This window comes from Cetorhinus maximus, chromosome 19 (assembly GCF_964194155.1).
Source record: "Cetorhinus maximus chromosome 19, sCetMax3.hap1.1, whole genome shotgun sequence".
NCBI classification, from domain to species: Eukaryota; Metazoa; Chordata; class Chondrichthyes; order Lamniformes; family Cetorhinidae; genus Cetorhinus; species Cetorhinus maximus.
This window is the reverse complement of record NC_135897.1, coordinates 26997717-27470714: the sequence shown is the minus strand read 5'-3', so window position 1 is coordinate 27470714 and position 472998 is coordinate 26997717. Positions and strand designations below refer to the sequence as shown.

Sequence of the window (472998 nt, the reverse complement as noted above, 5' to 3'; positions counted from 1 at the left end):
ATTAGTCTCCAACTATTGTTTTAGTAATAGTTTCCTTCAATTCCTCCTCACTAGACTCTTGGTTCCCTTGTATTTCTGGGAAGTTATGTGTCTTCCTCCGTGAAGACAGAACCAAAGTAGTTGTTTAATTGCTCTGCCATTTCCTTGTTCTCTATTATAAATTCTCCCTACATTTGTCTTCACTAATCTTTTTCTTTTTGCACACTTATAGAACCTTTTACAGTCCGCTTTCATCTTCCTTACAAGTTTACTCTCGTACTCTATTTTTCTCCTCTTAATCAAATCTCTTGGTCTTCCTTTGCTGAATTCTAAACTGTTCCCAATCCTCAGACTTGCTACTTTTTCTAGCAAATTTATATGATTCCTCTTTGGATCTAATACTATCCTTAATTCGTTTTGTTAGCCATGGTTGGGCTTATTGTGTTTTAAAGTCAGTTTCTCTACAGAGCATGTCAGTTCTTTCTAGTTCTACTGGCCACGTTAACTATTTCATGCCATGATGTTTGTCAAGTAATTGCACATGTCTGGGACCCACCCATTCTTTAGTGAATTTCACCAAGTATTTCCCAACCTTTGATCCTGCCCATCTTTGAATGCATTTCCAGCATATTTCTCCATGTCACTTCACACGTAGCAAATCTGCATGCACACATGGTGTCCCAATATCATGTCATACATTCTTGACTCGTAAAAATCTTGAAGTCTTTGCTTATCTCTCCATGTACGGTCCCGATGCCTTGGGTGGTGGCCAGACTATCAAATTCAGTTCTTTAAAAAAATTCATAGACAAGGACGCAAACATCTCCAAGGGGAAGCTGTCAATTTACTAGTCTCATGTATATTTTCCTTTCACTAAAATAAACATCAATATATTTATATAATTCAATTTATATATTCCATTGAATTACATCCAAGATAGGTTATTCCAATTCACATTTGGTGCTGTGTTTTTCCTGTCTCTATCTTCTAAATGGGGTATCCCATTAATTAGAGTTCTATCTCATTCATGAGCTCTGGAGAAACTTTACAGTCAAAATATTCTCATACCTTTAAAATAGAAATTGAACATTTTTATTTGATTTCAGGCACTAACATTTTTGCTTGCTTGTTCTTTGACATTTGATTTTCTAATTAACTTACTAAATTACACTGGACATTTACATCTCAAAATTATCCCAAATTCAAATAATGTTGTTGAGTTAACAGATTTCATTTAATATTTAATTTATTTGTTCACTAAAAGAAACTTTATTTTTTATATCCGTAGAAACCAGCCATTAGAAACTGTGTATTTTTGTTGTTTTTAAACCTCTTGTTCTTAACAATGGATTCCAGCTCAATGTGACTTATTTTAAAAGGAAAAACAAAACAAAAATACATAGTGGCTCTTGAGTTAATCAATATGTTCAATCATACTTTGTCATGAACTTTATATGTTGGACGTTATTAATTTGTAAGTTACGTTGAAAAATACAAAGGCTGTGTGGAGATTTAGGGGGAAAGTGTTGTCACCAGAAAGGGTTAACTTTGCTCCTGGACCTCGGGGCGAAGTAAAACATTTAGATGCATGCAATTGCATCACCTTGTGTGATTTTTAAAAAAATTCCCTCAAGCAAAGAGATCTACATGTTTTTAAGCTCTGCTTTCTTGAATTCTTTTGTATTTTTTCTCTTCCATGCTAATCCCTATAAATTTTTCATTAGGAATTAAAAACAACACATAAGAAAATCCTCAGTAGCGTTAACTCTAAAAGAAAACATTTTGCACCTCAGATTCAACTTTACTTGTTCCCAAAGCCATTTATAGCCTTGTGTAAGAGTTATTTCAAAACTTACTTTTTCTGGTACAACCATTAACCAGAGTTATTTTCTAATTTACATGATTGAATATTTAAAATTTAAAACTGCTGCGTATTATATATGTGTATCTTTTTCTGGAATTAAGTCCTACATACACCTTGACATTGTAACGAAAGCTTTCCTCGTGGCCAGCAGCAAAATTTCTAGTTTGTGGCTTGCAGGTTAATTAACTTTACACTTCTCAATTTAACTTTAAAATTGCACACATTCCAAATTAAGTTTTTAAAATAGTTCCACTTGAATTTCTGCCAGCCATCTCAAGGTTTCTGAATAAAACTTATCTCTTATAAGGCAATATTTACAAAACTCTTTAAAAGGGCAGCACTCATATTTGGACATCCAATCCCTCTACACCTCCATCCCCCACCGGGATGATCTGAGGGCTCTCCGCTTCTTCCTTGAACAGTGGCCCGAACAATCCCCATCCACCACTACTTCCCTCCGTCCGGCTGAACTTGTTCTCTCACTGAACAATTTCTCCTTAAACTCCTCTCACTTCTTCCAAATAAAAGGTGTGGCTATGGGTACCCACATGGGCCCCAGTTATGCCTGTCTCTTTATGGGGTATGTGGAACATTCCTTGTTCCAGTCCTACTCCAGCCCCCTCCCACAATTCTTTCTCCGGTACATCGATGACTGCTTCGGTGCTGCTTCATGCTCTTGTCTGGACCTGGAAAAATTTATTAATTCTGCTTCCAATTTCCACCCCTCCATCATTTTCACATGGTCCATATCTGACACTTCCCTTCCCTTCCTTGACCTCTCTGTTTCAATTTCTGGTGATAGACTGTCCACCAATATTCATTACAAGCCTACCGACTCCCACAGCTACCTTGACTACAGCTCCTCACACCCCGCTTCCTGTAAGGACTCCATCCCATTCTCTCAGTTCCTTCGCCTCCGTCGCATCTGTTCTGATGATGCCACTTTCAAAAACAGTTCTTCTGACATGTCTTCCTTCTTCCTTAAACGAGGTTTTCCACCCACGGTGGTTGACAGGGCCCCCAACCGTGTCCGGCCCATCTCCCGCGCATCCGCCCTCACACCTTCCTCTCCCTCCCAGAACCATGATAGGGTCCCCCTTGTCCTCACTTATCACCCCGCCAGCCTCTGCATTCAAAGGATCATCCTCCGCCATTTCTGCCAACTCCAGCATGATGCCACCACCAAACACATCTTCCCTTCACCCCCCGGCAGCATTCCGCAGGGATCGTTCCCTCTGGGACACCCTGGTCGACTCCTCCATCACCCCCAACACTTCAACTTCCTCCCACGGCACCTTCCCATGCAATCGCAGAAGGTGCAACACCTGCCCCTTTACTTCCCCTCTCCTCACCATCCAAGGGCCCAAACACTCTTTTCAAGTGAAGCAGCATTTCACTTGCACTTCCCTCAATTTAGTCTACTGCATTCGCTGCTCCCAATGCGGTTTCCTCTACATTGGAGAGACCAAACGCAGACTGGGTGACCGCTTTGCAGAACATCTTCGGTCCGTCCACAAGCATGACCCAGACCTCCCTGTTGCTTGCCATTTCAACACACCACCCTGCTCTCATGCCCACATGTCCGTCCTTGGCCTGCTGCAATGTTCCAGTGAAGCTCAATGCAAACTGGAGGAACAGCACCTCATCTTCCGACTAGGCACTTACAGCCTTCCAGACTGAATATTGAATTCAACAATTTTAGATCATGAACTCTCTCCTCCATCCCCACCCCTTTCCCATCCCCCCTTTTTTCCAATAATTTATATAGATTTTTCTTTTCCCACCTATTTCCATTATTTTTAAATGTATTTCCATCCATTGTTTTATCTCTACCTTTTAGCCTATTTCGATCCCTCCCCTTCACCCCACCCTACCCCCACTAGGGCTATATGTACCTTGCTCGTTCTGCTTTCTACCCTTAATGTCACCAATTAGCACGTTTCTTAGCTAATATCACCACCATCAACACCTCTGTCCTTTTGTCTATGACATCTTTTGGCTATCTCCACCTATCACTGGCCCTCTATCCAGCTCTACTTGTCCCACCACCGCCCCCCCCTTAAACCAGCTTATATTTCACCTCTCTTCTATTTTTCCTTAGTTCTGTTGAAGAGTCATATGGAGTCCAAACGTTAATCGTGTTCCTCTCCGCAGATGTTGTCAGTCCTGCTGAGTTTTTCCAGGTATTTTTATTTTTGTTTTACTCATATTGAACTATAGTGTAACTCAGTTTGTGAGTTTAAACAGACTAAGCAATCAAATTCATACTGTTTCCACAAAGACATACACGTTCATCGATAATGAGATAAAATTAGTAACAAGCTTATGCTTTCAACATTAAACCGGACAACAAAAGGTTAAAGACCTTAATTTTTGCATACATACACAAATGCGGGCAGGCTTTCTTACAGCAGTTCTAACATTTACCTATCTTAGCATTTCTCTCTCAATCTTTTTTTTAACTCTTTGAGTAACCCCGCCTAAGGTGTTCTCACCCGCTATTCACTTAAAGGGGATCATCCCTGTATTGTTACTAACTCCCTGACACAAGGCCTGTACTTCAGTGTGGGAGAGAGGAATAGACTCTTCTTCCTCATTTACTACTCTTCCTTGTACATCTCGTGATACTACTGAGACGGGAGCTGATGTATTCTCAGAGGGGAAGAAGGGATGTATGGCTGGGGGAGCTGGAAGGTCGACGCATATCGGTGTAGAGAGGGAAGCCCCCTCTCCCACTATTTCTATTGGTGGGGGTGGACCTGGCCACGCTCAGTCTGACACACACGTCTCTTGCAGGCGCGTTCCTGAGTTTGAAGGCAGAGCCAGCATGGATTCTGCCCTAGTAACCGCAGGAATGAATGCATTTTGGAGCTGACAGTGAGTGGTCTACCCATATCTTTTGCTCGTTAATATATTCGAAGTATTTCTTATTGTATCTCAGATTTCAACACATTGCTCTCTTTGCATTCGGTAAGCTTTTCATAATGATGTTGTACGAGCATCATCCCTCTCCCGATCCTGGATCTGGATCTGGTGCTAAAAGACATTGGACTGGAGAGATAGACCAATCATAAGAAATCTGCATGTGACAAACAGCAATAGTGAGAGTAGCCGAGGGCGAGTCGGAATCATGTGTAATTGGAAGAGGAATTTGACAAGGTTTTTGTTTATCACCAGCCCTCTTCAATGTTTATGCTGAAACAGTGATCAAAAAGAAGAGTTTGAAGACACAGAATCTGGCATTAGAGTGGGGGCAAATGATAGCATCAGTTAGATTTCCAGATGAAAAAGCACTTGCAGCAAACACAGAGAAAGGATTGCCAGAGCTCATAGACTAGTAACAATGAAAGTGAACATTGGTAAAACCGAAGTGATGCTTATCTCAAAATGACCAACGAATATTCATAGGAAGAAAAGTAGAACAGGTACAAGAATTGGAAGTATAATATCTGCAGATGGAAGATGCAACAAAAAAATAAGAACACAGATAGCAATGGGAAAGGCCATATTTTGTTGCAAGCCAGAAAGCTGAATAAACAAGTGACTTGTAAAATGACTTGATTTGGAGTGTTGTTTCGGTGGATGAGAAACTTGGACCTTATGGAAAGGAGAGATCAACTTGCTAAATACCTTTGAAATGTAGGGTTGTGGGAGAATGGAAAGGATCTGCTGGACAGAAAAAGTAACATAATGAGGTGGAGAGATTGAGCAAAGAAATTTGTTGAACGTAATTAGGAAAAAGCAGAAACACTGGGTAGGGCACATATTTTCAGATGAAATGGACTTGTAAGAGACATTGTGGAGAGGAGATTTCAAGGAAAACGAGGAAGGAAGAAATATCAAGGTTGGATGGCTTGAAAATTGAAAGCAGTTATTGGCAAATGAGAAGACTGACACAGAATAGAGAATAGAGAGATATGGAAAGACTACCATGAGCCAAGGACCTGCCTTTGGGCACATATGGTGATGACATCCTGCTCTGTTGTCTGACCTTTACCCAAAAATCCAATGGCAATATAGAAAACCAGCAAAAATTGACGAACAGCTCAAAGCCAATGCACAACAGAAAGAAAGAAAAAGCCTTAAATAATGACATGATCAAAGTCACTACTTCACGATGAATAAACAAGTTAAATTATGTTTCATTATGTTGGATTTTAGCGTTGTTATTAGCACTTGTCTTTCTGGGAAAACTGAAACAAAATCAGAAAAGAAATCATTATAGTGGGTGTGCAATGAGTCTTGTACTGTCATGATTTGTGGTAGCTATAATTTATCTTCCCTTAGCTATATTACAGGGGGAAAATAGCAAAATACACAAATGCATTTTTGCAGAGGTGCATTTAGAAACTGTGACTTGTTCATTGTATTTTATAGAGCATTGAAGTGCATTATAATTCAACATTAGGAACCAAAGCAAATGTTACAATGTTTGGGGTTATATAAATTCCCCTACACAGTTAATTTTAAAGATGGACTATTCATCATTAAGGCAACTATTGAGTAAATTTGAAGTGTAGAAATTTCAAAAGTTTACTCACCTGCCCGGGAGCAATTTTGATCAACTATAATACGTTTGAGCTATCTATTTTTCACAAACACAATGATTCAATGCTGCTGCAGAAATGATGATATACAAGTATTTTGGAGCAATATTTGATGTATGGTAAATCAGTCGGATTTGGAGGCACTGCACAGGTATTCTAAATGGGTTAAAATGCTGATGCTCAAAATGTGAGAAGTTAGCAATTTTGTGCAATGATCCAAATTTTCCAAATGCCTCCACTTCTTCAGAAATCATTCTGCGAATTCGAAGTCAGCTGATATGTTACTAGGCCAACTTTCCATTTATTTTGCCTATTGCTACCTCACACAAGATGAAATTGATGGCAACGAATTTCTGACCATGCTGGAATTACTTTATTTCTACAATGAGAATTTTGTCAAAGTTTGTTTGCATAATTACTGTTTTCCAAAATGAATAGATATATGGGCCCAGAAATTGGTTGATGTTGCCCTCGGTTTACATGCATAAAAATGAGCGCCAAAGCATCCAACATGACGGGGTCTATATGCAAAGGCATAAAAAGAGATGTTGAGGGTAGATGCCTGAACAAGCATTAGACCATTGCATAAGCCAACAAGTGAAGAGGGCACTCAATAGAGTGCATAGCTCCACTATGGCGTGTTAATGTTGTAATAATTACGCAGCCCTCCCTTGATGCTTTTCCTTTATTGGTTGATGCTGTCTAACTACAAAGCTGAAAAAAGAAATCTTTATATTAAGTGCTTCCATCTCGCTGAGGAGGCTTTAGGCCAATCCACCCTACAACCTGCTCAGAGATGGAGAAGTGTGTGTTCAAGAGAATTTTCATGACCAGTCCATTTCCAGCCCAACAAGGAAGGAGGTGTTGCTGGATCTAGTTCTGGGGAATAAGGTCAGTAAAGTGAATCTAGTGTCAGTAGGAGAACATTTAGGGAATCATAGTATCATAGGTTTAATTTAGATATGGAAAAGGATGAGCAATCTAGAGTAAAAATACTTTGTTGAAGGAAGACCAATTTCAAGTGGTTGTGAATGAAACCGTCCGAGGTAAATAGGAATGAAAGATTGAAAGCCAAAAGTGTAATGGGAAAATAGGTTGCCTTTAAAAAAAGATGGTTTAGATGTAATCAAGGTACATTCTCGTGAGTGGAAAGGTAGGCAAATAAAGGCAGAACTTCTGGGTGATGAAAGAGATCTAGAGTAAGAAGGGTCCCTGTGTGGCAGGTATTAGGCTGATAACACAAATGAGAACTAGACTGAATATAGAAAGTTCAGAGTGCAGGTGAAAAAGGAGGTGAGAGGCAAAGAGAGAGTATGAGAAGAGAACAGCAGCTAACATAGAAGGGAATCTCAAAATTGTCTTTATGCATAGCAATAGTAAAAGAGTAGTAAGAGATGGGGTGTGGCTTATTAGAGACCCAAAAGGGCTCTACGGATGGAGGCAGAGGACTTGGCTGAGTACTAAATGAGTACTTTGCATATGTCGTTATCAAAGAAGCAGATGCCACTGTAGTCACATTAAATGCTGAGGCAGTTGAGACACTGGATGGGTAAAGAATTGATAAAGAGGAGGTATTAGAAAGGCTGGTTATACATAAAAATCGATAAGTCAGTAGGATCAGATTGGATACATCTAAGGATGCTGAGGAAAGTAAAGGTATAAATTGCAGAGGTACTGGCCATAATCTTCCAGTTCTCCATAGATACAGACATGGCTTCTGAGGACTAGGGAATTGCAAATGTTACACCCTTGTTTAATAAACGGTATGAGAATAAAGTAGCATCAATAGGCTAGCCAGTTCAACCTCGGCGTTGGGAAAGCTTTTAGAAATGATAATCCAGGCCAAAATTAACAGTCACTTGGACAAATGTAGATTAATTATCGGAATCCAGCACTGATTTATTAAAGACCAAATTGTCTTTAATGAACTTGATTGAATTTTTTGTCGAATTAACATAGGGATGATATAAACCACATCAAAAATATTAACCATATAGATTTCCCAAAGGCTTTTGATGAAGTGCCACATTATAGATTTGCCACCAAAGTTGAAGCCTATGGAATAAAAAATTCAGTGGCAGCATGGATATAAAGTTGACTGACTCCAACCAGCGGAGAGTTTTCCCCTGATTCCCATTGACTCCAGTTTTGCTAGGGCTCCTTGATGCCACGCTCAGTCAAATGCTGCCCTGATGACAAGGGCAGTTACTCTCACCTCACCTCACCTCCTGGAGTTCAGCTCTTTTGTCCATGTGTGAACTAAGGCTGTAATGAGGTCAGGAGCTGAGTGGCCCTGGCGGAACCCAAACAGCATCAGCGAGCAGGTTATTGCTAAGCGAGTGCTGCTTGATAGCACTGTTGATGATCCCTTCCATCACTTTTCTGACGATTGAGAGTAGATTGATGGGGCGGTAATTGGCCAGTTTGGATTTGTCCTCCTTTTTGTGTACAGGACATACCTAGGTAATTTTCCACATGGCTGGGTAAATGCCAGTGTTGTAGCTGTACTGGAACAGCATGATTTGGGGCACGACAAGTTCTGGAGACCAAGTTTTCAGTACTGTTGCCACAATATTGTCAGGGTCCACAGTCTTTGCAGTATCCAGTGCCTTCAACCGTTTCTTGATATCACATGGAGTGAATTGAATTGGCTGAAGACCGGCATTGTTGGGGACCTCCAGAACAGGTTGAGATAGATCATCCACTCGGCACTTCTGGCTGAAGATTGTTGCAAATGCTTCAGCCTTATCTTTTGCACCGATGTGCTGGGTTCACCCCATCATTGAGAATGGGGATATTTTTGGAGCCGCATCCTGCAGTGAGTTGTTTAATTTCCCACCACCATTCATGACTGGATGTGGCAGGACTGCAGAGCTGAGATCTGATCTATTGGTGGTGGAATTGCGTAGTTCTGTTTATCACTTGTTGCTTATGCTGTTTGGCACACAAGTAGTCCTGTGTTGTAGCTTCACCAGGTTGACACCTCATTGTTAAGTATGCCTGGTGCTGGTCCTGACATGCCCTCCTGCACTCTTCATTGAACCAGGGTTGATCCCCTGGCTTGGTAGTAATGCTAGAGTGGGGGATATGCTGGACCATGAGGTTACAGATTGTGTTCGAGTAAAATTCTGCTGCTGCTGATGATTCACAGTGCCTCATGGATGTCCAATCTTGAGTTGCTAGATCTTTTTGAAATCTTTCAGCACAGTGGTAGTGCCACACAACACGATGGAGGGTATCCTCAATGTGAAGACGGGACTTTGTCTCCCCAAGAACTGTGCAGTGGTCGCTCCTACCAATCATGCCATGGACAGATGCACCTGCCGCAGACCCAGTCTAGCAGCTATGCCATTTAGGACTCAGCCAACTTCAGGCATAAGGTTTTTCATAATTGGCTTCTTAACAATATTAACAACAACTTATTTACTTACCTGACAGGTCCAAGGGCATTTCCTGCTCACCTTCAATGGTACCTGGGGGAAAGCTAGAGGAAGGTGGGATCACATCCCGGCATCAATTTCTGGGACTTTTGCACTCTGCTCATTCCCAAGCTAACCTCCAAAGGGTGGGAAAACCCAAGTGCTCCCAACATCCATTGGAATCTGTGCGAAAATGCTGCAAATTTCACCCCCAACACTCAAAACCAGAGGCGAAACCTCTTTCTCATCCATACAGTGTAAAAGCAAGGAAATCACATTAAACATTTATAAATCACTGGCTAGTTCTCAGCTGCAATATTGTGTCAAATTCTGGGAACCACACTTTAGGAAAGATGTCAAAGCCTTAGAAAAAGTGGAAAGAAGATATTTACGAGAATAGCACCAGAAATGTGAACTTCAGTTACATAGAGAGACTTGGAAAGCTGGGATTGTTCTTCTTGAAGCAGAGAACATTAGTCAGAGCTTTAATAGAGTTGTTCAAAATCATGAAGGGTTTTGATGGAGTAAATAAGGAGAAACTGTTTCCAGTGGCAAAAGAGTCGATAACCAGAAGACACAGATTCAAGATTAATAACAAAGGAACTAGAGGTGACATAAATCTTTTTATGCAACAAATTGTTATAATCTGAAATGCACTGCCTAAAGGAGTGGTGAAAGCAGATTCAATAATAATTTTAAAAAGTTACTATTGGATATTGGATAAATATTGAAAGAAAATAAACTGTCGATTTATGAGGAAAGGGCAGTGGAATGAGACTAATTGAATATCTCTTTCAAAGAGCCAGCAAATGCATATGGTTTGAATGGTCTCCTTATGTGTTGTATGATTGTATGATGGCACATGTATACACACACATGGACATTAAGAATCAAAATTGGGATTTAATATGTGATATATAATTTGCAAGAAGGATTGCTTCAGACTATCATATGTGGCTCAGGTCTGAAAAAATTTGATTGATTAACTAAACCAGATCAGTCAGTAGGATAACCACATTGTAATTTAATTCTTATTTGCCAGAAATATCAAAGATTGCTTTGGACATAGCTATATTACTAACTGCTTTTTCAATTACCATCACAAAATTAAGTATTGGTGATGACAGTAAAGGTAATTTAATTCTTAACTTGAATCAACAGGATCCAAATTATCAGCAGTATAACAGTAACTTTAATTATAAACCTTACAACATATCGGCATTAGCTGGATTTTATTTAGTCACAGTATGAAAGATATATTGGATATCCATATTGCATGAAGTTAATGAATATAAGTTCAGTCTATATTCTGCCTACCACTAGTAAACCTCCAGCATAAGGGCATAAACTCTCCCAACTGCTTGAATAGCAGGTTAGCTGGAGTCTCTTCTTCATTGTATCTGTGGCAAGCATTTGTGATTTAAATAATTTTCCTTCTTCAATTAATCCTGCATAAAGTGTAAATTTTTCAGCTGACAATTAATTGTTCAGATTTTACATTCTCTATTTTACTTCATTTAAATTTCCTAGTTTTACATATAAGTGCGGTGCACAATGCCCTTTGCCATAATGCTTTTATCCAAGTCTTAAGGCTGTTGTCCCAGAGACATCTGCCTTTAGTTTGTTGACACCATACTATATTTAGTGAAATGCCATTCATCTGAATACTGAAACCATGTAAGGAATTAAACCCTTGAACCAGACTGCCTATATCAAAATGTGCTCATGCCTGTATCACTTTGACAAATGATTAGCTCACTGGGGTGTTCCCTCCAAAGTCACATATTGTCACTGCCTCTGAGTTCAGCCAATGACTCCTCTCAAAGTGATGATTCCTTCAAAAGCACCTGCCAAGCCCACGACCTCTACCACCTAGAAGGACAAGAGCAGCAGATGAATGGGAACACCATCGTCTGCTGGTTCCCCTCCAAGCCCCACACCATCCTGACTTGGAACTATATTGCTGTTCCTTCACTGTCGCTGCATCAAAATCCTAGAACTCCCTTCCTAACAGCACTGTGAGCGTACCTACACCACATGGTCTGAGGCAGTTCAAGTAGTTGGCTCACCACCAGCTTCTCAAGGGCAAGTAGGGATGGGCAATAAATGCTAGCCTAGTCAGCGATGCCCATGTCCAGTGAAATAATTTTTTAAAAGAAATTCTATACAAGACTTTTTAAATTGTCGCCTGGTCAAACTGTCCTATGAGCTTTGGAACAATTGACAGGAAAACGAGGGAGGAATGGTTACGTGTTAGGAAATGGGCCCACTGTAACACAAGAATTAGAAATGTAATGAATAAATTAAGATTTAATTTATCTGTTTGAACTACCAGATTTTCCCTGGATGTGCACTGAGTCATTTAGTGTTTGCCCTTCCACTTCCCCTAAGATGTGTAAATTACAGGCATTGAACAAATAACACTTTTACATGGTATAGTCAATGGAATACAGGCTTAATTTATAAACTGTTCACATTTCAATAGAGTAATAAAGGTATTGAGAATGTTTGTGTTAACCAAGGTTAAAGTCATGTAAAAATCTCATCTAGCTGTTAATGCATAAAACATTTGCTAATATTGTGACAGCTCTGGCTACGTTTCACCTCTGTTACAAAGGAACATGCCAACTTTCTATTTGCTAGCACATAGGGTAAACGTCTATTCTTCCAATAGGCACAATAGCCCCATTTTTTGTTTGCTGTGAATGAGGAGTAGGGATATAGATTCACAGCTAACATAAAAGGAAATTCAAAGGTCTTCAATAGGCATATCAACAGTAGAAGGATTACCAAAGGAACTTAATTAGACTTGATTAGAGCTTAAAATGGAAATCTCTTGGTGGAGACACGAGGCATGGCTGTGATATTAAATAAGTATTTGCCAAAGACATGATAAATAATGATAAATGCTCTGAAGGGTCATACAGACTCAATGTTAACTCTGTTTCTCTCCCCACAGATGCTGTTAGACCTGCTGAGTTTTTCCAACATTTTCTGTTTTTATATTATATATTATCGTAAATAATGAGGTTGTTGGGTTACTGGATGAGACAAAAATAGACGAAGAGGAGGAAATAAAAAGGCTAAGGTAGATTGGAAAACTAGATTAAAAGATGTGGTACATAAGCATGATAGATAATTCATTTTATAGAATTAATTCATAATTTACAACGAATATACATTCCTGAAGGAATAAAAACCCAACAAGAAAAATGGTCCTGCTGTGGTGAACAAGAGAAAAGTTAATAATAGTATTGGAATAAGGGACGAGGTTTATAAACTTAGGAAAAGAGTAGTAAACTGAAGTATTTTAAAATTCAGCAAAGGATGATCAAAATATTGATAAGAGAAAAGAGGATATGAGACTAAACTAGCTCCAGACAAAAAAGCAAATAAAAGCCAACAGTTCCCCTGGACTACACCCTAGGGTTTTGAAAGAGAATTTACTAGAACCTAGAGTGGTGCCATGGATTGGGAGGTAACAACCATAACCACAGTGTTCAAGAAAGGAAGGAGAGGGTAAACCTCAGTTGTAGGGAAAATGCTAGATCTATTATTAGGGATGTGATAAAAGGGCACTTAGGAAATTATATCGTTGGGCAGTCAACTCAAATTTATGAAAATAAAATTGTGTTTGACAAACCTGCTAGAGTTTTTTGAAGTTCTCCCCAGGATGGATAAGGGCGAACCAATAGATGTAGTGCTTTTGGCGTTTCAAAAAGCACTGGATAAGTTACTGCACAAGAGATTCCAAACAAAATTAGTGCTCACGGGATTGGGAGTGATACTTTAACATGGATGGAGGATTTATTAACCAACAGAAAAAGTAGAAAGTTGGAATCAACAGTCATTTTCAGATTGGCAGGTTATAACTAGTGGGGCACCACAAGGATATTGTTTACAATCAATATCAATGACTTAGAAGAGAAAACCGAGTGTAACATATCCAAGCTTGCTGACAATACAAAGTTAGGTTGGAAAATAAGCTGTGCTGATGTCTCAAAGAGATGACATGTAATGTGGAGGAATGTTAACTTTCCACTTTGGGAGAGAAAAATAGAAAAGCAGATTTTATTTTTAAGTGGTGGCAGAATGGGAAATACTGGTATTTAGTGGGACTTGGGTGTCTTTGTACACTGATCAAAAACAGATACAGTAAATAATTAGAAAAACAAATGGTATGTAAATCTTTATTACGAAAAGTGTAAGAATAAAGAAGTCTTATTGCAATCATACAGGCCCTTGTTGAGTGTACACCTGGAGTACTGTGTACAGTTTTAGTTTCCTTACCTAAGGAAGGTTATTACTAGCAGTAGAGACACTGCAATGAAGATTGATTCCTGAGGTGAAGGGATTGTCCTTTGAGAAGAAAGTGGGTAGACTAGGAGAATTCTTAAGGAGCTTCAGAGGGTAGATACTGGGAGGGTGTTTCACTGCATGGCAAGTCTAACGCTCATAGCCACAGAATAAGGGGTCAGCCATTTAGAATTGAGGTGAGGAGAAATTACTTCACTCAAAGGGTTGTGAAACTTTGCAATTCTTGATTGCAGAAAGCTGTGGTTGCTCGATTGTTGTCTAGATACAAGCCAGAGATGAGTAACTTTTTAGATACTAAGGGAATCAAGAAATATGGGGATGTTGTAGGAAAATGTAGCTGAAGTGGAAGATTAGCTATGATCTTATTGAATGGCAGAGCAGCCTCAAAGGGCTGAATGACATACTCCTGCTCCTTTTTATTTTCTGGTGTTCTTCACTTTAAGTGACAGCCATTCTAGTTAACAAGTCAGCAGGTCTGGATGGGATGCATCCTACGTTGCTGAGGGAGGTAAGGGCAGAAATTGTGGAGGTGCTGAGCACAATCCCAATGCTTCCTAAATACAGGGGTGGTACCAGAGGTCTGGAGGGTTGCGAATATTTACACTCTTGTTCAACAAAAGGGAGAAGTCTAAACCTGCCAATTGCAGGCCAATTAGTTTAACATCAGTAGTGGGAAGCTTTTAGAAACAATGACCTGGGACAAAATTAACAGCCATTTGTTCAAGTATGGACAAATAAAGGAGAGCCAGCACCAATTTGTTAAGGATAAATCTTGTTTGACTAACTTGATTTTTAACAAGGTAACAGAGAGGATGAATGAGGGCAGTACAATTAATTGACGTTGTGCAAATGGACTTTTAAAAGGCATTTGATGAAGTACCACATGATAGGCTTGTTAGCAAAACTGAAACCCATGGGGTAAAAACAGCAGTAGCAGCATGGATACAAAATTGACTAAAGGATAAAAAATAGTTATGGTATGGCGAATATTTTTTGGTCTGGAGGGTGGTATACAATGCTATTTTCCAGGGTTCAGTATGAGGACCACTGTGGCTTTGATTATCATTAGTGACCTGGACTTGCGTTTGAAACTTGGAAGTGCAGTAAACAGTGAGGAAAATTGTAATGGAGTTGAAGAGGACATAGGCTAATGGAATGGGCATACCCATTGCAGATGTAATTCAACTCAGAGAAGTGTAAGGTGGTACATTTTGCTAAGAAGAATGGGGGAGACAATGCATGCTAAATAGTACAATATTAAAGCGGGTATAAGAACAAAGTGCCCTTGGGTACCTTGAAAGTGGCTAGGCAGGTTTATGAAGCATTTAACAATGCATATGGGATCCTGAGCTTTATAAATGGAGGCATAGAATACAAAAGCCAGGAAGCTGTGCAAAATCTATGTAAAACATTGAGCCAGTGGGGTGGGAGCGGAGGGGAGTTTGGGGGTGGATGTGTTGTCGAGTGGTTGGGGGAGATTAGGGAGGTGGTTCAGAGATGGGGGTGTGGTGGGGGGGGTTAGTTGGGGGTGGTTCAGAGATGGGGGTGTGGTGGGGGGGGGTTAGTTGGGGGTGGAAGGTTGTCATGTGGTCAGGAGGTTGTAGTTGGGGGGTGTAGTCAGGTGGTAGGGATGTAAATAGGTGGTCAGGCATGGGTAGGGTGTGGGGCATTTGTCATGTGATTGGGGGTGTCGTGGGTAGAGGGTGGTTGGGGGGTGCTGGGTGGGTAGCCTTGGGGTGGGGGCAGTAGCTGGGTGGTCAGGGGGGGTCGGGGGGTCCAGTGCGGGGGGTAGATTTTGGGGTAGATAATGGTATAGTTACCGAAGAATTAGAACTGGTTTTAATCCTCCTAACTTTTCCTGGGTAACTATCCTGCTAAGTGAGTCGACACCATCCAATATCTTCAACTTTAAATCAGAGTTTTGGAGGGTTCCAGACACAGAGTAATTGCCCAACGGAAATTGAAACTTCCCGGGCAATTCCTGTGGAGTCAGTGTGTAGGGACTTCCGTGAGATACCCCAGCGCATCTTCCAGGGTACAACTGTCTGGAGATGGGACTATTAGTTTGACCCAACTGGAGTACTGTGTCTAATTCTGGGAATCATACTTTAGGAAGGACGTAAAAGCTTTGTAGAACGTACAGAAGAGATGTACTAGAATGATTCCAGGAATTAGGGATTACAGTTATGTGGAGAAATTAAAGAAGCAGTGGTTGTTCTCCTTGGAGCACAGAAGGCTAAGATATCTAATAGATGTGTTTAAAATCATAAAGGATTAGAGTAAATAAAGAGAAACTGTTTCCAGTGATCGGAGGCTTGATGACTAGAGGACACAGATTTAAGGTGATTGGCTGAAGGACCAGAGGCGACATAAGGAAAAACTTTTTTCACACCATGAGTGGTTAGGATTTTTAATGCACAGCCCGAGAGAGTGGTGGAAACAGATTTAATAATAGCTTTCAGAAGGGAATCAGATAAATACCTGAAGGAGAAAAACAATTGCAAGGATCTGAGGAAAGAGTTGGGGAGTGAGGCTAAGTGAGTTGCTGTTTGAAGGAACCAGCACAGATGTGATGGACTAAAGTGACTCCTTCTGTGCTGTACTATTCCAGGAATTTAATTAGTTAGGAGCAGATGACGTCTTTAAATAACTAACAAATTGGATTCATCATACACCCTGGGCTAATAGGATTACAAAGAAATTACAACATAGAAACTGACAGTTCAGTCCAACTAATCTCTGTTTTTTCCTCTGTACAAGCAGCAGTCCTAATCCCTAAACAGCATGTCACCAGGGCTCCAAGGGTCAAGACCATTGTGATGGCAGCGTGGCATATATCACCAGGTCACACCTTGCCCTGACCTCCTCTGACACTTTCTCCTTTGAGCATCTCACCTTGTTCTACCCCTCTCCCCTCTTTCAAAATCATCATTTTGTACTGTCCTCCCAAATACCATAAAAATGTTCTCAATGAGATATCTTCACTACTTTTTTCCTCAGCCTCTGCACCAAACGACTTCTTATCCTTGGTGATTTCAACCCCCATTTCAACTCTGTGTGAATGAAAGCAAAATTGGCAAGGTGGATGAGCTGGCTGGCCATGGCACCGAGGTACAGGGAGCCATTCAAGCAGGAGGAGCAAAAGGAATGTAGTCATAGTAGGAGACAGGTATAGTGAGGGGGATCAGCACTGTTCTCTGCAGCAAAGAGCGAGAGTCCAGAGTCTCTGTTGCCTGCCTGATGCCAGAGTTCGGGACATTTGCTGAGGGCTGGAGAGGAACTTGGATTGGGAGGGGGAGGATCTAGTTGTCGTGGTCTGTGTAGGTACTAACAACATAGGTAGGACAAGCAAAGAGGTTCTACATAATCAGTATGAGGAGCAAAATTAAGAAGCAGAACCTCAAAGGTAATAATCTCTGGATTATTACCTGAGCCATGTGCAAGTTGGCATAGGGCAAATAAGATTAGAGAGATGAATGCATGGCTTAAAGACTGATATGGGAGAAATGCGTTCCAGTTCATGGGGCATTGGCACCAGTACCAGGGAAAGCAGGGGCTGTATGGTTGGGACGGTCTACACTTGAACTGTGCTGGGACTGGTATTCTTGGCAAGCCGCATAACTAGGGAAGTAGAGAAGTTTTTAAACTAAATAATGGGGGCAAGGGATCAAATTTGGGAAGATGTGGTAAACCAAAGAGTAGAGACAAGGCAGGAGAGGAAGGTATTAATGTGGGAAATGATAAACAGACCAGGATAGGAAGGGACAGAGGGTACAAACTTAAAATAATAAAAGGACAAAACTTAAGGCGCTACATCTGAATGCACATTTCATTTGAAACAAAACAGATGAAAAGTGCAAATTAAGATGAACAAGTACGATCTAATAGCCATTACAGAGACATGACTGTAGGATGACATGGATTGGGACCTAAATATTGAAGGGTATGTGACATTTAGGAAGGGCAGAAACCTAGGAAAAGGTGAAGAGGTGGCTCTATTAATTAAAGATGGTATTAACACAATAAAGAGGGATGACCTAAGTTCAGAAAACCAGGATATAGAAGTGCTTTGGGTAGAGATGAGGAATGATAAAGGCAAGAAGTAATTTGTGGGAGTGGTGTACAGGCCACCTAATAGTAACCACATGGTAGAATTGGATATCAAAGAAGAAATAATGGGAGCTTGTCAGAAGGGTGCGGCAATTATAATGGGGAATTTTAAATTACATATAGACTGGAAAAATCAGATGGGCAAAGGTAGCCTAGATGAGGAATTCATAGAATGTTTTTGGGATAGTTTGCTAGAACAGCATGTTCTAGCACCAGCCAGAGATCAGGCCAAACTAGACCAGGTATTGACCAAGGAGATAGGATTAATTAATGACCTCATAGTGTAGGTGCCCTTATGTAGCAGTGATCATAATAAGATTGAATTTTACATTCAGTTTGAGGGAGAGAAGAGTGGGGCCAAGACTAATATTTTAAACTTAAATAAGAGCAACTATGAGGGCATAAAAGCAGAGCTAGTGAAAGTGAACTGGCAATTTAGGTTAAGGGATAGCTCACTAGAGATGCATTGGTAGACATTTAAGGGGATATTTCAGAATGCACAGAACAGATGCATTCCAACGAGAAATAAAAATTCCAAGGGGAGGACCCACCATCTGTGGTTAAATAAAAAAGTTAAAGATAGTATCAAACTTAAAGAAAAAGCATATAATTGTGCACATATGGGTGGCAGGTCAGAAGATTGGACAGAATATAAAAACAGCAAAGAATGACTCAAAGATTAAAAAAGAGGGAAAAAAATTAGAGTACGAGAGAAAGCTAGCTAGAAATATAAAGACAGATAGTAAGAGACAGGTATTTGAAAAAGAAAAGAGTTAACAAAGTGAGTGTTGGTCCTAGTGAAAGTGAGTCTGGGAAATTAATAATGGAAAATAAGGAGATGGCAGATGAATTGAACAGGTATTTTGCATCGGCTTCACTATAGAGGATACAATTAACACCCCAGAAATGGCTGTAAATCAGGAATTGGAGGGAGGGGGGAAACACAAGAAAATTACAATCACCAGGAAGGTAGTAAATTGTTGGAACTGCGGGTTGACAAGTCCCCAGATCCTGATAGTTTTCATTCTAGGGTCTTAAAAGAAATGACTAGTGAGACAGTTGATGCATTGGTTCTAATTTTCCAAAATTCACTAGATTTGGGGAAGGTTCCATTAGATTGGAAAATAGCTAATGTGACTCCTTTATTCAAAAAGGGAGGGAGACAGAAAACAGGAAACTATAGGCCAATTAGCTTAACATCTGTCATAGGGAAAATGTTAGAAGCTATTATTAATGATGTTATAACAAGGCACTTAGACAAATTCAAGGAAATCAGCCAGAGTCAACATGGGTTTGTGAAAGGGAAGTCCGGTGTAACCAATTTATTGGAGTCATTTGAAGAAACAACGTGTGCCTTGGATAAAGGGGAACAGTGGATGTACTGTACTTAGATTTTCAGAAGACATTTGCTAAGGTGCCGTACCAAAGGTTATTGTGGAAAATAAAAGCTCATGCTGTAGGAGGTAACATATTGGCGTGGATAGAAGATTGGCTAGCTAACAGGAAACAGAGTAGGCATAAATGGGTCATTTTCTGGTTAGCGTGATGCAATGAGGGATGTGTGACAGGGATCACTGCCGGGGCCTCAACTCCATACAATTTATATAAATGGTTTGGATGAAGGGATCGAAGGTTTGGTTGCTAAATTTGCTGATGACACAAAAATAGGAAAGTAAGTTGTGAAGAGGACATAAGGAGGCTACAAAAGGATATAGATAGGTGAGTGGGCAAAGTTCTGGCAAATGGAGTATAACTTGGGAAAATGTGAAATTGTCTATATTAGCAGGAAGAATAAAAAAGCATACTATCGAAATGGTGAGAGATTGCAGAGCTCTGAGATGCAGAGAAATCTGGATGTCCTTGTGCATGAATTGCAAAAGGTTAGTATGCAGGTACAGCAGGTAATTAGGAAAGATAATAGAATGTTATTGTTTATAGGGGAATTGAATTCGAGGGTAGGGAGGTTATACTTCAGTTATACAGGGGATTGGTAAAACCACATCTGGAGTACTGTGTACAGTAGAGGTCTCCTTATTTAAGGAAGGGTGTAAATGCATTGGATGCAGTTCAGAGAAGGTTTACCAGACTAATACCTGGAATGGGTGGATTGTCTTATGAGGAAAGGCTGAACAGACTAGGTTTGTATCCGCTGGAGTTTAGAAGGCTAAGAAGCAACTTGATTGAAACATATAAGATCCTGAGGGGACTTAAAAGGGTGGAGGTGGAAAGGATGTTTCCTCTTGTGGGAGTATCTAGAACTGGGGTTCACTAAGGGGTCACCCTTTTAAGAAAGATGAGGCGAATATTTTTCTGAGGGTCGTGAGCCTTCAGAACTCTCTTCCTCAAAAAGTGGTTGAGGCAGAATCTTTGAATGTCTTTAAGGCAGAGGTAGATAGATTCTTGATAAGCTAGGGCTGAAAGGTTATTGTGGGTAGGCAGGGGTTGAGGTTAAAATCCGATCAGCCATGATCTTATTGAATAGTGGAGCAGACTCAAAGGGCTGATGTTCAACTCATCATGTTCTCTCTCTTCTGAGTTCATTGACCTCTTATCCTCCCTAAATCGCCCCCTCCTTGTAAACTCTCCTACCCATACTCATGTCAGCCTCCTGGACCTTGCCATCTCATATGGTCTTGCTAGTCCCATCATACCTGTTGGGAAGGTGTTGATTACAGAACAGTATGTCTTGAGGAAGCCTCGGCCGTCTTCTGTAGGTTAACTGTAAGTCTTAATTAACTACTAGAACTATTTACACATGTACGGTGAACGATACGAGTTAGGAGCTGCCTCTGTGCTTATGACCATACGTGTGTCCATTCAACACCATACTGACCCTGGGTCTGGGTCATGTGCCTTCTTACATCACTGTGTGGGTGATACTGTAAACAGCCCCACATTAACCCTATATGTGCCAGACTTATCACTTCCTTGTATCACTCACCACCCGTCATCCCCATTCCATGCCCCAACCCTACCTCCTTCTGTATCCATCCCTGGAAATAAACTGTGCCCCTAAGCACTTTCAATTTCACTTTCAAAATCCCAACTATCTAGCCTTTGGCCTCCCGTTTACTCATCAGCACCCTCACCTCTTAGTCCCAATAGCCATTACTGTCCCTCATCCTGGGCATTACTCCTTGTACAGCCCTCATCGTCGCTCCCTTAACTATAAGGGATGCAGTCTTGAAATGTTGTGGTGGATAACTGGTTTATCCATCCAGTGCCAGATCTGGCTGGACCATTGAAAACACTATCAGGTCCTGTTCTCGTTTGCTAAAACTGATCACTATTCCAGGATCACCCTGGAATGCAAAGATAACCCCTGGCTTCTTTACTGCAAATATCTCCCCTGTCCCATTCACCCTCATCTCCCACAACAAATGCTCATGGACTTCTTTGTCACTAAGATCGAGACAATCTTCTGACCAGCTGCCTTTGCCACGTACCTCCCTTCCACTAGCCTACCTGGCTAAACTTCCTTCAATGCTCCCCCTGCCCTGGTCCTGAAGGTTGTACCTTTCTCTCTCTTCTCTACTCTTATGCCCCTGTCTGAGTTCAGCTTTGTCCCCGAGACCCATGTCCTGTTCCCTCAGTTCTATTCCCACTAAGTTACTGATCACTCAACTTCCACACCTGGCCCCCATACTGGCGGCTATTGTTATTGGTTCTCTCTCTTCAGGTGTTGTCCCTCTCTCTTTTCATTCTACCATCATTACCACCTCCCTTCTCATAAATAACAACCCTTGACCGCACTCTACGCTCTCAAAGTCCTTTAGCTTATCGTCACCTCCCAAATCCATTCCCATTTTTCCAGAACTATTGTGGGGTTTTTTTATGGAGCCCAGAGGAGTGGGAAACATGGTGTGTGGGGTGACTTAATTGGGCGGGATGTGAAATTTCGATTTCCCATTGGCGGGTTGAGATGCAGAGATAGTCAGCGGCATTTTGCAAGTATGGCAAGTTCATACTCGTAACACATTGGAACGCCATCAATACTCATTAACGTGAAACAGTTTTCAATTAAGTTTTACCCTCGGGATAAATTTAGCGGCATATGAGAATCTCATGGCACCTGTCCCACGATCATTTGTTTGGGTGGGGGGACGTGGCGGTTCCAGGCAGGGTTTGAAAGATGGATGATGGGTCTAAAGGGCGGGGTCGGTGCTATCAATGTAGGGCTGCTGAGGGTCAAATTGAGGGTGCTGGGTAATGGAGGGAATAGTCACAATCAAAGGGGGTGTTGTATTTGGTACGCGGGCAGGTCCAGAGTCAGGGTCAGATATTCAAAAGTCTCATGGGGTGGATCACAGGAACAAAAAAAAGCATTGAGGAGGGTAATGGGAGGGTTCAGGGTCAGAGTGAGCATTTGGATGGTCATGGGTGTAGTAACAGGCGGGAAAGATGGAATGTCAGGGAATTGGTGATAGGATCCAGGGTAATGGGAGGACATTCAAGGGTAACAGAGGGAAGAGGAATTGTTATATTGGGTGAGTCAAGGGTGATGGGGACAAGTGTGAGGGTGACAGGATGAGGGTGGAAGCTACAGGAATGAATTTGGAAGGTTACACGCACCATCTTTTCTTGTTCACTTCAAGCGCACCTGGAGATGCCAAGATTGCAGATTGAAGTGAGAGGAGAATTGTTTTGGATGGGTAGAGTTAAGGTTGTGCACAATTGGCCCATTAAAGGGGCTCACTAATAATTAGGTAAATGGATACAAACCATGGATGATCATGCTCTCACATGTATGTTTGCCCTCTTCACACAGTGCCATTACTGCCATAACCATGGGTCTCATCCGATTTTCTTACAATCTCAGGAGCAGGAAGAAAGAATGCAAAGAAGGAGAGCTCTTACTGTCCAGCAACAGAGGCCTCAATGCCAACAGCAGGCAGGCTGGCCCGGATGCAAACATCCGGGGTAGGTATCAGCGAAGATGGGCAATGTTGCGTCAACGCATCCAGAGGTTATTACTGCATTTATAAATCATAAATGGTTTCACTGCTTTAACGTACAACTGGTGTGTGAGAACAGGAGAACAATAATGCAGTTCTGTGCTCGTTTTCCAGGGATCTGTCATATCTTGCACAACTCATGGCTCTCAGAGCTTTTTTAAGGTTAATGGATGGACCCTCGGTGTCAAGGGCTATCCCCTGTGCACATGGCTGATTATGCCAGTGAGACATCCTGCGGGTGAGGCAGAGGAGCGCTACAATCAAGCTCATGCGCCCACCAGAGCCATCATAGAGCACATAATTGGGTTTAGTAAAATGTGCTCCTGCTGCCTTGACCAATCTGGAGGTGCTCTGCATATGCACCCCAGAGTGTGTCACTAATAATAGTAGTCTGCTGGTGTCAACCTGGTGCTGCACCGCAGAAAGTTGTTGCAAGGGGAATAGCGCAGGGATCATCAGCCCTCTGATGTTAAGGATTTGTCAAAGGCCTTAATCTAAATGAGCTTCTCATGGATGCTAGGACAACCTGATCTAACAAGGTTCACACAATGACACGACTCCATGACCATTGCTCGGTCTCCTTACCTCCATCGCTTTCCTGGGGTGTAGACCTAGCCCTGCAATCCTCCCTTGCCAAACTAACTTATAAACCTGCATCCTCTAAAACTAGAATAGAACGCGGAGCCGAGCTTTGTCACACAGGCTCATTAGTAAGTGCTGGCACCAAGGACATCTTAGGGACACATGGGCATCCATGTAACAGTCTGCCTTGCCTAATTATTCTGATCCAGCACCATCTTTAACTTTGATTTAACTGTACCTATCTTATTTATGTACATAAGCCTATAAGAGTAAAGTGTGCCAATGTCCTCTAGAGTGCATAGATGAGGGAGGCCATTTGTACCTGCATTTTAAGCCGTATTCCACAGCTTGATCATCACAGAAGTAACAATTCACATGAATATTCAATAAAGAATGCACAAAAATGAAACTCATCTCATTCAAGAATAATGTCGATGTCCCTATCGCCTCTCTAGCCGTCACATTGTGAGAAACATGGGATGTGCCATGATCGTTTTGTATGATACTTATGATAGTCTCCAACACTTCTCAATAATTATGAATGATTACAGAAAACAAATTATATTGTCATTTTTTTTACAAGTTGGAGAGACATGGATAAATCACCCACGCCACATCAGTGCTCATACTTTTCTCAATTTTCTTCTACTTCCAGGTGCAACCCCAACATTAGCTGAGGTGGAAGCAGTTTGCTCATTTGTCCTGATGACTCTGCTGGGTGTCCTCTGAAGGCTTGGGGCCTTGAGAGCTTCAGCATACTGAACATACTGGAGGTCTCCTGCACTGGTGCAGAGGCATTCCCCTCGGCCTCACCTGCTGAACTGCTGGGGTCAATGGCGGAGGTGATGAGGAAATGTCAATAACTCTGGCGGTGTCCTGAGGTGAAGCATCAGATATGAGGAACGAACTGGGGCGTGGACAAACTGGATTGGTCTTCAAAACAGCTGGCACAGGCTTGATGGGCTGAATGGCCTCCTTGTGTGCTGTACATGATCCCATGAACAGAAGATGCAGACCACTACAGGAGTGCCCAGGATCGCTTGGCCAAGAGGATTAATTTAACAGGACAAGTTGCATAGGTCATGCTTGTTCCTTTGAATATAGAAAAGTAAGAGATTTTATTGAGGTGTTTTAGATGATCAAAGGATTTGATAGAGAAGATAGAGAGAAACTATTTGGGGGTGTGTATAAGAAATGGGACCATAACCTTTTTTTTCTTTCGTCTTTCGTGGGATGAGGGCAGTGCTGGCAAGGACAGCATTTGTTGCCCATCCCTAATTGCCCTTGAACTAAGTGGCTTGCTTGGCAGTTAAGTGTCAGCCACATTGCTGTGGGTTTTAGGCTAGAACAGACCAGGTAAGGACAGCAGATTTCCTCCCCTAAAGGGCATTAGTGAACCAGATTAGTTTTTACAACAATAGATTCATGGTCACCATTACTGAGACTAGCTTTAATTCCAGATTTATTAATTGAATTTAAATTCCACCAGCAGCCATGGTGGGATTTGAACCCATGTATCCAGAGCATTAGCCTGGGCCCCTCTGAATTACTGGTCCTGACATTACCACTACACCACCATCTCCCCTCTTGTAAAGTTAGAGATAAGCCTATTAGGAATCATGTCAGGAAGCACTTCTGCACACAAAAGTTTGTGGAAATCTGGAACTCTTTCCATCCAAAAGAAGCTGTTAAGGCGAGGTCGACTGAAAATTTTAAACTGATATTTTTGTTAGGCAAGGGTATTAATGGTGAAGATAAGAAATGGGAACAATAATAGGCTTTATGGCCTTCAAAACTGCTTCTCCATTTCATAAGACATGGCTGATCTTTTACCTCAAAATAACTGTCCCGCCCTATCCTGATCCAAATTGATTTTGTTTAGGGATGCCAACTGTGATTAAATGTATTCCTGGAGGTTTCAACACATAACTTGCACCCGCGCTCCAGCCATTATTCAGCCAACACATCCATCCTTGTGAAACACTATTTCTACGCCAATTGGAAAGCAAAAAGACTCATTACCCAATTGGATGATGCTTTAATGTCAACCAAACAGACTTTTTTTCCCCATTTGCAATAGTTTTATATCTGGTAAAGAGAAATGTTCAAAGAAAATGACAAAAAAAAATCTTTTTTAATGTATATCTGATTTTTCTCCAGGGTTGCACACAGCAGTGCCCTGGAGATTGATCGTCATTTCCTGGAGGCTCCAGGCCAATCCTGGAGAATTGGCAACCATAATTTAGTTACTGCCCAAAAAATCTATCAACTCAGTCTTGAATATACTTAATGACTAAGCATCCACAGTCCTCTGCGGTAGAGAATTACAAAGATTCCCAATCCTCTGAGTGAAGAGATTCCTCCACATTTCAGTCCTAAATGGTTTACTCCTTATTCAGAGACAATAAGTCAAAGCTCTAGGGCGGAATTTTCCAGCGGGCATGATAGGTGGCGTACGCAGACAATATGGTATGATTGGTTTCACAACGGTGGGAAGGCAGGTCGCGATCGTCTGCTCAGCCCGCCGATGGGCTGCGTTTCCCACCAACGGTCGTCGGGAAGGTCATTGTAATACATCGGAATATCATTAAAAGGCCATCCTGCCAGGCTCTTGGATCCCAGCCGGATCGTCCCTTCATGTCGGCAGGAAAGCACATCGACGTGTTTCACAACAGCACACAGGCGACGTCCACTTGGCGGCCTTCACTGGGGGAACTGGAGATGTGTGATCAGCATCGTTCTGCAGAGCTCACCAGGGTCGCCTGTTGCTTCGCAGGCTTCAGGGAGCCGAGGTGAAGTGTTGCCCTGCCACGGAGGCGACTATTGTGTAGGCGAGGGAAGTGGTCACGCAGTAGGGTCACCTGTATAAACTGACCGTTCCTTTGCAACTGAGACAGTTCAGGCGCAGCCACAATGGTATGATTGGGGTCGGGCTGCTAGATTGCTTGCCCATGCAAGCAACGAGGAGGCACCAAAGTGTCACCAAGTGCTCCAGACCTTACCACCTCCCAGCCGGCACAGACTGCGAGACCGCCACCACTTTAATGGACCGCAGAGCAGTTGGACTGCACACATACAATCGCCTCGCCAACGCCGGCCATCTAGCAGTCTCTGCTGGAGGCATTTTCAGCCCTTTGCTATCTCAGCTTCCCGGTTAGGAGCAGTCTCCTGCATGTCGCAGGTTGAGAGGGCAGCCATGCAACACACTCATCTGTGGCCATCTGAGGGTGGCCAGCACTCTCCGGGGAGCATTAAGCGGCTGTCACACAGGGCTAGGAAAGGTGTTAAGTACACCAATTCTAACCATGTCTCTCTCTCTTTCATGCCGCAGGAGGACCACATCAGGATCATGGAGCCTGGTGATCTAGCTGTATGCCTGATGGCCTGCAGAGAACAAAGAAGATGGAGGAGACAGTGACTGAGGCACCTGGCCAGGCAAACGCAGGAGCAGCAACCTCAGGAAGGAGGGGCTGCTGGGGCTCCCGCACATGCTGCCCAGGAGCGACAGTGAGCCTTGGCTGGTCAGCGCCTAGCGACACCCAGGGTTTATAGACGCCTCCTGTCATTCCTGCAGATGACCGAGAACCTGTGATGCCGACAACTGAGCATGCCTAGGGACCTGGTCGCTCATATCTGCCTCTTACTGCAGGACTTGGCACCAAGGTGACATGGAGGGTATCCACTGCCAGTGGCTGTGAAAGTGACCGTGGTGCTCAATTTTTATGCCAGTGGCTCCTTTCACGGGTCCACAGGTGACTTCTGTGGGATATCACAAGCCGCCACCCACAAATGCATCCATGAGGTCACGGATGCCATCTTCTCGAGGGCACACAACTTTGTGCGTTTCGCCCGGGACCGGGACAGCCAGGATGCAAGGGCTATTGGATTTTCCCGGATCTCGAGATTCCCACAGGTGCAGGGTGCGATTGACTGCGCTCATGTGGCGCTCAGGTCTCCATTGCTACACACGGTGGACTACATCAACCACAAGGGCTTCCACTCATTGAATGTGCAGCTGGTATGCAACTACCAGAAACGCATGCTGCAGGTGTGCGCACGGTTTCCAGGGAGCGTACATGACTCTTACATTCTCAGTTGGTCACAGGTCCCTGGAGTCTTCCAGGGTCCACAGAAGCTGCAGGGATGACTCCTCGGGAACAAGGGCTACCCGCAGAGGACGTGGCTGATGACACCTGTGCGGTGGCTTCAGACTGCAGCAGAGCGACGGTATAACGAGGCTCATGCAGCAGTTCGCAGCTTGGTGAAGCAGACCAGCGTGGTGTTGAAGATGAGGTTCCAGTGCCTGGACCAGTCTGGTGCAGCCCTGCAATACAGTCCACAGAGGGTGTCACACAGCATCATCAGCTGCTGCGCCCTTTACAACCTGGCACTCCAACGGGGAGATGAGCTAGCTGAGGAGGAGATGAAGGAGCTTCACATCTCCTCCAATGAGGAGCACGCTGACGGTGATGAGGGTGAAGAGGTCCTAGGAAGCAATGGCGAAGAGGCCCTTACTGTGGCCAGATGAGGCAGGTATACTCAGGAGGCCCTCTATTAGCCGCTAGATTTGTGGAGGATGATGATGACATGCAGTGAGGTGACCCCTTAGATCCTCTCATCGCATCTGTGAACATTTGACTCCAATCTGGCTTATGGCAACGCAAATACCCTCTGTGAGAATGCTCCTGTCATGGAGAGGCGGTGGAGGCCCTAATAGTCCCTTGATTGCAGGAGGAAGATGACGACATGCAGTGAGGATACTTCATAAACCTTCACATAGCCTCTGGGAATGTCTGACTCCTGTCTGGCTGAGGGCAGCTGGCTTGCACTCCATGATCAGGGTCATATAGAAACACAGCCATGAAACTATAGAAGTCCTTATGCTTTGTCTGCCTTCAGCACCTGAGCTTTTCAGGAGCTGGAGCACAGAATCAGTGGTCACAGATGCTAAAGAGATGGGGGACAACCTTAAAGGTACTGACAGCACACAGAGAGAATGAGACAACTCTGTGGCGCCTGCCCACTACATTCTGGCAGCAATGACAAGCACCGCTGAGATGCAGGCATCAGTAATGTGTCCAGGGGGTGTGAGGCTGGACCATCACTTTGGTCTGAAGGCTGCACAGAGCACAGGGAAGAGGCTCTGGACTGAGACACCTGCCTTTATCTTGTGCAGAAAGGTTTCACATTTGAGTGACAAGAACGCTGCCCATCAGAACAAGGAGCCATAGGTAGGGAGACATTCCCGGGAGTTTATTAACAATAGTGAACAGTATGTAGAAATGATTAATACCCGTGCCCAGGCTGTGCAACTAACTATCCATAACTTTCCTAACCCTGCCGCTATGTCTTGGCGCTCCCCAGACATCCACAGCGGAGGTGGAGGCAGCCTGCTGACTGTGACTTTGGCGGACGTCCTCTGGAAGGCCGAGACTTGAAGGGCCCTAACCTGCTTTTGGGGTCATGCTGTGTGGCAGTGACACCCTCTTTGGCCTGTGGAGCTGGAGCTGCTGAGGTTGCAGGAAGAGGGGAATTGGATGGGCCGGACATTTTCGGAGTCACCGGGATGGATGGCCCTGGGGTGTGCACCTGCTGATCCTCCTCCCTATGAGTGCCTGGGGGCCCCAGGCTGACTCCTTGAGGAGCAGGGGTAGCTGGATTGAGATCGAGCTGCCCCGCACCCCTCTCGCGTACACACGGTTGAAGGCTATAAGCAATGGAGTTGAGCCCGTGCAGCAGTGCAGGAGCGATGTCCTGGACCAAAGTCTTCATAGTGGCCGCCATCCTATCAGTGTTGACCTTGGTGCTTTGGCATGCCGGCGCTATCATCTCAGCCTGAAAGCGGACAGACTCCTCCATCATGCCTTGCAATCTGAGGAGTACAGCAGACATCCCTTCCTGATGTTCCCGAGCTTGCCTTTGCAGCTCCAGCAACTGTGACATGACTGAGTCCAGAGGCTCGTCATCTGACTCCGACTCAGCAACGTTCTGGCCTCCAGCAGTCCTCCAAGTGCCAGACACCTGGGAAGCTCCTGCCGCCGCCTGCTGTGGATCAGACAGTGCGATGTGCTCACCAGATTGTGACCCCAAGGCTACTGTAAAGCTAGGTCCCTCCGAGGTGTGTGTCTCTGCGCTAGTGGAGGGTGTGGGTGAGCGCTGTGATTGGACTTCAGGGAGGGTGCCTCCAGATTCTTCTCCAGAGGTTTCTTTGGCACTTGATTGGAGGCCCTGGGTCATGGATTCTGTCAGCTGTTTGGCAGATGTGCCTGCGAAAGCAAGGGGAAATAATTAGTGCATGGCAGTGACCTGTGAAAGAGGACACATCACTCATGACATGGCTGTCTGATGGATGTTGCACTGCTGGATCCTCAGCTGGTAGAGCAGCGCCAACCTCACCATCAGCACAGGACCGGTCCAGATTGTGGCCGGCCAGCTAGATGGCTCTATTTTCAAAGTCCGTGAGGACCTTGCTTTCGGACATTCCAGCACCGGCCTGCGACCTCTCTCTGTTATCCTGCATGGATAGAGATGGAGAAAGTGTAAGCAAGATGCCTGCCAGGCCAGATGATAAGTACGCCTGGCCTGTGTGGGTGGTGAATAGTCCCATGGGCGGGATGAGGATAATGACGGTGTGTGTGAGAAAGAGTGAATGGTGATGTCCCTTAAACTGGCAGTGAGTGAGGGCCCTGTGGATGTGTGCTGGGTTTGTGAGTGTGAGAGCTGAGAGTGATGAGAAGAGTGACTTACCCTGGTGGAACAGAGGAGATCATTCATCCTCTGGTGGCACTGGGTGGCTGTCCTCTTCCGAAGGGTGTTGGCGCTGACCACTGCTGCCACCACCTCCCAAGCTGGATTGGTCATGTTGTTGCCCATCGTGTGGCCAGAGCAGGGGTACAGGACATCCCGGCGGGCCTCCACGGCATCCAGCAGTCGCCCAAGGTACCCATTGTTGAAGCGGGGGGCTGCGGTCTTTTTTCCTTTGCTGTTCATGTTTTTCGTGCAGCAGTGGTGAGCTGGAAGCAATGAGAGCTGGACTTTAAACATGGTACCCAGCGTGATGCAGCGGCGGGGTGATGGCAGGCGGGTGAATTAGAGCCCACCCGCCATGGAAACGGCGTGATTCCCAGGAGTGCATAAATAAGAGGCGGGTTTGGGACAATATGGCGTGAAAACCTGCCATCACAGCCGGTGGATAAAACGTCGTTTTACCCGCCCATTACCACACTTAGTGCAAATCTGAGAAAATTCCGCCCCTAGACTCTTCAGCCAAGGGAAGCAGCCTCTCAGCATATACCCTGAGGAGCTAAAAACACAAATTAACGTTGGGATTAATATACGGCTCCAACTCTACCACCAACTGCATGCATTTTATTGTGATTTGATGACCTCTCTGAATGATATATATATAAATATTTAATTAAATTTGTTATTGAATAGAAAGAACAGAAATACTACCAGATTGATTTGTTTTATAACAAAGATATTGCACTTGGAAATGAAGATAAATATTCATACTGTGAAGCACACATTTAATTAGAAAAGCTGCTTGAACTGTTGTGTTTTGTATCAAGCAATGGAGCTAAATATTCCTGTTTGGACCATGACACACTGGCTAAACAATACTCTTACATGAATTGTTCCTGCAAATTTAAAACTTAATCCCTCTTTAGGGGATTTTCCAGGTTCTGACCACATTACAAAGAATTAAAGATACATTTGAAAGATTAATAGTAATTACAGTAACCAAGTAACTTTTGTTCTCATGAACTTGTGAAAAATGGGAATTAATTTAATAGAAATTCCAGCGAAGCATGGTAATACCTTCCCTGGCAAAACTCCCAACTGGCTACGTCTTTACAACACAATTGACAAGAGGCAGGTGCAATGAGATTTATTTTTAAGCAAATAGAAATTGTTTGAAGATACAACCCATTAAATAACCAATCAATTTCCTCAATCCTTAGAGGCTTTCATTACTTTTACAAACTTGCAGGATGAAAGGGGTAAAGATCCAAATAAATAGTTTTAAAAGTTACTTTATATAAAGAATATATATTTTAGCAATCCAATTTTTTTTAAAGAGAAATCTTACTACAGAATTGGGTAAGAAATTTATAATAAATGTTCTTGATATTCTTTGAGAAATATAATTATCCACACCAGTACTACCTAGTAGATGTTCATCTGCGTTTTAGTAAATTACTAGAAAATTGACTCAATTTTTAAATTAGTTAGTGTTCAATCGTACAAATTGAGTTATAATCAGCTAATGTTTCCCTCCTACAGAAATTGGCAAATATGACACAAACCTGCTAATTCTATGCCAGGGACTAGTTTGAATCCAGATAAGATCACAAATGGTGGAATTCAAGTCCACCTGTGTTGTGATGGCCACTTGATGTGACACTGCATGCAATAGAAACTAAACAGTTTGTGTGCCTCTATTTACATCAGGGGGAAAAAAATTGCACAAAATTATCCATTTTCATATAAATCCAACATGTCTCTCTCTGCTCCGGTGTAATTTAACTCAGGAATGATATATGGACATAAGAAAAGTAAAGGTTGAGAATAGGTCATTTAGCCTATCAAAGTACATTGTTCTAGTACAAAACAAAAACAGAATTACCTGGAAAAACTCAGCAGGTCTGGCAGCATCGGTGGAGAAGAAAAGAGTTGACGTTTCGAGTCCTCATGACCCTTCAACAGAACTGAGTATAGTTAGGAGAGGGGTGAAATATAAGCTGGTTTAAGGTGGGCGGGGGGAGGGGGGGTTGGTTGTAGGGACAAGCAAGCAGTGATAGGAGCAGATAATCAAAAGATGTCACAGACAAAAGGATCAAAGAGGTGTTGAAGGTGGTGATATTATCTAAGAAAATGTGCTAATTAAGAATGGATTGCAGGACATTCAAGGTGCAGCTCTAGTGGGGGTGGGGTGGAAAGACTGACAAGGTATTAGTTGTAGATTTTAAAATAATGGAAATAGGTGGGAAAAGAAAAATCTATATAAATTATTGAAACAAACCAAAGGGAGGGGGAAGAAACGGGGTGGCGATGGGGGGAGGGAGTTTAAGATCTAAAGTTGTTGAATTCAATATTCAGCCCGGAAGACTGTAAAGTGCCTAGTCGGAAGATGAGGTGCTGTTCCTCCAGTTTGCGTTGGGCTTCACTGGAACAATGCAGCAAGCCAAGGACAGACATGTGGGCAAGAGAGCAGGGTGGAGTGTTAAAATGACAAGCGACAAGGAGGTTTGGGTCTTTCTTGCGGACAGACCGCAGGTGTTCTGCAAAGCAGTCGCCCAGTTTGCGTTTGGTCTCTCCAATGTAGAGGAGACCGCATTGGGAGCAACAAATGCAGTAGACTAAGTTAGGGGAAATGCAAGTGAAATGCTGCTTCACTTGAAAGGAGTGTTTGGGCCCTTGGACGGTAAGGAGAGAGGAAGTGAAGGGGCAGGTGTTGCATCTTCTGGGGGGCATGGGGAGGTGCCATAGGTGGGGATTGAGGAGTAGGGGGTGATGGAGGAGTGGACCAGGGTGTCCCGGAGGGAACGATCCCTACGAAATGCCGCTGGGGGGATGAAGGGAAAATGTGTTTGGTGGTGGCATCATGCTGGAGTTGGCGGAAATGGCAGAGGATGATCCTTTGAATGCGGAGGCTGGTGGGGTGATAAGTGAGGACAAGGGGGACCCTATCATGTTTCTGGGAGGGAGGAGAAGGCGTGAGGGTGGATGTTCTAGTTAAATTGTTCTAGTATTTTGAATCTCCTACTAAAGCATGCCCCTATTTTTTTCCCTCAATAGCATATTATTTAAAGGGAAATACATGTTTGGATTTTAAGCAGTTAAAAAAACTATCTGTACAACATTGGAAAACCTTCTTTGTTTAATATTTATGTAAAGCTTTATGCAATTTGTGTGTGACACGAAGGACGCAGCTTGTGTGGGGAGCTGGAGACCTATTAGTAGCTTATGCCTGGAGAGTGTAATCAGATAATTCTTGTTTACATAGCTGGAAGCTTGACCAATCCGAAGAGTACAGAGATAGATCTGTCTAATGCTATGACAACAGCCTGCTGCTGTCAACTCAGGGTTGGCAGGCCAGTGTACAGGATGTTATTAATGGTTAACATTAGCTGTACTTTCAATATTATAAGTGAAAACAACAGCAATATTTCAAAGCATGTAACAAATTACTTTTATTACCATAAAGCTGGATTACTGCATTAAACAATAAGCTAGTAACAAAATTTCCCTGTCTCTGAGAATAATTGTTTATTAATATCTAATTTTCAACTGCAGGACCATATCTCATGGGAGATTTCAATTTAATGAATGCACACATACAGATACATACCTATCCTGTACGTGCTCTGCTGTCAGTTGTCCCTAAAATATAACATAAAAATCATCAAAATATTGAGGAAAGGACATTGGAAGCCTAATCTAATTTTTGGAGTGCCAAGAATTCTGACATGTACCATGTAAAAAAATGAAGTAAAATATACTTAATAAAAAGTTCCATACAATGTTGTGTTGTTACATCTAATATAGATGCATAGTTATTTAACATAAATAGGATAGCATGTTGGAGCCCAAAAATGCTGTAAAACAGAGAATGGGTGGATTCACGCCTGTAATCTATAGTGGAGACTTCCTGATCTCATTCCTGTTGCTATGGTGAAGCATATGTAGTGAATCTATTTTATGTCTTTGCAGGAAATTCAGAGACAGTCACACCTGAGCTGTTTTCATGCAACTCCGAAAAATCAGATTGAGAGAATGGATGGTAGAAAGTTTCTAGTTCAGTCGTGTTCCCTTCATGTAAATGGACAAAAATGTCAAGAAAATTACCCAAACTACCGCTACAATGCTATAATATTTGGACTTACTATATGGTTAGGAAAAGGAAGTGGTAACAGCACCTAGTGTAAATGCATGACATTTTGCTAGTGATAGTACGTTAGATATTTTTATGAGTATTGAAGACTTGTTAATATACATCTTAACGTATGAAAGAATATCTGTTAAAGTATTATTTAAATATAACACTGATACCTTGCTTAGGGGAAAGCTTCTGTAATGCTAAAACATGTTATATCACACAGTCATGGGATATGGAAGTGCAGCATAAGTTTCTTGCACCAGGAACCCCTTTAGTACTCCGTTATCAGGAACTACAGTGTGAGGGAAAGCACTTGAGAAAGAAGCTTTAGGCCTAATAGTTCTAATAGAATTCTTCCAATCACAGTATTTGTGCTGGAAAAATTCGATCACTTAGGATCGTTTACTCGAATGCCTTTTTTAGGACAATGATAGAGAATTTCAGTGCTGTTAATCTCATAGCTGGACAAACCATGAATATAACTTCAGAGGCACATATGCATGAAGTCTGCTGACAACTACAGATGAAGGAAAGGGAGTGGTCACCATAAGTGGCCCTCAGGCTGATATTGCAGAAATGGAGTTCAGTTTCTGTTCAATATGAAGATCTTCATTTATATGGACCTTGGATTCAATCCAATCTAGTCCAGTTTACATGTTGATGATGGCAGTGAATTCTTTCATGATTACTGTTTATGGCTGTTAAATAATCTTCAGTGATCTTAAACCTTATTTATACCATATGTTACAGCCATGTTAATGTACCTCATAAAAATTGTTAATTCAGTGTAAAAACAAAACTTTAGTGATGGTTTAATACTTCTTTGGTAAACAGATTTGAATCACAGGTTCTTGTCCCACTTAGATAAAAACAAAATACTGCTGATACTGGAAATTTGAAATAAAAACAGAAAATACTGGAAAAACTCAGCAGACCTGGCAGCATTGGTGGAGATGTCTCCATAGATGCTGCCAGACTGCTGAGTTTTTCTAGCATTTTCTGCTTTTATTCCTTGTCCCACTTATATTGGCAGAAATTGGATTTATCTTGAACTTTGTCCTACACTTGGTACTGTGAACCACTGCGCTGCATTTAGAGAAGTTAAGAAAAACCAGAATTGTTTGTGAGAAGGGTCCACACTATTGATAATCTAAACATGCAGAATATTGTCAGTACAAGATACCATCGGAATCCAATCCCGATCCAAATCTGCCCAGATCTGCCAAAAGTTCTGATATGTAGCATGTTAATATATATATTTAATAGTGGTAGATATGCATAGATGTTTAAAGTAAATGGGATAACATGGTGAAGCCTTAAGACACTGATGACACAGAACTGGATGGCAATGGAGGTGGGGGCCGTAAAGTTTTTTGAGATGGCATCAGGTTGGGCTCCAGCATAAACTGGGTCCCAATTTGATGAGCGGCAAGACAGCAAGCCGCGTAGGGACACCTTTTGCCTTTCCAGAATGAGCAATGAAGAGGCACTTGAGATTTTTAAGGAGGCAATGAAACTGAATTCTAAGGGCCCTTCTGCATTTTACAATGAGCGCACAGTGGGTGGGGTTGTGGCCTCGGCAGCTTTTAAAGGGCAGCAATGGGGCAGCAGCTCTTGTTATTGCTGTACTAGGAAGGCTTTTTACTTTCTTAGAAAGGAGCTGGGGAGACATTGCCTTGGGGTCAAGACCCCTTTTTTGAGATCATTCCCCATGCCAGGGGACTCACTGGTGAGGGGCCTGAGAGGGGTGGGGGTGCTGGATCCTAGCAGGCCTTAGCCTTCTCAGGATGTTTGCCGGTGGGATCATTCGGATCAAGGCTCGGGTGCTGATGGCCCTTTAAAGTGCTGGCTCAAGCTATTGAGTGGCCAGCCACCCTGTCTGCTGGCCGCTAATTGGCCTGTCAGCGCAAGATTGCAACACAAACCGGAGTTGGTCAGGGAGGGTCTTTGCCACCCTGCTTCTGTTTCTGCCTTCCCTTTCCTACTGTGTCCTGGAAAAGCCTAGCCAAAGGTCAAAGTGGATTTCCACCCTCTTGTTCTCACTCATGTTCCTGATCTCATTCCTGTTATAATGGCTCAATGCTGAGGTGAGGCCAAGAGTCTCCTAGACAGAGAGCAAAATTAGATTGACTCTTTGGTCACAGGTGCTTTCGTACACCTTGGAATCCAGTTTTACGGATTGATTGGTAAGAGAACCAGTTTGGCCTTTTCTTACCAGGGATGTTGTTGGAGAGAACACAGAAATCAAAGAAAGTGCAAGTTTAGAAAATACTGCAACAAGGCAGATACTCACCCTAGAGAATCTCTTTCGAATTTTTCTCCTATCCCCCTTCATGTCCCGCCCAAGCTCATCTTGTCAATGCGACCCATCTCTTTCTCTCTAGATCCTACTCCTACTAAATTATTGACCGGTCAACTTTCTTTCTAGCTATAGAACCTCCCCCCACCTCCTGCCCCCCAACTCCCTCCTCATCCTTCTTAACCTGTCTGCAGTCTTTGATCTGGTTCACCATGAAATTATGCTCCATTGCCTCTCCTGCCTCATTCAGTTGGGTGGTACTGCACTCGCCTGGCTTCATTCTTATCTAGATAGTCATATCCAGACAATGGCTTCTCTTCTGGACCCTGTTAACTCTGCTGTCCCCCAAGGATCTATCCTTGGTCCCCTTCTTTTCCTCATCTGCATGCTTCCACTTGGTGACATCATCTGAAAACACAGCATCTGTTTTCACATGTACACTGACTTGTACTGGTTGAGCAGAAACTTCTCTAGCTAAATATTGGGAGGACAGAAGCTAATAATTTTGGTCCCCACTCCAAACTCTGCTCCCTAGCTACGGACTCCATCCCTCCCCCTGAGTCTGAGATTAAGTTAGTCTTTTTGCAACATTGATGTCACATTTGAACCCGAGATGAGCTTAATTCCCACCTCGTATTTGTGCCATCCCTAAGACCTCCCATTTCCACCTTCGATTTCACTCTTGCATTAGGTTATCCGCTGCTGAAACCTTCATCCATGCCGTTGTTACTGTAGACTTGATTATTCCAGTACACTCCAATGTTTATCCTCTACAAATTTGAGATCATTCAAAACTTTGCTGCCTATGCCCTAACTTGCTCACCCATTTCCCCTGTGCTCACAGTGGCATCTAGTCAAGCACTGGCTCAATTTAAAAATTCTCATCCTTGTTTTCAAATCCATCAAAGACCTCACCACTTCCTATGTCTGTAATCTCCTACAGCTCTACAACCCTTCTAGACCTCTGTGCTCTGCCAATTATGATCTCTGGAACATTCCCTATTTTAATCCCTCCACCATTGGCTGTCATGCCTTCAGCTGTCTAGACCTTAAGCTCTAAAATTCCCTCCCTAAACTTCTCCACCTCTCCTTCCTTCTTAAGATGCTGAGAACCTATCTCTTTGACTAAGCTTTTGCTGTCTGGCCTAATATCTCCTTATATACTTTGGTGTCAAATTTATTCTATAACTCACCCATAAAGTAAAAAATGAAAAAAGTCTCAACAGCAGAGATGAAATTGTCACAATTATTGTATAACTTAATTATTCCAGCTTGATTTGAATTCTCTATGGATTCAGACAGAACGCAACAACAAAAGGAGTTGGGTTGCACCCTAATATGATCCAGAAACCTGCAAAATGTGGTTAAAGCTGACCCACATAAACTGAGCCTAAGAGGATTAATTTTGATTTTTTTTTTTGAATATGAAAACATCTCTTCCATGATTGAAGACAACTACATTAGTTGAAACATGAAACTCAAGAGGACCATGGCACTGTTCAGCATTAGACTCAATTATACAGGTCAGAAGATCTCAGACTTGACTTAGCTGATTCTGGCTAGGGCACCCCTGGAGTTACTGTAATTGCCTCACAGTGCTTCAAGCTAGGGGGAGGAAATGGGCCAAGGTTCCTATTCTCATCGCTACCCAAAACAAAATGTATGCATGAAGGCAGGATTTAGCTCAGCTATGATGCCTCCTGCAGTCAAATGCAGAAACGTGGAAGATGAAATGGGAAAATTGAGAAAAAGGGTACTAAATTAGAAAAAAACTTCTAACCTCTTTAAAGTCTTTATTTAACTTCAAAATTCCAAAGCAAATTCAGCGAATGTAAAGCCATGCTAACACAAGCAACCAGCATATTTCACACCACATGATTATTTTCAGTAATCAAAAAAGCACATCATAACAACAAACACAGCTTCCATTTATGACATTTCTATAATGGTTTTTATCATTAACAGTTATAATACTTTAAAAAAAAAACTTTGAGCAGTTTTTAAGTTGCTATACAGTAGCTCACACTTTTCATAGATGTCCCCGATGTGTTTGCATAGAGCTAGAATTACTGTGGGAAAAAAAATGGCAGTTTTTCATCTCAAATCTTCATTCATTTGGTACAGGTTGTGTCACATCTGAATAATGAGTGTTTTAACAATAAAAAACAGAAGACCTATTGCTATAAATAATCAACACGGGAAAAAGTGTTACTCAACTACGCTGGAGCTTTTCATATTTAATATATAAATCTGTCCAGTTTATCATCAAGAATAAATTGAATATTAATCTCAATCTCAAACTCTGAAGTCGCTTTCCTTTGCGCTTTTTTATAAAAAGAAAACCCTAACAAGGGAAGGTAGTTATAAATTTACAGATATTGTAATGCTGAGGTTTCTATATTGGCAAACCACACAGAATAGACAAAACAAATTTCACACTTTTTGGCTGACTTTTTTTTACATACTTACAGAGATAATCAAGTTCTTCTACACACATGTATACATTAATTATCTAAAATATTAAGGTTATAAATAAGGCACAGTTTCAAAAATATTTAGTGTTAACATGAAATAAATGGCAGTTGCAGAAATGTTGTACCATATTTGTACATTTTACAGAGTTTCATAGACTGTGTGACAGAAAAAAGAATACAGATGTAGGTTTTCAAATTAGTTTGAACCATATCTCTCAAACTGCAGTGTGTTGAAAGGGCAGACTTGGCTGGCAGTGGAACTATATTTTTGTAGACCCAACAAGCTGGCTGATTTTGTCAGCTTTGGTGTCTCTCATTGCCACTGCTGCTTTCTTCAGAAACATTCTTTACTCTTTTAATGTCCCACTTAGAATGAGACAGTTGAGAGGTACAGTCTGAACTGATTAATGATGTAAATCAGTGGGAGCAAACAAGAAACAGAGCTGGATGCAAAAGGGAGAAATTTCTATTCAGTGCAAAGTGGTACCTTATTTTTAAGAAAGAAATGGATATGAATCTCAAGTCATGTATTTCATATTTGGCCGTGACTTTCCTCCTATTTAAAAAAAATGTCCCAAATGGTTCAAACATTCTGGTTTGTGGAAGTATAAGGTACATTAAGGACTAACAAAATGATATTACGCTTTCTCTTGGAATTTTAATTGGACGTTAGAAGGAAAATGAGGATCAGTGAAGAGCTATGTCAAAGGAGTTCTAGGGTGCAATCTCATCCCAGCTATGGTTTCATTGAACACAAATGCAGGCCCACAGCACTACCAGTGTTAGTGCAATCAAAACTCCCAAATGTGTTTACTTTAGAAACTATAATCCAAGCCACAATCCAAGAAAGCTGCCAGTTCAAGGTGCTACATAATTGGTATTCAAAAGGAAAATAAGTTGTGCTTGGAATCGTAAATCTCCTTGTGCTGATTTGGTGAGATACTGTGATTGCTGCTTCTGACCTCTTTGAACTGGGGAGGGTTAAAATTACACCCATGACAGTGGGTTCAAGAAGGCACAATTTATTGCAGTGCAGAGTTCAAAGGACAAAGTCTTCAGGGGAAACAGTTTTGCTTAATGGGTATGAGACTGAGGACAGAAAAAAAAGAGGCCTCTTTAAATAAGTTGGTAATTATGCTTTAGCCAATTCTGTTCAAGATCCCAGTTCAAAGGTGAAATATTCGTTCCGCATCCATACAAGATATTAACCCATAACAATCAAAATTTCAGTGTGCTGGTGTGGGTTCGTACCCTGCATGAACTGGTGACCACTTCATCTCACTAGGGATGAGGAGAAAAAAAATGTTTTGTTCGTTTTAAATAAGCATACATAAAACCAGGCTGATTTTTATAGTTACCCATCCATGGAAAAATATCAGCACATCTCATCTGTGCTTTCATGTGACTAATTCTCAGTCACAGCGGTCAAAATTTGAAAAGATATCTTCTGAATAACACAATTATCACATTCATATTTTGAGGATTTTTCACAACTAAGTAAAGGTACTTCTGTTATATTACACCTTTTTAAATTTTAAGACTATTTGATTTGGGATCTAATTGAAAAGTTTTCATACTGCTTGCAATTCACTTCAAACAGACAAGTTTTTAATAAGTATCATTGGAACAAAGGTCGACCCCCGCCTGATAGCATGCAACTAAGACCACCATCACTCACTGTGCAGAAAAACCAGTGCATAACCATTTGTGTCTCTATATTCTGGATAACAGAACAAAACGAATCACCTTTTTTGTGCAAGATATTCAAATGTCTCTCTTAGTTTCTAGCTTCATGTATTATAATACTGGTTCTAGTCACCTTTTAACAAACAAGTTATTTCTAAGTTCCTTCAAATAATATTTTTAATATTTTATCTGCTAATATTTAGTCATGAAAATAATTTAATTATGAACATATCAGAAGTGCCTACATGGGAGGGAGATTTCCTTTGTTTGCTCGGGATAGCAATTGTAAATGTATTTATAATTTTGTCACACCAAGTACACAGAGGAAGCCATTTTTCATCGTTACCAAAATGCAGTAAATTGCGATTTTATAATAACAGCACTTTTTGCGCATTGCCTCTGATGTATATCCAGTAAATAGTGGCTCTATTTTTTTTCCTTTTAAAAATAATTTTAATGAGTTTTTTTATGAACAAAAGGCTGGAAAATGGAAGACTTTTCCACTTCTGGTGCTACTGGCCAAATGCACAGTAACTTCCTCTACATTGTCCCAACAATATACATTAACCTCCAAACTTGCAATAGTAACATGAATTCTTCCAGTTCCTGGACATCATCATTATGACCAAGTGTACCAGATTGTGAAGCGCTCGTGCTGTAGACACCAACCCATTACAAGCTGCCCAATACTATTTAAAAAGGACCTTTACAGTTGATTTTTAAATAAGCTTTCTGTCCTATTAGTCACAGTTCAATTTGAACCCATGCTTCAGTGGTGACTATACAGTATACTCCTTCTCTCTTGTAATTAATTTCTTATATCTCAATAAATCTGCTGTGATTATGTCAAAATTATTTATTCTACAGTGTAGATGTCACCATCCATCAACTGTATGGTTTGTACTGGTCATTAGTTTCTCCACTGCAAGCTGCTCTCATCCTAAATGAATTGCTAAGCTAAATAAAAACGCCCATGATGTTTACAGTACATATTCTAAAAGAAACAGACACCCTGATTTTGATTTTAAAGCTGTCATTACATTAGGGGATATACAAACCACTCAAAATTTGTTTTGGGAGCTTCTGATTCCAAATGATTCTTCGTGACCAGATTACTGCACTGTAATCTTTCCCAGAAATCGATTATTCTTTATGTCAAAGTCAGAGGGCCTGAAATTACCCAGCATAAATGCTTTATGCAGTTGTCCAAAACTCCTCCCTCTGTTAATTTAGCAGAGGTATTAACCTACTTATTTTACAAGCACTAAGATGGCAAAGTGAGGTAGTTCATTCCAAAGCATTAATCTTTTGCAGATTAGTATCCCACAGGATTGTTTTAGGGCCAGAAGGTCAAATTCTACCACTATCTTGGCGTCTTCGAATATAATTGAGAGTTTCAAAAGTTGGAATTCCTTGGCTTGCAAGGCAATATTGTTCAAGGAAGGCGGAATTTGGAATGTGGCGTGCTCATAGTTTATCCTACATGTGTGAAGTTTACATACAGTCAGTTCGTGCATATACATGGAAATAAACACAAAAACCTGTGATACAAAAAAAAGTATAGAGCTTTCAGCCCATCAAACCCATTCTTACCGCAGAATATACATGTTCTAAATTATCATGGGCTTTACCCCTTCCCAATTTAATATCTTGATGGAAAGCTTTATGTAAATACTCCATAATCTCCAAAGGCCAACAAGCATACATCCTAGATCCAGCATTCAACCTTGGCTTCAAATGTAGGGAACCACCATATCCTGTGCACCACTTGATATAAATCAGAACTTCCAATCTCAGAGAATATTTACACACAACTCCCAATTTCAAGGGAAGAGGGTGAGGTGCTCACTGGATGTCATTGAATCTGTAAGAATTAAAGTCAGTGATTTTATGTGTTCCAAAGCATTCGTTAAGAGATAATCCAAATCTCTGCTCTTGGGTACAGTGTTACTCAAGCACGTGTTTCTTAGTGAACCACTGCTCACTATATTCCTCTCCCCCTTCATGATTAGGTTATATTGACATAGGACCAAATTTGGTTTAATGGGGATCTGCTCTGCAACTGAAATTATCAGGGTGTCCTGTATAAAATTACCGTAAGAGGGAAATGAATTTTACCAAACTGCAACATATGAAAGAAAATGAGCATAGCATTTTTGACAAAAGCAACTTAGATTTTTTTAAGGGAATATCAAAACATCCCAATGCACAGAGCATAAGATATACACATACAGAAATTTACACTCCACCCCATATATTCATACCTGATCAGAATGACCAGAACTTGAAATAATTTCTGGAAGTTGACCTGAATTTTTGTGGTCTTTGACTAAAATGGAAGTATACTGTAACCTCCGTGCAACCATCTCTAATACTGCTCTAACCTATTCGGAATTGCAGTAATGCTATAGATATTGTGGTTTCCTATACACGATAAGTAATTCACTACGTGTTAATGTTGGCATCAAACTTTGCCAGCTAGTTAGGTTTTCACATCGTAGTCTGAATAGAAATTCCCGGTTAGATGAAGCAGTAAATTGGAGCACACAACTAGCAAAAACTGACTTGGATTAAACTACTCATACACCCCACCCCCCACCAAAATATTCCAGTCCTACCTGGGGAAGCGACATTAAGTAATAAACTATGTATACAGAACAAATGTTTACATTTAATCTGGAAAAGGGTCCTTCTACTTCTGCAGCTTAAGTTAAAATCTAACCCAATATATGGTGTGAATTTGCTGCAAAGGAACTTGTCAGGGGCAGAATTTTATGACCCACTGGCGGGTGCGCGGCCGACCCAATTGGGCATAAAATAATGCAGAATGATGTCAGGTGAGCGTCCCGACGTCATCACACACTCGTGCGATATTTCGGTCGGCGAGCGCGCGCGAGAGTCAGCAGCGCGCCTGCCGACAATTAAGAGGCCTATTAAGGCCATTAAAGTGTCAATTAGTGGTGATTTTTCGCTGCCCGTCTAATGTTATGGCTCGCGGGCAGGCGAATCGGCCAGACAGCCTTCAGATTTTTGAGGAAACCTTGTCCAAGGGTTGGATGAGGTTTCCGATATCAATTTTGAAAAAATAAAAATGTTTGGGGCAGAATTTTTGTTATCTACATGTTTAGGTGAGTGAGTCTGATTTGTGGACATTTTTTCTGCATTTTTACATACTTTTTTCTTGGTTTTAAATTCTTCTGCTCCCTGAGGCAGCTCTCTGCCTTCAGGGAGCTTTCATTGCGCGTTCCACTGTGCCCGAGCTGACGTCAGTGCTCGCTCTCTTCCTGCCCCCACCCCAGTAGCGGTGAGCCTTTCAGTGCGCCTTTCACTCTGGCAGCCCATTAATTGGCCAGCCAGCGTGAAATCGCGGTTGGGGGTCGAATGCGGGCGGCGGGCAGTTTCTCAGTTGCTCTCAGGCCCGCCCTCTGTGCCTTCCCAACAACCTGAAAATCCTGGCCAGGGAGATTTCACTGTGCTGAAATACTGAAATAACCTATGTGGCAAATCTCAATGATAGGCTTCATCAGAAACTAAACCTGCTGAAGCACAAAGTTTAGATACAGCAATCTCATCTTCTTCTGTTTATACAGGAAGTGAATGGTCTCACACAAGACATAAGGCAGCCTTTTAACTAAAATGTTTTTGGACAGTGTCATATCACAAAACGCCCTTTTCTTTGTACAACACGCGCAGATATGGCAACATAGATCATAGGGCAGACTTTGTGGGAAACGGAGGTGGCTATGTTGGGGAATACAAGAGTTGTTCTTTTGAAATTAGGTTTTAGTGCTTGTTCCATGGTGAGGCAAAGTGATGTAATGCCCCACTTCAGAATTGTGTAATCCTTCATTTCAATGGATAGATACCGAGGCAAAGAATAATTAATTCTGGTGGTCTGTGATGACATTGGCATCAAATCTACAATCAGGCCAGGAAAAAGCTAATTTCAGGGTAAAGGAAAGCTCAATTGTGATTCCTGACAGTAACTACTTTTATTTCTCACCATGTTCATAATACAATCTCTCTGGAGTTCACTTATGTAATGACAAGGGAATGTTATTTTTAAGATGTAGCAAAATAAATATTATGGGATCGAGTTTCAACTTGCTGCCCAGGTATAAAATTGGCATTGCGGTTTGGTGGTATATGATAAAAACTGCACGATATCGATTTCCAAAATTATAGGAAATCTAACCCCATGAGCTAAAATTGGCGTGATTGTTTTGGGCTGAGTGATCCTCTGTAGATGCAGAACTTTTTGCATATTCAGAACAGGCACAACATCTAAGAAGCAATGATATGAAAGCACTGCAGTCTCAGATAGAAAATAGTCTTGAGTGGTATTCATGTTCAGGCAGAGGGAGGATAAAATAGCCTGGAGAAAGAGGAGAGGTTTCTGTCAGGTTGTAATCAAGAGTAAGTATGAATAGTCATCAAAGCTGAATGATAAGGAATCTTTAGTATGGGAAGAAATAAGTTGGGGGGTGGGGAGGGGAGTGTAGAGAACTATTCAATCACAAATGTACATTAATGGGTTGATTCTAAAGGATCTGCTGTATACTTGCATTCGTATCAGGAATACAGCATAGATATTGATTGAGGCTATACAGGGTTATAGGGAGAACAAAAAGTACAAGTTAGACATAGTATCAAGCTAACTCAGTGACGTCATATTGATAGTTATGATTTTTTTTTAAACTAGACAACTTCCTAATTATAGGTCTCTCTTCATTTCACTATATTTTTGATAAATGACAGAAGAGAGAACATTTCGAGCTAGAATTAATTTCTATCCAATAGCATAATGCCATTGCCTTCAATCAGTTTTTATACTCTTGCCTGTATACTGTGAAAATACCATTTGGAAATCAAAATGTCTTTCCCTATTTGGTATTGTGTCGTAAAGTTGCTTCTTTCTTCATTGTCATTTATTGAAACAGATGCCCTACATTGGAGTGCGACATAGGCTGCAAATCAAATCTTCAGAGTGTGACACCAAAACGATTTTCTGTTAAAGTTGAGAAATTGAGAAAAACCACAGGGAGCTGTGAGTTCTTTGAACTGGATTTTGAGTGAAAGATTGGAACCCCCCACCCCCAATAGGAGCAATTGAAGTGCATCAAAAGTGCAGGCTCAATGGCTCAATATCAGGTGGAAATTTGAATAGAATAACAAATAGAAAAATGCCAAAGATCAGAAATAACAAACTCATGCATGAAACAGAAAATTGACTAGACAAATGAGCCTGCAAAACTGGTTATGATAGCTTGGCTGATATTATCAAAATTGTAGAGAACAGAATAAAAGTTAATTGTATTGATAGAAAGATTTCTATGCACTTCCCTATATTAAACTTTTAATATTAATAACCTGCACTCTTCTGGATTAACTGTTTAATATTAGTGACCTAGAATTTGCTTTATTTACAGATTTCCTTTAACATTCAAAAACAAAAGGCACCTTTATATGTTTCCATGCTGAATTAAGCTTCTACATTCTGTGGCTGGGAATTTTTTTTTACAATTTTGAGGACTTTGGTCTCTGAAGGGATAAGAATCTTGTTCAAACCTTTAGGGTGAGCGCAGAGTAGATTTCAAATGGCTTTTAAGACCGATTGCAGTAAGGTAATAATTACAGACTTTATTGAAAGTTGAAGTGGATTGTTAATGCCACAAAATGCTGAAACTATGTCATCATTTTTTTCTTTGTATTTTGCACCTCCAGCATGAAATTATGTATTTGACGCTGACCTGAGCCACTGTTGCTTCTGTAATATGCAGCTGGAAAATGAAAGCTACTTACATGGTTGGCAAAAGGGAACTCTTTAATAAATGTTATTTAGACTGCATCTAGTGTTGAAGTAAAGAATGGATCCCCACAGTAACAGCAATTGGAGTGCATCAGAGGTGCAGACTCAACAATCAGGCAAATATTTGAATGGAATAACAAGTGGAAGCAAGCAGTACAGGTGCCTAACAAGAGCCTAAGGTACAGGCTCAGTCAGAAAGGTCTCTTGGGGATGCTTGTGCATAGTGCAAGCCATTGATTGGCTCTTAGAGAAAAAAAATGCATTTTTTAATTTGTAGAAACTCCCATAAATTAGAAAATATAGTACATGTAAGGAAAATGGAAAATTAGCTATCTCCTTTATGCCAACCATATCACAGTTCAGGTTGGTCTAATTCTGTGCACTTCATTACATATTGCCAGAACGATGGAGCTAGCCCTTTGGGGATGTTTTACTATGTTAAAGAGCTTTATAAATGCAAAACGTGTTGGCGTTCCTGCAGACAACCAGCCCATCATTTTATCCAGCTGGGTCTTTAAATCAGGCTTCTCAGCTCATTCAGCTACACTGTCTTTGGATAGTGAGAGTAAATTTTTAAAAATCACAGCATGTGAGTACCAATAGGAGGAAAGGAACTTTACCAAGCCTTGATAAGGCACTGAGTAAAGGGCGGTTCATACTGGAAAGAAGATGACCCTGAATGTGAACAAAAAGAAAAATTGAGAGGAATTAGAAAAACAAGCAATAACTAAACATGGACAAATGCAGCAGTGGGCAGCTAGTAGGAATCCATATACATAACACTGCATTTTAAGACATATTGCACAAACAGACAGAATTTTGATTTTGAATAAATCATTGCACACAGTAAGCATGTACTTCTTTTGTTCTGATATAAAATCTAGCATAATCTCTTCAACAAAAAAAAGAAAAAAAGATATAAACAATTTATTTTCTCTACATGTCTGACCGGGTAGTGGTCAGTCCTTAAAGTTGGTGTCTACTGGTCACTCTGACTGTCCAGCAGCTGAGCTAGCTTTGAATTTATGTCGGAAGGTCAGAAATGACAAGTTTGTCCATCTTGTTGCTGAGTTCTGGGGTGGATAGTTCATCTGATTCGTAGTCTTCCTCAAATGAGCTGCAAGGAAGAAGCAAAAGAATGTACCAGAATCCAATCAAAACCTACCGCTGTTTAATAACTGTGATTGTTTTATCAGTCACCACAGAATTAAATAAGGGCCAATTTTAATCCTGCACACCAGGCAGAAACTGAGCATCAAAATGGATGCAGCAAATTAACTCCCCAATCCCACTTCTTCCCCATGGATTGTAATTTTGACCTGTCCTTTTCACTTAAAGGCTTGTGATTTTTTGGAACTCTCTTCTCCAGAGAGCTCCAGGTGCTCAATTGTTGAGTAAATTCAAGACAGAGATTAGTAGATTTTTGGGTACCATGGGAATGAAGGGATTTGGGGTTGATGCCTGAAGTTCAGGTAGAAAATCAGCCTTAATTGTTTTGGAAGGCATAGCAGACTTGGAGTGCTGAATGACCTATTCCTGCACATGAGGGCATGTGTTCTTATGATGCCTGCTGCAAGGCAGGGGAGTCCTTCTTCAACGATGTAGATCGGGCTCTTATCATGTGAACTTTAACCCGAGGTCTGTGTGGGGAAGCCAATGTGGCTTTGCTGGGGACCAACTTGGGGGCACGTGATTCAGGCCCAGAAGAGGCCCGGAAAGGCATTTAATATTTTTGAATTTCCTTGTGGGCCAGGAGAAGCGAGATGTGTCCTCCGAGCACATGGAAACTTTGGGCCTCTCTTGCCTTAGAAACTCTCCCAGGACACCCTCCCACCTTCCCTTCTAGCACTTACCTGACTATCATGAACTGTTCTTTCAGCCACCGGCAATGTTATCTTGCTGTGTAAAATCCTGCTTCTACTAACCTGCCAGCAAGCCCTTCCCACCAGGATTAGACAGGAGGCTGATGGGGTGCACGTGTAAGTGAGGCTCAGGAATTAAAATCTCCAGAGGGCTGGATGGTGTCATGTCTGCAGGACTCCCACCAGGAGTTAAAATCAGAACTAGAATCCTTTGCTTTTTTTTTGAAAAAGAAAAATTCTCTTCTTTCGAGCAGGTACTAACTTTATGCGGTATTGTTCCAAGGGCATAGGCCATTATTCAGTACATCATCCAAGCAACCATTCATTACATGTGTTAGCAGGGTATTTAACCTTGGGGACACTTCTTGTCTTCACCTGATGCAGGGAAATCCTAAACCGTATTCATATTTGCTTAAATCACCTTTGATCCACAAGTCTGGCATATATAAATCTTTGTATAGGCCTGCAGGGAATCTGAACTGCAGAGCCCTTGTCCATTTGTCTGTATGCTGGGCTGTAATGGATAGTTGTTGCTGACCTGGGAGTGCTTGATGCTGACACTGGGTGTCCAAAATGGGAAGGTTTTGCATTTCCTAGTCCTAATGTCCTTTACCTTGGTGAGCTCAAACAAAATTCAGCTTTGCAGTAAGACATACTTATCATTCTACCCTCCAGGAAGGAAGGCAACATTGATGGGACGAATGGTCTTTCTATTGCTATAAGATTCTATGATTCTATCATCTTGCTTTCCTCAATGAGCCGTGCCATGCTCTATATCGCTCCCCTCCTCCTATCATTCCCCTCCCCTCTCCTATCCTACCCATAGTTTCCACACTGGTAGTTCTACAAATTTTTCACATTTTCTCATCTGGTTGAAATTTATGAAATTACACTCGAGTTTATAAACAGGACTAATTACAGAGATAAAAACAGTGCTGATTATAGGAGACCTACAGATCTGCACTAAGATGCAGATTCTCTGGGCAGAACATAATGGCCACTAATGAAAGGAATTCAATGTGTTTTTTGCTGATTGAGTAACAAAACCCTCATTATTGAGGAAGGGATTCTGCTTTCGCAATGTCTCTATTTCAACAACAGGTGGCAGCACTCTGTGACATTAACACTTCGATTCACAGCAGTAACTTGCCTCTGCAACATCCTTATTATTATATTACATGGTAATTTTAGCACAGAAATATGTTAATCTCTTTATTACATCGCATCTGCAAACTGAAAGTCAATCTTTGGAATGGTGATTTCAATTTTTATACTTTAAACTGGCTTCCCTAGATTTGTCAATTATGAATTCTGCAAGTGACTACAGTACCTTAATTAACATTAGGTGGCGCTACTTTTAGTTAAAAACACTAATCTACATAGGGCTAAGTTTTGGTTAAAAAAAAGCCCTATAGTTTAATTCTGAATCACTCCTGACAGTACTATGAAGTGGATATAGGAGCAGAAGCAGGGGCAGGTCAATCACCATTAAAGTGCTAACTTAAGCACCATCATGTTTACAAATGGTCCATTAGTGCACAGGCCATGAGATTGGTTCTGATAACACCATTTTGAAAAAGCTTAATGTGACACTATGCTATCAGCCTGTTTTATCTGCTTGTGCACACAATAATTCACAACCCCTGAGCCCATGTTCTGAGTTGTTCCAAACAACTGCTGAGCTTCAATTTTTACTGAGGAGATCGTTGCCACAGCATTTGGGGCCATTTCTGGTGATTCCTCCCCAGCATTCCACCTAAACTACAGTAGCTGCAGTCCAACAGCATGGTTGGGCTAAATGTGAAGAAACTGAATAATCATTAGTGATTATTCCTCCACTTTGCTCTTACCACAATTGTTTTCAAAGGAGTTGTTGTCCTTCAAATTTTCTCCTCATCTGTCCTGCGCACAACCAGACTGCGCTATTTGGTCCAAGTGACCAGGCTCTATGTTTGGTCCCTGAGAGTAAGTGCCGGCAGGCTATTTGATCATGGCTAATCCTCTTCTGACAGAAGGTCCATGCAAACTGTCTTTCCACAACAATCACTGGATGTTAATACTTGTTGCTCTTTCCTCACCTAATGGCGTTGAAGCCAAGTCGGTGACCCTAATGCACAAACCAAGGATTAATCCTGAGACTTTCTTGACCTGTCAATCTCAGTTATACCTGAGGCAGTTCACTGAGACATCAAGGTGCCAAAAATACATATTTTTAACAGACTAGTTCGAGTACTATGCAGCGGATATAGTGCTATAGATTTTGCAGATACTGAGTAATATGTAGGTCACATTATCTGTTCTATTTTGGATAATCTTGTTTGAACTAATTTCCTGGCCAATAAAAACAATTATTTATATATAGCATCGAAGTAAACAAATTATTTTTTCTTCAGGTAATATACTGCGTGATCAAAGTGATGAATCCTCTGACTATCAGATATCGTACAAGGTCTTACTGATAGTTATGCTAAATCAGATGCGAGAATTTCTGTGCTCATTTGAACAAAAATGCCTTGATATTATAACATTTTTGGCTTAATGGACACACAATCTGGGCCCTGAAGGTTCTCAGAGACTCTGCCCCTCTCCTGTCGTAATTTAGGTAGAACATTCCTGGGGAAACTATGTAAACGGCTATCTCCGCACCATTTCCAACAGTATCCACTGTTCTTCCACTGGAGTTATGGAAGGAGACCAACAAAATCCATGCAGGACATCAGGGGCCTCGTACGGTTTTTTAAAATTGAGAATCCTTGCGAAGAACCAAGGGGGTTTGATCCCACCGTGGTCCTGTTGTTGTAGTCAGGAAATGTGTCCAATCCAAGACCCAAAAACAATGAACTGAGGCCACTGGTGAACTATTAACTATGCTGCATGGTAAAAATAAATGTCTAACGTCACTTTGCAGCTGCTTACCCTTCCTGTAACTGCTCATTGGCTGATTCCTCAGCAACCAAAATCTCATATTCTTCAGCTGCGTACTTGTCCCAGTCGGAAGGCTCTGGACCTTCACTGTCAATATCCTACAAGACACCAAAAACAATGGTCAGCAAGAATGTGGTGACTTCATTCTTCATTTTTTAATATATATTTAAAATGGATTCCTTATCCAAACCTACAAGGCCAAAAATTCACACAAGTCAAATAGCCCTTAAATTACTGAAGTTTTAATCCCACTTGAAATTTCAGATAACTATATCTTGGAATCTTTGAGTTAGAAAAAAGCATGTATGCTTTAACCAGCAAGATATAAGACATCATTAAATACGTAGGGGTATAAATTTGACCTGGGTGCTATTGTATTGGTTACTTGTCATATTGCCCAATATTCAATTCGAGCAATGTCAATGGGTCTGAATATCGGACATGGCGTTTAACGGTCGACCACTGATATTGCCCGTCTGCACCGCCACACACATTGAATTTATACTCATTAGAGTGAAAGATATAGGAGAATTTTCTCCCCGTTGGGCGGGCCGGTGTCGGGCGGGCCGGTCTGAAGCGGGTGCAGAGCCGATCGCCACCCACGATCGGTTCTGCGCCACCATTTTAAGGCAGCAATTAAGGCCCACCCAGCTCAGGGCTACTGTGTGGGCTGGGGAGGAGGGAGAGTCGGGGCCTGCGCACACAGAGCTGCCTCAGGGAGATTAATTTCATTATCAAAATTTGAAAAAAACAATAAATAAAATTATTCAAACATGTTCTCTTATGTGACATTGTCACATGAGCTGGGACATGTTTATGAATTTTCTTGAAACGTTTTATCGAATTAATAAACCCTTCATGAAACCTCATCCCGCCCGTGGATGAGGTTCCATGAAAAACGCGAAGGCCGCCTGGGCTCTTCACCTGCCCGCCAACCTTAAGGTTGGATGGGCAGCCCTGACAATTACTTCAATTAGATTATTAACAGCCTTAACAGGCCTTTGACAGTTCGGCGGGCACGAGCCGACTCCGGTGTGCGCCCGCTGAACTGAAGATTGGAATGACGTGTGGTGACGTCAGGACGCATGCCCGACGTCACTGTGTGTCGTTTTATGCATCGGTGAACGAGGCTCACCCCCGCACACCGAACAGAAAATTCTGGCCATAGTTTTGAATGTGTGATATTTACAGTCCTTTCTTTTCTCTGTTGTTGACAAGCATTTGAAAACTCCATTGGCTCTATTCGAAAAACCTTCCTCAGCAGAAAAGGATTTGATCCAGTTGAATTAAATAGTTAATCAAAATGCTGACCAATTCTAGACAAACAAAATCAATCCATGGTAAAAACAGAGTGTATTGCAGGATGTTCTGTATAATGTTGGTTTATGTTCCACTTGTATCCTCTATTTTTACCCTTTCAATTTCCCAGCTTGTTCCAGGTTCTAATATGTGGTTCTAAGGGTGCATACCCTCTTCTCGATGGATATATTAATATTATAAGATATTTGACTTTGCAGTTTATTTTGAGACTAACACACCCCATCACTGTTAGATTGGCACATTCAAGTCAGAGGCAGCCCTGACACATAGACCCATTAACCCTGCCTTGAACTGAAAGTAAATGTTTCAGCTCCTGTGCTGTTAAATGACACTACTTGTCTGCCCCATCTTTGATTACCTTTTGTACAGCAAATGGATCCCTCTGCTCGTGGTCCAGGTACTTCTCCAAGTTGAAGCAGGTGTCATAAAAAATATGAGCCATTCTGCATCGCTTTAGATCCCGCATGGTTATTTTACCTGGAATGAAGAACAGGAATAAAAATAAATGATGAAGACAAGAACTAAAATTGCAAGTGTCATTTCATAGGCAAATTATTTGCTGTCACTGTCCCAACTTGGTCTTGCCTATTTTAACCTGTTGTTCAGAAATTTGCCAACAAACCAGGTTGCTGAAAATATGGATTTGCCATTGTGTGTATTTGGGTGGAATAGTGGGAGGATTTAGGAGGCGAATGTCCTTTATCATGTGTAAACTCTGACAGAAAATGTCAGAAGGCTGTTGAACTAAAGCAACTATCACAGCCGAGCCTATTCTTGGCCTCATCCACTGTCCACATATGCATCTCCAACATTGCTGATCTTTGGATGGTGGTCAGGAGTAGGGACCATGTTGATTTTTCATGGTAAGCGCGATATCAGCCATCTCAATTTCTCTGCTTCCCTCACTGGCTCTAAGCTACCTTCTTGGAGCATTTCAATTCTCTCAGGTCAAACCCTAATGTTGCTATTAATCATGCTGACAATGGTGGTGCTGATGTCATTTGGTGACCCAACCTCCACACAGTGGAGGCTGAATGCCAGCTCTCTGGCACTTCCTACTTCCCCTGGACCATGACACTAGCAGTGAATATCAAGTCATTGTTTCCAAGACTGTCACTGACCTCGCCTCTTCTGGAAGTTTTCCATCCACAGCCTTCAACATCATTGCCCACAACTCCACAAAATCTGCTTATGCCTCCTCCACAAGATCCAAAAACAGGATTTCCTTGGTTGACTCATTGGGTAGAATTTTCGGCTTGGTGAGCAGGGACGGGGCCTGCTCACCGAGGCGTAAGATGATGCGGGGTGACGTCGGGCGTGCGTCCCGACGTCACCGTGAATCATTTAGATTTTCAGTTCGGCCTGTTAAGGCCATTAATTAATTAATTAATTCTATTGCGAAAGCTGCCCGTCCAACCTTAAGGTTGGCGGGCAGGCGAAGAGCCCAGGCGGCTTTCGCATTTTTCATAGAACCTCATCCACGGGCAGGATGAGGTTTCATAAAGGGTTTATTAAATTAAATACATTTTTTCGTTGAAGTTCATTGACATGCCCCAGCTCATGTGACACTGTCACATGAGGGGACATGTCTTAAATTTTTTTTTTCTTTATTAAAACTTTTAAAACTTAAAACTTATCTCCCTGAGGCCCAAAACACTCCTTCCAAGTGAAATGACGATTTACATGTTTTTTTCAGTTTAGCATACTATATTCGCTGCTCACAATGTGGTCTCCTCTACACCGGGGAGAACAAGTGCAAATTGGGTACCACTTTGCGAAATATCTCTGTTCAGTCTGCAAGCATGACCCTGAGCTTCTGGCCACCTGCCACTTTAATTCTCTGCCCCTCTCTTATTCTGATCTCTCTGCCCTCAGATTCTTCACTGTTCCAATGAAGCTCAACATAAGCTTGAGGAACAGCACCTCAGGTTTCAATTTACAGCCTCTGGACTCAACATTCAGTTCAAAAATTTCAGACCATAACCGCTGACCAACTGGGGAGAATTTTCTCCCGGTCGGGGAAGTTGGGCGGGAGCAGCCACGATCGGCTGCACGCCACCATTTTAGGTGGGTGGGCCAATTAAGGCCCACCCAGCGTGACATGCACCCGGAAGCAGGTGGCGAGGGGAGTAGGCTGAGTCAGGGCCTGCTCTCTTTTGCGCATGTGCGCAAAAGTGCACAGAAATCTCCCTGAGGCAAAGAGCTGCCTCAGGGAGATTAGTTTGAGTTTCAAATATTTTCATAAAGAAAAAAAAAGGTAGGACATGTCCCCTCCATGTGAAAGTGTCACATGAGCTGGGACATGTCTATGATTTTTAATGAAAGTCTTTATTTCACTTATAAATCATTCATGAAACCTCATCCCGCTTGTGGATGAGGTTTCATGAAAAATGCGAAGGCCGCCTGGACTCTTTGCCTGCCCGCCAACCTTAAGGTTGGACAGGCAGCTATGTTAAGTGGTTTAATTAGGTCTTAAATGGCCTTAATAGGCCTTTGACAATTCGGCAGGCGCGCAGCCGTCTCCGGTGCGCGCCCACCAAACTGAAGATTGGAATGACATGCAGTGACGTTGGGACGCACACCTGACACCACTGCACGTCATTTTGCGCGTTGGCGAGTGGGCCCCACCCCCGCTAGCTGAGCCAAAGATTCTGGCCGTAATTTTGGATGCAGTTGTTGCTGATGATTCTGTTATAAATGGAGTTCTAAAAAGTGGGATCAATGTTACATCTGCAGTCTGTGCTGAAGACAAGTTCTTCCTTATTTTCATACCATCTGTTGGTATGGTAGTACAATGGTTATGTTAATGGAATAGTAAACCCAGTGGTCGTAAGTTCAGATCCCGCCAAGGTAATTTGTGAAATTTTATTGAATAAATATATTAATCAAAAGACCATTGTTGGATTATTGTAAGACTTCAACTGATTCACAAATACCCTTGAGGGAAAGGAAATTGCGATCCAGTCTGACTCCAGTCCACACCATGTGGTTGATGCCTGTGTCAGTGTCGCCCACATCTCAAATACAAACAAAAAAAGTTGTTCACCTCTCCTCCATCTCTATGTGTGTGGCTCTGTGGCGCAACGGATAGCGTGTTGGACTTCTTGCTGCTGCTATATAAGAGATTCAAAGGTTGTGGGTTCGAGTCCCACCAGAGTCGGTTTTTGTGCCAAAGTTCAGCAGTTCCTCGTTAGTATAGTGGTTAGTATCCCTGCCTGTCACGCGGGAGACCGGGGTTCAATTCCCCGACGGGGAGTAGGCGTTGTCCTTTATAAGAGGAAACACACGAAATTGGAAATGTCTTCTGGAGGTGTCAGCTGTGGCTCAGTTCATAGCACCTTCGCCTTTGAATCAGAGGGTTGTGGGTTCATGTCCCACTCCCGGAAACCAAGAACTGTGATTGTACTCGAAAGAGTTGCAATCTGTGACTGTTGATAACTCGAAAGAGTTTCCTCCATCTCTCTCTTTAAGGTGTTGACTCATGAGATTTGTTCCCACAGGTGTTAGCCATCTTCATTTGCCTCATCAAAGCAGCCATTCCTCAGGTGCCTAAACAATAAGTACTAACCACGGGGGAGGTGGGGGAAACTAAGACAAATGGTTGCACCTGAATGAGATATTGAATCTTCACAGCATAAGCTTTCTGGTTATCAATGACCAGTTGTTAAAACATTGGTTTAAGAGCAGACTTACTATCCCAAATGTTGAGTGCTCTTGAAAACTCCCTGAAAGGGCAATATAGTCTTCTCAAAGATACAAAGCAAAACAGCACAATATTTATCTGCTATAAGGCATGGATATTCTTAGTTCTTCTCCAATGAACTAACATTTAGATTGTTTAGTAATAAAAATTGAACTCAAAAATTAATGTGAGTGGTGTTAGCTTCAAGTGCTTGATGTACTTTCAACAAATTCCAATCTCTGCTATTTTAGCAGAGGCAGTAACCTGTTTATTTTAAAATAGCAGAGGCAGAGAGAGCATAGTGTGATGCAAGGGTGATATATTTTAAAATAGCAGAGAGGTGTGTGATACAAGGGTGCCAAATTTTAAAATAGCAGAGAGCAAGGAGTATGATGCAGGATGCTAATTGTTCATTGCCATTTCCAGGTTAGTCGTTGCCTGTTCTCATAAGAGCTGATTCTGATTTCCAGCATCCCAAGTGGAGATGGACATCAATAGGGAGCACATCTTGAAAATTGCATATGCACATTTCATGGCTTTTGACCATTAATTTTCTGAAATGTGCTTTCTTGCTCCCTGCTGGAAGAACTGGATTGGGGAATCACTCTTGTAATATGTTACTACATTTATTTACCTTCACATTCTGGCTTCACTAAATCCAACAGCTGACAGAGGAGGTCATGGAATGGCAATGGCTCGATGCCCATTCCTTCCATGCGTTCACATTGTTCTTCATAGAAGTACTCTAGCTCATACATAGAGAGAACTCCATCCCCATCAATGTCCATGGCCCGAAACCAGTACTCCATGCTAAAAAAGGGAACCAAATGCTTATTACTTTACAATTACTATCCATGAAAAATAATAAAAAAGGACAAATTACTGACAATTAGCAAAAAATAACCTTTGTCCTGCTGTGAATCACAATCATATACTTGTCCTGAGCTTCAAACTTTGAGCAACGAATAGCATTGCTGGCAATTCAAGGTGGTTTAATCTTTAGTAAATCTTAATATTTTTTAGGTCGCCACCCCTCACACAATTACTGAAAGTGCTTTGTCTATTTTGTACATGTCTGTGGTCTTTTAGAAAATGAATGACTAGATGTAAGGCTAAGATGCCCATGACCCCTGGGTGACCGAGGATAACATATTATAAATCACCCCTAAGTCATTTCCTGGTTAACAAAGGGCACTTATAGTGCAATCCTCATTTATTGCTTGATAGAATCTTGCAAAGCAACCTGAGCCTTATTTTGAAAAAGCTGGAGATCACATGTGTTAAAGCGCTGGTAGATCAATTATTAAGAGAAAACACTGCACTTCTCCTGATATAATCTTGTGTATAAAACTTTCAAAATGAGATCCAGAACCATAAATGGCTTGTCCTTGCAGAACAAGAACTTTGAATTCCTCCAAAAAAGTTCCTGTTGCAGCCACTGATTCTTACCTCTTATAACAGATATTGTAGTTATTGTAGATATTGTAGAAACATTCACTCTATTGATGAAGAACAGGTTTGCTATACCTGCTACACAGATGAAATCTTCTCCCACATGGGCCGCTAATCAGGCACTAAAGGGGAGCCTTCAATGAAAATGTTTCATTTCACATTTTCCTTATTGTTAAACCTTCCCCTCTCTGTCGTCTCCTGGTTCTCCCTCTCTCTCCCAGTTCCCCCCCACTCCACTCAACTTGAAAAATTTAAATGAGCAGCTGACAGCACTTCATGGGCTGCTGGTGGCCAGAATCGTGGCCCCACCAGCTATAACCCTAATGGCTCTTCTCTGCATTGCCTTCATGGATTGAATTTTCTCTTCTGTGTTGGTGACAGTACTCAAACTGCTTTCTGACCGTGGCACTGTACAATTTGGCGCGATACCTTCGGGCTTATCCTCAACTGAACTAGTAGTAGAATATAGCATGCTGTTCACCTTATTTACTGCTGCATTGCAGTGATTTAACACCTTAACGAACAAATCTGCTAAACCACCCAGACCCCTCAAACCGGAGAAATAGGAACGGGCAATTCAAGCCTTGCCAGTAATGCCTACATTCTGAGAATGAATAAAATAAGAGAGAGTGGTGGTCTTCAATTTTTCTGCTGACATTAGGTTTCAAATTAATTCATATTTCACACAGGGTGGTGACTCACTGGTTTGCATGCAAGCTTTTCTTCACAGTTACCTGATTTTGGCACAGTATTGGGGAAATGCTGAAGAAGGGAGAGAAAACTGTCAAAAGAGCCAAGCAATGGGGCATTACAACAGTATCCAGATTCATATAGCTTACCTGCCCTCTCACCTGGTGAATGGTGAAGGCAGGTCTAGAAGAAGGAAGAGTGGATTCTACAGAAGTGCAGCTGTCCACTGCTGACAGGGGCATTCAGATTATGCTGCAGAACAGGGGGTAAGGTTCACGGGCTGTATGTATAAAGTGACAGAGGGGGTGGAATTGCCGTTCACAATCTCATTAGAAAAATTACCTGGTGGGATTCTTCTTATCTTCTTCAGAAAGCAGAAACCAGACAAAATCAGCATAGCTCATCCGACCTTCTTTCTGTACACAGTTACCCCTGAAAATGGAGGTGTTGCATTGACCAGATTAGAGCAGAAAATTCTTTCCAGATCCTTTTTCAAATGACAAATGGCAAATGGGTTTAACAAAAATACTAAACTCTCCAATGCGTGCAAAGCCAATTGAAGGTCATGTTTCATGACTAGCCAGCAGACCCGCATGCTCTGCCCACATTGTGGTTGGGGAAGGAGAGCCAGATCACTGCCTTGTGTGGACATACTGACTGCCAGGCAAATTGGGCGTCTTTCCCTGTGTTGCCAAAATTTCTCATTTCTATTCTGACGAAGCCCATCACTTTACTTGGGAGGCAGTGGTACGATTTGATTTCCTTTGTCAGTGATAACTTTTAAGTCAAGGTGGCAGGTAGCACAATATTGTAAAACTCCGCCTCTCTTTTTAAAGTTCTCATGTAAATCGGTGAAACTGCACTGTGTAAAGCAAGTGTATATATTCTAAATGTATTTGTGTGGAAACTCTTTGTCCATTATTTTAAATAAGTTAACGCCTCTGTTAAAATAAGCATTTGAGAAATAGGAGCATGAGTAGGCCATTCAGCCCATTAGTCATGCCATTCTATACAATCATGGCTGATCTTCTACCTCAATTCCACCTTCCCCCATTATTCCCATGTCCCGTAATTTCCTTAGTATCCAAAAACGTATCGGTCTCTGTCTTGAATATATTTAATGACAGCACAGCGTTCTGGAGTTGAGATTCACAACTCTTTGAGTGAAGAAATCTCATCTCATCTCAGTCCTAAATGACCAACCCCTTATTCTGAGCCTGTGACCCTCTAGTTCTGGACACTCCAGCCAGGGGAAACCTCCTCCCTGCATCTACTCTATCAAGCCCTTTACGAGTTTCATATCCTTCAATGAGATTATCTCTCATTCTTCTAAATTCCAGGGAATATAGTGCCAGTCTACCTCAAACTCTCCTCATAGGACAAACCCTCATCCCAGGAATCAGTCTAGTGAACCTTTGTTGCACTCCCTCCAACACTAGTATATCCTTCCTTAGGTAAATAAAAGAGTTAATGCCTCCCTTCAATTAGAGAGAGGAGTTTGCTACCAGCGTGTTAATCCTAACTGTCTGCTCATATATAAAATACCACTTCACCCCAGAAACATTTCCACTTCTAAATCAATTTTATGGAAAACATTTTCAGTTATATAAAAATTAAGATCTTTGACGTACCTTGTGACTGCTCCAGAGAATATTCTTTCAATAATTCTATTCGAGATAGCTGTGGAGAAAGAAATAAAGTAAAAGTGGAACATCTCATATTCCAAACATGACTCTGCAAGTGAGGATGGATATTAAATACTGAGGCTGTGCACACAGGCTGAGAGATTGAAAAACATCACATTACAACTGCTTCTGCCAACGTATGCTACCCAGTGGTTAGTTGGGTGTTGAAAGTTGGAGGGGATAGGCTACAGAACATTCACATCTGCATTATAAATCTTGAACAGATGTAAGAAAATTTATGTGGGGCTACTCAGTAGAACAGGTTAAAATTGGAATAAATGATTCCTGGTGGTGATTTTAACTGTCCACCCATCGGTTTCTGCTGCGGGGTGGGGTGGGGAATAAGATTAAAATTGCCTCATATGTTACACACATTTGCGTTGTAAGCACATCCATGGTATTGATAATGTGACCCGATGGGGGTAATATTATTAACAAAGGGCTGAATTTTACATCCTGTGGGGCAAGCACGCACTCGGCCCGATCGGGCCAGCAACCGGACGCCATCGCGCACTCGCGCAATATTTCACTCGGCAGGTGCGTGCAAAAATCGGAAATGCACCCGCCGACAATTAAGAGGGCAATTAACGTCGTCCATTATGAAATAAAATAAAAATAAATATCTGTGGACAGCACTTTTTATCAGCTATATTTTCAGGTGATTGATTGTGATGCACGGACATTTTTTTGCAGCTTTTTAAACCTTCATTTTAGCTTTTTCAGGTCTGCAACTCCCTGAGGCAGCTGTCTGCCTTCAGGGAGCTTTCTCACAGCGCTCGCCCGCACCTGTGGAAACATCATCGCCCACCTAGTTCCCGCCCCCACCCCGGCAGCGCTGGCTTTTCAGTGTACGTTTCACGTTGGGTGGCCGTTAATTGGCCAGCCAGCGTGAAATCACAGCCCGGGGCCGATTGTGGTCGGGGGCCTGTTCCTGACCACTCCCGGGCCTGCCAATTGCGCACAACCACCAAAGGTAAAATTCAAGCCAAAGTTTTTGTTTTACAGTAAGACACTCTTTACCCCCTTTACTGCATCACATCTAACTTTGAAGCATAATGATTAAACAGGGACTATGTGATAAATGGAGAACACTGACAGAAAGCCACTGTAAGATCTGTTTGGTCTCTTCAGGTTGATAACACAGAAGAAAGAACAGAAGGCAAGAGATATAGGTCAATGATCACAATATTTGGGCAAAGGTTTCACGGAGACCTCTGCTAAAAGCCAAAATAAACTGAGTCCAAAATGTTAGTCTTGATGCTGTATCATTAAGATTAAATGTGAGGATTTATGTGAGACAACCTATGCAATCAAGATCAATTAGTCAGAACTGTAACTACTGATTTCTTGATTAATTGCTACTTGTTGAAGTTAAAATGCAATAAAACTGGGAAAGAAAAATCATGTTTCTTTATGTAAAGAAACACAGACTAATGTGTCGATGTTCTATTTTAATTTTTCCTTTACTTGGATACTTTAGACTCAATCATTACGCTGTAAATTATTTGTCTTTGTATTCTATTTCGCAAATGTCCTCCAAGAAGAATTTTTTTTTGGACGCACTAAAGATTCAGAGTGATGGTAGGGGCAACTTGACCTTAGTACCATGGATTCTTCTATCTTATGTATTTAGGCACATGGTGAGTAACACATGAATTAGGCTTCTAACCATGTAATAAGCTCGTGTTCTGCCTGGGATGCACCTAATCCCATGACATAGCCAAGAATTACAACAATAAGAGAGGTTTTTTTTATTCATTCATGGAATGTGGGCATCACTGGCGAAGCCAGCATTTATTGCCCATCCCTAATTGCCCTTGAGAAGGTGGTGGTGTGCTGCCTTCTTGAACCGCTGCAGTCCATGTGGTGCAGGTACACCCACTGTGCTATTAGGGAGGAAGTTCCAGGACCCTGACACAGCGACATTGAAGGAACGGCGATATATTTCCAAGTCAGGACGGGGAGTGGCTTGGAGGGGAACTTCTGGGTGGTGGTGTTCCCACGTCTGCTGCTCTTGTCTTTCTAGATGGTAGTGGTCGTGGGTTTGGAAGATGCTGTCTAAGGAGGCCTGGTCAGTTCTTGCAGTGCATGTTGTAGGTGCCACTGTGCGTTAATAGTGGAGGGAGTGGATGTTTGTGGATGGGATGCCAATCAAGCAGGCTGCTTTGCCCTGGATGGTGTCAAGCTTCTTGAATGTTGTTGGAGCTTCACTCATCCAGGTAAGCAGGGAGTATTCCATCATACTCCTGACTTGTACCTTGTAAGATGGTGGTCAGGGTTTGGGGAGCCAGGAGGTGAGTTACTTGCTGCAGGATTCCTAGCCCCTGACCTGCTCTTTTAGTTACAGTATTTATATGGCTAGTCCAGTTCAGTTTCTGGTCAATGGTAACCCCCAGGATGTTGATAGTGGGGGATTCAGTGATGGTAGGGCCATTGAATATTAAGGGGCGATGGTTGGATTCTCTCTTGTTGAAGATGGTCATTGCCTGATACTTGTGTGGCGCGAAAGTTACTTGCCACTTGTCAGCCCAAGCCTGGATATTGTCCAGGTCTTGCTGCATTTGGACATGGACTGCTTCAGTATCTGAGGAGTCACGAATGGTGCTGAACATTGTGCAATCACCAGAAAACATCTCCACTTTTGACCTTATGATGGAAGGAAGGTCATTGATGAAGCAGCTGAAGATGGTTGGGCTGAGGACACTATCCTGAGGAACTCCTGCAGTGATGTCCTGGAGCTGAGATGACTGACCTCCAACAATTACAACCATCTTCCTTTGTGCTAAGTATGACTCCAACCAGCGGACAGTTTCCCCCCTGATTCCCATTGACTCCAATTTTGCTAGGGCTCCTTGATGCCACACTTGGCCAAATGCTGCCTTGATGTCAAGTGCAGTCACTCTCACCTCAACTCTGGAGTCAGCTCTTTGCCCATGTTTGAACCAAGGTTGTAATGAGATCAGGAACTGAGTGGACCTGGCAGACCCCAAATTGTGTGTCAGTGAGCAGGTTATTGCTAAGTCAGAAGCTTTTTCCCAGGGTGGAAGAGTCAATTACTAGGGGACATAGATTTAAGGTGAGAGGAGAAAACTATAGAGGAGATGTGCGGGGCACATCTCGGCGGAGTGTCTGGCATTCGCTGCCAGAGGAGGTGGTGGAAGCAGGTACGATAGTGGTGTTTAGGAGGCAGCTTGACAAATACATGAATAGGATGGGAATAGAGGGATACGGACCCCGGAAGTGCAAAATGTTTTAGTTGACGGGCAATATGATCAGCGCAGTCTTGGAGGGCCGAAGGGCCTGTTCCTGTGCTGTACTTTTCTTTGTTCTTTGTTCAATTGCCGCTTGATAGCACTGTTGAAGACCCCTTCCATCACTTCACTGATGATTGAAAGTAGGCTGAAGGGGTGGTAATTGGCCGGTTTGGATTTGAACTGCTTTTTGTGTACAGGACATACCTGGGCAATTTTCCACATAGCCGGGTAGATGCCAGTGTTGTAGCTGTACTGGAACAGCTTGGCTAGGGGCACAGCAAGTTCATGAGCACAAGTCTTCAGTACTATTGCCAGAATGTTGTCGGGGCCCAACGCCTTTATAGTAACCAGTGCCTTCAGCCACTTCTTGATATCACATGGAGTGAATCAAATTGGCTGAAGACTGGCATCTGTGATGCAGGGGACCACGAGAGGAGGCTGAGATGGAAAATCCACTCGACACTTTTGGCTGAAGATTGTTGCAAATGCTTGAGTCTTATCTTTTGCACTGATGTGCTGGGCTTCCCCATCATTGAGGATGGGGATATTTATGGAGCCTCCTCCTCCAGTGATTTGCTTAATTATCCATCATCATTCACGACTGGATGCGGCAGGGCTTCAGAACTTAAATCTGAGCAGAAGGTTGTGGAATCACTTGGCTCTGTCTATCGCATGCTCCTTATGCTGTTTGGCACGCAAGTAGTCCTGAGGTAATAATCTAAAGATGGAGGTTACCCGATAATCCAATTATTGTCTAAAAAGTGCTAGTTGGGGGGTAGGATCAAGCTCAGCTGTGATATCGCTCCTGGGTGAAGCCAAGCTGACATCCACAGTCTGACCTCAGACACAAAGAATGATCTCGGGTGAGGTTCTGTTGGGCTGTGTTTGTGTGAGCAGCCACACGCTGAGCACGACTCACTGTCCCCAGCTTTGGAGCAGAGAAAAGGCGAGTCAAATGATTAGAAATAAAATGGAGACTGCAGCAATTAAATTAATCAGTTAAAATCTTCCTCAGTGAGATTTAGAAGCAACAGGAAAATACAACATTATTACAGGGAAATTAAAATGTACAAAACTCGCGACACATTGATATATAATTTGCAGAGTTACTCACCATGGTCATTGTGTCTGGCCAAGTCCTTCTGGTCAATGAAGAGGTCATGGTCAGTGTCTAGTTCCCAGAACTTACAGTAAATAACATAGAAATGCTCATAGGAGAAGTAGTCTGTAATTTGGTTTATATCGTCCTCTTCCTCCAGGAGGACAAGAGTCTGAGGAAATCAAGGAGTGATGATTGGCAAGTGTTAGAAAGTAGCAGGAACATCTGTTGTGTCAAGCTGATTGTTCTCTTACTATTACATTGGGATCAGATTCTGCATAGCTAGGAAACTAAGTTCCATCAATTAAAAAATGGAATTGATGACAACTGGCAAGACAGACCTGTCTGCTTTTGCTGGACAACCATTTCACAATCTTATTGCTGTTGTAATTTTTGGGTCTCTAACTTTTGCTGATTGGTTGTTTTTCATTTCTCATACGTAGGAAAGTATGTTGTGAAGAGGACATGAGGAGGTTGCACATGGATATAGACAGGTTGAGTGAGTGGGCAAAGATCTGGCAAATGGAGTTTAATGTGGGAAAATGTGAAGTTGTTCACTTTGGTAGGAAGAACAAAAAAGCAGAGTATTACTTAAATGGAGAATGGCTGCATAATTCTGAGGTGCAGAGGGATCTAGGTGTTCTAGTACGAGTCACAAAAAGTTAGTATGCAGGTAAAGCAAGTAATTAAGAAGGCTAACGGAATGCTATCCTTTATTATGAGACGGATTGAACATAAAAGTAAGGATGTTATGCTTCAGTTATACAGGGCATTGGTGCAACCGCACCTTAAATACTGTGTGCAGTTTTGGTCTCCTTATTTAAGGAAGATGTAAATGCATTGGAGGTGGTTCAGAGGAGGTTTACTAGACTGATACCTGGAATGAGTGGGTTGTCTTATGAGGAAAGGTTGGATAGACTGGGCTTATTTCCACTGGAGTTTAGAAGAGTGAGGGGTGATTTGATTGAAGTACATGAGCTCCTGAAGTGCCTTGACAAGATGGACGTCAAAAGGATGTTTCCTCTTCTAGGCGAGTTCAGAACTAGGGGGCACTGTTTTTAAATTAGGGGTTGCCCTTTTAGGACAGAGATGAGGAGAGATTTTTTCTCTCAGAGGGTTGTGCAACTTTGGAATTCTCTGCCTCAGAAGGTGGTGGAAGTGAGGTCATTAAATATTTTTAAGGCAGAGGTGGATAGATTTTTGTTAGGCAAGGGAATCAAAGGTTATTGGGTTATTTGGTATTGTGGAGATCGAAACACAAGAAGATCAGCCATGATCTTATTGAATGGCGGAGCAGGCTCGAGGGGCCGAATGGTCTACTATTCCTATTTTAGACGTTCTTATGTAAACTCACTCATGTCTACCACCTACGCACAGTAGCAGCAGTGTGTACCATCTACAAGATGTACTGCAGGAACTGACCAAGCCTCCTTAGCAAGCACCTTCCAAACCTACGACCGCTACCATCTAGAAGGACAAGGGCAGCAGACACAGGGGAACAACACCACATGGAAGTTCCCCTCCAAGCCACTCACCATTCTGACTTGAAACTATATCATTGTTCCGTCACTGTCGCTGTGTCAAAATCCTGGAACTCTCCCCCTGCTAACAGCACTGTGGGTGTACCTGTGCCACATGGACTGCAGCAGTTCAAGAAGACAGCTCACCACCACCTTCTTGAGGGCAATTAGGGATGGGAAATAAATGCAGGCCTAGCCAGTGATGCCCACATCCCATGAATGAATAAAAAATGCTAAGTCTAGTAATTAACAGTGTTATTACCTTTTCACTACATGATAATTGTTGGTAACTGCCAATCAACCTCTTGCTCATGGAATGAATAATTAAAAGTATGAAGTCTCATTCTTTCAGATTGTGAATTTTTAGAGATTTTGAAAATGTCAAAATATATGATTTTATATTTTTTTCTTACTTTTCCTTTCTGTTTCTTTTAGTTTTCTCTTAATCCAATCTTTCTTTCAATCCCTCTATTCCTCTTTCTGATTCATAAGATCATAAGAGACAGGAGCGAGAGTAGGCCATTCAACCCCATGAGCCTGTTCTGCCATTCAATAAGATCATGGCTGATATGATTGTAGCCTTAACTCCGCTTTCCTGCCTGCTCCCCATTACCCTTGACTCACTTGTCAATCAAAAATTTGTCTAACTCAGCCTTGAATATATTCAATGACTCAGCCTCCGTTGCTCTCTGTGGAAGAGAATTCCAAAGACTAATGACCCTTTGAGAGAGGAAATTCTCCACATCTTATGCTTAAATGGGAGACCTGTTATTGTGAAACTCTTTCCCCTAGTTCTAGAATCCCCCACGAGGGGAAATAATCTCTCAGCATCTACTCTGTCAAGTCCCCTCAGAACCTTATATGTTTCAATAAGATCAACTCTTATTCTTCTAAACTCCAATGAGTACAGGCCCAACTTGCTCAACCTTTCCTCATAACTCAAATCCTGCATCCCAGCAATCAGCTTAGTGAACTTTTTCTGACCGCTTCAAAAGCAAGGATATCCTTCCTTAAGTAAGCAGACCAAAACTGTACACCGTACTCTAGGTGTGGCCTCACCAATGCCCTGTACATCTGCAGCAAAACTTTTCTACCTCAACACTCTGTCCCCCTTGCAACACTCCATTTGCATTCTTAATTACTTGCTGTACCTGCATATTAACTTTTTGTGATTCATGTACCAGGACACCCAGATCCCTCTATACCTCAGAATTTCACAATCTCTCTCCATTTAAATATTGGGCCGTAACTTCCAAGATCCAGGTCAGTGTAACTGGGGGGGGTACCTCAAAGATGTACTGGGGAACCTGCCCCAGATGTTCCCAGGTAAGGATTGCACGGCAATTGCCCGGGAAGTGTAAACTTCTGATGGGAAATTGCCCTGCACTGGGAACCATCCGAAAAAGCGATTTAAATCGCAAACCTCGGATGGCTCCAACTATGTTACATCAATAGTTACGCAGAAAAGGTTAGAAAGATTAAAAGCACTTCTAGCATCTGGGACTCCTACTCCCCCCACAGGACTCCCGCCCCCAGGATTCCCCCCAACCTCCCACTGGATTCCACCCAGCCCCAGAACCCACAGGGTCTCCCACCCCACTCGAGTCATGGGCCTGAATTTTTTGTTCGTCAGGCGTGTGCGATCGGCAGGCCCAGAAGCAGACGGGAAATGGGCCTCCGGCTGCAATCGGCCCCCGACTGCGATTTCACGCTGGCTGGTTAATTAACGGCTGTCCAGTGAGAAATGCACACTGAGAGAAGAGGGCGGGCACCATCCTAACCAAGGGCGCGGGTGAGCGCTTCTAGTGAGCTCCCTGAAGGAAGACAGCTGCCTCAGGGAGCTGCAGACCTCCACAGAATAAACAAAATGACAAAAATGCTGCAAAATATGTCCAAACAGAACAATCAAACACCTGAAAGCGTACTTCACAAAAAAAAATCCCCAGATACCTCTTTTCTTTTCTCCACAGAGATTTCATCCTGGTCTGGATCGAGGTTTACTCAAAAATGTGAATGCGGCATGGCCGATTGGCCCATCTGCCAACAGTAAATGTGGACGGGCCATGTAAAATTGTTGTTAATTGCATTATTAATGCGCTTAATTGCCTGTTTAATTGTTGGCAGGCGCCCTTCCAACTGCCATGTGTGCCCGGCAAGTGAGTGCGCGATGACGTTGAGACGCTGGCCCGAGGTCATCTCGTGCTATTTCATATGCGTTCGGATTGGGCACGCACCCGCCCGGGGGTCGTAAAATGTGGCCCCTCTCCCCACGAGACCCTCGACCCGCTCCCCACTCCCACATCATGGGACTCCTCCCAACCCCAAAACCCCCTGGGGACTCCCCCAAATCCCCGACTACCTTCTCCCATGCATGACCTGACCTGTCCCCCACCCACTGACTGTCCAACTCCTCCCAACCCTGAGTGCTCGACCCGCCCACCCCCACTGGCTGTCCAATCCCCCTCCCGACTGCCTGATCCCCCTCTGACTGTCTAACCCCACCCCCAACCTCCAACCCTGGCTGTCCAATTTCCCCTCCCTCCGACTGCCAGCACCCCCACCCCTGACTGTCCAATCCCCTCCATCTCAGCTGTCTGATCCCTCCGCCCCGATTGTCAGCGCCCCCCGACAACCCCTGACTGTCCAATCCCCTTCCACGACTTTTCCGATCCCATTTCTATATTTCCTTAGTTCTGATGAAGAGTCATACGGACTCGAAATGTTAACTGTGTTCCTCTCCACAGATGCTGTCAGACCTGCTGAGTTTTTCCAGGTATTTTTATTTTTGTTTCCCCTTCCTCAACTGTCTGATTACCTCCCCCTCTGCCAAAATCTAACCACTTATCTGACAAACCGACCTTTTCCCTGGCTTGAAAGTGGCCGGACCTTTTAAGCCAGCAGCTGGTTCCCTAAAAAAGGGGGCTTGGCCGCCTTCCATCTGATTTTGCAGCGCTTGACTGAAGCCCTCAGGAGCGTGCTGCCCTGCACGGTTCTCCCCTGGTCTGAGTCGGAAGGTTGGGCGAGACAGGTTTGAGAAGATTTCCAGTAAGAAAGTGGGAGCGGAGTGACGATCTGACTCTGATTGCCACTCCGCTGAAGTTCAGGCCCAATATTCTGCTTTTCTATTATTCCTGCCAAAGTGAACAACCTCACGTTTTCCTGCATTATACTCCATCTGCCAATTCTTTTGCCCACTCACTTAATGTTTAAATATCCGTTTGTAGATTTTGTGGGCTGCATTTTAAATGCCCCCACCGGGCATGTTTTTGGTGAGGGGGCACGTAAAATAGGGCAGGTACCCACCTTCCCAGCCACCCCCGAGCTCACCTCCATAAAACGGAGGGGTGGGTGGGCGGGTGCTGAAATCAGCAGACCGCCCGCCATATTTAAATAGGTAATCAAGGGTCAATTAGGCACGTTACCAAGCCAATTGACCCTGAAAATATGCTGCCCATGCCATAAAATATTTGGTGTGGGCAGTCGGGCAGGAGTGTGCAGCCACTCAGCCCTTGTTTAGTCCACCCACAGCGCATTTTGGCTGAGGGGCAGGCTGGCATGGAGCGGGCCAGCTCCACGCTGACTTTGATTGCTTGGGGATGTGGGTTGTTGGGGGGGAGGGGGGTTGGGCAGGGGCGAGCCATTCCCCCCCTCCTCCCAATAATTTGCATCCTCCTCAAAACTTGTTTTCCTATCTTTGTAGCGGCAGCAAATGTGGCTACAATAAAGTTGGTCCCTTTGTCCAAGTCATTGATATATATCATAAATAGTTGAGGCCTCAGCACTGATCCCTGTGGCACTCCACTAGTTACAGGTTGCCAACCTGAAAATGACCCACTTATCCTGAATCTGTTTCCTGTTCGTTAACCAATCCTCTATCCATGTTAATTATATATATCGCCCCCAACATCATAGCTCTTGTGCAGTAACTTTTTATGAGGCCTTATCAAATGCCTTTTGGAAATCCAAATACACTACATCTACGGGTATGCATTATTCATCCTGTTGTTGCATCTTGAAAGAGCTCTAATAAATTTGTCAAAGCGATTTCCACTTCAAACCATGTTGACTCTGCCTGATTGTATTATGATTTTCTAAATGTCATTCCTAAATTCACTCTCCTTTTCAATCTTTCCTTTGTTTATTTCTCAATCCTTAAACTTAATTGGTTAAGGAAATAAAAGGCCAGAATCTTACCACCTTAGTCTTTAAATGCAGGCCAGGAATATAGCTGGGACCTGATCCTGATGGCCCTGAGGTCCGCCCATCATCCTGGAGACAGCCAATTAACTGACCACCACTGGGAGCCCTGTCCAATTAGGGATGGCGGGTGGGCTTCACCTGCAGATGCCCTTGATGATTTGAAAACTTGGCATAAGTAAGTGTAGCCTCAACTGCCAGGCCATCAGTGTGGAGTGGGATCCTTTCCACAGGATGACCTGTGGCCTCCTCTCTAGTCCTCTCGCACTTGGGGCTTTGGAGGTTGTGGGGTTGGTGGGGTCGGTGGGGAGGTTGCTGATTAAAGGGGCCTCACTGGCTCCGGCCTGCCACCAGGAGGCCACCTCCAGGCATTCGCCTGGGTTGGGGCCCAGTCCGCTGGTACCAAGATTCCGACAACATCATCAATTTGCCATTAAGTGGGCGCTTAATTGCTGATAATTAGCTACCGACCTCTGCCAGGCAGGCAATCAGCGCCATGCAGACCCCACCTGTGGCAAGATTGCTCGGAGGTGGGAACTCATCAGGGAGCTGCCCTCATGCGAGATTTTCTGAAAATCTCTGTCTTCCTGCCTTCAAAGCCACCTCTACATGCCTGATAAGATTCTGTCTACAGTGTTCATCAAGATTCCAGGTGTCCTGTTGCCTCTGTCATCAGCTCACACTTCCAGCAGTGGGAAAAAATTTTAAAACAGAAAACTCTGGGAACAAGTTTGATTAATGGGACTTGCTATGAGATGCCCGGTTCCAGCAGAATCTTACCCAACATGTTTTCAATTGGAATTTGAAATGTTAGACTGCATCAAGATCTTTAAACTCAATGGGCCGAATCTTCTGGTCAGCGTGTGAGGTCGGGCCCAACACGCCCACACGTAAAATGACGCGCGATGATATCGGGCATGTGTCCTGATGTCATTGTGCACCATCGCGAGATTTTATTTGGTGGGCACACGCCGGAGTCGGCTGTGCGCGCGCCAAAATTTCAATGGCCTATTAAGGTCATTAAGAAAGTAATTAAACTAGTTAAGAACGCTGCCTGTCCAACCTTAAGGCTGGCAGGCAGCCGAAAAGCCCAAGCAGTCTTCGTGTTTTTCAGGAAACCTCATCCACGGGTAGGACGAGGTTTCCTGAAGCTTTTATAAAATCAATAAATTAATTTTCCCACCTTTACAAACATGCCCCAACTCATGTGATACTGTCACATGAGGGGGCATGTTTAAATAAATTTTCACATCATTTACTAAACTCTTTCATTATCTATTCAATTTCCCTGAGGCAGCTCTGTGTCTTAGGGAGATTTCTGTGCTCTTTCACGCGCATGCGCAAAAGAGTGCAGGCCCAACTCTCCCTCCCCCCCCAACCCAGACGGATAACGCTGAGCGCTACTGGCCACGCATTGCACTGGGCAGGCCTTAATTGGCCTGCCTGCGTAAAATGGCGGCACGCAGCCGATCGCGGACAGAGATCAGCTCCGCGCCTGCCCCTGCCCAGCTCGCCCGCCATAGGAAAAATCCAGGCCAATAATCCCACACTCATATGGACAATAAAGATATTTGTCCAATGCTGATTTCTGTAGCTAATGACTTTGTTAGCATGGAACAGTATAATATTTCTAATTGTGACCACTCAGAAGTAGCAAAAGGGAACTTAACATTGAGGAAAATTTTCTTCATGACCTATATATCTAGTTATGAATAGGATGGAAAGTCAAAAGGACAAATCTGGACATAGAGGATCAAAAGCTGTATGTTGTTGGAGCCATTGCACTGTCAAAATGTAACTAGGTAAATTGTAATATTAGAATTTAATAGTGGAATTACCATTGGGGTTTTGTCTTCATGAATTTATTTTATTTGACAAGGTTTAAGTCACTTTGCTGGCATGCTTGGATAAATGCGGTAGGGCCCATGATTGGGCAATTGTATCTAGCCAGTGGAAGGATTGGAGCTAATGTAGTAAATGGCCACTTTTTTAATTTAAAGAATTTGCTAAAGTTATTGGAAGTATCTTGTGGAAGAAAATGTATTGCTACATCTTCTTAACCATGTACTCCTTAAGTACATTTGTAGAATTCTATATGTCTAACTATTCATTCATAACCATGCCACTGATAGCATATTGCCCAGTCTGACAAAAATTGCGATAAATATTGACCTATTTCTGTAGCCTCTGGTGGAAGATTTACATACTTGCAGGAAGTTGCTCTTCCTCAGCTCTGTCAGAGTTATCTTGCCAGACCAGGATCTGTTGACTGTGTAGAATATTCTCTGTATGACCTATGGAAGTAAACAGTAGGCAAACCATAAATAACCCTCATTACAGAAGTGTATACAAATCAGACATTCCCTATTACCAGGAGATAAGGGAAAGGGAAAATTGGCAGCAGAGTTACATGCTGCAGTTTATAGACAGACATCCTATAAAATTGACAGCATGGTCTTGCCAGCCTCAAGCGTCATTCAATATGCCTGGCCTCCAAGGAGAAATTACCATTCTATTTTAAATCACCTCACTATGACTTGTTAACAAACAAAGGGATTAACATTATTCACAATCAAGGAAATGAATGACAAACTACCTACCTAATAAGGAGAGTCATAGGATAGAGATCACCTTGGAGCGCTCTCACTCTTTCCATGACATGTTAATTTGGAAACCCTTTGTACTTACTCATGCATACACAAGTGGTTACTGTTGTCAGCTCTTTTCTTTTTTGAAGATAGTCATGTGAATTTGATTTTTTTTGATTCTGGGATCTCAAAATCCTTCCCCACCTTCCATTATTGGGGTTGGTGTGTTGTGTCACTGAGGTGGATTTCATTACATTTTATGGGATATTGGGATGCATCCATGGCATTTGAGGGAAACTAATACAATGGGTAAAGAAGCAACTTTTAATTAGTCTTGTCATTATAAAGGCAACCAAGGGAGAGAGAGGAGAAATCAGGTCAAGGAATATTGGCGACCCAAGCTGTTGTGGTCAATTCCTTATGACTGGCATACTTGAAAGGGGGCAAGTAGAAACATGCCAATAGCAACTTCCATCTATAACCAACAGGTGGGAAACTATTTCACTATATACCATTTAAATATAAGGTTAAAAAAAGGCATAGGAGAAATCAAACCCCAACTATGAATTTTTTTAAAAATTCATTTGCGGGATGTGGCTGGGCCAGCATTTATTGCCCATCCCTAGGTGCCCTTGAGAAGGTGGTGGTGAGTTGCCTTCTTGAACCGCTGCAGTCCCTGGGGTGTAGGTACACCCACAGTGCTGTTAGGAAGGGAGTTCCAGGATTTTGACAACGATATGTTTCCAAGTCAGGGTGGTGAGTGACTTGGAGGGGAACTTCCAGGTGGTGGTGTTCCCATCTATCTGCTCCCCTTGTCCTTCTAGATGGTAGTGGTCCTGGGTTTGGAAGGTGCTGTCTAAGGAGCCTTGGTGAATTCCTGCAGTGCACCTTGTAGATGGTGCACACTGCTGCTACTGTGAAGGTAGAGGAAGTGAATGTTTGTGGATGGGGTGCCAATCAAGCGGACTGCTTTGACTTCGACGGTGTCAAGCTTCTTGAGTGTTTTTGGAGTTGCATTCATCCAGGCAAGTGGGTAGTATTCCATCACACTCCTGACTTGTGCCTTGCAGATGGTGGACAGACTTTGGGGAGTCAGGAGGTGAGTTACCCGTCGCACGATTCCTAGCCTCTGACCTGCTGTTGTAGCCATAGTATTTATATGGCTAGTCTAGTTCAGTTTCTGGTCAATGGTAACCCCCAGGATGTTAATAGCGGGGGATTCAGTGATGGTAATGCCATTGAACATCAAGGGTGAAGGTTGGTTCTCTCTTGTTGGAGATGGTCATTGCCTGACACTTCTGTGGCATGAATGTTACTTACCACTTGTTAGCCCAAGCCTGGACATAGACTGCTTCAGTATCTGAGGAGCCGCGAATGGTGCTAACATTGTGCAATCATCAGCGAACATCCCCACTTCTGACCTTATGATGGAAGGAAGGTCATTGATGAAGCAGCTGAAGATGGTTGAGCCGAGGACACTACCCTGAGGAACTCCTGCAGTGATGTCCTGGAGCTGAGATGACTGACCTCCAACAACCACAACCATCTTCTTTTGTGCTAAGTGTGACTCCAACCAGCGGACAGTTTCCCCCCTGATTCCCATTGACTCCAGTTTTGCTAGGGCTCCTTGATGCCACACTCGGTCAAATGCTGCCTTGATGTCAAGGGCAGTCACTCTCATCTCATCTCGGGAGTTCAGCTCTTTTCTCCATGTTTGAAGCAAGGCTGTAATGAGGTCAGGAGCCGTATGGACCTGGCAGAACCCAAACTGGGCATCAGTGAGTAGGTTATTGCTAAGCAAGTGCCGTTTGATAGCACTGTTGATGATCCCTTCCATCACTTTGCTGATGATTGAGAGTAGACTGATGGGACGGTAATTGGCCAGGTTGGATTTGTCCTGCTTTTTGTGTACAGGACATACAGAGCAATTTTCCACGTAGCCTGGTAGATGCCAGTGTTGTAGCCGTACTGGAACAGCTTGGCTAGGGGCGCAGCAAGTTCTGGAGCACAAGTCTTCAATACTATTGCCAGAATATTGTCAGGGCCCATAGCCTTTGCAGTAACCAGTGCCTTCAGTTGTTTTTTGATATCATGTGGAGTAAATCAAATTGGCTGAAGACTGACATCTGTGATGCTGGGCGCCTCCAGAGGAGGTCGAGATGGATCATCCACTCGGCACTTCTGACTGAAGATTATAGCAAATGCTTCAGCCTTATCTTTTGCACTGCTGTGCTGGGCTCCTCCATCATTGAGGATGGGAATATTTGTGGAGCCTCCTCCTCCAGTGGGTTGTTTGATTGTCCACCACTATTCACGACTGGATGTGGCAGGACTGCAGAGCCTAAATGGCCCAACCGTCTTCAGCTGCTTCATCAATGACCTTCCTTCCATCATGAGGTCAGAAGTGGGGTTGTTTGCTGTTCGCGACTCCTCAGATACTGAAGCAGTCCATGTCCAAATGCAGCAAGACCTGGACAATATCCACCTGGGCTGACACGTGGCAAGTAACATTTGCTCCACACAAGTGTCAGGCAATGACCATCTCCAACAAGAGAGAATCCAACCATCGTCCCTTGATGTTCAATGGCATTACCATCACTGAATCCCCCGCTATCAACATCCTGGGGGTTACCATTGACCAGAAACTGAACTGAACTAGCCATATAAATACAGTGGCTAAAACAGCAGGTCAGAGGCTAGGAATTGTGCGAAGAGTAACTCGCCTCCTGACTCCCCAAATCCTGTCCAATACAAGGCACAAGTCAGGAGTGTGATGGAATACTCCCCAATTGCCTGGATGAGTGCAGGCCCTACAACACTGAAGAAGCTGGACAACGTCCAGGACAAAGCAGTCCGCTTGATTGGCACGACATCCACAAACATTCACTCCCTCTATCACCGACGCACAGTACCAGCACAGGAGATGCACTGTAGGAGTTCACCAAGGCTCCTTAGACAGCACCTTCCAAACCCATGACCACTAACGCGTAGAAGGACAAGGGTAGCAGATGGATGGGAACACCACCACCTGGAAGTTCCCCTCCAAGTCACTCACCATCCTGACTTGGAAATATATCACTGTTCCTTCACTGTCGCTGGGTCAAAATCCTGGAACTCCCTTCCTAACAGCATTGTGGATGCACCTACACCATATGGACTGCAGTGGTTCAAGAAGGCAGCTCACCACCACCTTCTCAAGGGCAACCTGGGATGGGCAATAAATGCTGGCCCAGCCTGTGAAGCCCACATCCCATGAATGAATAAAAGAAAAAAGATCTGATCCATCGATTGTGGGATCGCTTGGCCCTGTCTATCACTTCCTGCTTATGCTGTTAGGCACGGAAGTAGTCTTGTGTTAGAGCTTCACCAGGTTGACTCCTCATTTTTAGGTATGCCTGTTGCTGCTCCTGGCATGCCCTCCCGCACTCTTCGTTGAACCAGGATTGATCCCCTGGCTTGATGGTAATGGTAGAATGGGGGATATGCTGGGCCATGAGGTTACAGATTGTGTTTGAGTACAATTCTGCTGCTGCTGATGGCCCACAGCGCCTCATGGATGCCCAGTCTTGAGCTGCTAGATTTGTTTGAAATCTAACCCATTTAGCACGGTAGTAGTGCCACACAACACGATGGAGGGTATCCTCAAATAAACTACAGGTTGACCCAGGCCCACACTGGACTGTGACTGAAGCTTGTGTTTGACTCTTCTGTCCAGTAATATCCTCATCACCTACAGGAGTCAAACTGAAATATGTCAGCAACCTTTCACCCCGCCCGCAAGCTTGCAAAGTTATTCACTTCAAATGTTACGCTGCAATGGCACTGTGTAGTAGCTAAGTTAAAGAGTAGGGGAAGTAAGGTTTGGCAATGCCAATTCATAAATAGTTACACTTGAGTTAATGCCACAGAATGCCATTAATGTGACCCGCATTCATCAGTTGTAGTCATCTGGCTGAAAGTTACAGACAGAGACTGAATGCAGAACGAACGCACAGCTCAACAAAGGAATATTATTTATGTTAGGCAGGGACTTGGATAAAGTTTAATTTCTAACCTTCAGAGGATCTTGGAAGGATAGACTACTTAGGAACAATGTTAGTTTAAACAATATGTCACAAACCTGCAGGATAAATCTTCGAATACCAATGTACACAAGGCAATACCAAATATTTCCCCGATTTAGAATGTGAGAGAAAAATGTCATGGAAAATAATCAGAACAGTGGTAGAGAAAAATTACATTGGTTATCGCACTCTACCAAATAATGTGACCCAGTTTCTGTGTAACAATAATCAACACTGTACTTTGCTCGACTGTAGTATTTATCTTTGACTGTAAATGCCTATTATGGATATGCATCTTCTATTTTCTCTCCTCTTGCTGGTGCACACACCCGATCAATCTCTATAAAACACTAGTGTCATGAAACTAACATTTTTTTCAGAATATTTTTCTGGTTTATTGTAAAGTAGGTTTATGGGGGTAAGTATAGCTGGATCTGTGTGTGATTTAATTACATTAGGAGTCAAGTAGGCTGCAAGTTTAAATCATCAAAAGGAAACTAGGTGTTTGACATGCTAATGAGTAAACATGGATGCTGGCTTAGCATACAAGGTGTAAAGGGAATTTGCATTTTTAAATAAATGAAGGGATATTTGGATTTCAAAGGGATCCCAGTCTGTTTACAACTAGCCAGGCAAGCAAAGCTAAGGAATTTGTTTATTTTTCCCAAAGGTTATTGACAATATATAGTGACAACATGAAAGATTCTATATTATGAGGGAGATACAGCTTCAAAGACATATGGAGCGATAGAACTAACATATTAAAAAGAGAGAAACATATATAAAGGAGGATTAAAGGCTATGTGTCAGGAGAAGGCCTGTAAGATCTAACGGGAGTGTGTGAAATAGCCTTAATGAAGCCTCCAGCATTTATGCATGAGTCTGCTGTTTACAAAACTGAAGCTGGAGAAAAGCCATTTGGAATTCCAGTGTCCAGGGTATTGTGTTAACTTGCTGAGTTTGCTTAAAATATAAAATCTATTTTTGGGCCTTTGCTGGAAGGGTTGAGAATCAGGGGAAACAAAGTTAAGGTGATTGGCAAATGGATCAAAGGTGACATGAAGAAAAACTACCTTACGCAGTGAGTGGTCATGATCTGGAATGCAATGCCTGAAAGGGTGGTGGAAGCCAGAATCACAGAATCTTAACGGCACAGAAGGAGGCCCACTGTGTCTGCACCAGGTCTTCAAATGAGCATTATGACCTAGTGCCATTGCCCTGCCTTTTCCCTGTACCCCTTCACCTTGTTTCTATTTAAATAATCATCTAATGCCCTCGATTGAACCTGCCTCCACCACACTTCCAGGCAGTGCATTCCAGACCTGAGCCACTCGTTGTGTGAAAAAGTTTTTTCTCACGTCACATTTGCTTCTTTTGCAAATCACTTTAAATCTGTGCCCTCTCGTTCTTGATCCTTTTATGAGTGGGAAAAGCTTTTCCCCATCTACTCATGATTTTGAAAACCTCTATCAAGTCTCCTCTCAGGCTTCTCCTCTCCAAGGAAAACAGTCCCAACTTCTCCAATCTATCCTCATAGCTGAAGTTTCTCATCCCTGGGACCATTGTTGTGAACCTCTTCTGCACTCTCTCCAATGTGTTCACATCCTTCCTATAAAATGGTGCTCAAAACTATACATAATATTCCAGCTGAGGTCTAACGAGGATTTTATATAAATTCAGCTTAACCTCCCTGCTCTTGTACTCTATGCCCCTATTAATAGAGCCTAGGGGACACTATATGCTTTATTAACTGTTCTCTCCACCTGCCCTGCCACCTTCAATGATCTATGCACATATACACCAAGTCTTCCTGCTCCTGCACTCCCTTCAAAATTTCACCCCATATCTTATATTGTCTGTCCATGTTCTTCCTACTAAAATGCATCACCTCACACTTCTTCGCATTCAACTTCATCTGCCACCTATCTGCCCACTCCACCAACTTGTCTATGTCCTCTTGAAGTTCCACACCGTCCTCCTTGCAGTTCACAACACTCTCAAGCTTCGTATCATCCGCAAACTTTGAAATTGTCCCCTGCACATCAAGATCTAGATCTACCAGCTCAATATTCCAGGATATAGGGTCTTCAGGTGAGACAGGGAAGGAGGTAAAAGAAGAGGGTGTATCGCAATATTGATCAAGGAATCAATTACAGCAGTAAGGAGGGATGACATCTTAGAAGGCTCCTCAAATGAAGCCATATGGGTAGAACTTAAAAACAAAAAAGGAGCAATCACATTGCTGGGAGTCTACTATAGGCCCCCAAACAGTCAGAGAGAAATAGAAGAGCAGATATGTAGGCAAATTTTGGAGAAGTGTAAAAATAATAAGAGTAGTCATTGGGGGATTTCAACTTCCCCAACATTAACTGGATTCGTCATAGTGTGATAGGTTTAGAGCAGAATTCTTAAAATGCATCCAGGAGAGCTTTTTAAGCCAGTACTTAGAAGGTCCTACAAGAGAGGGGGCAGTCCTAGACTTAATTAGAGGGAATGAAGCCGGGCAAGTGGTAGATGTATCAGTGGGGGAGCATTTTGCAGATAGTGATCATAACTCCATTAGATTCAAGGTTGTTATGGAAAAGGACAAGGATGGGCCAGAAATCAGAGTTCTAAACTGGGGGAAGGCCGATTTTAATAAGATCAGATATGATTTGGCCAGAGTGGACTGGGAGCAGCTACTTTTAGGTAAATCTGCATCAAAGCAGTGGGACTCATACAAGAAGGAAATAGGGAGAGTACAGGGCCAACATATTCTAGTAAAGATAAAGGGTGGGACCAACAAATCCAGGGAACCCTGGATGTCGAGGGATATACAGGATTGGATAAAGAGAAAAAGTGAGGCTTATGGCAGATACCGAGGGCTCAAAACAGTGGAAGCCCTAGAGGAGTATAGAATGTGTAGGGGGGAGCTTAAAAAGGAAATTAGAGCAAAAAGGGGGCATGAAAAAACATTGGCAGGTAAAATAAAGGACAATCTAAAGTTATTTTACAAGTACTTTAAGAGTGAGAGGATAACTAGGGAAAGAGTAGGGCCGATTAAGGACCATAGTGGTAATTTGTGTGTGGAGCTGGAAGACGTAGGTAGGGTTCTAAATGAATACTTTGTGTCAGTGTTCACAAGTGAGAGGGACAACGTGGGTATGGAAATCAGGCAGAAGGACTGTGATGTAATTAAAGAAATTAGCATAGAAAGGGAGGAGGTTCTAAGTGGTCTGGCAGGCTCAAAAGTAGATAAATCGCCAGGCCCGGATGAAATGTATCCCAGGCTGTTGAGTGAGGCAAGGGAGGAGATAGCAGGGGCGCTGGCAATAATTTTCAATACCTCTCTGGCCACAAGAGAGGTGCCAGAGGACTGGAGGACAGCCAATGTGGTACCGTTATTCAAGAAGGGAGGAAGGGATAAACCAGAGAACTACAGGCCAGTCAGTCTAACCTCAGTGGTGGGGAAACTATTGGAAGCAACTCTGAGGAACAGAATTAATCTACACTTGGAGAAGCAGGGATTAATCAAGGACAGTCAGCATGGTTTTGTTAAGTGGGCATCATGTCTGACCAATTTGATTGAATTTTTTGAAGAGGTGACCAGGTGTGTAAATGAGGGCAATGCATTTTACGTAGTCTACTTGGACTTCAGCAAGGTTTTTGATAAGGTCCCGCAAGGGAAACTGATAACAAAGGTAAGAGCCCACAGGATCCAAGGTAATTTGGCAAATTGGGTCCAGAATTGGGCTGAGTGGCAGGAAGCAGAGTGATGGTCCAGGGGTGTTTTTGTGACTGGATGCCTGTGTCGAGTGGCGTTCCACAGGGATTGGTGTTGGGTCCCTTGCCGTTTGTGATATATATAAATGATTTAGACTTGAATGTAGGAGGGTTGATCAGTAAGTTTGCGGATGACACGAAAATTGGTGGGGTGGTAAATAGTGAGGAGGATAGCTTTAGATTACAGGAGGATATAGACGGCTGGTCAGATGGGCTGATCAGTGGCAAATGGAATTTAATCTGGATAAGTGTAAGGTGATGCACTTGGGCAGGACAAACAAGGCACGGGAATACACGATGAATGGTAGGACCCTGGGAAGTACCAAGGATCAGAGGGGCCTTCGTGTGCATGTCCACTGGTCCCTTAAGATAGTGGGACAACTAGATAAGGTGGTTAAGAAGGCATTTGCGATACTTGCCTTTATTAACTGAGGCATAGAATATAAGAGCAGGAAGGTTATACTGGAACTGTATAAAATGCTGGTTAGGCTGCAGCTAGAGTATTGTGTGCAGTTCTGGAATCCGCATTATAGGAAGAATGTGATTGCACTAGAGAGAGTGCAGAGGAGATTTACCAGGATGTTGCCTGGGCTGGAGAGTTTTAGTTATGAGGAGAGATTGGATAGACTGGAGTTATTTTCCCTGGAGCAGAGGAGATTGAGAGGGGAAATGATTGAGGTGTATAAAATTATGAGGCGCATAGATAAGGTAGACAGGAAGGAACTTTTCCCCTTGGTGGAGGGATCAATAACCAGGGGGCATAGATTTAAAGTAAGGGGCAGGAGGTTTAGAGGGGATGTGAGGAAGAATTTTTTTCACCCAGAGAGTGGTGGGAATCTGGAACTCACTGCCTGAAAGGGTGATAGAGGCAGAAACCCTCATAACATTTAAGTAGTATTTGGATGTGCATTTGCAATGCCATGGCATACAAGGCTATGGGCCTAGTGCTGGAAAATGGGATTGGAATAGTTAGGTACTTGTTTGACCGGCGCAGACTCGATGGACCGAAGGGCCTTTCTCTGTGCTGTAGACCTCTATGACTCTATCTATCAGGAAAAACAAGGGTCCCAGTACCGACCCCTGCAGAACTCCATTACAAACCTTCCTCCAGCCCAAAAAACATCCATTGACCATTACTCTCTGCTTCCTATTTTTCAGCCAATTTTGTATTCACAGTGCTACTGTCCCTTTTATTCCATGAGCAATAATTTTTCCCACAAGTCTGTTGTGTGGCACTGTGTCAAATGCCTTTTCAAAGTTCATGTACACCACATCAACAGCATTACTGTTATCGACCTTTTCTGTTACCTCTTCAAAAAACTCCAGCAAGTTAGTTAAACACGATTCCCCCTTTAGAAATCCATGCTGGCTCTTCCTTATCAACCCATATTTTTTCATATGACTACTAATTCTATCCCAAATAATTGTTTCTAGAATCTTGCCCACCACTGAAGTTAAACTGACTGGTCTGTAATTGCTGGGCTTATCCTTGCAACCTTTTTTGAACAAGGGCGTAATGTTTGCAATCCTCCAGTCCTCTGGCACCTCCCCTGAGTCTAGGGAAGACTGAAAGATTATGGCCGGTGCCCCTGCAATTTTTACTCTCACTTCCTTCAATGTCCTTGGATGCATCTCATCTGATCCCGGTGCCTTGTTAACTTTAAGTACTGACAGTCTAATCAACACTTCCTTCTTATCAATTTTGAACCCTTCTAGTGACAGAGTTTCCTCGTCTGTCACCGTGGCCTGGGTAGCATCTAGTCGATACATTCAAGCCTTTCAAAAGGGAAATAGACAGTACAGGAAGGGGAAGAATTGCAGGGCTATGTGGGAAGGGTGGGGGTGTTGGACTAGCTAGAGTGCTTTTGCAGAGAGCCTGCAAAGGCTTGACGGGCCGACTGTCCTATGCTGTGACCATTCTATGATCTCTCATTCCCAAAGGCCTAATGTGGGCAGGCTGCTCTCACCAGTACTACCTTTGATTAGTTACTAGGAGGTGTGTGAGTGCAGCCGGATAAAGACTGTTCTACAGTGAAAACTGGGATCTCTGTGGAGTTGGGGATTGAATTTGTACCCACTTGGTGCCTTTAGATCCACAATGAAAGACTAAATTTAGCCTCAAGGTAACGTGTGAACCAAAAGAAAATACATTATAGCTTTTTAAATTAAAATGACCATCCCTTTGGAGAGCACACATTGGAAGGGTGAATTATATCAACCCATAAAGTCGATCTCTTTTTAGACATGAAAGGGTCAAAACTCTGGTCGTGTTCCAATCGTGTTATCCAGGGACTTGAGGCTGATCTTGTAAAATTTTCTGCAGATTTCACAGAAAGAAGTTTCTTTGTTCACTTTTAAAAGTAACAACATCATGATAAAAGCATTTTTACCAAGTTTGCAAACAAGGGCCATGATGTGATGCAAACTTACTTTAACCATTGTGTAAAACAGCACAATTGAATAACCAGGGCAGTACCATTTAATACATTGTGACCACACAGCATTAAAGGACTTGGAGTAGATTATTCCTCTAAAAGCTCCCCACTGAATCACTAATATTCCTTTCAAATCTTTATGAGCAATGGCATGAAAGGCTTCTTTCAGACTGTTTCCAAAGAATAGACTCACTATATTGTGAAGTGGCAATACAATTAAAAATTAATAATCAGACCATACTTCAGCATGCAGGAACTATTTCACAGCAATAAGTTCTGGTATGAGATTCTAAAAAACAACAGTTCTCAAACTTTTATGGGGAAACTCCCTGCAAATACTGACACACTCTTGGGAACCTAGCTTCTAAAGGTCAATGTCTAATATCCAAAGATACCAAAATATTATCATTGCAGAAAACTATTTTTATTGCCTACAGCAACTGAAATAAATTAAAAACGTAGAGAAAACAGTTGTCAGAGAGGCAGATGTCGACCTTGGGGACGTAGATTCCCTCAGGGACTTCCCTTGGGTTCAGGGGCCCCAGCTTGAAACCCATGTTTTTGAAGTGCAGCATATCCAACCTGATCTTACCGTGGTAATGTATCGTGAATGGAATTCTGGCGCATCCTTCAAAAACGTTAGACCTGGATGTGTATCCACGATATCCTGGGTAAGACATTTAAAACATGGAGTTAACCTTAATGCCTGGATATCGACCATCTGGCAAAATCAACATTGCCTTCACTCAGCATTGTGTAGGTAAAGACCCCAGGTCATGGAATCACAACATAGGGACAGAAGGAGCAGGAGTCTACCATTCAGTTACTTGAGCTCACTCTACCATGGCCGGCCTGCACCTTGAATCCATTTACCTGCCATTGATCCTTATCTCTTGATGCCTTTAATCAACAAAAATCCATTGACCTCAGTTTTGAAAGCTCCAATTAACTAAACACCAAAATGTGGGCACAAGGGTTCCAGATATTACCATTTGTGTGAAAAACTGCTTCCTGATTTCACTCCTGAATAACCTGGCTATAATTTTAAGGTTATGTCCCTTTGTTCTTGAACTTCCCCACCAGAAAGGATAATTTCTCTTTTTCCACCCTATTGAACCCTTCAAAAAAATCTTCAATCAGATCTGACGCCATGTTCAAATGAAAAAGCAGATTGCTGTGGAACAGAAAGCACTTCCTTAATTGAGAGAGAAGTGATAGAAAGAGGAGCATAAACAAGTGAACTTGTACAAAATTCACTGCAGCATTTCACAGCTAGGGAAGAGACTTTGAGATGTTCTTGTTGAGTTTTGTACGCGTGAATCTCAGAAATGAATATTTTATTGCTGTAAGATCGGGTGAATTAAGTTTCATTGATCAGATCCTACAGATGATTAGAACAGCAGATGAAATTACAAAATTGCTCCTGGTGACATGTACAGAGAAGCACAAACTTTCTGAATTCATGCTAAGGAGATTGGGAGTTCTTTGGCATTCACCCTTTGTTTGTTTCTACTTCACTTTACCATTCCTCGGTACACGCTGAACCGCATATATCTCTATGTTGTGTTTGCATGGAAGAGAAAACTAGTTTTCACTTGTCCTAACAGGGCTGAGCCAGGTGGAAGATTGCTTGGGAAGCCCATTGGTGTTCTCCTTGGATATAACAGGAGTGGTTTATTCCTGTTTTTTTGTGGGAGTAAAATTAAGTGGAGAAGATACATGGGGTAGAAACACAGGGGAATTGAGTTCCACCCTAAGGTGCACCAGTCCTCCAACTCCCCCATAGCTCCTGCTGGGATCATTTGCTGCCCCCACCACCCTGCACCTCCACCCCTGCAAAACCACCCCCGCCCCCCCCCACTAAACCCCAAACTGGAATTTCTAACATTCTTTGATTTTAGTTAACGAGTCTGCAAGGAGACATTGTGTAGAAATTGGACCTTGATGCACCTATTTTCTGGGTGGAAAAGGAACCAACTTTGATGCGCAAAATCCTGCGGCCTACATTGAGGGAAATACCATCAGGTCACTGCTGGTGAGTTAAGGGCCCGATATTAATTTTTTCAAATATAACAGCTGTTTGTCTGGGTGTGAGAAGTGAGGTAGCTCGTCTAAATTATTGAAATCTGGGACCCAATTTTGAGGATCCTGGCTGGGGTTCATCTTGAGTGCAGAGCAGGAAATATCAACTTGATTAGTTCCTTTACATCACTCTTAAAGCGCTTGTATTAGGTTATCAGATTGACACTCATGGGTGAATCCAAAATTTGCCTTCAGATCCAGATATGTTTCTGAATGCCCTACTATGACAAATGAAATCTTGGATTGTGTTATATTCTGACAGCTTTTTCAGCACAACTTTATTTTTATTTGTTCATAAGATGTCAGGGTCTCAAGCAAGGCCAACATTGTTTCCATCCTACTTGTCCTTGAGAAGGTGGTGGTGAACCACTTTCTTGAACTGCTGCAGTTCATCTATTGTAGGTATTCCCACCATTCTGCTAGGTAGGAAGTTCTGGGATTTTGACCTACTGCCAATGAAAGAACAGAGATATAGTTCAGAGCCAGGATGGTGTATGAGTTGGAGGGAGCTTAAAGCTGGTAGCATTCCCATGTGACTTGCTGCCTTCATCATTTTAGAGCTTGGAGGTTGCAGAGTTGTAAGGTGCTGTCGAAGGAGCCTTGGTGAATTGCTGCAGAGCACCTGTAGATGGTATACAATACTGTGACTGTGTGCTGGTGGTGAATGGAGTGAATGTTTAAGGTGGTGGTTAGGGTGCCAATCAAGTGGGCTGGTTTGTCATGGATGGTATCAAGCTTGTGAGCGCTATTGGAGCTGCACTCATCCAGGCAGGTGGAGAGTATTCCATCCCACTCCTGACTTGTGCTTGTAGATGGCGGAAAGACTTTGGGGACTCAGGAAGTGAGCTACTTGCTGCAAATTCCCTGCCTTGATGCCACCTGCTCTTGTAGCCACTGTATTTATATGGCTGGTCCAATTAGGACCAACATCCCTAAGATGTTGATGATAGGGAACTCAGCCATGGTCGTGATTGAATGTCAAGGAGATAATGGTTAGACATTCTCTTATTGGAGATGGTCATTGTCTAGTACAAATGTTACTTCCCCTATTCAGCCCAAACTTGAATGTTGTTCAGCTTTTGCTGCATGTAAGTAGGGGGCTACTTCATTATCTGTGGAGTTGTGAAGTGGAACTGAACACTGTGCAATCATCAGCAAACATCCCCATTTCTGACCTTGTGATGGATGAGAGGTCACCAATGAAGTAGTTGAAGATGTTTGGGCCTAGGGCACTATGCCAAAGAACTATGCCCAACCATCTTCAGCTGCCTCATCAATGAACTTCCTTCCATCATAAAGTCAGATGTGGGGATGTTCGCTGATGATTGTACAATGTTCAGCACTATTTGCGACTCCTCAGATATTGGAGCAGGCCATGTACAAATGCAGCAAGACCCGGACAATATCCAGGTTTCGGCTGACAAGTGGCAAGTAACATTCGTGCCACACAAGTGCCAGGCAATGACCATCCCCAACAAGAGAGAATCTAACTATCGCCTCTTGACATTCAATGACATTACCATCACTGAATCCCCCATCCTGGGGGTTACCATTGACCTGAAACTGAACTGCACTAGCCATATCAATACTGTGGCTACAAGAGCAGATCAGAGGCTAGGAATCCTGTGACGAGTAACTCACGTCCCAACTCCCCAAAGCCTGCTTACCATCTACAAGACACGAGTCAGGAGTGTGATGAAATACTCTCCACTTTTTTGGATGACTGCAGCTCCAACAACACTCAAGAAGCTTGACACCACCAAGGACAATGCAGCCCGCTTAATTGGCACCCTATCCACAAATGCTCAGTCCCTCCACCACTGACACACAGTGGCAGCAGTGTGTACCATCTACTAGATGAACTCACTAAGCCACCTTAGACAGCACTTCCCAAACCCATGACCACTACCATCTAGAAGGACAAGGGCAGCAGGCACATGGGGACGCCACCACCTGGAAGTTCCCCTCCCAGCCACACACCATCCTGACTTGGAACTGTATCGCGTTCCTTCACTGTTGCTAGGGAAAAATCCTGGAACTCTCTCCCTAGCAGCACTTTGAGTGTACCTACACCACATGGGCTGTAGCAGTTCAAGAAGACAGCTCACCTCTACCTTCTCAAGGGCAATTAAGGATGGGCAATAAGTGCTGGCCAAGCTCGCAACGCCCACATCCCATGAATGAATAAAAAGAAAACTCCCACAGCGATGTTGTGGGCCTGAAGTGACTGGCTTTCAACAACCACAGCCAGCTTTCTTTGTACTAGGTATGACTCCAGCCAGTGGAGAGTCACCCCCAGGAGGAAGCTGAGATGGATCATCCACTTCGCACTTTTAGATGAAAATGCAAATGCATCAGCCTTGCCTTTTGCACTGATGTGCTGGGCTCCACCATTAATGAATGGGGATGCTTATGGAGCCTCCACCTCATGTTAGTCGTTTGAATGTGCACCGTCATTCACGACTAGATGTGACAGGACTGCAGAGCTTTGATCTGGTCTGTTGCCTGTGGGATCACTTAGCTCTGTCTGTAGAATGCACATAGTCCGATGTTGTAGCATCACTAAGTTGGCACCTCTTTTATAGGTATACCTGGTGCTGCTTCTGATGTGCTCTTTTTCAACATCCTCATTGAAGATAGATAAAAGCAAAATACTGCAGATGCTGGAAATCTGAAACAAAGACAAAAATTGCTGGAAAAACTCAGCAAGTCTGACAGCATCTGTGAAGTTCTGAAGAAGAGTCATCTGGGCTCGAAACGTTAACTCTTTCTCTCCACAGATGCTGTCAGACCTGCTGAGTTTTTCCAGCAGTTTTTGTTTTTGTCTCATTGAACATAGGTTGGCCCCTTGGCTTAGTGGTACAGGCAGAATGAGGGATATGCAGGGCTTTGATGGTACAGATTGCAGTGAAATATAATTCTGCTGCTGTTGATAGCCCACAGCACCTCCTGTGCTGCTAGATATGGTCTGAACCTATCCCATTTAGTATAGTGATAGGGTCACACAACATGATAGAGGATGTCCTCAGTGTGATCATGACAATTTTGTAGTTTTAATGGTCACTATTACTGATGCTACTTTTTTTTAAACTCTGGATTTATTTAATTAACTAAATGTAATTCCTCCAGCTGCCGTTGTGGGATTTGAACGTGCACCTCTAGGTCAGTAGTCCAGCCCTCTGGATTACTAATTCAGTAACGTAACCACTTTACTACTGTACCCTTAAACAGACTACAAGGACTGTGATAAAATCCTGAAGCTAAAGATAGCAAGCTGGCATGAAAAAACAATGACCCTTTATTGTGACAAGAAATAACAGAACATGGACTCATATCATAATTCCCCTGTGACCTCTTGATCTCAGGTATGTTGTTGTTGAGAATTGTGCTAGTGATCCCAGGGGCTGCACAGCAATGGCTCAGAGGGAAATTCTGGAATGCACAGCTCTTGCTTGCCTCAGTACTGAGGTTTAGAGTATTGGTGGCACAGGCCTAGGATAAGCGCGTCCTTCAACTCGGAAATAAGACACGGCCAACAAGTCCCTGGAAAAAGGAAGGCAAGAGGAAAGAAATATCCTGAGGTTGCACTTGCCTAAACTGACCAGCAGGTGTCATCTGAAATCTAAAGTGAGCAAATTCAGGACAATTAACTGATGTGAATTTAACCCAACGTGAATTATTCAGATTCAGACAAAATTCAGTGCCAACATCCTAATTTTATACTTAACTATGTTGGGTCTCAATTTCCATTTTAATCACAGCAACTTTTCCTCTTTATTTAATGTTTCTGTCATTAACACATGATACAACAATATAGGGATTGGGGACTGGAATGTAATAAATATTTTGGTAATTGTGAATGTTTTATTCTAGTTCCAGCAAAAGCTGAACAGCCTCCTCTTTGCAATGTGCTGTAACATGATCAGTGGAAAATTCTACCAGTCCGCAGAGTTTTATTTAACACACTTCACAGCAACATTGTGGAAGATGATCTGTTGTCTGTCGCTGCAGCTAAAGCCCTATTGAAGGACTACTTATAAAAGACCATTTGCTTAACTACATTAGAGCACCCTAGAGCCAGTGATAATGGTCTGCTAGCATTAGCAGTCAATCACATGTCTGACTGTAACAGTTGCATATTTCTAGCTCCGACGCCATGCCAATTGATGGATATCTAGTCACATTTGTACAAGACATCAGAAACACCATTCTCAAGTTGACATGCTTAATAACTTACTCGTAAATGTTTTGCAACATATTTAACAGGTGGGGGGGATGGTGGTGTTGGGGGAGGGAAGCAGGCAAGTTTTAGCAAAGTAAAATTATGAAGGAGGAAAAAAATTGTCAGAGAAACCAAAACATAAAAAAAATCAGCCTGTGTCACTTAACATAAAAGAAACTTTCGAGTGGAATAGTGAGGGTCGGATAGCTCAATAAACTACAAGGAAAAACCTTGTGCAGCAATCTGTGCTTCAACAGGTGGAAGAATTTCATATCATTACAGTTTTCACATTTAGCAAAGATATGAGCGCTGGCAGGTGGGCAAAGAGCATTTCTCTGACTCTTCTGGCATCCTTCTGTATGCCCAGGTCTTCTTCCAGCCACGTGAGATGGTGGGTGTGAGTGGGGGTAGGAGTGGGGCCGCTGCTTTACCATTGGAAAACCTTTTGGTGCCATCACTGGTGTGGGGGGAAAGAATTCTAACTCTAAATTCCAATTCTAAAACTGACACTTCAGTTCAGTGCTACATTGTTGAAGGTGCTGCCATTCAGGTGGAATATTAAACTCTGCCTCTGTCTCTCTGGGCAGGTGAATGCAAACAAGGCAATATTAGAAGAAAAGCAGGGCAGGCCTCCTGGTATACTGGCCTGAACTTACTATCAATCAACAAAACTGATTACCTGATCACTGTGGTTTGTAGGTCCTTGCTGTGTGTAAATTGGCTGTCATGTTCAAAAGTAACTAATGAGATGTGAAGCGCTTTGGGATGTTCTGAGGTGATAAAAGTGCTACATCAATGCGAATACTTTCTTTATTACCAGCGCAACCAGCTGAGACAACCTGTTACGCATCAGACTACAACTCATACTGTAACAGTGTATGCATTCTTGAGAGATTGCCCCGCTGTGATTAGAAACTGTATTACAAAGGCCTCCGCTACTAATAGTCATAGTTTCTAAGGATTCTACAGTAAGACTGCAGTCTAGTAAAATTGGTGGACTTCACCACAATCTACAACAATAGCTGGACTGAAGGAGATTTTTTTGCATAGATTAATAACTAGAATCCACACCTGGTTGGCTGAGGGAGGAAGTGAGTTGGCTTTTTTCTCCAAAGTCACCAGCACTTGCGTGCCCTCACAAGCTCTCTCAAACTCATTATTTGAATCCTCCGGGGTGGATGTAGCTGCGTTAGTGCTTACAACAGTTTCCAATAATGTCAGGTGCTGTGATCTGCTGGTCTCCCTGTGCTTTTGGAACTGTTAGCTGGTTGTTGTTGTTCAGCTACAAACACAGAGGAGTGACACACGTTATAATGTGCAAGACATGCTTAGAAACAGCGATAATGTTGTTTTTGGGATTATGCCCACGTAAGAGTTAGTGGGTGAGTAGAGGGAAAGGGCAAAGCAAAAGCAGGATGGTGCTCATTTTGGAGACCTCAGGTTTCAGTCTACCCAACTCACTCTGTGTTGTCAACCCTCCATGATGTCCAACATGCCTCTTCAAAGGCAGCTAAGGACATAACATTTTGTAGCTTTTCTGCAGTTGGCCCTACTCCCTCTGGTTGTAAGCCAGCTTATCCTGTAGGTGGAGGAATTGTTGTTCAGATGTTTAAGTTTCAAGAACACATGCAGCAATATCCAGTTCATCTTGCAGTTTATTCAATGTGTTTGGTAAAAAAGCACGTTTGTTGAAGATGAGTTTTGTTAGCAGGGTGAGAAACTATATTAAAATCTATGTGACATGAAGTTGAGTTATAAATTGCAGCTTGAATGGGTGCAATGCTTCCAGTGGGATTGTGCATGGCAAACACGGAAAAAGCTATCTAGCTATCTGAAGGAGGCAACAATAAAAAATGAGGCTTTGTTACATGCATATAAGACAATAAGACATAGGAGCAGAAGCAGACCATTCAACCCATCGAGTCTGCTCTGCCATTCAATGAGATCATGGCTGATCTGATAATCCTCAACTCCACTTTCCTGCCTTTTCCCATAACCCTTGATTCCCTTACTGATTAAAAATCTGTCTATCTCAGTCTTGTATATACCTAATGACCCAGCCTCTACAGCCCTCTGCGGTAAAGAATTCCACAGATTCACGACCCTCAGAGAAGAAATTCCTCCTCATCTGCCTTAAATTGGCAACCCCATACTCTGGGATTATGCTGTCTGGTCCTAGCCTCTCCCACAAGGGGAAACAACCTCTCAGCATCTACCCTGTCAAGCTCCCTGAGAATCTTATATGTTTCAATAAGGTAGCCTCTCATTTTTCTAAACTCCAGTGAGTACAGGCCCAACCTACTCAACCTCTCCTCATAAGAAAACCCCTCCATTCTCAGGATCAACCCAGGGCAGCTTTTTCTGGTCGGCGAGTGGGGGCGGAGCCCACTCGTCGATGCGTAAAATAACGCGGGGTGACGTTGAGCGTATGTCCCGACATTTCCCCGTGTCATTTAGATTTTCAGTTTGGCGGGCACGCAGCCAACTCAGCTGCGCACCCGTCAACCTGTCATCGGCCTATTAAGGCCATTAAAAAAGTAATTGAAATGATTAATGGACCTGCCTGTCCAACCTTAAGGTTGGCGGGCAGGCAAAGAGCCCAGGCGGCCTTCTGAAAAAGCATGAAACCTCATCCATGGGCGGAATGAGGTTTCATGAGGGATTTAAAATTTTCGGAATATTTTTAAATAAAAGTAATGGACATGTCCCAGCTCATGTGACAGTGTAACATGAAGGGACATGTCAGGAAAATTTTTCCTAACCTTTAAAAATTTTTATAACTTCAATCGATCTCCCTGAGGCGGCACTTTGCCTCAGGGAGATCTGTGCGCTCTTTCACACGCATGCGCAAAAGAGCGCACTCCCAGCTCAGGGAATCCCTCCCCCCGGCCCGCACAGGTAGTGCTCAGCGCTTTCCAAGCAGACATCACGCTGGGCAGGCCTTAACTGGCCTGCCCACATAAAATGGCGGCGCACCCCCAACTGGGGGCGCCAATCGGGAACCCACCTGCCCGTGCCCGCACCTGCACAACCCCCCTGACGGGGGGAAAATGCTGCCCCTTGTGAACCTTCTCTGAACTGCCTCCAATGCCAGCATACCTGTCCTTAGATTAGGGGACCAAAACTGTTCACCTTATTCTAGGTGTGGTCTAAGTAGTGCCTTGCATAGTTTTAGCAAGACGTCCCAATTTTTATACTCCATTCCCTTTGAAATAAAGACCAACATTCCTTTTGCCTTCCCTATTACCTGCTAAATTACCTTTGTTGTTCGCATGACGACTCTCAAATCCCTCTGTGCTACGGCTTTCTGCAGTCTTTCTCCATTTAAATAATATTCAGCTCCTTTATTCTTCTTGCCAAAGTGCATAACCTCATATTTTCCCACATTATATTCCATCTGCCAAGTTTTTGCCCACTCACTTAACCTGTCTATATCCCTCTGTAGATTCTTTGTGTCATCCTCACCACTTGCCTTCCCACTTATTTTTGAGTCATCCGCAAAGTTGGCGATAGTACATTAACTTCCCTTATCTAAGTCATTAATATATATTGTAAATAATTGTGGCCCCCGCACTGATGCCTGTGGTGCTCCACTAGTTACAGGTTGCCATCCTGAAAATGCCCCCCTTATTCCAACTCTCTGTCTTCTATTAGTTAGCCAATCCTCTATCCATGCTAAGATACAACACTATGGGCTCTTGTCTTATTAAGTTGCCTTATGTCAGGTACCTTATCAAATGCCTTTTGGAAATCCAAATATGTTACATCTACTGGTTCCCCTTTACCTATCCTGCTTGTTACTTCCTCAAAGAATTCTAATAAATTTGTCCGGCATGATTTCCCCTTCATGAAGCCATGCTAACTCTGCTTGATTATATTATGCATTTCTAAATGCTCTGCAATTACATCCTTTATAATAGACTCTGACATTTTCCCAATGATGGATGTTAAGCTAACTGGCCTCTGGTTACCTGTCTTTTGTCTCCCTCTCTTTTTGAATAAGGGCAGTTTTCCAATTTTCTGGGACTTTTCCAAAATCTAAGGATTCTTGGGAGATTACTACCAGTGCATCCACTATCTGTGTAGTTCCTTCCTTAAATTTCCTAGGATGCAACCCCATCAAGTCCAGAGCACTTATCGGTCTTTAGCCCCATTAGTTTCTCTAGTACTTTTTCTTTAGTGATAATGTATTTATTTCCTCCCCCCTCCTTTTGCCCCTTGATTATTTAGTATTTTTGGAATGCTATTAGTGTCTTCTACCATGAAGACTGATACAAAGTATTTATTCAACTCCTCTGCCATTTCCTGGTTCCCCATTATTATTTACCCAGCCTCGTTCTCTAAGGGGCCTATGTTCACTTTGGCCTCTCCCTCCCTTTTTATATATTTAAAGAAGCTCTTACTATCTGTTTTTATATTACTTGCTAGTTTACCCTCAAAGTTTATTTTCTCCCTCTACTATTTTTTGGGTCACCTTTCAGTGGTTTTTAAAGCTTTCCCAATCCTCTGGCTTACCACTAATCTTTGCCACATTGTATGTTTTTCCTTTCAATTTGATTCTATCCTTAACTTACTTGGTTAACCATAGTTCGTTTATCCCCTTCCTAGAATCCTTCTTCCTTACTGGGATATATCTTTGTTGTGAGTCATGAACTATTTTCTTAAACGTCTGCCATTGTTCATCAACCATCTTTTCTGCTAAACTCCTTTCCCAGCCCACTCCAGCCAACTCTCCCCTCATTCCATTGTAATTACCCTGATTTAAATTTAGCACAGTTGTTTCCGACCCAAGTTTCTCACTCTCACACTGAATGCTAAATTCAACCATGTTATGGTCACTGTTTCCTAAGAGATCTTTTACTCTGAGATCATTTATTAAACCTGCCTCATTACACATTACCAGATCCAAAATAGCCCGATCCCTGGTTGGATCTTACTATTGTTCTAGGAAACTGTCCGGAAAACACTCTATGAATTCTTGCTCATGGCTACCACTGCCAATTTGATTTTCCCAATCTACACGAAGATTAAAGTCACCCATGATTAATGTACTGCCTTTGTTACATGCCCTTAGTACCTCCTGATTTACTCTCTGTCCTACAGTATAGCTACTGTCAGGGAGCCTATAGACTACTCCCACCAGTGTCTTCTTCCCTTTGTTACTTCTTACCTCCACTCATATGGATTCTACATCTTCCGATCCAAGATCATTTCTTGCTATCGTACTTATTCCATCTTGTACTAACAAAGCTACCCTGCCACCCTTTCCTTCCTGCCTGTCCTTTCAAAAAGTCACATACCCCTGAATATTTAGTTCCCAGCTTTGATCTCCTTGTAATCATGTCTCCGTAATGGCTATAAGATCATACCTATTAACCTCTATTTATGCTATTAATTCATCTATTTTGTTCCAAATACTATGTTCATTTAAGTAAAGAGCCATTAATTTTGCCTTTTTACCGTTTTTCCCCCCTTTGACTCTATTTGCTGCTTTTATTTATGTTTGTACATCCTGTCCCTTCCTGTCACACTCTGGGTATCATTACCTAAATAGCTGCCCTGCAAGGCTGCCATATTCTTTTGCTTTGTAAGCCTATGTATCCTCTCTCCAGAACCCTCCCCTCTCTATTTAATTTAAAGCCCTCTCTACAGCCCTAGTTATTTGGTTCGCCAGGACACTGGTCCAGCACGGTTCAAGTGAAGCCTGTCCCACCGGAACAGCTCCCTTCTACCCCAGTACTGGTGCTAGTGCCCCATGAACTGAAACCCATTCCTACCACACCAATCTCTGAGCCACGCATTTAAATCCTTGACTTTATTTACCCTATGCCAGTTTGCCTGCAGCTCAGGTAGTAATCCCAAGATTATTGCCTTGGAGGTTCTGCTTTTTAATTTAGCTCCTAACTGTTCAAATTCTTTCAGCAGAACCTTCTTTCTAGTCCTATCAATGTCGTTGGTACCAACGTGGACGACGTCAACTGGATCCCTCCCCTCCCACCCCAAGTTCCTCTCCACCCCTGAGGAGATGTCATTAACCTTGGCACCGGGCAGGCAACACAGCCTTTGGGACTCACGCTCATGGCTGCAAAGGAGAGTATCTATCCCTCTTATTATACTGTCCCCTACCACAACTACGTTCTTATTTCCTCTCCCCATTTGAATCGCTCCCTGTACCATGGCGCTGTGATCAGTTCGCACATCCTCCCCGCAGTTCCCGCTCTGTCCATACAGCTTGTAAAAACCTCATAACTGTTGGACAGTTGCAGGGGTTGAGGCTCCTCGAATGCTAACTCCTGGGTCCCCATACCTGCTTCACTTGCAATCACACCCTCCTGTCTGTGATCACAGACCAAATTTGAATGACCTAATCCTGGAGCGAAGCGTGCAGGTAACTTTCCCCCTCCCTGATCTGGCGCAATGTCTGCAGTTCAGACTCCAGCTGCTCAACTCAGACTTGAAGTTCCTCGAGCTGCAAACACTTACTACAGAAGTGTTGCTCTGGATCACCTTGGTGTCCAGCAGTCTCCACATGCTGAAGCAGCAACACATCACTATCGTATTTAATTTATTAATTAATTGCTCCAGTATCCCAGCTCTTTACACTTTAAGAATCACCTGCTCTTTACACTTTATTGTAATTATTTTTTTACACCAGTATCCATTCTATACTTAACAAGCTATTTTCAAGAAAAAGAGCAATAAAAGACTAGAGACCTAAACACAAACTAAAGACCTTACTTTTACTTTAAAGCCTAGAAACACTCACCAATCAGCTCCTCTCCGCGCTCTTTTCCCTCTCGCGCTCTTTAATGGACTCTTATCTCTCTCTCTCTGCGCTCTTTAATGGCCTCGCGCCTCTCTCTCTCTCTCTCTCTCTGCGCTCTTTAATGGTCTCTCACCTCCCTCTCCGCAGTCTTTACTGGTCTCTCGTTTCCCTCTTTCTCTCCGCACTCTGTAATCGCCTCTTTCCTCTTTCTCCATGTTCTTTAATGGCTTCTCACCTCTCTCTCTCTGCACTTTTTAATGGCCTCTCACCTCTCTCTCCGCATTCTTTAATGGTCTCTTTCCTCTCTCTCCATGCTCTTTAATGGCCTCTTGCCTCTCTCTCTGTGCTCTTTAATGGTCTCTCGTCTTTCTCCCCGTGTTCTTTAATGGTCTCTTGCCTCTCTGTATGTGCTCTTTAATGGTATCTCCTCTCTCTCTCCGCACTCTTTAATGGTCTCTTGTCTCTCTCTCTCTCCGTGCTCTTTGATGGCTTCTCCCCTCTCTCTCCGCATTCTTTAACGGCCTCTTGCCTCTCTCTCCACACTCTTTAATATTTTGAACACCTACTTAGCATGGGAAGTGATTGGGTAGCCTTACTTTGGCAGCTTTCCAAAGGTCTCCCATTTTCTTTCTCATTTTGGAGCCATAGGGGAGATTTTCTGATTTAGATAGAAAATCACAGAGTTGAGGTGTGCAATTATCCAAAATGCACTCCTGGGGGTTGCTTAAATGTAAATACTTCCCCACAGATTCTTGACTAACGAGGGAGTCAAAGGTTATTAGGGGTAGGCAGGAATGTGCAGTTGAGTCCACAACTCGATCAGCCATGATCTTACTGAATGACGGAGCAGGCTCGAAGGGTCGAATGGCCTACTGCTGCTCCTAATTCGTATGTTCATACGCCCTCGGTACAATGGATTCAATTTTAACCAGGGAGGGCATCTGAATTGCCAAATACAGCAGCCATCCTTTGGTTATATTCATGCAGCTGTACTTTAGCTACTGCATCCCTAAACCTTGCGCTTCATAATGCATCCTCTTGAATGCTGGCATTGTGGCCACACTGCTTTCAGTTCACAATGCTTTCTGCTGGCCCAACCAACCAACTGGGCACTTAAATTCCTGTTGCAGCCCTTTACAAGGCAGCAGCCGTACAGCAAAGGTCTTTCAACTGTCTAAATGCTCCTACAAGCATACAGATGGGAGTTCATGATTGGTTCAAGCCCAGAAATCCTGGTGGATTGGCTGCATGCAAAATGTCTACTCTCTTCCTATAGCGCTAAGCAAAAATAAGATTTATCCAATGGAGACAGAGGTCTTTTATTGAGTCCCTTAATTCCAGTTTATGCCTAAATTCACTCAATTGCTTTATTAGGACACTAGGTGGCACACCTGGCCCAGGTCAGGTGGAACATGGCTTAACTCCGCACTGAATAATCAAACGTTAGGAATAAGACTTATCATGAATAAACCTATTTAAATAATTTGATCTCTGATTAACTTAAAGGATATGTTATATTGGACGATCCTTGCAAATCAAAATGACTGAATTTCATTTCAAATGAGTTGGTAGAATTGCATGCGGCTTTTATTGTGACCATCCTTTGAAGTGTTTATATTATCTCATTTGTTGCGGGAGCATGTTGTTTAAACCTCTGGGTTAAGTTCAATTCAAACGTTCTTTTCTAATAATTCATGGAAGTACTTACTGCACCTTCTCCTTGACATCATATTCTCACAGGTATCTAAACTAACAGACATCAGGTTAGAATCTGGGGCACTACACTTTCAAAAAGGTCAGTATCTTCAAGAATAGCTACAAAGTATTTGTAATAAAAATAATGTAAGTGTTTTCTGTGTTTTTTTTCAATCTGCTGCTTCCTTCAGGCTCCTATGCTCTCATGTACCATTTATGGGTTAAAAGTCAGTACTAGCAGGAAGGAAGGTGGACGCATACCCAAGAATTTTCTGTACGCTGAGGTAGCTGGAGACAGAAAACCAGTAGGACGCCCAATGCTCTGGTTCAAGATGCTTGCAAGCGTGACTTGAAAGCCCTAAACATTGATTTTCACGCCTGGTAGACACTAGCTTCTGGCAGAGGAAAATGCCGACATCACCTGTGGGCTCGTGTGAGCCACCATCAGGATCGGCAGACAAAGCAGCTTGACAACAGCCACCAACACTGAGAACAACAACTCACAATGATCCCTGAAAAGCACTTCATATGTAGCACTTGTGGCAAAACCTGTCTCCCATGGATTGATCTCTTCAGCCATCAAGTGCACCATATGAAGGGACCCCATCCCCAACAGATTTGATTTGCTGCATGTTCATCATCTTACGTAGATGGAGGGATGCTAACACCTGCAGCACTAGCAAGCTTCCAGTGCCTCATGCTGGTGGTCATTTTAGATTTTTGAGGCTAGAAAATGCATAATGGCAGGCTACTCAACCACAGGTAGCATCACCTCAAAGCCTGACATTATCCTGCTCAGTCCATGCAGCTCTGATGTCTGCTGCTAGGAGGCTGTCCGGTTAATTTTTGCAATAATTTTCCACCCCCAATCTGTTTGACAATGCCTTGTAGAGAATCTCAGGTGTGAGCTCACCTCACACCTCTGTGGGTCAGCGTACTGACACCACAGTATGTTGCTTCTCACAACCTGTTATCTTCCCTTTTGTAGGTAAGGTTTTTAGAGGCTTAATCAAAACAAAATTTTTCTCCAAAAAGAACAGTCTTGTCTTCAACTGGATAAGATTTCTGTGGGAAATCAGTGCAAAGTAAAATTAAAGACATACCATTGGTTCCAATATGGAAGGCTAGTCTTTGTGCTAAGGGTCAACGTGGATAAGTTTGTCACCGAATGCAGGGTAGTGATTTTGCAAATCTGTGCACCATAGACATTGCACAAATGCTCAAGGTTGCACTTTTTTACGCTCAATTATAAGACAGTTGACTGTTAACAATTTTGTTTGTTGATAAAAAAAGATTTCTGAGTTATCTCAATAACTTCAAATTATGTTAATCATCTTATAAAAGTATCTTTCAATCACAACCATAAGTCAACTGTAGCCAAAGGCTATAATGTTACCACTTTCTTTGGCTAATGTGTATTTCAGCTGAACCTTGCTAAAGTTGGCCAATTAATCACTGTAGGCAGCACTTTGGGCATTTTTGGCTCCTGGCATTCTTTACATAGCCATAGCATGTAAACGAAGTTCTTCACAGATCATATTTAATTTGCATCCCAAACGCAACATGATTCCTCAAGAGGTTATAAAGAGAGTTGTTTGAATTAGCTCATGCAGTGGGATTAGAGTTATTAACTCGTTTTCCTGATGCACATGCCAAGCTTTTTTTTATTAAAGCTATATTGATTACGACACTTATCATTCCTGAATGTCAATTTTCCCATTTTGCAGTCCCAAATATCCTGGGGAAAATAGAAGCGGACAGCAATTTTATATATAGTTGAAAGGTGATTTGACTATGAAGTGCATAAACGGTTTATATTCGACAAGTAGCTCCAGCTCAGGATGCAAATCTAAACCAAATTCCTAAACTCAGGTACAAAAATTTGATAATAATAAGTGGAGGTGATAGATCGACTTTAATCTTCTGGTGGCAGCATTTTTTAACAGTGAAAATTGGATGTAGGTTGGCTATGCCCCTGAGCTTTCACACCTATAGGCTGTCACAAAGGGGTCAATTGAGGATATAGGAAAGTATACAATAAGAAGAAGCATTCAGTTTATCAAACTTAATTTCTCAACAGATTATTGAAAACTTGCCCCACCACCAACTCCTCTCGAGAAGAGCAAATAACAGCACACAGAAACCTAGTATAAAATCCTACAGAGTCCTGCATCTCAGAACTGAGAACAACCTTTATGAACGTTCCTCACAGTCCACATGTAAATTACAATATACAGGGAAATCTATCTGCAATATTGTCAATTTTTAACTCCAACATAAATCTTCAGGATGCAGCCAATTACAGTTTGTAAATGGTTTCACTAAGATAAAGGCAAAATAGTGCAGATGCTGGAAATCTGAAACAAAAACAAAAAGTGCTGGAAAAACTCAGCAGGTCTGACAGCATCTGTGGAGAGAAAGACCGAGTTAATGTTTCGACTCCATATGACTCTTCTTCAGAACTATCACTGGCCTTCTATACAGCTTCACCTGTCCCACCCCCCTTAAACAGTATATATTTCACCATTTTTACTTCCCTTTAGATCTGAAGAAGTCATATGGACTCAAAACGTTAATTGTCTTTCTCTCCACAGATGCTCTCAGACCTGCTGAGTTTTTCCAACACTTTTTGTTTATGTTGCAAATGGTTTCTTTTTTGTTTCAGACACTTAATAGGTCAGGCAGCATCTGTGGGAAGAGAAACAGTGTTAACTTTTCAGGTCAGAACTGACATCAACCTGAAACCTTAACCCTGTTTCTCTCTCCATGGATGTTGCCGGACCTGCTGAGTGCCACAAGTATTTTCTGTTTTTATTTCCTATTTCCAGCATCCACAGCATTTTTCCTTGCCATTGTTTCAGTCGATTTCTCATGTTCAAGACTTTAAGGAGAGGTTGACTTCAACATATAATGAACATAGGTACATAGGTGTAGGAATAGGCCATTTAACACTCTGAACTTGTTCCGCCAATCAATGACATCATGGCTGATCTATGAAATAACTCCATGGACCCACTTTGCCCCATGTCCCTTAATTCCTTTGGTTCGTGAATAAGATTTTGAGGGGGCTTGACAGGGTAGATGCTAAGAGGCTGTTTCCCCTGGCTGCAGAGTCTAAAACTAGGGGGCATAGTCTCAGGATAAGGGATCGTTTAGTACCGAGATGAGGAGAAATTTCTTCACTCAGAATTGTGAATCTTTGGACTTCTCTACCCTAGAGAGCTGAGGATCCTCAGTCAGTGAGTATATTTAAAGCTGAGATAGATGGAATTTTAGACTTTAAGGAAATCAAGGGATATGGTTATTGGGCAGGAGAGTGGAACTGAGGTCTAAGATCAGCCGTGACCTTATTGATCGGTGGAGCAGGTTTGAGGGGATCTATAGCCTATGTTCCTTTTCTTATGTTCTTAACAGAAATATATCAGTCTCAGATTTAAAATTAATAATTGCCTCTGCATCTATTTGCAGAAGAAAGTTCTAAGCTCCTTTGCACAAAGAAGTGTTTCCTAATTTCACTCCTGTCCCCTAGTACTAGATTCCCCAACCAGCAGAAATAGTTGCTCTTCATCACTTCAGCAAGAGTTTTCTGGCTCTGTTGGGATTGGGTGTCATGGCGGGCGGGGGGGACTAATATGGAGAAAAGGCCAAAAATCAGTTTTACACTGTTGTGAAACCAGTTTACAATTGTCTGCTCCACCCGTCAATGGCGGGCTGCGTTTCCCACTGCTGCACATCGGGCATGTCATTTTAATACATTTGCATCTAATTATAAGCGCTGCTCACCAGAATCATCCCCCCACATCAAACTTACCGCCCACTTTGGTGTGACTTCAGGACAGCGTGCTTCACAACTGCCTTTAAAAGGCGTCCACCCGTGCAGTGCCGGGGCAAGGGCTCCAGTGCGGGGTAAGTCAGGGGTGGGGGAAAGGCAGCACAGACTGAAGGAAATACTCAAGCACATGGTGAGGAGGGGTGGGGGGAGGAGGGGGTGGTGAAGGAAGCGTCTACACTGTTCAGCAGCAGCTCCATTGACCTGCTTAGAGTTGGGCCTCTGAAGCTTTTCTGCCCACTCAAGTAACGCAAAAGCATGGAAGTGCCACCAGATGCTCCAGAACATTTCACCCCTCGGGTGGAGACTGCAAATTAATGTGTGTTTCAGGGGGCAGCAGAGCAATTGGCCAACTGGGCAAGTTGTACAATCCCTTTGCAAAAGGTGGCCATGGAGCAGTCACTGGTGGAGGCTCTCACAGCCCCTTGCAATGTCTTTATTAGGGTTTGGATCAGTACCCAATGGTTCAAACTAACAGCACAGCCTTGCAGCGTGGGTTAGGAGAATGCCTGCGCCTGAGCTGAGAGCACAGCATGCAGTCCAGTGGCCAAGGCTGCCGCCAATCAGTCAAGTGGAGTGGAGCGGAGGTGGATGGGGTTTTGGATAGCCAATGAGCACACTACACACTGGCCATCCAAGTGGTGGCCAGCACTGTCCTGAATGTGTGAAGGGGCTTCAGACCCTAACCAAGCGAGGTTCTTAGTACATCGATGGTAACCCATGCGTCTCTCTCTTTGATCCTGCAGGAGGAGAACATCAAGATCACGGAGCCTGGTGATTTAGTGGTATGCCTCATGGTTTACAGAGACCAGAGAAGAAGAAAAGGAGAGCGGTGGAGGCGCCTGGCTTGGCAAAGGGAGGAGCACCTCCCTCAAGATGAAGGGGCGGCAGGGCCTGCTGTGCACATAACTGAAGATCCACACTGGAACCTCATTTTCAAAATGCCTAGGCTTTGCTTCACCAAAGTCCGGGTCGTGACACAAACCTCGTTCTCCCGTGTCTCTGCTGCACTCTGAGACAGCCACATAGGCATCATCAGCCACGTCCTCTGTGGGCAGACTTGTCCCTGAGTTAACATTGCATTCTGTGGTTATGTTCTGTGCCTATATAATGGGTGGTTAAAAGCTGGCATTCTGAGTGTATAATGTATTCTAAACCAGTTGCACAGAATTAAAAAAATCCTCATAGACATTAATGAATAGATAAGGATTTAGCTTCGTAAAATAGTATATTGCATTGAAATATTCAGTAGAGGAGAAAAGAGTGGGAGCAGACCTGCAGCAGTGGGATAAAGTCTTCCTGTTCTAGGTAGTTACAGCCTGGTTTGGCAAGAAGATAAACAAACTTAGATGCATCATCGTGGCAGCTCTGCAGCACTCTGTGAAAGATACAACCATTGCATTTATTACTTTGGGACAGTAAAAGAACCCACACCATTGTAAAGATAAACAAACGATACTGTCCTAGATTTTTTAAAGTTTAATCTTATACTTATGTCCTCATACTACACCATAAAAATAGTCTATTTCTATCTAATAGGTCCCAGAAGAAATCTTGCATGGCTCTGGGAATGAGCAGATGTGGGGGACTAATGTGATATCTCTTTTAAAGATCTGACACAGACACGATGGGCTGAATGCCCTCCTTCTGTGCCATGTGATTCTATGATCCCTTCATAATTTTAAACAGCTCTATCAAATCACCCCATAATCTCGATCCTCTGTTCTGACAAAAACAGCCCTTGTTTTTGGTTTTCCTTTGTGTTTGTATTTTCTCACAGGCTAGTGAATCTGCTCTGTACTTTCTCTGCTCTCTGAGGTTATGATAAATTATATCAATGCAAGATCTTTCTTATCATCGAATCTTGGCTCTCAATTAACCAAAAAACAAATTTAACGTTAAGGTGAGTTGAAAAATCGAACCTCATCTGCCTGCTCGGGTGTTTGTGAAAGATCCCATGATGGTATTTCAAAAAAGAGCAGGGGAGTTAACCCCGGTGTCCTAGCCAATATTTATTCCTCGATCATCATCATAAAAAATAGAATATCTGGTCATTATCACATTGCGGTCGGTGGGAATTTGCTGTGTGAATATTGGCTGTTGCATTTCCTACATTACAACAGTGACTACACTTCACTGTGCTTCAGTGAGAGGTCTGGTGGTTATAAAAAACAGTATATAAATGGAAGCCTTTATTTTTCTTTTACTTTTACACAGTTGACACTTAGTGAGGCTATCAGTTAAATTGGTAACGTTAATATGTAAGGCAAAGCTGCCTACATTGTTCCCTAACGGTATGCCTTAGAGACAATTTCAAAAATCTAACAATCCTCTACTGCACCAATGTAAATTTTTCCATTTCTCATTTCAGCCTTGTAGCTTTTTTGAATGAGGTTAACAAGAATTATGGCCACTTATTACAATGAAATGGATTTAAGGTACAGTTCCACTCAGTTGGAGCACCTACATCTGTCAGATAGTAAAGCCTATCATCCTATAGGTCCAAGGCAGATTCAAACAAGGTCCCAGAAGTAAAAGAGAAGTTTTATATCCACGGTACCCTGTCTGTCAAGTGAAATTTGCCTTTACACCTCAGTCTGTAAAGGTATATAAAGCAGTTTGACTTACACTAAGTAGCATGGTTTAGATTTTGCAACATTTTCAGTACCCCGCTGTGTGCTTCTGAGAGTAGGTTAAACTACTCAAATTGCTATTAGATCTATTTGACCTGTATGAAGGACATGGGAAGGTCATATTACAAGTGCAGTTGACACATCACTGCTTGGTGACAATAGGCTGTAACCAATTTCCCAGAACCTTTCATAGTTGCATGGGGCCAGCGGAAAACATTCATAACAAAACCAAAAATATGAAAAGGCCATTTTGCCCATTGCACCTTATCTGCCTTGTACCCTCCACGCCCCCAGGACATTGACTTTAACACTTAGAGAACACAGCCTGTGTCTCTGCCTCTACTAGCCAATCTGCAAGATTGTTGCAAACATACATAACTTTGAATAAAAATAATTACGTTCTAATGTCAGTGTGAAAAACATTTTGCATTAATTAAAATTTGTGCATTCCTTAACTAATCAAGTAATAACTTTGATAAACCGTAACTTTAAGGTAAAACTTGGAAACAGAAGGTAGAGATGTATACTGAGGGAGGAAGCTCTGAGAAATCCTTTGAAGGAGCTATGTTTGACATTGTATCAACTGGGGTTGGCGAGGAAGTTTTAAAGACTAAAAGATAAATCGAAAGAAAAATGAAAAAAAAAAATCACTGCATAAGGAAAATCTCCAGGTTAACTCAGTACAGATGGGGTTCCAATCCAGCCCAAATTGATAGCATGAAAGTCTTTCTCAGACAGCTGTAAGGGTCCTGTAAAGCCACATTTAGGGCCAAAGGCGGGGTTAACTAAAAAAAATGAATGTGAATAGTAAAAATCTTTTGTCCACCCCCCCACTCCCTTCACTTCATCTCTGGTGGCTGTGCCTTCAACTATCTAAAGCTTGACTTCTGGAACTCACTCCCTCAGCCTCTCTTCCTCTCCACTTCCCTTTCTTCCTTGAAGGCTCATCTCAACAACAGCAACCTTCAATTGCTATAGCACCTTTGACATGTTCCAAGTGCTTCACGGAAGTGTTAGCATACAAAATTTAAGACCAATCCGCAAAAGGAGATATTAGGACAGATGACCAAAAGCTTGGTCAAAGAGATAGGTTTTAAGGAGTATATTAAAGGAGGAGACAGAATTATAGAGACACAGAGGGTAAGGGAGGGAATTCCAGAGCTTAGTGCCTGGCTAACTGAAAGCATGGCTGCCAATGGTGGAGTGAATAAAATCAAGGCACAAGAGGAGCAGTGCAAGTTTTTATTCACCCCTCCTAATATCTCCTTCTTTGGTTTGGAATCCATTTTTGTCTGATTAAGCTTCTGTGGAGCACCTTGGGATGTTTCTCTCTATTAATGATGCTGCATAAATGCAAATTGTTGTTAGCCAACATGGCTGTGTTGAAATGATCTTTTCAACATAACTGAATCCTTATTGCAATAACTGAGCCTGCCTTAAAGCTTTGTGGAAAGGACTAGTTTGATGCCCCTCTAGGATAAATCTCTTTTAGGATTATTTGTCTTTTCTAAACAAAATGAAGGCAACTTCATTATATCTCAATGCAAAAGCATCACCATGTAAAAATGGTAACATATTTTATACAACAAAATAAAACTAAAACTAGTAAAAAATTTATTTGACTTGGTTAGCTGTGGTTCAGGGGTATTACTCTTGCCTCAGGGTCAGAAGGTCATGACCTCAAACCCATTCCAGAGAGGTACATGAGCACATAATCCAGATTTACACATCTGTGCAGATGAGTGAGCACTGCGCTGGCCAAAATGCCATATTTCATTAAGCCCCATCTGCTCTCTCTCAGGTGGGCTTAAATGATCCCCAGGCATTTTTCCAAGAACAGCGGGGTTCTCCTGGTATCCTGGCTTTATTTATCTCTCATTCAACATCCCAAAACAGATTATTTGGTCATCTATCTCATTGCTGTTTGTGGAACCTTGCTGTGCACAAATTGGAAGTCGCATTTCTACATTACAACACCTTAAAAAAAGTGCTTAATTAGCTGTAAAGGACTTGGGGATGTCCTGAGGTTGTGAAAGGCGCTATAGGTGGTGCTAGTCTTTTCATTGTGTTTGTAGGGGGAGGTGTATGTATCTTTGTACAATTGCTGCTGGTGATTGTAATAGTGAAATGCAGGACACAGTAAATACTCACTTTCTCCACATTGCTACACAAGAGTGCACAGATGCAAATCCTGTCCGCTCCCCACCAGCAGATATGAACATGGGGGCTTTCCAGTATAAAGGACAGCCACATGCCTGGAAAAACAAAATCAAGTTTCAAATATCAATTCCTCATCATGGAGGCCTGCAGGGAACAATTAATCTTTGAATAAAACACACAGCTATACTTAAAACAAAGTGGGGCTTCCATTGGGATCCAGCTGATATTGGGTGTGGTAGAATAATGCTTTATTTCCCCAACTGCCCAACATTTTGAAATCTTCACCACACATACTGTCCTCTCACTTCTCTAATTTGGATCCACATATGGCCCAAACAGTGGATTCTTTACAATGACAAGGTACTTTAAAAAAATACCATTTATTCACCAAGTTAACACAAGGGATTCTGGATTATATATAAGTCTGACATTGATGTGATGGTTTTTATGAAGTTGACTATTCCCAAATGAATATGTAGTGGCTGTAACAAAAGACATGGTACAGGTCTCAGCCCGGAGCTTCAATAAACCATTTCACTTTATTCATTGTTTATTATGATGTCTGGTAGAGAAGGAAGACAGGTTATAGTCAAAAACATAGGACTGCAGTTGAAGAAGATTTATGAAACATTTTGGCTTGTGGTAATACCCCATTATGCTGCATCACTGGGTCACCTCAGACCAATGTCCAAGGTTAAAAAGAAGCTCTTCTTCTAAATATTGCTTGCAATAGATTACTACTTGTTAAATGACAGATTCTGAGGGCAGAATTTTCAGTTCGACATGCGGGGGCAGGCCCCGAATGTCCGCATGTAAAATGACGTAGGGTGACGTCGGGTGAGCGTCCCAATGTCACCGCGCGCCATCGCGATATTTCGCTGGGCAGGTGCGCGATGAAGTCCAATTAATTAATTAACGGGCCAGTTAAAGCCCTTTAGTCTTCAACTGACGGCGATTTTTAGGCGACCGTGCAATCTTCGGGTCGGTGCACGGGAGTAACAGTCAGGCGGGTGAGAGACTTTTCTATGAACCTCATCCACAGGCGGGATAAGAGGGCTCAGTGGGGTTGTCAATCTGCTTTGTGGAGTATTTATTGGAGAAAGTATTTTCAACTTGCCTGTGTGATCTGCAGTAGTTCAGAACGCATTCCAGCAGCTTTTTGTTTACTTTTAACCTTCAGGTCAGCGCTCTGCAGTCAGGAACCTTTTGCAGGCCTGTAGCATTCTGGAAGCCTCCCCTTAGCCCGGGTATGGGATCTGACATGTCCACTGGAGGCAGCTCCTCTGAGGAGGAAGGGAGGGCTAGAAGGAGGAGGAGGCCAGGAGTGCACATTCAGCCTCCAGGGGAGCCACCTTTGGGAGAACAGGCATATGCACAAGGGGCGCAGGGCCAAGAGGTAGTCCTAGGTGGAAGGGGCTGCAGAAAACGCCACTATCCTGCTGCCAGGGTATACAGGCGGCGAAGTAGTTACCTCAATATGGCTGAGGTGCAGTGCCGAAGGATGCTCCGACTGTCAAGGGAGACAGTGAACTATATCTATCAGGTGATTGGCCCTGAGATCTCTCCTAACTGTATGGGCGGACACCCCATGCCAGTGGCTCTGAAGGTCACAGCTGCCCTTAACTTCTATGCCTCTGGCTCCTTCCAGGGGTCAGTGGTTGATCTTTGCAGTGTCTCCCAATCAGCTGTCCACACTCGTGTCAAGCAGGTTACAGACGTTCTGTTCAGACGGCATTGACCTTCATCCACTTCCATTGGGACCAGGCAAGCCAGGCCCAGCGAGCCAGAGGCTTCGCGGCCATTGCTGGCTTCCCCCGCGTCCAGGGTGCTGTAGACTATATATATGTGACCAACAAGGCGCCAGCAGGTGAGCCCGGTGCCTTCGCCAACAGGAAGGGCTTCCACTCCATGAACGTGCAGATAGTGTGTGATCACAGGATGCTGAATCTATAAGTTTGTGCCAGGTACCTAGACAGCTCCCATGACGCCTACATCCTCAGACACTCCCAGGTGCCGGGGCTCTTCAGTGCTCCGGCCCGTCTGGATGGTTAGCTGCTGGGTGACAAGGGCTATCCCCTCAGAAGGTGGCTCATGACGCCTCTCCGCCATCCAAGATCAGAAGCTGAGCAGCGGTACAATAGGAGTCACGCCTCCACAAGGGCTGTGGTGGAGAGAGCCATCAGTCTTCTCAAGATGTGCTTCCGATGCCTGGACCGCTCAGGGGCGCACTCCAGTATCCCACAGATCGTGTGTTGGTGATAGTGGTTGGATGCTGCGCTCTCCACAATCTTGCGCTGGAAAGGGGGGACGCAGTGGACGATGAAGATGTCGATGCAGTGGCTGCGGCTGCACACGATGAGTCCAGCAGTGAGTCTGAGGATGAGCATCCACAGGGGAATGCTGAGGGGGTAGACGCTGACCCGGGACTACACCAAGGAGGCAGGGACGCCCGGGAGGCTTTAATCCAACAAACCTTCAGCTAGCTCCACACAAATGGATCAGCAGGACCAGCCTTGCCTGGTGCTTCCATTCCCGACACCTAAGTGCAAAATCTGCCAGGTCATGAGCAGGAACTAAGGGCTTTGTACATAAATTTGAATGTCCAAACAAACAATCATGACAGTTTTCTTAAACATACACACACAGAACAAACGAGCCACCCTCAGCCATGGTCACACATCTGAATTTTAATTTTCAAATCAGATGTTCTCCCAATTATTAAACAATACTGTAATCAAGCAAAAAGAAATCCTAAGTACCTAATCTCAGGCCAACACAAAAACACCAGTGAGAAACCCGTGGTGTGCCTAATGTGCCTTACGTTTCCGTTTGCGGGTGCTACGTCTTGGTGCCGCCCCATCGCTCGGAGTGCTATCTGAGACAGCCTGCTGACTCTGCTGTCCTGTTGGCCTCGATGGCCTTGGTGGTCGTCCTCTGGCCCATGGAGCCTGTGCTGTCCCCGCCTGGGAGGGAGCTGCCAGTTCCACAGCTGCCATCTCCCCAGTCATCGCAGTCTCACCGGATGATATGGTCACTGGGAGAGGGGCGGAGGAGCTGGTGTCCTCATCCAGAGTGCCCTGAGAGGAGCCCACAGATACGACAGGCAGCTACTCCACTGACATGAGGTCGCCCCGGACCTCCCTGCTCGCCGTCGATGGATGGGCAACGAGCTGGGAAGCTTGATGCCCACACCATCTCCACACTGGCACTGACAAGCTGAGGTCAATGCCGATGTGAGGGCTTGCTGGTCAGAGCGCATTCCCAGGAAGCCCTGATGGGTCTCCTGGAGGAGCCTCTCCACAAGAGTCGTCACTCTCTCCATGGAGGACACATGGTGCTTGGACATGAGGCTCATTGCTTCGGCGAGCGTCTGCGTAGACTCCTCCACCACGGAGACCAAGTGAAGCATAGCCTCATGTATCTCCCCCCAAAATGCTCCCGCACAACTGGCTGCATTTCCTGCAGCTGCTGTGTCACGGACGACTCCAGAGGCACATCATCAGGCACCGACTGAGCATGTGCCTGATCCCCTGCAGTCCGACTGCTGGCGCCATCGGCACTCTCTGTCTCTGCCAGCTCCTCCAGCGATTGTGAAGTGCCCTCACCGCTGTGCCCTGGGACACTAGCCGATGTTCTAATTCCCACCGAGGTGCTAGTATCTGCGCTGGTGCCTGCCTCGCAGAAATGGTGTGACGCTGGTGAGACTTGAGGGCCCTCAGGTGTGAGAGGGGGCCTCTGCTGCTCCTCCTGCCGGCCATGCTCTGATGATGCTGAAAGGAACAACAAGGACAGTGGATCAGTTAGTGTGCACACACTGACACACTTCATCCCTGTCCCCCTGGTTCATTATGCGCTCAACCTTCCAGAACCTATTGACACGAGCATTGGTGGGGTGGTAAATAGTGAGGAGCATAGCTTTAGATTACAGGAGGATATAGATGGGCTGGTCAGATGGGCTGATGAGTGCCAAATGGAATATAATGTGGATAAATGTGAGGTGATGCACTTGGACAGGACAGACAAGGCATGGGAATACACGATGAATGATAGGACCCTGGGAAGTAACGAGGATCAGAGGGACCTTGGTGTGCACGTCGACTGGTCCCTTAAGGTAGCGGGACATAAGGTGTTTAAGAAGGCATATGCCATATTTGCCTTTATTAGCCGAGGCATAGAATATAGGAGCAGGGAGGTAATGTTTGAACTGTAGAAAACGCTGCTTAGGCCACAGCTACAGTGCTGCGTGCAGTTCTGAAATGCGCTTTATGGGAGGGATGTGATTGCAGTGGAGGGAGCGCAGAGGATGCTTACCAGGATGTTGCCTGGCCTGGAGAGTTTCAGTTATAAGAAGAGATTGCATAGACTGGGGTTATTTCCCCTGGAGCAGAGGAGATTGTTGGGGGACATGATTGAGGTGTATAGACTTATGAGGTGCATAGATAGGGAAGACAGAAAGGAACCTTTCCCCTTGGCGGAGGCATCAATAACCAGGGGGCATAGATTTAAGGTAAGGGGCAGGAGGTTTAGAGGGGATGTGATGAGCAACTTTTGAACACAGAGGATGGTGGGAATCTGGAACGCACTGCCTGAAAGGGTGGTAGACGCAGAAACCCTCATAACATGTAATAAGTATTTGGATGTGTACTTGCGATGCCATGGCATACAAGGCTATGGGCCTAGTGCTGGAAAATGGGATTAGAATAGTTAGGTACGTGTTTGACCTGCGCTTCCTTGATGGGCCGAAGGGCCTTTTTCTGTGCTGCACACCTCTGAATCTATCACTCTGTGACCGAGCAATGTTGCAACAATAACAAATTAAACTACCATCAGTGCTATGGATGGTGGGAGGATATTGCGGATCTCACTGTTGGCCTCAAATACCTGGCCGTTCCACCCCAGCCTCACCGACACCAGTTGACCTGGGTGTATGGCGCCTCTCCAGTTCAAGGACCTCCTGCTCGAATCTGCTTAAGATGAGGAGGTGAGCCTGGCCACCTCCATTCCTCGCATGCTCCAAGGCATTGTGAGCATTCTTCTCCTGAGAAAGAGAGAACACCATTCATTACAGCAAACTGCACATGAACTCTGCACACGCACGCCGCACCCCAACCACAGTGGGCCATATCAGGCCTCCAGTGCCTCCTCTCCCTGCTACTGCTGATCACTCTCACACAAAGATAGTACGCCTGCTCCCAATCCCCCCAACGGCCCCTTGGACATATGCTACATACATCACTTTAGGAACCACACGGTATTTGCTCCCATAGCAAGGATGCGCAACAAGGTGCAGCATAGAGGGCAACAGATGGCTCTTGGCCACGACACCTTGAGGCTCCCCTTCCACCATCTCATCACCCTGAATAGGACACGTGTTGGAGTTCTGAGTATGCGCCTAGCTGCATCTCCTGCAGGTTGCCCCCAGACTAGTCATGTGTGACTAAGAGCAACACATGGTGTGGGGGAGAACTCATCTTCTCATGAACCACTCAGGCTGATCTAAGCATGGGCACTATCTGTTTGCCCACCATGCGAAGGAAAAATGCCCAACATGATTCAATGCAGTCACGACAGTAAGACTTGGTGGTGGCGGAATGGGGGGGGGGGGGGGGTGCGCCTCAAAGGCTAAGGTTACCTGCTGGGTTAAGTGACCAATGCCAACATTGTACTCACCCTGCCAAAGCGCAACAAATCGTTAAAGCGCTTGCGGCACTGGATCCAGGTGCGCCACATCACGTTGCGGGAGCTCACCGCCTCCACCACCTCCTCCCAGGCACGCTTCGTCATGTGGGGGGGCCTCCTCCTCCCGTCCTGGGGGAGCAACACCTCCTGCCATGCTGCCTCATAGAGGAGGGCAGCAAGGCAGTCATCTGAAAAACGAGGGGTGCATTGGCCCCCCGCTGGCCTACCCTGCAGCCTGCCCTGCTCCTGGTGCAGACCCTGCAGCCTGCCCTGCTCCTGTGGCAGACCCTGCAGCCTGCCCTGCTCCTGGTGCAGACCCTGCAGCCTGCCCTGCTCCTGGTGCAGACCCTGCAGCCTGCCCTGCTCCTGTGACAGACCCTGCAGCCTGGCCTGCTCCTGTGGCAGACCCTGCAGCCTGCCCTGCTCCTGGTGCAGACCCTGCAGCCTGCCCTGCTCCTGTGACAGACCCTGCAGCCTGGCCTGCTCCTGTGGCAGACCCTGCAGCCTGCCCTGCTCCTCTGCCCATCCCTCCAGTGTGTCCTGCTCACCCGACCCCCTGTGGTGCACCCTCGAACTGGCCATTATCACCAGCCTACAGGAGGTTGCCAGGCCTTCCTTTAAACAGGCTGCTGGGTCGCCATTGGACCCGGCGATCTGTGCACACCCGCTGCAGCCCGCACACTCCCGCTATCCACGAGAGTCGGCAAATACGCTGGGCAGGCCTTAATTGGCCCGCCCGTGTAAAATACGGTGCGGACCCGAACACGGGCGGCAATCAGGTCCATGCCCGCCCACGCCTACACCTGCTCTCCCCTCTCCCCACAATGGAAAATTCTGCCTTTAAGGTTCATAGGATTCAATATTACTCTCTCCCTTGTTCTGACAAAGAGTCTCGACCCAAACCTACCTTTCCTCTTTTCAGATCACGACAGGCTGACTGTGTACTTGCTGGTTTCACCTTCGCTCACCAATACATAGTAGTTGCTATGTTACGGGTGGAAATTCAGACCCACCTGCACTTGACTCAGATCTCTGTGCTTACTCGTACTATGGTGGCACCATGCTATCAATATTGTTTTGCCTTTGGTGAAAATTAGTGAAACAGGAGTGAGGAGCAAAAACAGCAAATTACTTCCTTCACTATATGCAGTGACTGAAATATAATGGGGTTAACTCAGTTAATAGCACTTCCAACTGAATCAGAAGGCTGTGGTTCAATTCCCACTCTGGAAACTTTAGTGCCAAATCTAGGCATTTAATTCTGTCACCTTTTCTCTCATTGGTCAAAGAGATAAACCATTGGGCACAACATTTGTGAGATTGCAGATGTGACATTGACCTTGGATTGATGTTGCAGCAATTTACAGCACAGATGTAGTGCAATGTCAATGGCGAACATAAGTCCACTTGCCAAACCTGCCACTGCAGCAATATAAGATTTTTTGAAATGAGAGTTCTCATAATTCATTGATCTGTTCTATTAGAGGGGAGAAACTTTCAAGGGGCCAATCAGTATTGTAACCCTATCATCAACCCTTTCAGCACAGCTCCCTGCAGAGGGAACAGGATAAATTAATTTATCTCCCATTTATATGTACATATGGTTGAGGGGGGTGGCAAACTGAAGTCCAATGATGGAAGACTCTTCAATCTGATAAAACAATTTGGCGGAAAGTCGAAATTCCACCTCACAACTCGTACTTAAAATAGTTCCAGTTGGCAATATTTTGCTTTGGAGGCCAGTGACAGTATGCACTGCAGGATTCCTAATGATTTCTATGATCAGTAACCGAGCAATCACAATAGCATCACTGCCAGAATTCTAGGGGGAAAAGTGCATTTTTACAAAAAAAAACAAAGGCTTTTCTTGTCACATACTTAAGCATTATTTATGATTAAAACATGTTTTCCTCTACCTTTGTGATTTTGCCCATTTCGTATATATCGGCCTTTTCATCCTCAAATTCGGCAAAGGCTGCTTGAACCTTGGCAACAATTTCTTCGTGATTGTTGGTAGCACTTGGAAGTCCTTTAGGGAAGTAGAAGCGTGGAATGTTTATGGATACAGGAGTGCTGACAACAACTTTGTTTGAAGGGGGAGGAGGACTGGGAGTGGTGTTTGTCACAGTGGGGGGTGGAGTTCCAGGTTTTTTTTCTTTATTGCTTTGGACCTGTAAAAGACAACAGAGCATGAAACATAAATTATGCACTGGTTCTTTTCAAATGGCATGCATTTGTAATGAGACGCTATGGTGAAGTTGAATGTGTGAGTAAATAGGTTGGGTTTTAAAATTTTTATTAGGTGATAGGCAAGGACTTGACTTTTCAGCTGTTAAATTTCAAAGAGAGTTTAGAAGTGACAAGGGACTTTTACAACTTACAAAAGTTTCATAGGTAAACAAGGGAAGGTTATTAAATTTTATTTGACCTGAAAGTGGAGACAACAGGAAAACTTCAAAGATTTTTATATTTTGGAAAAATTGAGTTCAAAGAGGTGCTTAGAACAATGGGGTCTAAGATCAAAGGGGAGAAGGATATTTAAGGAAAAATGTTTAGTTGAGTTGAGTTGGCTATGTGGGGGAGATGTCCTCAGAGCAGCTCTGTGCTGAGAAAAGTTATGAATTTGAAGCAGCCATCCAGTTTCAAACCAGATAACCCTTGTTTTCAGAAAGCAGTCCATTTCTGAACTTCCTTCCATTCCACATAAGAGTGGGAGAGCGTGAGAAGTTGTGTGGTATACCTTTTACTAAAGTGACAGTAGTTTTGCCTTGGGTAATATTACTGGATTTTTATGGTTAAAAATCTATAAGGAAGCTGTGCCAAGTAGTTTACTTGTGTATTCTGACCAAGTGGGTTTTTTGGGGGAATGCTTTGTAAGACTGTTTAACTGTATAATCTTAATCTTGTGTGCATAAGTTTTTTTTTTCTTCTTGTCAATAAATCTTTTAATTTTAGAATGCTAGAAGTGTTACTGGATTCTATGCTTCTGGGATTAGTAGTTTTCCCCTTGTTTTCAAAAAAAAGTTATGATCAGTAAGAGAAGTTTTCCTCTGGGATCTGGCTTGCTCAGTGAGTAACATTGGCTGCAGTCTTAACAATGTGGTGTCAGATTTCACACAGATGAAGAGTCCCTCCATCTCGATGATGGCAGAGGCACAAATCCAGAAGTCCCATCCCCAAACCCAGTCCCCAACATTTTTGTGGGGGGACAGGTTCTAAATTGCACATCCGTGATTCATAGAGGCAACTGCACATGCTAAATTGCAGCTGCCTCAGGCAGATCTGATTTTGGCTGGTGGGCTGTCCAAAGCATGACTTATGCGCTTTAGACCTGGCAGGAGAAGGTCTAAAGCTGCTGGAGTTCTTTGAAGAGGTAGGGCACCCTTTTGGAAATGGGATACCTTTGGGAGAGGTAAGGTGCCCATTGGGAGCGCTAAGGTGCTCTTTGGGATTGTTTAAAGTAGACATGAATGTGCATGAAAATGCATAAACTCACTGGAACTGTTAAGCTCATTGGAACTGTCAAGCTGTGAATGGATTTAAATATTTGGAAAAACTGTCTGTAGTGTTGAAAAAAAAATGCTTGCTATTTCACTCTGTCTGTTGACATAAGCCAAAGGGCTGGCATTACAGGAGTGATGCTGCATAACATACTTCATAGCCTTTCATTATCACAGTGGGGTGCCTGTTAGTTCATTATTTGACTGACAGCTTCGTGTGCTTACAAAGTCTTTGAGGTAGGATTATGAATACAAATGCTTGTTTTTACAAGAGATTTAAAGGAGATTAAATGTAGTGAATTGGCTTTTATCATTGAAAGTGTTTTTCTTTAAAATAGTGAATTCATCAATGCACTTAAGAACTTTATTTAATCGCAGCATGCTCCTGAGGTCTGCCCATGGTGGATACTGGGTGAGCTGGCATTGTAGATGTAAGGGCAAAGAGGGACTGATGGTGGGGCTTGGATTGGCAAAGTTGGCATGAAGTTGGCATAGGGGCCAAAAAGGACCATGCAGTGGGTAGAGGGGCATAAGTTGGCATAGGGACCCATGAGGGTGGATAGAGGAAAATGTGGTGGCATGGAGGGTATGAGGGGCCATGGGGTGGGTGGGGAACATGAGATGGCATGGAGAATGTATGGGGGAGAGGGTTGTGAGAGATGAGGGCTGTTTTTTGTCTTATTCATTTTTTCATATCTTTGACAAAGTGCTGGGCCATCGGGGCCGGCCTTCCGCTTGGCCTGCCTCCACACCCAGTAGCCTCTGAACTCTTTCAGGGGCGCCCGCCATGATTCACATTTTCACTCACCTCCCCCCACCCCCCCTCCGCACCCCCTGCCACCGCCACCCCCCTCCTGGCTACTCCCCGACTGAAAATCCAAACTTCTGGGTTACTTTGTCCTGGGTCAGGTTTGCGGAGCCAGGAGTTGTCTGACTCTGCCCTCCTGACTCGGGAGTGAAAATTCGGGCCGTAGGGTTATAAATATAAAATAGTTACCAATAAATCCAGTAAGGGATTTAAGAGAAACTGCTTTACTCAGCAAATTGTTAGGGTGTGGAACTCACTACTATGTGGATTAGCTCAGGTTATTAGAATGGATGCATTTAAGGGGAAGCTAGATCAGTGCATGAGGGAGAAAGGAATAGAAGAATATATTGATAGAGTAAAATGAAATAAGGTGTGAGGAGGCTTGTGTGGAACATTAACACTAGCACACCTATTTACTTGTTTCTGTGCTTTAAGTATTACACAAGACCAATGTTAAGTAGTATTACGTAAGAGTTTAAAGTAACGATAAACTTTATGATTGGCAATCTATTTGTCTTTGTTTGCAAAAGCACAAAGCAATGAAACAAGTCATTACAAATCGTCCCATCACTGGTTAATATCACTGCAGTGAAAGTGAGCCATTGCTGTTCTCCCTCCCACTTAAAAAGTTTTGACATGCACTTTCCTAATGAAGATACTGCTTCTTTAATCACAGCTGTAGCATTTAGCATTAACCTGGTTGGAAATCTGAAACTCAAATTGCAGATGATTCAGTTAAAACATTCCATGATTTAAACATAAAGAGTGAAGTTCTCTGGTACCAGTATGGGATAACAATACAGCAATGGAGGTAGGCGGCTTTGCAAATTATAAATCCTCCTGTTTTGAAAGTGAATGCTTGTATGAGTTCGGTGTTAAGTGAGAGCTAAACCCACAAAAACCCCGGACAGTTCAGCCTGCGCTGCAAACCAGTGTGAGGACTGTGATCCCAGCATCAGGCTGCTGATTGTCCATCCAACCTGGATACTGAGAGATACCCAGAGTAACAATCTACACTGTTTTACTGCACAAAGAACAAAGCTACTGATTTTAGGTTTTCATGGAAGAATGGATGGAAGCATGGAAAACAATATATGGATCTAAAACCCGCTTCATAAAGAAATAGACTCTGTTTATTCACTCATTGGAAATCGATGAGCCTAATGTTAAAAGGGGGAAAAGTCATTCCCATATCCACAGTAAAGAATCCCAGGACTCCACATAATAAAATAATTCAACTTATACAGGCATCGTAAATCAGAGCCCCTGAATATAAGACAACAGAGTAAGCTTTACAGATTCCTTCAAACTTTAACCCTTTGAGAACTTTTAAAATACTGTCACACACCTTTTTTCTTTCATATAGCATCTGCAGAAGTGACTTTCTGTAAATTTCGAAAGACAGACATCATGAAGAATAACTAAGAAAATGCACAGAAACCATCGACAATCCTTGCAATGAAGAGCCAATGTCGCAGCCTGGTGAGATCTTGGGAGCAGAAAATGCTACTGCTGTCCTCAAAGGGTTAAAAATTTAAAACCAAGGCCCTGGACCAGGTACAAAATGAATCCTGGCTGTGAGATTTGAGTTTCCAGTTTCCACAAGCCTTGGAACTAAGCGCCTTCTATCTCCTAACACATTACTCACTGCTCCATTCATTGCCTAGGAAAGATTGAACAAAGAAGCTGAGACCCCCCTCCCTTTCCTCTCAGGACCCCAGTGTACTACAAAGATGCCTGCGCTGAAATAAACTTATCTGTACCTAGAAGTAGTTAACTGTAAACAGGAATTGGAATTAAACACGTTGCAACATTTAGCAGAAAAAAACCGTTAAAATAAAAGTGTCAGGCATTTTAGCATTCCTCTAATAACACTGCCCTTACCTTTTAAAACTCCAGCTTGGCATGCCTAACCACTACTGCTTTAATCTCGCCTTTGATGGTGTCCTGATCTGTGGATATAATCCTCCAATCTACATGTTATTCGGTCCACAGATAAAGGATAATGTGTTTGAAATGTGACATTTAAAATATTTAATTGTAAAATGTTGGCATGTGAGTAATGATTTCTCTTCTGGATTTTGCTCCAATTTTGTCTGTTGTAATGAGGGATGGTAGGGTAAGATTTTTAAAGCATTCAAAAGAGAATTTTAATGTGCCCCTGACAAGGTTTCCCAATTTGCTTAAAAAGAAACTGAAACTTGTCTTTTGAGGATTACTTTCAAGGAATTTCACAGTTGGACAAACATAGTGGAGAATTTTCCGCTCATCGGGCGGGCGTGCACCCGACCCAACCGAAGTTAAAATGACACACGATGATGTTGGGTGAGTGTACCGATGTCATCGCGCACTCGGGCAATATTTCAGTCGGCACACCCGCCGACAATTAAAAGGCCTATTAAGGCCATTAAAAGGATAACTGACTGGAATTTTTTGCTGCCCGTCCAACCCTGTGGTTGGTGGGCAGGACAAAAGGCCAAAGCGGCCTTTGAATTTTTTAGGAAACCTCATCCAACAGCAATTAAAAATAAAATAAAATTTTTAAAATCTAATTAATAATATGTCCCTGCTAAGGGGACATGTTTTATAACATTTTAGAAATATTTATTTTTAGGGCAGAATTTTCCCCCCATTGTGGGGGAAGTCGAAGAGCGGGCGCGATTCCGATTGGTGCCCCCCCACCCCCGCCATTTTATGTGGACGGGCCAATTAAGGCCCACCCAGCGTGACATCCACACGGAAGCGCTATGCGCTCCCTGTGCAGGCGGGGGAGAATCCCTAAACTGGAGAGTGCGTTCTTTCATGCACACTCACAAAAGAGCGCACTCATCTCCCTGAGGCTAAGTGCAACCTCAGGGAGATCGGCTGTACATTGAAAAATATTAAAAATAGAAAAAAAAATTCCCTGACATGTCCCCTCATGTGACACTGTCACATGAGTTGGGACATGTCCATAACCTTTAAATACACTTCAATTAAATTTTTTAAAACCTACATGAAACCCCATCCCACCCGTGGATGAGGTTTCATGCTTTTTCTAATGCCGGCCAGGTCTCCTGGCCTGCCCGCCAACCTTAAGGTTGGACAGGCAGGTCCATTAATTACTTTAATGACTCTGTCAATGGCCTCACTTGGCCACTGACAGGTCGGCAGACGCACAGCTGATTTTGCTGAGCACCCACCTACCTGAAACTTTAAATGGGGCGCGGTGACGTTGGGAGTTCCGCCTGACATCACCACGTATCATTTTACGTGTCGGTGAGAGGGCCCCGCCCCCCCACTCGCCGACGGGAAAATCCTGGCCTTAATGTTTTAAACTGTTCATCTCCCTGAGGCAGCTATGTGCCTCACGGAGATGCGTGAAACTTGCGCTCACCCTCCTACCCCCCAACACCCCAAACACAGGCAGTGCTGCCGCTCACGTTTCACGCTGGGCGAGCCTTAATTGGCTCACCAGCATGAAATTGCAGTCCGGCCTCGATTGCGGGCAGTGGTCAGCTTCCTGACCGCCCCTGCCTGCCTCTGCTGAGCCTGCCCAACGAGGGAAAAATCCGCCCCATAAAGTACATGTCTGGTATTGCTGAACTGTGCTGTAGTGGTAGTGAACTGTCCATTTTAGGCCCAAGTTCATTATAAATTGATTTTCCTTTTGATATATACTTTTTAAAAAATTAATTTTTAAAAATTCATTCATGGGATGTGGGCTTCACTGGCTGGGCCAACATTTATTGCCCCTCCCTAATTGCCCTTGAGAAGGTGGTGGTGAGCTGCCTTCTTGAACCGCTGCAGTCTGTGTGGTGTAGGTACACCCACAGTGCTGTTAGGAAGGGATTTACGGGATTTTGACCCAGCGACAGTGAAGGAACGGCAATATATTTCCAAGTCAGGATGGTGAGTGACTTGTGGGGGACTTCCAGGTGGTGGTGTTCCCATGTGCCTGCTGCCCTTGTCCTTCTAGATGGTAGTGGTCATGGGTTTGGAAGGTGCTGTTGAAGGAGCCTGCAGTGCATCTTGTAGATGGGATACACTGCTGCTACTGTGCGTTGTGGTGGAGTATATCTATTGAAGGGTAACACTAATGCAATATAAACATCCTTCAAATTGTGTGACTGCTCACACATAGGCCAAAAATTTACTGGCCTTTTGGAGCTGGAATAGGAGGCTGGAGCGCTGGAGCAATCATGACGGAAGATGTCGGGCGGGATTATGCCCGATGTCTTTCCGTTGACATGGCAGATTGTGAAAGGCAGGAACAGCAACAATTTGGCTGCCCACCAACCAGAAGTGGGTGCCCAATGAATCCAATTATTAGATATTAATAGCCATCTCACACGTCCGCTGGCATTTTAGTGCTGTTGACATGCTCCCCCTGCCCCCTCCAACCACATGGGGAGACTGCCAGGTACATCGTTGTGGCCTCCCAGCAGCTTCCAGTGATTGGGGGCCCTCCCTTCAATGGTGTTCAATGGCCTATGAGGGGCTCTTCGGTGGAAATGGCTGCCCCATGGCTCCAACACTGCTACTAGAGGGTTCACCCCTTGGATGTCTGGGGCCTGCCTGCCTGGCCCTGGCACACCCTTCCAGGGCAGCTCACATGGAAGCACCCTCTCCTTCCCCTTGCTGCTTCAGCGGCAGCCCTGCCCTGCCGCACCTCTGATTGGGCAGTCCTGGCAGAGGCCTCTTAATTAGCCACCGGCAGTAAAATACTGTATACTTCACAGTCCCGCCATTCACCCACACGGACTCAGGACCCAGTTTTTGGTCCCAGAGGCAGAACTCACAGCATACCAGTAATATTCCAGCCATTGTGCATGGACTGCACTTGTATGAAAGAAACCACAACTGAATCCTACTTCTCCCACTTTTAACCTATAAAGCTCTTACATCCATACTTCAGACAAGGCTTGAAACCAAGGCTCCTCTGCCCTCTCAGGTGATGGTAAAGGATCCCATTGCACTATCTCAAGGAAGAGTAGAGGAGTTCTGCTGGATGTCTGAACCAATCAACATCACTAAAACAAGGGTCTGAAGAAGGGTCATACAGACTCGAAACGTCAAATCCGTTTCTCTCTCCACAGATGTTGTCGGGCCTGCTGAGTTTTCCCAGCATTTTCTGTTTTTGTCACACTAGTGATAGTGTTTGTATCACTAAAACAGTGTTATTTTGTGGGATTATTGTGTGCTGTGTTGGCAGCTGCGTTTTCTATATTACAACAGCGACTACACTTTGAAATTACTTCATTTACTGTAAAACCGGATGGGGGCGTTCTGAGGTTGTGAAAGGTTATTTCTTTCTTTGCACTTGAGAGAGGATTGCCAAAATGTACCACTACGTTGTTCTAGATTTACTTATGATTGCTATTTAGGATTAAATCCCCCCCTTCCCTGTTCCCCACCCAATGTATCTGGATGTGGCTATTCAGCATGTGTGATGTATTGAAAATGTCTATAATTACAGTGATTGTGCAGCCTCCACATTTGCTGGTTCCTCCAGGATAGCTCAGACTCTTTAAAAATTGTGGCAATTGTTAATTTAATGAAATGCCAAAAATATAGTTTTGTTCCTAATAGCCTTCATTGAAAAGAAAATCACAAGTGAGAAATTCTTGCCCATAATCCACATGTTAGCAAGATGTCTGTCCATTGTCTGTTATTATTTATTAACTGATCGTAATGTTTCTGACGGTATTTTGGAATAAATGTACTTTTTCCTGAGGGTAAAACAGCTCATTATGAACAAACGTACTATAGGGTAAATTCTCTGGCCCCAGCACTAAAATTTGTGAGGTCAGCTTAATTAATTAAGCATAGCCAGCTCCTGGCTTGGACTGAGGCCATCAATAGGAGCTTAATGTTCATGTGGGTTGTTGGGGGAGGGTGGGGTGGTGGAGAGAAATATCATGTAGCTATAACCGTAACTGCTATTTAAAAAGTGCTTCTTAGTTTTGGCTAGGTCCAAAGTTGGATACTAACTGGTTTAGGGTGCAAATCACTTTTAATCTTTGACATTACTTCTGACACGCTCATGAGAGAAGTAGAGCAAAGAAGCTTTTTTTTTGTTTTGGGAGCCTCGGGCAGTCTCCCAAGCAGAATCCAGTCTGATTGGTGATGGACATAATGCTCTCTCTAACAGCCAAAGGGCACGGGAGCAGATGACGAAGAGGTTTAACAACATGATGTAGTCTGCCAAAGTAGGGCTGGCCAGCATTGCACTAGACTAGATCTAGTAGATGGGCATATTTTGCATGGCAGAGCTTCCTCTTGCCCTGTTAAATAAAGAGTGCTTTAGTATGCTCTCTCCAAGCTTCTCATGCATGCCTGTACTGCATCAGGGTAGACCTTATTGTTGCCATGTGGATTGGAACTGTTGACACAATGCTGTTTGGAAAGATAAGCCCATAAATCAACCTTGCATGCCACCTGCATAATGCATGTTCATTTACCTGCATATAAGCTAGATAAAGACCAACATTATGGCTCTAACTGGCAATGGAAAAGTCAAGATTAGAAGCAGCGAGTTGTAGGCAGCGGATAAATTAAATTATCTTAGCTCGACGATAAACACCAAAGTTATATCCAAGAATGGAATCCAGGTTAGATTAGTTAGAGCACAAAGCATAACCAGTGACTTAAGTAGTGTCCAGGAGTCCAAAAGCATCAAAATGAAGCTGAAAAATTGTTTAGTACAGTCACTAGTATGGAGTGCTGCATTCTATGGGCGGAACTTTCCGTGCCTGCTAGCGTCGGGAGTGTTCAGTGTTGTGAGCGGACAATATGGCGAGAAGGCCAAAAATCGGTTTCATGACGTTGCGATCGTCCGCTCAGCCTGTCAATGGCATTTCCCACCGTCGGACATTGGGAACCTCATTGTAATACATCTGCATATCATTATAAGGCCAACCTGCCGGGATCACCCCCCCCCCGCTGGATCATCTGCCCACGTTGACGTGTTTCACAACAGCACATGTAAGGCGTACACTTGGCGGGCTGCATTTGAGGGGAACTCGGAGGTGAGTGCACAGTAACGTTGCGCAGCGCTGACAAGGGATGCCTGTTGGACTTCAACATTGAGGCAACTTTGGGGAGGGGGCAAGGGCTGCCTTGCTGTTGAGGCAATTTGGGAGAGGGGAAACAAGGGCTGCCCTGCGGTTGAGGCGCATTGGGGGGTTGGGGGAAGGGCTGCCCTGCGGTTGAGGCGCATTGGGGGGTTGGGGGAAGGGCTGCCCTGCGGTTGAAGGTAGTGCACGAGCACGTGCGCAGTTGGAGGGAGGCAAGTAGCCATGCATTAGGGAAATCTTGTATAAAGTGACCATTCCTCTGCAGCTGAGACAGTTTAGGTGCAGCCACATTGACACATGTGGAGTCGGGCCTCTAGCTTATTTTCCCACTCAAGCAATGCAGAGGCATGAAAGTGCCACCAAGTGTTCCAGCGCTTTTCATCCCTTGGGCACAGACTGCAAACTAATGAGCATTTTAGTGGACTGCAGAACAATTGGATGACTGGGCACATTGTACAATCTCCTTACTAAAGCTGGCCATGGAGCAGTCACTGGTGGAGGCACTCACAGCCTCTTGCAAAGTCATCACCCGGTTAGGACCAGCCTCCCCCATGGTTCAAGCTAACAGTAGCCTTGCAGTGTGGGTTAGGAGAATGCCTGCGCCTGAGCTGAGAGCACAGCATGTAGTCTAGTGGGCAAAGCTGCCGCCAATCGGTCAAGTGGAGTGGGGCGGAGGATGGAGTTTAGGGCAGCCACACAGTGCACTATTCTCTGGCCATCCAAGTGGTAGTCAGCACTCCGGAATACTTTAAGAGGCCTTCAGACTTAACCAAGAGAGGTTCTTAGAACATCCAAGCTAACCCACGCACCTCTCTTTTTCATCCTGCAGGAGGAGTACATCAGGAGCATGGAGCCTGGTGAACTATCTGTATACCTTTTGGCGTACAGAGAGCAGAGACGAGGAAGAAGAGAGCAATGGAGGTGCCTGACTGCGCAGAGGGAGGAGCAGCATCCTCTGGATGAAAGGGCGGTAGGGGCTCCTGCACATGCCACCGAGGAGCCACAGCGAGTCGTCACTGGTCGGTGCCTGGTCGGTACCCAGGGTCTGTAGATGCTGCCTTTCATCCTGCAGGTGACCAAGAACCAGTGTCACCAAAGACTGCATATGTCTAGGGAACTGGTTGGTCACATCTGCCAGCTGCTGCAGGATTTGGCACCACTGGGACATGGAGGGCACCCACTGCCAGTGGATGTGAAAGTGACCCTGGTGCTCAATTTCTACACCAGTGGTTCCTTTCAGGGCTCCAAAGGTGGCCTCTGTGGAATATCACAAGCCTCCACCCACAAATGCGTCCATGAGGTCACGGATGCCATTTCATGAGGACCGGGACGGCCAGGATGCAAGAGGATTGGATTTTCCCAGGTCTCGGGTTTCCCACAGGTGCAGGGTGCTATCGATTGCACTCACATGGCGCTCAGATCTCCGTCGCAACACATGGTCAACTATGTCAACCGCAAGGGATTCTGAAAGAACTGAACGTGCAGCTGGTGTGCGACCACCACAAACACATCCTTCAGGTCTGCGCATGGTTTCCGGGGAGTGTCCATGACTCCTACATTCTCAATCAGTCACAGATCCCTGACGTCTTCCAGGGTCCACAGAGGCTGGAGGGTTAGCTCCTCAGGGACAAGGGCTACTCACAGAGGACACAGCTGATGACACCATGCAGCGGCCTCAGGTTGCAGCAGAGCGAAGATATAATGGGGCTCATGCTGCAACTCACAACTTGGTGGAGCTGACCATTGGGATGCTGAAAATGAGGTTCCGGTGCCTGGACCGGTCTAGTAGAGCCCTGCGATACAGTCCACAGAAGGTGTCACACATCCTCTTCGTCTGCTGTGCCCTTTACAACCTGGCGCAGCAACAGGGAGAGGAGTTGGCTGAGGAGGAGATGGAGGTCTCCTCCGATGAGGAGGATGTCTACGAGAATGAAGGTGAGGAGGTCTTCGAAGGCGACGATGACGGCATTGAGGCCCTCGGACTGGCCAGATGAGGCAGGCGCACTCGGGAGGCCCTCATAGCTGCTATATTTGTGGAGGATGATGACGACATGTGAGGAGACACCATAGATCCTCACAGTACATCTGTGAACATTTGACTCCTGTCTGGCTTACAGCAGTACACATACCCTCTGTGATAATGCTCCTGTCATGGAGGTACAGTGGAGAGTCTAATTGTCGCTCAATTTCTGCAAGATGATGATGACATGCAGTGAGGACACTCCATAGATCTTCACACAGCCTCTGTGAATGTCTGACTCCTGTCTGGCTGAGGGCAGCTCGCTTGCGCTCTGTGATCAGGGTCATATCATGGAGCCACAGCCATGAAACTTTAAAAGCACCTGATCCTTTGTCCACCTTCAGCAGCTGATCACTTCAGAAACACAGTGTCACCGGTCACAGATACTGAAGAGATGGGGGCCAACCCCACCTCAAAGGTGCTGAGAGCACACACAGAGAATGACGGGACTCTGTGACGCCTGCCTACAACATTATGGCAGCAATGACAAGCACCATCAAGGTGCAGGCATTAATAATGTGCCCAGGGAGTGTGAGGTTGGACCATCACTTTTGTCTGAAGGTTGCAGAAAGCACAGGGAAGAGGCCCTGGACTGAGACACCTGACTTTATCTTGTGCAGAAAGGTTTCACATCTGAGTGACACGAACACTGCTTGTCAGAACAAGGAGCCATAGGCAGGGAGACATTGTTGAGGATTTATTTACAATAGTGAACATTATGCACAAGTGATTAACACCCATCTCCAGGCTGTGCAAATACATCTTCTTAAATTCCCTAACACTGCTGCTATGTCTTGGTGCTACCCAGGCATCCACAGCGGAGGTGGAGGCAGCTTGCTGACTGCTACGCCCTGACATGTTGACCTTAGCGGGCATCCTCTGGAGGGCCAAGTGTCCTCAGCCCAACCATCTTCAGCTGCTTCATCAATGACCTTCCTTCCGTCATAAGGTCAGAAGTGGGGATGTTCGCTGATGATTGCACAATGTTCAGCGCCATTCACAACTCCTCAGATACTGAAGCAGTCCATGTAGAAACGCAGCAAGACTGGACAATATCCAGGCTTGGGCTGACAAGTGGCAAGTAACATCTGCACCATACAAGTGCCAGGCAATGACCATCTCCAACGAGAGAACCTAATGATTGCCCCTTGACATTCAATGGCATTACCATCACGGAATCTCCCACTATCAACATCCTGGGATTATCATTGACCAGAAACTGAACTGGCTATCCATATAAATACTGTGGCTACAAATACAGGTCAGAGGCTAGGAATCCTGCAGTAAGTAACTCACCTCCTGACTCCCCAAAGCCTGCCCACTATCTACAAGGCACAAGTCAGGAGTGTGATGGAATACTCCCCACTGGCCTGGATGAGTGCAGCTCCCACAACACTCAAGAAGCTCAACAATGTCCAGGACAAACCAGCTTGATTGGCACCCCTTCCACAAACATTCACCCTCTCCATCACCGATGAAGTGTGGGAGCAGTGTGTACCATCTATAAGATGCACTGCAGGAATTCACCAAGGTTCCTTCGGCAGCACCTTCTAAATCCACGGCTGCTAACATCTAGAAGGATAAGGGCAGCAGACACATGAGAACACCACCACCTGGATGTTCACCTCCAAGCCACCCACCATCCTGACTTGGAAATATATCGCCATTCCTTCACTATCGTTGAGTCAAAATCCTGGAGCTCCCTCCCTAACAGAACTGTGGGTGTACCTACACCACACGGGTTGCAGTGGTTCAAGAAAGGCAGATCCTCACCGGCCAGCTGGATGGCTCTGTTTTCAAAGTCTTGATTTCACACATTCCTCCACCGGTCTGTGACCTCTCCCTCTTGTTGTGTGCCAGCTTGTCCTGCGTGAATAGGGATGGAGAGAATGTAAGCAGGATGCTGCCAGACCAGATGATAAGTATGCCTGGCATGTGTGGGTGGTGAGTGGTCCCATAGATGGGATGAGGACAATGAAGGTGTGTGTGAGAGAATGAATGGTGATGTCCCTTGAACTGGCAGTGAGTGAGGGTCCTGTGGATGTGTATGGGTTAGTAAGTGTGTGAGTTGAGAGTGATGAGAAGAGAGACTTACCCTGGTGGAATGGACAAGATCATTCATCCTCTTGCAGCACTGGGTAGCTGTCATCTTTTGCAGGCCGTTGGAACTGCCACTGCTTCCCCAGCCGGATTGGTGATGTTGCTGCTCATCCCGCGGCCAGATTGGGGGTAGAGGACATCACGGTGGGCCTCCACTGCGTCCAAAAGCAGCCGAGGGACATGTCATTTAACGTGGGGGCTGCTTTTGCCTTTCGGGGCCATGTCTTCCGTGCAGCAGAGGTGGGCTGGAAGCACCGAGAGGTGGGCACTCAGCTGCGCTTCAAAATGGCGTCTGGCCATGAAGCGGCAAGGTGATGGGCAAATGAAAGCCCGCCCACCATTGAAATGGTGTTTTTCTCTGGAATGTATAATTCATGTGGCGGGATTGGGATGATACGGCATGAGAAGTCATCACTGCGACCATCAAACGTCGTTTTTCCCACCCGCTAACATACTTTGTGCAAATCTGCGATGATTCCGCCCTATGGACTCTGAAGAAAGAAGGGAGGAGCATAACAGCTTTTCAAATGTGAGTGTGGCAGAGGATGCTAAGAATCAGCTGGATGGACAGAAAGACAAATCAGTGGGTTAGATCAAGAGTAGAAGCTCAGGAATCAAAATGGTGGCTAAATATAGTTTGAGGGAGAAAGATAATCAAGGATGAACATTAGAAACGAAGATTAACAGCCTTATCCTGGCAACGATTGAAGGAGAAGTTGAGAGTAAGCACAGAAGAGGAAGAAGAAAAATTGGATGCTTGGATAACATTGAGATGTGGACTGAGGGAGGCTTGAAGAAAGCCAGAGAAGAAGCAAGACAATGTCAATGGCCTCACAAGGGCTGTGGCAAAAATGAACAAACAAAGCCAGGATGTAGGGTGGGCACTTGGGTCTCACTCTACGGGTGTTCCTCTAACTCCCAACGTCTGAATGCTTTTTCTCTGCATGCATAACTAGAAAGCGTATAACAGGAGGGAGGAAACTTGTACTGCAGAAGACCCTCCTAATTTTAGACCATTTGGATAGTTTATGAACAGGTTATCCTGGAGTCCAAGGACATAATGAGAGTAGACCAGCACGAAGCTTTGGGATATAAAATCTATTTCCTACTTTTCATCAAAGAAAGTAGCGAGATCCTTAAGGATTTGAGATATTTGTTTTCTAAGTTTTATGTTTGGTACAGGCTAAATACTGCAGTCTTCAAAGGGTTAAACATTTTCAGTGGCTTCACACACGGACACCGTTTTGTCTTGATGAAAGGGATTTTTTTGGATTAAGCCAGTATATGGAGTGCAGGATGGTGATTGTTGTAATATACTTTTAAGGAATAGCGGCATGCCATCACTCGAAGAAAGTCTGTCATGTGATCCACCCTCAGTTTCACTTTGGCTTTTGAGCAGAACATAGCACACACAGCTCTGCTGCTGATGGCTTCAAGATTTCTCTTGTACTGAGTTCAAATAAATGAATCCACAACAATTCTTTATGAATGATTGGTGCCTTTATATCATCATAAAAATACGACAGTGATTTTCCCTCCAATTTTCCATCCTTTCCTGCGAGGGACTGCTTATTCTTTGCTGAGCACCTCCTCAGAACAATATGGCTGAAATTGGAAAATCATTTTTTGACATTGGTTCGTAGAAATCTGGAATTCTTCCAACTCTCACACTAACATCAGGCTCAAAATGTTGTGGACACTGGAACAAATGGAGACTGCAGTCAACAGATATCTGTTACACAAGGGTATTGGGAGCTAAGGCAGGAAACAGAGGCCAGGCACAGGACAACCATGGTCTGATTGAATGGTGGAGGAACTGAAAGGCCCACTTCTGTTTCTATAGGCAGAATTTTTCGCTCGACTTGCAGACATGTGCCTGACACTCCCGAGCACAAAATAGTGCGTGATGACGTCGGGCGAGCATCCCGACATCATCGTGCACTCCGCGATATTCCGGTCAGCGGGCACACGCGAGAGTCGGCAGTGTGCCCGCCGACAATTAAGAGGCCTATTAAGGCCATTAATGTATTAATTAACCTGGATTTTTCACTGCCTGTCCAATGTTACAGTTAGCAGGCAGGTGAATCGGCCAGGTGGCCTTTGGAATTTTGAGGAAACCTCATCCAAGGGCGGGATGAGGTTTCCAATATGAATTTTAAAAAAAATGTTTGGGCAGAATTGTTATAATCTCTATGTTTAGGTGAGTGTCAGATGTGTGGACATTTTTTTTTGCAATTTAAGATCTTTATTTGATGGTTTCAAATTCTTCAGCTCCCTGAGGCAGCTCTCTGCCTTCAGGGAGCTTTCCTTCCGCGCTCCCCCGTGCCCGCGCTGAGTTCAACGCTCGCCCACTTCCTGCCCCCACCCCGGCAGCGCTGAGCCTTTCAGCGCATGTTTCGGGCTGGCTGTCCGTTAATTGGCCAGCCAGTGTGAAATCCCGGTTAGGGGCCGATCGCGGGTGATGGGCCGTTTCCCAGCTGCTCCCGGGCCTGCCCACAGCACCCGCCCGACAACCTCAAAATCCTGCCCTATATTACCAGCTGCAGAAATATTCCAATCTGTTGAGAATGTGAAGAATTGGGTGGGGATGGGAAGGGATCTGAGAGGGACAAGGAAGAAAGAAAAGCAGGAGAAAGGAAAGAAATATCAGAGGAATAAAATAGGCACAGTAGAAAACTAAAAAAAACCTAGACCAGAATTTTCCATTTTGTGTGCGGGCGCTCGCCCGACATGCCGGAGCTTGCCCGACATGCCGGAATGCTAAATGACGCGCGATGACATTGGGCGTGCATCCTGATGCCATCGTGGAGTCGCGCGATATTTCATTCGGCCAGCGCATGCCAAGAGACGGCTGCGCGCCAGCCGATAATTGATAGGCCTATTAAGGCCATTAACCAGGTGGTTAACTTGAATTTTACACTGCCTGTCCAACCTTACGGTTGGGGGCGGGGGGGCGGCAGGCGAAAATGCCAAGTGGCCTTTATGTATTTTAGGAAACCTCATCCACGAGCGGGGTGAGGTTTCCTAAAGCTTTTACAAATTGAATAAAAACTTTTTTTGAAAATTAAAAACACGTCCCATCTCAGGTGACACAGTCACGTGAGGTGACATGTTTCATTAAATTGTTATCGTGTTCATTTATTTTGTAAAAAAGCGCTTCAATCTCCCTGAGGCAGCAGCTCCACGCCTCAAGGAGATTGAAGCGCTCTTTCACGCGCATGCGCGCTGGACCCGACTCCCCCCCACCCCACACAGGTCGCGCTCAGCGTTATCGCTCGCTCGCGGGTGGCGGTTTGCTCCGCGACTGCCCCCGCCCACTCCCGCTGGGCCTGCCCGACGAATGGAAAATCCTGACCCTAAAGCACAGCAGAGACAAGAACCAGCCAGCAGCTGTCGAGACTAAAAGAAGGGAAGCACTGAATGGGTGACAATAAACAGTACATATTTTAAATAGCAAATTTCTATATGTACACAAATCGCAAACAAAAGAGAAAACATTGAAGATGTTGGGGGGGGTGGGGGGGAAATATTATTCCGGCTGCACTGTTTCAAACTGAGCACGCGAGTTTCTCCATTGATATCATTGAGGAGATCCGCATGGGGGCTGCAGAGGGAGTAGCCTGTGGGAGCCCCGGGGAATCCATGCAGCCTGGGTAGCATTGCTCTTAAGGCAGTGTTAGGATCATTCATTTTTCCGCCTTTATGCCTGCGCTTGATATGTTGAAAGTTTGTGCTCACAAGCAGTTAGATCAGAAAAAAAAATGAATACTACAAGCAAAACACAGGGGTCATTGTGTTCTGGAGAAAGAGTCTGATCAGGATGTGAAAATGCCATGCTCACAGACCCAGTGTGATTTTTGTTTAAAGTATGTATATTTACAGGAGCACACACTGAAACAGATACACCCGAGTTAAAAAAGCGCATCCAATCAGAAGTACGAGTATCAATGTATTTTATCCATGAAGAGCGATTCTGGCTGAATGCACTTAACGTAGTGATTTTGTGTGGATATTTGAACGCCTGACTTAATTTTTTTTAGGTCGAATGTCTTTAAATACCGGCTAACTGTACTCAGCCACTTGTACACCTGCTATTTTGTATTTGTAACCACTGTGTAACTTTGTAACATGATTTAACTAGATTATTGAAAATGCAATAAAATAATTTAACAAACTTGAGCTGAGAAAAGACTGCAGATTATGCACAGCAACTGTGAGTAAAATGGTCACAATGTAACCCTGCTGATATAGGGCAATGTATAGGACCATGACCCTGTTTTAATTTTAAGACACTAGAGCAACATTGGGTAAATATTTTTCACTAATTCTAAAGTTCCCAAGTTAGTGGCTTAAAATTTCTATGAATGTAAATTATTTTACACTTATAAGGATGTGATTGGTTGGTTCTCTTATTTTTCCTAGTTCTGAGCTCCTCTGTTTCTTACCTTTGAACAGCCATTTTCTTCTAGAACCATCCATGCTCCACAGTAATGTCTCTGATCGGTCAGAGAACTGGAGCAATTCCCCCATTGACACAGCAACACACAATAGTATCAGCCAGAGCTTGGCTTCTTTTTCTTGTTATTATGTTTGGACATAAACTGAAATGGAAAGAAGTGCTGGAAAGAAAGAAAATCATTCAGCTCCTCATGCCTATTCAATCCTTCTAGTCTGGGAACTATTGACTCCATGGCTTTTCTCTGGACTGAAGGGTCCATGACTTTTAAGAGGAGAAAACCAGCTTGCATTGCATAATGCAATAGGAAGACACCTTTACAATGGACTGTGAACAATATGCTCCATTACGAATTCCATTCAACCCACTTATTCTCCTGCAAAGTTTCACAGGGTTTGTTATTTTCCAAATCAAAGCAAATCTTCAGGGCAGTCATCCAGCATTAATCCAATTGCTTTTCTTGACATTATAGGGGCAATGGCCCCCAGACTGCACCCACTACTATGGGTCCCCTGGGGACAGCAGATGCAGTTAGTGGAGTGCACAAGAGGAACCTACTTGGTTTTCCCCCATCTTAAAATAATCCATAGTTTGAACAGCGCAGGAAGCATTATTATTCCCAACACCAGTCAGTTTCTGCAACTTTACGAACTATACTAAATATCGCTGGTGCTCTTCTTCTGAACTTCACTCTTTTGTTCTTTTCTAAGCTTCAACTATTCCACCCTGCATGCACTTCCTGCTCTCCACATCCTTACAGTCTCCTGTTCCAACGTATTTTTTTCAAGTCCCTTATAACTGTGAAACTTGATCTTCCTTTTCCAATTTCCATCCTTTTTAAAACCCAAGCTTGGCAAAACTTTGTTGCTGATTTTAGATTTACCTTGTTCTCTGACTTTTTTTTGACCTTGCCACTGTCCTGCACCAGGGTCCTTGGGTCCTTCAGCTTGCTTTTTAATTAAAGAAACCTGTGCTTATTCTTAGCACTCTCCATGCTGCTCTTAACCCAAGATTCAAATGGCTCTTTTTGATGTTGTCAATCATTGCGCTATTTACCCTAATATCCATATTGTACCCCATGGCACCAGCGGAGAAAAACCTTTCTAATCTGAATTGGTATTGCCCAATCCATTTCAAAGAGTTATGGAGCTATCTGATCTGCAGGATAAAGCTGAGTCTGATCCAAGTGTAACAGACCTTAGTGTGCTTTCAACTGCACAGAGTGCGATGGGGTGAGCACTGTAAGTAATTGTTTTTACAGGTAGCGGGAAATCTGAATTAGAATCTGAAGCTCTCTATCATCTCAATGTTCAGCTCTGGAATACGTCTCAGATCCTTACCTTTATAGAAGGATGAGGCTCTGCTGTAGGGCTTTTTGAAGCACGTGTTTTCCTCTCCTAGCAATCCGTTTTTGTACTAGTTACAATCTGCAGCTGAGATCACTGATACCAGGCCACAGCCAATACAACTCTAAAACTGTGTCCTGGGAGTTAAGTGATGCTGCCATGGCTGACCCAACCTTCTCAAGGTCAAAGATGGTGGAAAGACAAAAAGTGCACTTAATGGAGGTCCACCCTCAGTAATAACTCTAAGTCAAGATGACGTATGGGGAATTGACTGAGTGATGCTTGGGTCGATCAGTGTCAGAGTTGTGTTAATGAGCAGAGTTAAATCACAAGGATGTTTAGAAGTGTTTTTAGCTAATTATAGTATCTGTTGATGTAATTCTGCTCGTTCCCACTGTCAAGTTCAGGAACTCCTTCTATTGGTCTTGTTGTCCCCTCAGGTTGTTGGATTTGGGGAGAGGAGGAATCTAGATGAGGTCAGTGTAACGTTTTCACTTTGTTGATCTGTGCAAGGATTGCAATCATGGCCAGGATTTTCAGCTTGGCAAGTGGGGGCGGGGCCTGCTCGCCAATGCGTAAAATGACAGGGTGATGTCGGGCGTGCATCCCGACGTCACCGCACGTCATTTAGATTTTCAGTACGGTGACGAACTGTCAAAGGCCTATTAAGGCCATTTCAAAACTAATTAAACCAATAAACTGAGCTGCCTGTTCAACCCAGGTGGCCTTTGCATTTTTCATGGAACCTCATCCGCGGGTGGGATGAGGTTTCATGAAGTGTTTATAAATTGAATAAAATTTTTTCTCATGAGGGGACGTGTCTTAAAATTTTTTCTTTTCTGTATTTAGCTTTTTAAAACTTAAACTAATTAGAGGTGCCTCAGGGAGATTTCTGTGCCCTTTCGTGCGCATGTGTAAAGGAGTGCAGGCCCCGATACAGGGAACCACCACCACCCCCCCCCGCCCCACCCACAGGGAGTGATCAGCGCTTCCGGGTGCACGTTATGCTGGGTGGGCCTTAATTGGCCCGCCCACGTAAAATGGTGGTGCAGACGGGGGCACTGATCGGGTCCGTGCCCACCCCCGCACAACCCCCACCCCCCAACCCCCCCCCAAACGGGGGGAAAATTCTCCCCCATGTTTTGGTAAGTTATGATAATATTTCAATTTGAATTATAACATTGCCAAATGTGTTGCTAAGCACATTTGGAAAGTATGCCAAGAATTTTCCATATAAGGTAACAATCATTTATCATGGCTATGATTACACCCTGAACAGAACAGTTTGTCAAATTAATAAGAGGAATTTGGGCTTTAATGAATGAACAAAAATTAGAGAGTAGTAGAAACTTGTCACTTAAATGGAAGTAGACAAGAAGGTACAAATTACATTGCACAGTGGACCTGCTTGTATGAAAAAAGCTCTGCTAACTTAACAAAGGCATTAATAGGGACATAGGAGCAGGTGTAGGCCATTCAGCCCCTCGAGCTTGCTCCACCATTCAACTAGATCACAGCTGATCTTCAACTTCAAAGCCATTTTCCTACACTATCACCTTATCCCTTGATATTTTAATATGTAGAAATTTATCGATCTCTGTCTTGAACATACTCAATGACTGAGCCTGCATAGTCTGCTGGGGTAAAGAATTCCAAAGATTCTCCACCCTCTGAGTGAAAAAATTCCTCCTCATCTAAGTCCTAAATGGCCTACCTCTTATTTTGTGTTCCCTGGTTCTAGACCCTCCAGCCAGGGGAAACATCCTTTCTGCATCTACCCTGTCAAGCCCTGTAAGAATTTTGTATGTTTCAGTGAGATCACCATTCATTCTTCTAAACTCCAGTGAATATAGGCCTAGTCTCCTCAACCTCTCCTCATAGGATAATCCCACCATCCCATGAATCAGTCTGGTGAACCTTTGCTGCATTCCCTATACGCCAAGTACATCCAGGTAATGAGACCAAAACTGTGCACAATACTCCAGGTGCGGGCTCACAAAGGCTCTATACAACTGCAGCAAGACTTCCTTACTCCTGAGCTCAAATCAATAAAGGCCAACATACCATTTGCCTTCCTACTTGCTTGCTGCACCTACATGTTTACTTTCAGTGAGTTATGAATAAGGATACTTATCTCCCTTTGGACATCAGCACTTGATAATCTCTCACCATTTAAGAAATACTCTCTGGCCTGAATCTTCTGGTTGATATGCTGGAGCGGGCCCCGCTCACCGATGTGTAAAATGATGCGTGGTGATGTCGGGCGTGCGTCCCGATGTCACCTCACGTCATTCAGAACTTCAGTTCGGCGGGTGCACACCAGAGTTGGCTGTGCATGAACTGTCAAAGGCCTATTAAGGCCATTTAAATCTCAATTAAAATAATTAACAGGGCTACCTGTCCAACCTTAAGGTTGGCGGGCAGGTGAAGAGCCCAGGCGGACTTCGCATTTTTCATGGAACCTCATCTACGGGCAGGGTGAGGTTTCATGAAGGTTTTTAAACTTTAATAACATTCTTTAATAAAATTCATAGACATGTCCCAGCTCATGTGACACTGTCACATGAGGGGGCATGTCCGAATAATTCTTCAAAATCTTTTATTCACTTTTTCACAATGAAATTAAATTCCCTGAGGCAGCTCCGTGCATCAGGGAGATTTCTGCGCTCTTTTGTGCGCATGTGACTCAGCCTCCTCCCCCAGATCGCATGGGGAGCACTCAGCACTTCCGGGTGCGCGCCACTCTGGGTGAGCCATAATTGGCCCACCCATGTAAAATGGCGGCGCCCGTTCAGCCCCCCTGACGGGGAGAAAATTCTTCCCTCTATTTCTGTTTTTACTGCAGAAGAGGGTAATATTTCCACCTTATATTCCATCTGCCATGTTCTTGCCGACTCACTTAGCCTTCCTGAATCCCCTTGAAGCCTCTTTTCATCCTCCTCATAACTCATATTCCTGCTAAGTTTTGTGTCATCAGCAAACTTGAAAATATTACAAGTGGTCCCACATCCAAATTATTTATATAGAGTGTGAATGGCTGGAGCCCAAGTACTGACCCTGCGGTATCCCACTAGGTACAGTCTGCCAACCTGAGAATGACCCTTTTATTCCTATTCTCTGTTTTTGGCAAGACCAATCTTCAATCCATGCCAGTATATTACCCCCAATCCCATGTCCTCTAATTTTGTTTACTAACCTCTTGTGTGGGACCGTATCAAAAGCCTTTTGAAAATCCAAATACACCACATCCACTTGTTCTCCCTTATCTACTCTGCTAGTCACATCCTCAAAAACTCTAACAGGCTTGTCAAATATGATTTCAAATGCATTTAAATAAATAGGTTCATGTTTTTGTTAACATAAATGAAGGAATTCCATCCAACTGTGCAAACATGCTCATTTATTAATGTCTGTCAGCACAGTTTCAATCTCACATTTGGTGATGATCATAGCTAATTGACCCGATTTATTTATTTAAATATGGCTGGAGGGCTGCTGATTTCAGCACCCACCCACCCCGTGTCTTTTCGGGGTGAGCTTGGGGGTAGGCGGGAAGGTGGTGGGGTTGGCACCCGCCCTATTTTACGTGCCCCCCTGCCGAAAACACGCCCAGTGGGGGCATGTAAAATGCAGCCAAGGGAAGCTGATTAAATATAATTTGTAACAAGGGAAATAGGATCTTGACCTTTGTCTCTGAATTTCATGTCACTTGTGATGCAGACATGTAGTAAATGATGTGGTACATAGGCTAATTAAGCCATATAGAATAGAAGATTTGATATTTGGTCTGTATGGCATCAGCTGCATCCAGCTTACACATCAGCTGGAGGACCACAGTTGGCTTCAATGTTTCTGGGTTAGATAGGGAGGTGAAAAATAAGCTAAGGTTCTGTGTGTGTGTGTGTGTGTGTGTGTGATATGAAACACCCCTTGATCAAATACTACCTTGTTCCATATTTTACGATCGTAATGCCAATAACCCATTCATTATAAGACCATAAGACATAGTAGCAGAAATGAGGCCATTCGGCCCATCGAGTCTGCTCCGCCATTCAATCATGGCTGATGAGTTTCTCAACCCCATTCTCCCGCCTTCTCCCCTTAACCTTTGATCCCCTTACCAATCAAGAACCTATCTATCTCGGTCTTAAATACACTCAATGACCTGGCCTCCACAGTCTTCTGCGGCAATGAATTCCATAGATTCACCACTCTCTGGCTATTGAAGTTTCTCCTCATCTCTGTTCCAAAAGGTCTTCCCTTTACTCTGAGGCGGTGCCCTCGGGTCCTAGTCTCTCTTACTAATGGAAACATCTTCCCCACGTACACTCTATCCAGGCCTTTCAGTATTCTGTAAGTTTCAATCAGATCCCCCCTCATCCTTCTAAACTCCATCAAGTATAGACCCAGAGTCCTCAAACGTTCCTCATATGTTAAGCCTGGGATCGTTCTCGTAAATCTCCTCTGGACCCTCTCCAAGGCCAGCACATCCTTCCTGAGATACGGGGCCCAAAATTGCTCACAATATTCTAAATGTGGTCTGATCAGAGCCTTATAAAGCCTCAGCAGCACATCCCTGCTTTTATATTCTAGTCCTCTCGAAATAGATGCCAACATTGCATTTGCCTTCCTAACTACTGACTCAACCTGCAAGTTAACCTTAAGAGAATCCTGGACTAGGACTCCCAAGTCCCTTTGCACTCCAGGTTTCTGAATTCTCTCCCCATTTAGAAATTATCAATGAATTACTGCTGGTGGGTAGGAGACAATGAGTGTTACATGCTTGATTGACAATCTTGTATTTTTTTCTGACATTTATCTATATTTGTATGTTGGTTTCAATGTTAGAATTGGGAAACACAGACCTTACTGTTTATATGGAAATAAACCATGGACAAGGCCATTTGGCTCAGTCAGTCCATGTCAGTGATTATGCTTCGTGCAAGCAAACAGCTCTAAGTGTATGTATCCAACCAGCTCCCACATACCTTTATTCCCAGTTCCTTTATCCACCTGTTCAACTGAACCTTGAATGTTGATACAATTTCTGCCTCAACCACTAATCCTGTTAGTGAATTCCACCATCTCACAAATCTGTGTAAAGAAGTTTCTCATGCACTCTCCTCCAAATTTTCTACATTTAATCATTTAACTATGACCCCTCATTCTAGACTCTACAACTATTGGAAACCATTAGGTTCTATCTACCCTTTCAGAATTTTTAGCACCCCACTATATCACCTGATAATTTGTGCTGCTCTAACAAAGAAAGTCTTAAATTTCAAATATTCAAATTTTATTTCCTCTGTTTAGACACTTGTATGAAGAATGCCTACTTGGGTGAGCAATGTGGGGGGGTGCATTTTAACCCCAGAACTGGTGGGTTCGGGTTGAATGAGATGTAAAAATGTTAAAAATCTGATTCCCAACTCCAACCTGTGCACTTTCCATTTTAAGTGGTATGTGGCAACCAACCCTCATCCACGAGGCTGGTTGTCCATTTCAATATTAGAAGAAGGTTGCCTGCCTCATGTTTAAACGTCATTTTAAATTTAACCCTAGCCAGACAGAGATCCCATGTCTAGGGAAACCTGATTGCTGCAGAGGGGTAAGAACTGCTGGATCCAAGAGGTAAGTGCCTTTCCACTTACCTGCTAGATCCAGCTTATCTACTTCACCTAACCCCATGATCAGACCTCCCTCCTGCTCATTACCGGTTGCCCTGATCTGCTTTCTAGCCTCCGATTTTCCTCAATCTCTGATTTTCCCCCTGGTCTCCAATTATTTCCACCCCTCCTTTCCCAGTCATTAATTTTACCGGGTAAAGTTGCCAATGAGCATTTAAGTGGTGGTTTGTCACACTGATGAAACAAAAACATGTTAATGCTATGCCTGCTCCATGTAGATGCACTGAAGATTGTACCTTGGAATCTGGGCTGAGGTACTAAATAACTACTTTGCATCTGTCTTTACCAAGGAAGAAGCCAAAGTCATAGAGAAAGTGGAGGTAGTTGAGATATTGGATGGCTAAAAATTGAAGAAGAAGAGGTATTAGAAAGGCTGGCTGTACTTAAAATTGATAAATCACCGAGACTGGATGAAATACATCTAAGGATGCAAAGGAAAGCAAGAATGAAAATTGCAGAGGTACTGCCATAATCTTTCACTCTTCCTTAGATATGGGTGTGCTGCCAGAGGATTAGAGAATTGCACATGTTACACTCTTGATCAGAAAAGGGTATAGGGATAAACCCAGCAATTACAGTTTAACATTGATGGTGGGAAAGCTTTTAGAGACAATAATCTGGGACAAAATTTACAGTCACTTGGACAAGTGCGGATTAATTAGTGAAAGGCAGCATGGATTTGTTAAAGGCAAATCAAAACATGCTTTAACAGTCAAGTTTTGAATAGTTAACAGAGAGGGTTAATAAGGACAAAATGGTTGATAAGGTCTATATGGACTTCCGACAGGTGCTTGATTAAGTGCCACTTAATTGACTTGTCAGCAAAGTTGAAGCCCATGAAATGAATAAGATAGTGGCAGCATGGGTATAAAGTTGGGTGAGTGACAGGAAACAAAGACTCTTGGTGAATGTTTGTTTTTGGACTAGAGGAAGGTATATAGTGGGGTGTTTAGGGTTACCAGGATCACTGTTTTCTTGATATATTTTAATGATCTAGACCTTGGTGTAAAGGGCACAATTTCAAAATTTGCAGATGACACAAACCTGGAAGCTTTGTGAACTGTGAGGAGGATAATGATAGATTTTAAGAGTATGTAGATAGGCTGGTGGAATGGGCAAACATGCGGCAAATGAAATTCAATGCAGAGAAGTGTGAAGTGGTTGATTTCAGTAGGAAGAAAGAGGAGTGGCAAGATAAAATTAAGGACACAGTTCTAAAGTGGGTGCAGGAACAAATCATGTGCACAATCATTGAAGTTGGCAGGATGGGTTGGGAAAGTGGTCAAAAAGGCAGACAGGACCCTGGGCTTTTTAAATAGAGGCATAAGGCAGAAAAGTGAGGAAGTTATGATAAACCTTTATAAAACCCTGATTCGGCCTTAACTCGAGTGGTGTGTTCAACTATGGGCACCACACTTTAGGAAGGCTGTGAGAGGGTGCAGGAAAGATTTAATGTTTTAAGAGCTTCAGTTACATAGATAGATTAGACAAGCTGGGCTTGTTCTCCCTACAGCAGAAAAGGTTGAGAGGAGATTAGATAGAAGTGTTCAAAATCATGAGGGATCTAGAAGTGGTTAGAGAAAAACTGTTCCCATTTACAGAAGGGTCAAGAGCCAGAGGAGACTGATTTAATAGCAAATAGACCAAAATCGACATGAGGAAAATCTTCTGAAGTGGTTAAGATCTGGAATTCACTGCCTGAGAGTGTGCAGGAGGCAGATTGGGGCTTTCAAAAGGGAATTGGATGAACACCTGAAGAGAAAAAATTTGCAGGGCTATGGGGAAAGCATATTGGAGAGTGACTCACTAAGTTGCTCTTGAAGAGGGCCAGCATGGACACAATAGGCTGAATGGTCTCCTTCTGTGCTGTAATCATTCTATGATTCTAATCATTGTGAGCAATGTACGTAGCCAGAGATTTACGCTTATTTGAGATAAGTTACGCGAGGCTACAGAAATTGGTTTATTCTGCCGCTGTCATTTAATTAATAAGACACAGCTGTCTTCTTATATTTCAAATAGCATAATGGAAAAAACATACATGTGTATGTGGGTGCAAAAACTGTCTGCAGCAGAGTCAAGTAGTTAGGAGGATTCAATAAATACTTTCATCCTAATCTAATTTAGGGATTCTGTTTGGTGCCTCGAAGCTGTGTCTATGGACATATTCAGTTTTAGTTTTGGGCAGAATGCTGGGTCTGCTCTATGTTACTATAAAACTGTCACAGCAACGCAACTTGTTTGGACATTAGTCTTTACATTCACCCTTGAGGCACATAACATACTTTAATCTATTTGCTTTACCTAGAAGGACGAAGATCTTAACAGCCAATTCATGGTTAGACATGCCAGATGATGTTTATATGAACTGCAGACTGAATATTTGAGGAAACAAGGGACAAATTAGGAATTTCAAATGGTTGTAATGAGAGATAACTGTCCAATTATGCACTAAATTAATCACTGAATGTTTCACCATAGAACTGCAACTAGAGATATACATTTCCTAGTTAGGTTGAGAGGGACATTTTTTCATCTACTCATGCCTCAATGGGAAAGTGCATCTTTGGTGCAACATTGAATTGTGCAGAGCAGGAATGGTCTAAAGTCCCTGTTGTGTGTCGAATTAGCTAATCTCAGTCAGAATGGTCCTGGCAGAAAAGGATAACACTTAAAAAGACTAACAATCAATTGCGCCTCTGCTTCTTAAGATGGAGAAGAAAAAAAATCAGGCAGTGATTCTGTTACTGACCATTAAAATGTCCCACACAAAGAGAATCACAGTTGAAGTCCAGTGATGGTTGGTATGAGGGCAACAACATCAAGGAAAAATTCTGATCTTCCTTCAGTAGTGCCATGGAATCATTACTGCCTATCTTAACCCCCAAAATCAGCAAGATAAGATCATGGATTAAACAGCTCATCTGGGGGACAGAATCTCCGGCAGTACTTTCCCGGAAAATTGACCTCAATAAAGAGCTCAAATTCGTGAATGTGGCTTGAACCCATAACTTTCTGACCGAGAGGTGAGAATGCTATAAACTAAACCAAGCTGACATTGCTACCTCCACAAAATGGCGATGATTATCTATTAAAGTATATTGCAAATAGTCAAAAAAAAAAATAGTTATGTTCCTGGTGGCTTCATGGGTATGTTTGTGAGCTGAAACAGAATTGCATCTGTCTGTCTGAGTACCAAACCATTGCACTTGTCACTAGAAGCCCATGGAAGTGCAAAATAAAATTAGCTTTAATCACACCATTTAAACTTGTAGCGAGGATGGAGATGGATGATTTAGCAGTAAACATCTGCTGAATTTAAATTTTAAATAGAATAAAAATTCTGCTGTGTTGAAGATCAAAGTGTACAGCACTGTCATTCATTCTTCATTGCTCCCCTAGAAACCTTGAGCAATTTGCTCTTAATGAGCAGTGATTTTGTTTTACGTCGATTTAGGATTACATTTATATCAGCAGACCCCTGTTGACCTGACTGGGCCCTGGGTAGATAATAAAAAGGGATTAGAGATAAGAAATGAATTATGGGGAATGTGCACCAATCTGATTTGCCATACATTTATATGATACATAGGAGTTGCTGGATGAAGAAAAGACCAAGATCCATCTACTATTCTAGTAGTAATCCTTCCTTTGTACCGGACAGAAACTGGGTGGCAGTAAAATATTATCTACCTTTCCTTGAACTTAAACTTTGTATTCAGAAGTTCACATTGTATTCAGTGCCCTACCTGCCCCACCTTTGGCAAAGCCCAATCCAAATTCCCTCCATTAGACATTCCAAATAGAGTGGAGCACCCACAGGATTTAGTCTGTTCCAATTTCCATCTGGAGTGGAACTCCTACTGGATTCAGTCTGTTGTACGTTCCTTATGGAGCTTACAATGGATTTACTGTATTACACATTCTACATTGTATGAAGCCTATACTGGGTTAATTCAGTCAAATTGCAATGGGGTGAAGCCCAGAAATGATCTGTGGTGTTACACATTCTTTATAGAGTGGGGCGTGCACTGGATTCATTCTGTCACACATTCAATATGGAGTACAGAATATACTGCATTTATGTGTTACACATTGGATTAATGTGACATATTCCATATGGTTTGGCGTCCACACTGGAATTAGTTTGTTGCATACTGCACTCCTATCATGACACACATTATCCAATGTCATTCTATTATTAATTGTGTGTCCTACTGCCTCTTCTGGTAGGAGCAGCAATTTTCCACTGTATAGGCAATGCCTCCATGTTGGAAAACCAAATGTTTGAAGGCCCAAACCTAAAGCAAATTTGTGACATTTCAATTTATCAACTTGGCTGAATTCTGGTCACAAATCCAATGATCCTGCTCTTGTGGTCTCTATCTTGTGCATGTCAGCTGTTATAGTTGGAAGAGTAAAAAGCTATTTTTGCCCTACTCGTCACTAAGTTGTGTACTAAGCTGAAAGCTCTTATCTGAACATGTTTTTCCATTGTAAAGGAATACTAGTCAGGAGAAAGAAAATTGTTTTTACTAGCAATCTAAGTCCAACTGATGTGGCAGGAACTTACATTTCTGTTCACACTGATGACTTGACATTTAAGCTTGCAAATGTGAAGTTTTTGAATTAAATTTGTCATGGGGTATGGCAGCATAGTCGTTATGTAATAATCCAGAGGCCTAGACTAAAGATCCAGAGCCACGAGTTCAAATCCCACCATGGCAACAAGGGGAATTTAAATTTAAGTAAATCTGGTAACAGTAATGGTGACCATGTGATTCCCAGATTGTTGAAAAACCCATCTGTCCACAAATGCACCTTTAGGGAAGAAAAGCTGCCAGCCTAGCCTATGTGACTCCCGACCCACAGCAACATAGTTGACTATTAACTGCCCTCTGAAATGGCCTAGCATATCAAAACTGCCATAAGGGCAATTAGGGATTGGTACTAAATGTTGGCCCACATAATGCCCACATCCCATATGTTTGAATAAATAAAAAATGGCAAATTAACTCCACTGGCAGGAGGGTCAGTAACTAGAGCACACAAATTTACATAATTAGCAATTAAGAGCCAGAGGAAAGATGAGGTGAATTTCATTTGTGCAGCACATTGATATGATGTGGAACACACTGTTTGAAAGGATGGTGGAAGCTATTCAGTAATAACTTTCAAAAGGCAATTAGATATGTACTTGAAAAGATATAACATATATAGGGCAATGGGGAAAGAGCAGGGAAGTGGGACCTGATGCATAGCTCTTTCAATGAGCAGCACAGACATGATGAACCAAATGGCCTCCTTCTGTAAAATTTGAATCTATAATGTTGTTAGTGATATGGAAGAGAAAGCCCCAGCAAATATACAGACAAAAAAACAGACAAAAAGTAACAGTAAGGGGTAATATACAGACCACCAGAACTGACTGCTGTTGTGTGTCTCTGTTAGAGCAGAATCAGCTTGTAAAACGGTTAAGAACGTTATATGAAACTTCGAAAGCATAGGGGTAGCTGCTTCTGCACGTTTGCTTTAAGTTTTCAATATATGAAATTAGTTTCTTAATTTGCTTTAGATTGCCAGTAACATTGTTGTTTTGATTCCTCTGATCTAGTTTAAACATGTCAACCTTGGACTGAATGGTTTTACAAAGTGGGATATATGACAACATGAGCATTTCAATTCACCAAATCTCAATGTACAAGGCAGCATCCATACCAGTGTAAGGAGATACAGAGCCCAACCCTCCCTCCCTCCCTCCCTGCACTATCTAAGGATAAGTCTATATATGGTTAAAGTTAAAACTGACAAAAGAAGCTGTAAAATGCAGCAATCAAAATACTCTCTCGCCCTCTTTCTGTTCTCAGCCCCCTTTTGAAGGATGAATCGGTCTCAGCATTTTTAACCAGATCCTAGGAGTCTATTTATAAACCTGTTGGTACAAGTGCAAATAGCTGTCTTTAAAGGCGCTCATGCACTGATCGCAACTAGCAAAGAGGACACTGTCTAAACAGCAATAGAACTAAGATTCAAGGCATTGAGAACATTTCAAACCTGTGCTTGCTGGAACGATTTCAACCTCTTCTTGAATCGTGATGGCAAAACAAAATCACATCCACGGGCGAGGAAAGCAAACTCCCCTCGTAAGTCGGGGTCCCTCCGCAGAGAAGTTTCCTTGATCATCATCTTGAAAAGCCTTGTTCAGCAATGCTTCTGTGTGTTTGTGTGTGTGTCCTTTTGTAACGTGGTAAATATAGACTGAAAAGCACTCAGGGTCCCAGTTTACAGAGAGGAGTGAGATTATCCTTCTTGAAAGACCACACTGTTTCCTGTATTCTCACAGACTGACAATGTCCATGCATTGTACCTCACCACCGAGGTCAGAGTCCAGTATTGACATTCACTCTAGTCTTGACTCTCAACGTTTAACTGCTGTGTTGTACCCAGCAACATGCTCTGCAATGCGATCTGTTTGATCGAAAGGCTCCACGACAATTGATCTGTCCAGGACTGTCCAGTGCATTGTGGGAAAGGAAGAACCCTCTACCAGAAGAGCTAAAGTTAGCACTGGCTGAAGAAGATCCGAGAATAGTCTTACCTGCTATGACGCTGTTTACACTAATAGTCTCTTAACTTAAAATGTGAGGCACAGACTTCAAGAAATCACATGGCTTTTTCAGAATGCAAAAAAAAGACTAATCACTGCCCAAGAAGGCATGTGGAACAAATCATTACACAGAGCAGAAGCAGGAAAAGAAAATAATTTTCCAATAAGTAAATCAAAGAAAAAGTTATGGAAAAATTGTCAGGGTTGTTTTTCAGTCATAGATTTGACCAGGTGAATTTGATTTCATAGATGTCCTTTTACAGATAGTTGGTTCACTGTAGGAGACTAACATCCTAACGCACCCTGTCTTCCCCCTCCCTCTCTCTTTTGCTCTGCTTCATCCCCAGCCCAGTGTATAAATAACTTCCACACTTGCTGTTGGCACAGTATCCTGACATTTCAGTTCAACTGCAGTCCCAGATTACTCCACCAATCAACAGCAGCTGTTTGGAGAATATCAAACACATCAAGATTCCTAACACCAACGTGTTTGGCCCCAGCCATATCCCTCCATCCCCTTCTGCCTCTGCGAGCAGCTTTGTGATATGGAAGCCTGTACATTTGATCTTGGCTTTTAGAGATATTCACGTAAAGATGAGCTGTAATCTGTTTCCAACACACAGGGATAGACATTCAACTGAGTGCTGTGATGTTGTACTCAATGGAAATTAAAAAGCAGGCAGTTTTTGCAATCAGGGGCTGATCCGTAAGGCCAGCTTTACTCCACTGCGCCAAGTTGAAAGTGTTTTCCTGGATGTTATGCAGACTGCATTCAACAGGTACTTGTCCAACTCCTTTCAATCATGCTTTTCCAAAGATTATTTTAGCATTGGCTTTTCCGTGCTCCATTTTCAGTTTGAATTACAATGTTCCTGAATAATTTCAAGAAACTGATCTGCTTCCATAACTATTTCTTTACCACTTTGTGATGGGCCCAGTTTACTCGACAGCCACCACTCTGGGCTGAACTTGGCAATGGATTTAATTTCTGAATCAATGTGCTGTGATGTACGCACTCAGGCATCACAATATCACCAAGACTCTTACAAAGTAGGAATAACTGGCATGATTCGGGAGTCAGAGGCAGATAATCAGTTACCCAAAGAATCTCTAGCATGGGCTTTGGACTTGCTGACATCCAGTGGTGCTGGGAGACCCCACTCCACCCCCATTACTTCTTAAATATAACTGCATGTACACAATGAGTCAAAGTTATGCAGCCGTGATGCAAATTTACTAGAATGGTACCAGAGATGGGGGACTTCCGTTTTATGAAGAACCCAGAGAAGCTGGAATTGATTTTAGAGCAGAGAAGGTTAAAGGGAGAGTTAAAAATTATAAGGGTTTTGATAGCATAAATAAGGAGATGCTGGCAGCAAAATTCAACTTCTAGTACTTGGTTTTTTAGCGCTACGTGTATTGATTTGCCTCCAAAATGGTATCTGCAGCATGCGCACACTCTTCTGGTGCTAGCTTTGAAAAATGCCATTTTGGTGAAGGCATTAGCAAGTGCACGCAGGGAGTTAAAGAATTTCATGGGCAGTATCTCCTTATCCACTACATCAAAACCTTTCATAATTTCAACACCATTATTAAATCTTCTCTTAACTGTTCTATTCTAGACAGCCAGGTGGTGAAGGATAGAACTGGAGCCAATCTTTAAACACTTTTATAGTTATATTTACAGAGGTACACATCACAAAGATGCACCACCTCACCTAGCCACCACACTTTCAGACTGTTCCTATTTATAGGAGTAAAAATTAATTATTTTGATCCCAGCTGATGTTACTACTGGACAAGTCAGATCCCAGGGAGGAATCTGGTTTGATAGATCCTAACTTTATTTTTTATTTAGAAACATGGAGGGCAGCTACTGAACAGAGCCACAGGAGTCAGCTGAAAAACTTTTAACAAAAGAATAAAACATTTATTAAACAAGAAACGATGAACTATATTACAATACTCCTTCACCCACAACTATACCTTTACAGATGTATACAGATTTGTAGGGATAACACAAGTTACAAAAGCTAACTTATACTCTAATGTTCACATAGTCCATGTAAACCAATAGGCAACCTGTGGTCAGACACATCACACTCTGAAACAAAGTGACAGATGCCACCCCACACAGATGCTATGATCTCCCATCAATTCCCCCAGATGTTTGTCATGCCATGAGCCAACCAGTCTCACTGAACTCCGTTTTTCACATGGGGGTTTTCAATCTCCACTCTTCAAGAACTCGCTTTGGAATCTTCTCCCAAACAATGCTTTCTCTCAGGTGCCTTCCACAAGGGTCCACCTCCAGAGTTTCGAACCCTCCTTCCGATGTTTCTTCCTCTGGAGTGCCACGTACATTCAAACTTTGCCTTCCATGCATTCTCTCTCAGGTACTCAGCCGTGCCAACAGAACATCACTGCTTCACATGCCCATAGTAAGGAGTCACTAAACTTTGGCTGGCTCCTCGGATCTTCTGGCTTCTTGCAAGCCCACTTTGCCTTGAGTCTGCTTCCTGCAACTTTCTCTCCTTAATTCAGAGCCTTTCCCTCTGTTCCTTACTTTAACTTCACTGAACAGGATCTTGTTCCAGATTCCTGTCCTTGTCCTTTGACTTAACTTCAAGGTCTTCTTGGGGCCTTTCTCTTTTTCCTTTAGGACCTGCTCCCTGCAGTTCCCTCTACCAGTAGACTGCTGACAATTTGGTATCTCCCTTGAAATCTAGAACTCACTCAACATTCACTGTCACTTTAACTTTGGAGCAACTCACCTAAGATTCTTAGACTTATTTTCCTCAGCAATCTGCTAGTATGGCTTGCTAGAGAGAGATTGAAACTGCTTCCTTCAATTTAGAGCATAATCACCAACTGAACACAAACTATTTTCTGTTTCTCTGGGCAGAATTTTACCCTTGATGGGCAGGCAGGCCCGACCGACTTGGTGGCCGGTGGGCAGCTGATCGCTGCTGCCGAAATGGGCCCCGCTGCCATTTTAAGTGGGCAGGCCAATTAAGGCCCGTCCAGCGGGCCGCCCAACGGGAAGCACTATGCGCTTCCTGTGTAGGCGGGGGGGGGGGGTTTCCCCAACTGCCAGCGTGCACTCTTTCGTGCATGCGTGCGAAAGAGCGCACATCTTCCTGAGGCAAAGTGCTGCCTCAGGGAGATCGCTGAAAGGCACTGAAACATTAAAAATAGAAAATTTTAAAAATCATTAACATGTCCCCTTCATATGAAAATGTCACATGAGATGGAACATGTTAACAAAATACACAAAAACTTTATTACAATTGAGGTGTGTAAAAAAATCACTTACCCACCTGCCCGTTGGGCCCGTGCGCCAAGCCAAAGTTCACATGGACCCCTCAAAATCCTGGTTGATTGAAGAGTTAATGGCCTTAACAAGGCCTTTAATTAATGGCGGGCTCGTGTCCCGCTGCATAGCGCATCCGCTGACCGAAACATCGCAATGCCGCGCGCTGACGTCGGGACACTCGTGCGATGTCAGCGCGTGACATTTTAAGCGCTGACGTGCGGACTCTGCCACCTGCACATTAGCCAGAAAATTCTGCCCTCTGTGTCTGTGGGCCCCCTGTTGCTAGGCAACAGCCCAGTTTTTCTACTTCAAGAGTTATAAAATCTCATTACAACACAGGTATACAAACAACCCTGTAGACTTGCAGGTAGCATTCTTTAAGGTGAAACTAGACCAAGTTTCACCCTTTTAACCCACAATAAAACATAAACTTACTTAAATTTAAGCTTAAAACTATAGCTTGTTCCTAATGCCCACAAATACAAATACAACTTACTGAACTATATCTTGTTCCTAACCTGAATCCCCAGTTAATGCCCACTACCTGCATACGATTAAACACAATTAATATACAATTAACATTAAACTTCTCTGCTCCAAAATCAATTCCAGCTTTTCTAGTATCTCAATATAACTGAAGCCCCTATCCCAGGTACCATTCTAGTAAATTTGCATCACAGCTACACAGCTTTGACTGACAAATACAACTGTATGTTCACAATGAAGGAACATTGATTTAATATTAGTGCTGCCATTTTGGAGCTCAACACTCAGCTAACAACTTCCCTTAGCATTGCACAGCTGAACACTCAGCAGCAAGAAGCACTATTAAAAGAGACAATCAGCTACTTTCAGGTTGGTTGCTGATTGATTCCTACTGGCTCTTGGTGCGATTGAAGACATTTTGGATGTTTCTCAGAGTTGTTTAGTGTTGATAAAGTCTATAGGGAGTGATGTAGCACATGCTAGAGGACTTTGTCCGGTCTTCAAAGATTCTACAAAAAAAAAAAAATTCTCCCAGACATGTAGGCATTCCCCTTTGAATACAGCATGACTGGGGGCATGAACAGAAGTGACACAGAGCAGGTCAAGCTGCTGGAAGGAGGAGGAGGAGGAGAGGGGTTTTCAGCAGGATGCCACACCTGGATGCCCAAGGAGCAATTCTCTGAGCTGATCATCAGCAAGAAACAACATGTCAAGTGTGAGATTCACTAAAGCCTTCCTCAAAAAATCTGCCATCTGCTGCAGCCACAACTACAGCCTCAGAGCAAGGTGAAGACTGCATTATCAGTGGCCATGAAAGTAACATTGGCTATGAACTTTTGTGTGTCTAGATCCTTCTAAGCTAGAGCAGGTGATATTTGCAACCTCTTCATGTTTTCCATCCACTGTTGCCTAAGGGAGGTAAATGTATTGAGGAAAACTGAATACATTTCATTCTCTCTTGCCACAGAAAAGCAGGTGGAATGAGCATGCAGCTTTGTGGGGATTGGAGGCTGGTACATGTGCCATTGCCACTTTCCAGGTGTCAAATACAAACTCTGAAATGTACCACAACTGAAAGAGAGTTCACTCCTTCAACATGCAGCTGGTATATAAACACTCACAGTGTTTTAATGCAGGTCAGTGCCTGGAATCTTGGCAGCCATCATGATGTCTTCATGATGTGGCAGGTCTGCTGTGCCATCTGAGCCATCATGACAAACCAACCAGTGGGTGACTATGGGGTGACAAGCACTACCCTTTGGGGTTCATGATTCTGGTGCACAGGCAGCATACATGCAATGAAAGCCATAATGCCACATGAAAAATGATAGCGGAGACTATAGGGATGCTTAAACAATGCTTCCACTGACTTGGCTGCTCTGGAGGAGCCCTGCAGTACTTGACAGGGTGTGTCAAGATTTGTGATAGTCCTACACAAACTGAACAAGTACGTCATCATGAGGGCACAACCCTTGCCACCAGGTGTATGACAACCAGCAGATGAGGACAAGGAAGAGGAAGGGAGGGAGGGGGCCACCAACACAATTCCTTTCAGGCCGGGTTATCCATGATCGACTCATCTGAGTACAACTCCAGTAAATGCAACTCCAATTCGCCATTCAGCAACAATCCCAAACCTTACTTTGCCTCTGTCACTGGCCATCACAGTGTTTGCTTGGTTACAATGCAAAAGTAAAAGCCACCACAAAATAAACATTCCAAATCAAATTTATAAATCAAACCATTCCATACTGCACGCAAATGTCAATTAATCACCTTTGTGCATTCCCTTCCTATCTGTTCTCCAAGTGCTTTTGTCTGTGCTAGTGCTCCCATGCAGACTCTTTCATGCAGGACAAGGTGGAGCATAATTAGAGGCAATTGCAGCAAATGGTGGGGGAAAGGCACAGCGGCAACCAGTGCGTACTCCTTGAGGCTGAGGAAATGCAGCATACAGCATAGAAGGAGGTCATTATGTCCATCGGGCTTGTGCCTTGAAAGAGCTATCCAATTAAAAGAACTAAAGGGGAGATAAGGAAGATTATTTTTTACCAATGAGTTGTTATGATTGGTAATGCAGTGCCTGAAAGGTGGAAGGACCTTTAATAGCAACATTCTAAAGAAAATTGGATAGATAGGTGAGCAGGAAAATAAAAAGGGGCTGTGGTGATAGGGCAAGGGAGCAAGACCATTTGGATAGCTCGTTCGAGGCACAAACCTGATGGACTGAATGGTCTCCTTGTGCTGTCAGATTCTAGGTAAACTGTAGCCTTTATTGTGTCCATGTGTCCATGACATCTTCATCAATCTCTCTTTAGCCCTCACATATCGCTGATCTTGCTTCACCTGCTCCAATATCCTTAAACAGTATAAATTCCATTACATTTCTACTTCTCTTTTGCTCTAAAGAAGAGTCATACGGACTCGAAACAACTCTTTTTTCTCTCCACAGATGCTGCCAGACCTGCTGAGTTTTTCCAGCATTTTCTTATTTTGTTCTGGCCTTTATTACTTGCACTAGCTGCACTGAGTTGTGGTGACATTTCTCCACTTTGTTGAGGCTCACCTTTGTGGTGCCTAATACCAGGGCCATTAAACAAACCAAATTCAATATTTATTTGGTATGATTCCAGAATTTTTAGTCTATGCTTTGAGGATTATCGTCCACAATTCTGTTCATTTTCCTCAGAGAATGAAAATCAGGAACTTTACCAATTACTTTCAGTCAGTTAATTGTATATTAACTTATTAATTGTATGCAGGTGATGCACATTAACTGGACGTTTGTTTGAGCCTCCTATTAATAGACATACATTAAAACTATGGTTGTTGGGTTGGGAGGCGTATGCTTTAAATGTGTAACTCTGTGAATAAATATTAAAGTGTTTAAGGGGCTTCAGTTCACCACTGGCTTTATGTAACATTTTTTATGACTTTATGACACAGCCAGTGTCTTTCTGGTATCTGAATGGAATGACAAAGCCTCTGGTCTTATCCAACAGCTTTGATCTGTTTCTCACATCTCTCGTGTTGAGACTGCATGAGTGGAAATTCAAGTTATCAATAATTGATTTGAAGTCCCTCAACCTTTTGACAGTAAATCAGCCTTTTGCAGCACAGCAGAGAAACAATAATGGTGCAGATGTGCTGTTTGTACACTGTTACCATTACCCACATCAAGACTTAACATCCTACATGTGGCATCCAGCAGTCCTTTCTGGGAAAGATTCCAGGCTAGGCTCAGTATTTGTTGGGAGAGTGTTGGTTGTAGGATGGTGTCTCTCAATGAAGTCTTCAGTATGTTAACAGCAAGTCTTTATTAACCACTTGTAACTATATACATATATGCAGTAAACGGTACAGGCAAGGAGATATCTCCATGTCTAGGTCTTCACACATTTCTGCTCAACACCACACTGACCCTAGGTTGAGGTCATGTGCCTTCTTACATCACTATGTGGACGGTATTGTACTTAGCTCCACATTAACCCTGTATGTACCATACCCTTATACTACACCTCTCCCAAGTCTTTATCCATTGCATATGAAGTTACACTATTTACTTCATGTCTTACATTGTTATCAGTCTCATGCATTTACATTGTTGTGACCACATTATTGCTATTACTACATTATCACTATATTATCACTACCCCATCTTCCCCCTTCAAGCCCTTGAATTTATAGGTTCAGGCAATCTGGAGGCCTTATAGCCCTTCCATACCTCATTCACCATTCTGTGGGAGAAGTGGTAAGCTCTGTTGGTTCGAGTTCTTGCTGTTGAGAGGTTGGACTGGCCTAACATCAGTGGTAGGGAAAATGCTAGAGTCTATTATAAAAGACGTGATAACAGGACACTTAGAACATATCAATGGGATTAGACAAAGTCAACATGGATTTAAGAAAGGGAAATCATGTTTGACAAACCTACTGGAGTTTTTTTGAGGACATAGCTAGCAGAATAGATAAGGGAGAACCAGTGGATGTGGTGTATTTGGATTTTCAGAAAGCTTTCGATAAAGTCCCACATAAGAGGTTAGTGTGCAAAATTAAAGTACATGAGATTGGGGGTAATATATTGGCATGGATTGAGAATTGGTTAACAGACAGAAAATAGGCAGTAGGAATTAATGGGCCTTTTTTGGTGTGGTAGGCGGTGACTCGTGGGATACCTCAGGGATCAGTGCTTGGGCCCCAGCTGTTCACAATATATATCAATGACTTGGATGAGGGAACCAGATGTAATATTTCCAAGTTTGCTGACAACACAAAATTGCTGGGAATGTGAGTGGTGAGGAAGATGTTAAGAGGCTTCAAGGTGACTTAGACAAGTTGAGTGAGTGGGCAAATACATGGCAGATGCAGTATAACGAATAAGTATGAAGTTATCCATTTCAGTAGGAAAAACAGAATGGCAGAGTATTATTTAAATGGTGATAGATTGGGAAATGTTGATGTACAAAGGCACCTGAGTGTCCTTGTACATCAGTCACTGAAAACATGTGCAGCAAACAGTTAAGAAGGCAAATGGTACGCTGGCCTTCATTGCAAGCGGACTTGAATACAGGAGCAAGGATGTCTTATTGCAGCTAAAAAGGGCCTTGGTGAGACTACATCTGGGGTATTGTGTGCAGTTTGATCTCCTTACCTAAGAAAGGATATAATGAGGGAGTGCAGTGAAGGTTTACCAGACTGATTCCTGGGATGGCAGGATTGTTGTATGAGGAGAGATTGGGTTGACTAGGCCTGCTTTCACTGGAGTTTAGATGAATGAGGGGGTTCTCATTGAAATGTACAGAATTCTGACAGGGACGGACAGACTGGTTGCGGGGGTGATGCTCCCTCTGGCTGGGGGTGTCTAGAACAAGGGATCACAGTCTCAGGATACATGGTAGGCCATTTAGGACTGAGCTGAGGAGAAACTTCTTCACTCAGAGGGTGGTGAACCTGTGGAATTCTCTACCACAGAAGGCTATGGAGGCCAAGTCACTGAATATATTTAAGAAAGAAATAGATGGATTTCTAAAGTCATTAAGGAGTATGGGGAGAGAGCAGGAGTATGGCGTTGAGATAGAGGATCAGCCATGATCATATTGAATGGCGGAGCAGGCTCGAAAGGCCGAATGACCTACCCCTGCCCCTGTTTTCTATGTTTCTATTTGGGTATACTTTTATTCTTTTCTTCCATTGCTTCATGTTGAACCGCAGTTGGTCGGTTCGCTGGTTGCTTTGATCAGTGGTTGCTGCTATTCTGAATTGTTTCTTGCAGGGTGGACGAACATTGCATTTGTCTCCTTGGCACTTCTTTCTCTCCTTCCTTCATCGTGTGGGCTGTCGTGATGTATATGGATGCTCATGTTTCAATAATGGAATCTTCATTTACAGCTGTTTCACAATTTTAGCCAATTTTTCAATTGCTTTCTTCTTTCTCAGTTGTTTTGCGAGCTCACGAGTCTGTTCATTCAGCTCGGCAACTACCCTGGCAAGTTGAGTTTTCTTTGTCTCAGAGTTATCTGTGGACTCTTATACAAGTTTGACAGCTACACCTGGACATGACATTCTGTTAGGAGTGTTTCTTGCATGATCATTGACTGCTGTTTAGACTGTTCCAGTTCCTTCATTAAATCCTCAGTGTTTTTCTTAGGATTCTCCTTGGCTGCTTTGAAAGTCTAGATTTGCGCTTCCATACTACGCATCTCATCTATCATATTGTTCAGGTTGGATCAGTGTTCAACAATCCCATCAGTTTTGGTTATTAGTTCTGCATTCAAGCAGCTGTTCTGTGTCTTCAGCAATTCCTTCTCCTGTTCCAGGCATTTCTTACAATGTTTATTAGAGATGTCTGATGTTTGACGTTCATCATGTTTAAACTGAAGGTCTATCTTAGTATTGGTGTGTCCAAGTTCATCATTTAAAGATTTCGAGTCCTTTTTAAGTGTTCTGCTTCCTGTGAGTGACACTGCAGTTTCTCATCAGTTCTTATTTTTCCTTAACAAACTCATCATTTGTTTGTGAAAGTTGATTCTCAACACTGATCAGTTTTTCCTTGGCAGAGTATAATTCCTCTGTGCTATCCTTTAAGCTCGCATTCTGTAATTGCATTCTGTCAATTTTTTGGAAACACCTCACGTTCTTTAGTGAGAACTTCTACCTTCGCTTGCCATTCTATATTCTTGATTTTTGTCTTTTCATATATCTCTTTGGAAATGTAATGTTTTTCCAAAGTTCCCTCCAAATGTGCAACTGTTTCCTTCAGTGCTTCAGTCTCTTGCTTGGACCTCTTGGCTTCCTCCCAGAACACTGAATATTCCCTGAGTCCTCTGAAAACTGGTTCATCAGTTCTTTCAGAGTGGCATAAAATTCATTTTGTTTCACTTTGTAATGTTCCAGAGGAACAAACTCTGACCTGAGGGACCATTGTAGCTTGTGAAGGTCCTTCAATAGGTTTTCCTTTTTGTTGCAAATCTCAATTACTTCAACTTGAGTTTTCTTGTAATTTACCAGCGTCTCATTGAGTTACTTCTGCTATTCTGCCATGCTGTTGCTCAAGGTATTCCTTATTCCATCATGTTGCTGAAGGGTTATGTACTGTTTTTGAATTTGTTTCTGAAGGGCAATTAGCTGTTCTTTCAACTGTTTATTTTCTTGTTCAACTCTTGTCTTTTCACTCTGCGTCTGAGTTTATTGCTTTATCACAGCTGATAGTTCTGACACGGCTTTTTCTGAAGTTGTATTTAACACCTTTTTTAACTCCTTGTCTTTTTACAGGGGCATGTATTGGTTCTTCAAAGAATCTTTCAAGGCTGCAACATTTTTGAGTACGTTTTCTGCCTGCTGTTATGCCTGGATGTATTTTCTGGTTGAATTTTCCCAACTCCCACTTTGATTTGCCAACCGTGGAATTGAGGGTCGTTATTTCCTCCTGGGACCTTTGTGTCGTATCTTAAATTTGTTTGTTCAGATCTTGAACAGCTTGATTCATTGAAGACTTTAGTTTATCGTGCGTTTTCAAAGGTATATAATCAACTTGAATCTTGTGCTTCAAATCTTCTGGTTCAGCTTTGATATGAACATTTTCCAACTTGACTTCTGCTTTTTCTTGCTCTATCTGTCACAGGGCTTTTTCCTTGGGGTTTACTACCAACCACTGGTACAGTTGTGGATACGTGTCCGGGTCTTTGAAAAAGAATTCATTTGGGACTCCTGGCTCGGACTTCCCAAAAAGATATATTCCTGGGACTTCCAGAAAGTTCTGTGCCTTGCTGGTGCCCTCGTGTGTTTTGTTCAGGTGCTAACTTTCGTTCTTTCATTGCTTTGCTGGGGGTTTTCTATGCCTCTTTTTAAGCTCTGCAGTCTCTTCAGCTTGAAGATTAAAATATTGTTCAAAGGTTGTTCATCGTTCCTTGAAGCTGGTTGTGGATTCGTCATGCCTTGCATGAGGATAATATGGTTTGCAAGATAACTAAACCAGTATAAAAAGACAATAATCAGGGCTTCCTCTGATTTTTTTTACTGAGATTTGATGTGCTCTAGTAATGTGAAAAGTCAATTCTCAAGGATGCCACATTTCCTGTTGGATGTGGCCCTTGGGTTAGTCCAAATTGAGTTGGAAGTGTTGAATTATGATCTATATTGAAGATTTTTAAAATGTGGGTACAGCTTTAAGAGGTTACAGGCTTTCAAGATGGCGTTGCCATTCACTGCAATACAAAGGATTTCCCACACTTGCAGGTTCTAGTGGGGTCCGCAAAATGGCAATGGCATGCTTCTTGACAGAAATTTTTTAACTACGGTTGCCTGAGTTGGCTGTCAGCTGACTTCTTTTGTTCAGCGGTTTGCTTTTCTGAGTAATGAGGCATTCAAATTTAAACATAAGCTTGCTGTTTTCCAAGTTGGACAGTTGTGAGGTTCCTGAGAGGTTTCGTTTTTTTTTCTTTTATGAGTTCGAGAGGCATGTGTTGAGGCTCCAAGTCAGGAATTGGGTTTTAGTGACAGGTTCCCTTCAAACGGCGCTTCTGACACTGGGGTTAGTGAAAAGGTTCTTAGCACTAGCTGCAGCCTGGAACTTAAAAGATTTAGCTCACCCTTGCAGGCTCTATGGATCCTGCGTCCTGAAGCTGGACTTTCAAGGGAGATTTAATGGAGTCTTTGCTGCGGTAAAAATCTCTGCCTTCAACTTCTAGGCATTTTACTCTGGAGTGTTTTCTGACAAACGTTCCCAGCATCTTCAGCTTCTGTTGGAACTTCTCTCAGGTCAGAATTTCCATTGCAGCTTTTTCTTTTTCTTAGTCTTTCAACATTTTAGTGAGGTTGAGGGTTTTTGATCCCGAGCTGCTAGCATATTGGGAGAGTGTTGGTTACAGAAGGGCATCTCTTAAAAGAGCCTTTGTAGTCTTCATTAGTTTAACAGCAAGTCTTTATTCACTACTTGTAACTTTATTCATATAAATGGTAAAGGGTACAGGCAAGGAGCTATCTCCATGTCTGGGTCTTTACATTTCTCTGCTCAACATCACACTGACCCTAGGTCTGGGTCATGTGCTTTCCTACATCACTGTGTGGGAGGCACTGTAAACAGTTCCACATTAACCCTGTATGTGCCAGACCTTTATACCATAGTAGTCTCTGATTTTTTTTTTCAAATGACATTGTTACAGGAGGAAGCCAAAAGGGCTGAAAGCAAGTTTGGAAAAAAACTCAGTAGCTTGGAAATTTCTGTTGGCAATTGCAGCAAAAAAGCATTTCTCAACGGTATGGGTCTTATTTCTGGTGAGGCACAAGTGAGAAACCTGAACTGTAATGGTTGGACGGAGCCAGTCTCTGCACTGTCCTCTTATGGATAAGCCCCTGGTCAGTGAGGACAATTGCAGATGAATGCTTGATATTGTTTGACATTTCTTGTCTCCAAGCAAAGGATTTCCATATGAGCCTGATAAACATGTGTCAGTTATTATTGCCAATATTAATTTCTCTCTTCATTTAATTGTATTATTTTATAAATCAGAATAATTCAATTTGGTGGTGGTGTTATTCTGTTAGTCACATCCATATTTGATGCCACATTCATAATTAAACCACCTACCGTGTAGGAACTGCTAGATGAGAAAAGACCATGGTTATAGAATCATAGGATCATAGAAATTTATGCCACACAAAGAGGAGATTTGGCCCATTGTGTCTGTGCTGGCTGTAAAGGAGCTATTCAGCCTCATCCTCAATTCCATCTCTCGGCCTGTAGTCCTGTAGGTTACGACACTTTAAGTGCATATCCAAGTACCTTTTAAATGTGTTTAGGGATTTTTGCCTCTGCCACTCTTTCAGGCAGTGAGTTCCAGTCCCCCACCACTCCCTGGGTAAAAAAATTCTCCTCAACTCCCCTCTAATTGTTCTGCCAATTACTTTAAATCTACGCCCACTGGTTTTGACCTCTCTGCTAAGAAAAATAAATCCTTCCTATCCACTCTATCTAGGCACCTCATAATGTTTTTTTTACACACCCCAATTAAATCTCTGCTCATATTCCAAAGAAAATAACCCCAGTCTGTCCTGTCTTTCATCATAGCTAAAATATCAACAATCCATCGAATTTGTCTTCTATCATCCCTGTAGTCACATGATGCAACGATAATGGAATTGTTAACGAATCATATGTTCAACTATAGAGGTTTTTCTGATATTGTCTGGACCGAAGGTGGACATGGCACCATGATACATTAGTGAGTTGGGAAGAGGCTGAGGGAAATACTTTACAACATTTTATTTCATGTTTATTCATTTTCTTAATTTTTTTCACTTCATGCTTTTTACAAAAATATTATTCCCCTTGACGGTCTCATTCCTCACTCTTTGCACATTTTAAAAACTAAAATTATTTTCTTAAAATTGTGCCATTGGAGTAGGCTTATTGTTTGGATCAGCTCCAAGGAAAGTTCTGTCCTTAGCGCTCACAGCTGCCAACCAGGGGGAAGGGACAAAACAAAATACTTTCATCTTGTGTACTTGTGTTTATGCCCTGATTTTGTTACTAAGTGCAATTCAGATTTAGAGTTTCAGTTTGTCTTACTTCAAGTAAAACCCGAGCACCAGGTCGGATGGAGTCCAGAATGCTTGTGGAGTCAGTGTAACATGTCTGCAGCACAGGCTGCTATCATAAAGTCCACAGGCCAACATATGTACCTGGCATTTGTTTCTCAAATTAAGTGAAAAGACCAGAAGCCTGTGCAATCCTGATGGACATTTACCTTGGACATTATATTATTGACTGATATTTTGTTTCGTTCAGGGGCTTTTTAACATTAACATGAACATCCAATTACTTGTGGAGTTTGTTGCGCAATTCATGCATTTAAATGTAAAGGAATCAGTCCTCATGATGGCTGAGTTATTTCAGTTTACGCATTAAAGATGCCCTGGAAATGTTGCTGTCATAGTTATTCAATGCACTGGCATCTCCTACTATTAAACTTTGAGAGCATCCCTAACAGCTTCTGGTTATGCAACATAGTCTGGTAGTTTATAAGCATCCCTGCTTGCATTGCTGGGGGGATTCTACAGCACTAGAGAGAAGAAACACGCTACACTGGATGAGCTAAAAATCTGTCATAGACCAGACGGACTAGAGATTTGAAAAACACATTCTTGGCCTTTATGGGCTGTCTGTGCAGTCAGTTGTACATTTGTACAAAGTATCTGTGTGTGTCTCTGATCTATAGGTTCAATTCCCAATCAAACTACATACTTACCCACAAGCCATTTCAATGGTGCTATTGAAGAATATTCGTGATAGCTCTGGTAAATTACATTCCACTATCACCTCAAATCCTGCTAATCCAGGAATAGTGGTTTCTGGCTTGCATAGACTTTTTTTTCACCTTTTTGGCTGCCCTTCAGTCTGTCCACTTTACAGAGATATCAGTTTTCAGTCTAAAGCTTCTTTTTAGAAGATGTGCTGCCTGTTGCATGGTTTAATGAGTTCAATAGCTAACCTCTTAATAGGAAAGCTTCTTTAAAGGTAGAAACTGAGGGCACCTGCCAGCCTTAAAGCTCTTCCCATTTATCGATTATGGGTCAGTGCCTTTTTTTCTCTCTCTCCCCACCCCCTTGAATGTGCTCACAGCTTTTATAAGGGGAGGTGGTGGGGCAGGGGTTTGCGGGATGGGGGTGTTGCGTGGGGGAGAGTGTGGCAGGATCTTTAACATCATTTTCACAACATCGTGGTATTTTTTTCTTGGGGCTACAGACCTTGTATGCAGCCTACACATCCAGGTGGGGACCAATGTCACCAATTGGTGGACTGATGTCCTTTTCCACTGCTGACTTATGCCACATGCAAACCGCCAGTGTTGGGTGTCCCTGCCATACAACTCTCCTTCTTTTTCTTGGGTAGCCCCTCGGGATTGAGAATGTCTTTCTCCCACTCCTGTTTGATGAGTTGTGAGATAGCTGATTCATCCAATGCGCAATCTGCAGAGCCACATGCGAGGCAAGTGATGCTTGTAGGGTCGGACTGATGGGTTGTTTGGAGGTCTGTGCAGTCTCTCCAACTCCTCAACTTTGCCTCTGCGTGTTTCCGATGGAGTCTCTCGACGTGTTTGGTGCCTTCCCGAATGAACCTTCTCCATTTTGGTCAGTCACAAGCCAGGGACTCCCATGATTTGGCGGGATGTTTGGCCTCTTCAGTGATGCTTTGAGGACATCCCTAAAGTGGAGCCTCTGCTGCATCAGCGATGCTCAACACCCATGACCCTCGTACAAAGAAGCTTTTGAGGAAACTCCAATGTAAGGCCGGGGCTTGACATTCTAAGATCTTGGCCTAATTTCCATCCTTCTGGCTTGCCCTCCCAAGAGGTACTGTAGAAGTGTGTCATAGAGCTGCAGAATTTTGGCATCAGTGTTTTTAAAAGGGCACCATTGTCCAGGGAAAATGCCTCCAAGCACACAGTGTGATTAAACTATGTCAAAACACTTGACTTTGTCACTTGGCTGTGACACCATCATGAGAAAAATGGCACTTGGCTTCCTTTTTCCTTCTTGTTCTCTAAATAGAAGATTTTGCAGATACTCTTTCATGAAGGCAGTATCCCTTTAAGAGTTAACAATCAAATAAAGGGCAGATTTGGTCCCCATGAGGAGGAAGCTACAATTCAAAAATATAAAGTGAAAAGGTAGAAGACAATGTTATTTTGGCTCACTTTATGATGGCTAAATTAAGCTGTAGGTCAAGAGAAGAGCCTTCCCCTTTAAGGGTTTTAAAACCGCTGCTGCATCTATAAAAAGCTTCAAGTCATGCTTGGTCTACCTCACAAACTATCATTACTGACGTTAGTTTTAAATTGCAAGCTTCAGCTTCTCCAAGCGTAAAGTAATTTTACTGAAATAACACCGCAAAATGGAGGTTTTTAAACCAGCCGTGTTCGAAATCATTAGACGACAGCTGCTGTGTTTATACTTAGAACAAAGGTCGCACATTACAAACTGACAGACTCTATTTGCTCTGCCAGCCATGCTTAACCAAGGAAGTATTTAAGGAAGTCGAGTGCTGTCTTGTGGTGGGCAGTGCTGACCTCTGATGGGAGACACATAACTTCCTACCGCTTAGTGGCAAGGACATGCACTTTCAACACGGCAGGCTGTTCGCTGGCACTGAGCGGCAAATGTCCTTTACATCTGCTAATGAACTTAAGAGAAGAATGTCAATACTTCCAAAGCTTATGTGTCACACTTTTAAACATGTTTTCAGCCTCAATCAATCCAGCAGCCCTTATTGCTCATTTCGGCAGCTCTGTATGGAGCTTGTTCAATGGGGCATTTCTTTATAAGATCTTTAGGGTTCTTATTTAATTCAGATTGTTTTGAAAAATAAAAGAACTAACATTCACCTTGCACCTCTCATGACATCATAAAGTGCTTCACGGCCAATGAATTACTTTTGAATTTTTGTCACTAATGTAATGTAGGGAACACAGCAGCCAATTTGTACACAGCAAGTTCCCACAAACAGCAATGTGATAAATAACTAGGTCACCTGTTTTTTTAGAGGTTGGTTGAGGGATAAGTATTGGCCAGGACACCAGGAAAATCCTCCCTGCTCTTCTTCGAAATATTGCCATAGGATCTTTTATGTCCACCTGAGAGGGGAGAGTGGGCCTTGGTTTCATATCTCATCTGAAAACTGGCACCTCCAACACTGTAGCACTCCCTCAGTAACTGTAGTAGAACGTCAGACTAGATTATGGCCTCTCTGGAGTGGGACTTGAATCATTAGGGCTGAATTTTATGGGGGCGGAGTGTGGAGGTGGTGAGGTGGGTGGGTGTGTACTGCTCGCTCCCCCCCCAGCCCCATCATCCCCAACTCACAGCGATAATGTGCTGTGAATGGCCTAACCAAGCCGGACTTCTGACCCCCAGTGGAGAGGAAGTCCCGCCCTATGGATCTGCCATCCAATCAGGTTGGCCGGCAGCTCTAGCAGCCTCAGCAGTGCCAGAAGTCAGTAGTGGGCATTGCTGGGATTGCAAGCAGGCCCACAAAGATTGAGGATGGACAGCAGACCCAGAGAAGTTCTGGGCTTCTTGGGCTGGGAGGGATCGGGCACCCTAGGGATTGGGGGGTGATGGTCTAAGGGGCTGGGATTTGGAGGCCAGGCAGAGAGGTACAAAGAGCAGGTAACATCTTGAACATTATGTGGGAGGCTGCTCCTTATGCACACAGGGCACCCTCCCTCAAAGCTCCAAGGGACGTACCCCACTTCCTTCCTGCTATTTCACTCTCCATGACCATACACTGTACAGTGTATTATGGCAGTAGAGGTAGATTGAGGGGCCTAAGTGGGCAACAATTGGCCACTTAAGGGCCTCAAAAGACCTGAGGGCAAGCGGGCTGGTGGGTGCCTTACCCACCCCCCCATATTCTGGGGACCGGGTCGGGGGTGGGTGGAAGGGTGATGGCCTAGCCATCCGTCATATTTTACGTGCTCCCCCCCACCAAAAACACACTGTAAAATCCAGCCCATAATCTTCTGATTTAGTGGTGCGTGTGTTGCTATTGAGCCATGCTGATACCCAAGAAAGCATGCCCAATCTGGTGGATATCTTTACAAAATCTTTACTATTTTTATGCAATTCAGATGCTGGATTTGTAAGTGTCTCAAAACCATCAGAATGTCCTTTGGACAGCCATTATAGAATGGAATGGGGACATATCAACCCAGTAAGTCAGCATTAGCTCATCAAACAGTTTCACAAAACATTGACACAGCCCTAGCAAAACCACCAGCAGAGAAACAGACCTGGATTAAAGGCCTTAAATAAAATGCAGGTGAAAGGTTGCACTGAAAGTGCACAGGGACATGGGGGAGATCATAAGCTGCAGATATATTTGATCATTTTTATTAGAGAAGAAAATTCAGAAAGTGCACAATTTACAGCAACTTACACATGCATGAAGGAGTCCAGCAGGGTGTGAGATTTATTTTCCAGAGGTATCTGGGAAAACCCTGCCTCCCTCCCCTTCCTAAAAGGTGTGATTTTCGATGATTTATTTAATGTATTTTCCCAGCAGTTTGAAGCTAAGAATACTTCTGTCTGTTGTCCGACAGGCTGCAACACAACTTTACAGATAAAGTTCAAGTAATGGGTTAATGCTCTTCTGCTAAAATAACAAACAGAGCAACATGACATGAATATTTTAAGTCAAAAACAGAATTACCTGGAAAAACTCAGCAGGTCTGGCAGCATCGGCGGAGAAGAAATCAGTTAACGTTTCGAGCCTTCATGGCCCTTTGGCAGAACTGAAGCATAGTTAGAAGAAGGGAGAAATATAAATTGGTTTAAGGTTGTGGGGGGGGGGGGAGGCGGCGGAGGTGGTGGTGGGGGGAGAGAGAGACACATTGAGGGTGTGGTGATTGTGGAGATGAGCAGATAATCAAAAGATGTCACAGACAAAAGGGTCAAAGAGGTGTTTTGTCTGAGAAAAGTGCTAATTAAGAATGGAGGACAGGATATTCAAAGTACAGCTCTAGTGGGGGTGGGGTGGAAAGGCTAACAAGGTTTTAGTTTTAGATTTAAAAATAATGGAAATAGGTGGGGAAAGAAGAATCTATATAAATTATTGAAAAAAAAAGCGGGGGGGGGGGGGTGGGGGGGGGGGAAGAAACGGGGTGGGGATGGGGGGAGGGGGAGTTTAAGATCTAAAGTTGTTGAATTCAATATTCAGCCCGGAAGGCTGTAAAGTGCCTAGTCGGAAGATGAGGTGCTGTTCCTCCAGTTTGCGTTGGGCTTCACTGGAACAATGCAGCAAGCCAAGGACAGACATGTGGGCAAGAGAACAGGGTGGAGTGTTAAAATGGCAAGCGACAGGGAGGTTTGGGTCTTTCTTGCGGACAGACCGCAGGTGTTCCGCAAAACGGTCGCCCAGTTTGCGTTTGGTCTCTCCAATGTAGAGGAGACCGCATTGGGAGCATTCGTTGCTCCCAATGCGGTCTCCTCTACATTGGAGAGACCAAACGCAAACTGGGCGACCGTTTTGCGGAACACCTGCGGTCTGTCCGCAAGAAAGACCCAAACCTCCCTGTCGCTTGCCATTTTAACACTCCACCCTGTTCTCTTGCCCACATGTCTGTCCTTGGCTTGCTGCATTGTTCCAGTGAAGCCCAACGCAAACTGGAGGAACAGCACCTCATCTTCCGACTAGGCACTTTACAGCCTTCCGGGCTGAATATTGAATTCAACAACTTTAGATCTTAAACTCCCCCTCCCCCCATCCCCACCCCGTTTCTTCCCCCCCCCACCCCCCCCCCCCGCTTTTTTTTTCAATAATTTATATAGATTCTTCTTTCCCCACCTATTTCCATTATTTTTAAATCTAAAACTAAAACCTTGTTAGCCTTTCCACCCCACCCCCACTAGAGCTGTACTTTGAATATCCTGTCCTCCATTCTTAATTAGCACTTTTCTCAGACAAAACACCTCTTTGACCCTTTTGTCTGTGACATCTTTTGATTATCTGCTCATCTCCACAATCACCACACCCTCAATGTGTCTCTCTCTCCCCCCACCACCACCTCCGCGCCCCCCCCCCCCCCCCCTTAAACCAATTTATATTTCTCCCTTCTTCTAACTATGCTTCAGTTCTGCCGAAGGGCCATGAAGGCTCGAAACGTTAACTGATTTCTTCTCCGCCGATGCTGCCAGACCTGCTGAGTTTTTCCAGGTAATTCTGTTTTTGTTTTGGATTTCCAGCATCCGCAGTAGCTTTTAGCTTTTTGTTTTTATGAATATTTTAAGTGTTCGCCCGCTGGAGTAATTTCTAGCCTGTGTTGCCGAACCTGCTTAAAGAGGCTTAGTTCTACTGCTAGAAATACAAATCAATGCAGATTGCAATCATTAAATAAAGTAAAATGCATGCAATGTTTTTTTATTTGAATTTCATGCCCCAGCGATAGACTTCAGTCTGAAGGTGGCAATCTACAAGAGCTACTTGTACTTGTGTAGCGCCTTTAGCATTGACGATTCACTGGAGTATTGTCAGGCAAAATGTTGACACCGAGCCACATAGAAATATTACGATAAATGGCCAAAGCTTGGTCAAAGAGGTAAATTTTAAGGTGCGCCTTAAAGGAGAGGTGGAGAGGCAGAGAGATTTAGAGAGAAAATTCCAGAGCTTAGGGACCAGGCAGCTGAAGCCAGGTTGCAAATAATGGCACAATGAAAACTGGGGCTGCGAAAGAGGGAAGAATTGGAGGAGCACCAATATCTTGGAGGGTTGTGGGGCTGGAGGAGGTTACTGAGACAGGGAGGGGTAGACCCTGGAGGATTTTAAAACCTATATTCCTCATACTTGCCCGATGTTGACTGCTCTAATGAAGGTAATGGGGATTCTATCCCAATTGCTCACTGAGTGAAAAACTCGTCCATATGCAAACTGTCAGCAATTAACTCCGAGGTTTTCCTCCAGACTTCTCTCGCTCTGTCAGTATAACTTTGACAGAGACTCCGCTCATGTGTACAAACAGGAATTGCTAGATGATAAAAGACCAATGTGCCCCTGGTTCACCTTTTACCATCCTATTAGTTGCATGATGTAATGAAAATGGGAAGAATTTTCTCCCTGTTGGGGGGGTTGTGTGGGAGCGGGCACAGGCATGCGTGCAGCTGATCGCCACCCACGATCAGCTGGGCACCGCCATTTTACATGGGCTGGCCAATTAAGGCCCATCGAGTGTAATGTGCACCCGGAAGCACTAAGCGCATGTGCGCGAAAGAGCGCAAAAATCTCCCTGAAGCACAGAGCTGCCCCAGGGAGATTAGTTTAAATTTAAAAAATTTTAATAAAGGAGAAAAAAAATTTAGGACATGTCCCCGCGAGTAAAACTGTCACACAAGCTGGTACATGTCTATAAATTTAATTTAAAATTTTTTCAAACCTTTAGAAACCTTCATGAAACCTCATCCTGCCCGTGGATAAGGTTCCATGAAAAATGCGAAGGCCGCCTGGGCTCTTCGCCTGCCCACCAACCTTAAGGTTTGACGGGCAGCTCTGTTTATTGTTTTAATTAATAGTTAACTGGCCTTAATAGGCCTTTGACAGTTTGGTGGGTGCGCAGCCGACTTGGGTGCGCACCCGCTAAACTGAAAATCTGAATGACGTGCGGTGACGTTGAGACACACACCCTATGCCACCCCGCATCATTTTACTCCTTGGCGAGTGGGCCCCGCCCCCCCTTGCCGAGCCGAAGATTCTGCCCAATGAAACTATTGACTAACTAACCATAGCAAGCCATAGCCATCAGCTAGTCTACACTAGATCCATACATGAAGTAAGGAAAACCCCAATGGTGGAAGATTTGGGAACTATAGGTCCAAGGTCACCAAATTCCTCCCAAACATGTTACACTTATCACTTCTCGCATCTCAAATTACCCATATACTCTATCCCAAAATGTTACTTATTAGCATTCTAATAAATCAATACTAATTCCTTCCATCACAATCTTTAGGCCTGATTTTAACTCAGGGCAACAGAGTATATTACATGCGGGGTTTGGGGAGGTGGGTGTGTATTGATTGAGTTCAGTGTTTGTTGGAGAGTGAAGATAGACCTGCATTTATATCACGTGTTTCATGACCCCAGAGCATCTAAAGTGCTTTACAGATAATTAAGCACTTTTGAAATGTAGTCATTGTTGCATTGTAGGAAACATGGAGACCAATTTGCATACAGCAAATAGCAATGAATTACATGACCAAATAATCTATTTCAGTAATGTCGGGTGAGAGGTTGACCAGGACCCCAAGGAGACCTCTTCAGCTCTTCTTAAGACTGAGAGATGGCACCTCTGACAGTGCAGCACCCCCTCAGTACTTCTGTGGAATGTCAGCCTAGATTTTGTGCTCAAGTTTTTGAACCCATTTTGACTCAGAAGAGAGTATGCTACTATAGCTGAGTGGTGTTTTGAGAGAGGTGTGTGTCTGTGTGCGTGTGTATTGATTGAGTTTGTACCATTTGAGGTAATGAGTCAACACACAACCTTGTGCCATAGTCTGCTATTTGATTAGAATCAGTTTGCTTTTAGTGAGAACACTTGCTTCCCTCAATACTTTCCCTCTCAAGGTCTCCTGCAGCTGTCTTCTGCTGCCACACTTTTTCATTCATCTGGAAGAATCAAATGACATGGGATGGATGAGTCCAAGTGCTGTGTGAAGATTGTATAATGTGATAGTCTTGTATGGATGGGATCAGTCCTGCCCATTGTCGCTCATGGCTCCTCCCCTTCACAAGCCTCCCCAAATAGAATGCTTATGCGCCATCTACAGGCTTGGCTGAAAAGTGGCACCAACTCTTGCCAGTTATACATGAAGATCAATTTAATGTTGCTGGGGCCGCCAAGTTGACGTTTAGCCAAAACTATTTGATGCTGGCCATTCTGAAGCATTACATCACAGCATCAAATACTAGACAACATATGACTTTTGCAAGGAAAACATTCATTTTTCCATATATTATCTATTCAATATAATTTGCAGTTATAGATTCTTAAATGGTAGAGAAGGAGGTCATTCAGCCCATTGTGCCTGCTCTCTTGACAAAGCTATCTGATTAATGCCATTCTGCTGCTCTTCCCCATGGCCTAGCATTTTTTTTGTTGTTGTTCAGTGGTTTAATTCTTTGAAGAAACTGTGTGTGGACTGGTAGGAATTGACAGAAACAGGTACCTGGTGCCCTCTGGCAATGACAAAACACAAGGAAGCCATCCACACAAACTACAAAGATCATTTGTTTCCAAGACAGTGTCTCAACAATCTTCCTTCCCAAGGGAAATCCCACAATGGAACAAACTGAGAAGGAAATAGTCACAGCCCCATCACTTGAAATCTTCAAGACGTATTTTTAGATTATTTCCACTTAAAAGCTTTCATTATCAGGACTGCCATGCCAGTTGGTCATACCTGGCTTAGCTATATAAATGTTGGCAGAATATGGATATTGATGCCAACACAACTAAAGCAGCAGAAGCAGAGCTTTGCAAGGCACCACTCCTTGTCCCAGCCCTCACTGGTCAGAGGCACTTGTCATGAATCTGGCATAAATCTGGGATGGGATTAATACTCTCTAAATAGGAATATCGACTTAAGGTTATTCCAGATCTACTCAGTCTAATATTCAAACAAATATATTTAAAAGCCCCACTACCGTGAATCCCAATTTTAAATTCTACATTAATCTTAATAATCCACAGTAGCATCTAATAAGAAATCATCAACATGCATCATGAAGATGCCTGAAAGATTTCCCTCTGATACCAATAAAACATTTCAGGATCAGCTTTTCATTGTGCACAACCTATTTTCAACAAAATACCACCTCACTGAAAAATACCATCATACCCTGATAGTGTCATTCAAGCCATAGGCACATGTGCTTAACTTCCATAGTTTCCTTTCTGCCTCTGCTGCCTCTTTGGATGATTCCAGAAACGCCTCTCTCTGAAAGGTACCACCCTGCAGAAATGTAGCTTTTATGCAGTTTGAAGTGCACTCACATGAGTATGCAGCCAAGAACTAAAAAAGATTTTCAAGATTACTTTTCCTGCTTTGGGAGAATCCACTCTAACAGCTGTATCATGTAGTCAGTCTTCAAAACCCTTAGCAATTAGCCTCACGTTCGCCTGACAGAGCAAACAGGACCTTGCTTTAACTTCTCATCTGAAAGATGGCACCTCTGACAGTGCAGCAGTTCTTCAATACTGCACTGGACTGAGTATTTGGCAATGGCTTCATGCTTGACATGGATTAAGCAAACAGTTTCAACATTTTGATTTGCAAATTAACTCATATGCTAGCCTTGAAGTGCACCAGAGGGAAGTGAAATTTAAATGGAGAAGTTGCACAGCTGGTGTGAAATGTTAAAAACAAAAAACTACTGCGGATGCTGGAAATCCAAAACAAAAACAGAATTACCTGGAAAAACTCAGCAGGTCTGGCAGCATCGGCGGAGAAGAAAAGAGTTGACCCTTCAAGGACTCGAAACGTCAACTCTTTTCTTCTCCGCCGATGCTGCCAGACCTGCTGAGTTTTTCCAGGTAATTCTGTTTTTGTTTTGGTGTGAAATGTTGTTGTGTTGAGATGGCTGTTGCGTGTCTGTCATTAATGGTGCTCTTCTCAATTACACAGATTTCCCCTGACTTTCCTCCTTCTCAGCAGGGAACAATGGTCAGATACTCAATGCTGGGGCCTGTTCCTACCAACCTGTAAACATACCTGAATCTTACATAAAATATTTGTTGGGAAGGCGCAAGTAATGGTTGTGCCAGTATGCAGCTCCCATTTAACATCAATGATCTTCTGTGCAATGAGTTTGGATTTCCAATCGTTCCTTCATTGGGGAAGCACTGAGTGGAGACCAGACACCTCTCAACTCTGATGGACAGTCAGTTAGAGGTAGGATCATTCTGAAACTCTACACCGTTCCTCTGAGTGGGCGGTATTAAAGCTACAGTGATTAAGGACTGAGAATGAGATAACCTTGCCACCTTTGTGACTGCAGCTAGCTTCCTGAACTACATGAGATGTGAAAAAAAGCAAGTCCCCAGAAAACAGGTAAGGATTCACAGCCACAAAATGTAAATAAAATAAATCTAAGAGCAGCATTTTCCCCCCGTTGAGGGGGTTGTGAGGGAGCGGGCGCAAGCGGGTGGGTTCCCGATCAGTGCCCTCAGCCGAGGGTGTGCCTCCATTATATGTGGGCAGGCCAATTAAGGCCCACCCAGCGTGACATTCGCCTGGGAGCACTATGTGCTCCCTGTGCGGGTGGGGGGGAGGGGTATTCACTGAGCAAAGTGCTGCCTTAGGGAGATCATTTGAACTTTTAAAAATTTATTAAAGGCATGAAAAAATTTTCCAGACATGTCCCCTCATGTGACACTGTCACATGAGCTGGGACATGTCCATTACTTTTATTTTAAAATTTTCTGAACATTTTAAATTCCTCATGAAGCCTCATCCCACCCGTGGATGAAGTTTCATGCTTTTTCGGAAGGCCGCCTGGGCTCTTTGCCTGCCCACCAACCGTGAGGTTGGATGGGCAGCCCTGACAATGACATCAATTATGTGATTAATAGGCCTTTGACAGTTCAGCGGGCACGCAGCCAATTCGGCTATGCGCCCGCCGAACTGAAAATCTAAATGACGCAGGGTGACTTCAGGAAGCACGCCCGACGTCCCCCATGTCATTTTACACGTTGGCGTGTGGGTCCCGCCCCTGCACGCCAACTGGAAAATTCTGCCCTAAATTTCAAGCAATTTTTAAAATATCACTTCAATTGGAATTTTACTGGCCCCTCCCATGAACTGGCTGGGAGGGAGGGGGTGGGGGGGCACTGATAAATAGTGGGGAGCCACATCAGGATGGCCCTCCATTGTAGTCCTGCCGATGGGGCATTTTCCCAGTGGTAGAAACAATACATATTGTAAGGAACATATCTTTTTATTTCTGTTGGACTGTTGTAAAAAACATATCTTTTTCTTTCCTGTTGGACTGTGGATTAGAAATACAATGGCTGCAGGTTCAAAGACATGTCCACTGGAACAGGATGAGAGATATATACAATGTTGCAGCCCTGGAACAGTGTGCCATGAAAGACAGGATGGTGTTGGAAAGGAGTCCTGGACCAAGGGAGCTGCCTGACAACAGTATTTTAATTGGCTCCTGACCAGGTGACCAAAGTTTTGTGCAAAGAGCAGGGCAGCAGAAAGCTCCTGGCCTGCAAAGAGAAAACATCTATAATTTCTCTTCCTCATACCTCTATAACCTGCACTGTCTCTGAGGAAACCCATGTAAAAAGGAAAAGGAGAAAACCACTGTTAGAGACATTGAAAAGCAAGTTCTCAACAAGTAAATACTGAAAATGCTGGAAGACACCACCCACCGAATCCTGTACTCTGGAATTGGTGCTACTGAACTGTTTTATCCCACCCTTAAAATCCATGTTTTATGTGTCTTATGTGTCTTGTATGTGTTTGCATAAGGATTTAGGAAGGGGGTAGAATTTAAGTTATAGCGTTAGAAATTAGCATTTCATATTTCTTTCTTTGCCATGGGTTAATGACAGTTTGTTCACTAAACAGCTATTTTGCTTATTAAGTTTACAAACCTGGTGCTTGGATTCTGTTAACCTAAATTAAGCAGTTAGGTAGCATTGGGGCAATCTGATGGTTTGACCAAACTTTATCACATTTGTCTTGGCTTGGGGAACATTGGGGCTTGATATTACAGCACACTACCCCCAGAGAGTCATGACAAAGTTTGGGCGCTCGGGTCCGAGATATTTTGGGACAAAGGACAATGAAAATTTGGGTGTAGATTCAGTAAGCAATAAAAGCTAAAAGGAAACACCAGGTTTGTACTGTCAAAAACAAGATGGCACTGCAAACTGCTAAAGCTTTCCTGCAAGTGGAAGTGATGTCCCTGATGATTTTACAAGGGATCCCAAAAGCCAGTTTAATTGAATTGGCAAGTAAATTAAGAGTAGGATTGCCTGCCAAAGCTAGGAAGGCAGAGATAATCAAAGAGATGGCACAGCCTTTAAAATTAGAAGGAATACCCGAGAGACTGAGTTCTCTAAGGGGTGGTTCAATGGAATGGGCTCAAATTCAGTTGCAAATAAAATAATTGGAACTAGAGGCAGCAGTAAAGGAAAGAGAAATGGAAATGCAAAAACTTGATTGCCAAAGGGAGTTAGAAATGGCAAAGTTAGAAAAGGAGGAAAGAGAAAAAGAGAGAGAATTCTAGCTTAAAATGCTAGCAGTTAAAAGACACCAGTCGGTGATGCAGGACTTATTTCCAAGTCAGAACACAGTGGGGAGATGTTTAAATTTGTACAAGCTCTTACAAAATTTGAGGAAAGGGATGTTTAAGCATTCTTTATTTCATTTGAGAAGGTAGCTAAACAGATGATGTGGCCAAAAGGAAACTAGACATTGCCCATGCAGAGCAAATTAACAGGTAGAGCACAGGAAATTTATGCTTCACTGTCAGAGAAGGTTTCTAGGGGTTATAGAAACATAGAAACATAGAAACTAGGAGCAGGAGTAGGCCATTCGAGCCTGCTCCGCCATTCATTATGATCATGGCTGATCATCCAACTCAAAAGCCTGCACCTGCTTTCTCCCCATACCCTTTGATCCCTTTCACCCCAAGAGCTATGTCTAACTCCTTCTGAAAACATACCATGTTTTGGTCTCAACTACTTTCTGTGGTAACGAATTCCACAGGCTCACCACTCTCTGGGTGAAGGAATTTCTCCTCATCTCAGTCCTAAATAGTCTACCCCATATCCTCAGACTGTGACCCCTGGTTCTGGACTCCCCCACCATTGGGAACATCCTTCCTGCATCTACCCTGTCTAGACCTGTTAGAATTTTATAGGTTTCTATGACATCCTCCCTCATTCTTCTGAACTCCAGCGAATGTAGTCCTAATCGACTTATGATGTGGTGAAAAAGGCCATTTTGAGTGCATATGAGTTGGTCCCTGAAGCATACAGACAAAAGTTTTGAAATTTAAGGGAACAGCCTAGGCAAACTTACATTGAATTTGAAAGGATTAAGCAAAGTAGTTTTGACAGGTGGATACGAGCATTAGGAGTTGAAACTACCTATGAAGAATTTTAAAACTTCCTACCTTCAGTAATAAGAACCCATGTTGAAGGCCAAAGGGTTACAACTGCTAGACAGGCAGCAGTTATGGCTGACGATTATGAGTTGATCCGTAAAACTAAACCTTTTTTCCATCAACCCAAAAATTTGAGAAGGATAGAAAGTGGGAGAGGGAAAAGAAGGCAAGTAGCCAGGGTAAAGAATGGATAGCTGGGAATACCTTGAGATCTCCTGCCCAGATCAAGAAGGAAGGTACTAAGGGTAGAGGTGAAACTCAAAGGCCTAAATGTTTCCATTGTAATAAAGTGGGACACATTCGTTCAGAATGCTGGAAGTTGCGAGGGAAACCCATGGGACTTATGGGAGTTTGTAAGAGTGAGTCTGAAAAGGGAACTTAAAAAGAAAATGACATGGATCAAATTGTAGCTTTAACTACAAATAAGGGTTTGGAGGTAAACACTGCTATGAATGTAGGTGAAGTGAATAAGGTAGATGAGAGATATAAAGGGTTTTTGTCTAAAGGACAGATAACCCTATTTTCATCAAATGATGCAGCTAAACTCATAAACAATATTAAGGGACAAGGAGCTACTCAAACTCTTTTACTGGAGAAGGGCCTACTTTTCCCTCCAGGGAGTTCAATCAAAGCTAAAGTATTGGTAAACAGGATAAGTGGAGAGTATATTCCGGTTCCACTGTACCAAGTGCAATTGGAGTGTGATTTGTTGTCTGTATCGGTGGTTGGAGTGTGGGAGTGGTTAAGAAATTACCCGTGGATGGAGTTGATTTGCTCCTGGGGAATGATCTGGCAGAAGTGAAAGTTCCAGCTTCACCCATAATTACGGAAAGTCTGAGAGAGGCTAAAGAGACAGAAGTTACAAGAACAAGTTCCTGGTATTTTTCCATCATGTGTGGTGACCAGAGCAATGGCTAAACAAAGCCCATCACCAGAAGTCCAAGTAATACCACGAGCAGATGTTAGAGTAGCCAAAACTTTCTTTAAGGATGAGGATAATTCAAAGGAAGTGTTTGGTGTGTCTTCATTAATTGAGGCTCAGAAAGCAGATCCAGAGTTAACAAGCTAACACAGTCAGCTCACACTGAAACTGAGGCGGAAGGAGTTCCGGAGTGCTATTACATTAAAAACGGAGTTCTGATGAGGAAGTGGAGACACCTTCACAGACCTGCTGATGAGGAATAGATGGTTGTTCATCAGATCGTGGTACCACCCAAATATCGTAAGGAGACATTGTGAATAGCACATGAAATCCCTATGACAGGACATGTAGGAACACGGAAAACCCAAGCATCGATAAACAGGCATTTTACCTGACCAAGACTTCATGAGGACGTAGTGTAATTTCATAAAATGTGTCATATATGTCAGGTAATAGGTAAACCTCAACATGTAACCAAGCTAGTACCTTTAATACTCATATCAGCTTTTAAAGAATCATGCAGTTAAATATTAGTAGATTGTGTAGGACCATTACCCAAAACAAAAGCAGGACATCAGTATATCCTTACAATAATGGATATGAGAACCTGATTTCCAGAAGCCATTCCTTTAAGGACAATTACAGCTAAGGTGGTAGTGGAAAAGTTAACTCAGTTTTTCACTCGTTATGGCGTTCCATTTGAAATACAATCTGACCAAGGTTCTGACTTCATGTCTAAAATTTTCCAGAACATAATCAGCAATTTGGGTGTCAAACAACTAAAGTCTACCGCCTATCACCCACAGACTCAGGGAGCTTTAGAGAGATACCACCAGACTCTCAAAACAATGATTAAGACCTATTGCCATGAATACTCAAAGGATTGGGACAAAGGATTAGATTTCTTACTATTTGCTACCAGAGATTCTCTCAATGAATCTACTGGATTTAATCCATTTGAATTGATCTATGGTCATTAAATAAGAGGTCCATTAAAAGTGATTAAGGAAAAGTTCCTAAAGCAGAAAGATGAATCCTCCATGTTGGATTACGTGTCCACGTTTCTAGACACTGTGTTCTCATATTTAGAGGAAAGACCAAGGGAAGATCTAATAGGGTTACTTAGGAAGTTTGTGCCTAACTTCAGCACAATAGATGTACCTCTCACCAATTTGTTAAGAAAATTGGCAAAAGTAGTTTGGTCAGCAGAATGCCAAGCAGCCTTTGAAAAGCTAAAGACAATCTTAATAAATGAACCAGTATTGGCTGCCCCTGACTTTACCAAACCTTTTAAAATGGTAATTGATGCCAGCGACTTAGGGGTTGGTGCAGTCCTATTACAAGATGATAAATTAGGAATAATGAAGCTGGTGGGGTACTTTTCGAAGAAACAAAATCATTATCAGAGGAAGAACTGCACAATAGAAAAAGAATCTCTAGCATTGTTGTTGTCCCTCTTCATCACTTTGAAGTTTATGTCTGACACGATAACAAAGAAACACTAATCTACACTGAACGTCATCTGCTGGCAGTCAATGAAAAGTTTAAAACCAAAATGTGAGACTGTTTAGATGAAGTCTATTGTTTCAATCATTCAATGTAAGGATTATTCACATTGTCGGCAAAGATAATGTGATCGCAGATGCATTGTCCTGGGTGTAAAATACTAAAATAAGTTAAAGGGATAAGAAATGCTGAAGATTGTATAAAGAGTAGGAAGGATGAATGAAAGTAAGTCTTGTGTTTTGTTGTCCATGTGTCACATACCTTGTGACAAAATGCATTTTTGAAATGGCATTTCCTCTCTTTTAAGGGTGAAGGCATGTAAAAAACATATACTTTTATTTTCTGTTGAACTGTGGATTAGAATTTCAATGGCTGCAGGTTGAAAGACATGTTCACTGGAACAGGATGAGAGATATATGTAATGGCCAGGATTTTGCCCTCGTCGGGCAGGCTCGGTGGGAGTGGTCGGAAAGAAATATATATAATATTGCAGTCCTGGAACAGTGTGCCATGAAAGATAGGGTGGTGCCAGAAAGGAGTCCTGGACCAAGAGAGCTGCCTGACAACAGCATTTTAATTGGCTCCTGACCAGGTGACCAAAGTTTTGTGTGGCGAGCAGGGCAGCAGAAAGCTCCTAGCCTACAAGGAGAAAACATCTATAATCTCTCCTCCTCATATTTCTGTAACCTGCTCTGTCCCTGAGGAAACCCCCATAAAAAGGAAAAGGGGAAAACCATTGTTAGAGACATTGAAAAGCACGTTCTTAATCAGTAAACTAAATACTGAAAGTGCTGGAAGACCACTTTGTGTCATCAACAAGAACTGAAAGGAATTTGGAAGACATTGATCAAATCCTGTATTCCAGAATTGGTGCTATTGAACTGTTTTATCCCACCCTTAAAATCCATGTTTTTATGTGTCTTGTATGTTTATGTGCGTATTGAGGTTTAAGAAAAGGGTAGAGTTTAGGTTATAGTGTTAGAAATTGGCAGTTCATATTTCTTTTTTTTTTGCCACTGGTTAACCACAGTTTGTTCAATAACTGTTATTAACATATTAAGTTTACCAACTTGGTACTCCTATTCTGTTAACCTAAATTAAACAGTTAGGTAGAATTGGGGCAATCTGGTGGTTTGATCAAATTTTTTCACATTTGTTGCGACTTGAGCAGTGGGACTTGATATTATAGCGCACTACCACCAGTGAGTCGTGACAATATCAGCTACCCACTCCTAGAAGGCAGGCAACTTATTAGCATAATTAAAGACTCATTTAAGGGCCATACTAGAGGTGTCCAGCATTTTGGCGACAGAGGAGTGGCCCCCCTGCCTCTTGGGGAGGCCACCAGCTTAATGGAGGTGGCTTCCTCATGGCAGCCCCGGTGGCCATTGGAGGCAGAGAATCCATTGCCCAAAGAGGGGGCCACAGACAGGGAAGGAAGCCTCGACAATCTCCCTGGAGGTCTTCCCCTCTCACCCTGAGCATTGTAAATTTTTCATCTTTATTTGGCTTACTAGCTGGAAGCTAGGCATCTCCTCAATGCCTCGGTAGCAGCCACCTCTCCAGGTGGTGCAGATTGTTGTAAGGTTGTTTGATGTCTCACTAAGATGCCCTGACTAGGTGCTATCCTCATGCTGGCTTCTCTGGGGCTCTCTCTACACACAGTCTACCATCATGTGACTCTTTACATCATAATGTGGGGTGTACTGTTTCCCCAGTCCCGCATTAACCCTTACTAACCCAAACACCCTTATACTGCTCAGATGAGGTTTCAGAGCTGCTGTCTTTGTGATTGGGAGGTTTCCAGTCCTTACTTTTGGCAAGTGCAGTCTCAGGGCCCACTTTTCACTGTGATGCTGGGGTCCTCATGCCCGCTGTAAAATTCAGGCATTCGATACGCGCCCCTTTGATTAAAGCAATTCAATAGAGAGAGTGTAGAGTGATACCAACATAACTACAACTGGGGTGAATAGTGCCGTGTAATGTTAACATACCAGCAAAATAATGTTCCCATTTGAAGTGTCCTGATTTGCTATTTTAACCGACCATTAAACAAGTGGATTAAAGTAGTGGGCAGGGGAGTTTCATACAAACATGTAAACACATTTAAATATGAATATCACTTAGTGTTATTTCTGTACAGACTTTAGGGGGAGAATTTTTGGCTTGGTGAACGAGGGTGGGGCTTGCTCGCCGAGGTGTAAAATGACTTGGGGTGAGTCCCGACATCACCACGCGTCATTTAGATTTTCAGTTCGGCGGATGCGCCACCGACTCAGCTGCACGTCTGCTGAACTGTCAAAGGCCTATTAAGGCCATTAATTAACTAATTAAGGCTATTGAGAAAGCTGCCCGTTCAATCTTAAGGTTAGCGGGCAGACGAAGAGCCCAGGCGGCTTTTGCATTTTTCATGGAACCTCATCCACGGGCAGGATGAGATTTCATGAAGGGTTTATAAATTAAATACATTTTTTCTTTAAAGTTCATTAACATGTCCCAGCTCATGTGACATTGTCATATGAGGGGACATGTCTTAAATTTTTTTTCATTAAAATTTTTAAACCTTCAAACTTAACTCCCTGGGGAACAGAGGTGCCTCAGGGAGATTTCTGCGCTCTTTCGTGTGCATAATTGGGCCTTAATTAGCCCGCCCATGTAAAATGGTGGCCCACCCGCGCCTACCCCCACACAACCCCCTCCACCCTCGACTGGGGGAAAATTCTCTCCGAGGGTCCTTAAGAAAACAGCATTGGATAGTAAATAGAAAAGAACTAGATTTACATTATTGAAAACAATTTTAAAATCAGCTTAGATTTGGTCTTGGGCAGCGCAAGCAATCGTGAATCAGCACCGATTTTTGCTTCAATGGAAAAGGAAAATTAGGCGGGGGTGTAAAACAGGCTGATGGCTCACTATTAGCCAAGATCAACTTAACTCTCATTAACTCAGTTTCTGATTACAAGCTTCTCCTTATACATCTTCTAACAAGTTGCTTAATTGACAGTAAGGTACTATGTACTAGTGGGTTTAGCAGCCTTAAAAGTGGCTAAATCCGCAGACCCGGATGAGATTATCCCAGGCTGTTGAGGGAGGCAAAGGGAAGAGATATCAGGGGACCTGGCAGTAATTCTCAAATCCTCTCTGGCCACAGGTGGCACACTGGATCTAAAATTGGCCGTGAGGCAGGAAGCAGAGGGTGATGTTTCTGTGACTGGAAGTTTGTTTCCAGCAGGGCTCGGTGCTGGGGCCCTTGCTGTTTGTGGTGTACATAAATGATTTGGTCTTAAATGTAGGGAGTATGATCAAGAAGTTCATGGATGACACGGAAATTGGTAGGGTGGTAAATAGTGAGGAGGATAGCTGTAAACTGCAGGAGGATATCAATGGACTGGTCAGGTGGGCAGAGCAGCGGCAAATGGAATTCAACCCAGAAAAGTGTGAGGTAATGCACTTGGGGAGGGCTAACAAGGCAAGAGATTGCACTTTGAATGGTAGGACCCTGGATAGTACTGAAGATCAGAGGGACCTTGGTGTGCATATCCACAGATCCCTGAAGGTAGTAGGGCAGGTAGATAAGGTGGTTAAGAAGGCATATGGGATAATCGCATTTATTAACCCAAGGCATAGAATATAAGAGCAAGGAGGTTATGCTGGAACTGTATAAAACGCTGGTTAGGCCATAGCTGGAGTACTGTGTACAGTTTGGGTACCACATTATAGGGAGGATGTGATTGCACTAGAGAGGGTGCAAAGGAGATTTACTAGGGTGCTGCCTGGGCTGGAGGGTCTGAGCTATGAGGAAAAGTTGGATAGGCTGGGGTTGTTTTCCTTGGAGCCACGAAGGTTGAGAGGGGACCTTATAGAGGTGTATAAGATTATGAGGGGCATAGATAGGGTGGATAGAAAGGCACTTTTTCCATTAGTAGAGGGGTCAATAACCAGGGGGTGTAGATTTAAGAGGTAGAAGGCTAATGATGTGATGGAGGAAAGGAAATGAGTGACTGGGGGAGGGGGAAAGATTGGGGAGTGCATGAAAAATGGAAGCCAGACCTTGCTGTCCAAATCGAAAGTGAAACGATAGTTGTGTTGGGCGAGATCGGGTGCTGCGTGGGAGTGCGATCATTGGGTGGGCGGAGATGCAGGTCGGCTCGGATGGACAACTGAAAGCGAACCCCAGTGGGCAGCATTCAAAATACTCAGGACATTGAGATGGGTGTGAAACGTGAAGGATCCGCTCACAGGGGAGAGTGTTTGCATATACTGGTTAAAAATTCCAAATTCCCATGTAATAGAAATGAAATTTGACTCATTATGAAGTAGTGGTCCTCCCTGTAAACAGAACTGTGAAATATACTGCCTAAAACATTGGTGAAAATCAAGTAATATAATCAGAATTTAAGCTGTTCTGTCACTGTAAATCAATGGCTCTGAGCTTTGTCATTGGTGGCTAGAAAAAGTGCCACCTATTGGTGGAGCTTTCTGCTGCACAGCATTTAATTAAATATTTTGATGTGATTCTACACTATCACCACTGGATGGAGACAGAGATTAGGACTGTGGGCCGAATCGTCCCGGATTTGCACTAAGTACGGTAGCGGCGGGTAAAACGATGGCTGCGATGGCGGGTTTTAACGCTGTATCGTCCCAAACCCACCACATTATTTATGCATTCCTGGAAAACACACCGTTTCCATGGTGGACGGGCTCCGATTCGCCTGCCCACCGTCACCTCACCACTTCATCACGCCAGGCGCAACATTTAAAGTACAGCCGTGCTCAGTGCTCCCAGCCCAGGGCTGCAGCAAAGAAGACATGGCCCAAAAAGGCAAGAAGAATTCAGCCCTCGAGCATCCTTTGGACGCCGTGGAGGCCCGTTGTGCTGTTCAATTGAGTTCAACAATTTTAGATCTTGAACTCCCTCCTCCATCCCCACCCCCATTTCCGTTTCTTCCCCCTCCTTTTTGTTTTTTCCAATAATTTATATAGATTTTTCTTTTCCCACCTATTTCCATTATTTTTAAATGTATTCCACCCATCATTTATTTCACCCCACCCCCACTAGAGCTACATTGCTTGTCCTGCTCTCCACTCGAGGACTCGAAACGTCAACTTTGCTCTTCTCCGCCGATGCTGCCAGACCTGCTGAGTTTTTCCAGGTATTTCTGTTTTTGTTTTGGATTTCCAGCATCCACAGTTTTTTGTTTTTATTTTTGTTTTTATTACATTACCACTCTGGCTTGGTAGGCTATGGCAGTGGTGATCAGTGCCAATGCTGCACAGAAGAGGTTGGCCATCCAATGCAGATAGAGGATGAATGATCTCATCTGTGCAGCCAGAGTATGGCAACCATCTCATCACTCTAAATTCACACACTCAAGCCTATCACACATTCACTGGCATCTCACTCACCGCCAGCTCAAGGGACATCACCACCCATTCTCACACACACACCCGCACATCTCCACCTGGCCTCATCTCCTCTGGAGTCTGCCTCCTCAGCCCTCACCATCTTGAGGCCACTTGCACAGATCAACATGTGCCCCCACACACACCCTGGGTACCCTCCTTCCCCAGTACAGTCCTCGTCCTGCAGCCTCTTCCCTTGCTTGAGACCACTCTCCCCCTTCGCCATGCAAGCCCTTGCCCTGCAGCCGTTGAAAAGCCACCCCCAAATGGCTGATCTGGTAGGTAGAGACCTGCCCGTGTGCCCCCCTAAAAGTGATGTGGTGCTGTCTGTGAAGCCTGGCACTGATGACTGTGAATTCTGACTGAAGCAACGTAGGCAAACAAACCTTGAAGTCCCGAGTGAAGTGCAGCCTGCCAGGTGTATGTTGCTTATGTGCCATTGTGAAACACGTTGGCGTGTTTTCCTGCTGATGTGGGCGGACGATCCAGTGGGAGGTGGACAATTCTGGCGGGCTGGCCTTATAATGATTTGCTGATGTATTACAAGGGGGTTCCCGATGACTGATGGCGGGGAATGCAGCCCACCATGGGCAGGCTGAGCAGACAATCACAAACTGGTTTCACACTGCCATGAAACCGAATGTGCCATATTGTCCGCTCACGCCACCCAACACCCCCGACGCTGGTGGGCATGGAAAACCCTGGTCTGTGTCAATTAGATTGGCACCAGGCAACCTTCATTATCCTACATCTTAGCAAATTAAACACAAATATTAAGCTTATTAAATATATAACACATAATGGAGCTTAATATGCCACAGTTATGTGAATGCTTCATACTTTATTTGATGCTCTGAGTAAATTAGTCTATTTACTGGATTTCTTATTACATTTTCCATCTATTATCCCAGCTGGGTTTTTCATAGTAACCTTTATCAACTGATGCAGCAAAAAAAAAAATCAGGTATACATATCGATCTTGGGATTTCTTTGCTGTGCCAAACATGAGCAACACAGGAAATCTGCATGTAAAATGTCTTTTCTCCATGCTCTTTCCCTCTTCACTGTGTTGTGGATCATCAATGCGGAAAAGTCAAAGGGGAGAAGTCAGCCAGTTCCAAAGCCTTTTCCATTCTATGACCAGGCGCTGGTGGGTATGTGATTGAGGTTGAATCAAGTCTTCTAAATGAAGAAGCACTTATGCCCCTCACATCCAGTATGGCTGATATTGAGACGTCACTGTGTGGGTAATCACTGACACAGTCCACTTGCACCATTTTCTATTGCTATTATTCATCAAGCTTCTGATGGGTTTTGAAACCAATTTTAGGTGTGTTAAATTGCGTGAAGTGTGATGGGAGGAGGGGTCCAGAGGTAATAACTAAATTCAATGTGACATATTTTCAGGCAAAGATTCAAGAGTCAAGTCAGATTATTCTGCTCGGAAATGACTGGATGTTTTTTTTAGATGGATATTGTTGCTCTGGTGACATCTTTTCCAGTCACTTACAGTACCTGTTGTCTAAGTACAGCTGAGATACTAGAAAGAAGACTATCTTATGGAAGCATTCTTACTGCCCACCACAGAAGGTTTTGAGCTAGGATTCCCCAGACACTGACCTACAGAGGTGACCGTGCTACCAACTGAGCCATGGCTGACACTCTGACAGAAAGATAAAATGTTGGAAATACTCAGTTGGTCAGGCAGCATGTGGTGGAGAGAGAAACAGGAGTTGAGAAGGGATATAAAGTCAAATAGAAACCCATTGAGGTGTCAAGTTTATAGCACCTCCCAAAGAAGTTCACAGCAAAGAGCTAAAGCTGCTCCCATGGAGAAGCAGGAGAAACTGTTTGAATTAAAGACCAGTCAGATGCTCTTAAGGGTTCAGTTTCCGTACAGAAGAAAAGAACAGAACCGATGAGGTGAAGGTTTAGAGAGGGTTAGTCGAAGGAAGCCTCGCTGGTGATAATCAGATCCAGACTTGGGCGGAGTGGAGTGATTGGCAAAGGCCCTTGGAGGATTTGACTTGACGTGGCAAAAAATGGTGAAATTCTGCCAGAGAGCAAAGAAAATCCTGATAAAATAAAACTTTAAGACTGCCCTTGATGCTATTTGTGCCAGTGGCATTTATGGTATTGCTTTAAAGTGAAACTAACTGTTCTGTTTGAAGTAATTTGCCTGCTAACTAATGTTTGACCCATGTTGATTTTAGATTGTTATAGTAAAAGTTTAAAAAGTGGGATCTTATCCTTTGATTGTTTATGTCGGTGTTGTGGGGGATTCCTTTCTTTTGAGAAGTTATCGGTCTCTATGGGGAACATAGCACTATGTTACAACTATGATCACATTGAGTAGTACTTCATTGGCTGTAAACTGCTTTCGGACATCCTGAGGCCATGAAAGGTGCTATATAAATGCAAGTTCTTTCTTCCTTTCTAATGCACTATGCTTAAAACAAGCGTTGGAATAGCATGTTCAACTGGAGCTCCAATTTATCACGATACAAATGTATTTGTCTGCGAATCCCCGACTTAATGAGCTTGAGGTCCTAGGTTGTGCCATTGCTCAGAGGTGGTAATCAGAGTTCAAGCGCTTTCCACAATGTGGGAGAGGAAATTAGTGGCAAAGACATCCTGGGGAATTTTCAGCCACTCCAAGCAAATGGTGACAGATCCAATATAAATCAAGGAGCAGTGAATCTCCCTGGATTACCAACTGGGTCCAATGTGTGGCCTGGGCAGATCAGAACATAAAGTGGAAGAAAAAAAAATCCTGATAAAATAAAATAAAAGTCGATTCAAACTAGCAAGGTTGGAGTACAGTGTGTGGTGCACTTTACCGAAGTTTTCCAATATAGTTTAATCATAAGCACATCTTCGCTATGTCTCAACATGTTCCTCATACAGTAAACTGGATTTGTTTCTCATTATTCCAAATCTAATTAAAATCTGTTTTTTTTTTGTACCTTTGTACCTTGAGGCCTTCCAACATGTTGCATTTAATAGGGTTTCATGTTAATTGTTAAGGCTTTTATGCTGAAAGCTAGGTACTATTCATCATCAGCAACCAAACCACAAAACTACAAGAGGAAATTATTATATTCGGATCAGAAAGTTGAAAGCACTCTTCACAATAAGGTCACAGCCCACATGATCATTGTTAAAAAAACAGATTGGTGAATTAAGACCGCAAAATCATTGCAGATGTGTTTCAGGCTCTCACCACTGGAGTTGGTTGGATTTGTGCCAATCCACAGTGAAACCTGTCTTTTTGAAGGCATCCACAGGCCCTCTCTCGCTCACTCTTGGCAGCAGGAATCTGCTGGAACTCCAGCTTGAACAGGAGAATCCAGACTTTTTTCTCCAGGTGACAAATTGCGCGACATAGTCCGCAATGGAACAGATCCCTCACTTTTATCGAAATGCGTGAATTAGCTGAATCTTTGTTGTTCTCCTAAGTTCACATTAGCTGTTGCTGGCAGTATAGGGCCAACGGTTTCCTCCTTCACATATTGTCAGAGCTGCTCAATGTGACAACATGAGTAAAGTAATTGGATTAATATTATTATACTTAGTGTGATAGTTTCCCAATATGATTTTTTTGGATTGACCAGCCTGCTCCAATTAGCCACATAAATGCAAGCAAGTTTCGCATTTGTGTATTTTTGTACTCTTGAGGGCATATCAAAAGGATACAATTGGCTGTGGCCATGTTCTATAATAGGCCTTCGAGTTTGCTGAGTCAGTATCAGGACTAAAGTGCCCAGTATCTAAGTGAAAGTGCCCAAAGCACTAAGTCCAAAAATCCTAAGGCATTAGCATCTGCGTCACTGGAGAGATATGAGTGGCCTGTCAGTTAGCTAAAAGAACAATTCACAGTCGCAGCTAAATTGTTGCCAGCATTTCAGTTCGGGCTCAGTACCAGAGAACCATTGAAAGGTTACGGCACAGAAAGAGGCCATTCAGTCCATTGTGTCTGTGCCGGCCAAAAAATAAAAACTAAAAAACTAACCGCCCATTCTAATCCAACCTTCCAACGCCTGGTCCGTAGCCTTGCAGGTTACAGCACTTCAGGTGCAGGTCCAGGTACCTTTTGAATGAGTTGAGGGTTTCAGCCTTCACCACCAAACAAGGCAGCAAATTCCAGACACCCACCACCCTCTGGGTGAAGAAGTTTTTCCTCATGTCCCCTGCAATCCTTCTGTCAATCACCTTAAATCTGTGGCCCTGATAATTGACTTCTCCACTAGGGGAAACAGGTCTTTCCTGTCTACGCTATCCAGGTCCCTCATAATTTTGTACACCTCAATTAGGTCATCCCTTAGCCTACCCTGTTCTGAGGAAAGCAACCAGCCTATCCAATCTCTCCTCATAGCTGCAATTTTCAAGCCCTGGCAACATTCTTGTAAATCACCTCTGTACTCTCTCCAGAGCAATTATGTCCTTCCTGTAATGTGGCGACCAGAATGTATACAAAATTCCAGCTGTGGCCTAACCAATGTTTTATATAGTTCCAGCGTTACATCCCTGCTTTTATATTCTATACTTCATCCAATAAAGGAAAGCATTGCATCTGCTTCCTTTACCGCCTTCTCCACCTATCCTGTCATCTTCAGGGACCTGTGAACATGCACTTCAAGGTCTCTCACTTCCTCAATCCCTCTCAATATCCTCCTATTTATTGTGTATTCCCTAGTTTTGTTTGCCCTCCCCAAATGAATTACCTCTCATTTCTCTGGATTGAATTCCATTTGCCACCTTTCTGCCCATGCAACCAAGCCATTGATATCACCTGGCATCGACAGCTTTCCTCTTCACTAGCAACTACTTGCCCATTTTTTGTGCCATCTGCAAATTTCCCAATCATACCTTCCACATTTAAGCCCAAATCATTAATATATACAACAAATAGCAAAGGCCCTAACACTGAGCCTTGTGGAATACCACTGGAAACCGCTTTCTTATTTTTGCCTAGAGCACGTAATTGAATTTGTCCTTGGAGATTGTGTCATGCAGTGTGTAAAGATTTGCTGCTAGTATTCCAAACCAATTTTTGGGAATGATTTTAATAATGTTGTCTTGGGTGGCCTCTTTATTCCAATCATCTCAATCACAGACAAAGCCATTTCTAATTACTTCCTTGTATCCTTCACCATTCACATCCCCCTACCCTCTGTGTCTGCCTCTGGAAAGAACTCTCTTCCCAAGTTACTTACAACAACACATTCAAACTCCCAACTGTCCAGCCTTTGATCTTTTGTTCACCACAACGCTACAAACACCTCAGTCACACTCTCGCTTCCATCTTTGATGACCTTTCCCCCAGTAAACCCTTAATTCCAACCAGCCTGTACCCCTAGTACAGCCTCCATCTCCATTGCAAGTGGCACAGGCTTGAACATATATAGCGCACAACTGATTTAAGCCATTTATTGCCAGATCCGGCTGGATCACTACAGGCACAATTGGGCCCTGCTTCCCTCTGTCAAGACAACCCCGAAGACAGAATCTCCACTGTAACATATAATCTACGCTGACATCTCAATGAAGTACTGAAAGGGTGCTGTACTGTCAAAGATGCTTTCTTCCAGATACAATGTTAAATTCCAGCTCCCATTGCACTCTGTCTTGGAACAGGGAATTCTCGGTGTCCTGGATGTTCAACTCATTGCTGTTTGTGGAACCTTGCTGTGCACCAGTTAGCTGCGTGTTGGCCTCCAAATAAGTGACTACACTTCCAGGTACTGGCTGTGAAGCACTTTGAGGGATCCTGAGGCCATGAATGGCACTATATAAGTACAAAGACCATTCTTGGCTGTTTGTGCAACTCTGTTAATTCTCAACCCAGCTCTTTAAAAAAAGAGCTAATTAAACTAAGTGCAAAAGCGACCATCTCCCCACCATTTCAAGTTTAAAATAGAATTAATCGACAGACACAGATAGACCACTAATATCTTCATAATCTCTAAAGGTGAATTCATATGTGAAAAATATTACGTTAGTCTGCTGAACCCAGCAAAGATATGTCAGATAGTAATGGCAAATAAATATTTGGTGTCAAAATTTAACACTGACCTGAGCCTTTTACATGACCCTGGATCATATTACAATAAAGTCTAACTATAGCTGCAATAATAACTAAGTATACATGGGTCATTATGTTATGAAAGGCATATAACAATATGGCAGTGCAATATTACAGTGCCTACAGTTGGAAAACCTGGTCAGAGTCCTGAAGATGCAACAATGGTTTACTGTCTTAAAGGTGAAACAAAGTCAAGGAAGAGCTTCATGAACAGCTTCATGTTCCATTACAATCAACCCCATCTGAAGCCCATATCGCCTTGTGGAAAGACCGGCTCGCCAGTCTTGAACAACCCCCAGCGATTGAAATTCTACCGGATGAAGCCTTCCCCCAGGAGCTAATTGCAACTGGGCAACCTGGAAGTGCCTTAACAGACTTAGGACTGGTGTAGGTCGTTCAAAGGTGTCACTAAGCAAATGGGGATTTACAACCTGCCCGACAACTTGTGAATGTGGAACTGAGCCACAGACTATACAACATCTCCTGCAATGCCTATCGCTAGAGGAACCCTGCACTGTTGCAGATCTTGCCGAATTCAACAACAAGGCGCAAAAATGTGTCCAGTTCTGGCTGGGCCATGTATAGACTGTCCGTGGACACGATAAGAAGAAGGTGAAACATTTGACAGACTTAGGGTAGAATTTTCCCCCCATTGGGGGGGTTGTGTGGGGGCGGGCGTGGACCCGATCGGCGCCCCCAATCAGGTCTGTGCCGCCATTTTACATGGGCAGGCCTTAATTGGTGCACAGCGCTTCGGGTGCGCGCCATGCTGGGTGTGCGGGCGAGGGGGGGGGGGGGGGTTCCCTGAGTCGGGAGTGTGCTTTCTTGTGCATGCGTGCGAAAGAGCGCAGAAATCTCCCTGAGGCACAGAGATCCCTCAGGGAGATTAGTTTCACTTATGAAACATTGATTGAAGATAAACCAAAAATTTTAAGGACATGAAACTGTCACATGAACTGGGACATGTCCATTAATTTTATTAAAAACTTTTAAAACACTTTAAAAACTTCATGAAAACTCATCCCGCCCGTGGATGAGGTTCTATGAAAAATGCAAAGGCCGCCTGGGCCCTTCACCTGCCCCCTAACCTTAAGGTTGGGTGGGCAGCTCAGTTTATTAGTTTAATTGACATTTAAATGACCTTAATAGGCCTTTGACACTTCGGTGGGCATGCAGTCGACTCTAAAAATCTAAATGACGCATGCCCGACTTCACCGCGTGTCATTTTACGCCTCAGCGTGTGGGCCCCGCCCCCGCTCGCCGAGCCAAAGATTCTGCCCTTAGTGTTAGCAGGGACAAAAATGGACCTAAAAACAGAAAATGCTGGAAATACTCAGCAGATTTGGCAGCATCTGTAAATGTTAAAGTTAATGTTTCAAACCTGTGACCTTTCAGAACTCAGTTCTGATGAAAGGCCAGTGACCAAAACGTTAACTCCGTTTCTCTCTCTAGTGGTGCTGCCTGACTTGCTGAGTATATCCAGCATTTTTTGTATTTATTTCAGATTTACAGCATCCACAATATTTTGCTTTTGTATTAAAAAACTGGACAGAGTGACTATCTACTCAGAAACACTTTATGCCAAGTCCCTCTGTAAACTATAACAATTTTAGAATCAGCTTGGATGTAAAGATGTCTGATGGCCCTATCTTCTATATGGCTTTCTCCAGAAATACAATACATTCTCTGTTCCATATATCCTAAACCAACAGAGACAACTGCTTATTTCTGTGGAAGTCCTTGTTAGTACAGCATAGAAGTAGTGAGCAAAGGGTATTTAGAAGAGAATTAAACATGCCATCTTCACTTGCATGAAGGCACCAGAAATGCCTCTGGACATACCCACAGCTGAAGATCAAGGCAAGAAACTGAGCAAGTTGGTCAGCTGTCACAAAAGCATCTCTCTGAAAGATTTCCATCTGACAAATTTTGTGTGGAATCGATACTATATCGATTTTAATACTAGTATGATCAAATGTAAAACCTCAGATTTCTTCTTAAGCAACTATCTTGGAGTATCAAGTTACCAAGACTACCAAGAGAAAATAAAAAGTCATTCACATGAGTGAGTGGGTTGCTCTACAGGGAGCCAGCATGGACTTGAGCCAAATGGATTCCTTCTGTGCCAAATGACTCTGGCCTGCTCATTGGTGTTACAAGGCAGTAAGTAGTAACAATAATGTTTGTTATTGACAGTGGCAAACCAAGGCACAGAAACAGCAGAAGTCCACAAAGCCTCTAGCTTAAACTCAAATTGAAAGTTCATAAAATATGGCTGTCTGCTACCAATTCTAAGTGCAAATGGATTTAGTCGATGATGAATGAATACATTTATATAAATGATCTATTGTGAGCAATAGCCACATATTTGACGTTAAATAACAATTCTGTTCTTTAGAGTGTTTAACATCCATGAGAAAGAGTCCCTGAGTAGTCAGCTTGTTTTTCACAGGTGTTGCAGAATCCCACAAGAATAAAGATTGGTGAAAGTGATAGCCACATGTGGAAGCATCTGGTAACATCATTCATAGCCTAATGGACATACAACATTCCAAGACCTGTCAAAACCCAGCAACTATTCAATAAAGTCTATAATCCATCACTATATTGTACAATACAAGTAAATGCAAAAAGGTTGCTTAATAATTTATACTTTGTGGTTGGATGTAATCTGTTTGACATTGAAGCTGATGTATTTGTACAAACCGGACAACTGAATCATTACCTAAAAAGGGGGCAACAACTTTGACTGTTCGTCGGAGAGTTATACTCAGTGGAAAAATGCATGAGGCAGTCAGTGTGCAATGTTATTATATTGATTAATCTACTTATCTTAAATAACACATTTGCTACAAATATCATTGCATGCAATTTCACTCTATTGGTAACAAATACTTATTTCATGCTTCTCTGCCACTTGTGTATTGAAATCAGATTTGACTTTATGTACTTCTATGTTGTCACATCTTGCTAGTCATTTAGTTCCTCTGTTCCAACACCCGTAAGCATAAGTTATAGTGTAGATCACAGCTGGGTTGCATTGAAGATTCACTTTGCCCCTGTCTAGATTGCTGTATGTATCAGTGCACAATTTGCTGGTAGTGTTTATAGTTCAATGAATGCTTATAATAAAAGCCATGCTTTATAATGTTTATTAAACCTGACAGAAATAAACATATATTTATTGAAATGCTCCAAGTTATCTATTATATCTTAATGTCTTGTATACCAAAATTAATTAGTGTTTTTAAATTCGGGTGCAATTATTTTTCACTCAAACACACTTTCAAGATTTGGCATAATTGATATCTAACATCAATTTTCATAAGGTGCTAATTGATCTCCCATGGTGTTGATTACAGATGAGATGATTCTCTCTCGTAACCATTTCCCTTTGTCTCTAATTCTTTCTGATTCCCACAGTCTTTGTCTTTGTCTCCCATTCATTCCACATACCACTTTTCACTCTGCATGGTTTTCATATTCCCTTCCCTGAGGGTAGGATACTGAGTCATGTCACCCTGTAGTTCCATATATCACTGTCTCTCTGATCACAGCTGTGTGGACTTGGGGGCCTCTCTTATCTGGTCTGGATGTGTTAGGAATGGCTTAGGTTCCTTGGTGTGAATCAGAATAGAGGCAGACCCAAAGTACAGATAATGGAACAGAGTTGAACCTGATGTCAGTCCTCAGGAAGAAATCTGTAGCAGCTAGGGACAGAGTCCTGGCAGTCAACAACAGAGTCACAGCAGCTAGAGCAGAGCACTATGCGTAGTTCAAGATAGAATGCGTAGGTGAGCACAGCAAGGCTGGAAGTGGCAGCTGAGGGAGGGGCAGGCTTGACAGCATAAGCTTGTCTGTGCTCAATAGCACATAATTCCTTCACACAAGTGTTTTAGAAGTTGGGTCAGGCTTTTAAGTACTGTGATAAAGGATGAATGACTGAATGCTTGTAAAGGAAAGGGCATCTAGGGTTGAAGCTATTAATTTTTGCATAGGGAAGAATATTGCACTTGCCGGTGGGCGTGCGCACAACCCGAATGAGCGTAAAATGACTTGCAATGACGTCGGGCGAGCGTCCCAATGTCATTGTGCACTCGCGCAATATTTCGGACAGCGGGCATGTTTAGGAGTCAGCAATGCGCCCACCAACACTTAACAGGCCAATTAAGGCCATTAAAGATCTAATTAAATGAATTTTTTCACTGCCCGTCCATCTTTATAGTTGGCGGGCAGGCAAAAAGGCCATTTTTTGCGAAACCTCATCCAAGGGCGGGATGAGGTTTCGATCAGTAATTTAAAAAAAATTTTCAAACTAATTTCTAACATGTCCCCTCATGTGACCGACTTTATTTTTATTTTCAAAATTCTTCAGCTTCCTGAGGCAGCTCTGTGCATCAGGAAGCTTTTAATGCATGCACCCCCGCGCATGCACACACTTCCGCGCTCCTCCCACCCCCACCCCAGCAGCGCTGCAGTGCGCGTTGCATGTCGGCTGGCCATTAATTGGCCAGTCAGTGTGAAATCGCGGCCGGAACCCGATCGCGGGCAGCAGTCGGCTTCCCGGTCGCTCCTGGGCCCGCCCTCCGAGCCCGCCCAACCACCGGAAAATCCAGGCCATGGTGCTCGTGGATGTCAGAATGATGGGAAGGCATAATGGGGGAAATGTGATTTTTTTTTGTTTTAAATACGTGAAGGGGTGGGTGATGAATTGTATATCACAGAATATTTTCTTGGTACAATAGGATTGAAACAATCACAGAAATTACCAATCAGAAATTATACTAGTTAGAAGGCCTGGGATTTAATTGAATGAAGTTCTGGTTTGTGATCGGTTGAAGGGATGATTGCCTCTGGTTCTGCAATTCAACTGGTGTAAGTGACATTACGATACAATACACTACAATACAGTATTCGCACAGGCACAAGATTTATAGTTAGACATTACACTCATACCACTGCAGCAACAACGGCATGTGATACCTTTCTTGGGAGCGTGGACTTTAAAGGGAATGGCGTCAAATTATGTGAAATAACTTTGAAGACTTGCTTCTGAATTTAAATTGACTTATTTCTTCAGTGCTGTAGCTCAGTTTATTATCCTCTTGCTGCTGTATATCCATTATATATTTTACTGATAATTGTGCATTTACAGTAAAAATGTTAGTCAAGCAACTGAGCTGATTCAGAATTTCCTACAACGTGCTGATATGAGCTCCAGAACTGGTACAACTCACCGGGTAATAGAACCAATCCTTACTTGCTTACTTAGTGAGAGTCTTATTCCACACATGACTCAGTTTTAGCAGCCGATCACACAAAAGATTTCATATTCTAATTCTCTGCATGAAAAAATATTTCTGGCCTCCTCCTTTATGCTTCTAAGTACCAACTCTAAGTTGATGCTGCATTGTTACTGATTCATCAACACATGGAAATCATTTTTCACTGTTTGGCCCCCAACCCTTTGATGATTTTCATCTCATCTATTAGCCTCTACACTCTAGTGAAAACTGGCCTTCTTTCTTTAGACTCTCATTATAACTCTTTCACCCAAACCCAGGTATCATCCTAGAGAGTTGCATTTTTTCCTCCTAGTTTGCTAACCTTTCTATAATGTGGGTGGGGGGTGGTGGTGGTGGGGGAAGCAGGGACGAAGATTTCCTCTGTTCATTACGTTTGGCAAAATTGTTAAACTGTTCATTATAAACAGTTTATAATGAACATCTCCCAGGATGCTTAAACCTGCAATGCAATGCTCCAAATGCGGCCTAACCGGTGTATTCCACAGATTCATCATTGCCAGGCTTTTGAATCCAATTTCCTGTATAAAACTCAGAATCCAATTTGTTGACTTGCTTTTTTTGACTTGCAACCCTATCTGCACCTGTACAAAGAGCATCCACTTAATTAGGGATTTTGTCATTTAGGGTACATACCCATTCTTTATTCATGTATCCCAAATTTACCACTTCACATTTGTGGTGTGATGGTAAAAAAATAAGCAAAGGGATGGACACAATGCCCAAGTTCAACACCAGGAACAAAATTAGTCAGAATTCAGCCAAACTTGGAGTGCGTTAAAAATACGACAATCTAATCTCATCAGGATCAGCTAGGTTTTCCACCCCCCCTTGTAATTGTTTCCAAAAGGAATTAGCCTAGATGTGTCTGGCCTCATTGCTCGAGAAAGAATTATGTTTGTAAAATGTACAATAACTGAACAATAACCGTGAATGAATACATTGCAAAATGATTGCACATTTATATTCTTTTTCAAATATTCTAATTAACTTGTATTTAATTTTTTTCTTTTAAAAAAAATCTGTTTACATACCAGACAGTTAAGGTCTTTCAAAACTTGTTCCTGAGCCTGTATAGAATTTCAGACCTGTGCTTTGTTGTCTTGTTCCATATTTAGACACAGTTTGCCTGTATGAAATAATTTAGACAGTTTCTCCCTGAGGTGCAATGCTCAAGCATTTTCTTGGCTGCGTAATAAGAATGCTCAACAGATGTGGTTTATGACCTTGAATCAAATATGTACAGTTGTGTGATTAGTTTATTTTGGTTTGCCTCTTTCAGTAGATTATAATGCTTTACATTCCTTCTTTCATTCCTTTTTATCCAGTTTCTAAATTCACACTATGCGCTAACCCTTTCAAATACTGCATTTCCCCTTTGAGCATTGATGCAAAATGACATGTTCCATCCCTTTACGTTTTCCAGTTTGAAAATATTGGAGAGTAATTTTTAGATTTTTGATTGCATTTTTAAATGGTTACGTATTGTTAGTTCCAATTATCTCTAGGCAAAATTCCACTGCATTTCAAATGCTGATGACATGGTGGTAAAGTTTTATCCTTGTCACACGCTTCATCACTTGACCTGGGGGAGGAGGGGAAGGGAGGGAGACCTTTTTGTAATGGTGCCTCCATATCGAGGGCTCTTTCTCAAAAATACTTCCCCTACCCTGCATGAAAGGATGTTTGGAAAAGGCATTGTCACATAGAATCAAGGTGTTTCCAGAGTGACATTTTTAAATTATCTTGGAGAGTTGCTAAGAAAATGACTCTTTGCCTGTTTGTGTATTTCGCAAGGAATCATCTACTCGTTTAAAATCTGAGGAGTTTTCCAGCCCCGGCATGGCAGGATCCCCCACGGGTGATGCCGCGGCCCAGCCAAAAGCCCATTGACTTGCGGCGATCCCGGCCAGAAAATCTCACCCTATGCTCCTGATTCGCTTGGAAAGCTAGGACACTTTGCAAAAGTTACTAAACCTCTTCTTTGTTTTCCCATCTCTTGGTTCTCTGCCTGAAGTGGCTGAGTGAACAATCCAAGCCATGGTCTCTACCCACACATTGTGCATGAAAAGATCATGGCTGATTCAGGATTGACTGCCATTTTGAAGGATGATACTGCACTTTTACAAAGGATTCTGCCTGCAGGATTATGTACTTGCCAAGTGTTTCTTGTTTGCTTTCGGCAAAAGGAAAGGTGGAAGAGCAACTGTGATGATGTAATTTAACACGGCTTGTTATTCCATCTTGTGCTGGTAAGTAACCAGTTAAGATTTTTGAAACTATGTCTTTGACCAAGGCCGGGATTTTCCCTGCCCGCTGGCTTTTTGCGTGTTTGGTGGCGTGAGCGGACAATATGGTGAGAAAGTCAAAAATCGGTTTCATGATGTCATGAAACGAGTTTGCGATCATCTGCTCCGCCCGCCGATGGTGGGCTGCATTCTCTGCCATCAGACGTCGGTAACCTCATTGTAAAATGTCAGCATATCATTATAAGCCCAGTCCACTGGACTCATCCCTACCCCCACCTCCCCCGCTGGACCGTCCGCCCACATCTGTGGGAAAACACGCCGATGTGTTTCACAGCAGCATGTATAAGGCATGCACTTGGGAGGCTGCACTTCGCTTGGGACTTCGAGGTTTGTTTGCCTACCTTGCTTCGGTCAGCACTCGCAGTCATCAGCGCCAGGCTTCACAGACAGCACCACATCACTTTTAGGGGGGCTCACGGGCAGGTCCCTACCTACAAGATCAGCCATGTGTGGGCGACTTTTCAATAGCTGCTGGGCAAGGTCTTGTTTGGGCAAGGGGGAGAAGTGGCTTCAGGCTGCAGCACGAGAGGGTGTATGTGGGGGTACAAGTTGACCTGTGCAAGTGGCCTCAAGATGGTGAGGGCTGAGGAGGCAGACTCCAGAGGGGTGAGGCCAGATGGAGATGTGAAAGTGTGTGTGAGAATGGGTGGTGATGAGGTAGTAAGGTGATGGTGTGACACACAAATTGGAGCGTGTCTGCCATGGAAATGGCATGTTTCCCGGGAATTCATAAGTAATGCAGTGGGTTTGGGATGATATGTCATGAAAATCGTCGTTTTACCTGTCTGCTACCGCACATAGTGCAAATCTTGGACAATTACACCCCAAGATTTTGTTCACATATCTAAGTACCTCCTAATGTGCTCAGTGTCAAATCTTGTTTCATAATGCTCCTGTGAAGTTTTGCTACATAAAGGTGCTAGAAAAATGTTGCTCATGGGCCTGAACTTCCTCGGAGTGGCAATCCTAGTTTTTACATTAAATTTTATTTCATCCTGTCTCACCCGACCTTCTGAATCAAGCCAGGCGAGATCCAAATAACACAGTGCATCCCCATGGCCTAGCGTCAAATGCAGCTCTGTCGAAGGGAAGGAGGTCACACGCCCTTTTTTATGGCACTAGCTGCCGTAGGCCAGTTAAGTTTAAAGGTCCAGCCAAGTTTAAATGTCCTAGACAGGCTAGGGAGAAGGTAAGTGTATAAGGTAAATGGGGGTTTTGTCGAGGGGGACTGTGACGGGTGGAGGGGGGTTGTGGTCACACGGGCATTGGGCCTCGGGGGTGGTCAGGCTCTGGGGGGGATGAGGGGAGTCTGGTTGGGCCTCTGCTTGGGCCTCTGGTGGGATGGAAGGATTTGGGCTTCTAGGTGGGTCTGGCCAGGCATCAGAGGGGAGCTGGGGTTGCAGGGGAAAGGGTGTCAGGTCGGGCCTCGGTGGGGGGAGGGAGTTGATTCACGTTGGGCCTGGAGGCTGGGTGCCGGCTGTCGGGTCACGTCGGGGCCTGGGGTGGTGGTGTAGGGTTTGAGAGTCAGGTCTGTCTTGGGGGTTGGAAAGAGTCCCTGTGGAGGTGGGGGCAATTACGTCAGTTTGGGATTTCCCACCAGGGGGAGTAGCCCCTTGAGGGTTGGGGGGGCGTCCTGTGGGGTAGTCGGTGGTGGGGGGGGGGTGGTGTGGGGTGAGACCCCTGGGGGGTTGGGGGTGTCCTGTTGGGGGGGAGTAGCTGGGGGTTGGGGGGAGTCCCCTGAAGTTTTGGGGGTGGGGGTGAGTCCCGTGGGGAGTTGGTCCGGGTCTCTGCAATAGTTACCCTGAAGATAGAAGTGGTTTTAATTCTTCTAACCTTTTCTGGGTAACTATTGGTGTAACCCAGTCAGAAACATTTGAAGATTGTGATTCTGATGGTTCCCAGTGTAGGACAATTGCCCAGGGGAAGTTTGCTCTTCTGGGCAATTGTCGTGCAAACCCCTTACTGTGAACTTCCGAAGGGAATTCCCCTGCACATCTTTGGGGTAACCCCCCAATACAATGCCCTGGAGTTAGGAAGTTATGGTCCCATATCTCACTAGCACATATTCACTTTCAGCAACACGATCTCAGAGCTGTCAACTTGCTGGATTTAAAAGGAGACATTGGGCCAAATTTTCTTCTGGGTGTGGAGGTACATCTTGGGTGCACAAATGGCCAGGTTTTTTTTGGAGGAAATTTGATCTTCCTCTGTATTCCCAACCTTATGCCATTTTCCCCTGGCCATTTGTTGGGTTAGGAGTGCATTATGTGCAAAACACAAGCATCGGCTCTGCTGAGCTCGGGTTCCCATGTTAAATGGGGACAAAAATCAGATTTCCTTCCACACACCATTTTTCTCCGTTGGTGCGGAAGCTCATTAAAATCACACCCCCCCACCTGGTTGAGAGTTCTTGAAGGAAATGGGAAGCCTGCTGAGGAATCTAGAACAATCTGTAAGAAAGTGTAAAGTGCTTTCACACCTTCAAATGTCACTATTAGGTGCTGTATTATAATGTAGATGTGTTTTTAATGCAGTGATTCATCAGAGAGATCTGTCCTTTAAAGGTAAGTTGACCCTTATACTGACCATCCTTTTCCAACAGAGAAAGCACCATACTGCAGTGAAAAATGTTACAAAATGTCCTCTCAGCCTGTGCTGTCATCTTTTCTACTGTGATTTAAATGGCTCTGGCTGATGAAGAAAAATCTGCTGTTGTCACTTGGAGCTGAATTTTATGTGTCTTGACAGTGGGTGGAGGTCTAACCTCTAAGTGCGTGGATCACCAACTCCCATCACTGCTTTTGAAAGATGTTGGGTAAGGTGTGTATTGGCCAATTATTGGTTGCCCGGTGGGAATCTGGCTGCAGTGCCAGGAAAGACTCAATGACCTCTTGAGATCTGCAAGGGTGGGTGTGTCACCATTCTGTAGATGGACATATGTGGAAGGTTGTGATGTGGGTCCATTATGCGATTGTCTTGTGTGTTGCCCAAGTGTATGAGGCAGCATTATGCAGACATGCCACTCTGCATGGCAGTGGGGGTTATGGGGGGTGGGGAGGAACTACAACACCTGCCAGTTGGCAAAGAGCACTGAAAAATATGTGTGTTGCTGAAAAGGTACATATTGGCCAGATATTTGAAGGCCTGATTGTAGCACATTTTGCATCATTCCATTTTCCTCTTTGTTTGCAGAAGAGGGGGCACAATGCCCGAGAGCGGAACAGGAGTGGAGGTGGTATACCAAACTTGGCCATCCTGACACCTGTTGAGGACGAGATCCTGGATTGACTGTCAATGATTGAAGCCGGGCTATATGTTTAGGTGAGGTTGGAGGAAGGGCCCAGGGTAATGAGATTCCAAGGCCACATATTTATAATTCCACAAATAGTGCTGAAGGGGCTGGGTGTTGGAAACTGGGGAAGCTGGCTGTAAGGTAGCACTCATGGTTTGTGACTTTGGAGGTTTGCAGAATTCCGGGAGGAAGGTTTGCCTCTATGTTAAAGGGTCTAGTGTTCAAACACTGGTTATCAATTCCCAATGATTCCGGTGTTTCCAATGAGGAAGTGTGTCCCTGCAAACTCACCCAAAAGGAGGAAGATGCCCCTAATTCTCCTTCTTTTTGTTTCCCCCACAGCTACAACATCAGAGGCTGCTGGCTATAGCCCCGAGGGACCGACTGTTACCTCTGAGCCTGGAATCACATCCAGGTCCTGGTCCCTCTCAGGAAACCAGGGAGGGCCAAATGGACCTTAATGTGGCAGATGAACAGCTGCTGATGCCATCGGGCGGGGGGGCGTAACCGCTTAGGGCGCTTCTGATGGGACAGCCTCTCCGGCGCCCCTCTGCCATTGGCACAGATGCCTCTGAGTGCTGTGGCGATAAATGGGCATCCTGCCACTATGCAGGAGACCCCCAGCACACCGGAGCCCTCACGGCCTCAGGTAACCAGAGGTCAGCTGCCAAAGTCATCCCAGGAGAAGGGACATAAGGGTCAGCATCTGTCTCCAGCACAGCTGGCGGTGCAGAGGCAGCACCATGCCAGGGTACCTGCAAAAAAATCAAGAAAACCCCACAATAGTCACACATGGGATGCACATGGGGGCCTTTCTTATCTGTGACATTTGAATATTGTTTTGATTTATTGTGAACATAAGTGAGTTTTCTTTTCGCATGATTCTCCGCCTGCATTCGCATTATCTCTGTGCAACATGATGCGTTTGAATTGGATTGTTTAGCTGCTGCTATGGGAGTTTGTGTTCATGCAGGCTCTCTGCTCCACATAATTTTGTGACTCATATTGCCCTTACACAGCCCTGGTGTTCATGACAGGGAGCTAACAGGAGAAGGTGCCAAGGGCCAGGAAGTTTTCATTGAATTGGGGACACTCTGCTATTGGAATCTTCTAAGTATCAAAGCATCTCTTATCTCCTGGGAATCCAGACATCCCGCGGAGCACCTTGCACAGCTGCCTGGTGTGGCTCATCCTCCTCTTCATTGGACTCATCATGCCTCCACCAATTCCTCCTCTGATAGGGCTTTCCCCCTCTGGAAGGTCAGGTTATGCAATGCAAGTGATGAGCATAAGTGACACTCTCGCAGGTGTGTATTGAAGAGCACCACCTTATCTGTCCAGACACCTGAGACACCTCTCAAGCAGACAATTGGTCTGTCCAATGCTGGCCCTGGTCAATGTGTGGCTCTCATTTTACCCACGCTCAGGCTCTATCCGTGGATTCCTTACAGGAGTCATCAACCATCTTTTAAAGGGTATTCTTTATTGCCAATGCAACCAGCCATCCAAGGCTTCAGGGCTGGTAAACATCCCCAGTACAGGAGTGTCTAAGGAGGTATGTGTTGTGGCTACTTCCCAGTAATGTGCACACACCTGCAGTATTCTTTGATTGCAATCACACACAATCTGAACATTGATGGAGTGGTATCTTTTTCTGTTTATGAATGCCCCTGACTGTCCAGCTGATGCTTTTATGGCTACATGGGTGAATCAATTACCCTTTGTACCCATGGGAAACCAGACATAGCTGCAAAGTCTCTAGTGCTTTCTGCTTGACTGGCGCTATCACATGTTAAAAGTATAAACTGATGGGCATGCCTAAACATGGCATCCATAAAAAACTTTAATGTACTGATGGGCAGCAGGCTGGGTGATCCTACTAATGTCTCCACATGCCACCTGGAATGGCTCTGAGGCTAAGAAGTTCAATGCCACAGTAACTTTTAAGACAACAGGCATCTCTGGTGGCCACTCACACAATTTGAAACTATCTCACCGGAAAGCATGACACAGATGGGTACGACTGTCACCCTGGGTAGATGTGGTTTTGGAGGCACTGTCATTCTGACATTCGCAGGTAAGACATCCCGACCTTGTACACTCAGGTGGCAGGATAGGGCCTCTGCCTACCCGCAGCTGCTGTCTCCCCTCTGCAGCCCCTCACTCTGCAGCAGGTTCCCACCTTCCTGCATCTCATGGTGCACTTGTTCCTGGCCAGCTGGCCTCCTCCCCCTTTTTCTTTCCCCTCTCCTCCTTCTCACTGGAGGCGCCTCCAGCAGAATGGACAATTCCCATATCAGACCCTGATTTAAGGCACAAATGGTGCAGTGCTCAGTGTTAATGGGAGCACTTCCTTTCCCTGAGGAAATTCCCTCATGCAGTTGGAAATGTTATGAAAAACAAAACTAACAACACTAGCTATAAGTCTCACAGCTTCAGCAGCAGACTCTTCTACTAAAGACAGCCATAGTCCCACTTGCAGCCTTTTTACTGCCTTTTCAACTGTGCGTGAAAAAAAAGGATCACCCCACCAACCCGTGTTTCCTGTGCACCCATCGCATTATGGCATGGGTAATATTTAATCCAGCTACTTGGCTTGCAAACAAGCTTAAACACTTGTTAATGAGATATTCAAAAATGGCAGGCTGCTGAGTTCAGTGCCTGCTTGCCTGCCACCTATTATGACGGGCTGACATGATGACGTCAAGCTTGTGACCCAGCATCATGACACCAGATTTTACACATGTGCGGGATTGCCACAGTGCCACTTTGAGAATGTAAAATTCAGCCCCTGATAAAAGTCTAACCACCAGCTCCCTTACATTGATTGTTAGGGACTCTGCTTTCAAATTGAAATGAGCATCATCCATTCTTTCCTTCCTAGAGAATTGTCTATTGTGTAGACAGCTGTGGACATTATCAATGCTTGGCTGGGCTTCAAGTGCTCTGGGATTTCAGCACAGTAGTTGTTCCATTCAACTGAGAATGAATGGACAATTTCAACAAGTTGTAATAGCGGATTGATCTTTTGATTTAGTTTCTGGTTTGCTGACACTAGGGGCTTGATCTTCGGCTTGGCGAGCGGGGGCGGGGCGTGCTCGCCGAGGTGTAAAATGACGGGTGGTGATGTTGGGCGTGTGTCCCGACGTCACGGTGCATCATTCAGGCTTTCAGTTCGGCGGGCGTGCACCCGGTTCGGCAGCGTGCCCGCCAAATTTTCAAAGACCTATTAAGGCTATTTAACTCTCAATTAAAATAATTAACGAAGCTGCCCGTCCAACCTTAAGGTTAGCAGGCAGGCAAAGAGCCCAGGCGGCCTTCACATTTTTCATGGAGCCTCATCTATGGGCGGGATGAGCTTTCATGAATGATTTAAAATTTTGACCAAAACTTTTATTGAAATTAATGCACGTGTCCCAGCTCCTGTGACAGTTTCACATGAAGGGATATGTCATGAAAATTTTCTCGCCACTTTATTAAACTTTTTGGACTTAAAACTAACCTCCCTGAGGCACCTCTGTGCGAAAGAACACACTCCTGCCTCAGGTAACCCCCATCCCGCCCGCATAGGGAGTGCATAGCGCTTCCAGGGGTTCGTCACGCTGGGTGGGCCTTAATTGGCCCACCTACATAAAATGGTGGTACGGACCTGATCGGGGGCGCCGATCGGGTCCGCGCCCACCCTCGCTTTGCCCGCCCAACAGGCAGATATTTCTGCCCTAGCTAATAGGATTACAAGTATTTTTTTAACATGGAAGAATGCCACTTTTCTCATATTACTGATATGGAGGCTTTTATTAGATAGTGAAAGGTTTATTTCTTTCCAAGGAATGTAAAATATTTTCCATTTATATTGCATGGCATCTGAGGACTGTATTAGTGCACACTGGGTGAGTGGCTATGGAGGTTACATGGTAGTTGGGGCATAGAAGTGGCATTGGTGATCTGAGGGAGCATGGAGGATACATGGGAACATAGAGGTGGCTTAGGGTGGCGTGGGTGATCTGAAGGGACATGGGATGGCATGAGGATGTGGGTGGGGGTGTAAGGAAGATGAGGGCTGAGATTTAGGGGGCCTTTAAACACTGTTGGGAGCTGGGATACTGTGATACCGGGTTACTGCCGCTAACTGGCCTGCCTCTGCACTCATACTCCTCATGCACTCCAACCTGCTCGCAAATTGCATAGTGAACCTGACCCCTGAGTGTGAAAAACAAAAATGGCATGTGAAGGCACAAATGGGCCGAGTGTGCAGTTTGTGAGCTGCGAAGGTGTGCTGGTCGGGTTTTTCTGAGCCGGGGAAGATTTGGCCCACTAAGTTTTGAGGAAATTTTGGGGGTTCTGAAAACCCATCTCCAATCTCTGCTGCTGATCCCTCCAAAGTTGACAAGGTCAGAAGGTGAGCACACAATTTGCCTGGTTATGGAAGGCTAGAACTGCATCTCGCGTGCCTTACCCACTGAAGAAGCTACAACATTTGGCACAGTCCCAGAGCAGGGAAGTGAATTGTGCCTTTGCATCGCATCTACACCCCTTGCCACCCCTGGCCCCACCTCCCCAGCAGGAAACTTACATGGCCCCATTGACAAAAATGGCCATACTAAAATAATGTAAAGAAGTAATCTTCAAGGGTCCAGTCCATAACCCTTGCCTGAAGTTTTCGGTGGACCTCAATCATTTTGATAGGTTGCCTGCACACCTGTTTTCATGAGATGCACTTGTGCTGACCCTACACTAGGTGGCGAAATAGGCCAATGATACAGTCTTCAACATTTGGAGTTACTGCCTCAGGCCAACTCCTGTGTAGATGGTCACGTTTGGGCTGGACAGAGGATCAGTCCCCTTCAAGCCATCAGCACATTTTGGCACTAGGTTGGGACAAGTCTGGCTGCAAATTGGGGAGAAAATCACAGTTGCAATCTAAGACCAGTTAGGCTCAGTAGTCCTTTCAGACTAATTTTCGTTTGGCTATTGCAATACATGACCTTTTTGGGTTTAAATGCATCAAATTGGATTGGTAAATGTTAGCATCAGCATCCACCAATTGCAGGGGACCCACAAGTGAGGTTCAAACGGGGTACAGAATGTGAACTAATATGAATAACATCCTAATATCCTAAAACAACAGACTGGGAAAAAAAAACAGCTGATCCATTAAGCCTGTTCTGTACCCAAGATGCCTGGAGCATCAAGACTAAACACTTCCTACTCTGCCACCGCCACCCGTTGCCCCACCGTCCCCATCCCCTCACTCCCCCAGACCTCATTTAATCTCCTGAGAGAGGCAAAAAAAATACTCCCAGGTTCAATGTGGGAAAGAAAGAACTGGAAAATTCCTCTCAGACTCCCCTTAGCCGTTCAAAACCGTTCCTGGAGATCACATTGACCATCAACAATCTTAGCAATTTTTATTGACTAAGCTATCCATATAATTTTCCTTTCACAGTTCCAGCAATAATACATGATTTCACAGTGTACAAGTCAAAATACAGGGCCTCACAGATTCTAATGATAAAATAACTTGAAGTCAGTTGTTCAGTCTATAAATCTTGGAAACTAATAAAGCTGGCATTTTTCTGAGTGACCTTTTGTTTTTTGATGCCATACTTGCTTTTGCTGCCAATTCAATAACCATATTACATTGTTCCTAATGATTTTGCATTATTCATTTTCTAATCCTTGGCTAGGAGCCCGGGCTGTTCCAGTCCTCCAATGTGTTGCACCCAGTCAATGTTTAATGAATAAATAGAAAAAATATACCTGGTTCTGTAGACCTTATTTTTTCAAGCCAAGAAACAAAGTATGAAAAAATAAATGAGTTCAGAAGGGATATTGCTATACAAAATAGCAGTTCAGCATATAGTTGTTTGGTGTCCTTGACCTTTTCAAGTCAAACACTTCACAATATTGTTTTTATGTTTTCAAGGCTGAAAAAAAATTGTAGCTGGTAGGGCAAACAGAAGTTTTCTCTGTGAATCATACTGTAAGCGCATTTATTTTAGGTTTGAATCCATTGACTTGTACAATTGGGAAATGCTATTTGGAAAAATTACTCCTCAAATCCATCAGTTGCTAATGCATTAATGGAGTTATTTTAGACATATTTCTATATTGTGTCTTCATGGTCTTAATGAGGAATTAGCATTATTGCTTTTGTGTGGGAAGAGGTGCAGTAGTGGGGGTTACACTCTGCACCAAAGGTGATGTTGGATCTTGTGGATCCTCGTCACATGTTTGTTTTAGGTGGTGGCCGAGTTGATACTATAGATAGAGTTGATCAGCAGACACTTCTTAGGTGGAAAACATTATGTTTATTTACAAAGATACTCAGCAGCAACTCATGTTGTGTACTTTCATTTCAAACCCCATCTCCATACTACAGAGGTAGACCGCGCTACTCCTTTATTGGTTACTCAAGATCATGTGATCTTCCTTAATAGCATTCTTCTTAAAGGTATATTACGCATTAGATAAAACCATAATTATCACATTCCCTCCCCCTTTACTTGGAAATACGTTTTTATTTACAAGTATAATTTTCTCAAAATAGCAAAATATTTACACTGGTAAGTAACTTACAAAGTCAGTCTTTCTGGGGGTTTCCTTATGCGTGTACAACACCTCAGCTCTACAACTTCAGTTGCTTTGTCAGGAACCTCCTTTTCTGGAGTTGTCTGAATATCAGGTGCTTCGGTGGGCACCTGCAGATCTGTTTCCTCGACTCTTGCAAATACATCAGACGCATCAGACACGTCAGACATGTCTGCACTGGGTTGACTTCTCTCAACAGGAAACGTTGACCCAGTCGTGAACACTGGTGGAATGAATTCTTGGTGATTTGTTTCCCTCTTCCTTAGATAATCCACATGTCTCTGTGTGACTCGGCCTCCCACCTCCACGTGGTAAGATAGAGGTCCAGTCACTGCACTTATTTCAACCAGTAACCACTTTGTTCCTTCTCCAAAGTTCTTCATGTATACTGTATCTCCCACAGTAAATTTCCTCTCATGACTATGCCAATCATGTCTAGTTTTCTGACTTTCCTAACAGCTTTCCACCTTCCCCCCAAATTTGGCCTTATTAAGCTCAATCTCATCCTGAGACGGCGTTTCATCATTAATTCCGCAGGTGTGGCACCTGTTGTTATGTGAGGGATGGTCCTCATAATGAGAAAGAAAGCGTACTAGCTTGGTTGCTAAGGAATATCCAGTTAACTTCTTCATGCCTGCCTTGAATGTCTGAACTGCCCTTTTAGCCAGTCCATTTGAAGAAGGGTGGTAATATGCAGTTTTACATGAGTGATACCATTGAGGCTGATAAACCGTTGAAACTCAGCACTCGTAAATGCCGTGCCGTTATCAGAAATGACTACTTCTGGTAGTCTGTGAATAGCAAAACTTTGGTGTACTCTCTCAATTGTAGCAGAAGATGTTGGTGACTTCACCTCGTATATGTCCACCCATTTTGAGTGGGCATCAACAATGAGCAGAAACATTGGGCAGAATTTACCGTTTGTCGGGCGGACAGGCCTGACTCAGTCGCAGGCGGGTGTGGAGCCGATCGCCGCCAGCGATCGGGGCCGCACCACCATTTTATGTGGGCGGGCCAATTAAGGCCTGCCCAGAGTGACGTCCGCCGGGAAGCACTGTGCGCTCCCTGTGCGGGTGGGGGGAATCCTTAAAATTGAGAGTGCGCTCTTTTGCGCATGCGCACGAAAGAGCGTACATCTCCCTGAGGCTAAGTGCAGCCTGAGGGATATCGCCTCAACTTTTAAAATGATTAAAAATAGAGAAAAGAAAAATCCCTTACATGTCCCCTCATGCAACAATGTCACATGAGTTGGGACATGCTCACAATTTACAGAACAACTTTATTACAATTTTTAAAACCCTACATGAAACCTCATCCCGCCGCTGGATGAGGTTTCATGTTTTTTCTATTTGCTGCCGGGGCTCCTGGCCGACCCGCCAACCTTAAGGTTGGACGGGTACGTCCTTTAATTGGTTAATTGATCCTGTCAATGACCTCAAATGGCCATTGACAGGTCAGTGGGCCCGCAGCTGATTTTGCTGCGCCCCCACCTTCCTGAAAATTTAAATGGTGTGGGATGACATCGGGAGTTCCGCCTGACGTCATCCAGCGTCATTTTACATGTCGGTGATCAGGCCCCGCACCCCCCGGCTCGCCGATGGCAAAATTCTGGCCATTGTTCCCATGCAAGGTCTCACACAGTCAATATGTAATCATACCCATGGCCTTCCTGGCCACTCCCAAGGGTGTAACAGAACTGTTGAAGGTTTCTTTTACAGTTGCTGACATTGCACACAATTCTTCACTAAACTCTCTTTCATAGTTAGCTGCGTGCTATGGCCTTCATTCAGGAAATTCCTGGGTGTGCACTGTGTAGTTCTATTAACAGTGGTTCTCTTGTTTTTTGAGGATCTATCATTCGTGCTTCCCACAATAAGATGCCATCCTGGCTGGTTATTTCATGTCTTCTGTTGAAGTACGGTTTCATTTTGTCAGATAGAGGCACTTGTGATCAACCATGTAGCACTTGTTCTCGTACATGAGATAGGACTAAGTCCCGACTTGTCTAGTCTCTGATCTTTTGAGCACATACCGGCAAGGAAACGAAGAAATTTAACAGTAAAACAAGTTCCTGTGGAACTGGGACGTGTTCATCATTTTCTTGTAAAGGCAAATGATTAAGTGCATCGGCGTTTGCAATTTGATTTCCAGGCTTATGTACAAAAGTATACTTGCATGCTGCCAGGATTAAAGCCCATTGCTGTATTCTTGCCGAAGCTATGGCTGGCATAGCCTTGTCCTCGCTGAAAAACCCTGGCAATGACTTATGGTCTGAAACAATACTAAAATGATGGCTGTGTACGTACTGGTGAAATTTCTTGACATCAAATTGACAGGCCTTCTTTTTCTATCTGCGAGTGTCCCTTTTCCGCTGTGGTGAGCGTTCCTGATATGTATCCTATCGGCCTTTCTGTGTCATCGTCCATCCGATGGGAGAGCACTGCTCCCATGCAGTAGGGGGAAGCGTCACATGTCAGCACCAATTCTTTCCTCTGGTCATAATGTACTAATAGGTTGGATGAGTGTAACAATTGTTTCATCTTTATGAGAGCTTCTTTCTGCCCCTCCTAAGACCAACGTTGGGTTTTTTTTGAGTAGATAATGTAGGGTTGTCGGTTCTGTAGACAAATTGGGTAAGAACCACCCATAATAGTTGATCATTTCTAGGAATGATTTGAGCTCTGATGTGTTCTTTGGCGCATGTACCTCTCTTATGGCTCTCACTTTCCCCTCAACTAAGTGGAGGCCGTGTGAATCTACCTGGTGACCCAAATAGATTACCTCCCTTGCTTGGACCGTGTACTTTTCTTTTTTAAAACACGCTCCAGCCTGCTAAAAAAGTCTTAAGGCTTCTTCGAAGTTCGCCAAATGCTATTTTTCAGTGAATCCTGTCACCAAAACATCGTCTAAACAGACTACAACGTGGGGCAGTCCCTGCAGTAAACTTTCCATTGTTCTCTGGAAGATAGCGTAAAGTGAGGAGATGCCGAAAGGCAATCGAGTATATTGGTACAACCCTTTGTGTGTATTAATTGTGACAAATTCCCGGGAGGCATTCTCCAACTCTAGTTGATAAGTATGGCTCATATCAAGCTTCGTGTCGGTGGTTCCACCTATCAGCTTGGCATACAGGTCTTCGATTTTTGGTATGGGGTACCTGTCTAGTTTAGCTACTTTATTAACCATCAGTTTATAGTCTCCACAAATTCGGATACTTTGTTCGTGTTTAAGGACAGGGACCATGGGCACTGCCCGTTCTGGGAACTGATCGGGTTGTATAACGCCCAGTTTTTCTGGTCTGTCCAGTTTGGTGTTGACCTTTTCTCGCATTAGGTAAGGTACTGGTCTCACCTTCAAGAATCAGGGAGTTGCCTCTGGATCCACATGAATTTTTGCTTGTAGCCCCTGGATCTTCCCAAGTTCGTCCTTGTAGACTGTGGCGTACTTTCGTAGTAGCTCTGGTAACCTACTTGCTTTCAACTGGAAAATGTCAGCCCATTGTAACTTAATCTCCTTTAACTTGGGATGCACGGCCAACGTCACCGTGTGTCATTTTATGTGTTGGCGAGTGGGGCCCGCCCCCACTCGCTGACCCGAAGATTCTGGCCTATATTTATTTATAAAGGTACTCAGCAGCAACTACATGTCTGCTTTCACTTCAAACCCTATCTCCATACTACTGACTACTAATTACAGAGGTAGCCCTCACCATTCCTCTATTGGTTACTCAAGATCATGTAATTTTCCATAACAGCATTCTTCTTAAAGGTATATTACACATTAGATAAAACCATAATTACCACGTGACAACACCAGTGATCTTACTTCCAACGTAGTACCTCTGACCAGATTGTTCACGCTTCATCCTTGCCCAAATGTCCTTTCTAGCAGATTTTCAGCAGGAATGTATGATTAATAGCTGTTGCTCTGCTTTAGCATCCATGTTGTGAGCCTCTGCCACCATGGGAATTAATGAGCTGTTGTGACAGGTACGGAAAGGATGTGATGCCTTGTCAGCGCATTCCTGGTCTCCGAGGGATGCGGCTCTGGTCTGGGTGGATGCCTGTATATGAAAACTGCACTGTAGCTTCCTTCCGCACTACAAAAGCCCATTTGCCTAAAATTACACAGCTGGATGCAATAATACACAGTATATGAAGAATTCCTTCTGAACACAGGGTGCTCTGAGGCAGTTCTTTTGGTATTGTAACATTGGACAGGCAGACAAAGTTTAACATCTCCTTTGATGTACTGCACCTAAACAATATAGCAGTCCCTCATACTGTCACAGTGTTAGCTTAGATTATGGCCTGAATTTTCCGGTTGGCGGGGGGGGCGGCGGGGTGTGAAGCGGGAGCAGGAGCGGGCGCAGACCCAATCGCCGCCCGCGATCGGGTCTGCACCACCATTTTACACGGGCGGGCCAGTTATGGCCCACCCAGTGTATTTCTCGACTCCCGAGGATAGCGGGAGTGGGCTGGCCGCGGCAGGAGTGCACTGACCGCCGGGTCCAATGGTGACCCGGTGGCCTGTTTAAATGAAGGCCTGGCAGCCTTTTCTAGGCTGCTCACAATGGCAAATGCAAGGCCACAGCAGAGGGCTTCTGGTGAGCAGGCCAGACTGGAGGGTAGGCCAGTGGGACAGGCCAGTCCGGAGGGTAGGCCAGAGGAGCAGTCCAGGTAGAACCAGTGTGCCCCTCGTTTTTCAGATGACTGCCTTGTTGCCCTCCTCGAGGAGGTGGCAGCACGGCGGGAGGTACTGGTTCCCCAGGTTGGGAGGAGGAGGCCCCCCCACATGACGAAACGTGCCTGGGAGGAGGTGGCGGAGGTGGTGAGCTCCCATGATGTGGTGCGGCACACTTGGACCCAGTATCGCAAGCGCTTCAACAACTTGTTGCGCTCTGGCAGGGTGAGTACCATGTTGGCATTGGTCACTTAACCCAGCAGGTTGGCTTACCCCCCACCCCCCCAAGTCTGAGTGTAGTGGCTGCATTGAATCAGTTAGGGCATTTGTCCTTTGCTGGGTGGCCAAGCAGATAGTGCCCATGCTGAGGTCAGCCTGAGTGGGTCATGAGGAGGTGAGCTTTCCCCCGCAGCATGTATTGATCTGAGTCCCACATGACTGATTTTGGGGCAACCTGGAGGAGCTGGCAGAGACAGAGAGTGCCCATGGCACCAGCAGCCGGAGAACTGCAGGGGACCAGGCACACGCTCAGTTGGTGCCTGATGTTGTGCCTTTGGAGTCGTCCGCAACACAGCAGGGGCAGGAAATGCAGCCGGGTGTGCAGGAGCATCTAGGGAGATACATGAGGCTATGCTAGGCTTGGTCTTCGTGGTGGAGGAGTCTACGCGGACGCTCGCTGAAGCAATGAGGCACATGTCCGAGCGCTATGCGTCCTCCATGGAGGGAGTGGTGACTCTCGTGGAGAGGCTCCTCCAGGAGACCCATCAGGGCTTCCTGGGGATGCGCTCTGACCAGCAAGCCCTCACATCGGCATTGACCTCAGATGGTCAGTGCCAGTGTGGGAGATGGTGTGGGCATCAAGTTTCCAAGCTCGGTGCCCAGCCATCCATGGTGAGAAGGGAGGCCTGGTGTGACCTCACGTCTGTCGTCTCTGCGGGCTCCTCTCAGGGCGCTCCTCCGCCCATTTCCCAGTGACCGTAACATCCAGTGAGGCTGCGACGACTGGGGAGATGCCAGCTGTGGAACTGGCAGCTCCCTCCCAGGCGGGGCCAGCACAGGCTTCACGGGCCAGAGGACGGCCGCTGAGGTCATCAAGGCCAACAGGACAGCAGTGTCAGCAGGCTGGCTCAGATGCCACTTCGAGTGATGGGGCAGCACCAAGACATAGCACCCAGAAACAGAAACGTAGGTTTTCCACTGGTGCTTTTGTGTTGGCCCGAGATGAGGCCTTTATGACTTTATTTGATTTGTAACACTATTGTCTTTTTCTTGTAATAAGTTGCTTTGCTTGACACATTAAATTCAGATATGTCACCTCTTTTCTTCTGCATGTGGATGGTTTCCAAAAATGTAATGAGCGCTTTGTTGGACATTCAGCTTTATTAACAAGGCCCTTAGTTACTGTTGCTAACCTGGCTGATTTTGCACTTAGGTGTCAAGTATCGAGCCGACAGCCCAGGCTTGTCCTGGTGGACCATCTGTGGTGTGCTAGCTGACGTTTCGTTGGATTAAACCCTCCCGGGTGTCCCTGCCTCCTTGGTGTAGCCCCGGGTCAGCGTCTACCCCCTCAGCATTTCCTTGTGCTTCCTCATCCTCAGACGCACTGCTGGACTCATCGTGTGCAGCCGCAGCCACTGCATCGACATCTTCATCGTCCACTGCGTCCCCCCTTTCCAGCGCAAGATTGTGGAGAGCGCAGCATGCAACCACTATCACCGACACACAATCTGGGGGATACTGGAGTGCGCCCCCTGAGCGGTCCAGGCATTGGAAGCACATCTTGAGAAGACTGATGGTTCTCTCCACCACAGCTCTTGTGGAGGCATGGCTCCTATTGTAGCGCTGCTCAGTCTCTGTTCTTGGATGGCAGAGAGGCATCATGAGCCACCTTCTGAGGGGATAGCTCTTGTCACCCAGCAGCCATCCATCCAGCTGGGCTGGAGCATTGAAGAGCCCCGGCACCTGGGAGTGTCTGAGGATGTAGGCATCGTGGGAGCTGCCTGGGTACCTGGCACAGACTTGTAAAATCAGCATCCTGTGATCACACACTATCTGCACGTTCATGGAGTGGAAACTCTTCCTGTTGATGAAGGCAACGGGCTCACCTGCTGGCACCTTGATGGCCACATGTGTACAGTCTATTGCACCCTGGATGCGGGGGAAGCCAGCAATAGCCGTGAAGCCTCTGGCTCACTGTGCCTGACTTGCCTGGTCCCAACGGAAGTGGATGAAGGTCAATGCACGCCTGAACAGAGCGTCTGTGACCTGTTTGACACAAGTGTGGACAGCTGATTGGGAGACACCGCAAAGATCACCCACCGAGCCCTGGAAGGAGCCAGAGGCATAGAAGTTGAGGGCAGCTGTGACCTTCAGAGCCACTGGAATGGGGTGTTCACCCACACAGTTAGGGGAGATCTCAGGCCCAATCATCTGACAGATATAGCTGACTGTCTCCTTTGAGAGATGGAGCCTCCTTCGGCACTGCACATCAGTCATATCGAGGTAGCTGCTTCGCCGCCTGTAAACCCTGGCAGCAGGATAGTGGCGTCTTCTGTGGCCCCTTTCACCTTGGACTTCCCGTTGGCCCTGTGCCCCTTGTGCCTGCGCCTGTCCTCCCAAAGGTGGCTCCCTTGGAGGCTGAATGTGCACTCCAGGCCTCCTCCCTTTCTAGCCCTCCCTTCCTCCTCAGAGGAGCTGCCTCCAGTGGACAGTTCAGCTCCCATACCCAAGCTAAGGGAAGGCTTCCTGAAACCTGCAAGCCCAGAAAAGATCCCTCACTGCAGAGTGCTGACCTGAAGGTTAAGAGTCCAGGAAAGGCAGCTGGGATGCATTTTGAAGTATTGCAGATCACACAGGCAAGTTTGAAAAACTTTCAAAAATAAATACTTGACTGTGCACATTCACGACCCCAGTGAGCCCTCTTATCCCGTTCATGGATGAGGTTAATACAAATGTGCCCTACCCGCCTGCCCTTTGCGCCCGTGCGCCGACCCGAAGATTGCACAGGTGCTGAAAAATCGGCGTTGACTGAACACTCAAGGGCCTTAAGTGGCCCGTTAATTAATGGCGGGTGCGCATCTGACATCATCGCGCACCTGTCCATGGAAATATCGCGATGACGCGCAGTGATGCTGGGACGCCTGCCCGACGCCACAGCGCGACATTTTATGTGCGGACGTGCGGGGCCCCCGCATGACAACGGGAAAAGTCTGCCCTATGTATTCAAGTCCTGGGTTGGATATTAAACCCACAATCTTCTGATTCAGAGGTGCTACCTATTTCTTCAAAGAAAATTTTGTGAAAATTATAAAAATTCAACTGTTATGGAAATTCCACAATATTACTACACAGCTGTCAACCACTAACTTGTGACTTTTTTCAAATAGTAATTTTTTTTTAACTTCTTCGCTTAAAGAAAATAGGAATCTTATCTTTCAATCCAGTAAAAAAAAATCCCCTCTTAATATCAGAGTCTGAGCAGAATTTTTATAGAAGTAGTGCAGAGTAGATTGCTTTTATAAGTAAGGATTAAGGGGATCATAGATTGCATGCCGGCTTTGAACTGAATGAAGTGCCTGGTGACTATGTGCTCTGTAATGGAGATTTAACTCTGTGACCAGGCCATTAAACATATAGGAGATTTTAGGTAGATTATTAGCTTTTTGACAGCTTCATCAGAGATTGACAATAAAGCAACAAAATTCATTCCTGCGGCTACACCCGAGAGAATGAAATGGTCTGAAGTCGCAAATAGTTCCTCTCAAATTGAAAGTAATCTTGTATGAAATGTCGTGTCTTTAAATACTGCTGCAGTGTACTAGAAACTTAACAACCTAAGAACAAGCAGTTGTGTATTGTCTCTTACAGTCTTTAATGTAAGGGATTGTTTGTACAGTTGGTACAAATTCCAAACACATGGAAGCATAGTTCTATTCAGTAGGAGCATAACATCCACTGTTTGGGAATTAACATTAGACTGTCTGACCTCAGACGCAATAATGGTTGTTCAACACCTTAATGAGCAGGAAATGAGGCCTCTTGAACTCCATAACCATAAGTCATCCAGTAGCCTCAGGGACACCTTATTCATCCAGTTATCCAGATGCATTAGGGACTTGTACACTATGACTGCATAAGTAAGAGAGGCCTTACACACACAAATGTGTTCATCATTTATGAGATACTAAGCAGGGCAGAAAGTACGTTGTCTTCCATTAAAATTTTACAAAGCATGCCGGTTAAATATTATCCCCAACACACAAAGAATTAACAGGAAGTGAGAAAAAGTTTTAGGAAGAAAGGAAGCCCCACTCAAAGTGAGCCACCATGGCTTCCCAGCCTAACACAACCAATCTCTCCATTGTCATGCCACACTACACACCAATGGATGAGCCATCTTCCATCGGTAGAACTGTTACCATAAGAGAAGCACAGGGGATAACAGGATCAATGAGCAGGCAAAGTCCATCTTAAGAGATGAAAAGGCATTTGTAAAATATCTAAAAATTAATAGCTTCAAGCATCCAAATGTTACATAGAAATATATATATATTGCACCTGATCACAGGTCATTCAGCCCAACTGGTCTATGCTGGTGTTTACAATCCACATGAGCTTTGCCACATTTTAAAGTTCCTCACCCAATCTTCCCCATTATCCCTCTATTTCCTTCTCTGTCATGTATGTATCCAGCATCAACTTAAAATGTGTCAATGCTATTGACTTTAACCACTTCCTGTATAAAGAAATTCCTTATAATCCTTTACTTGGTCTCTTAGTAGATGCGTTAGACTTATGTTAATGGTTATAACTTTATAATGCATCTATAATGTATGCTTTTTCTATGCTTTAAGGTTTCTTTTATAATTGCTAATTTTTTATCCATACATTTGCCTACATAGCTGTTGTAAGGTTGTTTGGTGTCTCACCAAGCTGTTCTAGTACAGCTACAACACTGGCATCTACCCAGCAATGTGGAAAATTGCCCAGGTATGTGTCCTGTACACGAAAAGCAGGACAAATCCAACCCAGTCAGCTACCACCCCATCAGTCTACTCTCGATCATCAGTAAAGTGATGGAAGGGGTCATCAACAGTGCTATCACAATAACCTGCTCACTGACACTCAGTTTGGATTCCGCCAGGGCCACTCAACTCCTGACCTCATTACAGCCTTGGTTCAAATATGAACAAAAGAGCTGAACTCCAGAAGTGAGGTGAGAGTGACTGCCCTTGACATCAAGGCAGCATTTCACCGAGTTTGGCATCAAGGAGTCCTAGCAAAACTGGTGTTAATGGGAATAAGAGGGAAAACTCCCTGCTGGTTAGAGTCACACCTAGCACAAAGGTATGGTTGTGGTTGTTGGAGTTCAATCGTCTCAGCTCCAGGACATCACTGCAGGAGCTCCTCAGGGTAGTGTCCTCGGCCCAACCATCTTCAGCTGCTTCATCAATGACCTTCCTTCCATCATAAGGTTAGAAGTGGGGATGTTCGCTGATGATTGCACAATGTTCAGCACTATTCACGGCTCCTCGGATATTGAAGCAATCCATGTTCAAATGCAGCAAGACCAGGACAATATCCAGGCTTAGGCTGATAAGTGGCAAGTAACATTTGTGCCACACAAGTGCCAGGCAATGACCATCTCCAACAAGAGAGAATCTAATGATTGCCCCTTGACCTTCAGTGGTATTACCATCACTGACTGCCCCACTATCAACATCCTGGGGGTTACTACTCACCAGGAACTGAACTGGACTAGCCATATAAATACTGTGGCTACAAGAGCAGGTCAGAGGCTAAGAACCCTGCAGCGAGTAACTCACTTCCTAACTCCCTAAAGCCTGTCCACCATCCACAAGGCACAAGTCAGGAGTGTGATGGAATACTCTCCATTTGCCTGGATGAGTGCAGTTCCAACAACACTCAAGAAGCTTGACACCATCCAGGACAAAGCAGTCCGCTTGACTAGCATCCCATCCACAAACATTCACTCCCTCCATCATCGACGGACAGTGGCAGCAGTGTGTACCATCTACAAGACGCACTGCAGAAACTTACCAAGGCTCCTTAGGTAGCACCTTCTAAACCCATGACCACCTACCATCTAGAAGGATAAGGGCAGCAGATACATGGGAACACCACCATCTGCAACTTCCCCTCCAAACCACTCACCATCCTGACTTGGAAACATATCACCGTTCCTTCACTGTCGTTGGGTCAAAATCCTGGAACTCCTTTCCGAACAGCACTGTGGGTGTACTTACAACACATGGACTGCAGCGGTTAAAGAAGGCAGCTCACCGCCATCTTCTCGAGGGCAGTTAGGGGGTGGGGGCAATAAATATTGGCCTAGCCAGTGATGCCCATATCCCATAAATGAATAGAAAAAAACTAGTCTGGAAGCTTGTATAGTTGAACATAAACCATTTATTGGTAACCCATAACTATATGCATCTTTAAGGTATGGCCCTGCATGGGTGCTGTCTTCCTACTGGCTCCTTCCAGACTCTTCTATACACAGTCTAGCATCATGAGACTCTCTACATCACTGCATGGGTGGTACTGTTTTCCCCAGTCCCACATTAACCTTTGCTCTGCCTGAACACCCTCATACAACAATAGCAACCATTTTACTGTACTTCAAATATAGCTTTACACTGTGCCCCGAATTCATTTCATTTAAGCAAATGCATTACTGGCAAAGCCTAATTTCACCCCATAGTATGAACTGCATTTGTGACACATTTTGCTTGCTTCTATGAAGTAGTTTTAACTATCAGTAAAAGATGCCCTAATTCTAAGATCCCTTAAAATATTAATAACAGTTATTTGCACTTGCACTGCATCATATATGGAGCGTAATAAGATTGACCATAAAAATTTGACACTGAACCAAACAATAGGTAATGAAAAGCCTGGCCCAACAGATAATTTTTTAGGGAGGGTCCTAAGGAGGAGAAAGAAGTAGACAGGCAGAGAGTTATGGGAAGGGAATCCCAGAGCTTAAGGCTGAATTAATTGAAGATACAATTGACAATAGTGAGAATGCACAAAAGTCCAGGTTTGGAGAAATGCAGAGATATTGGAGGGTTGTAGAGCTCGAGGACATTACAGAATCACAGTATCTTTACAGTGCAGAAGGAGGCCATTTGGTCCATCAAGTCTGCACTGGCTGTCTGAAAGAGCATTCCACCTTGTCCCATTCCACTGCCTTATACCCATAATGTTGCACATTATTTATTTTCAGGTAGAAATCCAATTCCCTTTTGAATACCTCGATCAAACCTGCCTCCACCGCCTTTTCAGGAAGTTCATTCCAGACTCCAACCATCCTCTGGATGAAAAAAGTTTTCTTCACATCATGTTTACTCCTTTTGCCAATTATTATGAATCTGTGCCCTCTAGTTCTTGAAGTTCTCTTGAGTGGAAACAGTTCCTCGCAATTTGCCCTGTCCATACCCCTCAGGATCTTGATTATCTCCTCTCAGCCCTCTATTCTCCAAGGAAAAGAGGCCCAACCTCTGTAACCTATCCTCATAGTTACAGTTCTTTATCCCTGGAATCATTCTTGTGAATCTCCTCTGTACTTTCTCAAATGCCTCTATATTCTTCCTCAAAAATGGTGCCCAGAACTGGATGCAGTACTCCAGATGAGGCCTAACTAGTTTCTTATACAATTCAACATAACCTCCTTACTCTTGTACTCAATGCCCCTATTAAAAAACCCTAAGCTACTATATGCTTTATTAGCTGCTCTCTCAACATGACCTGCCACCTTCAATGACATTTGTACATATACGCCGAGGTCCCTCTGTTCCTCCACCTACTGTAGAATTTCTCCCTTTATTTTGTACTGTCTCACCATATTCTTCCCGCAAAATGAATCACCACACACTTCTGTGCATTGAATTTCATCTGCCACTTGTCTGCCCAATCCACCAACATGTCTATGTCCTTTTGAAGTTCAAGGCTATCCTAATCACAGTTGACAACATTTCCAATCTTCGTATCATCTGCAAATTTTGAAATCATGCCCTACATACCACAGTCTATGTCTTTAATATATTACAGAGATGGGGAGGAGCAAGGTTGTGGAGGAAATTGAACACAGTGAGGAAAATGTCAAAATTGAGGCATTGGTGAACTGAGAACCAAATTAGGTCAGAGAGCACAGGGGTGATAGGTGAACGGGCAATGCAGTTTAGAGTATGTGCAGCAGAGTTTTGTATGAGTTTGAGTCTACGCATGTGTAATAAACTTGGTGTGCAGGGCTAGTTTCTTTTAAGAAACAGCAAACTTTATTTACAGGCTCCTGGTGAGACTACATGCCTGTTCCAAAACCAAGGCTTAAAAGCTCCGCCCCTAAGATTCCCCGCACTTAGGGCTGACTCATCTATACAGTCACATGACCCCCATAACAGTAAGAAATGATTTAACTTACAATTATTACAAAATATTAGAAGATGGGAGGCCGGCCATGAAGACATAGTCGAGCGTGCAGCTAACAAGTGCATGGCTGAGGGTTTCGACAGCAGTTTAAACAGGAGCGGGAAGATCAATGGTGCAGCGTTTGCAAATAATCTGTTGGAATAATTCAACATTCCAACAGCGTCAAGTATCAATTTATTTCATTCCATTACTTTATGTTTATTGATCTAAAGCACCAAACCCAACACTGCAAATATTGACAATTACAGCAGCATTCAGCTTTTTATAGTATTTCTTTTTCCCTAGTTCCAGAACACCATGTTACAATAATTATGTGCTGTACTTTGATTAAAAGGCCACTTTCAAAATATCAAGTCAGGAAGAAAGCCTCAATATCTAAGCAAGGTGCTTGTCTCATGGAAAGAAAAATTAAACTGCTCACGCTTTGTAAACCAGTATGTCAATGTCATGGTGGGTTAAAGCACAGGTCAAAAGACCAAAGTCCCTCAGATTATCATGCACGCAACAAACTGCTTATTAACTACTGAGATTAACACGTCAGGTTTAATCATAGGCACAAGGCACTATAAGAAGCTGCCAGCATAAGTTTTCATACCATGCTCATGCCAGAAGCAGATCATATTCTGAGAAGGTATTCCAACACTCAGTAATGACCTCAGGAGATGCACGTTTTGTTTTTCACAGTGGCGACAGTGCGTCTCCAGTGGAATTCTGTACTATGCAGGGTTTCTTCAGCCTCTTTAGCGATAGCCCATCTATCTTCCATTGCAGGTCAAGTTAGAGAAGCTGTGAAATGGCTTGAAGAGGTGCGTATTGGCCATAAAGCTGACTCTTACCTTAGGTGCATTTATTTTGATTTAAAGGGTACACAAAAAAGTTAAGTACCAGGAACTTCTGTCATTATAAAGACTAACATTTGAATTAATTGGTCATTTTATTATAGGTTGGTAAAAAATAAGGTCTGAGCGATATGAGTTTTTATCTTCATTAAGTAATTTGATTGTGCAGACCCAGAAATTGCTGTGCAGACACATTAATGGTGCATTCAAGAACATTTTTAGGAACAGCCTGCCTGGCTTTTAACTTTTAATGTTCTCATTAGCATGTGTATTTTGTGCGAGCTACTACCCCATAGAGCTGACCAATGGAGAAGTCACACTAGCTTAACAGCTGATGACCACCTCCTTCCCCCTCCCCATCAACCACGAATGGTGGCCTCCCCACCCCAGCACCCCCAATTGCAAGCCTCTCTCTCCGCCTGGCTGCTGACCTCCCTGCTCCCTCTAGATTCCCAACTAGCCTCAAAAGTCCCAGGCTGTGGCCTCTTTCTCTTAGTGTTTCCTCATGCCTATTTGGTCAGCTGCTGGGCAGAAGGCAGAGGTGAAAGATGTTACTGAGGTTCTACCGTTAAGATTGTCAAGATTTGCAAGTCCAGCTTTACTGGGTACTTCAAACCGTTTTGGCCTCACCTGCACCATAATGTCTGATTTTATATTACAATTTTGGATGTACTGATCCAGGAAGTAATGAAAGGTGGACTGGCTTGCATGATCTGTAGGACTCCCACAAAATTAAGAAACAGCAAGATGAGCAAGAGATACCAGGTGAGCCAATGTTATCTCTATGACCCAAGGGATGTGGATTCAAATCTCTCAGGAATGCCTGGGCCCAAATCAAAAAGACATTCTACTGCTTGTTTTCAAACTATTGGGGGTAAATCCTTGATGCAGGGCTTCATGGGCCTTATTGCTGCCCTCAAGTGTGCTCTTTTTCAGATCAGAGAGTGTTATGAGAGTGCCCAGCAGTGGGTGCACAACTGAAGTAGGCGTTCACCTCAGGGCAGAGCCAAGAGGTTATCCCATGCAGCAGTCCTGAGCAAGTGCCAGAGAGTGGGCACTGCCAACATGTCCACAGTAACAAGTAGCAGCAGAGCAAGTAGCTGAGTTCATCGCAGGGCCACCTAAATCTCACATTGCTCCCACTGGCAACCAGCAGCCTTCCAGCCAGAATACATGGCATCTACAGGGTAATCATTTAAAAAATGACACAGGTTAGGGGATAGAAATTGTACCCAATACACCAGCACTGAAAGGAAGCACTGTGGGAAAGGACACCGACATTATTCACATGAAACAAAGTAGGTGAATGAATTGATTGCACTTTACTTGAACTTTGCCAACAAAGTTTGTGGAAAATAAGCTAGCAGTGCAGTAGGAAATAGGCATTGATGGTAGCTGAGGGGAGTGCAGGTGACAGCATTGTGGAATATGTTCTGAGACACTTTCCTGGTTGCATGTTGAAAGTAGGATTCCTTAAAGGGGCAGCTCAGTCACTAGCTAATCAAATGCTGGTGAGTGCCTATTGCATCGTCTTTAGGCTGACAGCAGTTCCAAGGTTATTATTCCTAAACAACAAAATTACTGAATAAATTATAGTCAACCTCATAAGCCAAATTGAGAGGGCTTAAAAGTCCTGATTCTAACAAACAGGTTTCATTTTAAAGGAATTATTTTCCTTTTTTTTAAAACAAACTGGACGACGGAGCCAATGCTTCATTATGACAAATCTACTGTTCACATAATTTGTAAGTTTTTCATAGTTCTGGGACCACACCTGTTTAAAAATGGAGGAGACATAATGACCAACATAAAATAACTTGTATGTGTTATACATGATCGGAAGTGTTAATCTGTGCTGAGTTTGCTGATTTTAGCTAAAAAAGTACAGTTGGGCTTTGAGTGCTGAACTAACAGGTGGAAAAATCAGTTGGGGTTCATACTCCTTTCACTGCCCAATGGTCTGAGTTGCTTAGTGCAATTCGTGGGTGACAGATAATGGTTGGATTGGGTTTGCTTATATTGATCCCCAGCTGACACTCACTGTCTAGTTTCACAACTGATGAAATGGATGATGAATATGAAATGGATGGTGATTGGCACCCATTGCGCCATATACAAGCATGAATCTATACCAATGGAAGAGGGGAAGAAACTGGAGAAAATATGAAAAAATGAAGAAAAGCAACAGTCTAGCCATGGGAAATTATAACATACATGGGGGAGAAGGTTCCTTTTATTTCATTAGTTTGAGCTTTTTAGTTGTATTACGGCTTTCACCATTGTGGTGAAAGTGGTCCAAGATCCCAAATAAATTGATGCAACATCATTCATGCATTAGTAATTAACTGTTAACCATTCACAAAATGAAGTGCCTGGATAATTTGTGAGCAATGAAGTGTTGAGTGGTCATCTGATCAGAATATGTCTGTAGAGATTTAGGGCATCTCACGATTGTCCAACACATATTAACCATACATTTTAGCTTAGGAGTGTCTAAACAAGATAATGACAAGTGGAAGTGAGAACATATGTAAAATGCCTCCACAGTTCCCAGGCAACATATTTGGGATAAGATTTTGGTACAATAGTCTGGAGATAATTTAGATCAGCATTGAGATAGACTTTGGAACTTTTTTTAACAAGTGGAAATATTCAAAAACATATTCTGACAGTTGTTGTAGCTTAATTACAATAAACATTATATACAAATCAGAAGATCAGTTTGATTTGATAGATCTGCAATAAGGAAATCAAAGAGTTACTGTGAACCTGTTAGTTGGTTTATTATGGGCATTAACGATCTAGTAATGTAAATAGTAAGGAGATCTAGCTATTAAAGGCAAACTCAGTTTAGGTTCTGTTTTTAGATTACCATAGGCCTTCCTAGGTTTTAAAAGAATCCCTAGACTTCACATTAGAATAAACAAACAGGATTCACAACGCTGCAAGTGAGTCCTGCAAATCATCCATATAATTACTTTTCCATCAGCTCACAAGTGGTGTCTTTTAGAGGTACACCACATGCACATCAACGTTGAGCACTTTCATTATACTGTACTGAACCCAAACATGCAGAGTTATTGGGACATAAGACACATTTCAGACATTATTTTGTGATAAAATAGAATTCCAGCACATGCTGAAGGATGTCATATAAAAAATGTAAGAACAGCCTTAGGCAATCCAAAAAAAAAACACATGGCTACTGCAATGAATGTAAACAAAAGCTGGCTCACATTCAAATTCAGATCTCAATTGGAAATCACCAAAATACAAAGATCACTGCATTACACATTCATGCCTTCTATATTGACACAGGCTATAGTACACCTACTTCAAATAGAGATATCAAAGTTCCAGTGTTTCATTTACTCAGCTGTGCTGCCATTCTATGCTGCTGGCTTCCCTGAGCCAAAAAAGACCCAAAGATGCAGCATCACTCTGTCACAACGGGAATTCCTCGACTAACAGCTGTCTTCTTCAGCAACATAAATGGCGTCAGTGGGATTGCTAATAGATCTAATATTAAAGTGCTGCTGAAATGTAAACAGGTCACACCTTAGCAGAAAGATTGAGTAACGCAAGCAGATTTGTGTGCACAAATGTCAATAGCAATGCTCATCCTATCAATGATTCTGCTTGAACATTAAGCAACATCAAAAATAAGAAGCCAGTAGCACCTTCCCTATACAAAATATACAGAATATTTTTCATGCAATGTTAACTCATTTCAACTTAATAGCAAATGAGAACCAGATTATGCACTGACTCGCAACAATTCTGGTTATTACCAGTGTTGCTTTAATGAGAAGAGAATATTTAAATTTGGCTGTAATATATGATACTTGTCCTTCCAAATTTGATCAGCAGTTAATCAAAATGAGCACATTTCAGATATAATTGAAAAATGCATGACCAGCTTTTGCCAGAGTCATTGAGAATTTTACAAATTCCAACAACCACTTCCACTTAATGGTCCATCTTTACCAAATAAAATGTCCTAGGGCATGAACTCTCTTGTGTATAAACCTTAATCTTACTTGTGGTCACATTTATCAGGATGCACTGTCTGGCAGCATGTACTAAATGTAATTGGATTGCTTTCCACCAAATCCACAGGATAACTAGCACATGTGTAATGATTGTTCGTGACATTTTTGAATTGTTTCAAACCATTGCTGATTTTTTGGCTTTTAATGTTCAGATGGGTTAAATGCTAAATCATGTCAGCATTAAAAACACCACAGTATAATGAGGCCAATAAGTCTAACTGTTTGCTAGCCAGTTGTTTCTCTGTGTTGCAACTACAATACATTATAAACAATTTTGATCAACTTTGTATGCTTGATAAATACAGGATAATGAGTGCTTGAATGTGACTAAATAAACATGAGTGTCACAAACAAAGGGAATGAATCCCAAGTGATCTATCATCATGTAAACCCTGGAATAGGTTAATATACAAATCTTGAGTTCCTGAAGAAGGTTTTATTCTTATTTTGTTGCAGTGATTTTTGAGTAGCAGATGGCAAATTCCAGTAACTGAATTGCACAGAGAAAAAGCTTTATTTTACTTTATGCATCAGAGCATAGCTCACTGAAATAACTCAAAAAGAATTTGTTTCATTACTGTTTGATTTTCAGTGATTCCTATTAGGTAGGCAAATGCACAAGGCTGCACTGCATTATATAAAAGGCTTGTTTCTTTGATGCTATTGGCAATACCTGTAGATCATGATAGGCCAAATAGTGGATTCAGCTCATTAATGGTATCATTATGCTACAGATTACACAATTTAATTTGCTGTTTCTAGCCCTTCAACAGAAAGTGAATCAATTGTATTTTAACTTTTACCATAGCCTGCTGCTGGTGACTTCACTTGAATTTTATTGTGTACTTGGTCAATGAAAATTCAATTTTTATTGTGTACTTGGTCAATGAAAATTCAAACTCAAGAGTTGAGTACTGGGGACCTGGTTGCTGGTCAGTGGGAAATTGAAAGTTGACTGAAGGCAGATTGAAGGTTGATTGCTGAGGGACTGAGTGTTACCATAGGTTACATGTCCTTCTAAACTTTGCAGCCTGGATTCAACTCAGGGTGGAAAAGCTCTCTTCTTCTTCCAATAGATTTGCTGTTAAAAGAAAAAGGCTTGGGTTCCAGGCAAGCTATATTTGTGCAGGCTCCAATTTGTATTGGAACATAAAGCCACAATCAAATTTAGTCATATTAGTGTTAATCTCCCCTTTCAAAGAGATTATAACACTTGCATAATATAAGAAATGTTCCAAGGTGCTGCACAAAGAAAAAATCAGAACCATACAGAGAAAAGGCAAAAACAGATACTGAAATACCAAGGGCCAGATTTTCATTGTTGAGACGGGTATCTAAAATTAGGAATTTTCCCCACCCAGCTATCCCGTCTCCAATGTGGGGGTGCCTGCCTGCTCTATTTTTGTGCTGGGGAGGTGGGTTCATGATGGAGATGAGCCCGCTGACTTGGAAGGCTCTATGGAGTTGGAATCAGGCAATTTGCGTTGCGGTCCCAATAAAAGGTCCCCCTCTGATGCTATTTTTGGGAGGCGAGACTGATGAACAGACAGCTGACCCAGTACTATGAAGTAATTTCTGACCCTTGTCATGGGAATAGTGAACTTTTCTCTGCTTGAATGTGATGGTCAACAGGTTTTCAACTGTAGTAGAGTTGACCCAGCATGAGTCTACCCTATGAAAACTGAAATCCCTTGCTGGTTGCTTCCATTTCTCATGAGATGGTGTACTCAAGGAATTAACTTAATTGCCTACTTAAGGGCCTTAATGCCTCAATTGAAGGTTTTCCATGGGCCTTTCCACCACAGACTTAATCAGGGTGGAGGCAGGAAGGTTGTGGGGTCCTCAATTGCCATGTTCCTGCCATGATTAAACGTCCCCTGCCACTACACTCACCAATGGAGGGGGGGCACAAGATTCCACCCTGTCTTGCAATACAAACTGGAACTTGATTTCAGTTAAATCAGTGAAGGTATTTAGTCTTCAACAACAAGAATGAAATCTTGTAATATCCTCCCAAATTTAATGTCCTTCCTCTCAGCTTTTCTGCTTGTCTCATTTGGAAAGTAGCAAAAGAGTTGTGAAGAGATATGCTAACTCTGTTAGAGTTTCCAATCTCAGCTGCTTTATGCAGGAGAACCAGATGAAGGTTGGATGCTTTGTACAAAGTGGAAGAGAAAATGAACTTGTGCTGTTTCTGTGTGGTGAGAGAGTAATGTTGGCTGCCTGCCTCTTGGTATCCTCTTGGCTGCAGAAATGCACGGCTCAGGGAGAACCTTCAGCATGCAGTCTTCATGCAACCTGCTCATAAACATGATTTCAGTGTGCAGCCAACCTTAAGTGTGCTGTTCCTTGCTGCACGCATTAGCAGTGTGCCAAAAAATGGAACTTCTCCGCAATTCTTAAGCCAGCCTGCACTGCTTTAAGTTAACCTGCACCTCTTCACGGGAAGGTGCATTGTGGCTGGAGCAGGTGCTGACAATGATGCAGAAAATGAATCTCTAACTTGGGAAAGAGTAATGAAGAGCACAGTGGGAGTGCACGCTCCTAGGCTTTTTTGATGCTGCACTGGAGGCCTTGTTGGAGGAAATGTAAAGCAGGAGTCCTGTATTTGCAGGGGTCCACGAGGCCCTCCAGACACATAGGTACTGGAAGCAGATAGTCGTGGAGGTCAATGCTAGCAGTCTGGCCCTGCCATACTAGTGTGCCAAGAGGTTCCCAGTGCATCACAGCACTCCTGCAGTCTGTTCTTCGACAGATATGCTCCATAAAGACCCTCTGCAGATATGATCTCCTGCTGAAAGCACTTGTTCCTCCTCCTCATCCCCCATCTTCTAGTAGCTTCTCCTGCTCTGTGTGACCTCTGCTTATTCTCTCAGTCATGCTCAATGCCAAGAGGAAGGACACCATATGTCCGAGCAATGACCATGTGCAGAAGCCTTGATTGTTCTGCAACTGCCACAGTACTCCCTGTAGAGTTTTGCAACTTGAAACAAATGTAGACAGCTCCACATATTTGTAGAATTATACCAACAGCTGGAAAAAAATCAGCAACTAACCTGCAAGTAGTTGCTGATCCCTTTAAATAGCACTGGTGAGGAGAGATCATTTATGCTGCTTAACGTGTGTTCAACTGTGCAAGAATAAGAAAGGCCATTGGCTGGAGTGTGGAGCTCCAAAATGACAGTACTGATGTCGATTTAGCATTGCAGACTACTCGATGGTCTGCCTGCTTTTCATACCGCTGGTGGATGTTAGCTGTGTATGCGCTAATGCCTTTACCAATCTGATGTGCGGCGCAATTCATGGCAGAAGTGTGCACTCGTACAGCAGATGCCATTTTGGTCACGCTAACAACGGCACTACTGAGCACAATTTTGCACTCAACCATCACACAAAAAGAAAGGCAGTATAATTGGGGTGTAATGGATATTGTAAGGCCAAAACTGCTGATGAATAACATAGCTCAAGATAAAAATTTCAGCCATCAAGGACATGTTGCTCCGTATTTGCTGACAGTAAGCATACTTTATTCGGTTCTTTAATCTCTTACCTATTTTTTTCTCTCTCTCATTGCCAGCCAACCCAGCTGAGAATTAGTGCATGTTTCTAGCAGTTTAGTTCTTAAGTGTTGAAATCTCAATGTGTATTTTGAAAGTTGGCAGAGGAAAGTCCAGTGATTAAAGTGTCAACTTTGTATTTCACTGGGGCAATTTGATATCATTGAACATGCTAAAAATGAGAACCCAAAGAAATGTAAAGTAAAAGATTAAAGGATTATGCTACATAATCAGTTGAAATTTACATCTGTCTAAATTTGTTTGAAAGTCTGAAATCCACTAGAATATGATCCCTCAATAAACTGATGGATAATGTCTAAATTTGACTCCTATTTACGTGGAGCTTAAAATATTAGAACTGACGGAAATATTTAGCTTAGATTTTACTTTCAACGTTTCTCCCTACAAACACGAGGCACATTAAATGTGTACATAGATTTTCAGTAATATCAACATGGAGAGAGCAAATAATCCTAATAATGTCAGAGTCAACACCTTCTACTGAATGTCATGACAACTCTCGCCTTATACATTCCTTTGAAGTTGTCATAGTATTTATGCTTAAGCCAAACCAAAATATATATCTGCAGCTCTGTATGATGCTCCTTTACCATCTTTACTGGAATTTATTTCATGAATTTAAATTTTAAATTAAACCACAAAAGCAAACAAATCACCAAATTGGGGCAGATTTCCCCCTCTCATTATTTGTCACAAAATCATGAATCTGTGTAATGATTTTGATACAAGTTGAACAGTTCTTCCACTAATGCACTTAAGTAATCCTCCAGCAGTTTAACTGCCTGTGTGAGGGATGGTCAGCCTTCGCATGGCCATTACATGTAATGGTGTTATAAGTCAGTAAAGAGCTACTGTTGAGTGTAGTAATCTGATTGGTTACTGTGTGCAACATTCTGAGTGGGGAAGGGAAGTGGTTTTGCAGGTATGCTATTAACAAAGTGATATTGGCATTTATATGTCTAAAAGGAGATGGTGCAGTGATCACATAATAGTGACTGCATGGTGACAAAAATGACTCTGCTTCCCCTCTAAAAACTTTACATGGTGAGATGTTTTGATGTGAAAGGGGGTATATAAATACTTTCTTTTTTTTTTGGCGGCCATTTGTTTCAATCATACAAAATCTTATTTGAAGTCAGGACTGTGGGCCACTGCCTACTGTTGGACTAGAGGTTTAGATTTTGGCATTTGAATGTTGGATGATCTGGATCTGAAGTGTGAGCTAATAATAGTTCTCTTACCAGGTACAGCAAAGTCCTGACATGCCTTAGTGCTCATTTCATACCAACACAACAAGCAACCCGATTTTCAATACCATTATGCTAAAAAAGAGACTTATTGAAAAAATTTTTAAAAATTATTCCTTCATGGGATTTGGGCATTGCTGGCAAGGCCAACGTTCATTACCCTTCGCTAGTCATCCTGAGAAGGTGGGCCTTTTACTTGAACCTCGCTGAGTGGTTTTTGTATAACTGAGTGGTTTGTGAGGACAGTTAAAAGTCACCCAGCTTGGTGTGGTGCTGACTCACACAAGGCTGGATCTCATATAGGTAGCAGTTTTCAGTCTCTGAAGAACATTAGTGACCATCTGAAAGTTACATGCTCACTTTTACTGATACAAGCCTTTGTTTTTTTTTTCAAATTCCTAAACTGCAATGGTGTGATTTGAATTCAAGTTCTTTGAGATTGTCAGTCCAGGCCTTGAAATTACTATTCTAGTAACACAGCAGTTACACTGCAGTAGCTGTTTTATATGACAGTGACTTATAGACCTTTGTGCAATAGATAGTCAAGTTTGACATATTTATAATTTCATGCATTTGGTACTTTATAAAATAATGCAAAAATATGTTTGGTGCACAAAATTCCCCTTTCAAAAGTTTGCATGAGTTTGAGTGGACCATGTTTTTCTGACTAATATAACACCTACTGAATACCTCAACTAAAATTCTACAGTGGTCAGCAACGTGAATACAGAGATCATTTTTTTTTCCGTGGAGTTATTTCAGTTGTTACAGAGAATTAATTTGCCTTGGCTAGAAACAGAAGAGAAGTTTCAATTTTAAATCATCTGTCTGATGTGGTGATGAGTGTGGGACAATATGGGAATTCAGGAAGGGTGGCAGCACAAAACAAATGGTGGAGAGTCAGCAGTTTGTTCATACCACGCCTGACTATCTTCTGCAGTCAATGGAAAAGGAAATTGGATGAGGTGTAAACCATCCAGTTTACACAACTGCCCATGACTAGTTTCACACCTGCCATGTTAACCACAGCTCAGCATATGCTAACTCATCCTTTTCCCATTTTCTCTGGGGCAGTTTTTCAACCGCAATTAAATACCATTGACGTGTGTTTGAACTGCCCTCCTGTGTCTTTGCACACCTTTTATTTTGAATGTAGGCGTATTTCTCAAACATTTTTTGTGCCTGTCAAAATGAAAATGGATACTTTCCATCCTAAATGGCAGAAGAAATCGATCCAAATCTTTCAGTTTTACCACCAAGGTAACGTTCTACAATAAACCAGTGGGCTAAACTTCTTCCATTTGTTCCCGTTCCGTGGAACAGCATTGCTCCAGGTCTGAAATGGAAAGAATTCTGGCATATTCCAGGAAGAATGCAGTGTAATCCCCACTTTCCAGATATGGCTACCCCATAAATGACATTGGATAACACCCTACACTCAAGTTTAATGTTCTAGTTGAGAAACACAAAACTGGATAATGTATTCAAGTGAGCTAGCAAGACATCTAATTACCATCAATTCACTACAGAGGGCTACAAAATCATCAGAGAGTGCAATAAAATAAAACAAAGTTTTCCAAGGGAGTGGGTTATATACCATAAAAGAAGAATCACACAAAATAGGCCTGAAGTAAAAAAAAAACAGATTGAGGGGACAGGGTCCTTTTAATTTTCCCTTATTGATAATCAGAATTGTTCAAAATTATGTTAAGGATAGCAACTGAATCAGAAGTTATATATCAGAAATCAAATATAATATGTAGAATATGAGTCTTACCTTGATCACCTCTGGTGTCTGTTGAACTGATAAGTGTGAGCCAGTATCTTTAGTTACAACTGGCTGTACTGAGTGTGCAGTTTTGCAAGACTCAGAAGCCTGTGATAAAGTGTCTTGGAGTATCCGCATTACTTCTTTCTCTCTTGCCAAGATTCCCTTATTACTCCCACGTTCAACCAGCTCCTGAGCAAAGCCCTCGATACTCTCCAGGATGCGTAAGAGCAGGGCTGCATCATCCTCTTCATTTTTGCTATTTTTATTTACATTGGTTCCTTTTGTGGGAGAAGATAATGGCACAGTTTCTCTGAGTGACACCTCTAAGTGTTTACTTCCTGACTCAGTGGTCAAAAAATTAACTTGTCCTGATCGTTGACTATAATTCTTCAAGTCAATATCATTGTTTCTAGAAGAATCATATTCCTGCCTAGTGTTTATGGTTTGAGAGAAGGATTCCAAATCCATCAGTAACTTTTCAATGTCGTCTTGTTGGGTTGCCTTATCATTTTCTGTTTTAGTTTTTGATCTTGTTATTGAAGGTTCTGTGGAATTATGGCTTCTACTTACATTGTTGGAGAAGCTCTGAGATTCAGAAGCTGGCTGCACACATAGTCTATTTTCACCCATATTATCTCTGATTCCAATCCCATCATCTCCTGCCCTCTTGCAAGTGTCAGCAGGAGAGGCCTGTTTTTGAGGCTGAAGGTTTTTTTCAGCCATTCCAAAATTGAAATAATCTTTCCCTCTTGATTCCTGCTCCAAAACCTTATCAACATCACAATCCTCCTGAATATAAAGAGGCTCCATAGGTATCTTAGAAGTACTGTCAATACTCCTGGACAGGAACGAATCTTGAGAGGAACTGCTATCAGAGCAATTTAGTGGACTTACATGAGGTAGTACACGGGGACGGTTTATAGCAGTTGAATTATTTTGTTGGATACCATTCTCTTGAAGATGACCATTATATGAAGGATGATAAGCATTTTCAATAGGTACCATACTGTTGCCATTGGTAGTTCGATGGACAATTTGAGTATCCACTGGAAGAGGTAGTTTGGTAGATGGGGTTGGTGATGACTGGACAACATCCTCATATCTGGGTGGTTGGTCATTCCCAAATGGTGGATATGGCATTTGCTGCAAACTGTGTAGGCTGTTTACAAGTTCAGCAAGATCATGCTGATTACCTCGTCCAGATAACCCATGTTCAAGTTCGAAAGGTAACTTTTTCAGGTAGCTTGAAAGCCTCGCCATGACATTTCTATAGATTAGATCGGGATTGTTGCTGGCATCATTATCATCCTTATTATTGGACTTGCTCTTAATGCATTGCTTAATTATCTCTGTGCATTTCTTCAGGTCTTCTGAGCATTTCAGTAGAATATCTAGGCAAACCCTTATGTCCTCTCCTGACTCTGAACTAACTGCTTTGTGTTTGCCTAAAAATTTGGCAATGAAATTATCTTCTGAGAGGTTTTGAAGGTACAATTGTGTGGCATTGCTGATACTTTGTTCATGCAAAGTGATAAGGTTTGTCTCTTTTTGCTCAATGGCTGTTTTTTGTGCAAAACCAAAAGGTGGACAGTTCTCATTGCTGCCAATATGGTTATATATTATGTCAAAGTCTGCAGATCTTCTGCTAGTCATATCTGGTTTTACTTTCCTTCCTTTCCTGAAGGTCACATGGCTTGCAGGACACTTCACTTTTTCAAATGAAAACTCTTTAATTTTGCCGCTGGCCAGGTTTATGGCATCACTGGTGATGTCTTTTAGACTGGATAAACCTTGTGTGCCCATTCCCTTTTTGACCCTGGTGATACCAGGCAGAAGCTGATGACTATCATCAGCAGCAACGTCAGCAGAAGCTGCCAAATTTTCAGCAGTTAGAAACTTGTGGGTCAAGTCCTGCGTACCTGCGAACCTTAGGCTGGACGAAGGAAGGGATGGGTGACTCAGCAGTTCTGAACAGATGGCATGATGGACCACCTTGCAGTCAATGCCAGCAGCATTTGGGAAGGCTTGGCAGGACCCATTACAGTAGTGTACAGTATGCTGGAAACGTTGATCAATTATAATGCTGTTATAACAGTTCACGGTGCTGACAACAAGTCTGTAGGTTGCTGCCATTGCGGAGAATCACAGGGGGAAGTTTTCTCCTGACCGTTTATCACAAGATGACTAATAGTCTCTGGTTTCATTAACCCATTAAATGAGTGGCCTGGAGGGTTCCAGCTGTTTCATTCTCAGTAGAAATCTGAATATCCTCAGAACTTTCCGAGAACAAATCAGGTTGTAACTCCAGATGTAGGATCTAAGTGCTTGGCTCTTACAAGCCTTTTGAGGCTTGCAATTGAGACGTGTGGTCAAGTTGCAGCTGCTATTACTGTGTCAGTCAAGGCTTCTCTGGGTCAGAGGATCACATGTCACTTGTCAATGTAATGCTGTTCACTCAGGAAATTGATGCAAAGTTCATTGCAGTCAAGGCATCAGTATCCATTCTCAATATTTGGGCATATGGCCTAGATGCAGGCCTGTCAAAGCATCTAAACGGCATCACAATCCACAACGAGATATTCAGGCGTGAAGTAATTTTGTTAGGGGATGGAGTTGCCTGTTGAGTTCCAAATGTGTGCAGCAGATGTGCTTCAGAATTCAACAGGCTCGTTCAGTATTAGCCCGTCCTGTTTCTGATGAACCAACTGGAAGAGAGGGAGAAAGAGAAGCAACAATGTGACTTAAGAAAACATTAACTCATTACATGAGAATTTAAATTGAATTTAGTGTTTCATTATTTAATCATGTCAGTACGAGTCAATCCAAGTCCAATATTAGCGGTGTAGATATCCTTTTATCTTGTGACTATGGTAATTAAAATATAATTATTTGAGTGCACCAATATTGCTGGTGGGGGATGGTAGAAATATTTACTTTGCTGTAAGAGAGAAAAAAAACTAAGCAGAGTTATGGTTTCTGAATAACTAATAATAAAGACCATTGCAAAACACATAGTAGCATTGCCCACAAGAGTGCGAAACAGCAAGGAAAAGATCTCTGTAAGCTGCAGATAAAAAAGAATAGCTTTTCATTTCCAATTGGCATTGAGTCATTTCTTCTGATATACAACTACAAATGAAATCACATGAAAACAGCATTGGATAGGGTATGTCAGTACCTACCTGATAGAGAGGAATTTTTACAAAGTGAATAATACAACAAAAAGTCAAATTTTATCACAAGTTTAATTCCTTTTTGAAGTTATTGATAGCGCATCCCCATAGTATCAAAAATGTGAGTACATTTTAGTATAAATTCTCAAAGCAGCACAAAGAACATAAGGTTATCTTTCAATTTAGGGAATATTTTATGCACTGCATAGATCAAGCTCAAATTACAGCAGAAACAAAACTTAGTATTAGGTTAACAGACTATATGCAAGTTGAAAAGACCAAGTAGGTGATTGTCTTGTGGAGACAATGATTTCCAATGTTCCTGGCAATAAATCTGTCCATTCAAATGATTAAAATATCTCTAATTCCATTTGTGAGTGATTTGTTGGTGAGCATGACTGCAGTAATAAATCATTGAACTGTGTATCTGGAATGGGAAGATTATATTGGTTGAAATTGATTAATAAACAAATGTTCACAAAAAGAATGGGTGGAATCGTCAGTGTCTGATGGCGTCGGGCGTGTTTGGTGGCGTGAACGAACAATATGATGAAAAGGCCAAAAATCGGTTTCACGATGTTGTGAAACCAGTTTGCAATCGCCCGCTCCGCCCGCCAATGGCGGGCCAACTTTCCCACCATCGGACGTCAGGAACCTCTTTGTAATACATGTGCAGATCATTATAAGGCTAGCCGACTGGAATCTTCCCCCCCAACTGGATTGTCTGCCCACGCCGACGTGTTTCTCAACAGCATATAAAAGGTGTGCGCTTGGCAGGCTGCACTTTGAGGGGAACTCAGAGGTGAGCACACAGCAATGTTGCGAAGCGCTTGCCCAGGTCACCTGTTGGGCTTTAAGGTTGAGGCACGTTGGTGGGTGGGGGGAGTGGAGGGTGGGGCAAGGGCTGCCCTGTGGTTGAGGTGACTTGTGGGGGGGTGGGGCAAGGTCTGCCCTACAGTTGAGGTGATTTGTGGGGTGCAGGGGCTGCCCTGCATAGAGGTGCCTTGCAGGGGGTGGGGGGGCAAGGGCTGCCCTGGAGTTGAGGTGACTTGGGGTGGGGGAGGAGACAAGGTCTGCCCTACGGTTGAAAGTAGCTCACAAGCATGTGTGGGGTGGGCAGGGTGGTGTGGGCGAGCGAAGCGGCCATACATTCGGGAAACCTTGTATAAAGTGACCATTCTTCTGCAGCTGAGACAATTCAGGTGCAGCCACATTGATACGATTGGAGTTGGGCCTCTAGCTTATCTGTCCACTCAAACAACGCAGAGACATCAAAGTGCCACCAAGTGCTCCAGAGCTTTTCAAACCTTGGGCACAGGCTGCAAATTAATGAGTGTTTTAGTGGACTGCAGAACAGTTGGACGAATGAGCGCATTGTACAATCTCCTTGTTAAAGCTGGCCATGGGTCAGTCACTGGTGGTGACACTCACAGCCCCTTGCAATGTCATCATCCCAGTTTGGATCAGTCTCGCCCATGGTTCAAGCTAACAGTGCAGCCTTGCAGTGCGGGTTAGGAGAATGCCTGCGCCTGAGCTGAGAGCACATCATGCAGTCCAATGGGCAAAGCTGCTGCCAATCGATCAGGTGGAGTGGGGCGGAGGAGGGTGGGGTTTCAGGCAGCCATGCAACACACTAATCTCTGGCCATCCAAGTGGTGGCCAACACTCTCCGGGATGTGTTAAGGGGCCTTGAGACTTAACCAAGACAGGTTCTTAGTACACCCATGTTAATCCACATGTCTCCCTCTTTCACCCTGCAAGAGGAGTACATCAGGATCGTGGAGGCTGGCGACCTAGCTGTATGCTCATGGCTAAGAGAGATTGAAGACGGCAGAGAAGAGAACGACTGAGTTGTCTGGCTGCACAGAGGGAGGAGCAGCAGCCTCTCGACAAAGGGGTAGCTGGAGCTCCCGCACACACTGCTGAAGAGCCACAGTGAGCTGTTGCTGGTCGGCTGGACCCAGGGTCTATAGACACCAGCTTTTCATTTTTGCAGATGACTGAGAACCAGTGTCACCGAAGACTGTGCATGTCTAGGGAACTGGTCAGTCACATCTGCCAGCTGCTGCAGGATTTGGTGCCACGGGGACATGGAGGGCATCCATTGCCAGTGGCTGTGAAAGTGACCGTGGTGCTCAATTTCTACACCAGTGGGTCCTTTCATGGTTCCACAGGTGGCCTCTGTGGGATATCACAAGCCTCCACCCACAAATGCATCCATGAAGTCACGGATGCCATATTCGCAAGGGCACTCAACTTTGCCCGGGACCAAGACAGGCAGGATGCAAGAGCGATTGGATTTGCCCACATTTCGTGTTTCCCAAGGGTGCAGGGTGCCATCGACTGCACTCACATGGTGCTCAGGTCTCCATCACAACACAGGGTCAGCTATGTCAACCTCAAGGGATTCCATTCGCTGAATGTGCAGCTGGTGTGCGACCACCACAAATGCATCTTGCAGGTGTGTGCACGGTTTCCAGGGAGTGTGCATGACGCTTACATTCTCAGTCAATCACAGATCCCTGAAACCTCCACGCTCCACAGAAGCTGCAGGGTTGGCTCCTTGGGGACAATGACAGCCATGCGGCAGCCTCAGATTGTAGCAGAGCGACGAGGCTCATGCTGCAACTCGCACATTGATGGAGCAGACCATCGGGATGCTGAAGATGAGGTTCTGGTGTCTGGACCGGTCTGGTGGAGCCCTGCAATACAGTCCGCAGAGGGTGTCACGCATCGTTGTCGGAGGAGATGGAGGAGCTGGAGGTCTCTTTCAATGAGGAGGACGCCGATGGGGATGAAGGTGAGGAGATCCTCATTGGCGATGATGATGAGGGTGAGGCCCTCGCACTGGTCAGACAAGGCAGGCACACTCGGGAGGCCCTCATTGCCTCTAGACTTGTGGAGGATGATGACGACATGCAGTGAGGAGATGCCATAGATCTTCACACTGTGTCTATGAACATTTGACTCCAGTCTGGTTTATGGCAGCGCACATACCCCTGTGATAATGCTCCTGTCATGGAAATGCAGTGGAGGCTCTAATAGTCGCTCGATTGCAGGAGGATGATGACAACATGAAGTGAGGACACTTCCTCTGAGAACGTCTGACTCCTGCCTGGCTGAGGGCAGCTCTCTTGCACTCTGTGATCAGGGTCATATCATAGCGACACAGCTATGAAACTTTAAAAGCACCTGATCCTTGGTCTGTCTTCAGCAGCTGACCCCTTCAAGAACACAGCGTCACTGGTCACAGATGCTGAAGAAATGGAGGCCAGCCCCACCTTAAAAGTGCTGAGAGCACACCGAGAGAATGAGAGAACTCTATGATACCTGCGCACAACATTGGCAGCAATGACAAGCGCCGCTGAGGTGCAGGCGTCAGTAATGTGCCCAAGGAGCGAGAGGCCAGACCATCACTTTGGTCTGAAGGCTGCACAAAACACAAGGAAGAGGCCCTGGACTGAGACACCTGCCTTTATCTTGTGCATAAAGGTTTCACATCCGAGTGACACGAACACTGTTCATCAGAACAAGGAGCAATAGGCAGGGAGACATTCTTGGGAGTTTATTGACAATAGCAAGCAGTATGTACAAGTGATTAACACCCGTGCCCAGGCTGTGCAACTAATTCTTCTTAACTTTCCTAACCCTGCCACTATGCCTTGGTGATCCCCGGACATCCACAGCAGAGGTGGAGGCAGCTTGCTGACTGCTACGCCCTGTCTGTGATGATCTTGGTGGACATCCTCTTGAGGGCCAAGACCTGGAGGGCCCGGCCTGTTTCCGGTATCCTGCTGCATGACAGTGGCAGTGGCACCTTCCTCGGCCTATGGAGCTGGAGCTGCTGAGGTCACAGGAAGAGGGGATTCAGATGGGCTGGACACTGTTGGAGTCACCTGGATGGATGGCCCTGGGGTGTGCACCTGCTGATCCCCCTCCCTATGGGCACCCGAGGTGAAGGGGTAGCTGGAGTGAGATCGAGCTGCCCTGTACCCCTCTCGCGTACACACTGTTGGAGGCCAACAATGGCATCATCGATGGAGTTAAGCCTGTGCAGCAGTGCAGGAGTGACGTCCTGGACCAAGGTCTCCTTAGCGGCCGCCATCCTACCAGTGTTGACCTCGGTGCGTTGGAATGCCGGCGCAATCACCTCAGCCTGAAGGCGGATAGACTCCCCCATCGTGCCTTGCAATCTGAGGAGCGCAGTGGACATCCCTTCCTGATCTTCCCAAGTTTGCCTTTGCAGCTCCAGCAACTGAGGTATGACTGAATCCAGAGGCTCGTTATCTGACTCGGACTCAGCAAATTTCTGGCCGCAAGAAGTCCTCCGAGTATTGGACTCCTGTGATGTCCCTGCTGCCATCTGCTGTGGATCAGACAGTGCGATGCGCTCACCAGATTGTGATCCTAGCCTACTCTGAGGCTAGGTCCCACCAAGGCATGTGTCTCTGCACTGGTGGAGGGCATGGATGAGCACTGTGGCGGGACTTCAAGGAGGGTGCCTTCAGATTCCTCTTCAGAGGTTTCTTCGGGGCTTGATTGGAGGCCCTGGGCTGTGGACTCAATCAGCTGTTTCAAGATGTGCCTGTGGAAGCAAGGGGGGATAATTAATGCATGGCAGTGGCCTGTGAAACAGGACACATCACTCACAGCTTGGTTGTCTGATGGATGTTGCACTGCTGGATCCTTACTTGGTAGAGCAGCGCCGACTTCACCATCAGTACAGGACCGGTCCCGGTCATCGCCGGCCAGCTGGATGGCTCTGTGTTCAAAGTCCGTGAGGACGTAGATTTTGGGCATTCCGCCACCAGTCTGCGACCTCTCTCTCTTGTTGTGTGCCAACTTCTGCATGAATAGAGATGGGGAGAGTGTATGAGGACGCCTGTCAGGCCAAATGAGAAGTGTGCCTGGCCTGTGTGGGTAGTGAGTGGTCCCAAGGAAGGGATGAGGACAATGAAGGTGTGTGTGAGAGAGAATGGCTGGTGATGTCCCTTGCACTGGCAGTGAATGAGGGCCCTGTCGATGTGTGATGGGTTTGTGAGTGTGTGAGTTGAGAGTGACAAGAAGAGTGAATTCCCTGGTGGAACAAGGAGATCGTTGATCCTCTTTTGGCACTAGGTGGCTGTCCTCTTTTGAAGGATGTTGGCGCTGATCGCCACTGCCACCGCCTCCCAAGTCTGGGTGGTCACGCGGCTGCCCATCCTGCGGCCAGTGCAGGGGTAGAGGACATCGTAGCAGGCCTCCATGGCATCCAAAAGATGTTCCAGTGACGCGTCGCTGAACCTGGGAGCTGCAGTTTTTTTGCCTTTTGTGGACATCTCCGCTGCAGTAGTCCTGGGGTGGAAGCGCTGAGATGCGTGCACGCGGCTGAACTTAAAATATGGTGGCCGGCGTGATGAAGTGGTGAGGTGATGGCGTGGCGGGTGAATGAAAGTTGCCCATCATGGAAACGCCGTGTTTCTCGGGAATTCATAATTAATGTGGTGGGTTTGGGACGATACGGCGTGAAAATCCACCATTGTGGCCGGCAGGTAAAATGTCGTTTTACCCGCCCGCTACCGCACTTAGTGCAAATCTGGGATGATTCTGCCCTTGTTGCAAACTCCCAATTTGTAATGTGTGTGAGTGAATCTATAAAGATCATATTTTGATATGTGAAACAGTACAGAGTAGTCTGGTACCAAAGATATGAGGCTTTGAAATGAATAGACTTTTTGAAGGGAAGCAAATGTCAAAGAATGTGAATGAGAGACTTGTACTTTAATAGCATGCTCACAACCTAAGGGCATCCTAAAGTGCTTTACAACTAATGAAGTATTTTCGAAGTGTAGTCACTATTGTAGGAAATACAGCAACCAATTTGCACACAGCAAGCTCCCACTCCCATTATCACTGTGGTACTGTCTGGATAATCTTTTTTTAAGCGATGCTGATCGAGGGATAAAAACAGGGAGTAAACCTCCTACTCTTCTTTGAAATAGTGCCATGGGATCTGTTATGGCCTCCTGCAAGTGCAAATGGGGTCTCAGTCTAACATCTCATTCAAACGGCTGCATTTCTGACAGTGCAGTTCCTCAGTACTGCATTGAGGATGATTTTTAGTGCTTAAGTCTCTGTTGAGGGACTTGAACCCATAATTTTTTGACTCAAAGGTGCAACTGCTCACAAGTGGGCCATATTGATACTTAGCAGGGAGCTACAGCAGTTAAATGGAATAGAAGTACAAAGCAGCCATGATCCAATTGAATGACGGGATAGGCTCGAGGGGCTGAATGGCTTACCCCTGTTCTTATTACATTATAATACTCTATACCTAGGATTTGAAACTGAATCTCATTCAAAAATTAGATTGATGCAGCAAGAGAAGTAATTCAGAGTTTGAAATCTTCCATATGTCAATAGAAAATAAAATAGGCTTTATTATGAATTAGACATAACATGCAGTCTATGAGGTATTACAAGTGACACTCCAAAAAGTTAAATGGTCATGAACCAGTTAAAGTGTCCAATAGGTTCCGAAAAAAACATTGCATTAGTTTTTAATTTTCATGTGGATATAGTACAGCAGCCCTCAAAGAGTTCAGTAGACTACTATGACTTCACCTCAATCTTTAGATCTCACAATTACCGGAAACGTCTTGTTCAAAAGTATCAACATATCTCGCTACATGATACAAATGCAACGTGAGTAGTTTTCAGTTACTATAAACAGTACATATGCAGTATGAGAAGGGCTTTTGAGCAAGACACATACAGCACGTAGAAATCCATTCCATAATGGAGCGTACCATGTAGGCATGAGAGAGCTAACTTAGATTCAAGCATTTAGGTCACTTTGACAGGAACTGACTCAACCCATTGGACACTTGCAAGAATCTGAATTTCAAAGGATTCTTGGTTCAATTTTATTTCAGGTTTGTATTTGTGTAGAAACTGCATCAACCAGTTTATTAATTTATAATAAGGGAGTCTGAATGGTGATAAACCTAACAGAACAACCAGCTAGTTTGAGAGAGTTTGAATTTTCACCTGGGTATCAGACTCAAACTTGAATTCTAAGTAGTTTACTCAGCCATACTCATCTGTGGAAAAGAAGAGAAAAAGCAAGGCATTTCCTAATGGAGGGAAAGAAAAATCGGAGGAACATTCCCGAGCTTCCATTGCCATTGGACGAGTCTTGAGAGCAGGCTGCCCGCCTACCTTAACACCCAGATTGGTAAATCAGAGATCATGGGCTATCTAGAATGGGAAATGTCATTGTTAAATACTATAGTAGTTGGAATCAGCAGGGTTTGGCTCAAGCTCCTTTCCAGGATTTGAGCACATAATCAAGTCTAACATTAGAATGCTGCCCTGTCTTTGTATGAGACATAAAATCAAGGCCACATCAGGCCCCTTTGATCGACATAAAAGAATCAAGGCACAATTCGAAGTAGAGCAGAGGAATTCTCCTGGTGTCCTGGTCAAGATCTATTTCTCAAGTAATATCAATAAAATAGACGACCTAGTCATTTTTTTTCACTGCAATTGGTGGGACCTTGATGTGTTCAAATTTGCTGCCATATTTCTGTACATTACAACAGTGAAGACACAAGTACTTCAGCGGCTGTGAATCATTTTGGGATATCCTGGGTGATAAAAGGCACTATATGATTTCTTTGAGAAGAACAAAACACTCAGTGAGGAGGTAGAGAACAATACTAAGGCTGACAAATTCTGTAGATATTTTATAAAGATTTGTGAGATGGCATGTAATGGAAATATATTTTGGATTGGGCTTAATGCGGGAAATGAGTGACAGGATAGACAATATTTGCATGAATATGAAGTGAGGGAAGCTAATGGGTGCAAAGAAAGAGAGATACGAATATTGTAAAAGTACAGTATGAATGTCATAACCAAATTACTTTTCCTGTACATTATTCATTTTTTCCTGCAATTCTGAGTTTTATTTATATTTGCCTGTAAATGTGCACTAAGGATCAAGATATCCCAACTGTTCAATCATTTCCATGCATTGCATTGTTCAATTCATTCAATTGGAGGCAACTAAGCACAAATCCATCGATACAATGTAAGAAAGAGCTCAGTAGAGCCCTGATTCTGATTTGGAAACACTGGCCTGGATTTTTGTTACCGGGTTGGGTGCGTAGAGTTCATTTCCTGGCTCCGCAATCCTGACACAGGAGAGAGAGGCCTGAAAGGTGAGATTTTTTTTCCGGGCTTGGGGGTGAGGTTGGGGGATGGGTGGTGGTGGGAGAAGTGAGTTGCATTAGAAGTTGGGCGCGTTGACTTCGGAGCGAATGTGGGGGCTGCTGGGTGTGGAGGTGGGGCTGGTCAGAAGGCCTGCCTCTGTGCTCCGCCACTACATTTATGTTATTTAGAAAATGAACAGAACAAAAAAACATCCCTCTAGCCCTCACACCTCGCACTCCCTCACCCCTCCACATATCTCCATTCCCCATCTATGCCAATCTATGTGATTTCATGCCCCTCTACTCACCCCAAATGGCCTCTTATATCCCCTATGCCAACCCATGTCCCCCACTCATCTCCAGGGCTCTTCATAGCCTCTATACCAACTTAGTGCCATGTCATGCCAACCCATGCCCCCACCTACCACACTTTGCCCTTACCCCCTCCATGCCAACTCACTTAATATCCACCATGGGCAAACCTCAGGTGCCATGCTGACATAAAATAAAGCTACACAGCAATTATATAAAACACTCTCATTGATAAGAAACCATCCGATGCATTGAAATTCCTTCACCTAATCGTTTACAAAAACAAACATTTCTATTCTATGACTACTTGGAGCTGTCAATCAAACTGCTCACTTAACAGGCACCCCACTGTGGTAATATTAGGTTGTAAAATCAGTCATGCAGCACAAATCCTATAATGATAGCTCTCAGGCTGATATCAACGGACAGAATGAAATATCAAGCACTGATTTTTAAAAATTCCACTCCTTTTTCAAATGTAAAGCCCAGTGGAGTTAAATCCCCTGACAGATTTGACAGTTCCAATGAGTTGATGCACTTTTTGTGCACAATCATGTCTACTTTTAACAATCCTCAGGGCACCTGACCTGTCCCAATGGGTTACTTACCTCTCCCAAATATTGCCTTACCTTTCTTAATGGTGTCCTGAGACCATATCCAAAGGGGTACCTTACCTCTCCAAAAGGGCATCCTGACACCAAGTGAATCCACAAGGTTCAGACCTGTTCTTACCAGGTCTAATCTGCACACTATGGGTTTCGGACACCTACCTCACCAAAATCACATGAATGGAGGCAGCTGCTGATTTCTATGGGCAGCTGCCTTTGCGAACCACAGATGTGTGATTTAAAACCCATCCCCATCCCTCTCCCCTTCACAAATGGAAGGGACCGGATTCAGGAGTGGGACTTCTGGATTTGGGCTTCCGCCAGCATTTTCGCCTAAACGGAAAACTTCTCCATCTGTGCGACAATTCGGGGTCACTGTTATGTTTTCATGACAGCATCCAACCGATTTAATAAATTCAGCAATTTAACCTGAACAAAACCAACATAAAACATTGTACAGAAACATATTTAAAACAAATTAGATTAATTAGACTTTTGTTATGTCCTGCTGGCAGGAGATTATTACATGTGGTGTAATGAACTTTAAAAAAGCAGATAATTGAGTAATGTTTTATCTTGGGACAGGATTTGGTGTTTGAGTGTTTTGTTTGGATCAAGAGTTATGTAGAACAGGAGTGAAAGGGAAGTGGTTTAATAGATTCAAATTGTATTCTTGGATCAAAACTATGCTTGGATCAGGCATGTGTTTATGTGAAGTTGACAGACCTGAGAGTAAACATATCGGTACTGTGTGATTTGCAGCCTGGAAACCGTTCAAAATAGAATTCTGGAGCTAGGTAGGGTGTAGCTAGGATATTGCTCTTTCATCTCTGGGATTTGGGTTCAAAGTTAACCCAGACTGTTGGGATGAATCATCCCTGGTAGCTTTATGGGTCTTAGCTGAAATGAATCTGGAACGACACTCGATCTTTCTGCAGCACAGACATTTATCATTCTTCAGACTCTGCAGGTGTACGGAGAGAGACATGGATATAGGCAACTAAATTATTATAGTTGCAGGAAGTAGTATTTCACTGAAATTACTTTAAAGTGCATTTTTTAGGCAGAATAGAAGAAGCTTATGCAATTCACCCATGAAGCTGTGACTCAGTTGGTAGCACTCTTGCCTGTGAGTCAGAAAGTTGTGGATTTAAGTCCCACTCCAGAGACTTAAGCACAAAAAGCTAGGCTGGCACTGCAGTCCAGGGAGAGCTGCACTGTTGAAGGTGCTGTCTTTCAGATGAGAAAAGACACTGAGGCTCCATCTGCTTTCTTAAGTGAAAGTAAATGTTCCCAAGGCACTATTTTGAAGAAGAGCAGGGTAGTTATTCTGAACATTATTTGTCCCTCAATCAAAATAACTAAAAGTACAATTTATTTGGTCTTGAAAGTAGGAAACATCTCCACACACAAAGAGTGATAGAATTTTGGAACTCTATTCTGCAAACAGCAATTGATGCTAGATCAATTGTTAATTTTAAATCTGAGATTGATAAAATTTTGTTAACTAAAGGTATTAAGGGATACACAGCAAAGGCAGGTATATGGAATTAGGTTGCAGATCAGCCATGATCTCACTGAATGGCAGAACAGGCTTGAGCGGCTAATTGTCCTGTTCTATGTTCCTATTATCACATTGCTTTTAATTGGAGCTTGCTGTGTGCAAATTTGCTGCTGCATTTCCTATAACAATGTCTGCACTACACTTGTTGTGAAGTGCTTTGGGTTGTCTGGGGATCATGAAAGGTGTTATATAAATGCAAGTCTTTCTTATCTTTCACTTTCCTTGGAAGTGCTTACTGCTTATACTGGGTGCAAAGACCAGAAAATATTTAATTGATTAGTATAGACATCCATTAACTTATTGAGCACAAAACAATTTTGCTTCAAGTAAACACATTATTGCAACCTTTTGTGCCTGTTCCATTTTCAATATCTCTGCAAATGGATCCAATTTATGCACAAAAAGAAAAGATTAATCAGGTTTCCTGTTTCTGAGCACAATTAGTAATGCCATTAGAAAGTGTGTATTTTTGAATATTGTCTGAGACCAAAACTAAGCTTGGCTTTGATAACTATGTAGTTAGGTGGTAGTGTAGTGGTATTGTCACTGGACTAGTAATCCAGTAGACCCACGGTAATATCCTGGGGACCTAGGTTCAAATCCCACCATGGCAGATGGTGAAATTTGAGTTCATTAAAAAAAAGAACCTGGACTTAAAAGTTGATTGTTGTAAAGCTAATGATGCCCCTTCAGGGAAGAAAATCTGCCATCCTTACCTGGCTGTCCTACATGTGATTCCAGACCTACACCAATGTGGTTGACTTTGAAGTGGCCTAGCAAACCACTCAGTTCTCAAGGGGAATTAGGGATGGGCAATAAATGTTGGCTTAGCTAGTGATTCCCACCCCCACCCCCCAGCCAATGAATATAAAAAATAGCATTCATTACCTAGGACCATACTTGTTTGAGGGTGGCTGGTACCTTTTAAATTGAACATTGGCAAAAGTGAGTGCTTTCATGCAAGGAGGGAGAGTATGGAGAGAGAAACTAAGGGTTGGGTAGGCAGAGAACATTCAATTGGCATTAGATTTCTGATATGGAAATAAGATTAATTTTAGAAATTTATGCATAATATGTATGAGGAAAAATGTGTAGAAAAAAATGAAGGAAAAGACAGCAAAAAAAAAGGAAAGAAGGAATTCTGATTGTGGTAAACAGAAAATTTGATGTCAATTGATGGGGAATTTTCTGAATGTTCAATTTCTACTGTTTTTATACAGCACTAATGGAGCAACTCCAAAATCTGTAGCTACTGCTACTGAAAGGAAGTAGTGCAATTGCTTGGAAAGGCAGCTTTCCTGAATGTCTGGACATTATGTTAGCCATAATAAATATCTTAGAAAGATCTGTTTTCCCACGAATGTAGCACTATTAGGAACATCTGCAGTTTGATGTATGTATTCTAGATCTTCAGAATGGAAATGTGCTAAGATGGAGAAATAGAACATGCACACACGGCAAAAGTAGCAGTCGGTGTTTTTGTAGATCCCATGAGCATACGCTGAATAGCATCAGTGCATTTCAGACTCCGCTTCTCCTAATTTCACTCCTACCTGAATCCTACTGGAATTCCACTGGATTTGGTCCTGCCTCATTCCAGTGCTGTGCTGGCACCCATGCATGGATTGGGGCCACTGTAAACAGTAGGCAGCAACTCTTGTGATGGCAGGATTTCCTGTCCACAGTACAGAAGGGCCACAATCCCTCCAATTAACATTGAGGGGTGGGAGATTCACAGTTTAGTGCAATAGTGCCAAATTCAGGTAGCAACGAGACCGAGGCCAGAATTTTCTAGCCCCATTGGCGTCAGGCATCATGGCGGAGGGTCAATATGGCAAGAAGGCCAGCAATCAGTTTCATGCCATTGTGAAACCAATTTGCAATCGTCCACCCCACCCATCAATGGCGGGCAGCGTTTCCCGACAGCGCACATCTGGAACCTAATTTGAATAGTTTAGCATCTTATTGTAAGCTCTGCTGGCCGAAATCAACCCCCCTCCCATGCTGGATCATCCAGGCAAGCTGTCGTGTTTCACAACAGTATATAAGCAACGTGCACCTGGTGAACTGCACTTCGCCCAGGACTTTGAGGTTTGTTTGCCTACCTTGCTTTGGGCAGCACTCGTAGTCATCAGCACCAGGCTTTGCAGGCAGCACCACATCACTTTGAGGAGGGCTCATGGGCAGGTCTCTACCCACCATACTAGCCCTAAGGCGGGGGTGGCTTTTCAATGGCTGCAGGGCTAGGGCTTGCTTGGCGAAGGGGGAGAAGTGGCCTCAGGCAAGAGAAGAGGTTGCAGGGTGAGGGATGAACTAGGGAAGGGGGGTATCCCAGGGTGTGTGTGGGGGGGCACTTGTTGATCTGTGCAAGTGGCCTCAAGATGGTGAGGGCTGAGGAGGCAGTCTGCAGAGGAGATGAAGCCAGATGGAGATGTGAGCATGTATATGAGAGAGTGAGTGGTGATGTCCTTGAGCTGGCAGTGAGTGAGATGCCAGTGAATGTGTGATGGCCTTGTGAGTATGTGAGTTTCGATTTATAAGATGGTGGCCTTATCCTGGCAGCACGGATGAGATCATTCATTCATTTTCTGCACTGAATAGCTGACCTCATGTGCAGCATTGGCACTGACCACCTCTGCCATCGTCTCCCAAGCCAGAGTGGTGAGACTGATGGGCCACCTGCAGACAGAGCAGGGGTAGAGAACATCACAGCGGGCCTCCACGGCATCCAGAAGGTATCCCAGGGATGCATCACCAAATCAGGGGTGGGGTAGAGGGGGGGAGGGGGGCGGGGGTGGTTGCACTCTTCTTGGCTTTTGGGACCATGTCTTCACTGGGTCAGTTCCGGGCTGCAAATATTGAGAAGTGTGACGCAGCTGCAGTTTAAATATGGTGCCCTGCATGAGGAAGCAGTGACGTAATGCGTGGCGGGTAACTCAAAGGCTGCCCACCAGCGGGATGACCTGTTTCCTGTGGTTGCATAATTAATGAGACAGGAATGGGATGATACGAGGAGGTGGTGGTGTAGTGGTATTGTCGCTAGGCTAGTAATCCAGAGATCCAGGGTAATACTCTAGGGACCTGGGTTTGAAAGCTGCCATGGCAGACAGTGAAACTTGAATTCAATAAAAATCTGGAATTGAAAGTCTAATGATGACCATGAAACCATTGCCGATTGTTGTAAAAACCCATCTGGTTCACTAATGTCCTTTAGGGAAGGAAATCTGCCGTCCTTACCTGGTCTGGCTTACATGTGACTCCAGACCCACAGCAATGTGGTTGACTCTTAAATGCCCCCGCAACTAGGGATGGGTAATAAATGCTGGCCTGGCCACACCCACATCCCATGAACGGGAAAAAAAAATATGGTGTGAAAACCTGCCATTGCAGCGGTGGGTAAAACAACTTTTTTCCTGCCTGCTACCACACTTTGTACAAATCTGGGACAATTCCACTGTGAGCTTCTGTTTCGAAGGGAATGGAAGAAAATAAAAGGCAATAAAGGAAAGAGAGAAATGCATGGCAATGAAATGGAGAGAGGAGGGGGAAGAAACTGGGGGCATTGCCTTATGTGGGAAGAGGGAAGGGTTCTTGGGAGTGGAGGAGGAATGAGTGCCAGTATTAACTGAGAGGGAATAGGAAGGGAGACTGCCACCATGAAATTGGGGGATGGGGTTTGGTGCTAGAATCTCAGAGTAGGGAATAAGGAACATTAAAAAGGGTCTAAAATATGAATGTTTTTTTAATTGCAAACAAATTATTTGATTTTTACAATCTGCTAACATCTGTAACGACGAAAAACTGCATTGGCAACAATCCTGAATTTATTTTCCTCAGCATTGCCTGGAGGTGAAATTTGTTTTGACAAGTTCATTTTCTGTTTAGGTAATCTCTAGTAATCTGTAGTATTAGTGATCCAATGAAAATAATCTAGCAACAAAACAAACAAAGGACTTCACTGGTAACTGAATTTAACAACTTTCGGTAAATTTAGGTAATTTAACAGATGTTAATTTATAATCCCACACTATTAAAGCACTGAGCATAAATCTCTCAAAATAGCAGTTATTTGAAATTATTCCCAAGTTTGGACGGCTTTGTTGGTTATAAAACTGTTGAGTAAGTCACCACACAGCTTCAAATGATGTCACACTTTGGATGGAGATATGGTGTAATTCATTTGGCTTCATTCAATAATCTACAAATCCAAGGCTGTCCCAAGCCTACACAAGTGTTTTCTCACGAGGTGACTGATTCTCAGGCTCTACAAATGTTCCACCACTTGTCAGTTGAAAAAAGATACTAACTTTGCAACTCTTTGTGTGCAGTTGGGGGGCGCCTGGCAAATTAATAGAACTCAATGTCTTTGTCAGTTGACTGCAAAAAAAGTCACTTTATTGTCGGATTGTTTTCACAGGAGTTGTGAGTTGTTGTGCTTGTACTTAAACACTTATTGTGCATGGGAGAGCTGAGTGGCTTTGTGGGCTGGTCTGGGAATCTGTCCATTCACATGTGGATTTGAATTCAGTCCAGAGAAGCTGGAATGGTACTTTCTGACTGTTGCTCTTTCCAATGGATATTAAAGGGGAACTAAACCCAATGTTGAGGTTTGTCCTCTCATTATGTTAATATTTTTCTACTTTGTTTAACTGGTATGGGTTATATTTTTCTCTTTGCGTGAAAGACGATTTAAGATCCTCACCACTTAAACCGATCAATCGGTTAGCATTAACTATTTGCCATGGCCATTACTGGCAATAACAAAGTTGTTGCTCATGATGAGTTAAGTGCACGGATAATTCGGGCAGATACACATGTTCTGGCAAGTAGTACTCATCTTGCTAAGTTATTAGAGTTCTCAACTATGGAGCCACACATTGAATTCAGCTGAAGAAATACTGGGAACAGTTGTCTGATCTCTGTGGATAGCATCAATATGAAAACATATGGAAGTCTGTGATTCTATGCCTAGCACATCAGTCTGAGCATTGCACAGAACATCACACAATACCCTGGTACAAACGGCACTGGAGAAAAGTACAAGTGGGTCAGAATTATAGAGCACTGAGGGCCAGCAGCACCTCCACTGTCTCTGATTAATGCTGTATAAGTCAGGTGCAGTCAGTGACAGGGGAGATTAACAGGCTATAAATGGCACACTATCCTACGCTAATAGCAGAAAAAACATGTTGGCACCAAAAAGCTCACTATAAGTGGTGGGCACTGTAATTACTGTTTTCAAATGGCAGTTACATGCCATTATTGAAATGCAATTTCATTATTGGGATAAAAGGAAAAATAATAACCTCCTTTCAAAAATCAGCCAATCACAATGCGACTATTAGTGGCCCTTTAGTAATTTCCATGCAGTTAGCAAATCATTTAATTGATATAAATTATGAAAACTTAATGAATATAATGTTAACCTTTTTGTAAAATTAATAAAACTGAAAAAATAAACTATTAACATAGAAGGGTCTTCACGTTAATAGAACTATCAGGTTTATTAGAATATATGGCACTGTATCACACAGTTTACACACACAGTCTGTGTGTGCAGTTGTTTCTATATTTCAATGTCTCTCTGCTTCCGTTGTCTCTGAGAAGGACCAAATTGATTTTTTTTTAAATTCTAATTGTTTTTATAAATATCACACTGAAGGGGAAAAAACATGAGCCCACCCACTGCTAAGTGCTATGTTTCTTTTGAAGTGTTTAGTTCCTTGTACTTATTTTTGTATAGGGACAATCCTGCACCACAGAGTAAGTACTTTTGGGGCAGAATTTAACCCTTGGCGTATGGGCTCGGCAGGGGCAGGCGGCGGTGGTCGGGAAGCTGACTGCCACCTGCGATCGGCAGCGCACCCCGATTTCACACTGACAGGCCAATTAATGCCTGCCCAACGTGAAAGGCGGCTGGGGAATCAACGCGAAGGGACAGGCAGAGACAGGGACGGGGGCATGATGTCCGCTGGGTCCAATGGCAACCCGGCGGCCGATTCGAAACCAACCCAGGCAGCCCCTGGAAGGCTGCCACAGAAGGATGCGGAAGTGAAGATGGATCCAGTTGTGTTTGGGCACGGCAGGTGGGAGGGCAGGTCGGCGGGGCAGTCGGCCCTGTGTTTCTCGGATGAGTGCCTCGCAGCCCTCCGGGAGGAGGTGGCAGCCAGGAGGGAAACCCTTGCCCCCAGGGACAGGAGGAGGAGGCCTCACCAAAAAGGCCTGGTGGCATCCAGGGTCAGCAGCCATGATGTGGTGAGATGCACATGGGTGCAGTGCCGGAAGAGCTTCAATGATCTGCTGTGATCAGGAAGCGTGAGTACCATGTTGGGATGGGTCACTTTGCAGAACAGTTAAGAGCTGCCCCTCCCCCATGGACCTCAGAGGTGTTTGAGTGTAAGTGGCAAATGTCAATGAGGCAGGAGCTGGCCAAGGGGGTGAGCCCTGGTTGCTTGGACAGAGTATCTTGCGGCTCTAGGGTCATGAATTGGCTGAGTCCTGCAAGGTGTTCCTCAGGTGGGATTGACCAGGCTATAATGGCAATGCAGGTAGAGAGTGGACAAATCAATGCTCCTCTATCCTTTCAGGAGAAGACATCCCATAACAATTTCCATGCAGTTAACAAGGTCGTGGACTGGCGGGGGACCCCCACACCTCCTAATCCTCATGCATTACAAGCAGAAGGCCCTGGAGCTCGAGAGGCGCCATGCACCTCGGTCAAGCGACTGCGGTGAGGTTGGGATGCCAGGTGAAGGTAAGATTGCAGTGCACTGAGGTGAGAAGGTCAGCTATTGTAATCATTCTAGCGTAGTCTCTATACTGATGTGAGCCTTGAACCATTGATCAATGGGAGTTCCCATTGATAATGGAAAGACGCGGGCACCCTGATGCATATCACTGTCTCATCAGGGTGGCAGGCATGCACAATGATAGTGTCATTGCTTAAACCAATGACAAGTCCTTCTTCTCCCTTTTAGGCTCACCAGCAGCCGGTCATCATGAGGAGCCTGAAGGCCCACCCCTGACCCTGGAGGAACACCATGCTCACCACACACGCGCATCACACCCTCTCTGTCAAGCAGGCACCAGCACAGATACCAGCACCTCGGTGGGCATAAGATCACCTTCTAGCATCTCGGTGCACATTGATGAGGGCACTTCAGACTCACTTGAGGTGCAGGCAGAGGCAGAAAGTGCCCAGGGCATCAGCAGTCGCAGCACTGCTGGGGACCAGGACAATGCTCAGTCGATGGCTGATGGTGGGCCCTGAAGTCGTCCATTAGGCAGCAGATGCTGGAAGTCCAGCATCTGGAGGGGATCTGGCAGAGATATATGAGGGAATGCATGCCATGGTGTCCACTGTGCAGGAGCCCCTGCAGAGCATGACCACTGCATTGACCCTCATGGCCAAGCGCAATGCCTCCTCCATGGAGAGAGTAGTGACTCTCATGGAGAGGGTACTCCAAGGACTCAGTCAGCGGTCCCTGGGGATGCGCTCGGAGCTGTAAGCCCTCACACCGGCAATTACCTCAGGTGGTCAATGCCAGTGTGGGTGATGGATTGGGCACCCAGTATCCCAGCTAGCTGCCCGTCCATCAATGGTGCACAGGGAGGTCCAATGCGACCTCACGTTGGTGCACGAGCTGCCTGTGGTCTCTGCGGGCTCCTCTCAAGGCGCACTGGATGATGGCAACAGCTCCTCCGCCCCTCTGCCAGTGACCATGGCATCTGATGAGGCTGCGGTGACTGAGGAGATGCCAGCCGTGGCACTGGCTGCTTCCTCCCAGGCAGAGCCTTCACAGGCCTCACGGCCCAGAGGACAACCGCCAAGGTCATCAAGGCCAAGAAGACGGCAGAGTGAGCAGGCTGTCTCCAATGCCAGTGCCAGCGAGGGGGGAGCACCTAGACGTAGCACCTGAAAATGTAAATGTAAAGTACCTTAAGTACAAGACGAACTTATCACTGGTGATATTTTGTTACCCCATTTTGGTTTGGATGTTTTTGTAGTGTGATTAAAAACACTGGTTAATGTTCATTTCAGCTATGTTACACATTCACAAATAAATGAGATGTTATTTTGTGCTACTGGCCTCTGTATGCTTCATTTGTTCTGTAGGTGTAGGGAAGGTTATTATGTAATTGTGGACGTGTGTCTCCTGAAACTTTATTACAAAGGCACAGAGTGTATGTTGTTGACCAAGGAAATGGTCCTGTCAGGGGTTGAATCTGGAGCCTGCAGCCCTGGCATGTGGTGGTGGTTCTTATTTGGTAGGCTAGCTGAAGGTTTGTTGGATCAAAGCATCCCGGGTGTCCCTGGAGATTACCCAGGTCATCATCATTCTCCTCACCGTGCTCATCCTCGGACTCACTACTGGACTCATCATCTGTTGCATGTGCAGCTGCGTCAAGATCTTCTTCCTCCACTGCGTCCCCTCTTTCCAGCGCCAGATTGTGGAGAGCACAGCATGCAACCACTATCAGTGAAATATGCTCTGGGGGGAGGGTACTGGAGTGTGCCCCCTGAACGGTCCAGGCATCGGAACCTCACGTTGAGAAGACCGATGGCTCTCTCCACCACAGCTCTTGTGGAGGCGTGGCTCCTATTATACCGCTGCTCAGCTACTGTTCTTGGATGGCGGAGAGGCGTCATGAGCCACCTTCTGAGGGAATAGCCATTGTCACCCAGTAGGCATCCATCAAGCCGGGCTGGAGCACTGAAGAGCCCCGGCACCTGGGAGTGTCTGAGTATTTGAGCATCATGGGAGCTGCCTGGATACCTTGCACAGACTTGTAGAATCTGCATCCTGTGATCACACATTATCAGCACGTTCATGGAGTGGAATCCCTTCCTGTTGATGAAGGCACCGGGCTCACCTGCTGGGGCCTTGATGGCCACATGTGTACAGTCTATTGCACCCTGGACGCGGGGGAAGCCAGCCGTATGGTAATGAATGAAAGTCAATGCACACCTGAACAGAGCGCCTGTCACCAGCTTGACACAGCTGTGGACATCTGATTGCGAGATTCCACACAGATCCCTCACTGAGCCCTGGAAAGAGCCGGTGGCATAGAAGTTAAGGGCCACTGTGATCTTCAGCGCCACTGGCATAGGGTGTCTACCCACACAGTCAGAGCTGATCTCAGGCCCAATTCCCTGACAGATGGAGGTCACTGTCTCCCTTGAGAGATGGAGCCTCCTTCGGGATTGCTATTGAGGTGGCTGCATCACCGCCTGTAAACCTTCACAGCAGGATAGTGACATCTTCTGTGGCCCCTTCCGCCTTGGATTTCCTGTTGGCCCTGCCCCCCCCCACTGTGCCTGCGCCTCTCCTCCAACAGGTCGCTCCCCTAGAAGCTGCGTTGGGACACCTGGCCTCCTCTCCCTTCTGCCCCTCTCTTCCTCCTCAGAGGAGGTGCCTCTAGTGGAGATCACAATCCCCATTACCAGGATAGCAGAAGGCTGTCTGATACCTGGGTGAGCCCACGCAGCCTGAATCCTCTGGGGGCCTGGAACTCACCAATGAGTCCTGAAATGAAGCCTAGAAATGCTCAGAGTGCAGCTCTGAAGTGAGATGAAGCTGTCCAATTCACAGAAGCAACCAGCAGCAAGTTTGATCCAAAACTCCTCAATACCCGCATTGACAATGCCACTGACCCTTCTTATCCCACCCGTGGATGAGCTTTTGCTAATTGTGGCCTGCCCGCCTGCCCGTTTTGCCAGTGCGATGGTGGAAAAATTGCACGGGCTCCGTAAAGTCGGAAACAATTAGTGTCTCAAGGGCCTTTACTGTCCTCTTAATTAATGTCGGGCGCGCCTCCATCTCCATTGCGCGCCCACCTAGCCAAATATCGCACGAGTGGCACATTGACATCAGCACGCTCGGCCAACATCATCACACGTTATTTCATTCTCAAGCGGGTCAGGCGTGCACATGCCCGCCGAGCGAAAAATTCTGCCCTTGGTGTTCTCTGCTGCTCATGAGCACAATTCATGCCTGGATACTTTATACACCTATAACTGGAGAAGAAAGGAATACATGAGCCATGGCAGTGGATTAGCTTTACGATTGATTGGCCCAGATTTTGCATTAGTGATAACTGTGAAACTGTCAGCGTTTACCCTCATTACTCCTCTGAAACTGACAGCAACTTCTGGAGTCTACACACACTTAGTTAAACATAGAAATCCAGAGGTTGCTGTCAGTAATTTTATGCTTCTCCAGAAGGTGCACTGTTGAAGTACCTCCTACCCAAATTGTAATCAATTAGAAATCACTGAACTGATGAGAATTTGCCCTTTTACGTTGTTAGTCCCGCTTTAAAAACCCTTGAAAAAGTTACACCTTGTTGAACGAAGTTTATCTAGGCTTTTAATAGTGTACTAAGTTCATGATTTCTGCTGGAAAACTCCCCTGATGCTGGAAAACTAATTTTAAATTTGCTGCATGTCAAATTTCTCCATCATGACAAAAAATATATTTTGAAAATAATATTTTTTAAAAGTCTGTTTCAGATATTTTAACTTTAACTTCTGCTTCAATCCCATGTATATGGCTCAATCATTTATTTTGCTCTCCATAAAATAGTTTTTTAAAAGTGAAGCATAATGACTGCATTTTACTTCCTGGTTTGTTGCCTATGAGAATGCTTCCATGTGATTCACTGCTTAACCTGCTTGTTGTTGCTGGATGCCTGGAGATCCACTTGACTTGGTGTCAGATTCAGTTGGAAAAGTGAAAATCCAAGTCACAGACATCTCTAGATCTTTGTGGGCAGCTTTCTTCAGGGTCAGAGGTTTCACCACTTTTGCAAAAATCCAGGCCATTATCCCTGATTATTCTGTGCCTCCTTACTTAAGCCTCTTCTGACAACTTGTACTTAAATCCCATACTCATGACAAAATACATAAAACTGATGTCACAAGTGGAATGTCTTTGCACAGAAACCTGGAAACATTGATCACTGCTCTGATAAACATATGATTTTCCTCTAGTAAATGAGAACAAGATGCTTTGTAAACCAGAAATATTGGCCAATTTCCCTCCCATCCTGGGTCTTAGATGGCTTCCTTGGTCCAAGCAAGTAGCACACTTTGATGTTCAAATATTATTTATCTGCTGACACAGTGCTTGGAAAATCGAATTTAATTGACCTAAAACAGAGTATAGCAGTCTTTGCAATCATGGTGGGCATTTTCTCATGTGTATCTGGGAGAATTTGAAAATTTTATTTGTTCTTGTGATGTAGGTATAACTAGCAAGGTCTACTTATTGTATATCCCTAATCACCCTGAGGGCATTCAGAGTTGACCACAAAATGTGGAACTAGACTCTCGGGTTGACCAGACTGGGCAGAGGTGGCAGGTTCCTTCCATTGAAAGGCAGGGGCTGCTTCAAGCCATTTTTGGAGTAGACTCCAGCAGTTTTTTTAAATGGGCTACTGCTTAGGGAGCTTATTGTCTGATACAAATGGAGGAGTGTGCGCGGCACATGTTCTACCATTCCGTATTTGAAAACTTCCCTACAATTGCCATGGTACAATGACTTGCATGTGCAAACAGCCTCTTCCCGGTTTCGGGCAGGAGTGCCAAAGGACCATTTACAGGCCTACCTCAAAACCAGATTAGGAGGGTCCAGGGTATCCAAGGAGTGGCCACTGTTTCTCTGCCGTTTCTGCTGGCCTGGTGCCTCATAAATGGATGGCCAGAATTTGCAAGTTGCTTTTCTGGTACGATAGCAATTACAGTACCTTGGCCATTACTGGAAGGGAGGGATAGCTCTAAAAAGTCTCTCCCCATTCCTACATTAAATTAACTAAAACTCAAGAACACATCTAATCTAATTGTACAATATATATTGTATAGTAATCCTTTTAACCTCTAGTTCATTCCTCACTAAGTATTTGTCCAGTTCTATTTTAAAGAAATTTATCAACATAGTAATACTATTAAGTCATGGGATGCTTTCTAAACATTGTATTCTGTTCTTCACTGACAAACAATAAATCAACATGAAAAGAATCCCTTTCTTGCCAAAACTGTTGATGGGCTCCTATGAACATAAAACAAATACACTTACGTGCAAAGTTCTACTTGAAATTTATTAGAGATCTCACAAACTGTCAGGATTTGGGGCTCAGATTTATCCCTCTCATTGCAATGAACAGGCCTAAAATATATTGTCAGTATTTGAGCTATATGAACTGCTTGATATGTTAGCCACAGTACTGTAGTTCCCTGATATGTTACTGGGGAAAGTGCACAATAAATAGTATCGTCACAGATGGTTAAGCAGAAGAAGCATGATTTGATCTGTAGTGAGTGTCACAGTGTTGTGATTGGGCCCTGGGTACAACTGCTCCCCCCAATTTGTTATGATCCCAGATGAGGTACATCAAATTGTTATGCTCCCGGGTGAGGAGGGATGAACTGGCTCCCCTTCTTTATTCAATCCCCTCGGTCGGTCGCAACAAGGGTTAATTTAAAACGATCCCTTCCTTCATGGATGTCTTTTCCCAGTCCAAATGTAATTATGTTTTAAAAGGAGCCAATTTAACCAGACTTTTTTGAGTCAATGAAAGAGTGAGTTTATTAGTTACTAAAATGCAAGAAAAAAATAATAAAAATGCAACATACAAACACAGATTAGAAATGAGAATTGAGCCCAGAAATAGAAGTTTAAAAAAGGTATATAAATCAGTCTTTGGCTTGTCCATAATGAGTAGATGATGAAACATTGTGGCCATTAAGTTAGATGATTCTGGTAGAGCTGACTTTGGGACAGGTAAGCAGTTGGTTTGGAGATTCTTGTTTCTGTAGGTTAGCTGAAAGGAGTTGTCCTGTTTCCTTTTCAACGGTGGCTTTGCTGACTTCTGACTTGCTCTCAGAAATCAGAGAGAGAGACTTTTTTTACCTGCAAGTGTAGGGATGCCTAGTTGATGTGCTTCAGCTGTGACCTTCACAGCAAGCACTAGCACATTAGAACTAGAACATTGGACTAGCTCACAGAGACCAGGGTTTGCAGTTGGCTTGTAACCCCTTTCCTTGTGTATTCCTGGAAGGGAAAAACAACACGTCTTTCACCAGAAACTGCTTTCTTTCAGCTCAAATCATGTCCACAGTGTGGGATATAACTCAACAAGAGATGCTTTCTGCTGAGATGGTCATTTTTTTTGCCTTTCATCTCTTCCTTTGAAGCGTCTCTCTCTGAAGGAGGCCTTGACACCTTTTTAGGTGTGACATTCCATTCTCTCTGGACTAGTTGGTCACGTGTAATCACATAGGAATTTTCCAGCAAGTGATTACTTTATAGTCTCAGCCAACTTTTGCTTGTAGATCCTTTTTTATAAAAAAAACATGTCTTTCTTAAAAGTTCAATATGTCCGTAAGTAATTCAGGGCTATTATCCGTGGCCATGACAATGGACAAAACGTATGTGCTCTCTTAATCAGTAATCAGTATGTTTTGTATGGAAAGTGGTGTGTCTTTCCTTATCCTTGGAGTGTGTGTTTCAATTGAATAATTCAGCAGCAAGCTTTTGTGAACTTAAAATAAATAATGTTATTTATTCTCACACATTTACCCCGAATTAACGCAACATCACACACTCGGTCTCACACACACATGCATGCATGCATGTACTCACGCGTGCGTACACACATACACACACACACACACACACAGACACACACACACGGACACACACACAAAGATTTGATATAGATAAAGATAGTGCACCTTTACAGATTACGGTTAATTCAGTCTCTGATTTACGATTTATGGTCTCCCACAAGGCAGGCCTGTGGTTTTTTGAATGGGTTCGATGATTTTAGGTTGAAGTGAGGGTCTTGTAAATCGAAGGGTTCACAGCAGGTTGCAAGGTTTCTTGTAGCTGAATATCTAGGAGGTTGGTTCTCAGATGGACTTTGAAACTGGAACAGGTTAAGTACTTAGGCTGCTTGATAACTTGCAGCTAGTTTCAGAGTTTGGTTCTCAGACTGGCTGATGATTGATGGTTCTGGTGGATCTGCTGGGTCCTGGGTCATAAAGGTATAGTTCCTGAAACCAGCTTTGATCACATGGCCACTAGGTTAACACTTCAGAGGCCCACCCAATCTAGTTTAGATGGGGGAAAGTCATCATGACACAATGGGAAGTTAATAGTGATCATTGAGTTTCAATCTTCCCTTTTGTCCAGTATGAAACATAGAGGCAGGCAGTCTGGGAAACTGCATAATCTGTAGGTGTTGGCCCATCCTTAAACAATGAGATATGTGAATTCCACAAATGGCTGTGAGGTACCCTCACCTAGGTCCATATTTAATTAGGCATTTGCTGGAGACTTGATATTGTCTGTAGTCCAAATGCCAAAAGTCACATGATTTGTGGCAGCCATCTTAACAGCTTGTTTGTGTCCAATTTTTAAGTATTGACTTCAAGTTCTTCATGTGACATTCCTTTACTAGGGTTGACACTAGGATGTTGGAGAGCTAACTGCTTAATATACAGCCAAGGTGGGCCAGTTTTGTGTTGTGGACCCACACCTACTAGGAGCTGAGTTGTGATTGCCCCATAAAGGCATTCCAACCCATAGACTGGATTAGATTCCAAAACCTAGTTGTAACAATGAAACTCCTTGTGCTATCTGTTACACTAATTTGGGAAAACAAAACAATTCTCCTCAGGAATTGCCCTTTGCATTATAGCAAACTCTACAATGAGCCCCTGATAAACTTAACACAGCTGTGAGCAATGTTAAATGCATTCAATATGGTACAAAACATGGAAAATTTTAAGAAACAAAGGGCAGACTTGACTGTTTCAAAAAAAGCACCAGAGTATGCACACTGTTATTAATGCTCAAATTGGCCAGCAACTTATAGTGAGAGATACCCCATAAATTGCAAATTGCAAAATTGCTGGCCGTTTTGCGCCTCTCTGTCATTAACTTCTCCAAAATGGCATCTTGTGCTTAACCTCTCATTGATTTTCATGAAGTTACTACATTTACACATTAATTGTCCATTAAACTTGCCCTAGAAAGCTAAGTCTAGTAATTGATAGTGTAAGTACCCCAATAATGATATAATAATCATTAATGACTGGACACTATTCCAATAGAACATTATTCTTAAGTTTTTCCATTATCAGTTTCTTTTGCCCAGAAAGTGAGCAATTAGAAATGTGATAACACATTTCTTTAGGATGTGAATTGTTTTCAGAGATTTACAAAAATACCAACTTTTAACTTTTTTCTTAACTTTCCCTTTTAAAAAATCTTTCTCCATCCAATACTTCCTTCCTTCCCATTATTTTTCTTTCTGTAATGTTTAATACATCCACTTCAATTTGCACCCTTCTACTCAATCATTCATTATTTATTTCTCAACCGTAAATCCCATCGGATAATGAGATGCCCTGTTTGTTCTGCTGTTCATTTAAGTCTCAGATGCCCTAATATCCTCACGGTGCTGTTATCTGCTCACACTTCTAGGAGCTTTGTCTAGTCTAACTAACAGGTCACACAGTAAGATATCCCAATCCAGCAAAATCTGGCTATACTGTTTCCAATTTATTCCTAGCAGGTCTCAGAAATCACCATTTACTGCTGGAAAAGTGTGGCTTTGGAAATGGAATTCCCTGAACATGTTGAACAGCCAGATCAAAGAAAACTGAGATGACAGATCAGAAAGGAAGACATTTGTCAATAATATACTATTATTACATTCATTCAATGATCCACTTACACACAGTCTTCTTTGTCTCTACTCAACTGATAACACATAACTGAAGCTTGCAGGAAATGTTAGTTTCCTGGGCAGCAGTATTTTGTTTTTTGTTGAACAGAATCCAAAGTAAATTTAGAACTGCAATACTAAGAGCTACAATACAGTTCACTGATCAGTTTAATTAGACTTGGCTCTATTGCACTGTGGAGCAACACTTTCTTCCTGTTTTCAATGGACAAATCTTGAATATTTCTATATGATAATGTAATGGAGTAGAAACAAGTTCCGATGGAAAGACTTAGGAATAATGTCCTAAGCAAGCCCAAAGTGGAAACTTGAAAGCAGTAGCGAAGTTAATACCTGGTGGTCTGCCAGCTTAAGGGTCATAAGCTTATGGTGCCATAAGTACCAATTCCTGTCCCAAAGGTAACAATGTCATAAAGGTCAATGCTTTGAGGATTGCTATGGCTGTTATCCTTAAGATATTATATCTAGCAAATAACAGTATAAGTAAATTGAGCAATATATCAATGTCTTCACTGATTAATTACTAGTAGTACGAAATGAACAGAAACATATATAATTCTGGGCAAGGGCTTGAATGATCTTCAAATATGTTGATATATATATTGACATAAAGGAAATGTGGATTAAGTTCTGGTGATGTTGACATATTCTCAGCAAGGAATTTTTCAATGCACTCTGATAGCCTTTGGCAACACCTTAGAGATGATTTTGCTGCGAGTTATTTGACATCCATCAATTAACTACAACAGAATTTGCTGAGTGTCTAATAGATTATTTATGTTTGGATTGGACAGGAATCAATGGGAAAAAAGCCTGGATAGTTCTGAAGTCTATTAAGGACAGAAATACGTGCAGTGGATTTTGGCAACTTTGTAAATTGCTCGAGTGCTATCTAGTAGTTGAAAATAACTATTCCTAAAATCTGAATAGTGACACTTGAATAAATACAGTCACATGGATATCGTCATATACAGTGCTTCTTGTTTCCATTAAGATCCATAGACATCCCATTATTGGCCATGGCCAGGAGTTTTAAGATGGCAGGGTTTCCTTTCCCGCCATTCGAGGGGTCGGTGGAGAACATATCCCCACTGATGCTCCCTGTCTCGCAGACAGTTAACGCTCCAGCAAGCGTGAATTGGCTGGAGGCGGGATTTCTGACCCTCACTCAAGCAGTGCTTCCGCCTCAGAGAGCTGCCAGCCAATCTGATTGGCCAGCAGCTCTCTAGTCCCTACAGCGCCTGAAGCTACTGTGGACAGACTGGGACTGCAGCAGTTCCCAGATCCCTGGGAGCCTAAAAGCAGGTAAGTTTTGGGGGCCTCAGAGTGAGGAGGGTAGATGAAGCCCGGGGGGGAGGGCAGAGAGGGGTGGGTGTTGGTGGAGAAAGTGGGGGAGGGAGGACCTGGAGGGGCCAGTGCATTTGGGGGGGACCCAATGTTAAAAGGATGCTGCTGATGGAGGACACCCCAACCCCCGCAACCCCTTCCCGTTTGATGCCCGAACAGGGTTACTTTTCGGGCTTCTCCCTGCGCTTGAATTCCTCCCACTAGCATGAAGGCTGAGGCTGGGTGGGAAATGGTCCTTAAGTGGTCAATAATTGGCCACTTAAGTGCCTCAACTGGGGCAAGGGCGGGTGGGCTGGCTGAGGCCTTGCCCGTCCCAGCGTAGAATTGCGGAGAGTTCGAGCGGGTGGGAACCATTTGGGAAGGCCATCCGAGGTATTTTATGGCCACCCCCACCTGCAAACACACTGGCGGGGGAGCATAAAATTCTGCCCCAGGTCTCTGTACTTCAAAACGAAAGCTGGCCCAGGAATATGGGAACAGTTATTACCTGCTCATCAATTACTGTATATTTGAGTTGACTGGATCAGCTTGATGGAAATGAGTGTTCCAAGGACTTAGGATACCGACCTTCCAACTTTGAGAAATTATTTTGAATCCAGCCAAAACTGATTGGACGGAAAACTACTGATTTTGCTGACCATAAGAGTCCCCCTTGAAATGAATTCGGACAATCTCAATTCTCGTTGGTATGATTGTGAAACACAATGTTGTCTTAAGAAAGTCAAGTGTTATATTTGTGCAGAGTTGGGATTGAAACAGCTTTGTTGAGACTGTGCAGAAATATATTGGATCTAGTATATGTCCTGTGACATTAGCTGTCATAGAGTGGCCATAAAACTTTGTTAAAATGCAGAACAATCTTTATTTTAAAAAAAGAAAAAAGGAGATGGCTTTCCTGGCACTGGGAGCCAGGCATTTGCAACCAGCTGCCAAACTCACTCTGACTTCGAAATGTCTGTCGGAAGGGTTGACCTTTAGCTGACCTCAGGCCCTATTTACATAGAATACATTGTGTGGCCTTAAAGGGTCACTATTCCAGCTTAGCAGCAGAATAATACATTGCGCATTATATGACTTAAAAAATCTCAGACTCTAACAAAACAGTTTATCATCTCCTTATCACAAGCTATTATTTATTTTTAAAATAAGAAAAATTTGAAAAATATCAACAGACTTGGATTATTTTTGTGATTACTTTGCCACTAAGCGTATTGAGCATATTACAAGCTAATAAAGAATCCCAAATAACCTATTTAAATATTATTCTATTAATTATGTTCAGTACATCCTGATATCCAAATATACAAGGTATTTTCCAATTGTTATGCACTTCTGACACAACATACATTGTGTTGCTGCACCTCCTTTTTATAAACCCACTGTTCTTTACCACTGCTGATAATCTGCAGTGACCTCACTCTATATTAATGATTTAAACAGTTTGTCCTGTTGCAATTGGCTTTAAATATCATGTTTGTTAGAATGCTATCCTTCCACCGAGTATGATCCACCCCTTTCAGAATATGTCTAATACCAATGCATCATTCTTTGGCACTGCAATGAACTTTACTTTCTCATTGTCATGTTAGTTTAATATATATTGTACATTTCTATGAGAAACTTAGAACCAGAAACATGTGTCTAAATATTAACAGGGGTGGGTTGTGTAGGCTGGTAGTGGGTGGTGCAGTTTCAAGCAGGAATCCCAGATGTCTGAGTTTCCCCACAACCTTAGCCAGGGAGGGGCAAGGGTTCAATCCCTGACCCCTGGGGTTTTGTATGGGGATGGGGGTTTGATGGTGGGAGATATGGAGCTTTGGGGGAGGGGGGATGTGCAAAAAGGGCAGTTGGAAAACACTCCTACTCCTCCTGGCCCACAAGCAATGCTATAAAGGCACTTACCTTCTCCCTGAAGCTGCCCTCATGTTCCTTCAGCTGCTGAGCTTTGCAATGCCCGGGGAATGCTGCAGGCTACAGTTGAACGTGCAAAACAGGTTCAGTCAGAGGCTGCCAGCCTCATTAAAACATTTAAATTGCCAATCTGCCTCTTTAAGTGGATAGGCTGGCACCCTTTGGCTCACTTACATTGAACCTGGAAATGGGTGGGTTGGGGCTGGATTTGAGATTTATAAAATTTTAACACCTGACCTGACCCAAACCCCAACCCATCCATTTTTGGGTTTTAAGATTCATCCAATGCAGTTAAATTTTCCTTATAAAGAACTAAGTATCAGGAATCAGGTTTGCTTTGAATTAGGTGGCCAATAAGGCAATGCTCCATGTCCTTATGGCATTGCAACCAGCCCTTTCCCAATTAATAGAATAGTCTTTTTCTTTACTTATTTTGACTACGTAAAAGCAATACCATTCCTGAGAATAGTAATCCATCTGGTGTTTGTACCATGTATATGTAGAACCTTTGACTGTCTCCAGCATATATTGTCATAATTTTCATTGAAGTGGGAGTGTGTGGCTTTTCATTAATACCCATGACTCACCTGTAAAGAATTGTTCAATGTAGTAAGTATTAATGCACTGACTACTTGAATTGACTTTGTTAAGGTGCTATATAAATGCAAGTTGTTCAAATTGCAAAACTTTCTTTTCACAAGTATGTTTTATGGGCATCATTAGAGAACTGGCTTTGGATAGAGGCTGAACATAGGAACATAGGAACAGGAGAAGGCTATTCAGCCCGCTGAGCCTGCTCTGCCATTCAGTGTGATTATGGTCAATCGAACACTTCGATGCCTTTATCCCACACTACCCCAAACCCCTTTATGTTATTGTTAGTCAGAAATCTATCAATTTCTACCTTAAACATACTCAATGACTGAGCTTCCATAGCCCTCTGGGGTAGAGAATTCCAAAGATTCACAACCCTCTGAGTAAAGAAATTTCTCCTCATCTCGGTCCTAAGTGGCTTCCCCCTTATTTCGAAATTGTGTCCCCTGGTTCTAAACTCCCCAACCAGGGGAAACATTTTACCTGCCTCTACCCTGTCTATTCCTTTAAGTATTTTGTAGGTTTCAAAGAGGTCACCTCTCATTCTTCGAAACTCGAGAGAATACAGGCCCAATTCCCCCAATCTCTCTTCATAAGACAGTCCTGCCATCCCCAGAACAAGTCTGGTGAACATTCATTGCACTCCCTCTCTGGCAATAATATCCTTTCTGAGGTAAACTTACTGAACTCACTGTAAGGGAGCTGGAAGCTAAAGTAACATGGATAGTCAAAATGACAAGCTGCCTATTACACCCTAGGCTAGTGATGTCTACAGATGTTTATTTGAATCTTGTGCATTGTTCAGTAATTCTTTCTGTTATGGTTCCCATAGATGTCCTTGCCACTTGTTCTTTCAAACAAAAATTAAATGTTAACAAATATGTTGATCAAAGTTAATTCTAATGACTTTTAAATATTTAATTATTTGAAACAGGGTATGGATGTCAAACAGAAAGTAAGCTAGTCTGATGTACCAACATTTCATATTGCACAGGATATCAGGAGAAAACATTGAACTGAACCTCAATGCATTCCCAAAGGAAGAGGAAAGCTGAAAGTAGGTCTTTGGGGAAATGACATATTGTGAGTGCCCAAACAGGGGAAAAAAATACATTCAGGCGGTGAAAGAAGAAAAATGAAACAAAGACACTGATGGTGAAATTCGCTCGATGAGTGACTCAACTATTATATGTTACATGCCTCTCCCTTTCTTTCTCTCTCACTCTTTCTTTCTCTGGTGGTTCATCTAAATTCTTCTCTTCTAACTACACTGCAAGAAGCAGCAATCACTAATGTAGAAGAAACAGATGCAGTACCATTCACTCAGACTTCTGGATAAAGCTACAGCATTTTTACCAACATCACTGGGTCAGCCAATGAGTTGCACTGTGACAGCCAGAGAGTTAGAAACAGGGCAAAATTTAATGGTGGACTCAAAGAAAACAGTCCACTTACATATCAGACAGAGTCTGTTAAAACAGTGCACCAGTCTACAGAGTCTACTTTATAAAAAATCTCCAAAGCAAACAGAACTCAAAACCAAAATAACAGCAACATCTCCAGATAAAAACTTGGCAATTTCTCCAGCAAGTGCTGGAGGACAGTTAGATAATGCACATAAAATCAATCTTAGTCACTTTCAACAGCATGCTCTCCAGATATGATTGGATGGGAAATTACCCAATCAACTCCCCCTCCCCCCCCTTCCTGAGAATAGTTGTGCCACTATATACTGCCAAAATACAAAGAAATATTTTTACGTGACCTTGCAAGCTGCCAGTGAAAAGATTTATTTGCTACACTTGTACAATTATGCAAAATTGTGATCACATCTCCAAACAATATGCAATAAAAAAAATAGTGTCAGTAATGGTGACCATCAAACTATCAGATTGTCATAAAAACCCGTCTGGTTCACTTTAGGGGAGGAAATCTGCCATCTTTACCTTCCTGTCAGGCCTTAATGTGACTCTAGGCTCACAACAGCATGATTGACTCTTAACTGCCTTCTGAAATGGCCCAGGAAGCTACTCAGTTGTGTTCAAGAAGGTAGCTCCCCACCACTTTCTCAAAGGCAATCAGGGATGGACCATAAATGCTGGCTTAGCCAACAACTCCTGCATCCATGAATGAATAAAAGAAAATCTATGTTTAATTAATCTGTCCAATTAACATTAGTGTTACAAGTAATTTTCTTGGAACCATCAGCTTCCTGTACTACACTGAAAATATTTTAAGGCTGTTGAAAATATCTTATTATCTTTGCACCTGCAATTTGTAAAAGTGACATAAATGTCTCTATTTCAAAATTGCAGAACTTACAGACCTATATTACTTCTCAAGTGCTCATAAAACAGTAGAAGCCCTAAGGTTCTAGTAGAAACCCTAGGTCTACCTTTATCTGTGCCACAACCTAATCTGTGAAAAAATTGTTAGTTGCAAAAAATGCACATGAAATACATTTGTTTTTGCTGTATAAAAAATTATGTATGCTTGATGGACTGCTGCCAACACAAGTATGGAATGGTAGGATGGGGACTCACAATCACGCTGAGGGACAAGGCGTTAGCTTTCAATCTCTACCTATCTGTCAAAGGGAGATGGCAAGCAGAGTGTTAACACTTTCTCCATGGAGATGTCTGAGTGCAGAACTTCCTGTCCACCATTTGCACTATGGACACATGACTCAAATCCTGCATATATTCTCATTTTAGTTTCCAAATATTTCCCCCCCACTTTGTTTTTCTTCTTTGGGTAGTACTCACTCGTAATGAGATTCAATTCCATGGGCCCTCTCATCCCCCAATCTGTATGAAGTTAGGCAGTGAATTTTGCAAGACTATTAAGTCATTGTAGAAATCAGAAATAACTTCAAGCCTGATCTCATTTGACATCCAAACATGTACTTTCCAACAGGACCTACAGAGTGATCAAGGACAGGAACTTTGACTGATGTTTTGCTTTTTTTTTAGGAAATATTGAAGTCAACTGTAGTGTACTCAGTTTTGCCCTGGCCCAGATCAGCTAATCCAGAACAGACTAGTAATGGATCACTTGAACTCTCATTGCTCAATCTGACACAAAGGGCAATACTTTCCCCCCTGTAGGGGGGGGATGTGCAGGAGCGGGCAGACGGGTTCCCGATCGATGCCCCCAATTGGGGATGCACTGCCATTTTACACGGGTGGGCCAATTAAGGCCTGCCAAGCACGATGTCCGCTCGGAAGTGGCGTGCGCTCCATGTGCGGGCAGGGGGGTGGATTCCCTGAGCCGGGAGTGCGCTCCTTCACGCATGAGCGTGCAAGAGTGCACAGATCTCCCTGAGGCAAAATGCCGCCTCAGGGAGATTGCTGGAAGTTTCAAAAATTTGTGGAAGCGTGGAAAAAAAATTTCTGACATGTCCCCTCATTTGACACTGTCACATGAGCTGGGACATGTCAATTTCTTTTATTTCAACGTTTCATAAACATTTTAAATCCCTCATGAAACCTCATCCCGCCCATGATGAAGTTTGATGCTTTTTCTGAAGGCTGCCTAGCCTCCTCGCCTGCCTGCCAACCTTATGGTTGGACGGGCAGGCCCATTAATTGGTTTAATTACTTTTTTAAAGGCCTTAAATGGTCGTTGACAGCTCAGCGCGCGCACAGCCGACTCGGCTGCGCACTCGCCGAACTGAAAATCTAAATGACGCGGGGTGACGCCGGGACGCAGGCCTGACATCACCCTGCGTCATTTTACATGTTGGCGAGCGGTCCCCGCCCCCTGCTTGCTGCCAGCTACTTACCCTCCCAGCTACTTACCTTGCACTCACAACTGGCCAAGGCTCCTTTGACAGCATCTTCCAAAGCATCTAGAAGGACAGGGGCAGCAAGTGCATGGGAACACCTCCACCTGCAAGTTCCCCTGTAAGTCACATACCATCCTCACTTGGAAATTTATTGCTGTTCCTTCACTATCGCCGAGTCAAAATCCTGGAGTTCCTTTCCTAAGAGCACTGTAGGTATCCCCTACACCGGATGGAATGCAGCAGTTAAAGAAGGCAGCTCTCCGCCATCTTCTCAAGGAATGAGCAACTGGCCTTGCTAGCAATGCTCACATCCCATGAAAGAATGCAAAAGAAACCCCGGAGATGGATGCTCCTTTGAAGCTGGAAGGTATCTAATTGGTCTTCCAGTTTAGAGAGCCTGCCTCCAGCAGCCTAATTGGACAGGGAACCTGTCTCTATGCCAGCGAAGGGCTCACCCACTTGAAAATGGGTAACTTTAATTGGTTTTCTCCTGGATGCAGGTTTCCGACTTGAATACAGCCCCAGCTCCTGTTTCTTGTCTTCATCGCGAAAATTCAGTCCAATGGCTCCATCTTGTCGTAACAGATACGCCCTGGCACCAGAAATGCCATGGGGTAGATTTTCAACTTGCTGCCTTGGTGCAGAACTGGCATTATAGATTGCGCCCCTGTTATAGAAACCATCCAATTTTTATTTTCATCAATAGCATTTTTAATTTTAACACCAGTTTTATATCTGGGCAAAAAGCTGAAAATCAACCGCTGAAAGTGCTAACAGTACAAAGTTACAGCCATACAGTGCCAACAGCAAGGTTACAGTGATTTTTCCATTTAATCTGAATTGGCCCAAACCTTTGCCCATATCAGTGCTAAAAAATGCATTTGCATGCATGTGTCTGGACAAGAAATTTGGAGGGAAAATATGTTTTTTATCTAGTAATAAATCAGCTGGTATAAACACTCCTTCCTACAGGGGGCAAGAATAGCAATGCTGAGGGAAAGGCAGCTCCCCCAGGTTCCCCTCCAAGTCACATATCATCCTGATTTGAACACACATCTTGCTTTCCCAAAGTCACTGGATCAATATCCTGCAATTCCCAACCTAACACCATTGCGGGACCTCATCACTACAAGGATAGTAGCAGTTCAAAGACAAGGCCCAAAGACCATCACTACGAGGATGACAATAGGTCAAGGAGAGGTCCCATCACCACTTTCATATGGGCTAGAAATGGAGAATAAATGTGCGATTGCCAGTGTTCCCACCTCCTGAGGAAAAATAATGAATAAAAAACACTTGTACAAGTTGGTCCCCCAGACTTTGAGCTGACACAGACTGGACCTGCTTGTATGCATGCAGTGGCACATGGACTCCTGGCATGAACTGAAACTGGCATGAGTGAGATGGTAAGAGTTAATGAGCTTCACTTACCTCAGTTAGGATCTAAACAGTAGGATCGATCACAGTACCTTCCCAGTTTAAACCTCATTTGAAGTGGCAACATCACAACGAAGAACTTAATAAAGATGTCAATTACCTTTTTAGTAGTCCAGACTAGAAGGGTATGGAATGGCTTTTCCACCATGTATGTCAGTTAGTTTTCACAGCCACCTATCTAGTATTAAACATCCCACCCATAAAGCAATTGTTTTCCCTATTGGAATTTGTACGGAATGAATCAGCGCCTGAACAAATTTTTCCTTGAAGCAAACTGTGTCCACTGATTGGCACAGATGGTGGAAAATTTCAGTTAGGAGATTATTGTTTTTTCCTGAAAAGTTATTTAACGTGTTACTTGCTATGTTTCCCCCTCTTCCTCCACCATGTATCAATTTCCATTGTGGTGACCACAGATCCGGGGATCTCTTCATTTTCCACTTTTACCTATGCACTGACCCGGTCCTGTGAAAACTGAAGGACCCTCACTAACAAACCTGTCGAGGAAGGGGCTATGACATGAACTTTTACACAATTGCACAATTAATTGTTGCCAAGTGTGGTGAACGCATATACTTTAAATAGAAATGATTAGACAAAGGAAACACCTTGATTGCCTCCTGAGTGTCCTACTGCACTTAGGCTAAGTGGCTATATTAATATCTGGTGGTCACTGCAAATAGATATAAATAATTCACAACAGGAAGAAAAAAAGACAAATAAAGTAGCACCCTAAGTAGTGTTTCATGAAATGGCATAGTCTTTGTATTGCTCCCAAGATACAAGAACACATCGGAAACATCCTCAATACTCAATTTTGTAATTTGGCTTTTAGGAAAACAGGCAGTGCTGCCTCAGACAGACTGTACACTAGGGTCAGCCCGGAACCACTGCCTGCTTCCATGTCAGCGCAGTATGTTTAACTGATGTTTCCTTTCCATGAGATTAAAATCAATAAAATCGGTGTCAACTTGCGACGTGAAGAATCAATTTTAGAAAGGCACCTCAGCACTGTAAGACGCCGAAGCTGCATTAAAGAGATAGAGAAGCCCAATGAGTTGAGGAGGCAGGCCTCCTGCTCGATTTTACCACTTTCTGCTGCTATTTAAGCCACCTATCTAGGCCCACAGGTAAAGATTTTCTACACTGCGGTATTGGGGGGGTTGCTAGTGTCTGAGAACTGAGCTTAAGTCAACAGTAAAGGGGGGGATATTTCTTTATTTAAGTTGCCATTCTTGAAAGATCCTTGGTTGCCAGTGAGGATGATTGATTTGCTGGGCTTTGTAGTAAAGTTCTGTGGAGAGTTCTGTGGTTAAATAGAAAATGTTTTCTCTTGGGATAAGGCAGTTGCTGAATTGAGACAGAAGGTAAGTTTATACTCGGCATGAACAGCATTCCTGATTTTCTGCCCGCAGAAGAAAGTGCCCTGGGCCAATTTGCCAACACACTAGAAACAGTTTGGAAATACATTAAACAACTGGGGGAGATATTGGATCATATGGAGATACATTAATCCATTCAAGGTAAATCTGGGTGGCATGTACCTTGAAGATTTCTCAAAGAAATTTCGATTTACATTCCTTTATTATCCCTTGTCTCTGAGTCAGCAGGTTGTGGGTTTATGATACAATCCAGAGATTTGAGTACAAACTCTAGACTGGCACTCCTGTACAGTACTGCTTTTCATTTGAAACATTAAACCAAGGCCCTGTCTGCCCTCTCAGGTGGATGTTAGAGATCCCATGGCATTATTTCAAAGAAGAGCAGGGGAGCTATCAATGGTATCCTGACCAATATTTATTCCTCAATAAATATAATTAAAAACAGATTACGTTAACACCTTGCTATTTGGAAGATCTTGTAAATTGGCTCTCCAAATATAGTGACTATATTTCAAGAGTAGTTCATTAGCATTAAAAGTGCTTTGGTATGTCCTACAATTGTGAAAGACTCTATATAAATTCAAGATTTCTTCTTTCTTTTTCTCTTAAATGCAGTTTATACCATGTAGAGTAACTTGCAGTAAAGATAGCTATCGCACATGAATTACTGTTGGAAAGCGGACAAAAGCTGCTTTATTTGCTGTTAGAATGCTCAACATGTAACAATGCTTTAAAAATGTAAACTATTATTTGTTGGTAGCAAAATATTTGGTGATGGGTTTTGTACAATGGGTCGAAAGCCCTCTTTTCCTTTTTGCTTCAGTTTTATTTCCTACTCTCGAAATTTTATTAAACCAGGAAATTTTGAATCAAAGTATTGTGTGTGATCTTATTTTTGGAATAGCTGATACATGCACCTACAGGCAATGATTAATGACTCCTTTTGGAGTTTGGGTCCGAATTAAAAGACAGAACCTCAAAGGTTCTGTTTCTCTGGGGTGCTAGCTGTACCAAGTGTAAATTGACAGATGGTCAGATTAGAGAGTTAAGCACATGGCTGAAAAAGTGGTGTGGGAAGAAGGGATTTCGATTCATGGGGTTCTGGCACTAGCTGTTCCACTGAGATGGGCTCCACTTAAACAGGAGTGGGATCAGTGCCCTGACAAATTGTACAACTAGTGCTGTTGTTAGGGTTTTAAACGAACAGATGGGCAGGATTGATGTGAAGGGTGATTTAGAAGTCCAAAGAGAAAAGTTAAGACAATAGTTCAGTGTAGCAATGCGGGTAAAACCAGCAGAGTGGGACAAGAAGGGACAGAAAATTTAACAGTACAAGTACCTCAGCGAGTCAGGTCCATACAGAGAAAAGTAGTTAAAAAAAAAGGAAGGCAATGCATGAAGGATCTGCAATAAAATAGATGAATTAGTGGCACAATGGAGATAAATTCGATAAGGTTCCACGTAAAAGGTCGTTGCACAAGATAAGAGCTCACGGTATTGGGGGTAATATATTAGCATGGATTGAGGATTGGTTAACATACAGAAGACAGAGAGTCGGGATTAATGGGCCTTTTTCAGGTTGGAAAGACGTAACTAGTGGAGTGCCACAAGGATCAGTCCTAGGGCCTTAATAATTTACTGGGCTGAATTTTCTGTTTGGCGGGGGGGGCGGATTGGGAGTGGGCGCGGACACGATCGCCGCCCGTGATCGGGTCTGCTCCGCCATTTTACGTGGGCGGGTCAATTAAGGCCCGCCCAGCTTAATGCCCGACTCCCGAGGATAGCAGGAGTGGGCGGGCGACGACGGGAGTGCATTGTCCGCCGGGTCCAACGGCGACCCGGTGACCTGTTTATATGAAGCGCTGACAGCCTTTGCCAGGCTGCTCACAATGTCAAGTGGAAGGGCTCACCAGAGGGCTTCTGGTGAGCAAGCCAGTCCGGAGGCTAGGCCAGCGGAGCAGGCGAGGGTGGAGGATAGGGCAGCGGGACAGGCCAGGCTGGAGGGTAGGGCAGGGGGCCAATGTGCCCCTCGCTTCTTGGGTGACTGCCTTGCTGCCCTCCTCATGGAGGTGGCAGCACGGCGGGAGGTGCTGGTTCCCCAGGTTGGGAGGAGGAGGCCCCTTAAACGTGACAAAACGTGCCTGGGAGGAGGTAGCGGAGGTGATGAGCTCCCGCGACGTGGTGCGGCGCACCTGGACCCAGTGTCACAAGCGCTTCAATGATTTGTTGTGCTCTGGAAGGGTGAGTACCATGTTGGCATTGGGCATTTAACCCAGTAGGTCGGTTTACCGCCCCCCACCCCCAGCTCTGCTGCACCCACCCCACCCACCACCCCCCCCCCCGCCCCCCCCCCCACCCCCACCCAAGTCCGAGTGTCATGACTGCATTGAATCATTGACAGCATGTGTCCTTTGCTGGGTGGCCAGCAGATATTGCCCATGCTGAGGTCAGCCTGAGAGGTGATAAAGAGATGGGTTCTGTGCGTGCAGCATGTGGTACACTGAGACCCACATGACTGGTTTGACCTGGAGGAGCTGCACCTAGGGTGCTGTGTTTGAACAGCAGGACATGTCCAAGTCAGGGTGATGACACGCTGGGAGGGGAGCTTCAAGGTGCCATGGCAACGAACCATCTGCTGCGCTCTGTGCTCCACGTGCTTGCGCCTCCTTGCTATGGAAGGATATACCGTGCGGTGCCTAATGTGATGTAGGCAGCGTGTGTCCAAGGGGGGTGGTGGGGTGGTGGGGTGGTGGGGAACAGGCCTAGAATCTTTGTGTGAGTGTTCGGCAGCAGCGGGGTGAGGAGGCACTGGAGCCCTGATATGTCCCACTCTGGTTGGGGTGGGCCGTGTGGGAAGAGAGTCCATTTGCAATTTGCACTAATCAATGCTCGTCACTCATTTTCAGGGGAAGAATGCTCATAACGTGGCAGAGCGTGTGAGGACTGGCGGCGGGCAGGTGCAGATCACCATTCTTAGCCACTTAGAGCAGGAGGCCCTGGATCTGGAGAGGCGCCATGCACCCAGGTCCACTGGTGTTGGTGAGGCTGGGGTGCCAGGTATTTATACCCAACAGTGAGGTCAGCATTGTTCTCCCAACAGCCATAGCAATGCTGAATGTTAATTGATTTAATTTTGCAACATGGCTTGACCATTGGTTACGGAAGGACAAACGCAAAATGATCCGGGGGGGCAGGGATGCACTTTGTCATTGTCTACATATTAACTGATCCACTTTCCTTGTTCTTCTTTCAGTATCATCGGAGCAGGGCGAGGAGGAGCAGCAGATGCCCCCTCTCACACCTGAGGGGCCTGAAGTCCCACGTGCATCACACCATCTCTGCCAGGCAGGCACCAGTGCAGATACTAGCACCTCAGTGGGAATTCAAATATCGGCTAGTGTCCCGGGGCACAGTGGTGAGGGCACTTCACAGTTGCTGGAGGAACTGGCAGAGTCAGAGAGTGCCCATGGCGCCAGCAGTCGGAGGACTGCAAGGGACCAGGCACATGCTCAGTCGGTGCCTGATGAAGTGACTCTGGGGTCGTCCGTGATGCAGTAGGTGCAGGAATTGCGGCCGGGTGTGCGGGAGCATCTGGGGGAGATACATGAGGCTGTGCTTGGCTTGGTCACCGTGGTGGAGGAGTCTACACGAACGATTGCCGAAGCAATGAGCCTCATGTCCGAGCGCCATGCGTCCTCCATGGAGAGAGTGACAACTCTTGTGGAGAGGCTACTTCAGGAGACCCGTCAGGGCTTCCTAAGGATGTGCACTGACCAGCAAGCCCTCACATCGGCATTGGCCTCAGATGGTCAGTGCCAGTGTGGGAGATGGTGTGGGCATCAACTTTCGCAGCTCGGTGCTCATCCATCCATGGTGAGCAGGGGGGTCCGAAGCAACCTCACATCGGCGCAGCAGCTGCCTGGTGTCTCTGTGGGTACCTCTCAAGGTGCTCCAGATGAGGGTGGCAGCTCCTCTGCCCCTCTCCCAGTGACTGTAGCATCCGGTGAGGCTGCCACGACTGGGGAGATGCCAACTGTGGACCTGGCTCCACGGGCCAGAGGATGACCGTCAAGGTCATCGAGGCCAACAGGACAGCAGTGTCAGCAGGCTGTCACAGATGCCACTCCCAGCGATGGGGCAGCACCAAGGCATAGCACCCGGAAACGGAAACATAAGGCACCTTAGGCACACCATGGGTTTCTCACTGGTGCTTTTGTGTTGGCCCGAGATGAGGCCCTTATGATTTGCTTTGTTTGGTAACATTATTCTCTTATTTTTGGAATAGGTTGGTTTGCTTGACATATTAAATTCAGATATGTCACCATGGCTGAGGGTGCCTCTTTTCTTCTGCATGTGGATGGTTTGCAAAGGTGTTATGAGTGCTTTGTCGGACATTCAGCTTTATTAACAAGGCCCTTACTGATTGTTCCTAACCTGGCAGATTTTGCATTTAGGTGTCGAGTATCGAGCTTACAGCCCAGGCTTGTCCTGGTGGTCAATCTGTAGTGTGCTAGCTGAAGGTTCATTGAATTAAAGCCTCCCAGGCATCCCTGCCTCCTTGGAGTATGCCCGGGTCAGCGTCTAGCCCCTCAGCATTTCCCTGTGCATGTTTATCCTCAGACTCACTGCTGGACTCATCGTGTGCATCCGGAGCAACTGCGTCTACTTCTTCCTTGTCCACAGTGTCCCCCCTTTCCAGCGCAAGATTGTGGAGAGCGCAGCATGCAACCACTATTACTGACACATGATCTGGGGGGTACTGGAGTGCGCCCGCTGAATGGTCCAGGCATTGGAAGCACATCTTGAGAAGACCGATATTTCTCTCCACCACAGCCCTTGTGGAGGCGTGGCTCCTATTGTACCGCTGCTCAGCCTCTGTTCTTGGATGGCGGAGAGGCATCATGAGCCACCTTCTGAGGGGATAGCCCTTGTCACCCAGCAGCCACCAATCCAGCCGAGCTGTAGCACTGAAGAGCCCCGGCACCTGGGAGTGTCTGAGGATGTAGGCGTCGTGGGAGGTGCCAGGGTACCTTGCACAGACTTGTAGAATCAGCATCCTGTGGTCACACACTATCTGCACATTCATCGAGTGGAAGCCCTTCCTGTTGGCGAAGGCACCGGGCTCACCTGCTGGCGCCTTGATGGCCACATGTGTACAGCCTATTGCACCCTGGATGCAGGGGAAGCCAGCAATGGCCACGAAGCCTCTGGTTCCCTGTGTCTGGCTGGACTCGTCCCAGCGGAAGTGGATGAAGGTCAATGCACGCCTGAACAGAGCGTCTGTAACCTGCTTGACACAAGTGTGGACAGCTGATTGGGAGACACCGCAAAGATCACCCACTGACCCCTGGAAGGAGCCAGAAGCATAGAAGTTGAGGGCAGCTGTGACCTTCAGAGCCACTGGCATGGGGTGTCCACCCACACAGTTAGCGGAGATCTCAGGCCCTATCATCTGACAGATAAAGTTGACTGTCTCCCTTGAGAAACAGAGCCTCCTTCAGCACTGCACCTCAGTCATATTGAGATAGCTGCTTCACCGCCTGTATACCCTGGCAGCAGGATAGTGGCATCTTCTGCAGCCCCTTCTGCCTTGGACTACCTCTTGGCCCTGCGCTCCTGTTGCCTGCGCCTGCTCCTGTGGCTCCCCTGGAGGCTGAATGTGCACTCCTGGCCTCCTTCCCCTTCTAGCCCTCCCTTCCTCCTCAGTGGAGTTGCCTCCAGTAGACAGTTCAGCTCCCATTCCCAGGCTAAGGGGAGGCCTCCTGAAACCTGCAGGCCCGGAAAAGATTCCTCACTGCAGAGTGCTGACCTGAAGGTTAAGAGTCCAGGAAAGGCAGCTGGGATGTATTTTTAAGTACTGCAGATCACACAGGTAAGTTTCAAAAACTTTCATAAATAAATGCTTGACTGTGCACATTCACGACCCCAGTGAGCCCTCTTATCCCGCCCGTGGATGAGGTTAATACAAATGTGTCCTACCCGCCTGCCCATTGTGCCAGTGCGCCGACCCGAAGATTGCACGGCTGTTTGAACAATTAGTGTCGATTGGCACCTCAAGGGCCTTAAGTGGCCCGTTAATTAATGGCGGGCACGCATCAGACATCATCGCGCACCCGCCCAGCGAAATATCGCGATGGTGCACGGTGACGTCAGAATGTTTGCCCAACATCGCTGTGCGTGGATGTGCAGGGCCCGGCCCCACACGACAAAGGGAAAATTCTGCTCACTAACCATATTAATGACTTGGAGGAGGGGGCAGAGTGTAATGTATCCAAATTTGCTGACGATACAAAAACAGGTGGGAGGGCATGTCGTGGTGAGGGCATAAGGAATCTGCAACGGGCTATAGATAGGTTGAGTGAGTGGGCAAAAACTTGTCAGATGGAGTTTAATATGGGAAAGTGTGAGACCTTGCACTTTGGTAGGAAAAATCAAAAGGCAGGCTATTATTTAAATAGAGAGAGACTCCAAAAAAGTGCAGCACAGTGGGATCTGGGTGTTCTTTTGCATGATCTTATTGAACGGTGGGGCAGGCTTGAGGAGGTCCACCCACCCATGAGATAATTGAGGCTCTTAAATGGCCAATGGTCACTTAAGCCCATCCTCTCACTACTGCTGGGATTTTACCCCCAGCAGGAGGCGCCCACGTCAAGCATGCAGACCTGGGGGGGTTCAATGGTTGGGCTGGTGGACAGTCAATTTAGAAAGTGATTATTTTAAAGCCCCTGTGTCATTGGAGGCCCCTCCAAGATCTTCCCACTGCCGTGTTTATCCACTCCACCACCGCACCATCCCCCCCCACCCCCCAGCACACTTACCTTGCCACCCTCATTGGGGCCTGCCAGCTTTGACCCAGCAAGACTCCAGATTTTCCTTAAAGTCCAGGCTCCATCACAGCACTCTTCTTTGGGACTGGCTGCAGTCCCAGTGGTGGCCACTGCTCCAAGTGGTGCTGCTGGGACCAGAGAGCTGCTGGCCATTAAAAAGTTGCAGGATGAGCTGGTCTTGCACTCCCAATAAAATTCAGCCCAGGGTTGGGTATGCAACATTTCAATAAGAGAAACAGAATGGAAAAGGAGGAGTAGCCTTGGCAGTAAAGGATGACATAAGGACATCAGTGAGAAAGGGTCAGGTAGTAGGATCAGTATGGGTAGAGATTAGGAATAACAAGTGTCAGAAAATGCTGAGTAGTTTATAGGCTCCCTAACAACAGTTATACTAAGGGACAGAGCATTAAACAAGAAATTATTGGAGCTAGCAATAAAGCCAATGTAATAATTGTGGGGGATTTAAATCTTCTTATAGACTGGACCAATCAAATTGGCAAACGTGGTGTGGAAGATAAGTTTGTTGGGTGTTTTTGTCACAGTTTCCTGGGACAATATATTGTGGAACCAACTAGAGATAAAACTATTTTATATCTAGTATCATATAATGAGGCAGGGTTAATTGGTAATCTCATAGTAAAAGATTCACTGGGAAATAGTGGTCATAATACAATTGAAGTCCATATTAAGTTTGAAAGTGACATAGTTTAGTCACAAATAAGAATCTTAAACTTAAACAGACCAATTGCAAAAGTATGAGTGGAAAGCTGATCAAGTTTGATTGGGTAAATAGACAAAAAGTATATAAAAAGGACAGTAGCTAAAGTAAATATTGGTCCCTTAGAAGCAGAGACAGGAAAAATTATGGGGAATGAGGAAAAGCCAGAAACATTGACAAGTATTTTGTGCATGTCTTCACAGTAGAACTCATAAATTACATATCAGGTATTGAGAGGAGCCTAATGGCTGATAAGAGTGAAGAAATTAAGGTAATTAATATCAGCAAAGAAAAAGTACTGGAGAAACTCAAGGGACTAAATCTGACAAATCCCCAGGATCTGGTGGCTTACATCCCAGAATTCTAAAAGTAGCTGCATAGATGGTGGATCCACTGGCTGTGGATCCAAAATTCCCCAGATTTTAGAACGTCCCAGTGGATTGGAAATTAGCAAATGTAATACCACTATTCAAGAAAGGAGGCAGAGAGAAAACACGGAATATATGGGCCAGTTAGCCTGACATCAGTCATCGAGAAAGTACTGGAATCTGTTATTAAGGAAGTCGTAACAATGCACTTAGAAAATCGTAGTATGATCAAACAAATTCAACTTGGTTTTGTGAAAATGAAATAGTGAGCAGAATTTTTAGGTTGGCGTGAGGGTGTGCGCCCAACCCAATCGAACGCAAAATCGCGTGTGATGATGTCGGGCAAGCGTCCCGACGTCACCCTGCGCTCACGCGATATTTCGGTTGGCGAGCACGCACAAGTGTTGGAAGTGCGCCCGCTGACAATTAAAGTTGTTAATGTTCCAGTTGTCCCCGATTTTTCGTGGTCCGTCCAACCTTATGTGCATTTCTACCCACTTGCGGAAATGTGTCACAGCAGATGCATTAGGAAATATGATTGGAGCTATACTCTCACAGTACATTGAAGGAAGTGGACAGTCAATTGCTTACCCATCACATCTGTTGTTGGAAACTGAGTGCAAGTGCTACTGGAGGGCATGAAGCACCACCTACATCAACACTTGTGAATATTGACACATCCATCTCTAGGGTAGAAAGTTCACTCTTAGCACCGATCACCAAGATATGACTACGTTGTTAGCCACGTCAGGATCTGGTTATAAACCTCTACAAATGGTCAGATCATCTTCATCAGTACAAATTCTAGGTCAAGTATCTTGCAGGTTCACACAATCAAGTAGCTGACATGCTTAGCTGTAAACTATCGCAGACAATGTTAGTGATAGCAAAGCGGCTTGCAGCATTGAATACCATGTGATCACGATGATTTCATACGCAACCACAAATCTTGTAACGTGAGAGGAGTTGACAGCAGAATCGGTGACAACAGCATACTGCAGAAACTAAGTTTGCATCTAAAAACCAAGTGCCTTTGCAATATAGAGGAAGAACCGGTCCCCAGAGAATTTCTATTTTTTGAAATGTTACACGGAATTTTGAGTTTGACAAGTCAGCAAGGTGTGTCAAATGCACCATTTTTACTAAAGGATGATCAAATATCTATTAAGTTTATAAACAGTATAGCTCCTTTATTGTATCTGTCTCCAAATTTATTTCCCATTTCTTAATTCCTTTTGTGTTGCTCTCTTTTTCTTTGTCTTCCAACTTTTTTCCCTCTCTCACTGTTTTATCTCTCTATGCCACTCGAGGATCTTTATAATCTGACTGTTCTCTAAAATGGGAGGCTGGGATTTACAAGTAACCACAAATCTACAAAAACCTTCTCTCAACAATTAGCCTCTAGTTGCCCTTGACATATAAGTACTTACACCACTCTTTCACTATCTTCTTTAGACCGATGGGCTAGTCAAAAGTCATCATAATACAGGGTGTGTTGGCTGCATCAACAGTTTCAATAGCTAATAGTTGTACACATGTTCTGCTGCCTAAGATCAAGTTCACTAGACAAATCATTGCTAGATATGAGCTAAATTCTCTTGCCAGAAAGGCAGCAATCACATTTGTCCAATTGACTTAGGAAATGTGGAATAATAGTAACTTAATATTGAACGCTATGATGCAGGTCTACCAAATGTGCATTATGTGCAGCTTAGCAACACCTGGACCACTAATAGCAGGAGAGAAGACTAAACTTTTTCCACACCTATTCTCTTGGCCATGCTCTAAATGTCAAGTGGGAAGATTCAGTTCCTGATATTGAAGTACTTGAGGAAGCTAAATTGGCAAGCCGAATAGCTTTCCTCATACCCAGACCTCCCAGGTGGCTATTGTTTCTATCACATTGAAGGTGGGACATATTCGTAAGGATCTCTCACATGGAGAACTTGAAAATACTTCAAAGCCACTGGGCCAACCTAGGTTCAAGTTAATGATAGTTGCAAGAAGGATTTGAAAACATCAGTACCACAAGCTGGGAAGATGTGGATAACAGCATGCTACACTAGAAAGCTGCACTGTACCAGCGGAGCCAAAAAGGCTGAAAAGAGTGCAGTAGTTGAGAGAGAGGGAAGAGAAGAACGCAAAGAGAAAAATACATCTGGTTTCACATCTGGTTTCACGAGTTAATAGTGTGTGGGCTTTATCATCTGGCCTTGTGATTTATGCCTGCACCATTGATCGCGAGCATTGTTGTTCAAGAATCGGATACTTCAATGACTCATGATACGGCAGCATTGCAAAGTAACTGACCTTGTCTGGTGCTTACACCTTCGTCTTTCATGACTGACAGCTGCCATATAGTCCATTCTATTCCAGGAAGCACCTGAGCAATGGCCTTAAAAGGACCGGAATGTTAAACTCAGCTCCATTTCAGCAGCTACATATTGTAACTGCAGTCGATCCCAGACTACCTGTATACAGCGGGATTTGGAGATCAGTTTCTTGAACCTGAAATATTCAGATGTAATTCAGAATTCTAATGTTCTCTGATATACCCTCCATCCCTCATTTTAGCACTTTAATTGTAGAATGTTTTTGAAATAAAATGGAGGTAAATACTCCTGATTGCTTTTAAGCCTTTTATGAGTCATTTGCAAATTGAGAACGTATTCAATGAGGATGAAAGTGGCTGTGTCCTTGTTTTCAAATTATCAGCCTGACTGCCTGTGCATGTTTGCATGCAGTCTTCAGGACACATTTATGCTTGTGTGATGGAATGAGCATACCACTTTTCTCCCATGCAAACATGGGAGAGTTTATTCAAAAAGATTAGACATGTACAACTCTACCCTACATGCACTGGAATATGGACTAAAAAGAAATACACTTAGCAGTTTGCTAGCAAGGATAATCAAAGGAACTATTCCAGCTAAGTTTACAACCTTATTAACATGTAACAACCAGAGAAAACCTTTCTTCCCAGATCCAATTGAATACTAAAACACACATTTTGCATGAATGTGATGCAGTTTTGTCTTTGCATTGACGTAAAATGTGTGGTAGAATTTCAGTGAAAAGATGACCAAATCAAATTTAACCAAATGGCACGACTAAGCCTCAGTGAGGTACTGGCATTTTGTTTCAGCTTCAAATCAGTGATAGTATAATTCCAAGTGCAAGGCAACCTTTTAATTCTTCCATCATTGCATGGACTCCTTTTAATGTTATATTCAAATATTATTCAAGTGCTGGTGACTGGAATATTTTCTTTGGCCAAGAGACAATGTGGAAACAGCAGTCTAACTCAGGTTCATCAGTCCTACATTAACTCCTCTGGTCTCAATTTGGGATTTAAAATGCACCTTCTCCACCACGCTTTCAATTTACATCTGCACTCATTATTTCCACAGTGAAAAAAGCAGCAATCTTCTCCCCTCTAACTCTGACCGATGTAAAGCTCCGGGTTTACTAGAACTAATTGCACCAATACATTCTAGGGTGGGGGTGGGGTGTGGGAGGAATGCAGTTTTGATTTCAATCCCAGTACTAGTTCACCCCTCCTGGAGAGGACTGCTTTGTGATATTCTCCAAATATCATCTGTACCAAACTGGATGAAACATAATGTAAACAAACTATAGCCATCAGTACTATAAATATAATCAGTAAAAATAAAGAACACAGCAAACCTGGCAGACTTGCAATAGGCAACAGTCTTTGGAGGAAGCTGGAAACGAAAGTGAAGAAAACCTTGAGTTTTGTGTAAATGCTGACTGTGTAGACCCATCAAAGAGGAGAAAGATATGTTTTCAAGTGAGATCCAGTGCCCTTTAGAACCTAATGACCTAGAAACCCTGTGCAGACAGGAGCTCATCCAGGAAACAGATGTATAAAATCATTCAGAGTTCCTGTGTCTCCTGGGCATCCAATGATGCAGTCAATTACCGAAGCTCGAGTCACTGACCCCAAAGACAGAAATCTAAACACTTCTGCCGCCACGGACAAATTAGATTCAGATGCTTAATGACTGATTGGAGATGCATTTGCTTCACAAAGAAGACTCCATAAGGGAAATATTTTTTTAAAACTTTGATTTGAGTGGAAATATAAAAATGACAATTGGATTTGAGAAGCTCAGCAAAGATAATAATTAATTTATAGATCGAGCTCAGGAGTAAACTGTGAACTCTTCTGCAGACCAATTAACATGTATGGCACATTCACATGACCTTAGAGCGAAACTGGTCAGTGACAACACTGCCAAAACCTTAGGAGGAATGTCACAGTCAGAGGTCATAAATAATTAACAAGATGAGCAGAAAACATCCCCTTTGAATTAAGCAGCTACTTTGTTTAGGTGTAGTGAATACATTGATGGTGCGGAGCAGAGAGACATTATTCTCCATTTAATCATTCAATATTTTGGGGGTGCCATTTTTTTGTCAACATGGAGTAAAATTGGTTGCTGTGTGAATAATTAGTGTGCCACTTACATAACATGTGCATGCACACTTAGCTTCGCACATTGGCCAGTCAATTTCAAGGAGATTTCAAGTTCCACTTTGGGGTAAATCTGGGACAAGACTTCAAATCTTGACAGCAGACCCAGTTTAAACTGGTGACAGGCAAACTTCACACATTTATCAGTAAATTCTTTGCGGAATATCTGATCAGCACTCAGGACAGGGAGGCTATCCTACATTAGGATAATAGAGCGAAGAATACTGCAGGGTGAATTCATGCTGGGATTTTTCTGCTCACCCACTGTAGTTTTGGCAGGTGAGTTGTGGAAAATTCCAGGGAAATAGCCTTCACAACGTTCTGCCATTTTTCTGCAGCTGTTCAGTCAAAGTTACAGTGGACATGCAGGAGACTATCCATGGAAATGTACCCCCACCCCCGGGAGAAATTTAAGAGGAAAATTATTGAAATAACGCAGGGGACTTTAGGTTTTTTTTCTGGGCAGATGGGCGAGTGTAGGCCAGGTGTTCTTCCTCATCTGTGTTTATCTTGTGAGGAGCGGAAATGGCGGACTTAAACAAAAACTTTCATTGACTGTTGGTAGAGAACAGCTATACATAGCTTCTACAGTCATTATAGTGACCTGGTTGAATAAGATGTCTCATGGTGATTTACGTTATTATGTTATACTGGTTGGCAAACACAGGAAAAGATTTTCCTACACTTCTTAAAAATAAAATGTGCGCTTTGTTTCTCTCTTGCTTATATTGCAATACTACATTCAGGACAACTTTAAAAAGTAGTGAACAAAATTGAAGAGCAATTGCACAAAAGGGGGCTGGTTTCCTGCCTCTCCAGTTTTTTTCCAGGATTAATTGCCATGCTTTTTTTTCAATGTTCTCTCTTCATCTGAAACTAAAGACTCTCGCTGGGATATAATTCCACAAGTACTCAAATACTTCAATCAAGTGGCAATACCTTGGAACCAAGCAATTAATAATTGATCACGGAAAGGTCCCAGCTGAGGCCATCCTATCTTCACCCCATGTCCATGTGTGCACTTCCCAACAGAGTTGCTGTGTAGTGATGAAGAACAGGAGCTCATGGCTAAGCAGGAACAGCAGAAAATGGCCAATGCTCCCATTTTAACCTATTGATACTGAGAACAGATTTGGTGCACGAGCTGCTGCCTGGATTGAGACCCATGCTTTCCAATCATCATGTATGAACCTAGAAAGTTGATGGGCTATTCAACTTTGGGGGCATCATGAATGATCTTTCCCTCACCCAACTGCTGTAGGAGTTGGATTCCTGGCTAACTTTCAGCCCTCCCTAATCCAGTGACTCGGAGGCCAATTTTAGTGCCTTACCATTGCCCCATGTTGAGTTGAACCAATTCACCATGGACCAGAGATGGAACTTGGGATCCTTCTTTGTTTGGATGGTTAACAGACTCACTTCCTTAAGCAGCAGCGTAATCGGGGAGAGTAGCTATGGTTAATTCTGTCTGGACCTCTGTGCCAAATATTTATTTCTAACTTTCTCATTATAAAACAATATTTCTGCCTTTAGCAGCAGGTATCCAACTGTTCTAGGGGGAATTAATGTGCAATTTGAGTGGACATGATGGAATTCGAACGAAAGGGGATAAAATATATTTTTGGAGTTTATGGAATTGATGTTATCCAGCATTTAGCACTGACTGAATTCTAGGCACTCATTTCAGAATAAGTTCATTTACCATTTCTATATGATCATGGCTTATAAGTAATTGAAAGTATTGTGCATATCCGTAAAAATAAACTCTCCATAACTGGCAGACTGCCTAGGGGAAAGGGGGGAGGGAAGGAGGAGAGTCTGAGGCACTGGTACTTCTGTCTGCGAATGCAATCAATTAAGAAATCTCTGGCACAATTTAACTCAACTTTGTAGACAGACTTTATTACGTTGAAAGTACGAGATACTGACTTGATGTCATCATACCACATGAATGCTGTCTGCTTGGAACTCTCTGCTGACTGCCTGCCCTCAGTTTAAAGCATTTTACGCTATAGGAGGTCAGCACTAAAGATGCTCATGTCTCCATTCATCAGTGCACTTTACAGTGTAACTAATCCCAGGATCCAGGGATCATTGGCACCAGAGGTGTATTAAAATGCAGATCTATGTTTGCACTGTCAGCATAAGGGTTTTATCTGTGTGTCTGATTTCAGGATTATTTTGGCCATTTATCTTTAGAAAGGAGTTAATTTTTGAGTGTTGCATTTTAAAGCAATTTGAACAGGATTAAAATGGAAGACCACAGGCTGCAGGTATTTGCATCATGTGTATTAAAGCAAGACTGCTACCCTGATTGAGAATGATATATTCATTCCATCCCAGGGACTCTCAATGAACATTAACACCAGAGGGTGGAATGTCCATTTTTGTTGAAAGTTCATGAAGTTTGTCTCAATTCAACCTGTTACTACACCCCCTAAAGTTATCAGCTTTACTGGATGACCCTGAATGGAGAGAAATCGGAAGTCAATCCCAACTTCCTGTGGGGACAGGAAGAAGGTTAGTTGCCAGGTTTCTTAAAGGGAAACAAAAACAAAAATAGCTGGAAAAACTCATCAAGTCCCTTTCTTAAATGGAAAGCTGTGGAGGAATTTTGCTGAGATGAAGATGTTTGAAACGCTGGAAGGTTGTTTGATAAAATATTGATTAAGTCGATAAGAAGATCCACTAATATGGGGAAGCATGGAGAGTTCTTTTTTTAATATCATTGTAACAAAGTAAAGTTGCACTGGTTGAACAAAATGAATCTGATCACATCAAATTAGTGGCGCAATTGTCTGCTATTTTTCATCTTCCGCCCAACCTTACAGTCGGCGGACGGGCAAATCGGCCAGACAACCTTTACATTTTTCATGAAACCTCATCCAAGGGCGGGATGAGGTTTCTGTTATGAAATAAAATAGAAATAAAAATAAAAATCTGTGGGGGGCATTTTTATCATCTATATTTTCAGGTGCCTGTTTGTGATGCTCTGACATTTTTTTCTGCTTTTTAGAACTTTATTGCAACATTTTTGGGTCTGCAGCTCCCTGAGGCAGCTCTCTGCATTCAGGGAGCTTTCCCTCAGCGCTTGCCAGCTCCCTCATTGACGTCATTGCCTGCCCTCCTCCCGCCCACACTCTGGCAGCGCTGAGCTTTTCAGCGTGCACTTCACGCTAGCTGGCCGTTAATTGGCCAGCCAGCGTGAAATCACAATCGGGGGCCAATTGCGGTCGGTGGTCTGTTTCCTGGCTGATCCCGGGCCCACCCTTCACGCGCGGCCGCCGAGCTAAAAATTCAGACCATTAAGTGTTTACTTAGCCTACTTCAGGGATATTGAAGAAGAAACGCAGTGCAGCCCTGAATGAATGTACAGATTTGTGGTTGTGGCTTGCACACAAGAGAGTAAGAGAGCACTATTCTTACCTTTACAACAATGGTTGGGTTATTGAACTTCTTTTGGCATTGTAGCCATGTACCGGGAGCTAAAGTACAGGCCTTGACCTCATCTGCAACTCCTTTCCATGGTAGAGGAGTTGGCTGGAGGTCTTTCTACTCCCTGGTAAGAACAGAATCTTGCACCACCTGCCATTGCCTGGAGCAGGACTTTCAATGGAGAATCATGAAACTAAGGGTGTCCTTTCTGGATGTCTTTCACCTATCTTCTTCAACCTGGAAAGTTTCTTTGCTGTTTGCAAGCAGAGTGCGCTTCTCCTTTAAGAGGTGCTGGCGGCTTTAAGTGGTGTCAGAGATACTCGCTATCTTGCCCCCCAAATAGGTGTGCAGGTAGTTGTGGTGCTCGCTGCACATTTGAACCATTTTTACTTAGGTTTCAGCAAAAATTTAAAGTGCTGTCTGGGACCTTGCGAAAATGTGCATGCAGTGTGCCCCACCCTCTGCATTCCAGTGGTCGGCACGATCGAATTTCAAAGCCAGTTACCATTATATGTGGATCTGCAATGAATTTAACAAATGTCCAGTTGTATTGCAGAGAAAATTAATGTTCCCAATTGCATTGTTAAAACAACCTTTAACTGATTCAAGTCACAGAACTATTGCAATGGGCAGAATTTTCCATTCCGGGACTAAGTCCCGTGGCGGGGGCAAAAACCAGGATTGTTTCCTAGCACGGAGGCTGGTGGGAATTCACTCCATATTGTGTGATGCCAGCCTCATTAACTATGCAGTCGGGGGGGTTTCCCGACATTTTTAGCTGCAGGGCGGGCTGGAGGGCGCCCACCCCACCATCATATCTCAGTGCCCAGGCATCAACTTACCCACCGCTGAAGGAGGTGATGGCCCGCTGGGAGTGCCAGCCCCCAGATTCAGTGATACATCCTTGGAAGTCCTTCTCAACGCAGTGGAGGCCAGGAGGCACCGACCCTATAGGGGAGGGAGTCTCCAGAGAGGTCAGTGCCCGGGGCCTCCACCAGAGGACTGCCCTGGCATGCTGCAAATGAATGAATGAATGATCTCACCTGCTCCACCAGGGTAAGTGAACCCTCAACTGCTCACTTTCACATCATTGAATGGTACAGGGGTCATGGCACCATCCGTGCAGCCCATGCATAAAAGAGCTACTCAATGTGATAACGTGGTGTCTCATAGCCCCTCTGCAGCCCATCTAGTCTGCATGTGGGGAGGCCACTGCAGGTCCCTGACCCTTCCACACAGATGCTGTCTGGGAGGTAGGGGGAAGGGAAGGGGGGTCAGGCGTTGAGAACACCAGCAACCATCACTAATGACATGCCTCTGTCAGCCTTATCCTTCTATCTGCATGGGCTCACTGCTCTGGAGGGTGCTGTCCCAGAACCCTTGTGAACGACCTGCAGTGCATCAATCACATGGCACACAATTTGTAAGACTGGAAGCACGAGAAAGACACCTGAAATCCAATTGCTCTCAACCCCATCCTTTGTTTGTGCAGGAAAAGGCGAGGCACAATAGGAGAGAGAGAGAGAAGATGGGAGGGGGCTGGCCTGACCGCAAGGACCTCACTGACTTTGAGCAGCGGGCAGCCTAGCTGGCAGGGGAGGAACCAGACCAAGCCTGTGGTGGTGGAGAGGTCGGCGGGCGGGGTCCGCCAGTAAGGATCCATGCATGTCACATAGAAACCAAGGGTCATGCGTTCCTCCATGTTGGAGGCAGCTCATGCAGTCACTTGCTCTCTCTCTTCGTTCATTACAGATGCCAGCAGGAAGAGGGCGAGGGAACAAGAGGAAGCCCTGTCTGTCAGTTCATCCAGCCCACAGAGGACCGAGGATATTGGGGAGGAGGAAGAAAGTGCACCTGTAGAGCCGTCACAGCAGTCACCTGCACCATCCACAAGTGCAAAGACACACATCTCGATGGGTACCAGACATAGTTCAGGCCGAATCTCACATACTGGTCACTGCACGTATACGTGTCCACAGCAGGAGAAGGCAGAGTCAGCCAAGCTCACTGGCACCAGAGGACTGCTGGGGAAGAGGCATCTGTGACATCCAACTCAGATGACAAGCCTCTGGGATGGGCTCTGTACGGGATGCTGGGGAAGCTACAAGAGGTGGAGGAACATCAGGCAGAGGTATTGGATGCCCTTGACATAGAGGCACGTGAGGCAGAGGAATCAGTCCGTTTGCTTTTTGATGGAGTTGTGCCGACATGTGTGTGCATTGAGGTCTCCATGGGCAGGATGGCAAATGCTATGGAGAAGCTAGTCCGGCAGAACGCCCAGTTTCTGCCAGAGATGCACGCAGACCTGCACTCCATCGCTGTAGCCATGGGTGAGCTTTTGCTGTGGCTACACGAGAGGGAGATGGGGTACTTCGATCTCCCTCCAAGTGCCCCTTCCCCTCAAGGAGTCAGGCAGGGGCCCTCAGGCACCCAACGGGAGGAAGAGCAGCTGTTGGACACCCCTGGGATCACTGGTCAGGAGTCTGACGGTTTCCAGCCCTTTGGAAACTCCATGCCTGTGACCCCTTCAGCTTCACCCTCTGAGACCGCAGAGGGATCAGCTGCCTCACAGCAGGACAGCCAAAGTAAGCTGGAGCACCTAGAAGTGGTAACGACCCAAGATTAAGAAGCCTTGATTTCACATGTGGTGCACAATGATTGTTAATGTTATGATGCTTTTGTAAATATACTACACTTGCACTTTAATGGTGTCTGATGTGGTTTATTTATGAAGTAGTCCTTAAGCCTGTTCACACCACACTGTCCCCCCCTGCCCCCAGCCCCAACGCCATCTTCACAGGGACACCCAAGGCTGGGTCTATGTCCCTTGGAATCATGCATGTGCGGGGAGGCAAGGCATTTACCAGGGCCCTTCCGAGCCATGTGCAGGAAGTTTCCTGCACACGCTGAGCTTTTGCCCGTCCCATGCTCATCTGTCCCATTGTAAGCACTACATGCTGGGGTCCCCCTTCAGTTGAACTGACCTGCATCTCCGCCCACCCTCGATGACCCAACTCCCATGCAGCATTTCAAGATCTCCAGCACGAGGCTCTGTGTAGTTGCGAGCAACCATGTTTGTTGTGACCTTTGACATTCAGTCAAATACCTTTACCCTCCCCCTGTGACCCACATCTTCCCCTCATAACCATTGACACTCCACCCTCAGGTGCAGCATTTGACCTTCCCATTGCGATCCTTCAACCTGCCCCCATCACCCTCCTTTGCCGGTGAATGTCCACGTCCCCTACCTTCCCGAAGAGCTCACCCCCATGACAGCAGATCTGCCCCCTTCATCCCACCTACCCCCAGGATTTGCTTCTTTTTTTGTATCCCTTCAACAACCCTGAGTGCCCCTTCAACTGTCATTGCTGGACCCTCACCCTCCCACACTTCCACTGCCTCCTTTAACCCTCACCATCCCTTCCTATCACGAAATTCCTCAGTATGCTCCCCAGGACTAATCAGTTGACACCACAAACCCCTCCCCCTGAACCCCTTTCCATGCTTCCCCCACCCATGCCCGTTCACACCTGCACATCCCCCTGCCCCACCCATTCTCCAGCAACACCCTTCCCACCCTCCTGCTCCATACCACCTCATCCATTCCATGACCTGCAGCATCTCTCTCTTTCCCCTATCAACCCCAACCTCTAGGCCTCCCCACCCGCCCCCACCTCTTTATTCTTCTCCTCCCTGTCTAACTCACCACCCCACACAAACACAGACCCTCACATCCCAATACTTCCTGCAGCCATCCACCTGCAGCTTGAAGATCCACCTCCTGGAAGCTGCTGCAGTGAGAAGATTCACGTGGTTGATGCTCCACCCACCCACTGCTGCACGTGGTGCTCCAGGGTCCATGGTCGTGGGAGGCCTCCATCCCGATCGCCACAGGCTGCTCTAGGCCTTCTTCAGTTAAGTGCTGACATTTGCACGCTGCATTGGTCCAGATGTGTTCTGGATCAGCGTGAAATCCTGCTGATGGCGCAGATGATTGGGCGGGGGGGGAGTGGTGGGTGGAAATTCTGGTTGGGCCTTCACCTGCACCCCATTAATGGGATGCAAAATGGTTTCACGTTGGCCTCTGGCAGGAATGGCGACCCACCATGATGGGCAGGAGCGCACGTTCCCATCTTCATTTTACACTGGAGAGGGACTGATATTTTGGCTCCCGTCGCATTGCTCCCCCCACCCCACACCCCTGCCCCACCCTGCCTGCCATTCAACCTGCCGTGGGGACTGGAAAATTCTACCCCAATATCTTTTTAACCAATTCACTGCCGGCTACGGTTTAAATATCAGTTTAACTGACTCACTGCACCCTTCCCTTGAGGTCTGACTAAAGCTCTTGCCCAATTGTGGCAGTCACATTAATTATACCATTTGGTATCACTGGGAACCAGAAACTGTAATAAGGATGACTCCAAAGGATGAATCCAAACAGGATCTTTAGTTGTGAATGAAAGCATTAAAAACAAAGAAACCCTAGGGCAGGAAATCATAGTTCTTTTTACTGCAATAATAGATCCAGTATGCAAGTCCTGTCTCTGAGAACGCAGTGACCTATATCATCCTCTGCCAACTCTCTCAAATTATTCTTGTGGTAAGGCACAGACGGCTCCTACGGTTGTCGGTCCACAGGTCTCACTCAGTGACGCACAGTTGGGTGGCTAGGGACCAACAAGGGATGTCACCAATCCTGCAGGCTGTGTGGAGGAATGTCCTGGAGAAGGGGCTTTGTGGGAGGTCTTTATCCAAAGTGAGTACTCAGCCAGAGTCTTCATGTTTTCGACAGAGAGTTTGAGAACAGGCTTCATTGTTTGTTGGGGATCTTTGGAGACCTTACTGAGCCATTAATGAGTGAAAATATCCATCTTGTCGAGGTCGTGGTTGTACAAAACATCTAATATTTAGTGCCAGTAAACAACATCCCTTGGAGACTGCAAAGATCTTGCACATCAAAAATAATAACATCTCTAACTCTTTGCATGTTAAGCAATCATTGTGAATTGTAAACAAGGTGAAAAATGTATTTTACTACATGAAACTTCTGCAAAATATGTTTTGCAGACCCTGAAGCAATTATCAGGGTCATCAGTTTATGATGATTGAATTCTGTTTCTTTAATGAGAGATTGTGAAGGTATCTTGGATTTTTACTGGTGTCCTGAGAATGACATATCATGATTTCAATTATTTTTCCATATTATTTTGCAATAGTTCTCTTTCTAGCGTGCCAAGGAGCCCGACCCTCCAGGTTGCAAAAAGAATATTTGTGCCTCTGATTACTCGGACTCCCTTTCCAATTGAATCCTCCCCTCCACTCTCCACCCCGCTGCCCCACCAAATCTCCTCCCCCTCCTTACCTGAGTGCCAATGGTCAGCATCTATGATGCCTGATCTTCACAGGAAGGCAGTCGGCCAAATGATTCTTTGTGCCCATTCTGGATGGGCAGCTGGCTGGTGACATGTTAATGAGGCCCAGGCATTAAATTTGACCTGGTCTCCAACATCAACTCCCAGACAATTATCGCAGTCCAACGCCTTTCTCCTGCTCTCGACCCAGAGTTAAAATCCCTGCTCGAGTAATCAGAAAGCTGCTCAATTGCGAGTTAAGCACAGTGTCTTCACCTAAGCATTCTTTCAACTGGAGGTGGGGGAGGGGAATCACTGGCTAGCGAATAGATATAGTAATTGTGCCTGATCTTTCTCCTCTCCCTTGCTAGCAATACCAGACTAAATGGAAGATCTTTAACTCTGCTTTCGTATGAATATGATTTTAATAATAAAAAGTGCTCCAGCTCAGTATTCACGGTCTCTTTTCATTCATGGTGAAACAATGCTTGTTACAATTACTGACATTTGAGGACAGAAATAAATGGTTAACAACATTTTAGCTGTGCATCCTTTTAGGTCTCAATAAAACAACCATAATTGCCACGCCAAAGTCACATATGTAGGGTTATGTTCTCTATTTGTCATCATGGGGTCACTAGCTGTAAATATAAAGCGGCTAACAATCACACCCAATCGTTGTCTTAAAAACACACACAGAACAACCCAGAATTAAGCATTAAGATGTTTCCTTCATTCTGACATGTACAGGACACAATTAAACGGTAGTTTTGCAGTCATTCGTGATTTCAGCTGAGGCAAGTATTATCTGTCACATACAAGGATTTCAGATAATGAACTCCAGACTTGGTTCATAACTGAGATTCCGGCTTCAGCTGGGATCTCTGCACTAATATCACGATATCACTCCATGCTGAGTAATTAAATTTGCCCTACAGAAAGTGTTGAAAAGCCTTCCTTGTAATGCCTACGAGAAATTGCAAATAAAATTCTGTGAGCATTTCAAACAACCTAGTTCCAGAAGACATTTGTTGTTCAGGGGTCTGTGGTATTCTCCATCAAGGATCAAACACCCAAGTAGAAAAGGAAAATTACCTTATTTGGTGCTTTTTATCCAACAGGTTTGTCGCAGCTAATTAATATTAATGACTGAAGTGAGTCGGACTGATCAGTAAATGACTGATCACAATGTGTTATTGTTTTATCAACAGTTCTCATTTTCTCAGAGGCAGCAGTCAAGATAAAGTGGGATTCTTTATTTGGCAAATGTGGCTTTTTGTTTTCGCCTCTGCTTTTCTTCAAGCCCCGTGACGTTAATGAATAGCTGCTAGAAAGAAAACAAAGCATTTCCCTCCACCTTCCCTGTGGGAAAGTGGCTAGCCTCCACTCAGCATCTTCCTCAGCAACTCCACGGACATCATTAACTCACTGTGTGAAGAATCATGGCCAAGGACCTGTATTAAAACAGCCCTCTAGGGATTCCTAGGTGCTGCCTGTTTAAAAGGGTTTCCTTCTACAGCACAAAATGAATGAGAATTCACAGTCACAGTGTAAATTGATTTAGGCCCATAACTTCTGGTGTCCAGATTGTCAGCGATGGAACACAAGTTGGGAATGCACAACAGACCCCACGGAACTCCTGACGCTCACACACGCGTTGAAATTGCCCGGGAAGTATCAACTTCCGATGGGCTGACTTCTGCTGCCCGGGAACCCCCCATGAATATCTCGGATACTGAGCTCAGGTAGACGGGACTTACATGCATACTGATAAAAACAAAAAGCTAAAAGCTACTGCGGATGCTGGAAATCCAAAACAAAATAAAAACAGAATTACCTGGAAAAACTCAGCAAGTCTGGCAGCATCGGCGGAGAAGAAATCAGTCAACGTTTCGAGCCCTCATGGCCCTTCAGCAGAACTGAAGCATAGTTTCAACAAGGGAGAAATATAAATTGGTTTAAGGTGGGAGGGGGGGAAGAGACACATTGAGGGTGTGGTGTGAGCAGATAATCAAAAGATGTCAGAGACAAAAGGGTCAAAGAGGTGTTGAAGGTGGCAGTCTTTGTCTGAGAAAAGTGCTAATTAAGAATGCAAGACAGGATATTCAAAGTACAGCTCTAGTGGGGGTGGGGTGGAAAGACTAAAGGTTTTAGTTTTAGATTTAAAAATAATGGAAATAGGTGGGGAAAGAAGAATCTATATAAATTATTGAAAAAAAAGGCGGGTGGGGGGGGGAAAAGAAACGGGGTGGGGATGGGGGGAGGGGGAGTTTAAGATCTAAAGTTGTTGAATTCAATATTCAGCCCAGAAGGCTGTAAAGTGCCTAGTCGGAAGATGAGGTGCTGTTCCTCCAGTTTGCGTTGGGCTTCACTGGAACAATGCAGCAAGCCAAGGACAGACATGTGGGCAAGAGAACAGGGTGGAGTGTTAAAATGGCAAGCGACAGGGAGGTTTGGGTCTTTCTTGCGGACAGACCGCAGGTGTTCCGCAAAACGGTCGCCCAGTTTGCGTTTGGTCTCTCCAATGTAGAGGAGACCGCATTGGGAGCAACGAATGCAGTAGACTAAGTTAGGGGAAATGCAAGTGAAATGCTGCTTCACTTGAAAGGAGTGTTTGGGCCCTTGGACGGTGAGGAGAGAGGAAGTGAAGGGGCAGGTGTTGCATCTTCTGCGTGGGCATGGGGAGGTGCCATAAGTGGGGGTTGAGGAGTAGGGGGTGATGGAGGAGTGGACCAGGGTGTCCCGGAGGGAACGATCCCTACGGAATGCCGTCAAGGGGGGTGAAGGGAAGATGTGTTTGGTGGTGGCATCATGCTGGAGTTGGCGGAAATGGCGGAGGATGATCCTTTGAATGCGGAGGCTGGTGGGGTGATAAGTGAGGACAAGGGGGACCCTATCATGTTTCTGGGAAGGAGGAGAAGGCGTGAGGGAGGATGCGCGGGATATGGGCCGGACACGGTTGAGGGCCCTGTCAACGACCGTGGATGGAAAACCTCGGTTAAGGAAGAAGGAGGACATGTCAGAGGAGCTGTTTTTGAAGGTAGCGTCATCAGAACAGATGCGACGGAGGCGAAGGAACTGAGAGAATGGGATGGAGTCTTTACAGGAAGCGGGGTGTGAGGAGCTGTAGTCGAGGTAGCTGTGGGAGTCGGTAGGCTTGTAATGGATATTGGTGGACAGTCTATCATCAGAAATTGAGACAGAGAGGTCAAGGAAGGGAAGAGAAGTGTCAGAAATGGACCATGTGAAGATGATGGAGGGGTGGAGATTGGAAGCAAAATTAATAAATTTTTCCAGGTCCCGACGAGAGCATGAAGCAGCACCGAAGTAATCATCGATGTACCGGAGAAAGAGTTGTGGGAGGGGGCCGGAGTAGGACTGGAACAAGGAATGTTCCACATACCCCATAAAGAGACAGGCATAGCTGGGGCCCATGCGGGTACCCATAGCCACACCTTTTATTTGGAGGAAGTGAGAGGAGTTAAAGGAGAAATTGTTCAGTGTGAGAACAAGTTCAGCCAGACGGAGGAGAGTAGTGGTGGATGGGGATTGTTGGGGCCTCTGTTCAAGGAAGAAGCTAAGGGCCCTCAGACCATCCTGGTGGGGGATGGAGGTGTAGAGGGATTGGACATCCATGGTGAAGAGGAAGCGGTTGGGGCCAGGGAACTGGAAATTGTTGATGTGACGTAAGGTGTCAGAGGAATCACGGATGTAGGTGGGAAGGGACTGGACAAGGGGAGAGAGAAGGGAGTCAAGATAACGAGAAATGAGTTCCGTGGGGCAGGAACAGGCTGACACGATCGGTCTGCCAGGACAGTTCTGTTTGTGGATTTTGGGTAGGAGGTAGAAGCGGGCCGTCCGAGGTTGGGCGACTATCAAGTTGGAAGCTGTGGGAGGAAGATCTCCAGAGGAGATGAGGTCAGTGACAGTCCTGGAAACAATGGCTTGATGTTCTGTGGTGGGGTCATGGTCCAGGGAGAGGTAGGAGGAAACGTCTGCGAGTTGACGCTCAGCCTCCGCGAGGTAGAGGTCAATGCGCCAGACAACAACAGTACCACCCTTGTCAGCGGGTTTGATGACAATGTTGGGGTTGGACCTGAGAGAACGGAGTGCAGTGAGTTCAGAGAGAGACAGATTAGAATGGGTGAGAGGAGCAGAGAAATTGAGACGGCTAATGTCACGCCGACAGTTCTCAATGAAAAGATCAAGAGAAGGTAAGAATCCAGAGGGAGGGGTCCAAGTGGAGGGAGAATATTGGAGGTGGGTAAAAGGATCCGTTGAACGGGGAGAGGACTCCTGCCCAAAGAAGTGAGCACGGAGACGAAGACGGCGGAAGAACAGTTCAGCATCATGCCGAGCCCGAAATTCATTGAGATGAGGGCGTAAGGGTATGAAACTAAGTCCTTTGCTGAGCACTGAACGTTCAGCATCGGAGAGGGGAAAGTCAGGGGGTATAGTGAATACGCGGCTGGGGCTGGGATTGGAAGATGGGGTGAGGATGGAGGGACAAGCAGGGGTGGAGGGTCCCCGATGGGTGTTGGAGTCGATGAGTTGTTGGAGCTTGCGTTCCTTAGCGCTTGAGAGAAAGAGAAAAAGTTTCTTGTTGAGGCGACGGATGAGGCGAAGAATAAAATGAAACTGGGGGCACGCGCAGCTTTGAAAAAGGGTGCGGCGGTGCTGCTGGAGGGAGAGGTCGAGTGTGTTCATATGGCGGCGCATGGCACTGAGTGTGGATCTCAGAATGCGACGGGAACAGCAGTCCGAGAAACGTTTTATGTCCCGGAGATACCTGTAATCCTGGGTGGGTTCGAAACAAGAGGGTGACTACAGCTCCTCACACCCCGCTTCCTGTAAAGACTCCATCCCATTCTCTCAGTTCCTTCGCCTCCGTCGCATCTGTTCTGATGACGCTACCTTCAAAAACAGCTCCTCTGACATGTCCTCCTTCTTCCTTAACCGAGGTTTTCCATCCACGGTCGTTGACAGGGCCCTCAACCGTGTCCGGCCCATATCCCGCGCATCCTCCCTCACGCCTTCTCCTCCTTCCCAGAAACATGATAGGGTCCCCCTTGTCCTCACTTATCACCCCACCAGCCTCCGCATTCAAAGGATCATCCTCCGCCATTTCCGCCAACTCCAGCATGATGCCACCACCAAACACATCTTCCCTTCACCCCCCTTGACGGCATTCCGTAGGGATCGTTCCCTCCGGGACACCCTGGTCCACTCCTCCATCACCCCCTACTCCTCAACCCCCACTTATGGCACCTCCCCATGCCCACGCAGAAGATGCAACACCTGCCCCTTCACTTCCTCTCTCCTCACCGTCCAAGGGCCCAAACACTCCTTTCAAGTGAAGCAGCATTTCACTTGCATTTCCCCTAACTTAGTCTACTGCATTCGTTGCTCCCAATGCGGTCTCCTCTACATTGGAGAGACCAAACGCAAACTGGGCGACCGTTTTGCGGAACACCTGCGGTCTGTCCGCAAGAAAGACCCAAACCTCCCTGTCGCTTGCCATTTTAACACTCCACCCTGTTCTCTTGCCCACATGTCTGTCCTTGGCTTGCTGCATTGTTCCAGTGAAGCCCAACGCAAACTGGAGGAATAGCACCTCATCTTCCGACTAGGCACTTTACAGCCTTCTGGGCTGAATATTGAATTCAACAACTTTAGATCTTAAACTCCCCCTCCCCCCATCCCCACCCCGTTTCTTTTCCCCCCCCACCCGCCTTTTTTTTCAATAATTTATATAGATTCTTCTTTCCCCACCTATTTCCATTATTTTTAAATCTAAAACTAAAACCTTTAGTCTTTCCACCCCACCCCCACTAGAGCTGTACTTTGAATATCCTGTCTTGCATTCTTAATTAGCACTTTTCTCAGACAAAGACTGCCACCTTCAACACCTCTTTGACCCTTTTGTCTCTGACATCTTTTGATTATCTGCTCACACCACACCCTCAATGTGTCTCTTCCCCCCCTCCCACCTTAAACCAATTTATATTTCTCCCTTGTTGAAACTATGCTTCAGTTCTGCTGAAGGGCCATGAGGGCTCGAAACGTTGACTGATTTCTTCTCCGCCGATGCTGCCTTACATGCATACTGTCTTGTTTTTTGTTTCAATGATGCACGCAGGCCGTCAACATTGTAGCTGAGCTAACTCTATTGATAACACATTTTCCTAACCTAAACGCATATCTGCAGTAACTGAATTCTATCAAGACAGGCTCCAACATGTGCTATCTGACCTTCAACTCCCAGGTCAGGTGACACCCTATTGAATACAGAGTACCGTATAGTATCCAATACTGGAGTCCACTATCACAATCAACTATTATCATGACATACTTACCCAGGAAATGTTATGCTCGTTAACACATGGTCTAACAGTTTATATATGTGAAAAAGACATACTTGCATTTATAAAGAGTCTTTCATGCCTTCAGGTCATCCCAAACTTTTGAAGCATAGTCACTGCTGTCAAGGAGGAAACATCGCTGTCAATTTGTGCACAGCATGATTCCACCAATAACAATGTGATGATAACCTGATCACCTGTTTTTAATGATTTTTTTTTTGAGGGAGAGCTATTGCAAAGGACACCGGAGAGGGGGCGGGGGAATACCACTGCTCTTCTTCAAAGTAGTGCCTGGGATCTTTTAGGCCAGACAAATCCTCAAATAAATGACACATCTGAAAGACATCTGGTAGTGAGGCACTCCTTCAGTAGTGTACTGAAGTGTCAGCGTAGATTATGTGCTCAAATTTCTGAGGTGGGATTTGAATCCACGACCTTCTGATTGAGAGGGGAAAATGCAACCAACTGACACTGTGAGAGGAGGAAAAAACAAAATAAAACTTCAGTGACACAGGTCTTCTGTCTGACACAGTGTGCCTATGGGAGGTACAATTCAAGGTAACTGTGGCTGAACAAAGGCAGACTTGGATGAGATCATGAGAAATGTATAACTTTAAATGACAGGCATGTGTATATGTGAGGTATATGTTCCCACTGCGATAATGGCCAATGTAATTCAGTAATGATATGCCTCATCTTATTTACAGTGTAACCCTGGGAACCAAATTTGAGAAAATATTTCTAAGGACAAGAGGTTGGGTTAGGGTTGATAGAGATAAACAATCAACTCTGGGAAAGCAAACAGCATTGCTCATCTTTAAACTACTGCAAGGTGGCAGTCTAACTGCTTGTTTCTTTCCCTTACTTGCTATTAACTTCTCCTCTCCTCCGAAAGCAACTTATCGCTGAGCTATGTTATTCTACGGCTAATCAACTCCATTCTCGTATCTTACCTTATAGACATGTTGGTCTTTATTGCAAGGGGAGTGCAGGGAATGGAGAAATAAAGAAGTCCTGCTACAAATGACCAGGGTTTTGGTGAGACCACATCTGCCGTACTGAAGTTTTGGCCTCCACTTTCAAGAAAGGATATACTTGCATTGGAGGTGGGACAGCGAAAGTTCACTAAATTGACCCCGGGGATGAGGGGTTGTCCTATGATGAGAGGCTGAGCGAATTGGGCCGATACTCCCTGGAGTTTAGAAGAATGAGAGGTGATTTCATTGAAGTCTACAAGATTCTGAAGGGGGTTGGTAGGGTGGATGCTGAGAGGTTGTTTCCTCTGGTCGGGGAACCTAAAACATGGGGGCCCTATCTCAGGATAAGGAGCTGATCATTTAGGACTGAGATGAGGAGAAATTACTTTACTCAATGGGTTGTGACTCTTTGGAATTCTCTACCCGAGGGGGTTTTGGATGCTCCATTGTTAAATACATTTAGGCTGAGATAGGCAGATTTCTGGGCTGGGATTTTCCAGCCGTGTTGCGGGCGGGACCCGTCGCGGGCGAGGCGACACCCCAGCCAGAAGTCCATTGGCTTGCGGCGGTACTGGAAGATCCCGGCGGCGGGCGGGTGCGGAAAATCCCACTGTTGGTCTCTCAGGAAATCAAGGGATATGGGGACTGAGCAGGAAAGTAGAGTTGAAACCCAAGGTCAGCCGTGATCATATTGAATGGTGGAGCAGGCTCAACAGGCCACATGGTCTAGTCCTGCTCCTATTTCTTGTGCTCTTGTGAACATTCCACATGTTTAAGCCAAATTGGGGTCCTATTCTGCCATGGGATCCTGTAAACAAAACGAGAGCTCCGAGATACAGGCCTGGATTTTCATCCTCGAAGTGGGTAAGGGGAGTTGGGAAAATTCCTGGTTCGGCCCACCCGCCTCGGGAGAAAGCGCCCACAAAGGCAGGATCTTCATTGCTAGCGGCCAGGTGCAGGCTGGAGTTGGGCAAGCCAACCAGGAAGCAGTTTGAAGGTAGCCAAAGGATCTACTGGTTGTGGAGGCGGGCTGTTTAAAAGGTCCGTTAAGTGCTGTGGGACTTTGTCCCAGTGAAAAAACAGACAAAGTCCCTCAAGCCCTCACACCTCCTCCATCCTCCAAACACTCTCCATGCCCCATCCATGCCACCTCATGCTCCCCACCCCTATGTCCCCTCATGTCCCCTATGCCAAGGTCTGCCCTTCCAAAAACCTCCTATGTCCTCTCATGTTCCCTATGCTAAGTTCAGGCACTTCCATATCCATTGACCCACTGTACACTTTCTAGAATCAATGAACACCCTAGTGTCTAGTGGGATGTATAAAAAATGCTTTGAAAGAATGTAATTCATTGATAACTTTCTCCTATGAAAAAAGCCTGGTCCAAGCTAATAAAAGTAGCAATCATCCAGGCCCTTTGAAGTTTCAAAAATCACAAAATACAAACCCTTGAAACCACTTAACTTGTGTTGCCAAACATTGTGAAATTGACTGCAAAGATCAGATAGCCTGAGCTGTCAATCAAACAATGTTTCCACTGTGGAGAAGGTGTTCTTGTATTTTAATAGCTGTCCGGACTCTCAGCCAAGCACCCATTATGAGGGCAGGGGAGTGGGACCAGATAAATTGCTCTTGCAGAGAGTGGGCATAGGTCTGGTAGGCCAAATGCCCCCGTTCTGTGCTGCAACCATTTTTTAACAATGGGCTGAGTGAGGAAGGAAGCTGACTAGTGCTAGGTAGATGAGCCCCACAAGTTAAATTACTTGAGGCTTCAATTATAGGCTATTGAAGACATTTTGCACTTGCACCTGCCTCCCATCCCACTCTGTTACAAATTTGCACAAAACTTTAGTCTGAGTGCAGTAGGAGCTGTGTTATATTGTTATACTATTCATAAAAAGCGAGCAACTAATTGTTATGTGAATATATACCTGGGGTGGCATATTGACTGTCACACTGCAGACATGTGCAGAGTAGCAATGTACCAGTCTATTAGTCTACCAGCCACATGGAGAGCAGAAAGAAACACACTTGATGAATCTCCAGTGAAGTATGATTATTTCTGACTTATGGGAACCAGATGACATAACAAGCAGGGTTGACCACTTTCCCGGATTGTCCTAGATTCTTCAGAAATGATAGTATTAATCTTTTTTTAAAAATTGTGACATTATTTACAAACTCTGATTTTTTTGTTTTGTTGATCTGACAGCCCAGTATCATCCAGTCGGGTAACAAAGAGTTTGTTTGCTTTCCAGTTGGTGTGGGAAGGCGGTGTTCCATGCAAATAGATGTGTCAGGCAATCAGTGGTAGGACGATTAGAGGCAGGAGGTTGTCTGATGAAGCTTCCTGGAATACATCCAACCAGAATTGAGAAACATAAGTCAGAGTATTATTTACAGCTTTCGCAATCCCATCATGGGGCTGGATTTTCATCACGTAGACGGGAAAAAGAAGCTGGGATTTTTGGGTCAGAAATACGTCTTTGGTGGGAAACTAATTAAAGTTCAGATCTTCATGTGGGAAAGCCTTTAACTGATATGGACACCAGTATTCTGTCCACATAGAGCCAGTGGGAGTGGGAGTGGGATTGGAAGAGGGTCAGATGAAGTTTGGACTCAGTTAGAAACCCCATGGCACTGAGGCTGATGGTTGTCCTAAGGGAAAGATCTGCTGATTGTGCCAAAGCCTCCCATGGCACCAAAGGGAAGTGAGATGTCACAGGAGAACTGGAGGCTTGGCACCCATGGCAGGGCTATCCCTCGTATCATCGATGCCAACTTGGATCTAATGCTGGAGAATGTGAGGGAGTGGAGGAAGATCCTCTTCCTGGCTGGTGACAGGAAGAGGCCACCTTGTCATGTGGCAAGGTCACCTCTCTGTTCAGCATCATCTTTCTCCACCTCCTTTTTCCTCTCTTCTCTCACCTCCTGCTGCTGCTCCTCCCCCGAAAAGCTGTCCCCTTCCAGGGCCTCACTGTCCTCAAGTTCCACACCTCTCTGGAGGGCCAGTCATGGAGAGGGGCCTGGTTGGAATGGATGGGAAGGGCCTATTTACTTTAGCAGAGAGGAAAGTGACTAGGGAACATAGATTTGAAGTGATTGGAAGAAGGATTAGAGGGGAGATGAGGAACAGATTTTTCACCCAGAGGGTTATAGGGTCTGGAACTCATTGCCTGATTTTGCTGAACCCCCGCCTACCTGAAAATTGAAAAGGGGTGGGGTGACGCCGGGAGTTTCGCCCGGCATCATCCCGTGTCATCTTACACGTCGGCGAGCGGGCCCTGCCCCCCGCTAGTCGACCGGGAAATCCCCTGGCCTCTATGATTCTACGATACAACAGACCACCACAATGACCAAAACCCTTGCAGGAGGATATTGGAGGGCGACACCTGATTAGTCCAGGTGCCAGAACGACATCTTCAGAAGCCCAATGGCTTGCTCAATGGTTGTCCTACTGAGCTGATAACATTGGTTATATTGCCTTTATCTGGGGCTCTTTGGAACCCTAGCTCTTTGGTGGTTGGAGTGAAGATATAAGGCAACCTGGATTGCTGGAGGATGAGGTGGTTTCGGTAGCAGCCAGGAAAGCGAGTGCACAAATGGAGGAAACTTTTGTTGTGGTCACAGACCAGTTGAAGGCTCAGGGAGCGGAGGCCCTTCCTGTTGATGAATCTGAGTGGGCAGTTACTGCATACCTTGATGGGCACATGGATGCAAACGATGATGGCCTGCATTGGGGAGAATACAGCAAAGGTGGTAAAACCCATTTCCCTCTATCCCTATGAGGCCACCTCTGTCATGAAATGAATGTACTTTCCAGCCCTGGCAAAGATGGCATCATTGACCAACGAGAAGACTGGTGTGCAGCTGCTTGCAAGATGCCACTCAGGTCCCCAGAGGATCCTGAGAATGAGCCAGAAGTGAAAGAATTTAAGGCCACAGTGACTTTGATGCTTATTGGCAGGGTATGGTCACCAGTGTTGTGAGGGCTGAGGTCTCTGACCATTTGCCTGGCAAGTTGCAGTCGCTTGCGACACTGGTTCTTGGTTATCTCCAGGTAACTCTGTCATCGGTGGTAGATCCTATGTTGAAGGTATAACCTCCATTGGCCTTCCTGCTCTTCTTTCCTCTCCTGTGCCCTCCTGCTGCCTGGGGTTCCATCCTTTCTGCTGAGTGAGTTGGCACTTATCGTCTTTGGACCCAAAATCTGACAGTCGTGTCCCCATTGTCAGTTGAAGACTTCTTCCTGGGCAGATGGCTGCCCAATTGTGATTGACAGCCTTGCCCCCTGCTCCTCTGCCTGCACGATGCCAGGGCATGGTGACCCCATGCAATACCCAAGTGCTTACTGTCCAGTCTCCCTGTCACCTATGTAACACCAAGGGCTCCTCCTTATCAAATTCAAAATCCATGTTTGCCCCGCTGACCCTCTTAGGGGGCTGGGGTGATGCCCTAGGTAGTGTTGACTGGCTCCCCACTCTGTACCCGCCTCCCTGAGCTGATCAAGAACTCTCAGCCTTGTACCTCTTAAACTATGCCACACCCCTGCTTCAAAAAGCTTTTCACATGCTTTTGAAGTAACTTAATTGGCCTTAGTGGGAGGAGAGTTTGATTCCTGTCCTGCCCTGGTGATCATTGCGGGTACCGTAAACCGTACCTTGTAACGGACACACCACCCGGCACAGGTATTTTTGGAACCCACCTGCCTCCATTCCTGACAGAGAACCTGAAAATTTAGCCCATGGCGTATGATGTAAATTTGCTAGAATGTCCAAAATGGTCGTGAGAGACTTAAGAAGTGGGGTTTTTTTTCCACTGGGTCTGAAGAGGTCATTTCCTTTCTAAAGGACTCCCCACCTTACTCTTCTTCTCTAAGACCCTCCTCTTTGCCCAAGTTTTTGATCATGCCTCCTAATATCTCCCTTCCTGGCTCAGCATCCATTTTGTCTGATAATGTGTCTGTGAAGCATCAATGTAAAAAGTGTTGTAAAAAGGTAAAACAGAGAACAAATTCAAGATTCTTGCAAAAAAGGATTAATGGGAAAATTAGAAAAAAATATTCTTCACACAGTGGAATGGGGACTTTTCTGCCACAAACTGTTTCTGATTTAGAGTCCATAAAGTAATTTAAAAGGACATTAGATGGTTTAAAATCAGGAATTATGAAAGGGTAGTGGCGGGGTCGGGGGGACGAGCACGTGTTTGATTACATGCTCGTGTGAAAAAAAACATTCATACAGATTTGATCAGGCGAGTGGCCTGTTTCTGTGCTGGAACATTGTATGGTTCTAGGCAACTCCATTTTATACAAGAGAATACTTATTAATCAATTTTACATCACATATTAAAACAAATTGCAATGTCTTACAGGTAGCATCAAACATATGTGATTTTCCCTGCAAGTTCCCCCCCAAGCCACCAACCATCATGATTTGAAAATATATCGCTGTTCCTTCACTGTTTCTGGTTCAAAAGCCTGGAACTCCCTTCCCACCAGCACTGTGGGTGTACCTACACCACATGGACTGCAGCAGCTCAAGAAGGCAGCACATCACCATCTTCTGAAGGGCAATTAGGGATGGGCAATAAATGCTGGCCTAGCCAGTGATGCACACATCCCATGAACAAATTTTAAAAATTCACTTCTCTCAGTGTAGACTTATTTCCTTAGTTAAAAAAATATAATTAAATGGCTGCTCTTGGACGCTTTCATTGGAGAGCTCAACAAATCTTTCTTTGGTTAAACTGTGCTTTTATTCGTTCAGGCTCCAGAGGATTTACAAGTGTTTGATGAGGATAAATACCTCATGTTAAACGTTAAAACAAATACATTTACCTTCATTTATAGAGTGTCAGCTTCTTTTCTTGAGGCACAGAACATCTCATATAATGTCATTACAGTGCAGGCAATCCTCGAGGGGGCAGTGTCTAAACAGAGGCACCAATCTTTTAAAGCTCCAATCCACATATGATTATGAGGTAAGATGTCAACCAGCTGGACTGGGACTCCATCAAGTTGAAATTGGTTCAGCTCAATATAGGCTTAAATTTCTCTGTTTTTCAAGTCAGCTCACCTCATAACTAATAAAAAACTTGGAAATGAGCCCAGTTTTCATGAATATTGTGGCGTTTGATTTTGCAGTTTGATGGTTTACAGCACTCTGTGCTGTCAATAGGCTGGTATTAACCTGCAGAGATTCCAAACAAAAATTCCAAACTATGGCCGGTTCATGTATTCTTATTTCCACCATGGAAGACTACTGGTGGAAGAGATTAGGAATCTGCACCACATTCCTACTGCGAGGAGCATGGATACCAAAGAAATGGGGGAAATTTTTAACTCTCGACACTCAACAGGAATGGACCAGAGAAATGGCTAAAATGGAGTGGCTCTGTTTCTGCTAATCTCTGATTGTAATGGCACTGTCTCTGGCAGCAGATGAGCAGCTGTGTTAATGACTGTTATCAGAACAACACTTTCATATTGTTAGTATGGAATAAGATTGTAACTTTTGTATTGCTGAAAAAAAGAGACATGCCGTCAAAGATTTTTGTCTTGCGTAAAGAATATCAAATCTAAAGTGAGCAACAATTCATAATGCATGAGAAGTGGGTGCTGATCAGTTGGCAAGAGGACTCTGGTAGAGGCGTTGCTATGGAGAATGCACCTGGGAACAGTTAACCGCCAAGCTTTTGTTTAAATTTAAACCAGGCAGGTTGACTCTGATTGGTCAAGGTATTGCCATGAGGAATGAACCAGCGAATGGCTGTCTCCAAGATTTTGTTTAGTTGAAAAAGGTGCAATGCATCGACATGTTCTTTCTGTTTGCAAAGGACAGGGTCTTGTGTGTGAATATGTGTAGCTTGTAGCATGTGTAAGAGTCTGATCAGCCATTCAATCATGGCCAATCTGATTGTGACCTTAATTCCACTTTCCTGCCTGCCCCCTCCCCATTAATTCTTGACCTCCTCTACCAGATGGAGGATGGCCTAAATGTAGTATTCAATTGTTCGGTGTTTGATTATGTGTGCCTGTTGACTGTTCTCTGTGCTGTTAATCAAGTCTGGGTGTGGTTACAGTGAAACTGAAACTAAACTGAAAGAAAGAAGCTGTAAGCACGAGAGCATTGTGAATAAAGCTGCTGTACACATAGAATCTGGTGTGTCACCTCTGCATATCTCCAAGGCATAAAACACAATACTAAGCAATGGTTCTTAAAACCCTCAGCCCCAAACTACCAGCTGGCTCAGAGAAGGATCTGGCTAATACCTATTAAAATTCAACCCTTGGCAAAGAATTATCATTCATTTTAACATGCTATTTTTACTGAAATATGTTTAATTGGGAATGTCGATGACCCCACTGGCCTGTGAATTGTTTCTAAGCCCAGCTGCTTTTGGGAGTGGGAACTGGCTTAATGTCAGTTGAAAGCAGTCATTGCTGGATGGGGAGTAATGGTGGGTTGTGGGGCAGTACTGTAGCTTCAACAGTCCCTGTTAATCAAGATTTCACACACAGCTGAGGTTAATAACTTCTACTTCTGCAATTATGCTGTCATCACTTATTGTTTGAGCAACTTCAAAATAAAATAAACATAAATAAACCAGAAGAATGTTAAAGTTAATTGTAACTGTGATTTGGGTTTCAAAAGAGCAATTATATTGAGACTCCTTACTTAAATTCTGATGTAAAATTATAAAGAACCAAGGAAAGGCTGAAGATTCACCCTCATCTCCTGTCAGGACATTTGAGAAAATATGTATCTGTTTAAGAATGCAAACACTCTTCACTTCTGAAAACAGAACCAACCAGAACAGCTGGTCACAGATGTGAAGAAACAGTTGACAACAATTTTCATCCTTTAACTTGTTCTGACAGTATCAGGTAGTTTGAAAATGTTCTTTTCCTCTTTTTCCCCATGATAGGCATGGTTAAGGAGACCGTTCAGGTCATAAATCAACCATCCTCCTTCCGAAAGTTTAGCAGCGAATTTAGTTTCTTATATATTTGCTTCCAGGGCTTGTGCATTTGTATTTATGTTGGCCCAGATTTTGTGATAGTAACAATGCTTGAAATGTCAGCTTACTATCATTATCCCTCTGAAACTGTCAGTAACTTCTAGAGTCCACACATCCAGGTAAGCACAGAAATAAAGACATTGATCTTACCCTTCACCATAGGGCGTGTGTTGAAGTCCCCCCAGTCCATACGTATCCTTTTAACCTATTAGTCTAGCTATGAAAACCCTTGAAAAAGTCATGCCCTATGGATTGTTTTTAAAAGGTGTACTAAGTTCATAATTATTGCTGAATTGTCTCACTGGTGCTGAAAAACTAATTGTATATTTGTGGAATGTCAAAATTTCTACATTATGACAAAAAAAATCCCACGTATTTTTTAAAATAGTTTTTTCAATGTTTGTTTATGATGTAGTTCAGTTTATTCCTTAATCCTGTGCATTTCTCATAGCCATTTATTCTGCTCTGCCTGAACTATAATTAAAAGTGAAAGAAAATCAGTGCATTTTACTTCCTGTTTTGCTGTCTGTGAGAATTCTTCAATGTGATTGGCTTCTTCCCCTTCTTGATGGCATAACTGCTTGATGCCTGGAGATTCCCTTGAACTAACATAGGGAAAGAAGATATCCACGCCACAGAGACCAGTGTACAGTTTTCTTCAATGTCAGTGGCGAGTGCCAATGCTTTGCCGCTGATCATGAAATCTGGGTCATTATGTCTTTCTCAGAACATCACAGAGCTACACTTCACAGCCAATGAAATGTAGCTAATATTGTAATATGGGGAAACATGGAAGCCAACTTGCAAATGATCTGCTTTAGTGGCATAGGTTGAGGAATAAATGCAGGCCAGGACAATGGAAGAATCCTTTCTCAAATTGAATTACAGGACTTTGTCCACCTGAGAGGGCAGAAAGAGCCTCAGTTTAACAATAATTTAGCTGTAAAATGGCACTCCCGACAATGCAGCTCTCCCTCAGTGCTGAATTGCTAACCTGGATTATGTGCTCAGGTTTCTAGATTGGAGCTTGGACCAAATACCTTTTGACAAAGTTGAGAGTACTGCCTCTGATCTAACACATATAACTTCCTCCAGTCTTTCTTCACAAATCAGACCCCTGAAGCTTGGTTTAATCAGCGGATGGTTCTTGAATGTCAATCTTATTTCCTAGCAACCAGAACTGGATGCAATATCCACCATACATTCTAACTAGATCTCTTTCAATTTCATTCTTAGCTATAAAAGCATCATACCTGAAGCATGTGCAGTGTCCATTTTGCATTCTAATTTGTCCCCCATTAGATTACTTGTTTACGTATTTTGCCCAACTTGTGTTTTTCAGGAATCTTCTCCTGAATGTACCTAGTTATATTGGAGCATGGTTTTACAGATAACTAGTAACACATCCAAGTGACCATTGCTCATGACAGAGCCTGACTGAGCGTGGCAACAGACTATTGAACCAACAAGATCAATCTTTCCTCACCCATCATTCACTTAGGAGCAGAGGTGAATTGCACAGGATTTTCATCTGGCTGGCCCAGAGTTATGCCCATTGCCGATAATTCTCTCTACTCCTGCTGAGATTAACTAACCCAGCATAAATGGGAGATCAAACCTGGGACCATTCTGGTCTATGCATCATAACACAACAGGCCATTTTCTGTCCAATCATTAAGGATGCTGACTCAGAATACCCTTTTTAGTAGTAAGTACGCAGATAATTATTGACTCAGGTACCTTCACTGCATAACTATTGATTTATGCTGTGCACAATCCCATTCTTCGGAAGCTGTGGATGTATGAGTAATTTGTCAGAGCTTTATTGCATAGGTGTGGAATAAGGATGGATGTTCAATCAGCAAATTATTACAAGTCTCAATGTTTACAAAAATGTCATAGTTTCCAAATAATTAAGGATCCTGTCTTACCTTGGCATATAACTGTGCATCAAAACATGCATTGGAATGATACTTAATAAAATGATAATGCTGAAATAAATAGATGATTTAAATAGGAAGAAAAGCTTTTTCTGACTGCTGTAGTTATGTGTACTGTGATAATTAATTCTGATGCTTTTTTAACTAAATAAAATTGGAAGATAGTGGATACTTATAAGTGAATTACAAGACAGTAGTCCAGACAAAGGCACTCTTGTAAACCATGAGAGAAAAGTTTTTGAAAGTTATGTTCAAGCCCTGAGGACTGAGATCTAATTACTGTATTAAATTTACTTCTAAATATCTATTTTCATTTATAATATGTACCATATAGCCTTTAAAAAAAATATCCTGTCATACCAGCCCATTTCTATGGGGATGATCTTCCGGTCGGTGAGCGGGGGTGGGGCCTGCTCGCCACGCATAAAATAATGCAGGATAACATCGGTTGGAACTCCCAACGTCACTCCATGTCATTTCCTTTCAGGTCAGCGGGAGCGCAGCCGAATCAGCTGTGTGCCCGCTGACCTGTCAATGGCCTATTCAGGCCATATAAAAAGTACTTAACATCATCAATGGACCTGCCTGTCCAACCTGAGGGTTGGCGGGCAGGCCGGGAGCCCTGGCGGGCTTAAAAAAAAGCACGAGACTTCATCCACGGGCGGGATGAGGTTTCATGAGAGTTTTAAAATATTTAATAAAGGTTTTAGCAAAAGTGATGGAAATGTCCTAACTCATGTGACAGTGTCACATAAGGGAACATGTCAGGGAAATTTTGATATTGTTTCTTTAACATTTTTAAGTTTGGAGCTGATCTCCCTGAGGCAGCACTTAGCCTCAGGGAGATCAGTGTGCTCTTTCGCGCGTTTCCGTGAAAGCGCACACTCTTGGCTGAGGGAATCCCCCCCCAACCCACACAGGGAGTGCATAGCGCTTTCTGGCGGACGTCACGCTGGGTGGGCCTTAATTGGCCCGCCCACGTAAAATGATTGTGCACACCCAATTGAGGGCACCGATCGGAGGTGCGCCTGCCTACGCCCACTCCTGCAGTTCCCCCCCAATGGGGGAAAAATTTTTCCCTATAATGTGACCATTTTCTGATATATGTGAATTTCTAAGTAAATACCACAACTCATTGGCTGGAACATATTTGCAATTTCCCAAACTCAAACTCAAAGTACATTGAGTCATTCTACTTAACCTGCAGTCTTGCTATGCTCCCAAATAGATTACAGGATACACAATGGGAAGCTATGTGATGTATACCTCAAAAGCAAGTTAGTGAGGATGATGTTTACAAGTGTATAATGAAAATTTTTATTACATGTCCAATAACATATATCTCAATGTGTATTCTGTCTCGACTACGGCCAGAATTTTCCCATCGGCCATTTGGGGGCGGGGCCTGCTCACCGACAGGAAAACGACACGGGATGACGTTGGGAGGAACGCCCGACGTCATCCCGGTCCCTTTAAATTTTCAGGAAGGCGGGCGGACAGCAAAATCAGCTGTCCGCCCGCCGACCTGTCAATGGCCAATTGAGGCCATTGACAGGATCATTAAGCCAATTAAAGGCTCTGCCCGTCCAACCTTAAGGCTCCAGCCCCAGCGGGCTTCTGAAAAAACATGAAACCTCATCCACTGATGGGATGAGGTTTCATGTTCCTTTTTAAAAAGTTTAATAAATGTAATGTTATATTTATTAACATGTCCCATCTGGTGTGACATTGTCACATGAGGGGGACATGTTAATAATATTTTTATTTTTCTATTTTTTAAGTTTTATGGACTGTCACTGATCTCCCTGAGACAGCACTTTGTTTCAGGGAGCAGTGCGCTCTTTCACGCACATGCGCGGAAGAGCACAATTTGACAGCTGGGTATTCCCTCCCCCCCGCACAGGAAGCGCATAGCACTTCCTGTTGGGAAGGCCGCTGGGCGGGCCTTAAGTGGCCCGCCCGCTCAAAATGGCGGCGGGCCCTGTTTCGGCGGCGGGGGTCGGCTGTCTGCCCGCCGCTGAGCCGGTGGGGCCCGCACACCCACCAAGGGCAAAATTCTGCCCTATGTGTGTGAACTTTACATTGATGATTTAGACTTGATGGTCTTCTGTGAGTCATTAGTAGAACCATTGCATTAGCCATGTGTGATGACACAAACAAGCCCCCAAAACACTCTGACAAATATATTTGTGTCAGCATAAATGTCACAACATGTGTAATAATAATTATATTTGAGATAAGCTAATAGAACTGGAAACATATAAGTATTGTATCTCTAGAATACACTCAAAGGCCATAAGTCAACCAACCACTTGTGTCATGCCTAATACGGTGTTATGTAGGCAGCATCATTCAACCATTTTTTTTCTATACACCATTGACTTTCATTGTGTATTCTCTGCAATATTTGCAACACATAAGATGAAGGCTGTCTCATAATGAGGCTGTGTTTCAGTATGTCTTTCATAGGCCATTATCAGTGCCACTAGATCTAGAATGGCCTGCTCTCTTGTTGGCTCCAGAACATGCTACTCTAAGAAACTGACCCGAAAACACTCTATGAACTCATCTTCCAGCCTACCTTTGCCAATCTGATTAATACAATCTATGTGTAGGTTAAAATTACACATGGTTATCACTGTACCTTTCTCACAAGCCCCATTATTTCTCCCTGTATACGTATCCTACAGTATTGTTACTTTTAGGGGGCCTAGAAACTACTCCCTCAAGGGATTTCCTACTTTACTATTTGTTATCTCCATCCAAACTGATTCTAAATTTTAATACAAAAACAAAATACTGTAAATGCTGGAAGTCTGAAATAAAAACAGAAAAAGCTGGAAAAACTCAGCAGGTCTGACAGCATCTGTGGAGAGAGAATCTGTTTCTCTCTCCACAGATGCTGCCAGGCCTGCTGAGTTTTTCCAGCTTTATTTGATTCTACATATTGACCTTCAGAGCTAAGGTTATCTATCTTTATAGTATTATTGCCATCCTTAATTAACTGAGCTACTCCACCACCATTTCCTAGTCAGTGAGAGGCTAATAAAGCTGGAACAGCCTGAAAGTATATTGCATTACACAACAGACACCATATTACAAATGATTTTTTTTAAAAAAAGACAGCGGTTTCAAACTATTTAATACAGATGTCTGGCTGACACTAATAAGTTCCAAAAGATTTTTCACTGCCTACTGCTCACATGCATGAGTGGTTATTCTGACTATAACAGCATCTGGAATCTACTATTCTGGGGACTGTGACGATTTTCTATATGTGCAGCTGCTGGAAAACACTTAGGGCCAATGAGGAACTATCTTACAGTTGTTTCCAATACAACAATCTTCTACCCAAAGGCCTACCTTAATGCTGGAAGGAAGTTTGAACTTCACAACAATTGAGAGGTACATTGCTGAATTGCATGAACTCTGAGAATATGGTCATGGTCAGGCCTGTTACTTACATCATGATGTGATGTAAATGCATTATTTGCTTTTCCTAGGAAGCTGGAACATTTTGCATTGTTGTTATGACTGTTCCCCAGATGAGGTTCTCCAATTTGTTAAATTCCAAAATGGGTGAAGAGGAATGAGCTGGCTGCACTTTATTCAACGCCCTCGGTTAGTCGCAGCGAAGGTTAATTTAAAAACCCTTTCCCCGTGGATATCTTTTTCTAGTCCAAATGTATTTAGAAGGAATCAATTCAACCAGGCTTTCTTGAGTCCAAGAAAGAGTAAGTTTATTAGTTACTGAAACCTGTGAAAAATAATAAAAATACAACACACATACATACAGATCAGAAAGGAGAAGTTGAGTCCAAATGAAAGTTTAAAAAAATACAAATCAGTCCTTGGCTTGTCCGTGAGGCTTGGCCAGTGTTATGTTACGGCCGTTAAGATGAGTGATTCCGTGAGTGAGTGAGTGAGAGCTAACCGTGGCAGAATCGTGGTCAGTTGGAGGCATTTGGTTCTGCTGGGTAGCTGAAGAGGCTGTCCTATTTCCTTTAGATTGTGGCTTCTGGTGAGCCTTGCTTCCAGCAGCAGAGAGAGAGAGAGAGAGACTGCTTCTACAGGGGTGACTGGTTCTTCACCTTGTGCTGTCGCTCACATATTGTCCTGCAGCCAGCCTTATAACACATTTTTCTAGCGTATTCCTAGGAGGGGAAATAATCATGTCTTGCACCTAAGGTCCGTTTTCCTTTCATCTCAGACCATTTTAGACATTCTGAGATATAAGTCAACAGGAGATGGATTTTTGGATGACAGCTGAGATGTGGGAATCAGACTCCACTGTCTCCACAAACACAGAAAATTAAAAGTCTATTCTTCAGCATTTTCCATATCTTATTTTCAAGTTTGAAATAGGCCTTGACACCTTTGAAGTACGACATTCCATGTCCTCACAGGAACAGTCAGTCAACTATAACCCACATTATTTTCATATTTTAGAACTTGGTCACTACATTATCAGTCATCTTTTCCTCAGTGTCTTTGCTTGTTTTTCTTTTAAAAAACACAAGTCTTCCTTAAAAAGTTCAATATGCCCCTAACTAATTTGTGGCTGTAATCTGCTTTTCATGGGGAGGCGATGGCATAGTGGTATTGTCACTAGGCTAGTAATCCAGAGACCCAGGGTAATGCTCTGGGGACCCGGGTTTGAATCCTGCCACTGTTGGAATTTGAATTCAGTAAAAATCTGGAATTAAAAGCCTAATGATGACGACCGTGAAACCATTGTCAATTGTTGTGAAAACCCATCTGGTTCACTAATGCCCTTTAGGGAAGGAAATCTGTTGTCCTTACCTGGTCTGGCCTACATGTGACTCCAGACCCACAGCAATGTGGTTGTCTCTTAAATGCCCTCTGAAATGGCCTAGCAAGCCACTCATTTGTATCAAACTCAGTTGTATCAAACTGTTATAAAGTTGCAAAAAGGAATGAAACCAGATGGCCCACCCGGCATCGACCTAGGCATGTGAAACGACAATGGCAATCTCTGCAAAGTCCTCCTTACCAACATCTGTGGGCGAGTGCCAAAATTGGGAGAACTGTCTCACAGACCAGTCAAACAACAGCCTAACATAGTCATCCTCATACCTGACATATAATGTCCCAGACACCACCATCACCATCCCTGGTTATGGCCTGTCCCACTAGCAGGACACACCCAGTCGAGGTGGCAGCACAGTGGTATACAGTCAGGAGGGAGTTGCCCTGGGAGTCCTCAACATTGACTCCGGACCCCATGAAGTCTCATGGCATCAGGTCAAACATGGGCAAGGAAACCTCCTGCTGATTACCACGCACCACCCTCCCTCAGCTGATGAATCAGTGCTCCTCAGTGTTGAACACTACTTGGAGAAAGTAGTGACTAAGTGGAGTACTAAGGGTGACAAGGGCACAGAATGTACTCTGGGTGGGGGACTCCATTGTCCATCACCAAGAGTGGCTCGGTAGGACAACTACTGACCGAGCTGGCCGAGTCCTAAAGGACATAGCTGCTGGACTGGGTTTGCAGCAGGTGGTGAGGGAACCAACAAGAGGGAAATCATACTTGGCCTCATCCTCACCAACCTGCCTGCCACAGATGCATTTGTCCATGACAGTATTGGTAGGACTGACCAATGCACAGTCGTTTTGGAGACGTAGTCCCGCTTTCACATTGAGAATACCCTCCATCGTGTTGTGTGACACTACCACCATGCTAAATGAGATAGATTCTGAACAGATCTAGCAACTTAAGACTGGGCATCCATGAGGTGCTGTGGGCCATCAGCAGCAGCAGAATTGTACTCAAACACAATCTGTACCCTCATGACCCGGCATATCCCATGCTCTACCATTACCATCAAGCGACGGGATCAACCCTGGTTCAATGAAGAATGCAGGAGGGCACGCCAGGAACAGCACCAGGCATACCTAAAAATCAGGTGTCAACCTAGAGAAGCTACAACACAGAACTACTTGCATGCCAAACAGCATAAGCAGCAAGTGATAGGCAGAGCTAAGCGGTCCCAAAACCAACGAATCAGATATAAGCTCTGCACTTCTGCCACATTCAGTCGTGAATGGTGGTGGACAATTAAACAACTCACTGGAGGAGAAGGCTCCACAAATATCCCCATCCTAAATGATGGAGGAGCCCAGCACAACAATGCAAAAGATAAGGCTGAAGCATTTGCAACAATCTTCAGCCAGAAGTGTCGAGTAGATGACCCACCTCGGTCGCCTCCAGAAGTCCGCAGCACCACTAATGCCAATCTTCAGCCAATTCGATTCACTCCACGTGATATCAAGAAACAGCTGAAGGCACTGGATATTGCAAAGGCTATGGGCCCTGACAATATTCTGGCAAAGTACGAAAGACTTGTGCTCCAGAGTTTGCCATGCCCCTAGCCAAGCTGTTCCAGTACAGCTACAACACTGGCGTCAACCAGGCTACGTGGAAAATTGCCCAGATATGTCCTGTACACAAAAAGCAGGACAAATGCAACCCGGCCAATTACAGCCCCATGAGTCTACTCTCGATCATCAGTAAAATCATGGAAGGAGTCATCAACAGTGCTATCAAGCGGCACTTGCTTAGCAATAAACTGCTCACTGATGCCCAGTTTGGGCTCCGCCAGGGCCACTCAGCTCCTGACCTCATTACAGCTTTGGTTCAATCATGGGCAAAAGAGCTGAACTCCCGAGGTGAGGTGAGAGCGACTGCCCTTGACCTCGATGCCACATTTGACTGAGTGTGACATCAAGGAGCCCTAGCAAAACTAAAGTCAATGGGAATCGGGGAAAACTCTCCGCTGGTTGAAGTCATACCTAGCACAAAGGAAGATGGCTGTGGTTGTTGGAGGTCAGTCAACTCAGCTCCAGGACATCACTGCAGGAGTTCCTCAGGGTTGTGTCCTAGGCCCAATCATCTTCAGCTGTTTCATCAATGACCTTCCTTCCATCATAAGGTCCGACGTGGGGATGTTCGCTGATGGTTGCACAATGTTCAGCACCATTCGCGACTCCTCAGATACTGAAGCAGTCTATGTCCAAATGCAGCAAAACCTGGACAATATCCAGGCTTAGGCTGACAAGCGGCGAGTAACATTCATGTCACACAAGCGTCAAGCAATGACCATCTCCAACAAGAGAGAACCCAATCATCACCTCCTGATGTTCAATGGCATTACCATTACTGAATCCCCCACGATCAACATCCTGGGGGTTACCATTGACCGGAAACTGAACTAGACTAGCCATATAAATACTGTGGCTACAAGAACAGGTCAGAGGCTAGGAATCCTGTGATGATTAACTCACCTCCTGATTCCCCAAAGCCTGTCCACCATCTACAAGGCACAAGTCAGGAGTGTGATGGAACACTCCCTACTTGCCTGGATGAATGCAGCTCCCACAACACTTAAGAAGCTTGACACTGTCCAGGACAACGCAGCCTGCTTGATTGGCACCACATCCAGAAATGTTCATTCCCTCCACCACCAACGCACAGTGGCAGCAGTGTGTACCATCTACAAGATGCACTGCAGGAATTCACCAAGGCTCCTTCGACAGCACCTTTCAAACTTATGACCGCTGCCATCTAGAAGGACAAGGGCAGCAGATGGATGGGAATACCAGCAACTGGAAGTTCCCCTCCGAGTCGCTCGCCATCCTGACTTGGAAAAATATCACCATTACTTCACTGTTGCTGGGTCAAAATCCTGGAACTCCCTTCTTAACAGCACTGTGGGTGTATGTACACCACAGGGACTATAGTGGTTCAAGAAGGCAGTTCACCACCACCTTCTCAAGAGCAACTAGGGAGGGGCAATAAATGCTGGCCCAGCCAGTGAAGCCCACATCCCATGAGTGAATTTTTAAAAAATGACAGTTTATGACAATTTTTTCACATGCGACTTTTGATTTAGACTTTCGCATAGGGAGTCATAGCCAGGATAAAATGGAACCGGAGACTGACAGGCAAAAAAACTGTAATGAAACAATGGGTGACCTTTAAGGAAGAGATGCTTCAGACTCAAGTTAAGTACATTCCATCAAGGGTGAAAGGTAAGGGAGCCAAAAACAGAGCTTCTTGGATGACAAAGGAGATAGGGATTATGATAACAACTGTCAGGGAGCTAAGACCTCACACTATAAATTTTTATAAAGCATATATAAATATATCTATATGGATAAAAATATATATATCCTCATGGATAATTTCTAAAATTTGAAAACTGGCAAAGCCTTTTAAAATAGCTGAAGCTATGTCCCTCTGTGACCATGAACAAAAGGGGACATTTGGCAGTATTGAAGAAATTTGTACCTTGTTATCTCTGATGAGACCCTTATTGCCCCTGTGGGCTTCAGCAACCATATTGAAAGGGAACCATATAAAGGCCATCTACATTTCATAAGCCAGGCCTGGCCAACTGGAGCCAATTTGTCTCCTGGGACAAAGGACCCCACAACTTCCCAGTCAAGATTTAATGGCTGGACCATTAACAATCTCAGGCATCCAGACAAGGGATACACACCCTTTTTCAAAGCCAAAGTGGAGAGGTGAGAGTCATGTGTCATGACCACCCACCTAGCTGGTGGGACCAGTAAGATTGCCTTGTGGAGCTGCAAAACTCAGCCTGCCATCTTTCCATCTAGTTAGCAGCAGCACAGAACAGGGGCTCTGCCCAGTTTTGAGTACTTGCCCCCATCTACACTGTTTTGACTGGAACTTCTGTACCATTGCCTACATGACTGATTCATCTCTATGTGCCTAACTCATTCTGGATGTCAACTTGCCTGGAAAAGTGAATTATCCAGCATCAGTTCAGCCTGTGAAGGAATACGCCATTGGACTTTGATTCTGGACTCTGGATTCATGTGACACAATAATTCTTTTCTCTGTGGTCTTTACCTGTAAATCTTTCTTTCTTTATTCCTCTTTTACTGTATGAGTGAAAAGGAGATAATGTTGCTAGTCTCCTCCCACGTTTGAGTGTGTGCAAATAAATTAACCCTCTGAGTTCATCCTATCACGTTTTTGCTGTGGGGTTATCAATAGAAATTGGATCATGCTGAAATTGAAGGCTGGGATATATGCCACCACTTATAAAGGGGGCAGCAAATCAAAACATCTTTCTGTTTACCGATGAGTGGTGAGAGGAGAAATCAGGGCTGTTTAAATTAATCCCCCTCCTATCCATAAGAAAACAAAAATAGGAGGGTGTATGATGCATATCAGGTGAATTCTTCAAATGAGAACCAAGTCAAATGCAATAGGTTGAGAAGGTGGGTGAAGAGGAAAAGAATTTGGCAAAGAGAGAGTATGAAAATAGATATATAAAAGGGAGCCCAAAAATCTTCTACCAGCATGTAAGTAGTAAGCATGTAGTAAGAGGTGGAGTGGGTCAAAGAGGATGATACATGTTTAGAGGCATAGGGTAAGTCTAGAATATTTAATGAGTTATTTTCATTGGTGTTTACTAAGGAAGAGGAATCTGACAAAATATCAGTAAAAGTGGAGATAGTGAAGGCAATGGATAGTGTGAAATTTGAAAGGGAGGAGGTAATGGGGAGGCTGGCTATGCATAGACTAGATAAGTCACCTAGTCTGGATGGCTTGCAAAGCAGGTTGCTAAAGAAAATGGGGGCAGAGATAGCAGATGGCTTGCCTTAATCTTTTGATCTTCCCTAGATATGGGGGAGGTGCCTGAGGATTGGCGAATGGCAATGACAAATATTAAAGAAAGGGTATAAGGACAGGCCTAGCAATTATAGGCTAGTTAGTTTAACATCAGTAGTGGGTAAGGTTTTGGAATCCTTAATCAGGGAAAAAAATCAACAGGCACTTGGAGAAGTTTGAGTTAATGAAAGAGAGCCAGCACGGATATATAAATGTTAAATCATGCTTGACTAATCTAATTGAATTTTTAAATGAAGTAACAGAGAAGGTTGATGAAGGGAATGTGGTGGATGGTGTATATGGATTTTAAGAAAGCATTGCACAAGGTACCATATAAAAGGCTTATTAACAAAATTGAAGCTTATGGAATAGGAGGTTCAATGTTGAATTGGATGAAAAAAATAGCTAAGGACAGAAAGCAGTGAGTCATGGTAGATGTTTTATTTTGGACTAGAGAGTGGTAGCTAATGGTGTTCCCTAATGGTCAATGCCAGGGCCACTGCATTTTTGTTTTATATAAATGACTTAGACCTTCAGCAAAATTCTGAAATTAACCAATGATACCAAACTTGGGGGAGTGTCAAACAGTGAGGACAATACAAATTGCTTGCAACAGGACATATAGGCTAGCAGAATGGGCAGACAAGAGGCAGATGGAATTTAATACAGAGAAACGTGATGCATTTTGGCAGAAGGAATAGGGGGAGGCAATACAGACTTAATGGCACAGTTCTAAAGAGTGTGCAGTGACGGAGGCACCTGGGGTTGCATATTGATCTTTGAAGGTGGCATGGTGAATTGAGAGAATGGTTATCAAAGCATATGGGATCTTGGGCCTCATAAATAGTGTATTGAGTACCATAGCAGGGAAGTTATGCTGAACCTATATAAAGCTTTGGTTAGGCCCCAGCTAGAGTATTACTTCCAGTTCTGGTCACCATATTTAAGGAAATATATGAATGTCCTTGAGAGGATGTAGAGGGGATTTACCAGAATTGTTCCAGGATTAGGGGTTTTAGTTATAAGGTTGGGTTGGAAAGGCTGTGTTTGTTCTCCTTGGAGCAAAGAAGATTGAGGGGAGATTTGACAGAGGTGTACAAGATTATGACAGGCTTAGATAAAGTAGAGAAGGAAAAATAGTTCCCATTAGCTGATGGTACAAGGACAAGGAGACACATTTAAGGTTTTGGGTGAGAGATGCAGGGGGAACGTGAGGGAGAGTTTTTTTTACTCAATGAATAGTAATGACTTGGAACTCATTTCCCACAGGGATGGTGAAAGCAGAAATAATTAATGATTTCAAAAGGAAATTAGATGGGCACTTGAAGGAAATCAACTGTAGGACTACAAGGATCAAGCTGGTGATTGGGACTGATTGCTCTGAGGGGAGCTGGCATGCGGGCCAAATGGCCTCATTCTGTGCTGTAAATGACTCAGGACTCTAAGTTTCTAGATGAGAATGTAGATTTCAATGTAGTAGTGCAATTGAGCAGTGGGGTGTGTCTGGATGAGGAAACAGGAACTGGAGTAAGCTACAGAGTCCCTCAAGCCTGTTCTGTCATTCAATTAGATCATGGTTGAGCTGCATCTTAACTTGTTCTATCTAACTTGGTTCCATTTACCTTAGTACTGTTACCTAACAACGATCTATTATTCTCAGTCTTAAAAAAAATTAATGTAGTAATTGGAGGTGAAAATTGCTTTTAACGAACAGTGCTGGCCATCGAAGTGACACAAAAACAATGGGGCCCAGCAAGAGTACGAAACTACTGTCACTTTACTGAAAATGAACCCAGGCACAGAAAGGCAGATTAAATGAACCCACATGCTTAGGGACTAATATGGAAAAATACTTGGCAAATAGTGACTCATTTCTCATCTGCTGCAACACATTCAAACGTTTTCTGGAGTTAACCTTATAAGGTTTACAAAAACATTTCTGAAACAGATCTCCAGTGACAAAATTAGCATTTTTAAGAGTGATATAACTAGAACTGACCATGTAACTCTGTACAAAAGCAAATACTGTGGATGCTGGAAATCTGAAAGAAAAACAAAAAATGCTAGAAACACTCAATGCATCTGGCAGCAACTCGTGGCGAAACAGTTCACATTTAGGTTGATGACCTTTTGTCAGTACTGGTTTGATGCAAGGTCATTTACTTGAAATATTAACTCCGTTTCTCTCTCCACAGATGCTGCCAGAATTGCTGAGTGTTTCCAAAATTTTCTGATTTTTAAAAAATAACTGTATTTTTGTGGGCCTTGATCTCTTTTTTTATATAGTCAACACATGCCTGATAACAATGCAATGAATAATAATGCAGCCCAGGTAAATATTGACTAGCTTAATTGTGCTCGTATTGCTTTTAGGGATTTTTGGGGGAATGTTGCTGCTGAAATTTGACAACTTAAGGTATGATATAGGAAAGGAAAGATTGTGGAAAATGAACAAACAATTCAGTTTTATTTAGCCCAAGTTCAATGACATGCATTCTATTTAGGCTATCTAGAACTCCATTTGCAAAGTGATGTCCCAAATTCTATAGCCAGTAGTCCGGGAAGAATTCAAGGTGGCCTTTGTGCTACTTTTAACTCTCAGGCATCTAATCAGCGAAACATGCACTTTACTGAGTGTACGATAGTGCTACTACATCATTATGGGTTGTTATAAAGGGATATCTGTGGTGGGCAGATGACACAGTGTCTAGAGCCAAACAGGCATCCAGTTTTACTCCAGGGTTAAATGAGCAGCAAATGAAATTTACAATTTGGCTGTTAAGTATAATGGAATCCGAGTATGTGCAATAGGTTTAGTAAACAGGTTGCTTAGAACCAGACCTACATGATAGAATTGGCTGTAGCTCTAAGAGGACTGACATGTATTTGCAAATTGAATGTTCATGTCAGATATGCATAAATATATTTCCCTTCATTCAGACAGTCTTTTCTTTGATATCACGAAAGTAAAGAATAGGATGGACATCTTGCTTTTGCAAGGGCTAGATTATTTCTGGTACAGATTCTAATGTCCCCATATACTGCTTGTTTAACTTGTTCAAAAGGTGGAACATGATTATGATCCTCTCAGTGTGTTCAACTGCAAATGGAGGAGGAGCTTTACTCGATGGGCAGCCCAACTAAGATGTTTCCTGACAAGAAGCCAAAGCAGCAGTCTTCTGGTTGCTGGAAGCCCAACTCCATGACATTAGTATGTGTAATGGTCGAGATTTTCGTACTTGTCTTTGAATACAGTAATTAGATTGAAATATAATTTTACAATGTTATGAAATGGCAGATGATGTGTGCCAGGTGGACCAAATCCACGAGGGAAACTTGGTTGCGCTATCACAATAGTTTTGCAATTTGTATTTATTTCGAGATGCATGCACTGAATTCAGAAGTAATAAGTCTACCAAGACTTTTAGAGATTTAAAAAAATTAAATTAAAATATTTGTTAACAAAATAAGAGATGTCAAGCACATACATAAGACTACAATTACTACTATAATAACTCCTAAGATTCCTAATTAACCTGACTCCCAGTTACACCCTCTTTAAGGCAACGGTCCAAAAATAGATTTTAGATTTTAAACTGATCCAGCAAACTAACACAATACCCTGGACAGTGGAATTCCACATGGCTTTTTTCTAGCTTCAGTTTCGGTAGACAGCAGGTTTATGCACAAATGCATTCATTAAGGCTATTTCACACACTTCTGTTAGATCTCATAGGGCCTTCTCATGACACATTGCCTCATTCTCCTTTATATATGTTTCTCTCTTTTTAATATGTAAATTCTATTGCTTCATATGTCTTTGAAACTGTATCTTCCTCACAATATAAAAATTTTCATGTTGCTACTATTTATTGTCAGTAACCTTTGAGAAAAACAAATACATTCCATTCCTCAGCATGGCTTATCTGGTTAATTGTAAACAGACTAAAATTCCCTTGAAATCCAAATCTTCCTTCATCGATCTAAAAATGCAAATTCCCTTCACACCTTACATACTAAGCCAGCATCCATGTTAACTCATTAGCATGTCAAGCACCTACCTTCTTTTGATTAGTTAAAGCTTGTAGTCTACTTGACTCCAAATGTAATTAAATCACACACAGACAGACCCAACTATACTTACGCCCTTAAACCTACTTCACAATGAATCAGAAAAATATTGGGAAAATTATTAACCTTTCATGACAAAAAAGCACATGACAAGTAACAGGGTAGGATAATAATAAATCTGAAGATGTGAACTTAGAATTAATCCTTACTAATGTTTCATATACTCTTGGTTTGGTTGCTGGCTTCCAGTATGCGTGGCTTATTTTACCTAGAGAGTCTTGGAGATATGCACGCGTTCCTCTGTTCCTTGAAGGACATCTTCAAGAGCGAAATGGCATGACACCTTTGCAGAACTGCAGGTAATGTGTGGCCTATCTCATCCAGAGACACTGTAGTCTTAGTTTGGCACTTGCTTTAAACTGGTTTATTAACACTATATATAAGATAGGTTTACAGAGTAAGTAAGTCTCTCCTGAGTACAGAGTGCTCCAACCTTTATCGAGTGTCTAGCACATGATTGCTGATGTCACTGGGACATCAGGGTCTATATTACTTATTAGCATAACTATTCTACTAATCCATTACACTACAGCTAGGATTAAATGCACCAGTATGTGCTTCAGTAAGTGCATGTTTCATTGGTTGATAGTTAAATGTAGCACAAAGGTCATATTGAATTTCACTTGGGATATAAAATTTGGGACATCATATTACAAATGAAGTTTTGGGTGGCCTAAATAGAACACAAGTCACTGAACTGCCCTAAATAAAACTGAATGCTTCGGCTTCTAGCTAAATCGAATGTTCTGAGTTAGCTTACTTGTCTTAGAGGCGGTGTAATGAAGATTCACCTAACTTTATTTTATTCTTTCATGGGATGTGAGTGTCGATGGCAAAGCCAGCATTTGTTGCTCATCTTTAATTGCTCTTGAGAAGGTGGTGGTGAGATTGATTCCTGGGATGAAAGGGCTGCCCTCTGAGAGGAGATTGAATAGAACATAAGAACATAAAAAATAGGAGCAGGAGTAGACCATACAATTCATCGAATCTTTTTCACCATTCAATACAACCAAAGATGACCTTGGGTTTCAATTCCACCTTCTCTCCCACTCCCCATGTCCCTTGATTCCCTGAGAGACCAGACATCTGTCTATCTCAGTTCTTAACCACAACCAATTGAGGTAGAGAATTCCAAAGATTCAAAACGCTTTGAGCGAAGAATTTTTTCCTCATCTCAGTCCTAAATGATCACTCCCTTATACTGAGGCTGTGTCCCCATTTTCTTGATTCCCCAGACAGGGAAACCACTGGGAAACAAGACAGAATCTTGTATGTTTCAATGAATCACCTCTCATTCTTCTAAACTCCAAAGAATATAGACCCAATTTACTCAGCCTCTCATCATAGGACAACCCCCTCATCCCAGGGATCAAGCTAATGAACTTTGTTGCACTGCCTCCAATGCAATATATCCTTCCTGAAAAATGAAGATCAAAGCTGCATATAGTATTCCAGGTGCAGTCTCACCAAATCCCTGAACAATTGTAGCAAGACTTATTTCTCTTGTACTCCAATTCCCTTGAGTTTAGAAGAATGAGCGGTCATCTCATTGAAACATTTAAGCTTCTAAGAGGGCTTAACAAGGTAGATGCTAAGAGGCTGTTTTCCCTGGCTACAGAGTCGTGAATGAGGGGGCATAGTCTCAAAGGGGGTTGAGGTGATGAGAAATTTTTCCACTCCGAATTCTGTGCTCTAGAGGGTTGTGGATGCCCAATTGTTGAGTACATTCAAAGTTAAGGCTGATAGATGTTGAGGGAATCATGGGATATGGGGATCGGTGTTGGGGTTGGGAAGGGAGTGGAGGTGAGATCAAGGATGCATTCCAGATATGGCTTGAGGGGCTATATGGTGTCCTCCTGTTCCTTTTTCTTATATTCTTATGTACTTGGTTTTGGTAAAGTGTACACAAACACACTCATTTATTAAAGACAAAGCGGAAACTGGAGTGAATGTGACACAACCATATATTTGAAGTTGCATATTCTGTACATCATCTTGTGAAAAATAAAACCTTTTCTATTTTTGATTCCTCTATTCGTGCTTTTGTTCCCCCCATTGTTCTTTCTCACTGAAAATGTCATTTGCCTCCCCAAATCTCCTCCTGCAAGATTGTCTGGGCTCAAAGCTCTATTTGGTCCCTGATGTGCGTCTCTATGACCAGACATGGGGCAACCTTATATACGTTGAACAAAGCAGACTACGTTGGTTCCCTCAGTTCATTCTCTTCATCTAAAGGCACAACTCCTTTCCCATTGCAAACTAATCAAAAATGGGCTAATGTCACATAGTGTGGACAAGTGAATTTCTCTTTTGGAAATTTTCACAAATGCGAAAATCCCTAGCATGATTTTTTTCTTTTGCAACCATATCAGAAGACTTGTTTCCTAAAAGATCCAGACAATTTTCTTACCTTTAGGGCTGCTATTACACTTTGTGGCGATTAAGGGAGAGGGGGTCTTTGGGGCCATTCACGGGTTTTATTCAAAGTTTAACATTTTTCATTAATGCCCCTCAAGATAGACGAAGACCTATAGTTCCTGTAGCTCTCTATCATTGGGATTTTCCTCATGCCGAGCTTGGATTTGCTGTAGGCTAATTGTTAAGAGATTGATTGCTATGATTATAGTCAGCAACTCCATTATCATTGCAACATGTGACTACCAGGATGTTAGAAGGTGAACTAGGTTGATTTTGATTTTGTTTTCTCTGGCAATTACATGAGTGCAGCAGTGATAAATTGAGCATGGGCTTTAATGCAATGGGCTATAGACTGATGGAGATTGGGTTTACAACAGTACTTCCCATTGGACAGTTTCCACTCTTGTTTTTGTGGACCTGTGGCAAGTGGAAGGGTTTGCAGACGAAATTAAAACAACCAGAGGGAGGCACACCCTGACTGGTCCTCAGGCATTTCCTTGTTTCTATAAATAAGGGAACATATGCTGCCTTGATGCTAATTCTGATTTACTGAACAAATTACTGTAAATGAGAAAATTGCGCACTTCATATTTGAAGGAGCAGATGAACCTTTTACATATGTCTATACAGCTGTTTCCAACTATGCTTTATTCAATTTAGCTTATTGTAACTGCATGAAACTTATAGCACACACCCTTGCCCATACACCAATTGCTGTGAAACTGACTACTCAACAGAACTGTGCAAACTGCATATTCCACTACAACTTGTGCATTTAATCTTTTGTTCAGTAATTACCACATTATGCTTATATTGCTATATGTGTATGCGTTCATGAGTGTGAGCTTTCCTGTATCAGCTGTATGTGTACAACGTGTATGTACATGAAGATGTGTTGAATCTTTAAAAGTGCAAGTGGATAACTAACGGTAAGAGAGTCTGTGCCTGACTAAAATGTGAGGAATATGGGCACTCATAGTTTGGACTTTAAAAAAAATTATGGGCAGGATTTTGTGGTTGTCAAGTGGGTGCGGTGGGTGGGCCCGGGATCGGCCGGGAGATGGGCTGCTGCCTACGATTGGCCCCTGACCATGGTTTCACGCTGGCGGGCCAATTAAGGCCCGCCCATCATGAAACGTGGCTCCGCACTGATTGGGAAGGGCCGAGCGGGAGCGGGGACCTGTCGGCCGCCAGGCCCAATGGCGACCGGCAGCCGGTTTAAAAACAGCCCAGGCAGCCCCTGGAAGGCTGCCACAGAAGGACATCTCCTCTATGTTCTTGAACCAAAGTTATCGATTCGAGTGCAGCTGGACATGGCAGGCAGGAGGGCAGGTCGGGTAGGCACTCGGCCCCCCCTGATTTTCGGACGAGTGCCTCGCCATTCTCCTGGAGGAGGTGGCTGCCATGAGGGAGAAGGAGGCCACTGTGCCTCACAAAAAGAGCATGGGTGGAGCTGGCAGTACTGGTGAGCAGCCATGACATGGTGCAGTCATGGAAGCAGTGCCGGAAGTGCGTCAATGACCTGCTGCGCTCAGAAAGGGTGAGTACTGTGTTGGCATGGGTCAGTGTGCAGAAGTGTTAAGGTGTGGCCATCCCCCTGTGGACCTCAGGGGTGTTAGAGTCTGAGTGCCAGCTGTCAGTGACATCAGAGCTGGCCAATGGGGTGAGCCCTGGCTGCTTGGACTGAGTGCCTTGTGGCTTGAGGGCCACGACGTGGATGCGCCCTGGGAGGTGTTCTTCAGCTGGGATTGGCCAGGCTGCAATGGCGCTGCAGGTAGAGAGTAGATTAATCAATGCTCCTCTATTCTTTCAGGGGAAGATGAACCACAACCAAACAGAAAGGCCACATACAGGCAGAGGCCTGCTCAACTTCCTCTTGCTCAACAGGTTCGAGCGAGGCACCCTCGAGCTCGAGAGCCGGCACGCTCCACATGCAACCGGGCGTGGAGAGGCTGAGGTGCCAGTTGAAGAGTACAGTGCACAAGGTGAGACTTTTGGCTTGTGCAACCAATCTAGTGTAGCCTCTTCATTAATGTGAGCCTTGAACCTGAAGCCCCCATTGATCATTGAAAGACGAGGGCACCATGATGCAGATCTCCATTGTCTTGACAGGGTGCCTGGCATGCACAGTGACAGTGTGATGACTTTAAATAATGACATGTTCTTGTTCTCTCTTTAAGGTTCGCCAGCTGTCACTAGGTCAAAATCCTTTCCTAACAGCACTTTGGGCGTACCTACACCACATGGACTGCAGTGGTTCAAGAAGGCAGCTCACCACCACCTTCTCAAGGGCAACTAGGGATGGGCAATAATGCCCAGCCAGCGAAGCCCACATCCTGTGAATGAATAAAAAAAAAAGCAGGTACTTGATCTGTGGACCCCGAAGGGCCACCCCTGACCCTGGAGGACCATGGAGCTTCAGTTGCACCTGCATTACGCCCGCTCTCTGAAACAGGCACAAGAGCAGATACCAAAACCTCGGTGGGTATTAGATCGGTGGCTAGTATCTCTGTGCATATTGGTGAGGGCACTTCACACTTGCTGGAGGTGCAGGCAGAGGCTGAGTGCGCCCAGGGCACCAGCAGTTGGAGGACTGCTGGAGACCAGGGAGATGCTCAGTCAATGGCAGGTGATGAGTTTCTAAAGTTGTCCATTAGGCGGCAGGTGCGGGTTGTCCAGCAAGATGTGTGGGAGGATCTGGCAGAGATCCATGAGGGTATACGCGCCATGGTCTCTGTTATGGAGGAGTCCATGCAGAGTGTGAGCACTGCGTTGCCCCTCATGGCCGAGTGCACTGCCTCCTCCATTGAGAAAGTGGCAACTCTCATGGAAAGGCAGATTCAGGGACAGAACGAGGGGTCCCTGGTGTTGCGCTCAGACTTGCAAGCCCTCATTCAAGCACTGAGCTCAGGTGGTCAGTGCCAGTGTGGGAGGTGGATGAGGCACCCAGTATCCCAGTTCAATGCCCGTCCATCAGTGATGAGCAGGGAGGTCCAGAGAAACCTTACATTGGCGCACGGGCTGCTTATCATCTCTGCGGGCTCCTCTCAGGGCACTCTGGATGACAGTAGCAGCTCCTCCGCCTCTCTGCCAGTGACCGTCGCATCTGACGAGGCTGCGATGACTGGGGAGATGTCAGCCATGGCACTGGTTTCTCCCTCCCAGGCGGGTCCAACACAGGCTCCACTGGCCAGAGGACAACTGCCAAAGTCACCAAGGCCAACAAGACAGCAGAGTCAGCAGGCAGCCTCCAATGCAGCTGCCAGCGAGGTGGGGACACCAAGACAAAGCACTCGGAAACATAAGTTAAAGGCACCATGAGCACAAGAGGGGCAGTTCATGGGTGATTTTATGTTCATTTATGTTTGCTTTACCTATACTGGTCTGGCAATGGAGATTATAGTAGGTTATATAAATTGTTTAGAATTGTCAACATAAGATAAATTTTGTTTTTGTCGTCATGGCCTGAGTATGCTTCACCTTTTTATTTTCTTGGTGCGGGGAATGCCAGTATGTGATGCTGGACGTAAGCGGCTCTGAACTTTATTGCATAGGCACTGGGTGTTCTTTGTGTTCAAATGAAAGGGTCATTTCAGACATCTGGGATGGAGGAGGCAGTCCTGCCATGTGGTTGAAGCTGATCTTTGGCAGCCTAGCTGAAGGAGCGATAGATCAAGGCGTCCCTGGTGTCCCTGCCTCCCTGGAGGTTACCGAGGTCTGCCTCCACGCCCTCAGCGTTCTCCTCACTGTCCTCCTCTTCTGACTCACTACTGGATTCAACATCTGTGGCTTGTGCAGCTGCAACAAATCCTCTTCCTCCAGTGGGTTCCCCCTTGCCAGTGGTTGTGGAGGGCGCAGCATGCAACCACTATCAGTGACACCCACTCTAGGGGTTATTGTAGTGCTCCCTGTGAACGGTCCAGGCATCGGAAGCGCATCTTGAGGAGACCTATGGTCCTCGCTACCGTCGCCCTTGTTGAGGCATGACTGGTATTTTAACGCTTCTCTGCCTCTGTTCTTGGGTAGTGGAGAGATGTCAGGAGCCACCTCTTAAACGGATAGCCCTTGTCACCCAGCAGCCATCCATCCAGTTGGGCTGGGGCACTGAAGAGCCTCGGCACCTGGGAGCGTCTCAGGGTGTAAGCATCATGGGAGCTGCCAGGGTACCTTGCACAGACTTGCAGAATCTGCATCCTGTGGTCACACACTATCTGCACATTCATGAGTGGAATCCCTTTCTGTTGATGAAGGCACCGGGCTCACCAGCTGGCACTTTGATGGCCACATGTGTGCAGTCTATCGCATTCTGGACACGGGGGAACCCAGCAATCGCTGCAAAGCCTCTGGCTCGCTCAGCCTGACTGGCCTCGTCCATACAGTAAAGAATAAAGGTCAGTACCTTCCTGAACAGAGCTTCTGTCACCAGCTTCACGCAACTGTGGACAGCTGATTGGGAGACTCCACACAGATACCCCACTGACCCCTGGAAAGAGCCGGTAGCATAGAAGTTGAGGGCCACTGTGCCCTTTAGAGCCATTGGCATGGGGTGTCCATTCGTACAGTCGGAGCTGCTCTCAGGCCTAATTGTCTGACAAATGGAGGTCACTGTCTCCTTGGAGAGGCGGATCCTCCTTCGGCATTGCATCTCAGACATTGAGGTAGCTGCATCGCTGCCTGTAAACCCCGGCAGCAGCCTAGTGGTGCCTTCTGCGGCCCCTTCCGCCTTGGACTTCCTGCTGGCCCTGTGTCCCTTGTGCCTGTGCCTCTCCATCCATCGGTCACTCCCCTGGAAGCTGCATAGGGACACCTGGCCTCCTCTCCCTTCTGCCCCTCTCTTCCTCCTCAGAGGAGGTGCCACCAGCAGAGACCACAATCCCCATTACCAGGGTAATGGAAGGCTGTCTGATACCTGGAAGGGTCCATGTGGCCTGAAACCTCTGCGGTCCTTGGAGACACCAAGGAGTTCTGAAATGAAGCCTGGGAATGCTAGGAATGAAGCCCCGTACAGAGATGAAGCTGCCAAGTACCAATAAATCACCAACAACAAACTATGTACCAAACTCTTTGCTACTCACACTGGCAATGCTGCTCACCCCTTTTATCCCGCCTGTGGATGAGGTTTTTGAAAATGTCGGCTGGCCGCCTGCCCATTTTGCCCGTGCGACGAGCATGAAATTGCACCGGCAACGAAAAATCGGCGTCAATTGGACAGTTCATGGCCTTAAGTGGCCTCTTAATTAATGGTGGGCGTGGCTCCGGCGCCCATTCGCTCCCACTGACTAAAATATTGCGTGAGTGCGCGGTGACGTGGGGACGCTCACCTGACTATATCATGCACTATTTTACGCCCAATCGGGTCGGGCGTGCACCTGCCCACAGGGCGCAAAATTCTGCCCTATTTGTGGGGTGCTTTATATAAGTCATGAAAAAGTAAGAATTTATATTCATGTTAAAATTCTTATTATGCAGCTGCACTATCTACTATAAACATGACGAATGTAGAAGCACTTAAGAGATTACCTTGATTGGACATTTGCAAGCAATTCTAGGCAGTGACGCAAACCCCACAATTTTTGGCAAATGCGAAAGCCTGTGGTAAGGTTACACTTTATTAACAAAACAAGATACAGCTTGTAAAACAGACTTTTTGCAGCCTTGGCACAGTCATGAAAAGCTAATTTCTTTCTCTCATGCTGATAGTGGCGCAGAAATGGGCCTAGACTTTGATGTACTAGCATGCAGGAGTTGGCTGGCAAGGCAGATGACAGCCAGAACGCTTAGAAATTGAAACTGAAATCAATGAAATCAGATTCAAATGATCTAAATTCATGAAGTATGAGATGAGATCAGCATAGGATTAATGCATGAGAAGCATCTTGGGGCCCTATTCTACTCTCACAGCAGCAAGTCCAGCTTTTGTCTGCTATTTTCACCTCAGCCTGATCTTGTACCAAATTCTGGATTTCAGCATTTAACCAATGGGGGTGTTTTCTTACATCAGCAGTAATATAGCAGATGTGTCCTTTAGGGCTGAGGCAACTTAGAATGACAACTTTCTGCTCCAAAACAGGGAAACGATGACTCAACGAAGCCACTGAAAGAAATGCCAAAATTTCTTTACTTTCCCCTCTAGGGAATAGTGGGGCACCCTGGAATGATTTACCATTGTTTTACATAATATTTGTGGCCTTCGGTAAGCCCTGAATTGGATTCCAGGGCGGAATTTAATCCAGCCCATCACTACACAAACAAGGTGGCCGCCCCAGTAAATTGTGTGGAAGGCCGCTCATCAGTCTGCCAGTGGTGGGGAAAACATCCCATAATTAAGCTGGAAGTGGGAAGGGGGAAATGTGTAGAACTCGCCTGCTTGTTGGAGGATGTCAATTAAACGCATTAATGATCCACTTCACGTCAATTACCCTTGAGCCAGTCGGAATTTGGTGGTGGCTTCGGGATTAAATGAAAGTCACAAAGGTCTCCCGTGCCTCCCAAAGGCTGCTCAACAAAGCAGCATCATAGGTGAGGTTCCTCATTCACAAGCACGGCATTGGGAAGGGGGTCCACTGAAAGCCACCTCTCTGTCGTTGTCTCCGACTTCCCTACTCCGCACCCCCCACCCCCACCCCCCCAACTCCAGCGACACTCTCCCCACGACCTTGATCCTGCCCTGTTCACTTGTGCTCAGGGTTCCAGTGACAATCCCTGGTGAAATCCTTAGAGCATTCCTGGCAGCAACCATTGCTCCCAGTGGCAACACAAGCAATAGGGAGCTGCTGGCCTCTGGCCAGCGGTTCCTGGGGCCAGTATTTCTGGGTCCTAAATGCTGGGGAAGGCCTGAAACTGGCCAGTTTAAGTGCCTGCCAGGCACTGAATTGCGTCGGGCCTCCCGGTGGAAGTGACGTGGGACTCTCACTGGTTCTCCAAACAGTGAACAAATTCCCCGCTGTCATGCTAAATCCTGGCCCTAGGTCCTGTTGGGCCTAGCAAGAGGTCCACAGGCAGAATTCCTTGAATGCCCCCAGGCAGAAGAATACTTTACAAGGACAGACTGGTGGATTGCTTCTAAATGGATGTCAGCAATTCAAGAAGTTAGCTCCGCCATCACCTTCTCAAGGGCAATTAGAGATGGGCAACAAATGCTGGTCTTTTGCCAGAGACATTCAGATCCCATGAAAGAATTTTAAAAAGTCCCTGCTCTCTCCATGCCCCAGTCGCACCACATGAGTACATTTTGTGTCACTGTAAAAGGGGCAGAAACAAACAGGATCCAGATTCTGCCCCAAGTAGCGGACCCTCCCAGCCAGGGAACCATCCAATTTGCAGTTTCCAAACCAGAACAAAAAACTGACAGTCAGTAATGGTTGCAAAAGAGCATTCATTTCAGTGGAGATTATTCCATTGCATTATGCCAATATAAATATTAAACAAAAGCTAAACTCTGAACAAAATCAGAAATTGGAATTATCACAAATTCACATCAGTTGAAACCTTCATATTATCTCCATATCAGATTTTAATAGTTGTCCTAAAGAGAATATGGACAAACCAGAGGTCCGTCAAGTGTGCATATACTAATCTATCAATCTAAATGGTGATTTATGTGCTAATGAGACACAGATTAATACACAATCAAGTGCTAATCCGATCCTAGTCTCCTAGTTGCTAATTAGTTACTAATTGAGCAAATAATGAAATTTAAGTTACTAATATGCTAATCATTTACTAATTACTAATCAGGTCAAATGCTGATTGGTCACTAATTATTTTTATGTTATATATAGTTTATGCCAAAAATGTACACATGCTCGGTCATTCAAATCTGACTCCCAAAGTAAAGTCTCTTTGTTGTTTTACATCACTATGGCAATAAGTTGTATATGGCTGGAAGCTGCAGCTCTGTTTTCATTTACAGACAACTGCTGGAAATCCAATAGCAAACCAACCAGCTCAGTATATTTAAAGAGTGAAAGTAATTACTGTTTCATATTTGCACTGATCTGTAAACACTATACCGTGTACTACTTGCAATATCTGGGGAGGTGGTGGGGAAGGGGTATTGGTAGTGGTACTGTCACTGGACGAGTAATCCGGAGACCCAGGATTATTCGCTGGGTACCTGGGTTTGAATCCCATCACAGCAGATAGTGAAATTTGAATTAAAAGTCTAATGATGACCATGAAACCGTTGTCGTAAAAACCCATCTGGTACTCTAATGCCCATTAGGGAAAGGAAATCTGTTGCCCTTACCTGGTCTGGCCTACATGTGACTCCAGACCCACTCTTAAATGCCCTAGCAAGCCACTCAGTTGTATGAAACTGTATGGACCACCCGGCATTGACCTAGGCACCGGAAACGACAACGGCAAACTCAGTCCTGTTGACCCTGAAAAATTGGGAGAGCTCATGACATAGTCATACTCATGGAACCATATCTTACAGACAATGTCCCAGACACCACCATCACCATCCCAGCAGAGATGGCAGCACAATGGTATATAATTGGGAGGGAGCTGCCCGAGGAGTCCTCAATATCGACCCCGGATACCATGACGTCTTATGACATTAGATCAAACATGGGCCAGGAAACTTCCTGCCGATTATCACGTACCACCGCCCCTCAGCTGATGAATCAGTACTCCTCCATGTTGAACAACACCTGGAGGAAGCAGTTAGGGGAGCAATGTCCATGACCAGGAGTGGTTCGATAGCACCACTACTGACCAAGCTGGTTGAGTCCTAAAGGACATAGCTACTAGGCTGAGTCTGTTGGTGGCGGTGAGGGAACCAACAAGGGGGAAAAGCACATTTGACCTCATCCTCACCAACCTGCCTGCTGCAGATGCATCTGTCCATGACAATATTGGTAAGAGTGTCCACCACACAGTCCTTGTGGAGACAAAGTCCCATCTTCACATTGAGGAAACTCTCCATTGTGTTGTGTGGCACTACCACCGTGCTAAATGGGATAGATTTCAAACAGATCTAGCCACCCAAGACTGGGCAACTATGAGGCGCTATGAGCCATCAGCAGCAGCAGAATTGTACTCAAACACGATCTGTAACCTCATGACCTGGCATATCCCCCACTCTACCATTACCATCAAGCCAGGGGATCAGCCCTGGTTCAGTGAAGAGTGAAGGAGGGCATGCCAGGAGCAGCACTAGGCATACCTAAAAATGAGGTGTCAACCTGGTGAAGCTATAACACAGGACTACTTGCATGGCAAACAGCATAAGCAGCAAGTGATAGACAGAGCTAAGCAATTCCACAACCAACGGATCAGATCTAAGCTCTGCAGTCCTGTCACAACCAGCCATGAATGGTGGTGGAAAATTAAACATCTCACTGGAGGAGGAGGCTCCATAAATATCCCACCTTCAAAGATAGGGGAGTCCAGCACGTCAATGCAAAAGATAAGGCTGAAGCATTTGCTACAATCTTAGGCCAAACATGCCGAGTGGATGATCCATCTCGGCCTCCTCCAGAGGTCCCCAGCATCACAGATGCCAGTCTTCAGCCAATTCGATTCACTCCACATGATATCAAGAAACTGCTGAAAGCACTGGATACTGCAAAGGCTATGGGCCCTGACAACATTCTGGCAATAGTACTGAAGACTTGTGCTCCAGAACTTGCCGTGCCCCTAGCTAAGCTGTTCCAGTACAGCTACAACACTGGCATCAACCTGGCTGTGTGGAAAATTGCCCAGGTATGTCCTATAAACAAAAAGCAGGACAAATTCAACCCGGCCAATTACCGCCCCATCAGCCTACTCTCAATCATCAGTGACGTAATGGAAGGGGTCATCAACAGTGGCACTTGCTTAGCAATAATCTGCTCACTGATGCCCAGTTTGGGTTCTGCCAAGGCCATTCAATTCCTGTCTTCATTACAACTTTGGCTCAAACATGGACAAAAGAGCTGAACTCCCAAGGTGAGGTGAGAGTGCCTGACCTTCCTTCCTTCACAAGGTCTGAAGTGGGGATGTTCGCTGATGGGTGCACAATGTTCAGCACCATCTGCTCCCCAGATACTGAAGCAGCCCATGTCCAAATGCAGTAAGTCCTGGACAACCTCCAGGCCTGGGCTGACAAGTGGCAAGCAATATTCGCGCTACACAAGTGCCAGGCAATAACCAACTCTAACAAGGGAGAGAATCTAACCATTGCCCCATGACATTCAATAACATCTCTATTGCTGAATCCCCCTCAATCAACATCCTGGGAGTTACCATTGACCAGATACTGAGCTGGACTAGCCATATAAATACTGTAGCTACGAGTGCAGGTCAGAAGCTAGGAATCCTGTGGCGATTAACTCACCTCCTGACTCCCTAAAGCCTGTCCACAATCTACAAGGCACGATTCAGGAGTATGATGGAACACTCTCCACTTGCCTGGTTGAGTGCAGCTCTAACAACATTCAAGATGCTTGACACCATCCAGGATAAAGCAGCCCTCTTGATTGGCACCCCATCCACAAACATTCACTCTCTCCACCACCGACGCACAGTGGTAGCAGTGTGTACCATCTACAAGATGCACTTCAGAAACTCACCAAGGTTCCTTAGACAGCACTTTCCACGATCACTACCATCTAGAGAGACAAAGACAGCAGGTACATGGGAACATCAATACCTGGAAGTTCCCCTCCAAGTCACTCACCATCCTGACTTGGAAATATATTGCCATTCCTTCACTGTCGCTGGGTCAAAATCCTGGAACTCCCTCCCTAACATCACTGTGGGTGTACCTATACAACATGGACTGCAGCGGTTCATGAAGGCAGCTCACCACCACCTTCTTCAGAGCAATTAGAGGTGGTCAATAAATGCTGGCCTTGACAACAAAGCCCACATCCCTTGAATGAATAAAAAATGAAACAGTTATTGAAAAAATAACAGTGAATAGTTTCAGTGTTTTCTGAGATAGAGCGGGGGAATGGGACTGACTGGATTACTTGAGATCCAGCATAGACTCGATGGGCCCAATGGTCTCGTTCTGTGCCTTATAATGACTGTAATTACACTGAGTGTCACTAATGTTCAGTAAGTCTCAGTATTTGTGCTGCTGTCACAGTAAAGCTCCCAGCCCCCTCCATCACCACCAAAATATTCCATCCTTTTTGTTCTAAACCTGTAAATGATATGGTTTTGTTGAAAGTGAGGGCCAATGGCTTTTTATGATCGGGAATGCAGTCCTTGTTATGGTGCTGTAAACAGGTTCAATGATAAGTGCCCAAAGGGGAATTGAATAAATACCTGGAAAGGGAAATTATGCAGGTTTTTAGGGAAAAAACAGTGCAGTGATAGTTCTTTCAAAGAGATGGGACAGGCATGTTGAACCAAATGGCCTTCTTCTGTGAAGTATAAGAACTAGGAGCAGGAGTAGGCAATTCAGCCCCTCAAACCTGCCCCAAATGGTTGATCTCATTTCGACCTCAACTCCAATTTCCCGCCCTCTTCCCATAACCTTTCAACCTCTTACTAATTAAAAATCTGTCTATCGCCTCCTTAAATTTATTCAGCGTTCCGGTATCCACTGCACTCTGAGGTAGTGAATTCCACAGATTCACGACCCTTTGAGAAAAGTAATTCCTCCTAATCTCTGATTTAAATCTACCGCCCCTTAGCAAAAATCTATGGCCTCCCATTCTAGAAAGTTTCTAATTTCTCATTACTTTAAATAATGTTGTCAGGAAGATATAATAATTCTCATAATGTTATTGGAATTATTGTAAAATAGTGGTATCTGTGTATGTATGTGTCTGTATATGTGTGTGTGAAGCTTTATTGGATTAAAGGCAGCTGGTCTGAAGGCTTTGATGTAAACATGGTAAATGTGGGAGAAGTTCAGAATGTGAGGTGTAAAAGGACATTTGCATTTTTAAATAAACCATACTATATTGTTTTCAAAGAAGAGGTGAAATATATCACCTAGCCAGGTGAAGTTTAGAAACAGTGGGCAGAATTTTGCCCTTGATGGGCGGGCGGGCCCCACTGGCTCAGCGGCAGGCGGGCAGCCGATCCCGGCCGCCATTTTGAGTGGGCGGGGCAATTAAGGCTATGCACTTCCTGTGCGGGGTGTGGGGAGGGATTCCCCAACTGTCAGAGTGTGCTCTTTCACGCATGCGCGCGAAAGAGTGCACATCTCCCTGAGACTAAGTGCTGCCTCAGGGAGATCACTGACAGTTTTTTAAAGTTGAAAGATAGAAAAATAAAAAAATTATTAACAAGTCCCCCTCATGTGACAATGTCACACGAGATGGGACATGTTAATAAATATCACATAAACTTTATTAAAGTTTTTTAAAACAGACATGAAACCTCATCCCGCCGGTGGATGAGGTTTCATGTTTTTTCGGAAGCCCGCTGGGGCTCCTGGCCTGTCCGCCAACCTTAAGGTTGGACGGGCAGGGCCTTTAATTGGCTTAATTACCCTGTCGATGGCCTCAATTGGCCATTGACAGGTCGGCAGGCGAACAGCTGATCGCGCTGTCCGCCCGCCTTCCTGAATATTTAAATGGGGTGGGATGACGTCGGGGGTTCCCCCTGATGTCATCCTGTGTCATTTTCGCATCAGCGAGTGGACCCCGCCCCCAGCTTGCTGACGGAAAAATTCTTCCCAGTGTGTTTACTTTTCCCAAAGATTACTGGTAAAACTTACAGCTATGAGAGATTTTTATTATCAGGAAGGTAAAGTCCAAAGACATAGTGAAACAATGGATATTTGCATTCAAAGGGGAAAATATGCACAAAGGAGTGAAGGCTGTGTGTAAGGTTAGGCAGTCTAAGATTCAACAAGTGTGAAGCACCTTCAGCTTGTAAGTACCAAACTACTGCCTCCAGGGACTGAAGTTAAGAGAACTCACTTTGAATTCGACTGTTCAGAGTATTGTTTACTTTGCCTGGGCCTTTTAAAATCTATCTATTTTACTGTTGCCTTAACAAAGGTGTAACTGGGAATTAGATTAACTAAGGGATTTAAAAGTTGTTGTAGCAGTAATTTGCAGACATATGTATGTGCTTACAATATTTTCTTTTATTAATAAATGTTTAATTTAGTTTTATAAAAAAGGTGGTTTTATTATTACTGAACTCAAAGCCCACATCTCGAGACGTATAAATTGAAAATGAGTTGTGACAGTTGTTTCAAGTTTCCCTCTGGGATTTGAACAGCGCAGCATTTACTATCTGATGTGTCATAAGAATATTCAATAGATACATCTCCAGTATGTACCCAAGAGCAGAATACTTTTGCAGAGGTCATGAGGAGAGACCTTTCAAGAGTGAAGTTAGGAAACGCTTCCATACACAAAGGAGGTTAGAAGTTTGAAACTATTTTCCACAAACTATATTTGATACTAGATCAATTGTAAATTTTAAATCTGAGATTGATAGATCTTTATCGTCCAAAGCTTTTCAGGAATACCGGGCAAAGGTGTTATGTGGAGTTAGGTCAGATCAACCATGATTTCATTGAATAGTGGTACAGGTTCGAGGGCCTAAATGGCTTGTTTGTGTTCCTATGTTCCTATGAGAGAGCTAGAAACAGGGATTGGTTTGCTCAGTAACCATTATTCACTGAGGTTCACCTCTACAAGATGACAACCTTGTAGTTTCAAATTATTCTTGCAGTGTCTGATTGGAATATCAACTATCCACTGAACACTGCTACAGGCCATGCTTTGCAAATGACCTGCTTTTAGTGAAGGACTTCTATTGTTAAATTTTACACTGGTAATTTGTTAACCTTGTTCTTGGGATTTTGTTGAATACATGCCTTGTCATATGCATTTTCAGATTTCTAAACTTGAGACTGAAGGCAATCTGTATAGAAACTGGATCTTGTGGCATTGAAAATGAACTGATTATAGTTTGAGTGCAAACGGCTTATGAACTGTCAAGGTAATGTGAATTATAACAGTAACAGATATCAGTTTAAGATCGAATGTTAAACACTTAATGCTAAGAGTTGCTATGATGCATAGGGCATAGGCATGACATTTGCAAGGGAGATGAATGGAAAATTGGAAGAATAAGTCGCGTCAGCTGCTTTTGCACATCTGGTGGTGTTGGACTAGGCCTGGGAATAACACAGCTGCTCACTCCCATAGCATAGCCATGGCGTATGGTGCCGGGAGGGCCAGTAATATGAGAGATATTGAAATAACACATGGATGCTGCAAACATTACTGATAGTTTGGAGCAAAATTTATTGTGTTTAGTTGCTGAAAAAAAGTTATCTTTCACTTTGGTCTGCCCGAATATGGATAAGTGTTCTAAACAAGACACTTAAGAAAATCTGATAATTGTATAGCTGCCTGTTAATTGTGAAGTCAATTAGGGGGCAATGGTAGCTACCTGTAATTTTCTGACTCCAGGTCTGAGAACCCAGCATTTCGCTTTTTCTGTCAGTCTTGACTCAGTGATAGCGTTCTTGCTTTTGAAGGTCATGGGTTCAAGTACCACTCCAGACATATAGGGCTGAATTTTATGTGCCCCTCGCAGGTGTGTTTCCTGCAGGGGCGGGGGACACATAAAAGAGGGCAGTTGCCCATATCCCACCACCTTTCTGCCTATCACCAATCTCTCCCCCATAATATGAGGGGTGGGTGGGCGCCGTATTTAAGTAAATCATCAAGGATTAATTAAGTTTGTTATCAAGCCAATTGACCCTGATAACACACTGCCCACACCATAAAATGTTTGGCGTGGGCAGTTGGGTGAGAGCGGGAAGTCTGATTTTTTAACTCAGGTGCTTAAAGGGTGGGAAGCAAGGGGGAGGTTGCTCTTCGGGAACTGCCCTTTGCCAATCTCAGGTCAAACTCCACCTTCCTTCTTACCCATTCCCTCCCGTAAACCCACCCCTTTCCCCACCCACCACTCTCCCTAATCTACCCTGGACTTACGTGCTCCGGGGTTCCATGGGCCTTGATCTTCTTCTTCTCCTCCTGTAGCCCCAGCAGCTGTGGTGCTGCCGGGATTGATGGAGTTGCCAGACAATTGGATTGGCTGGCAGCTCTAGAGGCTGGGACTTCTGCCCCAGTGAGGGGCGGAAATCCCACTTGGCCCCATTAGTCTGCCCCGCAGTGTTTTATGGCTGTGGGACAGGTTGGCATGGAGCATGTCGGCCCCATGCCGACGTTATTTCTGGGGAGGCATGCTGCCCGCAGTCTCCCATCCCTCGCATATTATTTAACCCATGGGATGTAGACATAATCTACACTGACACTTCAGATGGTACTGAGGGAGTGCTGCATTGTTGGAGTCGCCATCTTTTGAAATGAGGCATTGAGTTAAGATCCTGCCTGCCCTCTCACGTGGGCATAAGATATTCCATTGCATTGTTCAAAGAAGAGCAAGGAGTTCTTCTGGAGTCCTGCCTAATATTTATCATTAAAACAGTTGACTGCTGTTTGTGTAAAGTGCTTGCCACGCTTCCTTACATTACAACAGTGACTACACCCCAAAAGTACTTAATTGGCTGTAAAGCACTCCAGAACTTCCTGAGATGATCAAAGGCACAAGTGCAAGTTATTTCCCTTTAATAACATTGTTTTGCCTCTTATATGTTGAGTTGTGACATTTGAGGACTGATTGCAACCCTGCCTGGCAGGCTGAAACTGACAGAGGGTAGGGGGATCAAGGGAATGGGGGAAGGTATGCGTTGGCTCTTAAAATGGCCCATGGGATTTGCCTGCACTGTCTTCGCACAGGACCTGAGCAGGCTAAATCAATAACAGCTAGAAACCAACAGGGTTTACCTTTTAAATGCAATTGAGGATCAGCTGTCTGTTATTTTAACTGGGTATTAGTGTGTGGAAACATTGCTGTTTCCCCACCAGCCTACTGGTCACAAGAGGCCCAGAATAGAAAGTGATTTTTATTTATTTTTTGCTTCTCTCTGGGCCAGTAATGCTATTTCTGGCCCCACGGAGAGACATTAGATCCCGCTGCCCCAGGGTTCCCTCCCTCTTTCCAATAACGATGGCCCTCTGAACCGCCTCTAAACCTGAGCGCCAAGAGGCCAGTGGCAGCCTCTTGTCACCTGCCATCCTGCTCCTGCCCACTGGTCAGCTTCTACATCTGGAGGGAGAATGACAGGATCTATTCAGATGAGGCCCAGGGGTTTCAATCTTGTGGACTTCATGCTGCAGATAGGTTCATAATAGGAGTCCATCACTAAAGGAGGTTATTGTATGGCAGTGATGAACAGCCAATATCTTGCACTACAGAGCTGCGGATTAGTGGCTGATGCCTATGTTTTGTAAGTATTGAATTCCTAATCTCAGTTGTGGGGAGATACCAAAAATAGTCTGGCCCACCCTATGCTGCTGTGAGGGGCATTGGCTGGGAGGCCTTGGAACAGATCAGATATCCTTCATCTTGGTGGAGGCTGATCCAAGGCAGGTGGAGACTAAGAATAGGAGCACAAAACAAAGTCTAAATCCAAAAAAAACATGGTTTCACCAGTCTCACAACCTTCTCAAATCAATGTTTGACGATTGTCGGAGGGAGTGGAAAAATGTGCAGCTCTGCTCAAAAGAGTAGTGACAAAAAATATGTTACAACATGATGAGAGCTTTTTGCATTAAGGGATGGGCCTTTTGTTACATTTAGAACTTCAGGACACTGTGTATATGACTATTTTATCAAATTATGAGAAAATGTCTCAAAATATTATGAGGTGGAGTTGAATTTCACAGACATGAACACACACCTACAGTTTTGAAAGAAACCTTGACGCATAATTTGCAAAATTATACAGGATTTTTCAAGACTGAAAATAAACTTCAGATAGAAATGTGATGCACGCTTGAGGTGTCCAGTAAAATATGATCCCAGACACTTGAAAACACAGGGCACACCTGTTTAAAACCTCACAGATGTCAATTCTGTGGTTGGAAAACAACTATTGATGTTGACATTTGACCACTAAGGATACGGGAGTCCATCCTAATTACCATGAAATTGGTGTTTACCACTCTCATGTCACAAGATAAATCAAACAGCAATGAGAAATAGCTCTCTTCAGCACAACTATCCAAATGCAACTCTGAATATAATGAAGTATCATATGATCCCTACCACTGGGCTATTCCAAATAAGTTAACAGATCTTTCCTTGCCCATAGAAATACATACAAGTTACAACAGGCCATTTGGCTCAACTGTTCTTATTGGAGTTTAATCTTGTTTTTCTCCCTTCAATCTCATCTTCCATATCCTACAGTTATTTTACTTGATTCAAAGTTCTGCATTTTCTGATCATCCTCTCACTCTCTAATAAGCACGTTGCTATCTGTTTGTTTCAGATGAGCTGATCATTATTCCATCTGATAATTTCTTCTCCCAGTTTTCTAAAACTTGAATTTGAAAATAGTTATCAAAAGATCCTAAATCTTCCATTTTATTTGTGCTGCAAAGTAATCTAATCTTGGGAATTAAATCTACCTATGCAGGTTAAGTAGCATGTGCTGATTTTGCTGCTGAAAGCTTTCACTGGGAGCAGTCTTACTCTTAATGTGGAGGAACAGATTGCGATGCTCTGCATAAGGGGCAGGTAACTGGGGACATAGCAATGTGGAGGGGGAAGGCAATGAAGAATACGAGGAGTTTACTGCCAATTCACGAGGAGTTTACAGCCAACTTAGGTCGATACATGTCAACCACCACCCTGAAGATGAGAAGGAGTACCAGAGAGGGAGAACTGACCTCGTGCAGTTAGAGATTATCATAGGATTTTCGGAGCAGGGCACATCTCTGCCCATCCCTTTGAAAGAACCATCAAATTAATCCCACTCCCTGGCTCTTCCCCTATTGCCCAGCATTTATTTCCTTTTCAAGCATTTATCCAATGCCCTTTTGAAAGTTGCCATTGAATCTGCTTCCACCGCCCTTTTAGGCAGTCCATTATGGATCATAACAACTCGCTGTGTAAAATAATTCTCAGCTCCTCTTTCGTTCTTATACCAATTATCTTAAATCTATGTCCTTTGGTTATTGACTAAACTATCAGTGGAAACGGTTTTTCTTATTTACTCTGTCAAAACTTCTCATAATTTTGAACACCTCTTTTGAATCTCCTGTTAACCTCTGCTCTAAGGACACCAATCCAAGTGTCTTTAGTCTCTCCACATAACTGAAGTCTCACATTCCTGGTATCATTCTGTCAAACCTCCTCTGTGCCCTCTCCAAGACCTTGACACCTTTCCTAAAGTACAATGCCCAGAATTGGGCATAATATGCCAGATGAGGCCTAGTCAGTGATTAATAAAGATGTCACACAATAATTAGAAATGGAATAGGCTTGGAAAAAATGCATTGTCTCCATGGTCTGTGGTGTGAAGATTGGAAATCTAATCAGGTTGAAAAAAAAAACTAAAGATAAAAGATGAAAAGTTTTAATATTGAATAGGTTAAAAGCATCATCTTTAATAAAGTATTGCAGCTGTTCTTTAAATCTCTCCACATGACTCAAGCAGCATGTCTAAGCTGTCATTGGCAAATATAGACAGCGAACCATAAGTCCCACGTTGGTTTCAAGATGTAATCAGTTGTGGTTTCAGGGAATCAGTTTAATCAAAGTTTGATTGAATAATCTTCAAGGTCACAAGATTAATATGATTGAAGGGAGTCATTTGACCCATCTTGGTTCTCTCATCTAGAAAGATCCTACAGCTCTCCCAACACCCCAGTCCTGTTTAAATAATTCCAGCTTTTTTACCTCCGCTGGTGTACTCGGGCATCCAATCCAAGTATTAATCACTCTTTGTATAAAGAAGAATTTCCAGACATTGGTCCCAAATTTGCATTTTATATATTTAAAACCGTTCCCGTTCCCAAATCTTGCAATATAATTTGAAATAATTTTCCAGGTTTATCTTTATTACATTTTGTATGGCTATAGAAAGATGCTACGAGTAATCTAATTTAAACCTGGCAGAATTTGTTTTCTACACAGTCAGGGAAAACAGGCAAGAGGGGCCATAAAAACTGAAGCACACATTAGTTTAACATTAAAAGCAGAGCATTTGTTCATTATTTGAAGATAAATTAAACATTCAATGTCTTACCTTAAATGAGATGGCATTTTGCAAAGGTCTAATCCAGTCTTGACACACTTGATTGTTCTGAAGAGAAATCATAAAATAAAACATATGAAGAAACTTACTTTTGTTCAAGATGCTAGCTGTAGCTGAAAGCAAAATAAAAAATATTAGCATATACCTCATGGACCGTTAACCAGTCCCTCAAATGGGATGCATACTCCTTTTGCATTACTAATGCAACTCAGATGTGGATGTGCCTTAGGCTATCACTTCAGTGTCCCTTACAAATTAAAGTCGCACTTTCTTTATACATTGGACTGTTGAAATTAAAATATATTTATTTGATACGGCTTACATCACTGTAGAAAGCATAGTGCCACAGGCAGATTACCCTGATGTGCTATAGAAATGCAATGTGGCAGGTGACCTAAATTTGTCCATTGAAGGAAATAAATTTCTTGACTTAGCATGGGCTAATGATGATTTTGATCTCTTTTCCCTCTGTCTGAAAGTCACAGAACCTTGTTAATAAACATCAAGATTAAATACCATGTACACCATTCTTTCACTATATCTGCCTCGTTAAAATTTATTTTTGGTAGCTAATACATACATATTCTGGTTATTTTGCCAGGATTCTACAATTAAATATAATACTATATATATATTATTTAACTCTCCTAATGACTCACCAAGATTATCCATTGACTAGAAAGATCCTCCAGTCTGTGTAGAATTAGCTGATTTTAGCCAGGAGAAAGGTAGGTGTCCTCCTGGGTTAGAAAAATTCTGCTCCAAATTGCTGTCCAGTGACTCCTGCACGAAGATTTGCAAGTGCAGCTATCGGCTGAGGACAGAGTCATGCTCGGCTTTGATGATCTTGGTGGTCAAGGAGCCAACCAAAACTCACTGTCAAGGTTCACATAAATGTAACCAAATGCTGGTTATAATAAACATTGGCTGCTGAGTGGGGTGTTGAAACTGTAACCCAGCAAGGAGTCAGTACTTTTGGAAAAGTAAGGAAGCCAAGGTGGAAAAGTGTTGAGCAAACTATTGAGTCGATCTTGGGTGCCTATGGCGAATGTCTGGCCCATGTGAATCAATTGCCAATAGAAGATCAATGCGCAGAAAGTGGAACAAATCAACCCCCATACATTGCAACCAAACATATTTGAAAGATAGCAGAAGTTAGGTTCAAGGATATAACATTGTGGATTGGATGAACACCATTCTCAATTATTATAAAGAATGGCCAATAAGTATCAGTGGAAGTACAACATTTGGTTAAAAATTAAAAACTACACAAAACTACAGATTTTGGAAGAGCTTCCTTCTACTTTTAGTAATAGAATAAATTAGAATCATAGAATGGTTACAGCACAGAAGGAGGACATTTGGTTGAGCCCATGCTGGCACTCTGCAAGACCAATTTAGCTAATTCCACTCCAATCCTTACTTTGTAGCCCTGCATTTTTTTTTCCCTTCAGGTGTTTATCTAATTCCCTTTGAAAGCCAGGTTTCATCTCTGGTGGTTCTCCCTTAAAAAGCTTCACCAGAAGTTGGCTTCTGCCAATAGGAACAGTTTCTTGGGATAGGGGCATGGTTAAAATCACTGCAATACTGACTTCCATGCTGTGTGTGCATCAAAGACCCTGCTGGGTCAGAATTTGCTTCCTTTATAGCGGACCTGAATACGGCACTCTAAGCAAATGTATTTGAGTCAGAAGAACAAACTTATTTCAAAACTAATCCTTCTTGATTATTCAATGATGTTTGTTCCTCACAAGCACATTGCGTACAAACATGGCCACAAACACATTACATACAAACATGACAACAAACATAACTTGCATTTATATAGCATCTTTACCTAGTGGGGAAGATACACATGAATCTGTGATCCAATAACACTTTTTTTAGGGTTTTGGAGAGGAAAGATAGGTTGGCAATAAGACAATAGTTTGCAACGGCTGAGAAGCTTTTTGAGGAGATGGCAGAGGGACGGGTGGTGGTGGAAGACGTTGAAAGCATTTGAAAAAGAAGGGGCCAGTCTCTGAGGTAATGGGACTGTTTACAATGCCAATTAGCACAGGGGTCAGGATGGAAGTTGTGTGAGCTGTTCAGTGGGGATGGGGGAGATGGGGCTAAATAGAGATAGAAAGGGATCAGGGATAGGGCAGAGGGGCTGGGGAAGATTTGGTTTGGTGGGGATGGTGTAGGGGGGAAAACCACCAAAACTGACTGAACACATGGTCTCAGATGGTCCCTATCTTGGTGACAAATAAATCTGTGACCTGGTGACACATGTTAGAGGTGAAGTGGAGGAAGCAGGGAGATCCATTTGAGGAGGTTGTTAGTGGAGAAGAGAAGCTGGGAGTTATGATCATGATCCTAGACTAGTGTCTGATTTTGGCTATAGAGAGCCAAAGCCTTGATGTGGTTCAGGCAGTTCTGACGAGCAAATCATAAGCCATTTATTATTTAGTTTGTAACCTCTTTACATGAGGGAGCAAAGATAATTGCTGTTTGAGGGGGATAACCAGAATGGAAGACAGCACAGGATTTGTTTAGAAGGTGTAGATAGGGGACAGTGAAGTAAATCAACAGCTGCAGAGGTAATGTGGAATATGGAGGTTAAGTAGTTGAGATTTGAAAGTGCAGTTTAAATTGACTTGGAGGAGAATGTCCCTGCAAGAATGAGGGTTAAAAAGGAATAGATTGTTGCAGTTGGTAAGGGATACAAGAAAGTGGTCAGAAACAACCTTGCTAGTACCAAGACCACAGAAACAGAGACATCGCGGTAGATGGTATGGTTGAGGGGGTGGCCATGTTTGTGCCTAAGGGATAAGCCAACGAAAATCAGGAGTGTGGTGAATTAAAAGTAGAGAGGGCAAGGGGAGCTGAGGAGGAGATTAAAATCACCAAGAATGAGGGGTTGTTAAGTGTATTAGACTGTCTGAGGCAAGAAGGGAGGACATCTCAGGGTTGGGGCTTGCATATCATAAAGTCAACAAGGATTTTAAAGGATAGATGAGACTGATGGAACAGAGTAAAATACTTAATGGAGGAGAAGGTGCTAAAAGTATGAAAGGAGGAACCAAGAAGATAAGGACCATTCTGCCACTATGCTGGTTTGGATATGGTTGGTGGTGGAAAGTTTAGCTTGACACAGAGGCTTGGTTAGGGACAGATGTTGCTAACCTTGAGCCAAATTTTAGTCAAAACCAGGAAGTCAATATATTCAGCTACATGGAATCTAATTTAATATTTTAGTTCTCCAGATTTTTAAGTGTAACTATGAAGATTCCAAAAGCTTCACAGGCCAACTTTTATAACCATTAAAAAATGACAGAGCAACTGTAAATAATTCTTCTAGTAACCATACTGATGTATAGAGATGCTGCTTTAAATCCTTGGAGAACAGCAATACTTTGTTGAGGAAGTCACAGTTTGAATTAAATTGAAAGAATACAATTTGCACACAGAACAATATTGCTACAACAGTAGAATTTTGAAAAATTATTTTTTTAATGAGTTATGAGTTGTGGGTTTAAGTGCTACTCTAGAAACTTGAACATAAAAATCTAGGCTGACACTTCAGTGCAGTGCTGGGGAAATATGCTGCCTTTCAGATGAGACATTAAACGTTCTAAAAAAGTGAATGATAAAACTTGCTTATTATTTCCTGGTTTGCTGCCTGTGAGAATTCTTCAGTGTGATTGGCTGCTTAGCCTAATTGATGCCGTCACTATTATTGGATGCTAGAGTTCCTCTATAGCTGGTGCCAGAATCAAGTTAACGTTGGGAAAGGGGAAACCCACACCACAGAGCTTGCTAGATCAATGTGGTCAGCTTTCTTTGAGGTCAACAACGAGTGCCATCACTTCACCACTGACTTCAAAATCCAGGTCAATATTTCTGCTGCTCTCTTACTTGGACTCTGTCATCATTAAAGAAGACAATGTTGAGTTCACACCTATGTTGGGACCAACACTGCCATGCAAGAGGTATGAAACAAATTTTAGTTTAGGCCTGTCCTATTCATCCAAGGCCAGCCACCTTTAGATTTAATATCTATCTAAACATGAGTTTAAAGCTTGGAAACCAAATCTCTAAAATTCATCAGAGCCCAGTTTTAAACATAAAACCACAAAGCTGTGAAACAGTGATATTGTTTAATGCCTTTATCACAATCTTTTCATTATGCGGGCCTGAGCTCTAATCCTTTTAAATGCAACCTCTTTAGATCCAGCCTTTTGAATTGTTCTGTTGGGACTCTGGCCTGCATGTTGGGTTAAACCAGAAAGCATGGTGACTATCTTCTGAGGCACTTATGATATTACATAGGCTGTGCGCTTAAATATTGTCAGTATCACAGGGCCTGGAAAATCAAATGGTTTACAAATATTGAAAATCTAAAAGCAAATCAGACTGCACCACATTAGGGGGAATTACAGTGGAGTGAAGGAGCAGAAACCAACTATTATCTAAAAGACCATGACTCCTCCTGTGAACCAGAATCATATAGATTAAATGGCTGCACAAACACTAAATTACAACATTATTGATATAAACAGCAGTAATGAATGCTTTATGAAGTTTTGTTTTTCAGAATGCATCTGTAAAAAACAAAGTTCTGCAACATGTTTATAATATACGTGGTAAACTGTGCTGCAGAACCCAGACTACCCATAAGCATTGCCAAAGAAGATCTGTATTGAAGTCTTTCAAATGAGATATGCATCAGGTGGATGCAAAATATCCCACTATTTTGAAGAACAGGAGCCAGAGTCTTCAGGTTGGCGTGGGGGGCGTGCCCCGCTCGCCGACACGTAAAATGACACGTGGTGACATTGGGCGTGCGTCCCGATGTCACCGCGTGTCTTTCCGATTTTCAGTTCGGCAGATGTGCACTGGAGTTGGATCGGCTGCGCGCCCGCCCACGCCCACTCCTGCTCCTGCTCAGCCTCCCCAACAGGGAGAAAATTCTCCCCAGGGAGTTTCTTCCTGATGTCCTGGCCAATGTTTATCCCACAGCTAACATCACTAAAGCAGGTTATCTGGCTATTATCACATTACATTTTGTAGAACATTGCTGTGTACAAATTTCCTACATTACAACTGTGATGACACTACAAAAGTACCTAACTGGCTGCAAAGTGCTTTGGGACACCTTGGGCTGAATTTTCTGGCTGACATGTGGGTGGCGGGGCCCACACATCAGCGCTTAAAATGCCGCGCGCTGATGTCGCGCGAGCGTCCTGAAGTCAGCACGCGACATCGCAATGTTTAGGTCAGCGGGCGCGCTATGCAGCGGGACGCGCGCCCGCCATTAATTAAAGGCCTTGTAAAGGCCATTAAGCCACCAATTGGTGACGATTTTGAGGGGCCCGTGCGAACTTCGGCTCGGCGCACGGGCCCAACGGGCAGGCGGGTAAGTGATTTTTTAACAAACTCCATCCACTGGCTGGATGAGGTTTGAGTTCGGAATTTAAAAAGTTTAATAAAATTTTTGTGTACTTTATTAACATGTCCCATCTCGTGTGACATTTTCACAAGAGGGGGACATGTTAATGATTTTTTTATTTTTCTATTTTTCAACTTTCACAACCTTTCAGCGATCTCTCTGAGGCACCACTTAGCCACAGGGAGATGTGCGCTCTTTCGTGCGCATGCGCGAAAAAGCGCACTCTCGCAGTTGGGGAATCCTCCCCCACCCGCACAGGAAGCGCATAGCGCTTTCCGTCGGGCGTCACGCTGGGCAGGCCTTAATTGGCCCGCCCGCGTAAAATGGCGGCGGGGCCTGTTTCTGTGGTGGTGATTGGCTGCCCGCCCGCCCTTCAAGGACAAAATGCACTATATAAATTCTGGCCTTTCTTTCTGTCATTTTTTTCTTCCTTCCTATCATTTTTAAAGTTATATTAAAATGACCAGAAGTAAGTTGGGCCTTTTAAATTTGGCGGAGTTTGATATTGTTTTCTTAAATTTCATTGAATGTTTGCTAGCCATGTTACTTTATCCACAGTGGCTGACATCAGCATAATATTTAGGTGAAAAATTAAATTGCATTTGAACATCTGATTATTAATCATAGAATGCAAAAGCCATAAGAAATGAATAGGATTGACTTTTAGAAATTCCATTAGATTTTGGGGACTTCTGTGGGACACATAATAAGCAGAAAAGAAGTAGAATATCAGGAATTTGAGAACTGTATGACCCAATTTTGTTTGAAATGCATTCAAATTTCTAAAAATAAAACAAGCACTTCATCACACTACGATGTCTGTTTGATATGCTGTAAGCCAGCCCCAAAACAAAAGCACATTGTTAACAAAAAATCTTTGTCTGGGGCTGGTTGCCTACTCAACTGCTCTGCTCTCCTAATGCACTTTGGCAGGCAACTTCAATTCATCTCCTGGAGGATAAGTGAAGGCAGCGATCAGTATTTGTGTGACAGAACCACACGAGGGTGGTGACTGAGAAGTGAGTCTACATAGAACTGCAAAAATGGTAGAATCCAGTTGTACGCAACTGACTGACATGAATAAAAATAATTGCTAATAAAAAAGCTTGCCGGTCAACATCTCCTATTCGTGTAAATTCCTCTGAATCAGAGAGTTGTGGATTTTCACAATTTGTCATTTGTAGAATTTTCACAGATGCATGGTATTCACAAAGCATCGCTTGGCGCAGATTTAACTTTGCTGTAGAATGGAAAGTTCCATATTAATTTGGTGGCAAAACCAGCACAGATCAGCATGTACGTAGCATTTACAAAGCTCTGCCAATTGGCAGGCTCCAGACAACACTAGAGATGTTTCCCACTAAATCGTTACAAACAGTATCAAAAGTTCCCCGAGCATAGCCCTAAGCTCTACTGATGGTGCAGGAATACTATACCCCATAAAGAAAAGATAACATCAGATTGTTTGTTTCTTGGATCTCTTGGATACCAAAGAATTGGAAAACATGCAGATGAATCTCTATAATTAGTTTAAAGAGGGAAAATATCTTTAAATTCCAACTCTTCCTGAAGTCAGAGAAATATCTTTATCTTTGGAAATCTTCTGTTGATTGATTCCAACGTTGCCCTTAACAATCAGATTCCATTGTAAGGGTGGAATTTTCTGTGCCTGCTGGTGTCAGGTGTCATGGCGGGTGTCACTGGACGATATGGCGGGAATGCCAAAAATCGGTTTCACAACATTGCAATCGTCCGCTCTGCCTGTCGATGGCGGGCCGTGTTTCCCACAGTCGGAATTTGGGAACATCATTGCAACACATCTGAATATCATTATAAGGCCAGCCCGCCGGAATCTTCCCTCTACACTGGATCATCAAAGCACAGCGGCATGATTGCACGCTGACGTGTTTCACAACAACATATATAAGGTGTGCACCTGGTGAGCTGCACTTCATGGGGGACTTGGAGGTGAGTGCACAGTACCATTGCGCAGTGGTCGCGAGGGTCATCTGTTGGACCTCAAGATTGAGGCACCGCACATTTAGGCAAGGGCCCTGGCAATTTGCTTTTGCCTGGCAGGCTGACAGTGCGGTGCTGGGGGAAGGGCTGCCCAGTGGTTGGGGGGGAGTTGGGGGTGGGGAAAGTACTGCCCTGTGGTTAAGGCAAGTTGTGAGGGGGGCAAGGGCTGCCCTGTTGGTGAGGCGAGTTGTGAGGGGGGCAAGGGCTACCCTGTGGGTGAGGCGAGTTGTGAGGGGGGCAAGGGCTGCCCTGTGGTTGAGGCGAGTTGTGAGGGGAGCAAGGGCTGCCCTGTGGTTGAGGTGAGTTGTGGGGGGGGCAAGGGCTGCCCTGTCGTTGAGGTGAGTTGTGGGGGGGGCAAGGGCTGTCCTGTGGTTGAGGCGAGTTGTGAGGGGAGCAAGGGCTGCCCTGTGGTTGAGGTGAGTTGTGAGGGGAGCAAGGGCTGCCCTGTGGTTGAGGCGAGTTGTGGGGGGGGCAAGGGCTGCACTCTGGATGATAGTAGTGCGCAAGCACGTGCGGGATGGGGGTGAGGGAAGCGACAACACATTAGGGAAACCTTGTATAAAGTGATCATTCCTTCGCAGCTGTAACAGTTCAGACACAGCCACATTGACATGCTTGGAGTCAGGCCTCTAGCTTACCTGCCCACTCAGGCAACACAAGGCATGAAAGTGTTACCAAATGCTCCAGAGCTTTTCACCCCTCGGACACAGACTGCAAACTAATGAATGTTTTAGTGGACTACAGAACAATTGGATGCCTGTGCATGTTGTACAATCTCCTTGTGAAAGCTGGCCATGGAGCAGTCACTGGCACTCACAGCCCCTTGCAATGTCATCATTCAGGTTTGGACTAGTCTCCCCCATGGTTCAAGCTAACAGTGCAGCCTTGCAGTGCGGGTTAGGAGAATGCCTGCGCCTGAGCTGAGAGCACAGCATGCAGTTCAGTGGGCAAAACTGCTGCCAATAGGTCAGGTGCAGTGGGGTGGGCGGAGGTGGAGTTTTGGGCAGCCATGCAGCACACTAAACTCTGGCCATCCAAGTGGTGGACAGCACTGTCTGGGGTATGTTAGGGGGCCTTCAGGCTTAACCAAGAAATGCTCTTAGAACACCCATGCTAACCCATGCAACTCTCTCTTTCATTCTGCAGGAGGAGTACATCAGGAGTATGGAGCCTGGTAACCTAGCTGTATGCCTCATGGCTGACGGAGAGAAGAGATGAAGGAGAAGAGAGTGATGGAGGTGCCTAGCTGGGCAGAGGGAGGAGCAGCGCCCTCTGGAAGAAGGGGCGACTGGGGCTCCCACACACGTCGCTGAAGAGCCACATCAAACCGTTGCTGGTTGGTGCCTAACTAGACTGGAGGTCTATAGACGCCACATTTCATCCTTGCAGATGACTGAGAAACAATGACAATGAAGACTGCATGTGTCCAGGGAACTGGTCAGTCACATCTGCCACCTGCTGCAGGATTTGGCACCACAGGGACATGAAAGGCATTCACTACCAGTGGCCATGAAAGTGACCGCGGCACTCAATTTTTACGTCAGTGGCTCCTTTTAGGGCTCCACAAGTGACCTCTGTGGGATATCATAAAGCTCCACGCACAAATGCACCCATGAGGTCATGGACGCCACCTTTGGAGGGCATGCAACTTTGTGCATTTCGCCTGGGATCAGGAAAACCAGCAAGCAAGAGCGCTGGGATTTGCCCAGAACTCAGGATTTCCACAGGTGCAGGGTGTGATTGACTGCACTCACATGGCGCTGTTATGACACAGCTGATGGTAAATGCTGGGTTGTTCAAATCCCAAAAGGAAACTTGAAACAACTGCCACAACTTGTTTGCAGTTTGTAAAAATTTCAAGATTCCTGCCTTAAATTCAGTAGCAATAAGACCACCAAGTCTTATAGGTTTTTATAATACTAGATTAAATATTTATTAACAAGAAAAATGATTTAAAATACATAATTAGATCTAATTCCCCATTACACTTTCGTTAAGGCAACAGTGTGACACACAGATTTTAAAAGGCCCAGGCAATGAAGCATGATACCCTGAACAAGTCAAGTTCAAAGGGAGTTCTCTTCACTTCAGTCCCTGGAGACAGCAGCTTGAGGCATAGATGCTGAAGGCTTTTTCACACTTGTAAGATCTTAAAATGCCTTCCCTTCCAAACAGTCTTCTCTCCTTTATACATATCTTCCTCTTTGAATGCAAATACCCATTGTTTCATTATGTTATTGGACTTTATCTTCCTGATAATAAAACCCTCTTAAAGCACAAAATTTTACCAGTAATCTCTGGGAAAAATAAGCACACTGTTCCTAAACTTCACCTGGCTAAGTGACACATTTCACCCCTCCTTTGAAAACAATCTAGTCTGATTTATTTTAAAATGCAAATGTTCCCTTGACACCTATGTTTCTAAACTTCCCCATGTTTACCTAATTATCATTTCAAACCTAACCTTTTAAGACCAAAGCATCCAGACTAATTCAATTAAGTCTCACAAACACAGACACATAGACACATCCGAATATTACTCTATTTTACAATAAATTCCAATAACATTATGAGAGTTATTTTATCTTCTTGACACCCCCGTCCATATTGAAAAATGAACTGTCATAATTTAAAAAGATGGCTTCATTTTTACAAGTCCATCTTTTACTATCTCCTATACTTTTCTGTATACTTACACTATGACATTACCAGATGCATGAATTAACATAATATATATACAAATCCTTCGCATCAACAGAAATAATTCCAGTTCAGAGTTTATGTTTTTAAATGTCCAATTTTCCCTTTAAGACTCAAAGTCTTGACAAAGCATCTGCAATCAGATTTTCTCATCCCACTACATCCATAATCTGTAGATTAAATGGTTGCAGTAATAAACTCCATCTGAATAGCCTTGCACTTCTGTCTCAAAATTTGTCCAGAAACTTTAAAGAATTGTGGTCTGTATAAACAATTGTTTCTGACAAATTGTTTGCCGCATAAATTTCAAAATTCTGCAATGATAACACCAAACCCGAAGTCTCCTTTTTGATCGTTGAATATCTTCTCTGTTGTGCATTCAACTTCCGTGAAAAATACCCTATTGGTTTTTCAATTCCCAAACTGTTCACTACTTCCTTAAACAGCCGTGACATGAAATGTGAACCTTGATCTGATTGTATTTCCTTTGGTAAACTATATCTTGTAAAAAATTTTGTTAACTCTTCCACAATCTTCTTTGTTGTAATGTTTCTCAAAGGTATTGCTTCGGAACTCTGGTAGACACATCCATTATTGTCAGTAAGTACTGATTTCCACTTTCTGTCTTAGAGAAGGGTCCTACACAATCAATCATGACCCTAGTAAAAAATTCTTCAAATGTTGGAATTGGAATTAAAGGTGATGGTTTAATCACTGCTTGCGGTTTCCCTATCACCTGACATGTGTAATGTGTTCTACAGAATTTGACTTCATCCCTATGCAATCCAGGCCTTTAAAAATGTTCTTGTATCTTCACCTGTGTCTTTCTAATTCCCCCATTGGAATTTCATGAGCTATCCTCAGAATCTCATTTCTATATCCAAATGGGATACCTCCCTCCAGCTTTCATTTGCTGAAACATGATATGGCCTCCATTTTCTCATTAAACTATCACCCTTAAGATAATAACATTCTGGAATACATTTTGCCTCTGTTTCTGAGTAAGTTGTTTGATATAAATGTTGTATTTGCAAATCCTTTCTCGGTAACTCCGCTAACCTCCTTGAGCTAAACATTTCAGCTTAATTGTTTTCCAGTCTTTCTTCCTAAACAATGTTTTCAAACACAGTGTCAGCTAATTGGATTTCAACACCTTCTTCCTGCCTTTGAGCTGCCCGTCTTTCTTGTTTCAACCTATGAGTCTGCGAGCTCATTATCACACAATCTGAAAACAATCCAGGATGCTCTCCCTGCAACACTTCTGCTGAAAACACCTCTACAGACAGCTATATCATTACCCAAAATAAATTGAACCCCTGCAATGGGCGATTTTTCCACTACTCCAACAGTCACTTCTCCTGTTTTCCTCATACTCTTTAAATTTGCCTTCCACAAGGAACCCCGCTTATTATCACCTGTTCCTGCAATACACCCTCTGAACATCGAATATCACTATCCCACAACATGAAGGATTGATTAGACCTGGTGTCTCTTAAAATTTTAACACCTTTATCTACCCAACCCTGTATGCATGGAAAGACTTTCCCTTCACATCCAAAATCTTTAAACATCTCTGTAACCTGTTCCTCAGAATTTTCCTGGGTAAACTGTGAACACATTCCCACTTCTTTACCTATCAATGATTCTCCCTGTTTTACCTGTAAACAAACCATTGGTTTTGCCTGTGCCTGAACCTCAGAACCCACACTACTTTTACTTCCAGAACTTTTCTGCGCCCCTATAATTCCAGCAGACCTTCCCTGCAATTTCCAGTGCACCGACTTTGTGTGTCCACTTTATTGCAATAAAAACACCTCAATTTTCAAATGTCACTTTTACCCTCAGCACCTTCCTTTTTATTCTGAGAAAAAAACTTCCTGTGAATTTCCACCAACTTCTTCTCTTCCCTGACTGCCCACCTTCCTTTCACCTTCCCACTTTTGATCCTTTTCTAATTTAAAAGGTGACAAAAAAAAAGTTTAGCTCTATGAGCTAACTCATAATCATTAGCTATCTCTGCTGCTTGCCTTACAGATTCAACTCTCTGTTCCTCCATACGAGTTCTCACTACCAAAGGAATTGAATATTTAAATTCTTCCAAAAGAATTACTTCTCTAAGAGCTGCATAAGTTGCCTCTATTTTTAATGCCCATATCCACTGGTCAAAATTACTTTGTTTTATTCTCACAAACTCAGTATAAGTTTGCCCAGGCTGTTTTCTCATATTCTTAAATTTCTGCCGGTAAGCCTCAGGAACCAACTATAAGCATTCAAGTAGCTTTTTTTTTACCACATCATAATTCACCAACACCTCTTCTGACAGCGAAGCATAAACCTCATGTGCTCTACCCACCAACCTGGTTTGTAACAGCAGTGTATAGTTTTCCAGTGGCCATTTCATCTGTTTAGCTATCTTCTCAAATGAAATAAAGAATGCTTCAATGTCTCTTTCCTCAAACTTTGGAAGAGCTTGTACAAATTTAAACATCTCCCCACTGGGTTCTGATCTGGAAATAAGTGCTTCCTCATCTAATGGTGTCTCTTTTTTAACTGCCTGCATTTTAAGCTGGAACACTCTCTCTCTTCTTCTCTTTCCTATGTTCTAACCTCGCCATCTCTAATTTCTTTCTTGTTTTTTCTCTCTACTGCCTTTTTGCCTGTTCCCTTTGAAATACTCTTTCTTTTTCTTTTTCTGCTGCCTCTAGTTCCCTTTTTTTCATTTGCAACTGGTTTGAGTCCATTCCAATGAACCACTCCTTGGAGAACTCAGTCTCTCGGGTATTCCTTCCAATTTCAAATGCTGTGCTATACCTTCGATTATGTCTGATTTCCTCACCCCTGCATTAATCCTAAGCGTAACTTATCTGCCAATTCCATTAATTTAGCTTTCTTTACTTTTTGTAAACCAGCCAAAGTTATAAATTCAACTCCCAAACAAGTCTGAGCAGCTGCCAAAGCCATATTGCAGTCTCACTACTATAAAAAAAAACCTCACCCCAACTCTTGAATTCAAAGTGCTTCTCATACCCATAACCTTAAGATTCACCAACTCCAAAAAGAGTCAAGGAATTTCAAATATATCCTGCAAAGAGCCCCCAATTTTCGTTATGACACAGCCGGTGGCAAATGCTGAGCTGTTCAAATCTCAAAGGGAAATTTGAAACAACTGCGATAACTTGTTAGCAGTTTGGTTAAATTTCAAGATTCCTGCCGTGAATTCAACGGTAATAAGACCACCAAGTTTTTATAGGTTTTTATAAAACTAGATTAAACATTTATTAATAGGAGAAATGGTTTTAAGTACATACACAGGTCTACAAATCACTACTATGATAACTTCTAAATCCCCTAAACAATCTAACTCCCAGGTACACTTTCATTAAGGCAACAGTGTGACACATAGATTTTAAAAGGCCCAGGCAACGAAGCATGATACCGTGAACAAGTCAAATTCAAAGGGAATTCTCTTCACTTCAGTCCCTGGAGACTGCAGCTTGAGGCATCGATGCTGAAGGCTTTTTCACACTTGCAAGATCTTAAAATGCCTTCTGTTACAAACAGACCTCTCTCCTTTATACATATCTTTCTCTTTGAATGCAAATACCCATTGGGCAGGATTTTCCTCCCGTCGGGGGTTAAGTTGAAGTGTGGGTGCATAGAGGCGCACCTCTGATCAGCGCCTCCAATTGGGGGTGCGCCGCCATTTTACGTGGGCAGGCCAATTAAGGCCCGCCCAGCGTGACGTCTGCACAGAAGTGATATGCGCTCCCTGTGTGGGCGGTGGGGGGGGATTCCCTAAACCTGAGAGCGCGCTCTTTCACGCATGCACACGAAAGAGCGCACTCATCTCTCTGAGGCTAAGTGCTGCCTCAAGGAGATCAGCTGTACATTGAAAAATATTAAAAACAGAGAGAAAAAGAAATTCTCCGACATGTCCCCTCGTGTGACACTGTCACATGAGTTGGGACATGTCCATAACTTTAAAAAAAAATTTAATTAAATTCTTTAAAACCTACATGAAACCTCATCCCGCCCATGGATGAGGTTTCATGCTTTTTCTAATGCCTGCCGGGGCTCCTGGCCTGCCCATCAACCTTAAGGTTGGATGGGCAGGTCCATTAATTATTTTAATGACTCTGTCAAAATGGCCTCAATTGGCCATTGGCAGGTAGGTGGGCACACAGTTGATTTTGCTGAGCGCCCATCCACCTAAAAATTTAAATGGGGCGCGGTGACGTCGGGAGTTCCACCCGACTTCACTGCATGTCATTTTATGCGTCGGGAAGTGGGCCCCGCCCCCCGCTCGCCGACGGGAAAATCCTGCTCATTGTTTCACTATGTCATTGGACTTTAGCTCCCTGATATAAAACCCACTTATAGCACTAAGTTTTACCAGTAATCTCTGGGAAAATAAGCACACTGTTCCTAAACTTCACCTGGCTACTTGACACGTTTCACCCCTCCTTTGAAAACAATCTGGCCTGATTTATTTTAAAACGCAAATGTTTCCTTGACACCTATGTTTCTAAACTTCCCCATGTTTATCTAATTAACATTTTAAACCTAACCTTTCGTTTTAGATCAAAGCACCCAGACTAATTCAATTAAATCTCACACATAGACACGTAGACACAAAGACACATCTGGCTATTACTCTATTTTACAATTAATTCCAATAACATTATGAGAACTATTATATCTTCTTGACAGCGCTCAGATCTCCATGGCAACAAGCAGTCAACTATATCAGCCACGAGGGTTTCCACTCGCTGAATGTTCAGCTGGTGTGCATCCTGCAGGTCTGTGCACATTTCCCAGTTCTACATTCCTACACTCCTACATTCTCAGTTAGTCACAGATCCCTGATGCATTCCAGGGTTCACAAAGGCTGCAGGGTTGTCTCCTCAGGAACAAGGGCTACCCGCAGAGGACGATGCTGATGATACCTGTGTGGCGGCCTCAGAGCGAAGGTATAACGAGGCTCATGCTGCAACTCGCAACTTGGTGGAGCAGACCATCAGGATGCTGAAAATGAGGTTCCGGTGCCTGGGCTGGTCTGGTGGAGCCCTGCAGTACAGTCCACAGAGGGTATCATGCATTGTCCTCACCTGCTGTGCCCTTTACAGTCTGACTGTACAACGGGGAGAGTAGCTGGCTGAGGAGGAGATGGAGGAGCAGGACGTCTCCTCCGATGAGTAGGACATCGACAGTGATGAGGGTGAGGAGGTCCTCAAAGGCAGGGATGATGGTGATGAGGCCATCGCCATCATCTGGCCAGATGAGGCAGGCATGCTCAGGAGGCCCTCATAACTGCTAGATTCGTGGAGGATGATGACAACATGCAATGAGGAGATACCATAAATCCTCACTTTGCATCTGTGAATGTTTGACTCCTGTGGGGCTAATGGCAGCACACATACCCTCTGTGATAAGGCTCCTGACATGGAGATGGAGCGTAGGCCCTAATTGTTCCTTTATTCCTGGAGAATGATGACATGCAGTGAGGACACTCCATAGATCTTCACATAGCCTCTGTGAATGTTTGACTCCTGCCTGGCTGAGGGCAGCTCGCTTGTGCTCTGTGATCAGTGTCATATCATACAGACTCAATCATGAAACTTTAAAAGCCTCTGATCCTTTGTCAGCCTTCAGCAGCTGAGCCCTTCAGGAGCACAGCGTCACTGGTCACAGATGCTGGTGTGATGGGGGCCAGCCCCACGTTAAAGGTGCTGAGAGCACACAGAGAGAATGACGGAACTCTGTGACGCCTGCCCACGACATTCTGGCAGCAATGACCAGCAGCATCGAGGTGGAGGCATCACTGATGTGTCCAGTAAATTTAAAGCCGGACCATCACTTTGGTCTGAAGGCTATACGCTGCACAGGGGATAGGCCCTGGACTGTGACACCTGCCTTTATCTTGCAGGAACCAAGGTTTCACATCTGAGCGACACGACCACCGTTCATCAGAACAAGGAGCCACAGGCAGGGAGACATTGTTGGGAGTTATTTACAATAGCGAGCGTATGTACATGTGATTAATACCCAGGTCAAAGCTGTGCAATTACATCTTCTCAATCTTCCTCACCCTGCCACTACATCTTGATTCTCCCCAGGAATCCATAGCGGTGGCTGCTGACTGCCACGGCCTGTCTGTGATGACCTTGATGGGTGTCCTCTGGAGGGTTGAGACCTGGAGGGCCCAGCCTGCTTTCAGGGTCCTGCTGTGTGGCTGTGACACCCTCCTCGGCCTGCGGTTCTGGAGCTGCTGGGGTCACAGGAAGAGGTGATTCAGATGGGCCGGACACACCTGGAGTCACCTGGGTAGATGGCCCCAGGGTGTGCACCTGCTGATCTTCCTCCCTATGGGTGCCCGATGGCCCCTGGCCGACTCCACGAAAAGAAGGTGAAGCTGGAGTGAGATTGGGCTGCCCCACACCCCTCTCATATATACACTGTTGGAGGCCAACTATGGTTTCAGCGATGGAGTTCAGCCCGCGCAGCAATGTGGCAGCGATGGCCTGGACCAAGGTCTCCCTGGCGGCTGCTATCCTAACAGTATTGACCTTGGAGCCTTGGCAATGCCACAGCTATCACCTCAGACTGAAGGCAGCTCCAGCAACTGTGATATGACTGAGTCCAGAGGCTCATCATCTCACTCGGACTCAGCAAATTTCTGGCCTCCAGCAGTCCTCCGAGTGCTGGAAGCCTGGCAAGTCCCTGACACCGCCTGCTGTGGATTGGATGGTGCAATGTGCTCACCATATTGTGGCTACTCTAAAGCTCGGTCCCACCGAGGTGTGTGTCTCTGCATTGGTGGAGGATGTGGGGTGAGTGCTCTGACGGGACTTCAAAGAGGGTGCCTCCAGATTCTTCTTCCGAGGTGTCTTTGGGGCTTGATTGGAGGCCCTGGATCCTGGACTCTGTCGTCTGTTTCCCAGATGTGCCTGTGAAAGTGAGGAGAGATAATTAATGCATGTCAGTGTCCTGCGAAACAGGACATATCACTCACAGCATGGTTGTCTGATGGATGTTGCACTGCTGGATCCTCACTTGGTAGAGCACCACTGACCTCACTGTCAGCACAGGAACGTCCAGATCTTTGCCAGCCAGCTGGATGGCTCTGTTTTCAAACTCTGTAAGGACCTTGATGTTGGGCATTCCTCCACCAGTCTGTGATGCCACCTCCTTTCTTGTTATGTGCCAGCTTGTCTTGCGTGAATACAGATGGAGAGAGTGTAAGCAGGACGCCTGCCTGGCCAGATGATAAGTATGCCTGGCCTGTGTGGGTGGTGAGTTGTCCCATGGAAGTGATGAGACCAATGAAGGTGCGTGTGAGAGAGTGAATGGTGATGACCTTTGAACTGGCAGTGAGTGATATCACTGTGTATGTGTGATGGGTTTGTGAGTGTGTGACTCAAGAGTCATACACACTCAAAACATTAACTCTGTCTTTCTCTCCACAGATGCTGTCAGGCCTGCTGAGTTTTTCCAGCATTTTTTGTTTCTGTTCCAGATTTCCAGCATCCGCAGTATTTTTCCTTTATCTTGTGAGTGTGTGAGCTGAGAGTGATGAGAAGAGTGACTTACCCTGGCAAAACAGAGGAGGTCATTCATCCTCTTGCAGCACTGGGTGGCTATCCTCTTTTGCAGATCGTTGGCACTGACCACCGCTGCCACCGCCTCTCAAGTCCGATTGGTAATTTTGCTGTCCCCCCTGCGGCCAGAGTAGGGGTAGAGGAAATCATGTTCAGCCTCCATGATGTCCAAAAGGTGTTCGAGGCATGTGTCACTAAACTGGGAGCCTACAGTCTTCTTGCCTTTCAGGGCCATGTCTCCTGTGCAGCAGTTCTGGTCTGGAAGCACTGAGATATGTGCATGCGACTGCACTTTAAGTATGATGTCTGGCGTGATGAAGTGGCGAGGTGATGGCGTGGCGAGCGAATCGGAGCTTCCTGTCATTGAAATGGTGCATTTTCCAGGAATGCATGATTAATGAGGTGGGATTGGGACGATATGGTGTCAAAAGCCGCCAAGGTGGCTGGCGGGTAAAACGTTTTTTTTTTCTGCCTGTTTCCACACTCAGTGAAAATCTGGGAGGCTTCTGCCCTATGTTTCTTGTACAGAAAGCACATTATCATACTATTTCCCAATGGCACATGTTTTAAAAACTGCAGATCAAGTCGCTGGCTTCTGTGACAGTTGGTTGTATAAGCAAACTTCTCAGATAATCTGCGTTTAGCAAGGACACCTGTCTGTATTGAAAATCATTTAATTCCATGAAGAAGCCTCTAGTTCATAATGTCAAGTATTATGGATTTGATTTTCCATTCAGGTTTCTCATTAGAAACACCAAACTTAATTTACAGCCTGCTGCAGCAGTTACATGTTTCCATCAAGCTCTGCAACTAGAAAAAGAACTCCAAAGCTAAGGTTCCCCGAGCTTAGAGCTGATTCATTCACACTGTCTGCGGTACTATACAACGCAATAAGTCTTAAAGCTACAGTCACCACATTCCTTAAAGTTATAATTACTACATTCCTCCTCCTTTAAATTTTTTATACATTTGTATTTGCTAGGACATCTACCTCCATGACTTTACAAATATATATATGGATCATGGAATTATAATTTCAGTCTCTCAGGTGGATTTCTGATCCGGGCTGAATGTCGTAACTCTATCACTTTCGAGTCTCTTACAGGATCCCCATTATCTGGAACCACAGCAACATCAGGTACCTCTCTAGGAACAGGCAGTTCAGTGTTATCCACTCTGACAGAGACATCTGGTATGTCTATCCTTGGTTGAACAATTTGAACAGGGACCACAGGTTCTACAATGGTTACAGATGGAACATCATTTTGTTGGGGTATCTCCCTTCTTCTTAAATGATCCACGGGTTTTTGGGTGATCCGGCCCTCCACTTCTATGTGGTACGACAAGGGTCTGGTCGCAGAAACTATTACACCAGGTAACAAACTCGTTCCACCACCAAAGCATCGTACGTATACTGCTTCGCCAACAGTAAATTCTAGCTCACGACTATGCAAATCATGAGTCGCTTTTTGATTCCCTTGACTTTTCTCTACCTTCCCCTACAAATTGGAAAGTATCAGTATTAATCTCGTTCGAAGACATCGCTTCATAAGTAACTCTGAAGGTGTTGAACGTGTAGTAGTGTTGGGGGTGGTGGGGGGTGGGAGGTGGGGGTGTGGTGAGGGCGTGTTGTTCTATAGTGAAGCAGGAAATGTGAAAGTTTAGTCTTCAATGATCCTCCTGATAATTTTTTTATCCCAGCTTTAAAAGTCTGTACTGCTCTCTCAGCTAATTCACCAGATGATGGATGATATGGTCCCATCCTTACGTGTTTGATACCATTTAGGCTCACAAATCTTTGATCTGCTAGTAAACGCAGTGCTGTCATCTGACATGATTATTTCTAGCAACCTATGTATAGAAAAGCTTTGGTGTAACTTTCCTATAATCGCATCTGACGATGGCGACCTAACCTCATAAAGGTTTAGCCATTCGGAATGTGCGTCAATTATTAGAAGGCACATGTGCCTAGAAAAGGACCAACTTAATCTATGAGCAGTCTCACCCAGGGTGTACCAGGCCATTCCCACAGATATAGTGGGGTCGCAGCAGGTCATTTCTGTAGTTAACAAAAACAGAAAATGCTGGAAAAACTCAGCATGTCTAACTGCATCTGTGGAGAGAAAAACAGAGTTAACGTTTCGAGTCCGTATGACTCTTCTTCAGGGCTAAAGAGAAGTAAAAATGTGATGAAATTTATGCTGTTTAAGGTGGGTGGAGCAGGTGAAGCTGGATAGAAGGCCAACGATAGATGGGGGCAAAGGAGAGTTTGACAAAGATGTCATGAACAACAGGACAAAGGGGGTGTTAATGGTAGTGGTAAGGATTAAAGGAGGTACTGATAGTGGCATTAAGGTAAGAAAGCAGAATGTGATAATTGCAAGACAAGAGTAAGCACTCTGAAAAGAACAACATGAACAAGTGACAGATGGCAGGGACCTTTTGTTCATGACATCTTTGTCAATCTCTCCTTTGCTTCCACCTATCACTGGCCTTCTAGCCAGCTTCACCTGCTTCACCCCCCCTTAAACAGTATAAATTTCACCACATTTTTACTCCTCTTTAGCTCTGAAGAAGAGTCATACGGACTCTAAACGTTAACTCTGCTTTTCTCTCCACAGATGCTGCTAGGCCTGCTGAGTTTTTCCAGCATTTCTGTTTTGTTTCAGGTTTCCAGCATCCGCAGTATTTTGCTTTTAACTTCTGTAGTTGTTGGCATTGTATGCAGTGCTTAACCACCTTCTCGATACCATCGTCCATGCCCGGTCACCAAATGTAACTTCGCGCGATCATCTTCATTCTTGAGATTCCCAGATGTGTGCTGTGCAACTCTGCTAAGAGTCATTCCCTTCCTTGTGAAGGAACAAATATTCGCGCAGTCCATAACAGGATACCATTTTGACTGCTCAATTTATTCCTGCGAGTGAAGAATGGTTTCAATTCATCAGGGACTGACTGGTTCCTGTGACCATCCTTTCAACACTTGGTCTCTCACTATAGGCAGGACTGGATCACGATTTGTCCAGTTTCACATCTGTCTTGCGCAGATGGGTGTGGAATCCAGGAAATTCATCGCTAATATGATGTCTTTGGGGAATTGGGCCATGTTTATTGCTCTCCTGCAAAGGAAGGCGGCTTAGGGTATCAGCATTGGCTATATGCATCCCTGGTTTGCGCATAAAAGTGTATTCATATGTAGATAAAATTAGAGCCCATCTTTGAATCCGTGCAGAAGCTATGGGAGGGATAGCTTTTTCTTCACTGAACAGACCCGAGAACAGTTTGTGGTCAGACGCTATTGTAAAGTGTCAGCCACGAATGTATTGATGGAATTTTTTTAACTCTGAAAATAATCAATAGCCCTTCTTTCTCGATTTGCAAATATCCTTTTTTGGCCGTGGAAAGAGTCCTGAATACGTAGCCTATTGGCTTTTCTGAACTGTCATCCATCTTGTGCAGTAGTATCACTCCCATGCCACAGGGGGACCAGGTTAATACCAGTTCCTTTGTCGGGTCGTGGGGTACTAACAAGTTTGCGGTGTGCAAGAGTTGTTTAACTTTCGTGAAGGCCTCTTCTTGAGGTGACTTCCAAACCCAACGCTGTTTTTTCTTTAATAATGAGTGTAGAGGGGCTAGGATCGTTGATCAGTTGGGTAGGTATCAACCATAATAATTAACCATACTTAAGAATGACTTGAGTTCAGAGACATTTTTAGGTGAAGGTGCCTCCTTAATAGCTTTAACTTTTTCTTCTACCAGGTGTAACCCTTGGGCATCCACCTAGTGACCCAAATAAACGACTTTGCTTGCTTGAAAGGTATACTTTTCTTTTTTTAAGTGCACCCCTGCTTCCAAAAATCATTTCAAGACTTCCCCCAAATGAGCCAAGTGTTCAGCTTCCATGAACCCCGTCATTAGGACGTCGTCCAGGTAGACCACGACTTGAGGTAGTCCTTGTAGCAAATTCTCCATCGTCCTCTGGAAAATCGCGCAGGCTGAAGAAACACTGAAGGGCAGGTGCATGTATTGATTTAACCTTTTGTGGGTCTTTGTGGTCACAAGCTCTCTGGAGGTATCATCCAGTTCCAGCTGCTGATATGCATGACGTGTAGCTAGTTTAATATAAGTTGTTCCCCCTGCTAATTTAGCAGAGAGATCCTCAATCTTGGGGGTAGGATACTTGTCCAACTTGGCAGCTTTGGTCCGATCTGAATGGTCTGATCTAGATTTAAGACAGGGACTATAGGTGCTGCTCATCCTGAGAATTGAACTGGCTGTATGACCCCCAGCCTCTCTAAGTGGTTCAATTTGGTGTCAACCTTCTACCTCACAGCATATGGCACTGGCCTTGCTTTAAAGAACCGAGGAGTAGCTTCTGAGTTAATGTAGATCTTAGCCTGTAGGCCTTTGGTTCTCCCCAGTTCGTCTCGAAAAACCTTGTCATATTTCTTTAGGTACTCTGGCAATCCTCCTACTCGCAGCTGGAAAATTTCAGACCAATTTAGTTTAATTTCTTTCAACCAGTCATGACCTAGGAGGCTTGGTCCTTCGCCTTCTACTACCATCACTAGGAATTGTGCTTATAATAAATAGGTACAGTGATAATACCCTTCACTTGGATAGCTTCGCCAGTATAAGTTTTCAATTTGGCTGAAGCCTGCTCCAAATTCAATTGCTGAGCACCCTTGTTTAAATATTTGAAGGTGTGCTCTCCCACATTAGTGGTTAAAGCATCAGTGTCCACTTCCATCATCAGAGGTTTTCCATTTACCTGCAGAGTAACAGTAATTGGCTCTGATTTACCTACTTTTACATTAAATAGGGAAAAATATCAGAATTGGTGGTTTCTGGTTCTTCCACATTATGTACTTCGATTAATTTAATTTGCTGCCTGGGAGTCTGCCTCAATCTTGCTTTATAATGCTTCAGTAAGTGCTCTCTTTTATGGCAAAAATAGCACTCCACCTCTTTAAAACTGCAAGCTTCAGGAGTATGATTGCTACCACATCGGTAATGATTCATTTTTAGGTTTGCTGCTGAGCTGTTTCATGTGTTTATTCTAAATATTCAGGTAGTGGGGATGGTCTCCCACATCCCGGCTTTTCACGCCACATCTGGCTGTCTGTTCCTGCCCCAATTGGAAACGGTGCCATTTTGTGCACCTTGCATAGCCTGCGTGCCCTGTTTGGCGCTTTCAATTTCGAGCGCTTTTTCTAATGCTTAATAATTATCATGTACACCGCGGACCAAATGATCCCTGAGCATATCGCTTAGGGTCTCTCTGAAATCACAGTGTTCAGTCAGTTGTTTCAATTTCACCTTGTATGTAGCAATGGTCTCCTCCAGGGCTCTAACCCTCAAATTAAACCTGAACCTCTGCATGGTAACTGAGGGTTTAGATTGAAAGTGTCCTTTAATGAGGTCCACCAATTCACCGAAGGTCTTTGAATTGGGGACGTTTGAGGTTGTCAAACTTCGGATTAAATTATAGGCTTTACTCCCACAAACGCTTAGGAGAATTGCTCTCCTCTTTTCCTCCTCTGGTATTTTCATTTGCCTGGAAATAGAACCCAAGGCATTCTACATAGTAATACCAATTCTCAGTGGATTGTTTGAAGGGGTCAATCCTGCCAAAATGTAGCATATCTGGTGAGTATATCTTCCTTTTCTCCTGTTTAAACAAGATAATCACAGTCACTGGGTGAGGGACAACACTGGACCCAATTTATCCTCATCGCCAGTTTATTATGGATTCGATTTTCCTGGCAGGTTTCTCATTAGAAACATTGAACTTTATTTACAGGCTGCAGCAGCAGTTACATGCTTCCATCAAGCTCTACAACTAGAAGAAGAACTCCCACTCTAAGATTCCCTGCGCCTAGAGCTGATTCGTTCACACTGTCATGTGATATTCTACAACACAATAATTCTTAAAGCTACAGTCATTACATTTCTTAAAGCTACAATTACTACACCAAGGAAATTATTACTTCTTCTTCAATATTTACTTTTAACATAACACTGCAAAGCCTCTTGCTACTGCTTTTCTTCCAGGCAGGGCTTTTCCTAGGTGATGTGTTGATGATCTAGCCAGATACATTACCTTTCTTTCATATACTGCTTCTTACCTTTCTTGTTGTCTGTGGTGACCTATTTTAGTTGAAAGCTTGTGGAATTTCTTGCCAAAGCTTTCCGTGGTCTCTGCATGATCATTTGTCTGCCCACAGTTTCTTCTGATGATCTCTCACATGAAATTGTCCCTTTACAAAAGAGTGAAACTAATTTTTGATAGTAGTGTTAAGTGGATGATACTGAACCAGCAGCTTGTTTTACATTCTGCCTAATTCTCTTTTCCATTGACTTCAGTGGAAGACAAAAGTTGGGCATGACATAAAATGGGATGCTGATTTGCTAATGCCTGTTTTGTGCTACCACCAATTTCACAACCATATTGTCAGTGTTGCTTAATGGTGGCATTTTCACTTTTGAGTCTCCAGGTTGTGGGTTCAAGTCCCACTTCATGAATTTTGCGTATAATCTGGACTGAAAACTCAGGGCAGTATAGAGGGGAGTGTTCCATTGCTAACACTGCTAAGGAAGAGAATGGGCTGTTTATGGTCAATTGCTTGATTTAGCACCTTGTCCTGTTTAATTCTCCAGCGTAAAATTGGGCCTGGTGTGAAAAGGGGCAACTGATTTAAACACCCCTGTTTCCCACTGAGCAGGTTAGATTAAAATTAACCCTGTTTGTTGTATTCTAAACATGATGCAAAACCAAATGTTTGCCTGTTTAGGTGGACCCAAAAGATCCCACAGCACTGTTTGAAAAATTCTCATGTCCTGGCCAAAATTCATCCCTCAACCAACGTCAACAAAATGGATTAATTGGTCATTCATAATTTGCTGTTTGTAGGACCTTGTGTGCAAACTGGCTATTGTGTTTGTTTACATAACAGTATTTCAGAAACAATTCACTGCTTATGAAGCACTTTGAGATATTCTGACAATATGAAAGGGCTTTATAAACCTCTTTCTTAAAAAGACTTGTCCCTTCATAGTCTGTTTCTCCCTGTGAGGTAACCTTTGGTGTATTTTGTTCCATTTCTTTAAATGCTTGCATTTAGATTCTCACAAGTGCTCACTTGAATTTCGTCATTCAGCATATTAGTGTGTACTTGACATATTTGTGGAAGCACAAAATATTTTTAAGTGTTTAATGAATTGGCATTGAGTATCAAAGTGTTTATAATAAAGAATTTACTGATACCGGAATTGTTAGCGTGTGGATTTGATTTATGATGAGACTGAGAGAAATTATGAATTTATGGAAAATTTAAAGGCATGGTAGACTTTTACACACTACCTCATGTGGAGCATTTAGCATCTGGGGTCAATAAATTACTACTAACTTTCTGTTCTCCTTTCTGCAGGCTTTCATTGGAGACTGAAGTAGAGCTACATGCTGATGGTGAGATATAAATCTGTCTAGCATGTGTGGATGATATCATACCTCAGGAGCAATGAGCTCATGAGAGACACTTTATATTGCACAAAAGTAAGTTCTAATCTCCAACCATGTGGGATACTGTTTGTATCATGAGTGCTTAGTGTGTCAATTCACCAATAGGCTGCAATAAAAAAAAAGTTTCACTTGGGGTTGTAGCCTATAGCAAATTATCAACTATATTTCTTACCCCAGAGAAGGTCTCAAGTTTGGAATCTATATGTCATCGGCAGTGGCTATCCCTTGATTCGAGGGTGATGCCTACTCAGGGTCGTGAGCTTCTGCCATGGGCCTTCATGTGACTGAACAGGCCGATTCTTGACCCATAGATCTTTGGGCACATGGGGCAGGATGTCCCACAAGGTAGTGGGATCCGGAGTGTAGGATTTGCTTTATTTTCTCTCATAGAATTTAATTAGAATATGTCATATTTTGATTTTTTTTCCTCATCCTTCATATCCTCTCATGCTTTGTAACTCTCCCCATCTGAGAGACTGGACAGACGAGTAATTCACAGGCCATCAGTTTACAGTTGACTGTCGGGAAAGGTTTTTAGAATGGCTAAAGTTGGAGACTTGAACAAGGTCCCCATATCTAAGGAGGCGGTTCAAGTCCTTATCTCACACACATGTGCAGGATATAAAGAAAAGCTGACCAGCGATCATCCTTCTTTTGCCTCCTTTCTCCAACCCCTCTCCCTCTATCATAACCTTTTTATCCTGTTATAGATTATTGATATTGCTAGGGTCAGAACTCCTCTGAACTTTCCACTCTTATTTTTACTACGATCGAAATAAACTTCCTTCTTCCAAATACCCCCTTAAATCATTGTTTTCTAAGACCTTAAAACTCGGGAACTCCTTACCTCTGTCTGTCTTTTGTCCCACAAATTCAGGCTTTTAAAGCCCAAGCTCGGGAATATCTGATCACAAATCTTACTTTGCCTTCTCTTTTACTCTTTTCAATTTTGGTTACTTAAAAGACCTGATCCTTCATCTTGGTTTTGCAATAAATAAAAATAGAGTGACTCAAAAAGGAATGTTGTCATTATTGAACTTTTGAATAATGTTTTCTGAGTAAAATATATTTTGCATGTCACTGATGTTAACTGCATAAAAAAGCTGCAATGTTGGAGGTACCATTTATCAGATGAAATGTTAAGCTGAGGCCCCATTTGTGCTCTCAGGTGGACTTGCCAGTTAAGTGACGTCACGATTTTAAAATTTCCATCTTTATTTTCAGCCCTACAACCCTCAGAGGTATTAAATTCTGGCCTCTGGAATATCCCCAATATTAATTGCTCCACCTTAGCGGCTGTGCCTTCAGCTGCCAAAGACCTGAAATCTGGAATTCCCTTCTTAAACCTCTCATTTCCTTCCTCCTTTAAGATGCTTCTTAAAACCTACTGTTTGACTAAGCTTAATATCTCCTTAAGTGCCTCTATGTCAAGCTTTGTTTGACAATGCTCCTGTGAAGTGTTATAGGACCTTTTACTACAATAAAGGCACTAAATAAATACAAGTTGTTGCTGTTGTTTTTGTAAAAGATCTCTATGCATTATTTTGAAGAAGGGCAGAGGAGTTCTTCCTGGTGTCCTGGGAAATCTTTATTCCTCTACAAAAAAAGACAACCTGACCATTGATGATGGAAAGACCTTGCTGTGTGCAAACTGACTGTTGCGTTTCCTACATAACATCAGTGACTACACCGCAAATATTCTGCATTAGCTTTAAGCTGCTTTTTGACACCCCAAGGATGTGAAAGTTGCTATATAAATGCAAATTCTTTCTTTTTCTAACATAAATCACATTCTCTATAACAATTTTTGCTATACTTTGATGTCTGATAGTTATGGTCATTTTAACTCTGTCATTAATAAGAGCAAGAACATATGAAATAAAAATCTTTTTAGGCACTACATTTTAGAAAGGATGTCTAAGTGGCTAAAAGGGTTAAATTATGAGGACTGGTTTCAAAGGCTAGGCTTGTATTCCTTTGAATTTAGAAGATTAAGGTATGATCTTGTTATGGACAGGAGAGGAGTTTAATTTAAACAGCCCTGATTTCTCCTCTCACCACCCATCTGTAACAGAAAGCTGTTTTGATTTTGATTTCCCCCTTTATAAGCAGTGGCTTATTTCCCAAATCCTCGGTTTTTGTGTGATCCAATTTTTATAATAATCCTGCAGCAAACTTGAGATAGAGGAAACTTAGAGGGTTAGTTTATTTGCACACACTCAAATGTGTGAGGAGGGTAGCAACATTGCCTCCTTTTCACTCATACAATAAAAGAGTGGGATAGAGAACGAGATTTTACGGGGCAAAGACAACAGAGCAAAGAATTATTGTTTCATGTGAGTCCAGAGCCCAGAATGAAAATCCAAGGTATATTCCTTCACAGAGGCCGGCAGGCTGAACTGATGCTGGATAATTCACTTTTCCATGAGAATTGACTTCCACGATGAAATAGGCACACAGAATGAATTAGTCTTGTAGGTGATGGTATAGAAGTTCATAAGTTCCAGTAGAAATAGTGCAGAAGATGGTCAGGCATTCGAACCTGGATAGAGCCCATCTTCTCTGCTGCTGCTTGGTAGATGGAAGATATTAGACTGAGTTGCAGCTCCACAAGGCAATATTACAGGTCCCACCAGCTGGCAGGTTGGGGGGGGGGGGGGGGGGGGGTCATGTCACATGACTCCCATCTCTCCACTTTGGATTTGACAAAGATTGTATATGCCTTTGCCTGGGTTCTTGAGATTGTTAATGTTCCAACCATTAAGAATTTGAAAGGAAGCTTTTGGGGCTCTTTGTCCTAGCAGACTAGTAGACTCCAGTTGGCCAGGCCTGGCTTATGAAATGTAGATGGTCTTTGTATAATTCCCCTTGAATTTGGTCTCAGCAGCCCACGGGGTTAGTTAGTGTCTCTTCAGATTAGTTCCTATTATTCGAAGGTTGCAGCCAGACATGACTTCAGTCATTTTAAAAGGTCATTGTCCCGTTTTAAAATTTTTGGAATTAGCCCTGATGATATATATTTATTTCTTTAAAATATAGTGTGAGGTCTTAGCCCGTTACAATCTAATTGAGGTGTATAAGCTGATTAAAGGATTTGATAGGGTTGATATAGAGAAATTATTTCCTCTGATGGGGAGGCTGAGAGGACATAACTTTAGAATTAGAACAAGGCTGTTCAGGAGTGATGTTAGGACTTGTTAGGCCAAGTGAAAGTTTCAAAATTGAGATTGATAGATTTTTGTTAAACAAGGGCGTTAAGTGTTATGGAACCAAAGCAGGTAGATAGAGTTAAGATATAGATCAGCCATGAAATTAACTGCAAAATGGAATAGACTCAAGGGGCTGAATGGCATCTTCCTGTTCCTCTATCAAGATGTTGAAGAGGTGTAAAAATAATTTATCAGAATGGTACCTGAGATTAGGGGATTCAGTGATTTGGAGAGACTAGAAAAGGTGGGATTTTTCTCCTTAGACCAAAGAAGGTTAAAGGGAGATTTTATAGAGGTGTTAAAAGTATGAGGGGTTTTGATAGAATAGACTGGGGAAAGAGCTTCCACTTGCAGGAAGGTCAGTAACCAGAGGACACAGATTTAGAAAATTTGGCAAAGAAGCCGGGACAAGTTGAGGAACTTTTTTTTAAACTCAGCACTCTATATTCTGTAATGCACTGACTGAAAAGCTGGTGAAAGCAAATTTGATAGTAATTTTCAGAAAGGAATTGGAGATATACTTGAAAAGAAAGAATTTGCAAGGTTGTGGGGAAAGAGCAGGTGAGTGGGATGAATAGCTCTTTCAAAAAGCTGACACAGAATACTAAAGTGATAAGAGCGCCCCAACCTTCATTGTTACTAAAGTGATATTTCAAACACCTTGGATTCTTTTTGTTGAATTGTCCACTGGTCCTTTGCTGTACTTTTGATAAATAAATGGTGCTTTTCCTTTGTGTGATGGGCTGAATGGTGTCCTTGGTGCAATATAATTCCATGTGGAATTGTCTGTTGTATTGTGACCTTGATATAACTTTTCATTGTCTGTAACTCCATCACGAATAAAGAAAACCACATAAATACCTTCTTGATGACGTCTGTTATCCATAGTATAATATGCACACGACACTACACCATACCTTATACACAGGTTCAAAACATTGCTTCCTTAACCCATGCAGGATAGAAAGTCATTAAGCTAGTTATTTTTTCACTTTCCTTTGATCTCAATAGTTCTGGTATAACCAGCTGGGAAGGATAACTGCTCTTCCCAGGTGTTCAGACAATAGCACACCTGCACGTGATCTCCTTACTTCAAAGCAATCTTGTGGCTCATTTAAAAGAGAAAGAAATAATCCATTATGGGCAACAAAGAGGGGAACAAGTCTGTTTTTAACTGCTACACTGACTGTATGATTCAGCTCTGGTGCTCAGCAAGCTTTACACCACAACTAATCATTACACTTGTAAAAAGATAAAGCTGCTCTTTCTGCTCTGTGATCAGAGTGTAACAACATACAAATAGCTTTTTAATGAGCAACCTTGAACTCACTGGGTATGGAATAAAAGATTTACAATAAGCAAATTCTTATTTCTTGAGTCAGATTACAATATACAGACTCTTCATACTTATTAGCAGAGTCCTGCACAATGGGTCTTGACCCTTCTCTTAAAATTCTCAATAAATAAGTATCACAGATTTACACAAAATCTTCTGAAGAATATGTTTCTTTTTATTGACTTATATTTTTTGAAAACTTGATTTCATTTGTTATTTCTCTTCCTTTCCTGCCTCTCTTACCTCGCTATACACATTCTTCAATCAAGGGAATGGGTAAGCAATCTGCTCAAAAAACTCTGTCCAGCTGCTCAAAAGGCATGTGATCTCTTCGTTCACTGTGGGGGAAGCACTTAATCTTTACTCATAATCTCTTCTAATGAGAGACAAGGTCAAGTTTTGGGAGCCGGTGGGGGAGGAATTGCAAATGCTAACTACAGCCCTGCTACTCCATGGCACAACAACACTTCCTCAGCCTGGGTGCCACATACTTAGCAGAACATACTTAGCAAAGCTGCCACATTTTGTGTGCACATTCCCTTTCTTTCTATTAGGTTTCAGCCAGGTTGGTTCTTGTATTTTGTCATTATGACTGATGATGTACAGGATTGTCCCGAATGTCTGACCTGATTTTAACCTCCAAAGCAAAGAGAACGGCCAAACCAAAGTTGAAACTAGGAAGAATACAAAGGGAAGTAAAGTGAAAAGGAATGAGAAAGGTAGGGAATCAAAGTTTTAACAACGTAGAGTTACCTAGAATTTATAACTCAGAAGCAGGCTATCCAGGCCAACTGGTCATGCCAGTGTTTATGCTCCACATGAGCCCCCCTCCCAACCTCTTTAACATAACTTTATCTGACAGACTTTTCCTTCATGTACTTATCCAGCTGCCCCTTAAATGCATCTCTGCTATTTGCCGCAACTACTTCATGTGGTAGAAACCTCTCTCTCAGAAGTTTCTCCTGAATGATTTATTAGCGACTTTCTTACCTTATGTTTGTGCCCCTCACAAGTAGGTAATAATCATTTTTATTTCCTGCAAACTAGCATTATTTTTCTGTACTTTATTGGTGATTTTCATAAACACATGAACTTTGGATCAAAGTATCTTCAGCATTAAATTGTTTCCATACTTTCCTTGCTGTGACTAAACCCAGAAAAAATATGTCATGGATCTACCAAGAAATTATCAGGAAAAGTCTAATGAAAGTCTGGGAACTTTGCATCTCAAAAACTCAACCTTCCTAGAAACACCTTTCAAAAAAATTCAAAAAAGTTTAAGGGGCGGAGATCAGGCATGCCTGACACCAACTTTGATTCTGTCAATTGGCTCCTGAAAAATGTTCAGGGAACAAGCCAGGAATGTCTGCCCCATCCTTTGTTTAAGAATGTGAGTTTGTCTGTTAGAAATTTAACTCTCTAATCCGACCCCTGCTCTGTTCCATGTGCATTGATCTCAGCCTGGGTTCAGCAAGGGGTGCTGCAAGTGGCCTCTGCACTGCAGGCTAGTGCAAGGGAAATAAATCAGGTTTCCACAGCCTTACAGAGCATCAACAGGCCAGTACATCAATTGGACTTTGCAATTACCCAGGGACTAATGGCCGATTGCGACCACCCTGTTTCGGAATAGCTGTGTGAGGTACCATAACATGGAAGGTGTCACTGAATTCTACTCCCAGCAAGAGTCATTGCCTTCAGGAAAAGAACTGAAAAACAGTAAAGGGGGGAGGGTGGTGCTGAGAACTTATACTCAATTTCTCTCTTTCTATGTACTGTGCCGGAGAGTAATAGTTTCATTTACTATGAATGGAAACAGGCGTCAGACAATGACAGGGACTTTCCGTGCCTGCCGGCATCAGACATGTTCAATGGCATGAGTGGACAATATAGCGCAATCTGTTTCACATTGACGTGAAACCAGTTCACGATCGTCTGTTCAGCCTGCCGAAGGCGGGCCACGTTTCCCGCGTTGGACATCGGAAACCTCATTGTAATACATCAGCATATTGTTGTTAGGTCAGCCTGCTGGAAGCATTGCCCCCGCTGGATTGTCCATCCACGTTGGCGGGAAAGCACTGTGATGTGTTTCACAATAGCACATAAAAGACATGTGCTTGGTGGGCTACATTTTGAGGGGAACTGGGAGGTGAGTACACAGCAACGATGTGCAGCGCTCACCATGATCGCATGTTGGACTTCAAGCTTGAGGAGCTTTGGGGAAGTGGTCAAGGGCGGCTCTGCCATTAAGGAGACTTGAGGGAGGGGGCAAGGGCTGCCTTGCAGTTGAGGCGAATTGTTGGGGGAGGGCAAGGGCAGCCCTGCTGTTGAATATAGCGCATAAGCATTCGGGGTGAGGGTGGGCAAGGAGAGTAGCCACCTGTATAAAGTGACCATTCCTCTGCAGCTGAGACAGTTCAGGCACAGCCACATTGATATGATTGGAGTCAGGCCTCTAGCTTATCTATCCACACAAGCAAAGCAGAGGCATCAAAGTGCCACCAAGTGTTCCAGAGCTTTTTATCCCTCGGGCACAGATTGTAAAGTAATGAGCATTTTAGGGGACTGCAAACGGTTGGACAACTGCACACATTGTACAATCTCCTTACTAAAGCTGGCCATGGAGCAGTCTCACAGCCCCTTGCAATGTCATCATCCTGGATTGGACCAGCCTCCCCAATGACTCAAGCTCACAGTGCAGCCTTGCAGCGCAGGTAAGGAGAATGCCTGCCTTGGAGCTGAGAGCACAGCATGCAGTCCAGTGGGCAAAGCTGCTGCCAATTGGTCGGGTGGAGTGTGGCGGAGGTGGTTGGGGTCTCGGGCAGCCATGCAATGGCTCTGGCCATCCAATTGACGCGCACTTGGAAGCGCTCAGCACTACCTGTGCAGGCGGGGGGAGAAGGGAGAATCGGGGCCTGTGCTCTTTCACGCATGCACGCGAAAGAGCGCAGACATACCTTTGAGGCATGGAGCTGCCTCAGGGAGATTAAGGAAATTCATAAAAATTTGAGAAATAAAAAAATAAAATTATTCAGACATGCCCCACCTCATGTAACAATGTCACATGACATGTTTATCAATTCACATGAAACAATTTATTAAGCTAACAAAGCCTTCATGAAACCTCATCCCACCCGTGGATGAGGTTCCATGAAAAATGCGAAGGCCGCCTGGGCTTAAGGTTAGACGGGCAGCCCTGTTAATTACTTTAATTAGTTTTTAAATGACCTTTGACAATTTGGCAGGCGCGCAGCCGACTCCGGTGCCCGCCTGCCGAACTGAAGATCGGAATGATGCGCGGTGACGTCGGGACGCACACCCAATGTCACCGTGCATTGTTTTACGCGTCAGTGAGCGGGGCCCGCCCCTACACGCAGACCAGAAGATTCAGGCCGAGGAGAATTTTTTTCTCTCAGAGGGTTGTGCGACTTTGGAACTCTCTGCCTCAGAAGGTGGTGGAGGCGGAGTCATTGAATATTTTTAAGGCAGAGGTAGATAGATTCTTGTTAGGCAAGGGAATCAAAGGCTATTGGCGTTAGATAGGAATGTGGATATCGAAACACAAGAAGATCAGCCATGATCTTATTGAATGGCAGAGCAGGCTCAAGGGGCCGAATGGTCTACTCTTGTTCCTATTTCTTATGTTCTTGTACCTCCCTCCGAAAACCCCATCAACTAACTTGCTTTATAACAGTCTCCCCAAAACACAACAGCTCTTTTGTATAACTTCCATGCCAACATTATAAAGGAGGTCTGCTGTGACTAAAAGTAATAGCAAATTCTGTCTAGACAACACAACGAAGGCAGAATATAATGTTAGCACTATTTAAGCTCCTAAACAGTGATGTAAAACCAGTGGGAAATTTTAATACAAGAGTATGACTAAAAAATTCTATTGCTCCGTAAACATCCAGTTTTATATTGCTGCATTTTAATTAATGATATGATTTCTGTAGTGCTTATAAATACTGTTACTTGATATTGCAGTAGGTCTCCTTTTAGGATCTCAGATTTATGGCGGTGGGGGCCAGCTCCCCTGAGCCACACCAAATACATTGAGGTAGGTTTGAACTTTCACCTACAGGGGGAATACAGGCAACAGCAGATAAAGACCAGCTGGTTCATTAATCCTGTCTCTTACAGTCAATTTGCTAAGGCTCATGCTTCCCAATGCTCTCCACCCCACCAGCAGCCATGTCATCCCCTGGAAGAGGCAATTTAAAGAGATCTGGGCTAATTCAAAGGAAAAAGAATTCGGCAAAAGTTTCTCTCCAGCCGCCAGGTTCCAGGTGATCACAGTGACCACAAGGTACATAACCCAATACCTCACTTATCCTAAGCAGGAAATCATCCAGCTCATTTCTGTATGCTTGCAGGGAATCTGCACTCAGCTTGTAACTATTCTCAAAGACCCAAAACAAACGCCACGTGACATCTAAACTAGTTCAATGCTTTCATTTTGTTTTTACATGGTACGTACTTACAAGATAATTCACTGACACGTGGAAGTTTTATTGAAAAATTTGGGCAGCAAGCCAGTTCATTTGCTGCAGGACATTATCAACACTAAGAGAAAGAGACTGGAGAAGGTAAATCACCAAAGAGAGATGAGATGACACAACACTTTGAAAGCTATGGATTGTCGGAGGAAATTAAGATTGAGAACTGGGTATTCAGAATTAAGTTGGGACCTAGAGGGTTAAATTCGGAGCACAGATTTCATAAATATGACTTTGTATTCCCTTGAGTTCTGGAGTTAAGGGTAATCTGATCAAGGTGTTTCCAATGTTAAAAGGATTTGATAGGGTCGATATGGAGAAACTATTTCCTCTGTGGGGCAAATCAAAAACAAGGGAACAGAATCTTATAATTAGAGCTAGGTCATTCAAGGCAGAAATCAGGAAGCACTTTCTGCAGATAAATGGTGGTAGAAATTTGGCACTGTCTCCTAATTCTCCCCAAGGGTTGTGGATACTGGGACAACTAGTGCTTTCAAGAGCAAGATAGGTAGATTCTTGTTAGGTAAAGATATCAAGGGATATGGAGTACAGTAAGAAAATGGAGTTGAGGCATAGATCAACCATGGTCAAATTGAATGATGGAGCAGGATTGAGGAGCTGAATGACATACTCCTGTTCCTGGTGTTCTTAAGTTACAATGTTTTGTGTTTCTAGGGGAAAAATAGATCATCGTAGCAGATAATCTGATAAAATCTAATTAGAGGATAATTTTCACGCTTTCCTGATACAAACATTAAGCTTAAATTTCCCCACCGAGTTTATTTTATTTTTCTAAATCCTCCTACTTACGAACGTACGTACGAACTTGAGGATTAGGAGAGCGAGTGGGCCACTCGGCCCTTTGAGCCTGCTACACCATTCAATAAGATCATGGCTGATCTGATTGTAACCTCAACTCTACATTCTCGCCTACACCCTGATAACCTTTCATCCCCTTGCTTATCAAGAATCTTTCTAGCTCTGCCTTAAAAATATTCCAAGACTTTGCTTCCACTGCCTTTTGAGGAAGAAAGTTCCGAAGACTCACAACTCTCTGAGAGAAAAATATTTCTCCTCATCTCTGTCTTAAATGGGAACCTCCTTATTTTTAGCGGCCCCTAGTGTTAGATTCTCCCACAAGAGAAAACATCCTCTCCAAATCAATCCTGTCAAGACCCCTTAGGATCTTAAAGATTTCAATCCTGTTTCAATAAAACAATCAGACATTTTAGGATGACTTCACACATAAATGACTTGCTTGTATTTACAAAAAACGATGATACCTTATGGTGCAGAATGATGTGGAAGTGATGGTTAACAAGTCATTTTGTTTGAGAACAGGAGTAAACATTGGGGGGGAAAGTTAATGCCCCCCCCACCTGATGATGCATCTGAAGGTGGGCGCGCGCATAAAATAAAGCAGGTGATCAGGTTCCCACCCACCTCTGAGTTGTCCCCCATATCACAGGGGTGGATAAGCCAAGCCACCCGTCCTTAGGCCTATTCTGGCCCTTAAGTTGCAAATGACACTTAAGAACCTCATTCTGCCTCTGCTGCCATATTACATTGGGTGGGGGTTATTGGAAGGAAGGTGGCTAGCCCACAACCTTAACAGCTCAGGCTAAAATGCAAGACGGAAGGTCAGGGGATCGTCCTTTTGGGTGGGGGTCCTGTGCCCATTGAGGCACCCTCCCCAAGCTAATATCCCCCTACCTTTGTGCCCCCTCTGGCCTCTAAAACCCGCACCCCCTCACCCCCTCACCCCCTCACCCCCCCTGCTCAGGTCCCCAATCCTTCTCCAAACACTAGGCCTGGACTTACCTTGAAGTCTGGTACCCATCTTCCTTCTTGGGATTCCTTGTAGTCCCAGCAGTGGCCTCTACTTACTTCTGGTGCTGCTGGGGACTACTCAGCTGCCAATCAGTTTGATTGGCTGACAGCACACAAGGGTGGGACTTCCTGTGCGTGATGGTGGGAGTCCAACTCTCATGTTGCTAAGGCTACGCCCAATGTGTTATTACTGCAGAGCCCCGTTTAAAAGTCTGCGCCAGGAGGGCAAGGAATACGCCCCTGTTGTAAAATTTACCCTATGGACTTCATGTAAAACTATTGTTAGAACAGTACATTGCCCTCTCTGCATAGACCTTTTAGACTTTTCTCATCTCATTAGATTAGATTAAAATCTTCAAATTGTTCAACCAGTTTTCAGCAGGAAGGATCTAACTGAGAGATACCATACCCTTGATGCATCATCCAATCCATAAACACACTTGTTTAACTTCCACAGCTTCCCTTCTGTATCACCAACTTCTTTAGGTGGTTTCAAAGACACTTTCCTCTGAAATTTCTCACCCTGTAAAAATGTAGCTTTTATATCAATCGATTTACATTCCCAGGAATAGGTTGCTTAAGGAGTTAAGAAAATCTTCAAACTCACTTTTCCTGCAGCAGGGAAGTCCACACTGGCATCTTGATCACTAAGGGCAGGATTTTCTGCCTGTCGGGCGGGCGGGCCCAACGCAATCTCCGGCGGGCGGGGAGCCGATCCCCGCTGGAGAAGCGGGCCCCGCCGCCATTTTAAGCGGGCTGGCCAATTAAGGCCCGCCCAGCGTGAAGTCCGGCAGGAAGCGCTATGCACTCCCTGTCCAGGCGGAGGGGGGTGGGATTCCCCAAATGCAAGAGTGTGCTCTTTCGTGCGCATCTCCCTGAGGCTAAGTGTTGCCTGAAGGAGATCGCTGACAGTTGTATAAACTTTAAAAATAGAAAAATAATAAAATCCTTAACATGTCCCCCTCATGTGACAATGTCACATGAGATGGGACATGTTAATAAATTTTACTGAAACTTTAATAAACTTTTTTAAACCCTACATGAAACCTCATCCTGCCGGTGGATGAGGTTTCATGTTTTTTCAGAAGCCCGCTGGGGCTCCTGGCCTGCCCACCAACCTTAAGGTTGGACGGGCAGGGCCTTTAATTGTTTTAATTATCCTGTCAATGGCCTCAATTGGCCATTGACAGGTCAGTGGGCGGACAGCTGATATCGCTGTGCCCCTGCCTTCCTGAAAATTTAAATGGGGCGGGATGACATTGGGGGTTCCGCCCGACGTCATCCCGCGTCATTTTGCCATCGGTGAGCGGGCCCTGCCCCCTGCTCGCTGACGGCAAAATCCAGTCCTAAGTCTTTCTTGAAAATTCTGAGCCACTAGTCCAGCTTTAGCCTTATACGTGCCATCAGGAAGTACCTTTTCTGTGCATATCCACATGTAAGATAAGGCTGGCTGTCCCCTGTCTGGTATTTCAGTGTATACACCAAATACTTTCCAACTTTCTAATTCTTTTTGTTTGGCATCTTTATCAACTTATCTCCTAATTTGTTAGTAGCCACTAAAACCTCTCGACCATAAGGGTTTCTAATTTTAGTGGCATTCCTAGGCTGTTCTATGGCACTTGTTCTTGTCAAACTATGACCTCTACACGCCCCCCTATCTCTTTCTGGACTACTGCTACACGATCTCTCCCTCCTACGACCAGAGTCCCTTTCGCAAATCTGTGATCTTTTCCTAGGGCCATGTTCACTTCTGGGTTCACTTTCAGAACTCATGCTGTGTTTTCTGGCCTTCCACATCTCTACCTCATTTTCCCAATCCATGGGTCTTACCTTCTGTCCCTAATCTTTCATGTTCAGCCAATGTTTGTATTTGCCGGTGGCTTTTCCTTTTCTTCCTATAATGGTGGCATCCCTCCACTCACTGGCCCCTAACTAACTGGAGTTACTCTAGTACCTATTTTGGCTTGTTGCCCTTTGGGATCAATAGCCTTATCCTGTGCTTCAGTGTCACTTTGTTCATATCCAATCAGCTCTTTATCTGTCATAATCTGCTCCTCGTAATTGTCCAACACATGTGTATGTGGAGTGCATGCTGCTTCTACGCTTTCTGTTACTGGTTCAGATTCTGTGAATGTATAATCAGTGCCAACAGTCTTGAGGAATGCACCCTAACTGTTTGATTGCCATGTTGTAAACTTATTGTTTTTCCACACTGCCTATAAGCTTACCTTGGCCTTTCCATTCTTTATGCCCTGTTCTTTTGTAATATACCATGGTCCCTGGATAAAAATTTATTTCCGATGGCCTTATGTGGTGCTGTAGAGCTTGCCGAATTTTCTCGGAAAGCTCAGCCTTGATAAGTGACTTTTCCCCTGCATGCAGGGCATTGAAGTGCTCAGAAAAAATTGAACTATTGTAGTCCCTTCCAAGGCTGGGGGATGACACCACATCACCAAAGGTATTTTTGGATTTCTCCCATGAACTAATTGATAGGGATTGTAGCCCCAGCCATTTGAAGTGAATTCTTTGCATGGACTGCACACGTCAGGGCAGATGTTAGTTTACAGCTCAGTTGGTCAGCTAAGATTTTGTGAAGCATCTCATCAATTACTGCATGATTTCATTCACAAACCTCATTACTAAAGGCACTTTCTGCTGCTGTGTTCATTACTATGATGTTCATATTTTCACACATACTTTTAAATTCATCGTTGACAAACTCTCCCCACCATTGCCAGTTTAGAATTTTGCCAGTGCTCCCAGTCCCGTTCCTATCAATTTTTTCATTGTCTTTTCTATAACTACCTTTTTGCCTTTACTAATATATTACTGTTGATAGGCTGAATCTAGTTGCCATGTCTATGAAGTGTAAGAGAAAAATGTTTTTGTCCTTATCCCATACCTTCAAGTCCATTGTTAAAATTTCCTTAAAGTCTCTCACTCATGGACACTACAGACCGTGATGGGGTTTTCCTATATTTTTTACATATATCACATTTCTCACTGATCTCTTCTATAAGTTTAGTATATTCATCATCCATTACCCCTGCATCCTTCAGTAGAATTTTTAACTTATGACAAGATGGATGGGCAAACTGTTCATATAGTTTTAAAACAAACACCTTTTTCCCTTCAAACGCCTACCCCCTGATGTCATCAACACTTCTCTAACATAGCAATTAGAAATGTTAAGTCTTGTTAAGGGGATACATTAATGTCCCATTTGTGTAAACTGTAAATCTATAGATTTCCCAAAAGCAATTGCCTTACCGTGTTCCATGCCTAACTTCATTTGAGCCTTTTTCATAGATGGTGTAGTCGACAGTAAGGGTATTTCACTGGATGTTATATCTGTGCTGATAAAATTACTTGCCCTGGCTATTTTACACAGAATCACCACTCCCTTTAGTGACTTTAATGTTTCATCATCCCCGAATCTGAAGTAAGTAGAACTTTCATATTCCTTAATCTTACTTTGGTCTTTACTATTGAGAGAATCCAGTTAACACTTTAACTAATCCACTACCTATATTGTGGACGTGCATCCACTGTCTAACACAGCACAGCTAAATGAGTCCGCAACACGAACACCCATTACCGGACTAAAGCTTCTAGTGACAAATACAATTTCTTCTGACTGATCAGTATCGTCATCTTCCCCTTCCGAACCTTTTTTGTCTTGTGTCATTTCAAAAACCCCATGTTATGCACTGGATGGGGTTTAATTTAAACAGTCTTGATTTCTTCTTTCACCACCTGTCTGTAAACAGAAAGGTGTTTTGATTTTGATTTCCCCCTTTATAAGTGACAATATATTTCTCAACCCCTCGGTTTTGGTGTGATCCAATTTTTAGTAGTAGCCCTACAGCAAACTGGAGAAAGGGTAAACTCAGAGGGTTAGTTTATTTGCACCCACTCAAAATGCGGGAGGGGGTCGTCACGACATAGCCCCCCTGTGCATTCATACAATAGAGAGATAGAGAAAGAAAGATTTACTGGGCAAAGACCACAGAGCAAAGAATTATTGTTTCACATGAGTCCAGAGCCCAGAATCGAAAGTTCAATGGTGAATTCCTTCACAGATGTCGGCAGGCTGAACTGATGCTGGATAATTCACTTTTCCAGTAGAGTTGAGTTCCATGATGAGACAGAAACACACAGATGAAATAACCTTGTAGGCGAGGATATAGAAGTTTAGAAGTCCCAGTAGAAACAGTGTAGATGGGGACTGGTATTCAAACCTGGACAGAGCCTTATTTCTGAGCTGCTGCTTGCTAAATGGAAGATGGCAGACTCTGCTTTGCAGTTCCACAAGGCAATGTTACAAGTTCCTCCTGCTAGGGGGTCATGTCACGTGATTCCCACCTCTCCACTTTGGCTTTGACAAAGGTATATATTCCTTTGCCTGGGTTCCTGAGATTGTTAGTGTTCCAACCATCAGGAATTACAAAGGAAAGTAGCAGGGTTCTTTGTCCTAGCAGACTAGTAAACTCCAATGGCCAGGCCTGGTTTATGAAATGTAGGTGGCCTTTGTATAATTCCCTTTGAATTTTGTCTCTGCAGTCCACAGGATCGTAACCCATGTCCATATAGCCACTTCATTCTTCCATTGGTTATAAGTTTCAGCTCCACAGAATAATGGTGGAAATTCATACCCTGATACTTTACATTTGGTTTCAACCATTCTTCTCTAAAATAACTCCATTTATGATCTTCTGTCTGAAAAGGTATCTTACTTTCCAATCTTCACCTTTAGGCCAACCATCCTCTGATGCCAAAGCTAACTGGATCCATGCCAATTGGTGAAGCCAAAACCACAACACAGAGCCTTTCCTTGCTGAGAGAGTTTATTGACTTTGGTCAGTGTCAACATTCTCCACATCCCCCCAGTGTCCCAGTTATTCCCTATTTATATATCTGTTCATCTGTTTCATCTGTTTCCCTTAACAATGTAATTGATGTTAACAAACCTTAACAATGCAATTGACATTAGTGAACATTAACCATGTAATTGATAAGATGTTGACACAGAACACTCAGCAAAGATACATTCCAGTGAGAAAGAAAGACTCTAGGGGAAGGATGAACCATCCGTGACTAACTAAGGAAATTATAGATAGTATCAAATTGAAAGAAAAAGGGTACAATTCTGTGAAGATTTGTGACAGGTCAGAAGATTGGACAGAATTTGAACAAACAGCAAAATCAATTTGCCCCATTTCCCATTGTTAATGGATCCTTTAAAAATATTCTGGGATCCGCATCTTTGCCAAAGACTAATCAGCTCTTCCATGGGCCATACCCCATCTGTGTACCAAGTTTCATTGAAATCCATCCGTTAGTTTTTGAGATATATCGTTTACAGACAAACAGACTAATAAACAAAGGTGGAAACTATGTTCAGTGGCGGGGGTAACAAACTGCTGGATATAATTATAGCTTGAACCCAAAGACTTTGCTTCAGTATGTCTGGTGACCAGGATGTTGGCAGTTAGTGTAGGATCATTCATTAATTTAGAATTAGAATTGAGAAAGATTAGATATTTGGCTAATTTGAATATGATTACCTAACCATTCACTGATCTGTATGCGCACACGTGTGTGTATTGACTTTCAAGTGTTATATGTAGATGTACAGACTTCCAATGGTATGTAACGCTCATACCTATTTTATGCGTTGAACTTTACAGATAAGCACCAGATAAGCAACTACCTTCAAAAGTCAGGAGGGACATCAACTTCAATTCTTATAATTTTGAGGGAGGAGAGGTAACCCAGATCAAACAGAAACTGGGAGGAGGGATATGTTCCTTTACTGCCTCCTTCTGCCTCAGTGGTATTTTCTATGACCAGTACAGATTTGTACAAGAAGTCCAAAGTGACCCAGAACAGGGCCTTTGAAGATGGATACATATACTTTGCGATTTTTAATGAGTATGCGTGTGCATGAGAGGTGCTGCATCTTTCTTCTGAGATTGGAAGCTTTGCTCAGAGAACCTTCCACTCTATTTTTGTGTTTTGTGTTGTGAATTACAGAAGTGGCTGAGAAAATGCCAGAGTACCTCAAACTGAGGACATTCTCAATGTTTAAGTTCCAATCCCTGTAATTTGAGCAGTATTAATTTCATATTTATGATAAGAAAACTTTAGTTGATATTTATTTAATTATGCCATCTGATTACACCACTTACTAGTGGTTTAACCAGGTCATTGAGTAGAACAAGTTATTATTGTGACATTGCCCCTCCGGAAAAAATTTTTTTCTACTGCTGTTTTGTTTCACTTTCTGAAGACTTTAACATGTACTTGTTAGGGAATCAGCAAATACATATCACATAATTACATTTTAATCGAGTCAAAATGAAACACCAATGTGAAAATATTAATAACAAAAAATTAGTTGGATGAGAAGGGTAACATGAGAGAGTCCTTGAATTACTATAAGAAAAGAGACAAGGAAGATTATCATGAGAAAAATTATACACTGTGGATACATAATTCAAGATTCAGCCTTGGCTCAATGGTAACACTCTTGTCTCAGTCAAGCAGTTGTGGATTCGAGCCCCATTCCAGAGCCTTGAGCTCATAATTTAGCGGGGCATTGCAGTATTGTTAGAGATGATGTCTTTCAGTTGAGGTATTAAGATAAGGCCCAATTTGCCCTGGAAGGGAGATATGAAATATCCCGCTGCACTATTTGAAGAAAAGGAGGGGAGTTCTCCCAGTGCCCTGGCCAACATTTATCCTTCAACCAACACCTAAAACTTTTCTGTGTGAAAATTGGCTGCTGTGTTTCTTACATTACAACAGTGACAACATTTCAAAGATACTTTGTTAGTTGTACAACAATTTTGGACATCCTGAAACTGTGAAAGGTGCTCTATGAAGTACATGAGTCATAGGAAGTTGTTTGGGTTATGTCTTGAAAGTAATACATCAACAACACATTGAGATGATGATAGGTGCAATGTAAGGTGGAGATACAATGCGCCTGTATAGAGACCAGAAAGTATAGAATGAATTGCTTGTCAACTTTTTTGAGCACATGAAAAAGGATAAAGGCTTTTTGAGAGTTGAGCTGTCAAATATTGCCCAAAGCCCTAAAGTTTAGAATTGTGTGTCATACATCAAGGTAATTTATCCTCCTGTGATTTCTTATAATGACCTTCCTTTAACCTAATCCATGCAGATACTTGTTGCAGAAGTTGGCAAGTGTTACTGCAGGCTCAAGGCAATTTCCATAAATTAACAACCAACACCCAATACTGGACTTGTTGAATCTTCTATCAAAGGGAAGATGAACCAATATTCAACTGTTAGCGCCAGCCTGATCTTGGAAAATTTTTAAGCAATTTGAGTTTTGACCATATTCGGTCGCATATGGCCTTTGCTGTTTCAAGCCCCGAGCACATGATAAGTTTATTAAGCTCCAACAATGAACGATGAGAGAAACTGCATAATAATAATTCCACATAAGATAAGAATAATTAGAACAAACCAATTTACTCAATTTCTTGTCATCAACCCTTTTAAGAAAATCTCTGCATCTCTTGATGATAATTTGATCATTTTTAATGTTGCTATCATTGAATACATAGATGAATATTGTGTAGATGTATGTATCCTTGTTTTGCTTTTCAATGTCTGGGATTTTCCAGTCTTGTCATGGCGGGACACACTGCGGGAGATTCGGCAGCCCAGCCAAAAGTCCATTGACTTTTGGCGGGACCAGATGATCCCAGCGGCGAGTGGGGCTGGAAAATCCTGCCCAATATGTTTTTTTAATGTCTACCAGCCTTCTTCATGGGCTATTCTCCTAATTTTTTGAACTTGGCATCTATTCAGTATTCTGTTACTAGTAGCCCAAAACTGCAGTCGCTATCTGCTCTATGGGATAAACACTGTAATATTGAAGAAAGTCTGACATGAGAGATTGAAAAATAAACTGTTTAGAGGGGCTAGAGGGGAGAGTAGGGGAACGGAGAGTTCCTTTCCCAGCTGCTTTTTTGATTTGCTCAGTAACAGTTTTATGCAGCCCAGAGTTGAACTGTTTCCCTTTAAGTGAGCAAAACCATTTGAAGGAATCTCATGAGGGGAAAAATCTTCTCGAGGGCCATCAAAGCATTTGTTGAAAAATGGAAGCAGGGGGTAGAGCTACTTAATCTAAAACAGGACTAATTTCCTTTTCGATACAGCAACGAAGGATCAAAAGTGGGACATCAAAGAGATTGTTCCTCAAAACAGGCGAAATTGAATCAGAAATGATTTGTTTAACCGTATTCATTTCTCTCCATATTTATTATTAATGCCCCTTTAGTAATTTTTAAGCTTTATAAATTGCTTTCATTCCTGATCTTCCCCCTTTGTGGCCTCCTAAGCTATGCAGCATAGACTCAGGCTTAGAGAATAGATAGCTGACGGGACGGTTTTAAGGCATCTTGCCAATATTGGTCGATGGGATGCTGAAGTATGACCCGTTCATCTTTCCTCCCTCCTGTTTGGTAGGGCATCATAACCCTGCATAAAGCTGTGCCTTATGGCCTAAAAGAGACTGCCAAGCAATCCACATTGGGGAAACCTATGGATAAATATTCATGAAGTTTCTGATTTGAATCCAGCTGGAATTTTATACACCAAGGGAGTGGGCTGGTAGGCGTTGGGGAGGTGTAAAATTTTGTGGGATGGTGGGTGTGTGGTGGGAGGGGTCGTTGGTGGGGGGGTGGCATGCCGTGCCCATCACCTACCCACCTCTGCTGGTATTTTACCAGCAGCAGGGTAGGTGGCGTGCGGCCCACCTGTCCTTACATCATTTGAGGCTCTTACGTGGGCTTTAACTTTACCAGCGGCAGAAGTTATTTTAACTGGGGTGGGGGGTGTCCATGCCACATGGTGAAGCTACCAGGTATACCTTGGCAGCAGGCTCGGAAGGGACCCCTCCTGTTTGGGCACCTTGTGCCCAATGGAGACCCCTACTCTGCAGCAGCGAGGGCCGTGCCCCCTATTTGAATGCCTGACTAGCCCCAGTGTGGCCACCCCACTTATCCAGTTATCTGACCTCCAGCGCTGTTTCTCGTTTGAGTCTGACTGTAGTCCCAGCAACGGTGACTGCTCCTGGTGATTGGCCGACAGCTCTTGGAGCCAGATCACCCTCCCATATGTAGTGGAAGCCACGAACTCTGGCAGTTAACTGACTGATGACTGTAAAATATGGTCATGGCCTCCCAGCCTGGCAGAGGATGACTCACTCCCAACTTTTTAGCCGGTGGGCAGGACCACTACCTCTGCAAAAAATTCAGATATTTCTTACTTCCTCGTACTGTACGCTAAGGTTGTTTTCACGCTCTGCAGGTTTAGTGGTGGTGCAAAGAGGAGGTTGTTTTTCACCAAAGCTAGGCTTTTATTGTAATTTGGGTGGTAATGTCTAAACTGATTGTGAAGTGAATTGGAATGAGGTGATCTCCCAGCCAATATTGCTCAGCTTCCTTGTGATGTCAGGTAAGAGCAGGTCCCAATGTCTGCTTCAGAGCTGCACTTACATTCGAACTGCAGTTTTGGTGTGAAACCAAACTGCTTTGTACTGATACTACCGTTGGAGTCTGAATGCATCTTACATTACCTTGTAGGATAAAAGCAAAAAACTGCGGATGCTGGAAATCCAAAACAAAGACAAAAATACCTGGAAAAACTCAGCAGGTCTGGCAGCATCTGTGGAGAGGAACACAGTTCCAATGACCCTTCAACAGAACTAAGTAAAAATAGAAGAGAGGCCTTGTAGGCCTTGTACATTACCCTGTAGGTGCAACTTTCAATTGGCGAGGTCCATGTATGAAGGCTTAACACAATGGTATTTACATGTGTGTTATTTTTATACAGCTGTTAACCTCTTGAAAACAAATGTCATGTAAATAATGTGATATAAGCATATTAACACAAGGGATCCCCTTGTGGCTTCTCCTAATCGGCCGTCATAACTTTGGCATATCCGCAAAAACTAGGGTTGCTAACTCACTCATGTTGTCTGGGTACCTCATGGAACCAGATATTAATCTCCTGAGCCCTGCTGCTAGTTACCCAGGAGAAAATAAGCAAGTAGATCTGATGTACAGCGATGCTGCACCAGTGAGATGAGGCTGAATTGGGAAATAGGCACAAGGTGAGTTTCTTGTTGTCAAGTTAGGCTGTACTGGAACTTACGTGAGTGCTGTAGGCAGCATAGCTCCCAATTAATAACCGTATTTTAGATAAAATGGCGACAGCAGCAGCCAAGTACTTGAAGTAACTTTTCTATTCCGGTTCGTTATGTACCATTTCTAAAGTCTATAGCTTAACTGTAATGGAAATATCAAGTAATTGTGGTAGGAAACTGGATGGACTTTTTGTTTTTTTTAATTTATTTGCTCATGGGTTGTGGGCACCACTGGCTTGGCCAACATTTATTCCCCATCCCTAATTGCCCTTGAGAAGGTGGTGTTGAGCCATCTTCTTAAACTGCTGCAGTCCACGTGGTGTCGGTACACCCACAGTGTTGTTAGGGAGGGAGTTCCAGGATTTTGACCCAGTGACAGCGAAGGAACAGCGATATATTTCCAAGTCAGGATGGTGCATGGCTTGGAAAGGAAATTGCAGGTGGTGGTGTTCCCATGCATCTGCTGCCCTAATCCTTCTAGGTGGTAGAGGTTGTGGATTTGGAAGGTGCTGTTGAAGGTGCCTTGGTGAGTTGTTTCAGTGTATCCTGTGGATAGTACACACTGCTGCCACTGTACTTCGGTTGTGGAGGGAGTGAGTGTTGAAGGTGATTGGTAGGGTGCCAATTAACTGGGTTGCTTTTTCCTGGATGTCGAGCTTCTTGAGTGTTGTAGGAGCTGCACTCATCCAGGCAAGTGGTAAGTATTCCATCACACTCCTGACTTGTGCCTTGTAGATGGTGGACAGGCTTTGGGGAGCCAGGAGGTGAGTTACTTGCCTAGCCTCTGACCAGCTCTTGTAGCCGCAGTATTTATATAACTAGTCCGGTTCAGTTTCTGGCCAATGGTAAATCCCAGCATGTTGATAGTGGGGGATTTATCATTGGTAATGGCATTGAATGTCAAGGGAAGACGATTAGATTCTCTCTTGTTGTTGATGGTCATTGCCTGGTATTTTTGTGGCACAAATATTATTTGCCGCTCATCAGCCCAAGCCTGGATATTGTCCAGGTCTTGCTGCATTTGCACATGGACTGCTTCAGTATCTGAGGAGTCACAAATGGTGCTGAACATTGTGCAGTCATCAGCGATCACCCTGACTGCTGACCTTATGATGGACGGAAGGTCATTGATGAAGCAGCTGAAGATTGGTGGGCCGAGGACACTACCCTGAGGAACTCCTGCAGTGATGTCCTGGAGCTGAGATGACTGACCTCCAACAATCACAACTATTTTCCTTTGTGCTAGGTATGACTCCAACCAGCAGAGAGTTTTTCCCCTGATTCCCATTGACTCCAGTTTTGCTCGGGCTCCTTGGTGCCACACTCAGTCAAATGCTGCCTTGATGTCAAGGGCAGTCACCTCTGAATATATTTCCCTCTGTCATTTTTCATTGCACACAAGTGTGAAATAGTATTTACATTAGCCAACCTCCCCAGGATATCTTGGATTATCCAGGAATGAAGGACTAAGCTCTTGGACATGCAACCCACAAGAAAAGTACTTTACATGTGTGGTTTGTGCCTGTGTACTCTTATTGTGTTCTTCTGTTTTTAAAGGAATGGAAAACTGTGCAGTTAAAACCACATTGAAGAACTTAAAGACCCATTTCCGCTCACCCCTCACCTGTTGCCATCTTAACCTCTTTATATCAGGCAGCCCATCTGACAAAGGCAGGTGCCTCAGTAATACATGCAAATTGGGTCCTTTACTTTTAAAGGTAAAAGTTAAACAGCGCTTAGCTTCCAGCAAGGTCAACAGATGATAAACAGGAGCAGTTCCTTTGGCTGAATTTATTCTGCCTTAGCCTGAGCACACTGAGCCAAATTACAGAGTCGATGCCACTGCTAAGGGATCTTGTACAAAGGTTGAGGTGGAATAATGGCTCATCCAAATGACTGCACTTCCAACAGTGCAGCAGGTCTTCAGTACTGTATTAAAGTGTCGCCCTGGATTATGTGTTCATGTCTCTGGAATGGGAACTGAATCCATGGCTTTCTGACTCAGAGGTGACAGTGCTACCACTGAACCAAAGCTGGCACCAAGGCTGTGATTTTCAATTGCCCACAGAGGCTGGAAGAGGAGCCAGCGTGCTTTGAAAATAACAGTCCCTGATGGCACCTCAGTGCCCAACACCTCAGGGACGTGCTGGAATTTTCAAAGTGAGGGCAGGGGGAGTTGGGAACCTGCTCTCCTTCAGTTAGCAGCCTGTTAAACTCCTCAAGGGGTTTTTTAATGGGCCAGAGGGGCAGGGGAGGCAATTATCAATTTGTAAATTGCTGAGCCCAAGCAGTCATTAGTGCATAGCTGTTGGGTTCAATGCATGCAGAAGTTAAATGTTTTATTTATGCTGAGAAGTTTTGGGACCTGGGGAATATTGCTCTGGATTGTGCACTTTACCTTGTATTCAGCCATTAGGTCACTTTTCTGCTCAGTGAGGCTCCTGGCCCTCTGAGGAGCTGCCTGCTCTCTCCTGTGCCTGCTTTATCCGGGCATTGATTTCCCAACACAAAATTTAAAATCAAGCCCCATCTGTTTGACTCTATGGGTAATTTTATTCAGAACAGTCAGTAACATATTGCACAATACACTATCTATCTATTATATACATTCTAATACCCAATTTAAGAGTAATAACTGGGGACAGGCTACTTTCCTGCTGATCCTGTCTTTGCACACCTATCTCTTTATAAAAGTGCTGAAGCATCTTCTTAGACACATAAATGTGATGATTTTACCAATTTAAACCATTTTCAAGTAATAATATCAATAAACTGGAAGAGTGAGGGTCACTAGATTTACCGCATACCACTGAATCAATGGTTAATATGACACAATACTATACCATGCAGAGTAGGAAAGTCCAATATTCAACCCTTACCCTGTGCTGAGTTTAATAATCTGTGCCAGGGCCCTGTGGAGTTACTATGATCCCTGGTCTATTAGTCTCCTGAGGTAATCAGAATGTGTAAGTATCAAATGCTGATTGTGTCTTAAAGCTGTTTACTTCCATTCTCACTATGTTTAAATCATGCTTGTCTGCAGTGCTGTCAACATGGTCTAATAATGTGCAGCTCAGAGTCCTATTCCTGTGGTCTTTAACATACCAGCGTCATCAATAAATTGTGCTGCTAACGAATGGGTGAGATTTTGTGATAGATTTTCTGGATGTATGAGGTTAGAAGTAATTAATTACCTAACTTGTAACCGTTGCCAGATCTCTCTCTTCAACTGCCCAGTGGTTTGTTTACAAAAACACATCTATTTCAGGACACCCAATGCTTTGAGTGAAGGTTAAATCTGGAGCAAAATTCACATTTGATCACACTTCTGGATTTCTATTCACACCAATTCCTTGAGTGACTCAATGCAGGATGCAGAATCATAACGTAAATGTTGGCAATTCTCAGTACCCTTGTTAAGTGTGCAATCCGAGAAAATGAATGTCATCAGGCTATTTGATCATGGAGAGAATACAGAGACAAAGCTGAGCCTAAGTCCTGTTCCAAGCAGATACCTACACACTATCCAGCAGACAACACCGCAGTGCAATGATCAGGTGTGAGAAATCTTAGCTTTGCTTTTCACTCTCCTTAGCCTAAAAGGCCGAGGCCAGAAATAGTGTCCCAACTGTTACCTAGTTTGAGATCAGCTAACTCAACACAGGCTCACCTGGGACTTTGCCGGCATGTATGACTCATTTCCATGGTGGGATTTATATGGTTTCTAATGTCAGGAGATCAGTTTCCTAACTGGAGCCATGCAGTCTCTGGTTGATGAGGAACATGCAGTGAAATTACTGAAGTCAATTTCAGTCTTCAGAAATACCCTGTTTTACTTAAATTTGACTTAGATATGTGTTGAAAAACAGTAGATGTAGAAAATGATTCAAACTGCTTTAAAGAGACAGCATTGTAAAGATAAAAGGGTAGAAATTGGTACGCATTGCATTGGGTCTTCTGACATAAAATGGGCATGAAGCACACCAACTGAGCAGTTGGATGGCCCACATCGAAACTGCACCAGTGCTGGTCCAATCACTAAACTCGTGGATTCCCCTTTCTTTAGCCATCCCAGGCGAGCACCTTTAACAGGAGCTAGACCTTTTAAGTGTGTAGATTAAGGGGTTTTACCTGTTGAATAACCTCATCTAGCGATGTGTCAACGGTAACTAGGGCTGTCTCCTGTGGAGCCAGTGAAGCAGGAGTGTTCCCCTAACCTGTGCCAGTCGTTATCCCGCAGCTCCTATTCACCTCTCCCCTGTCTCATAACCCATTGCATCTCTCTTCCCCCTCCGCCCACTCCACCTCTCCTGGGACTTCTGGCAGTGTGGCAGGTGGCAAATTGAAATCCTTTTTTGGGCGAGCTCCGTCTGGAGGTGTGGCCATTGGTGCAGTGCCAAGTCTGGCCTCGGGGATCTGCAGGTACACTTTAACAGATTTAGAAATAAAGATAGGGATAAAGATGTGATTGTCGATGCCTTCATAGCAATCACTATGAATTTATCATTTTTATTTTAGTATTTACAATGAATAAAACTAAGATGTGGATGAAAGTAAAAATTACATAGTTCTTTCACTTTTGAAGCCTGAATTCAAATCTGAGACTGATGGGGTAGAAGCCTACTCTTTCCACTGGCTATGAGGGAAACTAGTTGAGTAAATTCAACGCTTTTAATAGGGGATATAGACTGATAGCACAAGTCTGCTCATTATTCAGCATGGATGTTCACAAAAGTTGCAACAATACTTGAAAAATGTAAAAATGCAATAAGATCAGCCATGATCGTTTTGAAGAGCCATGTGGTCTACACCTGCTCCTATTTCTTGTGTCTTGTAACGCCATATAGGAGGCGATGTCTATTAGCGATTTGTGGTAAAAGAACTTGTTTACCTTTATCACTAGATATTTTTGGCTTTTTCCTGAATACTCATATCTTCAAAGTTGTTTTCACTTGCTTTAATGTCTAAGGAACAATATTGCAGTTCACAACTCTAATGCTAAAACTATGGGCGGAATTTTCCATGCCCGCTGGCGTCAGGCATCATGGCGGTTGTGAGCAGACAATATGGTGGGAAGGCCAAAAATTGATTTCACAATGTCGTGAAACCAATTTGCAATCATGCCCTCTGCCTGTCAATGGCGGGTCGCATTTCCCATGGCCGCACGTCGGGAACTTCATTGTAATACATCTGCATATCATTATAAGCCCAACTCGCCGGAGCGAACCCCCCATGCTGGATTATCTGGGCACATCACGCCGACCTGCTTCATAACTGAATATAAGCAACGTGCACTTGGCGAGCTGCACTTCGCTCAGGACTTTGAGACTTATTTGCCTACCTTGCTTCGGTCAGCACTCACAGTCATCAGCGCCAGATTTCGCAGGCAGCACTTTTAGGGGGGTTCATGGCAGGTCTCTACTTATGAGACCAGCCATAAGGCGAGGGTGGCTTTTTGATGGCTGCAGGGATAGGGCTTGCTTGGGGAAGGGGAAGAAGTGGCCTCAGGCAAGGGAAGAGGCTTCAGGGCTAGGGCATTACTGGGGAAGGGGGGGTATCCCAGGATGTGTGCGGGGACACAGTGGTGATCTGTGCAAGTGGCCTCATAAGGGCGAGGGCTGAGGAGGCAGTCTCCAGAGGAGTCCAGATGGAGATGTGAAGAAATGTGTGAGAGTGAGTGGTGATGTCCCTTGAGCTGACAGTGAGATGCCAGTGAATGTGTGATGGACTTGTGAGTGTGTGAGTTGAGAGTGATGAGAGGGTTGCTTTACCCTGCTGGCAGGGATGAGATCTTTCATTCTCTTTCTGCCCTGGATGGTGAGCCTCTTGTGTGCAGCGTTGGCACTGACCACCACTGCCACCGCCTCCCAAGCCAGACTGGTGAGACTGATGAGCCTCCTGCGGCCAGAGCAGGGGTAGAAGATATCGTGGTGGGCTCCAACAGTGTCCAGAAGGTATCCCAGGGATGCATCACTGAATTGGGGGGACTGCACTCTTCTTGCCTTTTGGGGTCATGTCTTCTGTGCAGCAATCCTGGGCTGGAAGCACTGAGAGGTATGCACATGGCTACACTTTAAATATAGCGCCCGGCATGAGGAAGCGATGAGGTGATGGCATGGTGGGCGAATTGTAGGCCACCCACCAGCGATACAGTGTGTTTCCCAGGAATTTATGATTAATGAGATTGGGACGGTGCAGCGTGAAAACCCACCCTTGCAGCCAACGGGTAAAACGTCCTTTTTCTCACCCACTACTACACTTAGTACAAATCTGGGATGATTCCGTTCTATGTCATTATAATTACATTATGATACAGTAGCTATCTGAGTGGTATGTTCCACTAAAAGGATGCTGCTGTCGGTCCTTGTCACAATGTTGTGTATGAATTTCAGTGCTGGTGTGTTGCCAGGTATGTAGGACGTGCATCCCAATGATTGGCTGATTGAATCAACAGCAGGTTCCTCTGGTTGTTCTTAATGGGCAGAGCACAGACTGTACTCAATCAGTCTGTGCTTGCAAAACCCAAAACAAAATGTCTACCATCAGATGTGATTCTGAGATTGGGTGGCACTTGCTGAACAATCCTGAGTGCACACTAACAACCAATTTAAGATAATCAGTCGAGTTTGTAATGTGGCTCATTTACATTTTCTAGAAACAACATACGTTCATACGGAGGAACCTGTTCTCTGCAAACAAAAGGAACATATTCAATCCTGTGCTTTTCTTATTTACCCGGGAGCTTGGGGAATCTACAGTTCCCGGTTGCTTTCTTCACAGCAACACCTAGGTCAATCAGCGTTGACTTGCCAACCGATCAGCACCCTTTTCTCCTGTGGTATAAATTGTTGTGATAGTTTGAAATTTGGCATTCTTGCATTTGTCCTGATGAGTGCAGGATGAAAAGCTTCAGTAACATGAAACTCTTTTCAGTAATATTCAAATTACATTTTTACATAGTTTTTAAAATCCTCTCTTCACAAACTGGAGAAGTTGTCTGGCTTGTGTTATTCTCTTAAATAGTTCTAGTCTTACAATCTCGCTTTGAGGGCTCCAGATCAAAACCATTGGTTTTAAAAGTGTAGCCTAGTAAGTGACCCCAAAATAGTAACTAGAGATTTGAGAATTGCATAACTCTTCAGTTCACGCCTATAAACTGGGAATTCCATGTGTAAGACAGTCACTAATAAATCCAGTAAGGAATTTAGAAGAAACTTTTCACCAGAGAATGTGGAACTTGTGATAATGATGAGCTAAAACTTAGACAGTTTTGTTGTAGACACAATACTGGGACAAAGTAAGCATTACTCTACACCTTGCCTTACTTTGCTTGACCTGGGAATGTTCAGTGCTGATACTAGTGACAAAAATAGAATTTATGCTCCATTCCTTATCCTTTATCTTGGTAAACACCAAGTTCATTAATAAAAAGCACTGAAGAAAACTTAGTGCAACAGATTCAGGGTTTTCAGCAGCATTGGTTTTTCAGTGGTTGTCAAAAATGGTGGTATTAGTGGAATTTTTAGAGCAGCTTGTGGCAGAAACCATGGGTGGAATCGTCCCAGAATGGCACTAAGTGAGGTGGCGGGCGGGGAAATCGGCTCTGATCCCGCTGGCAACAATGGTGGGTTTTCATGCTGTATCATCCTCGTCCTGCCTCGTTAATAATGCATTCCTGTGAAACCCCCTGGTTTGTAGGCTCCGACGTGACCTCATCCCTTCCTCAATGTAGGCGCCATATTTAAACTCGCACAGTGCACACTCTTCACAATGCTTGCAGTGCAGGAGCATTCTGCTGAAGAGATGGCCCCAAAGGCAAAGAAGAGTGCTGCCCCCATATTTAGTGATGTCTCACTTGAGTGCCTGCTGGACACCATGGAGGCCCGCTGAGATGCCCTGTGCCACTGCTTTGGCTGCAGGAAGGGCAGCAACGTGACGATTCCAGCTTGGGAGGTGGTGGCAGCAGTGGTGAGTGCGATCGTAGCCCAATAGAGGTCGGCCACCCAGTGCTGAAAGAGGATGAATGATCTCATCCGTTCTGCCAGGGAAAGTCAACCATCTCATCACTCTCAACTCTCACGCCCACAAGCCCATCACGCATATACAGGGATCTCACTCATCCTAGCTCAATGGATATCTCCATTCACACACACCTTCACATCTCCAACTGGCCCCATCCCCTTTGCGCATCTTGTTCTCATTCCGTCCATGACTCCACTAACTACCCACAAACGCCAGCCATCCTTCTCAACTACCCTGCCATGCATCATGCATACACCCTCTCCATTTGTCTTTATGCAGGACAAGATTGCACACAATAGAAGGGAGTGGTCCCAGCCGGGCAGCGGTCTGGCAGACATCAACGTCCTGGGCAACTCTGAAAGCAGACCCATCGTGCTGGCCAGTGATGATGTTGACCATTCCTGCGGCGACGGTGAGGTTGGCGGCAAGCAGCCAAGTGAGGCTGCTGCACCAGATCACCCCTCTGTCAACGTTACTCTGAGTGCATTGTTCTGTGTGTTACGTGGCTACCATGTGCTAATAATCTCCATTTTCTCTCTGAGGCACATCTGCCATGAACCTGATGCCCCCGGGAAACCTGGACCCTGGTTCCAGTGCTGAGAGCACCTTGGATGAGGACCCTGAGGACAGCACCATAGAAGACCCGTCACGGTGCTCACCCAAACCCTCCACCAGTGCAGTGACACATGCCTCGGTGGGACTTTGATGTAGAGTGGGCTCGGGATCACAATCTGGTGAGCACAGCACACAATCTGGTCCACAGTAGGCGGAGACAGGGACATCCGACGTCGCTGACACTCGGAGGACTGCTGAAGGCAAGGAATCTGCTGAGTCTGACTCAGATGACGAGCCTCCAGACTCGGTCCTCAATCAGTTGCTGGAGCCACAAAGACAATCACGGGAACATCAGGAAAAGATGTCTGGTGCAGTCCTCAGATTGCAAGGGACTATGGAGGAACCCGTCTGCCTTCAGTCCGAGGTGAGCGCGCCGTCATGCCATTGCGCCAAGGTCAACACTGGCAGGTTGGTGGCCGCCATGGAGACCTTGGTCCAGGACATCTGTCCTGCACTGCTGTGTGTTGAACTCCATTGCTGAAGACATAGTTGGCCTCCAACAGTGTGAACGCAAGGTTGGTGTGGGCAGCTTGATCTCACTCCAGCTTCCCCTTCTCTAAGAATCAGCCGGGGGCCTCCAGCACCCATAGGGAGGAGGCCTAGCAGCTTGACACCCCGGGGCCATCCACCCAGGTGACTCCGGCAATGTCTGGCTGACCCAAATATCCTCTTCCAGTGGCTCCATTAGCTCCAGCTCCACAGGCTGAGGAGGGTGCACCTGGCCCACAGCAGGGCACTCTAAGCAGGCCAGGGCCCTCCAGGTCTCGTCCCTCCAGAGGATGTCCGCCAAGGTCATCACAGATAATAGGGAGTAGCAGTCAGCAGGTTGCCTCCACCTCCACTGTGGATGTCAGGGATGCACCAAGACATAGCGCTAGGGTTAAGGAAACTAAGAAATATTGGGAGCACAATAGTGGCTCGGGTATTTACAAGATTCATAGAATGCGCACAATTGTAAATAGAATATGGCCCATTCCACATCTCCTCTTGTGTTTGTCTCCTTTTTATTAAGAGCTGAGTTGCAGTCAATCACGTGAAACACCATGGTACCCCCCCGCTACTTATTGCAGATGTTGTGATCAGGGACATTCGTTGTGTAGTCTGGTTGCATGTTACTGCAGTATTTGGCTGTTTACATTTCATTTCTAACAGCAGTGATGCGGTGCCCATCATGTTATCTGTTCAAATGCTTTTCAGGGTCATCTCCTTCTCAGCGTTGTCCATGTGACATAGAGGTAGAGGTGTTCTCCCATGTCGAATGCATGACAGAAAGGTGAAGGTGTAGTGTAGAAGGACAGAAATGGAAGGGTGATATGTCCTGGAACTCTATGCACCCTGTCATCTGCCAGGGCTTCCGTGCTAAGACCCCATAATGTAAGGAACTGTGCTTTCCTGTCTGGCAGCTGCACTTGCGACTCCCTGACTACATCTAACAAGCTGAGCAATAAACGTGAGCACCTTTCCAATTTAAGTGTATGAAGCTCTGGCTCTCTCAGCTAAACTAGTGTCATTGTGTCTGTGACCATGGAGGTAGGTGTGTGTGTGTGTGTGTGTGTGTGTGTGTGTGTGTTGTGTCCACACAGTGATCATTTTAATGTACTGGTGCAGCGCTGTGCATCTCCTCACCCAACCACTGGCCATGGTCACTACTGTTGCATGGAAATGGTCACATGTGGTGGGTCATGGACCCATTGAGCATGATCGGGAGCCACCAGTCGTGCCTTCGGACAGTGTTGATGGGAGAAATGGGGCATGATTAATATCAAACAGAAGCTTCAGTGTGCTCCATATTGAAAACTACGCATCGCCCTGAGGGCTTCATGGTGTTAGAGATCCTTCAAATTGCCAGGGCCAGCGTTGCCCTTGAGGGTACAATGTATGTGTGAAAGAGGAGGCATGTTAATGGCTGGCATGCAATTGATTGAATGTTGTCAGCCTCAGGTAGTCCATATCCATAGTAAGCTGACGAGACATGAAGGCCACCATCCCTGAGTGTGAGTGCCGGATGTCAATGGGATTAGGAAGAAGGTGACACGAAGGACTGACTTATGTGCACGTGGATTGAGAACTGCTGAATCTTCTTGGCTGCCTTGGCCCCAGTCTCACCAATCAATTGCACCATCAATGTAACTCAATACGTAGCTATGTTGCTGGACATGGATTGCCTGGAGGAGCACTGTCCGATTGAAGGCTGCCATGTATGAGGCCACTCACAATAGTGTATCAGCTCCTGCATCATGAAGGCTGCCATCGTGAATGGAATGCTGTAGAGATACTTGACGATTCAGCACCTTCGGACCTTTACTGGCAAGATACCCTCCTCCAGAAAGCGCCTCATCTCAGCAATGAAGCAAGCTCCAAAAGCTTCATCAACATTCGAGGATAATGCCAGGGGGAGCCTTTAGGGGAAATACAGACTCTCATTTTGAAGTGCAGAGTTGGAATTGCAATACTTCACTTCATGTTGGCCCCTCATGCAGGTGACTTTTCCAACAGGGTGCACACTTCATCTTGTCATCCTTCTCCTGGAATCTTGCGGCTATGTGGCCCTCCCTTGCACGCCTCCCTCATCTGACCTGTGCTATGGCCTCTTCATTTGCAGTGTCGGTTTCCTCAAACTTGTCGCTGTCATCCCCTTCGAGGTTCTCATCATCAGAGGAGACATGCAGCTCTTCCATCTTCTCCTCAGCCAAGCCCTCCTCCTGTTGCAGTGTCAGATTGTGTAGTGACACCCTCTGGGGAGTGTACTGGACTGCTCTGCCAGATCTGTTCAGGCATCGTAATTGCATCTTCAGCATTTCTACGGTGTGCTCCACCAACGTCCGGGTAGCGGCATGAGCCTCGTTGTACCTTCTCCCAGCAGGAGTCTGAGGCAGCTGCACGGGTGTCATCAACCATGTCCTTTGCGGGTGCCCTTTGTCCCTGAGGAGCTAGCCCTGGATCCTGTGTGGTCCCTCAAAGATCTCCGAGATCTGCGATTTACTCAAGATATATGAGTCATTTTACCCAACCGCTACCGCATTGGTGCAAAAATCTAGGACGATTCCACCCTTTGTGTGAGCTACATGGTATGGGTTGAGAGGCAGTGGTGGTGGTGAGTTGTGATATTGAGTAGCAGAGGTTTTGCTGAATTGGCATAAAAGAATTTAGGAAATTCAATGTGGCGTAAAATGGTTCATTACGTCTGACTTTCCGTCAATCTAGTGCACTGGGTTACAATTTAATTTTCTTTATCTACTTTAAGTTCATGCTCATACACTGACTTTTCATAAAAGTTTAATCCAAATGAGTAAGTAGAATCAGTGTAAATCTGTTATGTTTGAAAGGAATGCAATGCAAATGGTTTAAATGCTCCATGAATGTGATTGCACCATTCATGGTTTCCAGTTGACACCCACCACTTCAAGTTGGAGGTTGAGTGAATTCCTCTTCAACACCATTCTGAGAAAATAAAATTCCTTGGAATGAGAGGAACCCTGTTGTTACCTCCCACTCATTCTGGTTTTGTGTTCCAGACAGAGATTTCTGTCACCACCTCACCCTTGATCCAAACATTTGGGGCAGGATTTTATGTCCCGCAGGTGGGCGCGCGCCCGACTCAATCAGGTGTAAAATAGTGCGGGCGAGCGTCCCGACGTCATCGCGCGCTTGTGTGATATTTAGATCGGCGGGCATGTGCAAGAATTGGCAGCATGCCTGCCGACAATTAAGAGGCCTATTATTAAGGCACTTAAATCAATTAATTTAAACATAATTTTCGCTGCCTGTCCAACCTTATGGCTGGCGGGCGGGCGAATTGGCCAGGCGGCCTTTTGATTTTTTAGCACAATTAAATAAAAAATAAATATAAATTTTTGGGCAGAATTTTTATTCTGTTTCATGTTATTGTGAGTTAGTCCAAGGTCCAAGGTTGGGACATTTTTTATCAGATTTTAAAAATCTTTATTTTTGATTTTAAAATTGTTCAGCTCCCCGAGGCAGCCCCCTGCCTTCAGGGAGCTTTCAGTGCGCGCTCCCCCGCACGTGCGCAGGCTTTTGTGTTCACGCTCCTCCTGCCCCATCCCAGCTGAGCCTTTCAGCACACCTTTCACACTGGCTGGCCATTAATTGGCCAATCAGCGTGAAATTGCGGTCAGGGGCCGATTCCGGGCGGTGGGCCGTTTCCCGGCCGCTTCTGGGCCTACCCACCGTGCCTGCCTGATGACCCGAAAATCCTGCCCCATGATATGTTTTGAAATTGCCATTCATTACCCAAAGCAGAAAATATTTATATTTTATTTTAATCTGGATTCTCTCTCTTCCCCTCAGCTGAATTTGAGCTAAGGGAATGGACCTGCAAAGCGTATTCAAAATTGGACAGTCGGTGATGTGTTAGCGGTGGTTTGGGATGAATTCTGCTAGTTTTCTGTTCCTGTCTATGGGCTGAATCTTACCCATGTCAGGCAGGCTGGGCAGGGGTGGGAGCGGAGCTGATCGCCTGCACGCTGCCATTTTATGTGGGCGGGCCAATTCCGTAGTTCTCAGCGCTAACTGTGCGGGCTGGGGGAGGAGGGAGAGTTGGGGCCTGCGCTCTTTTGCGCATGTGCGTGGAAGAGCGCAGAAATCTCCCCTGAGGCACAGAGCTGCTTCGGGGAGATTGAATGGGCAATAAAAGTTTTTAAAAATTCAAGGAAAAAATTATTTAAACATGTCTTCTCATGTGACAGTGCCACATGAGCTGGGACATGTTTGCCAAGTTCACCAAATTTATTTGTTAATTTTATAAAAGCTTCAGGAAGCCTCCATCCCGCCCGTGGATGGGGTTTCCTGGAAAACGTGAAGGCCACTTGGGCTCTTTGCCAGCCCGCCAACCTTAAGGTTGGACGAGCAGCGGTGTTAATGATGTTAATGGCTTTCTTAATAGCCTTAATAGGCCTTTGATAGTTTGGCGGGCGCGTAACCGCCTCCAGCGCTTGCCCGCCGAACGCAATATCAAAATGACGCATGATGACGTTGGGATGCACGCCCAACGCCATCTCACGTCATTTTGCGCGTAGGCGTGTCAGGCCCGCCCCCGCACGCCGACAGCAATATTCTGGCCTATGAGAAGATATGTGGCCTTCATTTGTTTCCACACCGTGATGGATATCTGGAAATTCATTGTTGAAAGTGAAGGAACAAATTGAACTGCCATAGGTGACAATGTCTTGTTTTTCTTGTATTTAACTGTAACAGTCTTAAAGAGCTGAGACCCCCAAATCCTCCTCCTCCCCTGACCCCACAAATTGTCCAATGGGAATTGTGTTGAGGAAGTTCTCCTTATTGGAAAAGACCAGCATCCTATACACAAATCCGAACAGGGACACTTCAAATTGAATGTTCTAGGATCTCAACAGCTTCTGTTTTCAGCTGAAAGCATCAATTCCGTGCCATAAGATGCATTAACTTAAGTTTGTTGTTTACGCTGAGCGTGTAACCCACCCCCTATTGCTCGGTTCAAATGACTGAGAGGATTCCCAGTCTCTGGGTGAGTGAGCTAAGACTATGAATTTAACATCACTGATTCTTGCCAAGTATCCAACTGGCAAACCCACTGCACACTGTAAAATTAGTTCCATCTCAACAATATTTTGTTTATCCCACTGTAAATGACTTTTTTTGGATAAACAAGCCTTTGTGTTCAGTGAGACATTTGGGAATTCCACTAAAAACATTTCACAGTTTAGATGAAGCTGGAATGTGTAATGGGAAAAACATTTTCACAATCACAAATAAGCTAATGGCAGCTCTTTCAGTGGAAATAATTGCAAATCATCCACTGTCCCATTTATATCAAAGAATCATTACTCGGAACTTGTGATTGCTCCATACTTATAATTTTCTTGTCTCTTTACATTTTTTTTCTACACCAGCACTCTGTAGCTGAAGACTTGCTCACAGGCTTCTGTCAAAGGCAGTGCTGAAGGAAGCACTGGTAGGCCCATATAAGGCCCAGTCCAATATTCACAACTCTCTTTGAAGAAGTATTAAACTTCCTCTCCAAACACTCTCACATGGAACTGACCAAGGGTGGGAGTACACTGTGTAGAAATCCTTAGCACAAACTTGTATCCTTCCATCCAAAGCGGTTGGCTGGAGCACTAGAAGAATAAGGCTGTAATTTGGTTTTAATCAGGATGGCCAGCATTTTGTTTCACCCCCCTATATTTCCAACATTGATTTAACTTAAGTTAACCATAGATAGCTGAATGCTTCTATGCACTTATTATTTGGTTTACATAGACATTTATCACAGACTTACATCCTATCCCCAGAAGACCTGCCCCTAATCTGAAACATTGGATTTTATAAATTCCTTGCTTGGTTTCCTTAATTGGAATACCTATGATGACATTTACGGAGATGATCTGGCTACCACCATCCACTCCTCATGGTCCTAGTGTCCTAAAATAACAAAAATGGATGCACTTTTCATTGTAAGTTGGGACTCTGGTTTGTGGGCCATCTCCTTATGCTACGTGAGATTTATCTTAGTTCTTCTGGAAATGATAGGTCCCATGTTGAAGAGTTGTGTCTGTGGAAGTTAGGTTAAGAATTATTCTGAGTAGGTTGAGAGCTGGCACTGTGTGTTGGAGCAGCAACATATAATGCCACAGGATGGGATGACACCATTTCGATCCCTCCATTCCACTTAGGAAGGTGCTAAGCAGAACCTGGGCATCTCCATTTTTGGGTGGAAGAGAGTGAGTAAAGTGGTGGACTGCCCTCTCCATGATTGGTAGCTGTCCATAAACAGCATTGGCTATGGTCTAAGTGTACGGTCATATGTCAGGTCTCAACAAAGATCTTAAAAGAGGAAAAAAGGGATCTGTGAACCCTTTCCTTAGTTAGAAGGTAAATATGTTTGTTTAACTATTTATTATTACTCACCAAGGGATACAACTGAATTCCCACTAAACTTGTTTTAACTTCCAATTTCATCTATCAGCTTCTCCATTTTACAAATGTGTAAGCATTTAGTTAGGCTTGAATTTGATCAGCAATACTTGTCACACTCAGCAGCGCTGGGAAGGTGTGCATGTGTAAGGTTGCATTACTCCAACCTTCATTTTTCTCATTATTTTGAAAACAATGGTCTTAAAATTCCTGAGAATCTGCTCCACCTCCGGCTGGCCTAGCTCAGTTAAGTTGAAGACACATCCCAAATCATGGGGACAGCAACAACAACCTGTATTTAAACAGCACCCTTGGCATATTAAAGCATCCTTCACAAGGTACTTCACAAGAACATTCTCGAATAATGTTTGACACCAAGCTCCAAGTAAGGTTCATATTTGCCAGAAAGGTAGATGGATAGATATGCAGTTGTTATTCTGCAGGGATGAATCTTAGTTCACTTGCTGTTTTGAGCATCCTTTCTTCTGAAGTTTCTGGGTTAGAGTATTAGTTTGGCAAAAGGGATGAAGCTATATATGTGAAAACTGATATATTTCAAGCCCAGGTCTGACTCCAGAACAAATCATTTACATTATTGTTTAGTAAAATTTAGTAAGTTTACACTATTTTGATTGAGAATCCACCTACATTTTCAAATTGATTCCTTAAATAAGCTCAGGTACTCAATGTTAGTGTTTCATATACTGGTAGCGTGGTCTATTTCATCTAGAAAGGCTGAAGTGTGACTCAGATAGTTACTTCAACCTGGTTTGTTTACACTATGTACACTATATACATGATGAGCTACTAAGTAGGCACATCACTCTTGAATGCTGCCTGTTCTGTCTGCTATACAAAGGGCAGAATTTTATGCCTGTCGGGTGGGTGGGCCTGACCCAATCTCGGGCGGGCGGGGAGCTGATCCCCGCTGGAGAAGCGGGCCCCGCCGCCATTTTACGTGCGTGGGCCAATTAAGGCCCGCCCAGCGTGACGTCTGGCGGGAAGCGCCATGTGCTTCCTGTGCGGACGGGGGGGATTCCTGAAAAGCAAGCGTGCGCTCTTTCGCGCATGCGCACGAAAGAGCGCACATCTCCCTGAGGCTAAGTGCTGCCTCAGGGAGATCGCTTAAACTGTGAAAAAGATGAAAAATAGAAAAAAAAATTCCCTAACACGTCCCCCTCATGAGACAATGTCACATGAGATGGGACATGTTCATAATTTACAGTTTAACTTTATTATAATTTTTAAAACCCTGCATGAAACCTCATCCCGCCGCTGGATGAGGTTTCATGTTTTCTCTCTTTGCCGCCGGGGCTCCTGGCCTGCCCGCCAACCTTAAGGTTGGACGGGCAGGTCCTTTAATTGGTTAATTGATCCTGTCAATGGCCTCAATTGGCCATTGACAGGTCGGCAGGCCCACAGCTGATTTTACTGCGCCCCCGCCTTCCTGAAAATTTAAATGGACCAGGATGACGTTGGGGGTTCTGCCCGACGTCACCCCGCGTCATTTTACGTGTCTGCGTGCGGGCCCCACCCCCTGCTCGCCAATGGCAAGATTCTGCCCAAAGCCTCTACCACATGACTGCTGATGTCACTGTTACATCACGGTCTACATTACCCATTGCCACGACTATTCTAGTAACCCATTACACTACAGTTATCTCCTCAATCAAAGCATGGTACTTGCTACTGTTTATCTACAATTATTATGGATTCTAAGACAATATTCATGCATTGACAGGTCAAATTAAGGGCATTGAAAATGGAAGAAATGCAGCAAAAGCGAGTTGTACAGTTCGCAATCACTGAAGCTAAATAAGAGAGAATTGGTCAAGTGTGTGGTTAAGAAGGAATTTGAAAATTCCATTGACAAGTATAAACTTATCACAAATTGTTGCAAGAAGAGAATTGTTTAGTTGTATAATTATTTGAAAAGCAAAGCAGTTTCGCAGAATGCAGATCAAACCCAATCTGTCAATGAGAGAGTGAGAGCCTCTTGCAACATACAAACCATATTCTGATTGTATTTTTTTCAAATCAGGATGATACAAAACCAGGGGCTGGAGTTACTGAAGTGGGGTAGATGGCAGGTAGGCCCATATAATCCTGGGGCAGCCACACATCCCATTCCCACCAACGGGAAAACTGACCCCCCCATCAAGACAATGGCGGGAATGGGTTGATGCCGGGAACCCGTTCTTGGTAATAAGGCTCATTATTGAGCCACTTAAACGTCATTATCCCTGAGCCCACCAGGATTCAGTGGTGGCTCAGGGATTCTCCCTAACTTGCATGGGTCTCTCATGCCTCTTGAAGGCTGCCCAGCGAACCCTGTTGAGTCTGCCAGTGGCCTCCCGGGGGGTCCACTCTTTCAAAGGCACTTAGCGCCCAAACAAGGAATCTGGCATCTGGAAGAAAGTGCCTGCTGAGTGCCGACTCCTGCCCTAGAATCCAGCTCCCCCTTTCACTGCTCACTAGTGACCCCATCCTGTCCATACTCACCTGTAACCTGGATCCCTCATCGACCATAGGCCTCTTACCGACAGCTGCCACTGCTCCTGGTGGCATTGGGGGGCAAAGGAGAGCTGCCACCCTCTGATTGTTCTGGCAGCAACTGGGGGTCGGGGGGTGGTGGGCGAGCGGAAATTTTGCCACCGGGGACCTAAATCCTGAGGGAAGGCCCAATGCTAGCCACTTAACACTTAATTCTGTTGGGCCAGCCCCACCAAAGTGACTTGGGTCGCTGCTGGCTCTCCAACCAGCGTGTGGGACTCAGGTCGTGTACACTAGATCCAGCCCTAAATCTCAGCTGGCCTTCAGCTACTGCAAAATTCATCTTAGGACAGTTAAACTATCCTAGTACAGAATTTCTGTTCCTCAGCTAGGGGCTATATTCAGATTGTATTTGGATTTGGATAAATTCTTCCTTTCTCCCGTTTGAAATTCCAATATCTGGTACAGGTGTCTCCAGGGCTGCTCAGTGTTTGTCACTTTTATATGGAAATGCATTTCTCAAAAGGAGTATGCATTTTCAAGGAATTACATTCCTCCCCCATATCTATTACAATATTTTAAAAATATTGGCGCAATTTAATTTTGGATTTGATTTCCATTTTGATCAGCAGCTCTTTCTGAGTTGCCTCTGAAGTGGTTACTCTGAATTATAATTGTAGGCCATATGGCTGCATTAGTTTATACCTCCTATGAATTATATTAGGTGTGAATCTGTAGCTGAAGTGCAAGAGAACTCGGGGTGCGTTAGCAGAAGGAATGGACTTGTGAATCCGTAGAAAGACTTGAATACAAACATGTCCATCTTGAGAAAGTAACACATCTGATTTTAGGCCATTAAGTTTGTTGAAGAGAATTGGCTCTATTCTTTCTCTTGTGGAATTTGCAAGCTTCCTGTGAGAGTGAGCAAAGACCGTGATTCTGTCTCACTTAATATAGTTCTCAAATTGATTTTAATCGCAAATAAAACATGTTGAATGATTGCTGCCAAATGAATTATCAGAATATAACCAATTCCAGAGTGTTATCGTAAACTCCAAGGAACAGTTTGAGTGGCCTATAGACACCACCTGAAACCAAATCAAGTTTGGTACATCACTTTCTGTAAAGTGATGCTTTAAATAATTGTTTTTTGCCAAATAAGAAAAATGTTTAGAAATAAATGTTCTTAAAGCCTGTGGCAATGTCCTTCAAAGGGCAGTATTGTGAAGCACAGCCTTTTGTGACATAAGTATGAATAATCACATTGTGTTGCGATTGTCAAATGGTATTGCATGTTTGGCTCTGGTACAGTACTGGGTTATTTGTTTTTCAGAATCTGCATCAGTGCATGTGTTCTCATAGTACCAAACAATTTCTTTCACAAAGTATCCATTTCTAAAGTGATTTGAATCACTGGTAATGCAGGAAACCTTGTTCCCATTAAAACATTATCTGAATAATTTCCTTCTGCCACAAGCTGCTGAGATACTCATTGGGTACAAGCAAGTAATCAAGCCTAATATTAGTGATAGTCCCATTGAGAGCCATCAGTCAATCAACAGAAGCCTATCTTCTTTATGTCAGAAATCCTGAGAGATGGAACATTTGCCTTGCTTATTTAGTTAACGAAATTATTTTACATCTAATAATTAGCTTTAATGCCTAGCCGTTGGGAGCATAGAGGCAATGTACGATTGGAATGTCTCTTGTGCATACCTATCTTTGGGTGAACATGTGCCCTTACCACCTGATTAGCAGAGTATCTTAAGTGTTTGAGCTGTTCAAGAGCTTGGAGTTACTACTGTTAATTTCCTGACAGGTAACTCTTCACAGCAGGGAAGAGAGATGAACAGCAGGATGGATTTGAAGTTCCAATTGGTGGAACATAGGAATAGAAAAGAGACATCCTGAGGGAAAATTGAACAACTGCCTTTCTTTGACGAGAAATGAAGGAAAGGGGGAACGTGTGTTGTGGGGTGGGGAAGTGGGTGGGGAGAGCATACACAAATATAAGCAAGACGTATTCATCAATTGCTTGAACTGAACATTGATGAAATATTGAATTCAACATTGGGTCACTTTTCTTTTGTTTGCACATTATCATAGTGGTTCTGAAACTGTTAGGATGCATTACAATTCTCAATTTAAATGCTTATATAATAGCGACACAAGGCAAGACTTATCTAACCTCACCACCAGGAAATTCCTGTTTTAAGTGAGCACCATCAAACTCATTGTATCTCTGACACATATACAATTACAAAGATTACATGACTGGGTGGCAGAGATGATGACTGTCAGCATTAATATCTTACTCAGCAAGTGAGTCAGTGTGGTCCCGAAGAACTACAGAGGAAAGAGTTTTAGCAACAGCTGAGTGTGTTTGTAAATTATAGGGATGTATGAAAGTATTTACTGGCAATGAAAACCATCAGAGTGTAATAATACCTACAGAGCTCATTAATAGTTGAACTTCCATGTCAGTCAAATGCTCTCTGCATTTTGAAAAGTAGAGGCTCCAGAAATTAAACAAATTTTTACAGAGTGGTGGGTGGGCTGTAGGCACCAATGGCCATTGTGCTGCAGCTTCTGGGTTCTGGGCTATTCATAAAATTTGTAATAGTGCATTACAAAACATTTCTACTTGAAATTTGCAGAAGGTGCAATAAAATTCAACTTGTCTCCATACAGTATGTTTCACTCTGAGGTGCCTCAATACAATTGTAATACTCTTGATATTTACAATATACTTTCCATATCAACCTTTCTAAGATGGATATATGCACCTATCCCAATGAGATCTGCAACATGTTTTAATCCAATTTCGTCAGTTTGTATGTGAACTAAATACTTTCATTTTCATTTCTCTGAGGAAGCCCAAAGCATGGGAATAATTTTTGTCAACACTGTTGTTTCTTAATAAATAAATTGATCAGTCTGAGGTACAAATAATCCTTAAGATCTTGCTGATTGAAAAGGATAAGGCACAAATATTATTATTATTTCTTGTTAATGGTACAGATTATCATTTCAGTGATCCATGGAAATTTGAAGTGTAATAAAATCACCACTGAAATACATAGGCTTGTTTTTCAGATCAATGTCAAAGTGAGGACATAGGATAAAGTAATAAAATATTAGAGCATTTCAGCAATCACTCAATGCACAGTCTGTTCTTCCTTCAAGTTTCCAAACTAGTGCAGAAAGGCATTTGGATATCATTCAGTGACACTGAGAATTCATTCTCAAATTGACCCACGCTGTTGACAGGACCACACTGAGGTCCTGAAATAGTGTGGAAAACAGACAGGAACAAATGGCAAGAATTCTTTTGCACTGTCTTGTTCTATTTGTATCCCAAGTGCCTATATATAAACTATATATATATAAAATTATTTTCCAATATTTTCCGGTAAATATGATTATTTTCATATGTGCTTCAAAACAGTCACTCTCCAAAGGAAGAATGTATTTGTGCCTGGCATCGAGTCACTTAGACTAACCATGGCCCTGCTGTCACATCAAGTTTATATCTCCTGTACATCACCCCTGAAAAACATGTGGGGTTGGGTTGGGTTGGGTGGGAGGTTAAAATATTAAAAATCTAAATTCTGACTCCAACCCACCTCCAACCCATCCACTTCTGGTTTTAATGGAGGCAGATGGGCAGTGGGGTGGGGGTTGGAGGGGTGTGCAGGCTGCCAATCTGCTCCCAGGAGGTGGGCTGGCAATTTGAATATTACATGTAGTCTGTGCACCTCATTTTTATCAATCATTTTCACTTTAACACTGGGTGGGCAAGTTTCCTGGGCCTTGGGAGACCTGAGCTGCAGGAAGGCAAGGGCTATTGGATTCAAGAGTTAAGTGCCTTTTGACTTATGTGATGAATCCAGTGTACCTACATTTCTAACCCCCTGAAACCTCCTCTTGATTTTTCCAAGCTCTCCCCGACCTCCTGAGGTTTCCAAGTTCCCCCATTCCCAATACTCCAGACCTCCCCACTCTGAGGCTTCTAACCTCCTCTGCCACCAGGACTCTATTCTCCCCACAACCCCAGGAAAGGGCCCCACCTTGGATGGGGCTCCTCCCATTCCGGGTTAGAGCCCCAAACTACCTGCATTCTCTTTTCTAGCATTCTCTGCCTGACTGGAAGCCAAGCCTATCAATCAGGGTGCGGAACTTGTTCATGATGTTTCACATGTGTCATGGAGCTAAAACTTCCCCAGCTTCTGGCTTTCCTGCATGCTACTTGCACCCCTGCTTCTAATGGGTTGAAAGTTAAAATTCCCCCAATGTCTTTGTTGAAAAAGGAAGTTGTTGACAATCAGTATGATCACAATGGATAGACTGGAGAAGGAAAGGCATTGGTCAAATGTCATTGGATATTCTTGAATATTACTATGTAGAGGTTAAATTGGAACAGCAAGAACCACCAGATATTGAGTTTTCAACCTTAGCTGTGCTGCTGTGAGAACGCTAAGCAAAGTCCAAGGAGAAACTCACAGAGGTGGAGACGAGGATGGAGGGAGAGTCAGCCTATGTCAATCTTCAGTTCCTCCCCAGTAGCTGGTTTCATAGGAAAGTAGCTGAAGACCTGGGGATCACGGATAAAACAGCAAGGACAAAAAGCAGAGATATAGAGCAGGATTTTCATGGTCCCAAGAGGGACCAATTAGAGGCAGAACTGGAAAAAATGGCTGCCAAGTGGCATGCCCAGAGGTTCTGCCTCTGTTTTCTCGCTCGGCCACTTTCACGGGGGAGGGATTGGGCCCTGGAACAGGCCTGTTTTTATTGAGGAGGCAGTGACAGTGCTGTGGGCTCATTGAAAGCCACCCCAGGTAAGTTTTTTATGGACGCAGCTGGACTTTAGCAGTTGTCGGGTTTTACATCAGCTGCATGGAGGCGTAACCATGGATTGGAGACAGGAAGAGTTTAAAAGGTAAGTAAAATGATTTTGACTCCTTTACAGTTCATCATGAAACTATGTAGCATGAGTTCTATCTGTGTTCATTAAGTTGAGTCATGACAGTGCTGTGATTGGAAGATGTAACTACCCATTAAACAATGGGCAGAATTTTCTCTTCTGTGTGTGGGGGCGGGCCCAACATGCCGATGCATAAAATGATGCATGGTGACGTCGGGTGTGTGTCCCGATGTCACCGCATGTCATTCAGATCTTCCGTTCGGCAGGCACGTGCCGGAGGCAGCTGCGCGCCCGCCGAACTGTCAAAGGCCTGTTAATGCCATTAATAAACCAATTTAACTAATTCTCAATGCTGCCCATCCAACCTTAAGGTTGGCGGGCAGGCGAGGAGCCCAAGCGGCCTTCACGTTTTTCATGAAACCATGGGTGGGATGAGGTTTCAAGAAGGTTTTATTAAATTAATAAATAGTTTTTACACACTTCATAAACATTCATAGACACTGTCACATGAGGGGACATGTCTAAGTAATTTTAATATATTTTATTTTGAACTTTCAATTTGAACTTAATCTCTGCGCTCTTTTGCATGCATGCGCAATAAAGCGCAGGCCTCGACTCACCCTCCTCCCCCCGCCCACACAGGTAGCACTAAGCACTACCAGGCGCAGGTCACACTGGGCGGCCTTAATTGACCTGCCCATGTAAAATTGTGGCTCACAGCTGATCGCGGGCAGCGATTGGCTCCGCGCTTGCCTGCGCCCACTCCCAATCGGCCAGCCCGACAGGCAGAAGATTCTGCCCAATGTGTTTGGCAGACTGTTGCTTCTGCCCTCTAGCAAGCTGTTAAGTAAACAATCAACATTGTAAATGTGTAAAAGTCTTCAAATGAGTTAAAAAAAATGTTTTGTCTGTTGGGTAAAAAGGTAGAGTGCATTTCACACTGTTAAAAGGGTAGTCTAGTATAGTGACAGTTTGTAAATGTTTAACCTTTTCCCATTGCTTTTATATATTCAGGCTAGACATTTGTTGAAATAACAGTTCCAAAATATGTTTACTTGGAGAGTTTTATGGGGCTGTTTGCACAGCTGGTTTGAAGAGTCTATTTGTTTATTTAGGGTGGTTTTATGGGTTATTCAATGGCTTCCAACTATTATAAAGAGACGTGATTTCTGTTCATAATGTGAGGGTGACAGGAGGGGATCAGGATGAGAGGCATGAGGGGGTGAGCAGGGTGAGGGGATAGGGTGAGGGAATGCTTAAAGTGGTCAGAAGGTTCAACTGTTTATGGATGAGCCACTGATTGCTTCAGAAGCACCAAGCTGAGGTTTCTTTTGTGGGGTGGGGGGGGAGGGGCGGAAACAGAGGTGTGCCTTTTAATCTTCCCACTCTGAATTCAGCCCACCTCCATTTTGACCTCAGGCACTATGCCCATCTCCAGGCCACTTAGAACCTGGACCACCAGAAAATCCTGCCTCCTGACAGAGGCAGGAATGGGAGATAGGATTATTTACATCTCATGATTCCCACCTCCAACATGAAAATCCAGGTCATAAAGTGCAAAGGTGTCAACAGCAGCATTTATATAAATTGATGATTAACCATGATCTCAGTGAATGGCAGGACAGGCTCCAGGGATGGAAAGGCCTACTCCAGTTCATGGTTCCTACTTTCATTGCAGTAAAACATCTCAAAATGTTTCGCAGGAGCGTTATCAGACAAAAATTGAGTGTCAACAGGAACTTATATTTATATAGCAGCTTTTACATAATATCCCAAGATGCTTCACAGGAGTAATATGAATATGACACTAAGCCACATATTAGGTCAGATTTCCAAAAGTTTGATTTAAGAGATGGACTTTAGGAGTGTCTTAAAGAAGGAAAGCACGGTAGACAGGCCGTGATGTGAAGGGAGGGTATTCCAAAGCTTAGGGCCGAGGTAACCGAAGGAAAGGCAAAAAAATGGTGCAGTGATTAAAATCAGGGTGCTCATGAGGCCAGAATTAGTTGACTGCAGGGTATCTCAGAGGATTACGGGGCTCGATTGTAGAGATAGGGAGGGGTGAGACCATGAAGGGATTTGAAAACAAGGATGAGAATTTTAAATCAAGACGTTGTTTAGGGAGTTGATATGGGAAACAGGACTTGGTGCGAGTTGAGACATGTACAGCAGAGCTTTGATTGACATCAAGTTTATGGAGGGTAGAATGTGGGAGAACAGCCAGGAGTGCATTGGAATAGTTATAGCTAGAGGTAACAAAGACATGAATGAAGGTTTAAATAACAGATGAGCTGCAGCAGGGTAAAGTTGGAAATAGGTGGCCATATGTGAGCATGAGGTCAGGAGCTCATCTCGGAGTCAAATGTGACACCAAGGCTGCAAACAGACTGGCTTCATCTCAGACTATTGGCAGAGAGAGGGATGCAGTCGGTAGCCGGGAACAGTATTTGGAGCAGGGACCGAAAACAATGGCTTCAGTATTCCCAATATTTAATTGTAGGAAATCTCTGCTCATCCAGTACCAGATGTTGGATAGCGAGTCTGAGGGGGCAGCATGTAAGTGAAAAATAGGAGGCAGGAGTGGATAGATCCTTGGAGGTAACCAGAGGTCAAGGAATGAAGCTAGTAATAAAACATTAGTCAGGAACATGAACTGTGGGCTGGGGAAAAGGCATACCATAGTGAACTGAGTGGAAGTGAGTGAACGAGTACCACCATGAATTGAAGGTTGGGGGGAGGGGTGCGGTCAGGGAGAGATGCCAATGTGAATTGTAGGTGAAGAGGTCATAGATAGAACAATGCCTCAGCTTTTTTGAAGTTGTGGGCAAGCTTTTTGTTTGTTTATCACGCTGGCATCAGTTTATGACAGACCGATTCAGGACAGTCACAAAGTCAGAAGGAAGTTTTACATAGGCAGAAAATCAGGCCATGAGTTTAAAGTGCCTAATGTCTCCAGCCTCCTTGCAAACTCTCTAGAGTACTAAAGCCCCTGAGCTGAAAATCACTGTTGCAGATAATCACAGTAAACAGTTGAGTTCACAGGTCTAATAAATAAAGCCGGAAACAACCATTGAATTGGGTCCTTGAGGATTGCTGATGGCTACACTTAATGATACATCATCAAGTTGTGATGCTTTATAAAAAAGTGCAGAAGCTGGATTTTACCTTAACCCAATCTCTTCAGAGCTGAACCAAACCTGAATTTAACTCACTTCTTGTTTGGACAATTTTAGGTTGGTAGTAAAATGGTGGCACAAAACCAATCAAATTAGTAAAGAATCAACACTTATTTGCAATTTGGTTCTGATTCAGTTAAGTTCAGCTCATTTTCTTGTCCGTCTATATCATCAAGTGGATTTTATTCCAAGAAAAATTTGTTCCACCTCATGGATCTTCTAAATTAGAAACTACCACATCTCATTGCTTTAAGTCACAAAGAAAATTAATTGGTAAGAAGTTCCTTTAAAGCAAATTAGATTCCTCAAGAAAGCAAAATTTGCAGCTTCTATAGTTGCTTTGTTTATTTTAGTGGATTGCTATTTAGATACCAGCAGTGCCTGGAGCACATTTCTGAGCTGATGGCTAAAAGTACTCTGTTAGGCAGTGAGTTAATATTTATTCAATACGTAATGGGAATTAATTACTTTCAAACTAACGATATCAAGGGGAAATTCAATCTAGCCTTTCGAATCCCACCAACTGTGAGAGACAAGAATATTAATTTTGCATTTACAGTTAATTTTCTCAGGCTTTCAAGCAGATCATTAGAGTGATGAAAACTCTTCACTGGTTGGTGTCATATTCTAGCACAAAGGCAGATGGTTATCTTTGTTGGAGGCCAATCATCTCAAGTCCCAGGACATCGCTGCAGGAGTTCCTCAGGGCAGTGTCGTAGGCCCAGTGGTCATCATCTGCGTCATCAATAACCTTTCCTCCATCACAATTTCAGAAGTGGGGACATTTGCTGATGATTGCACAGTGTTTAGCATCATTCACAACTCCTCAGATAATGAAGGAGCCCTTGCCCACATGCAGCAAGACCTGGACAACATTCAGGATTGGGCTGATAAGTGGCAAGTAATATTTGCATCACACAGGCGGCATCTCTAAGGCACAAGTCAGGAATGTGTTGGAACATTTGCCTGGATGAGTGCAGCTCAAATACTCAAGAAGCTTGATATCATCCAGGACAAAGCAGCTCACTTGATCAGCACCCCATCCACTACATTAAAAATTTACACCCTCCACCACCACTACATAGCGACTGAAGTGTGTACCATCTCTGCGAGATGCACTGTTGCAACTTGTCAAGCTGCCTTTGACAGCACCTTCCAAACGCACAACTTCTATCAGTTAGAAGGGCAAGGGCAGCAGGCACATGGGAACACCGTCACCTTCAAACTCCCCTCCAAGTCACATACCAAACTGAATTGGAACTTTATTGCTGTTCCTTCGCTGTAAATGGATCAAAATCCTGGGACTTCCTTCCTAACAGCACTGTGGGTGCACGTATACCATACAGACTGTAGCTATTCATGAGGGTAGCTCACTGCCACCTTCTCAAGAGCAATTGGGGATGGGCAACAAATGCTGCCTTTCCAGCATTGCACACATCCCATAGGTGAAAATTTCAATATGAACTTAATGAACAATATTGTTATCTTTTCCTTGATAGCTTGTAAACTTCTTGTCCATATATTGACTTTAATGACTTGTGACCTTAGATAACTGCACCATAGCTCACCTTTCTTCCATCCATCTCCATTTTACTCCTTTCTGTTTCAAAGCTATTTTGACTGATACTTTTCTCACCCTTATGTCTCTTCACTGTCTGAGATGAATTTATCCTTGTATACCTTCTACATTATTTCCAGTTTTCTAAGTAAATCCTTTGCAGAGCATTAATTCCAATAATTGTTTCTTTGTGATGGCATTCACCATACCCACTTTCTATATTGTGCTCTCTCCCATTTTGTTCAGTATATAGAGACTTGCATACTGTAGTACCCAGTTCTCACAACTGAAATGTGTCTTTTCCCTGATTCTGAAGATTTACTGCATTTTTCTAGCATTTCTGCGTTGATTTTACCAGCTGTTGATTTTCCTCCAATACCTTAGTGGTCAGTGCATTTGCATAAAATTTCTTTGCGTGCTTTTTTAATGCTGTTGTTAACTAGCCTATTTTAAATAGGCAATGCCTGCAGACAAAGGAGTTTAACATGATTAGTAACCAATTATAAGAGGAAATTTTACCCACAATTTCCTGTAAACTTTTGACTAATATGAAGCCCCCTGATTATCTCACCATGCTAGCTAGCATTTGGGTAACCTTTGTCAGACTGCTTCATGCAGCACCGGGTAGATTTGATTCATTGTTCCGTTCTATTTTAGGATTCCCTTCTACTGTTGTTTAGATTTTGGGACACAAGTTGGGCAGTCAGTTTCTCAGTGTTGATTCGAGCTGTTACTTTCATGCTTTTGTGAAGTCACAAAGCACAGTGTCTCCTATTATGGTAACATCACAGGGAATTTAAGGGTGCCCCAGCATTCTCCTATTAAAAGTGCCATCAAACTTTATTGTTCCTGACAACCAGTGGTTGTATGACTGATAATAAGTCATTTCACTTTTTAAAGGTAAAGGTCTTTGAAGCTGCCAAGTACATTTTATTACAAAGGAAATGTTGTGGCCATTGAGGTATATCTATTCTGGCTTTTGTTGTTAAGTTTTCCTCTCTGTCTCATGCTGGGGTAAGGTTCCACAGGTGCCACCAGCTTTTCAACACATTACCTAAACATCCATGTTAACCCTTTCGCTAATACAGAATTTTCTAATGTAACATCACCATGCTAGCTAACATTCTACATCAAGGTAATCATTGTTAGACTGCTCCACCCAGTACTGTTACATGGTCATAAAAGGTTACTAATTGTTGGGCAGCACCCCAGTTGACCTTGCCCTTACCCGTCATGCCCCCACCATCCCCCACCTGTGTGGTGAGGGTTGGGGAGAAGGGTGTTGAGTAGGAATATAGAGAGTTCAATTGTGAAACTGGTTACTGGGCACAAACCAGAATAGAAATGCATGATGTAGCATCCCATTTACTCAATGAATGATTACATCCGGCTGCTGCCTGATCGTGTGGTGGAGGCAGGTTCAACTGAAGCATTCAAAAGGGAAATTAGACTGTTATCTAAAAAGGAAGAAGCGCAGAGCTGTGGGGAGAATGTGGGGCAATGGAACTAGGTGAGTTGCTCATTCGGAGAGCTGGTGCAGCCATGATGGGCCAAATGGCCTCCTTCTGCACCGTAACAATTCTGTGATTCTCTTAATGTCTGAAATAACCGGACCATATTTTATGTGAGCTTTGAATGTTTTGGAGTTGAGTAAATTTTTTCAGGTTGATTTAATGGTTGTCGGCTCCCAAAGTGGAGAAGTACCCTCGGAGATTGCAGCTAGGGTCAGGAGGTTGTGGAACTGCAGCCATGATTTAAATGAAGGGAAGGTCACTGGCTGCAAGTCTGCAAATTCCCAACTGGGAATGCTTTGTACTGGGAGCAGCCTATCACAGGATCAGTCCTCTTGTCGAATCATTAACTGCACAACTGATGGCAAAAAGATTTATGTTAATGGTACCACATATTCAAGTAATTGTATAACTGGTGACAGTTTTATTTTTGAGCAGAAGCTGGTGCTGAAAGTAGAGTTTTTTAAAAAAATGCATTTGTATACAGCCTTTCAAAACTACTGGACTTCTCAAAGCACTTTACAACTAATGAAGTACTTTTGAACTGTCATCATTGTTGTAATGTAGGAAATGCAGCAGCCAAGTTGCACACAGAAAGCTCTCACAAACAGCAATGACTAGATATTCTGGCTTTTTCTGTGATGCTGATTGGGGAATAAACATTGGCCAGGGCACTGGGGATAACTTCTCTGCTCCTTTTTGAAATAGTGCCATGGAACTTTTACATCTACTTCCAAGGGCAGGAGGGGCCATGGTTTAACATCTCATCTGAAAGACAGCATCTCTGACAGTGCAGCATTCCCTCAGTATTGTGTTAGAGCGTCAGCCTTGAGTTTTGAGCTCAAGTCCTGACAGATAAACAGATCTTATTCCTTATTATGAAAAGTGCATTCAAAATTAACAATCCTCCACAACTTATTTCATGGGAAATCAAGCATTGATTGGGATCCACAATCTTTCTACGCCAGAGGAGAACATAACCAACAATTGTAATGCTTGTTTATTTCCAATGAATCTAACATTGCTTCTTGTACAGCTGTGCTGTTCAATGTGGCAACAGTTCTGCATTGAAATCTGCATTGAACTGAATAGTACCAAAGAACAAATACATCAATAAAAAGCAAAACCTCCTTCATTCTTCCTTACAAATGCAGGCTGAACTCACAATTTGGAGATTTTTGAATTTAAATTTGTCTGTGCTGATAGTCTTTTGATGCATTTATTCTGAAGAAATGAAATTAGTTTATGGCACATGCTTACTGGGAGTCACCTGTGACTTATATTCATAAAAATAAATTTAAAATGTGAGCCGACGCCTCATAGTGCTACTTCTAGGTACTCTGAGGTGTAGCTGCTAAGCTGGCCTGTTTGTTTAAGTCCACTGTTCAAATCGAGCCTTTTCTGTGTGAGGAAGCGATGTAGATAGGCACATCCTGAGCATAGATATAAATATGTTGCTGTTTAAACTTTCTGGAGATTGTTAGCTACTTGGCTCATCTCCTTTGAGAGACAAGATTATCTGAAGATGAGAGGAATCAATGCCAAATGACTGGCTTCTCTTTTTCTATATTTTTAGAACTTGTTCAGTTGCGATTTTGTGGTGTTACATACAAAATGACATGTGAGAGAAATGCTCAATACAGAATAATATGCTAGTTGAATTCTGTGGCCTTGCCATTATGCTAGGTCAACAGCACTAAATCTGCAAATGTTTGGTTCAGTGCAACCACACAAGTTCAAATTATGGTAAACAACAATTAGGACCAAAATTGTGTGCTAAACCCAGACTTTCAAGTTGGCATGTTTTCTTCGCACAGCATTCATTTGGCACCTGTTTTCATCCTTTGGCCAAAATAGCCCCCAACATTTTTAACATATTGTATAGATTGATCTAAAGTGATTCAAAAGGTTCGAACTTGTACTTGCCTTTTGACATTGAGTTCAAATCTAAGAGATCATGTATGGTGGTGTAAGTGTTCCAACTTAAGCAATTTTATACCTTTGAATTCTCAATTTCAGACGTGTCATCGCAAGATCAGCCCATTCCAGAATATCAACTCTACTATCTTCCTCTTTCATCATCTGTCTGTTTCTTTACTGGCTCCACTGTTCTTATATTAACCACCCTTCCTTGGAACCTGTTCCAACCATTTATCATTCTAAAGAGATACTTTCTGACATCTATGCTATTTGACAAAGACAGATGATCAGGAACCATAAGTTATTCTTGCTTAGGACCAAAGAGAAAATCAGACGGTGTGAGTTGTGGATTGTTCTTATCTTTACAGTTCAGACAAGACTATATAAGTAGGTGAGATGATTGCTGCTCATGCTTTTGGTGTATAGCAATGGCAGAGCTATTTGGAGGGGAGTCATTTAAAAACGTTGGGTTACAATCCTTCTTTTGCGAGTGCTTAGGGAGGCTAAATTTGATAGCCTCCAAAAATGGGCACGGGGATTGTAGAGTGTAACACAAGCAGCACACCAACTTCATGCTGAATGCTCATTATAATGATTGCTGCTGCAGCCAGTGCTAACTGCGCTGTTCATTGGCTGCACATCAGATATCATTATTTGCTAATATTGCTTAAAACTAACCTGCAGCTCTGAAAGGGATAGTGCTTAGTGGCTGCTGGAAGTGCTGAGATCATTTGGAATAGTGCTGTGCAACAATCATCATTGGCTAACCATGAGAGGATGTGCACCAAGAATTTCCAATGCTGCACTGGGGGCCTTTGTGGAGCAGCTGGAAAGCAGGAAAGATGTCTCAAACCCACAGTGGGGGAAGGGGAGGTGGTGATGGCCGGGAAGCCCTCCAAACACACGAGAAGGCAGGGAGAACAGATAACTCCAGAGGTCAGCAATAGGAGTTTAACCCTCACGTCTTGGCTCCAGTGCTACAAGAAGTTCAATGACATTACATGAAAGGTCAGGGTCAGTGAATGCATCCACAAATGCCATATCCTACTAACTACACTACTAGCCTCAGACACTACTTAATTCACCACACTTCCTTCACTCACCTACTAGCAACTTCTATCAATCAGGGCTCATACCTAACACTCATAGCTTCTCCTCACTCCCTCACACTGTTCACTGCTAGAAGACTCACACCCATTTCTCACAGCTTGCATACAGTGACTGCTATTCAACCATGACAGCCACATCACCCAAACACATTGCGTGACACTCAATGACACACAGCCCTCTCTTGTGCAGGAGAAGGTGGCACACAACTGGAGAATGCAGGAAGGAGGTGAGGGGCACCTGCATGACCTGACAAACCTCACAACATCATTCAGTAATTCAAAGCTTAGTGTTAAATACAGTCATGTTCCACCCCACAAGTGGTGCTGAACCTCATTCTCAGTGTTGTTTCCATTGTGTTATTTTATAAGCACAAATCATTTAAATACATTTGGGTTTAAAATCATGCTGTACCATAGTTATAATGAATGCAATGGTGTGTTGGTATAATGTTCCTCTGCTTCTATTGAAGATTAATGAATTCATTATTGATATTGCTCAGCGCAATTTCAGCCTCAAGAGAAATTTAAATTAAAATTGTTTAAAAATAAAATCACAAACCCATTTTTAAAATGCATTCTTCTTGCCCTAAGGATAACATCTGAATCCCCCAGGTTTTTAATAATTCATTAAATTTGTTTTAAATTTAGCTGAAATTTCTGTCATAATTCCTTGTGGAAAAGGCAAAGGTATGCAACCTTATAGAAAGGCAGACCAAGAATTAAGAACCCACTTATGTACACTTACTTCAAGATTGCATTATTTTTCATGCCAATGCGAGGTTTTAAATTAGTATCCCCAGTTATACTGTTAATATTGTTTTTCCACGATAATTTCCTGTGAACCATTCAGAGGATGGCAGAAGGTTTAAGCAACCCACTCCCTAAGTGTTGCCATTGTATTGAACACTAAGAGGTGATTAGCATCATTTGTTCTTCAGTTTCACAATTCAAGTCATGAGGGGAAATTATATTTAGTGGGTCTTAAGACAACATGGCAGAGATTGTAAATTTAGTCTGGACAATTATCTAATTGAATTCATGGAAATACCACTTTGAAGAACTAGCAATCTATAAGTCAAAATTCTGTGAACTTAATACATTCAATCTGTTCTACTCTTCCCTAAAACAGGTTTGAAATCAAGTTTCACACATGACAGCCTTGAGTCACTTACATGAAGTTTGTTGTAATGTGGGTTCTTTAGATGTCTCAATGGTGAGATCTTGTATATTTAAACATGAACCATTTATTGGTAGTCTTTAACTATTTACAGATCCCAGGTTACTATGTTGCATGGTGCTGTTGCCTCCATGCAGGCTGGTTCCAGAGTATTCTCTCTTGACTGTTCTCTCAGTCTATTACCATGTGGCTCTATACATCATACAATGGGCAGTGCTATGCTCCAGTCCCATATTAACTCTTTCTCTGCTGAGCACCTTTACATTACAGTGGTGTGCAGGCACATCATACAACATCCCCCTTTCTTTTCCAAAGAAAACTTTCCTTTCCAACGGAGTAAAACTATTTGTAATATAATCTTTACTTGCTATCCTTGCTCCCACATCTTGAGTCTCTGCCTTTATAAATTCAGACACTCTTGAGGCTTGACAATTCTTCCACATCTCAGTCTGTTACATTTAGAGGAATGGTAGTAGTACTCCGTGTTCTGGAACTTGGCCATCTCCATTCAATTCACTTTTTGTGCTCCTTTGAGATGCGTTTCTCTTTATTAACAACTTGTCTGCTTTTATCGGACACCGTGGATTTGTCCCATTCCTTCCGAAGGGAACGTGCACTCCGTTCATTCCTAGAGTGGACAAGAATTTTCTTTTTCTGTGGTGTCTGTTGTGTTCTTGTTGGAGCTTGACTTTTCACAAATGGAAACTTCATTTACACTTGCTTCACAATTTCAGCCAAACATTTGTTGCTGTTTTATTTTCAAATCTTGCAAATTTGGCAAGCTTATGAAACTTTTCAGTCAGCACAATGGTTCTCAGTACACCTGAGACATCCAGTGCTATTTCTTCTTCTAGTTCCTTGCACTTAAGTGTTGGATTTACATTTTCCAACCTTATTTCTGTCTTTTCTTTCTGTGTCTGTAACTGAACTTTGTCTTTGTCCTTCATTTTGGTGTCACTGATGGCCAGGTCTGTCTCTGGCGAAGTCTTAACATGTTTTAGTTCTGTGATTGTGCAGTTCATGGCTTCATTATCCACTTGAAGATTGGAAAGTTTGATGGCTTTTCCTTTCATGACTCCTCTTTTCCATTCAACTACTTCTTCAGCTCTTCAGTCTGTTTCTTGTAGCTTTTGGCTTCCTCTTGGAATATACAACATTGCTGAGTCTTCTCTGCCAACTGATTCTTCAGTTTGTTCAGAGTAATGTTAAATTCATTTTCATTCTCTTCATAATTTTCCAGAGGAATAAACTTTGTCCTAGGGAATTCTTATAGTGTGTGAAGGCCTGTCAACAGGTTTTCCTTATCTTTGCGAAATTCACTTATTTCATCTTGAGCTTTTGTGTAATTCAATAGAGTCTCCTCGGGTTTCTTCTGCTGTGCTTCCATGCTGCTGCTTAAGACAGTCTTCATTTCTTCATGTTGCTGAATGGTCACACGTTCCTTTTGCATTTGACCTTGAAGGACAATCAATTGTTTTTATAACTATTTATTTTCTTGTTGACCTCTTGCCAACTTACTCTCTGCTTCAGTGCATCATTTTGTTACTACTGATAGTTCCAATGCAGCTTTTTCTGAAGTAATATTCAACACCCTTTTTAGCTCCTCATGTTTTTCCATGGCTACATAGTGACTCTTCAAGGAGTTTTTCAGGGTTGCAACTTCTTTGCTTGCCTTTTCTGCCTGCAGTTTTGTCTGGCTGTACATCTGGTTGTGTTTTCTCAACTCCTGCTTTGATTTGCCCACTGTGGAATTGAGGGTTGTTATTTCCTCCTGAAACCTTTGTGTTGCCTCTAAAATTTGTTTGTTCAGATCTCTAACAGCTTGATTCGTTGAAGACTTTGGTTTATCGTGCATTTTCAGAGGTATATACTCAGCTTGAATCTTGTGCTTTAAATCTTCCCGTTCAGCTCTGACGTGAACATTTTCCTATAGAACAGCTTCCTTTACTTTTTGTACGTTTTACTTTTTTCTTGCGTACCTCAGATAGCTTTCCTTTATTCATAGCCATCTGCTCACTCTGCACTGTCATCTGTCTCCCTCATTCTAGGGTCTTTTGTTGTCCTCTCTCTGGGGCCTCTTGTTGCCCTCGGTGCTTTATTGGGAGTTACCCTCTCTCTGGGTTCTCTTGTTTCTGTCCTCAGTGCTTTATTAGGAGTTGCCCTCTCTCTGGGGTCCCTTGTTGCCATCTCCCTCTCTCTGTGGTCTTCTGTTGCCCTTGGCACTTTATTGGGAGTGTGCTAGATCTTCTTCTGTGGTCTGCACCCTCTACAGCTTGAAGTTTAAATATCTGTCAAAGCCTTTTAATATCCCACCAAATGTTGCTGAGTATTGATCTATCCATTGGCTGTGGAGTACTTCATCAGCAAATGAACCAAAGATGAATAAAAACTTATCAACTTGCACTTCTTGTGATTCCTTACTTAATCTTGTAGTTCTTCTGTAGACTGAAAATTGTCTACTACAAGACTTACGCTCTTGGATCTGCTTTAGCCCTTTCCATAGCACAATGTGTCCGGTTCTTCTAATTTTCTGTCCACGGCTGGTTTTTCTTTTTGTAGTTACTGCTTTAAATGTTGTTGCCACTTTAAAAGCTGTCAATGCAGAAACCATTTTTTTCTCTCAGGCTGTAGTCGCTAGGATATAGTCGGCTTCCCTCTGTCTTTTTTTTTTAGAGGCTTGTGTAATTGATAGTGAAGAGGATAGCTGTTGTCTCCAGAAAGATATCAATGGTTTGGCTGAGTGGGCAGAAAAGTGGCAACTGGAAGTCAATCTGGAAAAGTGTGAGGTAATGCATTTGGGGAGGGCAAACAAAGCAAGGGAACACTCAATAAATGGGAGGATATTGAGAGGGATTGAAGAAGTGAGAGACCTTGGAGTACATGTCCACAGGTCCCTGAAGATCGCAGGACACGTGGATAAAGTGGTAAAGAAAGCATATGGAATGCTTTTCTTTATTGGACGAGGTTTTTAATACAAAAGCAAGGATGTAATGATGGAGCTGAATAAAATGCTGGTTTGGCCACAGCTGGAATTTTGTGTACAGTTCTGATCACCACATTACAGGAAGGACATAATTGCTCCGGAGAGATTACAAAGGAGATTTACAAGAATGTTGCCAGGGCTTTAAAATTGCAGCTATGAGGAGAGATTGGATAGGCTAGGGTTGTTTCCTTGGAACAGAGGAGGCTGAGGGGTGACCTAATTGAGGTGTACAAAATTATGAGGGGCCTAGATAGGGTAGACGGGAAAGAGCTGTTTCCTCCAGCTGAGAGTCAATTACCATAGGTCATAGATTTAAGGTGATTGGTAGAAGGATTAGAGGGGACATGAGGAAAAACTTTTTCACCCAGAGGGTGGTAGGTGTCCGAAATTCACTGCCAGAATCAGTGGTTGAGGCTGAAACGCTCAACTCATTTAAAAGGTACCTGGATTGGCACCTGAAGTGCTGTAACCTGCAAGGCTATGGATCGGATGCTGGAAAATGGGATTAAAAGGAGCGGCTAGTTTCTTTTTTCTCTTTTTTTGGCTGACGCAAACATAATGGGCTGAATAGTCTCCTTCTGCGCCGAACCTTTCCTATGGTCCTATGGTTGTTGCTGGTTAGATTTTTGAAAGAAAAACCTTGCAGGTGGTGTATTTTGCAACAAATGTATCAATGCAGGCACAGAGTGTTCCAACTTTTGGCTGTCATATTGCATTGGGCAGGAAGCCTGAAACCGCTCTCCTTATTTTAAAATGAGACTGTCCGAAGCTACTTCTTTTCAGTTTTGAGTGCTTTTAAAACTACGTTTGCAGCATTTTGCTCTGTGCAAGAAGATGGAGACCCAGCTAAAAAGGGTTTCCTTTCTCTTAAACTCTGCAGGCTTTTTCTTTTGCTCTTACTATGCTCTGTAGGCTTCTCTATTTAACTCTACTAGCCTTTTGAACTTCTTTTACTGCAGCTGTCTTCCAGCTGCCCTCTGGGACAAAAGCTGAACCTTTGGGACCACCAGCCTATTCTGAAACGTAAGAACGGCTATTTTTAAAAGAAATTTTGCTCATCATCTCATGAACTGTGTCATTCAGGTTCTTGCAATTTTCTGTAATTGACTTCCACTTGTTTTGGTGAATTCCTTACTTCCAAGTCTGTAGTGAAACTTCTTCAGCTTTGTCTTCAAGTTCTCTTCTTAGTTGCACATCTCTCTAGTTCGGCTACAGTTGTTTTTAGTGTTTCATACCTCGGGATGCTGTTCTGGGTTCATGCACTTAGCTGCCACCTTTCATAGATGAGGAGGAATTTTTTCTCTTAGAGGGTTGTGTGACTTTGGAACTCTGCCTCAGAAGCCAGTGGATGCGGGGTCACTGACTATTTTTAAGGCAGAGGTAGATAGATTCTTGTTAGGCAAGGGAATCAAAGGTTATTGGGGTAGATGGGAATGTAGGACTCGAAACACAAACAGATCAGCTATTGAACGGCGGAGCAAGTTCCAGGGGCCGAATGGCCGACTTCTGCTCCTATTTCATGGGTAGAATTTTCTCTCCGGTGTGCGGGGGCAGGCCGCACACGCCGATGCGTGGTGACATCGGGCGTGCATCCCGATGTCACTTTGCATCATTCTGATCTTCCGTTTGATGGGCGCGTGCTGGAGTCGGCTGCGCGCCCGCCGAACTGTCAAAGGCCTGTTAAGGCCATTAATAAACTAATTTAGATAATTAACAGGGCTGCATGTCCAACCTTAAGGTTGTCGGGCAGGCGAAGAGGCCAAGTGGCCTTTGCATTTTTCATGAAACCTCATCCACGGTTGGGATGAGGTTTCATGGAGGTTTTATTAAATTAATAAATAAAATTTTCACATTTCATAAACATGTCCCAGCTCATGTGACACTGCCACATGAGGAGCATATGTAAATAATTTTTAACTTTATTTATTAAAAATTCTCAGTATGTTCTGAATCTGCAGCTCTGTGCCTCAGGGAGATTTCTGCGCTCTTTTGCGCGCATGTGCGAAAGAGCGCAGGCTCCAACTCTCCCTCTTCCCCATGTCCTCACAGGTAGCGCTGAGCGCTACTGGGCGTGCATCATGCTGGGCAGGCCTTAATTGGCCCACCCATGTAAAATGGCGGCGCAGAGCCGATCGAGGGCTCCCAACTGGCTCGCCTGACAGGGAGAAAGTTCGCCCCCATATTTACGTATATATGTATATCACCACGGATTACGATGTTGGATTATCGTACTATCTCTGATGTGATATCTTTTAGGAGCTCCCGCCGATGCCAATGATGTTATAATGTGGTGCCTCAATGATGACATCTTGAGTCTTGTATATTTAAACATGAATCGTTTATTGGTAGACTTTAACTATTTACAGATCCTGGGTATTGTCTTGCAGGGGGCTGTTACCTCCATGCAGGCTGGCTCCAGAGTGTTCTCTCTAGACTATTCTCTCAGTCTACTATCATGTGAATCTATATGTCATACCGTGGGCAGTGTTTGTCTCCAGTCCCACATTAACCCTTGCTCTGCAGATCCCCTTTACATTGCAGTGGTATGCAGGCACATCAAAAAACAAAATTATCTCCTATAGTTTTTTTTAATCTTCTAGAAGCTTTTTCAAAGTGGGCTGCAACTAAGACTAAAGACTGTCAAGTATCCTTTAATTGCAGGGAGACACCTACACCCTTTGGACACAAGTATCTCTGCTGGATATCAATCCAACTGGTTCTCTGGTCTCTGCTTGCTGGGGTTGTCTTGAAAGGGGTCTGAAACCAAGCCTTCTGATTTGGAGGTGGGAATGCCATCATCCAGGTGTGATTACCCTACTGGATGACAACCCAAAATTTACTGACCATATTCTAGCCTCTATTCCACTGTCTGAAATGGGACTTGAAATTATCTTTTGACCCAGAGAGTCAATACTCCTTTAAAAGTTCTTAATGGATGGAACCGAGACTTGTCCTTACACAAAGCTAGGAGCTCCAGGGTATTTAAATGGCGCTACATTTTAAAATTAAAATATCATTGGAAAAATAATGCTTTTATTATTTTTAAATGATGAAAGCGTTGGACAGACAAGAAGCTTTCCTCGGAAGTGACAAACTTTCTTGGTAATTAGTGGCTAAACAGCCTTGCAAACCTCCTATAACTGACAGTATGAGTATGACAGGTGACAACCATCCATTTCCAAGTGAGCGACTTTTACAAAGTGGATACTGTTTGTTATTTATAAAGCCCAAAATGTGTTTAGCGCTTGTTCCATGGACGTGCATTGTCCAGCTATGCTAACTCCAGGAACCTTTATTATACTGGCGGTTTGTTCCATTTGGGAAACTATCCAATGATTGATGATGGTCTAGATGCAGGTTCGCTCAATATTACAGACTCAGCTCCATCATTAGGAATGGAAACCGATGCCTAATAATGTTTTGATCATTTAGAGCCTCATTATGAGCTACCTGCCATTTTTAGACAAGCAGCTTTGCTTAGCTCGGTACAAAAACAAGCTGCGATAATGACTCGAACTTTCAGCTTATCTGAAGTTTTGTCAAGGTTGCCTTGTCCTTGAAGAACTGAAATTCATCCTTTTTGTCATACAGTAAACACAGGCATTGAAACTGTATTACATCAAGCAAAGTCTTTGTTCACTTTCTTCCTTTTTTCCTGCTTGAATTTGGTCTTTATTCCAGGATTGCAGAAAATCTCAATCTCACGCTTCATCTAGAGAACAATGAAAACCTCTGTTTGAGCACCAAATGTATTCAGAGGCACACAACACAGCAGTATGTTGTTTGCTGCAAAAAAAGGACTTCAAAATTTCAACTGCCTTTTATGACTATTATAAATACATTGAAAGTGAACAATACTGCTCACAGGGCCTTACTAAAGGCTGACATTCCTTCAATTATTTGAAAAATGATACCATTGTCAAATTTATTTGCACCATGGATAAAAGGTGATATCTGATGTCAGTAATCAAATAGTGTACTTACCAGGCTGTGCCAAACCTGACAATTTTAATTCAACTCAATGATCTACGGTTATAAATTCATCTTGGATGCCCAATTAACATACTAATGATTTTGCATGTTCCTGGTTGTCCTAAATTAATACTTCAGTGTAGCTTTCCCCTGTTGCGTTTACACCACTGGCTTGGTTTGCCTTTGGTTGGTATAAAGTGGGCACTGATCTGGAATTATGGATCGCTGCCTGTTTTTCCAATTTGGATTTCCTGACTCACTCAAAAATGGTGTGAAGCCAATTAGAAAATCCAGGCTGACATCTGCATATAGGCCAATGTTAACTGAGCTGGATGCCAAACCAATGGAACTTCTAAATGAGCCAGTTTATTTACCAAGTATGAATTCGTCTTAGTTTTAGCTGTATAAACTAGATGCCAGTGATTCAAAGTCTTGACCTGTCTGTGATTATTTAGTGTTTTCGTCAACAGGTTTCCTTCTTGTAATGAGAGGTGAGATGGAGTGTGGCTGATCATGGCATACTTGATGCAAAATAAAAGCTACCTGTGATCTTGCACCCTCGTACTGATACCAAGGCAATAATTGCACTAGTGATTGTGAGAGTATGACCTTGTGGTATTATCTGTTAGATTCCACATAGTGTATTGGGAAGGGTACACTGTGTGGCCTATGGTAATAATAGCCTTGAAAGCCCTATTGCTGAGCAAATCAGGGAAAAATGTACAATGTTGGCCACTTTCCTGAGTAAAATTGAATGAACATTTATCCTTGATATTTGGGATTTACAAATGATGCAGATTGCACCTAAGCTCTGACCCACACAGCGAGTCGCCCAAAAGAGCATGTGGTCAGCTGAAGCAGGGCACTGCTTTAAGGGGAATGCCAAAAGAACTAAAGGCAACATGAGGCAACGAGTTTGTAGGATCTCCTGAGAGTGTTGGAGGCAGTTTCAATCTCTGATAATTAACTGAAGAGAAAAACTTGGGAAAAGACAGAGGAGTTGGGCTATGTGAGTTGCTCTCACAGAGAGCTAGCATGGACAGGATGGGACAAATGACCTCCTTTCTGCTTTGACCATTCTATGAATTCCTAAATGGCTTGAACAACCTTTAAAATGACAACATCTGGCTTGAGATTGATCAGTATGGGTTTGCAGTAGAATTTGCAGTAAAATTCCACTCATGAACCTTAAGGATTGATGTTGCTACATTGGAACTAACGCATCAGTAATTAAGGGGCAGAAGGCTTGTCCTCATTGGGAAGGTCAAGCGCCCTCCACAGAAGTGACTTGTGCAACAAACTTAACAGTCGAGAGCTGATAGAGTCAATGTTGTCTGTGACGCATGCAGGGACCTCAATCCAATCTGGATAAAGATAGCAAATCTGAAGAAAACTGCCAAGGCGAAACAAAATCATCGCTTTCTATGCCAAGTAGTTCACCCAAGTATGCATGTCACAGTATTTTCTGATAACCTGTTACTCATTTACTGCTCCAAAATATTCAAATAACTTTACAGCCAATTAAATGCTCAGCATGCATGGCCATATTACAGCAGGAAAACAAATACAAATTGCAACTTGGATCTGAAACTATGTTGTTCTGTTGAAATCTTAAAGGTGCTTCACACAGCACACCCTTAAGAAGCTAGTTACATGTTCATTTATTGACATACAGGATCAGCCAAAAGATGGACACATGTCTGTCATTTTATGCATTTGTTAAGCTTACAGCATCTCAAGAGTTCCCCACACTGTGTGCAGGACGAAATGACACCTAAAAAAAATAAAAGCAGACTTGAATTGGTTGAGGATCTAGAAATGACAAATCCTTGATTTCCTTTTAGCAAGCCATCATTGAGTATGAAAGTATTGATGGAGTAAGGAAAGAATAAGCCTCCCTTGAACTTAGGGCCATTACCATTCAATTCCTCCCACATTAATTATCCATTGTTCAGTCACAGGCACACAGGCGTACACTCAGCGCAGAAATATCGCACACAATGTATTGCAATGCAAGCACTGTTGACAATTAGATCCTCCTCTTTTTTAGCTTGGAAGAATATCCTATCAGCACTACCAATGGTCTTGAGCATTCCAGCATCTACCCTTCATCCCTCTCACCAGCCTCTGCAAGCAGCAGGGCAGCGCAGCCTGAAGAGGTAGCGCTGGTCAGCCACAGTAGAGCAGACACCTGCTGGCTTGAGGGCCAGTTCAGTTCCTTCCTTAGCTGTGATGCTGAGGCCTCCATATAAAAAGAGATTGTTGCCTGAGCAGGATTCATTATTCAAATCACTTGTCTCTGTCCAGAATATACTGGGAGCTCTGGCTATCAGTGTGGACGAATCTTAGCTAACTGGGCTGTCATGAAGAAAGGGTTGTCTCCACTGTAGGATTCATGTTCACGAGATTTAGATGCCGTCTGGAGGGGAGCACCGCCATTGCAGAGGTCTGAATTCAACTTGACATATCACTCAGGCATTCTCAGGCTATAGGGATTTCGATATATAAGGATATAAGGATATAAATATAGGGACTTCAATATACAAGAGGCTCTCTGGTCTGGCTTCAGCATGGTTGGGGAGCAGATTGAGAGAGCTTTGAAGCAGGGCTTCAAGGTTTCATTTCTGTCATCAGGCCTATACCCAGAGTTCAATCCAACAATTGGCCCGAATGGACTTGATTGCTGTCTCTCAGGGCGACACAGGGTGTCGAAGCCATTCAAGATATTGTAGACATGTCAGAAAGTGGCCAGGGTGTAGTTGGCTTCAACAGCAGCAAATGTGGCTGATGGAGTAAGGAAAGAAGAAGCCTCCCTTGAACTCAGTTGGTTCCCTCTTCCTGGTTCTGGCACTGGGCATGGACAGAAGCACAACAATGATAAAACAAGACAGCTACGAATGATCCCCTGTACTTCTTAAAATTCAGCAATGCAGTTGATCCTGGCTGCTCTGTCATGCTGATGGTGAGTGAGAAACAAAAAGTAGAGGATCAACCCACCTGAATAATGACCCCTTTTAACACATCTGTGGAGACACAATTGGCTGATACTGCTGCTGCCTTCTGAACTAGTCTGCAAAGTGCTGTATACAAATTGGTGATGGTCACCTTGACGAACACTGCCAGTACAATTCCTGTGTTAAAAGTTGTCTGCAGGTCTTTTTGAAGCAAATGGCACAGCTCTGCAACTGTCACCCTGCTGAACCTCAAATCAACTGCATTGTTGACTTTTAAGAAATACAAGGGTGCATTCATAGCCGCTTTGTTGTATCCGTGCTGTGCTTCTGAAGTCACTGCTTTTCAGTTGGTGCCAAGTAACTGTGCCTGAACATGCAGATAAACTGGGTGTGGCCAGACAACTGCTGGTGCCATCCGATATCCTCAGCAGCTATTCTTTGTTTCTCTAATTCCAATGAACAAGTGAGGGGGAAGTAATGAGGGCACTCCCTGTATCTTACCAGTGCCTGTTAGGTGTCAGCTGGGACTCAGTGACAGCATCTTACATCTGAAGGCTGTGGGTTCAAGCCCTACTCCATGAGATGTTAGCACACAATCTAGGCAGTTAATTCAGTGTGTTACTGAGGGAGTGTTGCATGAGACAAAGTGAGTTTGCCCACTGAGGTGAATGTAAAAGATCCCATGGCGCTATTTTGAAGAATAGCAAGAAGGTTCTCCCCAATGTACTGGTTAACATCTATCTCTTAACAAACATCTAAAACACATTATTGGGCCATTTGTCTCATTGTTGTTTGTGGGAGCTTGCTGTGTATAAATTGACTGTCTCATTTCCTACATTACAACAGCAACCCCACTTCAATAAGTACTTTATTGGTTGTAAAGTGCTTCAGGACGTACTGAGGTTGTGAAAGGTGCTACATCAATGCAAGCTTTTTTCTTTCTGTTATGTTTCAATTCCTCACATGTAAGAATCTGGCTTGTCTTTTTTAAAAGGGCTGGGAATAGAGCACAGGGGGACACGTGGCCCATGATAAAATAGCAGGCGGCTCTTCTAACTATTAATAATGAGCATTTTCGAATTAAGAGAAGGTGAATGCATATGCTGTGAGAATGTATGCTGCCAGTACGAAACCCATACTGGAGCTTTAAGTCTTGTGCTCAGTGGGTGGGAAATGTTGACCTCAGCATTTCATGACATTGCTGCTTTCATTCACACAACTGCCCTCAGGATAAGCAATAACACTGCCAGCAACACCCATGCTAAGATGTGCATGCAATCTGCATACGCAACTCAGTGTGCTGATGACTATAATCCCTGATCTTTAGTTTGTGCTATAATGCTTAATAACCAGATACAGCAGCCTTATCGATGCTATTATCATGTGCAACACCATTCATAATTTTGGATTAAATCTATTATTAAAAGTTTGACATTTTACATTCGGATCTGGCAGTGAACTAGTTGAATTCAGGCCCTTCAAAGCCATGTCAAATACTGAATGAACTCAAATTCTCATCATTAGCCTATGACATTTACTGTGACTCATGTTCCAATTCTGTTTGCAATGCTTTATACTGAGGTGACAATCAGAAAGCAGAGCATTTGACATTATTTCCACTGTGTCATTTGGAAATGTAAATTGTATCACATGGGGCTGAATTTTACGACAGCGGGATTTTACGTTCCCGCTGTCGTCAATGGCGTTTAGAATGTCTCGCTGCATTTTACTGTCCCTGTCCCCGCCGAAACAGGGCCGTAAAATTCTGCCCCGTATCTAAGGCAAATAGAAATTTCAATCATTAGTTTTAAATCATTCTGTATAACCAAACCTAAAGATTTCATTCTTACTTAAAAAAAAACTTCGCTATTTTAATAAATCCAAGATAAAGATTGCCTTTAAAAATGCTAAATTTCAAACCTTACCTTCGGGTAGCCTATTTTCTGACTGTAAACTAAAGAACTTCTACTTTGAAGTTGTAACAAAAATGGGTAGACAGAACATGTCCCCAAACAAACGATACTAAGTCAAGTTTGCCAAAATCCCATCAATTGGAGCGAAGGCTGCAGCATGTCAACTATAATCTTCTTCCTCTTGATTTATACATTATCTAGAGTAATGGTCTTGTAAAAAGAATCATTTTCTTAACCAATTTTGTTAAATATTTCAGTTGTTAAAGAATAGATGAAATGTTGACATAACAAAACACCTTGATGTCACCCTGGTAAAGATCGCAATGGTTCTCCTGGCTTATCTCCCTCCTCATCTTCACTTATCTTCACAAGATAGAGACAATATAAATGTAATGATTTTAAGACAAGAATCATTTCAAAACATCAATTTCAGGTTAACAGGAAACATGGTTTCCATGTGGCAAAATATAGTGCTGTAATTGCACTGTATTTTTGAGGCCTATAATAAATTCAAATCCAATCTCCAGAATATGCTGTCTATCCTGGATGATATAACCATTCTGAATTAATTTTAGTGTTAACAAGATGAATCTCTGGGCTAGTGCCATGGTAGCATTGATTCAGATGAGCAAACATGATTTAAGCCTAGATTTTAAACTGGGATGTGAATGAAGAATAATGGGTCTGGAATGAGAGGAAAGCATGTGAAGCTATGAGGAGCATTCATGGAGCATGCTCTTGGTCCACATTTAGATAACTAAAAACAAATGCACTTAGTTTTTAGGTGGCAGCCTCCATTGTCCTCTTTAAAGATCGCAGGTTTGGCTACTGTGAACCTGAGAAAATTAATCACGTGATGTTGGAAAGGTGCCTGAGAAAAGTGCTCAGTCCCCAATATGCACAGGCAATGAGCCCAAGATTAGTTTTAGAGGGGCACTGTGGGTGCCTACAGGGCACCCTAACCAACATGTCATTCAGTGTGCTTCTGGTGTGGAATGGGCACGCACCCCATATTGGGCGTTTCATCATCTGAAAAATAGATGCAGCACAAGCGAATGCCTAGGAAACTATCCCTTCTTTCTTGCTTTGTCAAAAACTGCAATCCAAAGACACAGGTTGTATTGAAATTAATCAAGAAAGCATTGCAGGCATGTTTTTCCACACTGAGGCCGAATGTCCAACTGTTTTGCAGTGCTCCCTCCACAATAATCAGGACAGTGTCCTTTCAACAACCTTTTAGGAGGAAAATATCCAGTTTTCCTCAAAGACAACATTCAAAAGATTTTAACAACAGGATCTATGTAACTTAATTGGAGCTTTTGTATGGAGTAATGAAAAGGCTCATAGGAAATTGCAGGAAACTACTGTACAGTTATTTAAATAAAACCCATAGACTACATTATTGAGGCCAATTGTGCCAGAAAATCTTGCCTGTCCAACAATATGGCATTAAACTATGTAGATTGTGCCACACATTCTATATACCATGAGGAACAGTACAGGTATTCAATAGGCAATATTGAGTAATGCCAAATTACTCCCAATTTTCTTCCTCTTCTCTTGAGAGTAAAGTCTGTACTGAAGTAATGTTTGCTGAAGCTGGCATCCCTTTGCAAAAGTGACCATTCTTGTGTGTGAGCCTAGGCGACTGTTCCTTTTTGTTCATTCACAGGTGGCGCTGGCAAGGCCAGCATTTACTGCCCACCCATAATTGCCCTTGAGAAGCTGGCATTCTGGCATGCAAGTTGGCATCATGGCTAAGCCAGTGTTTGCAGGTACTTAAAGGCTTGGATTTTCCTCCACCATCCTACACCAAAATCACGTGGGATAGCAATGGAAACAATGAGGGAATGGGATAGTGAGGTCTACCAACACTTTCTTGCCCTTATCTTAATTCCCTGGCTAATATTTGTCTCTGCTGGGGATTCAGTGCCAATTGTTGTGAAGCCCACAAGTTGATCCTAACTGAGACCACACACTAAACCTGAGATCTTCCTCTGCTTTGTTGAGTCAGTACTAAATCAGGTGACAAAGTTATCGACTTCTGTGTCAAATATCCGCTTAACTCATTAACTTATCCCATCTAAAACAATCTCTCTGAACGAATGGAACACAGTGAGTTATCTCTTCGTACACAGTCAGTGGTCTGCAGGCAGTGGTCCCACCCTCCTCCCAAACCCCACAAACAGTCCTATCAGCCTGGAGACTAGGAATGCACTGGTGTTCTCAGGGAATCACACTGGATACTATTACTCTACCATTTGAGATATTTGGGCAGGCGCATTCTCTGCCCCATGACATCTTCCAGTGGAAAATCTGGAAAGCGGTAGTGGTGACTGGGGAGTCAGCATGTGTCCATTGTAAAAGCCTCCATATGTACTGTAATAAATTTTACATAAGAGAGTATTTTACCTTCATTTACCTGCCTTGTTATCACCTGAAATCCACAGAAAGAGTTTTAATATTTTAGGCTCTGTTGAGTTACCTGAAGTGTTTTGTATGAGCCTGATACTCATATAGTGGATCATATGCTATCACGTCATGGTAATACCCATTGGCACACTAATCCATTCGCCCGGAATATACAAAAGAAAAATATTGCAGATGCTGAAAATCTGAAATTTAAAACAGGGAAATGCTGCAAATGGTCAGCAGGTCAGGCAGCAAGTGTGGAAAGAAACAGAGTTAACATTTCAGGCCGTGATGACCCTTCATCACCACTGAGGAAAGATAGAAATGCAATAGGTTTTGAGCAAGTGAAAAGGGGGAGGGGGAGGAAGAACAGAAGGGAAAGTCTGTGATAGAGTGGAGGGCAGGAGAGATTAAATGACAAAAGGTTTTGTGGTAATGGGTAAAGGGAAGAAGCAAAAGATGTGCCCAGGTGAGGAGCAAATGGCCGGATAACAGCCATCTGAATGCAAAATGAAGGAATAAAAGAAACAAGAAAAACCGACACAGCAAAAGAAAAGAAACAAAATGGAGGCAAATGTTATGACTAAAATTGTTGAATTCACTGTTGAGTCCATAAGGCTGTCCAGGGTCAAGTCGAAAAATGAGATACAGTTCCTCGAGCTTGAGCTGAGCTTTATTTGAACACTGTAGCAGGCCAAGGACAGAAAGGCCAGAGTGAGAGCAAAGTGGAGAATTAAAATGACAAGTGACAGGAAAGTCAGGGTCATACTTGTGATCAATTTTGCCCAAATTTTAGCCTGGAGGGAATGAGGCAGTTCAGGCTGGACACCTGTTTGCATACCACCCCATTTGACTTTGATGGAAAGTATAATTGGACATGGTGTAAAATAATCCAAAACTGCTTTGCTCCAGCTAGGAGGGTTAGGTTAAAATGACTCCAATTGTGTCACCACCTCATTCATTGTAACTTCTTCTGACAAGAGGTCAGCGACATGCACAGTTAATTCTGTCTCACTGTAGATGCTGCCAGACCGGCTGAGTATTCCCAGCTGTTTCTGTTTTTACAACTCTTTCACATTATTATTAGTATAATGAAAATCAAGCTAACTTTCTTTTTCTATCATAAAATTACAAGTTTGTCACTGGGCCAGTACACTAGAATTGTCTACTTATCACCATTATGGAACAGCAGCAAAAGGGACCACAACAGTTGAGGGACCAGGCTCAAAACTACCTTCCCAGGATAACTAAGGTGGGGCTATTAATGCATCCTTGCCATCACATACATCCCTAGGACAAATACAAAAACAAATTTCCAGCAATGGAATATTTGACTTCCTTTCATCTTAATGACCGTTAAAATGCAGCAAAAGTATAAATTTAAAAGTAAAAACTTATAACAGGGATATAACTTAGTATAGAATTTAATTTTTACCATAAAATTAATCAAAACTATCAACTAAGAAATAATAAATATTTCTGTATTTATGATGCATTCTTAGTAATCATGAAGTTTTCGGCAGAGAAGCTTGAAGGCATCTCTCAGAAGAAATACTGGTCAAGACAGGCTTGTGATCCCTAATTTTGGCAGCCATTCATTTAAATGATTAGAAAATCAAGATCTATAGGCCCACAATTTCTCGATCAGCATTCCTGGTGAGCGCTACTCTTCACTGACAGTGCCTGATTGAGGAAACAGGTCTTTGAGTAACTCAACAGAAGGGATGAGGGACATTTGTTATATGGAAGGGTTAGAAAAGTTGTGATTGTTGTCCTTCAAACATCAAAGATTAAAGGGAGATTTGAGAGAAGTTTGAGAAAATTATGAGGACTTCTGTTCGAGCATATGAAGAAAAATTATTTCCACTTATAGAAGGGTCAGCAACCAAAGGCAAACAGGTTTAAACTAATTGACTAAATAATTGGAAAGGAAATAAGGACTTTTTTTACGCCGAATTATGATGATTTGGATTACTTTATCTGAAAGGATGGCGGAAGCAGATTCAATAATTATAGAGGGAGTTAGATATATATTGAAAAGAAAAGTGTTGCAATGCTATGGGGAAAGAGCAGATGAGTGGGACTAATTGGATAGCCCTTTCAATAAGCCAGAACAGGTACAATGATTCAAATGGCCTCCATCCATGCTGCAAGATTTTATGATTCTCTGATAATGTTCAATAGTTTTTTAGCATTTGCAAATATGTTGTGCTATTTAAAATGCTGGTAAAATGTTGAGGTGGTAGTGCAGCAGCCTTAATTGCTACTAAATTACGGTAATAATAGAGGTATCCAAGATTTCTGTTGAATTGCTCAGAAGTCTATTGAAGTTGTATTGTTGACAAATGAATGTTGCATCTTCATTGTACAATATTCCAGTCTGGAGATTGGTCATGTTTTGCTAGATAACTTTCTGAGATCTGCATTTGTGGCCCAGATGCAGAGTGAAATAGATAAACAGGCCAACATGATTAGATACTGAAGCAGCCCATGTCCAAATGCAGCAAGACCTGGACAATATCCAGACTTGGGCTGACAAGTGGCAAGTAACATTCACGCCACACAAGTGCCAGGCAATGACCATCACCAACAAGAGAGAATCCAACCATCGCCCCTTGATGTTCAATGGCATTACCATCACTGAATTCCCCACTGTCAAAATCCTGGGGGTTACCATTAAACAGAAACTGAACTGGATTAGCCATATAAATACTGTGGCGACAAGAGCAGGTCAGAGGCTTGGAATCTTGCGATGAGTAACTCACATCCTGACTTCCCAAAGCCTGTCCATCAACTACAAGGCACAAGTCAGGACTGTGATGGAATACTTCCCACTTGCCTGAATGAGTGCAGCTCCCACAACACTCAGGAAGCTCGACACCATCCAGAACAAAGCAGCCTGCTTGATTGACACAGCATCCACAGACATTCACCACCACCACTCTCCACGACCTGTACACAGTGACAGCAGTGTGCACCATCTACAAGATGCACTGCAGGAATTCACCAAGGCTCCTTCGACAGCACCTTCCAACTCATGACCATTACTATCTAGAAGGACAAGGACAGCAGATAGTTGGGAATACAACCACCTGGAAGTTCCCACATAAGAGACTGGCATGCAAAATCAAAACGCATGGGATTGGGGGTAATGTATTGAGATGGATAGAAAACTGGTTGGCAGACAGGAAACAAAGAGTAGGAATAAACAAGCCTTTTTCTGAATGGCAGGCAGTGACTAGTGGGGTACCACAGGGATCGGTGCTGGGACCCCAGTAATTCACAACATATATTAATGATTTAGATGAGGGAATTAAATGTAATATCTCCAAATTTGCAGATGACACAAAGCTGGGTGGGAGGGTGAGCTGTGAAGAGGATGCAGAGATGCTTCAGTGTGATTTGGACAAGCTGAGTGAGTGGGCAAATGCATGGCAGATGCAGTATAATGTGGATAAATGTGAGGTTATCCATTTTGGTAGCAAAAACAGGAAGGCAGATTATTATCTGAATGGCTATAAATTGAGAGAGGGGAATGTGCAACGAGACCTGGGTGTCCTCGTACACCAGCCGCTGAAGGTAAACATGCAGGTGCAGCAGGCGGTAAAGAAGGCAAATGATATGGCCTTCATGGCCAAAGGATTCGAGTACAGGAACAGGGATATCTTGCTGCAATTGTACAGGGCCTTGGTGAGACCACACCTGGAATATTGTGTGCAGTTTTGGTTTCCTTATCTGAGGAAGGATGTACTTGCTATAGAGGGAGTGCAGTGAAGGTTTACCCAACTGATTTCTGGGATGGCGGGACTGACATATGAGGAGAGATTGAGTCGATTAGAATTATATTCGCTGGATTTCAGAAGAATGAGGGAGGATCTCATAGAAAGCTATAAAATTCTAACAGGACTAGACAGGGTAGATGCAGGAAGGATGTTCCTGATGGTGGGGTTGTCCAGAAACAGGGGTCACAGTCTGAGGATATGGGGTAGACCATTTAGGACTGAGATGAGGAGAAATTTCTTCACCCAGAAAGTGGTGAACCTGTGGAATTCGTAACCACAGAAAGTAGTTGAGATCAAAACATTGTATGCTTTCAAGAAGGACTTAGATATTATTCTTGGGGCGAAAGGGATCAAAGAGTATGGGGAGATAGCGGGAGCAGGCTATTGAGTTGGATGATCAGCCATGATCATAATGAATGGCGGAGCAGGCTCAAAAGGCCGAATGTCCTACTCCTGCTCCTAGTTTCTATGTTCTATGTTTCTATGTTCCCCTCCAAGTCACTCACCATCCTGACTTGGAAATATATCGCTGTTCCTTCACTGTTGCTGGGTTAAAATCCTGGAACTCCCTTCCTAACAGCGCTGTGGGTGTACCCACACCACATGGACTGCAGCGGTTCAAGAAGGCAGCTCACCACCACCTTCTCAAGGGCAACTATGGATGGGCAATAAATGTTGGCCCGGCCAGTGAAGCCCATATCCCGTGAATGAATTTAAAAAAACGAGTTTCTGCAGTAATTACATTCCTATTTGAAACTTCTAGAATTTGCAGATAATCTTTCGAGACATGTAGCGAACTGAAGACGTGCTAGTCTCATTCATCAGCCCATTGGGTGGAATCGTCCCAGATTTGCACTAAGTACGGTAGTGGGCAGGAAAATGAATGTTTCACACACCGGCCACAACACTGCCTCATTAATCATGCATTCCCAGGAAACACGCCATTTCCATGACAGGCGGGCTCTCATTCGCCCACCATGCTGTCACCTCTCCACTTCCTCATGCTGACCACCATATTTAAAGTGCAGCCGTGCACATACCTCTTAGTGCTTCCAGCCCAAGACTGCTGCGCAGAAGACATGGCCCCAAAAGGCAAAAAGACTGCAACCTCCCGATTCAGTAATGCATCCCTGGAATGCCTTTTGGATGTTGTGGAGGCTTGCTGCGATGTCCTCTACCCCTGCTCTAGGTGAAGGCCAGCAATCAAGGTCACCGATCTGGCTTGGGAGACGGTGACAGCAGTGGTCAGTGCCAATGCCTTGCAAAAGAGGACAGCCATCCAGTGCCACAAGAGGATGAACAGTCTCATTCATTCCGCCAAGGTAAGTCAATCTTCTCATCGCTCTCAATTCACACACTCACAAACCCATCACACATCCACAGGGATCTCGCACCCCAAGGGACAACACCACTAACTCTCACACACACCCTCACATCCCCATCAGGCTCATATCGTCTTGAATTGCATCCTCAACCCATCCATGGCTCCGCTCACCACACCAAACATTCTATGCAGTGCCATGTGTCCTGCTCACACTCTCTCCATCTGTTTTCATGAAGGAGAATCCAGCTCAAAGTGGCAGGAAGAGGTCCCAAACTCGAGTTGGAGTGGCCCACATTAGGTCCTTCATGCACTTTGAGGAGCGTACCAATGTGCTGACTGTTGAGAATGTGGACCATGCCTGAGGTGACTGTGAAGTCGGTGGCGAAAACCCTCGTAAGGACCCTGCACCAAATCATCCCTCTCTCAACAAAACTGAGTGCTCTCTCTCTTGCTTTTGACTCTGCTGCCATGCACTAATTATCTCTACCTTGGTTCACAGGGAGATCTGCCAAGTGACTGACACACTCAGCCAGCCAGTCCCTCAGCTCCATCCACATCCTCACCTCCAGCCAAGAGGACACCTCCTCCCTTGAAGAGCTGGGAATAAGCAGCCTAGAAGACCCAACACAGCGCTTACCCACACCCTCCACCAGTGCAGAGGCACACGTCTTGGTGGCACCTAGATTTCGAGCAGGCTTGCGTTCACAATCTGGTCATCGCCACATGGACATGTGTCCACAGCAGGAGGAGGCAAGTTTAGCTGAGCTCCCTGGCGCTCGGAGCAATGCTGGGGAAGAGGCATCTGTGAGGTCTGAGTCAGATGACGAGCCTCTGGATGTGGCCTTTCAGCTCATCCTGGAGAGTCAGCAGAAGGCAGGGGGACATCACACAGAGCCTTTGGAAGTCCTCAACAGCGTGGCACACGAGTTGAAGGTGTGCATCCACCTGCTTTCTGATGAAGCTATGCCCACGTGTATGCATATGGGGGTCTCCATGGGAAGGATGGCGGATACCATGGAGGCCCAAGTTCAGTAGAACGCAGTGATGCATGCTGACCTGCACTCCATCATAGTAGCCATCGGTGAATTCCTGCAGTGGCAACGCAAGAGGGAAATGGGGGACCTTGACATCCCTCCAGAAGCTCCTTCCCCTCAAGGAGTCAGGCCAGGGCCCTTGGATACCCAAAAGAGGGAGGAGCGGCAGCTGGACGCCCCTGGGTCATCCACTCAGGAATCTCAGATGATGTCTGCTCCCTCTGAGTCCCCTTTGACTGTGACCCCCTCAACCTCGTCCTCTATCACCGCAGAAGGGGCAGCTGGGCCACAGGAGGACAACCAAAGCAAGTTGCGGCCCCCAACGCCTCAACTCTCTAGTGGACCCACGCCAAAGCCATCAGACGCAACGGGGCCAAGAATTGCACAGGCTGTCTCCACCCCTGCTGCACATGTCGGGGCAGCACCTAGAGGTGTAAGGCCTAGAAAAGTTAAGTAATCCTGATCACAGTTGGTTGCACGGGTGAACACATTTTGTAACTTTATAATCGGAAAAAATACTCATGTTCACTGAATAATGTGTAAAGGTTTCTCTCCGCTTCATTTACAGGCTTCGTGAGTCATCCCCATGCATCCTGAAACCTCCCTCCAGTAGCAGTTCAGCTGCACATATCCGGCACATGAGTGAATCTAGAGGGAAAAGTGTGTGTGTGTGGCAGAGCCTTTCGGAGCCTCATGCAAACACTCTCCCATGCACCCAGAGCCTTCCTGTTATACACACCTCAATGTCCTGGGCATTTTCAATGCTGCCAGCTGGGGTTCGTTTTCGGGTGTCCATCTGAGCTGACCTGCATCTTCGCCCACCCACTGTTCACACTCCCATGCAGCACCTGTTCCAACACACGTCTCCTTTCACTTTTGGATTTGCAAGCATGGTGCATTTAACATTCTTCTTCAGGTCCCCCTGTCTTTTCCTCTCCCCCAGTCATCCATGTCCTTTCTCCCATCACTTTTGACTCCCTGGCATCACCTTCCACCTCCCCTCTGCCAACTACCAAGCCACAACCCTTTTCTTTTGGGGATGTCCAGGTGAACATGCAGATTCCCTATTTTCCCAAAAATCCCACCCCCATCCACATTAACCTGCCTGACCTCTTCCTTCCCACCCCCAGGGTCTGTGTCTGCCTCTGAGTCCCCACCAACCACTCTTGCTGCCCCTTCTACCGATACCATTGCACACTCACCCTCCCACCCTACCGCCTCACTCTGCCCTTTGTCATTCTCACCATTCCCTTCTACCACACCCACCCTCAGTTCGCTCTCCAGGAGGCAGGCATTGACTCCACAGACCCCTCCCTTGCATGTTCATCTGGACACCCCACTCTCCAGACTCCTTACCCCTTGGAACTCCTTCTCCCCTGAGCTCCTCCTCCCCGCGGAATCCTTCTTCCCCATGGACTCCTTCCCCTTTCCTGACTCCTTTCTCCACCCTTACTTCTTCCTCCAGCCTTACTTCTTCACCCTTTCGGAATCCTTACCCTGTCCAAACTCCTTCCCTTACACTTTCCTCCCCCCTTACACGTAACTCCCTAGCAGTCATACTCGCCCATTACCCAATCCTCCCCTGTACTCCCTCCCCTCCTCCCAACCTCACCCCCCGACACCTTCGTTCTCTCCCCCTCCCAACCTCACGGCCTCCCCGACACGCCTTCCTTTCCCAGTCGAACCGTGACCTTCCTCTCCCACCGCCCCCTGTACATCTTCCTCTCCCACTTACAGCTGGACCTTCCTCTCCCCCAACCTCGATGATCATCTGTAACAGACCATGGCCAAGACATTGACATCCCAAAGCAAACCCTCACCTTCCATGAGCTGTTTTGTGGCAGGGCCATGTCCATCAGAATCCACCCAGCATGCGATGGATGTTCCTCCAGGGTCCCGTTGCTGTCGGGCCTCAGCATCTTCTGCTCCTCAGATGTCCACGATGTGAGCAAAGCCCTGGTAGTAGGTCCTGACTTTTGAATGTCACACTTGGCAAGACGTGTTCTGCACTGGCACGTTTTCTCACCGCCGTGTGTGGTAAATTTGATGTGGGGGATGATTCCGGCAAGCTGGGCTTATAATGATATATAGATGTATTACAATTAAGTTCCTGATGTCTGACCGTGGGAAACACGGCCCGCCACTGATTAGCAGAGTGGACGATTGAAAACTGGTTTCATGATGTTGTGAAACCGATTTTTGGCCTTTCCGCTATATTGTCTGCTCACACCATGACACCCGACGCCAGCAGGCATGGAAAATTCCACCCACTGTGTCCACCTATTTCTCAGCTAATCTTAATTTTTTCACTTAACTGCTCTTCTTTAAATGGAATTTATGAGTTTGGCAAATCCGCTGCTAGCTGAAAAAAAGACCATTCCATGGTACACACAATCTATCAACACAGGTAAAAGTGAACTAACATATTGTTGATGCTACTGTGGTATAACATCAACAGTGTAGCTAATCAAATGGTCACTCTATTTCTTTACAATGAATTATTGCTACAATTGGTCGTTTATGCATATACATTCTAACAGCTTGGGCCTTAGTGGTTCTTGTCACTCAACACGTTGAAACAGCTAACCAAACACAAGTAGCTTAAATCTTAGATGTTAGTATAGTAAGGAAACACAAACACGACTGGTCTCTGGTAGCTGCACAACTTTTGTACAATACAGAGCCCCTTTTCCTCACTTCTGATTGACTGACATATTCCTTACCTATTGACTTGACTACAGTACCTAACTAACATAATGCACTGAAGAAGAGTCATACGGACTCGAAACGTTAACTCTTTTTTTTTTCTCCACAGATGCTGTTAGACCTGCTGAGTTTTTCCAGTGGAGAGATATCAAAATAATATATCATACCCTGTATTACTCATACCGAGGCAGCTATGTACGCAAGTTATTTCATACATTATTATTACTCATTGAACATTACTGCAGACATGGTCGAGAAACCAACAAACATAGTATAGGACAGAGACGTTCCATTTTCACTAGAACTTTTGCCTCTTAACCACACATGTTGTACTCAATAAAAAATCAATGCTAAGCTTTCCAAATGTCTGTTATTAAATGTAATATTTTACCTTTTACAGCGCCAAACAGCTTAGGAAAGTCTCCAGTATTATTACTGATCTGTGCAGAATTAGTCATTCTCCAGCAGGCAGCACAATTTCCTCAGTACCTCAGGGCTATTGAGGGAAAAATCAAATCAGGCATCTCATTCTTCATCAATTAATCCTACTGGAAGGCGTGGTCAGATGTGCATTGGGTGAGGACAGGATCAGATTAAGCAGGGATTTGCTGTCCAGGTTTAAGCATAAAGAGTGGGGGGTGTGGGGTGGCTAGGTGATGGATCAGTAAGATTGTACCCAACAAGTCAATGCCAGGAAAGGTTGGACAGAAAAGCCAAATATGCTAAAAAAAACTTACGTTTCCTATGTCAACATTTTTAAGTCGAATCATTTAAAACCAGAATTGCCAAAAATTTTCCTCATTTTGCTTTTATCCAGGCAGGATTCTGAGGTGATTTCGGAGAGTGAATTACTGCCAGTTAATTGCTATTCATTTAAGAGGTTTTCAATTAGGGTTTTACTCGAACTGCACCACAAGTTGCAAATTTTGATTTCATGTTGGCCCATTTAATCATCCACAGGTTTTCAGTTAAATCTTGGTTGGCACCAGCTATGGATATTGTGAATATCATTAAATAATATCTCCAACAGTGATGTTTTATTTTATGTGTTTGTGGCACATCATTATTTAATGAGTACTGACTTCACAATCACCTTTCAAACTTCTAATCAAGTCTATATTGTTTGGTCTTTTGACAATGTCCAGTAAGATACCTCTGGGCTCTGCAGTAAGCTGAGAGATGCTACCGTTCTGCATACTGATGCTGCTGGGGCAAGAGACTGCACACCTTTGAATAAAATCTATCCAGCAGGCCAGCATCATTCTTCATCATTGTTGGTTAAATGACAATGCAATCAAGGACAGGAAGTTTCTGCTTCAAGCAATTCCTGAGTTAGAGAGGAAGTTTTGACGCCGCAATTTTTCCAACAGTTTTATTAATAAACTTTATTAAGTTACATGTGAAAATAATTCAAAGGCCTGACTATTTGTTTTTACTGACAAGATCCACTTAACAGGAACGTTTCCTGTCCTCAATTACATAACTATTTCACAACTTTAACATCCATAATGATAGAAGTTTATTTTGTAAAGTCGGGCAAGCTTCATATAATTCTGTCTACTAGCAACATTACATAATTGACTGCACTTCACAAGTATGAAATTGGCTGTAAAGCATTGGGATGTCTTGTGGTCATGAAAGGTGCTATATTAACTGCATGTCTTCTTCAAATTGGACATCACCCAATTCTATGTTATGACTATGGTTTAGGTGTAAACTTTTAACTTGCCGTTTAGCTGTAAAATGGACGGCTGATCAGCAAGACCACTTTTACATCCTGGTGGTCAGTTCGAAAGTTAACCCTTAGTTTTCTTTTGAAGGTTGATTAGTTTGAAGTCTCTTATTTGTGGCCAGGTTACAACAAGGTCATGTCAAACTGAAAAGCCATTACTGTCATGTTGTCTTGCCACATGCCATCACCAGACCTTACCGAACATTTTACAGCACGCTTACTCAGCAGATCCAAAGGTAGCGTAATTGTATGTTATTATCCTATACAAACTTTTCAATAATGTAATGGAAAGTTAAACGTTCCATTCAGGGATCATGATCCTTAGAAATCTAAATTATAATTTTGTGGAATGGTGATCTTTAAACCTTAGACTGACCAATTTCGGGGATACCATGAGAAAAGTTGGGTTTCCTAATAGAAATTTCATTTCCATTTATTTCTCCATGTTTTCATAAACTAATGCAACAAAGAAAAACAATATATTCTAATTTATCCTTCTTGGCACATTGAAAATTGCTGTGATAGAGCACAGCTAGTAATTGAAGTCGGCAATCCAGAACATTTTTGCATTAATCTGCGACCCTTAACAGAGGGGACTCAAGATATCAGATATTCCACTTCATTTCCTGTGACTGTCAATGATCATTCTGAAGCCAAGTGTCAGGCTACAACATGCAGATAGCTTTAAGTGGGAAGTAGCTACTTCTGAAGTTAGGTTGAGGCTGAGGTTTCCACAGCTTATAATCACATCCCCCATTTCTCTTTTTCCACACAAATCACTTCCTCACATCCACCCAGCTGATTCCTGCTTGGTTTAAAAATCTAAGACTGTGCCACCCTTGCGCCTTCAGTGTTCTTGTTTTTGAGGGAATTAGTTCCCTTAATGCCTCTTTAATTATTGAGCCAGTATCATTCTTGTGCCCTTCTTTGACTAATTTCCAATGCTTCTTCGGCTTTTTGTACGGGTAGTGACCTAAATGCGGTTCACTTGCAGCGGAATTCAACTCTCAGCCACCCTGTTCGTGCCAAAGGCCTGTGCTATGATATTTGGGCAGGCCTGTAAATAGTAGAGTAGCCTGGTCACTTACAACGCACATAAGGCTGATTATAGATAAAAAATAAGGTCTTGCACTGGTTTTAAGGCGCTGATTAAAACTCAGGTATTTGCACGCTGAGGGCACTTGTATTGAGCATTGAACGACCTAACCACTGTTTCTTTTTAAATCAGCCCAGGGGACTCAAACAGAGAGTGAGCTCCACCCTCAGCTGACAAAATGACTTCAGTCAACTGTCAACAGCTTTGTGGACCTCTGCTCATTGCCTCTCTCCCGTTCCTCCGGGCTCAACCTGCTTCAGCTCTGTGTTGTAAGAGAACTGGCAGCTCTTAAGTGAAGGCCAGATTTAACTTGTGCCTCAGACCGACATACCGAGCCATCATTCCTCCGACTTCTGGCATATTTTGGTTCCAAATTAAGTTTCTAAACAAGGACGCTTCCAGGGTAACTAATATCCTTTATTGATTTCCCTTAGATGGCCTGAAATGAAATCAGCTACACTCCCATTGCTTTCTCTTACCATCAATACGCATTCGGTGACACCAGTAAAGCTGGACACAGCCCTAAACTCACATTTTCTGAAATTTTCAGTTTTTGACAAAGCGCCCTCGCCCATAAACATCAACCTGCCTGTTGCCTCTGCCTGTACTGCTAACTGTTGATAGGGTGAGATGATATATGGCGCAAGGCAGTTTGTCTGGAGCTTAAATGCTGGCATGGACTTGTGGGCTGAATGGCCTGTTTCTGTGCTGTTAAAAACTACCTAATTCTATGTGTTCCAGCATTTTCCACTGCTTGCTTCACTTCTTCTCAACTTCTTTTCTCATTGCCTTTGTAAAATTCACTGTCGTCATTCTTGTGCTAATTCTTTCGCAACCCTTATCACAAATTCCAATGTAAAATCCAGCATGAGAAGTTACACTGCAGAGTGATTGTTTGACAGAATCCAATTAGTGAACCTCACCTAGTATTTTTTGTTGCATTGTATCCTGAGGCACCAAAGTTAAAACTTCCCTGATGCAGGTATGATCCTGCTGAGACTTGATCCCCTGCCAAAAGGACATTTAGTTTTATAACGTCTTTTAAGTCTTTCCCCTTCAAATTAATCTCACAAAGTATTTGAATTAAATAGGAAGAAGCAGGCACTGGTCGCAGGCATAGGAGCTTATGGAAAAAGCACAACAGAAGCTCCCTGCACTCTGCTCTGTACCAACCCTGCACTGAGCCAGCGTGATAATGTGAACAGAATTGCGCTAGAGTTATTAATCATAACAGGCACTCTCTCTATGAAACTACTTTCTTATAACTACAATATGTAATTAATTCCTCTCAGGCATTTCCTCAGAGAGATTCAACAGAATCTAATTACCACGACCTTTGGAGCTCTGCTGGCAGCTCCTCCCACATGCAGTAACTCCCTCCTCATACGTCCTTCAGACACCATTACAACCACCAGGATCTACAGACATACACAAGGATGTGGCACCAGCAGATACAACGCATATGGCAAAACAGATTGCAACTGAAGGCCAACATCCCCGACAATTGAAGCATCCTGAACAAGCTTATGTTTTAGAATTAAGAGTGAAGGTCTTGGTACATGGTTAATGAATCAGCCAGGAAAATTTGACACAGATTTAACGCTGATGACATTAATATAAAGGCAAATCTCAGCAGTCTGCAGATAGTCCTTTATTATATGCATTACGCATGCAATTTATCCCAAAGTGCACTGCAAATCATTTTCTCAATAAACCTAGAAGAACGAAAGTATGATACAATACATTTCTGTGAATGATGTTCAGTTAAGACACAAGGGAGAAAATGGAAGTTTCAACAAATAATAAAAGGTAATGTTCCACATGATTGTTAAAGGGGCATTGTCATCATAAAATAATGTTTTGGAAATTAAGAGTCAGAACGCATCACCTATAAGTGCCCTGATGGTGCCTTTTGATGTGGAGTTCTAAACAAATGGGAAAAAGTTTGCCAAAGACTTTTAAATGGAGTCAGTGTCCCTTTAAATATCAGATACCGGGGAGTCAGGTAAAGGCTAATACTAGGACTTTAGTAAGGGTTTCAGATAACATTTATAAACTGCTTGGGCTACACTGTTGCTTTTTATGATGCCAGCTGAACTCTCTCGATTAAGTTACAGTCTAGTAACTAGGTGTTCAATTATTCTATAAATATATACATAAAAAATTCACTGCACAATATTACTGTGTGCATGCTGTAGAGGAACAAGAACCTGGGTCACGTGGATTCTGTTCACTATCCTATATAACACAATTTGCTGCAGCTGAACATCAGCTACACTTGTTTATGTGTTGTTGCTGTAACTATATTGTGTAAATGGAGATAGCTCTCTGCGTGACACAGCAAAAACAGACTCGACAGCACTATGTGTGTTAGCAGGCAGATCCATGCTTAAGGTGACACCAGCTCAAAATCCCTGCATTAGACAAATAACTGGAGCAGACTTAGACACATACCCATGCATGTGGATAGAATTGCTTTCAAATCAGATCGTCAGACCAATACTGTTCACAGTTCAGTACTAAACTTGTTACTACAATACTGTGATAATAGCACTTCGATGTGAAAGAAAACATAGGCAGGATTCAACACACAACCACAGTACAATCATGAACAAAAAGTATAATTAAGATTATTTGATTATACCTTTAGAAATCAGAAAACTAGACACCTCTCTCTCCTCTAACTCTACCATTGAGGTCCTGCATCTTCTAACTTCATTTTTTCCATTACTTAAACACAAAACAAGCCTGGAGCAATAGATAAAATTGTCATGCCACTGGGAACCCCCTTTAACACAGATTTTCACAAAAGGATTTCTTCATGGGTACAATAAGTACAAGCAAAGCAGCACTGCTGCTCCAATTCATTTTGATTAATCAGTCACCAGCCCTCAAGCCTGAGGTAATTATAAAGGAAAATGTGCAGAAAACATAAATAAGCATAGTCCACATACCCTTTAACTTTCAGTGATATTCTTCCTGCTCAGTTGATGGAGGGACCACAGTTTTGTAAAAGAGAAAAGACTTGAGACAGCCCCTGCTGTTGTCTCGGGACTTTTACTTTCTTTTCTGGGTGAGGTGTCTGTAAAAAAGGGAGGAACAGACTTCCACTGACAACCTCTGCGAGCCGACTACACAACACTGCTGAAACTCTTTAAGTTATTCCATTCTAACTGTGAGAGTCATAGACAGGCAGGCAGATGCCGTAGAGGAGAGCTCTCAGAGGAACTCTGGATTGTGGTGGTGTTGGAGGGGGACCTCTGGGGGAGTTAATGACAGCCAATCAGAGTCTGGAAACTTTGGAGCGACACTGAGAGTAGCACATGACTTGGCTGGAGATAGAATTGTACACACTAGGATTTAAAAACCAGTTTAGGCTGATCTATTATAAACGTATTCTAAAAATGGCTTTCAGCAGATCAAATCAAAAGCAGTGTGTATGGATGAGGTTTTTTTTTAACTCTGAGGCAATATGACATCTGTTTTCAGAAAGAATGCAAGTAATATGAAGAAAAAAAATCTCTTTTGTAAGTCAAGATATGTCAAATAATTTGTAATTTCTCTTGAAATTTTCTTCGCACTTTTCCTGGGCTTACTGGGAGATGGGACTACTGTTGTTGGCTAGTACCTGGTAACTCATTCCTCAGGTGAAAAGCTAAATGGTGAGTGCCACCAGACCAGTTAAGCATCGTTGGGAGGGGGGCTGGTGGGGAGAGGTCAGTGGGAGTCTGCGCCTCTGACCTGATGTTACCCCTTGCATATTTGTCAGTGGAGGCCATTCGTCAATGATTTGGAATTAGAATTACGGCTGATTCTATTTTTGATTAACCCAAGAGGCCACACAGCCCTGAAAGAGTAAAAAGACAGACTTGCATTTATGCATTGCTTTTCATGACCTCCAGTTGTCTCTCTTCACATCCAGTGAAGTACTTTTGAAGTTTAGTCACTGCTGTAATGTAAGAAATGTGGCAGCCAACATGCGCTCAGCAAGCTCCCGCAAACAACAATGTAATAGTGACCAGATAATCTGTTTTTTATGATGTTGATCGAGGGATAAATTGGTCTGGACACCAGGAATAACCCCTGCAGTGTTCAATTTATCAGTGTTTGATTATGTGAGTCTGTTTACTATTGATGCTCACTGCACTTGATTGTTAAGCCTACGTGTAGACAGAGGGAAATAAGCAAATTGTAGAAGTTGCTGTAAGCTAGATTTGTAAGCATGGAGCAAATATTTTAAGGTACTGGGAATAAAACCTGTTACACACATATGAGCAGTGTCATCTCTGCTTGGTTCCGAGGTTTAAAATTTACAGCTCTGTTGCTCTTCCTCAAAATGGCACCATGGGACCTCTTACATCCACCTGAGAAGGAAGTATGGGGTTTTGATATCATCTGAAAGATGGCACCTCCCATATTGCAGTGCTTACTGCACTGGATTGTCAACCTAGATTTTTACGTTCAAGCCCTGGAGCAAGACTTGAACGTAGAACCTTGTAATTCATAGGGGAGAGTTCTACCAACTGAGCTACAGTTGACATGTAAAACATTTCCTGGCTAAAAATCAGTAAATTCAGCAAAGACCCTCTGGCTGGATCCGGAACCCTGTTGGTTTGTATGGCTTAGTTTCAAACAAGATAGTTCACTTCTCCACTGAATAACTTGAGCAGCTACTAAATGGGTAGTCCTGAGGCCTCCTTGACCTTGCCACTCCCATCATTCACAGATAAAGGCCACTTCTGATCACTTCCTGGTATCACTCTCCATCCACATTCCCCTTCCACTTCCCAACCTTACTTTCTCTGTGACCCTGGTTAAAAGGAATAACTCTCCCAATTCACTTACAACTGCACTTTCAAAATCCTAACTGTCTAGTCTTTGGCCCTCCATTCATCACAACATTTATGCATCTATCAATCTGCTACACCACATCCTCAGCTCTACCTTTGATCCCCATTAAACCTGTTCTCACCCCAGTCATTCCCCCTGGAACAGCCCTCACCTCCATTCCCTTAATGTATATTCCCTTGAAGGGGAAAGGTAGGACAAATAAATCCAGAGCACCCTGGATGACAAGAGAGACAGAGGTAAAGATGAAAAGGACGAAGTGCACGTATGATGAATGTCAGGTAGAAAATTCAATGGAGAATCAGGCTGAATATAGAAGGACCAGAGGGGAAGTGAAAAAACTAAAAAGAAAAGCAAGGAGAGAGCATGAAAAGAGGCTGGCAGTGAACATAAAAGGGAATCTCAGGTCTTTTAAAAGCATGTAAATAGTAAAAGAGTGGTAAAAGAAAGAGTTGGGCCGGTTAGGGACAAAAAGGAGACGTGCATGTGGAGGCTGGAGAAATAGCAGAGGTGTTGAACAAGTACTTTGCATCTGTCTTTACAAAGGAAGAAGATGCTACCCAGGCCGAGGTGAGAGAGGAGGTAACTGGCACATTAGAATAACTGATAATTGAGAGGAAGGAAGTGTTGGAAAGTCTATCTTTACTTAAAATAAATAAGGTACCAGGACTGGATGGGATGCATCTGAGGGTACTGAGGGGAGTGAGAGTGGAAATTGCAGAGGCACTAATGATAATCTTCCAGTCTTCCTTAGACAGGGGAGGTGCCAGAGGACCGGAGAATTGCAGATGTTACACCCTTGTTCAAAAAGGGGTGAAAGGATAAACCTGGCAACTACAAGACCAGTCAGTTTGACCTCAGTGGTAGGGATACTTCTGGAAATGATAGTACGGGATAAAATCAATAGTCACTTAGACAAGTGCCGGATAATTAAGGAAAGCCAGCATGGAGTGAAAATCATGTTTAACTAACTCGTTGGAATTTTTTGAGGAGGTATCATGGAAGGTTGATAAGGGAAACACTGTTGATGTGATGTATATGAATTTTCAAAAGGCATTTGACACAGTGCCAAACAACAGACTTGTGGGCAAAATTCTAGGTCATGGAATAAAAGGGAAAGTAGGCACTTGGATAAGAAATTGGCTGAGTGACAGGAAGCAGAGAGTACTGATAAATGGTTGTTTTTCAGAATGGAGGGAGATTTGTAGTGGAGTTCCCCAGGGGTCAGTACTGGGACTCTTGCTCTTCCTGATATATATTAATGACCTAGACTGTGGTATGCAGGGCATGATTTCAAAATTTGCAGATGGTACGAAGATTGGAAATGTTGTCAACTGTGATGGGGATCACCTTGAACTTCAAAAAGACATAGACATGTTGGTGGATTGGGCAGAACAAGTGGCAGATGAAGTTCAATGCAGAGAAGCGTGAGGTGATTCATTTTGGCAGTAAAATATGGTGAGACAGTATAAAATGAAAGGAGAGCCTCTAAAGGAGGTGCAGGAATAGAGGGACCTTGGTGTATAGGTAGGTAGTTAATTGAAGATGGCAGGGCATGGTGTGTGAGTATTTAATAAAGCATATGGTATCTTAGGCTATATTAATAGGGGCACCGAGTACAATAGTAAGGAGGTCATGTTGAACTTGTATAGATAGGCCTCATCTGGAGTACTGCGTCCAGTTCTCTCGAGGAAGGATGTGGGCATTGGAGAGAGTACAGAGGAGATTCACAGAATGATTCCAGGGATAAAGAACTGTAGCTATGAGGATAGATTGGAGAGGTTGGAGCTGTTTTCCTTGGAGAAAAGAAGGCTGAGAGGAGGCTTGATAGAGGTATTCAAGATTCTGAGGGGGTATAGACAGGGCAAATAGTGAGAAACTGTTCCCACTCGAGAGAACATTAAGAACTAGAGGGCACAGATTCAAAATAATTGGCAAAAGGAGTAAATGTGATGTGAGGAAAAATGTTTTCACCCAGAGGGTGGCTGGAGTCTGGAATGAATTTCATGAAAGGGTGGTGGAGGCATGTTTGATCAAGATATTCAAAAGGGAATTGGACTGCTATCTGAAAAGAAAGAATGTACAAGGTTACGGGGATAAGGCAGGGGAGTGGGACTAGGTGGAATGCTCTTTCAGAGAGCCAGTGCAGACTAGATGGGCTGACTAGCCTCCTCCTGCATTGTAAAGATTCTGTAGTACTGTTAACTCCAAGAAGCACAGACTTGAACGGATACAATGGACAGCTGGTTTAGCCATTCACCACCTGACTAGATCACATAAAGCATTATTGAGTCCTGCTTTCATCTGCCAAAGTTGCTCACTATACCAGGGCCATCCTTGTGCAAAAATAAGCCCCAGCTTCTTTGCACTGCTGTAAACTTTCCGCTGAAAACCGTCATCCCTCTCTCTTCTCCTCCAACAATGTACTAAGTGCTCATCAACTTCTTTGTTACCAAGATTGGAACAAACTGTTCAGAAGACTTTGTGATTTCTCTCTCTTTGCTATCTCAACAGGCCAAACTTCCTGTCAGCTTCCGCTCTGCCAAGACCTGAACTCACATCTTTCTCTAGTTTCTCTCCATCTCTCCTCATGCCCTCTCGAAACTCATCTTGTCCATGAGATCCAATAAACTGCCGACCACCCAACTTCTCTCCCTAGCCCCCATTTTAGTTGATATCATTATTGGTTCATATCTCCTCAGGTACTGTTCTTGTTCTCTTCTTCTTAAAGTACAACCCTTGCAAGCTACTGCCCCAAATTTCCTTTTTTTCTCTCAAATTCTTGAACATCTTATCACCTCCTAAATCCAGGTTCATCTTTCTTAGAACTCCACGGTTGAATACCCGAATTCAGGTTTTTCCCCTGTCACAGTATGAAAATGTCTTATCAAAGTAATAAATTACATCCTATGTGGCTTTAACAAAGATAAATTTGTCCTTGTCCTTTTTGACCTTTCTGCAGCCTTTGACATAATTGAACATACTATTCTCCTCCAACACCTCTCCCCACTGTCCTCCGGCTGGGTGGGGCTGTACTCACCTAGCTCCATTACATGATTACATGAATCTACAGTTCATCTAATCATGGCTAGAAACTCACCTGTTAAGGCCTCTATTCTCCCTTGGTGACATCATCCAAAAACACAGCGCCAGTTTGCACATGTATGCTGGTGATGCCTAGTTCTACCTCAACATCACCACGATTGACCCCTTTAAATTTGCCTTAAAATTGTCTGCCATCCAGGACTGAATGAGCAGAAATTTTCTCCAACTAATCATTGGGAAGACTGAAGCCATTGTCTTTGATCACCATCGTTAACTCCATTCGCTAGACATCAATTCCTAATCCCTCTCCATGGCAACTATCTGAGGCTGAAACAGACTGCTTGCAACCTTAGTGTCATATTTGGCCTCAAGATATCTTCTGAGCACATATCCACATCATCACTAAGACTGCCTATTTCCACCTCTGCTACATTGCCCAATTCCATCCCTTCCTTAGCTCATCTGCCTTTGAAACCCTCGTGATGCCTTTGTTACCTCTGGGGCAGGATTTTGCCTTTTGGGTTGGGATCCTAATGTTGGGGTCAAATGGGTGTCACAACTCTGCACTGTGTGGGGAACAGACACCTGAGAGTGATTTTCCCCAATTACTGGAGAGAAGGTAGACTAGCTGTTCAACTAAGGATCGCAATTGCGCTTTCAAAGCTGGAGGGTTTCTTTTTGGCTTCCTTCCAGCTCAGAAGGAGATTGAAGCCTGCAGTTCAGGTAAGGGAGAGACAGGGTGCCCCTATTTTGTGCTTTATACAGTACTGGAGAAATGTCTCTCTCACGGTGCTAAAAGCCTATTTTATTTTCTGTTGAGATATGGAGTTACAGATCACCAGAGGAAATGTCAATGCTGTACTTTGGAGCTACCTTCATGATATGCAGGGACAATACATGGCATTAGGATTCATTTGGCCATTCCACCGCCTCCCCAGTTAAGGAGCATTATGTGACCTTCTAAAAGAAACCTTCTGTCAGAAATGACACAGAAGCTGCTTGAGTTCTGTTCCGAGCAGAGCTTTTGTTTTATTTTGAAAATCCATTGTGTACTAGTGCATTAATGTTGCTACAGCACATCCTACCTACTTGGCATTGTTGTTGATTTATTTGAATGGCACTGTAAAAAAATGTAAGATAATACTGAAACTCTGCATTCCATTCCTGCACTTCCCAGCCACAACACATCTGTGTGGTTTAAAAACTCTGAATGATCTATAACAGGAGATTTGAGTATTTTCTTTTTTCTAGCATGTCACTCAATAGCATTGCTATTACACAGGCATGACACTAATGTTATGTGTGGTGACAAGCAGGGAAGAAACCTTACCCATAATCTTCAGAATTAGAATGGTAAAAGGAAATTAGTCTTAATAAAATCCATCCCTTTGATCCCAAGATCTGACAGTGGAGCATCTTCATAATCTGCAGTCGATCCTACATGCTTTGCTCATTATTCAATTCACTTGGTCATCACGACTGCTGACACATCAGTGAGTTCATAAGTTACTGCTGGGGTGGATATTGCTGTTATTGCTGCTGTTAATCATGCTCAGGGTTGATGGCCTGATGAGATCTGGTTTCGTTCTGCTGATGTTAACAAACCCTGTAACTGACTGGAGTTTAATATTCTGGCTATGTTACTGATTTTCGGGGTTGGAGTGTCCCTTTTTAAAAGCACCACCTGTGAACTCTCCCCTTAATTCAAGAACTCTTGACAGGAACTCATTTATCATAAAATTATGAACTTGCGAACATGTCACGTCATGTGTGTAAAATGTAATCTTCCAGTGGAAGAAGCAACAGTAACTTTTCCCTGCCAACAGGAAACAGCAATGCATTCTCAATTCCATGGTAACGGACAGCATTCTGCATCAAGTTGTCAGGCACAGCTATTGTCATCTGTGTTGCCAGGCAATACAAAGGCCCTGGAGTGACAACCAGATCTTAAAACAATCCTTCGTCACTCAATCTCCAATACAAAGCAAAAATGAATGCAGATATCAACCGCTTACAATCATACAACACTTGACTTCATACCAATTCACCATAATTTTTAATACTGTAACTGATGCTAATTTTTACGTTGTTAGGGTAGATTGATGACTTTGTGCAATAGTGAATCAGTGGCCTGTTTTACATGTCTCCCGATTATTATCTCCATGGATGGATTTGCTTATCATCCATTTCGTACAATCAAAGTCAAAAGCTACCCCAATGACCCTACAGCTTAGCATTTTCTGTTATGCAGTTTTCACCTGAAAGGTTTGTTGGCTGTTTTGTTGGCCTGGAGTGAATTGTGATGTTTGCAACCAATTTTCCCAGGCCATTTTTTTCTCAAAATTGTGCATAACTTCAAGTACAAATTTGGACCTGTGAAGGGGCTAGTTAAAAATGAGATTGTAAAGTAATCTGTGTGAAATTTTAAATGATGCTAACAATTCAAAGGGAAGCGTTAGAATATGGGGATAAAAATTACCACTTTGGAAAAGCTCGCCTATTCATAACTTTGCTCAGGATAGAAGAGGAGCAGATGAAAAAACAATGAGCAAAGTTGAAGCATTAGGAAACCTAAGAAGCAAGCAAGTGATTGTGCTGTCTGAAACCCAACTCCCTGATGAGTGAAGAGGAGGTGGTGCAGTGTTAGGCGGCTGTAAGACAGATGATCCTCTGTGCCACTCCATGGCAACATCTGCATAGGTTGTTGCTCCACATCTGATACCTGATAGGTGTGCCAGCCTTTATGACTATAGCGCCTGGCATCTTGCTGACTGCAGCTAATCAGTATTTGATCTGATGATCATTCTGGACAAAAGATTTCTCTCTCCACAGATGTTGCCTGACCCACTGAGTATTTTCATATTTTTATGTTTTTATTTCAGTTCTCCAGCATCTGGAGTACTTTGCTCTGGTTGTACGATATCTGATTACCCTGGCATACTTTCCATCCCACAATGGAACTGAAAGCATGAGATCGTGTGATTGTGGTGTTTCTGAACAACAACAATAAATTGCATTTATATAGCACCTTTAAAGTAGTAAAAATACTCCAAAGTGCTTCACCAGAGCATTATCAAAAATTGATACCATCATATTCCAATATAGGCAATTATTGTAACCTCTTATCTTCTGAGTTAGCATAAATCAGACTGGTTGCCAACTAAGTTTGCTGATGAAGAGCCAACCAGTTTAATAGATTGCACAGGACCTGAGGCTGGACCTGATAGAGGTATACAAAATTATGAGAGGCGTAGATAGGAAGAAACTTTTCCCCTTAGCGGAGGTGTCAGTAACCAGGGGTAATAGATTTAAGGTAAAGGGCAAGAGGTTTATAGGAGATTTGAGGAAAAATGCTTTCACCCAAAGAGTGGTGGGAATCTGGAACACACTGCCTGAGGGGGTGGTAGAGGCAGGAACCCTCACAACATTTAGAAGTGTTTAGATGAGCACTTTAAACACCATAGCATACAGGGCTACGGGCCAAGTGCTGAGAAATGGCATTGGAATAGATAGGTACTTGATGGCCGGCACAGACATGATGGGCTGAAGGGCCTGTTTCTGTGCTGTATAACTCTATGACTCTATATTATGAGCTTTCAGCCAATGCTTTTAAAATTGAACACAAACAAACTGTTAAAATGGCCGTTGTAAATCATGTCACCTTTGGTATTTTGAGCTTCAGACTGTCCTGAGCCTTGAACAAATATCTAATTAAATATGGATATTCACAGCCATCTGGGGAATCCGCCCATCCTTTTGTTTAAGGATAGATCAACAAAAAAGGACTGTAGAATTGCAGCCAACATGACTCTCTGTTTCCCCTCATCCAAATAAGGCTGAGTGAATGTCAAGGTGTTAAACAACAACACAGGATGATTGGGAATCAACAAACACACGACCCTTTGTTTAGAAAAAGGACTTTGAACTTGTGGAAGTCACATGATGAGGGAACCATTTTTGTTGTCTGCTTTTAAAACCAGGAAGAAGCTTCTTGCAGACAGAGAGTTTCACCAAAAGTTACTGAACTAGCTAAAAGTCACCCAAGCAGTCAAGGTCAGAAACAGCAGTACCTTGAAAGTGAGAAATCCTTCCAGAGAGAAGAATTCCCCAACCTGTTCTGGTTAAAGTTACCTGGGAACCAACCTTCTAGTAATTCAAGTCTACGAGAAGCCTCACAGCCAGTTGAGAATCACATCACTTCAACTGTAAAGCATCAACTGCATCTGAGAAACTACAGCCTGTCATGAAAGGGCTGAGATAAGTATGAGCTGTAACAGTAGATTACCTCCATTTGTATCTAATCTTTATGTTTGTGAAAGTGTGTGTGAAATGAGTGAGTCAGATGTGTTAAATTTGGGGTAAGTGTATGATGATAAATAACCTTCCTTTTTTAAAACTCACAATAGCTTGCTGCTGAAGTTATTTATTTGGGACACACACTTTGAGGATAAGAAAACACACACTTCTTACATATAAACATACTGATCATGGGCATAAAAGGAAATATATAGGCTGGAATCTTCCAGTCTGGGGTCTAAGTTCGGTGGTGAGCGCTGAAGTGAGAGTGATTTCTGCTGACGGACGGGATGGTTGGCCATGCATGATTTTGCATTGTTCAGCCCATTACATATGCATCTGTGAGGAGATGTTGACTTTTGTCACTGGGTAGGCAGGAAGTCACTGTCCCTGCCGTGACCTCATGGGGCTGAAGGTCTGGGCACCATATTTAAAGGGTACCCGGACAGCCTTTGCCTGCCACTGCTCCACCCTTACCCACTAACCCTTCCTTGGTCACCCTCCATGCAACTTGCACTGCCACCACCCAGTCTCAAGCATAGGCTGGCATTTATAGACACTTACCAAAAAAGACATTGCAGTGGCAACACGCTGTTAATCACGGAAGACGTTTACCTTAGCAGGTGCACTAGTGGGAGACTTAATTTGGAGGGGGAACTTAATTCTGGCGAGGTGGCTTTTTAATGAGCATGACCTACCTTTGACCAGTCTTTAAAGTCCCGAGAACTTAATTGCTAAAGTTCATAGTTCACCCCGCCGTTGGGAAACTGATTTTTTTCCTCCTGCCAAATTAAGTTCCCCCAGCTACCATGCTTCCTGCTGTTGGCGGAACCAGAAGATTCCACCCATAAATTCTGTCCATGACAATACTGTCCCACAGATGGAGATCTTATCTTGAGAGTGGAGAGAGCTTGGTCAAAGAAGTAGGCTATAAGAAGCACTTTAAAGGAGGAGAGAGATGGAAAGGCACATTGGTGTAGGGAAAGAATTCCAGAGTTTAGGGTGCAGGTAGTTGAAGGCAAGGCCACCTATGATGATGCAATTAAAATCAGGGACGGACAAGAGGCCAGAAATGAATGAGTGCAAATATCGGTTGGGCTGCTGAAGAGGTTACAGGGTTGGCCCCTCTTTATTTTAAATTTTAGGTGCTGCTGGACTTGGAGTCAATTTTTTTTCATTTTTTCATGGGATGTGGGCATCACTGGCAAGGTCAACATTTGTTGCTCATCCCTAATTACCCTTGAACTGAGTAGCTTTGCTAAGCCGCTTCAGAGGGCTGTTAAGAGTCAACCATGTTGCTGTGGATCTGAAATCACATGTCTGCCAGACTAGGTAAGGTTGACAGATTTCCTTCTCTAAAGGTCATTAGTGAACCAGATAGGTTTTTATAACAATCAGTGATAGTTTTATGGCCACCATTACTGAGGCTAGCTTTTCAATTCCAGATTATTAATTGAATTTAAATTCTACAAGTTTTGATGTTGGGATTTGAACACCTGTCCTCAGCACATTAGCCTGGGTCTTTGGATTACTAGTCCAATGACATTACCACTGCACCACCATCTTCTCCTGTAGGTCATTGGACACAGGGGTATTGGGTAAATGGGACTTGGTGCAAGAATGCAGGCAGTAGAGTTTTGAATGAGCTTGAGTTTATGGAGAGCAGAAAATGGGAGACCAGCAAGAAGAACGTTGGGATAGTTAAGTCTAGAGGTTAGAAAGGTATCGATGAGGGTGTAAGCAGCAGAAATAGCTGCAACAGGATAAAATCGGACATTGTTACAGAAGTGGAAGTAGGTGACCTTGGTAACAGAGTGGATATTTGTTGGGAAGCTAATCTTGGGGTTAAGTATGACGCTAAAATTGCAAACAGTCTGGATTAGCCTCAGGTAGTTGGGACTGAGCAGGTTGAAGTTGGTAGCTAGGGGATGGTGATTGTGGCAGGGATCAAAGACTCCAGTCTTTCCAATATTTATTTGAAGCATCTAACACTACACCTTGTCAGCCAGTCCAAACCTTAGTGGTGTCACAGGGTTCTGCAGGTCTTGCTTCCTTTGGGTATAGAGCTTCCACAAGTGTTAATCATCTGTCAGAATGAGACGTATTCATCTATATTCGCAGATGCAGATATCATTGGGTGGGCACTCGTACGCAGCCTGGAATTTTCCAATGATCTTCCTTTTCCAATTACCTCAGATAAGGAATTCCCAATGGTGACAGTAATGGTGTTGGAGGAAAATATTTTTTCACAATAAATGTAGGAAAAAAATGAAGTAAAATGTGGTTAAGGAATGGTTGAATTACTTTACTCCTACCTTGCTGTGAATATTTTCTCTCCCTCAACTTCCATAGAGTCACTGTTACTCAGCAACCCAGAATGCCCATTTTACATGGATACAGTTATGAATAGATTTCCTGCTCACTGGAATGTTGGTGAATAGTATGCAAGACATTTAATACTTGGATGAATGACCTGCCTGTTTATGATGGCGTATCTTAAGTGTTCCTCACCAAGGAGAATTGTATATGAAACAAGTTGGGCAGATGTTCAACATGACAGGTCTTTTTCCACTTTTCTGATCATGATTACTTGATTTAACAGCATAACAGTTTGTTCCTAATTAGGAAGTCCAAGCTAGTGGGTCCAATTTCCAAAGAGGTTTTTGCCAAACCCAAGTGCAAGTCTATGGATTTGGTATCCTTGCCACCACCATTGATTAAGTGCAGACATATGTTCAGCTCATCATGATTTTCATGTGCATTGCTCGGTCATTGGACAAGTTCAACTTAAAGTCAGAACTTTGCAACCTCTTTATAATAATTTGGTGATAACACATGGTGCTGTAATAGATGATAAAAAAGAGATTTAGGTATGGTTAAAGTGATTGGCTATTTTTGCACAAGCTTGTCTACAATCACAAATCTCACCTTGATAATTTGGAGTGGATGGAGAGCTGAAACAGATCACACAGTGTTTTACAGATGCCCAACCTTTGCGGCCTAAAAGAGCAAACTCTAATAAAAACACATGGGAGTAGACTTAACACTTGTCTTCTGGGTGTATAACTGCTGTGTGTGATTGGCCAATCATTACAGAAACAATGGGCAGAATCATCCCAGAATTGCACTAAGTGCAGTAGTGGGCGTGAAAAACCACGTTTTATCTGCCAGCCACAACGACGGACTTTAGTGCCATATTGCCTGCTTCTTGGTGCATCCGGCCTCATTAATAATGCATTCACGGGAAACACACCGGATTGATGGCAGGTGGGCTCAGGTTTGCTCGCCATGCCGTGACCTCAGTGCTTCCTTGCTCCGGGCGCCATATTTAAAGCGGACCATAATACACCCTACTTCATGTCTACAGACCAGGGCTGCTCCAGGCAACAGATGGCCCTGAAAGCAAAGCTGACGGCAGCCCTCAAATTTAGTGACACCTCTCTGGGGCAGCTGCTGGATGCAGTGGAAGGCCATCACAAAGTGCCCCACTCCGGCCATAGGAGGTCCACCAGGGCCACCAATCTGGCTTGGGAGGTGGCCGCAATGGCGGTCAACGCAGACGGAGCACAGAGGAAGTCAACCATCAAGTGCAGGAAGAGGATGAATGCTCTCATCCGTTCCGTCAGGTAAGTCAACCACATTATCACTCTCAACACACTCCCAAACCCATCGCACATCCACAGAGATCTCACACCTCAAGGGACAACACCACTAACTCCCACACACACCCTCACATCTCAATCAGGCTCATATCCTCTGGACCTTGCGTCCTCATCCTGTCCATGGCTCTGCTCACCACACAAACATTCCACACAGTGCCATGTGTCCTGCTTACATTCTCTACATCTGGTTTCATGAAGGAGAAGCTGGCTCACAACAGGAAGGGAATGTCCCATACCGGGGGTGGAGTGGCTGATATTACGCCCCTCACTCACTTTGAGGAGCGTACCATTGCACTGACTGGTGAGGGTGCGGACTGTGCCTGTGGTGATGTTGAAATTGGCAGCAAATACCCACGTGAGGATCCTGCACCATATCATCCCTCTCTCAATGCAACTGTGAGTGCTCTCTCTCCTGCTTTTGACTGCTGACATGCACTAATTATCTCTACCTTGGTTCACAGAGAGCTCTGCCAAGTGACTGACACCCTCAGCCAGCCAGTCCCTCAGTTCCATCCAGGTCCTCAACCCCAGCCAAGCGGACACATTCTCCAGCGAAGAGCTGAAAATAAGCAGCTTGGAAGACCCATCATAGCGCTACCCACACCCTCCACCAGCATAGAGACACACCTCAGTGGGACCTAGATCTAGAGCAGGTTTGGGTTCACAATCTGACGTTCACCGCATGTACATGTGTCTGCAGCAGGAGCGGGCAGGTTCAGCCGAGCTCCTCGGCATGCAGAGGATTATTGGGGAAGAGGCATCTGTCAGGCCCAAGGCAGATGAGGAGCCTCTGGATTTGGCCTTCCAACTCATCCGGGAGAGTCAGCAGAAGGTGGGGGAATGTCATGCAGAGCTGTTGGAAGCCATTCTCCCCAGTTATGCCCTCCTCCCCCATACTGCCTCCTTCCCCCTCCCAACCACATCCCCTGACACCTTTGCCCCCTCCCTCCCAACCTCACTCCTCTTGACACCCATGTTCTCCTGCCTCCAACCAAAACCGTCCCCCCACCAGTACACCTTCCTCTCCCACTCACGCCTAGGCCTCTCTCTGCCCATCCTCTTTGCCTATTATCTGTACCAGCCCATGGCAAAGTCCGTGAAGTTCCAAAGCAGGCCCGAAGCATCAATGGAGACCATGGAAGATGGTACGGGCCCATGGCGAAGTCCGTGAAGGTCCGAAGCCTCAGCAAAATCGAAGCAGCTGCATGGAGACCTCCCACCTTCTGTGAGCTGCTCTGCCGTGAAGCCATGTGCATGACGATCCACCCAGAATGCAATGCACTCCAGGGTCCGGTAGCTGTAGGCCTCCAGCACCTGATTCTCCTTGGATGTCCGTGACCTGACCAAGGCCCTATAGGTAAGTCCTAACTTCTGCACATCACACATGTCCAGACATGTTCTGGGCCAGCGTGCTTTCCAGCCAGTGTAACGGTAAATTGGGCATGGGGGGGAACAATTCCGGTTGGGCCTTACTTTGGGTCTACTGCGGATGCTGGAAATCCAAAACAAAAACAGAATTACCTGGAAAAACTTAACAGGTCTAGCAGCATCGGTGGAGAAGAAAAGAGTCGATGTTTCGGGTCCACACGACCCTTCAACAGAACTGAAGTATAGCTAGGAGAGGGGTGAAATATAGACAGGCGGAAATCCAAAACAAAAACAGAATTACCTGGAAAAACTCAGCAGGTCTGGCAGCATCGGTGGAGAAGAAAAGAGTCAACATTTCCAGCATCCGCAGTAGTTTTTTGTTTTTATCTCTGTGTTTAATTGACTGCCACTTCTCTTCAAGAAATGCCTTCCTTGAAGAAGTATTGCTCTGTTCTCCGACAGGATTTCCGCCTGTCTATATTTCACCCCTCTCCTAACTATACTTCAGTTCTGTTGAAGGGTCGTGTGGACCCGAAACGTCGACTTTTTTCTTCTCCACCGATGCTGCCAGACCTGCTGAGTTTTTCCAGGTAATTCTGTTTTTGATAAGATAGTGTTGACTGTTTGCCTTGCTGAATTTTGTACAGTAAAAGTTCTTCTGTTCGTTTAAAACCATGACATTTTATGGCTTTATTCTCTTATGAAGTAAGTGAAATTTCAAATTTTGTCTACTTTAACACCAAAAAACATTACTGGTTCCCAACCGGACTGTAACCAAATTTGGGGACCTGGTATGGGATCGTAGCAGAATATATCTGCGTAATGTCACTTGTTAATCCATATAATTAACAAAGGTAACATTTTTACAGAGTTTGGAGTTGTGCATCAAGCAATCTTACATTTCAACAATTAATTAAAGTGTTGTGAAACTACTGCTGTTTTATTCTCGGTTTCAAAAGATGTTACTGAGGGGTGCCACAATACGACCAACTACATTGCACAATGGGCTGCAGATTCTGCTGCAAACTCATCCCCACTATGGGGAAAGATTCAACAGAGATCGGATGGCAGATGCTCCCCTTCAGAGGGGAACAGGAAATTGAAGGGTAATTCCCCTTGAACTATTTGTAAATATTAATGGCCAGCTTCAGACTACTGACAGAGGCCCAGAGGTAAGTCACATGAAGCTTTAGAAATAAATTTTTCACTTCTTACTTGGATGGAATTGAACTTTTTACTACACTAAGAATCAGAGGCCAGCAGTAGATTGGTTGTTCCCTTCACCAGTAGCATATAAAGTAGATGCAGCATAATTCATTCACCATGAATGAGCTACAGGGTTGAACATAAAATTCTTTGACCTTGTGCCTGGTTTTGCGTATCCGAATGCCAACCTTATTTGCTTGAATTATTTATGAGTGCAGTGTGATGGCTGATACAAGTGCTGCAAAGTGGAGGGATACAGGCTCAGGACATCACACTATTGACACCCAAGACCTAAGTGGGCTGACAAAAAGGGACACGGAAAATAAATTTGAGATGCTCACTAAAGTGACAAAGTCCTTGGGTTGGGGGAAGGTTAAGGAGAGAAATGCGCCTGAAAGTGGAGAAAGAAACATGGGAGGAAAAGAAATTGGGTGCCCTGAAATGTGGTCTGGAGAATGGTGTGTGAGGGCAAGCTAATCGTCAAAGCAAAAATATAACCAGAAAATGGTGACACTAATGCATATGCGCATAAAGAATGGACTCACAGGCTTTCCAAAAGGCTCAGAGGATAAATGCAGCATGCAGTGTGGTACTAATCCTTACAGGCCAGCAACTCTCAGATTTGATCCTTGTGTCTTAACAGTAAGCTGTGCAGAGATTTGAATAGGAATGCCTATTTCATTTGCCCGCATTATAAGGAGCCACTAGCTCTATGAAATAGCAGATAGAGGAATTGAATAGGAATGTAGTAAATTTGAATATTAATATGCACACAGCAGAAGTTCAAGGCCTTTCAGTCTGTGCTGAATTATCAAGGAAAACATCAGCCCACATTCCTGCTCCCCCTAGCAGTGCTCTGAAAAACAGCGGAGACAACTGTAGAGGTGTAACGACCTACAAGGCATTAATGTCAACAAGTTTGTTTTTCACTTTGAAAATTAGCTTTGCTGTGTCCGGAAGCTGGGACAAAAATCCAAAATGTGTACTTAAATATTTTCCACCTATTGTGTTTATTAAAAAGAAATCTGATTCTAAACCTCAAGTAAAACATGCAGTTGTCATTTCCCTGAGCTTGCCAAGCTCCAGTGTAGCAAACACCCTGGAGGATTAGGAAAATATTATCTTCCCACCAATGTCTCTCCTTCATTTCCTTCCAATTTCATAAAGTGAAATCCCAGGATGTCTTGCTATTGCTCAATTCACTATCTCCTCTCTTTAAAGGAGAGGTTTGATCAAAACCTCGAGGTGCCCTGTAAGGTCATGGTGAATGAAGACTTCGCCAGATGTTCACTGCTGTAACCTGGGTAGGTAGGAAGACATACACACCACGTATTGACTGGACAGGACAAGAAATGACCATTGCATATTTTAGTGACTTTCACTGTGACCATGTCATGCCAAGCTTGAATAGAAAATACCAGTACTTATTTCTCAAGTGGCTGCAAATATAATAGAAGAGAAATATGTAACATGAAATGCCTGAGTCATACACCACAGAAACATTTTCACACCCACTTATCAGTCAGCAATTCCGCCCTTTACAATAGTTGAAATGATTCCTTGTATGTAAAGTCAAACTTCAATATTAAATAGTGCTTTTAGTTACCTTTCTTTTAGATAAGGGTCAACCTGCCTTGTACTTGTAGAAGATTAAGGGGTGATCTAAGTTAGGTGCTGGGGCTGGTTAAAGGAATTAATAGGGTAGATAGAGACAAACTACATTTCCTCTGGTGGGGGAGCCCAAGACAAGGGGGCATAATTTTAAAATTAAAGCTGAGCCATTCAGGGACGATATCAGGAAACACTTTATCAAACAAAAGCTGGTTGCATTCTGGAATTCTCCATCTATAAAGCTGTTGACATTAGGTCAATTAAAAATTTCAAAACTGAGATTGATAGATTTTTGCTAGGCAAGGTTATTAAGGGATATAGAACCGAGTCGGCTAAATGGGTTTAAGATACAGGCATCTCCCAGAATAGTACAGTCAAGATACTAAAAGTACTTAAAGGTCAATAGCTTGAAGTAATCTCATTTGTCCCAGTGGGCAGAATCTTCTGTTTGGTGAGCGGGGAGCGGGAAGTGGGGCCCGCTTGCTGACATGTAAAATGACATGGGGTGACATTGGGTGTGCGTCCCAACCTCACCTCGCATCATTTAGATTTTCAGTTCAGCGGTTGCGCAACCAAATTGGTTGCGTGCCCGCCGAACTATCAAAGGCCTATTAAGCCATTAATAAAGTAATTAACATGATTAATGGACCTGCCCATCCAACCTTAAGGTTGGCAGGCAGGCCAGGAGCCCAGGCTTCTGAAAAAATATGAAACCTCATCCATGGACAGAATGAGGTTTCATGAGGGTATTAAAATTTTTATAAAATGTTTAAATAAAAGAAATTGACATGCCCTAGCTCATGGGACAGTAGCACATGAGTGGATATGTCAGTAATTTTTTCCCCCTTCTTTATTGAATTTTTTAAACCAGAGCCAATCTCCCTGAGGCAGCACTTTGCTTCAGGGAGATTTGTGCACTCTTTCGCCCACATGCGTGAAAGAGCGCACTCCTGGTTCAGGGAAACCTCCCCCCCAGCACAGCACTTACTGGCGGACGTCATGCCGGGCGGGCCTTAATTGGCCCACCCACGTAAAATGGTGGCACGCCCCCGATGGGGGGGGGGGGGGGCGCTGATTGGGAACCTGCCCGCTCACACCCGCTCCCGCACATCCCCCCTGACTGGAGGAAATTGTTGCCCAGCATTCTAGAACGCAATCCCATTAAACTCTACTTAAATGCTTGCCTATTCCTGCTGGTGAAAGTTCAATTTTCTTATTGTTATAGAGCACTGCAGGACTTCTATACTTAATCTTATTGCCATGGAAACCCTATTGTAGTCTAAATGCTATGTAGTAAAATCATTCCTTCCATTGTGCATATGTGTGTGTGCTTGTGCATGTGTGTGCATATTTCCCATTGTTCTGTTCCTCTTGATAGGATTGGAATGTACAGAGTAATAAGTCATCGACTGACCATATAGAAAATTTGCTCTGTGCAAATCTTGTATTTCTGATAAATTATTTCCTCTTACAATTTTAGAGGTTAAGAGTTGGCTTGATCTTCTTATGTTATGAGCAGCTAAGGTATGATGTCAAATCCAGACTGCAAGTGTGTTGTGAGGTTTGAAGTTAGCTGCTGAGATGCCATTTCTGAGCACTTCAGCCAAGCTGCAAATGGGGCTGTCTGTGAAGGGGGCACTGTGATTCAAGAAGCCTGGCATAGCGTTGTAACATGGGAAAATTATTTTAATCTAGGAAGCAAATAACATTTCTTAATTTACAGTGACGGGATTCCATTGTAGTAAATCTGTGACTGTCCCATTACAAAACCCATTCCTTTCAAGAACTTAGTCAGAAATTTCTAACAATTGATTTAAAAGTCAAGGGGGAAGATTTATTTGATGAAATGGGTTAAATCAGCTTATAGAGGATACAACTCTGAGTTTGCTGCAAATAGAGGCAGAGAGAAAAATCATCCCTTTATATTTTCATTGTGGAAATGATGGTAAATAATGTGACCATTGACCAGCCTGAAATTCCTGAAGTAGCCCATTCTTTTTCACGCACAGATTTTTTGTTAACCTTGTAAATTAACAGTGGTCCTTTAATCAAATGGAAAATGCTGCAAATGCTGGAGATCTGAAAAAGAAACAGAAAAGATTGGAAAGACAGAACAGGTCAATAAGCATCTGTGGAGGGCACCTCTGATGTGCTATGTGCCTCCAGGCTGTGGAGAGAGATGCAGACTAATCTGCTGTTTATTTCCAGCTTATTTCTTCTAGTGGCCCTTTAAGGCAGCCTGAGGCAATGCTATCTTTTTATTGCTGCTGCTCCTTATGCAAGAAGCAGCCTATGCATTTAGATTGGCTTATTTGAAGTGTTCAATCTTCAATATTATAGAGTGTGCATCACTAAATAGTCTCCAGTGGTGAACTGGACACTTAATAGAATTGCTTCACATTAACTGCAGCACCAGTCTATGTAGAGGGAAACATATGTTGTTATTTGCTTTTTGAAAACAAGTTACCTTAACTCTGTGCCTCCTTTCTTTTTTATCTTATAGCATCCGCAAAACTGACTTTCTGATTATATCCAGTGCTACATTTAGAATATTGGCTATAAATTCCCTTGGTCTTATATTGCTCAATGTATGCACTACCAGAAAAAAATTAAACTTCCTATTCAAAATCTTGTTCGCAAGGAAAGCCTCACAGATCTTGAAAATAAAAGCAGTTACTTATTAGCATTGGTTAAATTGCTAAATCAAGTTACATCTCCAGTTGCAGTCACTGATTTGTGCATATAAGGTCCCACAAACAGCAATGAAATGAATCAAGTTTAGTAATGTTGGTTGAGGGCTAAATTTTGGGTCAGGAACATAAAAACATAAGAAATAGGAACAGGAGTAGGCCATTTGGCCCCTCGAGCCTGCTCCATCATTCATTAAGATCATGGCCGATCTGCTTGTGTTTCGAATTCCACATTCCCATCTAACCCCAATAACCTTTGATTCCCTTGCCTAACAAGAATCTATCTACCTCTGCCTTAAAAATATTCAATGACCCCGCCTCTATCGCCTTCTGAGGCAGAGAGTGCCAAAGTTGCACAACCCCCTGAGAGAAAAAAAGTTCTCCTCATCTCTGTCCTAAAAGGGTGACCACAAATTTTAAAACAGTTCCCTAGTTCTGGACTCACCCAGAAGAGGAAACATCCTTTCCACGTTTAACTTGTCAAGACTGTTCAGGATCTTATATATTTCAATCATATCACCCCTCACTCTTCTAAACTCCAGTGGAAACAAGTCCAGTCTGTCCAACCTTTCCTCATAAGACAACCCACTCATCCCAGGTATCAATCTAGTAAACCTCCTCTGAACCACCTCCAA

At 43.7% G+C, this 472998-nt stretch overlaps 1 protein-coding gene and 2 non-coding genes across 5 annotated transcripts; 2 read left to right on the top strand and 1 right to left on the bottom strand.

Annotated features, from left to right (window-relative positions):
• Positions 1-38727: 38727 nt before the first annotated feature.
• Positions 38728-452910, bottom strand: ppp2r3a (protein phosphatase 2, regulatory subunit B'', alpha). Of its 3 annotated transcripts, XM_078563604.1 has the most exons (15): positions 452592-452910; positions 343971-344027; positions 230116-232814; positions 114441-114695; positions 106837-106940; positions 103328-103430; positions 84051-84125; positions 72817-72903; positions 64908-65064; positions 60486-60534; positions 59197-59286; positions 57347-57522; positions 53389-53507; positions 51702-51808; positions 38728-48040 (listed from the first exon to the last, which is right to left on the bottom strand). In XM_078563604.1, the coding sequence occupies exons 3-15, from the start codon at positions 232240-232242 to the stop codon at positions 47947-47949; spliced, it is 3543 nt and encodes a 1180-aa protein (XP_078419730.1). In that variant the 5' UTR covers positions 232243-232814; positions 343971-344027; positions 452592-452910; the 3' UTR covers positions 38728-47946. The 3 variants fall into 3 exon arrangements, with proteins under 3 accessions (XP_078419730.1, XP_078419731.1, XP_078419732.1); XM_078563605.1 differs by lacking the exons at positions 343971-344027; positions 452592-452910 and adding an exon at positions 281773-281864; XM_078563606.1 differs by lacking the exons at positions 230116-232814; positions 343971-344027; positions 452592-452910 and adding an exon at positions 145554-145948.
• On the top strand, positions 56100-56190 carry trnar-ucu (transfer RNA arginine (anticodon UCU)). The gene is given in 2 exon segments: positions 56100-56136; positions 56155-56190. It is a non-coding gene; the product is annotated as a tRNA-Arg (tRNA).
• trnad-guc (transfer RNA aspartic acid (anticodon GUC)) lies at positions 56215-56286 on the top strand. The gene has a single exon. It is a non-coding gene; the product is annotated as a tRNA-Asp (tRNA).
• Positions 452911-472998: the final 20088 nt, after the last annotated feature.

Excerpts from the sequence above, each read along its gene's own strand:
- ppp2r3a (XM_078563604.1), bottom strand. The coding sequence starts at position 232,242 with ATGGCAGCAACCTACAGACTTGTTGTCAGCACCGTGAACTGTTATAAC. Across the intron at positions 106,941-114,440 it reads AAATGGGCAAAATCACAAAG|GCATGTGGCTGTCCTTTATA; the intron begins GTAGAGGAAAAC and ends TTGTTTTTCCAG. Across the intron at positions 103,431-106,836 it reads TGTGTAGCAATGTGGAGAAA|AGTGCTGCAGAGCTGCCACG; the intron begins GTGAGTATTTAC and ends TATCTTTCACAG.